The sequence below is a fragment of the Syngnathus leptorhynchus genome, chromosome 17, assembly GCF_054491065.1.
Source record: "Syngnathus leptorhynchus isolate UIUO chromosome 17, UIUO_Slep, whole genome shotgun sequence".
NCBI lineage: Eukaryota > Metazoa > Chordata > Actinopteri > Syngnathiformes > Syngnathidae > Syngnathus > Syngnathus leptorhynchus.
The window spans coordinates 8,735,138-9,145,537 of record NC_141211.1 but is presented as its reverse complement, the minus strand read 5'-3'; the positions used below and the strand labels follow the sequence as shown (position 1 = coordinate 9,145,537).

The window sequence follows — 410,400 nt, the reverse complement described above, 5'->3', positions numbered from 1 at the left end:
AACCCTAACCCTAACCCTAACCCTAACCCTAACCCTAACCCTAACCCTAACCCTAACCCTAACCCTAACCCTAACCCTAACCCTAACCCTAACCCTAACCCTAACCCTAACCCTAACCCTAACCCTAACCCTAACCCTAACCCTAACCCTAACCCTAACCCTAACCCTAACCCTAACCCTAACCACCCTAACCCTAACCCTAACCCTAACCCTAACCCTAACCCTAACCCTAACCCTAACCCTAACCCTAACCCTAACCCTAACCCTAACCCTAACCCTAACCCTAACCCTAACCCTAACCCTAACCCTAACCCTAACCCTAACCCTAACCCTAACCCTAACCCTAACCCTAACCCTAACCCTAACCCTAACCCTAACCCTAACCCTAACCCTAACCCTAACCCTAACCCTAACCCTAACCCTAACCCTAACCCTAACCCTAACCCTAACCCTAACCCTAACCCTAACCCTAACCCTAACCCTAACCCTAACCCTAACCCTAACCCTAACCCTAACCCTAACCCTAACCCTAACCCTAACCCTAACCCTAACCCTAACCCTAACCCTAACCCTAACCCTAACCCTAACCCTAACCCTAACCCTAACCCTAACCCTAACCCTAACCTAACCCTAACCCTAACCCTAACCCTAACCCTAACCCTAACCCTAACCCTAACCCTAACCCTAACCCTAACCCTAACCCTAACCCTAACCCTAACCCTAACCCTAACCCTAACCCTAACCCTAACCCTAACCCTAACCCTAACCCTAACCCTAACCCTAACCCTAACCCTAACCCTAACCCTAACCCTAACCCTAACCCTAACCCTAACCCTAACCCTAACCCTAACCCTAACCCTAACCCTAACCCTAACCCTAACCCTAACCCTAACCCTAACCCTAACCCTAACCCTAACCCTAACCCTAACCCTAACCCTAACCCTAACCCTAACCCTAACCCTAACCCTAACCCTAACCCTAACCCTAACCCTAACCCTAACCCTAACCCTAACCCTAACCCTAACCCTAACCCTAACCCTAACCCTAACCCTAACCCTAACCCTAACCCTAACCCTAACCCTAACCCTAACCCTAACCCTAACCCTAACCCTAACCCTAACCCTAACCCTAACCCTAACCCTAACCCTAACCCTAACCCTAACCCTAACCCTAACCCTAACCCTAACCCTAACCCTAACCCTAACCCTAACCCTAACCCTAACCCTAACCCTAACCCTAACCCTAACCCTAACCCTAACCCTAACCCTAACCCTAACCCTAACCCTAACCCTAACCCTAACCCTAACCCTAACCCTAACCCTAACCCTAACCCTAACCCTAACCCTAACCCTAACCCTAACCCTAACCCTAACCCTAACCCTAACCCTAACCCTAACCCTAACCCTAACCCTAACCCTAACCCTAACCCTAACCCTAACCCTAACCCTAACCCTAACCCTAACCCTAACCCTAACCCTAACCCTAACCCTAACCCTAACCCTAACCCTAACCCTAACCCTAACCCTAACCCTAACCCTAACCCTAACCCTAACCCTAACCCTAACCCTAACCCTAACCCTAACCCTAACCCTAACCCTAACCCTAACCCTAACCCTAACCCTAACCCTAACCCTAACCCTAACCCTAACCCTAACCCTAACCCTAACCCTAACCCTAACCCTAACCCTAACCCTAACCCTAACCCTAACCCTAACCCTAACCCTAACCCTAACCCTAACCCTAACCCTAACCCTAACCCTAACCCTAACCCTAACCCTAACCCTAACCCTAACCCTAACCCTAACCCTAACCCTAACCCTAACCCTAACCCTAACCCTAACCCTAACCCTAACCCTAACCCTAACCCTAACCCTAACCCTAACCCTAACCCTAACCCTAACCCTAACCCTAACCCTAACCCTAACCCTAACCCTAACCCTAACCCTAACCCTAACCCTAACCCTAACCCTAACCCTAACCCTAACCCTAACCCTAACCCTAACCCTAACCCTAACCCTAACCCTAACCCTAACCCTAACCCTAACCCTAACCCTAACCCTAACCCTAACCCTAACCCTAACCCTAACCCTAACCCTAACCCTAACCCTAACCCTAACCCTAACCCTAACCCTAACCCTAACCCTAACCCTAACCCTAACCCTAACCCTAACCCTAACCCTAACCCTAACCCTAACCCTAACCCTAACCCTAACCCTAACCCTAACCCTAACCCTAACCCTAACCCTAACCCTAACCCTAACCCTAACCCTAACCCTAACCCTAACCCTAACCCTAACCCTAACCCTAACCCTAACCCTAACCCTAACCCTAACCCTAACCCTAACCCTAACCCTAACCCTAACCCTAACCCTAACCCTAACCCTAACCCTAACCCTAACCCTAACCCTAACCCTAACCCTAACCCTAACCCTAACCCTAACCCTAACCCTAACCCTAACCCTAACCCTAACCCTAACCCTAACCCTAACCCTAACCCTAACCCTAACCCTAACCCTAACCCTAACCCTAACCCTAACCCTAACCCTAACCCTAACCCTAACCCTAACCCTAACCCTAACCCTAACCCTAACCCTAACCCTAACCCTAACCCTAACCCTAACCCTAACCCTAACCCTAACCCTAACCCTAACCCTAACCCTAACCCTAACCCTAACCCTAACCCTAACCCTAACCCTAACCCTAACCCTAACCCTAACCCTAACCCTAACCCTAACCCTAACCCTAACCCTAACCCTAACCCTAACCCTAACCCTAACCCTAACCCTAACCCTAACCCTAACCCTAACCCTAACCCTAACCCTAACCCTAACCCTAACCCTAACCCTAACCCTAACCCTAACCCTAACCCTAACCCTAACCCTAACCCTAACCCTAACCCTAACCCTAACCCTAACCCTAACCCTAACCCTAACCCTAACCCTAACCCTAACCCTAACCCTAACCCTAACCCTAACCCTAACCCTAACCCTAACCCTAACCCTAACCCTAACCCTAACCCTAACCCTAACCCTAACCCTAACCCTAACCCTAACCCTAACCCTAACCCTAACCCTAACCCTAACCCTAACCCTAACCCTAACCCTAACCCTAACCCTAACCCTAACCCTAACCCTAACCCTAACCCTAACCCTAACCCTAACCCTAACCCTAACCCTAACCCTAACCCTAACCCTAACCCTAACCCTAACCCTAACCCTAACCCTAACCCTAACCCTAACCCTAACCCTAACCCTAACCCTAACCCTAACCCTAACCCTAACCCTAACCCTAACCCTAACCCTAACCCTAACCCTAACCCTAACCCTAACCCTAACCCTAACCCTAACCCTAACCCTAACCCTAACCCTAACCCTAACCCTAACCCTAACCCTAACCCTAACCCTAACCCTAACCCTAACCCTAACCCTAACCCTAACCCTAACCCTAACCCTAACCCTAACCCTAACCCTAACCCTAACCCTAACCCTAACCCTAACCCTAACCCTAACCCTAACCCTAACCCTAACCCTAACCCTAACCCTAACCCTAACCCTAACCCTAACCCTAACCCTAACCCTAACCCTAACCCTAACCCTAACCCTAACCCTAACCCTAACCCTAACCCTAACCCTAACCCTAACCCTAACCCTAACCCTAACCCTAACCCTAACCCTAACCCTAACCCTAACCCTAACCCTAACCCTAACCCTAACCCTAACCCTAACCCTAACCCTAACCCTAACCCTAACCCTAACCCTAACCCTAACCCTAACCCTAACCCTAACCCTAACCCTAACCCTAACCCTAACCCTAACCCTAACCCTAACCCTAACCCTAACCCTAACCCTAACCCTAACCCTAACCCTAACCCTAACCCTAACCCTAACCCTAACCCTAACCCTAACCCTAACCCTAACCCTAACCCTAACCCTAACCCTAACCCTAACCCTAACCCTAACCCTAACCCTAACCCTAACCCTAACCCTAACCCTAACCCTAACCCTAACCCTAACCCTAACCCTAACCCTAACCCTAACCCTAACCCTAACCCTAACCCTAACCCTAACCCTAACCCTAACCCTAACCCTAACCCTAACCCTAACCCTAACCCTAACCCTAACCCTAACCCTAACCCTAACCCTAACCCTAACCCTAACCCTAACCCTAACCCTAACCCTAACCCTAACCCTAACCCTAACCCTAACCCTAACCCTAACCCTAACCCTAACCCTAACCCTAACCCTAACCCTAACCCTAACCCTAACCCTAACCCTAACCCTAACCCTAACTAACCCCCCCCCAACATCAACCCCAAGAACAAAAATCAACCTAAATAACAACCCCAACCTAAATAACAACCCCAACCTAAATAACAACCCCAACCTAAAGAACAACCCCAACCTAAAGAACAACCCCCCCCAACAACCCCAATTAAATCAACCCCCCAACAACAATCAACCCAAACTACAACAGCCACAACATCAACCCCCCAACAACAAACACCGCAATAACATCAACCCCCCCCCCCCCCCCCAACAACCCTAATTACATCAACCACCCCCCCCCCCCCCAAAATACAACCCCAATAAAATCAGCCCCCCCAACAGCAACTACAACCCCCAACATCAATAACTCCAACCCCCCAACAACTCCAATAACATTAACCCCCCCCAACAAGTACCCATTCACCCAAACACCAACCACAAAAAATACAAATAACCACCTGAGTAACCCCAACAACAACCACCCAAACAACAAACACAACAGATAAAACAAATAACCACCTTAATAACCAACAACCCCCCCAATAACATCAACCCCCCCAACAACAACAATCCCGACAACACCAACCCCCCCAAATAACATCAACCCCAACAAAGACCCCAACCCAAACAACGCCCCCAAAGACAATAACCCCCCCCAATAGAATCCAGCCCTCCAACAACCCCAATAGAATCCACCCCTCCGACAACCCCAATAGAATCCACCCCTCCGACAATCCCAATAGAATCCGCCCCTCCAACAACCCCAATAGAATCAACCCCTTCAACAACCTTAATAGAATCAATCCCCTAACAACTACAACCCCAACAACCCCCCAACATCAACCCCCAAACAACAACCACCCCCCCCCCCCCCCGCCCAACATCAACCCCCAAACAACAACCACTCCCCCAACATCAACCCCCCCCCCCCCCCAACATCAATCCCATTAACATCAATCCCACCAATAACAACCCCAACACAAACAACCCCAACTACAACAACCACAACATCAACCCTTCCAACAACAAAAACCCTGATAACATCAACTCCCCCAACAACCGCAATAACATCAACCCCCCCAACAACAACCGCAATAATAACCACCCCAACAACAACCCCAATAACATCAACCCCCTCAACAACAACCTCAACCCCAACCACCCAAACAAGCACAATAAAAACACAACCAATAACCCCAACATTAACAACCCCCCCAATAACATCTACCCCTTCCAACAGCAACATTCCCAACATCAACCCCCACAATAACAAGCCCAATAACATCAACCACTCCCCCGCCCCCCCCCCCCCAACAACAACAACAACGCCAACCCAAACACTACCAAAGACATCAACCCCTCCAACATCGACCCCAATAACATCAACCCCCAGCAACAACCACAACATCACCCCCCCCCCCAAAAAACAACCCCTACAACATCAACCACCACAACAACCCCCCCAACTACAACCGCAATAACATCAAGCCCCCCAACAAACACGCCGATAACATCAACCCCCCCATAACATCAACCACAATAACATCAACCCCAACCCCAACAACCACAACCCCCCACCAACAACAACCCCCATAAAATTAACCCCCAACAAAATCAACCCCAACAACAACCCCCCCAACAACCCCAACTACGACCGCAATAACATTAACCCCCCCAACATCAAGCCCCCAACAAAAACCCCAATAACATCAACCCCCCCCCCCCCCCCCCAACAACCACAATAACATCAACCACAACAACCCTAACCCCCCACAACAACCTCCATGAAATCAACCCCCCCAACAACAACCATCCCCCAACAACCCCAGCAACATCAACCCCAATAACATCAACAACCCCAATAACATCAACACCTCCAATTACATCGACCCACCAACAACCCCAATAACGTCAACCACAACCCCAATAACCACAACTAACATCAACCCCCCGAACAACCCCAATAAAATCAACCCCCCCAACAATAACCCCAACCCCAACAACCCCTACCCCCAACAACTACAACCCCAACAACTACAACCCCAACAACACCCCCCCACAACAACTACTACTACTACCCCAACAACAACCCTCCAACATCAACCCCCCCAACAACCGCAATAACCCCAATAACATCAACCCCCCAAACAACAACCCAAAACAAGCCCAATAACCCCAGCAACCCCAACAACAACCACCCCAACAACCGCAATATCAACCCCCCAAAAGCAACAACCCCAATAACAACCACCCCAATAACAACAACCCTAACTACAACAACCGCCCCAACATCAAACCCCCCCCCCCAACAACAACCCCAATAACTTCAAACCCAACCAACACCCCCACAACAATAAAAATCAACCCCTCCCAAAAACCCAATATCAACCCCCATAACAAACCATATAAAATCTACCCGCCCAACAACAACCAACCCCAACAACCAACCCCAACAACCACCCCCCTCACAACTACGACCCCAACTACAACCCCCCAACAACCCCAATAACAACAACCCCAACCCCAACTACAACCCCGATAACATCGATCCCCCCCAACAACCACAATATCAACCCACCCAACCCCCCCCAACAACCCCAACCACATCCCCCCCAACAACAATCCCAACCACCCAAACAACAACCCCAACCCAAACAACCCCCCAATTACCCCAACAACCCCAAAAACAACAATCCCCAACAACAACCACCACAACAACCCCCCCCAACCCCAACAACCCCAACAACCTCCACAACCACCCCAACATCATCCACCCCAACAACAACAACCACCCCAACAACAACCACCACCCCAAAAAAAAAAACCACAACCCCAACCCCAACCCCAACATCACCCCGCCTACAACAACCCCAATAACCACAACAACAACCCCCCCCAACAAAAACAACAAATGACCACAGATGTCAAAGTCAATCCTGTAATGGCCTTCTTGGCCACTGGAACGATGGTGGAGCTCTTGAAGCATGAGGGCACCTCACACAGCTCCAGGGAGCGATTGAAGATCCGTGCAAAGGTGGGTGCCAGCTGCTCAGCACAGGCTTCCAAGGAGGAGGGCGGCACGCTGTCTGGGCCCGGTGCCTTCCTGATCTTTTGTCTCCGGAACACCTGGCGCACTTCCTCCTCACGGATCTGGAGTACGAGCATGGCCTCTGCAAAAGAGAGAGAGTAGGTGACAGCGGTGACGGAGGTGTGGAAAGAGCAGTTGTGAGGGGAAGGGAGTACGTAGATTGTGCTGCAGGAGGTCAAGTTGTGTGGGAGGACCGATCAAACCTGCAGTAGCAGTAGAACCTGTTCAGCTGGTTAGCAAGCCTTGGTCTCTCCACAGGACGGGGGGTTCGTTTCTTGAAGCGCACGATGCTCTACAAACCTTTCCACACTGTTGCGGGATCAGGATTGGCAGAGAGGTGTCTCTCCAGGCTCTCCCCGTAACACCTCCTGGCTTTCCTGACCTCTCGGTTCAGTGTTTCTGGTCTGCTTGAACAAGTCCCGGTCGCCGCTCTTGTAGGCCTCCGCCTTGGCTTTCCGCAGACTCCAGAGGTTCGGTGTAAACCAAGGTTTGTCGTTGTTGTACGTGCAGAAGGTCTTAATCTGCACACACAGATCCTCGCAAAAACAGATGTATGACGTGACAGTGTCAGTGAGTTCATGCAGGTCTGAAGTTGCAGCTTTGAAAACTCCCCAATCGGTGCAGTAAAAGCAGACTTGAAGGTCCTGCCTTGACTCCACTGTCCACTTCCTCACAGTCCTCACTACAGGCTTAGAAGTTTTTAGTCTACCTGTAGGCCGGGACCAGATGAACTAGTTACTAGACAATGGTCCGAGAGGCCTAAAGCTGCACGAGCCAGACAACCACATCAACCCCCCCAACAACAACCACATCAACCCCCCCAACAACAACCACATCAACCCCCCCAACAACAACCACATCAACCCCCCCAACAACAACCACATCAACCCCCCCAACAACCACATCAACCCCCCCAACAACAACCACATCAACCCCCCCAACAACAACCACATCAACCCCCCCCAACAACAACCACATCAACCCCCCCCAACAACAACCACATCAACCCCCCCAACAACAACAACAACAACAACCCCCAACATCAACCCCCAACGACAACCTTAACATCATTCCCCCAATTAACAACCCCAACATCCACCCCCAAACATCCCCCCCACCCCCAACAACCGCAAAATCAACCCCCCCAACAACAACAAGCCCCCCTAACAACCGCAACATCAACCCCCCCCAAACAACCGCAACGTCAACCCCCCAACAACAACCCCAAACCCAACATCAACCGCCCCAACAACAACCCCAACAACAAGATCAACAACCCCAACAAACAACCCCGACAACGCCAACCCCAACAAGATCAACAACCCAGACAACGCCAACAAGATCAACCCCCCCCCCCAACAAATCCAACCCCAACAACAACCCCCCAAACAACCACAACACCACCAACCCCCCCAACAACGTCAACAACCCCAATAACAACCCCCGCCAACAACAACCACCGCAACAATAACCTCCCCAACAACAACCCCGACGACAACAACCCCAACAAACCCCCCAACAACTTCAACCACCCCAACAACAACAACCCCCCAACAACAACCTCTCGAAAGATTTCATGACCACAGATGTCAGTCCGACAGGTCTGTAGTCATTCAATCCTGTAATGGCGGGCTTCTTGGCCACTGGAACGATGGTGGAGCTCTTGAAGCATGAGGGCACCTCACACAGCTCCAGGGAGCGGTTGAAGATCCGTGCAAAGGTGGGTGCCAGCTGCTCAGCACAGGCTTTCAAGCAGGAGCGTGACACCCCATCTGGGCCCGGTGCCTTCCTGATCTTTTGTCTCCGGAACACCTGGCGCATGTCCTCCTCACGGATCTGGAGTGCGGGCACGGCCTCTGCAAGAGAAAGAGAGTAGGTGACAGCGGTGACGGAGGTGTGGGGAGTATGTAGATTGTGCTGCAGGAGGTCCAGTTGTGTGAGAGGACCGATCAAACCTGCAGTAGCAGTAGAACCTGTTCAGCTGGTTAGCAAGCCTTGGTCTCTCCACAGGTCGGCGGGTTCATTTCTTGAAGCGCACGATGCTCTGCAGACCTTTCCACACTGTTGAGGGATCAGGATTGGCAGAGAGGTGTCTCTCCAGGCTCTCCCCGTAACATCTCCTGGCTTTCCTGACCTCACGGTTCAGTGTTTGTGGTCTGCTTGAACAGGTCCCGGTCGCCGCTCTTGTAGGCCTCCTATTTGGCTTTGCACTGCCTCCAGAGGTTCGGTGTAAACCAAGGTTTGTCGTTGTTGTACGTGCAGAAGGTCTTAGTCTGCACACACAGATCCTTGCAAAAACAGATGTATGACGTGACAGTGTCAGTGAGTTCATGCAGGTCTGAAGTTGCAGCTTTGAAAACTCCCCAATCGGTGCAGTAAAAGCAGGCTTAAAGTTCCTGCCTTGACTCCACTGTCCACTTCCTCACAGTCCTCACCACAGGCTTAGAAGTTTTTAGCTTCTACCTGTGGGCCGAGACCAGATGAACTAGACAGTGGTCCGATAGGCCTAAAGCTGCACGAGCCACAGACAACAACCCCAACAACAACCCCAACATCATTCCCCCCCAACAACAACCCCCCCCCCCCACCCAACCACAACATCAACATCAACAACCCCCCCAACCACCACAACAAACAACTCTCCCCCCAACCACCACAACATCAACAACTCTCCCCCCAACCACCACAACATCAAGAACCCCCCCCCAACCACATCAACAACCAACCCCCCCCCCCCAACCACAACAACAACCAACCCCCCCAACATCAACAACCAACCCCCCCCAACATCAACATCAACAACAACAACCCCCCCCAACATCAACAACAACAACCCCCCTAACAACAACCCCTCCAATAACCACAACAACACCAACCCCCCCAACAACACTAAAAACAACCCCAATAACACCAACCCCCTCAACAACAACCACCACACCCGCAACAACAACCCCCCCAACAACAAAAAACCCAACATCAACCCCCCCAACAACAACCAACATCAACCACCCCAACAACAACAACCTCTCGTAGGATTTCATGACCACAGATGTCAGAGCGACAGGTCTGTAGTCATTCAATCCTGTAATGGCGGGCTTCTTGGCCACTGGAACGATGGTGGAGCTCTTGAAGCATGAGGGCAACTCACACAGCTCCAGGGAGCGGTTGAAGATTCGAGCAAAGGTGGGTGCCAGCTGCTTAGCACAGGCTTTCAAGCAGGAGGGTGACACGCCGTCTGGGCCCGGTGCCTTCCTGATCTTTTGTCTCCGGAACACCTGGCGCACTTCCTCCTCACGGATCTGGAGTGCAGGCACGGCCTCTGCAAGAGAGAGAAAGTAGGTGACGGAGGTGTGAACAGAGCGGTTGTGAGTAGATTGTTATGTAGATTGTGCTGCAGGAGGTCAAGTTGTGTGGGAGGACCGATCAAACCTGCAGTAGAACCTGTTCAGCTGGTTAGCGAGCCTTGGGCTCTCCACAGGACAGGGGATTTGTTTCTTGAAGCGCGTGATGCTCTGCAAACCTTTCCACACTGTTGAGGGATCAGGATTGGCAGAGAGGTGTCTCTCCAAGCTCTCCCCGTAACACCTCCTGGCTTTGCTGACCTCTCGGTTCAGTGTTTCTGGTCTGCTTGAACAGGTCCCGGTCGCCGCTCCTGTAGGCCTTAGGACACAGAAAACACACAAAATAAGACAAATAAGCAGAGAGCGACCCACGGAGGCTGCCGTCCGCAGCGCCATCTTGGTCTCACAAGACTGCTCAAGAAGTTCAACCTGCCGCGGGAGCTGCTGAAGACCTTCTACACTGCCATCATCGAGTCTGTCATCTGCACCTCCATCACTGTCTGGTTTGGATCGGCCTCCAAACAAGACAAGCACAGACTGCAACGGACAATCAGGACTGCAGAAAAGATCATTGGAATCAACCTCCCATCTATCCAAGACTTGTACCTGTCCAGGACCAGGAAACGTGCAAGCAACATCGACAAACCCTTCTCACCCAGATTACAGTCTGTTTGAACTACTCCCCTCTGGACGGCGTTATGGAGCTCTGTACGCCAAAACCAGCAGACACAGAGACAGCTTCTTCCCCCAGGCTGTTGCTCTGATGAACTCACACCACTCTTAGAGTCTCAGTCATTGCTGTGCAAAAACATCCTGCTCTCCACACCTTTTGGGATTGTCTACACAGTTTGTACTATGCGTCTTCTCTCCATCCATTGCAGCCTGGTCATCCCGGAAGAGGGACCCTCCCATCTGTGGTCTCTTCTCAAGGTTTCTCATTTCCCCTCGTCCGAGTTTTGAGTTTTTCCTTGCCTTCATGGGAGTTTAAGATCGGGATGGCTGAGAATATTTGTCATTTTCACATGTCCTGAGTGTTGTTAGTCACCTAAATGTTGAACAGAGGCTGTGATCTACCGAAGTCAAATTCCTTGTTTGGCACGCTCAAATATCGCGAATAAAAATTCTTGAATCTTGAACAACTCCAACCCCCGCAACAACAACAACAACTCCAACCCCCGCAACAACAACAACTCCAACCCCCGCAACAACAACAACTCCAACCCCCGCAACAACAACAACTCCAACCCCCGCAACAACAACAACACCTAGGCCTGAGCACCTAGGCCTGAGCACCTAGGCCTGAGCACCTAGGCCTGAGCACCTAGGCCTTAGCACCTAGGCCTTAGCACCTAGGCCTTAGCACCTAGGCCTTAGCACCTAGGCCTTAGCACCTAGGCCTTAGCACCTAGGCCTTAGCACCTAGGCCTTAGCACCTAGGCCTTAGCACCTAGGCCTTAGCACCTAGGCCTTAGCACCTAGGCCTTAGCACCTAGGCCTTAGCACCTAGGCCTTAGCACCTAGGCCCAACAAAAATACTGAGTATGACATCACAAAAAACAGAGTATGACATCACAAATGACAAACATTACCCCACGTGCTCTTTTAAAATAACTTGGCCAATGCAAGATTTGCTGCAATTCCAAATTTCACCAAAGGATGGTGACAAATCTTAACATTCAAGATCCAAGAATTTTTATTCGCCATTTTGGGGAGTGCCAAACAAGGAATTTGACTTCGGGACATCACAGTCTCTGTTCAACATTTAGGTGACTGACAACACTCAGGACATGTGAAAATGACAAATGACAATATTCTCAGCCATCCCCTGATCTTAAACTCCCATGAGGGCAAGAAAAACTCAAAACTCCAACGAGGGGAAATGAGAAACCTTGAGATGAGACCACAGATGGGAGGGTCCCTCTTCCAGGATGACCAGGCTGCAATGGATGCAGAGAAGACACATAGTACAAACAGTTTACAACCACATGATACTTAATAGGACATATGAAACTTTATTTTAAATTAATTAATTTGTTAAGTCGTTTTAATTATGATTTTGTATAAATAGTAGGTAAACAGAAAATCTACTACACAAAATGGGCAGTTTACTTGTTTGAAAGGGAGTGGGAAGAAGACTTATTTACTTTATTTAATCTATTTTGACATGAGACCTGTACTGAATTACACGCAACACAACTTTGGATCTTTTGAATAAATGAATAAAGTCATTTAAATTATGATCTTGGATAAATACTAGGTATAAACACAAAATCTACGACACAAAATGGGCGCTTTACTTGTTTGAAAAGGAATGGGAAGATGTAAGCCCAGTTTAATTTATTTATTGGAAAGAAATTACTTATTTAATTTATTGCATCGATTTTTGTTCCCAGGCAAATTTGGATTTGCTGCCATTCCAAATTTCCAAAGTGAATGAAGGAATGAAGTCATTTAAATTATGATTTTGTATAAATACTAGGTATTGACACAAAAACTACGGCACAAAATGGGCAGGCTTTACTTGTTTGAAAAGGAATGGGAAGAAGACTTGATTTATTTAATGGGAACAAGTAAGACTCATTTAATTTATTTCATCTGTTTTTGTTCTCAGGCAAATTTGGATTTGCTGCTATTCCAAATTTCCTAAATGAATGAAGGAATGACTTGAGACCTGATAGGACATATTAATGAGAAAGGACACTAGGAGTTCATTGCAAGTTGCAATACTGTTGGTGGATCAAACACGGCTGTCTGCAGCCAGTGGAAGTTTTAATAGGAGGCGTTTAACATAAATAGAGGAAGAAAGGGGTACTCACTTGAGACGTCTTCGCCAACGTCCAACCATTGTAGCACCATGGAACCTAAAGGAATAAAATAGAAGATTAGCATTTAGCCTCAAGCAACATTCCCAGATACAACTACATTTCAGCTAGGGTTAGCTACACAGCTACACATTGCTATTCCTATTGCTAAGTGAACGCTAGCTACATCGACAACTTTAGTCAAACTACACAAAAGTAAATATCTTTAAACATAATGAGTTGTATTTACCGTGTACGCTCTAGACGTTCCAGTTGCAAGCAGAAAATATAGATATTTCTGTTGATAATCGTCGTGTTTCTATCCGCGGGTTTGAATCTATGACGTCATTTCCGCGGGACATGACTGCGACGTAATATTATCTAAAAGGGTAAATTAGAGTTAAATAAAGTTCTTTTTTAATCAACGCAATACAGCCGTTGACCAGGGAAAATCGTCGAAATTCGGGCATTTGTGGCTGGCAGCAGATGCCGAATTCGACGTCCGAAAACACACACACTGGCGCACGCACTCACTCGCTCGCTCGCTTTACAGGGCTACAAAAGTACTTCTTTTTAAAAACAATGAGTTGCATTTACCGTGTACGCTCTAGACGGTCCAGTTGCAAGCAGAAAATAAAACATTTCTCTTGTTAATCGTCGTGTTACTAGCCGCTCTGTGTCCCTTGGCGCCATTACTTACTCCCAGTTGAAAGCCGCGCCCACTGATTTGAATCTCTTCTTCTTCTTCTTCTTCTTCTTCTTCTGGATTTGAATCTCAGCGGAAGTTCCGCCTATATACGTCATTTCCGCGGCACGACTGCGACATAACATTATCTCAAACGGTAAATAAGAGTTAAATAAAATTTTCTTTTTTAATCAACGCAATCATTTACAACCTTTGACCAGGAAGAATCGTCGAAATTCGGCGTCTGTGACGACAGTTGCGGCCATGTCCGCGTCACATGACCGTGACGTGGCAACGTCATATAGCGACCGCTGTTTTCTTTAGTAGACTTACGGGTATTATCTGTTGACACAATGGTGCACTGTTTAGCACATCCACCTCTTGTGCATGATGTTGCGTGTTCGAGGCCCGTTTCAACACTTTTTCTTTTCTCCCTTGTCTGTATGTATATACCTTAATATTCGAACAGCGAATCTACTTCCTACTTCCTTGTTGCCAGCCGCGCCCACGGATTTGAATTTCGGCGGAATTTCCGCCCATTGACGTCATATAGCAACCGCTGTTTTATTTAGTAAACTTACAAATGAGGCGCGTTGATCTAATGGCGGAATGGTTGACATGTCGACCTCCGAAGCATGGTGTTACGGCTTTGACGCCCAGCTCAGCGCTTTTTTCTTGTGTATTTGAAGACTCCAGGATTGTTGAAAAGTGTCATATGTATCCCCCTCCAAGTGCTGCAGAGATACTTTTATGATCTGTTTGGGGACCTATTTTTTTACTCGGTTCAGATTTCTCCATTTTCTATTGCGTATCATTTACATCACACCCGTTGGGGCGAGACAAACCAAACAAGGTAATGGGATTTGCAAATCCGCCATGTTTATTACTCGGAGACACTTTTGCAGTTCAAACGACTCAAGGATGCCGAAGTGGATAGGTCAAAATGTTGTGCGTAAAACGTGACATGTTTGTATTTATCTACGGCCATTTTCTTGTCCCACTCGTGAGGCAGTCATGACACTTGGCAAACAGCGAAAATGTAATTATGAATCATAAGACACGACATGTCCCTTGTCGCCTAGACATAAGCATAAATATATATATATGCGACTTGTTTTTTTTCTTTTTTTATTATGCATTTTGCGACTTGTACTCCTGAGTGACAGAAAAAACAGTAGTTAGCAATCAGTAGACCAGCTTAAAAAAATGTATGTTTATACACGCGGTTTCTGAAAGAGTGGGTTGTTAACACAAATGAACAATCAAATATTAAACATTTCTTTGTAGTTATGGACCTCGTCCGTTCTCCATTTAGCCTCTGACCAGGCCAAGCTGTTTCAGAACTCCAGGTCCCAGCCTGACTCGTCATCAGGGGGAGGGCCCTCGGTGTCCAGGGGGAATCGTCAAAATTGCTGTTGTCCAACGGGCCGTCCACCTGATGGCAAAAGCGCACAGTGCCGCAGAGCAAAACACCTTCAGCGGCGGGCGGTGGGCGTCGCACTCAGCATGGCGCGTCTTTGATGACGTCACAGTTGCTCAGCTGTGATTGGGTTAACTGAGCAACCGTGATGTCATTTTTCTGCAAGTAGCAGCAAAATGCACGAAGCCCTGCGATGGATCAAAGATTTGGCTGCCAAGTCATATTATCAGGGCTGACTGCCTCTCGGACCTCACGTGCAATCTTGGCTGGGGCTACCGTGGCGGGCTCTGCAGACGGCAAAGCGCTTCCAGCCCATGCAACCGAGGTGCCTCTTAAGGGCCGCCAACTCACCCTTGGCATAAAGGGACAGTCCATGGTTCCCTGGCGGAGGCCATCCCGGTTGAAGCCCTCGAACCACCTGATTGCAAGAAGAAGAGGAGGGACAATGAGGGCGCGGACGACCGCGTTCTCGCACGTTATATTTCTCACTTGTGCTTCTGGACGTCCTTTACGCCGTTCTTCTGGTTCCCGAGACGTTCCGAAGGGTTGTCCCTGACACACACACACACACACACACGGGCTTACGACGGCCATCTTTAGCACTGGATTTCTATCGTGTCCTCTACCTTCTGCTGAACGTCAACAAGACCAAGGAGATTATCATTGACTTCCGGAAGGGTCACGCCCACCACCTGCCGCTGACCGTCGACGGAGCTGTGGTGGAGAGAGTGAGTAGCACCAGATTCCTGGGGGTGCACATCAGTGAGGACCTCTCCTGGACCACCAACACTGCGTCGCTGGCGAAGAAGGCCCAGCGCCGCCTGTACTTTCTGCGGAAACTCAGGCGGGCAAGTGCTCCTCCCGCCGTCATGACCACATTCCACCGTGGCACCATTGAGAGCGTCCTCTCCAGCTGCATCGCTGTGTGGGGTGGTGGCTGCTCTGAGTACAACATGAAGGCCCTGCAGCGCATAGTGACCACTGCCAGTAAAATCATCGGGGCTCCACTCCCCTCCCTGAAGGAAGTTTACGCCTCCCGTCTCACCCGCAAAGCGGCTGCGATTGTGTGTGATGAGAGTCACCCCGCTCACTCTTTGTTTGAACTTCTGCCCTCTAGGAAGAGGTAAAGATGCCTGCGCTCCCGCACCACCAGACTCAGGGACAGCTTTGTGCTCCAAGCTGTCCGGATCCTGAATTCCCTCCCCCCTCCACCCTCTGCTACATGACGTCCTGTTCTTTTGCGCTATGATCTGGCTGTCTGCTATTAGCGCGCTTGCTCCATTTTGCTGCTCTTATTTGTCTATTTATTTATTTATTGTCTATTATTTGGGTTATTTGCTTCTTACTTATTTGTTGCTCTTGTCTGTTCGTTTTTACTCTTTGTGCTGTTTGATGTGAGTGTTGTGTACTGTCTAGTCACCGTGGGACGGTGGGAAACGTCATTTCCATCTCTTTGTGTGCCTGGCATGTGAAGAAATTGACAATAAAGCGGACTTTGACTTTGAAAAATGTAAAATAAGAAATTCTAACCGGGCAGGGTGTATAAAAGGACGCGCGGGGCGGCAGACGCTCAGTGCGTGGAGAGAGAGAGAGAGAGCAAAGAGGAAACATCTCAGCAGCGGTTACCATCGGTGGAATTACCTGACCCGTTCATTTGTTTGTGTGCCAGACCTGAGGAAGGCCCTAGCGGCCGAAACGTTGTCAGGGCACACAATTATTATTATAAAACCGGTATAATACAATTCTAGATTATTGCTGCATTTTTGGAAAAAACATTCAAATAAAAACAATATTTTCACCAACAACTTTTGATTACTTATATAACCAAGGCTACTCAAATCTGGCCATTGGCCCAATATTTCATTGTTCGCATAAAGCTCGCACCTCCAAAATGGACAGTGGCTGGACGACAGTGTGTTATGGACGGCGACGCAAGCAGGCTCGCCAGCACCGGGAGCGGGGGGCTGGATGGGGTCTCGGGGGATGTGCCCGTGCATCTCCCCTCCCCTCCGCTAGGGGTCTCTATCTCATAACCCTAACCCATAATAAAACATTACATTATAAAGCAGATGAATAAGTTAGCAGAAATACAGACAGCAAAGCAAAAGTGAGATTCAGCTGCAATTCATTTGATTTCACAATCATCCATCCATTTTCTGAACCGCTTAGTCCCCACGGGGGTCGCGGGCGTGCTGGAGCCTATCCCAGCCGTCATCGGGCATTAGGCGGGGGACACCCTGAACTGGTTGCCAACCAATCGCAGGGCACACACCGAGACTAAACCGTTCGCACTCGCACTCACACCTAGGGACAATTTGGAGTGCTCAATCGGCCTACCAAGCATGTTTTTGGGATGTGGGAGGAAACCGGAGCGCCCGGAGAAAACCCACGCGGACACGGGGAGAACATGCAAGCTCCACACAGGGAGGGCCGGAGGTGGAATCGAACACGCACCGTCCTAACTGTGAGGCGGACGTGCTACCCAGTGTGTCACCGAGCCGCCCATTGGCTCCAATAAAACGGGTTATTTATTTCTATGAAGATAAAGAAAGCTAGGGAAATAAAAATAAAAAGAACAGAAGGATGGGGGTGGAAAGAAATAGTTGGGTTTTAATTAAGACAAAGGAGAAAAATAAATGCACAAAACGTCCACATTTAATGTAAAAATAAAGCATTTTATTGTACTGCAATACCAAAATATGCTGTCCCAAAGCCGAGTTGAAGAATTGACCCAGTGAAAATGTGTGCGCATTTTGGGCTTCAAAAGCGGGTTTGGCTTCAACACAGGGTCCTGATTTTGAACAGTGTTGATGAAATTCAGTACAAAAAAAATCGATGTCAACAATGGTGTCCGCTTTGCAAGCCTAAATGCTCCTTAGAAAGGCAGACTGATTATTGAGTGTAGCTGCTGTGTCTGAGCAGGTTGCAACCTGAATTTAGGTATGGGAGTTTTGGAATCAAAACCTCTGTGGGGACATTCTCACACCTGGAATTTCCAACAAAATTTTGTAACTACTGTGAAAGATGTGACCCCCAAGTTCACCTTTTTTAAAGCTCAACTTTGAAACTCTGACTGTGAATGTGCCGTTGAAATCCCCCCCGCCGCACCCCTCCACAAGAGCCACTGCAGACAAAGCACCTTAACACTCGTACGCTTTCAGGTCCCCCTGGCAATTTAAGAAAAAAGAAAATTTGACCAGAATGGCTTTCACAAGATTCGACATGCTATCAACCACAACCGGGAGTCTCTAATTTTGCAGTAGACTAGTCCCCTTTGAGGCGATTGTAACGACACGCTGGTTTATTGTTGGAAAGGTACACAAATACGTAGTTTGGTACCATTTGGTTTTAGTCAGCCTTTTCATAAGGGATACTTCAAGAAAACCATGGCTCCAGTCAAACAAATAATTTGTATTGGCAAGACAGTACTTTGATCCTAACAAGACACACATGACGCCAAGAAAAAGTGGCCCATTTTTGTCCAAGATTGATAAAGCAGGCAGAAACAGTTATTTTAATTTGACTAATGTTTTAAAAAGATTGAGCGAGAACATTTTCACAATAAAAAAAAAAAAAAAAAAAAAGTTTGAATACGTGCTTACAAACACTCCGGAGAAACAGGAAAAATCTACAAAAATAGACCATTGGACATTCGTCCACTTTTTTCCATCAAACATGGTGGTCAAGATGGACGCACACAGGGCCTCTTATGGTTGACGACCACACTGGGCTACGAGCAGCGCACGCAAAGTGTTCTGAAAAGATTTACCGGCACCGCTCACTGTCCGATGACAAGCTGGCGTAGGTAGGAGGCGGTGAGGCCGCGCAGCTCTTCCAAGGTGTAGTCCTCGGGCATGGGCAGACAGGCAACGTGCGGCACCAGGTGCTGCGGCGGTGCTCCTGCCCCGCGCTGCAAACTCAGCACCACGCGCAGGATGTTCGCCACACACTTGGCCATCTCTGAGGACGACAGCGGGACACGCATGCTCAAACCAACACACTCGCACCAAATTCTCACCGCTTCTCAAGACAAATGTTTTAGGAAAAAGGACACCTACTCTTCCTTATTATCTTGGAAGTTTACAACCATTCAAGAACTTAGAACTATTCTTTAAAAAAAAAAAGTATGTCTACATTCCTCACAACCATTCAAGAACTTAGAACTATTCTATGAAAAAAGTATGTCTACAGTCCTATTTAAAATGCAATGAGGGATGTCCTTTCCAGAATAAGTTGGAAAGGAAATGTCAACCCACCTCCCGAAAAACGACGCAAGATGTCATTTTGAGAGAAAAAGGTGACATTTCAAATTGCATTAGTGTTGCCGTAGGGGCTGAAAATTAGGGAATGCTTGAGTTGACATTTTATGTGCAAAGGTCTAAAGGGAAATGTGCTTTCAGCAGTTTGCAAACATATTTTTTAAGGTTGTGTTAAACATAATCATATCAATATAATATCTAGTATTGGAGTGATTGTGTGGATTGGTGGGTGATGAAGAATGTGCAGGCAAACTGCATGAACTTGTTTTCTTCGAAGTGTTGTGGAAGAGGCCCGGACGAAGGGAGTACCGGACGATAACACCTCAAGGTCGGTGAGAGACGAGAACAAAGAACAACTTCGCGTCCAGGCGGTTGGGCTTCGCGGGGAAAAACCCAACGCCTGACCATCGCGGTAACACCTCGACGGGTAGGAGATGGCCATCGACAAATTATCACACAATGTTTTGCATGTTTTAATATTCATATTGTGTTTCTTTAAAACTGGGCAACCCGGAAGAATGTGTCGTCTTTTGGTGGTCACAAAAACGCACGAGTTTTAGTGTGAGGGACCCGCCCGGGACCCAGGCCTGTATTAGTGTGCTTTGTCAGGAATAAACAATTGGTAAATTTGGTCTGATTGATTTACTGGTCTTCTCTTTGACTGAACAAACTCACAAAATTGTTAGGTGCGCCAGTGTGTGGATTGGGACAGAGAAACTTGTGTTAAGTGTTGATCGCAATTGGGAGTCAGATCAATAGCTAAAATCCGTATGCTAACAGGTCACATTTTCTAAGCGTAATATTGAAATTGTGTGTGTGAGGGGGTGTCAACAGTGAAGATGAAAGTTGTGCTGAAATCATTTGCAAGATAAAGTTAACATTCTCTGATCCAAAAAGTTGAAAGCAAACATTGACATGAAAGGTAGCCCAACTTGCCCAGAATATCGTAATTGCAAATAAAAGCCAACACTTTGCATCTCTCTTCGGTACCTGACTGTGCCAAAAGGTCTCTGGCGCCCCCGCAGGGCAGGAGCTGGATCCTGCCACACAGAGATGTCACTTGAGCGTGGAGACGCTCCAGCTCGTAGCCGTGGCCGCTCTCCATCTGGAAGGTGAGCAACGTCAGCTGCCGTCGTTGCGCGTGTGAGCACCAAACTCAACCGACCTGCCCAATGTCCCGCATGATGCCGGTGACCTGGATGTAGTCCAGGTAAACCTTGCCAGCAGTGTCCCAATCCCGGATGGTGGCGCTGTGCTCGGGCAGCGCCAGCCCCTCCAGAAACCCCAGCAGGTAGTCGTGGTTGTCGTTGATGATGCAATCTAGGAAATCAGGAGAAAAGGGGGGGGGGAGAGAAAAAAAATGTTTTCCTTTTGATCGCGAAAAGTGCGTCGCAAAAAGTGCGCTTGCCGACTCAATGGAACGCGCTCGGGACTGATTCCACTTCAACTTCTCCGGCTACGTACGAAGTTGAGGGTGAGCATGTGAGCACTTGAATCCAACACTGATTCCTATTTCATCATGATTACAATGGCCACGGATGTCAAAAAGCCAGCAGATGTCATACCTGGGGCCAGGTGTGTGACGAGCAGCCGGTGACACCTGCTCCAGTCGCCGGCTCGATAGAGGTGCAGCACCTCCCGGTGCTTGTCACCGCAGTGGCGGGCACGGACGCTCTTGGCCTCGTGGATCCAGCGCTCGGGGACCAGCAGCCGGCCGGTCAGGAATTGCTCCCGGCGGAGCGACTCGTCCGTCTCCTGCAGGGGGCAATGCAGGCTCAGCAGGGCCCTCACCGCGCGCTCACGCTGGCTAAAGAAGAGGAGGAGGAGGAGGAAAGAGACAGAGGCGGTAATGGGTCACATGATTTGATTCCAGGAAGAGCTCAAGAAGGCTTTGCTAAATTTTGGGGCTTTCAAAATGACGCCTGAAATTTTTGCATTTCCAATTCCCCGTGTGCGGACAGTCCGCCGCATTCTGGGGGATATATCGAGCGCACCTTTTCACGATTGCGGGCACAAAACAAAAAATAATAATAATAATAATGATAATAATCAGATTTGTTTTGGTTGGAGCGTGTCCCATTTTTCCTGCACAGGTTTAGGAGATCTCAAGTGCTATGATTTGACAAAGTTGTTTTTTTTTTCAATTTCAAGAGCCAAGGCCTTTGCTTTCATACATCCAAAGAAGATGGCCGATTAGGTCCACAAACTGGAAAAGCTGATTTGAACATCTGAATCTTGACTCTCGTCAAATCAGAGGCACTTTGAGGGGGAACAAGCTGCAACAATTAAGTGCTACTTATCTAATTTGTCACCTGTAGTTAAGATAATTGATTCACTGTTTAGAGAACCTAATCAATTTATTATTTTATCAACACGGGGCGGGGCATACGTACGGAGGGTCGGGGATGTGCAGCAGGACGAGGATAGCCAGGTGCCAGAGGCCGGCACTCTCCAGCTGCGCCGCGTAGCTAGCATGCAGCAGGCCCTGGCACGCGGCGCTCAGGTGGCTGAAGTGCAGCGCCTGCAGGACACCCCAGAGGTGCCAACTCAGACGGAAGTCCAGACGCTCCCACGTAGCGCTCAGAGGCTCCAGCAGCTGCTGCAGGCTGTAGTGTCTGAGGGCAGTCAAAAACACTTTTCAGCATCCTTGCACACAATGCAAAACATTGGGAGGGAAACTGGTTATGTTTTGATGAATGCATTTTATTTCTGATGCCAAAGTGCAAATGCAAAGGAAATTAAACAAAGACCTTATTATATTCATAACTACTCGAGGGAGTGACAATCTTGGAATGTATGCTGCTTATATTCACGCAAGTGCTCTTTAGCCTCAACGATATTGTTTGCGAAGGTGTTTGGCTTCATGTCGACAAATCAACAAAACGGCCACAATTTGCAGTGGCCACCAATTGAGCCATCGATCTGGTCGAGTGCCGACTCCAAGCGCGCAAGCGACATTGGGCGTTTTGCGCAATAAGCCGGGCACCTGTCACTGTAGAGCTTGAGCAGGTGGAAGCAGACATCATAGAGAGGCTTCTCATCTTTGTGGCGGTGGTCAATCAGCAGCTGCCGCTTCTTCTCCACCTCTTCCAGATATGGAGGCAGGGGGGCGCAGGCATATTTGCCTCCCTCGCATGATCCCTGAGGGACACGGCAATGAAATAAACAAGGCTCCGTTTAAAATCCATTCATTTGAAAGTGCCTTGCCCTGCCCTCTTCCAATCAAACTGTACACGTGGCTTTCTCATTGCCAACGCAGCTTTCCCATCAAACGTCTGTGGGTACGATTGTAGCTTCAAAACGGCAGCTTACCCTGAAGGCGTCCTGGTACTTAGTGAGGGCGTCGGCCACAGAGCCGGTGGGCGGCAGCATGAACCAAAGGTGAACGGCCACGCAGCGCTTCCAGTCCAGCTGTGAGCAGGCGTTCACTGCAGAGTCTGACGTCTGCCACACCTGCGCGCACACAAATGTGTCCATTTAAAAACAAGGCGGGATCGTTGAGCCGGCCGGTTGTGCGGTGAGTGCAAAGCAGGGAGCAGGGCCGCTTGGCGATGCAAAGGAGCGCGGGCCACCTACGGGCTTTCCGGCGAGCAGGGTGAAGATTCGCAGACGTTCTTCTGTCAGGTAGCCGTCGGACTGCGTGCGGTTCCAGTCGGCCAGCTGCAGGGCCAGCAAGTCGCGGCCGTACTGCGAGCCGGCGGCCTGCGACAACAGCAGGGCCAGGCGGTGATCTCCTAGAGGCAAAAGAAAGCGGTGATGATTGGCGCCGTCGTGGGCTGGGACCTGTACACTACATTTCAACACTTTGGATGCAAAAGACAGGCCGCCCGCAACTTTGCTGAACATGCCCAGACGGTCGGTCAAAGGTTGCTTTCATTCATCAAAAGATCGACTCTGCTGACACACAATCCAAAAGCATTGTTCGTTCGAGGACGTATTTCTCAGGTGCCCTCTTTGGCCACGTTTTATTGACTTGAGTGAGCACCTGGAGTTTGTCTTTCATTTTGCCTGCTTGTTTTCAAATAGCCGACACGTCAAAAGATACTCTGTTTGCAAGAAACGTTAAAGATTGGCCAAAAAAAAAAAAAAAGAATTGCTTTCCAATGTCAGATTTGATTTGAATGGAAATCGGTCCTCTTTAGTAGACTAAATGTGAGACTACTTGGTGCAATTGGCAGAATTTGGAAATTTTGAGCATAAACAAAGTCTTGAAACAATGATTAAATTCATTCTGAGAATTGTTGTCAATGAATTCATTTGCCAATCAATAAGTTGTCCATTGAGGAAAGTCTATTTTTCTTGACTCTGAGATCGCACCAGTTTCTCGTTTTTCTTGAAAACTATTCAACGTTTTCCCACAAGTGGTCTTGGAGCATACAACCTGGTTTAGCGCGACATGTCCGGGCCCTTCGCCTTCCTTTCAAATGTCCGTTTTAGTCACCGCGGGACAACTTCGCTCGACGAGCTATCGGCACGCTCACCCTCCTCCTGCGCCAGACAACAGGCCTCACTGATACGGTTTCCAGTCAGGTAGCTGAAGACTGCCTCCGTGCGGCGCCCTTTGCCCGCCAGTGCCACTTCCTTCTCCACCCGACGGGCAGTGCGGCGGGACAGCCAGGCGGAGAACGCGTGGCGCCTCTCCAGCTGCTGTTCGTAGTCATCCTCCGGGACATTGGCGTGCGACTTCCGACCCCAGAGAGCCTCGCACAGGGTCCACACCTCGCACCAGTAGGCCAGCAATGCTGAGAACACAAAGCATGGCAATCAACAGGTGGGAGAAGGTCAGGCTCGTGCCGGGCGTAACTTTTCGACTCGGCCGTGCGGTCGGTCCCAAAAGGCAAATGCATTCTGAGTGGGCGAGGAAGATGGCACCGCACCACATCCTGCAGCTAAGATGCCGACAAAGCTCTAGAACAATCCGAATTTCACGCCGCGAGGCCATTTTGAGGTCAATTTCCAATCGCCACATATCTGACGACTGCGTTTGCAGACGCGACGGCGGAAGCGCACGGCATTCATGCGGCTGACTTACAGTCAGCATGCGCCCGCTTGTCGCTCAACTCGGAGATCCAAGTGGCATAATCGTGCAGCGCCGCCGCACCGGGCCGCGGGCGGACGTGAGGGCAAGTGGAGGCTGTGGCGATGGTGCTGTGCTTCAGATAGATTTCCAAGGGGCGCTGCAGTAGGTCTCCGCTCTGCTCCTCACTTATCCTCTCTCCTGGGGCCACCAGCTGCTCCAAGAGCACCTTGTAGGCGCTCTCCGTCAGCCAGCAATTACAATGCATGGTTTGTTAATTGACAAAACGACGCCACTCCAGTTCGCCATCATAACTTCGGCTTGATTTTCATTCTATCTTGGCGGCGTCTTACTGTTTGCTGCCGCCGGGTTTTGGTTGGAGACTGAAGTCCATGGTGTTTGCGGGCGGGTGGCCGAGCTGCTCGGCCGGCGGGCAGCTCAACGAATGGCCGCAGTGCGCCAGCGTCCAGCCGGGACCCCAGCCCACCCGGAAGGAGCGGCCCACGTACAAACCGGTGTCCATCAGCAAGTTGCCCTGCAAATGAGCAAAATGGATAAAACACGCTGACCTGGAGACAGAAGTTGTTGTTTCATCTGCTGCCGTGCCTTGTGTATTGGCCGCCATTAAACAACCCAAGATCTTGCCAATAAAGAACCAACTCTAAACTCCACACCTTTGTTTTCCTGGGTGAAGACCTTCACACTATTGTTATTCCTGTCCTTTATTATTATAAGTGTGAAGGTGAAGACCTTCACACTATTGTTATTCCTGTCCTTTATTATTATTAGTGTGAAGGTGAAGACCTTCACACTATTGTTATTCCTGTCCTTTATTGTGTGAAGGCGAAGGCCTTCACACTTATGTTATTCTACTCCATTCTCTATTATTGTGTGAAGGCGAATGCCTTCACACTTATGTTATTCTACTCCATTCACTTTATTATTATTATTATTATTGTGTGAGCGCTTCCATTTTTCTTATTACGAAAATTCTCAGTTTCTGCAAAATTCACAAATTTCCGTCAATTTTTTTCCCATTCATTCTTAATGGCTCATTCAACATTTCACATTTACGTCGTTCCAGTTTGAAATTCACATCATTCAGCACATTCACATCTCATTTTCACCTCTAATTTAAACATTTTCAACCGATTCAACCCATCCCAACTTTCAACTCTTCATATTCTTCCTCCCTATTCCCCAAATTCCCACTTACAATAAAATCCACATTTTCAAATTTGAAATTCCACCAAATTCTCCAAAATTACACCAAATTCTCAGAAATTCCGTTTTTCACCTCTAATTTCCACATCTTTCAACCGATTCAACCCATTCCAACTTTCAACTCTTCATATTCTTCCTCTCTATTCCCCAAATTCCCACTTACCATAAATTCCACATTTTCAAATTTGAAATTCCACCAAATTCTCCAAAGTAAAATTTTTATCCTCTAATTTCCACATTTTTCAACCGATTCAACCCATAGCAACTTTCAACTCTTCATCTCTTTCCACCCTATTTCCCAACTTCCCACTTCCCATAAATTCCATATTTTCAATTTGAAATTCTACCAAATTCTCCAAAATTCAGTTTTTCACCTCTAATTTCTACATTTCTCAAGTAATTCAACTCGTTTCAACATCATTCGGCAGCATTCCCCAAAAGGTTATTCAACCATTTCGCCTTCTTCACACGCAATTTCTCCAGAAATTGCAAATTCTAGTTTGAAATATACTTTATATGTCGTTATGTGGGTCTGTGGAATAATTACAAATGCTACATACAACGAGTCCGACGTCTATGTTATGTTTACATAAAGGACGATTGATGGATTTAATGAATTGGAGTGACACAGATTTTTTTTATAAACGTGTTATTTATCTAATAGTTATTAGAATAACTCTGAATGTTACGTCAGGCCCATTCTCAGCTTTTTGTTTGTGTTTATGTCATGTTAGCATACCTGTCGTTTAGTCTGTTGTTGCTTGTTCATGTCTGTTCTTGGTGTTGGATTTTGTCAAATAAATTTCCCCCAATATGCGACCTATACTCCGGAGCGACTCATGTTGTTTTTTTTCACGTTATTGTGCATTTTTTGGCTATTGCGACCTTTATTCCGGAGCAACTTTTAGTCCGAAAAATACAGTAGACGATATACTGAAGTTGGGGGTGTAAAAATAGTGTTTCAGTATTTGGGTTGTTAAGTATTTGAAGTTAGATTGTGTATCCGAGCTCTTCATCAATGAGAAAAACAATTGTCAATTCATTTCACAATCAACTAGTTGTTGATGAATTGCTGCACTTTTGAATTGATTGTTAGTTAAGACAAAATGAGACCCTGCTGAGAGCCGAGCTACATTATGGGAAATTTCAACTTCAGTCTTCACTTTTGCAACTTTCCAAAACTTTAGGGGGGAGGGAGCAGAGTAACGTGTCGTGGCGTAACGTGGTGTGACATGCAGTGGACTTGCCTTTCCTTGGGCGATAGACTCTTCCAGCGGCACGGGCCCTCCCAAGCGCCGAACCCCGACTGTCCTCACCAGGGGTTCCACCTGCTTGGGGGAAAGCATGAAGGGGGAGGCGGTGGCGGGTATCGCCCAGTGGGATGAGCGGGGCGCTCTGGGCCGCGGCGGAAGTGAAGCAAGCCCACGAGGGGAATCGGGGGGCTGGGACAGGAGGCTAGAAGAAATGCGAGCCTGAAAGACGGATCGTCCCGGCTGCATGTGACACGGCGAAAAGTCCGAGGAGAAGTTCAGGTGATCCTGACTGAAGTCACTTTCGTCTTCATCCTCAGCTAAAAGAGACGCCTTCATGATCTAAGACAAACAAAGGGTTTGTTGTGCAGCAAGTGAGCCTTATGCTAATCCATTTCATTTTTTTGGAGTAGAAAACAAACAGTTCACCGCGAGCTGCGACAAACGGAGTGTTAAAGAGTCAGCAGCGCCTATGCTGAGTTCAGTTCCAGTTAGGAGAGTTGTTTTGCACACATTATTGTCCTTGATAGTCAGGCGATGATGTTTCACTTTTTATCGTTGCCTTTATTCTATGGCTCCACTGCGTAGTGGCGCCACTGCACGGCGGCCCCACTGCCAGTATGTAGCGGCGATTAGACAAGCCAAAGCTAACCACTCGAGGTAACCCCGATGCACATCCCTTAATGGCATGTGTTTCTGGCCTCTTTGCAGCTTTCAATTTTGGGGCTAAAAGTCAGTCAGTACAAATGTGAAATAAATGCAAGTGAGCCCGGTCCAGCTAGCGTCCAATGGTAGGTGGAGGCCCAACGCAACGCTGCGCCCACAGAAATCCACCATCCCAGTTTTTGATTTGACACTGCTGACGGCAGTCCTAACTCTTCCTTGCTTTTCTTTTGCCATGTTTCGTTAAGACGGACGACTAAAAGAAAGAATGAGAACGCTGCGCAAATAAGTGGCCAAGGCCTACCTGCAGGGTGTGCGGGTTGATGCCCAATAAGGTCACCATGTGGCTGGGAACAGAGACGCCAGTAGATGAAATAATATCGGCATCTGCGGTGCCACCCAGCCCGTCCGCCGGCCCAAAGTTGTCCCCGTGCCCTGGCGCTCTCTCCGCCGGAAGGCCCTGCGTGACGTCAGCCATGTCGCTGTCCAACTCGGCCACGCCGCTCGCCAGGTCAGTGACGACCGCCAAGGTCTGACGAGACCAGAGGAAAGCATCGAGTCTGCCATTTTGTAGCGCCCTCGGAACGCGGACGCCGCGGTTGCTACCTGCGCCGACATCTGCTGCTGGACGGGGGGAAGAGGCTGTGGCAGTCTGGAGGGAGGAAGTGACATCGTCACTTTCAGCTTCTTGGGGTCTGTCTGAAGCGGAATGTCATCGTCTTCGTCAGACTCCTGCAGGCCATACTTGGAGAAATGAGCCACCTGGGAGGGAGCGAATAAAAGTTAAGAAATCAATTGGACATGCAATCCAACAAGCCATTGACTGATTGACAACCAGAAAAGAAACATTGCAAGAAACAACAAAAAAAAAAGAAAAAAAGACCACAAATGCATGTCACCGTTCAACACGCTTAACGTGTTCAAAGGGGGGAAGAAGAGGAGCACTTGCCCTCCCGCTTGTTCTCTGCATATTACTCTCATCACATCATGACGACACGATTACGTCACACTTGCACGCAAACAATCACAGACATTAACTCGCCCCCCCCCCCCCACACACACACACACACACACACACACACACCCTGAACTGTTAAATTCTCACCATACCCAAACTTTCACATTGGCGCAACCCTTTCAAACCTACACACTTGTAACAAAAACACAGTACCACCACCCATACACACCTCAAAGACCCAGGAGCCGGTCTCAGGCCTGTATTCCAGGAAGCGCGCTCCCTGTTTGCGTGCTGCCTTCTCCAACCGGCCTTCGTAGTTCATGTCAGCGAGGCGTTCGGGGCTTCGGATTTGCGTGCAGCTCGTCTTGTCATTGGGCCAAACGCCGTCTAGAGTCACCTCGGCCCGCCTGCGTGCATCGACACACGAGCGACTCGTAGCAAGTGGCGGCCGCTGCCAAGACGTACGCCCATGCACAGGGACCTCACCTGTTGAGGCCCTCGCCCTCGGCCGGCTTGTTCCTGTCGTCCGGGTACACGATGACTTCTTTGCGTCGAAAATGAACGATCTGGTCGAGGTCCAGTCCAGTCACGTTGACGGCGCCAGGAAAGAAGATGGAGCCATAACCTGCGAGGATCAGTCACGTCACAGCTTTGATCTGACCGGACGGTCGGTCACAAATGTCCCGCAAGCTCACCTTTCCTGCCGATGGTGAAATTTTCCACCACGCAGTCACCGCCATCGTCGTCCACCATGTCAGCCAGCTCGTCCATGGAGGGGATGGTGTAATAGCCCGCGCGCCTCAGCACGATGCCTGGAGGGAATACATCAAACTTATATCGCGCAAATGGCAGGGCGAGCCGAGCCCAGCCTTGGCGGTGCCAACGGGCTTGCGCGTCGCACCTGCGGGATGAGGAGGTGGGTTGGATTCCAACGGGACATCGTCTCGCTCCTCTCGCAGAGACTCTTCGCCTGGGGATGTCGACGCATTCTCACTGCTCAACTGGCGGTTGAGAAGTAACATCATCACCCCAAAAAAACAAAAAAAAACACTCACAAGAGACAAACATGAAATGCGCGACAAAGCAAGCGCGCCGGCAGCAGGGCTCTCACCTCCAGACCATTCCTGATGGCCTTGTGCATGTTGAGCTCGCAGATGGTGTCCTGCAGGACGCAGGGGGTGCGGCCCTGCGGTACGGGCTTAGCGATGGGGTTGACGTAGAAGTGCGTGACCTGCAGGTCATCGCCGGCCGGCTCTGGCCTCGGCTCATCGTCCTCTGTTTGGCTGCAGACAATCCCGCGGGTCGTTAAGCAGACAACCGGCTCGGAGCGTTAAGCCAGGCCGACGTGACCACGCAGTCAGGTCTGCCGGCCGTACCGGAATCATTTCGAGCGGCACAGCATCGGCACAGCACCACCTGGTGCGGCCTCTCCGTCGACAGCGCTTGTGTCGTATGTTACATGAAGCGAGCATAAATTCGACTGACTTGAGTTGGTTGCACATTATGCATCCACAATTTGAGGTGCAACAAGTCATCGCATAATTCATTTTTCCAAAGAATTGACTTGATCAAAAGATGTATTGCATTTAAGACATTGTTTAAGGTAAAAATGTACAAACCCTCACAATTGTTGCCTCAAGGCATATTCTCTGATTTCTGTCGCCCTCCATAAAAGCAAAGCGATTGTTGTGTTTCGCAAATGTTTGATGCTAAGGCGCCATGTTAAGGCTGCAGGCCAGTGTCAAAGCTCTGATATCAATTAAGAGCCTCCGAAAACGATGTGGGGAAAATTTCCGAGGAAATCTGGAAGCGAATGAGAATCAATTGCCCGTAGTGTCTGCTTTAAATAGAAAGGAAAGAAGTTGAAAGGTTTTATCAATTTCAGCGATTATTCAAAAGCCTTATCAACACATTCATCGATTATTAATAGAATGTTAGTTGCAGTCCTATATACACGGTTTCAACCCCCCTTTGTTTTTTTTTTCCGACAGTCTGAGTAAACTTCTACTGGGGATGACAAACACCTTCGCGCTAGCACACTTTGCCTCATGTTTAGATCAGTGCTTAGCCTTTCCACCAAAATGACATTATCCTCATTTCACTCGGCATGGTCGGATGTAGCGTACAGTGTAGAGTGAGTTTGTGCTCAAGTTGAACACCTGTGTCCATTCAGAGGGTACGCCGACAGAGAGGCGAGGTCATCTGCGTCTTTCCCGACAGGGCTGCTGTACTGACTGCTGTTCAAGTTCTTCAGCACCAGCTTCTTGATGCTCTTCCTGCAGACGCAACAGCACACATCGCACAGTGTCAACGGCGGACCGGAGCACAACTGGCTGCCGCAGCAACAGTTACCTGGGAATGAAGGCTCCGTTGGCCAGAGAGGGCTCGTCGTCGTCCAAGCCGTCAAAAAGCTGCGACTTGGAACCGCCCGATGAAGTCAAAGCTTTGGGACGCACCCTGGTGGCCGGTCGGGGGGTCAGCTTGTAGTGCGTGGGTGTGGTCAGAGCTTTCTGGGCCGTGGGGTTGGTCGGTTTCAGACGCTGTGGCGGAGGGGAAAAAAACGCGTTTGGGTGTGTTTTTCGGTCGCAAAACGAGCGCCTCGCAGGGCAAGCGCCCGAACCGGACAGAACTCAAAATGGCAACTTAGCCTCGAACACCTGCTAAGTGGCCGCAAGATGCGAAAGCCCACAAGTTAACATGAAAGCAGGTTTGGAGGCAGCACATTATCACATTGAGCTAAAAAATGGTACAGTTGGCTGTAGGCGCTTTTACGACGATACAAACATGGGAGGATATTTGTGAGGCTGCAACTCTTTGCCTTTATTGAGCCACAAATTCGGCTTGCGTTACCGGCGGTGATAGAAACTGCTTCTGTGAGGTGCGACATCTAACTTTGTTGCGATCGTGGCAGAAAGTTTTAAATTACTACTATTGGCACAGTGCGGCGATTCAAATGGGAAAATGTTTGATTTGAGAGTAGCGTCAAGGTAACTGTTAGGGTTGATAGATTAGTTTGATCTGCTTATGTTGGAATGTAACCTGTAATAATTAACCAAACTTGTCCTGTCTTATCAAAGTAGCAGAACAAAGTGCTAAGATCCTTTGAACTGATTGACCAGCTGCAGAGGAAGCAATCTAAGTTGTTCTGTTTACACAACATCGTAAAATACCCCCTGCTATGATTTGACCAGAGGCCAGGGGTTGACCCCCACCCTGTCCACTCTAGACCCCACCCTGCTTTCTCTCGATAAATACTCTCAGGCAAGAATCCAAAGTCAGACTTTGTTCGATCATCGCTGTATGCACAGTGACAAACGACCTCTCCATTTGCAAGTGTTCAAAAGGCATACTGTCTCCCGTGTGGTTCTTGCAAATAAGTTAGCGTGAGCACCACTCTAACAGTAATGTCACACAAAAGCACCTCGGGTAGGCGGTGAAGCTGGCGAGTGCATTATTTATTTACAGATCAAACTCTCCAAGCTACCGCCAGGCCATTCCTGCTTTCTTTTCTGCTGCTACTCCTCTTCCCAAACGAAAAAGCCAGAGCTTTCTTTTGCAACAATAGAAGGCCCATCTTGTCGAGGTGCGGTCAAATCAACGTTATATTCTCCATTTTGCAAGGGCGGCCTTGAGATTGGCTTCCATGAGGACCGTCCGCTCACTCACCTCTTCCTTCTTCTTTGGGTCGGACAGAGGGTTCCTGAAGAGTGGCGAGTCGCCGTAAGGAGAGTACGCCAGCACGCTGAACTGCTGCTGCAGCATGGCTTGTTGAGCAGCGGCCGCGTTGGGATCCGTCAGCGCTTGAAGGGCCAAAAATAAAATAAATATAAACAAATAAATAAAATCAACACATGGGAGCCACAGTTTACTCTCCGGTTTGAAATTAGGAGCATCGATTCTGACCGACAGGCTGCTGAGGCGCGCCGAAGCCCAACGTGCCGGTGCCGCCGTTGAAGCTGCCGGTTCCAAACGTTCCCATTGTGCCCAGAGTGGAGCCCAATTTGCTCTGGTTATTCCCAAACAGAGAGGTGGTCCCAGCGCCAACTGCTCCGCAAACACAGCGACAGTTATTTGAACACGTGAAAAACGACACCGCGGTTAAGCGGAGAACGGCGGGGCACAAGCTGGGCAAGTGACGCTCACTCATGTGAGGGCGCGTCCCAGCCCTTAACACTGCAACGTCTCACCGTACTGACAGAATAGGCATAATAAAACATTTCATTATAAAGCAGATGAATAAGTTAGCAGAAATACAGACAGCAAAGCAAAAGTGAGATTCAGCTGCAATTCATTTGATTTCACAATCATCCATCCATCCATTTTCTGTACCACTTTGTCCCCATGGGAGTCGCGGGCGTGCTGGAGCCTATCCCAGCAGTCATCGGGCAGTAGGCGGGGGACACCCTGAAACAGTTGCCAGCCAATCGCAGGGCACACAAAGACGAACAATGATCCGCACTTGCACTCGCACCTAGGGGGAATTTGAAGTGCCCAATCAGTCTACCAAGTATGTTCTTGGGATGTGGGAGGAAACCAGAGTGCCCGGAGAAAACCCACACGGGCACGGGGAGAACATGCAAACTCCCCACAGGGAGGGTCGGAGGTTGAATCGAACCCGCACCCTCCTAAATGTGAGGCAGACGTGCTAAACAGTGCTGATTTCACGATCAACATAAAAAAATACCAATAAAAACGACAAAAGCCACTAAGCAAAGGTGAGCCTAAATGAACATCTGACGCGGGACTGCCTCATTTTGGTCATTTGAGGCAGACATGCCAGTACCTGCCCCAAAGGTGCTCCCTAGTCCAGTTCCGAGGCCTCCGGCGGTTGACTTGTTGCTAAAGAGATTACTTCCCGCGGGGTTGGCGCCAAAGCCTGCAGACAGCGAGTACAAACGCGTGACATGCCAGCCGGCGCCACGCTCGTGTTGGCCCGCAGGCCCAGACACGTCCGCTCTTACCAAATGTTGACGGGTTGGCTCCAGTTCCCAGCGTTAGCGCAGGCTTGTTGCCAAAGATTCCCGTGCCAGTGCCAAAGGACGGGGCACTGGTCGTTGTGGTGCCGAAGCCGCCAGCTTTATTTCCAAAAATGCTGGGCTGCAAGAGCCAATGTCACACGTGTCAGCAGTGGCCAGTCACACTCCCGGCCGGGCTTCTCCGCCAGCAGGTCTCACCTGAGTGCCCACACTCCCAAAGCCGGTGCCGGCTTGGCCAAAGAGTCCACCGGCGGCCCCGAAGCCGGTGGAGGCGCTCGTCTGGGCGGTGCCAAACAAGCCGCCTGATTGTGACGCGGCCGTGTTGCCAAACAAACCCTGGGACATGGCAGAAGAAATTCAGAGGTGAGTAGTGTACAAATGTACATACACGTGCCCCCAAGAAAATGAAGCAAAACTAATGGGACGTAAATCACAACCCAAACTCTGTGAACTTGATACTCTGTTGCGATTGCTTGGTCGTCTAATCTAACCCTAACCCAAGGGCCAATGACACGGGCGCACGCGTAGGTTGTGTGCGTCCTCTGCGTAGGTCGCATCCCTAATCTCATCATCGATATTAGGGATGCGCCACCGGATTACAACACCACCAGACAAAAGTTGTGTCCATTGTAGGAAAGTGAAGAATATGAAATAATCATTCAATTGGTTGACACTACGGATACGGAGGGCCAGGGCTGCTTCTGACTGGGCCCCAAAACATTGAAAGGAGAGAAAAAAAAAAAAACAGGTGGCGGACGACGTGAACATTTGAAGGTCTCACCATGGTACTGGTACTGGCTTGGCCTATGGTGTTGGTGTTGCCGAAGGAAAAGCCACTACTCTGCGTGGTGGTGGTCTGACCGAAGGGTTTGAAGAGGCTGGCGGCCTGCTGCTGGTTCGGTTGGCTAAAGAGGCCCCCCGTAGTGCCGCTGAAGCCCCCCGTTGAGGCTGAAGGGGGCAAAGACAGATAGAGTGAGCAGTGGGCGAGTCCCCATCGCCCACCGACGCTCAACTCACCTTGACCGAAGGTGCTCTTGTTCTGTCCAAACGCAAAATTGTTGTTGGACGCCGCCGAGCCAAACAGGCCGGCGGGGGGGCCAGACGTGGGGGCAGCGGCGACGCCGCCAAACAGGCCGCCCGTGGCAGTAGGCATTTGGTTGGCGGCGCCCTTGCGTCCGGCCTGGTAGTCCTCCAGCCTCAACTCCTATGGCGGCGCAAATACAAAAGCAAAACGGTCAGAAACCGTGCCGGACGGCCACTGGCATCTGATTGGCTCGCTAGCTCACCTCCAGGGATTTGTTCTCATACTCCTTCATGGCGGTGATGCACTGATGCTTGGTGTTGATGTTGGTGGTCACGCCGGCTTTCACCATGGTGTCATTTCCTGTCGGAGCCTGAGTGAGAGACCATGTAAAAAGATGTCACTGGTGGACACTTAGGTCGGGCTCACAAAGACCACCCTCACATTGCCGGGCGTTTGAGACCACGCCGACTGAGCCTTGACGACTCGGACGATATTGTGTCGTATGCTTACAAAGAACCACGTTAAAGAAAAGAAACTCTTCTTTCACAGGTTGCGTCCACCTTTTTCCATTTAGTCAGCTTTTGTTAGCTAAGCTACCACTTCAACAAAGAAAAACAGCTTTTTGTCAAAAGCATCAAGCAGGAGAGTGACTTTAGTGCCAACATTTTTGCTTCCGTAACCCCGCTACATATGAAGAGAAAAGGTTCGGCTTTCGGCTTCATTCACTCACATTAAACTTGACCGTGGTTCCGGGCTGCTGCGTTGCCGAGAAGCCCGAGCCTCCGAACAGGGATGCGGTGCCTCCAAAAGGGTTGGAGGCGGTGTTGGTGGAGCCAAAGAGCCCGCCACTGCTCGTGCCGGTCCCAAAGCCTGCGTTCGGGCACACACGTGCCATGAGCCTGTGATAAGCACGAAGGCCAATTTGGCAACAGAGACCACTCACTTCCGAAGGACGCAGGCTTGTTGGCGCTGAAGGCATTGCTCTGCTGCGAGAAGAGCCCGCCGGCCGCAGTGTTCCCTGCCGCTGTGTTACCAAACAGGCCGGTGGATGTGGCGCTTGGAGCGCCAAAACCAAAACTGGTGCTGGTGGACGACGTCGGCGGCTGGCTGAATGTGCTGGAACCAAACAGGCCGCCTGAATGGAGGAAGAGGAGGCGGGCGGGCGTTAGGCTCCATGCACAGGTGGCGCGACAAGTGAGTCCACCAACCAGGTTTATTCTGCGCGGTGCCAAAGAGCCCTCCGGTGTTGGTGGTCGCCCCAAACGCAGACGTACCGAACCCCCCTGTGGTCCCAAAGCCCGCGTCTGCACACATAGAGCACACGCTGACGTCGCCCATCATGCCCAGAACAAAAAAAAAAAAAGATGCGCCCATGGGCCCAACGGCAGTCGCCCCCCCCCCCCCCCCAACCTCGCCGTCTGTCAGAGTGACACATGAATGCCGACCGAGTGACCATTCTCATAGTGAGCCCATTCGTCCAAATGTCCGACCGGGGCAAACCTTCAAGTTGACGAAAGGTGGACAGACTTACTTTGCTGCCCGAAGGTGGACGAAGTGCCAAACCCTCCCGAGCCTCCGCCGAAGGGGGTCCCGAACGACTTGTTGAACATCTTACCCTGCTAGCGGGCCAGCACGGGTTCACTGCACACAAACACAAGACCAGTCATCATCATATTTTGTTGCCTAAACACTCCCGTCGTAGTGTTGTCCTTTTCTCACCACATGGCTAGTCAACGGAGACACACCAACGGTAAGAAACGGGGTCCGACCTGAGGCCTTTTACAGCAGTGATCCTGCTAGAATCGGTACTGGACCCATTTGCACGCGATGTAATACGATAAAAATTTAACAACTGTTCCAACTATGTGGATCATCAATGAATCATTTAGACCTTGTTTTAACTTCCAACTGACCCACTGCTCTTCGGCCAGCATCTCAATTGCACATAATTTTGGATGTATCGGGTCCTCCGTGAAAGCATGCCAATTGTGTGTCAAAAATACATTTGCAAACACCTCCTCTAACTTTGGAAAACACTTGATGCCGTTTTGCTGAATCATGTAACAAACAAAACCGGTCTAGTGTGTGCAGTTTCTGCACTGTCAATTAAAAGTAACGTTGCTTTTAAACAAAGGCAATAATTTTAATGAACGCTTGAAATTTCCACCTGATATCTGCCTAACCTGCCACACAAACTTTTGACTCGAAATTTGAAATTAAGAACTTTGACAGAATGTGAAAAAAATGACAAACTCACAATGACAAACATAACATCGGCATGGCATTTAAAAGGACCGATAGTCACCAGACTCATGCGGATCGAAGAAGCGCTAGAATGTGACATCCATAATCTAAATAGCAAACGTGAAGACTTCCAACTGAAACCGTGAGCCCTTCACGCTTGGCACGATCCAACTTGCTCGGTCTTTACTATTCGAATTCAATGTGTCCAGATTTATGGCTAAAATAACTCGCTTGACTGGCCGGCGAGTGTTTTCATGTAATAAAGCTGATTAAAAGCCGTTGACGTCACAGCCAGTGGCCACTAGCATGCTGTACCATTCTTTCCGCTAGCACGTTAGCTTGCCCACCCAACTCATCGCACCCATGTCAAAAAAGTGACTTTTGTCTTACGTGGGGTGGGGGTCACACAAAGTCGCTTTAGGAATTCCTGCTCGTCCTTGGCAAGCACCGAGGTGCGCCAAGAGACTGCCCGTGAAAACTTTCCAGCGGCCAAAGTAGCGTTAGCCGTTTAGCTAACTTTGGCTAGCTCACAAAACAAGAGCGGCAGTACGAAAGGCCTTCCTCGGACGAGACTTGCCTTCGACGATGGGGTAGTTTCTCCACCTCCAGCTTCTTTTTTTGTAAAAACTATTATTGATTAATTAATGGTGAAGAAGCAAGAAGGATGGAAAATGTATCGCTCGCGAGCCGACTAGTTTTGTCGGAGAGGAGGGAAACAGTCCTGCGACTTACGTCCAGACTCATGTTCAACTGTGCGCGGTGACGTTTAACGCATTTGCCTGAATACGTCACGTCCGGCTGCCAGAACAGCTATTACTACGATCATTACGTTCATTATATCCCATTATATCCTATTATCTTAATTGTGGAAAACTACCCACATAACAGTACACTTTGTGTGAAGCAAAAATCTGAAGAACGTTTGGGACATATTCTCTTCCATTCTATAATATTATCTTTGTCGCCAGTGTATAGTGAATGGCAGAAAACAGAATACGTACTTAGTAGATTTTTCTTCTTCTTCACATCAATCAGCTTAATGGGCTAGAGCGTCCTCTAGAGGAGGAAGTCGAGTACACGCACACTATTTTTAAACGACTAATTTAATGAAATGGATGGATGTATCTCCTAATAATCAAGACTTTTTACACGATAACATTTATGAAATAATTCAAAGCAGACGCGTTTGTTTTATAAGCATTTTAATTATTCTCAGCATGTTATTATTAATAGACCACTGTTGAAGAGAGGTACATGTATTGGTATTGAACAGGCCTAATAGTGTAATGCAGCTATCACAGCACTTTGGTGAGCGCTTGACCAAACACCTAGAATATTCAACCCCTCCGAAATTAGACAGGCATTTCTAACATGAATAGACCCACAAAAGTGTCAGGACGCCGTGCCTGAAAAAACACAAAAAGTCTGCCATCTTTGCTTTGAAAGAACCATTTGAGCCTCAATTTGGAGATTTTCTGAGCTTCACTTCTCCAGCCAATTGTTTAACTGCTACCAAATTGGAATCTCGTGCACTCGAAAAATGATCGACAATGAGTTGCGAAACATTGAAGTCATTGCTTGTGGGTAGATAATGCTGGCAAAGTTTGATATTTTGCTATAAAACACAAAACTGGACCAGATGGATTGCCTAGCTGACTTTTTTATCGCTAGTCAATTCTGGAAAAACCTGTTTAAAAAAAAAAAAAAAAAGACATTATTAGAAGCAACTGTGTGTCTGTTATACTAAACGAAACAAAGAATGAAGATAAATGAGGTTTTTTTTCAGGTGATGCAAATCCACATGAGTGCTGCTTACATGTGTTTGACATCAGCGAGGTTACACCTTTGTCTGCTTCAGGGTGAGGCCTTTAGTGTTCTGGGGAAGTCGGGTGGGTGATCATGAAAATGGGTTTGCTACACACCAACAGTGAAGCAGCACTCAAACATTCGCCAGTGTCTTAATGCAACATTAGCAACACTGATACTTTCTTCTTTGTTCCGTTTTCTGATGTACATTTGAAGGAAAAGCACCTACGTCACTATTTTTCTGGGAGGGGGGGGGTAAATGTCTACTTAAAGGAAAATAGAAAAGTACTATTGTGTGTCTCTCCCTCTCTCTCTCTCTCTCTCCCTCTCTCTCTCTCTATATATATATATATATATATATGTATATATATTTGTACGCACAAAAAAAAAACAAGATGAAGTTCATTGGTCCATATTGATGTTGGACAAATGAGACAACGTGGATAAATAAAATATAATTAACTAAGAAAAGTTAAGTTCACCTCTTGGAAAAAAGATTTCTCTCATGTTCAGTTTTTTTCTGCGTTAAAAGTTTTCACCACTACAGGAACTTGTCGAAGGGGTTCCCACCCTCTTCAGAGCTGATGGAGATGTCATCAGAGTCGCGTGGGGAGGCTGGCGTTTGAGCGGGACATTTTTTGTGAGAGATTTGCAGAGTTCATCACATCCGGGTGGCATCCTCATCCGAGAAGCGACCTCTCCTTATCAACAGGGGAGGCCTGAAGGGAAAAAGATGACTCTTTAATTTCAGCCCTTGAAGACACTTTGGTTGAAAAATGCGCTTTTGGGGCGATTGGGTGTGTGTGTGTGAGAGACGAAGGTCCGGCCCGGCCCACCTGATCCAATACATAGCCGGGTGCCGGTGGAAGTCCAACGAGCCGGATCTCTGCATAGAAAAGCTTCCGTCCAACTGAGCACAAACACACAAAGGCAAAGTCACACAAATAACAAGAACACACTATTTGCATGCCTGACTCTATTTTGAACATGGACCCTCCACGGAAGCCCACTTTAGCGCCCTTAGCCCAGTTTGGCACCCGATGTCCCAACCCAACCAAACTTAGTTGAAAACACCAGCGGGAATTTGAAAGGTGACTTGGGAAGCCCACTCCGCAGGCGCCAAGGCCTCTTACCCAATTGTGCGCCTGCGTGTTGTCGCTGCCCTTTGGCGAGGTGTTGAAATGCTTCTTGATCTTTCCTGCGACCGACAGTTGACGGTCATTCTCGCAAAGGCCTTCATCCTGCATCCGCAGAGCAGAATCGGCGGTAAGTAAGTCTTTGATCAACAAGGGGTTTGCAGATTGAAAAAATTTCAATGACGCCAAGACCGGAGGTACACATGACGTAACGGGGGGAAAAAAGATGAAACCAAAAGTTGATGCGAGGCGCGACAAAAAAAAAATACAGTCGGGAAGATCCGAACAGAGATCAAGATAAATGTTCTTACGGTGACCCAAGGATGCTCTAGGACCTGCAGGGCCGTGTACCGCTGGTCCACTTCCACCTCCAGCATGGATTGGATCAGCGCCTGACACCCAGAAACAAAAGGTGTGGTGCCATTGTTCACAGAACCTCTCAAAGCGCATTCACCTTGGCCGCGTCGGACACGCCGTCCCAGTACGGCAGAGGAAACTCCACCCGGGCCATCAGAATTTGGTCAAAGAGCACCTCCTGAGCCTGGCTGTTCCTGCAAGCAAAGCAGCGCAGTGATATCAGCCGCCAGCAGAGGGAGCAGCGACGGGCGGAGGGCCACTTACCCTCGGAAAGGCGGGAACCCGCACAGCAGAATGTAAGTGATCACGCCGGCCGCCCAGATGTCCACTTTCAGCCCGTACCTGTCACAACATACTCGCTCACATTTCAAGTCAATGCTACAATGCTAAAGCCAAAAAAGGCACAAGCAATTCGAGCAACTGAAAAGGAAGCCACAAATACTGATGATCAGAAATAAAAAGGGGAGTCAGACTTGAAACTACAAATGATACCACAAATTACATCCACAAATACGTTGACTTTGAAAAACCTTACCCAGTTTCCACAATAATTTCAGGCGCTACATATGTGGGCGTGCCGCAGACGGTGTAAAGAGGTCCGTCCACCACTGTGGCCAAACCAAAGTCTCCCAGTTTGAGGCTCTTGCTACCGTCCACATGCTCATATACCTGAAAATGACACCGGTGGCAACGTGGCGGTGACGCCGAGCTCGTATGCATTGATCTGATGACCTCAGGACGACCTCACCAGAAGGTTTTCTGGCTTGATGTCTCGGTGCACAATGTTGAGGCTGTGGAGGTATCTGATGGCATTGGACAAGTTGTAGAGCATGCCGCTGGCATCCTTCTCTGTGTAGCGGTTGGCAGAAGTGATGGCGTCAAACAGGTCTCCGCCCTGAGGACAAAGCATATCACAACGCCCAGAATGTTTGTCACGTTGGTCTAGGGCAGGGGTCGGCAACCCGCGGCTCTTTAGCACTTCCCTAGCGGCTCCCTGGAGTTTTTGCAAAAATGCGTGAAAATAGAAAAATAAGGTTGTTGTTTTTTTTGTTGTTGGTGGTGGTGGTTTTTTAAATATGGTTTTTAGATGGTTATCATGACACAAGAATTCTTATGCTTTAAAAATGTATGTAGTTGTAAATATATTAAAAATACCGTATTTAAGAATAACACCAAATAGCAAAATTGCGTCATAGCCTACGACACAGCACAGATGAGTTGTAAACAAACAGGTGTGTGAGTGAGTGATGGGCCATGGATTCAAAAGGCAAAAAGAGAAAGATTGCTAATGAGAACAGAGGGATGGATTGAACTATTTGCTTTCATTGCCAATGCTGAAGCATTGCCTACATGTTTGATTTGCAATGAGAAGTTGTCAAATAACAAGAAGAGGAATTTGGAGCAACATTTTCAGCTAAAGCATGCTAAATCTGTTGCCGATCACCCAGTTGCAACTGAGAGGAAAGGTGCCATTGCAGTGCTGGTGGAGAAATTTGAGGACCGACAAAACAGTGGATTGCATCACCAAACTCTACTACTGCTGCAGCCCGGGAGATAAAGCACGGAAAACCATTCACCGAGGGCGAGTACATGAAGGATTCATTCGTGAAAATATCAGAGTGCCTATTTTCGGACTTCAAAAACAAAACCGAAATCATTCAAAAAATGAAAGACTGGCTTCTCCACACGAACAATATCACGATCAGCAGATCAAGGACATCAATTCAGCTCCAGCTTTCTCAATTGCCTGTGATGGATGGATGGATGGATGGATGGATGGATGGATGGATGGATGGATGGATGGATGGATGAGTCGTGTGACGTGACCGATATCGAACAGACAGCGCTCCTGAACTCTAATGGGCCGCAAGAAGAAATGATCGAATTGATACCACTATTTATTTTTAATTATTTTTAATAGTAGGCATACAACTTGTGTATTGACAGTCAGTCTATGTTGCCTTATAAAAGGCTTTTAGATATTTCCAGCTCCAGACAGATATGTCTCTTTGAACATTTTGGGTTGCCGAACCCTGGTCTAGGGTGCCATACTGGGCAGGCAGGACTTGAGTTGTGCCGTGTCCCACCGATGCTGGCATATGGTGTTCCACAATTTTGGGTCGCCGGCTGTTTTCATTTTATTCGCTGCCTCTTATGAACGCTTGTTTTTTTTCCCCCCCTTTTACCGCCTATTGAACGACGCGCCAACGCTCCCCGCTTAGCCTTCATATTCAAACGCCGCGAGGCCATCAAGATCGCTTTGGAATTCAGCGCTCGGAAGAACAATGTCGGGCGAGGCACTACGGGAGTAAACCTACACCGACCTTGACCAGCTCCATGACCAAGTAGAGTTCACTGTACGTGTCCACCTCCTCAATGAGAAGGACGATGTTGGGATGCTTGACTCGCCGCAGGATGGCCACCTCGTTCTGGATCATATGCTCCTGCAAGCGGACGCGAGTCTCACCATCGTTATTTGATGACAAGCTACAAGGTCAAGACCAGATTAAATAAATTGGGATCGGCGTCTGACCTTGCCTCGACATTTGCCCTTGTTGATGATCTTGAGCGCGTAATGGCGTCCCGTGGAGCGCTCGGTGCATTCGTGAACCACCGCAAAGTTGCCATCGCCTAGCATGCGGCCCACCTTGTAGCGCTCCGATATGTAGGAAGGGACAGCCGGAGGCTCGTCCGCCTCAGCCGGAGCCTCGTCCGCTGAGGTCGGAGCCTCGTCCGCTGAGGTCGGAGACTCGTCCGCTGAGGCCGGAGCCTCGTCCGCTGAGGCCGGAGCCTCGTCCGCTGAGGCCGGCGCCTCAGCCGGAGCCTCATCCGCGACAACTTCCTCTACAGTATGTAAGCGGGAGATCAATCCAATGAGATTACAGCTCAAATGTTTTGGGGTGAAGAATAACTGGAGTCCTCACCGTCAGGCACGGCTTCGTCACTGTTTTGCGAGCTGGACGCTTGACCGGAAGACAAAGAGGAGGAGGAGGAGCCCCGAGAGCCCTGTGGATGAAATTAGACCACTAAGGATGGCCAAGTAACCGTAATAAGTATCGTGACAGTATTGGTTCGATAAACAACACTACGCTAAGAATGGCCAAGTGACCCTAATAGGTATGGTAACAGTATTGGTTTGATAAATAAAGAGAACAATTCTCAAAATTCAATTAAAATGAATTCTTTAAATAAAGCTAATAACCCAACAAAGCAAAGAATAGTTATGTGTGATGCAATGACATGAGGTAGTCATCTTTTTCTGACCTACTGGGAATCAAAATGTCCTTGACGGCCTTTTGTCTTATGTAAGGCCTTTGTTTCCTTCTTGGGCAGGCAATTTGGGCATAAAAGCTGCTCTTCTTCTGCTCCCTCATCCGTCCCGAGGCCCCATCGTATTGCACATGCGGCTGCTGGCTTCCTGCCACGGCCACTGTTGCCATGGAAACTGCTGAGAGGCAGTTGAGATGTCTGAGTATGGTCAGGGATCTCAGGGGCTCATCTCTTTGTGAGACGTCTGGCTGCAGTAAGAGGCGACGTCCCACTAAAGGAAAACAGGAAACGCTGACCTTGTTGACCGCGAAAAAGCCAACTTAAGCCCCCGAACCCGGGATAACGAGAGCCGATTGACTACGGCGCAACGTCAAAGATTATATAAAAGGTGCCTGACTCCAAGTCTTTTTCAAAGTTCGACCGGGGTGCCGTCAATGCGTCGAGCATCGTTTTCTTGCTCTCCTTGAAACGTTGTTGCTCTTTGTTTTTCTACCCAAACAAGACGAGTCATTGAAGGATTGAAGCGATCAAGTGCGGTTTCTTTGAATTCTGTTTAGACGTGTCCCGTTAGGCTCTCGTCGCAAAAAATGGACGTCGCGACAGGACCCGACGCTGGAAGAGAAACAAAGCAAAACGTGCAAACGCCAGGCCCCGCGGGGAAAGATTCAGGTCGCCCAAGCCTGAGGAGACACCATGTCCTTTATCCCAAATACTACTCTGTGACATACGCAAAGATGTCCAGACCTAACGTGGTGACGACGTCCATGAAATGAAACACAAAACAAAAAGGTGTGTCAATGAAAGGACAGTTTAATGAGAACAAACAAATGGAAATGGAAGCCAAATGAAAAGTGACATGGCAAAAAAAAAAAAAAAAAAAAAGAATGCAAAGAGGACAAGATTGAACATGCAAATTTGTTTGTTGAGAAATGGCCACTCGGCATCGTGCGCGGCGACAAAGCCACGACTGCCAATATTCAGGACACAATGAATAAATGCAACAAGTAAATGCCATCACTGCGTTTGCTGTCAGATGAGCAGGAATGCTGCGACTGATTGATCGCACCCCAACAAAAGCGCAAATGGTTTGTTGACAACCATATTTCGGTTTGCGGTGGACGAGCTTGGAAAACATTTTAGCATTTGGCCTTTACTGATAAATCATGCTAAGTGTTCCAACATTTGAACGTTTTCTTTGAGCTGAGGAGAAAGCATTGTTGATTTGCAAATGGGATCAAATGTACTATATCTCACCTTTGGGGGCCAGAAAATCCAGAGCTCCACAAGTGAGTGCAACCAACTTTTCAGACTGACGGATTTATGGTTCCATTCGAGGGCAAAGCGGGGGCCAGAACTGTCAAAGATCCAGTCTACATAATTGAGTTAAACTATCAATCAGATGTCATGAATCAACCAGTCTACAGTTGTGTGGTGTGTTGTGATCAAACAAGAATCACACGACTTTTCAAATCTGGAATGATTTGATTCCAAGCCCAGTTCAAGTGGCAAGTGTGCGTGTGTGCGTGTGTGCGTGTGTGCGTGTGTGTGTGTGTGTGTGTGTGTGTGTTGGGGGGTGCCATCAATCAATCCGGGTGCACGAGGGCCTTTGGACACATTCTTCACCTCTCTCAAATGAGTGGTTGTCGACCGGCGACTTCCCGTCTAGCCTTTTGCTACATGAGACAACATGCTAGATGGATCTTGTGCACAATCAAAGAACCAAATAAACACAAGAGCTCATCTTGCCACGACATTGGCCACAAATACACACTCGTTAGTAAAGGGATCTGGCGCTGTGATTGACGACTACAAGAAAAAGAGAAAAGAGAAGAATATTCATGGATGCGCTGTGTGACATCGCTCTAAGATGTAGTTGGCCTATGCCCGTCTTTGTCCGCATCCTGTTAACATAGAGCATTGTTTAGTAATATGCGAATGGCTAAAAGTTGAGGTACTCAGTCATCTTGTCTCACAAATGTACTTGTACAAAAATGGTGCTGTAGGCAAGGTGATTGTACCTGTATCACTAAAGTTGTAATGTGTTGTATCTAAGGGAAGCGCACATACAGTGGTATCTCTACTTACGAACGCATATACTTGCGCACATCTCGAGATACGAACCGGAGCCTTGCCATTTTTTGCGGCTACTCATGAACCAATTTCCCACTTCTCAACTGACGCACCAGCCACGCCCCCTCTTCCTGCCTCGTCTCTTTTGCGCTGCCATTCCCCGTTCGTCTCGGTGCCTTAGCGGTGTCAAAACGGTATTACGTCTCCTAAGACTATCAATATGTAACTCGAAATCGTAAAGGCAAAGGCATGCATATCGAGCTTGCGACGGAGTACGGCCAGTGTTGCGCCAAAGGAGGTATCCCACACGCATTGAGTGAAAGGCGGAAGCCGATACAGCCGTGCACCAGACAGTACCAGCTTGTTTTCAATAAAAACATGAAGAACACACGTTTGTGTTAGTCAATTTCCATCTTTAGAAGCTAGGTTCATTGTCTTTTTTTAAGTTGTGCGCAAGGTGCGTTCAATGACCACTCACACAGTCGGGAAAACTCCATAATTGCACCGAAAGGTAATGACGAGTACGTGAACACGCAAGGAGTTTGTGGAGGCATACGATCATTTATTAGCCAGAATTTTTCTGTATCTTCTCAGAGGTATTTTTAGCAAGTGTTGAAAATTAGAACAGGTTCGCTCTTCCGCAAGCAAAGCTAGGAGGTCAGGAATAAAGTGACAGTTATTTTTTGTTATAAAGGTTTGAAAAAGCAAAAATAAAACACTTGAGGTTTTCTGTGTTTTACACAGTACTAGTAATAGGGCAAAAAGTGTGACTTTTGGGATAGTCCAGCGTGGATTCTTTGCTTTTATTTGATTCCTATGCAAAACATTGCTTCTACTTACAAACTCGATCATGGAACCAATTACGTAGAGGTACCACTGTATACGTCGAAGACGTTATTGTGGGTAAATACGTCACAATTTCCCAAGCACCCCTCCGCTTCCTGGCGACAACAAAAATTGAGCACCTAATGTGCGGCTGCACCATTAGTGTTCAAATATCAGTTCCTCAAAGGGACCTATTGTCTGATGTTTTGGTTTTGAATACACTGTTCACGGTGGAGGTGGGGGTCGGTCGTACGCGCGTGACCCGGCCCGGCACTCCGCTTACCCGCTGTTGTCGGACGAGGCTTGCCGGGCTTGACGAGGAGGGGCTGGGGGACTTGGCCGTCTGCGGCGTAGACAGCTGACTGGCCGGCGTCCCGTTCACTGGAGAAAATGGAGCAAGAGTGTAAGCAGGTGATTGTTTGTGCGACTTGAAAAGCTACAACGTGAATGTGGCCGCAAAGCGCGAGCCTTCCAAATGCTACAAATGGAAGCCGCCATCTATGTGTGGCAATGCCAAACGCTGGCAGGAAAGCTAAAGCAAAACTTACATGTTTACATTTTTCATGTTAGTAGTTATTAGCAATGTGCTCGGCGATAAGGCGTGTGAGCGAGACATCCGTATGAGCGCCGCATTGCCAATGGTACGAGTCGCAGGTCCCGTGAAGGCCATGCGATGAATATTGGCCAGTGGCTTCCTCCACGCGTGCCGTCGTGCTCACGCTAGGAGCCCCGCGTGACCTCATGCTAGACGAGCTATTCATTCGATCCGGGGAGACGGCAATCCAATTGACACCGCAAGAAGGCTCTTCTGTACGTGTCCTCGGGGACGGCTTTTTGGCTCCAGCGATGCTCCGCCGGGTAACTATCGCAACAGACTTGAATTCTTGGGGCCGATGATTTTCCCTCCTTTGCTTTGTGAAACGCATGCTCAGTCAAAGGAATGAAATTTCAAGATTTCTTTTCCATGTGAAATAGCGTCAGACTTGAATGCCAAGCACCCAAGCGAACCTTGACTGCTGTTTGAAAGACTCAAAGCCTTGTCTCGCACCCTAATATGCCATCCAAAGCGGTCTTTTCAAATGCAAGCCAAATCCTGACGAGCAAAGCTCACAGAGCCACTTTGTTTTCACAGCCCAAGCCCGGCACTTAAAAAGCCAGCGTCGTCGGAACGCTAACCCAGACTCGAGAACTCAGGTCGGATTTGAAAGCGCATCTGTCTCGCGAGGCTCACACCGGCACCAAGGGCAAGAAAGCCCGCTAACGCTTGATGCTAATCTTGGATGGAGACCCTAACTGAGGCTGAGCTTGCTCAGGCTTATTATGCAGGCACCATCCGTACTTTTTCTCTTTCCGTCGGCCGTTATGTACATCAGCGGAGATCTTAATTCTTTTTATGTGCCCCCGCTACCCAGCTGCGATCACCCCAACTCTGTGTGCATACTTCACCAGGGGCCGTCCACAGCAAACTAAAATAGACGTTACACAACGCGATCGTTTGATGACACCACAACAAGCTTTCCCATTGAAGAAACCCGATCTCACACGCGCACACACGCAGAGCGTTACACAACGCATCGAAATGTCCAAATTGTCGCAGTTTAGCAGCAGAACCCGACATTTCCGTATTTGTAGGGCGGCCTACCTTCTTCCCCCGGCATGACCGAGACGAAGAGCTCAGCGCGAGTGGACGAGGAAGAAGAGGCGCAGCGGACCGGCTACTTCAAGTGTTGAATGGGAAGACGGCGGCGATGCTATACTACACTGCCCCCACAAAGGAGCTGGGGGAGATGGGCGGGGCGGGGCAGGTAGGGAGGGAGGGAGGGAGCGCTGGGAGGGGGAGCTGCTTGCGCAGAGCACCCGTCAAAGAGAGAGAGAGAGAGAGCACGAGAACTGACAACAATGTCAGTGGCAATTATAATTGAACTGTAAATCAATCAAACAAGACGAGATGATTTGTGGCTGCAATGCAAGGTACAATTCAACGTCGGTATACGAGCCATTACTGCCCCCTGGAGCGCCGGAGTAGAATGGAAAGATTTTTACTCGTACGTTACGAGAATGTTGTCGCTTGCGTGAATGCGGCACCGAGCGAGTGTCAGTACAGGCAAAACAAACCAAGTGGAGCTTGATGGAAAAGCAGTTCCGGGAATGACGTATTTGTCACATTTGACCACATTAGTAGCGCACTGACAAAAACAGTCAACAAGAGTCGCAAGAACATCAACGGCAGCAGCAGCACCAGCAGCAGCAGCAACACCAGCAGCAGCAGCACCAGCAGGAAGGATTAGGAGGAAGGTTTCTCAGAAATGACTCAAACCTGGAAGTTATTGACATATATGGACGCCCCGCTGTCATGTGGCCATGTGCTGCCATGGTGACCGAACGCACGTTCAGATGAGCCGCCAGTCACAACAGTCAAAAGTCAAAGTCTGCTTTATTGTCAATTTCTTCACATGTTAAGACACACAAAGAGATCGAAATGACGTTTCCCACCGTCCCACGGTGACTAGACACATTACACAACACAAGCAAATAAACGAATAGACAAGAGCGATGAATAAGCAATAAGCAAATAATCCAATAAATAAATAAATAGACAAGAGTAGCAAAATGGAGCAAACGTGCATACAGCAGACAGCCAGAATATAGCGCAAAAGAACAGGACGTTATGCAGCCGAGGGTGGAGGGGGGGGGGGGGAATTCAGGATCCTGACAGCTTGGAGTATGAAGCTGTCCCTGAGTCTGTACCACTTCCCAGAGAGCAGAAGATCAAACAAAGAGTGAGCGGGGTGACTCACATCACACACAATCGGGAGGTGTAAATGTATGTTATGAGTCACTCTCGTGACCTTTCCCCTCGGTAAAATTTTTGCGACTCAAATGCGCATGCACTCTGAATATGCAGAGGCAGCGTGCTTGCCAACACTTCGGGAAATGCAAACAACTGCACTAGTCTGCCGTTGTCGTGTCGTAATGGTCATGAGCACGTGTCTATTGATGACGTCTGTTTCACAAAAGCGTCAAATGCAATAGGTGACATCCCTGCCACCATTCATTCATTCACTCATTTATGCATGCATTCATTCATGCATTGATTTTTTCCCAGCGCAATGCAAAGACAACTAACATTTGGCCAAATTGCAATGCAAGAAAGAAAGACATGAAATCTTTTTGAGAACCTTCTGGTAATTTGTTTCTAACAATAATTGTGTTTGAATGTCTTGTCATGTTTTCTTACCAGACGCGGGGGACTTGCTGCGCTGGGTCTGGATCAAAGCCTTGGGGGAACTTCGAAAGGAGGACATCTTGCCGTAGATCATCGGCCGCATGACGCGCCACTCTGCCACAGAACCAGTTGAGAATGCAAAAGGACTTTCATTTCAGCAGCGGAGGACAGAGAGACACACTCGCGTCGCACACAAAACGGAGCGCGGGCTAATTCCAGTGTCAAAGAAAACTGGAGCGGGGACAGTGATTCCCCAAGTGCGGTAGTAGAGGCCCTTTGTCTCCCTCTAGTGGTACGTGCAATAATGACCGCTCACGAGAGTGAGCGTGTGTGTTCATTCGTTTAGAGCAGGGGTATCAAACTCATTTTTTTCGCGGGCCCCATCGTAGTCATAGCTTCTCTCGGAGGGCCATTATGACTGTCAACCCAAATAAATGTACGAGCACCTCATATTATATACAGTAAAAGCTACAAAACAAACTGAAAATTAACACGTTTTCAAATCAGACGAGTAAAAAACTGGTCAAATATTGAAAAAATATAAATATTAAAAATGAAGACAATTTGCAATTCTAGTAATGACACGAATTTGATGCACAATTTGTCTTCGCGGGCCACATCAAATGATGTGGCGGGCCGTATCTGGCCTTGAGTTTGACACCTGTGGTTTAGAGGAGAAAGGGAAGATGATGATACTCGCTGTTTGCGCTGTCAAAGCACTGGCAGCACGACATGGAGGCAAAGCACACTGAATGAGAAGATTCGCGTTTGGACACAACATCCTGCACAGTCACATTTTCTCAAGACAAGAATAAAAATTTCATTATGTACAGACCGGATTCGGTTGGAGTTGGAAAATTGTGTAAAATGTAAATAAAAACAAAATACAATGATTTGAAAATCCTTCTCAACCCATATTCAATTGAATACACTACAAAGACAACATATTTAATGTTCAAACTGATAAACTTAATTTTTTTTTTTTTTGTCAAAAAATAATTACCGTAATTTTGGGACTATAAACGGGGCTCGGACATGGCTTTTACGCACGCCCGGTCCTACTCTACAAAGCTCTCTTTCACCTCCACGGATGGAAGTCGGGGGCCAGCGCTCAGCCATGTGGCTGTCCGAGGACGGTGGATGGGGCTCGGACATGGCTTTAACGCACGCCTGGTCCTATTCTATGGAGCTCTCTTCCACCTCCGTGGCTGGAAATACCACCTCCGGGGATGGAAGTCCACGCCGCCGCACGCCTGGAAGTCAACTTTGTTAACGCTAAAATGTAGTTGTATACTAGATCTGTGGAATAACGACAAGGCTGACGTCAGGGCGCATGTGCAGCGTTGTTGACAAAGGACGAGGAATTTGATCGATGGATTTAATGATTTGGAGTGACACAGATGGTTTGATAATGTTGTTGTAATATGATAGTTATTTGAAAGATACTATATATCGTTAAATGGGTCTGTGGAATAATTAGAAATGCAACTTACGAGTCCGACGTCTGCGGCATGGCGCATATGCGGCGCATACGCGGCATTGTTTACATAAAGGACGATCGGTGGATTTAATGAATTGGAGTGACACAGATGGTTTTATAAACGTGTGACTTATGTAATAGTTATTAGAATAACAATGTTACGTCAGGCCCGTTCTCAGCTCTTCATTTGTGTTTATGTCACGTTAGCGTACCTATCGTGTAGCCTGTTGTTGCTCGTTCATGTCTGTTCTTGGTGTTGGATTTTGTTGAATAAATGTCCCCCAAAATGCAACCTATACTCCCGAGCGACTTGTGTTGTTTTTCACGTTATTGTGCATTTTATGGCTAATGCGACCTATATTCCGGAGCCACTTTTAGTCCGAAAATTACGGTAACTTAGAATTCCATGGCTGCAACGCGTCCAGTAGAAGTTGGGAAAGGTGGCAAAAAATACTGAGAAAGCTGAGAAAAGCTCATCAAACACCTATTTGGAACATCCCACATGTGATCAGGCTAATTGGGAACAGGTGGGTACCATGATTGGGTATAAAAGGAGCCTCCCCAAACATGCTCAGTCATTCACAAGCAAGGATGGGGCGAGGTTGACCACTTTGAACCACAACTGCGTGAGAAAATAGTTGAAGAGTTTAAGAACAACATTTCTCAAAGCAAAATTGCCAGTCATTTAGGGATTTCAACATCTACGGTCCATAATATCATCGAAAGATTCAGAGAATCTGGTGAAATCACTGCACGTAACCGCCACGGCCAGAAACCAAGACTGAATGACCGTGACCTTCGATCCCTCATACGGCACTACCTTAAAAACCGACATGAGTGTGTAAAGGATATTACCAAATGGGCTCAGGAAAACCACTCAGTAAATACAGTTCGTCACCACATCAGTAAGTGTGGGTTAAAACTCTACCATGCAAAGCAAAAGCCGTTTATGAACAACATCCGGAAACGCCGCCGGGTTCTCTGGGCCCGAGCTCATGTAAAATGGACTGATGTACAATGGAAAAGTGTTTTGTGGTCTGATGAGTCCACTTTTCAAATTGTTTTTGGAAACACTGGACCAAAGAGGAAGCGGACCATCCGGACTGTTATCGACGCAAAGTTCAAAAGCCAGCATCTGCGATGGTATGAGGGTGCATTAGTTCCCATGGCATGGGTGACTTCCATTTCTGTGAAGGCAACATAAATGCTGAAAAGTATATACAGATTTTGGAGCAACATATGCTGCCATCCAAGCGAGGTCTTTTTCATGGACGCTGCTGCTTATTTCAGCAGGATAATGCCGACAGGGAAGACCCCGGACTGTTAAACAACTGAAGCGGTTCATCAAGCAAGAATGGGAAAGAATTCCACATGAGAAGCTAAGAGAATTAGTCTCCTCTCTTCCAAAACTTTTGAGTGTTATTAAAAAGGAAAGGTAATGTAACAAAGTGGTAAACATGCCCTTTCCCAAAATCTATTGCGTGTGTTGCAGCCATGAAATTCAAAGTTAATTATTATTTGAAAAGTAAAATAAAGTTGATGAGTTTGAGAATTAAATATGTTGTCTTTGTCGTGTATTCAATTGAATATAGGTTGAAACGGATTTTCAAATCATTGTATTTGGTTTTTATTTACATTTGACACAATTTCCCCAACTCCAACCGAATCCGGTTTGCACAAGGTTTGGTGCAAAACATGACCAAGGCACATTCTAAATGCATATTCTTTCAAGTTGTTTTCCATGAGATTCAAGCTAAACTAAACTAAATATATATTATCATTATATACATGATATTTTCGGTGATGGTCCAGCGGTTAGAATGCAGAGCTTTCACCGCCCACCACCTGGGTTGGCTTCCCGGTCAGGGAACCGTATGCAGTCATAGCATGTCAGTGTCTCCCCTAAATGCAGAGGGTTGCGTCAGGAAGGGCATCCGGCATAAAAACGGTGCCAAACAACTCTCATGCCAATCATCTGGACAAAAACGGGTGTGGCGACCACCCCTTCCGGGGAAAAAGGTCGAAAGGAGCCACAATATAAACATGCTATTTATATCGAAATAAATATTACAACAGAAAAATCTCACCCGTCTCATCCAGCATCAGGTCATCTTGGAAACGCAGCTTTTCGAGGCCGCATGCCACAAACACGTCCTCGTCGCCGAAAAAGTCTTGCAGGCGTGTCACCTGCGAGGAGAGGCATCATTAGCAAAAGATACACCGTAAAAGAAAATCTCAATATGAAATATAATTCCAAACGGGACTATGTGCCGGCGTAGTTGTGTGAAATAATGGTTGGCAAGAAAAAAAGCTGCAGTGCGACAGGATTTGGAAAGGTTCAAAGGAAAGGCATCGCACGGAGAACAGTTTGAAAGATTTTGCTCAAGTACCCGCTATTTCGACCATTCGCTAGCGTCCCAATACTTTTGTCCTTAACTGGCTTGGAACCACGAACCCACCAGGTGGCGGTGTCGGACAGCAGCGACCCACCAGAAACAGACAGACTCAGTGCGCGCTCGCTCGCAACTTCCTCGCTGCGGCGGGTGAGAGGAGCTGGCTGCGGTGCTGAATCGAGCTTCAAATGGTCCTTTTTGAGTTTTAAAATGGAGGTGATTTTCTGTTATCTGGTGTTATCTTAGCATTTCCTCAAGTACCTCGGTGCCAATCAAATGACGACAAAAAATAAGCAGCCTTTGGGTAGCCGAGTCGAATCCAAGCGCAAAAGGAGACTTTCAAAGAGGAAGTTGAAAGACGGTTGAGGGGCGGGCACCAGCTAGGAAGCGACAGTCGAAATGAAGAGTCCGGAAAGGAGCGGCGTTTTTTCTTTTGCATTCTTAAAATGATGTCGCTGCCTTACAACAAGCTACAACCAATTGACAAAGCCAGTCTGGACATGGGAGCGAGGGCCCAGCGCCGACGTGCCCTTCGTAGCCATTTAGAGTGTGACGCATGCACGCACACGCGTAAGCACGGCAGTACAGTCAAACTCAACGTCGTTGCACGGCAAGTGTGGCACGAGGTAGCCAGGGAAGAAGAAGAAGAAATCACATCTTGCTCGGGTTACACGCAAAAATGGGACACCGGAGCCTCAGGGGGGCGCTAGTGAGCGGAACCTGGGTGCGGACGGGGACTATTGGGTTCAAGATGAGAAAAAAACGCGCGAGTCAGCCATGTTGAAGTGATTTTGAGGGTCAACAACAGAACCAATTTGACTGGGCAGTAGAATATTTGGAAGATGCTTAAAGCAGAGGACATTTGGTAGGCTTGTCTACCGCCAGTGCAAGAATGACTGCGCATGCGTGTGTGAGCTTGTATGTCCTCATTCAAATAGTTAATGAAGGCAAAGAGATGAGCGAGCCGCTTTGGTGTCGGAACGTCATCTCTCCTTCTCTCTTTGGACTCGTCTGTTCTTCTGACTGCCGACCTCAAAACCTATTTGTGACACGCATGTAACACAACGGTGGTAACTCCCCTGACACTCGTTTGATGTTCAATAAGGCGTCATCGATCTGTCAAACGTCTGACTGATGACATGGTAGAAGTAGCAAACTAGACTGCTTTTTTGTGTCTTTGCCTCGAGCCAGGCGATTTTAGCAATGATTATGGCACGGATTACGCACATTTCACCGAACTTGAAAATAATTTGTGCTTTTGTGACCTTTATGCTCTAAATTTGCAGCGGTGGGTGAGGGCAGTTCACCCGGGACGAGCGCTCCGGCGTTGGCGTGCCAAGCGGCCCTGTCGATAGAGCGGCTAAAAATAGCCAGGCTGAAAAAGCCCCACTCACGCCAGGGGTTTGTTGTGTTAGCTCCCAGACAACTGTAACCCGTGGCAACAGCAAAGCCAGCAGACCAGTTTAGATTTTGTGTAGGAGGATTCTCAGAGAGATTTTTGTTGTTATTTTTCAGAAGCGCAGATCCGATCAGGAATCTGGAACAACGCCCCGCCGGGTTAATCGTGGACGATCGTTAAATGGATTGCAAGAGGTCAGACTGGATGCGATAACGCCCGTCGGAAACACAGAACAAGAGACAAACTGTCCCGTTCTCAGATACGCGACACTGCATCTTTGATATGGAGCTTGCGAGAACCACACTAGAAAGAGAATCAAGTTGTATTGGACAACGTTTGCTAAAATAGAGTCTGATTTGTCAGCAAAGCAAACAACAAGCGTCCAAATGAAGGCAAATGGGCAAGTAACCTATCCACCAGACCATCGGAACCAGTCAGAACCCGACAAAGCATTGGTTGGGCTATTTTTCTAGACTTTTACTCGAATGAAGGTGGGTAAACCTTGAAAGGCATGTGACTCAGACTTGTGCGGCCTGGGGGTTCACAACAATGCTGATGGGGGCACTCCATTCACAAAATGGATGAATTTCAACACATTTGAAGTTCTGAAACATTTCCGTCACCATTCCTCGGCAGTATCTTTGGTTGCCGATTATTGGTGCTTCACTCCCCTCCCTGAAGGACATTTACGCCTCCCATTTCATCCGCAAGGCGACCACGATTTTGAGTGATGTAAGTCACCCCGCTCACACTTTGGGAAGAGATACAGAAGCCTGCGCTCCTGCACCACCAGACTCACCAACAGTTTCATACTCTAGGCTGTTAGGATCCCGAACTCTCTCCCCGTAACGTCCTGACCTATTGGGCCACGTCGGCTGCCTTACACTCGCGCTATATTCTGACTGGCTGCTGTATGCACACTTGCTCCATTTTTGCTCCTCTTATTTATGTATGTATTTATTTATATATGATTTATTCATCGCTCCTGTTTATTCATTGTATGTGCCGTCTTCTTTTTCCTTTTTGTGTTGTTTTCTTGGATGTTTTGTAATATGTCATGTTGGAAACGCAATTTCAATATCTTTGTGTGTCTTGACGTGAAGAAGTTGACAATAGAGCAGACTTTGACTCACCAGCTTCCCCTCCAGCGTGTAGATCTTCTTGACCACTCCGGAGTCCAGTTTGACGGCGTCGGTGATGTCACTGAGCACTTGCTCATACGAGTGCGCCGTCTTCTTGTTGAGCAGGACCCTGACAGCCTTGCGGGGTTTCATGGTGCCGCCGCGCACTACTGTCACCAGCTTGGGGCGAACAAAGTCCTTGTTTTCGCGGCTCTCGGGCGGTCCGCCGCGGGTCCGGGCCACACCCGAGCCCTTGACGTTCACCGACCAGTTGGGGTTGACGTTTTTGCTGTAGTTCACTTTTTTGTAAGCTTCCATGGAGCTGCAGACGTAGCTTTCGCCTGTGGGGGGCGCCAAGTGGCGAGTAGGACGTCAGATATTGGTGAAACTAGAGCAATTGTAGATTTTAGTGTCAGACCGCAATTTGGTCATTGAATGACTCGAAGGCATTTTTACAAACTTTCATTGATTGAAAAAAATGGGCCTATTAGATGCATCAAATCAAAATTTGAGCATGAGGTATTTGAAAACAAAGGCATAAAAACGAAACAAGTCAAATCCGATTTTTTTTTAACATTTATTTATGCACCACACTGCAATTAACGCCGCGTTTATGGGAAAACGTGGCGAAATGGTCTGGTTTTTCATCCGTCTCATATTTCACTACGCAGCCTTCTCCCGGCTTACCTTCCACTAGTTGCTCGAGGCTGCCCACGCGTCCTGATCCGTCCAGCGTGTAGATGGCGCGCACGCCCTGCGGCAGGTTGACATTGTCCGAGAGGGCGCGCGTCAAGTCGGCCAGCAGCGCCTCAAAAGTGCGAAAGCGATCGGACGACACGGCGTACACGATGCCGTGGAAGAAGCGGTCGCCGTTCCGGAAGAAGTGCACTTTCTTGGCGCGCTTTTCAGCACTCAGGTACTGGAGGCTGCGCGGTGCGCGCTGCAGCAGCAAGCTGCAGTGCGCGCTGTGCGCAGGGCTGCGGACCCCATTGAGACGAGCGTCCGTCACGGCAGCGGATCCCGTGCCACCCCGCTGAGTGCGCTCATCAAAATGCTCCATGCCCACGACGTGGCCCGGGAGCGCCACCACCGCCATCGCCGCGCTACCGTCTGCCACACGCATACACGCAAAGCAAAGCAAAGCAAAGCAAAGCAAAGCAAAGCAAATCAAGAGGCGAGCAGGTGTGCGTCCCAGATTAGGGCCCTAAACACAGATTAAGTCTAATCTGGGGGCATTGGCAGCCAGTGTGCACGCGATGGAGAGAATCGAAAGCAGCCTTCCCATAATACTCAGTGTGAATGACTTACCGAGATGAGAGCTGAGGGCCTCCATCACCTCCAGTCTGGACAATTGTCCCCCTAAAAAGCAGAAAGGAAGCAAAGGTTTTGGGCCGGCCGAGCCCAACCGCTCACACTGAGCGTCTGCCTGTGTGCCGTGATGACGGAAAGAACCAGAAGCAGAACGGCACACCAACTAAGTAGCAGCTGCAGGTTCCACCCCTCCTTCTCCTCCTCTTCAGGCACGTCACTCTTGTCGTGATCCCCATTCAGCACGCGCACACACACACACACACGAGAGAGAAGGGAGAGAAAGAGAGAGCTTTGCCAGACGGTGGCCAATTCTAACCACTTTATTAGTCAAGCATCAAACTAAACACAGAACCAGAGAGAAATACACATCGTATATTACAAACAAGGCCGCAACTTGGAATGGCTGCGAGCTTCATGCTAACACAATGCAAAATACCATCGACAGGCAAGATCAGGGGTGTCAAACTCATTTTTTTTTCGCGGGCCGCATCGTAGTCATAGCTTCTTTCGGAGGGCCATTGTGACTGTCAACCCAAATAAATGTATGAGCACCTCATATTATATACAGTAAAAGCTACAAAACAAACTGACAAATAACTCGTTTTCAAATCAGACGAGTAAAAACTGGTCAAATATTGAAAAAATATATATATATTAAAAGTGAAGACAATTTGCAATTCTAGTAATGACATGAATTTGATGCACAATTTGTCTTCGCCGGCCACATCAAATGATGTGGCGGGCCTTGACACCAGTGGGCTAGATAAGACTAGGTGGCAGTGTTTGCAAATGGTACAGCAACACACGGAGACAGAATGTCCGAATATGCCCTGGGGTTTGACCAATTTGGTGTTGAGAAACTTCTCTTCCCTTCTGACTAATCTAGATTATTTTATTTCTTATGCGAGTTGAAAAAAAAATCATGCCAAGGTGACCTTGACTGACAGAATCGGAATCGCAATATGGACGGGGGGCTTCATTGAATCATATCTTCTGCTGCCGCGTGTGTGTTAATGTTTTCTGCTTCCACCTCAGTCAGCGTTTCACGTGATGCTTGAGGATGGGCAACCTGTTTCTGAGGAGGCTTTTCCTCACCTCGCCTCTGGCACCTCCCCCGTCACACTCCAGAGCTTTTCCCTTCTTGGCGTCGGCCTCGGACTTCCTGCTCGGCTGCTTGGCTCTGCACACGCACGGCGTCGGGAAAGGTTAGCTACCGGCCAGTGTTACATTTCATTCCAAATCAATCAGATTGATGAAATAAAGAGTTTCAATCCATTTGATTTGGGTATTGCGCAATTTGTGCAAAACCAGGCCAGAAATGTGTGCATAATTGCCCCTGCCCCCCCCAAAAAAGGTTCGCAATGTCCTATAGATGCCACAAGATGGTGGACATGTAACTCGACTCGACTCATGTCAACAAAGCTCCTTGGCAGAGGGATGCCGCAAGACAACAAAGTGATACTTTTACATCAGACAGCGCTTTAGCGCAATCAAAGTGATTTTTTTCATTCCTACGTTGGTGTCATACCTTAGCTTGCTCTCTGGGGCCCTCTGTGGCTGCTTGGAGTACTGCCTCTGCTGGTCATCTACGGTGGAGGACAACTGCAGAAGAACATATTCCGCGCGCCAGCTTGGTTGTCAACAACATGCGGGCGGAGGAGTGCGCTTACCTTGGCAATTTCCGAGAGGTACGCTCGCCTCTCGTCGTTAGTTTTATGGAATGCCTGATTGCCACCCCCAAAAAAAATTTTTTTTTTTTTTGCAGAGATTGTACTAAGCAGTTGGATGGAATGCAGCAACTCGGTCCCACTGACCTTTGACTCTAGTTCAATCCTAACACGACAGTCGGCCAGTCGATTCTGCAGGCCTGACTTCTCGTCGGTGAGCAACTTGAGGCGATGCCGCAGCGACTCCTGAGAAGACGAAATAGCGGCTCCCAAAATTCTCTGTCCTTTATTGTGCGACTGACGCCCTCCGCTGGCAGGATGAAGAAAGGCAACACTCACCGGTGGCATGTCATCGTAGGATCGGATAGAGGCCAGCCGGTCTGGGGAAAACAACACAAATTCTAGCACACATACAAAGAAAATCTTACATGCTCACTTGCCACTTAATTAGGTACAGCTCATTAGATTGAAGGACGAGCTGTTTCCACGTATTCCTTTGTTCTATCACGTTTGAAGAAGAACAATGCACCAAGCACGACCCAACGCTTGCATTGAACTTTGTGTGAATTTGCTCGCAGCATTCAGATTGTCGAAGTCTGCCACTGTCATCGAAAGTGGAATCGCAGTAAACGGGGTGTAGTACCGTATTTTTCAGACTATAAGTCGCGGCTTTTTTCATAGTTTGGGTGACATATATACTTTATATATCATTATATGGGTCTGTGGAATAATTAGAACTGCAACTCACGACGAGTCCGACGTCAGCGGCGCATACGCGGCGCATACGCGGCATTGTTTACACAAAGGACGATCGATGGATTTAATGAATTGGAGTGACACAGATGGTTTGATATACGTGTTATTTATGTAATAGTTATTTGAATAACTCTGAATGTTGCGTCAGGCCCGTTCTCAGCTCCTTGTTTGCGCATATATCACGTCAGCAAACCGTATAGTTTAGCCCTTTGTTGCTGGATCGTGTCTATTCTTGGTGTTGGATTTTGAGAAATACATTTGCCCCAAAAATGTGACTTATACTCCGGTGCGACTTATATATGGTTTTTTTTTTTTCATTTTATTGTGCATTTTATGGCTGGTGCGACTTATACTCTGGAGCGACTTTTAGTCCGAAAAATACGGTAATAAAGTGGATTAAAAAAATTGTTCTTATATCATTGATGAGTCTGATTTAAAATGTTTGTGTTGAATAACTTAAACGACGAAGACAGTTGTTAAGGTAACCGCTGTAGACTGTGGACACGCTCGACGTATGGCGCTCTTCATTTTCGGTGCTTTGTAAAGCCGCCATCTTGTGACCTCCAATTACAAAACAATTTTGGTAGAGGGCGTCGACTATTCGCGCACTTTGGCCATTTGTGATAGGGCTCGAAAACATGAATTGTATAATGAACAAAGTGGACTTCACGGTATCGCCCAAAACCATTTAAATGGTTTAACAATTGTTCATATCAATCAAAAATGTTGCAGTCTTAATCCCAAGAAGTGGCGACGTCGCCCAACTACTCTGACACGTAGAGAGCAAGACAGAAGATATTTACATCCATCCTCATTCTAAGCCAGCGTCATCTCACCCACTGGGTTCCCACGCAGGTCTTCCAGCCTCTCGTGGACAAGAGCGAGTTGCCTTTGTAGCTGTGCGTTGAGCTCAGTCTGAGTTTCATATCTGGTCTTCCATTCGTTGTCTAGCCCAAACAAACGCAAGCGCACAAAATATCGTCGCAAATTGACGTCGAGAAGCTTTTCTTACTTGTTACCTTCCCCGTCGACACCGTGAAGTCTGTCTTGAAGCTCCCTCGTGGTGCACCGCAGGTCCCGTACCGACTCTTCCAGCATGTTTCTGGAGGGGTTACAAACACAGGTGGAAATCAAATCGTCAAAAAATAACTCGCTTCATTTCTCGTTGTTGCTCCAGTTCAACGAGTGTTACAAACACAGGTGGAAATCAAATAGTAAAAAATAACTCGCTTCATTTCTCGTTGTTGCTCCAGTTCAATGCGAAGGCGTACCAGGTCATATTTGGAACGATCTTTGCTCATTTTTTAAATCACCAAAAGTCTCTGGGGTGGGGAGGTACAAACACAGGGGGAAATCAAATGGTAAAAAGGAACTCACTTCTTTTCTCGTTCTTGCTCCAGTTCAATGCGCAGGCGTGCCATGTCATATTTGGAATGATCTTTGTCCATTTTTTAAAATTGCCTAACAGAGGGAAGAAAAAGTTGGTGCCACCTGGTTTCCATAGAAACGGCCGCTTCCGGTGGCTTGTGTAGCGCTGGTGCTGCCACAAGGAGGCGATGCCTTCTTTTGGGAGACATGGAGACGTAGTGCCAACGCGTCAAGTGAAAGTGCAACTAGCTAGAAAAAGAAAAGTTCCAGGCAAAGCCGTTTATTTGTTGCTACGAAAGCGACCAGTTCAACACAACTTAATGGTTTAAGAACAACAACAACATCGCGCGTTCCTTGTAAAGTCCCAATGATCATCGTCACACACACATCTGGGTGTGGTGAAATTTGTCCATGTGATTTGGATCCATCCCCTGCCCTGCCCTGCCCTGCCCTGGGGGAGAGAGTGGGGAGCAGTGAGCAGCAGTGTTGCCGGACTCGGGAATCATTTGGTGATCTAACACTCCAATTCCAACCCTTAATGCTGAGTGCCAAACAGGGAGGCAATGGGTCCCATTATTCTAGTTTTTGGTATGACCCAGCCAGGGTTTGAAACCCACAACCTTCCTGTCTCAAGGTGGACACTCTACCACTAGGCCACTGAGCTGGGAAATGTTGATGACATATCCAAATACGGACACTAATCGACCAAAACAAAGTGAACATTTTTTGTCAAAAATTGGACACCATTTTAATTTCTTATTTAAAATGAGTATACTACTACTACCTTGAACAAATCTCTTGGACTCAGTAAAATTTGTAGCTAAACAAACAAAGCAAAATGAAAACTTGCAAATCAAACAAATACCGTATTCTCGTTACATTTTATTATAATACCGTTATTACTGTTTGTTCGGCTCTCGGGTGCGCTGGTCCAATACCCCTTTTGGTTACGATTGGGTGCTTTCTGTTGAGTCTTCATTTTGATTGGACGTCGCAGCGGCCTGTCGAGTCTTCAAGCGGTCTGGCAGCAAAACCTCGACCGTGAAGCTGATCCTCTTGGCTTGGAAGATGCTGTACGTGTTGTCGAATCGCAGCACGTCTGCACACACAATTACACAACGGGGGCAGCGTTTGGAATTGTCAAATCACTTCAATTGATTTTGGTTCACTTTTATGATGCCACGAAAGTCGTCTGCACTCACACACGCCGGGGTGCTCGCATGTCAGCGAGCCGTCTTCGGGCACCAGGTGAGCATTGTAGCGCTGACTCGGCACCACTGTCTCCATCTCGGCCGCCTTTTTCCACTCGCCCGTTCTGGCCTTCCGGAAGACGCCGAAGCCAATGTCGGCACCCTCACTGCAAAACTGCCACCTGGCGTTACAAGTGAAAACACAAAGGAAATTTAAAGATGTTTTTGGATACAACGAAAAGCGGTACATATGCAAATGGCTTTGTCCAGTATAAAACATGCACCGTATCGCCAACAGGACAACAATCAAGTATATAAATACAAATTAGTGCTGATTTTGGGGGCTAGAAATTTCAAAACGTCATTATTGAACGATGCGGTTGAAACGGCCGACCTAAGGACGCATCCCGGAAAGAGAATCTCATAATCCAGTTGTCGCGTGGACCCTCGACAGACAGTCAAACACTGATCGTATTCCACTGACACGTGATCCCGTACGTAGTAGGAGGGCGGGACCGGACCTACGTGGTTGATCTGCAGGAGAGAAAAAAAAATGGGCAAAATCGGCAAGTATATCTTTTATGGTGGTGGTGGTGGTGGTGGTGGGAAGGGGGCAAGGGAGTAGAAATATAAAGTTTTACTCACATGAAGAAATCGCCATTTGTATGCATGTTTACTGGCTTGGTTTGCCTAACAAAGTGTGCGACTAAAATAGGACAATCTTTTACCAAAGGGCGGGGGGGGGGGGGGGGGGGGTATGGGTTACAGAGTGCAAATTATTCAGTGCGAATTTCACATCTTCACTTTACATTCTCCATGATGTGTATTTTTTCTTCATCTCGAGACAGTCAACAAGTACTGCCGTGGCGGCATCTTGTTGCCAAGGAATTACATTGAAGTGAGGGGGGCTTCTTCATTTAGTGCAGCCATAACCGTGTCCATGGAAAAAGTAGTCCGTGTTCAGCAATTAAAATAAAACCAATCAAATGACCAAAAACGAATTATCTGTAATCGAGACACAGTCAGCAAGTATTGCCAAGGTGGGGAGTCGATGGGGTGCACTTGCCTGTCTTGTGTGTGACACTGTGAGTTCCATTCCCGCATATGACGGGATGAATGTGTGATGACCCCAAAAAAAAAGTGGCAACTTGGTGCCTAGGAAATACATGGACTTGAAGGGAGCCGCGATTGTGTGCGATGTGAGTCACCCCGCTCACTCTTTGTTTGAACTTCTGCCCTCTGGGAAGAGGTAAAGATGCCTGCGCTCCCGCACCACCAGACTCAAAAACAGCTTCATACTCCAAGCTGTCAGGATCCTGAATTCCCTCCCCCCTCGACTGCATAACGTCCTGTTCTTTTGCGCTATGATCTGGCTGTCTGCTATTAGCACGCTTGCTCCATTTTGCTGCTCTTATTTATTTTTTTATTTTTTTATTCGGGTTATTTGCTCATTACTTATTCGTTGCTCTTGTCTGTTGGTTTTTACTCTTTGTGCTATTTGATTGTAAGTGTCGTGTACTGTGTCTAGTCACCGTGGGACGGTGGGAAACGTCATTTCCATCTCTTTGTGTGTCTTAACGTGAAGAAATTGACAATCAAGCGGACTTTGACTTCATTTAGTGCAGCCATAACTGTGTCCAACGAAAGAGTATTCCATGTTCAGCAATTGAAATGAAAACAAGCAAATGATCAAAAACAAATCACCTGTAATGGTGCAAAAGGATAAGGTTGAATGAAGACTATTCTCAAAAGGCGATGACTCATCGAGGTTGGTGTCACGCAGTTAACGACACATCAGGCTAGGTTACGATAGAAAAAAGAAAAAGTCCGAGCCTTCCAATGTCCGTGCCTCACTTGTCGCGGGCCCGATTCATTATCTACAGAAACAGTGAAAGAGCAGCAGCGTGAGCAGCCATGTCGACGGCCCTGGCGCACGCAAGCTGTGAGCGAGCTGCGAGGTACAAGCAAGCTGAGAGCGCCGAGCCCCTTCAAACCGCTAACTCAAGCTGTTACGCATCTACGCCAGGAAGCGGGTGCAGATTGCTGGTTTTGCTCTCGTGCAATTTCCTCATGTCGAGATGACCCGTTCTGTTCTTTGACAGTTTGTGAACTGGTAAACCTGTTTTACATCGACGACCAAGCAATCGATTCTGTTCTATTCTTATACAAGATTGGCGACGTGGAGGTTATTTGGGGTCACCAATTGAGGGCGTTTGACATCAAGCTCGTTGAGTTTCACGATGCAAACTGTTGGGTTGGGTCAAGGCAATAAAAAAAAAAAAACAGCAGTGATGGGAGGGGGGGGAGCGTTTGCCGGCAACACCCAATGTACGCGTAACAAGCAGACGGCGCTCATCTAATGACAGAGCCCGAGCCTAAGGGGGCAGGCAGATGGATCCAAACTCACGCGGGTCCGACAGCGAGGGTCTCCGTCGGGGTCCGTCAGTTTGCCGCCGTAAACTACGGGCAGCTGCTCGGCGTCGATGTGCCCCAGGAGCACTTGCTGCCAGTCGGCTGCGGCGGAGGGAGGACACAGGGCGTCAGGTTGCGAGGCATCTCGGACTGTTTGCGCGCGTCTCACCGCCCAGGATGAAGATCTTCTGCCGCGTGATCTCGCTCAGGAAGTGCTTGACAAGGTTGTAGGCCACCGGGAAGAGTTTGGGAGCTACGGGAGCGCAATTGGTTCCGTGAGCATTAGAAGTTGGGAAAGGAGACGACTCCCTGTCCCAATTTACCCTTAATGACAAAAAGCTTCTTGAGGCCTTCTGGGTAGTTGTCCTCAAACATCTGCAGGATCTGAAGAGAGCACAACATGCACCGGTGAGAGCGAGTCTGAGCCTGACGGTTCAAGCGTGCTCCCGGATGAGGAGCCTCACCTCTCCGTAGGTTTGGATGGCAGGCTTCCATAGGTGCTTGAGTCCCAAGCCCTCCATGTCGTAGATCATGGTGATGGACTCCACTGTCTTGCCCAACTGGATGGCAACACACACACGCGCCGTTAGCCGTTAGCCTCCCGCCTCGTCGCCATGGCACACTCGCCTTTCGCGACTGCGCCAGGCACTCTCGCTGCAGCATCTCGCAGTCACGGATCTTGGAGCGGATGAAGTCCTGCTTGGAGGCGGACAGGAACAGACCTTTGGGGTCCATGGGCCCAATCACGTCGTACCACACTGGGCTGCCGTCGCGGTCGTAGCCACACATGCCGCCCGACAGGTACTTTTCGATCACCTGCGTGCAAGAAACGGCGGTGACGAGTTTGCTCCCTTTCCCATCTGGGGCCTGATGTGGGATTCTGGAGCTATTTTGCTCGCATTTGTTGTCGATACGCTTGTCAGGACGTTGCGATTGTTGGGCTCGCTCGTTGCTGCTGTTTGGTCACCTCGGGAGGCCGCCAGTCACTGATGATGCCGTCCACCTCCATTAGCTTCCTGAACTCGACGTGCTGGAAGAACAAGGCACGCGACAGTTAACAGACATCCACGGGCCACTGCATTAAGTACGCCACGCCTCGACAGAGCGTTTCATCGGACGGGAGATCCAAAGATCACCGTGACTACAGTCGTCCGTATTGGATGCAAAAAAAAAAAAAGTGGCCCTGCGCTACGGTAGGATGAGGATTTACCTAATGAAGTGGCCGGCCTGTCAGTATTGCATTTGAGAGATGAGGGAAAAATCGCCTCGTCAACAGGAGGTGGAGTCGTTGTGTTATCAGTGCACAGACAAACTCGACAACGGCATGTTCTGCCTGTCCATTTGCCGCTCTTGTTAGCACAACACTAAAAAGTAGCCGAGTTATTTGGTCATCTTAACTTGTTAGTGTCATTGTCGCAATAACATCACACCTACACACAGGGAAATAAAAGTGGCGGTGTGGAGAGGAGCGTGCATGTTACCTTTCGCAACATGGCCTCAGACTTCTGCACGTTGAAGTTTCTAGCTAACAAAAGGAAAGAAAAATACAGACTATAAAAGTTGCTAATCAGTGGTTAACTTTTGATTTTCACATCTGTAGTATCATTGTTAAGAGTGTTAAAAAAAAATAACATGAATATGTAAAATGTACTTCTTGTATTTAAGTAACAGCTGCATCCTTGATTGGGTTGTGTTTAACTTTGGCGCTTCGACTGCAATAAAACTTTTACAAATCATAAAACGAGCACGCAACAAGTGTGAAATGAACATTATCTGCTTGAAACAGTTGCCGCACTCATATCACTTGTCGGAATGAATCCGATCCAACGTAGAAGCCAACGCACGAGCCCTCCGCCGCGTCACGTGCTCACGCGGCGGCTGACATTGAATGACACGCGGCCACGATGGTGCAAAATAGAGAGAGAGAGAGAAAGAATAGGGGGAATTCAACAGAATTAGTTTTGGAAATGTCACGTTTGCTTCGCCCCTTCTGTTGGCGGAGTGCGCCTTTTAATGCAATTAGCTTGCGGATTAGCCCGAAGCACAGCGAGTCCTCAAGGTAAACCTCTGTGCGCTGCGCTGCTAATCAGGATAAGAACTCCAACTCAACTGCAGCGATGCAAAAGGTTGGCTTCTCTGTGAGCTCTTTTAAGGTGACGTCACATAGAAATGGGCCCCAAGGAGAAACCAGTTCAAAGACTTTAAACGAGGTGAGCGTTAGGACTCAAAGCAAGTTCTGAATTTCAAGACAGTGTTCAGGAAAGAGCAACGCTATGGGTTCGTGCGCAAGCTTCCATCGGCTCCCTTGGCCGGCCGGCAAAGTTCATTTGATTTTTGAAAACATAGTTGGGAGCATTTTGAACAATGTTGTACCCGTGTGATATCTCCAATCTGAAGTGCTAACCTCGAAGCCAGCGGAGCAGAAAGTGGTCATGCTGGGCAGGAAGTTGAGCAAGAACGTCTTGAATCCTCTCCCGGAACTAAGAAGAAAGCGTGACAAGTGGACACGTGAGGAAAAGTGCATTTGATGTCATCCCATCCATCTCAATAGCTTTGACGCCAGGCCCCGGGGCAAATCCAAAACCAGTTCTCACTCGCTCTTGGCCGAAGCTTGTGACTACATGGGTGACTAATTACTTTGCACACTTTAGTGTCCCAGTGTTAAGCAAAAAGATCATTTGGAAAATCTTGCAAAACATCCACAATGGCGCTGTTAACAGACAAATTGTGTTGCAAATGACTCACATGATATATATTTAATAATATGATGCCAAAACCAATTTGCAGGGTTTTCTGATTGCATAAGAATTGATTTTTGGCGATGTTTTATAAACGCCTGCAAAATAGTATTTGTAATGAACGCTGAGGTAAAACAACGATACTATATTTAAAAAAAAAAAAAAAAACTTCGACGAAAATTATTCCTTTTTTAACTACTGTATATTTTCGATACGATGCTTATCGTCTTACCCGGTGCAGTGAGTTAGGCCCATTTTGGTTTAAATATTACAAAATGTATATCGGTATTTAGGTCGATAACAAATAATGATTTAGTATATTTCCTGGTTCAGTGCTTCAGCTTATTTTTTCATTAAAAAGAACACAACACAAAATTAATGTAATTTCAAGTCTTACTTGCTGCTTCGGGGTGTTCATCATCATTAAAAATAATAATAGCAGGACGTCTTACCTGTCGCAGTGCTTCAACCTGCTTGGGGCTGAGGTCTCCCAGCCTGTCGCTCATGTCGGCGGCCTGACGATAAGCACTTGGGAAGGAGGATGGTGATGACTCCAAAGTACTGACACGAACAAGGCGGCTAATCGAGCAGGCGGCCGGCCGGCCGGACGCCCGCCCCCGTCAATCTCGCCACGGCCTCAGCCTCCACCGGCGGCAGGTGACGTCGAAACGGAAGAAAGGGGAACTATTGAACAAACGCGACTCCCCTCGTTCACTTCCCCCTTCTCCTCCTCCTTCTTCTCCTCCTCCTTCTTCTCCTCCTCCTCCTTCTTCTCCTCCTCCTCCTTCTCCTCCTCCTCCTCCTCCTCCTGACTCTAACAAAGAGTGGATATATGTTGAGAGGGTTACCCCCTTCTCGCTAGCTGGTTCGCAAAGTAACCGCGCTTTAAAGATACAGATTCGGCCCGTTTGTTGATTGTTTCGTTCTTTAATTGTACATCTCAAACATTTCACGTCACTAAATCATGAATAGTGGAACATACGTGAAGTAAACTAACCGCATTGGCGTCGACTGGAGCTTCGGCAACACCATTGTGAAAAAGGAAGCTTGCCGATAAAGTGTATCATTACATAGGCAACCGTGCTCAAATATTAAAGACACATAGTTGATTTCAAAGACGCATTTGCAAATCGTAGCAGCTACAATAACAATTAATATCCCCCCCCCCCCCTCTTTATGATATTGCACAAAAGTTTTTCAAAGAACAATGTTGTCCTATTTAGCAGGTCAACATCGAATGTCCCGAGTTGAAGACACGGCACAGCAAGAGAAAACAACAGCATTGTTCCAGTTATGTGATCAAAACAATTTGAATTTCCCCAAAGGATCCAACGGAGGAGCAAAGTGTGCTCAGAGAGGAAGTGGAAGCGGCAGCTGTGGACTCGATCAAGTCTTCTTTACGTCTTTCTGCACTTGCTTGTTATCCATGGAGGCTCCCTGCGTTGACAACAACGGCGTCCCAAACGTTATGTTCTCCCCCGCCGTCTCTTTCCCTTTGGAGCTCTTGGCCATGCCTTTAGCCATCTCCATGCCCGTGGTCTTCAAAATGGCCTTCAGGCCTAAGTTGTCCACATTGTAAGCCGTCACGCCCACGTTGGTCACTGAGCGCAGTGCCGTGTCGGTGGCCTGGCCCGCATCATTGCCGTACCTTAGCCGCGAGGAGGACAAACGTACAAACAAAAGGTCAAAACAACGTCGACCGCGCTCCGCGATTTGATTTGATTTGACGATGAGCATTTATCTCATTACATTGAGACGGATAGCCGAGCCACAACGGGAGGGGCTATCGCACACTTGGGGGGGTATATTTCAGTATGAACTTGCTCGATAGGCCGCCGAGGCCCGCCGATCGGAAGCGAGGCCGGCAGAACGAGATCAGGAAGAGCGGCGCACAAAACCCGAGGTCAACTCACTTGTAAGTCACCGTGTTGACCGTTTCTGACGACACACTCTGGCCGATGAGCTTGGCTCCCGTCTCCAGGCTGGTCCACACGGCGGTGAACCCTGAGGCGAGGACGTCCAGATCACATTAGGGTGGAGAGACATTTTGTGAGGCTGCGGTGGAGGTGGTCTCTACGCCCACGAGGTGACCGCCGCCAGCTGAGCCCAGCTGACCCGAACGACAGTCACCTTGCAGGCTTCTGGAGGCAACAAATCTGGCTCCCTCCAGGTTGGACGGCTCCCCCTCTTTGCTCTTCACGGACTCGGAGATCAGCTTGGCGCCGTGCTTTTTCACCTGAGGGGCCACCTTCTCCGCCAGATGTTCGGTCAACGTGCTCACGCCGTCCACTGTGGAAATTAGCGCAAAGCATCACGGCAACGTGGTGGCTTCTCACCACGGATCGGCTGGTGGGTCCTTCCCACAGCTCACCCAAGTACTGGCTGACGCGCAGAGCGCTCCCCGTGGCCTGCTTGGCCACCTGCAGGCCCTTGCTGACGTGCGGGTTGACTTCGGAGGGTGTGTCCTCGGGTGTCAGGTGTTCCCGAATCTTCAGCGCCCCCTTCTGAATGGCCCTGGTGGTGGCTTCAGCACCTCTGACCACCTCGTGTCCCAAGCGCGTCGCCCCTGGAGAAATATGGACCCGAATGAACGGTGCTTCTCCCAAAAATCCGGCCCCCGGAGCTGGTTCATGAAATAGAGTAAAGCCACAGAAAAGTCAGACCCGAAACGCCAGCCACAAAAGGCACAGAGAGTTAGCCATTTTGGGACCGAGTGGCCTTTTGGGTCACTTGCGAGCAATTCCACTTTACAAGTCGTGACTTGGATGCAAACAAACTAAAATAGGGAGACAAAGAATGTTTTCTTTTATTTCAGTTGTTTTGACAAACAACAAAAATTGACCCGACTCTGACGCTCACCTGAAGCGATTCCCTGGCCCATCTTTTCGCTCCAAATAGGAAGAGTCGCTTTGGCGCCATTCTCAGCCAGATGACCCAGGGGGACGGTGCCGCTCAAGTCGATGACTTCGGCGCCGTCCAGACTCTGTTGGAACAAAATGGAATCGTCTGGAGTCGTCCAAGTAATTTTGTCAATACAAGATGATGGCCGCCCGCAAATGGGCGGGCACTTGGAACGCACTCACCTGCACCCGGAAGTCTGTCAGCTGTGCCACCAGTTCCTGGAACATTTCTCGGTTGGCAACGGGCAGCCGCGCGGACAGCACCACGCCGATGTAAGCGCCGGGCATCGGCGCCAGCGTATCCGGCAGCATAAAGACGCCCGACTGGGCCAGCAGCACTGGCGTGTTCGGGGTGAGCAGGTGCAGCCAGCCGCACACCTGCGCAACCATACACACATGTAAACTAGCGCTGGCGCAGAAGTGCCCTCCAGCGGTCGAGACGGAGGGGTTGCTGCCCGCTGTTAACCGACATGACAGGCCTCCGGTCACGAGCGATCCCGGCTCAGAAAACTGCTGAGCCGTGATCGGAATCAGAATGCCTCTTATTGTCATTATACATAGTATAACGAGATTAGAGCTGCCCAACAGTGCAAAATAAAACGATAAAGTATGTAAATAGAAAGTATAAAGTATACCAAAAATGATAGACGTTAAAGGAACATGCAAGAACATTTGATGTGTCTCCCAGTACAATCTCCAGAGCGTGGAGATTCCAGGAGACAGGCAGTTACTCTAGGAGAGCTGGACAGGGCCATTGACGGTCCTCATCCCATCAGCAGGACCGATATCCGCTGCTTTGCGCAAGGAGGAACAGGTTGAGCACTGCCCGAACCCTACAGAATGACCTCCAGCAGGCTACTGGTGTGAAGGTCTGCCAAAACAGCCAGAAACAGACTTCACAAGTGTGGCCTCAGGGCACGACGTCCTGTAGTGTGCACTCAGGGCACGACGTCCTGTAGTGTGCCCTCAGGGCACGACGTCCTGTAGTGTGCCCTCAGGGCACGACGTCCTGTAGTGTGCCCTCAGGGCACGAGGTCCTGTAGTGTGCCCTCAGGGCACGACGTCCTGTAGTGTGCCCTCAGGGCACGACGTCCTGTAGTGTGCCCTCAGGGCACGACGTCCTGTAGTGTGCCCTGTGCTCCCTGCTCAGCACCGTGCAGCAGGTCCTGGGTTCCTCCTGATCCACGACAATGTGCCTCATGTGGCAAGAGTATGCAGACAGTATCTGGGGGATGAAGGAAGACAACTGAATGGCCCTCACGATCACCTGATCTAAACCTGATAGAACACCTCTGGGACATAATGTTTCGGGCCATCAGAGGCCTCCAGGTTGCTCCTCAGACTTTACAGGAGCTCACTGATGCCCTTAGACAGATCTGGGCCGACATCCCACAAGACACCGTCTGTTGTCTTATTAGGAGCATTTGAATGTTTTATCAGCACTTTTCTTGTGGAAATCCTGATGCGGCCCAGCCTCACCCACACTCTGCCTCCAGTGTCCCCCAGGTAAATTGAGTTTGAGACCCCTGGTTTAGAAGACGAATAGAAGAAGATGCAAAGAAAGTCAGAGAAAAAATTAAGAACACAGAGCTTGAGGGTCACAGAATGAGGCTTGAATATGCCAGGCCCTAGGGAGAAAGCAGCTGCGGTGGTGGCTATGGTGGCTACGGCGGCCGTAGTGGCTATGGTGGATTCGGCGGCAGAAGAAGAGACCCTCGTGGAGGGGGACGTGGACGCGGACGCGGCGAAAGCTTTGGGGGCAGATACATTTTTTAATGGGCCTCGTGATTTTCTTGAATAAAACAGATTTTTTTTTTTTACTGCAGTTCCTGTTACCGTGAAGTCTGTTTTTAGGATTGAAATTTGGCGACAAACCGTTTTAGTCCTTTTAGTTGGACGATTTGGAGGCAACCCCCAGGGGAAGAGAATCTAGAAAACAGTCAGACTTCATACAAATTTAATCTTAAACTTAACTTTAACTTAATGGCAAAGTTAAGGAGTTAAACAGTTAAGTACTTCAAGTTACTTTTGTATTTGATATGCATGTTTTGTGAACCTAAGTCTCACCAGTTCTACGGTGAGTCTGTGATGGGTTAGGGTGGCATTGTATATGGATGAGAAGTGCTTTTGTAAAGGAAGAAATAATACACGTAGTCAGTGCACAGAATGACAAAGAACATTTGGGGCTCCACTTACCCTCGAACAAGGAAATTTGGAGTCCACTCAACTACGTCACACGTTTTAGTACCAAAGAGCGAAAGGGGAGCAAGAGAAGGCGCACTCACGTCCAGGAAGACGGGCCCACTTCCATTGGTCGGCCAGGCAGCAAAGCTGACGATGCGGAGATACCCGGGCTGCGACAGGGTGCTCACCTGCCCGTTGGGGGCCAGGAAGAACATTTGCACCCCTGAGGGGATCAGGAGCAGCTCGCTCTCGAGCCCGCCGGCCAGGCTGCGGTGGCTGTCGGCGGGACGGGCCGAATACACCGGAGGCCCGACCGGGGCCGCTACGGGTGGCGCGTTCCTCTCCGGGAGCGGTGGCACTTGGAGGACGGTGGGAACGGAGGGGTACAGTTGCCGCGCCGGGTCAAGACTGGGTGTCAGGTCCATGAGCAGCCGTCGCCTCTGGGCAGGAGGGGGTGTCTGCGAGGCAGCCGTGGCGGAGAGATGGCGGCCGACAGTGCCCAGGGCGCCCTCCATCCGCCGCTGCAGCTCTCGGGCTCGATCCCAGGCGGGCCCCTGGTGACGCTCCCCCCTGGTGGGCACGGCCAGGCCCTGCGCAAGGTGCACGCGGCCCTTGGAGTAGTACTCAGTCGCCTTGGAGTGATCGCCGCCCTCCTCCGACGACAGGCCACGGCTCAGGCAGTTGAAGGCCAGCTCGTACTGGTCCTTGATCAGCAGCAGCTCGGCCGGCTCTGCCATGCTAAGGGAAAGGCCGCTTGCGTTACTACCAACGATGACATGCTGTCGAGACTCACAAATTCAATACGGTGACCATGAAATACTAAACACAATCAGACAAAAGCAATCTGAAGCGGTCCCGTATGACATCAGAGTGCATAAAATGACAACTACAAAGAGCAAACAATCATATCGCTATATAACACCGCATCCAACTAGACGTGTCAAATAATATACTATAATATATAAGTACTCCAATTCATGACACCATTAAATCACGGAACATCGTCCATGAAGAGAACTCATATTTGACAATGATTCGTCGTGTGGGTTCCCTCTCATGGCACGTACAAAAAGGACAAGGTCAATGCTCAAACTGCATAAAATGACTTCAGCTTTTTCCAAATTGTGAATGCGCCCGTGTCACATGTGACCCAGCAGGGAATTCTTTTCATTGGTTCTTGGTTTAAAAGCTTTGAAAAGCACTGCACAACAAAGTGCTTTTACTGACAGCCAAGACATTGTCTAAGTTGTAGTCCTTTTCTTGATGCACAGTGAACGCGAAAAATTATTTGCAGTGGTTCTTGGTTTGAAAGATTTGAAAAACACTACGCTTTTACTGACAGCCAAGACATTGTCCGAGTCTCGGTTCTTTTCTTGATGCATAGTGAACGCGCAATGTAAATTTCCACAAAGGACGGGTGCAGCCGGCTGCGTTGGACTTGTCACGTTCGCCCGGTTCGACCTGCATGACAAGTGTTTGCTTTCCACTTTTTAGCACATACAAAAATTCAAGTCCACAAACGGTATACGCTCGCAGACAATTGGTGTCATTTGAAGTCTCGAGGAACAAAAGATGAGAGAAAACAGGATCATTTATCTCACCTTAATGGTGTAACGTTTCTTCCTGTAAAAAAGAGACAAAGTTCCCTGAAAAGTCTCCTTACGCCACCCTCAGACCATCAATGCCACGACGGCAACACGTCATTGACAAATCGTGTCCCCGCCTGTCAAGCGAGACTGATTGCAGAAGTCTCCTCCCACAGCCTGCTAAATCACACTCCGCCTCTGCTCACGCAAAATACACACACACACACACACACACACACACACACACACACACACACACACACACACACACACACACACACACACACACACAGTGTGTGTAGACTTTTTATATGCACCACATCAGCTTTCTTTTTTTTTTTTGTTTACACTTATGAGGATCTGCAGTGTTTTGCTGCAGCCGGGATGTCCGGGATGGATCAAAGCGGTACCTCAGTGGTAGAAAACAAAACCCTTCGGCACATCTCTCCCACGTTCGTCCCCGGATCATCAATGCCGTCTCCCGGTAGAGCTGGAGGTGTGTCCGTGTACGTGTGGCTGTTCCTGGGCCTCCTGCTGTTCCTGCTAACCCTACTGGTCATCGCCCTCCACAGGCTGAAGAACATCATCTGGTCGTCCGGATCCTCATCCTGCGGCGAGCCTCGAAGCTCCTTCATCAACGTGGAGAACGGCAGCACCTCGTCCTCGCGGAGGTCCACTGTCTCTGCCTGAGGCTCACGTGCACTCGCAGAAAGACACGTGCTGCAGCAAAAAACCTTGGACGAATGAAGTGCAAATGTTCATTTGATGGCAAATCAGCATTTGGAAAGATTTCTTCTCACCTTTGCTTTGTGACAAAGCAGGATTACAGAGGACGATATGGACGAGCCTCGCATTACTTTCTTGTGGCCAAAGACATCCTTTATGCACCAAAAGAAAATCCTTTGTGGGCAACTACCGCAGAAAAACACCAAGCGCAACATTGTGTGACATGCGTCAAGAAAAAAGCAGAGACCTTCAATTCTTTGCATAATTTATTTTTAGTACAGATTTTTTTTCCAACTCACACGTCATATTTTACATCTTTGCAATAAAACATGACTACAATAGTTCTTCAGGGTTTCATAGATCCAAAAATAATAAACTTTTTTTGTTTGTTGGTTTTTGGATGTGTGTGTGTGTGTGTGTGTGTGTGTGTGTGTGTGTGTGTGTGTGTGTGTGTGGCTGGAGTTACGTGCGTGTGCGGCCGCCGCGCCGGTCATGCACACGCTCGTCGTCATATTGCTGTAAAATCTTCACACGTGAGCGTTTAAATACAAACATCGATGCACAAAGAATTCCCGTCCTCAGAACAATTAAAGCCCCCCGAGGATTGGCTGCCTCGCAATCAGAAAGAAAGCCGAATCGGGAAGGATAATAAAAAAAAAAAGTGCAAATAGGAAAAAAAAAAAAGTTGCTTTTGTTTCAATAATGTGAACACGTGGGGCCGGCGGCAAAAGCGAGACTTATTCTGTACATATTTGACACCACGATCACTAAATGCAGAAAGAAAAAGGCAGCAAAAGAAAAATCATCACCCTTGCCCGCCCTTCTCGTTCAATTCGAGGAAAAAGAGGCCAAGTTGGATTTACACAAAACAAAAGAGGACAAATCCTCAAAGAAACCCAAAGGTGGATCATCTCGGCAAAGAGTGTCTGGCTCATTCAAGCGTTAAAGCAGAATCCACCAAACCCGGAACCTGATCCGCCAGCACCGGCGACCGATCCGCACTCTGTTGGCTGTGTCGTCTTTGGGCTCAGGCGTGCGTGTGTGCGTGTGTGCGTGCGTGTGTGTGTGTGTGCGTGTGTGCGTGCGTGCGCGCGTGCCTGTGTGAGAGCGCGAGTCCCGTCAAAGCAAGCAGAACCTCAAATCGTCCTCTCGCGTACCTGGAGAGTTGCTTTCCCGCAGCGTCAGTAGCGGTTCTGATGTTCGTAGTGCCAGCGGTTGAAGTCGATGTTGAACGCCACGATGCTGCCGGACGCCATGCCAGTGATCAGCGTCCTGCGGCAAAGACAAGAAGTCAGGCGGCGGGCGGCAGCTTCCAGCTTCTGAACGCGGCTCCCGTGTTTCCCTGCTGATGGGTTTCCGTGGCAACGGCCCTACGAGGTCACCTCTGGTCGTGCGAAAGGTCCATGGCGCGAATGCCGGCGTCGCATCCCGGGTAGATATAGAGCTGCTTGAAATCGCAGGCCTGCCACACCTCCACCACGCCATTGTCGCCACCCGTCACCAGGTTCTGCCCGTCGCTGCTCAGCAGGACGGCCTGCCGGGGGTCGGACACGGGGTTCGAGGCACGTCGAATGCTATCGGTCCGCAATTAAGGCCGAGCCTCACCCGGGTGGAGTCGTTTAGCTCCATCTGAGCCAGAAGCTTGCCATTGATGCTGAAGTTGCAGAAGCGTCCTCGCTCGTAGTAGATGACGCAGTGGCCCTCGCTGGACACCGAGATCAGACGCGGCTGACGGCACAGCTCAGGGCCTTCTAAGGCCCTCAGTAGGTCGCCTGTGATGGTGTGCACCAAGCAGGGGCCCTCTGATGTGGAGAGAATTCAGATCAGGAACCCCCTTGGGAGGGAGGGAGGGAGGGAGGGAGGGAGGGAGGGAGGCAAGGCAGCTCGCTCGTTCGTTCGTTCGTTCGTTCGTTCGTTCTACCTCTGGCCCCACTGATGACCAATCCCAGCTCGGCGCAGACGGACACGCACGCCACCTCGTGGTCGTGTCCCGTCAGGACGGCCCGTGGGGCGGGGTAGTCACCTGCGGCAAAAAGGTTTTGGCAAAGAAGGCCTCGGCTTCCGGTCAGCAGCCTCGGGCGCTCACTGTTATTGGGATTGTCGCCGATGATGTGGTGCCGCCCGCTCCAGTACCAAAGCAGAAGCGTGGCATCCCGAGAGCCGGACACAATGTAGCAGTCTCCCCCGATGTAGGACTCGGAGCGGGCCAGACACGTCACCACGTCCCAGTGACCAAAGACGATCTGCGTTAGCTTCCCTGCGGGGCGGGGAGGACTCGGGCTTGAAAAGGTGCTCGGCAAACGTAAGCAGAAGCGCGGCTCGTACCCGTCTCGGTGGAGTAGACCCGGAAACTCTTGTCCCAGAAGCCGCACGCCAGGATGTAGCGGTTGTCGGCCGTCACCACGAAGCAGTGCGTGTTGATCTGGATGCTCTGGTCCACCAGGTCCGTGATCTGCCGCTTGATGGTGCCCAAGTTGTTGGCTGAACACATTGGGCCGGACAATTTACTCGGTACCTCGCCCTCCCGCCCTCGGGCAACCACAAGAAAAACGCCAACCTATGAGGGGATCCATCTCGATGGGAAGGTGGTGAGCCTGCTCCAGGGAGTATCCCGGCGCACCTCGTAGGCCTGGAGGGAGTCCGGCACAACACACTTAAAACACTCCTCGATCATCTCCCGCGACGCATCTGCCTTCTGATGATACGATTGGAAGGTTTCCGACGAGATACGCTCCGACTAAAGTTGAGCCTCGTGTCGAATGAATCAAAAGTGCCATCCCATCTCTTTGATTTAAGATCACTCATGGAGGGCTTGTCCACAATTGTCTTGTCCGCATTTTGGCCAAGGCAAAACAAAAAAACAAACCCAAAAAACATCGGAGAATGAGAAGGAGCACTAACCGACAGTGTTGTGCCAGCGGTTGACGGCAAAGAGGCGGCTGCACGTGACGGTGACGGCGGCGGGGATGCTGAGGTGAGGCAGTGTGTTGGCGGCAACGTGCGTGACGGGAGAGTTGGACGGGAACTTAAGCACCATGATTACGTCCTGCTGCATCTGATCCTTAAACATCAGAGGACTCTGAGGAAGGAAACACTGGTGAGACAGACAGACAGAGAGAGAGAGAGAGAGAGAGAGCCAGGCCAGGCCAGGCCAGGCCAGGCCAGGGTAGGAAGAGGAGGAGCAGGGAGGGAAGGAGGGGCAGGGAAAAAAGGCAAGATTAGTGGGAGACCTAGGTCCCGGCAGGTTGACAGTAAGGGGCGAGGCAGGGCAGGGTGGGGTGGGGGTAGTGGGGGGGTGTCCAGGGCGGAGGAGTCTACATGAAGGTAGCCTGGAGGTTAAGTGGCAAAAGGTGTGACTCTGTTTTTGTTTAGCAAGGAACGTTGGTCTCACCAGGTGCATGGCGGAGGATCGGGGCGGGTGCGGCTCGATCAGGAGCTGCGAGGGGATCTGCCCGCACGCCTGAATCTGCGCCTCCATCACCTGCGGGGGGGGGGGGACATGCAAGCGTAGGTAGGTAGGGAGCGCCTGGACGGGATGCCAACCCAAGGGCCAAGCCCCGCTGACCTCTTGCTGCGCCGCATCCAAGTTGTCCAGGTTGACGGCGCCCTCGTAGGACAGGAAATTGAAGACGTTGAGCGCCCGCACGGCCTCGGGACCCCGCTGCTTGTATCCGAAGATCAGGTCGATCCACTGGTGCAGCTGGCATGACACAAACTCGCTCTCCAGCGCCTAGACAGGCCAGCCTTTTAGAGCTCAGCGAGCGAGCGCCGCACCCGCACTCTCCCGTACCGGCGGCTCGGGTGGGCTCACCATGCGGTTGATGCGCACAAAGTCTTCGGGCTTTTTGGCCCAGACGGGCAGCTCCACGTCGCCGACGGGCAGCCCGTCGTCGCGTACGCCCAGCTCGTACTCGTTGCCGTTGACGAACATCTCGGGCAGGTAGTAGAACTCCGGGATCAGCTCCTGTGGGACCGCCACAGCACTGTCAAAGAGGGGAGCGGAGGAGACGAATGCCTCGACGGGCCGGCCCGCTTGCCGTCACGTCCGCTGTGTCCCGTTGGCAGTTCCTCCACGAGCGGCCGACGCCCGAGAAGGTCCGCTCGGCGTGGTCAAACTTTCCCTGGTTGGCGTTGAGGAAGAAGGTGGTGAAGGGCTCCTGCAGATACAAAGGCGCACTTGGACGACGTGTCTGACTGGATCCCGTAGCGAGCAGCTCTCTGACCCAGCGGCGCTTGACTCACAATTCGGAGCATCCACGTGAGGGTGGATCGTGCCGTAGAGTAGAGGGCGGCGTAGTGGTCGGGCGGCGCACCCTCCTCGTCCCATGTCTCGTAGCGCTCGGCGTAGAAGGCGGCCCGCTTGGGGTTGAGCGCGCCGACGGGCTGTGGGAGACCACAGACAGACAGACAGACAGACAGACAGACAGACAGACAGACAGACACTTGAGTCAGTCACCGCGCTGCCTCCACTAAAGGTCAAACTGGCGTCAACTTTGCCATTTTGGTCTGGCAAAGGACGTGCCGGGCCAACGTGTCTTTTGGCAAAGAACACTGTTCAACCTTGGAGAGATCTCTGAAGTTGCCGGGCAAGGTGAGGTCCAGCTCCTCGCAGTCGTAGTTAGTCAGCACCCAGGGGAAGACGGGGTACTGGTTCAGGTCATTGTACGTCCTCCCTGTAGACGCCAAAAACCAGTCGGTCCCGTTCCTTGAAAGGTTCCTTTGGACAAGGCTCACCTGCAATGGTGTTGAGGAACATGAGGTACTCAAAGTTGGAGATCTCCCGGCGCTGCCACCGCTGCGTCATGTTGGACGACTTGAAGAGCTGACGCGGTGTGGCCAACGAGATCCGCCTGCGGGCAAAGCGCAAGCACGACGACGGTCAGAGACGTCGACTTGCCCGGCCCGATACGTGCCAAACCCACCTGGCCTGGGGCAGACCGTAGCTGGTGCCGACGCCCACCCGCGGCAGGCTGTAGACCACCCGCTTGACCGTGGCCTGGTCGGGAAAGTTGAACATCACCGACGCTGACGGGAAAGAGGGGAAATTACCACTCGATATTTTCCGCGAGCCCACCGAGCGGGCGCCTAAAGCTGACGGGCCTCGTACTTCTGTTGGCCATGAAGACCTCCAGGCCCGTGTTGCGCAGCAGGTAGCGTCTGGAAAATACGGCTCGGATCTCGCTGAACATCCACTTGCCGTGCAGACCCTCCGAGTAGGCCAGGACCTGCGGGCACAATTTGCCGTCAGCGGGTGGATGGCGCCTGTTTGCGCAGCCTCACCTTGGCGTCGGCCTTCTCGAAGGCGGGGTCGTCCTCGTCCACCTCAAAGTAGATCTCCGTGGTGGTGACCGACAGGGTCCCGCGGGCCACCAGCGCCGGTGCCACCAGCTGGGCCGGCGTGCTCAGTACCACCGGGCCTGCCGGAAAAGACGGCGTTGACCGACAGATGTCAGAGTGTGACACCTCGGCGTCCGAGCGGAAAAAAAAATTATTCTGGGGGGGGGGGGGGATCGAATCAAAGGCTTCCAATTTGCGCGATCAAGTTCAATGCGATTGATTGCATGAATGATTATCATCTGTTCTGCCGTTAGTCTCGAAACCCACGCAACTTGCCTCTGGACGTAAAAAGTCGGGGTCGGAAAGGCACTAGAAACAAAAGACACTCGAGTCACCGGGGTGGGGGGGGCGGCAAGCATGAGCCGGCTGAGCACGAGCCAGCCTAGGGCGAGCCAGCCGACTTACCTGCCAGGTTGTCCATTTCTTTCTCCTGCAGGAGGCTGACAGCGTCGTCATCGCCTTCCAGCATTAAGTCGGCCTCCGGGTTCTGCGCCGCTGCCGACTGACTGCGGAAGCTCTTCTTGGACTTGACGCTGCCGTTGTCCTCGTCGCCTGAGCCTGTTTGGACGAGACGCCGCCGAGCGTGAGGAGGGGAATCTCAGAGACGCGCACGGTCGTTCGTGCTGTCGATGAATGATGGGGGAAAAAAAAACCACAGACCGTAATCATCGAGACTTTTGAGCGTCACATCAGCGTGCGTAGAGCCAAAGGCGTTTCTCACGAATCTCCGCCTCCTGCGCAGGTCGTCCTCCCAGTAGTCCAGACGCCAGAAGTCGTGCAATTGACTGAATGAGACGGCGAGGAGACAATCAGGCCCACGCGCTGAAACCAACCAGCACGCGCACAACCGGCACGAGCGGCTGGTTCTTCTGCCGACCGACCTCCGCGAAATGGAGCCCCAGGCTCCGTGCTTATTGGTCAGGATGTTGAGGATCTTCTGCTTGAGCTGGTTGGCGGTCACGTGGTCTCTGTGCTTGGCGGCACCAATCAGGTGGTCGCACATCTTCTCTTCCTCGCGACGGTCGGCCGCGTACTGGGCACAGCTCGACTGCATTCCAGACATTTCAAGGAGAACGCATTTCAACGAGCAAAGGCACGCACGGTATCATTCTTTGCGAGATCCATTCCCTTCTTTTTCAAGAAATGGATATTCTTTTGGGGCGCCGAGTCCCTTTCTGGAATTCCTTACAATTACCTCAAACTCAGCATGCTTGTGAACGTCTTCTGCTCGCTGGCGGTTCAAGATGAACTCAGCCTCGTTGGCCACGCGCACGATATGATCCTTCATGGCATGACACAGCAGTCTGGCGAGGTACGCGCACACACACACACACACACACACACACACACACACGGAAAAGCTGATAGGCTGGATTGGAACTTGGCAGTTTCAAATTCCAGTTGAAAAAAGCAGACGAAAACTTGCCATTTTTGGCATTTTTCTTATCATTATGTGCAAATCAGCCACATTTACCTTCCTTCGTTGATAAGCTCAATGAAAGCCAGCCCCGCGTTCTTCTGGATGGAATTCTGCCATTCCTAAAACAGCCGACATTTACATTTATTTGCTTTCGGTAGCTAAGAGGATGACAATCAATCTTGCTCGTGCTGGCTAAAAGCGAACGGCGCTGCACATTGACCGCGTGCTAATGGAGCTTTTAGGGCCTCTGAGGTCACACGAGGGACATCGTCTCCCGTTACGCGATCGATATCTGGCCTCGGGTTTCCTCGAATGGCGGGAAGGCCGGAGCCCGCCTGGGTAACACGACACGAGGGAGGAAGGGGAGGAGGAGGAGGAGGAGGAAGGTGAAAGGCAGCGCTAAATGCTCCCCGGCAAAGCACATCGAGGTGGAACTCCGGACGAGAACAATCGCCGGAATGCTAAAGTCGCCTTTTTAGAAGAGAAAGCCGAAAAGCAGCGTGGGGGGGGGGGTAAGTTCTTTTTCATACTAATACGTTACGAGCGTGCTTGTTGTTTAGCTGCAAGATTGCATTGAATAAGGCCGGCGTGACAAATAGCTCACTTCAAACGATTGCTGTGACGAAGGCAAACTGTTGAGGTTTGTCTTGGACCCCAAACGCACGACACAACGGAAGTGAGACTTATTTCTCATTCGTTTGCCCACTGGCTAGGCGAGGTCGCGTGACGCGAGGCCGCTCCAAAATTCCAAAGAAAGGCAACCAGCTCAGTCTTTTCCAGGTGAAATACGAGTTCTATTTTTAAAATGTCATCTTTTCTCCCAAGGAGATCACAGATGATTATTTTTAGATAAAAAGTTCCCCAAAAATCGTTTTCATTTGTATTATTTCGGAGAAAGAAAAAAAAAAAAAAAAAAGTCAAAGCTGTGCTTCTGCACATTCAATGAGGGAATGTTTTGCCCCCAAAAGAGCTTCTTGACTGACATCCATTTGATGTTCCAGCCGCAATGCGTCGTCATGGAGACGCAACGCCGATCAATAAAGGCAGAGGCCCCTCTGGTGGAAATGCGATCCGAGATTGTCCGTACGACAACTGACCTGAGAGCATAGCAGCATGACCAGTTCCACCACCGACGTGCTGGACTTCATACACACCAGACCTGCGGTGCGCAGAGGCACTTGGTCACAAGGCGGCAAAATCTCCAAAAACAGTCGAGGATGCAGGTGAACAGCAAGAAGAGTTCAAAGTCACAGCAAGAACCAGAGCATGAGCTTGACTTGCTACGTGTTACAGGAAGGCTCAAATACCAAGCCCAACGCTCAAAGACCAAGCGAGGCGAATGTTTGTTGTACAGCACCTGTAGTACCTTCAATGAGAAGCTCCTGCCCATGACTCCCCAGGAGCGTGCGCGACAGGAATGGCGCAAAGTCAACAAAAATTTCCCTCAGGAGCGGCGCCACCTTCTCCAGCGCTCGCTCCAGCTTGGTGGTGATGCTGCAGGGAGTACAGAGCAGCAAATACAGGTGCTAAGGGATGGGCTCGACATGCGAGAGAGGCAAAAAAGGCAGGATAGTCACACAATGCGCGCATTCAAATCAAATCCAATTTCTCCATGTTTAGAGTGCAGTGACTTTGGATGTTCAGAACAAGCAAAATCACATACGTGTGGACATCATATCAAATAAATGTTCGATTGGGTACAAAAATCCTAAGCAAAAAGATGTTACTTGAAGGTGGATCAAATATTGACTTGATGAAATAAAGGGTCAATTATTGATTGAAAATATCTTGTATCTCATATGCCGTATGTATTGCCTTCACAGCGGCGGTCCTTGCCTAAAACACTGTCCTGCATCTCTGGGGGTTGTCTGGAAGCCGGCCAGGGAGCTAAAGGACTTGAGCTCGGGGGGCGTCTGACCGCTGCGCAGTGCACACTGTGCCACCTCACAATAGGCACTGTAACACGCACGCACACACACCATTAAGGCTTGGATAACACAACGCAACAGAATTTGGAGTTGTGGGCAAGCGGGCGACTTCACAAAATGTTGTCCATCAACACAGAATGTCGAGTGTTAGGCAAATGTGACATCGTGGCAAAACGTGTCGGCCGGCGCTGCTTTAACAAAGAACGTCGGGGGCGGGGCTATCTGTGGACCGGCCAGAGGAGTGAACAAAGCAAACTTTCTCTGACCTCATGTTCTCCAGGCTGTCTTCAGGCATGGGCGCCACCGTCTGGACGGCAGGCAGATTCTTGCTGGCGGCGCCGTTCACAAACGCTGCTGCCGCTGCCGCCGCCGCAGAGTCTGCTCCTGCACAAGATGGATGGATGGATGGATGGATGGATGAGCAAAAGGAAGGACACGTAAGTCACAAGGTTGCGTCACCGCACAGGTCAGAGTGCAAACGAACACAAAGCGCTTGGCGTCAGCGTCTGGGTGCGGAACAGAACCTCTTCTGTGCCCAATTTGGTTTGTTTACAAAGTCTCCAGCAATAACTCAGCTCGCTCTCTTTAACGGCGCTGAAGGACCATCACGTTACATCACACTGACTGAAATCACTGAAGGGATCAATAAAAAAAAGCTCATTCGGACATGACGTGCAGATATCGGTCGACATATTGGCGGCCATAAATGCCATTTGGAAGAACAAACCATTTCAAAGATACAAAACTCAATTCCGTCCCGCTAACACCACATCCTGGATGCTCACCTGTGGTATTGATCATGCTCTTGGGCATCACGGCGGCGGCAAAGATGTTAGGCGTGCTGGCGGCGCCCCCGGCGGCGATGGGCGTGCCCACCGTATTGACGGAGAGGCTGCCGGGTGGCGGCTTCTTTGCCGGGACCACGACGCTCCTGCGAGACGGACGCAGTTCATTTATTGGTGAGGAGATGGCGGCGGTGAAAAAGATTGGCAGATTGGAAAGCGACCTATCAAAAGAGTGGAACTGCATGGGCAGCGCCGGGTGGCTCTTCAAAGCGGGGTCGGGCTGGTAAGGCGTCGGGCCGGACTCTTGGCCCAAGTCACTGCCATCTGACGGAGCGGCCACCAGGCTCTTCAGGATCTCCTGCCGTGGAGGCGCAAAGTGTGAAGCACGGACCGTGCTATGGCGCGAAAACTCCAGCCTCAGAGTGAGCGCATCGATGTGGGGCTCTCCCAAACTTGACAAGCTCGCAGAGCTCACCTTGACGTTGATGCCTTTATTGGTCTGGCTGACGCCGGAAATGGACGAAGGCGGCGCCTGTCCTCTGTCGGGGTTGCGGGGGGAGTCCAGAAGGCTCTCGTGCGACCTGCCGACATCTGACAGAGCGCACAGCAGGTCGGCCTGGGCGCCCAAGACCCGCTCCCTGTCCACCTCCCGGCTTGTCTCGGAGCCGTTGAGGGAGCTGCCTGCGTGGCCCTCCTCGCCGATGCCCGAGTCGGTGTGGGGCAGGCCGGCGCGGGGCGAGGAGTCATCTGCGGGGTTGGCTGTCTGCTTGTCGCACTCTGACAAGGTAGAGGACGGGTGCTCTGCGCGCCGAGTAAGAGAGCCACGATCAAGGAACAAGTTAGCGCCCAATTGATGCTGTGATTGCTTGAAAATTCAAGTCACCCGTGCTGGTGGGCGAGTTGATCTCGTGTCGGATGCTGCGTCCGGGCAGGCTGGCCGATCGGCCCGTCTCCCGCTGAGGCTCCAGGATGTCTCGGTACTTGGACACCATCAGCACCGAGATGAAGTAGACCACTGCCAGAGCCAAGAATTGAGCCTGCTTGCTGTCGTCCTGCGGGGGGAGGGGGGGGGGGGGGGGTGTAAGCCGTCTCATGTCTTGGTCCGCAAAGCGACGCACCCACCACATCTCTGAAAACCACTGCACGCAGACGGTTGATGTCCACGTCCTGGAGGAGGCGGTCCGGGTCCTGCACAGTAGCAAGTTTATGGCTCATTCTTTCTGACTGACACTTTCCATGATTATCATTGCTCATTTCTCAACAGTTGCATTTGTACATTTTGGCCCTGACATCTCAAGAGAGCGCGAGCAGTCGGTTATCTTGTCATGACGCAGGCGCGGATAAGAAAGAAGAGCACCACCTTGCTGGTGGCGCCAGCAGCGTGCAGGCCATCCTGTGACTTGCTGCCGGCCGACTTGCAGTTGCGATCGCGCTGCCGCTGCCGGCACTCCAGGCAGTTCCTCACAGCCACGCAACACACTGAGCGAGCAGGGAGGACGTTGAACGTCATTGAGGCCGTGTCATTGAGGCCGTGTCATTGAGGCCACGCCGGGACCCCGGCCGGGACCCCGGCCGGGCGAGTCGGCCGGAAGCGCTCACCCAGTCGAAGGCATTGCCTCATGAGCCCGCCGGAGGACATGTTCTTCTCTGCCTCAATTTCGCTGAAGTTGAGCGAGCTGGCAAAGACCAGCACGTCCACCATGGCCATCAGCCGCGACAGGAAGGTGACAGCCGTCTCCGACGACATGCCCTGTGTCGCCTCGATGTTCTCCAGCTCCGTCTGAAGGTGCGCACACGCCCAGGATGAGCTCGCTTGGAGGCCAGCTCATAAATATCAACTAGAAAATATCAAGGCATCCAGCAATTTGCACTCCAGCTCAAAAAATCCACTCCAAAAGTCGTTCAGCAATTGACTTTGGTCATGAACTAGCAATTTGCTCCGTTTAAAAACTTTGATTTCTTTTTTTCATTTTAAAACCTTGAAATAGTTTTGGTCTTATTCTTCATCAAATACAATTGGTTTATTTTACCAACGGATGCTTTACTGACTTGTGAAACAAAAACGGTGCAGCAACTATCACAATTTATATTTATATATATTTGTGGTCTCAGAAAGTGAGGAGGTGCGCATCGTGCTGGCAATGTCATACGTGCAGTGGCGCGCCACCAAGCACGCTCTCTCTCTCTCTCTCGCTCACTCTCTCTTGCTCACTCTCTCTCTCTCGCTCACTCCCTCTCTCTCTCTCTCTCTCGCTCACTCACTCTCTCTCACACACACTGTCTCTCTCTCTCACACACACACTGTCTCTCCCCGTCTCTCCCTCCCTCTCCCCCTCTCCCCCCCTCTCTCTCTCTCTCTCTCTCTCTCTCTCGCGCTCTCTCGCACTCGCTCGCGCTCTCTCTCTCTCTCGCACTCGCTCTCTCTCTCGGGTGAGGCGACACACTAACGCTGGGAGCTCCCCCGGCCGGTGGTGACGTCATTCGGGAGTTTGGTTTTAGCTTTACCCACCTCGCCCCCCTCGCCTCCTCCCCCCGGAACGGGCGTCACCTCCTCAGCCTTCATAGCCGCTCCAGTCCTCCTCTTAAGGCCCACAAAAATGGAGTATAGTAGTAACGAATACAAGAGAAGAGTGGAACCCCCCGAGGTCCGACACAATGTATTTGTCATCCCACCGACCCATAAGGGGAAGAAGAAAAAAAAAAGTCGGAAGGAAGGAAGCAAACTTACACTGCTGGCACTACTCTTAGAAGTCTGCACACGACAACAACCAAAACACAACAAAAACACACACACAGAGAGGAAAAGAAAAAGAGAAATTCCAAATGAACTACAAAGGAAGTTGGTTAAGATGTTCAAACAACTTTTGAGGAAGGTCAAAATGAGTGCTTCTCAAATAGTGGGTTGGTGGTGGCGGGGCGGGAGGGCGGGAGGGCGGGCGACCCCAGGGAACATGCTAACTTGGAAACAGAGGTCCAGCTGCTTCTTATCCCGTATTTTCCCGAGTATAAGCTGCTACTTTTTGCACAAGCTTTGAACTGTGTGGCTTGTAGTCCGATGTGGCGTATCTATGGATTTTTTGTGGTCTATGAGGATGTGAGACACAAAAGAGTGGTGTTGATCGCATGTCCGTCGGCCAGGTAAATAGTGCCGCACAATTGACAGAGTGAGATCAAGAAGGGCATTTGGAAAAAGGACGTTTTATACACAAAGCCTCATTATGGGCGACAAAAGAAATGCATATGATGGCGCTTTTAAATGAAAGGCAGTCGATTTGGCTCATAACAAAGGAAATGGAGCTGCTGCGTGTACTGAAGAGCTTTCCTCCGCTCACAAAAGGGCACTGGGCTATATATTTGATGACATCTTGTTGCGTCACCCTTTTCAGTATTAGTTTCCCGGTCATGTCTTCTCTGAAGCTTTACGTGTAGCTCGTATTTTGCCAACTTTACCCATGTCGTCCCATTTATTTATTATTATGATCGTCGCTGAGAGTTAAACATGTTTGTATGTTTGCAGAGCTCCTTAAACTCTGTCTATAAACGTTATGTTAATAAAAGGTATGAGTCCCCAAAGAACCATCTCTTTTCTGACAATCTTCTTTGTGTATATTCTCTTACAAATGATAATCAAACACCTGCGGCTTATATATGAATAAAACGAGATTTCCCCCTCATTTTAGCTTGTGTGTTTTATAATCAGGTGCTGTTTATAGTCCAGAATTTACGTTCAAGACAAATGGTAGTTTTATCATCACGGAGGAGAGTTGGGGTGTGAAATCTTATTTTCTTTTTCCTGGAGGGGCATAACAGAAGAGAACTGAGAAGCGCTGGCCTCGTAGCATCATTGCTCGAGTTTTTGTAACTTTTTTTTTTTTTTAATCGCAGCTTTCCGTTTGTCAAAATAAACTTTTGTGGGTCTGCCAACACCCCGCGAAACGAAGACTAAATACGGTAGAGGGCTTTTCCTGCGAGGCTGGCGTGCTCTCGCTCAACAACAGCATCTACGTTCCCCAAAGCATGAGAACGAGGAAGCCAATGGTCAGCCGAGGCGCTCCAATTCAGACAAAGTCGTCTGTGACACAGATTGGCCGGTGAGCAATAAAAAAAAGGGGTTCTTGTTTTTTTGTTTGTTTTCATGAAGCACAGCAGTTCCCCTTCCCGCCACAGTACGACGCCACTTACGGAGGGCGAGGTGGCAGCGGACAACAGCGGCAGGATGCCCCCGCAGGCAATGATGATGTTGTCCACCATCTGGGAGATGAGATGGATGGTATTGTGCACAAAGATGATGTTCTCGTTGCTGTTGACAAAGTCCATCACCGACTTGGTGGAGTGGCTGCGAAGGAAAACGTTTGTCTAAAACACAATCTGCCAACTTGGGGCTGCATTTTCAATTTCACCTCTAATCAAAAAGGGCTGCCTGCAACACACACGGGAATCCCTCACCTTCTCCACACGTGCACGTCGGTCTCCAAGGCAAAGAGGAGGTCAGTAAGCAGCCTCTGGTGCATGGGCGACCACTTGAACTCGGGAATGCGGAACATAGTGGTGCGCGGTCCAGGGCTGAACTGTCGCCTCTGCTCCTCTGTCATGGGCATTCCCCTGAAGCCGAGATCCACTCTGAGGTCTCGCTCCAGCTGGGCGGCGCTGCGGCTGTGCAGAGCCTGACGTGGAGAAGGAACCACAGCGCGTCATTTGGGAACGGACCTAGACGCCGTGAAGGCCGAATGCTTTGGCGCTCGCCTGTGTGGTCGCTGCGGTAGAGATCTTCTTCTCTCTGCCGTCATCGGACCTCTCGGTGTCGGACGTGACGCTGGCCGTTTCGCCTCCTGACCTTCCCGCCTTAAGAGCCGCCATTTCGTCGTCTGCGCCTGTCGCCCCATCCCCTCCGTGGAATTCGGGGTGGGGCGACGCCCGGTTCCGGGCCTCCGCGATGGAGCTGATGTCGGCCAGCGGGCTCCGGACCTTGAAAGGCCCGTCCTCCGGGAGATCGCTGGCCAAGTTGCAGCCGGTCATGTGGGCCAGCAGGCTGAGGTCGTCGGTGGCGATGGCGGCGCGGGGCGCGGCGGGCTGATCCGGACCGGGCAGAACCAGGGATTCGGTGGCCGCCAGTGCGGAGAGCAGCTTCTCATCAACCTGAAAGAACCCCAACATTTCAGAGGAATCCTGTGTTGGGAAGCACCCGGTGGTGTGACCATTAGCTTTAGCCAGCGAGCGTGACCGCGCTACACTTCTGGTGCAGACTCACCCATTTGTGTACCCAATGAAGTGGCTGTTAGCTTTGTCCAGCTGGCATGACCGTGCTACACTTCTGGCGCAGACTTACCCATTTGTGTACCCAGTGAAGTGGCGGTTAGCTTTATTCAGCTAGCATGACTGCGCTACACTTCTGGTGCAGACTCACTCATTTGCGCACCCAATGAAGTGGCCGGCCGTTAGCTTTATCCAGCTAGCGTGACCGCGCTACACTTCTCGCAGACCAGGTTACGTTAACTCATTCCCACCTGGCTGGTTTGTTAGCTAGCCGGTGGAGAGAGAGCAACATTAAAAACCTATACGAGATTGTCGAAGCTAACAGAATATGTACACATTGCTGTTGCTCTCTCTTCACTAGCTAATTGCCCCTCCGGTTGGAAGGCTTGTGAATGAATCGGATGCTTAGTTAACATGGCACGCTGCCAACATACTGGCCCGTCAGTACCTTACTGAAGAGGAATCCATTGTTGCCAGGTACGCTGTCCTTGTCGTCGGCCAGCGTGATCAGGGGGCCCACGATGCTGCCGTCGTCATCCAGGGTGACACCCGAGAGGCCCAAAGCGGGCGGCGGCGCTACGGCTCCCTCGTCTTTGGGTACCAGAGTGCCGTTGAGGTTCTGCACTGCAGTGCAGTAGGCGCTGTCCAAAAGCGAATCCACCTCCACCAGCGGCCCGTCCTCCGGCGACCCGGCACCGCCTGCTCCGCCGAGGCCTTCGGGACTCAAGTCCAAGTCATCCAGCTTCACCTCGGTGGCCTCTACTTTCTCGGCTTTGATGTCAACCAGCAGGTCGTGGACCTCCACCCGCACACCGGCGCCTTGCTCGGCATCCCCGCGCTTGACGGCGCCGTCCGCCAGTAGGTTGCGGGATGAGTCGGCGCTGGCCCCACCCTCGCCGTACTCTGCCTCGCTCTCTGGCGTCTGAGAGGTGTCGTCCATCTCCAGGTTGCCATTGACAACCGGGGCCGGTGAGGCGGAGAGGCCCGAGATGGTGGAAACGGAGCCTTTCTTGCCTTTCTTCATGTTCTCCTCTTCCTGGCGCTGGTACTCCTCGTACATCTTGGCCAAGTACTCCTTGTGGGCCTCATACGTCACCTGCGGCCATAGCAAGATTAGCCGCCAGCTGTATTCGCCGGACAGGGTAGCGGGACGGCTCGGACCTTGGAGTGCGCTATGGAGAGCGTGTCCACCCAGACCCTCCAGCCGCCCCACTCGTACTTGATGGCGTGGTAGAGCAGGATCCTGAAGATGTTGTAGACCATCTCGGCAATCTTCTGCTCCTCTGGATTCTTTGGGTTGATGTAGCCCAGCGAGAACATCCAGTCCTGCCACACCGAGCACTGCAGCAGGCAGCTGCGATCCACATGTAGCGGCGGCGGCACCCGCGCATTAGCATATACACTAGCTAGCGCACTGTTTGGATGCAAACTACGGCTGACACTAACAGCAACGACGACGACGACGACGAAGCGGCTAGATCAAGTGACTCGCGAGATCTTAGGAGTCAGAACTTGATGAAATTTGGAACATGGCGTAGCTCTGCCTGTCTGGGAAAAAAGAAGTACCGTCTGTTTTCTCGGCTGTTGCTGAAGAGTTTGATCATGTCGGACAGAAAAAGTCTCCTGACTTCCATCAGCTCGGAGCTGGGAGACGAATTCTTCAGCAGCGTGGCCACAACTTTTAGAATCACTGCAGAAACACACATGAGCAACAATAGCCGGCGTTAGCCACGCGAGAGTTATTAGCAGCAATGGCAGCATGACCAATCCAACAGTGCTGAGCGCAGAGCATGATTTTAGTTACACTGCTCATCTGGACTTTTTGAGCCACATTACTGTGATCAAAATGAGCAATCTCGGCGTCACAAGCAACAAAGCATCCGGAATGGAAATGCAAGGATTAGCGAGCGGCATTGGCACGGTGCGATTGAGTGAGTGATGACTCACTGGGATTCTGGATCTTGATAGTGGAGTCCGGTTCCGGGTGTGGCTTGTGGACCACCTGCGTGCACACCTGCTCTGTCAGGATCTATCGAGGCCGAGGAAGGAGGCCACGGTCAGCGAGCGCATTTTGCTCGGCGCTACGGGGGCGCCTCATATGGTGCGGCGTACCTCGTAGAGCGTGTTGTAGGTGGTGACGGACACGGTGTCGGTGTGCATCATCAGGCACTCGCCAAGCAGCGTGAAAAGGCTGTGAGTGTGCATGATCTCCACCTTGCGCCTGATGAACGCAGAGCAGAGTATGAGCAAGCTTGCTATGTTAGCTATCTGCGCCATAGGAGCACGTGAAGGTTGCCGCCTTCCTTCATAGCAAAGGCAAACTAAGCATAGCTAAGAAAATGACTGACTTGTGACCAAGGTGCTTGAGAAAGTATCCGAGAACTTTGAGGGCCTGTACTCGGATACTCTCGCTCTTGGAGGCCAGCAGCTTGCAGATCACCCTGCCATACACACACACACACACGTTTGCAGACATTGGCGGGATAGAGCCCTTTTTCCTGGCGATGTTAGTTCGCTGACAACGTCCATCTCACCTTATCCCATTCCTCTGGTCGAAGGCGGGAATCATGGAGGCCGGATGCTCAGACATGAGCGCCACCAGTAGCTGCAGCACGTCGTGAATGTTCTCATCCTGGGTTTGGTGCGGGGGCAATATTAGCTAGAACAGCCACGTCGGCTACATTAGCAATGTCGGGCACCTATATTTGAACGGCACCAACCTCGTGCATGGTCAACAAGTAGTTGAGAATACTCTGGAGCTCGTCTTCTTTGACTCCCCGGTCCTAAAAAGACACGAGCAGAGCATTTGCCACATTAGCACCGGATTTGAGCACTATTCAAACGAGCTATTTACGCCTACCTTGAGAATGAGCTGTTTGAGGAAGAGGAGCATGAAGGCCCGCAGAGAGATGATCTCCTTTTGGGACGGCCGAGGTCCCTCTGAACACCCGCAGGATACACACATTTTTCATGTTGAGATATCCATGAGTAAAAGAAGACAGACAGGATGTGATTTTACAACACGTGATCTGTTTTATCATGAAATCATGAAAATTGGGTGCCCTGTCACACACTCATCTTATCACGAATAGAAAGAAGCGTGCAAATTCATTCCATTGCAGCACAATTCACTTGAGAAAATCAAACCGAGCTAATCGAGCTCGGGCCGTCGCCTCGGCGACATAGCCGACAAACGCTCACCGAGGCCTTTGGGCGTGATGGCGCTGCACTCTAGCGGGTTGACGGCCCAGTAGTAGTACTTGAGCGTGTGCATTAGCTGCAGCACGGTGCCCACGCGGCGGATGGTCGAGTAGATGGTCGCCGTGCCGATGAACTCCGACGACAGGTACGTGTACAGAGACAGCTGAACCTGTCAGAATTATGATCATTTCATAATCATCCAAAAATATGCGGACATGAGAGGTAACCGTGGCAACATTTGAGGCACTTCCACATTAAAACTCCAAAGATTGGTGCCTGCAACACACAACGCCACAACTCGATTCAAGTGGACACGCACGCACGCACGCACGCACGCACAGACGACTGACCTTGGCAGGTGTGTGAATCCAGATGGCAGCGTTGAACAGGACGTGGTCGCACAGCTGCTTGAGGAGCGGCGCCCCGTGGGGCAAACCATCCAGGTACTTGGCAAAAGACAAGAACTGCTCCAGGACCGCCCGAGTGATGTGAACCCTAGACGACTTCACGCCAGAGTGGGAAACGTCAAGTCGGCAACTTTCGACAAATACCGGAGACTCGACTTATTTGCCCTCCGTGAAAGGCAAAGCTTTATGCGTACGATCCAGATGGATCTTTTCTCAATCTGCTCGCTGCAGATTGTACGCCAAAAGCTTTCTTTGCCTTTTGACAAAGGGCCGGTTCAAAGCTAACGGGCCGCTTTCACCAACCTTCTCCAGCAGGTAGCCGATGACCAGGAACCCCTTGCCTCCGAGCATCTGCTCTTGCATGGCGACGGAGCTCTTGAGCAGCTCCACCAGAAAGGCGAGCAGCGTGGCACTGCAAAGACAGCCAATGAGATGGGACTCGGGAACCCAAGCCGATACGCAATTGGGCGACTCCCGACCACACGGCGGTGTCGACGCCAGCGGCGTCGTTGAGCTGCTTGTAGTCCAGCTGGGCGAAGAGTGGGAAGAGGACCTGGATGCCACCGATGGAGTGGATGGCGCTGTGGATGGAGTGCGTCACGATGGCCTTTACGTCCTGCGGTGAGACGGACACGGTGAATACTGTGAATACTCAATTCTGTGCACCAAAGAAAAAAAGCACATTCACGTGGACAGACTGCCATCAGGAGCTCTAAATAGAATTGTCGTTTGGATCGGATCTGTAAAGCGACAGCGTTCAAAACGAATCGATTTTTTTAATTCATCAATTATTGTAGAAAAGTAAAGCAGGATAAAGGGGAGGGGGAAAAAAAAAAAAAAAAAAAAAAAGAGTCAACAAGGGACCTGCAGCATGAGCGCGTGTGGCGAATGCACAAAGATGGAGACGTTCTCTCGCGGCGACGACTCCAGGCAGAGCTGCGCATCGGTGGCCTTGGCGTTGTACGTGAAGGAGATGGAGCTGGCCAGCTTGCTGTCGTACAGAACCTGTTTGTGGTGCTCGGCCAGGTGGATGTCGCTCTCCGACTTGAACTTGAACGTGCTCTGCGGGGGGGGGGGGTCAAAGGTCGGCTCGTAGAAACAACCAAATGGAATGACGGGCTTCGCCGAGCGGTAACCGAGCAAGCGCGATGATGCGGCTGGCATTAGTATTAGGACGTACTCATCGCTCTGTTATTCTTTTGATTTGGGGCTGACTATTTAGTTGCTCTGACCTTGTATCCAGGTCCGAGCTGGTGTACAGCAAAGATCTGAGCGGGGTTGAGCGCCTCGCCAAAGACGTAGATGGCGCCCAGCTGACCGCAGAACACTCGGTTGGCGTCGGCCGTCTCGGAGGAGCCCAGGAAGCATTTGTCGTAGCTCTGAGGGCCACAAACACGGATCGAGTCACGTCGTGAGCACGGACCCCCTTTCTTCAAAGCTGAGTGTGATGTCCAGTAAACGATTCCTTGGATTTGACTTTGACTTGTTTGTTTTGTCCCGTTTGACTTCTTTTCTTTGTTTTTGGCATTGAAGTGAGCTAAAGCTGGTCCGAGGTGCCATTAACTTGCGAAGGTCCGAGGTGCCATTAACTTGCGAAGGACGGTGCTCGTCTTACATCGTTGGTGTTGACGTGCCAGGCCATGTCGCCGTAGGAGACCAGCTGGCCGTTGACGTAGCAGCGGATCTCAGAGTTCCTCCAGCGGTTGTAGATGTGCACGATGCTGATCATGTACCACTGAAAGGCACACGGCCCGCGTCAGACAGTGACGGTAGCGGCTTCTTGCTCAGCACGTGCTCACCTTTCGGGGCTGGAAGTCGTACTTGACACAGTGCTGGAAGCCTTTCCCTTTGGACTTGAGCGAGGTCACGATCAGACAGTTGCCCACAAAGTGCGCAGAGTAGCCGATGCCTTTGCTGGTGCGAAAGCTGCAAAGCAGGAACGGCAGACGCCGAAGTGACAGAAAAAGAGGCAAAGTCAGAGAAATCATCCGGCGAGGCAACAACATTCATTTGACTGCCGGCTATCATTGGAAAGAACTCTCAAGGGTTCTTGGAGGCAAAATATCATCGTCACGCACAGGATGAGCGATGACAAGATGGACAACGAGAGAGAGAGCAGCTGCTGTTTGCGATAAGACCGAGCGGCACGGAGGAGGGGGCCGTCGCCACCTGACAAACCGTTGCCGAGGAAACGCACATCGGACACTACATGCTCATGGATCAATGTCCGCTCCCTTCCCAGGCCTGTTTTGGTTCCCCGCCGACCCACCAGTAAAGGTACGGCTTGTCCTTGTCCACGTTGATGTTGTTGAGCGGATCCTGGCGGAACCACGTGTTGATGGTGAAGCCATTTTGGTACGGCCACTTGGCGATGGGTGGCAAAGCAATGGCCTGTGGGAACACAGAAGGGGAGGAAGACGCTTGTGAGCCGAGCGGGCGCTGCCAATCCGGCCGGCGCCACCGAGTCACAAATCACGTACCGCCGCGCTGCGTCCGGGGAAGTTGAAGAACGTGTCGGGCCCATGGCGCTGAGGCATCTGATTCAGCACGGACAGCAACTTGATGGCATGTCTGGGCTGTGATGGGGAGATTGACGTTTACAAATCGCTACACGGCGGCGCGACGTCACAACCCCGCTGCAGGCCACTGATCGATAAGACCCTCAATCACGTCTACCTCGTCAATACGGGAGTTGGATCCAGACGTCTGCCTGTCGTGCAGGGAGCTTGTTTGAGCAATGAAGCTTTGCTAGCTTTGACTTTTGCTTTGCTTGCTTTTGGCGTTTGCTTCAGTAATCATCATCATCCATTTCATTAGCCAGACACCTCTCAAAGTGCCACAGTAAAACCCACAGAAAACACAAAAAACTACAGTAGGCCATAAGACTATGTGGATAAAAATGAAAAAGGTTTCAGGGGTTGGATCTGTGGAATGTTTGCCGAGTGCACGTCAAAAAAAAAATTTTTTTTAAGTGGCTCATGAAGTAAACTCCGCACACTCTGTATTGGCTTGACAACTTTGTGAGGATTGCGGAGACCCCAAAATGAACCCGAACGTGGCCGATGCACCGGAGCGGGCCGTGCTCACCCAGATGCCGTTGTCGCCCCTCAGCATGCTGAAGAGCAGCTTCAGCTCTTTGACGGTGATGCTGTAACTGGCCATCACGCCCAACATGTCCACCAGTAAGTCTGCAAGCACATGGGGAGCGCATAACTGCTTTGCTACTTTCATCAGAGAAAAAGAAAGCCCCCCCCCCATGAATATTCAAAGAAGCAGAAATATTCGCCTGGGAATGTGTCAGCCCACCTGCAATCATGTCGTCCACGGCGCTCATCTTCAGCAGCACCTGCTGGATGAGGCCCACCTCAGTGCTGGTCTGCAGGTTGCGCACGCTCTTGCGCAGGATGGCGGTGAACATGCTCCAGATCTCTGCCTGGCACGTCACCTCGCAGTGCGAAAGTAGCTCCACCATGCAGCCGATGCTCTCCGCCTCTTGGATGATGAAGTTCATCTCCAGGTCGAACTCGCCACCCACCAACTGAGGGCCCCAGAGCGGTCAAAGTTGAGGAAAGGCTTACTCGAGCATCTTGGCCAGTCGATTTCCCCGACAGAAATACGCAACTCATCTGCCGCTAATAAAACTGAAATATCAAGTTCCGATGAAATCTTGTCAACAATTCACCTCAATGACATGTTCAAAAATGCAGCCCACTTAACTCTCTCTTAAATTTGCCAAATTTCAACCTCAATGAGATTACGACGCTAAATTATGAACCGTCACGTGTGGCCAGACGAGGGCGGAGAGAAACAGACATGAACACACGTGCGCACACAGAAGCAGACAAGTGCACACACGCACGCAGACGCGTGCACACACACACGCTCAAAAGAAACAAAAGAAGCTGTCAATGGACGCCCGCCTGGTTTAAAAATGGCCTCCACCTTCCGCAAGCTGAGCTGCTCCAACAGGGTTCTGACAAACGGCCTGGTGGCGTCATTCCTCCTGCGCTTGCGGGAGAGCGCAGCCTTCAGTCTGGACGTAGTGCATGGGCCACAAAGTGTGGTGACCGTCCAACTAAGAGGACACGCGTGTGGACGTCATGAAATTTAACCAAAAGAACCACGCGATGCAGCACACTGGGAGGAAAATGAATCAAATCAATCAATGAAGCGCCGCCCTCACGAGAGTCACATTAGTGGTACAAAATAGGACTTCATACTAGGGATGGGAATCTTCAGCATCAAACAGATACGATACATATCTCCACACACTGCCAATGATTCGATGCATTCACGAGTCATGGAATTGCCAATGATAAGATGCGATAGGATTCTCCCATCTCCTGCGATACGGTACGATTTCATTTGAAAAGAATGCAATCCAGTGCGATACGATACGACGCAACTGCATCTTACAGGTCGTATCGATTTTCCGATGCATATCGGTGAATCTTCCCAACCCTACTTCATACCATCAAGCGCCAAATGTTTTCTGATATACATGCAGTAGTAATTTTGGCCAGAGGGGGGAGCAAAGCAGAAGGACCGCGCATTCATCTTGAATGGGCTAGACCTGACCTGTCCCCCTGACCTGTCCACAGGACTTTGGGCAAGTGGCTGAATCAAGCCCGAATTGGTCGTCAACTTGGCGAGGGCAGAGAGGGACCATAAGTCGCGGCCACAGGGCGCAACTTCCACGGTAGGGAATGGTGAGCAAATGTGATGTGTTGTTTTCGCCTGGGGCTCTCTAACCATGCCGAGGCGCAACTCCAGCGGGCGCTTTGAGCGCCAACGCTCTGCGCTCGCCGCCAAAGCAAACATCCTCCAGCAAGACTGCCACGCTGTCAGTTCGACCGTGCCGACGGTGCGTCTTATGTAGATCTTCAAAAATAAGAAGCTCCTTGTTTCTGCAGCAACGGCGATATTAAGAATACCACCCCGACACGACGTCCGTATCGGAAGGCTGACGCATCAGAAAAGGGAAGAATGGCGCAACGCGAGCAAGCCGCTGCGCTCATGCAAATGGCGGCGCCGCATCTAAAGAGCCATTAGCGCCATTAGACTGCTCGTCCACAAGGCGCACACCCGCCGCTCTCGGCCGCTGGAGTGCCATCGATGGGCACTTTGGTGCAACAATACAGCGCGAGAGGCGATAGAGGCGTTTGTGAACGCCGCGTCACACCTCACATTACGCACTTAACGTTTGGCCAGGGGGGGGGGGGCTGGCCAGTCCTTCCGCCCGAACGTTTGGCCAGGTGTGGGGGGGCTGTCCTGGCCATTCCCTACGTCTGAACGGATGCTTTACTGCTGTCGCGGCGACACATCCCATGATCAGACTGCATGTTTTTTTTTCTGTCCCAATCGGACCCACACACACATTGCAGTCGCAAATGTCCGCCCGCGACTTGATTGGCCCAAGCGGCTTAGTCACACTAAGCCTCGTCACATGCCAGCGAGAAGCACACAACATTTTTGCCAGCATCGGCGCCAACCTCCGCTGAAAGCGGGAATGTTCTCGCAAAACTTTTATTGACAGCGGGGCAAACACGCTGTTGGGTGGCCAGTTGAGGGTTTTTTTTTGGGGGGGGGGTTAAGTGTATTCATCCAGACCGTTTCCCCCCTCCGGTGTTGCTGTTTTGGCACAAGAAAATACATTTTCATTTACTGTAATCGTCGAACGAAATAGGCAAGCAATGTTTGCTCCAAGCGACAAAGTTTTTTTGAAACACATCAAGCAAAATCAGGATTGTGTCAAAGTGGGACCATGCACGCATGGAGATAAACAAACGCAAGGTGAAAGGTTGTCCCAAAAGCATCAGGGACCTTGTGTGTGTGTGGGGGGCAGGCAGCTGCTACTCGGCCAGCGCTAAGCTGTTTGTTTTGCTCGTGGATACGACCTTTACAAGCGTGCACGTGACGGCACCGTTATGCGCTGCCCCACCCACCCACCCAGCCAACCGGCCGGCCGGCGTTCCATTGAACGAAAAGACGACTTCTTGGTTCTGCCGCCTCTCAGTTACAGCTGGAGACACGATTGATTGCGTGCTTGAAAAGGTACCCGCCACCAAAGAGCAACTTCCCAAGAGGACGCCTTGGCCTAACATGCCGTCCTCCACGCGAACGGGCCCACCTGCGTGAAGCTGGCCCCCCACCCCACACAAAGATTTAAGGAAAATAGTCTGTTTTGTTTGTGCTGCAAAAATATCCGTTTGCGCTGCTATGTTTTTTTTAGTTATGAAAGATTATTTTATAGGTCATCCAGAGTTCACCCAGCCCCCCATCTGCACCAAATGAACCCCAAATGGTCCGGTTTGTTTGTGCTTCGTTTGTGCTGATTTATGCCACAAAAACTTTTGTTTGTGCTACTACGGTTTCGTAGATATTTAACAATAATTTTATAGCGACGACGTCACCCAGGCCCCCATTTTAGTCCAAATGGCCCCAAAATGGTACCGTTCGTTTGTGCTGCAAAAAATTTCGTTTGTGCTGCTACGGTTTTGCAGATATGACACATTTAATTTACAGCGATGACGTCACCATATTTCATCGCGAATTTCAAGCTCCTGGAATGCTCCTGATGCAGGGCGAATACAAGGTAAATATGTTCTTAGCCTTTTTTTTCTTTTTCTTTTTAGCTTACAGAAAACGTTCACTGCGGGAAATGGCTTTTCAGCCATTCAGGACAAGGAGGGAGTTATGAAGTTATCTTTCTTTTTTTCGCTGGGACCGCTAAACCTCTCCAGTTTTCAACTGCGTTGTCATCCATTGGAAGACTGTCAGTAGATGCATTCAGGATGAGATTTTTTTTTTTTTTTCCCTTTTGTATACTAATTCAGTTTGAGAAGTAGCGCAGACATTGTCAGGCTCTTTGACAGTCGTAGCATCACACATTCTTTTCACTCTTTTGTTTTGAAGTGTTGATAATGCTCCCTTTGACAAATAGTTATTTTTTCACGTTTTCAAGTTATTTTTTTTCACATTCTCACATCAATTTCACACACATGTATTAATTGTTGCATTAATTAATGTTTTGGAACAGACAGACTCACCAGGTATTTAGGTTGCGGTGAACCTTTTTCACGTCAGATGTAATTGAAAAAATTGATCCTGTGTTTAGGCTTATTGATAACAAGGAAATCAATGAACACGATAAACATAATGACAGAAATATCCTCGTACTAAAAGCCATTTCCCGCAGTGAAAGTTTTCTGTAAGCTAAAAAGAAAAAAAAAAGGGGCTAAGAACATATTTACCTTGTATTCGTCCTGCATCAGGAGCATTCCAGGAGCATTCCAGGAGCATTCCAGGAGCATTCCAGGAGCTTGAAATTTGCGATGAAATACAGTGATGTTATCGCTATAAATTAAATGTGTCATATCGGCAAAACCGTAGCAGCACAAAAGAAACTTTTTGCAGCACAAACCAGCACAAACAAAGCACAAACGAACGGTACCATTTTGGGTCCATTTGGAGGAAAATGGGGGGCGGGACTATGTGACGTCATCACTATAAAATAAATGTGTAATATATATGAAACCGTAGCAGCACAAATGAACATTTTTGCAGCACAAACGAACGGTACCATTTTGAGTGCATTTGGAGGAAAATGGGAGGCTGGGTGACATCATCGCTATAAAATAAATGTTAAATATCTACCAAACCGTAGCAGCACAAAGGAAAGTTTTTGCAGCACAAACCAGCACAAACGAACCATTTTAGGTTCATTTTGAGGAGATGGGGGGCTGGGTGAACTCTGGATGACCTATGAAATAATCTCTTATACCTAGAAAACCGTTGCTGCACAAACGAACATTTTTACGGCACAATCCAGCACAAACGAAACAGACTATTTTCCTTCAATTTTGCGTGGGGTGGGGTGGGGGGCCAGCTTCACACAGAACGACTGCTCATGGGGGACGTAAACATTAGCTTCATTATGGACGCTCCGGGGGGAGGGTGGCGAGATGAGTCACCGCTGCCGCAAAAAAGCCAAAACACTCAACTCTGTCCATCTCGTCGTTGGTGTGGAGGCAGCGAGACAGAAGTTAAAGTCCCAATGATCATCGTCACACACACACATCTGGGTGTGGGTGAAATTTGTCCTCTGCATTTAACCCATCCCCGTGCGATTTTGATCCATCCACTGTGGGAGGGGAGAGGAGAGCAGAGCAGTGAGCAGCAGCGGTGCCGCGCCCGGGAATCATTTGGTGATCTAACCCCCCGATTCCAACCCTTAATGCTGAGTGCCAAGCAGGGAGGTTCCATTTTTATAGTCTTTGGTATGACCCGGCTGGCCGGGGTTTGAACCCACAATCTTCCAGTCTCAGGGCGGACACTCTACTACTAGGCGATTAACAGCTGACCTGGGCGCTAACTATCAATGCAAGTGATAAAATGGTTATTTGCCCAAGGACAAGGTCTGGGTTCCATTTGAGCTTTTTGTTCATAAGATGAAATATAAAAGATGAAGAGTGATACTTGGAGTTGTTACTTTGTTACTTTGAGAACTTTTTTTGCTTTTATATTCATTTTATTGTGCACTTGGAGTCTCCGAGATTGTAGAAAAGTCTCATTTATCCCTCCAGGTGTTGCACAGATACTTTAATGATTTGTATAGGGGCTATTTTTTCCTCCGTTCAGTTCTCTCCATTTTCTATTACATATTCTAGTTTTATCTATTATGTCGCATCGTTTGGGGCAGGACTACCAAACAAGGTGATGGGTGTGGCCATACTGTTTCGCAAATCCACCATCTTTATTACTTGGAGAGAATTTTGTAGTCAAAACAAAACAAGGATGCCGAAGTGGAGAGATCAAAATGTTTCGCTGTTGGAGGCATCAATCCACACAACTCATTGCATTGTCCCCCAATACCAGAACCTCAAAGAAGTGCCTGGTCAAATTTCATTTTTTCTAGCAGTGTTCCCAGATCTGTGGGCAAAGTCCAGCTTGTTCAAGGACGAGTGCTATTTTGTCAGTATAGAGATGGCTTCACCGAAAGACTATGTTTCATTGATGGTTCTGTTCCTTCAATCAATGGAAACGACGGACACGGTAAAGCCATGAGTTTGAGATGACACCAAAATAATGAACTGTATTTCACTTTCATATGATTATCTATTGTTTATGATGCCCTCGTTTTCATAGCAATAGCATCAGTCTTTCGGCTGAGCTGTCTGCTCAATGTTTTCGCTTCACGTGGGTGTATTTTGAGTCGTCGTATCAGATGAATTGCATCGTAGGTGCTGTATTATTCTTGGGGAACACAATGTGTTAAATGCATTCGTTAGCTTCTCGCTAATGCTAGCATTAGCTTACTGGTTAACCTGACTGCAGTGCTTGTTTACATATTGTGAGGGGATTTATTTTGTTACAAGTTATGTATGGTTGTATGGACAAGACATATTTTAAGGGAGTGGGGTGTTAAGTATCTCATTTGTATAAAAGAGGAACCTGTGATGCTATCAAAACAAGGAATTCAGACAAAAGCATCGCTGTTCCACTTTATATATATATATATACCACAACCGAGTAAGTAAAACGTAAAAAATTATAAACGTGATATGTAAGCTTTAAAACAAAGACCAAATCGTGATTGTGTGTTTTCCCAAAATGGTTTGCATTGGCATCATCTGTCAAGATGAAAATCCTTAACAGTCGGCCAGTCACCAGCACTGACACGAAAAAGAGAAATTATATCCCACGAGTGACAACTGTGTTTTTGCTCGTCTGTCAATGGGGTGCATCCCTCGTGGATGCTCCGATTTCTTTTGACACAACTTGCAAGAGAGAGCGAGCACTGGAGCTCTGTCCTTGTTTAACCTTTCACAAAAGTGTCATGGATGTGAGGAGGGATCATAGCTGCAATCATGGGCAGGAGATTTGAGTTTTTCCTTGCCCTCATGGGAGTTTAAGATCAGGGGACGGCTGAGAATATTGTCATTTGTCATTTTCACATGTCCTGAGTGTTGTTAGTCACCTAAATGTTGAACAGAGACTGTGATGTAACAAAGTCAAATTCCTCGTTTGGCACGCTCAAACACGGCGAATAAATTCTTCTTGAATCTTGAGTCTATTTCCTGGAGCAAAGATACGGTTAGCTAGCGCATGGTTCACACCTCTAATATGCGCATGCCAATGTGCACGCAGCAGTGTGTTAGCATCGAGCCTCCTACCACCGCGGTACGCAGCGTGATGAACGACAACATTTGGATATACCGTAATTTTCGGACTACAAGTTGCGGTTTTTTTCTTAGTTTGGGTGGTGGGGCGACTTATACTGATGTGAATTTTTTCAAAAATTGTCCAAAAAAAAAAGAAAAAGGGGGAAACTGCGATAAACGAACCGCGATGTAGCAAGGGATTGCTGTAATTTGAATTTCAAGTGATGTCAGCAGCACGGCAGTTGTTTACATAAAGGACAAAGATTCGATCATGATTATTGTGCATTTTATGGCTGGTGCGACTTATACTCTGGAGCGACTTATAGTCCGAAAATTACGGTACTTCAAGGAAAAGCACGTGCTTACGCATGTGCAAAGCCGAGGTAAAAAGACGAACTAGGCCAGTACGATTTGAAAATCAGCCCTACAGGGCAATGATTTGGGCTACAAGAGCGTCTGTCTCTCTCTCTGTGTCTGTCTGTCTCTCTCTCTGTGTCTCTGTCTCTCTCTCTCTCTGTGTGTCTCTGTGTCTCTCTCTCTCTCTCTCTCTCTGTCTCTCTGTCTGGGATAGCCAGACCCACGGCAGGAGGAGGAAGAGGTGGCCTCCTGCAGGGGCGACGCACAGCAAAGTCACCGATGACGAGTCCTTTTTTCACATCTAAAAATACACACTGCTCGAGTTTGATGTTTGAAGACGCTTCCAAAGTGAATGCTTAGAGGCCAACACAAATCAGAACACGCGCTACATGGACGATGACATAAGAGGACCGGACCGTACCATTATATGCGAGCGTGGGGGATAACTCCAAAAGAGAAATTCCTGGATCAAACTTGAGCAATAAAACAGGAGGCTAAGGTCACCCAGAAGAGTGAGTGTTGCCACATGGAGACCGTGGAGTTTAAGACTGCAATCTCTTGTCGCATTTCCGTCAAGAAATGGAGGGCGGCAAGAAAGCGCCCGCTGGAACCAACAGGAGACAATGGCGACATTTTTGCTCTCATTTTAACCGAGACCAGACGAAGGGCACTGAAAGAACAAGTGAGTGCTTCTGCAACAAAGACAAGCAGTTTGAACAATAGATACAGCGCCTACTTAGCCAAGAGGAGATTAAGGGCACGGAGAAAGCCTTTTTCAGCAAAAACGGCAGCGCAAGACGGCAGCGGGTGGCCCAGCGTCCGCTTGTGAGCACTCTGAGAGCACGGTTGCCGTGACAACCGGGACACCAGCAATAACAGCTAACTGCGTGCGCGGGGGGGGGGGCGCCTCTACCCTTTTTCTTCGTTTGCTCTCGGCCACACATCGCACGGCGAGCGTATCGGATACCCGACGGGCCATCGGTTACGCCGCTGTGACACAATCGATACAGCGGTCGGCGGCGCCTATGCGGTCATGGGGTTAGCGGATTTGAGGGTTTCCTTCCGCTTTGTCTTAATTAAGAAAGCGAACCATGAGCAACTGGACACAGCCAGTCCGTCTGTCGCTGTCCTGTTTGGGAAGGAGCAGCGCTCATTCTGGGAACGTGAACTCAGGAAGAACCTGGCTTGCATGTGGCAATCCAGTGGAGTGCATGGTGGTTCCTGGCTCCAGTTGTCAACTTTGCCCCCAGTCTTCTTTTCCGGGTGTTAATGGACTGTGCGAAAGGGACCCACGGGGTCATGATGAAAGAGGGGCGGGTTTTGAACGGCGTAGAGTGGGCGTGACCCATTTTTTCACCCTTCGCTCGGAATTTGCTCTCCCGTCTTTTATGGTTACGCAAGTCGCTCTCCTTTCACGCTTTTTGGTCGCCGGCAACACAGAACGAAGGCACGCGTTTCTCGGCTTCTGAGGACTTTGACTGGCGTATCACGTAGCACACAGTACATCGTGTTCTTATGGGCCCGCTTCCAAGAGGTACGAGCGCAAAGTCGGGCGTCCGACAACACTTTGCACGTGGACGCTAGCAACAAGGCAAAGTGACTGTTCAATCAGGCGGGCACGGGAGTAGACTCAGCATCAGCGCACCTCTCCAAGCTGCCATTTGCGAGCACTCAGATGACATCTAGCCGTAAGCGGCCGCTCTGACCTGGTCCCTGCGCTTCCTCAGCACGATTCCCGGCACACCGCAGCATCCTTCCACCTCCGCATCCTCCCCCAGAGACCCCCACTTTCTCCCCAGAGCCCCCACTCCACTGCTTTTCCACCTGCTTTTAAATGCACGGCACAGCCTTGGTCGACCGGCGCTTTGGATGAGCCTGTGCAGCATTTTTCTTGGAGGGGGCGGGGGGAAACACAGGGAGGGAGTTGTCGGTCTATCTGGGAGGAGCAGAGCAAGGGGGGCGGGGGGGGCACTAGCAAAATGGTAGAGTCCAGCTGTTTGCTGGCTGTCCTTCACTTAAATAGGCCACAGTGCCAAAAGAGGAGACAAAAACATCAAGAAGCATGGCCGGCCTGAGGTCAGCTCTTGAGCTAAAAACAACATGGCCGCTCACATGCATGTATGATGCATGCATGCATGCATGTATGTATGTATGATGCATGCATATAGGAAGGGGAGTAGCATAGCGTAGCTTAGCAGCAGCGCCTTTTTCGTAAGCCAAAAAAGCGGGATTCAAACCTGATAGGGTGACGGCTGCATTACAAGCTCCACTTTAACAATGATGGGGGTGTTGTACACTTGTCCATGCGTACCACCCTGAACCTCACTTTTTGCCATGAATGGGGCCTTGTGCAAACCCCCCTCCCTAGCCAAAAACCTTACGGGCCTCCTCCTATTAACCACAATGGATGCAGAACGATGGATAGCGTCGTCATGCTAAGTGGGCCTTTGTTCATTTTGGTGCCATTTTGACACCACCTGCACCAGGCAGCAGGAAAAAAGGGGGGGGGGGGACATTCTTTTATCGGCGCCATTAAGTCAACAATGGCCGCTCCTGATCAGGATGAGGAAGAGGAGGATGAGAGGGGAACGAGTGAGAGAGGGACGCACACGCTCACTTGAGCGATTAAAAATCACACTAAATGGTTGACCTCCACGAACAGAAGAAAAAAACAAATGACATCATCCCTTCAACGAGAGTCAAGAGGCGTCGAATAAAACATGGAGGATTCATTGTGTGTGTGAAGGGGGGCGAGGGGGGGGGGGGCGATCCACTCACCAGGTTGAGAACAGTCTCCACGATGTCCCGGTTGCTCACCTCACCGACCTGGATGAGGCCCACGAGCACGGCAAATTTCATCTGGATATTCCTGATCGGGACGGTGGGGTTGATGACACCGGCCGGCAGCACCACGGGACCCGCGGCGGACGACGGCATCCTCTCCCCCGGAAGAGGCGGTGGCGGCGGTGAAGAGGAGGCAGAGTCGGCGGCCGCCAGCGAGCAAGCCGAATGCGGCTTGTCGCTCGACATTTTCCCACCCCTCTTTTCAGATGAGGGGACGGGAACGGGTGTCTAGCACCTGCCCTACAAGCTGAGGCTCCGCGGCAGCGGAGACAAACACATCCACCACGCGGGAGGAACCGCACTGGGAACGAGCAAACGTTCACAAGCGACGCGACTGTCCTCGCACCGTGCTCGGCTTCATACGGCTGGGTGATGGTGGTGTGTGTGTGTGTGTGGGGGGGGGGGGGGGCTCTCTCTCCTCCCGGCCGCGTACGACTCGCTCGGTCGCTCTGTCAGTCAGCTAGGTCGACGCCAGAGTCCAACAGCGCCATGTTAACGCCCCCTGGTTGCGGTTGGCCGCCGTTGACCGCGCATGCGCACTCGAACACCCTGCTGGGAGCTCGCGTCCTCAGTCCTGAGGCGCGCGTGCACGCGCATGTAGCTGCACCAGTGCAAACGACTGATGCCGTCACTATATGAGAAATATTCAAGAAAATACTGTTACACAATTGGACACAATAAAAGATGCAGTACTTCTTTCACTTAACCACGTAGAATCTATTAATTAGATACATTTTCTTTATATGACACACAATTAGTACTCCGTCCATTAAGGGGATACAATAAATGAATACAACAACAAATCAATAAAATACCATTAATTATTTCTAGTAGCCTACTGCTTCGTGCATTTATTGCCCAGATGCATTCCTTCCTCCAGCAGGTCACAACTGTTGGAAGTCAGATCAATTTACAATGAGAGGAAAGGATGTCTGCGTTTGCAAGTGCCTGCCTGTGTGTTTATGTCAGAATGGGTTTTCACTACACGCAGCCGCCTCTTGCTTCCTTGAGATGCGGTTAGGGTCTCCATCGCGGTGATATTCTCTGGCCTTACTTTGTGTGTGTGTGTGGGGGGGCGAGCGTGTCACACTCTTTTGTCATATGACACAAAGGCTTATGAAGCTTTGTCTTGGGTAAAGACAAAGGGTTCTTTCCTGCAGGGCGCCTGTGTTCTGACTCTGGCTGCTGATTGGCTGAAACTCTTGCCCTTCCTTTTGTTGCATCCATTCACCAAGAGCTCGGTCCCCTTTCAGGCTTGCAGAGTGTTGGTTTGAAGTGGCTTTGCCAGAGTGGACAGGAAGTGACACAAGTGGGCAACGTGCACTTGACTGGAAGTTAATGTCTGATTGGTTGTGACAGAGAATAACTCCGACATGGATGGAGGGGATGGAGGGGATGGATGGATGGATGGATGGATGGATGGATGGATGGATGGATGGATGGATGGATGGATGGATGGATGGATGGATGGATGGATGGAAAGATGAACGACAGATAGCTGATTAATGGCTGGTTGATGGGTGGATCGATGATGGCTATATTGATACGCCAATACTGAAGCTGGGCAGTCGAGTAGTTGGCTGGATGTCCAATTGAGGTGGATGGACTGATTGACAACGTAAATGATTGGATTGGTTGAAGAAGCTCATTGGATGATGAAGGTCAGTGATCAGTGACACTGAAGGGAATTTAAAGATGCCTGGTGGGTTTTTAGATGGCTATCGAGAGAGGTGGATGGAGGTATTGATACACAAATAAAAGGATAAATGCAGAGTCCGATGTCCGGATGATAGCTGGATGTATCAATTATGTTGGCAGGACAACAGCGCCATTATGTGGACACACAGAGAATGATTATTCCCGATCTGATACAGATCGTCATCAATGTAAACGCTGCATCGACGTTGCATTGAGGTTCACGCATGATCAAATCAGTTGTCATTTGTTGTCTTTATGCAGGGAATACATTCATTGGGACTTTAACTTTTTAACTTTAAGGACGTCGTCAACGTCGACGATGAGTGCTCCATAATGCTTGAAAAATTCCATCAATTCGGTTTTTTGGTTCCATGAGTTACTAGAACCTAAATATTTTGAAGAAATATCACTGTTATATATTCAGAAGATTTAGGCTGGGCTTTTGCTGTCATATGAGCAAATGTGCTCAGTGTTTGAATTGTAAAAATCTATTTATTTATTTATTTATTTTTTTAACTTAGTGTACCACCATAAAATTCTAAATTGTCAGTGTACATTTGTTTTTGAAAGTGTATTTATGTTTTTGTTATTGTACATATGTTGTTTTGTGTTATTCGGGTCAAAAAATGCAATTGCTATACATCATGTCATTTGTGACATAACATGCACTGATCAACCGATGAAACCCCCCCCAAAAAACAGGTGTCCTCTTTCTCAGAAATCCAAATCTGGTCGACGACTGGTAGAAATTGTAAATAGCTCGCGCGTTGTAGTTATCCGTTACCCTTTTCACTTTCCGTACCTAAAGCGGAAGTCGTAGCGCAAACAAGTAGTGATGGGAATTCCAGTTCTTTTAGTTGAACTGAATCTTTAGAATCAGTTAACTCAAAAGATTCGTTCAAACGAATCGTTCAACGAATCACCCCCGACTGATCCGTTTTCTCTTTTTTTTTCAACACCCCGTGAAAACAACCCATACACATCAGACAATTCAACGACACTGATGAGATCGTGAACGGGAAGTTGCGTCACTGACTCGTTCGTGAACGGGAAATTACGTCACTGACTCGTAAAGTCCCTCCTCCATCTATCACTCGCTGCTGATTGGTCGTTCGCGAAGATTCACGAATGAGTGACAGACAGCATCGCCGCTATCCATTGCCAGCCGACACACGTTATGTCGACATTGATGTTTTCATTTTGTATTTGTTGGCTTGTAGTTGATGGTGTTAATATACCAAATGTGTTTGAATAAAAGGTTGAAAAAAAAAACCCGTTATGCCGACATCTTTTTGTTTTGGGGGGCACCAACTCATATAATAATGTAAAACACGTATACATATTGTCATATAAAGCAGTTAACCAAATGTCAGATTTTTATGTTTTGATTGGCGAATATAAAAACAAGGAATAAAACACCAGACAAGTTTCAACATAATAATAATAAAAATAATAATAATAATACATAGTACATCTCAAACCAGCAATCTAATGTGAAACTGCAGTCGATATATTGGATAACAATATTACGGCATATATATGCGTACAGATGATTTAAAAGCTACTAGAAGCAAATCGTAAATCTACATTCTAGTTAACACGCTAGGAGACGCAACACGTTCACGGACTGACCCGTTGATGCACGGAAAGGCAGTTCACCCATTGATTCGTTCGCGCGATGAACCGGAAATGCAAATCACTCACTGATTCGTTCACTCACTGATTCGTTCGTTGATGAACGGGAAATGCAATTCACGACTCGTTCGTGAACGCGAAGTTACGTCATTTTCTTCTTCGTTTTGTTTTACGGTGAGGTGGCACCAGCTTCAATGCGCATTACTGACACTTACTGGTTGAAGTCATATGAACAAAAAAAAAAGAACGAATCACTTTCGGAAGTGATTCGTTCACTGAAAGGATTCGTGTTTTTTTTTGTTGAACGAATCGTTCACTCAGGAGCCAAAACTACAAACAAGCCTTTCCGCGGGAAATATTTTAGCTGACTATAAGAAACGCAGCCGTTAGTCACACCAAAATGAGTTTGTGGGTAGACAAATACCGACCCACGTCGCTCGGAAAACTCGATTACCACAAAGGGCAAGCGTCCCAACTCAAGAACCTGGTGAGGATGGCACGAAGACAGGCACAAGTTCGGCCTTGGTGGCTTAGCTTCTAAGCTAATACCATGTAGAAAACAATAGTTTATTCATTATTATTATTATTATTATGAATCATTTTCTTTATTTACACCGCGCATTTCACAACAGCTGCATCAAAGCGCTTCACATATAGCTTCCGTTTTTCGACCTATTGAAAGCGATTTCTTTATTTCACCTCTCTGGGAGTTGCGTATCGTACCGTTCTAGGTACGTCAAATATTAAAGTAGTGCTTTGCCGCCCAATTGTGGTATCTATAAGCAGTTACAAAACATTTTAGGAAGGAGTCCATGACCGTGTTTTTTGATTTTATTTCGCCATTTGCTGCAGGTCTCAATCCCTATCAGCACTGCAGCAAACATGGGCGATTACTGTATTACTTTGCATTTTAGTATCGTTGAACTTGTAAAAGACACAACTGTTTTCCCCTTCACCTACAGAAAAAGCAAACGACAATAAGATTATTCTAGGTGCAACTGAAAGTGTGTTCCCTCACATGGGCATGTCCTAGGTGCCAAAATAATGTGAGTGATTTAGCAACATGTAAAGTATGTGTGTGTGTGTGTGTGTGTGTTTGAGGTTCAATGCGGCGACTTCCCGCACTTGCTGGTGTATGGTCCTTCAGGGGCGGGCAAAAAGACCCGTATCATGTGTCTGCTGAGGGAACTCTATGGCGCCGGTGTGGAGAAGCTTCGCATCGAGCACCAGACCATTGTGGTGAGAACATCAATTGGGGCAACGGTTTCTGTGACAGGGGTAAACATCCAAGACAGCAAGCTCACCTCTGTGTCTGTGTGTGTGTAGGCTCCCTCCAAGAAGAAGATTGAAATCAACACCATAGCCAGCAACTACCACTTGGAGGTCAACCCCAGGTAATGCATTAGCTCTTACGGTGAGCGCAGCCCTCCTTTCTTTTCCTGACTCGGCTGAAAGCAACACGTTGACCTTTGTTCAGTGACGTGGGCAATCAGGACCGCGTGGTGATCCAGGAACTGATCAAGACCATGGCCCAGTCCCAGCAGTCCCAGCAGATCCAGTCCGGCACGCAGCGAGTGTTCAAAGGTGAGGTAAGCAGGCGCCACCCAACTCTAGGAGCATGCGTGATGTGACCCCGTCGCCCGTTTTTTTTTTTTTTTTTGCCAGTGGTTCTGCTCAGTGAGGCGGACCGCCTAACCAAGGATGCTCAGCACGCTCTGCGCCGCACCATGGAGAAGTACATGACCACCTGCCGCCTGGTGCTTTATGCCAACTCCACCTCCAGGCTCATCAAGCCCATACGCAGTCGCTGCCTGGCCGTCCGTGTCCCTCTGCCTAGCACGGAGGAGGTAATGTCACGGAGACGGCCCGTGTCATCGGCTGGGTCGGGGATCCCGAGAGAAAAAGGACTTGGGAGTAACGGAGGCCGTTTCAAAGTCATCTTGTGTGCGTTTTTTCCCCCCCCGGTACCCTAGGTGTGTCACGTCCTCACGTCGATATGTAAGAAGGAGGGTCTGCTCCTGCCGCCTGAGCTGGCCAAGCGGATCAGCGACAAGTCGGGGCGCAACCTCCGCAAGGCCCTGCTTATGTGTGAGGCCTGCAGGGCGCAGCGGTGAGCCTTACAAACGCTTGCCAGGATGCCATTCCTCTTCCTTGTCTGGCTCGAACCTTCCGTTCCCTTTGTATCCATCACATCACAACCGGCGTTGCCTGCGCGTCCATAACACGTCTGCCACGGAGCTATCGAGCTCCGACGCCTGGTTTGATGATTTGACGGCCTCTCTTACAGGTACCCCTTGTTGTCGGACCAGGAAATCACAGAACCTGACTGGGAAGTGTTCCTCCGAGAAACGGCCAACTACATTGTGAGCCAGCAGACCCCGCAGAGGTAAGAAGGTCAGTGGAAATACTTCAACTCAGTACTTCAACTCATCCTGTTTGGAGCAGATTGTTGGAAGTGCGAGGTCGGTTGTATGAGCTGCTGACTCACTGCATCCCTGCTGACATCATCATGAAGGTTAGTGGACACGCATGAAGAAAAAAAATCTCTGCTGGAATAATTGTCACCAAATTTCTGGACTCCAAAATGTAGCTCATTTGTCTGGCCGCCATTTGAACTAGACAATTGAGGTGGGACTCTTCCTGGCAGGGTTTGGTCAGGGAGCTCCTGAACAACTGCGACGGGCAGCTAAAGCCAGAGGTGGCGCACTTGGCGGCGTACTACGAGCACCGGCTACAGCTGAGTAGCAAAGCCATCTACCATCTGGAGGCCTTCACCGCAAAATTCATGGCCATCTACAAGAAGTTCATGGAGGATGGGCTGGACGCCATGATGTTCTGATGCCGGACGCCGTCGCACGCTCAGATTAAAAGTCACTTGTTGACAATGACATTGTTTGGACATTTATTGACTTGACACAAATGCACCGCATCACTGATGCGTATTATATGCCAAGGTGCACTAGCTAGGCTACGCAAATGAGATCCCCACCTTTGCGATACCACGCCGAGCGTAGCACTCGGTGAGAACGGGCCGATCCGAGCGCAACGACAAGTGCACGAGATTACCGCAATAAACTGGGCCCAGATAAGTTCGAAAAAGTCACACAAGCAAGCACTCCTCCATACAAGGCTGTCAGGAAGGACCTCAGCGCCTCCCAAAGGCGTAGTAAACGATGAGAGCCAAGGCAACGAGCGCGGCCGAGCCTACCAGCGCCAGGAAGCCCACCACGGGTCGCTTGCTCAGAGCCTGACAGACAGGGCAGGGTCGGGCGGCGCGGGGGCATCTCTGCGCGGGCGCCCCCTGCGCCGGGAAACCGTGATGGCGGATGATGTTGCGGTAGTTGGCCAGCGACGCCTTGGCCAGCGCCTCCCCGTGTACATAGCCGTACAGGCCGAAGCCCGGGTCGCGCTGGTCATTCAGGGCGTATGCAAAGTAGCCCTTCAGATTCACGCCATCCAGGGTGATTGCTGCCAGAAGAATTATTCCATATCAATTCCACATGCTGGATTTTGCCCCAAGAACCACTTTTTCAGTCGGCTAGCTTAAGAAACCATTGGCGAGCACCACACTCGACCGCGGTCGAGTGAGTGACTTTACAATCCCGTGTCCACGACCCGGCCAGTGACCTCGGACCAGCGTAATCAGACAGACGGGTGCTTACCTTTGAGTGCCTCGTTGATGTAGTTGTACAGGTAGAAGACCCTCAAGCTGTCCTTGAAGCGGGCCATGTCCTCCTGTACGCCGTTGGCCATCACGTAGATGCTCACGCTCGGGTAGTGCTCCTTGGCCTGCAATTTCAATCACCAGGACGGTTGTCATCAGCGCGCTTACCCCTACATACTATGGGCTCAGAAATTTGGCCTGAATATACTGCCTATGATATTTTAAATATTCAATCCACTTATTCTTATCAAGCCATTTCAGAGGGTCAGTCACAAAAGCAATGACCGGCGGGTCCTGAAGGCCTACATCCGCCTCACCCAATTGAGTGCCTTCCTCAGGCCCCACGGAACCACAGGCCGGGGCGACTTGATCCAAGTAGTGTCCACCATGTGCTGCACCTCCAGCTCCGATGTGTACGTGTACCTGCAGACGCGTCGCACGCTCAACACATGGCACGGCGGCGGCACGGCGGCGGCACGGCGGTGCGCATTGGCTCTTACGGGTCCTCTTTGGCGCGCGTCACTAGTTCGGTGCTGAAGTGGCTGATGGCAAAGAAGTCGTACGTGCCCTTCACTAGCTGCCGATCGTCCTCGTTGAACACCGGGAGTCTGCAGCGGGACCGACCGCCCAGTCACTTACGAGACTTTTCAAATTGGGTCACGAGGAGTGTCTACAGCTTAACCTCCAAATGCCCGCTTCAAATCAAAATGGACGACTTGCTACGACTGAATGGGGTGGGTCTACCCCTGACTGAGCGTGGATTAATTTGCATGGCCGGCCTACGCACTCAAGTGAGTTGAGTTGACGCAGCCAGCTTCTCATTCCAGGAGGATAGTCTCCGCTGCCCAGGATTGGCTCGGCGAACCACCCCACTCGGAAGTCCAGAACCCTCTTGGCCGGTTCCACGTCCTCGCGGCTGTACGAGAAGGCCGGCTCCACCCAGTCCATGTGCAGGGCCAGAGAAACCTGAGATCAACGTGCTTGTGAAGAACAGGATGTTCCATGCACGCACGGGGGCGCACCCACCTGACCCCCCTGGATGGGCCTGAAGTCTCGGTCGTAGGCGCGCCAGGCAAGCGCATGGGCGAGCAGCATCCGATGAGCTTCCTGGTAGCTCACCGTCTCATCGTTGGGCTCATTGAGCGTGATCCACATCTTCACATGCTCACCCAGCTCGCGGAAGCACAGACGTGCGTACTCAGTGAAACGCCGCGGGGTCTCCCTGGACATAAGCCCGGGCTCATTCACACCGACACCATGGGATGCCGTCAGATGCCATCTGGGCCCGTTGCGTCGCCCGAAGTCGGCTACCTGTTGAGCCACCCGTTGGCACTGTCGAGCGGCGGCGGCAGGCTGCTGCCTTGACGCGTGTGGTGCCACAGGGTGACCACGGGCGCCACATTGGCGCGCAGCAGCTGGTGGCTGAAGCAGCGGTAGTAAGCCAGCAGGGTGGCATTGGGCCGGGCCACGTCCCCCGCCGGCACCAGCGCCGACCAGTTGAGGGAGAAGTGGAAGTGGCTCACGCCCACCGCCTGGATTTCATCCACCTGACACCACCAACATTGACAGTACAACGGCAGCAACTGTCAATTTTGGCAGCAGACACGTGGCGTTGCAGTTGCGGGTCACCTGCTGTCTGATGCTAATGTAGTCAGGGCAGTGCGTGTTGCGCCGCGCAGGCGGCGCCAGCAAACCTTCCAGTCGGGTCAGCTCACCGTTGGCCTCGTTCCACACGTACACATTGCGGTCCGCAAACTGACTGGGAGAGCTTTCCACCTGAAGAAGAAGGTGCGTTTGGGACAGAGCCCTGAATCTTGCCCTGCGAGTACCTAGATAGCGGCCGAGCACTTTGTTGCACTAGACGGGCCTAACGTATTACTTTGAAACGTGAAATCCTCACTTAAGCAGTTAGTGGCACCGTCAGCTATCATCACGATGTTGGAAATGTCAAGTGTATTTGTAGTTCATGAGTCCCTTTCTTTTAAAAATGGGAAATCTGCATTGTTTGCACGAGAACCAGACCGTCTCAGCGAATAAAAGCAACAAAATGGAACGTGTTTGTTGATGAAGCTTTCGGTTGCCCACTAACCTGGATGGAATTGGCGGAGACCCCCCAAGCAAAGTTACAGGGGAAAACTCCTTGAGCAGGACGGTTCTCCGGAAGCTCCGGAAAGCCGTTTCTCTGGATCACGTTTCTGTTGGCAACGGAGAAACAGCGCTACGGACAACAACGCAGCACTCGCCAAATGCAACACCCCAACCCAAACGCAAGATTCGTCACTCTTGGCTAGCGGTGATGTTTGGCCATCAGTCCATGACCCCAAAAGAAGGGGGCATCCAAAGTCAAAAATAAAAAGTCAATCATCAACTAGAAGTGAATGTTTCACGAGCCGCGACGCCGACTTCCTCTTTGCTGACTCGCCACATAATAATACTACTACATTTATTGTGGAGTGTCAAGGTCACGCGAGTTTACTTGTAGAAGGTAGCCGAAATCTTCGGCTCTCTCTTCATGTCGGGCGTGTTGAAGTCCACGTAGTAAAGTCCCCGCCGGATGCCGCACTCACGGTGCCACTCAAAGCCGTCCATCAGGGACCACGCCGTGTAGCCCAGCACCTTGACGCCGTCCACCGCGATGGCTGCGCGCACGCCGCATACGTGATCAGCAACATGCCGGGGCGCCGACGCGGCGCTGTCACTCACATTTGAGAGCTTCGGCGATGAACCTCTTCAAGTAATACATGTGCTTGGGGTCCTGAGTTTTGGTGCTGCTGGACACATACCTGAAAGAGTACGCACTACTTATATTCCCCCGCTAATCACCGCTGACCACGAGTCGACCTAAGTGAAAGCCTCTGCGACATAAAAAGATGCCAGAGGGGATAAACGGCGGAGCGCCATTACCAGCCACTCTGCACCACAAAGATGTCGGGCCAGTCGTACTCGGCGCTGACCCAGTAGAGGAGCATGCGCAGGTCCAAGTCCTCCCGTTGGCCGAACTTCAGGCTGTCGTTGACGAGCTGGAAGCTGAGGGTGGCGCCGTGAGACAGCGCGAAGAAGTCGGCGGTGCCCTGTAGCCGACGGCGCTCCTCCTCGCCCAGGGCGGGCAGCCGGGGGCCGAGGCGGGCCTTCATGCAGGCAGGGTAGTCACCGTCGCCAAACAGCGGCCCGGCGAACCAGCCCAGCACGTGCTCCAGAGAGCACTGGCACTCGCGCAGGCTCTCCACGCGCGTCCGCCTCGGGCGTACCCAATGGGACGCCAGCGCCATGGATATGCGCCCGCCTTGCCGCCGCCGGTAGTCGCGGTCGTACGTGTGCCAGGCCGCCGCGTGAGCCTCCAAAGCAAACGAGACGGGGGATCAGTCGTGCTTTCAAACCCTCAGAACTGGGGAGTTTCTTTCGTTATCGTTTGGGTCAGGTTAGGGTTTGGAGTCAGGTGGCTTACAAATGATCTTTTCAAATCTGTGTTTGGGTTTCACATTTCAACTCGGTAAGGGTTTCACGAACAAGGGGTTGGTTAACATTTCAAATGGACAGCAAAAGCTCAAACGGTAACATGACATCGTCTCCTTCAAAAGAGAATGATGACAAAATAAGGGTCTGACCTGTAAGAGCACGTGGCCAACCTTGAAGGGCAGGTCGGGGTCGCCCTTGACGCCCGGGGCCACCACCCCGGTCCCGTAGCCGTGTCTGGCCACCACAAAGGGGTTGTCGATGGTGATCCACCAGCGCACGTCGTGGCCGAATGTCTGGAAGCAGAAGTCGGCGTAGTCCCGGAACACCTTCACCATGTCCGGGTTGCTCCAGCCGCCCAGCCGCCGCTGCAGCGCTTCGGGCAGGTCCCAGTGGTACAGGGTCACCACAGGCTCCACACGGGCCTCCTTGAGCCGGGCCAGCAGGTTGCGGTAGTAGCTCACACCTGCTCGGTTCAGACTCCCATGGGTACCGTTGGGAAAGAGCCGCGCCCACGACAGCGAGAAGCGGTAGTGGCTGACGCCCAGCTGGCGGATGGCGCGCACGTCGGCCGCTGTGTTGTGGTAGCTGTCGCTGCCCACGTCACCCATGGCCATGCGGTTGCCATCCCGCGTGAACGTGTCCCAGATGGACGGGCCTTTGCCGTCCTTGTCGAAGGCGCCCTCCACCTGGTAAGCGGCCGTGCCCACCGCCCACATGAAGTCCGGAGGGAAGGTGCCGTGCAGGAAGGCCTTGTCACCCGGGTAGGGCAGCTTGCTGAAGCGTGCCCACGTCCGCAGGCCAGCGCCCGGCTTGCCGGAGGCACACGCCGGCCAGGTGCAGGCCAGCCAGGCAGCTAGCCAGGCGCCCAATCTTGAAGGCGAGCTGCGGTGCGCCATGCTCTGGCGCGCTTTGATGTTTGACGAGCGCAAGAGGAGGAAGCCGGGCCGAGGGGGCCCCGCTGGCTCGGTCAATCATTTGCAGAGCAGCTGATGAGGAGACAGAGTGTCCGGCGGCACGGAAAGTGCCAAAGTCACATTATTTGTCACGATGAAGCCGTTATTCTAATGTCTGGACGAGCGCCACGGGTAGCTTGCCTCGTGAGGCTCGGTCCGGGCCGATGCTTGGCGTTGACAAGATTATAGCTCCCCCTTCCCTTCGGGAGCCACAGAACGAGCACATTTAAATTGATGCCAAAAGGAGAGTTGACTTGCACACACCTCAACCCAACGGGCCTCATTTAGATCAGCGTGCATTACAGTACGAGTGGCAAAACAGAAATATGGAAGACTGAAAGCAACCAGTGTGCCCATTTGTACCAAAGTGGACTCTGCTTCCATGTTTTTAAGGAAACAGCCCTGTGGGTTTAGATTTTGTGATGTGACGCAGGTGGCGGAGAGGCCTTAATGCATCAAATTTACAGCCGGGCGGGGTGCCGATGCTCCTGCCGCCCTGCGTCCGGTTGCCGAGTAACAGCGGCCTCTCGCTGGCCATAAAGCACGCACGTGTTTACCCCAGGGCAATAAAGGACCATTAACAATTTATTACTGCTCAGCACACAAGCCCGATGGGTGACGAGAGAATACGGTTCAGACCTCATCCGAGGGACCCTGCACCAAAAGGCACATTTTCAAAAATGTCATGACAACCGTTCCAAGCATTTGAGTTGTGTGCAGAAGCCCTAGTGGAAGTCATTCGCTCGACTGTTACAGTCAATGACAAGTCACTTGATTACAATCGCAATTTGCACAAATTCCATCCATCCATCCATTTTCCGTACCGCTTTGTCCCCACGAGGGTCGCGGGCGTGCTGGAGCCTATCCCAGCCGTCATTGGGCAATAGGCGGGGGACACCCTGAACTGGATGCCAGCCAATCGCAGGGCACACAGAGACAAACAACCATCCGGACTCACACCTAAGGGCAATTTGGAGCGCTCAATCGGCCTAGCCCTACCGAGCATGTTTTCGTGATGTGGGAGGAAACCGGAGTGCCCGGAGAAAACCCACGCGGACACGGGGAGAACATGCAAACTCCACACAGGGAGGGCCGGAGATGGAATCGAACCCGCACCCTCCTAACTGTGAGGTGGACGTGCTAGCCAGTGCCCCACCGAGCCGCCATTATCACAAATTGTTACAGAAAAAAAGTTACTGTCATAATGACGTATGAAAAGTGACATCTGTTTTCCAGACACAAAGCAAAAGACTCTTATATAAACGAGGACGTGATCTTTTTTACATTTTTTAATCCACGGTAAAAAAAGGTCTTGTTAATTAATGTACAGGCTGTAAACAAAACAAAACATGTTTGAAAGGGGGCAGCACAAAAACGTGAATATTTTCAGAAGGCCGTGGGGGAAGCTTTGCTTTTTTTCCTAGTAACAACAATAAGGCAAGGGCCCCCCCCCCTGCAGTCAGCATCCAACACGACAAACACCAACACACGAATCGCACGGAAAAAAAACGACGTATTTACAAGCACATTGATTGTATCGTTGTGCTAAAAATGAACATCTAGCTGACTCACACGAGGCCGACGACGACGCAGCCGGGGCGGGAACACACCGAATAGGAAGTGGGACGCAGCAACTAGCAGGGTGCGCATGCGTGCAGGCCCGTGCGGTAGCGGCCATAAAACACGTATGAAACGTTCGTGTGGTTCGTCCATATTTCAGATTTCGTTCCTTGGCCCCAACCCGCCGGCTGACTCATCTTCTTCGGCCCGCCACCTTTTTGCGACCCTGAGCAAAAAAAGCAGCTCATAAGGAGTCTGAACGGAGCCACAAACGTCATATGGCGTCAACCTTAGCTCACAAACTGCGATCGTTTCTAAATGCACGCGCTTCCAACTAACCGTACAATGGCAAAAACACTCCGTCAGTACGCAATCGCGCTTTAATGCTGAACTGCCAAACATGTAGAAAAGCACCTTCCTAAACACGGAAACACATCCGACCTTCACGTCGGAAACGTGTCGAACATTGCACGTTAGCGCTGAAGGTGAGCAGTGGTAGTATTTTTGACCAACCTTAGGTGTGGGCTCCTCCTCCTGCACTTCGTCAGCCTCTTCGTTCTCGGAGTCGTCTTTAGCGGCCGCCGCCTTTGACCGTCCTCCCCGCCTGAATCAAACAAATTCTCTGAGTCAGCCATTGTGCACATCAGGTAAGATTTGGTTTTTGGTAACTGAAGAATTCAGTTCATCAGCCCTGTAAAGTTTCGCGCTGTCCAAAGCGTGGGCTTACGTGGGTTTCTTGGAAGGCGGTTGCGCCGACTTGGGCGGCCGGCCTCTCCTCTTCTGCGGCGTTGACTCCACCACGTCGGAGCTGGCGCGCCAACAAAAATATGCCATGGCAACTTCAAATGTTGGCCAAGCCGAATGCTGAAAACCCTCTCGGCAGAGCTCACATCAATGGCAATTGAACGCAACTTATGCGGTGAACAATAAACAACATTCACAGGCCTCAAGCAAGTGGATAAGTTCTGTCGTAGGAAAAGGGACTAGGAGAAACCATGTATTTTACTGCCCCCTGGTGGCAAAGACACTACAGGAAGTGGCACACGTTTTCACCTTTGCGATCGTCTGAGAGTCCTGGCCTGTCGTCCCGCCCGGGTCTTGACTTCCACATTCTCAGCGCCACCACCGCCGTCCTCATCGTCCTCGTCGTCGTCCTCGTCGGGCCTCTCCTCGTCCTCCTCTTCGTCGTCGTCGTCTTCTGGGGGCGGCGCTGCCTTCTTGCGCCCTCTCTTCCCTTTGGCGGGCGATGCGTCCTGATTGCCCGATCCGGCCGCCTTGGGGGGCCGCCCCCTGCGTCCCCTCTTGGGAGGACTGTTTTGCTCGTCCTCGGGCCTGTTGTCCTCTTCCCCCCACATGTCCTCAGCCTCCGTCATGGCCGTGGCCTTCTTGCGTCCGCGTTTGGGTTTGATGTCGCTGTTGTCGCCGGCCGTCAGGCCGCGCTTGCGACCGCGAGGCTTCTCGCTTTCCTGGAAATACATCAAGAGTTGGACAAAACCTAACTATTCCTCGTCGGCTCCCGCCAATGTTGAGGTCGTTTTGTTTTTGGTGCTACCTTGTCGATGCTGTCCGCTCGCTTTCTGCTCAAGTCCTCATTTTCACTGTGGTCCATTTCAGCGCTGTCGTGCCTGACAGGATGACAAATGATGACAAATGAGAATGTCCAAAAGAGGCTGTAGTTCACGGGGCCGCCGCCGCCGCCGCTGCCGGCGGCCATGGCCTCTACCTGCTCTTGCCACGTTGCGGTGAGCCCGGACTGGAGGAGGAGTCATCATTGCTAGCCGTCTCCATGCGGGACGCTTTGCTCTGGATCTGTTTGCCGGCCGACGACAGCGGTTTGTTGACGGCGCCCAGGACGTTGGCAGACTTGGGCTGCGTAGAACGATGGGGACGACGACAGCAAAACTCACTTTTCCTGGACAATGACTGCAAAGGCGCACTGCACTCACCTTTCCTGGCGTAAAGAACGACTTCATCTCAGGCGGGAGATAATATTTTGTGTTGCTAATATTCTGAAATGAGAAGCGCACTTTAATTGCAACAAGTATGAGCCAACTGTCGCTGGTGCTTGGTGAATCACGAGCGCTCTTTGATGGAGCTTTACAAACTCTGCCCGGCAACAAGAAAACTATTTCTATTCATCTTTGAAATGTAATGTTAGATGATAGCGGTGGGAACCTTATCAGGCTTGGTGAACAAGGTGCTGGGCAGAACGGGGTCTTTGGGCGACTCCAGGCTGTAGGTAGTGCTCTTGGACATGATGATGTGCATGGCCACGTCGCACACCGTGTACAGTTTCTGCCGGGGGGGAGGGAGGGAGGGAGGAGATCGGCACGCTGTCAGCTTGAGACGGGAGCGAGGGAGGACGCGGTGACAGCTACCTCGTTGGTTTTGGAGTCAGCTGGCGACTGCGCGTCTTTTGTCTGCTTGATGTTCTCCACCATCTTCCTGATGAAGGCGTGGCTATTGTTCTCGTTCTTGGCCATGATGATCTCCAGCACAAACCACAAGGCTCTGGCGTAGAAGGGCGCGAGAGAGTCAAAAGCTGCAAATGAAAAGCAACAGCCGGCCGGACTCACTCTTTGATGTCTTTGAGCTGCTCCATGTCCTGCACTTTGACGTAGTCTGGGTCGTGCGCCAGCAAGTGGACAGCGTATGGCACCACATACTCGGGCAGCAGCGAGAAAAGCTTGTCTGTTTGGATCCCAAATGATCAGAGCGTTACGACCCGGAAGGGCGGGAACAGTCCGCTTGCCGGCCGGCCGGCCGGCGCTCACCGCTGATGGCGGCATGCTGCTTGAGGTACTCGCGCCGAATGTTGACGTTCTTGACCAGGCACTGGCGCGCGTGAGCCCGCCGCTCCTTGACGGGGTCCTTGGCACACAAGGCAAACACGGCCATGTACTCCAGAGGGAGGCGCAGGCGGCACAGGCCCCGGTGCAGTTTTTGCGCAAAGCCCTGACGCACCTGGTAGCACTCGTCCTGAAAGTCACAAAAAAAAAAACAACGATTGTTGCTCAGGAAGCCCGGCGGGCACAGTTTGTCGGTGGAGCCCACGTACGTTAATGACCAGCGCACACAGCTGGTACTGCTCCAGCGTGATGATCTTGTGGTAACACGGCTCCTGGGCCAGCTTCAGCAGGGCACAGGCGGCAGCCAGTCGGAGCCTCGACATGTCGGGTTTGCTGACGATAAGCAAACGAGGATTGAAAACAAGTACATTTAAAAATACATTAGGCTTGCGTACGTACCCCATCTTCCCTTGCTCGGTGAGGTCTCCGTCGCTATGCAAGATGGCCGTCAACATGCGCAGTGTGGAGTTGCCAGACTTGCTCTGGTTGTTCTTCACGCCCAGCAGCCAGCGCACCATCAGCTTGATGCCCTGGATCTGAAACATCACAGCGTTCACATCATCAGGCGGATTCGCCACAAGTGGGAACCGCTTGGTTATTGTTTTTTGTTGTCCGCGTGGGTGTCCACATTTAGGGACGCGTGCCGAGTCACCAACCTTGGCCACGGTCTCGGGAGAAACCTCGTCGTCGGGAACCCAAAGCTTGGTGGTCTTCTTGCCTGGAATCTACAAGCAAAACCGTGGCGGTCCATCTTTTTGGCAGTCAAGTGTACCGGCAGGTGGTGTGCTGTGCCTCCAAATACATACCCTGTCGTTCATGAGCAAATCCTTCACGATGAAGTTGGCCACCAGCGACTTGAGGGGCACAGCAAACTGCTCGGGGGCCAGCTGGGCCAGGTGACCCAGCGTGGTCAGAGGGGTGATGAGCTGCTCCAGGTCGGCTGGGTCCAGACCTTTGTGCAACGGCTAGGCACCAGAGACGCACGCGCCGAGTCAAGTTCTCCGAGCAGAAGCGAGCTCGCTACAATGTGAACTGACCTCAAAGATCTGCGCAAAGTGAGTGTCTCTGTTGGCAAACATGGCATTGATGCAGTGGATGGCGTATTTGGCTTGACGAGGCGGGCCCCGCTTGGCTTTGGACTGCAGCACCGGCAGCAAGACACTAAGGCGAGAATTAGAGGGCACTCTGACGCAGAGACTAATGGCCGACAGGAGCATTTGTGCACAAGCAAGAACAAGCGGCATTCATCAAAGTCTGCAGAGCGAGCAGGCGCGAGCGCGGCACATACGACTTGATGTGCGGGAAGCTCTCCTCCATCTTGCCGCCTGTGTTCTTGAAGATCTGCAGCGCCGCCTCGGCCACCTTCTCGTCGTCCATCTTCAGGCAGCCCAGCAGGGACTCGAAGGTCTCGGCTGAGTGGAAGGACACCGGGTGTGTGAAGGATAAAACCTGGGAGCCGCCGGAAGGACATCTCAAATCAGGCAGGCACGCTACTAGGCTTACCGATACAATTCTGACTTGGGGCAAAGGAATGTATCTGGAAAGATCAACGATCGGGTGGCAAGCGAGCCCTCCTTGACTGACTTTTTACCTACCTTAAGCAGTTCCAGGCCGGCTCTGATGGCGCCGTCTGTGAGAACACCCTCCTCGTCGTCGTCGGCCGTTCCTTCGATGGATTTGTTGACCTGTTTGATCAAAGCGCTGCCAAGAGAGCGGGATTTACTTTGCCTTTTTGGCTAACGGGTGCCCACAGCTCGCTCTGCGACTACCTGATGGACTCTGTGTCGATGTGCACGGGAGCAATTCTCTCCAAAAGGAACTTAACCATCTCCAGGAAAGGATTGCTGGGCTGCTTGGGACTGCCTAGCTTCTTTGTGATGTCTCGCTGAATTGGCAGCAAAAACACGTTTTTTCGCGTCTGCTCTGAGCTGACGACGAGGCCAGAAAGCTGGACTTGAGTGCTAATGTGCCCGAGAACTCACCACACACAACTCAGCCTGCTTGCAGGAGCACGAAGGGCTGACCAGTGTCTCCAGCTGGTCTCGGATGCGCTCGTCGTCCTCCAGCACCTGGGCAAGCTTCTTGACAAAATCTTGAGCCTTGCCTGGATCTGGAAGATTTCCTGACACACGTACGCACACACAACGGGCATCTTAGGGAACTTTGAAGACGGCTCCCTCAGAAAAAGTACTCAAAAAGTGCCTCCTTACTGGTGATGACCATGACTTTGGCGAAAACAGCTTTGCTGGAAGTTTCAGACTACAAAAAGCATAAGCAAGACAAATAAACACACTCGCTTGCCTCAAGTGTGAAAATCCAGGCTTGTGGCACCCACCTTGGGCTTCTTGACCAGGTCCAGCAGGTCTTTGACGTTGTGCCTCAGTAGATTCTGACACTTCCACATCTCATTCAGGGCTCTGTGGGGAAAGAATCCATGCAGCGTTGGTCAATGTGTAACAAGGAAGGCCGTCTGTCCGTCCGTCCGTCCGTCCGTCAGTCCGTCCGTCCGTCAGCGGGTACGACTCACTTGACAGCATTGGTGTCCAAAGTGGCGTAGAGGTAGTAAAGACACTTCATCCTCTCTGTCGTCTCCAGGCTGTGAGGGACCATGTACTGGGCAAAGATGCGTTCCACCAGTAACCTGTATTTGAGGAGGAGGAAGGGAGGGGGGGGGGGGGGGGGGGGTTGTCAGGAAAGCCCACGTCAGCTCGTGCCGACCACTGTCGCACCTGTCGTCGATGCTGTTCTGGTAGTAGATGTGAAGCAGCTTGTCTTTGATCCAGGAGATCTGCTTGGACGCCTCGCGCCCACCCTCGCCCTGCAGCGAGTACTTTCTGTAGATGGACGCCAGGCCCATCATGGCCTCCTTACGTACGCGCCACTGAGACGGGAGGCACGCAGTAAATGAGACCCCTTGTTCAAAAGTCAAGCCTCAGCTGATGCTTCTTTACCCTCTTGTCCAAGGTTCGCTCTTTGACAAAGTTGAGCAGGGCGTCGTTCACCAGAGAGAGGTCTTTCTTGGCGGCGGTGACGATGGAGACGATGACGTCGTGGCGAATGGCCTCCTCCGGATCGTGCGAACGCACCCTTAAGAATTCTGCCGACACGTGCGAAAACACAGGAGCCGCGCGTTCAAAGTCTGCAATTTTGGCAGGCTCGGTGAACGCTGTTGACGTTGAAAACGAGGCGGGATTGGAAGGCGTGCTTAAAAAGACAGGCCCACCCTTTTTTGGAGACCACATCCAAAATGGGTGGAGCGCCCGACACGCTCTTCTAGTATTTCGAGGCCCTTTGTATACGCGGACGTGTCAGATACCTGTGAGGTCTTTAGCTAGGTCAGGGTGGTTCATAAGACAATGGCTGGCAAACTTGACGCACTCCAGTCTGATGGGCACGTGGATGTCGTTGAACCTTTGCGAGAGGACACCGGTGTTGGAGTCAAGACGGCGGCCACCGCATCGATTTGGCTTGCTGAGATCTACCTGCCCAAGTAGCACTGCCACAGCGGCTTGTTCTGCGCCGCCAACTCAGAGTCCTTGGCGCCAAACATCTTGGCTAGCAGTTTGACCACCTGCAGCCTCTCGTCGTTGTCATTACTCTGTACAGAGACAAAGAAAGCCCTTCACCGTGATGGAAATTGAAGGGAAGCGAGAGGGGGACAGCACTGAATGAGCTTTCTCCATACTCCACGGTTCACAGACCAAACACGTACGTACGCTTAAGCAATTATGTAGAAAGCGTGAACGCAAATGGCGTTTAACCAAACTTGAGGTTTTCCATCAGGCATGGCGCGACAGCCTCCTGAAATATAAAGATGCGCTTATCTTAGCAAAAACTCGTTATTTTTCGCAAGTCATTAATCTCAATAAAAACAATCCTAAATATCTATTCCATACAGTGGCAAAGCTAACACTACGCCAGCCGACCCCCGATAGCTCCTCTCACTCGGCTGACGAGTTCATGAAATTCTTCACTCACTCAAAGATTGAATCCGTTAGGGATGAGATCAAAATGACCATTCCGATCGATCGCTCAGTCGAGACCGCCGATTACCGGCGCTGGCGATCGTGCAATAACCCTTTCAAATTTTAAAAGCGCGTCCCTCGAAAGGCTTACACAATTAGTTCGTGCGGCCAAACAAACAACATGTTTACTCGACCCGCTTCCAGCCAAACTATTTAAAGAATGATTTCAAATCTTAGGACCGTCCGTCTTAAATATAATTCATCTGTCTGTCTCCTCTGGGATAGTGCCAACAGCCTTTAAAACTGCTATCATTAAACCTCTACATAAGCGACCAAATCTTGACCCGGACTGTCTCAGTAATTATAGGCCAGTTTCAAATCTCCCATTCATAGCAAAACATCTTGAAAAAGTACTAGCGCGGCAGTTTATTGATTACATGGTCGCTAATAATCGATTTGAATCTTTTCAGTCTGGTTTTAGAGCTAATCATTCCACTGAGACAGCACTTGCTCAAGTGACTAATGATCTCCTCATAGCTATGGATTCAAACACTTCATCGATATTGTTACTGCTCGATCTCAGTGCTGCCTTCGACGCTGTAGACTTCGATATTATATGAGAGCGTCTTAAAGGTTGTGTTGGTATTTCGGGGTCAGCGCTATGCTGGTTTCACTCATATCTATCAGACAGGACACACAGAGTGGTCCATGGCAATATGTCCTCTGAGCTTTATAAGCTTATGTGTGGTGTCCCACAGGGATCGGTACTAGGACCAATTCTATTTAATATTTATATGATTCCGCTTGGGGACAGAATACGTAAATATAGTATTAGTGTTCAATGTTACGCAGATGACACCCAATTATATATGCCGTTATCAATGACAGATCCGCGGGACTGTTGTAATCTTGAGGCTCGCCTCGCGGAGCTCAAGCAATGGATGTCTCTCAACTTCCTTCGTCTTAACCCAGATAAAACTGAGATGTTGATAATTGGTCCAGCTGGTTATCGGCACTTATTTAAGGGAACCACTTTAACTATAGATAACCGTACTATCACTCAGAGTGATACTGTAACTAATATTTGACCAAACGCTCTCCTTTCAAAAGCACATTCAGAACATAACCAGAATTGCATTTTTTCACCTTCGTAATATTGCTAAGATTGGCCCAATCCTCTCGACCGGTGATGCGGAAATTATCATACATGCGTTTATCACGTCGCGCCTGGACTACTGTAATGCATTATTCTCTGGTCTTCCCAAGTCCAGTATCAAAAGTCCACAGTTAGTACAAAATGCTGCTGCAAGGCTGCTCTCACGGACAAGAAAATTTGATCCCATTACCCCAATATTAGCCAACTTACACTGGCTCCCGGTCCATTTAAGATGTGACTTGAAGGTTCTTCTATTAACCTATAAATCATTGCATGGCTTAGCGCCTTCATATCTCGTCGACCTAGTTGTTCCTTACGTTCCGTTTCATAACCTTCGTTCGCAAAACTCGAGTCTTATAGTGACACCGAGGGCCAAGAAAATGTCTGCAGGGTCTAGAGCATTTTCTATTTGGGCTCCAAAGCTTTGGAATGCCCTACCAACGGATATTAGAACTGCTACCTCAGTAGAAACATTTAAGACACGTTTAAAGACATATTTCTATGATATGACCTTTAATTAACCTGTAGTGGCCAATTCGGTTGGTTTGTTTTTGCTCCCTCAATTCTACCTTGAGTTTGAACTCCAGCTGGGGCAGCACGGACAGCAGGAGATGGCCGTCAATGTTGTAGAGCTCCAGGATCAAGTCGAAGACGTGCTCGGACAAGTCGCTCACGGATGTCTTGCCCAGCATCAGCACCTGGTTGAAGAACTGAACGAGGCACAGACGTTAGGCGCCTATAGATGACACGAGGGAGAAAAGATTCTGAGCAGAACCGATCTCACGTTAGTGATGTACGGCTCAATGGCCTGAGCCGTCCTCTTCAGCAGCGCTTTGGCTAGGTCGTATGCTTGCTTGTTCAAATTCTGAGTGCAAACACCACACAGAAATAATGGGTCATATTTAGGTGTGTGTGTGTGTGTGTATATATATATATATATTAATGATCTGTATATATATATTTTTTTTCTTCTTCTTCAGTAACCCTAGGATTCAAGGAACAGAGTAAGCTGCAGGTGGCTCAGTGAATGGGGGAAGGGGGCGCTACTGAACACGGGAATGCGTGTGCACCCGTCCCGTGCGTCTAAGTATGTTCGACACACCTTGTGGGCTGGCACCAGGTTGACCAAGACCGTGTCCAGCAGCTCCTGGGACACGGTGTCACCCTCGCAGATGATGGAGCTCATCAGGTCGACCATGTGCATATGCACCTTTTGGTTGTGGCCGTTGCTATGGAAACAAAGGGGCGAGGGGGGAGTCATTTATGAAAAGGTGCCCGGGCGCAAGTGGGCCGGGTGGGAGGGACTCACTTGATGACCTGGAAGAGCGTGCGATAGAGTTGGGTGAAGATCTCGTTGCTGTCTTCCAGCTCGAAGCAGATGTTGTACGACTTGACCCAGGCTATGTTCTGCGCAGAAAAACAGTTGGGTGTGAGGAACAAAACAATCATAGGATTTCAGTCGACGACAGCGACGGACGCAGAGGACAAATGCGATGGAAGAGAACGGCGAACGCGGTTTACACGGCGCGCACCTCCAGCAGGTAGAAGTATCTGTTGAACTGAGGGCTCTTTGTGTCCTCCAGACCTTTGAGCTGCCTGGTGATGAACATGAAAATGTCCTGCGGGAAAAGAGGCCCTATGAAGCCGAGGTAACGGAAACTGGCCTGGTAGCCGGATGTAGCGGCACCTTCAGCTTGTCGGGAGAGGTGTAGGGTGCCTCGGGAGCATAGATTCGGAAAATATCGGCGAGGCAGCACGCCACCAGCAGCCGCACATCCTTGTCGGGGTGTTTGAGAAAAAAGTCAGAGGCCAGGTGCAGGGCCAGGTTCAGGTAGAGCTCCTTCTGCTCTTCCGAGTCCTGGTCCATGTCCATGAAGGTCTTCACCACCATCTGAAGAAAGATGACAAAGGACGTCACCGCGGACTCAACTGAAAGAAGCGCAAGGGAGGGCTCACCTTGAGGCGGCGGACCATCTCCTCCTTGGAGATCTTGTCAGAGATCTCCTTCACCCCCGGGGGGTAGGCCACCTTCCCGTCTGCGGCTCGAGCTTTAGAGTGAGCCATCCTCTGGATGCCCTTCGCTGCCTGAACACAGAAACGGAAAATAGCAGCAGAATAATAACCAAAACAATTACCGTAATTTTCGGATTAGTCGCTTCGGAGTATAAGTCGCACCAGCCATAAAATGCACAATAAAGTGGAAAAAAAAACCCATATATAAGTCGCACCGGAGTATAAGTCGCACTTTTGGGGCATATTTATTTGTCAAAATCCAACACTAAGAACACACATGAACGTGCAACAAACAGGCTAAACGATAGGTATGCTAACGTGACAAACACAAACGAAGAGCTGAAAACGGGCCTGACGTAACATTCAGTTATTCGAATAACTATTACATAAATAACACGTTTATAAAACCATCTGTGTCACTCCAATTCATTAAATCAATCGATGGTCCTTTATGTAAACAATGCCGCGTACGCGCGCCGTCGGACTCGTCGTGATTCGCATTTCTAATTATTCCACAGACCCATATAACGATGTATAAAGTATATTTCAAATAACTATTATATGACAACAATATTATCAAACCATCTGTGTCACTCCATATCATTAAATCCATCGATCAAATTCCTTGTCCTTTGTCAACAAAGCCGCACGTGCGCCCTGACGTCAGCCTCGACGTTATTCCACAGATCTAGTATATAACTATATTGTAGCGTTAACAAAGTAAAGCAAAGACGTGGGTTTGGTAAACGGCTCTTTATTCAACAAAACAAGAGTTCAACGAGCCAACAACTACTGAACTTCCAGCCACGGAGGTGGAAGAGAGCTTCATAGAATAGGACCGGGCGTGCGTAAAAGCCATGTCCGAGCCCCATCCACCGTCTCCGGACAGCCACCCGGCCGAGCGCCTGCCCCAAATTCCATCCACGGAGGTGAAAGAAAGCTCCGTAGAGTATGACCGGGCGTGCGTAAAAGCCATGTCCGAGACCCATCCACCGTCCCCGAACAGCCACCCGGCCGAGCGCCGGCCCCCAACTTCCATCCACGGAGGTGAAAGAGAGCTCCCGTCGAGAAGGACCGGGCGTGCGTAAAAGCCATAACAGTTTTTCAAACCTTCTGTGTCACTCCAAATCATGAAATCCTTCAAACTCTTCGTCTTCCGTGTCACTTCCAAACAAAGCCGCTAATGATGCCGGTAGTACGTGGGGCCCTTCGTCATCTTCGTCATCCCGTGATCGAATCTTTGTCCTTTATCTAAACAACTGCCGCGCCACTGATGTCACTTGAAATTCAAATTACAGCAATTCCTCGCTACATCGCGGTTCGCTTCTCGCGGTTTCGCTCCTCAGTATAAGTCGCCCCCCTACCCAAACTGAGAAAAAAAACGCAACTCATAGTCCGAAAATTAAACAGTTGGTCAAGCAGGTCATCCGAGGACCGAAGGCGTTGACCGTCAACTGACGAAGTGTCCTGACGCCTTGACCTAACTGGCGGCTAGCGGGTCCTCGTGCGTAAAGACGCGTGAACGCGAGGCTTCGTCCTGAAAGCACTTTGGCCACTCTATGGGGTAGGTCAAGCAGTAGGGGACGGTAGCGCGCTCCATTTACCCAACCACCAATAAACAACTTGCACAGTTGTGTCAGTTAACCACGCTGTAGGGCGGAGGGAAGGTGGCCCAACTTTGATTATTGATAGATGAAAACAAACATATTTTTAGGTAGCCCCCGTCCCAAAAATAAACATGTGTTTCTATGCCGCTCCGTCCAAAAATATTCTGAGGTGTCACAAAAATGTTCACTGACTGCTGTACTGTGCTAAAAAGGTAACAATTACAGCACCAAGAAATCTACTTTGATTGGACTTTCAACGCATTATATTTGGTACAATCATTCTTGAGTCTGTCAACACTTTCTGTTCTACGTTCCACTTTGCAGGAATAACAGTAGCATCAGATTATTATTGATTTGCGTTCATGAATGTGAAACATCTTGATTTCTTATCTGATATAGACTAAATTTACATTGTGATATCTCTCAAATTGTGCCGTTGATATGTTCTCTTCGCTGCTTACTTCTAAATTATTAAATCGAGAATACGTGAGATAGTTGTTGCGAAGACAAAAGTCGACAATAAGCAGAAAACAAATTAGCCTCGTGTTCTGGTCAGAGGGTTAAATTGAACATTAGCAAAGCTTTAAATTCGACGGAATCGATAGAATTCAAATGTAAAAATGATAAAGAAAAGAAAGCATTTAAAAACCCTAAGAGAGCAAATACAGCTAGCCGAGCTCGCTAGCAGCTAAGTGGCTAACCGTCACTAGCAGAGGAGCTAATGCAGCTAGCGGCACGAAGCTCTGTGATGACAGAGGGCGAACGGACGGCCACTAACAAAAACATCCCCGCGGGTAGCCGCTACCTCCACGCCAAACACCCAGAGATCGCCGCCGCTTAAACACTCGACGATACTCGCGCGCGACGGAATCAATGTAATCCAAGAGGGATGAGGACCAACCGCTCTTGCACAGGGTTGCGCTCCGTCTCACAAGCACGGGAAGCAGGGCGTCTTCGCCGAGTCTTGCTCACCACCCCCCAGCTATTTCCAGTGCGCTCCGGCGAGCCACGGTGTTTATGTATTAGACTGCAATGCAGGCGGCGATGGCGGCGATTCGCTACGCTACCTGTTTGTGTTGAATTGAGCTCGGCCGCCGTCCTCCTCTGCTGCGATTTTACTCGTCCTGGCTCCAAAATGGCGCCAATATGCGAGCGAGCGAGCGAGCGAGCGTTCACTGCATCGCCTCGCCGGCCAGGCGTGGAGCGTCCCCCGCAGGCGCTCCGGGGAAGGTCGCAATTCACTGTAAAAAGCACGCAAAAGGTCGAACGAAATATACACAGCTTTCATTGAATAACGTGTGTGCGTGTGTGTGTGCGTGTGTGTGTGTGTGTGTGTGTGTGTGTGTGTGTGTGTGTGTGTGTGTAGATAGATAGATAGATAGATAGATAGATAGATAGATAGATAGATAGATAGATAGATAGATAGATAGATAGATAGATAGATAGATAGATAGATAGATAGATAGGACATCTGTGTCACTCCAAATCATAAAATCCATCGATCGTGTAAACAATGCCGTGTACGCGCGCCGTCGGACTCGTGATTTGCATGTCTAACTATTCCACAGACCCATATAACGATATATAAAGTATATTTCAAATAACTATCATATAGCAACAATATTACCAAAGCATCTGTCACTCCAAATCATAAAATACATCGATCATCGATCGTGTAAACAATGCCGCGTAAGCGCGCCGTCGGACTCGTGATTTGCATGTCTGGCGTGACGTGTGCTCGCATGCTGTCCATCACAAGCAGAGCTTGCATCCTAAATTGCAATGTAATGACAAATATTTACGAGGCATTGTTTTCAAGGAACGCCATCTACTAATAAATGGGAGCATTCTATTTAAAAATGCTCATAATAGTGACAAAGGAGTTCACAATTGAGGAACCGTATGTACTGGAGTATCGGGGAAAAGAATATAGATTAAAATGTATCGCGCATAAAGATAGCATTTGATTCAGCGATTCTAACGTAAGAACGGCCAATTTCTAAAAATCCATAGTTTTCCATTCCACTTTGGACTTGAACTTTGGAACACTGGCCCTGTCCCCAATCAGCTAATTGGCGTCGGCTCCGTCTAATCACGTGGTACAAACCCAAACGGGCACGCCTTGACCCGTTTTCACTTCGTGGCTCCAGGATGGAGGGCTTCCCGACCACCTTCCCTCCGCCCTACGGCGTGGTGTGCGACCCCGCCGCGGGCACGATCCCGACCCCGCGGAGCGTCTGCTGGCCCAAGCGGGAGGCACGTTTCGTGACGCCGTACGGTGTGAACTACCTGGAGCTGTGCAAGGCCATCCTGGGCCAGGCTTGCCCGCCCCCCGCAGCCCGAACCCGAGACTGCGGCGTGCAGGTGAACGCCAAAGTGGACAAGACAGTGCAGTGCTCTCTGGGGCCCAAGACGCTACTTGGCTCGGGGGAGCGGGGGGAGGAAGAGGCGGACGGTGACGAAGACTACCCTGGTGGCGGCAGCGGCAGCGGCAAGACTCCTTCAGTGAGCCAGCTGCGCTTCTTCACCCGACCGGTATCTATCTGCTCGCCCATGTTCGAGCTCGCAGAGGAAGAGGCACGTGACGAGGAAAAGGAGCAGGAGGGGAGCAAACATCCGGAACAGGTCCACAAGGCCACTGTTCATCGGGCCAACAGGGGCTCCAATTTACAGGTTTTTGTCGTTCTCCCAAAAATTCCATTTGATATTAGTTATAGGATCTGGGAAAAAATGCACTAGGTTTAAAACAAAAATTTGCATACTTCTTGTGTAACAGAAGTGCTCAAGAAATGTGCATGTGGTATGAATTTACACAGCTAAAGCCTAATTTATATATACATATTCAGTGGGTCAACTCATTTGCGATGTGAATGTCTGTGCTGTGTAGTTCCTGGAGCAGAGGTACGGCTTCTTCCACTGCAAAAAGTGTAACATCCGGTGGGAGAGTGCTTACGTGTGGTGCATCTCGGGAACCAACAAGGTTATTTGCTTCTTACTTATTCGTTGCTCTTGTCTGTTGGTTTTTACTCTTTGTGCTGTTTGATGTGAGTGTCGTGTACTGTGTCTAGTCACCGTGGGACGGTGGGAAACGTCATTTCCATCTCTTTGTGTGCCTGGCATGTGAAGTAATTGACAATCGAGCGGACTTTGACTTAAGCCACTGACTGGGGACACTAAAAGTCTGCACACCACTATTCAAATGCAAGGTTCTTGCAACGTGCAGAAAAAAATGAGATAAATTACCATGAAAAGTGTAACTGATTTGAAGTTAATTATACCATGAGAGTATTAACCATGTGACGCATCACCACAGGTGTACTACAAGCAGCTCTGCCGGAAATGTCAGGTGGGCTTCAACCCCTACAGAGTGGAGTCCATCATATGCAAGGTGTGTGACACTGGCAGGTGGTGTCAATTTGAAAGAAGTGCGCACCTTCACCGTGTGGTGTTCAGGGCTGCTCCGAGACGTGCTGCAGCTGCAAGAAGAAGCAGAGACACATCAACATGACCAGGCCTCACCGACAGGATCTGTGCTGCCGATGCCGGGGCACCGAGCTCTCCTGCGACGCCACCTACAGCTTCAAATACATCGTCTGATGTCGTGACGTCTCGGGCGGGCGCTCTCCACCTCTACCTCTTGTCGTTTTTCCACAGAATAAATGAAGTGCATCTCAAGAGTGGACAATGAATTCTTGTCTTGTTACTTACTTGATAAAGCAATTTTGTTTTTTTTTGCTGCTTGCCTGCGATCCAAATGAGGGTTAGCTTGTGAAAAAACTGATGCTTTGTTTCAACGTTTACTCTGAACTGAAAAGGCTGTCACACAACGGCTGTTAAAGTATTTACAAGGTGGAGAAAACAAACTTCAATCTAACAAGCTTGTTTTCTATTTTGAAAAATGTGCAACTACTTCTTGGTCGGCACGCATGCCCACTCGCGCACTCTAAACATACACCAGTGCAATCGAATCGCGTTTCAAATTTCTCACTAATATTTGCAACATACCCTATGGGACACATGCAGGTCATATGACTGACGCAGGACGCCAGGAAGTGATCAGTAGTCGCGCACTATATCAGTGCTGAATGTCAGCAGTTACACGCACAATTATTCATCTATACAAGGTCGCGCACGGAAATTGCTACGGTTTTGACATCCAGGCTAAGCGTGGAAGGGAAGGGTTGGAGGCGTGACGGGCGCCACGGGTTTTAGAGTGGCGGTAATGCAGAAAGTCTTTGTCGTTTCTGCCACCTCGGGTCAAGTTTTTCCAGCGTGCTGTTTCTTACAGTAGACTAATACTTCCTTCTGTAGGTCCGTTTAGTGCAATGGGTACAATCGGAGACAGGGGCCTTGACGGCCGGCATCGCGGTTAGCGCTAGCATCGGGTCTGTATGTCAAGCTTCGGGCAGATTTGGTTGCAACGTTACTGTGGGCGGGGGAGGGTCGGCTGGTACCAAACAAAGAACGACTGGGGGAAAGTCTCGAAGCGGTTAGAGAAAGCGCCGGGAGGTGGCTGGCTCCTCTGTCAGAGGCTGGTGCCGGAGGCGCTGGAGTCGGGGAGGTAGGTGGTGACCACGCGGTAGCCCTGAGCGCGGCGGATCATGTCGCGGATCTCGCTGTTGAGCTCCAGCAGCTTGGAGCAGATCAGGCCGAGGTCCTGACGAGAGCCCACCAGGGCGATGGTGCCCGTTTGGCCCAAAGTCTGGTGCCGGAAGTACACATTGAGCAGAGTCTGGACTTCCTTCTCGGCGCCACCACCGAACACGCTGTGAGGCCACCGTCGCCTGAAACGAGCATAGACCTCGAATGTGTCTCCGATTCCCCATTTGCTCCGTTTTTTGCCTACCGGCACTCTTGAATGTAGCGGACGGCCTTGGTGAACTCATGGTTCCTGAGACACTCCAGGATGGCCTTGACCGCTGCCTCCGACGACGGGAAAGTGGGCACGGCCATCGCGGCCACGTGGGCGTGAAGCGACTGGGCCGGATGTTCATGCTCCAGGTCACTGGCCACCGCTGCCTCCGCCGCCTGAAGGCAGCGGCGGAGCTCGCTCAGCTCCCGGGACATGTTGAGCAGCTAAAATGACAAGGATACCAACGGGACTTCTTTGCAGGAAGGATACACGCCAGCTACTCCTGTGGAATTATGTTCACCTCGGGCACGGAGCTGATGGCGTGAACTTGGCCGATGAGCGAGCAGTAGGACTGGAAGAGCAGCAGAAGCTGGAAGTGCAGCTTGTACAGCCTCTGGCACAACTCCAGTTGCTGCAAAAGTCAAGCGGAACACCGGTCGGAATGTGATCGGCGGCGACGACGACGGCGGCGGCGGCAGCGAGACGCGATTGCAGCGCGCGTGCGGAAATCACAAGCACCATAGCAAGGAGAAGAAGAACTTACGGCCAGAGACTCCATTTGCTAGAGTGTGAGAGCGTGTTAGAGGAAGACAATAGCATCAGTCAGACACGGACTCGCACAGACAAGCGTTAGCTTCTGCTCAATGACAATAATGGGGGGCCAGGGGATATTTATGTTTGCTACTTTTGGTGGCTTTGATCAAACAAAATGCAATTGAACACGTTTGTCATTCTTTGACAAACAGACACGATTGGACTAAAGGGCAGACTCAAGACTTTGTCGAGACTAAAAGGCAGACCGAATCTGGCTATTTATTTATTTGATTTTAGTTTTATGTTCAATGTTTTAGCAGGTAAGTCAATTGAGAACACTTTCTCATTTACAATGGCGACCTGGAGGCAAGGTGTGTGTGAAGTGTCTTGCCCAAGGACACAATGACACGTGACTGTGACAGAGCTAGGGTAGAAGCGCCAACCCTCCGGTTACTAATCGACCCGCTCTACTGCCTGAGCCACGGCCGCCGCAAATATTTCAGACTGTTGACAAAGCCCAGCACAAACAGGAACCGACTATGTAGAGACAGAGTTGCCTACTTTCTCTTCGGAGTCTCCAGGCTGGCACGTGACCACACCGTCGCCGGGGCACCTGGGAAATGTGTCCTTACAGCTGCGGAGCCACTGAAGAACACAACAAAGGACAGGGTTAGGGTCATCTTGTCATCGCGGTTAACATTCTGTGCGTGGGCCCTTGTGTGGATTTTCAGTTGATACTTTTCGATAGTTTGCAGCCCTTTGGTTCCTTTTTAATTCTTGGTCATTTCAGTTCCAGGAACCAGCTCAGTGGCCTAATAGTAGAGTGTCCGCCCTGAGACTGGAAGGTTGTGGGTTCAAACCCCGGCCAGCCGGGTCATACCAAAGACTATAAAAATGGAACCTCCCTGCTTGGCACTCGGCATTATGGGTTGGAATTGGGGGTTAGATCACCAAAATGATTCCCGAGCGCGGCACCGCTGCTGCTCACTGCTCCCCTCTCTCTCCCCCAGGGCAGGGCAGGGGATGGATCCAAATCACATGGACAAATTTCACCACACCCAGATGTGTGTGTGTGTGTGTGTGTGTGTGTGTGTGTGTGTGTGTGTGTGTGTGTGTGTGTGTGTGTGTGTGTGTGTGTGTGTGTGTGTGTGACGATGATCATTGGGACTTGAACTTTTCGTTCATGGGTGCAGAAGCTCTACCATAATTGCTGTGCTACAAGGCGGCAACCGGATCTGTTCGCTCCAGAGGTCCCGTACAAAGTCTGCTCTGGGCCATCAGCCCAGAGTACATTTCAACAGCGGTTCCACACACAATGCCGCTCTGAAAGTTGCTTTCTATTTTTACCGTGACCGCCGCGTCTTCTTTTGTGTTGTAGGTGTCCAGGTACTCCTGCAGCTCCAGCGCGCTGAACTTCATCTTCTCCAGTAGGCCATAAGACATGATCTAAAAAGCAGGAGATGTGGAGTCAATGTCGGCAGCAAGCACCTCACGGAAAGCACGTAGAACCTACAGTGTCTGCATCGATGTATATGGTCGGGCAGTCCGAGCAGAAGGTCAGCATCTGAGAGGACTTGAGGAACTTGGAGCCAATCCCCCTCAAGCCTTCGCCAAGGTAGGAAGCCACGTCCGTGGTCAAAGTGCAGAACTTCCCTTGGAGGTTCTGAAAAAGGCGAGATGACAAGAAGGCGGGAAAGCAGATCGGGAGCCATGCTTTTCCAAATAGACCTCCATTTGAGCCAGAAAAAACATTTGGGGGGCCTCACCCTGAAGAGCGACGAGAAAACCTGAAAGGTGTAGACGGCGCAGGAGCCGTCCGAGTCGGTCACCAACTGGTTGACATGGCAGCGCCACGCCTCCTCCGCGTCGTCGCATACAGCCGGCTGGAAGGCGGCCAAGATGGCGGAGAAAAACGGGGACGGGGGCGGCGGGAAGCCCAGGTCCTCCAAGTCATCCACGTCGTCACGTAGACTGTCACCGCGGTTGACTGGGTTAGCATCCTCTTAGATCGGTCACTTGAACTTGCGACAAAACACGGCGTTCACCTGGGCAGACTGTTGGGGTCTAGAAAGTCCAGCGGCGGTTGGCAATCGTCAGGGCGACGCTCCGGATGAGACGTGCAGCCCCGCGCTTGCCCCGTCAGCTCCAAGGTGAAGCTCTCACCGCAGTCGGAGCCTGCCGCGAGCTCGTTGGTGCTCAGGGACAGCTCGTCGTCCTGAGCCTGAGTGTCGTCGTCGTCGCCGCCGCCACCACACAATCTCGCCTGCCCAGGACACACAGCGAGCGCATCACATCAGCGCACACAAACACACTCTCCCAGCTATTGCAAAGCACTGCTCGGACTCCTACACGGAGGCCGCCGAAGTGGTCGTGCAGCAGCACCCCCGGGTCCGGCATGGCGACGCCCAGGGACTGCGGCTCAGCAGACGTATCGTACGATGTGGACAGAGAGTCCATGCGGTCGGTCTCGTCCGATGGAGACAGATTGGTCTGCAAGCGAAAATCGGCAGTATACGCCTTGAGATATTCATTGTTTTGGATCTACATCTTTGTGGAATATTTCTTTCTGGATTTGTTGCAGATTCTCTGGAGGGGCCGCAAACTATGTTTGTAACTATGGTTCTTTCAGACACAAGTTGAGCTTTGCTGCCACCTTGATGCAAAAGAGCCATGTTGAAGCGTTGTGATTTGGGGCAGCATTTAACACCATTGACTCCATTACGTGGCGCTAGCGGGTCCTACGCACCAGCTGCGAATGCGACAGGCTCCGGCTGGCGGAAGACTCCTCTTCCTCGGAGGACTCCTCGGAATCATGGGGGTCTTCGTGTCCCAGGCTAGGTGTGCTCCCCGAATGCTGGCTCTCCTCCAGCATGTCGCCTAGCTCGGTGCTGTCCAGGGATCGGCGCCGCACACCCCAGTTGAAGTTGTCCACCGTCTCGCCCTTGAGGGAACGCACACGAGAACATCCGGCGGGGAGGGGAAGTGAAGAAAGAGGGAGAAGCGGTGACAGCGCCCAATGTTGCCTCATTAAGATTCGTGTCGATGAGGCCTACACCTCGGTTTGTTCCACCGCCGAGCACAAACGTCGAGTCACAAATATGCCAGTCGACAGATTCACATAGAGGTGTGCTCACTTTTGTTGCCTGCGCTTTCGACATTGTTAACGTGCCTTTGTATGTAGGGGGCAGGAAATTCAGACCGCAATAGAAATTGTGCACTGACAACTTTACAATGTGCTCATTTCTCCAGTGTAGTCCCAAGAAGAGACATCATCAAATTTGACCAAGGTGTGTTCACTTTTGTGAGCTTACGTCCTGTTGTTTTGCAACTTTTACACGAGCAATGGGACCTATGTGCCCCATGTGCTGGTTTGAACCATTGGCAAAGGAGCCCAAGGACCACCGCAGCTGTGAAAGTAAAAGCTCACGTAGATGCTGAATGTGAGCAAAACATACCTGGAGCTCCTGGGCAGCGCGGGGGGAGAAAGAGAGACACTCCGTTAGACAGAGGGCGAGCGCCATAAAGCCAACATTTCTAATATATGGTGTACTTGTGTTGAAGTCATTTTACCTTGATGAGAAAATTAGAGGTTAACATGAAAGAAGCCCGGGCTGGTTGAGCTCACCTCTCCGTCCTCCAGCTCCACATCCAGGAAGTCAAAGTCTCTGAAAACTCTGAACTGCTGCTCGCTGGCCGTGTCGTCCACCGTGTCCTCCCTGGTGCCGCCCTCCTCCGACGACACGCCGCTCTCGCGCACTTCCATCATCATGTCCAGGTCGCCGCAGGATGAGAAGATCACCTGATGGTGGGGAAAAAAAAAGGCAGAGATATTGCCCACAGAAATGCACCCCGCCGTTGCCCACAAAAAAGCACTGCGCCGTCGCCCCGGAGGAAAGTCAGGCAGATTACTGAAGGGTTCTTGGTGAGTCCAACTTCTTGTCCACACAGTGAAAGAACGTTCACCAGCTTCTCTCTGGTCCGCTTCTGAGTAAGAGATGGAAAAAAAAAAAATCATCAGTCAAACCCTTGCGAAGGGCACAAAGAGGAAAACAGCTTTTAAAAACACATTTTGGATTGGGTCGACCTGGGAATACTGAGGTTGCCTCCAGCTGACAGGAACCAGGATGGTATTGGAGTTGGACCCCGACGAGGTGGACGAGGTGCTGCGAGTGACGGCCATGGCTCGGGCCTTGCCCTCTCTGACGCCAGAGCCCTGGAGTGCGTCAAAGCGCCGCCCAATTATCGGTGTCTGCAAAGAAAAGCGGCGTCAGCTACAGCAGCCTCAAAAGCCCACGGGAGCCGTCCTCACCTCGGAAATGTCAAAGGTGAAGTCCAGGGTTTTCCCAGGCAGCGCCTTGGGCGAGCCGTCCCACACTCTGCTCACCTCCAGGTTGGAAATGTCGCCGTGGGCCTGACCGTACACCGGGTGCACCAGGCTGGCCGAGCGTGACACCACCAACTTCAGGATGTTCAGGGCGTCCTTCCAGTGCACCGTCTGTGGGGACGCGCACTTTTCAGCTCAAACCGTCTGCTGGCAAGCTGGCTTTTTCTTCTCGTGGTTCTTTTCTCCCAATTGACGGATACTGACTTGCACAAACTTCTCGATGGTCTTGGTGACGTCTGCGTTGAACTGCTTGACGTGCACGGCGCTTAGGTCCATGTGGCTGAGCAAGCAGTAGATGATCTGCAGGAGCGACTGCTGCATGGCGGGAAGGCCTTTATCCAGTAGCTGCAAGGACAGGCCAGCAACGGATGCACGGTTACACGGGCGCGCCGCCGCCACAGCACATGCCAAATGCGAGCCCGCACCTCCGCCATGTAGGTGACCATGCTGAGCGTGATGTCGGAGAAGGCCTCGTGGAGGTAGCGGCACACTACGCTGACCCAGGAGAAGGGGTCCCGTGTGTACGAGCGCGTCTTGTACAGCGTCATCACGTGGGCCAGGTGGGACAGCTTTGTGTTCTTCTCCACCAAACACACCTGCCGGCCGGGAAGGAAGGAGCAGATGATGGATGTGCTCCAGCTTAAAGCTAACATGAGGTTGAGTCTCCCTCACCTGTGCGATTCTCTCCGCACTCTCCTTGCAGAACTGCGTGGGGTGCCCAAAGTGCTGCACCAGGTGCGGCAACAGACACAGCACATTGAGCGGGAAACCTATGGCAGGGCCAGCTCCGGTCAGTGCCGCCATACGGAAAGAAGGCGACATCAACTGACTTTGTCCTACCCAGAGACTGCGAACTGTCCACCACCGGCACGCGGGAGACGGGCGTGAGCTGGCAGAAGAGCTGTAGGGTGAGGTCGGATGTGGTCTGGGAGGTGAAGCCCTTCAGCAGTAGCTGCTGGATGCCGGAGAAGCCGCTCCACCTCAGCTGAGCCTGGAGCTTCTCCAGACGCTCGCGGTTCTCCGCGCGGTCCAAAGGCACCTAGCAAAGAGCGTCCAGAAGGACGTAGAGTCTTCGTCGATTCAGAAGCCACGGCATGCTCCGCTCGGCCTTCTCTGATGCCTGAGCGGGCTGCTCGTACCTTGGAAAGGAGCTTGTGCACCAGGCGGAGTGACATCTGGTACTCAAATTCAAAGTCCGACTCCATGAGCGAGACCGCCACCCAGAAGACAGTGGCCAGTATGGAAGACGGGTGTGACACATGGGCGGGGTCTGACAGGACGCTGGGATCAATGCGATTGGTGGAGGAGGTGCAGGAGCCCGGGCCCCTGCCTGCCCGTGCCAGGCCATGATTGGTGCAGGCCTGGCAAAACATGCGCAAGAAAGGGATGAGAATGGCAAATGTGAAAAAACACTGAAAAGTAGTACACACACACACACACACACACACACACACACACATCGTAATTTTCGGACTATAAGTCACGCTTTTTTTCTTAGTTTGGGTGGGGGGGCGAATTATACTGAGGGGCTGTGAATTTTTTCCACAAATTTTCGAAATTCAAAAAAAAAAAAAAAGTGAACCCGCGATAAACGAACCGCAATGTAGCAAGGAATTGCTGTAATATGTATCCCCCCAAAAATCCTCAACAGATTAATACGATTCACGAAAACGATACTTTCGACGGAAAAAAACACGAATATCCGCGGATCATTCTCATCCCTGGCAAAACCACGTGATGCAAATGGGCGTGCCAAATGTGCAAAACCAGCAAATGCTTGCCTGAATACGGTCCAGAGTGGCACTGCGAGGGGGTTCGCCAGACTGATAGCCGCACTCGCCAAACTTTTTGGGTACCGAGTAGGAGCGTTGGTGGCGCTGAGACGACAGGGCCGCCAGCCCCGGGCCGGGGAAGTTGAGCTGTCCCGTGCTCTTCCGGTTCATCAGCTTGTCGCTCAGTGTAAAGTCGGGAGACGACATCCTGCGAGTAAGCATGACAGCATGTTAGCGTTGACAGGGTATGCAAGAAAGCAAGAACCACACGTGAGACAGTTTGCCCATATTACGCTTGCAAGTGTAGAAAGCCATCACCCTGTGTGGTACAGTGGTGCTTGAAAGCAGTCGAACTTTTGCCTCTTGCAAGATAGTATTTATTGAGAGAAAGCAGGGTGGGGGTGAGAGTAAACACGTTTCGGTGGTCACCTCTGCAAACTGGTTAATCGGTGCAGAGGGTCTTACCTCCTTGTTTTACAAGGTCGTGGAAACAGATACTAGAGGAGCATTTTAGATAATTAACTAAGCAAGAATGTCCCCACATCATCTGGAAATTTTCAACAACTGCAGGGACTTTCAACGAGTCAAGAAAAGGTGGAAGGTTTTAACAAAGTTAATGATTCTAGTCAACATTCCAACATAATCACACCATCCAAATAATTTGTCGTGACTGTAAGGGAAAAAAAAAAATCCTCTCTCAATCTCACACGTATCGTATCAGCAGAACACCTGTTAGCAGCGTCAGGAGAGCAGTCCCGGAACGCTACGTTAGCATTGTCGTGGGCGCACTTGAGCCTACTTGCAATCGTTTGCATTTGATGAACGCGTGTAAGTGCAGATGGTAACCTGGTGAGTGCCGCCATTAGGTCGCTGTTCTTCAGACACTCGGCCAGGTTGACCACCACCGATTCCAACGTGAGCAGCACTTCCATCACGTAGCCCTGGCACACACAAAGGGGCTTGCTGGAGGCGCTCCCAGCCCTTTTCTCGGCGGCGAGCCCCTTACCTGCACCTCGTCCCCGTGCTCGCCCACCACCTCTACGAGGCGAGACACCAGGTCGGACACGGCGTGGTTGTTGATGGGCTGCCCCAGCGCCCGAAATATCTGGAAGGAGCGACCGGCGTAGTGACGAGACGAGCTGCACAGAGCCGTCTGCAGCGCCACGTCGCTCAGCTGCTGCTCCAGGTGGAAGTCTATGCCGCAATCGCAAGTCGCCACTCTTACGGTGGGAATCTCAGATGTCTTTGTATTGTTTGTACTTTACCTTTTGGCAAATTTGTATCCATGCTCACCTGACTTAGACTCCTTGAAGACGGAGATGACATGGCGCAAGAAGTTGGAGAGCTGCTCAGTGCTCTTGGAGTTTGGGTTTTTGGGTGTGATGTCCTCGTGCACCCACAGTGGCCCCATGGCTCTGAGCAACGAAAACACTTTACACTCCAGACACTGGGCATCCGCCACCGATAACACCACGCAGCACGTTACAACGTGCACACTTTTAGAACGCCCCCAGTGTGTTGTGTTATGTGGCCGGTCGGAATGAATCATTCTCAAAAGTCTTTTTGATCTGCACTTGTCAAGAAAATCAACAAGACAGATGACTTTTCCCACTGTCATAGCAAAGGGTGACGCGTACGTACCTGGTGGAGAGGAACTCGATGAGTTTGTTGGTCTTCTCGTCCGTTTCGTAGCCTGCGTCTTCCACGTCTTCCAGGTCATCTGGCGTGACAACGAGAAGGGTGGCCACGCTGCCTGCTGCGCTGCCACCACCCAGGCTGGCCGAGGATGAGTCGGACGCCGAGCCCAGGCCCGAATCGGCCGCGGGCGACGCCCGGCACTCCCGCAGGAAGTCAGGCACGTCTGAAACCGACGTAGGCTGTTTGTCCCGAGCGCTCAGGGCTCGGAGGACGGACGGCAAGGGTCTTACTGGAGCGCCGGCGGTCGCTGTGGTGGCCGGACTTGACGGTCAGAGTCTTGTTGTCGCTGCTCTCTCTGGTTGACATCAAGACCGAGGCGATTACCTGAAATGGCAACGTACCAATGAGGAGGAGGAGCAGGTGGGGAGGAGAGGAACCCCAAGTCAGGTGCTGGAGGAAAGCGGGGAAGAGAGGAAGCCCAAATCGGGCATTGGAGGAAGGTGGGGAGGAAAGGAAGCTGAAATCGGGTGCTGGAGGTAGGTGGGAAGTTGGGTGCTGAAGAAAGAAGAGTCCTCCGAGCCTCACCTGAAAGTTGTTGTTACACGACAGCGCTATGAGGAGGTGCAGAAGGAGGCGCTTGCTGTGCTCATAGACTTCCGGCCTGTAGTGGTCCAGGCCTGACAATGACACAACCATGATGCTCAACAATCCGCAGCCTCAAAGCAAAAAGGCAGGCCCATTTTTGAGAGCTAACGAAAGATGGACTCGGTTGCTTCATGGCAGTGTTTTGTGTGCTTTTCTCTGGGTGCTGCCATGCGAGCGGGAGACCTCACTGTCAAACACCAACGCAACTCACCATTTCATGTCTCATCTTATCAGTGAGGGCATTACACAAGACTTGGATGCAATCTATGTGTGTGTGTGTGTGTGTGTGTGTGTGTGTGTGTGCATGTGTGAGTTTGTTGGCACCCAAGAAGAGCGCGTGCAGCACTAGGGGAAGGTGCAAAGCCCAGTCTTCTCTCACGCTGTGATCCACCACCATTTCTGTCATGAAAATGACGGCCACATTACACCTAAAAACAACACCCACACACCCACACCAAAACGCACACACCAACACACACACACACACACACCAAAATCAAAAATGTAATCGTGGGGCAACAATTTTCACGGACAAAGCATTTTGCTCGCATGATATTTTGATGACGTCCCTGCCTAATGAAATTTTCACTTTCAGCAGCTTTCCAACTCGAGTGATCCTTGCTCCCTCCCGTCTTAAGTTCTCTGCATGCCCTTCCTTCCGCACGTGAGCCAGTTTTGTCAGGCGCACCTGTGCAGGGGTCCCCTGGGCGTGACGGTCTCGGGCAGATAGTCTACCAGCGGTGCCCAGCAGCCGCCATTTGCGGGCATGGGCAGCGGCTGAGGGCGGTTCGTCTCCAGGACGCTCAACAGCCAGGCAGCGTATGGTGGGAGAGGGTCAGCTGGGGGGGGTGAAACGTTAATGCCGTTCAAATCCCAATGCGTATACGATACGAGAGCATTTTGGCAAACTGGCTACTTTTCTCGTCCTCGTAGGAACCTCCCGAGCTGTTGCTGTAGCGGGACTCCAGCCTGTTGTGCGCCCTCACCCTCCTGTAACAGCTCCCCACACGCACACATTGCTGTCATGCTGAGTCCATACGAGGTATATCAAAATAGTACAATGCAGACTGACCGCTCGTCACTCTCCCTGAGCAGTTTGCTTTCATCCGTGTCCAGCGGGTTTTCCTGTCCGACCACAACGGTGTTGCTGCTGGAGGCAGTGCCTACACAAGCGCATGTGCGCGTCAAGTCCGAGTATCGGGAGGAGGATTGCGCGCGGGGTGGGGGGCTCACCCGTCTGCGAGGTGGGTGCCTTGTTGCTGGCAGCAAATCGGTAGAAAGGCGGATTGTCGCAGTGCAGTACCACAGGGTTAACAGGGTCGGTCTGCTGAAGCTCAAACAGGAGCTCCTCCATGGTCTGGATGGTGTTGTTCCGACACAAGTAGATCACCACCTTCTTGATCTGCAAACGCACACTTTTGCCGTTGGATGCGAAATGCCAGCGCAAGGTGGCAAATGGTGGCTCCGATGACTGACATAAGGTAAGAGGGTGGTATCACTGCTGACTCCACACAAGCTGATGAGAAACTGCAGGGTGATCCTCAGGTTGTTGCTCCAGCGTTCATTGGACACCAAAGCGTTCCAAGCACTTTCCATCTCCGGCCCGGGCACCTCGTCGCCGTACTGCCGAAACAAACGAGGACGGGCAGAGACACGTGGAAAATCCACTTTTATATTCATTTTATTGTGCACTTGGAGTCTTCAAGATTGTAAAAAAGTGTAATATATCACGTGTAATATGTGCCAGGTGTTACAGAGCTACTTTTATGATCCGTTTGGGGGCTACATTTTACTCCATTTTTTAGGACGTCATTTCAGAAATCCTTCATCAGTATAGAGAAGGATTCGCCCAAAAGACTTTGTTTCGTTGATGGTTCAATTTCTTTAATCTGGAAATGATGGACACAGTAAGCTTGAGATGACACAAAAATAGTCAACTGTATTTTACTTGAATAATATTGCGTGTTCACGATGCCGTCGTTTTCATAGCATTAGCGTCGGTCTTTCTGCCGATTGGTGCTGTATTGTTCTTGGGTAACAATAATGTGTTAAATGCATTTGTTACCTTCTCGCTCATGCTAGCATTAGCTCACCGGTTCACTCGACCGCAGTGCTTGTTTACAAGACGTGTTCATAAATATTGTGAGGGGATTTATTTTGTTACGCGCTATGTACGGTTGTATGGACAAGTCTTCTGCCGTTGACATCTTTTAATCAATCATAAGGTTTGCGGCGCAAGTAAACTCTACCTCGGCTAAAAAACTACAATTATGTTCGACCGGAAAGGGAGGCACACATCTTGCGGCCTTGAGGGAGTGGGGTGTGAAGTATCTCGTTTGCATTTAAAGAGAGCGCACCAAAATGGCTTGCTCTGAGTCGCACCTCAGAAAACGTATGAGGGACCCGTGATGCTATCAAAATGAGGAATCAGACAAAAGCACGGCACTTTATATAGACCACAACTGAATGAGTAAAACGGAAGAATTTATGAACATGATATGTAAACTTTAAGAGGTCAGCGAGTAGGGACACTGCCTTCGCTTTGTGTTTCCGGCAAAATCGTCCCTTCGGGAATGGGACTTGTTGGTGAGCGTGTGTACATCTAGGGAAAGGAGGCATATGGTGGCGGCGTGTCCCACCTTGGCAGTCATGAACATGAGGTTGTTGAGCACCAGCGAGGTGGCCTGCAGGTTGCCCCAGCCGTTGCCCCTGAGGAAGAGCGACACGCCCGCCAGACTGGCTTGGGGCCCACGAGAGACCTCCTCATCAGGCGTGCAGGGGCTGGAGGCTGGCGGCAGGAGGCCCGTGTCCACCAGCTCCATGTTGCCCAGCCAGGGCAGCAGGTAAGACAGCATGATCTGACGCCCGTTGGTGTGGGTGCTCGGGAAGCGCTGGCTCACCTCTGCGCACCAACGCAAACAAACAAACGCACGCGCACGCACACACACACACACACACACACACACACACAACAAGTGCAACAAAGACAAAACTGCAGAACATAACCCCAACTACTTCCTCGAGCACCACCACGTCATGTGACTGACCCGAGAAAAGAGGCAGTGTGAGTTCTGGGTACATGCTAGCCAGTTGGTTGGAGAGCTGCGATAGGTTGACACTGTAGAGAGGCGGCAGAGGCCCGTGTGTGCCGTACAAGATGTCACCAGGCTTTTGGTCCACCATGCGCTGGGTGTATGCGCGTAGTTTGGATTCCAGCACCTGAGCACGTACGGCAGCATACCGGATCATCGATATCGCCCATGTCAAGCAGCCGACTCAAGGACTGGACCAGACCTGCATCAGCTGCATGGAGATCTCATAGATTTCTCTGCTGGTGTCCGACGCCTTGAACAGCACCAGATTGAGCAGCGTCACCAGGTCACACGGGTAGTTCCTAGCCAGTAATGGGGTTACAACACAGTTGAAGAAATGGTGCAATGATCAAAAGAAGCTCAAGAGGATATTTTGTGCTAAGACGATTTTGTTCAACTTCTACCTGTTCCCGCACACGGCGGCGATGGCCTTGAAGCATCCGGACGCCAGCTGGTACGATCCGGTGAAGCAGCGATCCACGGCCCAGTTGAACAGGTTGCTCTGCTCCGGATTCAGCTCCAGCAGCAGAATCACCACCTCGCAGCCCAGACGGTGAACCTGCGGCAGAAGAACACTCGCAGTCGGGAACGACCCGTAGTGTGTGCGTCATGACCACGACAACGACTTCTCGCACAACTACTGCCGCCGGCTCTTTTTAATAATCGCCATCGCACGCCACTCCTACTGTACGGGTCGCACGGACCCGCTTGTCTTGGCAGGCCAAGATGTTGTCCAGCCATTTGTAGAGGTAGCCGTCGGTGGACAGACCCACGTTGTCGAACACGGGACCGCAGCACAGGACGGCCGACATGGCCTGGGCGGGAAGAGAGCCAAACGTCACGACCGTCCAAAGACCCCCCCAAACCATTAAAGCTAACCTTGAGAGAGCAGTACTGGTAGCGAGTGATTTGATGGTTGCGGTCACTGTAGCGGTCCAGGGGCGTGAACATGACGCTGTAGGGCCCGGCCCATTGGCTGAAGAGGATGAAGAGGTTATGCCGGAGAGACTGCTGGGGGAAGAGGAGTCGACGGTGCTGGACTACATACACAAGTACACACGCAGAGAGAACATGACAAAAGTCAGTCATCGTCTCTCCTCTTCCTTCTGCCAGTGTTTAAGTGCTCACCACTGCGCTCTCTGAATCAAGGGGGGGAAATAAAGCCAATGTCCTCCTTCCATCATGACTCAGGTGTGACTCACCAGGCACGCACTGGATGAGGTTGGCCACCATGTTGCTAAAGTGAGCTCTGATGTCTTTGAGCACGTCCATCTCCTTCTCGTTCTCCGCCTCCAGGAGCATTCGCGTCAGGTCCACGTACTCCAGGAACAAGGCCCCCAGCACCAGCGAGTCGCGCTCCAGCGCTCCGTTGGTGCTGCCAACCGGCGGGCGGGCGGGCGGAAAGGTGTCGTGAATACAGCTGCGCCACGGCTGAACCATTACATTTCACATGCCCTTGCTTGCTGTTGTTTTATTGCACCTGTCACTGATGACGCCAGCGTTGGCCAACAGTTCAAAGATTCTCAGCAGCTGCAGCCGAAGAAGATCCCTCCTCTCTCGTCGCTTCTTGTTCTGACAGTCGGACGCACATTTGTGAAGTCAGCTGAGGCCGACAGTGATAAGAAGTCCCTCATTTCTGTATACCTCAGGTCGACGTTCTAGAGCCTCCTTCATGAGTGGATGGAGTTCTTCCATCAGCTCCCTAGAGTAACATAGATGGCAAATTGACAACCCCTCACCCCCCAAAAAATCACTCCCCATTTGAAAAGACAATAATGCGCCAGCTCGGCTGGATGTCACACCTGAAGACGAGGGCGTTGGTGCAGCCAAAGCCCAACACCAGAGACTCTGTGATCTCCAGACTCTCGGCTCTCATCAGCGGAACGAGCTGCTTGAGAAGCCAGGCGACCGACGGCGTGCCGATCACCTACGTGCGCATGCAAGTGACAACGGCAGTCCATTCACGGGGGTGAAAAACAGCATAGGCGGGTTGACACCACCTTATTGTCGTAGGTGACGCTGCCGTCGGGCGTGGTGGCCGTGATCTCGGGCGTGGACGCCCGGAGGTGTCCAGGCGACATGATGCTGGGCTTAGCCACCCCGAGGCACAGGATGAGGTAATTCCGCCACAGAGACATGGAGTTGTCGCCGGAGCCGGCCGTGCTGGTCTTCTTTGCGTTGACCGGGCTGCTGTGTGAGCGAGAGAAGAACTCGCCTGTACTTGCTTGCCTTATCTATGCCTACCTGCTTGTAGCGTCTCTTTTATCTCCTTTCAACCCTGGCAAAGCAAGCTTACTTGGGGTCGATGAGCGGCAGCAGCAGCTGCACCCGCGTGAAGGCGTAGGGCCAGGCGTAGCTCAGGGCCACCGGGCAGTGCTTTGGCAGGTGTTCCTGACGCAGGAAAATGTGCAGGCACAGCACCCAGGGGTCCTTCAGGCACTGGGCGAAGATCCACACGTGGCTGGGGCTCTTCACGTCGTAAGAGCTGCTCACTAGTCGTGCCGTCCACTCCACTAGGAACTGGAGGTCCACGTGGTGGCTCATGGGTAGGGTGGACTATGGAGGAGGAGAGCGGCGTTCCCAGTGAGCGGCTATGTGCACGGGCGAATGATGCCTCTCCGACAGTTACACACCGAGTCAGAAACGGCCGCGTGGACGAAGCTGTCCAGAACAGCCGGACTCAGCTGGTCCATGACTTCGATCATGGGTTTGTCTTCATCCTGCGGAATGGATTTTGTCACTTGGTTTGGGAGTGGAGTCGTAAAACAAAATGTGGATCGAGACGGCGTACCTCGGCGTGCCCGAGCGCAACGAACAGGCATCGAATCTCTCTGAGCACGCCCACCGCTAGCTTCCTGGTGCTTATCTGGCACGAGCAGAGCAGCAGCAAAGCCAGACCTTCCACGGCGTGAAGAACCGAGCAGTGTGGGCTCCGCTCGGACATTCTGGGGCTCGCCTGAGTGATACAATTCCACATTGCCTCCAATGAACGACATCACGTCTTTTCCATAGAGTTGTAGTGTTGTGAGTGCCGTGAGATATGCTGCCCAAAAATCACTCTCTCTAATATTGTGCTTCCTAAGAACCATAAGCTGTCAGAAGATATTTTTTGTCTGCGTTCAGAGTGCAAAGAAGGAGAAGCCAACCTCCATGCCGCCACGCATCTTCCCCTGTAGTTGCAGCGCCAGCCTCCACTGAGTGAGAAGCTGCAGCAGGAGCTTCACCGACGCATCTTGAAGACCCTGCTGGGTCTCTTGCACCTCACGCAGCAGGAAGTGCGTGTAGCCGAAGAGCACGTCTTCCCTCCAGTCGGCGAAATCCAGCAAGAGGCTCTGAAGGGAGTTCTGGGAAATAAGACGTAGCTCGTCGTCCATGTGCACCGTAAGTCTGAGGAAAGGCGACACGAAGAGGAAAAGTGAAGTAGAGCAGGAGCTCCGCATCGTCATTGCCTGCTCGCTTGCGTGGCTGCCGATTTACAGAGGCGGTCAAAAAGAAAAAAATCAGGCACCGTGAAAGGAGGTCAATGAGTTCGGGCTTGGACATTCCGTCGGGAAGGATCCGAGGAATGGCAGCAACGCACGTCCGGAACAGGTCGATCTTGGGCTTCCTTTCACCCCTGCTCCCAGATGACAACAAAGCCACGTGAAGTATGCCACATAAAATGGCCAGCGTTTGGATTGGAAGCAGACGGGGATATTGAGCCAGAGAGCGCCACCTACGTGATCATGTCCTCGGGTTCTTTGTTGAGCATCTGCGCACTGGTGAGCATCATACAGCGGCCCACCTCCTTGTCCAGGTGCCTGAGGACGCTATCCAGCGCCCTGCGCACCTGCGAGTAGTACAAGGACATGCCAATGAGCTTGGCCTCCTCCTCTGTGAGGGTTTTGCTCAGGTAGGTCTTCTTCTTCTTCAGAGAGTTGCCCGACGGCAGCGTGGCGCCCGTGTTGGGCATGGGAGGTTCGCCATCTTTCTGCTGCAGGGCGTCAGCGATGACCAGGAAGGCCCGTAGGCCGATGTTCATACGCTGGGACGAAAGCCGGAGCGGGTAAGGCGTGACTTTCCCATACAGTTTCTTCAACAAGGAAAGCGGCGGGAGGGACGGCATACCTCTGGATTGAGGCTGAAGGCTTTGGCGGGCTTCCCCACACTCAGAAGATCAAAGATGATCTCCTTCATGGCAAAGTCCAGCCTCTCCTGAGCACAAATCAAACGTGAAAGGCGTGCTCGCTTGCTAGCGTCCAAATAGCTTTGAAAACACTCCGAACCTGTGCGATAAACTGGATGATCTTGACAAAGATATTAAGCGGCATGTCTCGCGGGACCACGCTGCGGCTCCCCTTGGGGAAGAGCGTGGAGGTGATGGACATAAGGCGGCTGCGGGGGAAGGCACAAGGAACCGACTAGACAAAGCGGTGAGGTGGAAACCCGTTGACGCTTGATGTGCAACACGGCGTGAGTGGCTTGTCGAGAAATACCTTACGCGTCTCCGTGTGCGTACCTTTGTGTGGCAGTGTTGCTCTCGCACTTGATTCGGATCATGTAAACCCACAGCAGGCGGTAGAGCGACTCCAGGGCTACGCGGGCCATCTTGGGGTCTTTATTCTGAATTCAACAGTGACTTGATACACAAACCCACGTTGTTGCTGTGGTTTGCTTTTTACCTTGAGGTTGGACAGGCAGTTGTTGAGGAAAATGTGCCAGCGGCTGAGGAACAACTGCTTCTGACTCACGCACAGCAGACACGTCACCAGAGGATACAGCGCCTGGTATACGAGAGAGAGAGAGGAGAGAGAGCAGCGAGAGAAAGCAGCGAGAGACAGAGACAGAGAGAGACAGAAAGCAGCAAGAGACAGAGAGAGAGACAGAGAGAGAGCAGCGAGAGAGCAGCGAGAGAGCAGCGAGAGAGCAGCGAGAGAGCAGCGAGAGAGCAGCGAGAGAGCAGCGAGAGACAGACAGACAGACAGAGAAAGAAAGAAAGAGAGAGAAAGAGAAAGAGAGAGAGAAAAAGAGAGAGAGAGAGAGAGAGAGAGGGTTCCAACACATCAGACCTGTCAGTCTGGGGAAGCGCCAGCTCGTTGAAGGGGGCGCATTGGTTTTCAATATTTAAACGTCGACCGTCCAAGAACAATTGACAATTCACCTTTTCTCAGGCCATGTCACCCGGCCTTAGCAGAAAGAAGCGGTCATTGGACCCTTTCATCTCTTTGAACAATATCAATGATGGCACAAGTTGACGGGCAGGTTGCTCAAACAAAGATGGGCAGTAAAGATGATAATAACCGCACGCTGCGCTTTCGGAATCATACATGAAAAGGGCGGGGGCCAGTGTTTCAAATGAGCTTTTAAGCAAGGCTTAAGGTTGTAAAGGTTGTCATGACAGCGCCGTGGATGGCCGCCTCGGTGAGTCGCTCTCTGCTTCTTTGTCTTATTTTGTGTGTTTTCTGTGTCCTCTGCTGTACATCCCGAATCACTTTTACCAGAAAAGCGCTGTTAAACATCGGACAGTCCTCTTCTGGTATTTTCTCTCCTGTTCTCTCTGATTCAGACTTGTTTGTCGGAGATTTTAGCCGGAGCGGCGGTGCTGGCACGACGACGACGCGGAAAACGAGCCGGAGCCCTTGTAAAGCTGAGGCAGAGAGGGTTCCGTTCTGCTCTACCATCAATTCATCTGGCAAATGTCCGCTCCCTGGCGAACAAGATGGACAAACTGCTGCTCCTCACTTCAAGGAACACGGATTTCAGCAGATCCGCCGCGCTGTGCTTTGTGGAGACGTAGCTCAGCGGATGCACCCCCCACCACGCCGTGGAGTTAGCTGGGTTTCGGCTAATGCGTGCAGATCGCAGCGCGGAGCTCTCCGGAAAATCAAAGGGAGGTGGTCTCTGTTTCTACATCAATGAACGTTGGTGTACTGATGTCACGGTGTTGAAAGAGTTTTGCAGCCCTCTTCTAGAAACACTTTTCATAAACTGCCGGCCGTTCTATTCGCCACGGGAGTTCTCCTCGATCGTCGTGGCGGCTGTTAACATTCCACCACACGCATGTGCGAGTGAAGCCACGCAGATGCTGGCTGACCAGGAGACAGACATGGAGAAACTTCTTCCAAATTCACTAATCATTGTTCTGGGTGATCTTAACAGGGCGAACCTAGCACACGAACTCCCCAAATACAGACAGCACATAACGGGGCACAGACACTGGACCACTGCTACACCGTAATAAAGGATGCATACCACTTTGTGGCTCGTGCAGCTTTAGGACTCTCGGACCACTGTCTAGTTCATCTGATTCCGGCCTACGGGCAGAAATTAAAAACTTCTAAGCCTGTGGTGAGGACTGTGAGGAAATGGACAGTGGAGTCAAGGCAGGACCTCCAAGCCTGCTTTGACTGCACCGATTGGGGAGTTTTTGAAGCTGCAACTTCAGACCTGCGTGATCTCACCGACACAGTCACATCATACATCAGTTTTTGTGAGGATCTCTGTGTGCAGACTAAGACCTTCTGCACGTACAACAACAATAAACCTTGGTTTACACCGAACCTCAGGAGGCTGCGCAGTCAAGGAGGAGGCGTACAGGACCGGCGATCGGGACCTGTTCAAGCAGACCAGAAACACACTCAACCGAGAGGTCAGGAAAGCCAGGAGGTGTTACGGGGAGAGCCTGGAGAGACACCACTCTGCCAATCCTGATCCCTCAACAGTGTGGAAAGGTCTGCAGAGCATCACGGGCTTCAAGAAACGGAGACAGCGTGTGAGGCTGGCGAGCATCACATCTAACACCCGGACCACCAATACTGGCGCGCCTCAGGGGTGCGTCCTCTCCCCACTGCTCTTCTGTCTCTACACAAACGATTTCTCCTCAGGTGACTCTCCTGTGAAGCTCCTGAAGTATGCAGACGACACCACTCTCATCGGACTGATCCGGGACGGTGATGAGACTGCGTACAGACAGGAGGTGGAGCGGCTGGTCCACTGGTGGAGCCAAAACCACGTGGAGCTGAACCCGCTCAAGACCGTGGAGATGACAGTGGACTTCAGGCGAGACCCTTCACCACTTCCACCCTTCACTATCTGCAGTGATGCTATTCTCTCCGCAGACACCTTCAAGTTCCTGGGAACCACAATCTCTCGGGACCTGAAATGGACCGGCCACATAGACTCTGTTCGGAAGAAGGCCCAGCAGAGGCTATACTTCCTGAGACAGCTCAAGAAGTTCAACCTGCCGCGGGAGCTGCTGAAGACCTTCTACACTGCCATCATCCAGTCTGTCCTCTGCACCTCCATCACTGTCTGGTTTGGATCGGCCTCCAAACAAGACAAGCACAGACTGCAGCGGACAATCAGGACTGCAGAAAAGATCATTGGAATCAACCTCCCATCTATCCAAGACTTGTACCTGTCCAGGACCAAGAAACGTGCAAGTAACATCTCTACAGACCCTTCTCACCCAGGTTGCAGTCTGTTTGAACTACTCCCCTCTGGACGGAGTTATAGAGCTCTGTACGCCAAAACCAGCAGACACAGAGACAGCTTCTTCCCCCAGGCTGTTGCTCTGATGAACTCACACCACTCTTAGAGTCTCAGAGTCATTGCTGTGCAATAACATCCTCCTCTCCACACCTTTTGTGAATTGTCTACACAGTTTGTACTATGTGTCCTCTCTGCATCCACTGCAGCCTGGTCATCCTGGAAGAGGGACCCTCCCATCTGTGGTCTCTTCTCAAGGTTTCTCATTTCCCCTAGTTGGAGTTTTGAGTTTTTCCTTGCCCTCCTGGGAGTTTAAGATCAGGGGATGTTTGAGAATATTTGTCATTTTTGACATGTCCTGACTGTTGTTAGTCACCTAAATGTTGAACACATTGAGTCCAAGTCAACGTGGAGGCAAACATACATCTGTTCGAATCGCTCTCAGACTGAACTCTTTCCCCTCCCACTTGCCGCGCACATAGCTGCTCATGTGGAGGCAGCAACAGGCACTCACCAAGGAGTGTTTCTTCCTGGAGGATAGGTCCAGCGTGGTGTCATACAAGCTCTCCACAAAGTTGCGCAGGCACGGCACGTTCACTTCGTTCTTCACCGTCTGCCAGAGTATGGAAAGAGAGGGACTCGAGGGTTCGACATATACAGTGGAGCCTCGGTTTTCGAACATCCCGGTTCTCGAGCAAATGGGTATTCGAACAAAAAATTTGAGATTTTTTCGCTTCGGATGTCGGACGAAATTCAGTGGTCGTACCTCGCGAGATGAGCCGAGAGGACCCGCATGCCAACTGACTCAGTTTGTTATTACATTCTTGTTACTCTGAGGATTGCATCAACTCTAATCATGCCTCCAAAGGAAGCAAGTGGGAGCGGTAAAGCCTTCCTAAAACACAAAGATGCTCCTAAAGCAATGCGACCGTGAGCGAGCGTCTGGCGAAATTTTGGAAAGTACATCAGGACTTTCAAAATGTTTTTGAAATTTTAGCGACCGCTCTGTCACAATAATGTGACCAGCACGGTACAGTTGCACGGTCGGCGACGCGCCACGGTTGCGAGTTCAGCGGTGCACTGCAGTTGCGCGATCGGACAAAATTAAGCTCGCTGCGGACTGAGGTCCACTTCAATTTTGGAAAGTACATCAGCACTTTAAAAATATTTGCTAAATTTCAGCGACCGCTCTGTCACAATAATGTGACCAGCGCGGTGCAGTTGCACGGTCGGCGACGCGCTACGGTTGCACGTTCGGCGCTGCACTGCAGTTGCGCAATCGGACAAAAATGCACAAATGAAAAAATGCTTAAAAAAGGCGGGGTTTTTCTTTTTGCTTGGAACGGATTACATTTTTTTCCAATGTTTGTAATGGGAAAACATGATTCAGAATTCAAACAATTCTGGAACGGATTGTGGTCGAAAACCGAGGCTCCACTGTATGTCGGTGTCTGACTACGGCTTTGGAGCTACAAATATATTTCTTTCCCACTCCTGGGCCAATTGAACTTTCCATTCATGGATGAGCTGAAGAGGGCAAGCATCATTCCCACGGGTACTCACGGCAGCGACGGGCACGAGAATCTCTACAAAGAGTCCGGCCAGAGAGTGCTTAACATCCTTGTCCTTCACCTCCAGGAAATACTGCGCACACTCCTAAGCGCACAGCAGCAGAGGTAGCAGCAGAGCTTAGTTCCACTAGCCAGAGGGCCCCCTGGATCAATTTCAGAGCGCTACCTGCATGAACTGGAAGGAGGCCTCAAAGTCCTCCACGGGGTACATTTTGATGCGGAAGAACTTGAGGCCCATGATGAGGCTGATGGTGGACTGCAGGACGTAGGAGCTCTGCTCCTTCTGTCGTAGTTCCTTCAGCTCTGAGATGAACTTCTTCCTAACGGCCGGAAATCTGGCCGCAAAGAAACAAAAGGTCCAAAACCATGTGCAGCAAACATTGTACAAACGATTGGAAGGCATGCGGAGGGTGGCCGGAGGTGCGCAAAAAGGAAACATTCGATTGCGCACCAAGACGGCAGGGCGGGGCAAACAAGGGGCAACAGAGTCAATTGAGCACCTGGACTGGGTCACCACTCCCACCACTTCTGCGTAGAGGTCGGCCACGATGTGCATGTTGCCCGTGTTGGGTCCCAGATACCTGAGACACACTTTGGATCAGCAAAGGATGGACAAAAGTATCGGGACGCACCAACAACTTCAACATCACGGACCAGGTGGCAGCAGCCCCGATTTTTTTATCCACGACGTGTATTTAAGATGGTGCCAAGCTGGCGTTTGACACGTGTCGAGCCTCGTCTGTTGCTTCCTTACCCTTCCTTGTATTTGAAGTGCTTGAAGGCCAAGTTGATCACTTCCTGGATGAGTCCATCGAGGAGGGGATGCAATGGGATCTGAAGCGGGAGAAACAAAGATGAGCCCGACGGTGGCGCGACACGGCGGCGGCGCGACACGGCGGCAGTGAGCCACACTCGCCAGCTTCAACACTTCGATGAGCACCAGTGAGAAGATGAAGTCAATGGCCAAATCCCTCCGCTCCAGCAAGTAGTCCTTCTGCTGCTCATCACTGAGAGGTCAACAAAACACTCTTTAACTCCTACTCCTTCCAAGTGAGCGCGGTTTTACTAACTTTTTGGACTTGGTGTTGGCTCGGGGTCGATACTCGTGCGACTCGTCCTCGAGGCCGTTCTGCCGCTTGTACCAGTCAAAGAGCGTCCTAAGGATGGAGGGCAGGCAGTACTCTGACAGGGAGCTCATGCTGCTGATCAGCTGCAAATACAAACATGGAGCCAGCAGGAAGGTGATTGACAGGTTCCATGTTTGCTGTCATCATCGTGTGTGGCCAAAAACCTGGTCAAACTGTAGATCCTCTCCTCTCTGCAGAGACTTGTTGAGCGGCTTCTCCTACAAAAACAACACATAAGAAATTTAATTGCACAAAAACTAGCTTTGAAAACCTTTTGTAATTCTACTTATATTAGGCTACATTGATGACGCCCATTTTGCACGATTCAAATGAGACAAGTGGAGGGAGCTGCTTCCTGTGCTCGATCTGTGTTCATATTAAAGTACATTGATCCACACTTGCCACACTCACGCACACACTGCAGCTTTCAATGTAAGCGAAAAGGCTTACCAGCGGCTCGGCCATGATGATGCGGATCTTGCGCTCAGACAGCAGTGTGAAGTTGGCAAAGAGGCTCTTGAGGACAAACTCGCCGGGCTTGCTCTCCAGGTCCACGTTGACGGGCGCCATGACGACAGGAGCTTTTCTCTCTCCCTGGCTTGATGTGACAGATGGGACGGGCGTCTTCAGTCCCAATGGCAAAGCTGGACAAAGGGAAAAATTCAATGTCGACTACCAACTGTGTTCTTTGTTTATTTGGCACAAACTCATGCTTGTGTCACAGTGACCTTTGCTTCCGGAGCTTGTGCAGAGGTGAGCGAAGACTACTTGCTAAAGAGGTCACCCCTCCCTCCCCCCAGGCTGGCTTGTTTTCATAAAACATTATCGCTCCGGCCAGCGGGACGCAATCCCGGCCCGGCCCGCCCCGCCCCGAGGGCTTACCGAGACCCTTGATGAAGCTAATGACACTAGCCCTGCTCCACCTTGCCGGGACTTCCGTGGCGTGGCTGGGACAATGCGCCGTGTTTTTGCGGTGGAACGGCACGTTGGAAGACTGGGAGAGGTCTGCAGCATACAGCCTTCGTAACAGCGCAAAAATACAAGATCCTGGCTGCTGAGAAGCGAATCAAAAAGAAGATTGACCCGGCTTGTTTGGCATGGCTACCCAAATCTAAGGGTGGGAAGCTCCATCATCTCGCGGGTCAGAGGGTCAGCTGACGGTGAATTTCTTCTCCATTCCTAGGCCAAGGTGAGCTCAGCTCGGAGGAAAAGGACCCGTCGACAAACAATCGCCAAACTTGGCGCAGCACACGTGAGCCCTCGGAGCAGTTGTTGCGTTTGGGCTTTCAGTTCGCCACATCAAGTTTGAAATGCACGGTTGCCGCCTGGACAGTCAACTGGAAACGTGTCGCTGTGAGTTTTCAAACTGTCCCCGGGTCACGTTCTGAGTCCCCCTGTGCGGATTGAGCAGAAGAATTTGAACACTGCCCGAAGAGAACCACGAGGAAGGTGGGGGGGGGGACGCTATTTTTAGAGCGCCACTCCCGCAACACCCACCTCATACACAAGTGCACACGTGCAAAACTGAGTCGTGTGGACCAAAGAAAACTGTACCAAGAATCAAATGCAGCTGATGAAAAGATCTGCTAACAATGGCTCCGCTCACTGAGCTTGGGGGGGCCCTCCCGCCATGGGAGACCGGGGATTTTTAAACCTTTGGGGGGATTTTCATCCATTGTCCCGATGCCAATCAAAGTTATCTTGCTGCAAAATAGAAATGAGGTTGACGTCAAAGAAGCCTGAATCCCGCTGGGCCCTGCCACATAACACTCAAATCAGGTCAACGACTTTGAACTTCTCCTTGCCCGTGTCCGTCCCGACATCCAAATCTTGCATGAGGTCACCTACCTACAATGAGCCGTGTTCGCCTTCTGGACCTGGACTGAAACTTGGAAAATCTCCCAATAAAGTCAACGGGATCGTACATGTGCAAAGGCAACGGCAACGAGGCGATGCGCTCCATGACGATGCCGTCCTGGCTTTGGCTCTGATCATCCGAGTCCCGATCCAGACTTGGGCTCTGGCTCTTCAGCAAGAGGCTGTCAACGTAGTCCGATGTTCCGCTTTCGGCCACAAGGCTGGCGATGCTTCCAAACTCCTCCAAGGACATCCTTCTCGGGCAAGTCTTTTTCTCAGCGCTTTGCCATTAAGTCGCCCTTCAGAGGAAGAGCTTGCATGATGTTTGGAAGGGGAACCGTGAAAAGCTGGCTCTGGAAAACTTTTGCGTGTTCATAAATCGTCCATCTCCTCGGTGTCACCGAGGGCATTCCAGCTCTGTCAGAGTCCCGAGTGGCCGTAGATCTTCCTTGTTTCCTGTCAAAGCTCAGCGGATGTGTCAGGCCTGGCCTTTGTTGTCTATCTCTCGCTCACGAGGCACAATTCTCTAGTCTCAGGTGGTGAACAAGGAAGGGAACCTGCTCCAAAGGTGCGTCGTGATTGATTCCGTGAAAATGTTTGGGTGGATCTTCCTGGCGTTTCTTTTTCCATGCTGTCTTTTCATCTTCGCTCTTTGGGGATTTTTCCCACAGATCCTACATGAAGAAGGACTCCAGACGCAGCAGCACGATAGAAGGGCGCGCGTACGCTGACCGGATCCAAATGGCAGACACATGCGACTTGTGGTTGCGAGCAAGCGTTCCTGGGGCTGACCGGTCAGGGCAGTTTAGCCAGTTACAGTATCCTTGATGTGTCGGCGGTGTTGAGTTACCGGGAGCCGAGCTGACATATCCCTCGACATAGAGGGCGAGACGAAGCCAAACCCAAACAGGAACTGCATGTTGACAGTTCAACTGGAGAAGCTTTGGAAACAATAACATGACAGCAAACAGAACTCATCCTGACAGTAGGTATGAAATTGAGCTACTTAAGGGTCTATTCAGACCTGACTGTTTGGTCCACTTTAAACAGACCAGGGTTAGATTGTCACGCTGGTCCGTGCAGGTGTGAATACACGCAAACGAATCTTGGTGTGGATTAAAGAAACGGTTTACGAGACCCAGTTTTTATAGTGGTCTCAGTTCGCTTCCAAATGAACTCTGATGCGGTTCGTTTAAGGTGTAAATACAAACATCGTAGATCCGAACCAAAAGCACAGTGCCTCCCACTTCTCTCAAAAGCAGAAATAAAAAGAAGGAATGGTCCCCATGCCTCTGCTGGCACTTTCCAATTGAGCATCAACAAGCAAATAAACATCAAACGTTTACAGAGGGTCTTTGTCCCAGTAAAACAACAAAAAGTAGCATCAGCTTGTGTTTCTCTGGAGAGAAGCCCCCACATCCAACCCGCCGGGGCCCTCCTCAATGTTGATGCCACCATTGTCATGACATCACCCCCATCGAGTGTCATACCCGAGAGGCCCAATGTGTGAAAACCAGTCACTTCACATTTCAGCTGAACGAGAAGGAAAACAGAGACAAAAACCAAACCGTTTAGACATACCGTATTTTTTGGACTAATAGTCACTCCGGAATATATATCGCATTAGCCATAAAATGCACAATAACGTGAAAAAAACATATATAAGTCGCTCCGGAGTATAGGTCGCATTTTGGGGGAAATTTATTCGACAAAATCCAACACCAAGAACAGACATGAACGAGCAACAACAAGCTAAACGATAGGTATGCTAACGTGACATAAACACAAACGAAGAGCTGGGAACGGGCCTGACGTACCATTCAGAGTTATTCTAATAACTATTACATAAATAACACGTTTATAAAACCATCTGTGTCACTCCAATTCATTAAATCCATCGATCATCCTTTATGTAAACAATGGCGCTGACGTCGGACTCGTAAATTACATTTCTAATTATTTCACAGACGCATATAACGATATATAAAATATATTTCAAATAACTAAGATCAGGGGATGCTTTGAGAATAATTGTGAATTGTTTGTCTATGTGAAGCCCTTTGAGACTGCTTGTAATTTAGGGCTATACAAATAAACTTGACTTGTGCGTCCGCAGACTTGCCCAGGAAAAAAACCACACCGAAAAAAACGGTGGCTGCGCGCTGCCAAGTGGTATCCATGGCAACAAGGATGACAATGAGTAAAGATGGATGCGAGTTCACAACGCGGTGGTGGGGGTGTTTTGTTTTTTGTCAAGTCTGCTCCTGAACCCACCAGCCGGTGGTGCTCAATGTCTTAAGGCCCGCAAAACAATCCGAATGGACATATTCAGTAAAATGTTGAATGCTGTTTGTGAAATTTACCAACAAAGTCATGTGAGATCATCGGCCTGTTTCTGAAAACTACACGAGACAGCCGCCCCTACGGCGAAAGAAAATGTACAACCTGGATATTTTGCAAGCAACAAAGAGCGTCCACCGACAACATCAAAAACACAAACTCAGCAACATCAGTGGGCCCACCAGGGGTGGGAGCAAACAACCACTCATAACCCACATCGCCGTCGTCATCATGGATGGGCGAGCCGCTTCTATGCCGCCTGCCGCGTGCATGGGTGATGCGTGTGGCAATATCAAAAAATCAAAACCAAGACGTGATCCATGTCACATCTGGTAGCAACTCTGCACACCTGCCGGTAGAAAGACAAGACCGCAAGCTTGCGGCGGGTGAACTTGTAGATCCCACACGACGTCTGAGAAAACCATGCCTGAAAGCGCAAAGGACATGTGCCATTTTGGTTTGCAGCGCCCATTTTAGGGTCATTTTGGCCACGTCGAGACAAGATTTTGCTCTTATTCCTACGGATTTGATTCTTTGAATTCAGCCCCTTTCATTTCATCACATGGAACTGACAGCAAAGTTGGATGACTGGCCTTCATTTTCAGAAAATGCAGGCCCTGAAGGCAGTTTCACTTAACAGCCTGACAGTTGGGTGATATGTTGAGTATACACCTACAAGTTTGAAGGTTTGTGTGAAAATACACAGGAGGGAGGTCTGCCATTTTGCTTTGAAGCAGCCATTTTAGGGTCACTTTGGCCATTTCCAGGTGTGCCCTCAAAGACAAGCAATATTGTCTAATTCTTACCAATTCTTATCAAATTTCTAAACAAACGGTATCACTAACTTGTGAACCTTTTGAGTTTATTCATAACATGACTTGGCAGGCTGTACTGTCACTCATTTTAAGCCAATTTTACCCCCCCCCCCCAATAAAATCACTGCACTTGCCACACAATGCAATCATGTAATTATTTTGGCAACACTTAACCCATTCTTACAACCAGTTGAAAGCCTGACCCCTTGACACTCATTTAACATTGGTGTTATCTCCATGCTGCTCACATATTAGGAATAAGCAATGCTGAGTCAGTCCCTTTTTGGTGACGGGCACAGTTGTCATGAAATGTGCGATTCGCGTTGCTCTTCGTCTCGCAGCCGCCCGGCATTATTAGCAGTCAGTGTCGCAAAGGGCTCTCGTTTTCGACCATTCGTGACCGAAGCTACGTCGTTAGCCACCGAGCTAGCCCAGAGCTACGGTGGTCGACACATCTACCAAAACATCGCCCGCCTCTGCCTTTTTGTGGGCAGCGCCAAGGCAGACTAGCACGCTAAACAGGTCCGACGTGACACGAAATTCCAACTTACCTTCTCGACGTCGACGTGTGCGGTCACTGGGCCATCCTGCGACATCTATTCAGCCTGCTTTTGTGCGGTTCGTCTGGCTTGTTTTCATCTGTCCGTCCGTCTTTGCGGCTGTTTCGCCTCCTCGCTCCGGCTGACGGCACTACAGCAACAACGAGCACACGACAGCGAGATGGCCAGGCCGCGCCCCTAGCAACCAATCAAGGGCTCCCGTTCGGGAAACTGGCACCAAAAACGTCTCCTATTGGCTGGTGTCAGGTGCTCGTCAACGTGTCGCTAGGGGCGCACCTCTGTCCAAGGGCAGGACACCTGCCATGGAGGATGCTGAGCGAGGCGGCGAAAGGATGGAAGAAAGCCCCCCGGACAAAAAGGAAAGACGGAATGTGTTTCTGGATTTCAAGTAAAGCAGCTGTGCAAACAAATAATATGGCTGACTTGTATTCGGGCAGTACGATGGCAGACAATCTCTGCCGGGCGTTTCGTTCACAATGACCTAAGGACGTGCCCAGGGGCATGTCCAAATATATACACTTTACGCTCCTCGCGGAAGTGCGCATCTAGTGGAAGTGCACTAAGTGTGTGAGCGCACATGGTGCAAGCGTGCGAAAACTACGGAATTTGGACAGTAAATATATTTACTGGGGCGGCTCGGTGGAGCAGTGGGTAGCACGTCCGCCTCACAGTTAGGAGGGTGCGGGTTGGATTCCACCTCCGGCCCTCCCTGTGTGGAGTTTGCATGTTCTCCCCGAGCCCGCGTGGGTTTTCTCCGGGCACTCCGGTTTCCTCGCACATCCCAAAAACATGCTCGGTAGGCCGATTGAAGATTCTAAATTGTCCCTAGGTGCGAGTGCGGATGGTTGTTTGTCTCTGTGTGCCCTGCGATTGGCTGGCAACTGGTTCAGGGTGTCCCCCGCCTACTGACCGATGACGGCTGGGATAGGCTCCAGCACGCCTGCGACCCCCGTGGGGACAAAGTGGTTCAGAAAATGAATGAATATATTTACTGTTATATTTACTATTTTTAGAATAGTGGTTATACCACATTGTGTGTTACGTCATCGATTTGCCGCCATTTTGGATATGTGTCGTCAAACATGCAGCAACCCGTCTTTGTCTTGGCTGTTTTGCTGCTTAAAACAATGTTGAAACTTCAGTAGAGACGTAGTAAAGTCATTGTTGCATTAATTGCTGCCTCTGCGCGATGTAAACCGCCTGCGCACACGGTCGGTAATGAACGGAGACTACACTAGGACAAAATACTTACTGACTTAAACCTTCGTAAGGAAAGCTTGTAAATTCCTTAAAATTTCATTTGAAAACATTATAATTAATGCTATTTTAACGCCTAACAAATAAAATGTTACTGTACGTCGACAGTTTCCCGCAATTTGGGGCAAATCCGTAATGAACTCTGGGTAAAACACTGAAGGAAGGGGTGTCCGACGTTTTTGCAAAGATGGCCAGATTTGCTGAGATGAAAATGTATAGGAGCCGACCCTTCACACTGACATTCCTTGAACCATTACCATTGTACTCCCTCTGCAACTGGCTACTGGACTTCCTCTGTCAGAGGCCTCAAGTAGTACGTGTAGGCGACAATATCTCAAGCAGCATCACGCTGAGCACGGGGGGCCCCCCAAGGCTGCGTGCTCAGTCCGTTACTCTTCATCCTGCGTCAGCAACCTACAGCAACAACCGCGTCGTGAAATTTGCTGACGACACGACTGGTAGGTCTCGTCACCAAGTGCGACGAGACTCAATACAGGTCGAAGGTCGACCTTCTGGCCACATGGTGCAGGGACAACATCCACCTGCTGAACCTCAGCAAGACCAAGGAGATTGTTGTTGACTTCTGGAAGGGTCACACCCAACACCAGCCACTGACCATCGACGGTGCTATGGTGCAGAGAGTGAGCAGCACCAGATTCCTGGGGGTGAACATCAGTGAAGACCTCTCCAGTTGTATCGCTGTCTGGGGTGGAAGCTGCACTGAATACAACATGAAGGCCCTGCAGCGCATAGTGAATACAGCTGGTAGGATTATTGGTGATTCACTCCCCTCACTGAAGGATATTTACACCTCCCATCTCACCCGCAAGGCGACCATGATTGTGAGTGATGCGAGTCACCCCGCTCACACTTTGTTTGATCTGCCGCCCTCTGGGAAGAGGTACAGAAGCCTGCGCTCCCGCACCACCAGACTCACCAACAGCTTTGTTCTCCAGGCTGTTAGGATCCTGAACTGTTGTTGCTCGTTCATGTCTGTTCTTGGTGTTGGATTTTGACAAATAAATATGCCCCAAAAGTGCGACTTATATATGGGTTTTTTCACTTTATTGTACATTTTATGGCTGGTGCGACTTATACTCCGGAGTGACTTATAGTCAGAAACTTACGGTACATACATTACTTGCATGAGGATTACATGTTGAAAAGATATATAGGATACATGTTTTTCAATGAAATAATCTTTCCTTAATTATTTTAGTCAGTTTTAATCATGTATGTTTATAGCTCTACCGCACAGTATACGTATCTTATCTATTACATATTTCGGTAGTGTTTTAACGTGGACGTTTTCAGCAAGTCCATAAATCATGGTTATTATCATTCGCATCATAATCATGGTAATAACATGGTTATTGTCAAGGTTGCTGTTTTCTTTGGTGTCCTACCTTCTCTTCCTGTGTTTTATTTTGTCGCCAGCAGCGGAGATGGCGTTGAACGCTCCGCAGACGGCTTGCTCGCTTGACAGCTTGCTGTGGAGAAGGAAAAACATGGCTGCTTCGGCGGCAATGGCGAGTTGCGCCCCTGCCCTGTGTCCAAATTACGCCGTCATTTGCTCCTTTCTGGAGCGTTACGGGGCGCAGCTGGACCTGCCGGAGCTCACCTTCCCGCAGCTGGAGCGATACCTACGGGACACATCCTCAGGTTAGGGCTCGCGAAAAGAACCGCTGGGATGGGGTGGGGGTGGGCTGGGGCAGGAGGAGAGACTTCATCGCTGGTACCGAGCTAGCTACGTTAGCAATGCTGTGTTATTTTGTGTTTCACTCACCTTCACCTCTCCTCGAATGCGCATTCAACGAACACGGGCTATTACATTTGGGATGATATCGATGCTCATGTGCAAGGGCCCGGTTGTTTTGATGTTAATTTACCGAATTGATCGCGTGTTTGTGGCACTTTCTATGGTTTTAAACCCCCCCCCCCCCCCCCCCCAAAAGCCTTTATTCACCGCCTCTGATCACAATACAGCTAACTCGGCCGTTGAATCGCGTTTTACGGGTTGCTACGCCGATGCTGTTTGACGGAAAGCGTCGCAGGCGTTCAAATTGTCTGCCGGGGTCTTTAATTTCAACGAAGGAAGCAGAAAGGCGCACTTTAATCACTGTAATAGATTAAAGTGTTGCCTCGATGAGTTCCGGTGCTTGCTAGCAAAATAAAGTTGGCGTGAATCTGCTTCCGCTGGAGGAGCGATGGAAGCTTGACTACATTCATGTAGAACAACAATGCATAGTAGGCGACATAGTGTAGCGGCTATTTAATTCGTTGCAGTTAAACATTTACCAAATACCAATGAGGTAAATAATGTTCGTTCATTCATTCATTCATTCATTCATTCATTCATTCCATACCCAATGGCTATTCATGCATTCAGTTATTTTAACTTGACTGTATTCTCCCTTAGAATATGGTGCTTTGTCACAATCTGTATTTTTAAAAACAAAAAACATTTGTTGTCATCTAGTTTCTAAGTTGTTAGTTGATCTCCACGTCAAGTTGCTGAGAAAGATTGGGAAGTCTGTGTCGGCGGACAGATGGGAAAAATATCTGGTCAAGGTAAAAACAACAAATCCCAAAACATATCTCATCTATGTTGAAAAAAAGATCTAATATCAATAGTATTGTCTTCCCTGGAAGAAGAGGCTGAATGCTTGTTGTGTTGCAGATATGCCAAGAGTTCAACACAGCGTGGGCATGGGAGCTGGAAGAAAAAGGCTACAAGAGCATGACAATGGAGAGCAAGACAGCCATCCTCAAAGTAAACAAAGCATCACACCAATTTCACAAAAGTCTTGAGTTTCTAATGTGTATTATTTGGCCTGTGCAGTATCTGTGCGAGAGTCAGTTTGATGACAACCTGAAGTTCAAGAATGTCATCAATGAGGACGACCCGGAAAAGATGCGTCTGCAGCCCATCGGCCGCGATAAGGACGGCCAGATGTACTGGTTCCAGCTGGACCAGGACAACAACGTCCGCCTCTATGTGGAGGAGCAGGACGACCTGGACGGCGCCTCGTGGAAGTGCATCGTCAGGTACGAGGACGAGGAGGCGACGGTATTCACTTGACGTTGACGTTTGCTTCTTTCTCACAGAGATCGCAACGACTTGGCGCAAGTGGTGGCTCTGCTAAAGACGCACATTGATCCCGAACTCCTGAAGAGAGACGCCAAAAGTGAAAAGGGGAAAGCAGGTCACCGCTTGCTTGCTTATTATTTTGAGGAAAATTCACATCGAATTCCTACAGCGTAGGGGGCAAATTCCAAAACGTTGACATTACAACTGCTTGGAAAGAGATACATTAATTGAATAAAAAAAAAAAAAAACAACACGATTGAAAACGAACAAACTTGAGCTTTTTATTTTCAGCTGAAGTAAAGGAAGATGAAAGCTCGTCAGATGAGGACATGAAAGATTCCACCACCAGAGTGGTCTTCGAGATGTTCCCAAAGACGGAGAGCAACGGGAAATCGCATCGCACCGATGAGCTCAAATCAGAGACATCTAAAATAAAATCGTCAGTGAACGGCGTAGCAGAAGCTCTGCCGGAGCAGTCCTTGGATCATAGTTTAGTCAACAAAGTCCAGAGTATCAAAGAAGAGACGCTCGTCGGGTCCGAAGCCGAGACGGAGACACAGGCCGCCTCCAACAGCTTAGACGAGATCCAACAGATGCAGCAAGCCAAGATCCCACTGAAGAAAAGAGGCATGAAGTTTGCGCCACTTTCTCAGCAGAAGGACCCCGTAAAAGACGAGCCCGCGTGCGAACAGACGCGTGGTGTCTGTGACCACCTCAATGGTGAATCAGAGCCCACGTTGGAGGCCCGCCTCCGTCCCTGCTTTGATCCAAATGAATCAGTATCCACAAAGGTACAGAAGGAATCCTGCTCTCCGGACAAAGTCACAAAGAAAGCGGCAGCCGCATCTCGCCCCGAGAGAGCCGATGACAAAATGTCCGACCGTCGACGAGACGGCAATTCAACAAAGCCCAAACCAGCAGATGCCAACACGCAATTTTCTGTGGAGGACAACGTGGACCCATCCGAAAAGGAGAAATCAAATGATGAGGTCGCAGCCAAAGGCCATCATTCAAATGACGCAGAACAAAACAAAGGGAAAGCGGACAGGAAAGAAACAAGGAGCGAGAATCAAGCGGATAGACCGCAGGCTGCTGAGGACCGATCGTCCAACGACGACTGCGCTGCGGGGAGCCGAGACTCAGAGAAGCTCGCAAGGTCCGAATCGCAAGAATCCTCTGAGTTGACGGTCATAAGGGCCTTTGCTGTAGACTTGCGCCAGGAGAAGGCCGCCGACGGGGGTCCAAAAGCCAATGGAGCTAACTCCCAAAGGCCAAGCCAGTCGATGGACTGCTTGTCATCTGAATGGCCAGAAGAAGCAGCCATCGCTGCCCAACCTGACTGGGAAGAGCCACAAAAGGAACGCAATACACTTGCGCCTAAAGCCTCCGACGACTCAGTCGCTGTAGAACCTGAGCGGCCATCGTCACAAAACAAAGACGTAGACACAGAGAAAACACTCCCATGTCCAGAGGACAAAAGTGAAAATGCGACAGGAAAATCTGATCAATCCAAATCGACAAAAGCGGCTGGCAATCTCAAAACGGAACAGAACACTGCAGCCGCTCTGAACAAAAGCGAGGAAGAACAATTGAATAAAGAATCGGAAAATGCCAACCGAGTCCTGCCAGACGTACAACTCGAATGTCAAGAAAGCAGAAAGGAATCGACCCGTTCCAAAGTCACCGCCACGTCAGAGAACGATGCTTCTGATGCATCGTTAAAAACCGGGCTTCAAAGCGGAACCCAAAAAGGCCACATGGAGCCTCTGCCCACGAGCGCCAATCCGCCGCGGAGTCAGGAGCCGACCCAAAGCAAATTCAAGTGTGAGTCCGAAAACTGTGAGCCCAAAAGTCTCAAGGCTTCCGCAAGGGCTCAACTGACAGAGAAACTGGATGAAAAATGGCACCACGCAGAGATTGACCATCAAAAGGATTCTAAAAGCCAGGAACTCTCCAAAAGGAAAAAAGAGTTCAAAATGCACAACTCCACTGACACGACTGAAGAGAATCACGCCGGCAAGGTGTCTCAAAGCAACAATGAGGAAGAATCCAATGAGGAGGCCCAAACAGAACAGCTCCCCAGAACAACAGAGAAAAGCGCACACGTTGGATCTAAAACAACCAAAGTTGGTGACGGAAAAGCCAGCCACAAACACACAATGAAAAGCCAGCCAGAGATCAGGGATGCCACCAAAAGCCACAAAGAGGAGAGTGCATCAGTGAGCACCACACTTCAACACCAAAACGAGTCCCAAAGGGAAAACCTTTGCAGAAGCGAACAGAACGAAGCCAAAGCCGACCGCAATACCGAGGCGACGCGAGAGAGCCACGGCAAAAGTCCAGCGAGAACACCGCAAGACCAAAACCATCATCACAACTCCGGGAAGCAGAGCGGCCACCGAACTCCGCCGGACACAGAGTGCCGCCGGGAAAGCAAAGAGGCTCAACCTGTTCCCCAACACAACAAAACCATTCATCCCAAGTTGGCGCTGGAAGGATGTGACGGCGAGGTTCTGGCACTAAGGCGGCCAGCGGGGGACAAAAGCGAGGTGGCGAGCCAGCAAAGCCAGGCCCAGAAAGAGGCAGAGCCAACCAAGTCCCAGACTTTGCCAAAGTGTCAAAGCGAAAAGCTTTCTGCGGAAACACAAGCCGAATCCGGGGCAGCTCACGGCAGAAGTGAGGGAGAAGAGTCCGACAAAGAGGCGGCCGTTGGTGCCCAGACAAGAGTCTCAACGGCGGCGGCGGCGGCCCACCGACGCTGGTTCAAACTCCAACAGGAGCAGCAGCAGCGAGGTGACTCAGAGTCTGACTCCAACGCGGGCGGCGTATCTTTGAGACGCTCGCCCCGGATAGCCAGACCCGCGCAAAAGGCGCTCCGAGACAAGAAGATCGAGAAGCCTCGCGAGGAACAAGAAGAAGCGGAGGAGGTTGCAAGGAGGAAGCCCAGAGACAAGAAGGTGGACCAGGATGGTCAGCCCAAGCCAAAGGTGAGTTTGCGTCCTCAGCTTCCTGTTTTTCAATGCAAATGGGTGGCCAAGGAGCGACCATCTGACTTGAAATCAAACCAGTAGATGCAATCAGCATTGCACGCCAGTTTGGGAATGTCCCCAATGTGATTTGAATGTGTTGAATTATGTGAATTTCAAACTGGAACAATGTAAATGCGAAATGTTGAATCTGCTATTAAGAATGAATTGGGAAAATTTGCTGTGAATTTTGTGAAAACTGAAACATTTTTGAATGAAAAAAAATGTAATCAACTGTGTCATGAAAAGTGGAACGGAGTGAATCGGTTGTATGTGGAAGTAGTTAAGCGTCAAAAAAGTGAGCGGAATAAGTAGAATAATAATAAAGGACAGGAATAACAATAGTGTGAAGGTCTTCACCTTCACACTCATAACAATGTGTGAAGGCCTTCACCCTAATAACAATGTGTGAAGGCCTTCATCTTCACACAATAATAAAGGACAGGAATAACAATAGTGTGAAGGTCTTCACCTTCACACTTATAATAATAATAAAGGACAGGAATAACAATAGTGTGAAGGTCTTCGCCTTCACACTAATAATAATAAAGGACAGGAATAACAATAGTGTGAAGGTCTTCACCTTCACACTAATAATGAAGGACAGGAATAACAATAGTGTGAAGGTCTTCACCTTCACACTAATAATGAAGGACAGGAATAACAATAGTGTTAAGGTCTTCACCTTCACACTAATAATAATACAATTTTGGAATAACAATAGTGTAAAGGCCTTTGCCTTCACACTAATAATAAAATTGTCGAATAACAATAGTGTGAAGGTCTTCATCTTCATACTAATAAAGTAAATGGTGTAGAATAACGTGCGAAGGCCATCGCCTTTGCACAATAATAAAGTCAATGGTGTAGAATAACATAAGTGAATAAGCGCCTTCACACTAATAATGAGAGTACATGGTTAAACAGTGTAATAAAGTACAACCGAACTCACTTTCTTGCTCCTGTGCCGTTTTCTTTTGTTTAGCGTGGATCATGGCACGCATGATGCGGTGCGCCCTCGGCGTGTGTTAAATACAGTAATGGCACACATAACTGAGTCTGCGCCTTTTAGTACGGTGCGCTCTTTTGGTCGTGAAAATACAGAACCTTTTTTACATTTCGCGAGGGTTAAAGTCGTCCTCCTGTGTTGCGGTGTCAAGGGGCGAAAACGGCGAAAGGTCCGCTGGTCCAACATGCACGGCCACCACAAAAGGAAAGGCTTCGACGATGACAACGAGTCTGCCGAGGACAGCGAGGAAGAAGAGGACGACAGTGACGAGGACTACAAGGTGGAGCGAGGAGCCAAGAGGCACCGAGGCGCTTCCGACTCTTCCTCGGACGACGACCCGCCGCCCAACGACGATCCCTGCAAACATTGTGGGCTCCCCAACCACCCGGAGCTGGTGAGTCCATGCCGCTGGATGGCTCGCTCAATTTTTGGTAGAAACCAAACAGGTGCAAGGATGCAGGAAGTTTTGCCATCCTGTTTTGCGCACGCAGATCTTACTGTGCGATTGGTGCGACAGCGGCTACCACACGGCCTGCCTGAGGCCACCCCTCATGCTCATCCCTGACGGAGAGTGGTTCTGCCCGCCCTGCCAGCACGTACGTCTTTGGCGGCGCTCGCGCAAGCTTCGCTCGTCTTTGCCTCTAAAGCCAGACTGGCCGCCCCTGCAGAAAAAGTTGTGTGACAACCTGGAGGAGCAGCTGCTGAACCTCGACGCCGCCTTGAAGAGGAAACAGCGGGCCGAGAGAAGGTAAAGTCACGCCGCCGCACCTCGTTGCCATCGGGCCTCACCTTTCCCCTTTTCCTTCTCCAGGAAGGAGCGTCTCATTTATGTCGGAATCAGTGTGGAAAACATCATCTCGCCCTCGGTAAGGAAGCGCCGAGGCCGCCCAATACGCCGTCCGTGGCCTGATTTTGCTCTGTGCTCAGACCGAGTTGGAAGAGGAGAAGCAAGAGGTTGTGGCAAAGGAGAAGGAGGCCAAGCGGAGGAGGAGCCGGGGGCGTCGCTCTACCAGGGCTAAGAAGAACATTAGCTACAGATTTGACGAGTTTGACGAGGCCATCGAAGGGGCCATCGAAGAGGACGTCAAGGAAGCCGAGGGAGGAGGTGAGCCAAATTGCGCCCAAAGCGTTGGCAAGGGCCAAATCCCAAAGGTGTCAACGGCTTGCTCGGCAGGTGCCGGTCGCGGCAAAGACATGGCCAACATCACGGGGCCCAAGGGCAAGGACATGGCCGCCATCATCCAGTTGGAAGAGGGCAAGGAGAACGGTCGGGCCCCTCGGCCCGAAGCCACACGGCGCAAGAAGAAGCGGCGGCACCGCCGCCTCAACGACCTGGACAGTGAAAGCACCGTGGACGAGGACGAGAGCGAGGACGAGTTCTGCCTCAGTGAAAGGTAAAGCAGGACCAACATTTTATTGTGGCCTGAGCCACAATAAAATGCTGACTATGGGGCACACTCTCAAATGGGCCTCCAGCTCAGAGGAAGACTTTGCCGTGTCCGACAATGAGACGGCCGCCGAGAGCGACTCTGACCACAGCGGCAAACAGCGCTCAGCTGAGTCCCGTGCCAAGGACTTGCCAGCGCGCCAAGGCGGCTCCCGCAAGCACCGCAGACCCCAAGGCTATTCGGACGACGAGGAAGTGGAGACGGACGAGGACGACGAAGAGGAGGAAATGGGTATGAGCCATGCGAATGCGCCATCTGTCTGCAAGGCGCCTCGGTCGCTAACGATGCGTCTCCGCAGCAAGCAGAGGCTCCAGCGACTACAGCGACAGCGACCTGGACGTGAGCCGGCGACGCTCCAGGCGGAGTCACAAGGCACACGTCAACTACCATGAGACGTCAGAGTCGGACGGATCCCGGGCCGGAAGCCACTGGGAGAAAAACAAATCCGGACGACGGCCGGACAGCTCAGAAAGCGAAGGTACAGATAATGGCAAAAGTCAGCATTAACCAACCGTTTGTTGGGTTTTACTTGGCTGAGGGGACTGCCAGGTAAGAGGCAAGTAAAGTGGCTTCTAATACATCACATTGGTCCAAACGTTACCTTGTCTTGATCGGCAGCGAGCTTCTCCGGAGATTCCGAGGACGTTTCCAACGACCGGCCGACCCGACGGCGGCTCGACTCCGCTGAGGATGAGCTGAGGGAATCTCGGAAGCAGCATCCACGTGGCCTGGCCCTGAAACGCCGGAGAAGGTCCGAAGAGGAGGACTCTGAGCACGATTCGGACCACTCCTCGGAGGAGGACCGGCCTGTCCGGAAACGGGTCAACCGCATCGAATCAGACGACGACGAGGAGGCCGAGGAGGAGGCCGAGGAGGAGGCCGAGGAGGAGGCCGAGGAGGAGGCCGAGGAGGAGGCCGAGGCCGAGGACGAGGCCGAGGACGAGGCCGAGGACGAGGACAAGGCCGAGGACAAGGCCGAGGACAAGGCCGAGGACAAGCCACTCAAGGAGAAGGTTCGGGAGGAGAAGAAAGTGTCCGAGGAGGCGAAGGCGACTGAGCTGTCAGAGCGCAACAATGGACAGGCTGCCAAGGAGGACGAAGACGAAGACGATCTGCTGGGCGTCACTGACCTTGTGGACTATGTCTGCAATAATGAACAGTTGTAAAGAAACCAAATCGTCGTGTACCATTTCCATTATTTTTATATTCCTCTTAATATTATCAGGCGTCAAAACATAAAAGGTCCAGCTCCTGTTTTCATTCGGCGAGGTGCTAAAACACCACTCCCTCGATTTTATACACGGCGTCATGCATATATGTGAAGGTGTGGAAATTGATATGAAACAATAACTCGTTTTTTGTATATTGTATACAAAATCATTTGAACTACCATCTGTTGTATGTGTTGTTTTTTTACGTTTTGAGAGTAAAACAATCTCAATGACGCCATCATTGCATTTGTTTTTTGGATACAGTGGGTTGAGTGCATCATTTTCCATAACGAAGGAAAAGACTGAGTGGATTCTCTTGGCTATTACCTCAGAATGAAGGTGAGAAGAAGCCCCCCCCCCCCCCACCTCATCCTTCAGGATCAAACCAAGCTGACCCTTGTTTGCAACTGCTATTTCTTACAAGCATTTGTCATAATAAAATTGGAATAACGTTTTAGTTGGGGGACTTGATTGCGTCAGCTATGGTCTGAATTTTTTGGTTTGTCTCACCCTGCTAAGCTAAAGCAATTAGCCTTCAAACAGTGGCTCGTGGCCAAAATAATGTTTCTCCTCGGTCACACATACATGTGAGATTTTTGCAAAGCATTGAGTCCAAAGTCAAAAGCCGAAGGAAGCTCTGCGCTCCCATGTCTGTTTGCGGCGCTACGGTGCAAAGGTGACATTGTGCAACAGCCTAACAATGTTCACGGCAATGGCGTTCGTCCAAGTCCTATTTGGATGCAGCGCTCAAGCCAACATTGGCCTACTGCGATTTGCACTCTCTGTCGGCGCCTCGGCCCAGCGTGTGCGTCCCAAAGAGGAATGGGAGGATCTTCTCGAAGAAAAGGATGCAGCTGGCGACGCCTGCGGGCAACCACATAACTGCAAAGTTACTCAACAGTGGGGGGGGGGGGAAAACAAACTAAACAAATAATGCTCCGTTTATCTTGTGAACAAGCGTACCCAAGGCAGGTCCCAACCAGTAAACGAAGCAGTATTCCAAATATGTGTGGCCGCTGCAGGGGAAGTTGATGGAGAAGGCCAGGACCGGGTTAAACAGGGCCCCTGAAACGCTTGCCCCTCATAAGGAAAACGAGATTCTCACTATTATTTATGCACAGCAAATATTGTCATGAAACAAAGGTTATATCATGTCATTTCAACAAAATTACAAGAGAAAAACTGAACTTTTCTGAAAACAATCAAACAGCTTATCGAGTTGGATTACCTTGTGCAGATTGATCACGAAAGGTTTCACATTACATTTTGGAGCTTGATCAAGAATATGTTCCACATGACATCTCTCCTTGCTTCCTCTCGGGGAGCTTTGTATTTATTTAAATGTGAACCTGTTTACCCGTTGCAGACTTTTTTTTTTTTTTTTTATGGGATATTTCTTTGTTCAAGAGGACTTCACATATGTACGGCTGCAGGTGACGTGAGGAGAACCCACCTGCGTATCCCAGCGCTGTTATGAGGGCCGCAAAAACGTGGACACGCAGTTTGTCGTCCACCTTGTGAATGTGAAGGACCGCCGTCTGGACGACGAAGGAGCAGGCGAGCTCCACGGAGGCGGCCTCCAGCACGGTGCCACCGAGCGGGTCGAAGCACCTGAAGCCGAAGCGCCGGTGGCGAACGTGGACTTCCGCCAGCCCCAGCGACCACACGCAAAGGGCGGCGTAGCGCGCGGTCAGCGCGGAGAAGAACTGGCCGACGACAAACGCCAAGGCCGCGCCGCCTTGGCAGGTCCCCCGGTATAAGCGCTCAGCCACGCCGCAGGGGTTACACGAAGCTCCGCGGAAGGACATCAAGTGGACGACCGTGATGGCATAGCCCAGCGTCAGGCCGTAGGCCGGCTCCAGCCCCGCCGAGACCCCCAGAAGCTTGAGTTCGTGCGTGCAGCAGCAAAGCTGGAAGGTGGACGCCGCCTCCAGCGCCAGAGCTCCGGCGGCTCCCCGAAGGCAGCGAGCAGCCGCGCGGCGGACAAGCTCGCAAAGGAGCACCGCGCCCGCCAACGCCGCCACGGAGATCCACATGTCGTCCATTCCCCTCTGCAGCCTGCCGTCAGCGCAGCGGACGCTCCCAAAAGTTGCCCGTGACCGAACGGCAGGCAGCTCATACTCACTCACTCGCTCGCTCAACTCTTCTCCACGCCGGAGCACTTCCTCCTCCCACTTGACAAACTTGAAAGTCACGTCAAAGTACTTTCACGCGTGACGGAAGTGAGGCGCAGACTTTCAAACTAAAATTTGAACTTACTACATTACGGTGGGCGGTTTAACAACCATCCATCCATTATCTGTATTGCTTGACCCCACGGGGGTCGCGGGCATGCTGGAGCTTATCTCAGCAGTTATCGGGCAGTGGGCGGGGGACACCCTGAACTGGTTGCCAGCCAATCGCAGGGAACACTCAAACGAACAAACCAGAAAACGTGCTTAACTCGGCAATAAAAATTAAAACGCGTGTAAAACATAAACCAAACGTTTCAAGTGGTCATTTCTTCATGTAAAATCATCAACTTGATACTCTCGAGCCCCCAAGAGCCCTTTTTACGATGCCAATTGATGCCATTGACGGGAGAGCGACATTTCAGAAAACGTATATCTGGCGACTAATAGCAAATAAATTCTGAGGAGACATTTTTGAAACATGCAGATTTTTATTACATATCAGATGACAATTGAACGTGACAAGCAAATATGTATAGATGTTTGAAGTAATTACTAAAATAGGAAAATATTTGAAGACTGTAAGGAAAATTCAGAGATGTGATTCTAAATGGGCACTGGGTATCACGTCCGCCTCACAATTAGGAGGGTGCGGGTTGGATTCCACCTCCGGCCCTCCCTGTGTGGAGTTTGCATGTTTTCCCCGTGCCCGCGTGGGTTTTCTCCGGTTTCTTTACACATTTCAAAAACATGCTTGGTTGAGCACTCCAAATTGCCCCTAGGTGTGAGTGCGAGTGCGGATGGTTGTTGGTCTCTGTGTACCCTGCGATTGGCTGGCAACCAGTTCAGGGTGTCACCCGCCTGCTGCCCAATGACGGCTGGGATAGGCTCCGGCACGCCCGCGACCCCCTTGGGGACAAAGCGGTTCAGAAAATGGATGGATGATTCTAAATGTTATAGGATAATTACTGAAAAGTTATGCAAAGACTGAAAACTATGTAGTACCAAATTATGGAGACACAGCATTAAACTTTTTGTCACTTTTCCTGTTTTTATGGGAGCAGATGAAATGGTCCCCTATGACAATGTTCAGCTAAATCTTAAGTCCCCCTTCCCCATTGCATGAGAACTTGAACCTAAAATGTGCAATTCGCTATCTATCTAGCAAACTTAAGACTCGAAAGGGCATTTTGCCTCAATGCCACAATTGACAGAACACCTCGGTGGCTCAGATGTCCCCTATAAGATTTTTTTAGGGCCGGGGGGTGTCAACGAGAAGTTGTGCGTGTGAGATTTGCATTCCGATTATATTTCACTATCAGCTTAACACTTGGCATTTTTATTCTTGCGGCGACAACCCAACTTGTTGATCGTACCCGTGCCGCCAGCTCAGAAGTGCCGAACCCCGGGTATAACACTTCGTGAGACATTTTCACAAAACCATTTTTTTTTTTTTTTCACGGAAAATAATATCCAAAGAACTATGAAGTATATAGAGAAAGAGGACTTAACGGTTAACGTTTGAACATAAGGAAAAAGGTACCTCATTCCATGAAACATATTGTTAATAAAACAGATATGAAAATAAATTGTATTACACACAGGAGCTGTTCAGAGATACTTCTGGCATTTTCATCCTTAGACTAATCTAAGATGAAGAAACCTTCATATACTTTGTGTAAAGATGTTCCTCTATCTAAATTTGAAACTTCTGAAACCCTTCTGTGATGACACTGTTTGAGGTCTACAAACATTGGTTAGATATTTGAAAGATGCTGTGCTTGGTTGCTAGCAAATTAAAATAGGAATTTATTCAGCAGTGTCTTGTACCCTTTGGTTCACCTCAAGTTGGGAATTTCTTGCTCGGGTATCTCCTCTTTAACAGCGCACTCATCTTCCAGCCATTCCCCTTCTTCCTCCTGGAAACACAAAACGGTCATTATTAAAGGTAGTAGTTTTTACTACATTAGAAGTGAAGGTGACATATATACTGCACTTTTATCACATACCATATTTTCCGGACTTTGAGTCGCTCCGGAGTACAAGTCGCACCGGCCATAAAATGCATAATGAAGAAAAAAACAAATATAAGTCGCACCGGAGTATAAGTCGCAAGTTTGGGGGAACAAAATCCAACATCATGAACAGACATTAAGTTGTCTTAATGCCGTGAGGCTGCCACCCTCGTTCTCGCCGGGAAGGCAAAAAATAACAACTGGCACACCCTGCATAGCACCACCACAACAACTCCAGCTCCACCAAGCAGACTCAAGAGGCGCCACGCCTACAACATTGTAGCACAAGAGATGCTCAATTCCTTCCCCGAGGACATCTCCAGAGATGCTTGGCTGGCAGCAGCTTGGAAGCAGGAGTGGGAGGCAGCTGTTCCTTCCCTCATGCACCGTTACATCTGGGATCCAGGAGACGGCGCCATGGGAGGAGACGAACTACGACTATAAGTCACTCCGGAGTATCAGTCGCACCAGCCATAAAATGCACAATAAAGTGAAAAAAAACAAACATATATAAGTCGCACCAGAGTTTAAGTCGCACTTTGGGGGCAAATGTATTTCTCAAAATCCAACACCAAGAATAGACACGATCCAGCAACAACAGGCTAAACGATACGGTATGCTAACGTGACATATACACAAACGAGGAGCTGAGAACGGGCCTGATGTAACATTCAGAGTTATTCAACTAAGTATTACATCAATAACACGTTTATCAAACCATCTGTGTCACTCCAATTCATTCAATCCATCGATCGTGCTTTATGTCAACAATGCCGCGTATGCGCCGCATATGCTGACGGCAGAGATCTAGTATATAACTATATTGTAGCGTGAACAAAGTACCAGGAAAGGCGTGGGTATGGTAAACGGCTCTTTATTTAACAAAACAAGAGTTCAACGAGCCAACAACTACTGAACTTCCAGCCACGGAGGTGGAAGAGAGCTCCATAAATAGGACCGGGCGTGCGTAAAAGCCATGTCCGAGCCCCATCCACCGTCCCCGGACAGCCACCCGGCCGAGCGCCGGCCCCAGACTTCCATCCACGGAGGTGAAAGAGAGCTCCCGCCGAGAAGGACCGGGCGTGATTGAGCAGTCCAAATTGTCCCTAGGTGTGAGTGCAAGTGTGAATGGTTGTTCGTCTCTGTGTGCCCTGCGATTGACTGGCAACCAGTTCAGGGTGTCCCCCGCCTACTCCCCGATGACGGCTTGGATAGGCTCCAGCATGCCCGCGACCCCCGTGGGGACTAAGAGGTTCAGAAAATGGATGGATGGATGGATGACTTTGGCACCATCTTCTGGTGAAATTTGGAATGGGAATGGAGGTTTACTGGTTCAACCAACAAATTCCTCTTTACCAATTTAACAATAGTTTTAAGTAACCCTTACTCAGGCCCCCTTCTTCAGGTCTTCCATGTCAAGCTTTGAAATTTGGAACTTCATCTTAGCCAATTCGTCTGGGCCAAATCCAATACACAGTCACGCACCATCTTTTACCATCCTATCCACCATGTAACTCGACAATGTATAAAAGTGTGCATATCCTGGTTAGCACGTCCGCCTCACAGTTAGGAGGGTGCGGGTTGGATTCCACCTCCGACCCTCCCTGTGTGGAGTTTGCATGTTCTCCGTGCCCTTGTGGGTTTTCTCCGGTCACATCCCAAAAACATGCTTGATAGGCCGGTTGAGCTCTCCAAATTGCCCCTAGGTGTGAGTGCGAGTGCGGGTGGTTGTTTGTCTCTGTGCGCCCGACGATTGGCTGGTAACCGGTTCAGGGTGTCACCCACATACTGCCCGACGATGGCCGGGATAGGCTTCAGTACGCCCGCGACCCCCCGTGGGGACAAAGCGGTACAAAAAAATGGATGGATGGAAGTGTGCATATCACCACACGTAGGGAGCGGGTCATCAAGACTCTCAAGAAATTCCACATCATTATCTTAAGCAAGCACACACAGTACATTCACTCACCTTAGAAGAAGATATGTCACATTCTTGGCAGATCCAACCATATCCCGCCTGCTTGGGGGATTTCTTCAGTGGAGGGTCTAGACACCCAAAATGGTAGCAAAGCTGACACTCATCACACCTGAGACACACATGGGAAGGGGACGTTATGCCTGGTGAAAATAAAGATGGATTCTTCAACCATGAGACCAGTCAGGGGGTGATGATCGATGACAACCATAAAAGCAGCTGTTTTTTTTTCCTGGCAATTTGTTCATGTGTCCTAGTTCCTCTCATGAGCCCTCACCTTGTAACAACAGTGACTGCCCACTGGTCCATGTCACATAAATACAGGTCAAGTGTCAAATATCCATTACATCCTGCACCTGCATTGTTCTCAGGAGAAGTTAAACAGGATATGAAATCTTGCAGCAGATATTTTGTTTCCATTTCAATATTAAAAAAAACACTGAAGCGGTGATGTGTTTTCCAAAAACTGGTGACAGCTACAGTATTTTTACATGTATTATTGTTGACATGAATGCTTTGAACCCGATGATCAATTTCCCATCAGAGTAATCACGGGCCCAATTATCGGACAGCGTACATCCAGACCAATGAGCCTTTGATGTAGGGCGTGTGTTATGAGTATTTTCCCCAGAGCTGCTCTAAAGACAACCAGGGGTAGAAATCACCTGTCTTAATATTAATATTTATTGTGCTGTAGCTAGACTTGAGAAATGGGGGAGCAACTGATTTTGTGTGAGAGTTTGCCAATGCAATATTATTGCTAGATATGAACAAGATCACTTTCTCGAAAGCCTTTTTGATTTTCGAGCAATTTGGATGTCTGTGACAGCATGCTGATTCTCACATTGTACACCAGACGTGTGATTTGTCTTATTCACAATTTGTATCGGACAGACAAATCATTATACTACGTTACGTACCTGTGGTGTGGCGTTTTGGTCATCTTGGGTATACCACATAGTCAAACAGATATAAAAGCACTTTTTTCTTGCCATGTTTGTAGGTCAGTTACATTCTAGAAACGGTTAGAATGTTTAAAATCTCAAGTATACCAGGCCAGTAGAAAGACAAATCACAAAGTTACACGTCCTTTAATGGTTTTGATAGTAAGTTCACCAGTATTTGCAATGATACTCATTGTACCATGGACAGAAAAACAGGGAGTTGATGTGGCTTGATTATTGTTCTGCTTGTGCAGTTTGTGGTGACCTTGATCTGCAGTGCTGATTGTCATTTGACAATAAATGGTGGATCGTGATCATTTAAACCTTAGATATCACGTTCAGCTGTATATACTAATGTCTTGCCTTGGCATTCCGCATTAAAAAATATCATCACATAATTACTGTTGCTCAATGTATGTAAAGAAACCAACATTGAAAAAGACATATTAGTGTGGCAAAAAAGCTCTCAACTTAGTGGTAGCAGCAGTTGACCAGTTTAATGTCAGGATGTAAAGTAAGTTGGTTCATCACGAAGGAATTCTGTTTTTCAGATTGACAGTTTCCATTCGTCCAGTTTGGATCAGAGGTCATTGTGGACTGTAGGGGGTGCTCTTGTTCTCTTGTTGTTCAGCCTGTATCAACCGTCTTTCTTCAAATGCCTCTCAATTTTGCTTTTGTTTTTCTCTAAGCCAATGGTCATCGGTTCCATGTTTTTATGCCAGGTGAGGTGGCTGCCCCGGCTCTCACAACCTGTGCAATGCAAAGATAGAAAGAGTCAGGGCAGCACACCTCATTCACTGACCAAAAAAAAAAAAGAAAACCTCACAACTTTGATACTAATTTAACATCAAAGAAATAGTATACACTTCTAAGAACCACAACGAATCATACACAAATACTACAATGTTTTTACAAAGTTCTAATGACATTGATGGACTTAACTAAAAGTACACTAATAAAAAGTTAGGGATATTCATCTTTCAGTTGATATTTCAGTATTAACTAAAACATTGAATAACCTTCATAGGTGCACTTAATTTGTCCTCCTCTGAACTTTTGAATGCTTTACCCGCCCCAAAACAATTTGGTGTTCCCTAAAAAGAAGCTAAACAGCTCAATTCAAAACCCGTGCATGAGCCATGACTTGACCAATACATTCTTGGTTGAATAAAAATTGGTATCTAAACAGACCATCATGAGACTCAGACAATGATTACCAACCAATTTAACAACAGAGATTTCAAATGTGTTTCTCAGAGCAAAGTGAGCACTAACCTTAGAGTGTCACAGAATGTTATTACGGGGTTGGAAAAGAGACATAGAGGGGACTGGAAGAGTCACAGAAAGGTATAAAAGTGGCGATACCTGAAAAATTATTGGTCAAATCATGGATCAATCATCTGTTGTAAATTCTGTCATTCAACTCCTGTTAGAGAAAAGCCGGTTTGGCAAAAAGGAGTTAAACATTGAACAGATGGACATGCATGAAAGCTGAAAATCCACAATTTTGATCACAGACATTATCGTGAACGCAGTGATGAAAAGATGAGAATAGGGAATGATTGGTAAAAATCTCCTCTCCAGTATTTTCCATGCACCCATTGGACCATGCACAAATAAGGTAAATTTGACAAACATCACAAACATCTGCTTTAACTTTGGAAAGCAATATATCACATTTTGTCCAGTTTTGTGAGATGTTGGCAACCAAACCAGTAAAATAAAAAATACTACTGTTGGAATAATCTCGGGGAAGCCTTGGCCTGGAGACCTGGAGGCCTCATCTTTTACGAGTTTACGACTCTCCTTTGAACTAACTTCTTCCTATTCAGTTCAAGGGATGTCTTTTGAGCTCCATCAGCCTTATGTATCCTTCCTGTCCTTATGTTATCTTTGTGTTTTGTTTCTGTAAGAGGCCTTCACTAATAATGAGCAGAGCTTCTTTGGATAGGCGAGATGTTCTTTGTTTTGTTCAAAGGGACTTCATTCCTTTTAGTTAACTGTAGCTTTGATTCATAGATTGTTGTTGATAGGAATCATTGTTTGCTAAGCACAATCGATCCTTTAGCAACATCACTCGCTTGGGAAGCGATGCGACCTTGTAATTTACTAGTCGTACTAAAACGTAGTGAAACATTTTGGCAGAGCACTGTGTACAACCAGTATGGATCAACAAATTCATCAACTGATCCACATATAAGGCGCATCAGACTATAAGGCGCACTGTCGGCTTTAGAGAAAATTTTAGGTTTTTAGGTGCGCCTTATAGTCCGGAAAATACGGAATTAAGATTTCCAATGGCATGCCACTTAGTACCATGGTCAATATAATTTCAAAAGCATTACACAATCCTCTTTAATATAGCTGCACCTGGAATTCCACGATAGAAGTAGAATAAATTGTGTTTTTCATTACACCTTAATGAAGTGTCCAAATGTATGTGGCAGGTTAATATGGAGGGCCTATGCAAGACATAGGGTCAGTCCTACATATCTGTTGAGCCTCAGCCTCGGCGGGAAGAACCTAATGAAGAATGAACTTTAACCATCCACACAGTGATACAAGCTTGCACAGCACATGCCAAGCCTTGCACCATCTTCAACACACGCACACCCACACTATCTTACCTCACAAGATTTTCATTGTCACCCGGTCCTTTACAAGTTGTACACTCAGTCCTCGTGTCATCTGCTTTGTTTTTTTTTAACACAGCAGATTGCCGCTGTCTGCGCTCCCTTGGTAGTGAGTCCTTTGAAAACATGAATGAATCAAATGCTGTTCCTCATGTAGTATTTAGAAAAGGAGCCTGGTGTTATACAACTACATTGAAACAGTTAAAAATACTATTGACAATGATAAAGGTTTTACCCATGTCTATTATTCTATTTTTATGTTTGATGCACATTGTATTTATCCAAAATGGAAAACGTAACGGAAAATATAATGTGTTGTCGAATAATCAAAACAAAACTATGGACTGTGTTGTATCAAAATATATTGAAGCGTGTCAAAAACGTTCCAGGACTGGTATTTCAAATCTAAACTACAAGTCTTTCCTCGAAGTGACAGACTTTTCCAGCATTCTCTGCCATGCCTTCAAGTATTCCTACCCTAGGAACTGCCGGTTATTCAGGGTACTGTGAGCAGGTGAACTATGAAGCAGCCATAAGTCGTCCCGCCGCAACACTTGCTCACTGAGCAAGGCAAATGCCGCAGGATATTGTAGATGTGCTGGTTGATTATTTGGACCATAGAAAACTCAGTCTTTGTTTCTGACACGAGTCCTGGACCTTTTCTGACACATCTAGAGCGTCAATCTTCAATATTGACAAAGACAATTCTGTCATTTTTTAAATGAGGGACAAACCTCTATGTTGTCTTCTCTCTCTTCACAGAAAGGGATATTCTTTCTTTTCTGCCCTCTGGTTCTCTGTTAAAAAAAAGAAGAAGAAATCACTTCAAAACGACAAATAAAGGATTTTAGGCAAGTTTCTGTTTACATACATCATGTATGTAAAAGTCAATGAAAAATATTTAACTGTTGATAGAAGACAACAGCGATAAAGAGAACAATGTTCTAGAATTCTATAAATGTGAATCAGCAATGAGTTTGGAAATAAATTAATATCTGGTTACTGGCACTGTTAATATTGTCTTCTGTCAAACAATTTATTCTTGTTTCAGATGCTTTGAAGTACCTAATCAAAATCTTTATTGTTTGTATTGTCCGGTCTGTCGCTTTTGGCTTAATGTCACGTACCAGATGAAGTACTTAAGGTCAATACTACTAATTCTTGAAAACATCATCAAAATGCAGCATCCATCAGGTTGGTGGCCTTCTTGTGTGCATGAATAATAAGATAACAATGTTTTGGGGGTTAGGTCATTTGGTCATTTGACAGTCCAGGCTGTCAGGATCCTGTACTCTCTCCCCCCTCCACCCTCGGCTGCATAACATCCTGTACTTTTGCGCTATATTTTGGCTGTCTGCTGTATGCACGCTTTCTCCATTTTGCTCCTTTTATTTATTTATTTATTTATTTAGGTTATTTGCTTATTACTTATTCATCGCTCTTATGTATTTGTTTTTACTCTTTGGGCTGTCTGCTGTATGCACGCTTGCTCCATTTTGCTCCTCTTATTTATTTATTTATTGATTGATTGATTTTAGGTTATTTGCTTATTACTTATTCATCGCTCTTATCTATTCGTTTTTACTCTATGTGCTATTTGCTTATATATATTGTGTAATGTGTCTAGTCACCGTAGGATGGTGGGAAACGTCATTTCGATCTCTGTGTGTGAAGAAATTGACAATAAAGCAGACTTTGACTTTTTGACTTTTGTAATTTGAGATCTTTTGAACATGCATAACATACATGTCCCTAATTTAACTAAAAATGCAAATAGATTTGATTAATAGACGGACAGACCGACAGAAGTCATGTGAGTACCAACTTTTATCAAAGACCAAACAGTGATTTGTTGTGTCAACTTATTATTGTGTGAAGGCGAAGGCCTTCACACTTATGTTATTCTACTCCTTTTACTTTATTATTATTGTGTGAAGGCAAGGCCTTCACACTTATGTTATTCTACTCCTTTTACTTTATTATCGTGTGAAGGCGAAGGCCTTCACACTTATGTTATTCTACTCCTTTTACTTTATTATTATTATTGTGTGAAGGTGAAGGCCTTCACACTTATGTTATTATACTCCATTCACTTTATTATTATTATTGTGTGAAGGTGAAGGCCTTCACACTTATGTTATTATACTCCATTCACTTTATTATTGTGTGAAGGCGAAGGCCTTCACACTTATGTTATTCTACTCCATTCACATTATTATTGTGTGAAGGCGAAGGCCTTCACACTTATGTTATTCTACTCCTTTTACTTTATTATTAGTGTGCAGGTGAAGAGCAATTAAACAATTTATTCCTCCCACTTTTTTGACACCTAACTACTCCCACATGCTTTAACCGATTCACCTCATTCCAACTTTCACACGTTCCAAAAATTCACGGAATGATTGCTAGTATTTTATTTGTTCATAACATTTACCGTTTTTGCATAATTAGCAAATTTGTGCCTTAAAATCCCCCATTCATTCTTAATGGCACATTCAACACGAGCCACGTTCCCGGGTGAGTTCGAATTTGTTACTGACAACTTTTATCATGATTTCTTTCCTTAACTCATTTATTTTTTATTCATTCATTTATTTATTTATTTATTCATTTAATTTTAATTTAAAAACATCATTTTAATAATTTATTTCGGTCAACATTAATTTACCATTTTTATTTCTCGTTTAATAGCATCATTCCACCATAGCAACACTAAGTCACTGTTTAGCTCAGTTAGTAGAGAATGTCACATTCAACACGAGTCATGTCCCCGAGTGAGTTCGAATCTAACATTGGCCGTTATTTTTTTATTCATTCATTTATTCAATTAATTTTAACACATTTTAATAATTTATTTCATTCAACATCATCATCATAATTAATTTACCATTTTTAATCAATTTATTTCTTTGGATTTAGCATTATTCTACCACTTTGCTAGTGTGTCACTGTTTAGCTCAGTAAGTAGAGAATGGCACTTTCAACACTTGCCACTTTGATGACTGAGTTCGAATCCCACTTGGCCTTTATTTTTTATTCATTCATTTTTCATTCATTCAATTTTAACACATCATTTTAATAATTATTTTATGCAACATCATGCAATAGTGTGAAGTGCCTTCGCCTTCACACGCAATTTCTCCAGAAATTGCCAATTCTAGTTATTATTATTAGTGTGAAGGTGAAGACCTTCACTGTTAGGGTTGAATAGATTAGGTTGATCATATTATGTTGGAATGTAATCAGTAATAATTAACCTAAGCTTGTCCTGTCTAAACAAAGTAGTAGAACAAAGTGCTAAGATCCTTTGCACTGATTGACCAACTGTAGAAGACGCAATCAAAGTTGTTCTGTCTACTCAACATCGTAAAACAACCCCTGCTATTATGTGATCAGAGGCCAGGGGTGACAAATGACAATGAACACTGACAAATCAAAGCATTCTACACACTTTGCCTTTAACATGTTTTAAGTTTCCAGAGGGTCAATACACACCGTGCCTCTAACTTGAGTTTTTTTGGGCTCTGGTGACATCTCTTGTGGGATGAATTTAATTGGCCCTTTAATCTGCCTCCTGGACCTCTTGGTACCGTCAGGTAGCGTCTCCATAGCAATATTAGCTTCATCGCTGCTTGCCTGGTCACACTCTGAGCATTGCCTGAGAACAAGTTGATTTCACAGAATAGAATTGATTAGAATACCAGAAAGCAATACTTTTTCTTCTTTTTTTGAGGAATGCAATGTAAAGATTGTTTCAGTCAAACAGTTAGACGGGATCATGCTTTATAGATCCATTTTCCATTCTACATCTACAAAAGCGCACTTTTGGCTCAAAATGAGGTACAGAAAAGTGGCTATAAAATTGATCAATGGTCATAAGCCATGGGTCGTTACCAATGATGCATCATTATGGCGCCGCGGATAGCCGCCTCGGTTTTTTGTATAGCCCTAAATCACAAGTGGTGATTTAGGGCTATACTCGGTGAGTCGCTCTCTATTTCTTTCTATTTCAGGTGGTTCGTGGTTTCGATGGATTTAATTATTTGGGGTGACACGGATGGTTTAATAAACGTGTTATTTATTTAATGGTTATTTGAATAACTGTTAATGTTACGTCAGGCAAGTTTTCAGCTTCTCGTTTGTGTTTATGTAACGTTAGCATACCGTATTGTTTAGCCTGTTGTTGCCTGTTCATGTCGGTTCTTGGTGTTGGATTTTGTCAAATACAGTTCTCCCAAAAATGCGACTTGTACTCCGGAGTGACTAAATAGTCCAGAAAATACAGTAACGTCTATTTGGTATGTGGCAAAGAACACAGTTCCACTCTTACTTGTCCTGAACAGTCAAACACTTCACATTTTATTGTTTTGAACAAGAAGCAAGGCGTCATTTTTGTTCACTTTTTGAAGTCTTTAAAAAAGCATAACTTTCTTAATTCTTAACACATTACAAAAATTTAACACAATTATGATCCTTGATTTTAGCTCATTTTGGTGAAATTAGTCGTGTTGGTAAAAAAACAAAAAAAACTTTTTTTTTCCATTCTTTTCATTTCTAATTGTTTCATTGGCTACGGCCAATATTTGTCCAATGACTCTGGAAAAAATATGTCTCTTTTTTTCTACACACAAATGTGGTTTTCTTGTTAGTTACACCTCAGGCAAGTACACGTTTCATAGTTTCTGGGCTAACTGTTGTAACTGTTCATACTATGTTAACTTTGCATAATAAGAGAAATGTTATAATTTTCTTTCAAACAAATTTGTTTTATCTTTACTAAGCGGTCATGAACACAGTAACATAGTAAACTCCACATTGGCATGATTCCAAATAACAGACATAGTGACACCTTGTTATTTTTATTTATTTTATGTGACTTACCAGTAGCTATTCTTGGTCTTCTTGGGCATGCGTGTCAGTGGTGGTTCAAGACAACCCAAATGGTAGTAAAGTTTGCAGGTATCACACAGCACAAGCAGATGTTGGTCTTGGTTCTTCTTACAGATACCGCAGCTGCCATAATGATTTTGTGAATGAATAACAGCTGTTAACATTAGTGGTGATTGCTACAAAGAATGCAGCAAAGTTCAAATGAAAAAAAAATGAGTGAAAATGATAAAAAAAGAAAAGCCTGTTTGATTTTTTTTACCCGAAACGGTGGGGCAAAAAAGTATTGAGTTACTGATTGTGCAAGTTCTCTAACTTAAAATGGAAGTTTTGTCACTTTCATCATGTACACTTTAACTATAAGACAAAATGTGTGTGTGTGTGTGTGGGGGGGACTGGAAATCACATTTGGGGTTTTGTAAATAATTTATTTGTAAATCATGGTGAAAAACAAGTATTTGGTCAATTACAGAAGTTCAATTCAAATATTTGTAATATTAACTGGCATGTTGTAATATTACTTTATTATATCCGCAGGTATTCTCATCCCTGGAAATGGGAGTAAACCGGGGTTCTTGTGGAAAACCCGCACAGGCAAGGGGACAACATGCAAACTCCACACAGGGAGGGCCAGAGGTGTTATCGAACCTGCAATTCTGAACTGTGAGGCGGACCTGCTAACCAGTGTGGCGCCCAATCAGTATTAAGTGCAATTTCTATTGATATTGACCTGGTGTGTATGCCAGTCTATATGCCAATATATATTTATATTGAAATATTTGCCCAGTTTTGTTTCAATTAAAAAAAACAAATCCTTTGAATGCCAATAGTTCACTGTTGGAAGGTGCGTCTGTGCTCATGGATGCTAGCATACTGTCAGGTTTAAACATGCACTTGTTTGCTTTGTTACACGATGCATTTCGTCTCGTCTGTCTGCTATTCGATTTCGTGCTGGTATTACATAATGTTTCTTCATTGGTTGCTTTGAAATTTTTTCTGAATAAGACAAGAAAATTCGGGTTATTAAGGCTACCGTGATGTGCTAGCTTTCAGCTGTAACCGAGTCGTACAGTCCTTAGTTACGAGGCGCTTTGTGTACTAATCACATCTTTTCATACATTTTGACAAAAATATTGACCTTTGAGCTGTTGAGAAATGGAAGGAGTGACCTTAAGAACATTCTTTTTGTAGAAATCTCAAAACCAAAATTTTTCACTGAATGAGCTATTTTTGACAAGTTGAAATAAATCTCCATGACATATGCCTAATTTTGTGAAGAAAAAAAAATTGGGCAGTAGGCAGGGTACACCATGAACTGGCAAGGCAGAAACAAGCATTCACACTCACAACCAACCAAACCTAAGCACAATTTAGAGTGCCCAATTAACCGACCATGCTTGTTTTGTGGGAGAAAACCAGAGTAGCCGGATAAATATGAACAAAATGCATGTAAATACACCATTATTAACTTTCACACCATATTAAAAATTGTTATACAAAGATGGAGAAATAGCAAGATGTACTGTTGTTTCTGTCATGGGTACTTGGTATTTATAAATTAGGCGCACAAAGATTTCAGTGTGATTTCTCACCTGTAAAGAATTGCCGGTAGGCTCGACGCTTTCCCTTGAGTTCCCCCCTCTTTTTTGCTAGACTTTCTCTCTTTGGGGGCTTTTAGAACAGCTGGAGTGTTTAGTTTCTGAGGAAAGGGAAAGCGACACATAGTTCTGTTACACAGTTCCAAAAGTAGTCATGTTCCACTGATGAGCCACAGTCCTGCACTTGAAAATGTCCATGCAGTGTGGACAAAATGTGTTAGACTGCTAATACAACTGTTGGGAAAAATGTTATACATTATCATTAGATTCCGTGGGTTTAATGGAAGTGCTCCTCCCGCCGTCATGACCATGTTCTACCGTGGCACCGTTGAGAGCGTCCTCTCCAGTTGTATCGCTGTGTGGGGTGGTGGCTGCTCTGAGTACAACATGAAGGCCCTGCAGCGCACAGTGAACACTGCAAGTAAAATTGTTGGAGTAATCTCGGGAAAGCCTTGGCCTGCCAGACCAGGGGGCCTTATCTTTTACGGGTTTACTACTCTTCTTTGGACTAAATGTTTCCTATTTAGTTCAAAGAATGTCTTTTGATCCCCGTCAGCTTTATGGTTCCTTCCTGTCCTTATGTTACTTTTATGTTTGTTTTGTAAGAGGCCTTCACTAACAATGAGCAGAGCTTCTTTGCATAGGCGAAATGTTCTTTGTTTAGTTTAAAGGGACTTCATTCCTTTTGGTTAATTGTAGCTTTGATTCATAGATTGTAGATGAACAAAACTGGTTGTGTACAGTTTCAAGTAGTCACATTAAAGTTATCCCATATTTACTCAATGTTCGTTTAAGGAACTGTATACCAGTTACCTTACATTTACTTAATATGTTTTGAAATGTTTAAGTAGGGCTAGATATTCATTATTATTATGTGTTGTGTTAGTTTACTAAGAAGATAAACTTAGCAAGGGTTTAGTTGCATTGTTCCACAGGTAAGCGGCATTCAACGTGCTTCAAGTTATCTGATCACAGTCGAGGAGGAGTCGGCCACCCGTGGAGAAGACAACTGGTTGAGGGAAGAGAACAGACTCTGCAATCCCAATGCGGGGGTCGAGGGCCGACAATTAAGTGCTAAATCACACCACACTACATTCCTTAGCTAATCAGCGTTGCTACAACCACTATCTCCCCTCCCTTTAGTGTAGCAACGCCTCTGTAACCAGGGCAACCAAAACATTGAAAAGAGGAGCACGTGGAGGAGGATCTCAGAACTGATGGAGATTGTAACTGAGCTTCCTTTCTCTATCGTTCTCCTCGCGAGTAAACTCATCCTGGTTGTTTTCTCCTCTTTGTTCTAGCATGTGATGTAGTGTCTGATGATATTTAGACCCAACATTTATTTGGTCCTTCGAGCCGGATGCCAATATGCTATATTATATTCCAGCTGACGACAGCAGAGATCCAGAAAGACCGCGCGCGGGAGGAACTCCATAGGTGAGATCCTAGAATCCTTTTCAAAGGCTGGCTGTCTGCTCGTCAGCTGGGATCTGAAGGTTGAAGGCAGTCCGAGGTGCAGAGGTGAGGAGAACTAGGGGGTGAGTTGTTTTTTTTTAAAAGAATGGTGCGGCCGAGAGCTTGTCATGCCCTATATAAGTCCTAGGTTAGAACGGAGAGGTCCGTCTAAAGGTACCAGAAAGGACAGAGAGGTCCAAGAAAAGTTACACACGGAGACGTCCGTATAAAAGTAACATAACGGAGGGATCCGTATAAATAGAAGGACAGAAGGGTCCGACGGAGAAGTCCGTCAAAAAGGGTTGGCGGAGTGCCCGGGAAACCGTAATACTGAATGATTGAGAGTGTGAATGGGAATACGTATCACTAGATATAGTATTCCATATTAAAGCAGTGGGAAACACATAACGTGGTTCTGTGGACGCAATAGGCAAGGATTCTCCACCAGAACGCTGGTAGAAGTGAGAATCACCACAGGATCTTTTCGTTATCCCACTGGAAACACCCGACTTTAGAAACCCCTATGGTTTTACAGTTGGGACCAAATTGATTAAAATGGGGAACGGGAAGAGCAAAATTAATATCCGAGATAATCTAAAATGTAAAGATTGGAAAATAATTGAAAGACAGATCCCAATCGACTTAAAAATCTCAATAAATGGGTTAAAAAATATAAATTTGAGGGACAACTAAAAACAACCAAATTGATAGAACTTAGAGGCGCCATAAAGGAAAAAGGTCACATGGCACGTGACTGCACAAATGAACAAAAACAATTATGACTAGACTACCTTAAATGTACAGGCGATATTTGCGTTAAAAGGAAAGTTAAAATTTGCAAAAGAAAACGAAAAGAATTACAAATAGCTTCTAAAAGTAAAATAGAGAATAAATCAGACAACTAAGATGAGCAAAAAGGTGTTCTTAGTGTGCTCTTTGTGGTCTTATATGTTGTGCGCCAAACGTGTGTGCTCGTGTGTGTGTGTGAGTGAGATGTGTGTCCTATGGAAGAAATCAGTCATGGAGAATGTTCAGGAGGCTGTTGAGCGATAATAGGGAAGTTGAGAAGTAGACGATGGTGTGTTTAAGTTGGTTGGAGAAACTAAGATGATCGAGGTGTGGCAGTAGAGAAAATAAGGTGTGTGTGGCAGTAGAGAATATAAAGTGTGTGACAGAAAGTGACTAGAAAGGTGGCTTGATAGGATGGGAATAAGCGACAACAAATGTTGTGTAGAAGACAGTGAAAGATGTTGAATGTGAACATGATGAAGGGGGAAGAGTAAAGTAGGCCTGCCCTTTGAAAGGGTGAGATTGAGGAGTGTGCCTGCGCTTGCGCGTACTCGCGGGTCTGGGCTGTGCGCGTGGGCCTGTGCTATGCTCGTGTGGGTGGTGGGCCGGCATCATGATTGTTGCAGAACATTGATGCCGCGTCCCCCCTCGCACGGGGGTTGCTATGGCTGCGGGTGAGGCAGAGAAAGTGTGAGTTTTTTGAAGAAGAGTGATGCTGAAGGAAGTGGTGACAACATTTGCATGAAGGATAAAAGGCACTGATGAGAAAAAAAAGTATAACCAAAACGTCATCCTCTATGACCTTTGCGCAGTGTTGTTTGTTGGTAGTGTTTGTGAGCTGTGTCTCTGCTGTTTTTTGTGTTGTCTGTGTGCTGTCAGTGTTATGTGTTAAAAGGATGAAATTGGCTAAAATAGGTGCACAAAATAATTTATCTGATTTGCGCCACAAAACAAAAGCAATTTCGTGCTTGTGGTTCATGTCTGTTTTTGGTGTTGGATTTTGACAAATACATTTGCCCCAAAAGTGCGACTTCTATATGTTTTTTTTCACGTTATTGTGCATTTTATGGGTGGTGCGACTTATACTCCGGAGCGACTAATAGTCCGAAAATTACCGTACTCAATAAAAAGCGGCCAGCCTGTAGAAGGGTGCGGTTTTCGAGCAACACTTGCTGTGTGTTTGATTCCCGTCCTTTTGCAAAAGCTGGTGGCCATTGAAGACAACTCTCTGCTTCTGTGAAATTCTTTGTGAATGTTGAAAACCCAACAAAAACTTTATCAGTAATGTGTGCTATGCATTGTTTCAGAAAATATTGTTTCTTGCTAGGAATTCATTTGACTGTAATGCAGCATAATACGCACATTTCCTATATGGCTATTTCACACACACAAAATAATTGGATATTTTGAGATAAAAACTGGAAAGATTGTTATGTGTCTCGTAATCAGCATCCCATTAGACCAGGCTAACCAATCAAGAGACACAAGCCCTGTGACCAAATTCACAGGCTGCGTCCTCAAAGGCCGTTTTACAGGCTAAATGACGTCATTTCTGACTCGACGGCATGTCACGTGACATGCGAATGCAGCCTTAAAACTGGTCTTCAAATTACTTATTTAGAAACTTAAAACATGTAAACACAACTGCCAGTAGGTGTCAAACATAGAGCCTCAGAAATAAAGCATTCAATGACAAGGTTTTGTGTGCTTTGGAATTCGTGGATTGACCAATACTTGCACCTATCAATGAGGTTTGTGGTTAATGTATCGACATTTATAAACATGCCATTTAGCCAGCAGTATTTAGAAATGTTTATTTGTTCAGATTCGTTGCATGGATAACACTTAAGCATTTTTTATTCACTCGTCTCTTTTCACTCCGTTGAAAAGATTTGTGACAGCGGCTTCATAGACTTTTGTGACGCCCACATTGCTCCACTCTACTACAGCATTGCGTTTAACACTGTTTGACACGCCCACTCATCCAAGCTGTCAGAAACCAAGATGAAAAAGGTCTTGTACGCAGGTTTTCGGTGTTTCCAGTGGAGCATTTACTTAGTAAGTAACAGACACAAGTGGCGTGTCATTGCTAGACCAAACGGGAGGCTTGACGTATTAAACGTCGAGACGAGGGGAGGAAAGCGTAGAAGAAGAACAATTGACAGTAGCATTACTATTACTATTTGTAGTTTGTATTGTATACTACTACTCTTACAACAATCATGGAGATTGAAATGGATTGAGATGGCGATCTGGGTAAAAAGTTGGTAGTGGTACCTGGCCAAGGATGTCTCCAAGTAGAGTCCACATTGCTTGGCCTTCACTTCGCAGATCTCCATTGACATTTAGCAGCTCTTCGAGAGATTCACAGAGCTTCATGCATCCATGCACAACAGAGGACAAAATATTAGATTGGTAGTGAACACAGACAAATAATATTGCATATACTCTTGAGACACATATACATTAGCATGAAGTAAAATAAATAAATAAATAAATAAAAACACATTTGTGTAGTGAGGACATCACAAACACATGGGTGTGGGTATTTGCAAGAAAAAAAATTTCAACTACCGGGGGTGCGACTAACGTATTTTCCGGACTAAAAATTGCAGGGTTTTTTTCATAGCTTGGCTGGGGGTGCGACATATAATCAAGAGAGACTTACCGTATTTTTCTGACTATAAGTCACATTTCTTTTCATAGTTCGGATGGGGGGCGACTTGTATTTTGTGTGGGTTACACCATCAATGCACTTTGTGATGTAAGAGGTTACGGAGTCTGTATACTCCTCTATGTCTGTGATTGTTGTAAGTGGCTGCCTGCTTAAACATTTCCTAGTCTATTGTGTCAAAGCAGTCTCAAAGAGCATCACAGGCTCCCTAAGGCGGGACTCTTACCCGCCTGCGAACCGGCCTGGATGCTTTCACTCTTTGTCTGTATGCGGGCATTAGCATAACAGTGATATGGTCAGAAAGTCCAATATGGGTCCTTTAGCGCTCGACCTGGGATGTTTTCTGGGCCCGCCGCCTTACGGGTGTCGATAGCAGCAAGTGTCCTCCTATCGGCAGAGAGGTACAGGGGCTGCTCATATGGAGGGGGAGGGGTCTGCAGCGGGCAAGTGCTCTTCTCCCCGTGCCCGCGTGGGTTTTCTTCGGACACTCCGGTTTCCTCCCACATCCCCAAAACATCCTTGGTAGACCAATTGAGCACTCCAAATTGCCCCTAGGTGTGAGTGCGAGTGCGGATGGTTGTTCGTCTCTGCGTGCCCTGCGATCAGTGGGCAACCGGTTCAAGGTGTCCCCCGCCTACTGCCTGTTGACTGCTGGGATAGGCTCCAGCACGCCCGCGGGATCAAGTGACACATGACGAAGATTCTGATGGATTTAAAGATTTGGAGTGACACGGATAGTTTGAAAAAATTGTTGTTTATATTGTTATTTCTTACATAGTTTAATTATTGTCATATGGGCCTGTGGAAAAATGTGAACTGCAACGCGCCGCTGACGTCGGACTTGTTTACATAAAGGTGGACAAATCTGATCGATGGCTTTAATGATTTGGAGTGACACAGATGGGTTGATAAACGTGTTATTTATGTTATAGTTATTTGAATAACAGTTAAATTACATCAGGCCCCTTCTCAGCTTCTCGTTTGTGTTTATGTCATGTTAGCATCCGGTATTGTTAGCCTGTTGTTGCTAGTTCATGTCTGTTTTTGGTGTTAGATTTTGTCAAATAAATTTCCCGCAAAATGCGACCTAAACTCCGGAGCGACTTATATGTTTTTTTCCTCTATATTGTGCATTTTATGGCTAATGCGACTGTTATTCCAGTATTCCAGAGCGACTTTTAGTCCGAAAAATACGGTAGTTTAATTAATTCAAGAATATACTCAATTGATGGTTTCATAAAAACTGGTTTAGGTTGTTCACTCACCTTGTTGTACTCCACGTGTAGTTTGTCTTGCTCATTCTCCAGCTTGTCTTTTAACGTCTTCTGTTCAGATATGTTGTCCTGGATCTGGATCATTCGCATATTACGCTCTGAATATCAATGGGACAAAATATCAATAGCAAGATCAATCTATGTAGCAAAATCACATACGAGTGTACCAATGGCAGGTATTAATTCTATTGCTTGGTAAAATTGTATTTCTTTAAGGTTATTTGCAAGGGCATCTCTGGCTCATCTTGTCTGACAATCATGAATTTTATGAAGAAAAATATGCTTTTATAAGCAGTAATAGGCAATGCTGGTCTTCAAAAGCCTCAGTCCCACTTATTTTAGATGTTTTCCTCCAACCCACCAGATTCAAATGATCAGGATTATTAAATGTTTTTGTGCTTTCCTTGTCCTGACTGTTTTTGCCTATGCACATTTTAATGCTCACGTGGGCAGTGACAGTGAAACCTGGAAGGGCGTGACAGGGAGGAATGCTCCCCTTCAATCAGAACCCGAGTGGTGTTCTTTTATTGGACTGTGCACGGCATAGACTGTAGTTTGATGATCGACTTTGTAGTCATGTCATCAGATTGACTACAAAGTCTATTCATCGGATTTGCCAGATGTTTTGGACACGCAGGTTAGGAGAAGGTCGAAGCTATCAACTGATAACAACCTGGTGGTGTGTTGGCTCTGATGGTGGTGGAAGATGCCGGTTCGACCTGGCAGACCCAAACGTATTATTAGGGTTTACTGGGAATGTCTGGGAGTCCCATTTCAGAAAGAGTTTCAACTCCCACATTTGGCAGAACTTAGCACATTGACTCTGGGTGGACCATGTTTCATGCCTCCAATCTTGAGGTGACCAATTAGAGCTTATTCAAGTGTATTCAAGTTGTAAGGTGGTTGGTGTCATGGATACCAGCGGTTAGGGATGCTATCAAGCTGAAGAAAGAATCTTATTGGACATTGTTGGCTTGTGGGATTCTTAAGGCAGCTTAGAGGTACGGGATGGCCAAGCGGAATATAGCTTCAACTCAGGTGTGGGAGCCATTTGGTGAGGCCCTTTGTCACAGATTCTGTTCATAATTTATGGACAGAATTTCTAGGCACAGCCAAGGCATTGAGGACGTCCGGTTTGGTGGCCTCAGTATTGCATTTTTGCTTTTTGCAGATGATGTGATGCTGTTGGCTTTTTCAAGCTATGATCTCTATCTCTCTGAAGCGGTTTGCAGCAGAGAGTGAGGCGACTGAGTTGAAAATCAGCACCTCCAAACCTGAGACTATGGAATGCCCTCTGCGGGTAAGAGATGAGATTGTGCCCAATGTGGAAGAGTTCAAGTATCTTGGGTTTTTGTTCACCAGTGAGGGCAGGATGGAACGGGCGATCGACAGGCGGATTGGTGCACCATCTGCTGTGATGCGGACCCTTTATCGCTCAAAAGGCAAAGCTCTCAATTTACTGAGTCTGTCACAGATGGACACCCAGTTTCACTGATGACTGACACACCCCCAGCTTGTCTTTTGTATATTTTGTATGTACGTCTTCACGTCGCCGGGCGGGTGGCAGCCAGTTGAACAGCTCGAGTGCTCAAGATGTGCCTGATAAGCAGAGGAGCGCGCGTGTATTCCAAAGAGGAGCTCATTGCCTTTCGGAGTCGAGCGGCTGCTCCTCCAACGGGACTACCCAGAGAAATAAAGATACGTAGAAGAGGGACGAGGGCTGGAGTGACTGTGAGAGCGAGGAGAGTCAGACAAGCCAGGAGGACATAGCTGCCATCCGTCCTTATGGGGAAGGTCAGATCGCTGGTCAACAAGACGGACGAGCTCTCCGCCCTGCTGAGGAGCCGCGGGGAATATAGGAGGTGTAGCCTGCTATTCCTCACCGAATCCTGGCTGAATCCTGGCATCCCAGACGGAGCGGTGAGGCAAGATGGATTCACTATGGTCCCAGCAGATAGGACCAGGAACAGCAGTAAAAACAAAGGTGGCGGGATCACCGTGTTCGTAAATACCAACTGGTGTAAGCCGGGACACATCACCGTCAAAGAGCAAGTCTGCACTCCGGGTGTAGAACTGCTGGCGCTAGGTTTGAGACCAGACGGTGGTCGAACAGAGGATGGGGAGAAAACTGCCGGCTATGCTGGCCAATCCCTCCCATCCACTGTACATCGAGCTGAAGAGCAAATTCAGCAAGAGATTTGACCTCCCCCGTCAGAGCACAAAGAGATTTGGACAGTCGTTCATTCCAGCTGCACTCCGATTCTACAATCAGGCCCGCAGGCGCGGGGAGACCTGCAGCAAGAGACTTGGGACTTTTTTATTTTATTTATTTCTATCTATCTATCTATCTATCTATCTATCTATCTATCTATCTATCTATCTATCTATCTATCTATCTATCTATCTATCTATCTATCTATCTATCTATCTATCTATCTATCTATCTATCTATCTATCTATCTATCTATCTATACATCTATCTATCTATCTATCTATCTATACATCTATCTATCTATTTATTTATTATCTGCACATGATGCACTTTAGTAAACTACCAGCTTGCACTGCATGTTGTCGGACCAGCAGTGTGTTATATTTATTGCATTGGGAACTGTTTTTTTTCTGTTTGTCTTCCTCTTTTTGAATGTCATGAGCTGTTTGACAACTGATTTTCCCCAGAGGGGACAATAAAGGTTTCAATCAATCAATGATGTTGCTAAGTTCCGATTTGGATGTAAAATGTGTCTTTGGCGTGGGAGTTTGGTGGCAGGTATTCACTTGCTTAAGTCACTCCCGCCACATGTACCAGAGAAGAGGCGGGGCATTTTTCATTGAAATAAGGAGGGGAAAAAACACTTGATTCAATTCCTCAGCAACAAAGGATGACATAGCAACCGGAACTGCTTTCTTTTTGTTATCCCTCAAACCCTGCCAACAACGGGACCAGCGAGAAACACAAAGCTGCCCATGAATTCCGCAGCCTTCTTGGTCTGAACAACTGCGGCTTGCACGCTATTATAGTATTCTCTGTAGCCGTGGTACACTGGTTAACGCTCTGCTCTATCAATGTGCAAGGCCCAGCTTCAATACCCAAGGTGGGGATAATGTTTTGGGGAGGTGAGGTGGGGAATGACAATAGACCGATGGAGGGAACTCCTTTTAAAAGAACGAGGGATGGGCTGATGATGACGTGAGACTGCCCAGATCACGGTCAACGAACGGAGGATTTACCGACAAAACTGTAAATTGTTCAGATCTTGTTTTTTTTTTTAGCTACCACTAAACAAGCTATTATCCCATCACTACTTTATTTAGCGTAAAGTAGCTTACGCCAAAACACATCCGGGAACAAACCAAGGACAAAGGAATGTGCTGGGACTTTGAGAGGGCCACATATTCTTACCTAAGTAATAATTGACAAAGTCCGCCGTGAGTGCAGGCTGCTTGTGTTTCCGACGGCCATCCATGCTTGCATTGGTGTCAGATGTGTCCACTGGGAAAATGTCTGTGCTGATGCCCATTAGCTCTGCCTTTCTCATTAACTTCCTGATGGCTGATGCACTAGAGGTCAGAGGTCGTGGCAGCTTCTCCCTTGGCACCCATGCTTGAGGTCGTGTGTTCCTGGACAACTCTGCTTTTGTGCGGTATTGTTGCAGGCGAGTTGTGATTCGGCCCTGGTGCAGATGCATTAAGCATTTAAATCAGAGAAAACGACACTTTTATTTCAATGTGCAAGTAAATTATAGTTTACAAGTAGTGTTGAATATCCTACTGGAAATAAGCACCTTATGTAACATCGTGTGTCATCTTACCTGAGCTTCAGGAGTGAGCTGTTTCTCTCGCTCAAGCACTGACACCTTACAGTATGACTGCAAAGCCAGGTAGTTTTTTCTTTTCCACTTCCTATCATAGCGGTCTGCATGCTGCTTGCAATAAGCAAAAAATGGATCTGCAATATCCTACAGGATTGGAAAACATTCATTTGAGTGTGATAAATACATGAGGATAGTATCTGTGTTTTGGAATCCTTTCATCTCTGGAATTCACTTTACAAGAAAACAAACACTATACACTGGGGAGAACAAGACTGCTGATATTTCAGGTTTTGCAACTTGCAAAGCATGTAAAAGTCTGTCATTTCTATTATAGGTACTGAAGAGAGAGTTAGGTTAGACAATCTCATATATGTTTTCATATTCATATGTGTGCAAATCTTCTGATTGTTGTATTTAAACTTGACTGCTCAATAAATTGATGACGTGACCCTCACAAAATACATCGTCACTCGGGCTAACTGGAAGCCATGGCTGACAGGGGCTGTCCTCGGGCTGAGGGCCAGAGACAAAGCCTACAGGGCTGGGAATGAAGCGGGCGTGAGATCAGCTAGGGCAAACCTGTCCCGGGGCATCAAGGAAGCGAAAAAGGCATTCTCTTCCAAGATTACGCGCCCAATTCAAAGACAGCAGGGATTCACGGAGCCTGTAGCAAGGCATTCAAACCATCACGGACGGCAGAGCTGGGAGGGCGACGTCCCTCTGCTCAACGATCTGAACTGCTTCTTTGCTCGTTTCGACGCTCAGAACAACACAAATTGACAATAAAGCGGACTTTGACTTTGATTTATCCCCAATCCGGAGAGGGCATTTTTCCCCCACAATAGTATGACAAAGAGGTTTTTTTTTTAACTTGTTGTCACCTCTTCTGCAGCAGCTTCAGACAGGAGCCCCTCTCTCTGTGCACAGGTGACATGGAAGTAGGACCGACACATCCCTGCATCACAGCTAATGCACACACCAGTCCTGCCAAAGCGGTTATCTTCGCAGAAACTGCACTCCTAAAAAAAAAAAAACACGTATTTGAATACGTTCAAACAAATAAAATACCCGCTCTGATCCATTCTGGTGGAGACATTTTCCCAAATAATCCTGGGGTACAGTCAAAATAAACAGCAATTTACTTCAAGTCTATCTAGATGAGTATTTTGCATATTTCTGTTTTATTGTTTTGCAGATTCATCACACTTAAATGTTTCAGGTATTCAAAACAATTTCAACATCTCACAAAGCTAAACCAAGTACCGTAATTTCCGGACTATAAGCCGCTACTTTTTGCACAAGCTTTGAACCCTGTGGCTTGTCGTCCAGTGCGGCGTATCTATGGAGTTTTCGTGATTTTTGTGGTGACTAATACACTTATACACTTGTAAAAAGGCTGTGGAGCTCTGTTGTGCAGCACCGCTTTGCTGGGCAGAGGGATATGTGACCAGACACAGGGTCACATGTCCGTCCGCCAGGCAAATAGTGCTGTATAATTAACAAAAGAAGAGACAGAACGAGATCAAGACGGACATTACTGAAGAATATTTATTTATTCATTATTATTTATTTATTGTTTATTTATTTGGGTTATTTACTTCTTACTTATTCGTTGCTCTTGTCTGTTGCTTTTTACTCTTTGTGCTATTTGATGTGAGTGTCGTGTACTGTGTCTAGTCACCGTGGGGCGGTGGGAAACGTCATTTCCATCTCTTTGTGTGCCTGGCATGTGAAGAAATTGACAATCAAGCGGACTTTGACTTTGAAAGGAAGCTTTTATATACAAACTCTCATTATGGCGGAAAAAAGAAATGCATATGATGCCGCTTTTAAGTTAAAGGGAGTCGATGTGGCTCTTAACAAAGGAACTAGAGCTGCTCGTGCACTATAGAGGTTTCCTCAGGTCACTAGAGGGTACTGGGCTATTGTTGATGACATCTTGTTGCATCACCCTTTTCTTTCTTTATTTCCCGGTCACGTCTACACTGGAGCTATACATTTAGCTCATATCACATTGCCAACTTTACCCCTGTAAGTGGTCCCATTTTATTTATTATTAGTTGTGTGTTCTAGTGTTCCTTGCACATTAAGTTTATTATGGTTGTCGCTGAGAAAGTGTGTGGCGAAATATATCTGACGCTATTCCAATCCGACACTGAAGAGGAAGACTTTGATGGTTTCAGTGCATAGGAAGAAGATGAAGATGCCTCTCAGTAACTTTTACTGTTTTTTTGTTTTTTTTTAAATCAGCTCTGTTAGTGTTGCTGCTGTGTAACTTCCACATTTCAGTGGTTTTTACCGGTATGTTTTTTTAATCCAGACCTATTAGTGCTGTGTTACTTCCGTGTTGCTGATGTGATACTGCGCCGTCACAGGCATTGTTTGGAAAGAAAAGTTAAGGCGTGTTATTAAAACTTTGAAAACTCTTTCTGAGTACTGTCTTTCTTTGTAAATAACTCGTGGGCACATGTGCCTTATGTATAAAAAAAACAAGATTTTCCCCTAATTTTTGTTCATGCGGTTTATAATCAAGTGTGGCTTATAGTCCAGAAATTACGATAATTAGCGAGCTAATATTATAAACCAGAGGCGTCCTAATAGTTTTACCCAACTGACTTGAACATATTTAAGGGCCCCCATAAGATCATTGTCAAAGTTGATTGTGGAGAAGTCATGATCCCTAGCCAATCCTTCAATGCAGTTTTTGCACTTTGCTTTGTATTTTTTCCCATTTTGGAAAATACAAAGAAAAGGGGACAACCTGAAGAAAACTACCTGCCTCCCTTATTACTCACTGTTCACCTTTTGTACCTGTCTTGACCAAATTGGGTAGTATATTCCATTTGCTTAATTTAATACATGTAAGCGTGATAAATGTGAAACAAAATCTCAAATCAGAAAAGGGGAAATACTCTTCACAGCACTGGACATCAAAATGGGAAGAAAAATACTTGCCTTAGCCCCATATTTTGAATAGTTCATCTCAGTGAGAGTCACTGGTCTGAGTTTATCGATGTCTCCAAATGCAACCCCAGGAACATAAAGTGCACAAACCACATGCACCCATCTGAAAAGATATATTAACAATACAAAAATAGCTGAAACTTGTGCAAAGAACAAAATACTTACAGTCTAACTCAGGGTTGGGCAAACATTTTGACTTGCGGGCCGAATCGGGTTCTAAATTTTGACCGGGGGGGGCGAACCAGGAGCAGATGGATGTAGTGTTTGTGTGAATATAAATGACATAAAGGTCATTGCATTTTGACCTTTAGTAGGCAGTAAAGCGTGGATATTCAAAAAAAGCTTTTTGAAAACAAATGCATTTATTAACAGCATTAAAAAATATATTTCACCAAAATTCTCATTAAATACAACACTGTTATTATAAATAACAGTTTCCATCACTTCAGCGCCTGCAGGATTTATGCAAGATGTTTATCTCATGAGGTGAAGTCACATCAAACGGCAAACATTCTGACCAAATACATTATCTTGAAGAATCAGTGAAAGAATACATCTAAATAAAGTAATAAAGAAATTAATAGTATTGTTGGTTTCCCTTTCATGCTAGTGCATCCTAATCTGGAGTCAAATTTGTTGTGATAATTCTTAGGATAGAGCCGAGGTGTCTGTCCATTAACTGTGCCGGGCTTTGTTGACGTTCATGTGGCTGAACGTCTGCTCACACACGTAGGTCGAGCCAAATTGTCCTCTCTTTTTTAACATTCGGCACTCAGTGTCCACCTTTCTTTTCCTCGGGCCGCTCGTTTTAAAGGAAGGATTCCAGGAGAAGGTTTGTGGGTGGCATTAGCGTATAATAAAAATAATCAATTATATTTGTAACGCACTTTACATTCAGAGGAATCTCAAAGTGCTACACAAGTAAAAATAAGAAAACAAAGCAAAGACAGGTATAAAACAAAGGTCAGCGCGTGAATTATGAGAATGCTGACGTCACAGCCCACAGTCGAAATTCGGCACTGATAGATTGAAAATAGAGCGCGGAGTGCACCGGGTCCCTACTACTGAGTATGCACACGCACTTGTGCACTGAGCTTTCTGACACGGCTTCCGGGAGAAAATGCGCGGGCGGGCGCTTCCCCATCATTGCAGGGAAAATGACTCAAACAATTGTTTAATAATACCATTTATTAAGGTTTGGTGGGCCGGATTAAACGCCCCCATGGGCCACAGTTTGTTCACTTTTGTCACCAAATGATTCCCGAGCGCGGCACCGCTGCTGCTCACTGCTCCCCTCTTCCCCAGGGCAGGGGATGGATCCAAATCACTTGGGGATGGGTTAAATGCAGAGGACAGATTTCAGCACACCCAGATGTGTGTGTGACGATGATCATTGGGACTTGAACTTTGGTATAACTCATTCTATAACGGAGCTTGCAATTCCATTTACTGTATTTTTCTGACTATAAGTCACGTCTGGCTAAGGAGCATTATCAGCGATAACATGGCTACATACACGCTTCATAACACGCTCTTTTCTCTCATTACGTTTATTTCACCATCTCTCCTCTTCCTCCTCTCATTCCTCAACTGGTCTCCTCCCTAAGTAAATTTTCTCTTCTGCAACTGAACACAAGTACCATTTTGATCATCTTTGGCAGGCTAAATCATCTTCTTTTGCTTCATCTAAATGGCATCTCTCCTTTCTGCCACTGTAACCTACCTCCCGGCATCTGTCTCTTTGAAGATACCATCCTGGTTGGGGCAGAGCTCACAGCTTGGCATCACTCCATTCTTACAGGCATCACAAAACCAAGGTTCTGTTGAGTTCTCTGATGCTGAGCTCATTATAGAATCACTCTCTCCATCAACGCCGTAACACCCTAAAAATACAGAAATGTTGTTTATGTTATAGCAATAAAGGTATAAGATTTGTATCGTACCTTTTTGACAAAGACAGCATAGATAGCCTACAGCTCACATGCAAACTAATGCAAACCGGAGCTGGAGAGAACATACCAGGGGTGTCAAACTCATTTTGGTCTGGGGCCCGCATACACCTTAATCTGATCTCAAGGGGACCAGACCAGTAAACTCATTCCAAAGTTAGATAGAACTACCAGTAATTCCACTTTTTGTTCTTTGTATTAGTGCAAAGAAGAAATAAATTATAAAAATCTTTACATTGAATTGTTTTTTTACACTTTTACTCAGTTTAGCATTTAAGTGCATTATACATAAAAAAAAACTGTGATTGTACAATGTTTTAAAACATTTTGTCAATAAAGTAAATTTACAGCAGCCTATGTTGACATGAAATCGCCTCGTGCGTATAGCAGCTATCACTATAGCATTAGCCACCGGCAAACTCCCATGAGCCTCAGCTCGCAGACTCCCATGAGCCTCAGCAAAGTGTAAACAATCGTGTTTCTCAAACGAGGGCTTAAAAAATGATCGGAACTGACTAAAGTTTGATCTAACACCTTGGTACTGCTTATCTATGTTTCCCTTCCATATCGATCTGTAAATTTGCTCGAAACATTAACAGAGCAGCCTATTTTGACATGAAATAGCCTCACGGGTACAACAGCTATTCAGCGACGCCCCCTGACCACGGTTGCTGTAATGCTGGTAAGCGATGCGACCTTGTAATTTACTAAAACGTACTGAACATTTTGGCAGAGCACTGTGTACAACTAGTATGGATCAACAAATTCATCAATTGATCCATATATAAGGCGCACCGGACCATAAGGCGCACTGTCGGCTTTTGAGAAAATTTTAGGTTTTTAGGTGCGCCTTACAGTCCGGAAAATACGGTAAGTGCTTTCTGAGCCTGTACATATGATACTATCTTAAAATGTTGGGCATTTTTCAAATCAACAAGATCTCAGTATTTTAACGCTGTTTGACATGACTGGGAAAGTCGCCACAAAGTGGCTGAAATCCTCCATAAACTTGAACGGTTTAAATCAGACAGGCGCAAGCACAAAAAAACAGGATTAGTAAGGGCGTAAGCCTTTTAAAATGTATACAAAAACAGACAACAGACATGATGGGTTAGGGTTAGAGCTCAAGTCCACAAACTAGATCCAGGAAAGATTTCTCCGGGTTTCTACATCTCACAGTATGGAGTAGAGAGTCAAGTTGACTGCAAAATCCATAAACCTGTTGGCTCTGGAAGTCATTTTTGTTGGTTACAGGATATCTCTGTGTTATAGTCCACGCAGAACAGCAGAAATAACTCCGGATGTAATGCAGTGTCCTGGACACACTCAAAATGCATGTTTGCGTGAAGCACAAAACTCCCTTTCTCCTCATCGTCAGCACTAGCTCATCCACTTTAAGGCTGAATGACCATGCATTGGAGGGGGAAGTCAAAAGTAAGGGTTGTTTGTGTCCCCCGTTTATGGAGTCGCACCAGCATGCCGGATTGCTTTCCTCTTCAGCGGCATATCACTTTTTGGCTCCCGGTACATGCTAAAAAGGTTTCCAGTTTCCATAGTAGCATTCCTGATGTTTGATAGCACTTCACCAGTGTAAGAGCAGCTTTAACTACGTATTTTATATGTCATCAGTCAATTTATGGGAATTAAATTGGAACTTAGACCATCTTACCTTCATGCACAGTAACACCGCAATTGTCACACTGAATGATCTCATCTGCATCTTCGCTATTGTCTCCCAAGCAAACTGAGCAGATGAGGATGTTCTGAGCGCTCCACGTCTGGGACCGATCTAGCAACGCATCCTGTTGAATCAAAAAACAGTTCAATTGTAGCACTGCTGACCCCTTCTGAACACAAATCATATTCAATAAAAAACAACCTATGAACGCTGTACATTTCACCTTTGAACTGTTTTGGTTCTGATTCTAGGTACCTGGGATTCGATACCAGTACTCACCAGTACCAATCTTTGGTTCTTTTGTGCAGGCATTTGTGTTATCTAAATGTTTTATCAATAAAATCTCAACAATTGTGTTGGACTAAAAATAAACTGAGAACTAAATGATGAATTCAAAACAGGATAGAGTAGATATTAAGTTTTAAAGCCCAAGTATCTGTTGGGTCTTCAACATTTACAAAGAATTTGACAGAGGCAGAGCCTCGACAATGTAGACGTTGAAATGCCCATGTCATCCGCTATCCGGTCGAACTCCGTAAATGCCTCGTATTGGCGGTCCTTTTCCTCTTTCAAAAACACCGAGTCCAGTTTTCCGAAAAGTGTAGTCATTCCATCATCTGTATTAAAAATCCCCTGCGGATATTTCCAGCGCGCTGTCTCTCGCAACCGCCAAACCCTGCTTCTTTTTATCCAAGTCTGTAACAAGTCTCCATATTTTGACTTAATTTTTCCAACTTTTGTAAGACTTCTTCTCACCAAACGCTGGCGGAACTTTGTAATTACCAGCGGACATCCTCTGCTACCATGTGAAGTTGAATAACAACAATAACGACAACTGTGCGTCTCACTAGACTACCCTCCTACCACTAACTGTGAGGCGGACGTGCTACCCAGTGCGCCACCGAGCCGCCCTTTTTTGTATTCATATTTATGTATATTTACTTTTTTTTTTTTTTTTTTTTTCATTTTGTTCCTTTAATTTGCAATTATAGTTTTAATGTTTATTTATTTATTTATGTATTTAATTTAGCCAGTTTTAATTCTCCATACAAATGCCTTTATTCAACAAGAAAAATGGGCATTGCCGTTCCAATACTTTTAGAAGGGTCTTTATATGACAACATCTATTAAAAAGACCATCTTTCCTATAAGTCATTTTCAGTTAGGACTTCCCCACCCACAAACCTGCCAAAACAAATAGTGCATTAAAAAGTACACAAATTAGTAAACAAATGCTTACCTCAGTTCCTTTTCCTTGGGACATGCTGTCATTTGTTAATTCTTCATCAAAACCATTGGTATTTTTAGCCTTTTTCTTGGGTTTCTTTACCTCCTTGTCACTCTCACTGCTACTGTTGTTTTCTTCATCATCTTCCTTATCATCCTCATCCTCATCCTCGCCATCATCATCTACATCGTCATCGTCTTCATCAATATCATCCTTATTATTATCATCATCCTCATCCCCATCATTATCATCTGCAATGGCTCCGTCTCTTTCCTCTGTGCCACCACCTTTTTGGGTTGCTGCCTTGCCTCTCTTCTTTCCCGCTGTGGGTCTCCAGTCATTGTCATCCTCACTATCATAGTCATCCATCTCATTCAGCTCTTCCATGGTTGTAAAGTCAAGAAGTGGACGATTCCTGCGAAAGTTCCATTTTTTGGGCTCAGTTTCATACACGTCAGCATTATCACTCCCAGTCTCAGATGCCAAGGTACCAGCCTCTGCACGGGACTCAGGCTCCAAAACCTTCTTGCTCTTTCGTCTGCTTTTAGGTGGACTGACAGAGGCATCTGAGGAGCTCTGCTGTTTCGCGTTCTCTTCATCTTCAGCCACGTTGTCCTTCGCAGTCAGATGTTTGGGATCTTCTTCATCAGTACCATCATTTATCGAAGCCAAATTGTCCGAGTCACTTTCGGAACCCGCGGCACTTGGTTTGGAACCTTCCTCGTCACTGCCATTGCCTGTTCCATCTGATCCTATTAGAAAACACAACAAAAGGAAAATTATACAAAGTTCAACATTTGGATCCTACAGTGTCTTAATACTCAGTTGATTTAGCTGCCCAAATAATCAGACCCCTTTACACATGGTCTGCGATTAGAAACTCAAAACCCAGCTGTAATGTAAATGTTCAAGTTTTTATTTGTGCACAAAGTTAGAGCAAGATTATACTACATGCATTGGTTTTTCTAAGAATGTTCAACGTGACAAAAAAAATTGATTTCATGAAATCCTTAACTGAATCGAAAATTCATGTGAATCGTGAATTGAATCAATTTGGGCCCTTGTGAAGTGAATCGATTTTGAAAATCAAAATCGATACACAGCCCGTATTGCGTATGTTAAGGCTGTGCAATGAATGGAAATTCAGTTACTATTACGATTTTTAGACTTCACAACTACATAATTGGCAGATTCATAAAAAGAGATATTACTATAAGACAATATCACTAATTGTACACATTTTGTTTGGTCCAAAATACACATATACCGTATTTTTCGGACTATGTCGCACCGGAGTGTAAGTCACACCAGCCATAAAATGCACAATAAAGGGAAAAAAAACATATGTAGTAAGTCGCACCGGAGTATAAGTCGCACTTTTTGGGGGGGAAATCATTTGACAAAATCCTTTTACGCAAACCCGGTCATACTCTACGGAGCTTTCTTTCACCTCCGTGGATGGAAGTCGGGGGCCGGCGCTCAGCCAGGTGGCTGTCCAGGGAGGGTGGATGGGGCTCGGACATGGCTTTTACGCACGCCCGGTCCTATTTATGGAGCTCTCTTCCACCTCCGTGGCTGAAAGTTCAGGAGTTGTTGGCTCGTTGAACTCTTGTTTTGTTAAATAAAGAGCCGTTTACCAAACCCACATCTTTCCTGGTACTTTGTTAGCGCTACAATATAGTTATATACTAGATCTCTGCAGCGCACGCGCAGCGTTGTTGACATAAAGAACGAGGAATTTGATCGATGGATTTAATGATTTGGAGTGACACAGATGGTTTGATAATATTCTTGTTATATAAACCCACGTCTTTCCTGGTACTTTGTTAACGCTACAATATAGTTATATACTAGATCTCTGCAGCGCACACGCCGCGTTGTTGACATAAAGAACGAGGAATTTGATCGATGGATTTAATGATTTGGAGAGACACAGATGGTTTGATAATATTGTTGTAATATGATAGTTATTTGAAATATACTTTATATATCGTTATATGGGTCTGTGGAATAATTTGAAATGCAACTTACAACGGGTCCGACGTCAGGATATGCGGCGCATACGCGGCATTGTTTACATAAAGCACGATCGATGGATTGAATGAATTGGAGTGACACAGATGGTTTGATAAACGTGTTATTTATGTAATACTTACTTGAATAACTCTGAATGTTACGTCAGGCCTGTTCTCAGCTCCTCGTTTGTGTATATGTCATGTTAGCATACCGTATCGTTTAGCCTGTTGTTGCTGGTTGATGTCTGTTTTTGGTGTGGGATTTTGACCAATAAATTTGCCCCAAAAGTGTGACTTATACTCCGGTGCGATTTATATATGTTTTTTTTCACTTTATTGTGCATTTCATGGCTGGTGCGACTTATACTCCGGAGCGACTTATAGTCCAAATATTACGGTACTCAACACCGGGATCCTGTTGCTTTAAAAAGGGAATTGCGTCCGGAAATGATGGAATTAATCGAACAATAGATTAGTTACCTGAACAGCGGTTATACTAGGGGTTAGAGGGGCTAAAGTACAGAATTTTACCCTTTAAACGGAGAGGTGGTCGCTTACATCAGATAAGATTGACACCAGTCAACCCCAGTTTGATGCAGTAGCTTGTATGCTAAGCGCCTTTTAATCCTGTGCGCCCTATATCGGAAAATATTTCTAAAACAAAACATTCAATGAAGATGCACCTTATAATCCAGTGCACCGTATAGTGCAGAAAATACTGTATGTACTGTACTCTAAGGGTGTATTCAAACCTGATTGTTTGGTCCACTTTAAAAGAACCAGGGTTTGATTCTAATGCTGGTCCGGACCTTTCGTGCAGGTGTGAATACACGCAAATGAGGATTAAAGAACCGTACCGTGACCCACTTTTTAAAGTGATCCCGGTTCACTTTCAAACGGACTCTGGTACGGTTAGCTTCAGGTGTCAATAGAAACAGCGTAGAGCTGAACCAACCGCATAAAATGTGCAGATAATTAAATAAAATGATAAAAGGGTCATGCATACACACCTGAGGCATCTCCAACTTCAAAGTCACTGTCATCTGAGCTGTTATAATCCAGGGCATCAAGAAGAGAAGCAGCCAGCGGTTTCACCTGACGGCGCTTTGAACCACGGTCCACTGACATGAAACAGTTGCAGAAAACATAGTTAGCTTTCCACCATTTTACAATTGCATGTTCACAATTAATGCATTGATACAAAACAAACAAAACTTGTCCCTTTAAATCAATTAGCGTCGAGCAAAGCATTTTTTTAAAGAAAAATTGCGCTCAGTTACAAAAGAAAGCACAACTTCAATTGGTTAACATGGAATAGTGATTATAAATACGGTTTAAAGTAAAAGGTAACAACCTATCGATTGATTGAACAACCTTTTGACCTCTTTCTAAATCCATAGACTTTTCATCCATTACCCTGAATAAAACTCAATGATTGCAATTTTGCACGCAAAACTAAAAACTATGATCCACTCTTTCCCTTTTTTTCCCCTGTCCTCTGACCTCTGCTTATTCCCTCTGAGCCTTGGATCTTTTTGAGGTTTCTACCCGACAGTTACTTTTTCTTTGACACTGTCACCAAGTTTGTTTAAGTCATAGGTGTCAAACTCAAGGCCCGCGAGGGAAACTATAATTATGATGCGGCCTGTGACAAAAAATATCGAGTTTTTGCTAAGATAAGCGCATCTTTATATTTCAGGAGGCTGTCGCGCCATGCCTGATGGAAAACCTCAAGTATGGTTAAACGCCATTTGCGCTCATGCTTTCTACTTAATTGCTTAAGCGAACGTGTTTCATCTGTGAACCACGGAGTAGGCAATCTACGGCGAGTTTTCAGACGTAGCGGCGCCACAGAGTCAATGGCATTTAACAATGTAGCATTGAATTCATTTGTAAGATTAGCAATAGAGCCGGTATATGAGGGAAATACGGCAAACGCTGGTGGCAGTAGCCCAGATGTCATGCAGTCGCAGTCATGGAGTTAATATTACGGCTGCTATCATTCTGATTGCTCTCTTGTCTTTGACTAAGAACTACAATTTCAAATTTGATTAAGTAGTGATCAGACAAAACAGTAGTGTATGGCAGTACTGTTATATTAGAGGTTGCCAGTCCTCGGGATAATACCAAATCTAAGGTATTACCATTCTTATGCGTTGCTACCTGTACGGCTCGCGTAAAAACAAACGTATCAATTAGAGTCTGAAACGCCAAAGTAATTGGCTCTGACGGTAAATTCACGAGGACGTTGAAATCGCCCATGATTATTATATCATCCGCATTTGTCACTAGATCAGCCACGAATTCTGAAAATTCATCCAGGAAGCCAGAGTAAGCCCCAGGTGGACGGTAAATAACAGCAAGATAAAATGACGGTAAAGCGGTGGATCGGACAGTGAGAACTTCAAATGTTTTAAATATGTTCATCGAACGAGGCGTAAATCTAAGATGGGAATTTGAGATGAGGGCAACACCCCCACCCGAGCTCACAAAATTTGGAGGCGAGACCTCATTAAGCGGTAGCAGTTCATTAGGTTTTAACCCTTCATTTTCCACAACACTGATGGCTGGCAGTCCTTCAGAATGAAATACCAGAGAGCCTCATCTAGCATCTGCTTCCTGGAAGCCTGATTGTTAAAAATAATGTAAAGAATAAATTCATAGGAATTAACGATGAAGAAAGCAACTGTAAGTTGTCCAAACATGTACAAAAACATGAAACACACATCAGGGCAGGCAAACTCATCAATATGTTGAGTTTATGGTGCAGTATTTTAATTTTTATTTTATTTAATATTGTCACTTTGTATTACTTGTAACTCCTGTTTAAAATGTTGATGAGGCAAAAATAATTTTAAACTCGTGTTAATTTAAGGTATTTCATACAGTTTGTTCAATGTTACCTGACTCTTCAGATATGAATGAAAGGTAAAATGTGTGTTTTTTAGAGTTCTTCACATCTGTCTGAGTGGTTTATATTTGGTTATTTTGTCATTTGAAAAATAAAGACAATTGTGACAACAAAAATTGTATTATTACAGTGTGTATTTGCATGAAATGTTTGTAGTTGAAAAATGTCTGAAAAAACTACTGGCCCCTGGGTTCCTTCACTTGATCAAATCGGGCCCACCTTGCAAACAGTTTGGACACCTCTGCTGCAGGAAGTAGGATATGTTTTTCTTTGTGTAAATATGTTTGTGTTATTGTATAAATGTTGCTTTGTGTTATTCGGGCCAATAAATGCAATTGCGATTCAGACACCATGACCCAAAAAAAAAAGGTGTCCTCTTTTTCACAAACCCAAATCTGATCACCCTACTTAACAGCTCCGCTGGTGCAACACACGTTAGCCTTCTTTCTTACCACAGAGCTGGTAGCATTAGCATTACTGTGCACAGTCGACCAACCAAGACATTCCATGACGATTTGTACTATTACTATTGTTATTCCTGCACTATTGTTGTCAATCACATTGATGAACCGCTCATGCTATGTAAGACAATCGCAACATAGCCAGCATTAGCAACTGTCGTTGACGGTTTGATAGTTTAAGAAAGATGAATTAACATTGAGCACAGTACGTGTGTGCGTGTGTGCGCGTGTATGATTATCGATGGGTTCATCAATGACCCATGCTATGTAAGCTAATCGCAACATATCCAGCATTAGCAACTGTCATTGACGGTTTGTTAGTTTACGAGAGATGAATGAACACAGCACAGTACACGTGTGTATATGTATTATTATCGATGGACAACGTAAGGGTGGAGCAATGCTGCTTCTATGAATACCTATAGCAAGGCGACCAGTTCCCATTCTGAGTTCTTAGCCGGCAAGTTGCTAATTCAAACAAATGCAGTTGAAGAAAGCTAATCATGTCTTTCAAATAGTAGCATGCGGGTAAGTCATTGCATAGACATTTTCGTAGCGTGCAAAAACGGAATACTTACTTTGAGCTGCTGTTCGTTCGTTCGTTCGTTCGTTTTTCTACATGAACGACGGCTTACCCTTTTAGCAGCAAGCGTATACAATGGAAAACAGAAGTGACGTCGTTGAAGCGGCTGGTTACTGTTGCCATAGGGACTGACAAGACAACTCAGAGGTAGTTCTAACCAAGACGAACACAATTATAAATATGAAAAGTATTGATACTTTGAATTGGGATTTTATTTGATATAAAAAGGTATACAATAAATAAATGGCCCCTTTTGAAGTTTGTAAATGGCGTCATTTGGGGGGTGGGGGCAAAAAGATTCACCGTGCTTACTTGATACATTTTCAGTTTTCAACATAGTGATTGTGTGGGTGAAGAAAATGGGATCCAAAAAAGTTCTGCCTCGCTACAAAAACAGCTTTGAATAAAGTACATACGCAGACAATTATATTCACACATTAAATCAATCAAAGAAACATTTTCATATATATATATATATATTTTAAAAGTGAAGACAATTTGCAATTCTAGTAATGACACGAATTTGATGCACAATTTGTCTTCGCGGGCCACATCAAATGATGTGGCGGGCCGTACCTGGGCCCCGCGCCTTGAGTTTGACACCTGTGGGTTAACACATCCACCTCGCAGTTAGGAGGGTGCGGGTTCAATTCCACCTCCGGCCCTCCCTGTGTGGAGTTTGCATGTTCTCCTGTGCCTGCGTGGGTTTTCTCCGGGCACTCCGGTTTCCTCCCACATCCCAAAAACAAGCCTGGTGGGCCGATTGAGCACTCCAAATTGCCCCTAGCTGTGAGTGCGAGTGCGGATGATTGTTTTTCTGTGTGCCCTGCGAATGGCTGGCAACAGATTCAGGGTGTCCCCCGCCTACTGCCCGATGACTGCTGGGATAGGCTCTAGCACACCCGCGACTCCTGTAGGGACAAGCGGTATAGAAAATGGATGGACTATTATTATTATTATTATTATTATTATTACAGAAAGATTCAATTAATCTGGTGTCCTGTCCGATGAGGTGCGAACGGGACTTTCGTCTGACCTGCCAGGTCCACCCTGCTGTCTTTTTACTCCATTACTTCCAAAATTCTGTAAATTTCAAAAGTAGCTTTTGCTAATTGGTTGTGGCACACATCCTAAATTGGTAACATCATGTTTGCAAGAGAAACTTACAGAAAGGAATACATTGATTTAACTAACTATTAAAGGTTGTGACGTCTCTGTGCTTCCTTCTGAAGTGTGCTTTTTCTGCGACTAAGCTTTGGTCAGGGACCAACATTTGCATCCCAAGGGCCAGTTAAATGCAAAGCCGGATTTTTGGTAGCTTCCATGCAAATCATGTCGAGGACATGCAGCGAGTGAACACAGGTGCACTCCGGCTAAAACAACCAGGATCTCTCACACCTTTCCCGAGTTTTCACCATTCTTAGAGAGTGTTATTAAAAAGACTACTGTGATTTTTATTTGCTAGTGTACAGGTTGTTTTAGGTTTGGTGAGATTTGGTGTGAAGGCAAGATGAAATATTATCTGTAACAGCTCTATCGCAGAAACGTATCATTTGAGTGCGAGCATTGAAGGATCTAAAAAGCTTGCAACATGCCTAGGTCTTTCCTTGTGAAAAAGAAATGTGGAGTTTTTCGAGCCTGCCTTTGGAAAAATTCAGAGCAGACTAAGTGGAGAGAAAATAATGCAGATGGTAAGACTTTCATGTGTCTTAAATCTTTGTTTCAGAAATCTTTCAGAAATGAAAGGTTAGTCAATCACAATACAAAGTCGCATGTTGATAAAACTGTCTAATTGTGCCCTCTCAGATGTAAAATATACTTTACTATGTTTTGTGTAATCACAGATTTTTTTGATCTCAGATGTAAAATATACCTTACTATGTTTTTATTGTGTAATCACAGTATTATTTCTTGTATCCCCTGTAGTGTGTAAGGAGATGAGATTGTGGCATTTTGATTCTCAAGAGAAGGCCACAGTGCCCCAGCCACAATCTGCTTTAGAGTGTGGGACTTGGTCTGAATCGAGAGGAATACTTGTTGACCATATGCATGACCAATCTACACAAATCTTTCAGGGCTGCTTCTACAATCCCACCAAACCAAAACTAGTAGATGAAACAAAGGTAAGGTCATGATTTTCTCAAGTAATATAATCCATTTTAACATTGCAGTAAAAAAAATGACCGGATTCATATTCATGAAGGGCTTTGTTTCATTCTTGCAGCCTCAAACTCACAATTTTCCTGGTGCTGGCAGGTTTGTGTGCTCAGTATGCAACAAGATGTTCCCCCTGCAGCGCATACTTATTCGCCACATGAAGTGTCATAGCTTGATAAAGCGATATCCTTGTCAGCTTTGTGGCAAAGGATTTAATGATACTTTTGATCTAAAGAGGCATATGCGAACACACACAGGTGAGGAATGAGCATCTGTACTTTAATACAGCCAAAACACCTTCCATCACAGCACATAGTTCATTCATTCTATGCCTGTGAATATTCTCATTGATCCAGGTCTTTTTATTCTGAGGGCACACCTCGACCATTGCAGAAAAAAAAAAAGAAAAAAAACTGTTGGCGACCCACCCGCACACTGAGCAATTTGATTTTCCGTAGCACTGCAATTATAAAAACCTATGTAGATATTTAGAGGCTCAGCACACTTTTATTGGACCACAACACCGTGAATTGACAGTTAATGAAGATGTGGGTTGCTAGATAGAGAGGAAGTTGGGGAGAAAATAGAATGAAAAGTCAAGTCAATTTTATTTATTTAGAACTTCATCACAAAAACCTCTCAAAGGGCTTCACATGCCCGCAGCTGAGAAAGCTCCATAACATTCCCTGATATTAATCCCCCATCGATGGAGGAGGGGTCAACAAAGCTGAGTGCCGTGGACGATATCTGACACTTAATGGCCCAGTTTCGGGGAAAACGGTTAAGCCTCGTCCCAGCTGTTTGATCTGGCCAAATTTGAGAAATGTACCTTCATATATTCATATTTAGCCTGTTCTGGTTTAAGCAAAGCCAGTTGCAGGAGTGTTGATTAGAGCTACTCTAGGACTAAATTGATTTGATTTCAGCAAGTACATAAAGAACACACTGACCCTATTGGCCCGAATATAAGACGACCCTGATTATAAGACCACCCCCTCTTTTTCAAGACTCAAGTTTGAAAAAAGACTTTTGGAACACCAAATTAAATTTTTATACAGAAAATAATCACAGTACATCTGAAACAAATGATTACGACAATATATATTCCAGAGAAAAAGCATGGTGCAGAGTTGTGGTGTATATTATTTTGGTTAATCATCTATGTATATAAATAGTCATAGTAGTAATAGTTCTTTTCATGAAGTAAGAACCATCCATCCATTTTCTGAACCGCTTTATCCCCACGGGGATCGCGGGCGTGCTGGAGCCCTATCCCAGCTGTCAACGGGCAGTAGGCGGGGGACACCCTGAACCGGTTGCCAACCAATCGCAGGGCACACAGAGACCAACAACCACCCGCACTCGCACTCACACCTAGGGACAATTTGGAGTGCTCAATCGGCCTACCGAGCATGTTTTTGGGAGAAAACCCATGCGGGCTTGGGGAGAACACAGGGAGGGCCGTAGGTGGAATCCAACCCGCACCCTCCTAACTGTGAGGCGGACGTGCCAGCCATGGCGCAGTTTCGCAAAATCTCTTAAAAATTTTTTTTAAAAATCCTGTTTTGCTTTTGTTCCCCAATCATTTCATAAATTCTTCTCATTTAAAAGCCGTTTGTTTTCTGCTGCCAAATATAAAATAATTTTTTAGCCGAGTTTGAAAACTCATACATATTCATTCGTTTGAGCAACAGAAGAGACATATTTATGAAATATATTCTTTATAAGCATGCCTATGGAAATAAAACCATGACTTGACCTTTCTTACAGGCATACGTCCCTTCAAGTGTGAGTTTTGTGACAAGGCATTCACCCAACGTTGCTCTCTGGAGTCCCATATGAGGAAGATTCATGGCATTAACCACCACTATGCTTACCGGCAGAGACGTTCAAAGATCTTTGTGTGTGAAGATTGTGGTTATACAGCAAGTTGCCCTAATGAGTTCTTTTTCCATTTAAGACAATGCAATCCAGGCAGTCCTGCTCTCCACAGGTGGAATCGCCATAAGGCACAAAACAACTGTATTACGTCTGTAAGTGCTGAAGCCAGCCACTATGTGGTGTACTCTGCATTTTACATGTAGAGACAAGCTCACTGCATTTACAACATATGGGTTCTCCAGATCAAACAGGATTAATCAAACAGACATTCTTTCTTCAATTTCAAATGTCTTTTCAACACAATTCATAATCTTCCCTCATCTAATATCCCACAAGCTATAACCTCTGTGGATGCTGGGAAGGCCTTTGTTAGTGTCAAGTTGACATGATTATTTTACACCCTACAAAAAAATATTCGGCTTCTGTATTCATCTCCCTTTGTTTGAACAAATCATATCTCATCTTCGTATTTTCGCTCCACAGCTGTCATCTCAGTCCACTTTCATTTGCGCTCGATATTGAACCACGTGTGGGCATTGTGAGCAGGAACGAAAAGTGTCCTTGTACATAAGCGTACGAGATGTTCTCCTTTACATCACAGATGTTTCACTCTCCAACTGTTCATTTTGTTTGGATCTATTTCAGGTTATAAGTTAAATGTGGGCAAAAGTGAATTTCTTTCACTTCAAAAGGCTGCCTCTGAATACCCACGATATACTCTTCCGTTTAAAACCACTTCAAATATCTCGGGGTCTTTTATCCTAGGTTCTAAAATACGTACATGAAATGCTGGTCACTGCTCTCTGTCACTGCCTGCTCATATTAAACGCATTAAAATGTATGTCCTCCCCAAGTTTCTTCATTGCCTCCCAATCTTTTTTGCACATTCCTTTTTTTACTAAACTGGATACAATCCGCTTTTATTTGGAGTCATAGAAGCCCTAGAATCTGAAGACATTCAGACTCCGCCGGCAGGGCAAAAACACGACTTTGGCCGGTGACTACTTAAGGCGGCAAACTCATTAGCCCTCATTTGTTCAAATAAAAACCTTTTGCACTAAGTTCCAAGATCATTTATTGCCAACCACATGAGGACAACATGTTGTCGAATGGGTTAAAACACATGCAAGTAGAAGTAAAAGGGATTGCGTGTCACAAGGGAGGGGAAGCCTCTGGTGTGTGTTGTTGGCTTACTTGTTCACACACTGAAATATGAGAAGCTACTTAGAGTGGCTTGGCTAGCTAGTTTGGTGAAGAAAACACAGACAGGAGCTCGCCGTCAAGCTTACCGAAACGGCTGCTAAAACCACAACAAATGGATCCGCTGACGAAAGGAGTCCGAAAAAAGTTGGTCGATAACATCGCAACGTGAAGTCGTTGGGTGAAACTAACAAAAGAAGTAAAAGAAAGGCTAACCGCAAGGCAACTGGTGAGCGTTAAGGGCCAAGATGGCGTCGGCGCTCTGTCACAAAAGCCAAGATGGCCCCGCCGGTCGGTCGGTCGGTCGGTCGGTCGGTCGTTCACTTGCTGCTACCCCGAGAGCTTCGCTGTTTGGTCATGGTGGTTAGCATCTGACTGATGTATGATGTCAGCAGGTCATCCATTTTGTAGCCCTGCACAAAGGTGCCCAAATATGACAAGAGCTGGCACCCAATTACAAACAGTGTTTTGGAGTCTGCTCTGGAGCTATCCACACGCACTCACGCTTTGACTTGGCTGGCAAGCGTCAATTGGCTGGTGGCGCCAATTGATACATTTCACAAGCTAACGCCATTAGCTCGTGTTAATCTGCGGAGCACTCACCAGCGAGGTTTCACACAGCAGTTTACTGCCTCGCACCAGGTTGCCAATGGTGATGTGGAAATAAGTGTTGCCGCTGCTCCAGTTGGAGATCTTGGTGAATGGGTGTGTGGTCAGGATGTCCTGCGGGAAGCGGCGTAGGTCAACAAAGCAAAGGGGCCAGCCGCTGCTATTGCTGGGCTTAAAACGCAGGCAGGGCGTGCCATTCTAAAAGCAAAGTCTCTGCACATTTCAAACGATAAAAACGAGCCTGATTTACAACGAACCTTTGACTTTGGGTCAATCAGACTGACCCCGTGCTTGTTGATGGCGATCAGGAGGCTTTCCGGGTAATTCGGATCCGTGGTTTGCTGCGCAGAAGAGAAGCAACTCTTTCAAAGCGGCCACTGGGCTCAACTCTGGCGGCGGTGGTGTTGTTGTTGGGGTGACGGCGGTTGTACCTTGACCTCAAAGAAGGCGGAACCAAAAGTGGCCCACTTGTAGATGATTTTGAGGAAGCACACTTTGGCTTCTTCTCTCGTCTTTCCAGACTGCTTGTTGAAGTGCGATGCAATGGACTGATGGGCGAACAAAGAAAGTCGGATTAACGAGAAGCTTCGCGTGGAGATCAGTCAGTGCCGGCCGGCCGTCATCCATCTCACTCGCTTCCAGTCATCGGTGGAGAGATGACGGCTCTGGTCTTGAGGAACGAGGTCTTTGAGGATCTTGGGCATGTTGTGGAAGTGAGACTCGTCGTCGTCAAACTTGACCCTGTAGATGAGCGCCGCCAGCTGATGCACTTCCTCCTGAGAACACTTGTGGTAGCCTCGCAGGTACTTGGGCAGCTCCTACTCACAAAAGCAAGAAGAGCGAGCACGGTTTCTCAAGCTTAGGGAAGATGTCAAGAAACGCTAATGACTTGGTAGTAGTGGAAAATGGAGTCAGCCATGGAGTCTTTGCCAGGCATAGTGTTGGTCCACAGCTTTTTCATGAAGAACACCTGGTAGGTCAGTGAAGGCAGCGCGCCTGCACACAAATGCTGTCAACTCCAAGATGAGGAAAGCAGAAACTGTGTCTTTTGTTTTCACCATCTTTCACATGTCTCGCTTTCTTGATCCAGTCGGTCAAGTGACGCACAAAGTCAAAGAAGAAGTCGCCGTCTGGCACACTGATAACCTGTCGTGGCAAAGCAAAGCAAAGCAAAGCACTGATATTGCGAGCGCCGTGCTTTATCAGTGCATAATATTTATCGGTGCTTTCTGCTCGTACCTTATCGGTGATCTTGACAAAAAGGCTGAAACCCTCCGATGACTTGAGCATCAGGCGTCCCGAAACGTTGTGGCAAAAGTCTTTGGCCTTGGTGCTCGACTCCACTTCGAAGACCTGCCAACGGAGCCCAAATGAACACGGCCGGCGTAAAAAGTAACTTTTTTGCCGTCAAAGCATTCCGGAACGGAGTACTCGCCTCGTCCGAGTCATCCGGAAAATAAACTTTGTGGAAGATCTGGGTGGTTTTGTGCTGGATGGCTTCCACCTCCACCAAGTGAGGAGGATATTTCCTTGAGCCGTTCCTAGCGCAGAGGACGAGGTGCGTGAGGAGAGCAGATGGCAAGGAGGAGGCGCAGCGGCCTTTGAGCACGAACCGGAGGGCTTTCTGCAAGCGCTGCATGCAGTCCGGAGCCAGAGGGTGGTGCTTCTTGGCCTGGAGGAACTTCTGGATGTGAGGCAGCAGGATGTGGCTGGGAGGAAACAAGCCCGTGCAGAGCCACAGCAGCTCCCACGCCTTCTCCTCGCTGTACCTGAGACCACATGATGTTGCACAAGGAGCAAGGCGAGCGGCCCTGAGCCGGTCCAACTCACTTGACGTGATTGTCGCTGAGCTGTTTGACAATTTGACAGAAGATCTCATCTTTGAGTGGCTCGGCCTTCAGCGCCCCCTCAAAGATCTGATCGGTGAGTTCGTTGAGCGAGCGCGCTCGTTTGGAAGGGTAGTCACCTGTGTACTTCATCATGGGTACGGCCGCTGTCAAGGTCGCAAACACTAAAGGCGGCGGCGGCGGCGGCGACAACAAGCTGTCAGGGTGGATTGCTGACAATCTTCTGCTTTTTTGCTCCCTGAAGATCAAGTCAGACAGCATCGACAAACTCGCTAGTACAGAAGACGCTGCGCCGTTGAAGGATATCCATGAAGGCCTGGCACGCCTCCTGGGAAAGCTCCTCGTGGGCCAAGACCTTCTTCAGGAGAGGCTGCTTAAGAGGCTCCCGGCTGCAGCTCCACAGACGTTCCTTCCCTCGAGTCTTTGAGATCATTACTCGGCTCAGAGTGCTCTTTGGAGGAGGTCTGGAGACACGGCCGCATGCAGACGGCTGCGTTATGGCACGCGGCCACGTCTCGGCTAGCGCGCTAAGTACGGGGAGCGTCGGCAACCTAAAATAATCGTAGGAGAACTCCTCCAGCGTGTAGTCTTTGCTTTTATCCTCACTGGTGGCGTGGCCCATGTGGGACAATGTAACCGATTCCCGGCGCTGATCCGGAGTCATGGTCACCAGCGCCTTTGGAGAGAGTCAAGGGAGTTATGGGTAGGGGCCCGACCTGGGCGGCCTCGCCTCACTCACCACAATGTCATATTGAGGTCTGGTGACAGTGGGCAGAATGTAGACACGGTCGGCCGGAAAGTCTCCTCGCTGTTTGGTACTGTCGTTGACGCCGTGGGCCCAGCCGGAGTTCATCACGCGCTCGCCGCTGTGGTGTTGGTCCAGGACGATGAGATCCCCCTTGGAGAAACTCAGGAATGTGGACTCTATGCCTCCTGGGAGGGCAAATACAGGAGAGCAAGACTCACTCACGATGAGATCCCCCTTGGAGAAACTCAGGAATGTGGACTCTATGCCTCCTGGGAGGGCAAATACAGGAGAGCAAGACTCACTCACTCACTCACTCACTCACTCACTCACTCACTCACTCACTCACTCACTCACTCACTCACTCACTCACTCACTCACTCACTCACTCACTCACTCACTCACTCACTCACTCACTCACTCACTCACTCACTCACTCACTCTCACCCGGGTCGGGACAGTCCACCAGTCCCACCGCAAACCTGGAGCGCTTCCTCAGACCTTCGAGGAAGGCCACAACGAGGTCTCTGATGTCCTCTGCATTATTGGACGTGAAGGTGTACTCATCTCCTTTTATGGTGGCCAATGTGAAACTCTGGCCTTGGAGTTTCCCTCCTCTGCAAATGTTTTGCACAAGCTTTGAAGCCAGACACTTAAGGAGAGCGCGATTGCTTGCACGATACCTGCTACTGGAGACGGCGATGATTTCCGGGAAAGAGAGCTCCAGCAGGACCTGCTCCTGCTCGTCGACAAAGTAAACGCCGGTCCAATTTACCGCCACGATCACGTCGTTCTTGGGCAGACTGGGCCCTGCCGAGAAGCAAACGACTCCGCTTGAAATCCTCTCGCGCCCCGACCCACGAGTGACCCACCTGAGAATTTGAAGGCCTCGTAGAAGCGTGAGAACAGCAAAGGCCACTTGAGTCGAGCAAAAGATACCACGTCCTCCTTGACCTTCTGCGTACTCGACCTCCTCTTGCCGTGCGGGCCCTGGACGGACAGCGGCAGTTAAAAGCCAAGACCAGGAAAGATCCGCTTGACCTGGCGGCAATACCAGGTTATATCCTGTTATTATTATTATTACCTTCTTGTGGGCACCGACGACAAGCTGCGCCCACTTCTCGGCCGTCTTGGCCGAAGTGATCTCTCTGTCGGGGATGTAGGAGGGGATGAGGCTGAGGAGGCGATCATACAGGATGTCCACGCCGTAATCCACGTAATACTGCTGAGAGGCAAGCTCGGCCAGGTCCTCCTCCTTGGAGGCAAAGACAATGGGGATTGGCACGGGACGGCATCCGGGGCTGGACGCGAGCGAGCGAGCGAGCGAGCGAGCGAGGGTCGCTCACCCTCTCGCAGCGATACTCTCCGAACTTCACCCCTCGCACGATCTGCTGATAAATGAGATTGGTGGACACGTCGTCGTCGGCGGGCTCGTGCCACGGCGTGAAGATCTCCTTTCTGAAGAACAGCCTCCAGGGGGCGTTGCGCTCCTGAGCGCCCTGCTCCTTGGCGTACTGCTCACACTGGGAGACGGCGTCCATGACGTGGTCGCTGCCGCTGCCCAGCGATGACACCTGAGCACAGATGGCTGCCTTTTTTGGCTCGGGCTCCTTGTCGGTGGCCGTCGACGTACCTTGTCGAAGAGAGCGATATACAGCGAGAACCCGAAGCGGTCGGCGAGGTTGATCTTGTCAGCCAGAGCGCCGCACAGCTCGCCGGCCGTGGTGGCCGAGTCGGCCAGCAGAGTCTTGGTGGTTCCGTCCATAAACGTTACGGGCAGCATGATGGGCTTCTTTGATTTGGTGGCCTGCCAAAAGGTGAGAAACGGTGAGCCGTGGGGGAAACTTTGATTTGGGCCTCTCGGCTGACCTGTAACTCCAACCAGGACGGCGGCTGCGTCCGTGTGCGGTTGACAAAGGTCCTGCGCAGTCGCTCCTCGCAATACGGAGCGTAGCCGGGCGGGCCGTTGACCAGGAAGGTCCGCAAATACTGACAGGGAGAAAGCGACGTCTCGGCTCGGGAAGCGCTGACAACCGCCAGACGTGCCGGAGCGGACGGAATCAGCCGTTTTCGTGACTCACCTTGACAAACTTCTCTGAGGGCGCAAAGCAGCCCACACAGAGAGAGAGGAGAATCCAGCCGCGGGCGTGGCTGCTTTTGGACGGATTCTGAGTCAGCTGCTTGCAGATCTGACAGTAGATCTCATCTCTGGAGGGGAGCGCTTCCAGAATGAGCTTCAGCCTGGCTACGCGGAAGGAGAGCGCTCACCTGAGGGCGGGCCTGAGGATGCCGTTGCCAATGATAAAGTGAAGTTTGTCCAGGTTGGAGGTGGGCCGCTCCTCTAGCATGCTGTTCCCCTGGAGGCCGTGGTCCCCCTCGGTCAAGCGCCTGGTCACCTGTGGTATTTCACAAGCCGGCCGTTCATGTGGGCACACGTCAAGGATGAAGGAATCCTGCGCAGTGTGCACACCTCTTCGGTGATCTTAGACTTTCTCTTCAGGGTGAGAGACACAAGTTTGTGTCGGACGCTGTTCCTCTTCTGAGTATCTATGGAACTGTTCTGCAGACACAATCAAAAATGATGTGAAAATGTGGCCGGCAGCAGTTCCCACTTGTACGCGTGGCTCGTTCACCTCCGCCTCAAACTGCAGCTCCTGCAGCTCCTTCTTGTACGTCCTCTTCCCGAGGGTTTCGTAGATCTTGGTCATGACGGGGATCTTCTCGCTGCCGTCGTCGAGGACCAGCTGGCATTTGGGCTCGGGCAGATCGCCCATGAATCGCAGTACGGTGATCCACACTGCTAAGGCGGCCTAGCGGATGCAGCGAGTTGTGTTGGCGCGGCTGCGGCGCAGGTGCGCACGTGGGTGGCTCGGCGCGGCGCGGCGCGGCGGGTGGCTTCACCAGTTGGTCTCCTTCGTCCTCGTGAAAGAGCAGCGGCTGCTTCAACGGCCGTCTGATGTACGTGTGGGTGGAGACGCCTTGGAAATACGTCGCCGCGAACTTTGAGAACTTGTACCCTGAGAGATCCTCGTCGTCCTCGTCCGGCAGCGGAAGCGCTTGGTTCACCACATCGGCCGCCGCCTCGTCGCCCCGGGGCACGTTCACCAGGTCCTGAGCAAAGACGGCACAGGCACAGCGATAACTCGCAGCTTTCTTTGAGGTGTTTTGCTCCCTTCGTACCTCGAAGCCGGCGGGGGCTTGCCCGTCCTGGTGAGGAAGCGGTCCAGGGTTGCCCAGGAAGCCGAAGACGCGGTCCACCATATCCGAGTGGTCCACGGGCTGCTCACGCTCCCGCTCCATCTGCTCCAGCAGCTCCTTCTTCCTGCGTGCCTCCTCCCGCTCTTGGCGCTCACGCTCCTCACACTGGCGGCTCAGCTGGAGCAGGCGCCGGCGGTGATTGCGCTCCGCCTCGGCCTTGGCGCGCCTCGCAGTCATCTGGTCGCGGAGCCGCTCCTCCTCGGCCAGACGCTGCCGCTCGGCCTCCGAGCGATGCTGCAGCTGGCGAGGGTTGAAACTATTCTCAACACGAGGAACTCGCACCCGGGGACTTGCTGGTCGTCGCCTCGGAACCGAACCGGATCGCCAACGCCGCCTCTCTTAGGTCGAGCGAAGTAAAAGCTACTCGGGACAGACGCGACAAGAAATTGACATTTGAACCACAAACGCACATGCCATTTATTAGCTTTGTTCGACATTTATACGTTTTGCGTCACAAAAAGGAAACTGGGAAAATAAACTCAGCACACAAAAAATGTGATGCAAGCACATTATCGCAGCAATCACAGAGGAGAAAGGTGTTCAACTCAACTCATCCATAAAATCAAATGTCGCTGAGATGAAAAGCCAATGACTGGCACATCACACCCAAAAAAAAAACATTTGGGTTGTTTCCAATGAAAAGCTCAAAATTCTTCTGTTACGACAATCAAGGCAACCTTTTGCTTTCCAGATAGAAAAGCTTGTAAACAAGCCTGGCAATCCCTCGTCTCGTCCATCAAATGTTCGCGACGGTATTTGACGCGAATAAGCAGCGCCGCTAAGACGTCAGGGCGCACTCCCCCTCCCTTCAGCAGTAGTACACGGGTCTGGGCGGCACACTCAGGTGGCACAAATAGCAGTAGTACACAAAAAAAGGCCTTTTTACCTCTGCCCTGAGCCTGCGGCCCAGGCGTCTTGCTATCATGCCCCTGGCATGGGCCTGGATGGTCAACACGGCTCGGAGACGGTGCCAGAAGGCCCGGCGGACCAGGAAGCCTCTGCAGCGGGCCTGGATGAGGGTTACACACCGGCGGGTGGCCCGGTAGCTGCTGTAGAACTTCCTGGCCCGGTAGACAGCCTGCAGACGCAGGAAGCCGTGGCGCATCTATGAGGCACACAGAAGGACACCCACGTTCGTACTCCGGGGACTGACGTAACAACTGAGTGCCGGCGGGTCGAAGTAGGCGGCTGCCGGTTTGTCTGACTTACAACGTTGTAGTGATTCCTGCAGCGATAACCTCGCCACATCTTCTGGATGACGGTCACAGCACTCCTCAGGCGGAGGAAGTTAGTCCTGGAGCAATGCCAGAAAGAGCGCAAGGTGGAGCCCAACGGAATAAGAAGAGGAGGCCTTTCCGGAGCATCTCTGACCTCTGCTTGAGTCCGCGCACCGCTTTCTGGATGAGGACAACCTTGTCGGTGATGCCCTTGTCCCGCTCCATCTCCAGCTCCATGTCGTGGTGGTCCTGACAGGAAAGGCCGCCATTGAAAAAAAGGCCTCGCTCGCCAAGATGTCGTTGCTTTTGTCGTTCAAATGGAAAAGAACCGTGACCTTTGCCCGTCGTGAGCCGACGAGCGGCTTTCAGACCCCCGTTGTGGCGCTCGGCTCGGTACCTTGAGGAAAATCTTGGTTTTTCCAATCTGCCAGTCTCCGCGCCTTCCCAACGTGGCCAGGACGATCTGCCGGCAAGTTCCTCGCAGGTCTTCCTGGATAGAAAAACCTAGACATCGGTCGGTCCTCCGAAGGAGCTGCAGGAAAAGGGGGAAAGAGAACTCACCTGTACGTGGGCAAGTTTGACGCGGGGCACGAGGACTCGGTACCGGTCCACAAACTCGGCAAAGGAATATCGGATGGGATAACCTGCCCGTCTGATGCGGATGGTCTCCATCATGCCAGAGTAGCGCAGCTGCCTGATACACAGCTCTCGGTCGAACAACTGAAAGGTCAGAAAGGCAAAGGTGAGTGCGGGCCACGGGCGGCCGACAGCGGCCGGCTTTCGTCTCCGGCCGGCCGAGACGGGAGTGCCTCACCATGGCTTTCTTCAGCTCGTTGGGTTTGATGCAGCGGACGAAGAAGGGCTGACATGCGCCTAGTGTGCGCATCAGCATCTCCAGCGAGCGCTTAAACTGGCTGCTGAGCGTGGGCGAGCGCTTTCTGGTCTCTGCGCCCTGGACGGGAGCAAAACGGAGCGCGCTTGCACTTCTTCTGTTTGTTCTTGAGCTGGATTGTGGCACGATACAAGACCGCGCGCGAAGCGTCCAAACACACCACTCGCCACGCAGGAAATAACACAACAGCGGAAGGAAAACGACTCGTTGGGCTCTAGCCACACTCCGTCTGCAAAATTCTTTGACATCTAAAAAAAACGTGCGACTTCCCGCACGTGCCTGTGCAAAATAAAGAAGAGAGTGCTACTATGCAGGGGACTGCGGCATGGGGGGGGGGGGGGGCACTCGACAGCCGAGGTTACCTTTGGAGCAGGTGTGCTGGGCTGCTGATAGCCACACAGAAACTGATGGCCAAGAAAGAGCAGATTGATGGAGGAAGTGCACATTAGAGACAAGAGCAAAAGCAAAGCTCCGTACGACCTAGATGCCTTTCCCTTCAGACCTTTACGGCAGACTTCCAGCTAGCTGGCAATTTTGCTAAGAGAAGGCGAGCGCTGTTGAAAAGCCGTCTTTTGCTCTCACCATGGCCACGTCAGCTTGGAAGATCTGCTTGATGAACTTGTTCTTGGACGAGTGGACAAGCTGAATGATGTCCGTGTGGAGGCTGTCGCGGTTCTTCTCCAGGAAGCCTTCGAGGTGTACCAGAAACAGTTGCTGGGTTTGAGCTCCATAAGTACGGCTCACGACAAAGACCGAGACTCTCCCACACGTCCGCCGGCCGGCCGGCCTTCTCCGTCCGCTCGGTCGAGCCCGCCCCTTTTTCGAGAGATACGCTTATCTCCGAGCAAAAGAGCAATTGAACTGACCTCTGGTCTCGTAATGCACCACGCCGGCAAAATGTTGGATCCCGAAGCGGCTTTCGTAGCTGTTCTTCGGGGGGATGTAGTTGGAGTTGAGTTTGTGCTGCGAGTTGAGCTTGTACAACATGGTGGCGTCGGTTCCCTGGTGGACGACAAAGATGAGATCAGAGAACAGCGCTTTGTTTTCTGGTGTTTTTCTCAAACCTTGGGGAACTTGCTCTCTTCGTCGATGAGGGAGATGATGTTCATGGGCTTGTTGGCGATCATGTCGAGCGCATCCTGGTTGTCTGTGAACTCAATGTGCTTCCAGCTGATGTCCTCCAGGTTGTATTCTTCCTGCTCCAGCTTGAAAACGTGGCGCACAAAGAACTGCTGCAGGTTCTCGTTGGCAAAGTTGATGCAGAGCTGCTCGAAACTGTAGGAAAAATGCGAGGTGAGCAACTGGGAAAGTGCCTGACGCAAAACCCAGCCTCTGACCTGTTGACAATAAAGTTCTCAAAGCCAAAGATGTCCAGCAAGCCGATGGAGTGGCACGTGACGTTGTCATTGTGGCAGGACGGTGGTCTGTAGATGGCGCCGTTGATCTTGTCCACAATCCACACAAACAATCTGCCGTAAATGCCCTCCAGAAAAAAAAAGGTCAATTTGCAGACTTTGGCCAGGTCATGAGTGAGTATTAAGAGTATCAATATTTTGTGTGGGGATCACATGACTCCTTCAACTTTCAGCGGACGGTGCTCAAGTGCCACTTTTCTAGTTGTCGCAGGTCCAAACCTTGACAAAGGCGTCACGCACATCCAGGCCTTGTCCCACACTGAGAGGCGTAACCACACTTTCGCCACGCGTGATGAGAGTTCGAGTGGTCAAACACACCATGACATCCTTGGGCTCCACCTAGGGGGCACGGCAAATCAAGACCGCTTCGTCTTTCCCGCAACTCTGCGTCAATTTTGCCAGGGACTGACGCACCTCCACGAGGGAAGCGGCCGTGAGCAGGTCAAGGGATCTGACCACCACGCAGGCGTCCAAATTGTCGTAGGTGCGAGCTAGATGCAAACGGCAGAAAATACAAAATCCAAATGGCGTCGTGGCCACCCTCTGGCGTCTCCGCGCTGACTTGGTCTCGAGAATTCATTTTTTCTCCTAGCCCTAACCCCCGAGGTGCAAGAGCGGTTTATTGCCATGGTGACTTGCCCTCAAATGTCAGGTTGCCCATGTGCAAGATGGCGGCCAGCAGCTTGGAAATCTCCCAGCTCTCCGTCTCAGTGAACATGAGCACTTTCATCGCAGCCAGGATGCCCGAGTAGTCGGTCAGGTCATCGCGGCCATCGCACTCGGTGCAGTGACCCTGTGAGGCGGCAGCTTTTTGTCAGAGCGGACGTTTCCATCCACGGATTGCTCTGCTAGCATACCATGGTGAGGTAGCAGTAATCTGCGGCCTGACCCAGGCCCAGTTTGCCTTTCATCTCCGGGAGCATGCCCTTTAACATGCAGTAGAAAATATGATAGTTCCTCTCATCTGGAGCCTAGAGAGGGACCAAAAAGACAAACAAGGCACCGGCCCAGTTAGTTCCACCCTGCATGCAAATGCACTCAATGTATCAACCTGGGCTGAAAAAAAATTGCAAATAAAACAACGGAAATTTGTGATCAAGATGACTCAAAATGAAGTCATGTCTCCCCACCCACCTGTCGGCACACACGGGACTTCTCCAGCAGGTACTGTTCTATCTTGGCACCTTCGATGGCCCCTTGCTTGTTGAAGTGGATGTCGATGTACTTCCCGAAGCGGCTGGAGTTGTCATTGCGGATGGTCTTCGCGTTACCGAAGGCTGAATGCAAAAACAAAACCATGGGCAACCACATTTAAGTCTTCCTCAATTCTGTCCAGAATCAAAGTCGGAAGACAAGACATTCAGACAGTGCCTCGTTTTGAGATAGCGAGCCCGACTGGATGGTGACGCGGGAACGCCCCCTCAAAGGTGAGAGCACAAACCAATCAGTCTCCTTGCCTTCCAGGATGGGCGTGGCCTCCAAAACCTGCTGCTCGATCCAGGAGTGCTGACCGCTGATGGCCGCCAGAAACTGAAGAATCAACTTGGTGCTCTCAGTCTTGCCAGCTCCGGACTCACCGCTGCTCACCGAAAGAAAAAGATCAGACTTTGGTCCACTTTTGAACTTTGTTTCTATGATTTTATAGGCTTGCGATTAACTCGGTTGGCCCTTTTCCGCAAATGGGTATTGTTAAGTTGATGATTTGGAAGCAAATTGGATTTCCGTGGCAACTCAGGGCTGAAACTTGGCACCTGATGATGCAGCACTGGTCCTTGTTGTTGCGCTGCATGTTGAAATAGCAGTTGTCAGCGATGGCGAAGATATGCGGTGGCATCTCACCGATCTTCTTGTTGGTGTACAGGCGGATCTGGTCGGGTGTGTAGATGGGCAGCAGTTGGTAGGGATTGACGGCCACCAGGATGGACCCCGTGTAGGTCTGCCAAACCAAGGGAAACATAGGAACAGCTGCTTACAAATGCTATGCCTTGGCGATTCCCAGCCAGGACGCATACGGCGCGCATCCCCAGAGGCTGAGGAAAACACTTCAATGGGCAGCAAAATGTCTTTCCCGGCAATACATGAGACCTAGCGTGACGTGAATCCATTCCAGCGGCTAGCCATATCTACGGCCTAAAAGTGGCACAAAGTGGTTTGCAAAGCCAACAATTGAACGTGTGTGATTCGGCTGCAGGGAAAATCAAACTTCTTTGCCATCCGCTTGGGATAATGGCGGCGTTAGCACACGGAGGAGCAGCTGGTCAAAATGTACGTTAGTGTACGCGCGCCATGCTCTTTCACACTTACCCTTCCGCCGCAATTTGTCTACACGGAGGGAAAAAAAAACACACACACAACAACCAGGAGAGACATGACACCAGAAACTAGGAAACAGGCTGACATCAATAGCGCAATACAGTGCAAGCTTGGTAGTAAAGGACTCCGCTGGCTGTGCAAATAATAAGCAATAATAAGCAGGTAGTACCGTAATTTTCGGACTATAAATCGCAGTTTTTGTCATAGTTTGGGTGGGGGGCGACTTATACTCAGGAGCGACTTATATGTGATTTTTTTCAAACATTTTCAAGATTCAAAAATCCGCAAAAAACGAACCGCGATGTAGCAAGGGATTACTGTCATTTGAACTGCAAGTGACGTCACCCGTGCCGCGCGGGGATTGTTTACATAAGAGACAAAGGATTTGATCACGGGATGACGAAGATGACGAAGGGCCCCACGTACTACCGGCATCATTAACGGCTTTGTTTGTAAGTGACACGGAGGACAAAGAGTTTGAAGGATTTCACGATTTGGAGTGACACAGAAGGTTAATAAAACTATTATGGCTTTTACGCACGCCCGGTCCGACTCGACGGAGCTCTCTTTCACCTCCGTGGATGGAAGTCGGGGGCCGGCGCTCGGCCGGGTGGCTGTCCGGGGACGGTGCTCGGACATGGCTTTTACGCTATTTATGGAGCGCTCTTCCACCTCCGTGGCTGGATGTTCAGTAGTTGTTGGCTCGTTGAACTCTTGTTTTGTTAAATAAAGAGCCGTTTACCAAACCCACGTCTTTCTTGGTATTTTGTTAACGCTACAATATTGTTATGTACTAGATCGCTGCAGCCCACGCGCGCCGTTGTTGACATGAAGAACGAGGAATTTGATCGACGGATTTAATGATTTGGAGCGACACAGATAGTTTGATAATGTTCTTGTAATATGATAGTTATTTCAAATACCGTAATTTTCGGACTATTAGTCGCTCCGGAGTATAAGTCGCACCACCCATAAAATGCACAATAACGTAAAAAAACAAACATATATAAGTCGCTCGGAGTATAAGTCGCACTTTTGGGGCAAATGTATTTGTCAAAATCCAACACCAAAAACAGACACGAACCAGCAACAACAGGCTAAACGATACGGTATGTGTCGTGATGGCAGCAAACAGCTTAAGCCAAGTAAGAGCTTAAGTGTCAGGCCGGCGGCCGCAGCCAATGGAGTCGGGCGGCTAAGACCAAGCAAGGTCATAAGGTGCCGCGCGGTTACTGACATAGATGACGCGCTCGTTGTAGCGGATCAGAAGGTTGCGTAGAATGCCGGCTTCGTTGAGGTCTCCTAGTCGGATCATGTCCTCCACACCCTGGATGGAGGTGGGGTGCATGGGCTTGATGTGGCCAGCGTTCTGAGACGAGATCCGGTGTTCCTGGAAGTGGACAGGCGGAGGAGTTACTCGTCTGCCACCAAAAACAAAATGCTCAAAAGTTGCAAGACAACAGCTAAGCAGCAAAGCATTGACGGCCATGTTGAATATGTGGCATTACGAGGCCAAAAACAGCATACGTTACAAGCGCTCGCTCGTTGTGCCGCAACTCACCCGGCCTTCATCGTCCACGACTTGGATCTCGCCCGAGTCGCACAGTTTGACCACCGCCCCCACAGGAACGTCAAACTCCCGGCCCGTTTTGAGGTCCAACCACACGTAATCGCCCTGGAAGCGGGTCCCGAATATTTCACGGCGCCACTCCAAATATCCATGACGTGTTTTTTGTGGTAATACGTCCTCTACTCCTCACCCCCCTCTCGCCTTTTCTGTGCCGACATACATACCTGCTGCAAAATGACCATGGCTGACTGTCCAAAACACTCTGGGCGTCATGCGGGCGGACCCTGCAAAGCGCGCTGAGATTAACATTGATGATTTTCAAGAAAGCAAACGTGACATTTTGAACGTGACTAGGAAGTGCAGGGACAAACGGGCACAGTTAAATAAGACAGGTGGGGGCTGCCACCGCGGGCTTATTGGATTCCTGGAGCTAATCCTGCCACTTTGGCAGCCAGCATAGTTTTCTCGACTGAGCAGTCACTAGGAAGACTGAGCGCTCCATCATTTGCACCCCCCAATCGAGCCACAGGGAATGATAGCGGAAGAGGTGCGACTCACACGGCAGGAAGCGCGAACTGCCGTCATTGTCGACCGAGCGTGTTCAAGATTGTCCAACGTGAGTGCCTCTGAAGAAAAACAAACACAGAGACACCATCTTTTAAGTTCTCCCGGGAGTGTCCGTGCAGTTTAGTGAAGCTGGCCAATGAGAACACAGCCGGGCTAAGAGGCTTTGGCCTAAAGCTGGGGCCGGCCAGCCAGGCCGGCGAGTCGACGCGGCCCGGTGGCGGGTGAGCAAAAGGCCTTCGTTTGTGACCCACCCGAGCACCGTCGTCTCAACTAACCTCTCAATAGGAAGACCCCTCCTGTAGTCTCCTCCGGTGGTCGGATGGGACCAGTTTACAAGATGGTGGAAGAGGCACAATGCTTTGCGCCTTTCATCGCGTTGACAAGATGGTGTCGGAAGAGGCCAAATGCTTTGCGCCTTGCGTTCAATCCTCAATCTGTCCGACGACAAGGGCTTCTTTCGAGGGTTTTGTGGCGTGGGCCGGCAAAAGACTCCTCCGCATTCTCGTTGAAACATTCATGGCGCTGATCCTGATTAGGAGGGTGCTGGGTGGAGTCTATAGATGCAACAGGAGGAGGCGGTGACAACATTGTTAAGCACACACGATGCAAAATTAAGTTTGGATTGTACAAAGTAACCAGCCGCAAATTAGGAAGTGCTTTGTAATAGCCCGCAGCTGCCGCCGGATGCCGATCATAAAGCATCAACAGCACGTTTCGAGCACGTTCGCAAATGTGAACATAAACAAACGCAAACAAACAATGGACTTCTGAAAACTTCAACTGATTTCATTATTTGCATTTTTCTTTTCATGTCTCGATTACGGTAAAACAAAACTACGTCGCGTCCGTGTCGTGGGACGCTTGCTCAGCCAGCCGGCAACTTCCCTCAGCCGCACCCCTTTCATGGCCATAATGTCTGTCACTTGCTCCCTTTTGTTATCTCATATATTTAAAACCTGCCTGTGTGTTACTCTCTGTCAGCGTCTACTGTTACTTTCCGTCTGCGTTCGTGCCTAGTGATCCTGTCCTGCCTGCTCGGCCATTCAGTCTTATGTGGAGGCTCACGGTTAGAATCTGTTTTCGTGTCGGAGTGGATTCCTGTTTGTCTGCTGTCCGTGAGTCACTATCCCGACTGTGTCTTTCTTTGTCCGCCTACCTTCCCTTAAATAAACCCCGGTACAAGCTGCATTTGCTAACGATGCTATACTCATTGATGACAAAATATAAAGTAAAAAAAGACAAGATTATTATTTTCGGTTTTATTTAAAAGTCATGCCACAAGTTGACATTAAATACAAAAAAAAAAAAAAAAGGAAAAGAAAAAGACCCCCGCCCCAAACCGCAGCTATAAAATAAGCACAGTGCACCCTAGCAGTCAAAGCACGGGCATTGATTCAATGACAAAAAAAAAAAAAAGAACTGAGACGTTAAACAAAGACACAAGAAAGCGCACACACACACACACACACACACGGTACACATGGGGCATCCCACATCCTCTCGAAAGCTCCACAGCCAATTGCATTCGGCTTTAGCGCAAAGAGCGGCTATAGTTCCAGGGATATACTGTATACATCTTGATATACTTGCTGGATATATGTACGTACTGTAGCCATATAAAATAAACAAGGCTATAAAATATTCATAAAAGTGTCACCATGCAGGAAACGTTTCCAGTTTTCCAACGTCACGGCCACGACAAGAAAAGCCATCGCGATGACGTCATCGGGCAGTTTGGTGTTTTTCCTGCAGCGATGTGCAACGTGGCCGGCCGCTGTTTTCAAGTTGTATGAACAGCCAAAGAGCAAGCGAGCCAGTCACGTCCCATTGTCAAGTCAGCGGACGATCACCGAGTAAACATTTGCAAAAAATCAAGCTCAGCTCAGTGGCCTAGTAGTAGAGTGTCCGCCCTGAGACTGGAAGCTTGTGGGTTAGAAACCACGGCCAGCTGGGTCATACCAAAGACTAGAAAAATGGAACCTCCCTGCTTGGCACTCAGCATTAAGGGGTTAGATCACCAAATGATTCCCGAGCGCGGCGCCCCTGCTGCTCACTGCTCCCCTCTCTCACCCCCAGGGCAGGGCAGGGCAGGGCAGGGGATGGATCCAAATCACATGGACAAATTTCACCACACCCAGATGTGTGTGTGTGTGTGTGTGACGATGATCACTGGGACTTTGACTTTAAGTCGGCATTTTACAAGAAGTTGTAAGAACAGCCAAATAGCGAGCGAGCCAATCACGTCCTCTTGTCAAGTCAGCTGACGTCAATAGTAAAGGTTTGCAGGGATTCAAGTCGGCATTTTACAAGAAGTTGTACTTTCCAGCCATAAAATGGGAATTTCTTTGGAGAACGCTTTCAAGAGAATAACATTTGATTGAAACAGTCTATCGTCTGTCTGGATGCGTGCGTGCGTACGACGCGAGCCAGCTGCATGGGTTCATCAAAGTAGCAATAGCGCGCTGTTTTTCCCCCTTCAACAGTCCCAAAATATAAATATAGATATTTTGCTATGAATTCAAAGCCACTTTTGCTACATGCAATGGCATTCACGTACAAAATGTCTCGGTAAAGATGTATACGTAGGTCAAAGTCCCCACGGTGTTTTATAAATGACAGTGAAATCCCTACCACGCGCAACGCTGTACAATTGGCATGTGGCATCCAAACAAATGACATACCAAAGCAAAATCTCGACAAATAATGTGAAATAGCGCACGCGTGAATCCCACGAACATTTCGGTCGATCCGTAAAGCAAGTCGCAAAGAACATCGAAGACAGCCAAGCGTTGTGGCCGTGTGATAGGCGGTCGCACCGCAAGCTTGAACAACGCTATTATGGAAATTATTTGGCAAAAACGAAGCCCATTGTCTGACAGAAGCACTTTTTTTTGGCACCGATCACACTTCAGCCTCAGAACGTCGGCCGCCAGAAGCCTCTCATTTCGAATTCGGGACGGGCAGAGCAATTGATCCATCGATCGACGGGTTGTTAAGCGCGTCCGTTGAGACGCCTGAATTGATGATTCTCCCGAGGCGCATTAACAAAATAGCGGTTGAAACATCGGAGGGACTACGCCATTTTCAAAGAAATCTCGGTCGGAGCCATCTTCAACTTGGATGCAGCTCCGATACGACAGACTAAATTTGACTAGTGCGTCCGAACGGCGAGAGTTAAGGAAGACTCCAGCGCGCCACGAGGGTCTAAGTAGGCGTTGACTTGAAACGTGCAAAAAAAACACATCCAATTTCAAAGGGCCAGTTAGGAAAGTACGAGTGATGTTTCTCAATGCAAGAAAGCCTAAAGAGCCTCTTGCCGCTTGAAATGAGCCACACTCGATGAATCAATTGTCGAATTTAGGGCCCATCCTGAGAAATCAGACAGAATCAATAAGTGTCCAATGCAAAATCCTTGAATTACTCCAAAGGTTGTTGTTTTTTTGAAAGAGGCAATTGAACGCACCGTGGCACCATTTGTTTGGCAGGTTTTCTCCTCCTGTGCGGCAAAAGCAACATGAGCGTGAGGCGTGCGATGCCAATGCGGGCCCCTCTGTCGCTTTCGCGTCTTTCCTCCCAGAAGCAGATTTACAAGTGTCAGGCAGTGATGTTGTCTTTATGATGATGCGGCGGCGGCGGCGGCACCAGGGCGGCAGTGGTTTGCCACTCGGGGGCGGCGATTCGGGCCGCCGGGTTCGCCAGTGTGGCGGCCACAAAGGGTCACAAAGGAGCGAGGGCTGACAGGCTGCTCCTTGGTCCCGCAAAGCACTTGTTTACAAGGGAGGGGCTCCAAGATTAGACACTGCACGCTAAGCTACGACTGAAGAGATGTGCAGTACAGGTTGGGGAAAAAAAAGGCTTTCTAGGCCATGCGGTCGTCCACAGCGTTTGGCAAAAACGTGTCTTGCTTTGAACGTGAAGGAAGACAGGGGAGGCTGTTGGCTTGCTTCAGGGATGCCAAACACTGGACTGCGGCCACGGATACAAAATGTATCATCGGCATTAACAGGTGGGAGAGGCCTCGGAGTCAAAGTGTGTCTTCCGCAGGGATTCAGAAAGGGTGTCAAGTCAGCATAGCGACACGCTCGACGGGGCGTCGTCCCTGTTTCGGGAGGCTTGGGACTGAGCGGAAATGCCGGCCGGCCGGCCAGCTGGCCGGCCACCGGAGCACCGAGAAAGACAAGTGACACGCGGCAAAAGCTGAGCCGTGCCCCCCTCTCCTGCCCCGGCACAGACGCAGCCTTACAGACGCAGCCTCAAGGCAAGGCAAGGCAAGGCAAAGCCCTTGGAAACATTGGCACGCCAGTGCAGAAACGTCTGCATACGCATCACGCTTGCATCTTGTGCGGTGTTCACTTTACACCAAAATCCATCCGTCAAAAGCAAAACAACAGAAAGAGGAGACAAAGTGCTCCTCGCTGGCCTTTTTTTTTTTACCAGCGACGAAACACGAATCTTTCGTAAAATATAGGCCATTCAAATGTTAGTGTCAAGGTTGAAGAGAGTGGCAGGAAATAAGATAGAAAAAATGCAGAGGGAAACGAGAAAAGAAAAAACCCTTGCGGGCGGGGTGTGTGAAAGAAATAAAGGGGGAAAGAACTCGCCCAAAAAGTGGGAATAAATATGACATTTGCGAAGGGGAGAGGGGGGCGCTCAGATGTTGGTAAGTGTGGTGGAGGTGATGAGGCGCACGGTGAGCGTGCCGGGCAAGTCGCTGTCCTGCCGACTGCCTTTGTCGCGGAGGTGCAGCGTGTGCTGCTCCTGACGCTCGTTGGGGTCGCTCAACATCACCACCTGACCCAGGAAGGTGTCCACAATCATATTCTTGTTGTAGATCTGACCCCAAAGAGAGAGAGAGAGGGAGGCAGGCAGGCAGGCAGGCAGGTGGGTGGGAAGCAAAAAGAAGAAAAGAGTAGGCTTAGGAAGAATTGCAGTTTGAAAAAGAAACAGCCACAAGAAGCCGGCAAATACACACAACTCATCCAGACGTGGCCAAACGTGATTCTGGGCACTTTTGCCCGTTTGCAAGGGGACCACGCTATCTCTCTCCAGCTAGCTCGCCATTCGAGGCCTATCCGTCGGGTTGTGACGTCGGATGAAATAAGGAGGACCGAGTGAAAACAAGCAAATGACATTTGTGACATTTGAAGGGCTCCGACTCAGCCAAAGAACTTGACTCACCTCGATGTGGACTCCCTCTTTGGGCTTCTTGCGGTAGAACAGAGCCTTGACGTCAAAATTGGGGCAGCGGGTGTCCTTGAGAACCGGCGAGCGGACCCTTTCGCCTTCGCAGGTGATGATCACGTACGGGTCCAGCGCTAGAAGTGAAGACATTCTAGATTCTTATTTGATCAAATCTTATATATATGTAAACGGCTTGTTCTAGCGCTCAACTTAAATGAATTTCAATGACCTCCGTTGGAATCCTGTCCCTGCAGACCCTCAGCGTTGAGGACGTGGACCTGGGTGACCAGCTGTGGGTAGCCGCACATGCCCGTCCAGCAACTTTGAGGAGGCTCGTCCAGACTCAGCTCTCTGAAGCGAGTGAGCGGAAAAGGGAACGCGCCTGCGTGTCATTCCGTGGACGGTCGCCAGAGGACACTCTAAGCTAAGAGTGCTCACACCTGAGTCTTGAGGAAGGAAATTTGACATTTGCGTTCCAAAATTTTATCCATTTTCATTTTAGCCACGTCAAGTTGTATTTCCGGCTCTTTGCTTACTGCCGGACTTTTGCCGGCATGAGAAAGAAGGCAAAGGAAAGTCAAATGTTGGAGGTTCAAACCCATCCGTTTGACAATGGAGTCATGAAATTTGATTGAAAATCTATGACGATGTCATCCATATTATCGGACTTAATTTCAGAAGAAGAGAAAGTCCACTACTTGCAGTCCGAAGGCACGTCGGTGAAGACGCGGAGCAGAAAGTCTCCCCGCTGGCCCGGGTCAAAGGTGGTGGGGATGATGACATAGCGGCCCTCCTTCAGCTCCTTCCTGAGAAACACGCAGCGCGAGTTGATGTAGATGGAGCCGGCCACCTTCTGCTGGCTCGAGTGCATGCGGTACTTGCGGTTCAGCTCCACCTGAGGAAGCAAAGCGCGTGTCAGAAGGGAGGGAGGATGCTCGCGGCTGGCAAACATGGCTGGGACGGGACGGACGGACGGGGCGGGGGGAGGGAAGTCCGGTCTTGCCCGCTTAAGTCCGAGCGGCTGCTCCCGCAACCCGACCCCAGAGGAGCGCCAGAAAATGGATTTTCTGGGTCTGCTTTGTGACTTTTCTTTACCTGGTGGATATCAAAGCCGATGGCGAGGTTCTCCCCCTTGCCTTCTTTGGGCGTGGCTCTCTTCTCCTTCTGCTGCAAGCAGATCAGCACCTCGTCCTCCACCTTCTTCACGTCAAACACGTACTGGAGGGAGAGGGGAAGCGTAAAGCGCTGTGCCTTCAACGAATGTTGGTGACACATCATGGCATTGCACCTGAGGGTTCTGGAGGAAGGTGGCCTTGTGATTGATGCAGCCACCCGAGCGGTTACGCAGGGGATCCTGGCGGTGGAGCCAGGAACCCCGCATCACCTCCTCCTCCCACGTCTTGTGGATGCTCAGGTACGACGTATTGATGAGGCGGCACAGGATAAGGTCGGTGAAGTACTGGCAGAAGTCGTCAAAGGTCATCCTGGAGAGAGCCCAGAGGGGAAACATTTTTCATTCTTTCAATCCAAAAGACTTTTGACACCCACTGCACATGGCTTTAGCTTCTGATATTTTTAGAAATGTTGAATCGATGTGTTGGACATTTGTTTTCCTCACCAGAACTCGCCGTCGTCCTGCACGGTGACGCCAAGTTTCTCCCTCTCGCTCTTGCTCACCTTGTTCCACTCCTCCGAACTGCAAACAAAAAAACGTTGGGTCGGGCGCATCTTCTGGAATTATGCCAACGTTTGAGCGCCGCCTTTGTTAAGCATCAAGGGCGATTGTGCGGAATGTGGGTGACAAGTAGGGGAGGGAACCTGTCACTCCACGGGCCGCTCCACTCCTTCTCTCCCCACGGGTTCCTCATGCGAATCATGTGGAGCTTCTCCGACTTGAAATACGCCAGAAGTCCGTGGCCCAGGCGCACTTTGCGGACGTCGGTCACGGCGTAGGCGTGGCCTTTGACGAGGCCGCAGTCCAGCCGCGCCTCCATGTCCTCCACCGTGGCTGCCTGGGAAAGCAAATGTGCACAATCAGACACATCCAGAGAAGCGATCCGTGCTCCTTGACTGATGGGGGGGGGGGGGTTCCTCAGGGATGACTACTCGGACACCACCTTTTTCCTTGCCATCTGTGCTCTTTGACTGACGGAGGAGGGTGCCTCAGGGATGACTTCTTGGACATCTCCTTTTCCTTTGCAACCCGTGCTCCTTGACTGACGGGTGATTCAGGGATGACTTCTCCGACACCTCCTTTTTCCTTTATTTTTATTACCTACTGTGCTTGGACTCGTGCACGAGCCTCCTAATACTGACCGATTGAGATGTTTGGATCGGATAGAGATGTTTGGCATTCAGCAAGTTTTGTTGCAAAAAGCAGAGTACGCTTACCCTAATGGAGCAGCTAATAAGGCCATCTCGGTTGTGCACTTTGAGGACTCTTTCAAACAACTGATTGCGGGCCGCCTCGTCCGTTGACATTTGGGCCTCCAGCAGGTCCACGGGCTCCGAGACCCCGCCCGTGAAGTCCACCAGCGCATCCGCCGTATTGCCGCCGTCCAGAGCCTCGTAGCAGCCATACACCCTGAGAGAGAGAAAAACAAGTCCGTCAGGCCTGTCCTGGAACGAATGAATGAGCGGCAATGAGCCGAGCGGCTAACAAATGCTCTCACTTACTCTCACGAACAACCGAGCTTATGACTCGTCTGCACTTACTTCGTAAACTCGCCGTAACACAGCTGGGGGAACTAACTTGGCGTATGCCTTCTCCACCAAGGCGCTCCAGAACTCATTGCTGTCGTTGGAATGACAGTAGACCAGCTGGTTTTCAACGGTGGGCAGTCGGTCGTCAATCACCACGTCCACCCACTCGCCGAAGCGCCAGAAGCGGAAGTGGAAAATGCCGCCGTAGGAGTCGGGCTTCTCTGTGTCCCACTCCTGCTCCTTCCAGTCAGGAATCACCTGAAAAGGAAGCGGGGGGGCGAGGAGTCGCTTAGCCAAACAGACAGCTGCCCGTCGATGGCCAATCACGCTTTATGACCGCCGTGCGTGGTAAAGTAACTACAAACATGAAGCCAGTGTTCTCCTATCCAAAGTAAATGAGAACAAAGATTTCCCTCTAATTGACGCCGTCTCTCAATTAGATGGCAGGCAGATACAAAAAGGCCTCGCTCCAAGAGTCCCTCGCTCAATTCGATCGATACACCAAACAGAAGTGTCGAGCAGCCTCTCGGATGGATTTTCAGGTCTTACCGCCGATGATCCTTTGCAATCGTTCACAGAGCGACTCGTGACAAAAACAAAAGAAAGCAAAGCAAAACCTAAAGCCGGCAATGCCACATGAGCAAACGTCGCCAGAGGACGCCTGCGGGTTGGATTCCCGCGCGGGTGCCACGTATTCCAAGCAAACTGAGGCAAGCGCCGCCACCACCCCGAGGACGAAAGCCAAATGTCACCAGACCTTGTTGCCAGGCGTCTTTGGCGGTTAAGACGCGGCACCACACGGTGCACACTGAGCCACTCCTCTCTTTTGCCCGAAGGCTTCTGTGGAGCCTCGTTTGACGTTTGTATTTCTACCCGGGTAGCTGGAAATACGTAGTTCACGCCGTCATTGTCTGTGAATCTAAGTCAAAGCTGTTTCTTTCAAATCCATCATTAAGCAGACTGTGTATAATGCTGCAAAGGCTTACTCATTAAACGGACTTTTTAGGAATCATGTCTGTGTCCGTGTGAGCGCTTCTTCTAAGCTGGCGCAAAAAGTTTCAGTACCACCGGATGACGCAATTGTGGATTCAAAAAGACTTTGAATGACTGGGATTTTTTCAGGATTTGGTTCCACAAAGCACCCGGATGGCCGGCTTACAATCGACGGCTCATCTGCTCGACAAAGAATTTCTTCACAGTGAAGAAGTCATCTTCACATGTACTAATGCAGCGGTCCCCAACCCCCGGTCCGCTGCTCACCTTTTGCCATAGTGACTCTCTGGAGGCCAAACTGGAGCAGGCCGCCACAAACCAGCAATTGCCCAGCTGGCCCTGGTGGAGGTCGTGAGCGCTGATGCCGTCCACAAACAGGTGAGGATCCTCGCACAGCTCCTGCATGCGTGGGCAAAAAAGAAAGGGCTTCTTCATTGGCAACATTCAAAGACAGACGTGATTGGATTTGGAAGAAACAGGCCGGGTTAATGCAACGGCTGATTTTTGGACTTTGGTGCTGTCTTGTGTCATCTCAGGCTTGCGTGTGTGCAAAATGTGTGGCGAGCGAACTGTGTATATACAGCGGAAGGAATCACTTTTGGTCCCATGCAACTTCACATAGAGGGAGTGGGTGGTTGTTAACAAAGGCAGGCCAGACCGGCGCATGCGTCTTCTGCTGACATGGAGGAGACCTTAAATGCGTTTGTGAAATCACATTTAGCCAGCCAGCCAGCCAGCCAGCGAGCGCACGTGTCCAGGTCCGTTTGGGGCATCTGCGTGGTCTTTGGTTACATGCTCAATTAGCTGCTGCGGTGTTTTTTCTCTCACACACACTCGCGTTGTGCAAGTTGGGCTCAGAAGCTGACTGTTTACAGAGAGCCCGCCGCCTCCCTTTTTTGTCCATGTTGCACTTTTTTGTACAAATGCATTAAAAACAAGGATGACTCAGCAGAGGCGATACAGAATGTAGCTTATTTATGATGTCAGAATGGCCCCTCCTCACTGACGCTGCCCGACCCGGCGACGACTGTTTGTAGAACAGCTAAGGTTTCATTCCGCGGCGGCATCAATTGTCGCATAGAGAGTGGCTCTTCCCGACCAAATGAAGGGGGGGGGGAAGAGTATTAAAAGAGTATTGATGGCAACGCGGCCTTCGCAGATGGCAAAGTAATGCCGATGTCGTGGCTGAGCGCCATCTAATTATTTACCCGCTCACTGGCTCGCTCTGCAGTCGGCACCATGCATCCATCCATCCATCCATCCATCCATCCATCCATCCATCCATCCATCCATCCATCCATCCATCCATCAGCCCTGGAGACAAAGTGCCCACCGTATTGCAAACACTTGCTAAACATGCCCACAAGGCAACAGGAATGACCTGAGTGTGTCCTGTCGTGACTGTCCTCGATGAGGGCGAGGGCGGAATGGAGACGCTATACTGGCGCAAGATGTTTTCAACAAATTGGACAAGGAAAAATGGTCATGTGGCAGCTCAGTGAGATGGCTCCGGATGAGGAAGCGCCTACACTTTATGCCGCCACCGGCCGGGACTTTGGCCCCTTTTTTCATGGAGAGAAGAGGAAAAAATACGTTTTTTTCCCCCACAAAAATGCCCGACCCCTCCACCCTACACTTTCAATGTCTGGAATATTTGCTTCTCTCTGGGCCACTACATGTCAGTGGTTTGCTGTTAAACTTGATGATTGTGCACTTTGGGTGGCCATTAGGAGGAAGACGGGGAAACCCGCTTAATGCTTCCCGTGGAACTAATGTACGCTGGGGTGAACTTGTGTGGTAAATGTCCATTATTGCTCTGGCGGTAGTGCTCATTCGGGCTCGGTTATTAAAAGGAACATTAGTCTAACCTTCTTGCGAGAGTGCAGTTGTTATCTACTTAAGCCGAGGAATGAATAGAGGGAATAGCGTTTATCTAGGCGTGTAAAGATCGAGGCAAAATCAAACGCACGTCATTTAATCCTGTCGAAATGCTACAGCGCACCTAGTTCGGCTCCTCCGTGTTTTTCTCATCTCACGGCGTTCAGTCCGCGTGACTGACGTCTGCGCAGAGCGAAACACATCATCTCTGTGACCCAGTTTCCATGGCAATGCGTGCCACCGCTGCAAAAAGAGGCTACTCCATCCGCAACGACATCATCGGTGCGCTTGGACGATTACCCATTATGCTCATCGGGGAGTCGAGCGCAATACTACAACATAAGACACGGGGGCTAAGCTAACGTAAGCATGTGTGCTTATTTTCTCAAATTTGACCCGTGTACTTGACGCCGAATCAGAGAAACGCACGTGTGCTTGCTTGTTTGTTTTGAAGCATTTGGTCCGAGCGGAGGATTGTTTGGAGGGACTCACCCGCGGTCTCTTCCACACCACGCGTCCGATCCTGTTGCCCAGATAGAAGAGCGAGTTGTCGATGGCGGGGAAGCGGGGGTCCTCGAAGAGCAGGCCACTCTGCAGGCACTGCCTCTTCAGGGTGGAGTACTGCTGCCCCTCGAAGGCCTTCACCGACACGAACATGCCTGCGGCACAGGGGAGGATGTTTTAAAAAAGCAACCATCCGTCCATCCAACTTCTTCCGCTTATCAGAAAGCCCGGACTTCCCAAAGCACAGCAGGGACAAATTCCGCAGGCGCAAGGAGATTGGTCACCTGAGAAAATGAGCGCAAAGTGTCGTTAAATGATTTCTTCTGTTTTCCAACAGCTCCACCCACTCTTGGCTTGACTGACATCTCCATCATTAGCCATCTCGGCGGGAACTAAAGGTCCTGTTGTGAGTGAACCTGAATCTTCGAGATTCCCAATGATTAATCCGTCTCCCGACGTCCTCCGGGGCCTAATTATCACAGTTACGCAGAGAGGAAGACATCGATTGATAACGGGGCCGGCCGGGCCGCTCTCAAATGGAGCCGTCTCGATCAATAACCGTGCCACTCTCTACCATTTACCCTAATTTGTCTCTGGCAAATGCCACTGGTCAATCTTGTGAATTTCGATACTGACGTCATACCTGGACGGTTGCGCTAGCGTCGACATATCGAATTGATTCGAGTGAGGCTGGACTTCCGAGCGTGCAAACTCCATAAACATTGGAGTGCAAAGACCAACTCTTGGACCAATGTATTTTGCCTGGAATTAATTTGAGGACAACTAGTGCAGGAGACTTCCGTTAACAGTCACCGTTGATGCTTTTGAGAGGAGCCGTGACAACCAAACAAACTGGACGTAACAGCAATTTTCCTCGCTGGGAAGGGTGATTATAACGACAACCGTCAAATCAAGCAAGCAGGTAGGCAGTGTCACATTGCGGCTGGCCTCTGAGTGTGTACTGCTGTTTGGGGGGGGGGCGAGTGATTGAGTCTGCTTCCACTGTCAGACTGATTAAACTTGTAGCCGTGAAGAAGGAGCAGTAATGCACCAAAGACAGTGAACGAGAGAGAGAGAGAGAGAGAGAGAGAGAGAGAGAGAGAGAGAGAGAGAGAGAGAGAGAGAGAGAGAGAGACAGAGAGAGACAGAGAAAGAGAAAGAGAGACAGACAGACAGACAGACAGACAGAGAGAGACAGAGAGAGAGAGACAGAGAGACAGAGAGAGAGAGACACACGTTCCAACACATCAGACCTCATCTACCCTGCAACTGAGGTCGGAGGCAGAGGCTGTGGCGGCGGCAGCGACGGGCTATCCCAGGCTTTCCATCCTCCCACCGCAGTTGGCTCCTCCCACCCTCTGCGGCAGCAACATCTCCCACCGCTGGCCCAAATGCAGGCTTGGCCCCGACATTGCCTGGCTCCTTGGTGATCGCCCGTACATTCCGAAGCCAAATTAACCCCTGCGTAAACCCATCTGATTGATTACCAGAGGAGGCCTTCGAATCCTCACATTATCGAGCCGTGTCAATAGTGTGAGCGGCATTAGCAGCATTTTTGCAAATGTAATTTGCTTGACTTTCAAATAATATCGGCAAAACACTCTACTTCAAAACGCAGCGTAATATTAGGCTGTCATTTCAGAGAGCGCAAATGTATTTTGGCCAGAAAATGTATGTTTATTATATTATGCCTTTAAACTGATCGCTTTGGACCTCTGTCTAAAAAAAAAAAGCTCTTAGTTGAGCAATTGTTAAATAATGAAAGAGACGATCATTAAAATAAAAATAAATAAATGGAAACTTTTAAATGAACCGGTCGGTAGTCGGGAAAGCAATGATGCGTGGGACAAAGAGGAAGCCATTAAATTTTGGGGCCATTTAAGATTGATATTTTCACAATGAAGGTCGATAAAGACACCTCGGCTGTTTAGAACGGAGGCAGCAGAAGCGACAAATCACACTTCAGTGGGGCAAATAAAGTCACGCTTCAAACCGTTCTGCCCACATACAGAGAAGAGAAAGTCGACACTCTACACTCCCATGCACCCTCGAGGATCCTGCCGAGGGTGTAGAGCTGCTCCACTGTTCCACGGCCAGGACGAAAGCCACACCGCTCCTCCTGAATCCGAGGCTCGACCTCCCGACGGATCCTCCTCTCCAGCACCCCTGAATAGACCTTACCGGGGAGGCTGAGGAGTGTGATTCCCCTGTAATTGGAACACACCCTCCGGTCCGGTCGCCCTTCTTAAAGAGGGGAACCACCACCCCAGTCTGCCAATCCAGAGGCACCGTCCCCGATGTCCACGCAATGCTGTAGAGGCGTGTCAGCCACGACAGCCCCACAACATCCAGCGCCTTTAAGAACTCCGGGCGGATCTCATCCACCCCCGGGGGGCCTTGCCACCGTGGAGTTTTTTTTAACTACCTCAGTGACTTTGAGAACAAAATCAATTATTTCAAAAACATTTCCAACATTCGTGGCATATTGTTATGCCCGGTCAAGCGAGTCACGTGACGAGAGTACGAACCAGGAAGCGAGAGTTGAGTGCGAGAGTTGCGATTAAGAAGCTGTCATAAAGTTGAGTGTCTAAACGTTACGGAGTGATCTCTCTTCGCTGCAACAAAACAACACACCATGAAAGTCAACGATAACAAACAATAAAGGAAAAACAGAGAGCTGAGATAATGACGTGCTTGCACAAGTGTGCACACCCTCTTGCAACTTGGGGTGTGGCTGAATGACCCACTCAGTCACTTAGTCAGACTCGGCATACAATTAAAGTGCTTCTGGTTAACCCCAAATATACCTCCGATGTTCCAGTCTGTAAGATTACAAGCATCTTTAGCTTTATTTTCTCTGATAAAAAAACCTCAAATGTTCTCCTTTTTAAAAATAAACAAAACAATAAATCTATCCGCCGCCAAATAAATGCCAGCTTGTTCTCCGTGCTGTGTCTACGCATGCACTTAATGTGTCCATGTCCGTCTTCCCTGCTCTCTCAGTGCTGTGCACAACGATGCACTTAGTTCGCAGGATAACTAATTCATTACTTGTGGACGGCTGCAAAAGATCACACAATTTCTTTAGTGAAGGAAGAAAATCCTCACTTTAACAAGATTCCTCTGGGCATGATCTCATAGGATGGTGCCCAATCAAGCAAATTGGGTAAGAATTTCAGGAAAGAATGAAGGTGAGGCATTTTTGTTTGTTGGTGTGCGGTGAGATTTTCGCATGTGCTTTGGCCCAGTAAAGATGGGAAAACACTGGATTATTGGATGTCTATAATATTCCTGTCAAGTAGTGATATTTTTCTCTTTATCTTCTTTGAGTCAGTGCTGGAGGAAAAAAATCGAATTGAAACAATAGCATAGTGCTCCTATTACATATATTCTGCTATATTATGCACATTAGTGGTGTGTTTCTGTATCCTGTGATTTGTAAGTAGAAATAATGAAGCAGTGAGTAGGTAAGTAATAGCGTGGTTCTCCTGCGATTTTCGGAGCCGCTCCACCGTCGCATCCCCCCTCGCGAGCACCTGCGCCCCCGGCGACGCGATACGTCGAGCGCTCGGTTACCTGCACAAAGGCCTCTCCCGCGGCAACGCGGTTCCCTCTCTCTCTCTCTCTCTCTTGGGTCCTCCTCCGGGGGTTAGGGGGTGGTGGGGAGTCCAGCGGGTCCGACACTCGCTCTCCGCGGGGGAGGGGGGCTGGCCGGTACCTCGCCTCACTCCCTGCCTGGTCCTCTCCTCCGCCGGAGCACCGCTCTCCTCCGCCTCCGCCAAAAGCAAGAGTCAAGCTGGCGTGTATCACTCCGCGGTGACATCGGACGTCTACTGGATTCTCAAATCATGAAACATTGTACAATATTTTAATATGCTTTAAAGAAATCATGCATATTATTGACGTGAAAATTAATTATAAACACCGAAAAAGCATTTTATAAGGTCAGTCTTATCCCGAAATGGAAAACTTCAGCGCTAGCTTGCTGAGCTAACGTTTCCATTAAAAAATACTTAACACTCGATGCTTTGTCCTACTGAATTAGAGAAGGCTCATTAGTCAAGCGCTAGTATATTTCCCAATGCTGACTGACAGTCACGAAGCCCCTAAAATTGGCATTATACTGTCCCTTATCCCTTAAAGGTTGTGGCTGATGGTTTAGCGGTACCCTCGCCTGTCTTGTGTTCAGGCACCGTGAGTTCGCTTCCCACATGTGACGGTTTGTGTTTTCCTTCAAAATCGTCTTGAATGTATTTTGAAAGCAACCTCCAGGAAGTCGTCTGTTGAGGGAAAGCAGACAGTCCGGTGGTCATGCGCGGAGCCGAGCGGCCTGCTCAAATCCTGCAATATACTGTGATTAATAACCGAGCCGTCTAATTAAAGTGGGGCCAGTTACCTTCTGTCTACATTAGAAAACAAAGAATGTCAATCTGCATCTCTGCCTTCCTGACCCCGTCCGTATCGTTTTTTCTGCCCTCAGACGCTCTTTTTATTCATCCATTCATCCTTTCTTCCTTTGCCAAATTTGCTTTTATGCCTTCCATCCACGCCAGACTTGCCTTTTCTTCTTTCACAATCGCATCTTTCTTTCTTTCTTTCTTTCTTTCCGTAAACTGCTACTCTGCTTTCCCTGCCTACTTGTCCGCAAGAAACAGCCATCAAAACTGCGGTATAATTTTAAAGCTTTGCTCTGACGCCCCCTTCTGGCTTCCGGGATTCACCAGATAAACGGAACGTCCTGGAAACAGGACTGTAACTGCATCTGAGGCAGTATTTTAGCTCCAAGTATTTGGGTTCATACATTAAGAATTTTGGTTCATAACTTAATCATTTATTTCCTATCTAGCGAATTTTGGTTCCTACCTATATTAATGGTGATCAATGAGGCGGAGCGATTGCTCTGAGTCGTTTCAAACTGACCCGTTTTGGTAACGGACCACCGGCGAAAATCTCCGCGAGGAAAGGCCAGTTTGTTTTGCTGAGCTGTTGACTAGCCAAGTTATCGTTTTCTTTATCATGAAGAAACAAAGCCTTACTAACCACCTCTCACGCCTGTATATGCAGCTAATAGGTTCTCACGGTCTGTAAAGGATGGTCTGTCAAGTCAACACAAACCAGATCAGTTGCAAAAGAACTTGAAGCTGTCTTCTATATACGAGAGTTAGTCAAGTGAGAACCTATTAGCTGCATATACAGGCGTGCGAGGTGGTTAGTAAGGCTTTGTTTCTTCATTTTAAAGAAAACTTAACTATAACTTGGCTAGTCAACAGCTTAGAAAAACAAACTGGCTTTTCCTCGCGGAGATTTTCGCCGGTGGTCCGTCACTAAACCGGTTAGTTTAGTCAGTCACTAAACTGAGTGAACGATTCCTTCAAAAGAACGGATCTTTTCAGTGAACGAGAGTGAACGAAGGACTTCCGAAAGTGATTCGTTCTTTTTTCAGTTCATGTGACTTCAACCAGTAGGTGTCAATCATGCGTATTGAAGCTGGTGCCACCTCGTCGTAAAATAAAACAAAGAAGAAAATAACGAAACTTTCCGTTCACGAACGAGTCGTGAATTGCATTTCCCGTTCATCAACGAATCAGTGAGTGATTTTTATATTCCGGTTCCGGTTATATTCCTCGCGAGTAAAGCAATTACTGGTTGTCTTCTCTCTGTTTCAGTGGGTCAACGAATGCCTGATGGTGCTTAGACCTGACAGCTACCTCGGCTAAAAAACTACAAATATGTCGACCGGAAAGGGAGGCACACCTCTTCCGGCCTAGAGGGAGTGGGGTATGAAGCATCTCATTTGCATTTAGAGAGACCGCACCAAAACAGCTTGCTCTGAGCCGTACCTCAGAACAAGTATAAAAAAGGGACCTGTGATGATATCAAAGCAAGGAATTCAGACCGAAGCATCGCTGTTCCACTTTATATAGACCGCAACTGAATGAGTAAAACATAAAAACTAGAATTTATCACCGTAAGCTTTAAAGATCAGAATTAAACGATCTAGTTAAGGCAGGACAAAGACCCCGTCATGTTAAGGTGCTGTTTATTTTAATTATTCACATCTCGCGATACACACTGCTGAAAAGCTTTTCATAATACTGACTCGGGCTTCTGACCCGGTTTAAACCTTCAACCTTTCGTTGACCCTGAAGACATTTCGCAATCCAAAACGTCCGTCCCACTCCTTCCTTTATCCCTCTCAGAAAACCGACATTTCAATTCGGGGGGGGGGGCTAAAGGCGGTCCCGTGTCAATCTGGCACTGTATGCAAAAAAAGGAATTCCTGATTAAGTGATACTTACTCTCACAAGAACAACACAAAGCCCAAGCCCCACAGTGCCTTAAAGCGACTAGCTGGAGGCTTCACTCGCACGGGCAAAAACAAATGATGTTTCCTCCCTCCCCCACATCCCGCAGCGTTTGTCTGTAGGATTCCACAAGCGTCAGGTGGGCGCGAGCTAGCCGGCACGCCGTCGCAGCGTTTGGGAAGGAGCGAAACAAACATGAATGGCAGCCTCCCGGTGACAACTATGAGGGGCAGGTTTTGCTTTTCTTCTTGATACAACCTTAAGGCAGGAAGTGTTTTGAAGTAGTCTTTTGATTCATGCCTCCTTGCACAGGATTTCATTTTAAATAGAGCATGGGGGAGTGGGAAATGGTGCGACGGGGGCAGAGCGGGCCAAGAAGTGGTCGAGCGTCCGTCAGGCCCCCCCCATTGAGTGGGGTAGCACAAAGCGTCGCGCTACGCCATGTAGATGAAGGTGTTTATGTCGGCCTCGTCCCGCTTGATGTACTTGTGGTCGATAAGCCACTCCATTTGCTCCTTGATCATCTTCTTCTGTGGTAAAAACATGTTCTTTAAGATCTCCACCAGCTCTGTCTGCAGCTGGGCATTGTTGATGCGTTTCCTCATTTTCATAATCTGGATGATGGCCTCCTGTGTGCAAAAGAAAATGGGATGCCATTAAGAGCAGGGACTGATTCTATGCGCAAAGAAAAAAAAAAATACATCACAGGAAGTATCAGAGTAAAAATGAGCAATGTTCAAAACCACAAGAGTTGAACTTGTTTTATTCGTTTTCATTAACTGGTGTTCCAAAATACATGGGAGGAGTATCACGACAAAAGTGAATCTCTTAATTCATCATCATCTCAATACTGAAATAAATAAATAATCTAAATAAGATGGTTTCGGAAAATTGTTCACACTCAACACTCGGAGAATCTGTTCGGAAAAGCGAAGGAATGACCACTAGCTCTATACAGCGGGACGACAGCGCCAACGAACCTGGGTTCTGAGTATCCGGAGCTGCACGATGCCCTCGTTCTCCTCCTCTCGCATTCTCTCCGTAGTGAGCTGCAGTCGACCGATCAGGTTGATCTTTCCTCGCTTCTGGACTTTGGAATTTTTACTGAAAGGATATGCAGGCGCCCATGAATCCACACCAATGTTGCGACATTTAGCATTGCATTTCATCGTGCTACGTGGCACATACAAAAAATCCAAAGAGAAATAAGCACTTCGTATGGGCCCAGAGACAAAGCCGGGTATTCGACTGCGGCGCACATATCTCATTGTGTCTGGACTGGTATTGGAGGAACTCGAGACTTTTGCTTACATGAGTGAAAACTCTTGATTGACGTAAAACAATGTTCCTTCAGCAAAGTCTTTGGGCGACGACACCGCCGGGTCGTACGACAGCACTTGCCGCTTCAACTTGGGGAACGCCACCAAGGACTGCAACAGAGAAGGGACACGGCGAGCGTGAGAAGTGCACAGAACGAGGAGTCCCATCATGACGACGATTTCAAAAGTCTTTTCGATCCCCGGTTTTGTGCTTTTCACCCAGAGCGTGCGTCGAAGCTCGGCATCGGGCAGCTCGGTGGCGAGCTTGAGGTTCTCAAAGCTGATCCTTTCCCTGGGCCTCTGGTTCCAGGCGAAGAGCACGGCGAGCTGGAAGGTCGTCACCTCGAGGTCGTACTGGCCCACCTCGTTCTTGAAGGTGATCTGCGGCAAGGGCAGACATCAGCGCCGGCCCGGTTCGGTACGATGGGGTGAGATTTGTGTGTGCGCGACTCCCACAATGCCATTGGACATGAGGTGATGCCAATGTAATTTGCGTCCGCTGTGGTTCTTCTTGTAGAAGTCCTCCACCTCTGGGATCAAGTCCTCCAGCTCCGTGGGCAGCGAGACAAACACCTTCTCGCTGCTGCGCGACCACGCGCCGGCGTTCAGGATCTTGATGTTGACAGAGTCGGCTAAAGAAACACAGAGGCTGCTTGCTTAACGCATTTTAAGCCGCCACGTAAAACGGCGTTCTCCCACCACCTACGGGAAGAGGGAAGCACGATGTGTCGCTGTCTTTTACCTGGGAGAGCCAGCTTGTTGTGTTTGTGCATTTCTTTGAAAGACTGGTTGAGGTCCTCAGACACTTTAATGTCCTGAAACATCCTGGCCAGCTTGTTGACGTAGTCCGCCGGCATCCCCACTTCCTGTTTGGGATCAATGACACGACAGCCAAACCTCGGTGTTGTTCGTCCACGTTTTGAGGCCGCTTTTTGCACTTCATCTCACCCTGAGCCACTCCACCATGTTCTCCTCGATTTCGCTGTCGGCCGAGATGTCCAGGATGAGGCGGCGCGTCAGGTGTGCTTTGTGGTAGCGCATGAATACGTCTTTGTTCTGGACGTATTTCAGAACCAACAGCTGCGAGACGAGACGCGAAGGAATTGCTTGATTAGGTACGTACCGACCCAAATAGTGTCTTTGCACAATATGCCTTTCCAGACTGAAATAGGAATTGTCGTGTCATTGCCTTTCCAGAGGTCAGAGTGGTGGGCTACAGTGGATGAGCGGGGTGCTCATCGTTGGAAGAAATAAGCTAGCTACTGTGTCACATGGACCTAATATTTAATAGAGTAGGTCATTTGTGTGCACCTACAGGCAGAGCAAAACACAAAAACTACAAAATACACACACTCACTGTTAGGGTTTACAAACTATCTTGATCGTATGATTATGTTGGAATGTAGACTAGAACTTTGTTTGAACCTTTTACCTTTCCTTGACTCTGAAAAGTTTAACCATTCAGTTGTTGAAACTTTTCCAAATGGTGTAGAAACATTCTTGCTTAGTTGGTCATCCAAAATGCTCCACTAGTTTCTATTTCCACGACCTCGTAAAACAATGAGCTGGGACCCTCCGCACTGATTAACCAGTTGCTGAGGTGACCACCAAACATGTCCAATGTCACCCCCGCCCTACTTGTTCTCAATAAATATGCTCTTGTAAGAGACGAACGGCAGACTTTGTTCCAACATTGCTGTACCTACAGTAACGAACAAACTCTCCACTTGCAAGTGCTTAAAGGGCATACTGTCTCCTGTGTGGTTCTTGCAAAATAAGTTAGAGTGGGAACATCTCCAACACTCACCACTTCCTTGAGCTTGGCCTCAATCTCCTCGGACGTGAGCTTCTTGCTGAGTGGCGTCTTCCTGAGCAGCATGTCACAGTAGTTGGCCAGCAGCTCTGGACACTTGGACTCAGGTTGTGTTTTCAAGCCCGCGCTACGGATGCAGAAAGTCGTGAGACAGTGTTTGGGGCGGGGCTATCTCGCAAGGTCTTACCCTTTCTGTTTCATAGGAAGTTCTAATTTAAAGATGGTGGCATCGTTGACGACGGCTTTGTAGGCCTGCCGAGAGGTGAGAAAAAGTTGAGAACGAACAAAAGGGAACGGCGGCAGCAACAACGACGACGAGGACTCGTGCTCACTTTGTCTCTGGCGGTGAGGAACCGAGGGTCATCCTGGAAGGCCTCTTTTACAAGCCGGCTGAAGCGGTTGAACAACGTAAGCAGCTGCTCCACGTACTTCTCCGAGTCCTGCAACAAAAGAGCAAATAACCGTCCAGAAAGGGCGAGAGCAAAAAATCCACCCATCCCAAAGGTGCCTCTTCTTCTGTCGTTTTAAAGCCAGGTCCTATGCGGCACTCACCGAGGTGATGGTCTCGGCCGAGGCCACCATGTCGGCAAGGCCGGCGCTCACGATGTGTTCCTCCAGGTCCTTAAGCATGGGTTCGATGCCGCTTGGCACTTTGTCCATCAGCGAGAACATCAAGTGCAGTTCTGCGGCAGCAAAACCGGCACATGAAAGTTCTGCTCACAGCTGAGTCCCTGCGCCAAAGTCAACTGGGCACTCACTGTCTGTTTCATTCCTCTTGATCATGCCGGGACACTCGGCCAGGATGGTCTCCTTGAAGGCCGTTACAAGGGCATTGACGCAGCACTCCATCAGCTGGGGAGCAGAGCAGTCGCAGGAGATAGCTCAAGCAAATTTGGATTGCTCTGCTCTTGGGCTGAGCTTGGCTAACGTTAAGGCTCAGTCGTGCCCGGCCGGCCGGCCGGCCGCAACCAGATGTCGTTGATCATGCGCACCACCGTCGCTTTGCAACGGGGGCTGGCCAAAAGCCTGTCGCATGAGAACATTTCAAAGAATAAGGAGAGCTTGCGGAGCGCTCACTCACCGCTTGTACAGAGTTGCAGTCGCGCCTTGTCTCCAGGTAGCGAAGTGCACGTTTTTCTTCTTCCCTCAGCTTAGAATCAGCCTAGTCGAGCACATAGGCGACTTAGATTCCGATTGGCGGCAGCGGCGCAATCGTGACTCGGCCTCACGTATTTCATGTAGTTCTGGACGCCGTTTTGCTGGAGGTAAGCAGGCGCCTGTGTTCTGTAGAAGCGCTCGGTGGAATCCATGTAGGCTTTTTCAAAGTTGTCCCTGTAGATCTGCAGCTTGTCGTCGGGGTTTGAGCACAAGTTCACTGCGGGAACAAAGGGAGGAAGGAACGTCAAATCAAATGACCCGTCTTGAAGGCTGCACAGAGTATTGATCCCAGAGTGGATCGTCTAGAATCGATAAATCAGTTGCAGCAAATATATTGACCGTGCCTAAAAGTGTCGTTACTGTGACGCGCACATCTGTGTAGAGCAGACTAATTGACAAAATATACAGGCCTCCCCGTTTGTTCACCGTACGCCTCAGAACTGCGCATGTGGAAATAACTTCACTTAGGGAGGCGGGCCTCACACAATATCTACTGGCGCCAGGCTGTTTCACCGCTGTTGGCGGACAGTGGCTCACCATAGGACTCTCGTACTCCGATGACCAACTGCGAATCGAAGGCTTCCCCCAGCCGTTCGGCATGGACCAGCTTCATTGCGCTATCTTGTAGCCTGCTCTTGATGTTGGAGAAGATGGACTCATTCCACGTGTCCAGCATCAGCTGTGGAGACCAGCGGCGGTCGTTAGCAGAGCTCGTGCTACCGCGCCGCTCGGCTACTCGCCTTTCGCACAATGCTGTCCTCCACGTTGGACTTCTTGGTGGTGCCCTGCTTGCCCATCAAGGTGATCTCCAGCTGGCAGAAGGGCTTAGGCAAGATGTCGCATTGCGTGAAGAACTTGCGCCACTCCACAATGTAGGCCTTCAGCAGCGCTGTGTCATCCTGGTGACTCAGCACCCGCTTTGAGACAACAGTGGCAAACCGTGGCTTAGTTTTCCTTCAAAAGAGGCGTTATTGCGAGAGCGGCGGTGGCCTTTTGGATCGCCTCTGCTGCTTAGCATGCGGAGGGAAGGCATCGATAAATATAAAATGAAAATGAAATGTGAGAAGGAAGATGCTATCACATGAAAATGAAATGTGAGAAGCCACTATATTGTTCAAATGTTCCATTCTAGTCTCAGCCTTACCGCTTGTGCTTGTTTGATGAAGTCGAGGATGTCCTCTTTAAGGGCCTGGTGGATCTTAGCGGGACCTTTGTCATCCCACAGGCACACGGCGTGGACATCTCTGCGCGAGAAGACATCGTCTAAACAAAGTTTCCCTTTAGCAATACCTTTTTCTTTTGTCAAACTCACGAGAAAAGGTCGAACCACTGCTGCTTGGTGACCGACTCTTGCCGTAACAGTTTTAGTACGATGGGACGCATTAGGGCCCATTTATCCTCAAACTGAAGGGAGCCTTTGTTCTGCAAGGAACAAAAATACATGTTAGAAATCTTGAACAGTGGCTTCTATACCTCCAGTACTGCGCCTTGACCTGTCAAGGAGTACCTATGCAGCATGTCCATATGCATGATTATTGATAGAACTAAGACAAATAGATGACCGTCAGGCTGCGTTTGTCGCCTGTGAGGGGGGCCTACTTGCGGCTCAGTGTGCCGAAAATACCACCGCCAGTTGCCGTTTGGCAGTCTAAGGTGGGCTTGAAGGGGGCCAGCCAGTCAGCTGCAGATTCCTGTGTGTGTGTGTGTGTGTGTGTGTGTGTGCGAGCGAGCGAGCGCCTGACTGACTTGACAGATGATATCGCGGCTCCTGCGTGGGATTGTGCAGACAAAAACACGTCCCACCGCCTTCCAAGGACCCCTCGCGGACAGGCCTTCCTATCTTCCATCTACCATTCGCATGTTGCCGCTGTCCCCACTTTCCTCATTTAAGAGGCTAAAGCGGTAAGCGTTGCTATTGAACTAAATCTCCGACAGGGAGCTAAGCCTAGCCAAGTTAAATGCTCCCCGCGCCGGCGTCAAACGCCGGCGGGGGGAGGCAGACGGTGGTCTTCCGGAAGCGGGAGACTCTCGCGGAGACGCGACGGCTCGCAGGTGACAGGCGCTTCGGCGGCCGATAAGCGGGAATTGAATAAATTGGACTGGGGATCCTACCTTTAGCAAATTAGACGACGCCATGTTCCCTTAACTTATAGTCTCGCCGAATCTCGCGAGAGCTCGGCGGCTGGTCGTTGTATCTATTCTATTGCTCACCTCAAGTAGCCGCCACAATCCATATTCTTTCTCTGCGTGTCAACCTTGGTTCGGTGTTTTCCTACACTAGTACAAGAATTCATCCTTGAAGATGATCCACTCGGGATATGGAGGAAGATTCGTCTTGCTCCATGTAGATTGTATTTTGTGGCAGCCAATTATAAAATATACACAAGTTTGCAAGATGACTAAATCTAATAAAAGTTCTTGCAGGCTCTCAAACACTTGGTGCACTACTAGGTGTACACTTCATTGTAGACCGTAGCGGAGTGTATGAGTGTGTGTCTTTTGGACGAGGCCGATATGAATCATTGAAACTTTCTACATTTTCCCTATTGAAAAACGAAACAAAACTCGATACTCACGGAGCTTGACGCGGCAGAAGTAGAGAAGTCGTCAATCAAGTGTTAATGAAACCCGGAAGCTGTTTCCCACTCACTCCAACTCACTGTTTGTAAACGTAGCAGTGTGCGAGTTTGTACTGTGGAAGCTTATCTTGTAAGCCACTCGCGACTGTCAAACCACTTCGACGCCCAGGTGAGGCCAACAAAATCACATTTTACAGTCTCTCACTCAAGGAAATTCCATTGGATTGGAGCTAGCCCAATAACTTGGCTAGCTAGCAAGAAGTCTATGATATTTTTCTCTGGAGATTTGCGTTGTTTTTAAAGCTGAATCAGAGTTGGAGTGCAACGTTTTGGCTCCGTATCAGGTTGGAAGTGCTTATGAGTAAAAGGAGTCAGTGTGTCGTTAGCCAAGGTGTGTAAACGGATCCCACTTTTACTGAACACTTTTAAATATCCCTTTACGACGGCGTTGCCTTCCATTGGCAATAGCGTAACTCGAATTTTCTACGTCGTTTATCGCTACCTGACGTAAGTCAATATTTATGATTGATATGAGTTTCCTAATGTAAACTTCTCCTGTATTTCACTTTGAAAGGAACTTTGAGAGAGAACTGTAAACATGTTGGCCACATTTGTTATGTGACATTTCCTTGTCTGACATTTTGAATGGAATCATTGTTTTTTTTGTCCCGCAACGTGAAAACGCAGTGTTCATAATCAAGTTGGGCATAGCCACTTATACTACTCTACTACTACGTTACTGCATTGTAATACACTGTCAAGACATGCTTCCGTTGTACGTACCAATCAGGCAGGCAGGCAGGCAGTATGAGCAGAGAGCTCAACGTGCCCAGGGGCTCGCCGGCCCCGGGCATGTCGGAGCAGGCTCCAGACGGTGGAGGCGGCAGTGGCATGGACTACAGGGACTGGGTACGGCGTAGCTACCTGGAGCTCGTCAACTCTAACCATCATTCGGTGCAGGCCCTCTCCTGGAGGAAGCTCTACCTGAGCAGGGCGAAGCTTAAGGCCTCCAGCAGGACCTCAGCGCTCCTCTCCGGCTTTGCGATGGTCAGTTTCCTTCACTACGAGTGGATCTCAGCATTTTTGCTCTTGCATTTGGCTATTTTTGTATTGCCGTGCGCAATTGCAAGGAAAAAGGAGTGTGCCTCTTAAATGGTTCCAACCCACAATAATGAGTATGTGTGTTGCGGTGCAAGGTGGCCATGGTGGAAGTGCAACTCGAGATGCAGTACAATTACCCGCGCGTGCTACTGGTGGCGTTCAGCGTGTGCACCACAGTGCTGGTGGCCGTGCACCTGTTTGCGCTGCTCATCAGCACGTGCATCCTGCCCAACGTGGAGGCGGTTAGCAACATCCACAACCTCAACTCTGTCAGCGAGTCGCCGCACGAGCGCATGCACTACTACATTGAGCTGGCGTGGGGCTTCTCCACGGCACTGGGCATCCTGCTCTTCCTGGCCGAGGTGGTGCTCCTCTGCTGGATCAAGTTCCTGCCCGTGGACTCGGGAGGCGCTGCATTGGCCGCCGCCGAGACGGCCGCACGGGATAGCGGCTGGCTGGCGGCACTGGTGTCTACCGTCATCATGGTGCCTGTGGGCGTCATCTTTGTGGTCTTCACTGTTCACTTCTACCGCTCGTTGGTGCGCCACAAGACTGAGCGCCACCACCGGGAGATCGAGGAGCTGCACAAGATCAAGGTGCAACTGGATGGCCACGAGAGGGCACTGCAGGTCGTGTGACCTTGCCCATTTGGAAACAGGGCCGCCAGGTGGCTTCCTTATTGGTCGCCCCTCTTTATTTGAAAGTGTTGACTTTCTGTGCATTTTGGATCTTGTGTGTTCACTTTGCTGCTTCAGCTCCGCTTTGAGACCTTTTACTGGTGCCGTTTGTGTTTTTGTCCTCACTTGAGAGAGCCTTTTCTACCCATACAATTTAGGCAAGCAGTTTGTCTGCGCAGGGGGTCACATTGAATGTTTTTCCCAGGAAAAGGGTTACGATGTTGTGCTGTGTGGTTATTGCCATCCAAATGGTCTAATGAAAAGCGCACGTCCCCCTATTGTGAGCAGTGTTCATGCTTTTGTGTTTCGCCCATGGTCCGCCGCCGCAAAACTGGGAGCAACTGTGAACAATGGACTGAACTTCATCAATGTGATGAGCACTCAAATGTGCCAAACTCATTTCAGAAGAAATGAAAACCGGTTCCGGAGCCCCCGACGAGGGTTAGTCAACATGACACGTGACTTTTCTTTGCTATTCAGAACAAATACGAGCATAAAAAAGGATATGTGCTTTTCAGCCGATGGCGTGTTTTGTTGTATCCATTCACTGGTCACATCTTTTGCAAAAATGAATGGTCATTGGAGGCTTTTATTCTCTTTCTTTTTCCAGAAAGATTATGCTGGTCTTCCTAATGATGTGGCCTGTGTGTGTGTGTGTGTATACAAATGTGACTTTTTTTCCCCCTGTATGTTTGCATGTAAATGCCCCCCCAAAAAAGACATTTTCTTTTCAATGTATGTGATTCCTCATGATTTAACCATGTGAGAGTCTTAATAAGCCAAGTTTGATCAGTGACACCGTTTTTACATCAGTCGTCCCCGCCCCACCTTTCGATGCTTTTATCGTCAACAAAGCCGTCTGAGGCTGGTTGAAACGACACGGAAGGATCAATAGCAAAAGAACGCGTAGCTAAGGCAATGCTAACTATCGGTACCTTCACCAGCCACAAGTGTAGCAAAGATGACGACAACTTGATTAGCTATTGCAGGGAACACAACTTCCCTAGCAAGCTAAGAAGACTGACTGCAGCATGGTGGAGACTTCTTTAGCTAGCTAATAAGACATCATCTTCCTGAGCTAGATAAAACAACAATGAACTCACTTTGCTCTCTACACAGTTGCTAACATTTTCTGAAGCGCTTATCCTCACAAGGGTCGCTATCTCATTTTGTTAAATTGGTGATGACCGACCGCTTAGCTAGCTACTAAGATGACAGCAACTCGACTATCACTTTTTTATCACAAACAATTTGAATTTTAGGTTATATTACCTGACACGTTTCGTTCGGCATGTACTTCCTGCTGTGGTTGTGACACGTCTATCAGCTGATGGATGAATGAAGGCGCGACTCACCTGTCAGATTTGACAGATGAGTCACGCCCTCTGCTGTCCCTTCACCTCTCCAAAATGCTTCTCCAGGCGGTAGAGAGCACGTAGGCTCTCTGGTCCCTGTTGATGGTCCTCGGGCCTCGTTTTCCGATCTCAACGGCCTCCCTGATCCAACGCTGATGTTTCTTTTCTTCGGTGCCGATGACTCTGGCCTTTTCCCAGTCCGTGATGTGGTTTTCTCTTTTACAGTGGTCGGTGATGGCTGACTTGTAGTGTTCATGTAGTGTTCTGCTTGTTGTTGTTGTTTTGTCGCTCTTGTTTGTCTCGTTGCTGTCTCCTTCTCACACTCCTTTGTTGTGTTCCATTTTCCTGCCCCTGAGGTTCCAAGTGGCGTTAGGGTTAGTCAGCGAGCTACTTTTTTGTTCCAAAATGCAGTCTTGAACTCTGAAGATGTTACTGTGTTTATCACTTGATCCCCTTCAGAGGTGTCTAATCCAAGTTCAGAAAGTTGAGATGCTTCTATTCCACCCAGCAAGCTTGGTTGAAAAGAGCCAAACTGCGGTATGGTGTCAACTTTCTGGACCTGGATTTTCCACCTCTGGTTCTGTTTACACAAACTCTTTCCTAAGAAGGTTCAGCATGTTTTTATTTGATACAAATGATAACCAAAACCTCCCTAGAGCATCTGAATGTAACTTTAGCTCTTTAAAACATCATTTGACTGACTTTGCTGCCAGTATCACATTCCAACTTTATTCACGTTTCTATTTCAACACGTCCAATTTATTTTACTTGTACCTGCGTTGAATTAAAGACTCTCGTCCTTTCCTTCTGTGCTGCACCTTATGTTTTCACGCCCGATTAAAAACATCATGTTTCATGTTCACCTGAAGTCTTTTTCTCCTGTGGCAATATTGAACGCAAACATGTTCATTTATTTATGGCCGCGTTGACCCATGCACAGGTACTATGTTAGCTCTGGATTTACGAGCTTCAAAATAACGACGGACATAGGTCCCCGCTAGCCGTAGTTGTGGATCGTACATTTCAGACACTTCATTGCACTCTGCCGTGTGCTAAATCTGTTGTGATCGGAGTCAATTTTCTGACATGTCACACGTCTCAGATCAGATCAGAGGATAGATAGATAGATAGATAGATAGATAGATAGATAGATAGATAGATAGATAGATAGATAGATAGATAGATAGATAGATACATAGATACATAGATACATAGATACATAGATAGAGTGTCAGTATCAAACTCAGGAGAGAACAGAGGGCAAACACACTCACTCACCAGTTTGGTTCTGATCACAGGGTTGTGGTCTTCTGCTCCTGTGCCAATTATTCCAACATTTCGTCTGTGCTCTTTTTTTGGGGGGATGAGCATCCACTCCTCCGCCATCGAACTGCTTCAAGCAGCTTTCGTCATAACGGTGCTCCATGCTACAAACCAGGGAGCGTGTCCTTACCCTTACCCTTGCCCTGGGGTGTCGGCGCCACTGGAGCAGGTGCAACAGCTCTGCACGTTTGCTCAAGTGGACCACAGCAGCTCTCAATAGCTGCCAACTGGCAAATCAAAGTTTTCCATTTTCCATTCACGCTCGTTGCTCTCAGACTTGAGATTTCTCTGCTCAACTGCTCCAGTTGGCTGAGCTGACCTGACCTGACCTGACACATCCTCCGTGCTGACAAATCCAACAACCAGGTAGTGTGCTACAAACCTGGGCAACACCGAAAAGCTTCAAGCTGCAATTATCGTTGGCTCGTGAGTGAAGGATTCGTTCAAAAAGAATGAATCTTTTCAGTGAACGAGAGTGAATGAATCACTTCCGAAAGTGAACCTTCTGAACAAGTACATTTCGTTTCGTTCCAAATTTCAAAAATTTTGGGCACAGTGTTTGTTTTCTAAATTCTCCAGAAATTGCATTTTCAAGTTCTTCTTCGATTTTATTCTCCTCACTTTTCTGTCCTTCTGCTACTTCCACATAATTCACCCGATTCACTCCATACCACTTTTGACGTATTCCACATATTCACAACATGAGCGCTTGCATTCATCTCGTTCCAAAAATCTTCCGTTTTCATCTTTCAACCAGCAAATGGCACACTTGTCTCCAACATTGTGAGTTGTTGACTTTCTCACATGCACTCTAACTACATATTTACACAGAAGATCGCGTCAAACCATAAACGATGTCACTCACCAGCTCAGTCTTTTAAAAGTGGCGTTTAGCACATGTTAGCGTAACAATGTTGACGAATGCGACACGCCATTTAGCTGCATAATTTAACAGCTTACTTAATTCAACTAACCTTGTCCACCTGCATGAGACCTCCTTCATTGGCAGATTGACGCCAACTTTTTTCAAAGGCTCAACAAAATACACGTCTATGCGAACGCAAACAAAAAAAGGGCAAAATGTGGAAATGTGCTTTTGTTGCAGAGACATTGTGTGCTGCATAGATGCAACAATTAGTCGTCGACACATTCTTGTACAACAATTTTTTTCAAACAAGTTTGCTTGTAACAAAACAAATACAAGCTGAAAATACTTCTGCGGTTGTGCTACGCAAACGCAGTAAAAAGCCAAACTATAATAAAGAAAAGGACCATAGCAACAAACAAAAGTGGGCGCGATGGAAAAGGCAAATGATGCCACCCCCACAAAAAAAAAAAAAGAAGCTTGTTTTTTATGGCAGCTCCATTGATTCTTCATCTTCCTTAAACGTTCTTCTTTACTGGAGTGTCTATTACTAGTTTGTTTTTGTTTTTTTTGGCCACCATGGCCATCGTGCACAGTTTTTGTCTCGACAAACTAATCCAAAAACAGGCTACAAAAAGCAAGAGTCAAGTCCTGAACTCAAGAGCTAACATAGCTTATAATCCGTCTAAGGCCAATTTGAGAAAGGTGGATACCAATAAAGAAGGGAACATTTTGCAGAAATGGTGACGGCGCGGTTGGAGGGGTCACACTCGAAAGCTTTCGCCCTTGCCGTCGATGTGGCGCAGACGCAAGTAGATGTCGGTGCCGATGCCCTGCATGGACTGGATGGACAGCGAGCCCCCGAGATACTCAGCGTACGCCCGTGACGTCGGAAGCCCGAAACCGAACCTGAGAAGAAGAAAAAAAGACTAGTTGAGCCGGCACACTGTGGAACGCCTCGCCCCCTACTCAATGAAGCAAAAGGGCTACCCGTGCATGGGTCCGGACTGGTTGCCACTGTTGGTAATGTTGTTGAACAAGTTGTTCATACGAGGGTCCTGCGCGCTCTCCTCGGCTGTGCTGAAGTGATAATCTGTCACCTTGTCGATGATGCTGTGCGGGATGCCGCCACCACGGTCTGCAATCCTGCGCCCGCGCGGGCAGGAGGGAAAGATAAGGTGACATCTCGGGTCCTGGCCACACGACCCCCGGCCGGCCACTTACCTGATGACAAAGTCGGTGTCGTTGTTGGCGATGGTGACCACCACGTCGGGGACGTTGTAAGGCGTGTCCAAGTGGCTCTCCATGGTGGCCCTGATGGCAACGCCGGCCGGCCACGTGAGACCAATGGCCTCTGTGCGTCTTGCCGCTTGCGCGTGCGTACCTCATGGCGTTCTTGAGCAGCTCAGGCAGGATGTAGTCGAGTGGCAGCGGGATGAAGGGGAAGCGTGCCGCCACGTGGCCGTTGATGCGCACTAGGGGAGCGTTGCCGTACTGATGCTCGCACAGACGCCTGAGTGTACGCATCCGTGTGAGGAGCCTCGGCCTTCTCGGGTCAACGTACACACGGCGTGGACGTGCGCCCAAACAAACCGCCGGCGCTCACCTGGCAAAGTCCACCCACTTCTCAATGATCTTCTTAGGGGATAAACGCCTGCAGATGATGCCCACAAAGTCAGGCTGCAATCGACACAAAGGAAATCATTCGATCGGCGGGCGCATTTGTCATTTGTGAGGAATAAGCGTAGTCAAAGCGGCACATTTGTTTGCATTCTGGTTCAGAACGCAGCGGGCGGCGGCGATTCATTGGGCAAATGGACGTACGTTATCTTGGTGCAGGGCCAGATGGTGCGTGGCTAACATTCGTATTCCCAGACGAGAGCACAGTGTGGTGTCCAGGAAAGCGCGGAGAATGGTCTCGTCCTGGGATGAGTGACAATAATAAAAGACGGCCGGCCGGGTGAAAAGGCGTGTGCAAAAGGTGCCGGCTGGCTGAGGCTCGCTCGCTCGCTCACTCGCACGTGCTTGCGGCACTCCCTGAAGCCCTGAGCCAGCATGGTGACCACATCCTTGTGGTCGTCCAGCAACTGCTGCACCAGCTTGCAGAAGCCAGCCTCCGCCTCCTGGTGGGCAATCTGCAACGCCCGCCCGCACACGTTCACGCTCATTTTGGGATCGCGCTCGCAGCTCCGCTTTCTCGTACTCCCGCATCAAGTAGAGAGAGCGGAGAACTAAGAGCCTGAAAATATCAGACTTTGCGTAACGGATGAAGAAAACCGCCGCCGGGAACAGAGCGGGGAAACGCCGGGCGGGCGACGACGTTATTTGTAGCGATCCAATGCGACTGTTACCCAGCAGCACCAAAGCGGCCTTTGTTTTGACAAAGGGAGGGGCGCGGTAGGCAGGTGCCCGCATCCCGTGAAGAGCTTGACCTTGAGCTGAACTCATTGCGTGTTTGCGTTTGTGTGTCTTACTCACAAGGGGGAAGTCACTGAGCATGTGGTACGCTCGAATGTAGAGCTCGTGCTGCAACGAGAAAGAGGGGGGGGGGGGCATAAAGGGGCTTCAGTGTTGCCGGCAGGACGCCCCTCGCTAGGCCTCGCAGGACCTTTAACACATTTTGCATGCGACAAAACTTGCAGCAAATTCCCTCCTCTTACACCACGTGACGAATCAGAAGCGAGGAAACCATGTTGGGGTGGCGGGAGGTGGGTGAAAAAATGTGGGGCAAAGTTCACCCCCCCCCCCCTTCAAAAGAAAAGAAAAGCCAAAACAAAAGAGACGGAGGCCGCAGGTCGCTTATGAGCGACTCCGTGTTGGGAACGCATGTGGTAAGATTCTAATATAATCTTTTATCTCTGATCTGTCTCCTTTCCAACTTTTGTGTCCAAAAAGCAAATAGAGACAGCGCGTGGTCTTACCACTTGCAGGATGGTGGGATTGCAGCCCACGATGAAGGGCAGGCTCCGAAAGCCCTTGATGCGGTGGGCGATGCGCACCGGGAGCTCCTTGTGCAGGTACTTGGCGCTGCTCTGGCAAAGCACACAAAACATTTGGCAAGACTAACTGGCTCGTGGACGGTGTGTGGACGGACAGACGGACGGACGGTGTGTGGACGGACGCCTACCAGGATGTGGTGTCCGTCTGGTGACTTTCCGGCGTACAGCAAAGTGGCTAAAGTGAGTCGCACCGAGGCCTGCGCGACATATCCGCCAATCAGCATGGCATCACATCAGCAGGGTTGGCTACGTGAGCCACAATACAATCCATATATTTGAGATTTTGGGGAACTCATTGCCGCTTTGTGCTCAGGCTAATGCACCAAAAGTATTACTTTGGTGCCATTTTGATGGTGCTTTTTACAGAGGAAGTATAATGGCATGAATTGTGGAATGCATTGCTGCCATTTTGAATGAATCCTGAATTATTATCAGAAATCAAGCTGAAGTGGAACGTGTCTTATTTGCCCTAAAAACGAGCTTTTCCTCCACTTCTTGGCATCCTAGGGCCAAGAACTGCCAAGAACGTCAAAGTCAACTGGGAACTTCATTTAGGCGTGCCACAATTTGGTAGCACCTTGGTTCCAAGGAACTACATTGGGGGGAATTAATGACTTTCATTTACAGTCTAAATTTGAGACCAAGATCATTATTTGGCATCATTGTTGAATGCAGTTGGAGCTCCAAGGTAGTGCTTTGCCACCATTTTGTTGCAACTTGCGGCCAATGAACAACAATGCCCAGAATTTGTCGGTTAGATTTTGTCCGGAATAGTGCTTTGCTGCGGCATCTGCGCTCAATTGTAAACCTTTGAACTCGAAAATACAATCCCGCTAAGAGCACGCACGCAAACACGGTGATCCATTTGTTGTCGAGCGGGACAACAGATGGAAATTGGAGCTGAAAAACATCCATTCTGCGCCTGGAGCAAAATTCGCTCACGCTGAATGCGACCCGTGAGAGTCATCATCCCGCGATGTCCGATTTATTCAATCAACATTTTACAGATGAGAAGAAAAAAAAGAAAAAAACATTGGACGCCAAACTGCGTCGTTGAATGTGCAAAGCCTAGTGTCAGGAGTTCAAACGTTCGCCCTCGCGCCACCAGGACACATGGCGTTGATTGGCGTTTGAAATCCCGCATGAACCAGAAGATGACATGACTCGGCTTTCGAGCTGTTTGGCGTCATTCGTCGAGCGGTTGCGTTGAAACACGTCAGAAAGTCATCGAGAATGGCCCTCAGGCGCACGCAGCTGACTTCCAGCTAGCCATTAGCGTCGCGTTGCTAGTCTGAAAGTCATCACAACATCATCCTCACCTTCTCGGCGGAGACGTCGATGGCCGACTGGTTGTAAAATGACGTCACCGTCTTGGAGCGCTCTCGGGCCAGTTCAGAGAAGCCCTGCAGCGTTGAGGACGTGGACCTCAGTCGGCATTGGGCGACCGCGTTTGACACCGACGCTAGTGGTGCTAGCGGTGCCATCGTGGTAGTGGGCGCGAGGAAGAGGTTGCCCAGCCTCGCCTTGGCCCTGGCCCGGCTGGCGGCACCGCTCAGCATCTTCGCGGCGAGTCCCTGGCGGCCGGCGCTGTTCCCGAACGGAGTGAGAGTGAGGGGTCGACTCGGCCCGGCCCGCTAAGAGGCCATTAGGGGTCGCGGCGGCCACTGTGCGCAAAAGGTTGTGTTGCAGTACCGAGAACGGCACCGCAGTGAGCGAAGTTGGCCAGTATCGGCCTCGAGTCGAATGAGATTGGCAATTTGAGAGGCCGAGGAAGAGCCTAAACCGCAGGGCCAATCAACGGCCCGTACAGACGTTAGGGGCGGAGCTTACGTCCCACGCACCCTCACGCAAACGCAGGAAGGACGAGCTCGCTGCTATTTTGCAATACACTGCCAATTAGTTCAAGAAGATATGAAACAGAATTGGAAACAAATAAGATCTTAGAGAAACATCTTCAGCCACAAATGCTAGTCATTTCAAAGTCCGCTTGATTGTCAAATGTCTTCACATGCCAGGCACACAAAGAGATCGAAATGACGTCCTTCAATGATATTTTCCATGAATTTGATCGGCCCCCAGAGTACTTTATCAGGAAAAACGCTGCTGCCTCAGCTGTAAGGTGGGACGGAAGCACACACGCCTCAGGTACAAAATGGTCATGTGACAGTATAAAACAAGCTGACCTGGAGTCAGAAGTTGTCGTTTCATCTGCTGCCGTCCCATGTGTATTGACCGCCATCAAACAAGCCAAGATCTTGCCAATAAAGAACCAACTCCATACTCCACATCCTTGCTTTCTTGGCTCAACAACAGACAACACGCAACAGCGCATAGTTTCTGGAAAAGGACAGTGAGCAAATGATCAAAACGATGCGTCACACAACGATCGCTTCCTCTTTAATGTTGCGCCACGGACAAGATTTACAGTCAACGTCAAAAAGGATCTTGTGGTCAGATGACGAGGGAGGGAGGGAGTAGGGGGAAAATAGAATGAGTAAAATGTCTGCTTGCTCGCAAAGGCGGTCTGCATGTTTGCAAACTGCGCTAGCGTAGCGTTACGTGTCATTACTGAGCGCTTTCATTTTGGAACTCAAGTCAAAGAACAGCAGCGGTCACTAGCACAAAGTCAGTCGTGAAAAGGTTGCGTGCCATCGCTCAGGCCGCCCTCTTCCACACCGTCACCACATTCTTGTCGCTGAGGGCCACCAGGTACCGGAGGTCTGGGTCCATGGCCACGCTGTTGATGGAGGGGCCCTCCCCCCAACAGTGACCCTCGCGGACGGGCCACCGAAGCACCTGAGAGGGAAGGCGGAGGCTCAACGAAAGCCATGAGGTTGTTTCATTCTCCGCCCCTGCGCTCACCTCTGTGGGCTCCACGGGCTCCTCGCCGTGGAAGCGCTCCTTCTCGACATCAGCTACGTGATACGTCCACAGTTTGCCTTGGTGGTCGCCGCACACGACATACGATCGACCTAAAGGCAGACGGGCGGTTAAGTCGTCAAGAGCAAAGACCAACAAGCGTCCGACCGAGGGCCACGGATCCTACCGGGACAGGTGTTGAGCGCCAGGTAAGGAATCTCCGTTTGGGCCCAGCGCAGCTCGGCTAGCACCGCGGCACGCACACGACCGTTCTTGTTGGGCCGCTGAGATCGTGTCTGGCTCCAGCTCCATAAATAGATGCAGTCGTGCGTCAAGTTCTTGGAGGCTAAGCGCCACCGCAAGGTCAGTGTTAACTCGCGTAGAAAATGCAATGCGGCTGACGAGCGCCCTCTCACCTACGACGTTGTCAGCGAGGAAAGCGATGCCATCCACGGTGCGGTAGTTGTGTTCTATGTCTTCCTTCTCGTAAATAGGGAAGGTGATCTCCACTCCGCGAGACCTTAGCAAACCAAGCGGACAGCGGTGACGTCGGGGCAGGTCGTCCAGGACGGTCAAAGCAATCTCACCGACCTCTTGGCGGGATCCAGCTCGGTGTCGTAGAGACGCAGGCCGTCCTCGCACGCCGCCAGCAGTTGTGCGTCAGGCCCGCCGGGCGGCAGGCAGATATGCAGTGGCGTGGAGCCACTCTCCAACGCCAGCAGCTGTCTGGAGGCCGCACCCACGCACGCACGCACGCACGCCAAAGAAGGGCGAGACATGGTGGAGGACAAGACACGGTAGAGTGCTCGGTCGCCCACCGCTCTACTTTGCAATCGGCGGCACCAGTCTTTGAACCGTACTCACAGCGCTTTAAACTTGTACTCGCTGTCGAGCCCCCCAATGTCCCACAGCGCGATCCTGTTGTCGTAACAGCCCGCTACGAGAGAGCAAAAGAGCCACCCTCAAAGAGCGGTCGTTCGGTGACGCCAAGGCAACACTTACTGAAGAGGAAGTTGCCCTGCTGGGGGTGGAAGCGGAGCACCGACAAGGCCTTGCGGCTCGCCCGTAACTCGCCGTAGGCCACGTTGCAGCGGGGGTGGATCAGCTTGACCAGTCCTCGTTTTCCGCCCGCCGCCAGGATGCTGACGGGCTGCGCCAAGGCTCCGCCCCCTCGGGACATCAGCACCGTGGACCAGGCTAGCGAGAAGAACTCCTGCCATGACACCGGTCACGTGTCACCATATATTGTTTATATTTTTTATTTATTTGATTTTATTTTTAAAAGGCACAGCCCGCAAGTTGAACACAGACGACAAACCGCCACTCTTGGCCTCGGCTCGATTCGTGCGTCGTTAGACCCACCTCCCCGGCCACTCTGTATTTCTTCATCACCGCACCGGTCTCACATTCGATCACGCACAGAGAGTCTCCACCGCACGTGGCGACCAAGCGACTTCCTGTGCAAAACGCACGCACGCACGCGCGCAGGGTTGTCATGGCAACAGGTCAGGACATGTCAGACAAGTGAGCCATAGAAGTACCAGAAAGGTCAGGCTGAGGTTGGAAGGCACAGTCCCAAAGCTGAATGGAGAAGTCTTGCGGGTCGTCCTCCTTGCTGTGGCATTGCAGGACGTGAAGAGGCTGCAGATGCACCGGCTGCAGATGCACCGGCACCGCCGTTGAGCCAATTGCTGTAGTCACCGAGGAGGGAGGACAAAAGGCAAGAGAAACCTCGAGTACCTGCATCTTGTTAATGCTCTTCGTGGCCTCATCCCTCGTCTTGTCCTTCACGCCACCCTTGGCGGCCTCTCGCCTGGCACGGGCACGTGAAGGCGTCAATGCAAAGCCAGCTCCAACGCCGCCCATCGTGCGCTTTTTGGGGCCGTCCTCAGCCAAAGAGGGATCCGATTGCGCCCTCTTGCGAGGAGTCAGTCGCAAATCGCCGTCCATCAGCACCGGGGCCGGCTTCCTTTTCGTGGGGGTCGGAACCTCCCCAACGAGAAGTGCGCCGACAGCGTCAATGACAAGTCAGAGTATTTCCATCACTCGACGGCACGGCAAAGTTCAAATGTACTTCAATTTACATTGGTCTCGTTCGACACGTCCTCCTCGGGTTCCGTGAGGGATCGCAGATGCTCCCTGGCCATGATTTCTACCTGGCAGTCACACAATGAAAGACAAGAGGCGGGTGGCAGTTGCTGGAGGATGTTGGCACAAGTACTAATGCGTCTGGTGACGAGCTGCGGTATAGCGCAGCAATCACGTCATTGTGGCGATGCTGAAGAGCATGTTCAAAATGTTCATCTCATTCATCACAGTTGCCCCAAACCAATTACAAAAGAGCTTCCTTCACCTTCCATTTGGTGAAGTCGCTGACTGAACTGGGTCCATATTTGACCTGCTTCCGTGCGGCGTTAACAAAGTCCTCCTCTAGAGCGGCCCTTTTCTCAGGCGCAGGAGGGTCTGGGTGGTTGTAACTCCTCCGCCACAAGGCATTGATCTAAGAGACCGTTTGTCAGTGGACCTCTTGAAGCGGAGGAACGCTCGAGTTGGCGCTAGTTTCTGTACCCTGGTCCTCAGGTTCTCTGTGAATACGAAGCGCACGTGGTTGGCGGTACTGGTGATGTCTTTGCCGTTGTAACTCCGTAGTTTGGGCAGCAGCGTCATTAGCTTGTAATTGTCACTCACCTGCTGAAGAAAACATTACAATCATAGAAAGTGCATAAAGCATGAAATTATATTCCGACACCGTTCCTTTCCCGTGTCAATTCAATAGGAATTGTTGGTAATGCACTCATACGGCAAACTATGACACCTTAGTGAGCATTCCATTTAGCGATTATTTTGTTCCTCTTACGGTAATATAAAGGTTGTCCTCCATCTTGACCTCCTCCAGGCTGCGCAGAGACGCCAAAGAGGTGACATCCTCCATCTGGTTGTCGCTGAGGTCCAAGAAGCGCAACTCGGGTAGCTCTAAGCTTTTGGGGAACTCTTGCAATCTGTTCCCAGAAAGATCCCAGCGCTCCAAGGACCGAAGACGGGACAGCAGCTTGACCGGCAAGTCTGGACATTTCAGTCCGAGCTTGGAGAGACTGCAAAGGAGCTCAAAACTTAGGGTGTATTCAGACCTGACTGTTTGGTCTCCTTTAAAAGGACCAGGGTTAGAGTCTAACGCTGGTCCGGACCTTTAATGCAGGTGTGAATACACGCAAACAAATCCTGGTGCGGATTCAATAATCGGACCGAGACCCACTTTTTAAAGTCCGGGTCTGTGATTTGTGTGCCGCTCTGGTCAATGGGAACACAGATCATCACAAGCGTGGATGTGTTTCCGAAATATACTTCGCTTGCAAAATGTACAATTTGCACCAAAAGAACAAAATTACTTTTCCGGTCCGAATACACCCTTAAACTTTTTCGCGCGTGTGTGTTGGAGGGGGTGTAAAAGTATCAAATAATGTGTCTACTTGAGTGTCTTGATCGCCGCGAGTCTCTTCGTTTTTGGCGAGCCTTTCTCCAGTAGGAGCTTCTCTGTTATTGTCACCATTGTTTCGCTGGAGAAAAGTCATGGAAAGCTTGAGGTCAAATTGAACAATCAACAGTCTGCTCGTCATGAACGAGCCGCAACTAAACCCATTCGACGCTAGATAAAACACATTAAGGCAAGTTCTCCGCGAAATGTGTAGTCACATTTGCCTAAATTTGCACTTTGAATCAAAAACGATGTAACGAAAGCCTCAAAATATACTTACTGGATATGCAAACAGCACACATGGACCACACAGCACAACAAAACCTTCCGGGGGTAGGATGTGTATATCCGGTAGGCGCGGCTTAAACAGATGTGTTTTGTTTTTTGTTTTTTTTTCAATTGGCCAAAACAGAACGGGGTTTTTGTATCCAAATTGCATCACGTATCTTAAATATGTTACTTAATTTCCCTTATGTAGAGTAGACTCTTGAAGTCTTTAATCTCGAGTAGTCGTCGAACGTGGTCTTCAAATAGTTCCCCAACTAGCCGCTAGATAACAGTAGTGGTCTTTGCTTAGAACGACGCGTCCCTGACGAAGAAGATACGGGTACGACGATGATTCCGGATAGTGTCAGTATTTGTGCTTGCAAAGGTATCCGTCGCTGTCATTTGTGTGAGAAGTTTAAAGAAAGTCAATTACCAGAAGAGAAGGTAACGTGTCGTTATCATATATTGTCATTATTTGACGTATTTGGTAGTCGCACACTGGGTTAGTGGGATTGATTGCGAGCCGTGGGTAAATCATTTTCAGCAGAACAAGTATCTCTATGTGGATGCAGGTTGTTCATCTTTTCCTGTACGACCCAGAGTCAATGCTCGCCGTTTGCAAAGGTGGCGAGCCGGCATCCTTCCCCTTTCCTGGAGTGTTCCTGTGGCAGGACTTCCTATCGGAGGAGGAGGAAAAGGAGGTGATAAGCGGCATGGACAAAGACGTCTGGAATCTGTCTCAATCGGGTCGAAAAAAACAGGTATGATGTCAACCACGACTGGTCTGAAAATAATGGTGGATAATGTTTGCGATTATGTTACGACAGGACTTTGGCCCAAAAGTGAACTTCAAGAAGAAGAAAGTGCGTGTCGCCAATTTCAGTGGGCTTCCTCCATTGAGTAAAAAGCTAGTGGTGCGAATGCAACAGGAAGAAAATCTGACGGGCTTTCAGCCCGTGGAGCAATGCAATCTGGACTACCAGCCTCAGCGGGGCTCCGCCATCGACCCCCACCTGGACGACTCCTGGCTGTGGGGGGAGCGTCTGGTCAGTGTCAACATGCTGTCGGACACGGTGCTGACTATGTCGCTGGAGGGGGGACTCCCGCACCTAGGACTGCCAGGGGAAGTGAATGTAGCAGTGGCGCTACCGCGCAGATCTTTGGTCATGTTGTGCGGAGAGGCGAGGCATCGCTGGAAACACGGCATTCTCCGGAAGGACGTTCGAGAACGCAGAGTCTGCAGCACCTACAGGGAACTGTCGGCCAAGTTCCTCCCCGGTGGGCAGTATGGCGAGCTGGGAGCTCAGCTACTCAACGTTGCTGCTAGCTTCAATGGAACTCCTATATAGACCCCATATTCACATGCTACCAATGGAGGGAGGCGAGTCAACACGGGTCCTCGACACAAATTTGGAAGTGATACAAACTTTGTGCGTTTGCATTCATTGAATCCCATGTTTTAAGAACTCGGCGGAGTTAACTAGTTTGAACGTGACAGCAGAACACGTTGAAGGAAGCAAATAAAGTTTGGCTCATTTGTCTTTTATCCTCTGGCCTTTATGTCTACGTTCGCTGTGTTGTAACCTTTCATCTATCCCGCCGTTTCCTCAACCGCTTTGTCATTTTTGAATCATTTACAACACAGCCAATGAAAAACCGGAGGGCGCTAACCGTCTTGCGTGTCTTTCTGTGCCACGTGACGACTCTTCAAGGGTGCTCTAAAGTTTACATCCAAAATATCCTATTATTTTTCTGGTTAGATTCTAAACGATGCACGCCTTATTATTTTGGAGGTGTCAGTCGGATATCCGCTTCTGGTCTGGACTTTTCGTCGGCTGCAAACTGCGCCCGTTCGCAACCTGCATGTTGATCGCCCGCCCCCGTACGCCCGAAGAACGCACGGTCAGTTTATTATTAGCTCGGCTGGCACCGCGGGGCGGCTTCAACTCGACGGGAGAAGTCGTCGCTAAGCGGCCGACACCACGACAAGGCGGTGATTGGGTCGAGTTTGGCTCTCGCCTTTTTCTCTACCTCCCCTCCGATGTAGCTCGGGAGCTAGCAACGCTGCGATCGCATCGTTTCCACTGCGCCTTTTTCTTCCCCTTTCTTTGAGTACCCCCCCAAGTTTGCCGGATAGCCTTCGCGATAAGCGTTGCTAGTACCCAAAGTACGTTGAAAAAGAGGGTCGAGATTGACCAGCCATCATCCGGAGGCTGTCAAGCGGGACCACCCCACCCCTCAAACCACCCCCGGTCAACGAGCGAATTAATGGCCGGAAATCCGAGGAGAGGCGCGGGTCTCATCGGCTTGATGAAGGACGCCTTTCAGCCCCACCAGCAGCCCATGCAGCCCCACCAGCCCGCCGCAGTGGACAAGAAAATGGTGGAGAAATGCTGGAAGCTCATGGATAAGGTGAGCGCTGTTTCTTACCGTCGGTCGGGGTGAATTATTGGCCAGATGAAGAACGCACTTGACGGACTAGGATTCGGGAGCTGTTACCGCTTTTACAATGGTAGACAATGGTGCTCTGATTTAGGAGCTGAATTTGTTCCACGACGACGCTCGAAATTCAAATGACGAGTTGAAATGACATCTCACCTTTAAACTCGTTGAAGAAAACTGCATGAACTCGTCCTAGTGTTCAATAGAACACGCACTAGGAAATGTCCTAAGAGGTTTATAATTGAGGAAAGAAGACGGTTTCACTGTTGTCAAAAGAACATGATCAAATAAAATATGACCAATGTCATTTTGTCTGTCCACGTGTTGCTTGATTGTGTTGAAATATGAGTTTCGTAAAGGCTTAGCTACCACAGCATTGATGCCCGTCATTTTGTGTTAGCATTAAGCTAGTGGACTTTGAAATGTTTTGCTCGCTCTTTTCTGTTCAAGTTTTCTCTCTCCCCATTCAGCACGGATCATAATAACTGTGGTTCGATGCAGGTGGTGCGCTTGTGCCAAAACCCCAAGGTGGCGCTGAAGAACAGCCCGCCGTACATCCTGGACCTGCTGCCCGACACCTACCAGCACCTGCGCACTGTCCTGTCGCGCTACGAGAGCCGCATGGACATGCTGGGCGAGAACGAATATTTTCGCGTGGTTATGGACAACCTGACCAACAAGACCAAACAGACCATGAGCTTGTTCAAGGAGGCTAAGGAGAGGATGTACGAGGAGAACTCACAGCCCAGGTGAGCGAGCACTTGTGATTTTCATCAACACCTGCAAAAGCTTTGGGACATGCAAATTAGGGATCTATTTCAACAACAACAAAAAAAGAGCCATAAGGTGCCTGAAGCATTCACCTGTCAAATATTCATTTGCATATTCCAGTCTGTATAGTTGTTGGTTATAGTGTATATTTTTGCCCCCAGTTGAATTCCTTTGTTCTGGGTTCGAGAGGGCTCGGTGGGGGATTTTTTTTTTCCTTTGACCTATTTGCACTAATATCTAAAGCGACATAAGAAGCAACACGCAATGTCAGGTTTTCCCGTGTCGCAACGCGGCGAGAAGAGCGAACGGACGTTCCAGAACAAGCATCTCTGATGAACACGCAGATTTCCTTCCTTCTTTGCCCTCAAAGTGATTACAAAGCGAAAGTATGTGCTTCCCTTCCTCCCCCCTCACGTGATTTCTCTCCTCATCTCGTCTGATTGGTTTGAGAGATCCGGCCGGCGCACATCATTGAGCTCTTGTCCGTCCGTCTTCTTCCCCCTCAGGCGGAATCTGACCAAGCTATCGCTCATCTTCAGTCACATGCTGGCCGAGCTCAAAGCCATCTTCCCCAACGGCCTCTTCCAGGGCGACAACTTCCGGATCACCAAAGCCGACGCTGCCGAGTTTTGGAGGCGCTCCTTCGGAGACAAGTGAGTTTGCCGCACGCGTGATGCGTCCCCGTGGCGAGGAAACGCTATGGTGGACGCGTCCAATGATCCCTCCGCCCTCCCCCCAGGACCATCGTGCCGTGGAGGACCTTCCGGCAGGCGCTGCATGAGTTTCACCCCATCGGCTCGGGTCTGGAGGCCATGGCGCTCAAGTCCACCATCGACCTCACCTGCAATGACTACATCTCCGTCTTTGAGTTTGACATCTTCACCAGGCTCTTTCAGGTCTGACGAGAGAGACGCAGAGCGGTGGTGAGCCAAGGACCGTTCCTAAGTAGTTATGCGTGTTTGTGCAGCCGTGGTCGTCCCTGCTGAGGAACTGGAACAGTCTTGCGGTCACACACCCGGGCTACATGGCTTTCCTGACCTACGACGAGGTCAAGGCTCGACTGCACAGGTTCATCCACAAGCCCGGCAGGTGAGAACTTGAGCTTTTCAAAATGGCGTCCACACTTGACTGGCTGCTCCTCCTCCTCCTCCTCAGCTACATCTTCAGGCTGAGCTGTACACGGCTAGGCCAGTGGGCCATCGGCTACGTGACAGCTGACGGCAACATCCTGCAGACCATCCCTCATAACAAGCCTCTGTTCCAAGCACTCATCGACGGTTACAGAGAGGGATTGTGAGTTGGCGGATTCCACCTCTTTTTCTTAAAGCCCGCACTGCACTGCTCCCTCCCGGTGGCCAAAAAGAGGTGGGCAGCGTATTGCCAATTCCTCTGATGTCCACTGTGTGCTGTTTTTCCCCCAGCTACCTATTCCCAGATGGCCGCGCGCAGAACCCAGACCTAATGGGCCTGTGCGAACCTTCCCCTCAAGACCACATCAAAGTCACCCAGGTGGGTCCCCCTCAATAACACCAGTCGCAGGCGGTCGCTGTCATCGACGTGCGCGCTCCTCCGTTTCATAGGAGCAGTACGAGTTGTACTGCGAGATGGGCTCCACCTTCCAGCTGTGCAAGATCTGCGCCGAGAACGACAAGGACGTTAAGATAGAACCCTGCCGGCACCTGATGTGCACTTCCTGTCTGACCGCCTGGCAGGTGAGATGCCCGCAAGAAGACTCGTGGAGGTTTTAACCACCAGAGCACGTGGAGCCTCCAGGGTGCCATCAAGACATCTCACCCACAAATCTCGATTTGGACCTTAAGTGATTTGTATGCAATATTAGGATTCGGAGGGTCAGGGCTGCCCCTTCTGCCGCTGTGAGATTAAGGGCACCGAGCCCATCGTGGTGGACCCTTTTCATCCCAAAGCCGGTGGCGGAGCTTTCACCGGCTTCCAAGGAGGGGCCTCCCGTGCTGAGGCGACCGCCAACGACGAGGACGACGACGAACGTCTGGAGGACCAGAACCTTGTCATGAGCAGGCTGGCCTGCAGCAAGGTAATGCCGTCGTCGTCTTGCACTTTGAACACAAGCTGCCCTGCAGAGGTAAGAGAAAGAGCTTCTTTTAGACAAAAGTAGTTCTTTGTCTCAATCCTATGGCAGCATTTGTCAAGAGTCTTGGGGGTCACTTGTTGGCTTACTGTATGTATATCTATCTATCTATCTATCTCTATCTCTCGCTGTCTCTGTCTTACTCTGTTCAAAAACCGAGGCTCCTGTGTGTGTGTAGGTGTGTGTGTGTATATGTGTTTGTGTGTATGTGTGTGTATCATAAAATCAGCCCCCCTAATTTGCTTTTTCACAATTGCCATCCTCATCCCTGGTTGTAAGACCCACTTTTCGAATGAAACGGTGCGATTAGGTGGAGCGCCCGGCGTCTCCTGTGTCCCAGCTGCCTCCGGTTCCGCCCCGGCTCGACCTGCTCCAGCAGAGACCCTCGAACTTGCACAGCCAGCTTGTCCAAGGAGCCTGCGCTAAGGTCTCGTATCTAACCGTGGCGATTAGCCGTGCCCCTGGCGGCTTGAAATTTAAGAAGAGACTTCCTTCCGGCCTTTTCTTTTTTTCTGCCACAAACAGATGGGGGCCACACACAGGGACAAGCCCCTCCCATTGCCCCCAGCGCTCCGAGAGCTACCACCACCGCCTCCCCCAGAGCGCCCCTACTCGGCGTCAGCTGCAGGGGACCCCAGGCTACAGAGGAGACCCCTGCCCTCGACGCCCGACACGCCAGCCTGGGCCACCAACTACATGGTGCCGCGATCCGTCTGCAAGGCGCCCGCTGCCACTGAGGCAGGCAAGGCCCAGGTGGCCACCAACGCCATCTACTGCCTGGCCGCCAGGTACCCCGTGGTCACCGTTTCCACTTGATGAAGATCTATATCTACAAAGGTTTGGGATTTACATTCGTTCAGATCGCTGCCGACCTCGGCCGTGTCCAGCAGGGAGAAGTTGCCCACCGACAGCGAGGAGAACGAGTACATGAGTCCCACCTCTCTCCCGGCATCGGGCGCGCCGTGGATTATCACCGGCTCGTCGGTGCCGCCGCCTGCCCAAGCAAACCACCGCTGCGAAGTCGGGTGATTGTCTACCGAGTCGAACAAATTGCCTTTTTGTCGAAAACAGTCTACAACATTTTTGCGGATATTATGCTCTTGTGTAGCCACAAGATGGTGCCACAGATAGAGTCGTGGGGTTCTTTAAATCTGACATCATTCAGTATTGTTTCGAATGTCCAAAACAAGAGGCCAGTTGAGCATTTTGTTATTCACCTGCGTCTCCAGCAGCGAGGGCGGCGACGTGGACCTGGCAGACCCTCAGGTGTACGAGGCCATGTGCAACATCCAGGCCCAGGCGGCTTCGGCCGAGCCCATCGACGACGGTACGCGTGGCCTCTCGACGTCCTCTCCTGTGTGAAGCGACACATTTCAAGTTGCGTACCTGGCATTTTGTTTGTTTGTTTGTTTGTTTCAGAGCGTCCTCAGCACGCCAGCAGCGCTCTCTACCAGGCCAAGTCCACCGACGGCCCCTTGGTGGACGCGTATGAGTACGACCACCCGCCAGCACCTGCCCGGCGGGCGTTGGCGGACGGTCCCTCCAAAGCCTTCGGCACGCTCAGCATCGACGGCGCCGTCGAAGCCGGTACGCCACGCCAGAAGCGGCACGTCCTTTACGTGCCGCGTCCTTTTGCTGCTTCTGTCAGGACACGCTCTCGGATAAGGCCTTGTCCGACCAAATTTCAATGGGATGGTCGCAAATGAGATTTGGCTTTTTGGTTGACGACAGACAGGCTGACCCGTTCGGAGTTTTCCCTCAGCCCGCTGAGCTCACGCTGCATTTGCTTTTGCCTTGTTTGTATTGAGCCAAGCATTCAGCATCTTTTTTTTGCCCCCTCGTGTTTGTACGCAGCCGGCGCAGACCCTGAGCGCCCCCCCAAACCCCTCCCACGCCGCACCAACTCAGACCGGCGGGTTGGGCCGCCCAATTGCGAGCTGGCCTTGCCAGAGCGGCCCACGGAGCGGCCCGCGGAGCAGCCCACGGAGCAGCCCGCGGAGCGTCCCGTGGAGCAGCCCACAGAGCGGCTGAGCGGTGAGATAGAGTGCCTGATGTCTCAGGGCTACTCCATCCAGGACATCCAGAAGGCACTGCTGATCGCCCGGAACAACCTGGAGACAGCCAAGAACATCCTTCGAGAGTTTGTGTCCGTGCCCTCGGCGGCGCACGTGGCCACATAATCCCGCCGTGCGTAACCCCCTCCACGCCGCAGCGCCTTTGGTGACCCCCCCCCCCCCCTGAATCTTTTCCTGCTTGGTCCCGCGCGTGAAAGCCGTTAAATGTTACTTAAAAAGGTACGCCGCAACCCCCAAGGGACCACGCCAACGCTGCCAACGTCGGCTGCCCAAGTGAGCCTTTCTTACAAAAAGAATGATGTCGTAGCAATCGCTCGATCGCTGTGCAAAACGGGACGGGCATTTGGAGCCAAATGGTAGCTGCTTTGTTTCCGTGGCGTCAGATTGGCTTTGACATCCCGAGTTGAACGCGTCAACTCAGTTGTACTTTGAGGTTTAAGCGCTAAACCACGCAGGTGTGAAGCCCTCACGTCGAGCCTCTTTTGGAGTAAAAAACAAAAGACGCCCACTCACGACGGAGGACCCAAGAGCAGGCACATTACGGTCCCAACGAGGCGGCGGGTTTACTCAGTCAGGTGTCTTTTACATAAGGTCTGTAGTTGTGCCTTTTGTTTGGCAGGTTTGCTCGCCGACTTTTTTCCTTTCATAGTCGCACATGCTATTAATATGAAAAAAGATTAACACTCCAATACTTTCACATGCTAGTAGGAAAGAATTGTGATGTGATAGCACATTGACTTAAGGTTATGAAAAGTCAAATTGAATGCCTTAAGGAGGACTTTTGAAGGTGGTACCTTTTTTGTTTTGGAGCGCCTGCCGAGGGACCTCGTATGATGGATGCTAAGCATTATGCTTTCTCTTTCATCTTGAGACTGTTCTGTCTTTAAGCGCCCTCGTCACACTCCTGTTCCCTTGGCCAGCTCCAACGAGTCCGGATTACAAGACAGGAAACAGACTCGCTTCAAACAGATGCTTAAATATATGTACACTAAAAAAAAAAGAAGTATTTTAACTTGCCTTTGTCTCTTGGTAACTTGTCTACTAAAAAGTGTCTCGTTGTTTTCTCATCATGTAAATATGATTTATTTATTGTCTTTTTAATATCCTTGGTGTTTGTTGTGTTGCCATGTTTTCATGCCCAAGCCATTAAGATTTTTGAATTAAACAGTATTTTCTTTCAAACATTTGTGTGCGTGCGCGCGCTTCATCACTTAACACATTTTTGTTTCCTATAATCCACAGTAAAGAGTTATATATACACACACACACACATATATATATATATATACACACACACACACACAGATATATATATACATACACACATATATATATATATATATATATATATATATATATATATATATATATATATATATATACACACACACACACACACACACACAGGCGGCCCAGCAATTCTGTCGATAATAGTCAATGTCTCCCAGAAAATGATTGCAATTATAAATGCTTTGATATTAAAATGTTCATTTTGTTTGACTTTAATGTCCATCCATCCATACCGCAAGTACACTTCAAAAAGCACTAGAAAATGATTTGAGAGAAAGCACCGGAAACCCTGAAGTGGAAAGCAATGAGTCCAGACCTGAAGCAGTTATTTTGTCTAAAAAGGTAGAGCCAAAAAGTTTAGGCTTAGGGTGCTAATACTTCCGTCCGGCGCATTTTGGGACTTTTGTGTAAAATGATATTTGATTTGAGTCTTTTTCCATTCTCTTTAGTGTTTTGTTTTTTTCATTGCAAGCAAAATAAATGAAGAGAATACTAAATTATTTGTAATTGCAATCATTTTCTGGAAGAAATTGAGCATTACCTGACAGAGTGGTGCTTAACCCTAACCCTTTGGCCAGCACTGTACATCCATTCCGTGACATTAGTTCTCTTCAGAATTGCTTTTACTATTTGTCTTTCATTCTTCTTTAGGGAATTTACTGATAGGTGACAAACGAATAGACAGTTGATTTACTGTCAACTCAAAGAACCTTTTGGTTTGTTTTACACACAAATAACCATAAACTGAGACGACGGACGCGGTTGCATAAATGTGCACAACGTGCAACAACTGGTGACGTGGCTGGCAGTGCCCAGAGAGAACTATTTTTTCATCGAAAATCGTGTTCAATGCAAATCAGCACACACCGGCCTCTAAAGTGGCCGCTGACAGACATGATAGGCGCAAACATATTAACCATTTTTTTTTTATTTGGCATTTTCTTGCAAAATTATTGTTTAAAAAAACACAAGCATCAACCAATCACATGTACTACTCCTTAATTTACACACTTCTTTTGAAAATAGTAAGTAAAAAAGAAAAAGTGTTCATTTACAACGATGTGTTTGTTCCCTGGTGCGGAGTCTTCCCTAACTCAGCAGAGCACAACACCAAACAAATAAACAAACAAACAAAAAAACTGTTCCCAAAAATTCACCCAAATATAAAAACGCTATATGTCATTCATAAAACGGGCCCAGCGGGATTTGAAATGTTCACTTCGAAAGTACTGTAACTGTCTCGGCTCACGGTTATATCAATGTGAGCACACGTGTGAACAACAGGTAAAAAAAAACACACACACACACATTTAAAATAGAGACATATTTGTTAAGGTTTGTCTTGGAGCCCAAACGCACGACACAACGGAAGTGAGACTTATTTCTCAAAGTACAAGACAAGTCAGTCTAGGAGAACTCAGGAAATAAAGGCAACAAAGGTCATTCTCTTGAAAAATCCACACAGGAAAAAACTAGACTTATAATCCACAAAAAGAAATTCACAGAAAGTCAGGAATTACCACAGGTGAGAGGAGGCTTGTGATCCAAATCAAGAAGGACTCCGGCAGCGGCGGCGGCAGCAGCTTCAGCTCGATCCTCACACTGGAGCTGACAACACGGGAAGCAGGCAGCAGCTATATAGCAGCCCTGCTGAGCTGCTTGATTGCTGATTGGCCTCAGGTGCGAGATGAAGCACCTCTGGTCCTGGAAGGAGGCTTAGAGAGGCGGGTCCTAACAATATTCAGTGGAAGTCTACAAAATGAACGAAACCAGGCAAAGCAGCTTGGAAATTTGCCCGGCAACAGTTCACAAATTGGGAAAACAGCAGTTGTGTAGGTATGTATCTTAAATAACAAAATGATGAAACAAATAGAAAATAAAAACCACTGACTCATAATGCAGTGTTTGTATTGTGTCGGATGACAGTACTGTGTGATTGGAGTCTCTGCTGATGAGCTCCTCCACCGCCGATACTTTCACTAGAAAATGCCAGAAGGTTCAAGCACATCCTCACTCACCATTTTGTCCTCGTAACTTGATTGTTCCGTAGCGGTGGCAAAATTACCTGTCCGTTTGTGCCCTTTTTGTCGTCGACACGGACAGCCTTGAGGAGCACCGTGTCCTCGGTCTTGGTCTTGGCCTCGGCGTTGTTCTTCATCTCCAGCACAATGTCATCTTTGGCGCTCTGGGAGCTGCTGGCGTCGGGGGGGGGGAGGAGACATTTCACAAAAGGCAGTCGGGTGCTCTCGGCCCAAGACGGACGGGCACCGCTCACGTGTCCTGCTTCCCCGAGCGCCCGCACGGAATCTTCCCCTTCTTGTGCAAGAAGTAGAGCGCGCTGCCCAGGACAGCCAGCAGCAGTAGGCATGGGATGACCACCACGATGATCACGCGGCCCCCCTCCGCTACACAAAGGCACAAGGACAAGACATTCGACGCACGGGGGCCTTGCTCGACAACAAAAAGGTACTTGGATTTTTGGTGGTGAACATCAACTGCTGACTGCAGAGAAGTCATTCAAATCAACTTGGCAATACAAATGTGACAGAATGTTGTTTAGTTTGTGAAAAAACATGCAAGCGGATGGCACGCCGCTCGCTTCATGCCATACTGTAATGAGTGAGAATTTTCACCCGGTCATTCAAAGGCATGTTCTCGCAAAAGAGAATATTTAATCCACCCTCAGGCAAGAGTCCCGTAACGAGAGCTCGAGATCATCAATAAGGCATGGAGCGGGTCCTCAAAGCCTTTTGCTGTCAAATGAGGAGGAGGAGGAGGCGGAGGAGGCGGAGGAGGACAGACAGTGGCCATGAAATGAGCCAGTGGGCCAGCGAACAACCATCTTACCAGAAGAGAATGGCACGCCGGAGGTGACCAGGGGAACTGCGAATAAGTAGAACAACACGCTTTTACACGCTACTTCATACACACACACACACACACAAACACCCGCGTTCGTACTCAGGCGTCAAAGCATTCCTTTGGCGCCAAACAACGAGGATGAAGTGAATTGAGGAGCTTCAATGGGGCAAATGTTAGTGCTTTGTTGCCATCATGCGTCATCTTGCTTGCGAAGGTGAACTGAATTGGACTTAAAGACAATTGTCTGCCCTCTTGTGACATCAGCAGGCAATTACAATGTCTACGAAGCAACTCGTCTTTCGGACAAGAAAGACACGGTTCAACTTTGATTGCGGCAAAAGCACTTTTGATTTGCTTACCAGCTTTGATGCCGAAAGCTCTGACATCGGCACCGAGGCGGTTGGAGGCGTTGCATGTGACGCCGATGTCCGAGCTGACAGCGACACTCACCACGCTGCGGCTAGCGTGGTCGCCGGACTCGCTTAACACCTCGCGCCACGTCTGCGGTGGGTGGCAAAGCGCAGGTCAGCGGGCCGCTGCCGTCGCAGCAGCAAAACCAGCGGCAATTCACCGGGCCGCCGTCGAAAATCCACGCAATGCTGGGCGCAGGGTGGCCGCGGGCCTCGCAACTCAGGTTGAGCATCCCGCCTAGCGCCTCGTCCAGGTGCACCTCCCGTTCCTCGCCCACCAGCTGCGGAGCGCCTGCGCGCGCAGCAGAGCGGCATGACACACTAGCTGGCGTGGCCCAGGCAGGACTTTGGGGTGGGGACTGACCATGGACGACGATGTGGACGGAGCCGCTGGTGTGCAGGGCGGACAAGTCGGGAACGCTCACCTTGCACACGTATTCTCCGGCCGTCCCGTAGGTGGCGTCCTGGAGGCGGAGCGTGTTTCCCACACCTACTATCTGGCCGCCCTGCTCGCACATTCAGTTCATGGTTTTGACACACTTCAGCACCATACGTCACATTCCAGTCCGGCTTGGCCTTTCGGACTGTCGACCCTCGCCGCGTCCTGTGCTCGAGTGAAGCCCGAAGCCGCCCGGGCACTACTTTGAAACTTGGGCCTACAAACCTTGTACCAGATAGTCGATGTTTTCAAGGAGGACAGAGCATTGCACGATGCGGTCAGATCTTCCCCTTTGAACATGGCCTCAGCTTCTTTGGGCACCACCACGGCGGGGTCCAGGTCTGAACACGCATCAGGACGGAGGATTTGTCAAGTGGATCCTGTGTGTGCGTGCATGTGTGCGTGTGTGTGTGTGTGTGCATGTGTGCGTGTGTGTGTGTGTGTCCTCACAATGCACTTTGAGCTCCACCTCTCCTTTGAGCTTGGTGTCGTCCCGGGGTTGACAGCGGTAGAGGCCACGGTCCGCGCGCGACACCGTCCGTAGTATCAGGACGTTGCCGTCACTGTCCAAGTCCTCCTCCGCACCGGGCTCCTGCCGCAAACATTGATAAGTGGTCCCCTCAAACCGAGAAGTAGACTTTGCTTTTTGACAAAGAGCCACCATTCTTTGGAATAGGGTGCATTTCTAGGCTGAGGCCGCTAGCTCAAAGTTAGCTTGTGGGCAAGCACTTGAGCTGGATAGAGTGCGGCGCACCAGGCAATAACGGTTTTGGCACCAATGGGCAGAGCAGAGATCCCACCCCAGCTCTCTTGGGAGAATTTTTAGCTCCCCTCCCCTTCTCGTTCTTACTCGTTCTCTGCTGAAATTGAAGGTCGGCGAGGGGTTGCCATCGCCGTGGCAACGCAGCAACACAGTGTCGCCCTCCTTGATCAAGCCCTTGGGGGACTCCCTCCACAGCTCCACCATGGTGGCTGGGTCTGTGGCGCGCGCACACACACACGCTTGCAAAGTCTCACTTCGGCGAGTGTGTCGACGGCAGTTCCGACTCGCTCGTGCGTGCGTGCGTGCGTGGACTCACAGTGAACGGTAACGCCGACGGCGGCGGACTCGACGGTCCTGACGGCGCTAGGCACCGAGAAGCTGAGCTCGCAGGAGAAGTTGGCGTCCTTGTCCTCCTTGAGCACGCGGTACTCCAGCGCGCTGCGCACCGAGTACAAGCCGCTCGACTCCACCGTGTAGACGGTCCGCACATTCACACCTGTTCACAAGTGGCCACCTCAGAGATGGGGCGCTGCAAATCCCAAAGCGCCAGCCAATGACGACGTGGCTTACGTCCCGCCGAAGGCACCAGAGGCATCTTGTCTTTGTACCAGCTGATGTTGGCCTTGGGAAAACCATTGCGGGCCTCGCAGATGGCCACCTAAAGGTGTCGGCGCTGCTTAGTCTGGCTCGGTTAGTCTCGCGCGGCGCGAGTCCAAAGCCACTCACCTCGGACGGCACCTCGGCCTTAACGCTTATCCCTGCTTGGACGCCCTGGATGAGTGGAGCTTCCGGAGGAGCTGGAGCGGACGCATGCATGCGTGCATGTCAATTTGCAAGCGTTCTCAAGGCGTGGCCCGCCGCCGCCGCCGCCGCCGCCGCCGCCGCGCTTCCTCACCAAAGACCCTGAGGCGTGTCTTGCTCTCGGCGGCGCCGGCTGACACACCGTTCACCTGGCAGATGAAGTCCCGCTCGTCGGACAGCTGCACTTCCTGGACGGTGAGGCGAGCGGCGCGCCGGTCCACAGCCACCCGGATGCGAGCGCTGAACTCTGTGCCCTCGTCCGCCACGTCGTCGTTCTCATCGACGTAGTAGATACGCACGCGGGAGTTGCCGACCCGGTCTTTCTGTGGATGGCGGTTGCGGACGTCACAAATGCTTTTCGTGATCCAAGGAAGCGAGGCAAAATGGAACAATCTGTGCAATTTGCGCTCACACACCACAAACCACTGGAACATGATGAATTCTGGAAGGCTGTCAGCTTGGCTGAAGTTGTACCGGCAGGGGATGTGGGCCGAGTCGCCCAGGTACACCTCCACCGTCTCCTGCATGCTCACCTCCACTCGAGCGCACACTGAAAACACACACGGGCATCTTTAAGCGCCGTTTGCATGAGACAAATGAGAACGGAAGCGGGACAAAGAAAAATCTTTCTGTCCGTTCTCTGTACTTTTCGCCGCTCTGGCTTTCTTCCATCTGGCCGACAGACACGTCTTGGCTTCCAAAACGGTTTCCCGGACCCGATGGCCAAAATTCAGGCCAAAAAAGGCGACACCGGACCGTCAAATCGCTGAGCCATGTTGAACTTGGATGCTCTGATTTCACACGCAGTTATAAAAAAATTTGGCCCACGAAATCTGGCTGGCTGGCTGGCTGGAGAAAGACTCTTGCGCTCCACTTGCGCTGCCAGATTAAACTCCTTGATTTATTTCCATTCATCAAAGAGCCTGTTTTTTGACTAATACCTCATGACTGGGTGTGGCGACATTTTTTCTTTTTTTTTTTGATGCCTCTGTCTTAATGCGCCGAAGGTACTTGGACAAAGCCATGCGACAAGAGCTGGACCTTGGGGTCCTTCTCGACGTTTTGCACTTTTGCTAAAGCAGAGCAACCGTGAAGAGTTGCCCCCATCCGGCTCGGCACGCCGCCAGTGGCAACCTGCCCGCCTCGTTCTGTCCCCCTTTTCTCCCGCCCGTCTTCCCACCCTTCCTTGCCGCGTTGGGCGCTCAGCCAAGCATTTCTCAAAGACAACGGCTGAGCCATTGTCCCCCCCCCCCCACCTGGATGGACCACATCTCTCCGCACAGAAAAAAAGCCTCACGTCAACAACAAGATGAGAGGTGAAAAACAGTTCACGGTGCGCTCAAGCTGGGTTTTTTTCCGCCAGCCCCAAAATGACAAAATATATTTGCACAAAAAATATTGTTGCTCTCTGGGCCCGCATTGCTCCAACTTTTGGGCTAATCGGCTTAGCGCTGGGGGGGGTTGTCGAGGATTTAGCCAAACTGGGTCTGCTTATTATCTCTTCCTATTGTGCTTTTATGTGGCAAGTCCGCACGGGCCATGATCTACGGACCGTGACGACCTGTGTGTGAGCATTCTTGACAGTGACTTGTTTGAGGCCGGCCCGATTCATCATAAAACAAAAAAAACAGCAACAAAGACGATGATTTGAATGCGCTGACAGGATGGGTCCAGTCGTGCAACCGCTTATCAGCGCACGAGAGAAGACGCCTGCGATGCACAATGTGGCCTTTCACAATAGACCTTTGAGGAAGCCGGCCGGAGGCCATTCAAAGTCTAAGGTGAAGAATTCACTACTTACACAAAAAACAATCTTGGATGATTGCAAAGGTTGCGCGTGCCGACCGGAACGCTGCCGAAGCCAAAATGATGTTGACGCAGAGTCACATCGAGGAAAAACGACGCCAATAAGCAGGCAATGAGGAAATTACCAAAAGAATTTGTCATCTCAAACAAGAACAACGCCTCCAAGTAAGAAGTCTTGATACAAGTTTGATCAATTGCAAATGAAAGAACAAAACGCTGAGTGCCATGTAAAAGCCCAACTAAACTGAATAGGCAGGAGCCCGTGCAAGCTCATCTGTGCCAGGGTCAAAGGCCAACTGCTGGAAAAAAAACAAATCTGGCAAGTGGTCGTTAGGGGGACACGACCATCCTCGCTGACCGCCTGGAGAGCTTCACGTGATGTCACGCTTGGCATGAAAGCACACTTTGGGTGATTGACATTGGAACACCGAGCAAAGTTAACTTCTAGAAAAAGAGCAGGAGCTCCTCCAGGCGCATTAACACCTTCCGGACTTTGGACAAAGCGCAGTCTGACATCAAAGCGAGGACACACACATGCGCAGAGCTAGGCAGAGCAAAGTTTTCGGGAGCACAATGAAGCACAAATCTCCCGGAGGTGCCTTCCTGCAGTGACGGTCGGCGAGGAGCGAGCAAGTAAGTCCGCTCTTCCTTGGCACGCAAGAGTGAGAGAGAGATAAGCGAGAAATCTCCTCATAGGCAGCTCCGTATGCAATTTCAGATTGGTGACCCCCTCCGGGTCCGGAGCGTTGTCAATTGCATATCGGTGGCGTGACGTGAAAAACCTTTATGGAGAAATGACAGCATATCAGCATGGATCCTGCGCCAAACAAAGCAAGGCTGCCGGCAGGTCGCCGGCGGATCGCCGGCCTACCACGGGCCCATCCCTTTGATCCCGTCGGCCAGTCACCGGGGGATTCGCTGGGATCAGAACCCTGATGCCACACCTTCCCCCAGCCGAGATGCCTGACGTCAAAGAGAATATCGTAGCCATCAGCCACGCTGCCGGCTGCAATAATGAGGGAGCGGGCAACAGACGGCCACGCCCAATTCAACAGCACAATTACCAGCTGACAATGGTCACACCTCAGTTGCGATGGAGCTCTGACAAACTCAGATAAGACTCCACATTTCTCGACACATCAGATTAAAATAATCCGGCGCAGCTGAGTACAAAAGTCCTTCAAAGACACGGAAACGGTGCTTTCAAACCAGCTCGCGATTGGCTCGATAAGGGCAAACTGAGAACAAATCCAGCGTTTGTTGACATTTTCTTCCTTCCAATTGTTGTGCAAACACCGCTGGCCGTAAAGCACGCCGGCGCTATGAGCCGCCTCCTGCCCGCAACAAAACAAATGTCCATGAAAAACAGTGAGCAAGACTCCATCTTTGCTGACTGCATTGCAAAGCCATTTCCAACCTGGTAACGCTCGCGGCCATCTGCGCAACGGTGCCTTGGAGGATTGAAATCAGTGTTCCGGGCCTCCGCTGGGCAGCAGATGTCAACCTGAAGCCCTTAGGGGGGCCTTGCTGAATCACACTCTGGCTTACTCAGAGTCAGCACGTTTAGTTGGCCACAAATATTGATATTATTAATATTGAAAAACATTGACTTTGGATTCAGTTAACATACATGTAATCACTGTACGGACGAGACAAGTTGAGAAAACATCATCTGTTGATTTATTAAATGTAGCTCCCTCCGCATGGAGTCTGCTTGATCGATCAATACCGATGCATACTATATGAGCGGAACTCAGGGAGGGCGTGCATTGTGTTGCTCACTGACGAGCTCCTCTGCTTGTTTCTCTGCGCTTCCGTGGGGGGAATGTTCATTTTGGGTTGGACTTTAAAGCCATTCTGATCTTTAAGCGTGCCGTGTAAAACGAGGGACATTATGCAGTCAGTCATTGTAAATCAACAACTGCGAATGAGATTCCTCCACCGGCGCTCTTAGTTATGTGATCCAGGGAGACGCTTCAAGAGATTAGCCCTCAGGGGAAACAAGCAACGACAACGTGAGGAAAGGCGGAGGGTGGATGGCTGCGCACTTTGCGGTGAGGGCGGTGTGAAACTCATTAGCGCAATAGCAAAACGGGCTCGGCGTGAATATTCATGTGCTGCACAAAAAGCTCTTTTGGACTTCAAAGCTGGCCTGGTTTTGAATTTGCCAACAGATGCTGACTGACGCTAGTGCGTGGGCAGGCGGGTGCCTGGCCTGGCACTGTGCCCAACATCGCAGCGGAGTCACACAACTTTCAGCTTGCTGAGAAGTTGACACTTTGCATGTTGATTGAAAATAAACACAAATCGTGGTCATTTTCAATGCCAGCTTGCTATTTTGCCATTGAATCGATGGCGAGTGCTAGCTTACAGTGGGCTATTTTGATTGGTTCCTCGTGGCTCTTATGTGGCCCTAAATGTCACCCAAATTGTTTGACTTCCGATTTTGTTAGCGGAATGCGCCGCAGGTATTCGATACTCCCAGCTGCCAAATACGACGTAAATAGACTTTTACAAGGTCTCCGTATTCACGCCGGTCAGACATCCCCATCAGACGACTGGTGGTTCCTTGGAACAAAGGTGACGCCCCGAGCGAATGACGCCGAGACGGATCAGCGGTATGGGCTTTGTCCCGACGAGAAGCGTGCCTGATCTCATATATCCGTTGCCAGAGGGGTGACTTGAAGCTAGAAGTGAAACTCTTGGTTGCTGACATCATGCTGTGGAGGTCACCTTTCACACCTCTGGCACCAGGCCTTGAGAGAACATTTTGAACATACAGCCCCCCCCCCCTCCAAAGGGGCACAAGAGAGGCACGCGAGATTGAAGCGAGCGAGGGGGGGTCATGGCTCCCAAAAGGCGGGAAGGTCCCCGCGTAACATGAGACGTGCGCCTCGTGTGGCAGTCCAAAGCGTCAGATGTGCAAGAGGCAGCTGCCTGCCACTGGAGCGCACAAGGTGGGCTTTTGTTGCCGCTGTTGTTGCTCTGGCACTTTTACCAAATATTGGGTGGCGGTGGCCCAAGAGAGAGCCCCCCCCAAATATGAATGGACGAACCACCTTTCTGTTTCTAACGAGGCTTCTTTGACGGGACGTTGCTGTTGCGTCTGCTGTCCAACTTGAACTCTCGACAAGCGTCCGGGCCAAATATTAGCGATTAACAAGGAAGCAGACAAAAAGGCACCGAGCGCAATCGGCTCGACGCTCGCACACAAATAATTCAGAGACTGGAGCGACGGCAGAGAAATTCCCTCCCGGAAGGTGTGGGCTCAAACTACGCAGGCAGCTGCTTCTGGAAATCAAATCCTGCTCTGACATCAGCCGAGGAGAACGCACGCGCGCACACAAAAGCCTTGGGGGGGGAGGCCTTTGGCTTAGATTGTCCCAAAACATCTGAGCCGAACCAAACCTTTCAAATGGGCCATGGCTGGATCACTTTTGTTTGGCTTGAAAGTTGTACAAGCTATTTCATTGTCAAGCCTTTTGGGGCTCAGGGTTTGTGTAAGCAAATCCGTGAGGGAGAAAGGAAGCAGCCCATTGCAGCATCTCGCTCTTCTTTTCAGCTTGACATTTCCAAAGCGTCCATCACGAGCTATCACCTAATGAATTGTTTTTGCAGCCCCGGCCGGGATTTCTGCTTTTCCAATCATGCTGCAGCACAGCCCGCTTGCTTCTCTCATCCCATTTCCGCAAGTATGCTGCCATGAATGACACGCCTGGTTCCCGCATCGGCCGGCGATCTCGAAGGAAACAACCAGACCGCGCGACTGTCGGTCCCGGTTTTTGCTCAACCTGACCCCGTTAATACCGGGTAGTGAGGAGAATTGGTCACTTGAATTGGCTTTGCGAGCAAAAAGTGGTCACAAATTGCAGTTAGGGAAGTGGGATTCCGCCTTTAACCAAAAGCTGGTCGGGCGGGCGGCTTCTCCGTCGGCGGCCGGCAAACTAATCCCAAAACAGACATCTTTAGTCCATCTCCGAAGGGAAGATCGGGATTAGGTCGCCGTAAGACGAGGCAAAAATAAGGATAAGGGGAGTGCGGTTAGGGAATGCTCCGGCCTCGATTTGTGATTTGAAAGCCGGCTTCGGTTACACGTGGCTTTTGAGCCATGTCTACGCAAGCGCTCGCCAGAAGGCAGGTAGGAAATGTCACGTCATTACGTATACATTCAGGCTGGGAAAGAAAAGCCTCGTCTGAATGCACATTTTCAACATTTTATACTGGCTCTGCTCTATTTGCTTCACAACAACAAGCAAGTGGAGATTTCTGTCCAATCCCCCCTTCTGTATCCCAGGGATAATAGTCATTAATCACCATTAATAGCATTACTGAATAAACCCACTTGAACTGACCTTTAATGAAATGTTACTGCTGATCGCAAAGAGTACAAAAAAATTAAATCAAGCCAGACGTGACTCAACGTTTTGGGGAATATTTTGGCAGCTTGTGGTTTGGATGGTGCCAAAGCAAGCTCTATCGTCAAGAAACAAAATAGCTACGGCACCACTGAGGCTCTTGAGAGACGAGACAAGCCGCCAGCTCTGCGCTAAATCTAACTACACATCCCCCGTGCTGAGTTTCAAACAAGATGGTGGCTTTAAGTTAACCAGTCCACTATATAGCCAACATTCTATACATATACAGTATGATATAGTATTATATCATATCATTCGTTGCTCTTGTCTGTTGGTTTTTACTCTTTGTGCTATTTGATTGCGAGTGTCGTGTACTGTGTCTAGTCACCGTGGGACGGTGGGAAACGTCATTTCCATCTCTTTGTGTGCCTGGCATGTGAAGAAATTGACAATCGAGCGGACTTTGACTTTCTTCAAGTTCAAGCAAGTCGTACGCCGGTGACAGAAACCTGAGATTCAAACTTGTAGGATTCAAATCAACGTTAAATTCAGCAAGTGAAAACGTGACCCGTATTCGGTTGTCAAATGTCTGTCTCTATTCGTCAGTTTGGACCGTCATAAAAACCCACGATTGTGCTTATATATTAAACAGATCAGCAACAATTGAAAAAAAAAAAAAAGGGGCGGGGCTTTTTTGGAACACCTGATAAAAATGTTCCAAACTGCGAATTATCGGGTAAATCAAGAGGCTTATTTAAAAACACCTTTAAAGCAGTTGACAACAACGAGTTTGTCCGCTGGCTGCGTTAAAAAATAAATAAAAGTGATATACATAAAGCCATTTGTGTATTAATTACATACGTTCAAATTAACCATGCGATACAGGGAGCGACATGATGCCAACGAGTTACGCGCACGAGACTGCGTAAAACCTTTCAAAGACTAGTCACAAATGGAAAAAAAGTACCAAGAGTTGCTTTAAACTCACCGCTCCAGCCGTGAAGAGCGAGAAGGAGACACACAAACGCTCTTTGTTGCGGGAGAGTCATGATCGAATCGAGTCGATGATCGCTGCAGCCAAGCTACAAACAAGTGCGGTGGAGAGCGACTTGGATGAGTGCATACGAAACCGGGAGGAGGAGGAGGAGACGGGAGGGGGCAAGGGAGGAGGAGACGGGAGGGGGGCAAGGGAGGAGGAAGGTGACGAGGAAGTATTGAGAAAGGAAACGACACTGAGGAAAGATGCGAGAAGACAGGAGACACTAGAAAGAAACGCGGACAGGAAAGAAGGTGATAAGTGAAGGACGCAAGAACAAGTGAAGGAAACAACACACGAGCAACTACTTGATCCACATTTGAATGTGCTGAACAAACATTCAGAACCACTTTTCATTGAAATTGACAAGGCACTGCAGCTTTTTTGACTTATCCCTTCCTTGTTTTGGGGGGGGCGGGCAGATATTTTAATGGAGTAGAGTGATTTATTTTGCAATCATTTCATAATTTCCATGAGCTATTTATATTTTCATGTTGTGCTCTTGAAAAAAAAACTAAGTCAGAGGAACACGGGCTGCTTCAAAATGCACTTTGATGCTTCAATGAGAGAGGGTGGCAAATAAATAAATAAATAGTCCTCCCTGTCTGAATTTGGTGGCTGCTATGGCAACCATCAGTGCGCAAGCAATTTGCTGAATTCGCTCGGTGCGCGCGCGGTTGTCCTGCTGGGACAGACTGCCTTGAAATAAAAATGAATGCTCTTTGTTCCTACACTCGGCGTGGGGCATGAGGGTTTCAGCCTGACTAGTAGATGCAATCATGTCGCCCCCCTCCCCTTATTAAATGCATATTTCATTGCGCTCTGCTCACAGTTGACATTAGCGTGAGTGCGCCCTGCTGCTGTGGGTCTTCATTTGCTAATGATGGAGGGGAAGCAAGAGAGAGAGAGAGAGGCAGGCGTTTACAGCATTAACACTTGTTTTCGAGAGAGAGAGAGAGAGAGAGAGAGAGAGAGAGAGAGGGGGGCTCCTTTGACTCGCGCCTTTAGCTAAATGAATGATGACACCCATCATTTCCGATCGGCATCGTTAGCAGGTAGCAAAATTTAGGGTCAAGATACGCTGCGACACGCAAACAAATATGTATAAATATCGATGAGCATAGGTTCATCACTGAGTCAAAAAGAAAAGGTATTACGACCGCAAGAAAATAATGGAGTTCACTCGTTGGGGTTCATCACAAGGGTCATCCTTCCACCTCAAACTCGTTTAAGCACAATGTTCCCAAATAGCCTACAATAGCAATAGCAATCCGTCTTCACGAGTTGTGTGTCCCAAGACAAAATTGTGTCCACATAGCGCACAGCTTCTGATCCTCACCTTTGTGAGATTCCTCTCGATCCCCTTCAGGGCTTCTTCTTTCGTGTCCTTTGATCGTGGCTGTGATCGAAGCTTCTCACCTCCCAGAGGAAGCGAGAGCGCGTCCGGCCCGCTCCAAGTAACAAGCTTCCCTGGCGGACGAGCTAGCTTCTCAGGCCCCGACGGAGCGGAGCGGAGCGGCTCTTCATTTGCCTCCTGCAGTTGGCTTGAAGACAGACGTGACAAAATGCTGCGGAACGGCTCCTTTGAGATTGATTGGCCTGTGGCATATTTTAATTGAAAATCCAATTTATTATCATTCTGTGTAAGGTTTTGCCGCTCCGCAAAATTCACTTATCCAAAGACTGTACATTTATTTCTTGTCAAGGAACTATTATGCTGCAGTGGGATGAGGTGGCACCGCCCTATGGCTTATTGGGTGATTGAGAGAGCTTCATTTAGACAAAAGCAGTGCCTTATATCTCTTCCATTCAATAAATCAAACTAAAAGTTAGCAATCTGTTACGCTCAGCTGGGGTGGTGAGCCAAAAAGTGCAGAGACTGAGGTTTCAGGGCAAAAATAATAGATTTACTTCTCTCACGAAAAGGTGATCCAAGGTGGATTGGAGGGAGGAGACACTGGTTTGACGTGGAGTTGAGCGCTGACCACGGAAGGTTAACGTCGAAGCCTCGAGCACACCGTCTCTCAGGGGCTTTTGTAGACAGCCTCTGACCAGATGATCTGGAACAGCTTGGTTGATTGAGATGAGCCACACCTGGGCTGGGCTGGGCTGGGCTGGGCTGACTGACTGACTGACTGACTGACTGGGGATGAGTGGCACAACACAATCCTTTGATTAAAAAGACATTTTGGCAGGGCCCCTTCCACATCCTCGATTCAGTTTATCCCTGGACTGCTCGCAGCTTTTAATGAGGCACATGAAAGCGGCCGGCGCGAACTGGCAGAAGAGAATCCCCCCCCCTCCCCCAGCAACCTCGCCCTCCAGCCTGAACGCATACATTCTCCGCCCTCCCATCTTCAGAAAGTTCCGCCGCAGCAAATTGGGTGTAAAGCTGCTTTTCATCTTAAACTTTCAGATTTGATGGCGCCCCCCCCCCCGAGGACGTCGTGCGGAGTCACATAGGAATCTCACAATTGTGAGCTCATGGAACTCAATGTGCGCTCAATGTGCGCGCAACGTGCTCGAACCCTGCGTTAGCATATCTGCAATTCCAAACGACGTTTGTGGCGCTCCAATTAATAACTACACATAACTAGAGGCAAAACAGGAGGCATCGTCTCAATGCCGCCATCTTTTGGACATTTTTGGACACTGCATTTTGTTCGCAGCTAGAAGGTGGTGGGTGAAATTTCAATGGTGCCTTTTGACTATCGAGAGCTATTTTGTCAAATGTGTTTCACCAAGTGAAAGTGATGCCTATTTTCCCTTCACAATTCCGATTCTAGCCGCAAAACACCAACAAGAAAAGCCGTGTGCACTGCAGCGTTGTCAAATCAATAACATTGAGCAGATCGCTTCAAAGCAAGGTGCTGCTTTTATTCAGCCATACACCAGAGGAACACGCTTTCCTTCTTTCTCCCAACGAAGGCCACTTGGGGGGAGCCGATAAGCCTGGCGGTGGTCAAATGGAGGTCGGGCAGGGGTCGAGATGCTCAAGTCCTAGAAGGACTTCATCGTATACTTGTGGTACACCACCCCCAGCGTGGTGAAGAAGTTACCCAGGAAGAGCGTCATGTAGGAGCAGCCGCACATCACCACCTCAGCCGAAAGGAAGCATTACGTTTTTCAACATGGCGAGGTAAAGGTATTGGGCCGGCCACACACCTACCTGCCACTCTTTACATTCCGGCAGCCGGAACATCTTGAAGAGCGTGACGCTGTTGTACAGCTGCCAGAACTGTGAGGATGACCGACAACACCTTTTAGTCAAACCGGCACATCGCTTTGCGAACAGAAACTACTCACTGGCAAACATTATTGTGGTACACCTGTAAGTCTCCACTGTACAGCCCTTGTGGCCATTGTTAGAGTCACTCAAACTTATTTGTCAACAGCCATGACACAAAAAGCTGCCCAAAAATCTTTCAAGTTCTTGGCCTTCGATTGAAACGTGCCTTACAATATGATGACAATATGAACGAGTGCCTTGTTATAGCACAATTTACATTTTTTTTTTTTCAAACAAATGAATGGCACCTCTATTCATTTTGCTAGCTCAATGGCCTAGTGGTAGAGTGTCCGCCCTGAGACTGGAAGGTTGTGGGTTCTAACCCCGACCAGCCGGGTCACACCAAAGACTATAAAAATGGGACCCCTGCTTGGCACTCAGCATTAAGGGTTGGAATCGGGGGGTTAGATCACCAAATTGATTCCAGAGCGTGGCACCCCTGCTGCTCACTGCTCCCCTCTCTCACCCCCAGGGCAGGGCAGGGCAGGGGATGGATCCAAATCACATGGACAAATTTCACCACACCCAGATGTGTGTGTGACGATGATCATTGGGACTTGAACTTTTAACGGGTTGGCATGATTTGAGTTAAAAGGTTTTTGTGTTGCGGGCTTGGCCATGTAAAGAATTCAACTTGCATTCTCAAGGCAGCACACGATTGAGCAGTGGGAGTTCAACTTACGTGACCGAAGAACAAGAACGGCAGCAGGAAGGTCAGCCCCCGCCACATCCAAGACTGAAAACCCTCTGAAGTAGCGCAAAAACAGAAGAACCCCGAATCAGAACTCGGAAGCCGTTTGTTGGTTTCGGGCAATTGTATTTTGCCACTCGCTGGATTTTGGGTACATGCCAATACAGAGACGTGATATCGTACTGCAACGCCCCGCGAAGGAGCGAAACAAACCAACAGTGAGGTCCATGTTGTGTCGCTCTCCGAGGGCTCGTAGTCGGTAAAGGCAGCCGCTCTGATAGTAGTACTGTAGAAACCGGACCAAACCTGAGACGAGAACAATCGGATCACACGCACGGCCGCGCCAGCCGCTCGTAGCGCCGGCCGCTCGTAGCGCCAGCCGCTCGAAGCGCCAGCCGCTCGCTTTACTTTGGTACAAGCAGTAGGAGAGGAACTGGTTCCGAAACATCTGGTACAGAATCCCCTCAGGCCTGCGAGTGGACAAAATGTCACGTCAGGCGTGGGCTTGAGCAGAGAAAAGTGAGGTCTGCGCTCACCAAGTGAGCATGACTCCGGACAGGAAGGTCGAAACGTAGTGATGAAATACCCACCAGCCTCGGATCCTGAAAGCGGACGACGGCCAACGGTATAGCTCGGACGGTCATCGACGCCTTTTGGTCCGTCTCTGACTGACGTTGGCGGAGTGGCCTACCTGGAGCCGTTGTTGATGAGGATGCTCTCGCGGATGGTGAGCGTGCAGTAGTACCACACCAGGAGGAAGTTGAAGAGGGCGTCTAAAGCTCTGCCAGAATAAACGCAAAGCTGGAGGCGGAGCCGCTGAAGGCGCAGCGGGCACTCTTTGACTCACCTGTAGCTGAACAAAAAGCGACAGGTGAAGGAGAAGAGGAAGAGGATGACCGTGAGGATCAGCTTAAACTTCTCGTATTCATCCTTGTAGGCAAATCTGCGCAGCGGAGACGGGGTCGGGAGAAGTCAGCGCGTGCCCCGGAGGCCGAGACGACCGTCGCCGAGGTCGCCGAGACTCACTTGGACTGCTTATTGAGGAGTGTGACATTGACGTTTCCCAGAACCAGCGTAAGGTACAACCTGTAAAGGGGCACGCGAGCGCACATTCGACAAAGCGAGTGGCGAGCGAGGGGAAGCGTGCGACACATATGAAAGGACGCCGCCACTCGGGTGCCCTTTGCTCCGAACCCGTTTGGCTTTGGGAGGAAGGCTTCCATCTCGGAGAAGGCGCGGGCCATGGAGTCTGCTTCCACCGGACCCAACTTGCGCCCGGGCCGCTCGGCCTCGCATCTAAAAACAGGAAGCGGCGCTGGCGTGAGCGCCTGCGCCACCACGCGTCCCAACGCCAAACAAGCCTACCGCACGAGTGACGACGAGAGTTCTTTGAGCTTCTTCCTGTGCCGGGCGATGGCAGAAGTGCAGCGGCTTTGCAATTTAGTGACTTCCTCCAACTTCACTCGGTACAGGCGATGCGTGTCCTGAGGAGCCGACAGACCACAATTAGCTTTGCCAAGACTCTTGGCATTTAAACATAGCGTTTGGCTAGACTCTGATCCTCCGGCCTTTCAGTTGAGAGCTTACGCTTTCACCGTACTTCCTTGACATCGAGTACTTTTGACCTTTGTGAGGCTCCTAGCACCAAAACTGTGCAATCCACTATGTCACAATAGCTAGGACTGTGGGGAAAATGTTATTTCAATATCTATCTATCTATCTATCTATCTATCTATCTATCTATCTATCTATCTATCTATCGATCACAGGCCAAAATAAACAAATTAAAGTAACTATCCTAGTACTTGTTTACGATGGTCCCGCTTTACGACATTAAAAAACATACGACATTCGGACATACGTTTTTCAATCAATTGTGTTACATTTATGGCCCAATTTCGTTGCATACCCGCTGTACAATGACAATAAGGGCATTCTATTCTGCAGATACATTCGGGTTACGTCGCCGATTTAGTTCGTAACATCGTCGGAAACCGAGGAACTATGTACAACCAAGCGTGTCGCGTGGGATAAGGTGACAAGGACGTCATTATACAAGAGGTGTGTTTCATTATTCGTTCGCATGTAGCCCAAAGCCAAAATAAAAGCGGCCAGTGAAGAAAACGAACACAATATTAAACACACACACGCACACGCACACACAAGGATCGTGACGTCAACAAGTTAGCCTCCGGGCTCCCTCTGTTGACATCGAGTTTAAAGCCTACAAACGGTGGAGAACTCACCTGAACATGTTGATAGTCCTTCTCCAAATCTCCCCACTCACGTAAACACTCCGACACGCCGGTCGGACTGAACAACATTTTGTCTCTTACTGGAGGAATGTAGAGTACGTGAGGGGAAAAACGTGCAGGACTCACGAAAGTCAAGTACAGTTCGCTGCAGAACCAATGGTGGAGCTGCCCCAAAGAAGTTCAGCCCACCACAATCAATCCCTCCCACAGCCAGCATTGATTTGAAGTAGTGTTGTTTACTTATTGTTTTTGGTTATGTTATCTTTTGTTTATTGTTCGGTTTAGTTTACTGGTGTGTCAATGTAAAATAAAGTTATCGATATTGATGTTTATTGTAAACAAAGTCATTCATCCGTCCATTTTCTATACCGCTTGTTCCCACGGGGGTCGCAGGCGTGCTGGAGCCTATCCCAGCAGTCATCGGGCAGTATAGGCGGCGGACACCCTGAATCGGTTGCCAGCCAATCGCAGGGCCCACAGAGACGAACAACCATACGCACTCGCACTCACACCTAGGGGCAATTTGGAATGCTCAACCAAGCATGTTTTTGAAATGTGTAAAGAAACCGGGGGAGCCGGAGAAAACCCACGCGGGCACGGGGAGAGCATGCAAACTCCACACAGAGAGGGTTGGAGGTGGAATCAAACCCGCACGCACCCTCCTAACTGTGAGGCGGACGTGCTAAAAACATGCATAGTAGGCTGATTGATTGAGCACTCCAAATTGCCCGTAAATGTGAGCGCAAATGGTTGTTCATCAGTGTACCCTGCAATTGGCTGGCAACCAGTTCAGAGTGTCCCCCCCCCCCATCCCCGCCTACTGCCCGATGACGGCAGGGATAGGCTCCAGCACGTCCCCAACCTCCGTGGGGATAAGCGGTATAGAAAATGGATGGATAAATTATTATTATTTAGGTCTGCTTTTCTGTCCTTTTAGAACCGAATAGTCAACTTTGGCTGTTGGCTGTCAAGTAACTCATTCAAACAAAAATGATTTTCGGTTTTAGCTTTCAAAATAAAATATACATGTTTTTATTATTAGTTTTTAATTGAAGGTCTGCTTTTCTCTCCCTTTAGAACCGGAAAGTAAACGTTAAAGCATGTTAATGTGCAACACGATAGGATAGAGTGGGAGATGCCTGTTTTGTATCATCTATTTTGTTCTGAAATCGTTTTTAGAGTGAGTCGCTGAGCTACAGATTCGCAGATGACTAAGGCGTTGTAAAAACAACATCAAAATAAAACACACGCATATGAACAAAACCGCATCATGAATAATCCCGATTTCTTGTAGAGATTTAAAAATGAATGTTGCCGGTGTAGCGGATGTCGTCAAACCGAGTCGGCCAGGCGCATGCGCAACACCAGAGCTTTCAGGAAAATGGCGGCGCCCGTCGATTTGGAGCTGAAGAAGGTAATTCCTCATGAAGACGCATGAACATGTGCGACGCAATGTTTTGCTATGCGAGTCTCGACCGAGGCCTCTCGTGTCTGTCTTTGCGTGTAATCTTCGAAATGTTCATTGATGGGAATGGCAACGATTGTGCGCCGAGACTGACGGGCGATCAGTCCATTGTTTACTAGTCGTCGATTGACGACCGCGAGGCCGGTGCGTGTGTATAGAAAATCATCTTGCCGATGTGAAGGCGTGGTTGGGGCGGCCCTTTGAATGCAAGTAAGCGTCGGTGTTGGTGTTTGCGGGCGTCAGGCCTTCTCGGAGCTGCAGGTAAAGATGATCGACACACAGCAGAAGGTGAAGCTGGCCGACCTGCAGATCGAGCAGCTGACGCACGTGCAGAAGCACGCCAACCTCACTCATGCAGAGATCAACACGCTCAACGACAGCACGCGCGTGTACGAGGGCGTTGGACGCATGTGAGTCTCACAGCCCGGCCGTCCACCTGCCAGATCCACACTCTGAAGACGCACGCCTTCATGCGCTCCAGGTTTATTCTGCAATCCAAGGACGACATCACGCAGCAGCTCAAGGTCAAGCAGAAGACGGCTGAGGAGAAAATCAAGGAACTGGAGGTAGCTGCTTCATTTTACATGGCACCTTTCGAGCTCAGCCGTGAGTGAGTTCCTGCGATGAGCTGCCGTTGCATGTTTTGTGCATCCCAGCAGAAGAAGGTGTACCTGGAACGCAGCGTCAAGGAGGCGGAGGACAACATTCGGGAGATGCTGCTGTCCCGGAGAGCTCAGTAATTGCTCCGTCTTGGACTCAAGCTCAATAAAGCACTTGTGTCACCACCTGATTGATAGCTCATTGATCAGCCCGGCCGGGGGGGTTTGGATGGGGACAGGGAAGGTTTATTGTGGAAGGATGGTGTGGCACAGTCACGTGTTGTTGGGCTTGTTGACAAAGTTGATGGAGTAGGAGCCCGTGTCGGTGTCCTGGTCGACCTGGAAGTTGCTGGTGGACAGGCCGAACGGTCGCAGGACCATGTTCCCCAGCTCCTTCAGCTTACCTGCCCGAGGGGAATAAAGGTCACGGATCATCAGTTCATCATTACAAATGCGGACAACATGCCTTCCTACCTAACATTTCTTCCTTCAGCTTCTCGTTCTTCTCGTGGATCTGCTGAGGTAAGCTCTGTGGAGACAGAAAGGAGTTGGACTTGCAGATCAGAACCCCAAACAAAAGAAAGATCCCACTCCAACAACTTGTCCCATCCCCAATTAAAACAGCAACTCCGAAAGTTTGGCCCTAACTCACCGCGCAGGCCCGCCTGGCCGCCGCCTGCCCAGGGTCTCGCTCCAGAACCTTCTGGTAGTCATCCAGCGCCTTCTCCAGCTGCTCCGTCTGCTCGTAGAGCTCGGCCCTCCTCAGCAAGGCCTTCACATAGTCCGGCTTCAGCTCCAACGCTAGCAACAGAGAGCGCCGTGAAGTCAATTTGTCTGGCAGCCCTCCACCGTAAGCTTGAAAAAACGGCCGTCACTAACCTCTGGAGCAGTCGGCAATCCCGTCATCCTTCCGGTCCTGACGCAAGAGGGTAAACGTTCTCATTCATCCTCGTCCATAAGCCGGCGTGTCCATTGTGGAGACTTTGCTTACTCGTGCTGGAGTAAACGTGTTAGCGTGAGCGTGGTGCCTTCCTTACCTGGTGCAGTCGGGCAGCCGCTCTGTTGGAGAACAGGACGGCTTGATCTTGGCTGAAACAGCGCGGACACAAGACCAACGCTCGCGTGTAGCTCTGCTCTGCCAGAGACCAATCTGCGCAAACACACGTCACGCGGCTCAAAGCGACACGTGTACTATGCTGGTGAATATGATGCTCAAGCTGACCTCCATTTTTAAAGTGGCAATTTCCTTCCTCCTTCAAGACGAGACTGCGCGATCGTCGGCTCTGAGGTGACAAAAAGGTGACGGCCCATCAGAGCGTGCAGGTGTGTTTTTGATATCAAACTTCAACTGCTTTTACCTCCTTCTCCTCCTCTGTCAATTTCTCCTCTTCCTCCTTCTGATGCTCATCTTCCACTTCTTCTCCGCGCTCCTTCAAGTCGGAATCGTTCAGCGTGTCCTCAAGCGCTTCTATTCTTGTGTCGTCCGCGGTCTCGCGTTTCATGTCCGTCTTGACGTGTCGTGCGTCCCAATCTCTCCGGTCCGGATGCTCCAAAGTCTCTTGGCAATCAAAAAAGTCCTCCCGGTCCACAGCGTCCTCCTCGCTGCATCTCAGCTCATCCGCTGGCCGGCTCATCCTCAACAAATGAACAACAGAGAAAAGACTATTAATTTGTCAGATTTGACTTGGAGTAGATTTTCAGAACCTTCATAATGCCCATGTTCACGACCTTGAAGAGGACTCCCAGAACCTTTCTGATCACAACTAGAGACTCGTCGTTGAAAATTGTAATAGTATCCATTTTTTCCCCATTACCACTTGAAGTTGAAGAAAATCCAGACTCGAAGAACCACCAGAACCTTTCACAACAAGCGACTAAGTAATGGATTTTAATGATTTGTTTTATGTCGCACGCACGCACGCACGCAGACACACCCTAGCTAAGTGAAGTTGTCCACTGCCTGTAGCTTCTGCCCTTTGACTGTAATATGAGGCTCCAGGTACGGTTTTCCTGGGGCAGGCTAGTACACTACTTCCAATCATTTGGGTACTGCGGAATTACGATGCTTACGAACGGAGTAAAGGCTAAAACGTCGATAGACATGTTTGCAACATGCAAAAACTCAAATAACAGTTGGACAACGAAACGTTTTCACAAAATGACATTAAGAGGACAAACAAACTTAACCTATAAGTAATATATATAACATATTGTCTGATTAATTGACATACCTATTAGCAACGCGAGCCCTCTGAATTATCCAAAGCACTTCCGGGTTGTTCTTCTTCGTTGTCGTACTCAGCCTTCTTCAGTACATTCATTTTACCCGGGTTGTTCTTCTTCGTTGTCGTACTCAGCCTTCTTCAGTACATTCATCTTACCCGGTTTCTGTTTTGAGAAAAAAAGGGCGAATTCTGGTGCAGAGCAAAACAGATCCGTTCGTCGTTTGGATTTTTTTTTTATTATTATTTTTTTAATACTTGGAAGGCTATTCTGGTCTTTTGTTTTCAAAGATGTGACAATATGGCTAGTTACGACCCCTGTGGACAAGTCAATGAATTACTATCATCAAATAAATGTTTTGGACATTGAAAAAAATATTTTAACCGTGTAATGTAAATAAAATGTATAAAAGACTGAACTCATTTGAGCCATTTCTGAAGGTGAAGCAAATCTCATCTGCGCATGCTCTAATCGTACAAATCCAAGTGTATTCCAGTCGATTAATTAAACACTTAACAAATCCTAACTGTCAAGTCTCAGCAGAGTAGAGTATCAAACGACACAGACATGTTGAAAATTGATTCCAAATAAAAAAACTGGTTGAAATGGTCCAAATACCCGCTTTCAGCGTTGCTTTCCACACCATATGGTAGTCATAAAAATGACTTTGCCCACAATGCAATCCAGAGATCTGCAAGTGGCTTCTTTGAAAAAAACAAATAAAACCTCAACTGTTTTATCAAATGATAACCTCCGATACGTCCTTTGACATAACTGATTCTTAAAATAATCGTTTTCATATTCTTACAACTCGGTTTGATCAGCAGTGGAAAGTTATGGAAGACTAATGACAAAGACCCCAAAATAAAAAATATTACTTTATTACATGTTCATCTTTTTCCAAGCCCCCTTCCGACAAAAACAAAGCAACTCATTAAATTGATTTTGTTTTCACATGCTCGCCGCGAGCAATAACGTCTCTCTTCCTATTTTTCATTTCCACCGACAGCAAATAATACTGACAGACTGTACAGGCTTGACTCCGCCCACCACAGGGGCAGAAATGCAGATTGCCCTCAGCGGGGAGGGACGTTCAATTTCTCATGAAACTTTTGACACCACTGACAATATGAACACGTACGCTCTCGTACATCGTATGAAGCCACTCTACAATACCCTTCATGTACATATTTACACTTTGATTGACAGGCGGAAGCGGCAGATGGGGTTTGTCTTGTTGTTTTTGTTGTTGGGTGGGGTGGAAGAGGACGGTGACACAGAGCCGGCTGGACACTACTCGAGGGAAGCTCGGAGGGATGCTAGCTGGGTCAGAGGCTGGGAAGGGAAGAAGATAGGAATCTAGGGAATGTCAAATGCAACAAAGGTAGGCTAGTCAGAAGGTTGGATGGCAGGAAAGTCAGAAGGTAGGATGGCCGGAAGGAGGCCTACCTAGATGGTAGAAAGGAACCAAATTTGGAGGGTAGGAAGCCAGGTAGTGAGGATAGCAAATAGGTAAGAAAGGAAACTAGGAAGATAAGCAGGGAGGCAGCTAGGAAAGTATCAGAAGCTTAGCAGCCAATCACAAAGCATCCTGCCTGGTGAAAAAATGAGCATCAGCATGGTGTTTCTGAGACATGAGACGCCAGAGGCAATTTTGGAGTAAAATTACTGCTTCATTGCAAAGACAAGCATTTTTGAAGCGTCAAAGTACTATTTCTGTTCCAACATATGCTGGGCCATAATAGTGAGCATTTCTGCGGCCGACGTGAACAAACTGACGGATTTGTTATGGAGATACTGGGAGCTCTTTTGCACACAGACAAAAATTCTGCAGGTCTCTTTTGAACATGTACTTCCAACATGTTCTTACCATGTTTCACTCAACGAGGCAGGCGCAGGATTGAGTAGAAAGTCAACAGCTGACATCGGAACGCCACCACTTTAAACCGTAAGCTTGGCGAGTCCCGCTTCAACAATCAAGCTGGATTTTTTTCCCCCACTAATATGACGCGAGCAGGAGACCGACCATATGATGCCAACATGGAAGACTGGACCACTATGATATGATACTACTGGGAAACTAGCCTGACACTCGCATGGGATTAGCACACCACAGACACGACCTTGGACCACACTGATAAAGTACATGGGTAGCATCAGACAGGACGCTAATATGACGCTGAGAAGAAGCTAACGTGACGCCAGGATGAGGTTAACGTGACAGTATCAGTATCACTGAAATGGCAACGAGGACGAGATTTTAGCGTGGTGGTGATGCCACCTTGACGTACATACATGACAGATCAGAGAACACTAGTAAGACAGTAGCATCAAACATGGCAATCATGGCACTAACATAGCTTTAGCATGACGCTAAAAAGGCAGACATGACACACGCATAGGGCTAGGGGCTGACCTGTATTTGAAGGATTCAAAAGAGAAGTAGTGCTAGGGTTTCAAACATTTGCCACAAACACAATGTTAGCACTATTAGCTTTCTTGGCCTCATTTAGTGTGATGCTAACTGGAAGGAGCTGCGCCCATGTTGGGTGGCGATGCAGGTTTTGTGTTTCCTCAATTTCTTGGGAGCCCTATGTTGACCTTGATGTCATCATGGTGCATGTGAGCCCGTTAGGTATAGGAGAGGTGCGAGGCGTTGGAGGCGATGCTAGCGCTTCTGCTCATGCTCTGTTCGCTCCTGCCCCCTGACGATGTCCTCCTCAGGGCCTGGGGGCTGTTCCTCACCCCCCCGGCCCCCACGCTTCCACTCGCCCTCTGGCCTCCGCCCGGCGGGTAATGGAGACTCCAGGGGGGCGGTGCTCCGGCCATGGAGGGCTGGCCCCAGGGCTGTTGGGAGCTGCCCTGCTGGTGGTGGCCGCCGCCGCCGCCGCCCCCTCCGCTACTACCTCCGGCAGGCCAGTGGCCGCCCCCCGGAGCACTGGCGCCCCCTCCCCAGCCGCCCTGCGAGTCCGAGGCCACGTTGGCAAAGACCATGTTGCTGAAGCCCAGCCTCATGGACTCAGAGTCAAAGGCTTCAATCTCCCGGGCCTGACGCTCCAGGAGAGAACGAATGCGCTCCAAACGCTCATTCTGAAGAGACAGCATCTCCTCCTCAATCTGAGGACACATAAAACCCATAGACCAGGGGCTAAACCTGGGAGTTGGCTGTGGAAAATTGAGAATTTTTTTTTTTTCTTCATAAAACTACAACTTTTTTTTTTTAGAGGGGTTAATGTGATTTTTATGTAGTTGAGTCTAGAGCTAAACCGATTCATGGAAGAACAGCAAACGGCATCTGGACGTTGTAACGAAGGATGATAGCTTGGGTTCTCACCTTCTGCTCCAGGAGTGCCCTCCTGAGGCTGACTCTCTGCTCCAGGTCTCGTCTCTCTTTGTCGTGCTGAGCGTCCGTCTGCATTTTGATTTTGCTCTGGTAAGCATTGAGCAGTTCCAGTTCCTGTTGCAGCTGCATGCGCAGAACCTGACACTCGCCCTCCTGAGCCTCATCCAGACGCAGCTGCCACACACAAATGGAAAACCACAACACCTTCAATCGCTTGCGTTCACCGGTAGACTAGAACACTAGGTTCGACTGTCTAGTTAATAAGTCAGCGTAAGAAAGAGAAAGGTGTGCTGCTTTTTGGGGGTGCTGGAAAAGATCCTTCAAAAAGCGCTTTAGTAGCATTTCAGTTCATTTGATTTGATAGACAAGAAAAAGGAGTTAGTAGCTTGGACGGGGAACCAGTTGGACTGGCAAATCAATGTTCCTTTCACTGCGTCTCTAAGTTTGGGGAAAATGTGTTTTGTCATTTTTCAAGCCGATGAGCTTCGGGATGGAGGCGAGGAACTTACGGCCTGCGTGGAAAGCATGTCGTTGACGGAGTGGTCGTACTGCTCGGCCAGGATGGCTAACTTGCGGGTCTGCTCCTCCTTCAGCTGCTTTAGGAGCGCCTTGTGCTCACACTTGGGCGTGCTCTCCATAAGATGGTTGCGCAGAGCTTTGTACTGACGTGTTTGAGTCTTGCAAGTCTCCTGGAATTGCTTCTTAATTTGGAGCTCCTTAGACTTCACATGCGTACAGACACAAACACAAATTCAGGCAACTGTTTGTTTGTTTGTTTTTTGCAAAATGAACAGGCAATGTAACAGGCGCACGCCAACCTTGAGGCTCTTGGGTTGCTGCCGGACCTCCATAAAGTGCTTGCGCCGGAGCTCTCGTTCCCTCCTCTTGTTGTACTCCAGCTGGTTGGTGAGCTCCGTCTGGTGCTGTGTGCGGATGAGCTCGGCGCGAGCCTTTTGGATGGTGGCCAAGTGCCGGAACTCCAGCTCCTGCATGGACTCGTGATGCCGCAGGAGCATGGCGTGCTCCAGGTCCTTTTGTGTCTGACGCTTGTTCAGTTCCTGGAAGACCGCCACCGGCTGGTAAGGGCATTTTTTTTTTTTTTATGGAGCGGGCCTACAATGCTCGCTGAAAATCTCTATGTAGTGATGGCGAAGTTGGGAATGAGCGAATAATTGCAAACACAGTAACAATACAGCGTTTGCTAGTATCCATTCCCCCCGATCACCAAAAGGGAAGTCAAGATGCATTGCGCGCGGGATACGTTGAGTGCGCTAGAAACTTGTGTCCAACCTCTCTTGCAAAGTCCTGCTCTACGTTGTGCCGGGCGATGAGGATTCTGCGCTTGAAGCGGCGGCATTCCAGCTCCATGTACTGTCTCTGCCTCCTTAGCAGGTTGGCTTCCTCTTCAGCCTAGAGTGGACACAGCACAACAAATATGACCATAACGGTCCAAAGACACAACAGGAGCGTCAGAACCAAAACGAGACGTAGCAGCGGGATCCGAAAATTGACGCACATATGGAAGAATCAAAATAAGCATCGTCAGAAGAAGCATTAGAACAACTCATTCAAGTGTGACGATAGAGCTCCATTACAACCGTGGGAGGATCCTTCACAAGAAAACCCAATAAAGGCACAAGATCTGTTTATAGCAAAACCACCAGAAGAAATACCAGGACAACAAGCCGAAGGATCGTCAGAACCACGACTCGAGAAAAAAAAAAAAAACACGGAAGCATCAGAGAACATGAGAGGGAAGAATGAATAAATTGATGAGCAGATCATTTGCAAGGTAACCTGGAAGTGCTGGATATTCTCCTTCTGCTTGGTCAACCACTCCTGCTTTTCCTTCTTGGGAGTCGACTGATTCTCGCTCAATTCCTTAGGAAGAAAGAGAGAGGGAGGGAGGGAGGGGGGCGTAAGAGAGAGGTAGTGAGCAAAATAGACAGGGAAAGAAAGACAGCAAAGGGAAAGATGAGTGGAGTGGATCAAGAAGAGGAAGAGGGAGTAGGGAAGGAGTGAGTGAATGATTGCAAACATAGTTGGTGCATTTGCAATCATTCCCCCCCACCAAGAAAGAGAAGCAGATGGCCATTTTGAACCTCCTTGAGCTGTTCTTTGCGGAGTTTGTACTCCCGCTTCTGCGACTCCAGGAAGCTGCTGAGCTCCTTCTTCTGCTGCATCTGAATGTGCTGCTGGAACTTCTTTTCGTCGTTGGTGAACGTCTTCAGCTGTAACACAGTAGTTGGCATTATCAGATTGTTACTCTCTCACACACTCACACTCACACTCACACACACACACACACACACACACACACACACACACTCACACACAATCACACACACACGGCACAGTATATCCAATAATTGACTTTGTCCCTTTTGACTTCTTTCCAACATGTCCCTTCGGAACAAATGAGCGTGTGTTCTTACATCCTTGTCGAGGGAGGCGTGGTGCTTCTTCAGCAACTTGTCCATCTCCTGAGCAAAGTTGCTTCTCTGGCCCTCGAGCTCTTTGTCCAGACGCAGCCTGTGCTCGTCCATCTCGCCTTTGAGCTTGTTCTCCAGCGCCATCAGGTGCTTCTGGTGCTGCCGCCGCATGCGCTTGTAACCCGACATCTGCTCACGCAGCTCCGAGTCCTGCTCATGTTCCTGCATCTCGCGCGTCACCTGGACCGGGGAGAATCAAGAGAGACAGGCACAGAGAAACGCATTGACATGATAGTGCATCCTCGAAATTCAGTGAGTGTTACTTTTGTTAGGGACACACAAAAAAGTCCTCATAAAATAAACAATTTTGCAAAATACACTTCATATTTCCCAAAATAAATGTGCTGAAATGGGTGCATACTTTGTCCTACATAAAAGAAAACAATATCAGTCAAGCATTTGGTTTGATCAAATTGATTGATAAATTGTGAACAAAAGAAAAAACATTTGCAACAATCTCACATTTCAAGTAAAACAATTCATAATTGAAATCAATGTTGGCACCCACAAGTTGTCTTGTCAAAGTTGAGTTTTCTTACCAAGGAGGCGGTGCGGATGGTGGCAAAGTGTTCACGGTTGCGCTGATGCTTCCTGGGAGGCGCCGCCATTGCAGCCGCTCCCGCGGTTGTCACTTCAACCGCCGCCTGAGGCTCCGAAGGTTGAGCGCCTGCCGCCTGATCCCCAGAGAAAGCTTCCTCTTCCTGCTGACAACACGCCACAACTTGCAAGTAAAATACGTGGTTTGGTGCAAAGCTGGCCATTCCTTATTTTCAGGCATTTTAGTCCTTGGGCAAAAACACGCTTTCATTTCATTTTGATTTTCATCTCAAGATCGCTTACGGGTTTGAGGTGAATGACGGAGCTGTTGGACATGACGGTGCGGTCGCCATCCATTAGGTCCAGCTCGCTGCGGCTGCCGTCGTTGAGGCTGTTGACGGAGCTGCTCTGCGAGCTGGCGCTAATGGACATGCTGGGGATGGACTGATTGCTGCCTACGCTGTTCACCGTGCCAGCGCACCCGCCGCCTGCCTCCGGCTCCTGAAGCGGGAGACAAATGCACAGGCAAAACCTGCAGTACCAGAAGACCTTCTTGGAACTTTCCTCTGTTGGTTTTGCATCGCGTGTTAGCAGTGAGCTAGCGGGGGCACCCGTGCGCCAAATACTCGAGGTCGCAGTCGACGTCTATCTTGTCCCTACCTCGTCTGGGTCAGGCGCTTCCGGAGCCGGTCCGTTGTGGGCCTCTGGCAGGAGGATCTTCTTCATCTTGCGGTACTGCAGGTTGTCCAGCTCGCGCACAGCGTCCTTGGTTCTCACGATCAGCTCAGTCAGGACCGAGTCAGGACGCTCGCGCTGCAAGAACGCGTGCTGCGGGCCGACGGCAAAACAAGCAGTGTTCGACGCGTCAATTTGTTTGTCTTCCATTCATGGTAACGGGACAACAATTGTCCTCATTGTACGAAACACCTAGAGAAAAATGCACTCAAAAATGCAAATAGGACATTTGTCATGTCATTGCTTGACTTGGATGTACAGCACATGGTTAATGCAAATGAAGAATTTCAAAACCAAAGCGCTCCGCCGCAAAATGTGTGAAAAGAGCGAGCGAGCGAGCGGGCGAGCGTGCGTGTGTGCGTTCTTACGCCCAGCATGTCGTCCGAGTGCGGTCGGTCCTGCGGGATCTTCTGAAGGCAAGAGTCGACAAAGTTGCGGAAGTAATCGCTCCTGCGAGGGCAATACAAGGTGAGCTGCTGCAGAAATCATCCTTGCAAAAAGGTGCCATTGAAAATCAAAATGTAAAGATGCTAGCGAGCTGAGGAGATAAGAAGGAGCCAGTTCAAGAGATTGCAAGGATGCGCTTTTATGCGGTGGCGCGTCACCTGCCGACGGTTTCTTTGGAAAGAAAAACATAGGTGCACGCGTGCTCACCATTCGCTGGACTGAAGCGTGGGACTTTCATTCTGTGCAATGTGGTACAAGGCACTCATTGCGTTCATGTTAAACAAGGGCGGCTTCCTCTCCGCTGCAACAACGATGATTTGGTATTCTCATTCTCAGACTTTTGCCATTTGGACTGTCCAGAGACGTTACCGAGTTCAATGCAGGTGATGCCCAAAGACCAAACGTCCACCTTGCCGTCGTACTGGCCCTCGTCCATGGCCAGAATGACCTCGGGCGCCATCCTGAAGAAGGCAAAAAAGGCTAAAGGATGCATTTCAAAAGGTAACGCTTTGAAATGCCATTTGATCTGATTGCTGTTGTGGACGTTAAGGACACTCAGCTCCGGGCTACGGCTGTCCGTTTTCTCGGGCGGGCAGCTCGTAAATTTAGAGCAAAAAATAGAGCAACACGCAAGCGACCTGAATCGGAAGGAATCGTGTCCTTTTGTTTTGCCCAATGCAGATGTGAAAATGATCAAACCGTCCAAAGAAAATCAAGTCAAAGTGGCATTCAAGTGTTCATTAGCGGTGCACTGACCAGTAGGGCGTCCCCACAAAGGAGTTGGCGGGCGAGGCGATGGAGGCGGAGCCAAAGTCAGCCAGTTTGACCTGTCCCGGCTCCGTCAGCAAGATGTTTCCCGCCTTCACGTCCCTGCCGCACAAAAAGTGTTAAAGTGGCGCACACGTTGGGCGAGCGAGCTTGGCGGGTGCGCAGAGGGCGGGGGGCCACCTGTGGATCATGTTGTGTGAGTGCAGGTAGGCCAGCCCCTGCAGGGCGCCATGCGTAATGGCAGCAATCTCCACTTCCTGCAGAGGCTTCTTGTGCACTGCAAGACGCAAGCAATCAAGCAATCAAGCGGGCGGGCGGGCAGGCTCAGCCACCTCATTGAGCATCTTTGCTCCCGCCTCTCCCTGCGCGGCAGGCACATTGACACGGTCAACAACGAGGAGCTCGAGGCGCAATCTCACCTTCCAGGAGGTCCGAGGCCGAGCCCAGGCAATACTCCATCACCAACTGTGTGACACACACGTACGCACGCACGTATGTAAGCGCCACATAAGCCACAGTTGAAACATTGCTCACGTTTGCTTTGACAGCCATTTGTTGCTTCTCAAGCAAAATGAAATGAATCCAGTCCATTTGAGGACCTCGACGTCCTTCAAAGCAAACGTGTTTTGACAGCCAAGACCGACCCAGGCGGTGTGCTCGCGCAGGTAACATCCTTTGTACTCAATACTGTTGGGGTGTCGGATCCTCCGGAGGAACTTCACTTCTTTGATGATGTCCTGCCACTTCTGGGGACACGACAAAGGAGAACAAAGGTGAATGAATACCTACGTGTGGCAAAAATGTATCAAACTGTGAAATGTAATCCATGAGGTTGTGAGCATGGCACTTCAAGATCAGCCAAAACAGAAGAAGGGCTCAAAGACACTCGGCATGCGGGTTCACCTCGTTGGACTGCTTCCCGCTGTACGACATCTTTTTAATGGCCACCACCTCGTTGGTGCGCACGTTGTGGGCCTGCTCGGTCGCATCCGCAACGACAGACAGGTGACTTCATCGTTAGCAAATTCATGTTCTAGAAACGGCCGCGCGCACACAGATTACGGGCAGACATACAAAGTAGACGGCGCCAAAGCTGCCATGGCCGATCTCGCGCAGGTCCGAGAAGAGTTTCTCCGGATCTTCCTTGAAGAAGAGCTCGGCCACATCGGGGTCCTTCAGGCTCCCCGCTCGCGCTGACGACGGCATGACAAGCGCAGTGGCCGGCTGGCTAGAGGGCTGGTGGGGCGCCCCCCACGGGACACTGAGGCTGCTGAACTACGCCCGAGCGGCTCCGCGCTCATCGAAGGAGACGCGTGGACACACGCGCGCGTGGACGCCTGCCGGGACAAGGACGGCAAAAACAAGCAAACTCATCAAAATCTCGCGGCACGAGCACTGTCGGCCGGCCGGCCGGCCGGCCGGCCGACGGATTCATCACGGTGGCCAACATATCGGCACCTCTCTCTTGCGTTTCGTCTCCGTCTTTTTCCTTGTCTACGCTTGAATGCCGGGCTTAGTCCAACCTTGACCGTTTCCACACTCTCAGACAAAGTCAGAAGCACGTTTAAGAGTTGGCCCAGAGTCACTGCGCGCTGCCAGCGTCTTGACGAAGGGTCACGTTCCGTGCTGTTTTCAATTCCGTCTTCGTCGTGTGAGCAGGTGTGAGATGATCATTCTCCAAGGGTCTTCTCGGTACAGGTGGCAGGGATGACTAGCCTCATCAGAAAGTTGCGAAGGCCCAGTTGAGCCTCACCAGCATTTGGGGTGGATATTCCGAAACATATCTACTACCGCCGTTTTTCTCTGTATTGGTCAAAACCCAGCAGAGGAAAGAATCCTTAAGCCAGACTGACGACTTGTACTGACATCAGGTGCTTCACAAACCAAATGGAATCGCAACAGAGGCGATCTAAAGCACTCAGCTGATATTGACATTCAACCATGAAAAAGGGCCATTGTGCTTGTCCAGCCCGAAGTGGAGACGAGGCTACTTGCTCACCGGATAAAAGGGACTAGTGAAGGTTTACCTGTGGATGAATAAGCACAAGGCGCACGCACGCGCACACACACACACACACACATGCACACACACACATACACACAATCGTGATGATGCTGAGCGTTGTGCGGCAGCGTTGAGGGAGTGGCGCGCTCCGTCTCCCTCCCGCTGCCGCCGAACGCTAGGCAAGTTAACGTAGCCGTTAGCACAACAATCCCAATGGCCGCATTTTGCCCCCCCCGCGCGCGCGCGCGCATCGATGTGTAACGCAGACTGTCGCGCAAAGGAATCAGAAATGTCACGTAAGCGGCGCTAGGACTCGTTAGGAAAGCTGTCATTGGCGAAGGCGATGAACAACAGCAACTTTGGCTTCTCTGGCTAGCCTAGCCACTTAGCGTCCGTGCTAACTGCTGGTTGTGCGAGACCCACCTGGCGGAAGGTGAATCTCCGCAGCTTGGCCACAAGTGGGAGGCGCCGCCGGAGCCCGGAGAAGCGCGGCCGCCCCCGGGCGACGACGACTGAGACGAGACGAGCCGAGCCAGCGTCCTTCCAGGGAATCCGAGCTTGGAGCGCTAGCCGACGTCTAACTAGCGCGGCAGCGGGCAACTGAAGATCAAGTCTTCCCGATTTTGGTGGTGGCGCCGGGCGGGGGCTGTCTGTCGGGCAGCCGGGATGGGTCGCGTCGAGTCGATACTCCGTCGGCTCGCGCTAGCTCGGCGGCGGCGGCATCACAGCGGTTGCGAAAGGCGACGACTTAGGCCTGCCTGCTGCCACCGACAGGCAATGTTGTGAATGATAAACTCGCGAGAGAACAAACGGACCGACACGGCCGAAACAGACGTAGCAAGAAGGAGGCGAGGAAAGGAGGCAAGGGAAGGTTGGCTAGGGATCACAAAGGACATTGTCACGCAACAAAAGTCCATCAAGCGCTGACCAAGACAAGTGGAGGCATTTCAAATCAAATGTCATTTGAATGGATTGTATTTACACAGCTCTGGGATTTTGATATCTGCCGGTGTCAAAGGGGGTTGAGAAAATCGGACTGAGATACAGAGTAGGGTTTGTCAGTAAGGTCAGGGTTTCAACACAAGGTTTTTAGCTTGGGTAAGGGTTTCACAGATTGTAGCTAGTTAGGGTCAAGTCAAGTTATTTTGCCCTTTGGGGTTAAGAGGATCGATGTAAAATGCCTAGCCAGGCCCACTTATCCAAACCCACCAAGCAGGGAAAAAGCAAATGCAGAAGCCAAATTGGGGTAGGGTTTGTAACCAAGGTGTTTGTGTTTGTACTCACTATTTCAAGGCAGGCTTCGGGATTTAAATGAGCATCTCAAGTCCACATATGAGTTTCTCCTCATTAGATAAGTTCATCAAAATATATGAAAGCCTTGGGGATCTATCTATTCCAATGCAATTGGCTGTACAGCAATCTAATATTTCATCATGTGTAACAGGAACAGTCCAGCAACTCGGCAGACCAATCGGAGCGCTCGGGCGTCACGCTGCACGCCGATTGGCCGCCCGCTCCCCGTTGTCAAGAGGGCACTGGTTTTTGTTCGAACTTAATCAAAATAAATGACACTCCGACCCTGCTCATACGACGCCCCTATGCCTTCTGATTAGGCGGAGTGTGCTCCGGTCTCATAGATTTAATGTTATTTTCTGAAAAGGTATGTCGTTTTAAAGCATAATAGTTTAGTCAGAAGTTAATAGAGATGAGACCGGACCACACTCCACAAAAAGGAATAGGGGCGTTGTGTGATTTAGCAGGCTGTGGGAGTGATACACTTCTGCAATCAGACCCCCCTCGCTGCCGCTGCTGTGGACGAGATGCGTCCAATGCTCGACGCCCAGGGGTCATACCTCAGTGGCTTATTTTTATCCGGCACGGTCGTCCAGTTTTCTTTTGGTTTATTTTGTCTGTTCTTTTACACAGGGTGCTTGAATAAAGTCGACTCACAATCACATCATCCTGAAGTTTTTAATGACACGACAGGAATGCATTTTGCGTTTCACAAATGTTTACAAAAAACGGAGTCAAATCAAGAAGCGACATGCTCCGGCGGGCACACAAGATATAGGCGAAGCAAATTAGAAACACAAACGTGGGCGGTCATCTTTTTTTTAGGAAACGTAAACCAAAGATTTGGCCGAATTTGGTTGTTTGGAAATTGTAACAAAAGAAAAACAGTCCTTTCCAAAATGTGGGAGGCCATTCTTGATTGTTTCCCCTTGAAACATACAAGCAGGTGGGCCTATGCATCAAGCCAACATAAAAATGCACACAAAGCAGAATCTTTGCCCAAAATCCAAACTTGCATTTTGGCAAAGATTCACAAACGTCACTTTTTCAAAGTTTGAGTGAAGTCAGCACTTCCTTCAGGGCAGGAAACACCCATGTGTGCATGCGCTAGCTAGCAAGCTAGCAAGCCAGAACGGAGCGCAGTTCTGCCTTGAGGCCACTGTGGCGCGGCGCGGCGCGGCGGGCCGCAGTTGCTCCGTTCCGTCGTTCAGCCGTCAAATGGCCGCACTCACCTCCCGGCATCCCCTCGCACACACATCATCCCGAGGAAGATGAGGAGGATGGGATGGGCGAGCCTTCCCGACCGTCCCGCCAACGGTGATCTTACTGGCGCCTTCAGCCTACTTTGGCCCAGTTGAGGAAGGCCGGGATGTCCCGAACGGGGACGTTGCGCGTCAAGGCTTTGACGCACAGGTTGCGGTCATCAGTGAGGAGAACCACCTCACGATGAAGACGCACTGTACCCCTGTCTAATAGGCCAAGACATGAATTGTGAGGTCGTCTTTGTAACACGGCCGCAGATGAAATAAAAAGTTACTCGCAAATAAAAAAAAGGTTTCCTTACTTCTCTGGTCGGGCATCAAGTCCTTGCCCTTGTCCTGGCAGTAGTGGAGGCAGCAGGACAGGATGACATCATCGTTGTTGCCCTGACAGCCAACAATTGCAAATGGTTGGTTCTAATTACTCAGGCCACAAATAAGCCTTCTTGCGCCTTCGACTAATTTTCAAAGCAAATCCAGCCCAAAAGCGGGACGCTCCTCCAAACGTTGCAAGCGGAGGTGGTGTTCTGACCTGCTGTTCTGAGGTGTCTTCGCTGCGGAAGGCGATGGACTCCAGCTGGGTCCCCCTGCTGGTGAGCGCCCGCAATCGCGGCTCGCGCGCTTCAAAGGCCTGCTCCAGGAACAGCACAGCCTGGCGAGCCTTCTCCTGCACACCATGAGCATGCGCCACCGCCGCGGCGTGCCCTCCTCCTCCTCCTCCCAAAACCTCCTGGCCTTTCGCCAGGCCATCCAGCTCCGTGATAACTGCCACAGCAAAAACAGAAGAATGCTGGAAAAGGCAACTCGTCTCACGGGCATTGGGATACTGACAAATTGACCGCTAATTCCTTATCAGAACAATCAACATCTCATGACATTATGTGATGAATTAAAAGTCGACTTGAAACAAAATAATTACCAATGAGTGGCACGACCACAATGTAGCTTCCGCAGCAGAGGAGCTTCTTGAGCGCCACCAGGTGGTCAATGAAGCCGTTAGTGTCGGGCACCAGGAAGAGGGGCCGCACCTCCAGCTGCAGCCGCCCGCTGGTCAGCAGCACCGCCTGCCCACCAAAATCAAATCGGCAGATGACGACACGTTGCGCGTTAAAGCCGAGCCACCGCATTCGAGGCTTTCGGGTAAATCGGCCGTGCGACTTGTTCGGATTGTAAGATTGGATTTGTCAACAGTAATGGCTAACTTTGTGTTTAGAAAAACATATTTGCTAATACAGTGGTATCTCTGCTCACAAACTGAATCGGGTTTGTAAGTAGAAATGTTTGGAAGTAGAAGCAACGTTTCCCATAGGAATCAATGTAAAAGCAAACAATGCTTGTCGGACGATCCTTAAAGTCACTCTGTGTAAAACACAGAAAAGCAAAACAACAGTTTGATTTTTGCTTTTTCAAACATTTAGAACAAAAACTAAATGTCACTTTATTCTTGACCTCCTAACTTAGCTTAGGCAAGGGGAAATCTTATTTTCTACACTTGCTAAAATATACCCCCAAGAAGACCATTTAGGCTCAGAAATAATTGTATGCATGTATGTATGTATGTATGTATGCATGTATGCACGTATGCATGTACGTACGTATGTATGTACGTACGTATGTACGTATTGTATTGTATTGTATCGTATCCCTGCAATGTGCACGCTCACATACTCATCTTTACTTATTACTTTTTGGTTAAATTAACATTTCCGACTGTGGAGTGGTCATTGAACGCACCTCGCACAGAAGGCGAATGAGAGCTAAAAAAGAAAACCAACCAAATTTGTAAAGATGGTTCGTATATTAAAAAGTTTGTAAGTATAGGCATTTGTAAGTAGAGGTCTCACTGTAGTTGCTTTTAAAAGTAGGTAGATTTGATAGATTTTTTTGTCTTTTTTAAGCAAGATTTGTTACCAGCCACTTTTGCTAAATTTGCCCTGAAAAAAAAAAGACATCACCTTGTTTTGAAAGAAGAATTGATTCATGATCTTTTTTGTTCTACTTTCTCTTCTAAATGTGTTGTTTGTGACCATTTCAAGTTTACTTGTATCTTTTGGCGGCGCTTCTGCTGTTGCACCAGTTTGTTGGTGAGGGCGTGGTGCCGCGCCTTCAGCTGCCTAATGTCGCTCTCGCAGTCTCCGACCACCACCTCCTGGTCGGCATTGTCCTTGTAGTCTTCTTCGCCTTCAGATGCCGACGGCGAAGACTCCACAATAACATCGTCAACCTGCGACGACCAAAAGAAAAAAAATCAATCAACAAAAACGGCGACCAGTAGTTGCTTTTTGGAACAGAAAAAAAAAGCAAAATAAATACAAGAAACATTTGAGGTGTCAGACATCCGTGTGTACTCGGCTTTTTTTTTTTTTTCGCCTTGGCTTATTAATTTCACGCCAGAGTCTCGTCACCTCTTTGTCCGATAGCCAGTCTCGCCCGGCACGGGCGTCCGGAGAGGGAGGGGCCGGTGCCACGGAGACGTATTTGCCGCCCTTGAAGGCCAGCAGAGGTTCTTCCTGTCCGCACAGCGCCTCCAAGAAGTACTTAAGCACCGTCACCCGCTTGCAATCGGCGGCTATGGCCTGAAGGCGAGGAGCGCATGAGGAGGCCTCCAGGGGCATTCGAAGGCAGTTCTTTGCCGGAGCTTGCAGGCAGCGTACCGTGTCGGTGCGCCGGTCCACGTAGCAGGGCTCCTGCGGTGCGGCCAGCAGGGGGACGAAGCCAGCGAGGAGCCTGTCCTCCTTTAGCTGCAGCAGCATCAACTCCTCCTCGCCCTCCACTTCGTCTGTGTCCACTTTGTAGAGCGGCACCTCGCCATGATCCACGCGCGCCAGCACATTGCAAAGGCACGCCAGGCACCGCCACGCGTCTGGGCTGTTGCTGTCCGACCGGGAAGGGGAACATGAGGGGGAAAATGGACGGCCAGGAGCAAGCGGCGGCACTCACTCTATGTCGCGGGGCGGCGGGTTCCACTGGTCCGGGTGTCCTAGCATCCAGTCGGACCAAACCTTGATGCTGGGCAGGAGCTCCCGCAAGTCTGCCGGGAAATCCGAGACCCTCAGCGGGTCCTCCGGCACGTCCTCGTTCTCCTCCCGCTCGACGTCAGATGTGGAGGCTGAGATGCACAGAAAGTCAAGAGCACATCATCATGAAAAGCAGAACTGTACAAGTCGATGGACATCGTGCCGCTCCTTGTGGCAAGGATAAAGAATACATGCCTGTGAGCGACGCGAGACTGTCTGCCTGCCTATAAGCATGGTTTCAACTTGAAATATTGGTCAAACCTATTGATGCTAACCGCTAGCGTGGCAACAGGATTCTCCATTGCTAGGATTGAGCTTGTTTGCTTGTTTCAAATACGTTTTGTGTGCCCTTTGAGAAAAGTTCAAGAGGGCGTGGCAATAAAAAAGAAAAAGCCTTCAATCATTTGTTCACAATAGGTCAAAGGACCGGTCGTCGCACGAGTTGAATTGGCCGCTATCTTCAATTTTTGCTGGTATGTGAAGTCCTCCTGGTACCTGCCCAAGTGTCAGTGAGCATCTGTGTGCAGCGTTGCACCAACAGCGCAAACATGGCCAGGCCCAGCGCCGTGCTCTGCTCCTGCAGCATGGAGCGACACTCTCCTCCACCTTCTTCTTCACCACCGCCTGAGACACAGATGACATACACGCGGGTCACACAGTGTGTGTGTGTGTGTGTGTGTGTGTGTTGTTGCGTGTGGCGTTACCTCGAATGAGGGCATTGTGTATGGTGAACATGTTAATGGTGACGATCTGTAACAGCTGCGTGCTGCCCAGGAGCGACGGGCGGTGTTGGAGCAGCGCACGAAACTCCTGCACAACCCTCTGCGACACCTTGGGGAATGACTCCATCCTGCAAGAGGAACGGTCGCTTTGAGATGTTAGTTGTTTGACTCAAGTGTCACGCCACTCCACTCCACTCGCATAACTTGATCAGTCAGACTCACCCCACTTTGGTGAAGAGCTTTCCGTGCGCGTGCAGGAAACTCAGGATAAATCTTCTGTTGAGCTGATAAGAAGCAGGACAAACGGTCATTCATCCCGTCTACTGAGGGAGCTTTTGAATCAAATTGTAGGTTTGAACTCATTTGTCTTTGATGTTTTGACTTCTATGTCTTGTCATGTCTTGTCTTCTATGTCATCAAAACGAGTGTTACAAGGTTTTAGCAAAAGTCACATTACCACAATGGGTGTGGTGATAAGTTTGGACTTGAGTCCCGGGCTATTCGTGCGTCTCGGATGTTTAGGGTTGCCTGGGGCGTGTGTCTGCGCCGGTACTACTAAAACCACCGCATGGCACAGCGGGAGATTTGGCGGCTTACGTCGCCAGCGCTGAGGCCGCTGAACTCTCCATCCTGTTCCAAGTCGCTGCGTCCGCTGGGGCGCAGCCAGAGCTCAGAGCGTGCCCCGTCCTCAAGCCCGGCGCGGCCCCGGATCGCGGGCCCCCGGGAGCCGCCGTCCTGTTGGTCCTGCCTCCCGCGACGCTCCAGCTGCTCCGTCTTGCGCTTGGCCTCCTCGAACAGGCTCATCAGGCTCTCCCTGGCCGTCAGGATGGGATTGGACGCCGCTAGGCTGCGCATGTAGTAATAGACGGCGTCCAGCTTGCGCTTCTGTGGGCAGGGCAAAGGCGCAGAGGTCAGCGCAGCGAGCTGGCAAAAGCTCCAGGCTCGTTGGGTCACTCACAGTGTAGACGGCCAGCAGGGCCAGCTGGTTGTACGGGCGGCCGTTTTTGGGGGCGATCTGCTGCGCTTTCAGGTACCAGCTTGGAACAATTGGATTCAGAAACGCCAAACACATAAGCTAAAGCATTTGCCACTTTTATTGGGTACCTGACAAAAAAAAACGACTGTAATTTTCAGACTATACGTCGCGCCGGAGTTTCAGTACATTGTGGATTTTTGTGAAAAAAATCACATAGAAGTCGCTCCTGAGTATAAGTCGCCCCCCCACCCAAACTATGACAAAAGACGCGACTTATAGTCCGAAAATTACGGTAATCGATCCATCTTTGGTGGCTCTGTGGCGACGTTGTGTTGTTTAAGAACAAAACAAGTCACGTGTCCATGGGAAATAATTCAAGCGTGACAACAAGGGCCGGTTTGCACAAACGTCTCAGTACCTGCGAGCTTTTCCATAGTTGGCCGAGTCGCTGGCTTGTTCCCGGTAGCGAGCGATGTCTCCTTGACAGATGAAACAGCGCTGAGCGCTGATCAGAGCGTACTTCACCTGAGGGCGCACAAAGGTCAGTTTTTGTCCACTTTGAATGAATATTCGACAAGGCGCACCGTTTCCAAGCACGTGCCTACCGTTTTGCGCAACGGCTGAGCCCTGACAGCCATGCCGTCCATGTAGTCCTCCAGTTTGAACTGGTAGACCGTCTGCAGCTTCTGGAGCAGAGTCTCAAAGAAGTGCGCCCCCTGCAAACAAGACACACAAGCGGGTCAGACACAATCGGCCGTGCTCTTGCGGCGAGGGCCGTCGTGCTGCGCTTGACCTCGTTGAGCAGGGCGAGCAGCGCCTCACGGATGGCCAGCGGCTCAGCGCTGTCCTTTAGCAGCTGGCGAAATCTCTCGATGACCTGGTAGAAGACGTTTTTCCACAGCGCCTGGTCCACGCTCTGCGAGTCGGCCAACTCGATGTCGCTCAGGACCACGCGCTCGTACACGGCCAGCAGCTCCGCCCTGACCGCCGGTAACACATCAAAATGGACCGTTTGCAAGCTTTTCAACACGCCACATGATTTGCCATGGATTGGATTGGACCAGCGAGCACTTGCAACTCGCCGAAATCAACGTTTTGCCCGGGTGCTCGATAGTGCCGAATCGGAATGGGTTTTTTGTCGATGGGTGGCACCAACCTGAGCTGGGCCATGCGCTCCAGGCCGTCAGGGCTGAGTCTGTCTCGGGACAGCAGGTTGCTGAGCTGAACCTCCTGGGCGTCTGCCGCACGGAGCATGCGGCCCAGCTCGCCTCTGGCCCGCCGCTCCGCCTCCTCCGCCGTCAAGGTGCCGTCCGCCTGGGCATAACCTCTGTACAAGTGGGCCGGCGCGTACGCTCCGTTGGCCACCTGGTAGGGGAAGGGGCAGCGTTGGTTGGCGGCGGCTGGCTGGCAGCAGTAGGGGTTGTCCGACTTCTGGAACTTGTAGTAGGCTGCGGCGGGCGCCACCGGAGGGCTCCCCGCGACTTCGTCATCCGTGTCCAGAAAGTGCAGCTGCGCGTACGCCGCCTGCGGGTACACGGCCTGCGGGAGTGACTGGCGACCGGCAGGAGCCAGTGCTGGTTTCTGCTCTGGATTGTTGGGGTCCCAGAGGCGCCTCGCGCCTCCGCCACGACCTCCTCGAGCCCTGGGTACGGCTCCTCGAGCGTTGCTAAACAGCATCCGCCGGCCCGATTCCAGAGGCTTGACCGTGTCACCGCGGGACGGCACCACCAGGATGCCTGTTGGATTGGCGCTCGGGTTAGCACACTTCTCCGTGTGATGCACACAGCGGCCGCATGACAATTCACAAATCTGTTTGCTTTTCTTGTTAACTTAGCACGCTCTGCGACCAGATTCTGACAGTGAGAGAAATACAGTAATCCCTCGTAATCGCTCGTTTATCACGGCTTCGGTACACCGCAGATTGTTTTCCAGATTAAAAAAAAAAATCTAAATTTCACGAATTCAAAATAAAACTTCTAAATTGAGGAATTATGGCATGTAAGTTGCCCACTCGCCAGCAGAAGGCAGGGATTGTCAACACAATTGCAGTACGTACACTTGTACCTTTTTAGACAAAAAAGTTGTTATAATAACAACATATTTACAAAAAATTATAATAATAAAAGAGTTCTAAAAACCTATTTACAGTATGTACACTTGTACCTTGTTATAAAAAAATTTTATAATAATAAAAGTATACTAAAAACATTTTTACAGTGTGTATACTTTAGCTACATCTACATATGTTACACGCACACACGCGTATCATATTTATATTTATATTATCTATACATTATTTTCTGTATGTCATTTATACTACATATTAATATCGTATTTACACGTTTGAAACTATTATTTAATGTTCTAATGATAACCATATGCATTTATATGGTTTAATATACACTGATTGATACACAAAAAAATTGGTTACCGTATTTTTCGGACTATAAGTCGCGTTTTTTTCCCATAGTTTGGGTGGGAGGGGGCGACATACTCGGGAGCGACTTATATGTGAATCTTTTCAAATTTTCAATAAACGATAAACAAACCGCGATGTAGCAAGGGATTACTGTAATTTGAACTCCAAGTGACGTTAGCGGTGCGGCGGTTGTTTACATAAAGGACAAAGGATTCGATCACGGGATGACGAAGGGCCCCGCGTACTACCGGCATCATTAGCGGCTTTGTTTGTAAGTGACACGGAGGACGAAGAGTTTGAAGGATTTAATGATTTGGAGTGACACAAAAGGTTTGAGGTTTATTTTATGTTTTGATATAGTATGTTATTTTTATTCAACCGCAATATCCATCACTGCATTGTTGTAAGCTGTATGCAACGGAATTTCGTTTTGTATGCACCCTGCCTGTGCAGACAAAATGACAATAAAGTTTGTCTAAGTCTAAAAAAACCTATTTATGTTATAGTTATTTGATATATTTTATTTCGTGTAGCAACTTGTATATGTTTTTATCATTACAGTTCAACAGTTGGTGGCTCGTTGAACTCTTGTTTTGTTAAATAAAGAGCCGTTTACCAAACCCACGTCTTTCCTGGTACTTTGTTAACACTACAATATAGTTATGCACTAGATCTGTGCGGCGCGCGCGCGCGGCGTTGTTGAGATAAAGGACGAGGAATTTGATCGATGGATTTAATGATTTAGAGTGACACAGATGGTTTGATAATGTTGTTTATATGATAGTTATTTGATATATACTTTATATATCGTTATATGGGTCTGTGGAATAATTAGAACTGCAACTCACGACGAGTCCGATGACAGAGGTGCATACGAGGCATTGTTTACATAAAGGACGATCGATGGATTTAATGAATTGGAGTGACACAGATGGTTTGATAAACGTGTTATTTATTTAATAGTTATTTGAATAACTCTAAATGTTACGTCAGGCCCGTTCTCAGCTCCTCGTTTGTGTATATGTCACGTTAGCATACCGTATCGTTTAGCCTGTTGTTACTGGTTCATGTCTGTTCTTGGTGTTGGATTTTGACAAATACATTAGCCCCAAAAGTGCGACTTATATATGTTTGTTTTTTTTTCACTTTATTGTGCATTTTATACGACTTATACTCCGGAGCGCCTTTTAGTCCGAAACATACGGTATCTTAAAAACGAGGGTGACACTACTTTGCAGATTTTCACATAATGCGGGTGGTCTTGGAACCAATTATCCGCGATAAACGAGGGATTACTGCATCACCGTGTTCTAACTACGGCTCTAAAACGCATCGCTTTGAAATCAAATAAAAACAACTTTTCCATTGAAGGCTAAACAAAATATTCATTGATCAATGAATTTTGGAAGATGAACCAATTAATCATTCCTTGATTCCAAAACAGGCAATCATCTGAAATTGGCAAAGCAGAAAACTTAGCAAACAAATTCTGACTTTGTGACAGCCTTGGTCTTGAACATGTCAGAAAATCAGATGAAAGATTCATCATTGCTAATGACCCCCCCCCCCCCAAATACACACACGTGCGTACATGCGTACATACCCCCACCTCGGCCTCGAGGGGCCGGCCCGTGCTTGTGGCGGTCCCCAGAGGCAGCCCGCTTCCTTTCTGTGGAGAGCCTGAGGATTCCTCGCCCTCTGCCTTGGGCCCCCTTGGCACTGCCGTCCGTGCCGTGCGAGCGTCCGCAATCGGCCGCGTCGCTGGTCTCGCCCCATTCAGCGGAGTCTGCCGAGGAGGTCAAGCTGGCATGGCGACGCGCTCCATGTGTTTCTCTCCAATGACGGTCAGGCCTGCTGGCGGCATCCGGGCCGGCGGCGCTGCTAGCCGAGCTGCTGCTGTAGGTGCGCTGGCGTGGGCGGCGGATGTCCGATTCAGAATAGCGTTTAGAGGCGGATGCGGTGTCGTCCCATTTGCTGCTCTGGCCTCGCCGGTCTTTGCGTTCACCGTTCCTTTGCGTCGGAGCGCCTCTGTCAGCTTCTCTGCTGCCGCTTTTCTTACTGTTGCGGCTTCTTCTGGTGCTCTCTCGTCCCTTGTTTGGGTGAGCTTCTGCTGGTTGATTGGCCTCGCGGCCCCGGCTTCTGTCTTTCTCCCGTTCAGCGGGACCCGAGACAACATTTTGGCTCTTCTCGCCGCCTCTTCTGCAACGATTGCCCCTCTTCTCTGCATCCTCCCGCCTTCTCTGAGCCGTGCTTTTGCCTCTGTCAGCGACTTGCTCGGACGCTTTGCCCTCAAAGTTGAGTTTTTCCATTTTGCTAGGCAGTTCGTCCACCGCCGCCTGGCTTCCTTCATTCCCGTTCGTCTCGATAGATTTGGCATTTTCCTCAGTGCCCTTTTCGCCTTGATTCTTGGCCTTTTCCTCTCTTTGTTTGGCTATGTGGTTTCTTGGCGGAGGCTTATCCAGCTCTCGCACCTCGCCGCAGTCTTTCCCCGCCACGTTCCGGCGGCTTCCAGGCTGGTAAAATTCTCGGTCGGGTTTGCGGGCTTTCTTTGACTTGCTGACTCCGGCGGGCTCTGGACTTTCTTGGTGGGTTTCAGGCACGTCTTTGTCACGAGCGGCCTGGCTTTCGACAGTGGCAATGTTACTGCCATCGCCTCGCATCCTGTGGTCAGCGTTCTTTTTGATGTTCCTAGGTTTGGATTCTCGCGAGTCAGGCGGCAGGAATCCGCAGCGGTCGCTTGCAGTGTTTTCGGTCCCTTCGCTGTCGCGGCGCTGACATCCCTGTCCCGGCCCTCGCCGGTAGTGCTGCAAGTCAGGACGGCGCCGTTGCTTCTTGGCCGCGTGTTCGTCCGCTGCGCTCCATGAAAGCAGGCGCACGTATACATGCCCGCACACACATGTATATACACACAGACACACACACACACACACACACACACACACACACACACACACACACACACACACACACTTTTGCCAATTAGAATAGTCAGGTGCAAAGGTCCAGATAAACTTCATTGGTCTGAAAATGATTTACAACAAAGACAAGTATCAATCTAGTCCAGCGATGAATGGTGTGAAAGCAGAATTAAATCCTCTGCCACCATGTTAAATTTTTCTGCCAAGGAACATTGTTGACATGAGTTGAGGAACTTTATTTGGACAAATGTCATGCTGTGATTCTATACTGCGGAATTTTTAAGCAATTAGGAATCTTTTTCGGGAATTACTTGCTAACTATTTGTACAATTTGTAAACTACTTGTGAATTCGCTGGGGTAATTTTCTACCTTTGGAACGTAGTATGATTTTCTGTGAGGGGCATTAATGTCACGCAGCAAAGCCGGAATTGAACCAAATCAAATGTTCACGGTTACAACACGAAGCGCTTCGCTCCAGCTTGGACTTGGCAGCAAGTCGTTGCCTCGTGACGTCAATGGCAATGCTTGTCGTTGAGCTCACTTGAAAACAAGTGAAAACCCCCGCGCGCGCGCACACACACACACACACACACGCGCGCGCAAGCAAAGCGCGATGATAGAGGATTGCACGGGTCGGAAGATTTAGCCACATTAGCACAAACATTAGCCAAGCGCGCGCGCGCACGTTGAACAAGTCCAAGAGCTCGACGTGCCGCTGACATACGAGCAAGTTGGAAGCTTTTAAGCTTCCCGCCGCGTTGTTGTGTTGTTTCCTCGCCCTCACCTTGCTGAAGTTTACCACAGGACGCCGCGGCGCCTTGGGCTCGAAGTTCGGCCGCCGAAATTCGCACTCGGTCCAACTGCTCCGCCATCTTTGTTGGCCTCCAGACCAACAAAACAAAAACATCGCACGGTTACGGCGGCCACGACGGGACAAATTTGGCCGCACGTGACGTGATCTGCTCTCGCTCTCTTGCTGCTGCTTTTTCGCGGTTACCGATTGAAAAGCAGAATTGCTCCAACCCGTTTCCCTTTTCGACAAGTCATTTGTAAACATAACATGAAAAGAAGTTGTAATAAATGTTGATTATTTCGTTGAATTTCCGCCAGCTATCGACGGATTTATTGATACATATTTGTTAAGAACAAGATCGTGATGCCTCCGCCTTGAAGTGAAGAGCATGGCTTGTTGCGGTCTGTATTGAGACAGCAGCAAGCGTGATAATCCCCAAAGATTGCGTTATATAATATGTTATTGCCTACAATAACATTTCAAGAGTTGAATACTGATGACTGACTGACTGACTGACTGCATGTGGCATTTTCTGCTGTGCGCTTTTCAAAAAAACATACAATCTGCTTGACTTTGATGTTACATGCTGTTGCCATGGTGATATCAAGGCGTCGTCGTCAGGAATTGACTTGGTGAGCAAGTTTAGACGACGATGACGTCCTTCGTTTCCATTTAGATCATGGAATCCTCTCGCCATCTTATTTCGCATCTGCGCCACTTTTTAAGATTTGAAGTGTCTGCAGCGTGTATGTGCGCGCAAATGTGATGGAGAACCGGAAGTGGCGTGCGTGTGTGCACGTTTGAGTGTGAAGGGGGTGCCTTGCCGGATGTAGTGGGTGTGTGTCTCCCCCTGTGTCTGTGCTGCAGCAAAATGCAGGTGAAGCAATGCAGGATGACACGCACACGCGCGCACACACGCTCGGCGGGGTGAGGGTGAGCAGGAGGAGGAAGAGAGAGAGCTGGTGTGAAGAATACAAATGAGAGAAAAGCGAGGGCAGACTTTTTGGGGGGTGGTGAATCTCATCAGGCAGCCAAAAGGGGCTTTCACCGGCCCGCCCAATGGCGAATCCCCCCGCCGCCCCCGCCGATGAGGAGGTGAAGAGTGAGAGCGAGGAAGGATGCCACTCGAGTGAGAAGAGAAGACGGACGCTGACCGCGCGCTGAGAACAAAGTTGATGCTTGCGCTTGAAGGAACCATCAAGTCATGCCGTCATGACACCCAATCTTTGTCACACTGCATTTGTTGGCCACAAATATTCGTCGGTTCCCGCAAAGGACAAACGAAATACGACCGTGACCGCTCTACCATTTTTTTGCGTGTGTTGCCGAGACAGTTGAGCCGGTTCGAGCGATGCAGCGTGCATGAAGCACGCAAACACTCAAAGGTTCTGTGGCAATTTAAAATGTAGAAGACCTTGTTCTCTTTTATTCTGCGCATGGAGTATAGGTTGACACATTAGAAACGCGCAAGTTGGGGTCATACTGTAGCAGTTATGCTATTTGCTAGCCTGTTAGCGTTTGTGGGACGCAACACCTGTGTGACCGTGTTGGAAGATTTTGCCATCAGAGCCCGAGCGTGTGTATGCCAGCGTGCGCACGCGCGCGCGCGCGGCTGAAAAGGCATCGTGCATCGGAAACGGAGTCCTCACGCGTGGCGCACTACAAATTGAAAATCCTTTCTCAGAGTTTGTTGGGTGAGTGGGCGTATGCGGAGGCCTCGCTGTGTGAGTGAGCGCGTGGGTTTGATACCTCCTGCACGGTGCGTGTGGGCAGGAGGAACTCTCGCGCAGGAAACGTTTGTCCTCTTTATCTTTCTTACAACCTCAACCCTCCTCCACCTCCCCTTCCCACTGGCACTCTTAATGCTCCGATATAACTTTTTTATGACTGCCTCGATTTTCATCTCGATATTTTCCCTCCCTCCCTCCCTCCCTCCCTCCCTCCCTCCCTCCCTTCATCCATCCATCCATCCATCCATCCATCCATCCATCCATCCATCCATCCATCCATCCATCCATCCTTTCATCTTCTGGCCCGTCCACTTCCACGTATCCTTTCCTTTAAACTTCTCTCCAGCCTCACCCCTCTTTGTCTTTTTCTGTCTTCACTTTCCTCCATTTCCCCCTTCACGATTTTCTTTCTCAGTCGTTCTGTCCTTCCTTTTTCCACCACTCCTCCATCCTTTTTTCTTTTTCTACCTTTTCCCTTCTCCTTCTCCATTTGTTTTTCGTCCGGCTCATCCCACCGTCGCATTCTTGCATCAATCTCTTCTCTCTTATATTGTCTGCATGCTCTCTCTTGCTTTCTGTTTCGTTCTCTTATCGGCCAGCGCGCTTGCTCGCTTGGCAATCAAAGGGAGAGAAAACACAAACGTGCGCGCGCGTGCATGGGTCTCTCTGGGTTTTCAGTATGAGTCAGAATAGGGGGAACAGGGGGAGTGGGCGGCAGCTGGTAGACAAGAAGAATAAAAAAAGGACATGACAAATTGTTTGAAATTTTTGCAAAGAACTTTATGAACCCCGAAAAAGTGGACAAAACAATATATATATATATATATATTTTTGTCCACTTTTTCGGACGCACACACACGCACACACACACACATACAACTCAGTACCACGGACAGCGCGCATGGTGAGATTCACGTACGCTAATTAGCATTAGCAACAACTGCCATAAATAATATAAAATTATATATATATATATATATATATATACAACCGTGGGGGTAAAGCGGTACAGAAAATGGATGGATGGATGGATGGATGGATGGATGGATGGATGGATGGATAAATAGAGCTCTCGGGAGCTCTGGCTTCAAATCAATGCTCTTTCTGCTTTGGGCGCCTTGGCCGCCAGGGGGCTATAGAAGACAAACCAAGTTGGCAGCGGCGGCATTTTGTCTGCATCTCTTGTTAGCATCAGGCTAAGCTAAGGTAAGCGAAGCTATGAGGCAGACGCAAGGAGTAATTCTCTTTGTTCTACTTCATTCAAAGAAAAAGTCATTAATTTTGCGGTTTCTGCCTTCTACAGGGAGGAGCCTTAAATCGATCTGCCTGTCCGTCACGATAGCTCACTGGCAGAAATAGATGAACAAAAGTACATCAATTCATTTTTGGACCAATGAGATGAAATTGAATTATTTGGTAAAGCACGGCAACGGCAATGATGTCGAAGAAGAATATGATGATGCGCACGAGCTTTCCATGCAAGAAGCCGAGCTCCCGTTTGCTCTCCCCTCACCCCTTATAAATAGCAGCACACGCGCCTCAGTGACGTGCCCACACACGTATGTGTGTAGGTGAATCTTTGAATGAATGCGCCCCCCCATACATACACACACACCAGGCCCCCTCCCATTTACGAGTTACTGGGGCATCTCTATAAAAGGCCCACGGAGGATGGGAGAGCCGCTCTGTGAGGGAAGCGAGTGCCGGCCACGGACACCAACCGGATCGCAAGAAAAAAGGGCAAAAAAAAACAAAGAAGAAGAGAAACGTGCACGCTTGGACACTTGGCACGCGCGCAGGAGGCCGTCTTGACTGTCAAACGCGCGCCACACGGAGGCAGGTGAGAGGAAAACTTGGGTTTGGACAAAGCGGTTTGCAGAGTGACTGTTGTTGATGATGATCATCATCATCATGATCATGATGATGATGAAGACGAAAGTGAGCATTCCTGCAGCATGACTCACTCGCGCAACTCGACTTATGCCGCCGATATAATTGTATTGACTCCAAAACGGATGCGCGTGCGTGTGGACGCGCGCTCTTGTCACCCAGCGCGTGTTTTTCCACTTCGGTCATTTGGAGCGTCACTTTCATGGCTTCCTTGCGGCTGGGAGCCCCCGCTTCCTTATATGGACTTCCAGCCGTTGTTTCCTCCCTGTGACGCTGTCGTTCAGTGACGTCGACTGAGCTTCGTTCTTGGGCACGTTGCGGATGACGGCCTCTTCACGCGCACGCACAACTACAGGATGGCGAAGAAAAAGTGGGCGTCGCGCACGCGTACACCGCAGTGTGATCCTCCGGTGCGTGTGGGCGGAATGCGCAGCGGGCAAGGACGCTCGCTTGTGCACGAAGTTGGGGGGGGGGGGGGGGGGGGGTGAATGGACACTCATTCACAACTCGTTTGCGCGGGAACGCGAACGTTTGCTGCTGCCATGGAAACCGAGCGACCGGGTGCGCTCTGATACGTCAGGAGTCTGAGCGAGGTCAAAGCCCATTGGTTGGCGGCCCACGTGACCTCTCTCGCTTTCTCTCTCGCTCTCTCTCTAGCTCTCACACGCACGCACACAAGCCCGCGCGTGCGTACACACGCACACACGCACACACACGCACACACACACACATACAACTCAGTACCACGGACAGCGCGCATGGTGAGATTCACGTACGCTAATTAGCATTAGCAACAACTGCCATCCAGAATACGGTCGGAAATAAATTATATACATGAATTAAAACCTAAATAATACCAAGGTGTGATTCATCTTGATTTAATGTTATTGCCCGCTCAAATGTTTGTACTTTTAAATATTTTATATGTAAAATGTAAAAAAAAATTGGGAATGGATTGTAATTGAAAAAATGGACATCTTTTTCAATACTTTTTTCTTTTCCTTTGAAAGAAATCAAGTAATTCTTAACTTTCATTGGCGTTGTCCAAAAAAAGACGACTTTAGCGAGCCACAACAGTGATGTCGATTACATGACTTTTTCTCATCCAGAGTAAATCTAAGAGGAAACGTTCTCAAATTTAAAGATGTTCTGTTTGTTTTTTGGAAAAGGTTCCATCGTGACACGTTGCATCATCTCTCCGTTGATGCTCTTGGGCCCGCAGGTTCCTCCACATTCATCAAGTGAAAACAACATCCAAATTGACTCTGAACCTCTTCAGGGATCTTCATTTTGGATCGCTTTCAATTCAGCATCTCTGGGGAGAAATAATGTGCTTAATGAAAAGGTTGTCTTTGTTTGTTTTGTTTTCCAGTCTGCAGTTGTTGGCAGAAATGGCTTTTGTCCTCGATGGCGTCGTGTGCTTGAGTTTTCCTCTTTGGACTTTGGCCAAGACGGCCGGAGCATCAACACCTTGGCTTTAGACTGCTTACTGCGTGTATGCAAACTCCCGCTACAGTAACAGTCTACAGTCATGGCTACTGATGCCCGGCAAATGCATCAAACAGGCCGCCATCCGTTTGCAAAACTGGCTTCCAACTCCTCATTGTCCTTCCAGCCATGACATATTTGGCCCTCCGTCACATCAGCCACAACATTTTGCATTTTGGGAGCGGCTTACATCCTTCCGTTAGCCTAGCATGGCGAGATGGAACACATTTGACAGGATTTGTGGGCTAGTTATGGTCTTAAGATGTGGATATTTGAAATTGTAAACCCGTCTTTGTAACAGGTAGTCCCAGAGCCGACAGGCCGGCCAGCCTGCAGTTGCCATGCAGACCAGCTCAGTTCAGTGCCACCTCTGCTACTGTCTCCGTGGCGACCGTGGCTTCAGATTGTTACTCTAGTGAACGGTAAGCATGGTAACAGTCTACAGCCATGGTCGCTATGGGCGGGTAACGTCGGGGAGACGCAACCTTTGGCCTCTGCTGCACCCCCATCCCGTTGCTGGCTGCAACTGCATCAGCGACTGAACCAGGCAAAAAGTCTTTTCAACCCTCAAAAGTGGGTCGAAAGGTGCACACCGCGCTACCTAGTGGCCAGCGGGTTACGTTTTTTACGCACCTAACAATGCACAGCAGCACTTACAAACGGTTATATTTATGGTTTATTGCATTTTTCTTTGAACATATTTACTTCCTACATCCTAAGGGATGTGTTGATATTTTCCTGCAAAAATAAACAGTCTTTCTAAAGTTGTTTTGTGTTGATGGAAATACCAAAATGAGGTGAAAACCTGAATTTGAAGAGAAATAAGCAGGATAAGCTTGAATGCACGGCATGTGATTGATGTGTTTTATGCTGCTATGAAAGCAAGCAATGTGTATTCTTACCTCGATTAAACCTTTGATAGGCAAATGCAAAATCGTTTTAGTGCAAAAAGCTGTCAAGCCCTACCTGAGCGTGTATCCAACTGTCCTCCTTCGTTTGTCAGCTTGACAAAGTGTATGCGTAGAACAAGAAAGGAAGAAGACGACAGCAACGAACATCACACCACCTGCTCTCGTGCGCCCCCTTTGGTGAGGCTGGCACCCTACGGGGTTCCTACGCATTTTGTAAGCAAATGTGAATAATATGCAACAGGTACCTGTTGAACGCATTTGCTTTTTCAGACACAAATCGTGTTTGAAAAGTTTCATTGGAGACGTGAGGCCGTCCCGTGTTGTAGTGCAGCCACTTGTCCACTCAAAGGTGCTGTGCTATGCTCCTGCTTTTTGCCACTGGTGGATTATAATAGTAAATAACCAGAAAACCAACCCAGTTCAGGCTTAAGGCGGCAATCGGGCAGGGCAGCGGTGAGCTCCGCCTTAAAAACTCATGTGAGACGAAACATGCACACAAACGGACCCAGTGTCATTTTGGACATTGGTGCTCTCAAAGAGGACATTGGGGGGGGGAAATGCGAGTCTTGATCATTTAATGCACTTTTTTTATTGTGTGTCCCTCGTCACTGGAAGGGCTCCAGAAAGTTCTGGTAACTTTGCTTGTGAACGGAGGCGGCCGGGACAAAATGTCCACCGGTGTGCGTGAGCACGTACGGCTCTCGGAAGACGGAGAGGAGATCCCGGCTCGTGTCGGTGGGTATCACACCGTCCTCCAGGCCGAACACGTGCATTGACGCCATCTGGAGCGGGCTGGAGTAGAACCTGAGGAAGTGCCACAGACAGAGCGCAACATTGTTTAGGCCACAACCCTCGCCAGCCCCTGTCCGCAAACGTTTCGCCAGCCTGACCCAAGGTGTTGCGCGCAGGCGCTGCGGAAGCCGGCCACCAGGATGGCGAAGCGAAAGGCCAAGTCCGGCTCGGCGTTGGACTCCTGCAGCGCGCACAGCATGGCCACCAGAGCGGCGCCTTGGCTGAAGCCCAGCACACCGTCGAACGGTCCGTCCCGCCGCACCGCCTGCCTCAGAACCGCCACGCTCTCATCCAGGCCTGCGCTCCGTTCACAAGGCTGCTGGGCGCTGAAAGTCCGGGCCACAGGGTCCGAGAACCACCAGGCTCGGGCGCACCGGTCCCCGTTGGTGCCGTCGCCCTCTTGAGCATGAAAGCAGACATGTTTTGAGAGAGAAAAAAAAATCAAACCGACAATTAAAAAGCACATCATTTCAAATGATTTCGTAGCAGGAATTTCAATTGGGCTGAGAAACCATTATCGGTCCACTGTGCGCGGACGTTTACTGACGACAGTAGTGTCGACAAAAACGCTCAATTAAATTGTCCCCAACTGTGAAAGGATGAATTGAATACAGTGGCACCTGTACTTACAAACGCCTATACTCACAACATTTTCGAGATACGAACCGGTGTCTTGCTATTTTGTTGCATTAACTTCTGAACGGGTTTTCGACTTCCGAAATGACCCTCCCGCGTTGTCTCTTTTGGTCTACCATTCCCTGTTCGATAGCAGTGTAAAAACAAGTAGTGTAGTCGGCAGAAAATCAAAATCAGAAAGGAGCTTGGCAAATGCATGCGCATCATCAAGCTTGCTGGCTGGTGTTGTGTCAAAGTTGCTATCCCCTGCTGCAGTAATAGGCGGAAACAGTTGCCATGCAGCAAACAGTACCAGCTTGTTTTCAATCCAAAAAGATGAAGAACACACTTTTTGTTTTGTCAGTTTGTTTGTTTGTAACTTTGAAGTGCGATTACCTCAATTTAGCTCACCTTCGCCTTGGACCAGCAAGTGCGGCGCGTCCACGTAAATCAATTCAGCCTTGTTCTTGAGGAGCTTCCTCAGGGCACCAGTCTTCTCCCGGAATGAGGCGCCGTTCTGTCGATAGCCGTGAACGCACAACACTCGTAGAGGCGCCATGCAAAGGAGGAGCCCACAGAGCTGGCTAACTGGCTGCTGGCTGACCGTCAAAGCACTGAAACACGTGAGGTGAGGTGAGGTGAGGTTCCGCGTGCAAAGGGGTGAAAGGTCAAGCCTGCTGCTGGTGTCTTTTACTTCTCTTTCCCGTCACGATCATAGACAATACGCACGTATTGCGGAAGTTGAAAACACTTGACGGAAGTGCAACAAAAAAAAGAAAAAAAAATGCGTCAAACTTTGCAATTCCCCACGCGACCACGGGAGGGGGCTGATGGCTTGCCTCAACTTCCGTCCAAGTGTTGCGTCAAAGTTGCGTGAGGTCGCCAACCCGTCCAACATGTTGTGGAAGTGCGTCGGGCGCGCGTAGGGCGGCTCGCCCGATCGACTGCGCCCGGGGGACGGACGGCACCCTTGGTTCGGTTCGTGGCGGCTTGCCGACACCGACTCAGGGCCGCGGCCTAGCGCCCCTCCGCCTCTCCCAAAGTGAGACAAATGCGTGTCGACTGCAGGACGAAGTCGGACCCGTCCTGCTGACTTTTGGACCTCATGCGCCGACGCAACTTTTGTTTTGCGGGACTCTTCTGGCGTAGCGTACGTTGTTGCAGATTTTAACTGTGGCTCGGAAGCGCCGTCTGATCGGAACTGGGTCGTCGAGTTCTATCTTTTTTAGAGGAGGGGGTTGGGGGGGATGCGGTAGAGGAAGGGCCGCGTCCCCATTCGGACTGGCGCTGAAGCGGCGGCGGCGGCTCACAGTGAGCGAGGCCTGGGGGTCGGGCTTTTAGCGTGCTCGAGTAGAGCCCTCGGTCGCCTGGTTGGCTTGGCGGATCGGCTCTGACCGTCGCCCCCTGTTGGCGCCAGGCGCGATGGAGCGGATGGAAGTAGACCAGTGCGCAGGCGCAGCTGCCGGGGCTCTACGCAGGTCCATCAGCGCCCCCATGATTACAAGTGTCAGGTTAGTAATACTGCAGGCTGTAATGAAGCCATTGCTGTATGAATTAGCAATTGTCCAAGATTCCCGTTGTTGTTTTTTTAAAGACATGTAGTCGTGTCAAGATGTCATTTCAGCAATAACAAGTGAACAGTCTCCTTACTTTGTAGCACCTGACGTTAACTCCAACATTAGCTCTTAAGGTTGCCAATACCAGTGTTTGCATCCATCAGTGACCGGATGGTGGCTTCCAGTCCCATGTTCTCGCTGCGACAAAGGCGAGTGTCTGTCAACTGCAGCTGTCCGTCACAGGTCAGTTTTTCAATCCTTTCAGATGACCTATTCAGGGGCTTTATGGTAGAAAATGCATCTTTGCTGATGGGCACTTTGATGCTATCGCTCAGAACATTTCTGACCATTCTCTTCAAAAAAGTTTGTTTGGTATTAGGAGAAATGACATGAATCCTCCTGAATGGGGGGGGGGGAAAACCCCAAAAAGTCAAATTTGCTCGGACTGGCTCGTGCACTATTTGACTTTCGTGACTGCAAGCTTTCATTTTGTGTGCGTCCATCCGCCGCCGGTAAACAGGAGGTTTGTGCGCAGGAGGACAACATGGAGGCGTTACTCCAAGGGACCCCACCTCACGCCCCCGGACGGCTCCACCCATTTGCGGCCACTCACGTTCACACTAGCCGTTTGCCTTCCAGAGTTCCCTGTCAGCTTCCGGCTCCATCCGACAGCCAGTGGCAACAGCAGCCGCCGGCTGAGGTGGCGTTTGCCTTTACGGCGGTGCCGACGGCGTGTCGACGCCGGAACTCACGTTTGTGTTTGTGTCATCTTCAGCGGTTCGGCTGGCAGAAAAGCAGCGTGACGCCAAACTCCTCGCCGAGTCCCACTAGGAGGTCGGCCTACGATGGCTCACTCAGCTGCTCCCGACCTCTCTCGCTGTCTTCCTGCCTTGATTTTTGCAAACGTCCTTTATTCCACTTGACTGTGTAACTCGCTGCCTCTCTGTGTGTTGTCTCCCAACTTGTCCAGCAGAGCCGGGGGCGGAGCCAGCATCAGATGGCCCGCCTTAACGCCGCTCAAACGAAAAGGTTTGGAACTTTTCAGTCTACTTTTTGACCTAATGCTACCTTGATTCAGGAGTGCCCTAACCCACAAATTGTAGTTTTCGTCATCAAGATGGACCACTTGGGAGGGACAGCGACTGTCTGAATGGTAAATATGTTTTGACTTGAATTTAATCAGCCGCCTGAAACAGTGGACATTCGGGTTTCTTTGCTACGGGCGACCACGCCGACCGACCCCAGCTCGTGATGTCACTCCTTACGCTAAGCCCCTTAAACACAGAGACCCAAAACTCCAGCTATTGTTGAGACTTTTGGCAGCGACTTAATTTGACTATTACATGGGCTGAAAACTATCTTAAGAATCGTTTTTAGACCTCGTGTAACGTGAAATTGTCCAAATTCTCAGAATTTGAGCCTCTGAACGGTCAATGCTCAATGTGTCATCTTTCCTGAAACCAGACCGATTATTTTGGGACTTTTCAAAATGATCAAAGGGGTGCACATCCGACTCATAGGAGGGTGCCGGTGTGAGTGCGGGTGCGAATGGTTGTTCGTCTCTGCGTGCCCTGCGATTGGGTGGCAACCAGTTCAGGGTGTCCCCCGCCTACTGCCCGATGACGGCTGGGATAGGCTCCAGTGGGGACAAAGCGGTTCAGAAAATGGATGGATGGAAAATGATCCAGTTTGTGAGCAGCTGCTTGTACTTTGGAAACATTGCTTGACAATCGATTGGATATACGAGCAGGCGGGGTTACGAGCTTGCCCGCGACGCTACTCCTGAGTCAAGGTAGGACCGCATCGATGTCAACGCCGGTTGTCAATGTCCGCTCTCGATGTCGTCTCTCAGGAGGGGCAGAGTCAGACGGTCCCCCCAAGAAACTTTTTGTGACTGGAGTGTTAGACCCCACCCACCACAGCAGATATGCACTCAGGTGATGCCCAATCATAAGACGATTCCTCGCTTTGTTTGCTTTTGTGTGTTGCCCTTTTAGATGCTAACGTTTGCTAATGGTTTGTTAGCCTGAATGCCGGAAGTAACATTGCAAGCTACTTCCGGCAGGCTACTAGTTGGTACTAACACTAAATTTGGTTTTGCTAGTGGTAACATTGCAAGCCAACACCAAAAGTCAAAAAGCCAACGGTGGCGATTCGAGTGATTAAAATGAGTTCAGTGTGTTTACAGCGCACGTAAAACTTTTCAAAACATGTTTTGTCGCCTCGCGGATTTTTACCGATTGGATTTTCACAATCTAGACCCCCCCACAATAAACAGGCTTTCAAGTGAATGTTCACTATTATTGTTCCTCGCTTTGTCTTTGCCCCGCAGCGCCTCGGCTGCAGACACTGCCGCCAGTGGAGGTCCTCAGTTATCCCCACCCACTTTCACCGCCCACCCCCCACGTTGAGTCCACCCTCACCGCCACGCAAGTCCCAGCTCTGCGATGACGACGAGGTCCAGTTAGGTGGGCGGACTGAGCCAATTTGGGAGCGCCTTCGGGCTCAGTTGCCATCTTGAGTCTGATTCCAAATTCTGTGAATTTTTCCAGTTTGAAATGTTTCCAAAGTACCCCAGTTTGCCTTTCCACCACAAATCTTGACCAGGAGGTCCGATTTTTGTATGCTGCAACTGGATTGCTTGACAATGGCCTGGTCGCAGCGGCGGCATTTTGATTTCGGGTTTTCCCACGAGAGTGTTACTGTGTACAGCAACGCTTCTCAAACTTTATGGGATCAGGAACATTTATGGGCTGATTTTGTTTTCACCAATTCACCAAACATAACTTTTATGTGTACCGCCAACTATCCACCCCCAAAAAAAAAACAAGTAACGTAATTTTCGGACTATAAGTCTTGTTTTTTTTCATAGTTTGGGGGGGGGGGGGCGACTTATACTCAGGAGCGACTTGTATGTGATTTTTTTTCACAAGTTTTCAAAATTCAAAAATCCGCGATGAAGTGAAACCGCAATAAACGAACCGCGATGTCGCAAGGGATTACTGTCATTTAAACTGCAAGTGACGTCACCGGCACCGCGCGGCGGTTGTTTACATAAAGGACTTGATCACGGGATGACGAAGGGCCCCACGTTTGAAGGATTTAGTGATTTGGAGTGACACAAGGTTTGAAAATCGTATTTATTTTATAGTTATTTGATATATTTAATTTCGTGTCGCAACTTTTATATGTTTTTATAGTTACAGTTCAGTAGTTGTTGGCTCGAACTCTTGTTTTGTTAAATAAAGAGCCCTTTACCAAACCCACGTCTTTCCCGGTACTTTGTTAACGCTACAATATAGTTATATACTAGATCTGTGCGGCGCGCACGCAACGTTGTTGACAAAAAGGACGAGGAATTTGATCGATGGATTTAATGATTAGGAGTGAAAAGAGTGGAGTGAAAAGTGACAACTTGGAAAGTTACTTGAGCCTCACGTGCTAGTCGCCAAGGTGGTCAGGTTTGAAGATGCTTGGGACAAAGCGGGCAGAAAGGCTGACTTCCAATTGTTGTCATTGTGATTCAGGGGCTTTCCCTCCCTTCAAATTAAAGGTCAGAAAGCTCAGAACCTGCAGGTGGTGCCGGTCAGCGGGAGAGCAGCGGGAGGTCTCCGGGGTTGATGATGAGACTGGAGTCCAGGTTCAGATTTTCTGGGGAGAAGCACAAAAAATGCACGTTAAGCCACCAAAAGCCGATGGAAAAAAACAACAACAACCAAATAGCTTTTGTTCCATCGGTACAAGCAGGACTCAAACGGACGGCTATTTGGCTTGGAAGAAGGCTTCGACAAAGTGTCTTTGTGATGCATTTCAAGGGTAGACTGAAGCCTACCTTGGTCGAAATTGAGCTTCTTGCCGAGTCCATCCATGTCCACCAAGTCACTGTTGACGTCCGAGTCGTTGAGGGCGCTCAGCGTCACGTCTGATGGCAGCAAAAAAAATGACAGCATTTCCTTGACAATCAAATTCAACATTTTGATTTGGACACGAATTCTGCAAATTTCAAGTTTGGAAAATGCACCAATTTGTTGGAAAGAACCAAAGAAGTCAGGCATTTTTGCGGCTGAGAGGCGTACCTGCCGTCTTCTGCTTCTTGACGGGTGGGACCAGGGAGGTGGCACTTTGCATTCCTGTCGCCACGACGACCTGCGGGGAGGATGCGGGCACCGCGGTGGGAAGAGTAGAGGGGGCGGCGGGGGCGGCCGCCTTCTTGACGCTCTTCTTGGCTGAATCGACGGCGAGGGGTACCCTGCTGTCCTCGTACAATTTCCTCTTGACCGTGCTCTTGATCTGCGCGCTGGCGTGGCACAAACATTGATCTCATCAAAATGTCCTTTTGGAAAACAAAAAGGAGCATCCCTTCTGTTGATCCCCCTGCATTTTTTGGGATACAAATATTGACTCATTGGTGCCAATGCCAATTTGATACGCGCGTACCATGTTCATAAATGCTAACATTCATTTTAGTTTTGTAAGTTGCAGCCTCCCATCACAGTTGAGCAATTTTTAGTCCATGAGGCTAAGCACTACTTGACTTCAACAGATTAAAACGGTGTGGAAGCATGTTTTGCTATTAAGGCTGGAAGGTATCTGCATCGGCCTGGCCGACGGAACTCGACCGCGACGGACGGCAAAGCTTTGAGCACACATACACGGTGCGATCTTTAATCACACTGCTGATGCTGTTGAGATCATCGCCAAATCGCCGCACGGCCACCCGCAGCATCTCGATCTCCGTCTCCGTCCATTTGGCCCTGAACACAGGCGGCATTTAATTCATCTGATTTTAGCTTGACGTAACATAGCATCGGCGGCTGGGCTTACCCCGCAGGGCTGCTGTCGGACACTGGGTGCAGCTGCATGGTCAGCTCGCCCAGTTTGCTGAAAGCGGCGCCCGCCGCCGAGAAGATCTCGCCTACCTGCGCCACCATTACACAACAATCACGCAACATTTAGAAAGCACAGAAAAAAGCAACATCTCACTGACCGTTGTGCAACTTTATATCACAGATTGTGTTGCCCGTGAAACGTTATGTCAACAATTGTGATGGAAATGCAACCAAAAACTTTGGTATGAATTTTGCCAAATGATATTACAAAACGAGCGCAATTTTGTGATTGCAGCATTGTTTAGGAACACTTATGATGGTAATGCATCCATCTCATTAACAGTTAGGTTGTGAATGAAACATTTGAAGAGCAATTGAATGCGAATGCAACTTGGTCACGTCAACTCAACCTTTTCTACATCGGGATGCAAATGCAACACTTTAGTGAGCGACTTTTATTATCATTACGACGCCAACGGGCCATTTTGTTGACGAATCGACCATTTCGAAGGCTTTTGTCACGTTCCTGGTTTAGGACCAAATCTGAAGTGGCTCCCAAAAGATCGTCGTCTTACCCTTGACAAGACACTTGTTTGCGTTTGAAAGGCACTTCCAGTACGTCAGCCCGCTGACAACCCCTGTTGCCCAATTGCTCATTTACCTTCGCAGAAGCAGACGTCATGTCGACGACCCACGGTCTGGTCTGCACCTCTTCTTTTAGGCGACCCGTCTCGGTCAATGGACAAAAAAGCACGAGCTAAAGCTGCTCGCCGCTAGCTGGCTACCTAGATGACGTTAGCCGGGATGACTCGTTGCAAGCTGGCTGGCGTTGCAAGCTGGCTGGCGCTTAATTGCGGCGTTTCATACATTCCTGCATCGGCAACGCGCCGACTAAAATTCGATTTGGCGTCACGAAAGGCCTCCCTCCATACGATTCCCGAACAGGAAGAAAAGTTAACAACACAAAGGGAGGTGGAAGTTAAGATCCATTGGCAAACTCTCCACGCCATTGGGTACTCATTGGAAAAGGCGGGGCTTCTTGATCCAACGTTGCTCATTGGTCGCCTTGTAGCCAATGGTTGTAAAGTGGTATTCTTCAAACTCGAACCACCCCTACTGCGTCACCTCCATGTGGTGGTTAAGTGGTCAAGATGTCTTGGGCATGCAGTCAGTCATTGTACAGTTTATTGTAGTGCGAGGGCTTGAGACATCTCTACTTTAAGTGCTAAAATGTTTGCAAACTTTCACGCCAAAAGATGATTTTCATGCAAAATTCCATCCATGCGACTTTTATTTTGACATCCACACTTCCGATCAGAGGTTTCTACTAGCGGAGAGGAACACTCACCGACAAAGTGACAACAGAGCAGAGACGACAAGAATACGGAAATAAATTACACAGCTTGGTTCGTCTGCCTCAAGCAGACGGGCAGCGTCAGGTGCTGGCCCCGCCCCCTGCCCGGCTTCAACCTCTTAGGTCACCATGTACTCCTGCCGCTTGTTGAGTCGAATCTGGCACAGAGACACGGCGCCCACCGCCAAGTAGACGCCGGCGGCAATGAAGCAGTTGATGCCTACTTGGCTGTACAGACCGTAGATGTTCTGAGGAGGCTGTTTACTGCGGGGGGGGAGACAGAGGCAGTGATGTCACTTCCTATTGCCAGGCCTAACTGTTTTCCTACACATTGCGTCCGTCTAAACTGCAGACTTCTTTGTCAAAATAGAGGAGGATGGCAGGCGGCACTGACTCGTTGCGGATGTCCTCTTTGGTAAACGGGACATCCTCGATGAGCACGGCCGACTTGGCGCTGAAAAAGATTCCCAGCATGGCCTGAAACGGCAAACAGCACAGCCCAAAAAATTACCCAATACTGGCTTGACCTCCAGAAATGTGTGTTTTCATCACATCGCAATTTCAACTAAATGTTCCATTTGACTGCACCGTTATTTATCCCTCCGAGGAATTTGAGAGCAGATTCCAGTTTGCAATGCCCACAAGCTATTTGGAGAAATTACTCTATTGACAAAATAATGCCCTATTCGCATGTCATTCCGAACAAAACTTGTCAAGAAAAAGCACGACTTGGATGCTTTCACAATCATCCCCTATCAAGAAATGTTTGATTTGATGCCGATGCCTTTCTCAAACTAGCGCAGTCTTCTTTCTGCCACCTTCCATTTAGCAGAAGTCACGTGAAGACGAGGAAAGAGATCACGTGATCACATCACAGTACCAGCCCAACGCTTAGTCTACACTCTGGAGTCGAACGAATGGCACTAATGAAGAAGCGCCTGCGACAAAACAAATAGGAACCGAGAGAGGAGGATAAAGTTGCGAGCAGCTTTGTTTTCTCACCAACATGATGACGCCCCAGATGCTAATAACAATGCCGCACGCGGCCATCTTCGGGCCGCAGAAGAGCAGCGACGGCATCCTTCGCGCTCAACACTCGCACGACACGACGATTTTGTAGCCTTTCGACAAGAACAAAAGCGGCCGAGGAAGGCAGGACGACGGCCAGTCCGAGTCGACAGAGGCTTCGTGTCAGCTGATCTGCGGCCAGCAACTGCTTCTTTTTCCGTCGGTGGCGCATTACCGCCACCTGCTGGAAGCAAATTTGGCTCGCCCCCGGAAAATAAGCGTTTAGTCTTCATTTGTTTTGAATGTGTCATGTAATGTTGCCAATTCTGTGTTTTGCGCATACGTACGGTATAGTGTTGGCTCCTGAGTGAACGAATCTTTTCAGTGAACGAGAGTGAACGGAAGTGATTCGTTTTCTTTTCAGTTCATAGAACTTCAACCAGTAGATGTCAATAATGCGCATTGAAGCTGGTGCCACCTCGCCGTAAAATAAACGAAGAAGAAAATGACCTAACTTCCCGTTCACGAACGAGTCGTGGATTGCATTTCCCGTTTACCAACAAACGAATCAGTGAGTGATTTGCATTTCCGGTTCATCGCGAGAACGGATCAGTGAGGGAACGAATCCTGCCTTTCCGTGCATCAACTGATCAGAAAGTGTTGCGTCCCCGAGCGTGAAGTATGAAAACCAGAATGGAGATTTACGATTTACTTACCTGTCCATTTCCTGACTCCACGGGGGTCGGGGGCGTGCTGGAGCCTATCCCAGCCGTCATCGGGGGACACCCTGAACTGGTTGCCAACCAATCGCAGATCTTTCTGTCGCAGATCCACATTGTTCTCGACTCACGTTAGGGGCCACACGCAGTATGCACTCACACTAACTCAGCACGACTCTTCTCTCCTAACCCAAACTCATGTCAAGTAAGGCTTTAAAAATGACTGCGTAGTCGGGCTTTAATTTGAAAACTATGACTGTATAGAAATGCTTAAAAAATGACCACACATAAGGCTTTTATTTGAAAAACTAGAAAATGTGCATCCGGCATTTACACAAAAAGCGAGCAGTACTGTTGCTTGGGTTTCCTGAAAATGATTCAAAACAGACAGGAAGGAGCCTTGTTGGAAGGAGCTTTGAATGATCTCCGTTACAAGTCAGTGGGATGAAGCTTCTTTTAAGAAGATCACAGCAAAAGCGGCTGAGCTAGAGCAAACTCGCAACATGCATTGCACTAAATGTCATTTTTCATTTTAAATCCATTTAATTGTCAGAGCAAGATAAAATGCTTAGCCGCCCATCAGCAGAAATCAGCTAATGAATGACGCTTTGATGCATTATTGTTGACTTCAAGTACTTGTATGTTCACGTAATAAAGAGTTTCTACAGAAGTGTTAGGCACAATTTTCAATGCTAGGAGACAATCATATTCTGTGGAGTTGTCGGACATTTTGGTGTTGATTGTTTCAGTCTCTTCTCTTCTGATTTTACAGTAAACTTCAACTGGGAAGGAGAGACTTCAGCACAACTGTCGTGTAATCGAGGTGTCGGGAGCGAGTTTTTCTGTCCACCTGATCACCAGAGACGAGGGTTAGTTCATCCCAAACATGTCTCGGGGGCGGGGGCTTAACCTGTATTCTTTTTTTTCTTCACTGTTTTTGTCTTTGTTTTATCGGTCAGCTTGGCCCCTCACGGCCTTATGCCATCCACAATGATCATCAACACGGGTGTCAAGTCCATCAGGTTCTTCAGCATATCCATGATGTCTTCATGGTCTTTGGCACCCTCGATGAACTCCTCCAAGGTCAACTCACCTGCGTAGATGGATTAGTTTAGTATTTTCTGAACATTGCAGCCTAACAAACATCAAGGATCATTTTTCTTTCTTTTTTCTAGCATGCTTTACCTTCCCCCTTAACATCAATTCTCTCAAATATGAGCGTGACAATCTCCTCAGGGTCAATTTCTCTGTTTCGGGTTATATCCTGGATGGCCTGTAGGGGGAGACATAGTTAATGGTAGCCATCACAGTTTAGTTTTCTGGTTGCCACAAGCTGTCAGTCCAAGGTTTCACATGATCATCAAATGTTTTTCTGCTCATCTATAATATTTTTGGGTCTTGTGCAAATGTATAGGTTAACTCCTGAACAGAATTAGGTCAGGGTCAGTGGTCCCTGTTTCCGCTGCGTTGATCTGATTCCGCAGATTAGCATAGGTCACACTTCCCACTTAATCCGGTAGCCCTCACAAAGATTGGAATCAATGAGTCAGGAAGTAAAGTTCTTGCACAGGCTACTCTTGAATTCCCCACCTCCAAAATAAACAGAATGTATTTCTTTTGACAGCGTCCGGCAAACGGCAAACGGCACGAGCTGTGAGGTTTTCCTTGTTAAGGAACATCAAGGTAAAATATTGACGCAGTCACGACATTTTACTGATTCAACACCAAATCGGAATCAGTTCAGTCTGTTGGACAAAACCCCCCCCCCACATAATCTCCCAGTTTGAAGTTTGGTCTGAAACAAAAGTCAAGTTTTGGCCTCCCTCAGTGTGTTTGTTTTTTCCCGCAGATTGATTCCTGCTTGCATGACTCTGCAAAGGAAGAAGATGGCAAGTAAATCCACATCATGAGTTCAGTTTTTGCACCGTAACTGGTACTTTCTCCGGTGGGACTAATAAAGGATTCGCTCATCTCATCTAATCTAATTACCGAGAAGATAGTCTCCAACTCCTCCTTGTCAATTTTTCCATTGCCGTCCTGATCAAAGAGTTTGAAGTACCACTTGAGCTTCTGGTTGATTTCCCCCTTCAGCATCAGACTGATGGCAGCAATGTATTCCACAAAGTCGATGTAGCCGTCCTGCACGGAGAGAAAATGTGACAAGGGTCGGCCGCCGCCATCCTGCTTCTTCATCGCCTTTGCCACTTAATACACGGCCAGACTGGATGTGGCCAAGTTCGAACGGGATCGGCTCACCCCATCCATGTCGAAGGTGAAGAAGACCTGGTCCACGTAGCTGTTGGCGTTCTCGGTCATACCTTTCAGGCCCAGGATAGTCTTCAGCTCGAACAGCGTGATGAGACCCGACGGCGAATCCCGCATGAATTTGTTGTACCAATGGTGCATGTCCTCGGCCAGGATGTCCTCCAGGTTGGAGCCGTGATTGCCCATGGTCCGTCTGATACAAATCCAGTGACAACAACAAGGAGGAGAGTCTTTGTCTGAAAGAGTCTTGCGTCTGCGCCGGTTGAGCTAGATATTTCACGGGGTCTGCATTCAGAGCGACTAGCCGCGTGTCAAACTGCCGGACCGGGGCTCGATGAGCAAATCGCTTTCTGGAAGAAAACGATAAAGAGATGCCACCATGGCAGATGCTGGAATGGCCGCACATGAGCGATGGTGAACGCTCTAACCCTCTTAGGTCCTGGAGCGAGACTAAAGAAAGCTCATGAAATTAAACCTCTAATGGGATCAGGCCACCACGCCGCTGCGTCCTGATCCTTTACCTGCCCTGCTCCCACTTATATAATATACTCACCCAGGTCGGTCCGAGAAGTTTCCCACTGGCATCGGATGCAAGCTGAGTCACTTTTAGGTGAGCAAGCTGGAGAGGTACCATCCCAGAGAGCAAAGGTCACCAAGTCTGGTCCTCAAGGGCTCTTTCTTACCCAGCCTGTTTTAGGTGGAGCCCTACTTAAACACACCTGATTCAAATGAGTGGCAAGCTCGAGAAAAGCCTGATGATTTGAATCAAGTGTGTTGAATCGGGATGGATAGGGGCCCTGGAGGACCAGACTTGGTGACCCCCTGCTGTAGACTCTCTACCAGAAAGCCATCATCATATGACAAAGTACGCCTGAGACTAATAGACCGACCCCGCTGTTTCAATACTTTGAGCGGAGAGCGTTTCTCGCCCGTCTAGTTAACGCAAATGTCACGATTAGGCCGACAGAGAGGTTGAAGGCCTCATCCTCCCTTTGAAAGACATGATTAGTGAGCAAATATCCACTCTGGTAGACCTTTGACCTCACAAGTGAATGTTTACTTGTGTGTTTATTTGTAGGCACCGTGTTAGATCAGAGTGCATATGGCAATGAGATTAAACCCATGGGTGGCAAGGTTTCCCCTTTTGGTCCTTTCCTGAAATGCACCTGGGTGGGGGGGGGTTAAGGGCGACGCAACTGTGTGAAGGGTGCCAACTTGGGGGAAATCCTCTTGTCAGCTGAAGACGTTCAAGGACACGGCAATAGCGGAATGCCTGCCGCTGACGTCACTAAGTCGGGTGGCGGGTGATTCACGCTTTCTTTTGATGATGAATTATTCAAGTGGATGTTTTTGAACACAAATCTCTTGACAGAAGCAGGGACGAGGCTCAAAATGGAAACATTGCGATCAGTGTTCAAAGAGGAAAAGAGTTCAGTTGCGCGCGTTTGGAAAAGCTGTCCGTCGTCAACTCTGTCTCATTGCGTTTTTTCCCGGTTCTCCTCCTCTCTATCAACCTGCCTCTCACTGCCCTCCTTGGAACGATTCCCGTCGTCATGAGCAAAAACATCAGCCGCTCCCGGGGTCGTGTTACGGTTCGATTGGCTTTTGGCGGTGTCCAGCTCCTCTGTGGCCGCGCCCACTTCCTCTCCACTACCGGACCGCCCACGGCGGCGAGAAGGAGGGCGTCGCCTGATAGAGTGGCGCGCTCGGCTCTAAAGGACAATTGTGCAAAACCTATTCAATGACTTTGATTGACAAGGAGCGATGGAGAAAAATCCAGCCGACCTTGCCGACGTTCAAAAGGCATCCCTCTGCCGCCGCTGCGGGAGGGGCTTCAAATGACGCCGGTCCCTCCTCCTCATTGGCCAGAGGTGTAGAATCGGGGCCGGGAGACGTCGGCACGGACGAGGGGCTCCCTGTGATGAGCGGCGGCGGCGGCAGCCTGAAGCTAGGGCTCATGGGCAAAGGCAGCAGGGCAGCGGGGGAGAGAGCAAGGTTGGCCTGGGGGAGGAAGTGCCATGATGTCATAGCCACACAGAATGAGAGCGCAGACCCACCTGAAGCTTCTCAATCAGGGCAGAGTTCCTCTTGTCTTTGACAGGTGAAGTCACGCCCGAAGCTCTCTGACAAATGGAAACATTTGTTTGATAGTCACACGATTTTCACATGGAGCCTACACTTTAATCACCTCCTGCTCATCTTCATGGCTTTTGGGCAGTTGTAAAGAGCGAGGGGCTCGACGTCTGACCGCTGCTTCCTGACAGATGTTTCAAGTGTGAAAGTAGTTCTCAAACTTTTGACACAAAAAAAGACAACAACAAAAAACATACTCGCACACAAACTGCTCCGGGTGCTGCCAAATTCCCCTCAAGCGACTCGGCCCAAGTGTTTATTAAAAACAAGGAAAAAAAGTATCAAACAATACAATACTGGTCCTATATAAAATCTATATGCATACTTTATGTAATATTTGGAGAAAACATACACGACTTAATGGTCTAGTTACTCCACTCGAGTAAATTGAAAATTGCACTTTATAACAAACGCGTCTTTAAATTGAAACGCAATAGCACTTGAACGTGAAATACAACTAAACTCCTCCCAAAAACTCAAATTTGAAAAAGTACAACCAGGCTGGATGGCTGACAAACCCAAACTCACTGTCTCGCTGGCGATGGGAGGAGACGAAACTTTGAACCTTCCGGCAAGTTCAGCCACAGAGGGCCGCGAGGGCGGTGACGGCACTGACGCCGTGTCCTGAGGGACAATCAACCAAGTTGGAATCAGATTGACACATTTTGGACACACAGCTGTCAACGTGCGGTTGATACGTGTCAACTGCAGTCCAAGGTCTCTCTCACATTGCCAACCTTCAAGGGATAACGAAATTATCGCACAGCTTCATCTTCTATTTTTGTGGGGTCACATTGAGCAACGACATGATCGCATGGCATGCACTCAGTTTGTAATCAGACAGCAAAAGGGAAAAGTGAAAAAACCCTCAACCGGTCGACCATTTCCTCTTTCTACGTGAACGATTCCTGACGTCTAGTTTACAACTTTGAGGACTCAAAATGTACATGTTGACATTTTTTTGGAGAGGTTGCTGTTTTCTGATGCTTCCCTGGGTCCGATTTGAACAAATTCATTCTAATTTCACACAGCGCGCAAGTGTTTCCATAAAGCCACTTTAGCCGCACAGACGTCCCCTGGTGGCTGACAGCAGCGTTACAGCTAGAAAAGCAAGGAGTGTGAGTACAGCGCAGACTCGTTCGACGCTAACAATGTCAAAAGCCTTTTCTCACATACCGCAATGATTGTTGATTAGCTTTGTCTTTTCATTTTGAAGTTTGTAAGTCAAAGAGAATTGAAAATAATTGAAAGAGCTTAAGTCTGTACCTCCTTTTCTCGCCCGTGTCCTTCTTCCATTTTTTCTTGCCTTTGCAAAAACTGAAAGTTCAGCAGCCGATTCGCTCAATCACCGATTTGTACGCCGTCGTTATCGTCTGTTTTGGGGGAGATAGAGAGAGAGAGAAAGAGAGAGAGAGGGGGGGGGGGGGTGTTGAAACAAGGCGAAGAAAGCCGGTAAGAATAGAGCAACTACTTTTGTGGCATCTCGAGTGTGTCAAACACGAGGCGCGCGTCTCGTGTGGCGCTCACAGGAAGTTAGTCAGCTCCGCAGCCCGCTATTTCGTCACATTGCGCTGATTGAGTTCAGCTGAAATCTGCGATTGTGGCGATCATTGCGGGTCGACAAAGGAAACTAAAGGCCATGTCTACGATGGAAGCACTCGACGGTGCTTTTACGGTCACGACAAGGTGAAGTGCCAAGGCCGAAGCGCTTCACCAATTCAAATTCTTTGCACTCACTTGCAAAATAAAGCAGGCGTCTAAACAAAATGCCTGGCGGAACTTGATTCCCACACATTCTCATCCAAACAAAGCAGGCGCACGTAACAGAAGAATTTTACCTCCATCTCGCCGGCGGCGACGCACGCCTGCTCATATGTGGGTCGGCGATGTGCAAGACGGGCCGAACAGGCCGGTGGGGGGTTAAAAATAGAAAACTACTGATACGCGCTGGTCGGCCGCGGCTCATGTTCTGTCACATGTTGATCATTTGTCAGATTCATTCATGCATTCATCCCACAATTATCTTGACCCATTTCAGATAGGAAAGCGCTTATGCATCCAGTTAGCGGCAAAACTTTTGAGGATGACGCTCGATGTGTTGTGCAAATATGCCGCCATCTTCCATTCGAGTATGAAGCCCAAACATCTGGCAATGACTTAGTCTGAGCATGCTCGGAGAGACGGAACACAAGGGAAGTATTCAAGATGCGCTTGTTGTGAAGAGGAAGCCCGCAACTCCGAGCGATGTCTCCACCTCGAAAGGAAGTGGAGTCACCGAGCCGACGTCTTCTTTCGGTTCTCCTTTGTACTCCCTCGCTTCCGCCCTGAAAGGATCTGTCCCGCTTGCGTCGGCTAACCACCATTCTCAAAATGTGCTCAGCAGAACTAATCGTGTGACAGTAGCTTGTCTGTTTTTCACTCTATGTGCTGCTGGCTTGCATTGAACTTGAACGCGTTCGAACAGATTTATACTGATTGTGTAAATAATGTTACATATGAACTGATACACTGGTGTCTTGGTGGTCCTTGCACTCCCATTATTTATTAATACTGTGCACAGCATGTTAACCGACGTTTTAAAACACTGAAAAAAGCGGATAAGAGAGGAATGACTATTCTCAACAAGCTCTTTTCTTGACATAATGAATCCTTGAATCACTTGGGGTCATTCGGTCGACTTCACATCCGGCCTCTGCCATCCACGCGCGACCTGATTATGCTTTAACGAGCGTGTCCGTACCTCCGCGTGCTGCCTTCAGGTGTCATCACAAGAGTGACACAAGCAGAAAAGCAATTGCGTTGATGGCATGTATTCATTTTGGGTGAGCCGAAGGTCCAGCTTTGCCACCAACAGTTGCAGACGGTTTGGTTTCACTCATGTCATTTCTTCTTGAAGATTTTATCGAAGGCATTTCTGCGACGGCCACCCCCCGAAGCCTCGCCCCCGTCCTTGGCGGGCGGGGCTCCACCTGAGAGCTGCGCAAACACCCGAGAAGAGGACGGGTCTGTTGGCAGTGTCGGCCGTGATGCACAGCCAGTGCGTGGAGTGGGAGAAGGCAGGGATGGCGGCGGGGACGGTCCTTAGCTCCCCGAGGCTTGACCTTTTCTCCAGGCCTCCTCCCAGACAAGAAAAGTGTCTTGGAGCCACGCGGGTCTCGGGATTCGCCGCCAGCGTGCGGAAGGGGCGACTCCGAGTCAGAGCAATCCACAATGCCCCTGTGGGAGAAGAAGGTATACGCTCGGTATCACTGACACTTCCACATGGATTTCTGCGGCCCCCCCTGCTGGGGCTGCCGACTGGGCCGCGCCCTTCCTGCCGATGAGTGACACTTCCCCGCAACCGACCTCTGAGAGCTGAACATCGTGGCCGAGTCTCCCATCCTCTGAGCTGGCAAATACAAGAGCAGCGAATCATTGATGTCTTGCTCACAAAAAGGAGAAAAAGTCAAAAGAAAGGGGCCAACCGGAGAGCTTCCATGGCAACGGGTTGTCTGCAAAACCGCTCAGTGGCCAGACGTCGCTCGCTCGTCGGTCCATCTGCCGTGCCGCATCTGTATGAAGGGAGCCGATCGGAAGCAAAGCGGGGCACCTCAACAGTTTTCAACGCACACTAGCTTGGACTTAATTGTTGCTAGTTGTGACAAAAACGGATCATTTTAAAAAAGGCCAATATTGACCCATTAAAGAGCTCCGAAACGTTCTGAAATCAATTGCCGGCAAAAGTGAAAACGCAACTCACATTTCAGCGTGCCGGATGACAGGATGTCCTCATCCATATCGTCCAGATCATCGGACAGGACTCCTCCTGTGCTGTGGCGTCGCACGGGTCCAAATGAAGGGCTTCCTAGGCCCGGGTTGGTAACCAGGCAGAAACCCGTCAGTGAGTGACTCAATGTTTTGCCAGCGCCGCAGCTTCTCTCGCAGTGCACCAGTCACATCGGCCAGGGCCTGTCTACGGGACCCACATTTGGACGGATGCTTCCCGTTACTGGGCGGAAAGATTGGGGGCCACTAACTTGGCAGAGAGGATCTTGTGGTCCACGTCGTCTAATGAGGAGCTGTGAGCCAGGTTCCAAAAAGCGAACTCCTTTTCTTCTTGATCTTCTCGGCCTGCAACAGTGGCAGGCAGTTGGCCCACTTCTCGATTGAGCGCTCGAGTGCTCACTCACCCCCTCTCTGGCTTGCAGTAGCTGCCTCTCGGCACTTTGCTTCTTGACGTTGTAGTACTGAACTTCGATCTCGTGCGTCAGCTGCAGCCACGTCTGCAGGGTGTCCGGCGGTGACCAGCGGTGACCAGCGGTGACCAGTAAGCCCGCGACTCCAGCTCCCTCTCAGCCTTTTTCAGCGCCTTCCTCACCTGCGGGGCGCAGGTCTTGGCAAGTTACGTTTTGTTAAGACAGCCGCGGCCCGCTAGCTCTCCTCAACCTGCTCCAGCTCTCGCTCGGCGTATTTCTGGCGACTCATTTCATTCTCGGTGCCCTTGCGAAGCTGGCGAAGCTGGCGAAGCTCGCGAAGCCGGCAGGCTTCCCGCTTGGCTGCGTCAATCTCATTTCTCAGTTCCTCCTCCACCCGAACACAGCGCTGATCCTCCTGGGCCTTTTGCAGCCTCACAAAAACAATGGAGGCGATCGTTCATCAGGTTCATCCGCATCCGCATCCGCATTAGAAGATGAAATGCATGCACGTGTATATAGACACACATGCACAGCAGGTGGTGCTGTGACCTCATTCGAACTGTGTGAGAACCAGCCACGCACCAGAGAGGGAATCGTGTCACTGGCATTTGACCAACAAATGACTGACACGGGATCAGCTGAGCAGCTGAATACGCCATTGAAACGGAACAACTACAAGTCTGGAGCATTCATCCCATTGTGCGTGAGTGTGCGTGCGAGCATGGGACAGACTCGAAAGTAAGCTCTCCGTCTCCCTTTGTCCATAAAAGGAGTTGAAACAGGAATCTTTTGCACTGCTTATCTCCACACACATCATTCAAATTCAAGTCGGTAGTTGAGGTTTGCCCCCTAACGGTCAAAGACAGAAGCCGCAGAGAGAAACCAACTGCAAGTACCGGTCAAATAAATAAATGAGATGAAACTTAGAAACAAATATTTGGACAGAAATATAAACCTGACACATGAAACCTGCATTTTAGTTCATCTTAGTAAATGCATACGCACATGTATTGAGATTCATCTGAGAACCTTACCAACATAGTCCAATGATTTGCGTGTTACACAGGCGCCCTCTAGTGACACACCAAATAATTAGTAGCTGAGTAAAGTCCAGTTGCATTTCTTCCAAACTGTTTTCAAACACTAAGTGACAACGGACTCGAGTCCCAAAGTGGGCTGCTCAAACTCTTCACCAAAGACAAGAATAGCAGTCCACACACGCACACAACACGGAGCGAGCGGACAACAGTGAACTTCCTCTTCTTGCTGCCTCTGCTGCTGCTTTCACGCTCCACCCGTCCACACTCACGCAACCATCCGAGCGAGTCGGAGTGAGCGGAAAGAGCGGCTCTAATCGGACAGGACTTCGGACGGGTGAGAAGCCTTTTCATTCTGTGTGTGTGTGTGTGTGTGTGTGTGTGTGTGTGTGTGTGTGTGTGTGTGTGTGTGTGTGTGTGTGTGTGTGTGTGTGTGTGTGTGTGTGTGTGTGTGTGTGTGTGTGCCTCTCATGTCATGACATTGACAGCAGAGGCAAACGTTAACTTGACAGAGAGTTTGAGATGATCCTTAGGCAGCTCGACTAAAATCAAGATAGATGATCATGACACAATATTGCGCACTTGGTCGTTCGCCCTGGCCACACAAGAGAAATGAGGAACATGTCAAATAGATTCAAGTGCGATTTCGCCGAAAAAAATATATATTCTCAATTCCAGTCTCATAGAAACATTCACGCAAGTTTATATGGCACTTTCATCTCGCAGTTGTATCATTTACATTGAACACTATTATGTTGATCCATGAAATGTTTTGATGGTAGCCTTGATTTTGCGAAAACACACTGTAATCTGTCATCTTTGGCAGACACACGGATTTCGGTTGGAATGTGAAATCGATAGAAAAGCACGTGAAAGAAGCGTTGAGACTATTGTCGTCCATTTCTAGCGCGGTTATACGACATAGAATTCATACCAAAGAAAATTCCGACGCGTGACTTATTTGCGAACTTGCTCATCGGTCACTTAGAGCTACTGCACTTGACTGATATTCGCCCTTCTTTCTCTCAAATTCACAATACTTCCTCTTTCCTCTGTTTTGCCGCCATGTTTTATACAAATTGTTGCGGAAACGTTTTTGCGCTGCAGGGGCCATTTCAGTCATTCCAAACGTGCGGTCTTGGTTTCAACACGAGAGTGCCACAAGTTTTTTTTGCTTCATAAAAGCTTCCCTTTTTGGGGGGGTTTAACGTTTGGTTTCAACATGACATTTCGACACCTTTCTTCCACTGTCCGCTGGGCGTCCATAGGTCGATGTGCGCGCCCTGCAATCGGCTGGCCACCAGTGACGAGGGCGGGCTCACATCCCTGGAGTCTGGGCTGAACCGTATTCTCATACTTTGTATTTCATTCTTTAGCGCCGCGTTCACTGGAATAACATGATCCACTTTTTCTGCACGGCAACTATGCGGAGAACCAAGCGCGAGGATCTCGATACTATTTCCAACTAACATGTCGGGTTACTTGTATCTCAAGGTACCACTGTATTAGCTTTATTGCATCCTGACTTTTTTTCCATTGACTGACAGACAAACTCGTCTTTTCTCAGGAGCGAGACGATGGGACACAATGAGTCTTTGAACAATTAATTGAATCCAAACGGGCTGAAAGGTAAAGTACGTCTTAAGGGTCTAAATTTAAAGTTAACTTGTATTTCTCGACTTTTGGAGCTAGGGCCTCCATTCATCTGGTTTTGAATGTGGCTTTCTATACAATAGAAAACCAAACCGGAGTGGGGCTCCTGTATGTGTTGCAGATTGGTGCGATCATGCAGACAGTCAAGTGCGTGGTGGTGGGCGACGGCGCTGTGGGGAAGACCTGCCTCCTCATCTCCTACACCACTGGAGCCTTTCCCAAAGAGTACATCCCCACCGTTTTTGACAACTACAGCAGCCAGGTGCTTAAATGTCACGGATGGATAGAAATGTCTCGCTAGGATCCCGGCGGCTTCACAGCACTCTCGGCTCAAGCTGAATACCAAAGCAAACGTAAAAAAGAGAATGATACGTTATGTTTGAAAAACGTTGCCTCAAGGAATGCTTAACAAGGAAAACGCCATTCACGTGCTAAGTGTTAGCATTGAGAGTCACCGTTTGAAAACTATTTAGGCGCCGAATTGTTCAGCACAAACACTGGAGCAAGATGTATTGGCCCGAATATAAGACCACCCCCTCTTTTTCAAGACTCAAGTTTGAAAAAAGACTTTTGGAACACCAAATCAAATTTTGATACAGAAAACAATTACAGTACATCTAAAACAAATGATATCAACAATATATTCCAGAGAAAAAGCATGTTATTTTGACTCATTCAAATCATGCCAAAACGGTCTATTACATCTTAATATCTGAACATTTAAATATGTAAACTAAAGTGCAATCACATTTGTAAAGGAATGGCTTCTGGTTTTTCCATTTTCTGTTATCTCTTCTCTTATTTTCTTACCGCCATTTTTTATTTTTCTTCTTAGTGCTACCGCTATTTTTATTTGGATTCTTCATGACAACTTTGGGTTAAGATCAGCATTCGCTTTAAAGATATCTGGTCATCTAGTGTTGTGAATGGGTATAATGTCTAGACCCCGAATGTAAGACGACCCCCACTTTTTCAGTCTTATTTCAATGCAAAAAAACACCGTCTTATATTCTGGCCAATACGCTTCTTACATCCCGTTGAGTTCTAATAAAGAGCAATATTAATTTCCTGCACGTTTTTTCACCTTCATCTTCTTCCGCTTATCCGGGGTCGGGTCGCGGGGGCAGCAGCTTTAGGAGGGACTCCCAGACCTCCCTCTCCCCAGCCACTTCCTCCAGCTCATCCCGGGGGATCCCAAGGCGTTCCCAGGCCAGCCGAGAGACGCGTCCTGGGTCGTCCCCGGGGTCTCCTACCGGTGGGACATGCCCGGAACACCTCCCCGGGGAGGCGTCCAGGAGGCATCCTGATGAGATGCCCGAGCCACCTCATCTGGCTCCTCTCAACGTGGAGGAGCAGCGGCTCTACTCCGAGTCTCTCCCGGATGACCGAGCTTCTCACCCTATCTCTAAGGGAGAGCCCGGACATCCTGCGGAGGAAACTCATTTCAGCCGCTTGTATCCTGGACCTCGTTCTTTCGGTCACGACCCATAGCTCGTGACCATAGGTGAGGGTAGGAGCGTAGATCGACCGGTAAATCTCTGAGAGCTTTGCCATTTGGCTCAGCTCTCTCTTCACCACGACGGACTGGTACAGAGTCCGCATTACTGCCGACGCTGCAGCGATCCGCCTGTCGATCTCACGCTCCATCCTGCCCTCACTCGTGAACAAGACCCCAAGATACTTGAACTCCTCCACTTGGGGCAGGATCTCATCCCCGATCCGGAGAGGGCATTTCACCCTTTTCCGACCGAGGACCGTGGACTCGGATTTGGAGGTGCTGACCCTCATCCCGACCGCTTCACACTCACGGACTGAAGAAGCCAACAGCACCACGTCATCTGCAAAAAGCAGTGACGCGATGCTGAGGTCCCCAAACCGGACCCCCTCAACGCCTCGGCTGCGCCTAGAAATTCTGTCCAGGGCAGCCTTGGCGGAGTCCAACCCTCACTGGGAACGAATCCGACTTACTGCCGGAAATGCGGACCAAACTCTGGCATCGGTGATACAGGGACCGAACCGCCCTTGTCAGTTGGCTCGGCACCCCGTACTCCCGAAGCACCCTCCAGAGGGACACGGTCGAACGCCTTCTCCAAGTCCACAAAGCACATGTGGACTGGTTGGGCGAACTCCCACGCACCCTCGAGGATCCTGCCGAGGGTTTTTTTTCTGAAACAAATTAAACTTAAAACACCACTGTACTCACTGTGTGCTGGCGGTGCATTCAGGTTACAGTGGACGACAGGATCATCAGTCTGAACCTGTGGGACACGGCGGGCCAGGAGGAGTACGACCGTCTGAGGACATTGTCTTACCCGCAGACCAACGTCTTCATCATTTGCTTCTCCATCTCAAGCCCAGCCTCCTACGAGAACGTCAAACACAAATGGCACCCCGAGGTAAAGAGTCCCATCCGTCATGATTGAAAGCTCTTGCTCTTACCTCGTCTCGCCCTTTCCTCAGGTGTCACACCACTGTCCTGGGGTGCCCGTCCTCCTGGTGGGCACCAAGAGCGACCTCCGAAACGACGCCAACACCCAGAGGAAGCTGAAGGAGCAGGATCAGGCACCCGTCACTCATCACCAGGGCGTCACGCTGGCTCGCCAGATCCAAGCCGTGCGTTACCTGGAGTGCTCCGCCCTCAACCAGGAAGGCATCAAGGACGTGTTCGCTGAGGCAGTCAGGGCCTTCCTCAACCCGGAGCCTGCCGTCACCAAGAAGCTTTGTGTGCTGCTCTGAGAACAAAGCCAAAAAAGAAAAAACAGGGCTCAGTCAAGCTTGAGAGTTGATTTGACTTTTTAAAAATGGAATATATATATATTTTTTTTTAAATGGGGATCTTACTCACCTCAAGTGATGAGATCACAACTGTCTAAAAGCGGCTTTTTGATTCGAAGTTCCAGGTGGGGAGGTTGAAAATAAATTTACAACAGTAAAGCCCCCGTTGAAAAAATGGCGAGAAAAAAATCCACCACGATGAGGGTGAAAAATGTGAAGAAAATGTCATCAAAGTCTAAATGAAGTTTAAATGAAATGCCACATCGAATAGAATCTCACGGGTTGGGAAAAAATCAGAAGAGGCCGTCGAAGAGTGGAGATGCCGTGAATTTTCCTACGTCCTCAGAGGCGGGGCAGCCAGCGCTTCCTCTTCCCCACTGCAGACTCTTTCTTCGTCTTGCTCGCAAGACGTCGTTAGCGGAAGCTACGACCTGCCATACTAATCAGGCCGAGAATGCCCCTGATAATAAATATTGATTTGTTCGTCATGCAGGGTCTCCATCCCTCTTTAAGGTTCACAATAAATCCCAAAAGCAATTGCTCAGCCGTGTGAAATGAGTAAAAGCTGTTTGAGAACGGCCCTTTCCAAAGTGTCAGAGTCAGTACATGTAAAATATTCAACTGACTGCTACAAATGGGGAAGACAACTGCAAACTTGAAAAGCATGATTTTTTTTTTTTTTTTTACTGATATGGGAATATCGTTTTCATCAAAACATACAAATAAAAAAACTTCTTTCAATACGGTGTACCTCTCTGGCCTGCCGCTACCTTCAAAACTTTGCCTGCTCTTCTCTTCTCCCTTCACGACACAAGCATCCATGAAATGGAATGTGGACATCATATGCCATTCTGTTTGGACAGATTTACAAACAAGCGCTGCCCTTTTCTCACCTGCCTCTTTCCAGGTCTTGCACCCTGTGTGTCCCTCGTCTCTCCATCCTGCTCTCTCCGTGGAACTATCTCCTTTAACAAGTATTTCAATGTTTCATAAGAAAGTCGTTAAAAACCTTCAAAAGAAGACATCAAACAAACGAGGCCTCCAAACGTCCTACACTAGAAGCTGCCCGTCCATGTGTGGTGGGCCGAAGCAGATTTTAAAGGTTCAATATATGTTCTCGCTTGTCCATGGTCTCCTGATTGTTCTCACCTGTTTCTTCTTGCCTTTTCTCGTTTTCCTCTCTCTCTATCCGCATTTTGCCCTCTGAGCCAATACAAAGCCATGGAGAGTCAACAACAACAACAACAACAAGAAGACAACAAAGAAGCAAAGTCATTATTGTGTCCTCATTGGTGCGAGGAGGAGTTAACACCACATTTAGCTTGAGTTGTTGCTGCAATGAAAAGCATCTTGACAGCATGAACACAGACCGCGTATAAAATACATCCGAATTTGGCATGAAATACTTCATAGCGTCATTTTATATGGTATCAGATTCACTGGGCAACATCCTTAATTTTCAATTGGCTAGGGCTAGCTATTAGCGCCTAAGCTCAACCGCACTGTCACTGCGAATGCCGCCTTGGCTGATTGTAAGTCAAAATTGTTGCTATACGTGTCAACTAAACTAAAGACTTGCGATAATGTTTTTGGGTGTGCAGTCGTAAAGTGGGTCCCGTAGTTGTCAGTATCGTTTGTCTTCGGGCAGCACGGTCACCATTACAGATTCTTTACCAAAGTCCAAGATCGATGTAGTGTGGAAGGCCATGTTGGAGAACACCACCAGGTACTCGAAGAGAGCAAACAGCGTGTAGACTGGGGACAGCAGAGGACGCGGCGTCACACAACGCCAAGTTGTCACAATCGCTCGCTTTCTGCCGCACTAGGCTTTGAAAAGTGACGTTTGCCAATATTGCGCAACAGCACCGTCAAACATACAGGTTTGGCCCACGTCTTGAAAAGCCACGGCGTGGTTAGGCTCACCTCCGGCCTCGCAGTGCTTGTTGTGCCGTCTGAAGAAGTAGGCGGCAGCCACACAGCAGCCCAAGTTGCAGAGGAGAAGGCGCACCTTCCACCTGTATGAAATCATCTCCTGGCACAGAAACAACTAGTTGACTCATCACCAAAGCATGGAAGAAGGCTGCCCGCCGCTTCCCCTTATTGAGGAAAACCTACCTGTTTGTTCATGCAGTGACTCTTGATCACGTACCACAACCTGCACGAGATCAGCATGTAGAGTTGTGAGCTCACAATGAACGTAAGGAAGCCCCCTTTGTGAACAGCTGCAGAGAGAAAATCCAGATATAATGCACACAAATTGTGTGTGTGTGTGGTGGTGGTGGTGGTGGTGGGGGGGGGGGTCTCATCAGGAATTCGCCAGTCCCGAAGAGGTCAGAAAAGTCGTGACAAAAGCTGCGCTTTTCGATCCTGCTCCGAGGCTGTAAGCGGAAGAAGTGCATAACACTGGGGATGCACTTTGAATAACAGGAGTTAAAAACAAAACAAAAAATCATCCTGTTAATTTAACGAGCACCTTCAGGCCTTTTCGCGCTGAACTTGAGCCACTTATCGTGCTGGTGTGCTAAAAGGTATTTTGCTCACTGTAGATCTCTGTGGACGCCACATAGGTGAGCAGCAGCAGGGCACAGTTTTCAGTCAGGTTGCATGCCAGCGCCAGCCAGCTCAGGAGCAGCTCTGGAAACTTGTTGGCAAAACGGCCGCGGTAGAAATTGAAATAGGTGGCGGCCAACAGGAACCGCGGCGCTGAATGCATTCCGATGCAGAAGCGCCAGATGTAGAGCTCCGGCACGCGACTGATGGCGGCGCTGATCGATGGGAGGTAGTTGGACACCTGAAACGACTCAATAGTTTGGGAAAACTCAGTACACAATGGGACCGGCGGTAGCTTTGGTGGAGACTTACGTGACAATGTGTGTAGTTGGCATCTTCAAAGTGGTATATGATAGAAATGAAGAGGGACACAATGAGGCCCGTCACAGGGAGAAGAAGCATCCCTGTGACAAAGATGGTAAAGGGAAGCTGGAAGAGGGGGCGATCCCGGTCCAGGTTGCTGTATGGTAGGTGAAGCATCCTGGATAGCGGAAAAAGACAGAAAGCGGCTCACAGCGTTTTATGGGCACTCTCACACTGAGTTCAGGCTCTGCTCTTGCACCGAAAGTCAGCATAAAAAGGGCACAGTGCATATTCTTTTGTTGTCTTCTGACCACCACGTCCCTCTCATATCGCCAACATGCATTTTCTTTAGTGTGTTCTTTTTAACGAACGTCATATGATTACACTGCCTTCAAATGTAATTTTTTACATTGAAAAAGCATTAAGTGAAGTCGACAAGGCCACAAGAGCAAATTGTTAAATTACATCCATGTTCGTCGTTCTTTACATGGCTAATCCGCTCATCTGTACAATGAACTACAACAATTTGGTCATCGTGTGACATAATGCAGCTTTCCGTGACGTTACTAGCTGTGCCCCCGCATCACTACAGACTGTAAAAACAAAACAAACACACACACATTGAAATGTCAAACCTTTACTGCTCTCCTGGCTTGTTTTCTCAGGTCATTCCACCGCCTTTAGCTCCCGACCGAAAGCCCTGTTAGCTCTGGTTAGCTCTGCAGCTAACGTGGCTTCGAAGAAGAGCTATCTGCTATACGAAATGTGGTCGTAACTTCCAGTTTAAAATAGCATTAACTACATTTTTGGACGCCTCCTCAGCTGCTGTGGCTACTTGACGATCAATGAATAGTTCAACGCTATTCCGCTACCGGGTGGTGAAAACTACGATTCCAAACAGTGTCGCAAAGAATCAATTCCGGTTTGAAGAAGTAATAAAAGCAAAGTAACGGAAGTACTTAACTCCTTTCACAATAAAGTCAAAAGTCAAAGTCCGCTTGATTGTCAATTTCTTCACATGCCAGGCACACAAAGAGATGGAAATGACGTTTCCCACCGTCCCACGGTGACTAGACACAGTACACGACACTCACATCAAATAGCACAAAGAGTAAAAACCAACAGACAAGAGCAACGAATAAGTAAGAAGCAAATAACCCAAATAAATAAACAATAAATCAATAAACAGACAAATAAGAGCAGCAAAATGGAGCAAGCGCGCTAATAGCAGACAGCCAGATCATAGCGCAAAAGAACAGAGGGGAGGGAATTCAGGATCCGGACAGCTTGGAGCACACCGTAACTATTAAATGTTACAAAACATACAACAATAGATGCATGACATTGCACGGAAAACAGCTTTTGAAAAAAAGGAAGTCAATTAGAGCCGCTGTTAGCAAGACCTAAAATTTCAAACAACTTTGTTTCCAGGTTCCATGACCACCTTTCTAAAATCTTGCATTCCCCCCAAAAAAGCATCCGTAGTCGTCGTTGTCATTTAGTTCATCACATCAAAATACCTCTGAGTTATTCAAGAAAGAAAAGTGAAAAGGGGATGTTTGACACGAATAATGGACTAGTTTGTACATGTCTCACATCGCCACACAATTGACCATTGGTTGTCAGTGTCTGTGTGAGAGAGAGCGGAAAAAAAAGTCCTTTTGTATGCCTGATTTCCATCCATCCTTCCATCTATCCATCCATCCATCCATCCATCCATCCATCCATCCATCCATCCATCCATCCATCCATCCATCCATCCATCCATCCATCCATCCATCCATCCATCCATCCATCCATCCATCCATCCAACTTCTTCCACTTATCCGGGGTCGGGTCGCGGGGGCAGCAGCTTTAGGAGGGACTCCCAGACTTCCCTCTCGCCTTCCTTCCATCAATTAATTCCTTCACTTCTTGTTTTCCATCGACAGTACAGTACAACCCAAAAAATAGATTCTGGTTGGAGGGAAATAAGATTTATAACAATGAGGAAATAGACTTTTAACCTTCAATCACTTGTTGCCATCCCACTCTATTTTTTGTACAATAAGACAAACGTAATCACCCAAACAGAATCCGAAAATGCGCAAAATATACTTGCCATTTTCTAACCATAAAGCTCCGAGGGTGCAAAACACAGCTAACATTCAGCACGAATCAATGAAGTCTTTATGATTGTAACACCCAACCGCCCACACGCACGCACGCACGCACTCACAGGCTCAGAGCTCCGTCAGTCTAAGAGTGGTCTGACAATGAGCACACACAGTCAAACACCACGATGGCCTTCGCGTCGCCTTGCCATGGTCTCACTCCTCAGACCTTTGTCGCCGTGCTCCTCCTTCTCTCAGGTGAGATGCCGAAATCACAAGATTCATCACTGTCGAGATCAACAAAGGCATGAAATGATAAGATTTGAAGTAACTCTTTGTCTCCACGGCATCGGGATGTTGCCTTACTCGTTGGGGTAAGACCTTTTTTTTGCATGCATGCATGCATGCATCGCAGCAGAGCAGTGGCCAGTGCGCTTGGGACAAGAGCTTTAGAAAATGGACGGCTGGATGTTTTCATCCATCAGTCAATATCCGAAGAGTAATGCGGCAGCGCATTGTCTCCTAAGTCCAAGTTTGCATCTCACGGCAGGTGCCGTCGTTCCCATTTGCTGTTACAAAGTGAGCGAAGGCGGCGTGGCCTCGCTGTCCTGCCAGTACTCGGTGAAGCGATTCGGGCTGAGTCGGGTTTGCTGGGGCCGTGGCTGCGGAACCCTCTGGTGCAGCAACACCCTGATCCAGAGCGACGAGAACGGTGTCATCTCCGAGGTGAAGGCCGAGGCACTTTTACAACGGAGCCCGGTGGTATCGTCAAAGCGCCTGTGACCCCACCGCAGGCGGATGAGCGCTACCGGCTGACGGGAGACATCCTGGAAGGACAAATGGACTTGGACATCGCAGACGTGAGGCGGAGCGACAGCGGGCCATACTGCTGCAGGGTGGACATTGACGGGCTGTTCAATGACAGGAAGGTGATCATGAACCTGCGGGTGGTCAAAGGTGCGCATTAGTTCGCTCATTGATTTCGGCCAGCAGGCAGACACAGAAAACATGCAGGACCCTGGGACCGCTTTACCTGTAGCACTGCTTTTCTTGCTTTTTTTTTTTCCCCCTGTCAGCTTCAATCAACAGTCCTACAACAACAAGCACAACAACAACAACAACAACAACAACAACAAGCACAACAATACAAGTCACAGAGGCGTCGACGACTTCTGGAGGTCAGACAATCCACAATGGCACATCTTGCAAAATAATAATAGGGATAGTACAAAACCTTCCGGGACACCAAATTGGATTCTGATGGAATCAGTCCAATTGGCAGTTCATCATTGAAATAAGAGTTGATTGATTTGATAACTCTTAATCGCTTTGTTTTGGCAGTTAATGGGAACACACTGCCTCTGTCGCCTCAGCTGGACCTTGTCAAGGGGAACTCGACAAAGCTGCACTCCACCACGATTACTGTGAGTAACATGACATATTGCATTTTGAAACGAAGCATTCTTTCGAACAAAAACGGTTTACAAGTCAAACAGCTCGGCCGGCGAAGATTGTTAGAGCAAGGAATTTGTTTCAAACGCAAAACGAGCTTTCTAAAATTGATCAGTAGTTAGCGAAGGTACTTTGCAGACAGTTAACCCAAATAGATACGGAAAGTAGTAGACGAGCTAAGTCACTTGCTCCGGCAGATAAAGCACGCAGCCGGTATAGAAAAAGTGTTAGCTTAACTCGAGCGAAGTTAAGTGGCTAAGCTAAGGCTAAAATGGACTTAAGAAACGTGCAAGTCAAACTGGTTGTCTTTCAGGCGGTCAAGCCCGCTGCGTCACTCTCCCTTCACATCAACATTCCTGTCCTGTCGCTCTCCCTCAGCCTGCTGACAACGCTGGCGGCCATTTTTTTGTGCCTGGCCTTCAAGCGTACGTCTTTGTCCTCATTGCCGGCGTGAATATGAAGTCTGTCAACTGGAATGTTGTCGTTGTCTCTCACTCTCAAACTCTCGCTCTCTCTCTTTCTCACACACTCTCTCTTGCACTCTCTATCGTACAGGTGGCTCTTCCGGGGCGGCATTAAGGCGTGGCTGGTGAGCACGTCGTTCTTTTTTTAAACTCTCTCTATTCAACTGAGTCTTTTAAAGGCCAAATATCTTGACGAGAGCCTTTTCACCTATTGGGAATAGCAGATGAATACTTTTTGCTACGGGTATTCCCGCAAGCCATCATCTGCTCAAATGAGGCCGCCGTTTAAGGGTTTGGATTCATTTTGGTCCAAAATAAAAATTGGCCACAAATGGAAAGTAGTTTGAAGAGACCTGACATCATGGAATAATTCTCTCTTCCAGTTTTTCAAGTGAGGAACCACCTCACATCATCTACGAGATCAGGATGAGAAGACCAGTTCAGGAGAACATCTACACTCTTGACTAGATTCGACCACGTCAGGTCAACCGGACTGAAATTCAACAACTTTCTCCATCGTGCTTTGACGATCTGATTTATGATTTTTTTAATTGCGTTGACCAAATTGTTCTTAAACTGTGAATAAAGCTACTTTTCCTCAGATCCTGCTTCATGTTGTACTCAGAGCAGCCACCACCCCACACAGTGATACAACTGGAGAGGACGCTCTCAATGGTGCCACGGTACAATGTGGTCACGATGGCGGGAGGAGCACTTGTTCGCCTGAGTTTCCGCAGAAAGTACAGGCGGCGCTGAGCTTTCTTCGCCAGCGACGCGGCGTTGGTGGTCCAGGAGAGGTCCTCACTGATGTGCACCACCAGGAATCTGGTGCTGCTCACTCTCCATCACAGCACCGTCGACGGTCAGCGGCAGGTGGTGGGTGTGACCCTTCCGGAAGTCAACGATAATCTCCTTGGTCTTGCTGACGTTCAGCTGCAGGTTGTTGTCCCTGCACCACGTGGCTAGAAGGTCGATCTCCGACCTGTATTGAGTCTCGTCGCCCCCGGTGATGAGACCCACCCACCACAGTCGCGTCGTCGGCATATTTCACCACGCGGTTGCTGCTGTAGGTCGCAGTGCGGTCATGCTTCAGCAGGGTGAAGAGCAGCGGATTGAGCAGGCAGCCTTGAGGGGCCCCCGTGCTCAGCGTGATGCTGCCGGAGACATTGTCGCCCACACGGACTACTTGAGGCCTCTGACAGAGGAAGTCCAGTAGCCAGTTGCAAAGGGAGGTACTGAGGCCCAGCTTGCCGAGCTTGCAGATGAGACGTTGTGGAACAATGGTGTTGAATGCAGAACTGAAGTCCACAAACAGCAATCTCACATACGAGTCCCTGTTCTCCAGGTGGGTGAGGGCAGAGTGGAGGGCAGAGCAGATGGCATCCTCATAGGACCGATTGGGTCGGAAGGCAAATATCAATATAATATCTAGTATTGGAGTGCTCGTGTGGATTGGTGGGGGGTGAGGAATGTGCAGGCACACTGCATGAACTTGTTTTCTTCAAAGTGTTGCGGAACAGGCCCAGACAGGGAGTACCGGACGAAGGGAGTACCGGACGATAACACCTCAAGGTCGGTGAGGAACGAGAACAAAGAAGAACACCACGTCCAGGTGGTCGGGCTTCGAGAGGAAAAAACCCAACCGCCTGACCACAGCGATAACACCTCGACGGGGAGGAGATGGCCGTCGACCAATCGTCACACAATGTTTTGCATGTTTTAAGATTCATATTGTGTTTCTTTAAAACAGGGCAACCCGGAAGAAAGTGTGGTCTTTTGGTGGTCACAAAAAAGCACAAGTTTTAATGTGAGGGACCCGGGACCCGGGACCCAGGCCTGTATTAGTGCGCTTTGTCAGGAATAAACAATTGGTAAATTTGGTCGGATTGATCTACTGGTCTTCTCTTTGACAGAAGGAACTCGCGAAATTGTTTGGTGCGCCAGTGTGTGGATTGGGACATAGCAACTCGTGTTAAGTGTTGATCGCAATTTGGAGTCAGATCAATAGCTAAAATCCGTATCCTAACACGTCACAGATGCCAATATCGGTCGATAATTATCGGCCGGGGATATCGTGCATCCCTAGTCATTACAATTTTTAGTGATTTGCAGGAATCACACATTTAAAAACTGAAAAAATAAAGAATAAATTAAACTGTGTGTTCATTTGAACTGTAGTGCCTTTGGCAAGAGTACTGCACCTTATCTTTTCTTGTGGTTCCTGCAATTATCAAAATCCTCGGTTTAAATTTAGCAAATACGTTCGGTGAATAATAGCCATGGTGTTTTCAAGTTACCCAAGATAAAATTGCAGAAATAGAAACGAAAAGTGTTTCCGCCCGGTTTCGAACCGGGGACCTTTCGCGTGTGAGGCGAACGTGATAACCACTACACTACGGAAACCACTGGTGATGCGAGACCAACCCCAACTTTTATTCCCTAAGAAAAACAATCCGGAATGAAATTCCCGCCACACTTCAATAAAAAAAAGACGACAAAATGACTGCAGTCCAACTGAATACTACTGGGGACATGCTATCGCGCTAACAATTATTTACCGAGCAACATTATACATTATGAGTGTTACACTATAGTGTTAACACGAACTCGATTCTGCGAGGCGTTGGGCGTTTCAGTTTACCTCTAGCTTTGTAGTCATTTATTTTCTTTCCAGTATATATTTTGTATAACAGGATAGCTAAAGAACGTAGTCAAGTCCGACATTAAAGACCACTTGGTGACGTCACAACGCGCATGCGCACATACGGTCCTAGTTCAGGTCCTGAAAGACCATTTTCTCATCCGCTTAGCCTCGTGAGCTTTGCAGGGGAGTTGCTGATGGTGTAGGAGTGCACTTGCTTGTCTTGTGTGCCGAGACCATAAATTCGATTCCCACACATGACGATGTGAATGTGTGTGAGAGTGGCAAACAAAATAAAAATAAGCTTTGCAGGCGTTTTTAATTATTTTCCAGAAAATTCAAATAGTTTGTATTATTGGAACGCAATGGGGCTGCTGTAAACCGGGCGTGTTGCACGCATGCGGAATGGAACGGTCTAAAATTGCCAGTCCCGTAAGAACCTCCACATTTGGGCATGAGGATATCCGCCACAACAGGAAACTCTATATTTGGGTTCAAAATCTTGGTAGGGACAAAGTGCAGTCACTCAAACGCACACGCGCACACACGCACATGCGCGTACACGAGCACACGCGCGTACACGAGCACACGCGCGTACACATGGGCGCACATGCGCACGTACAAGGGGTGTCCAAACCTCAGTCCTCGGGGTCCGCATTCTTGCATGTTTTGGAAGTTTCCCTCGTAAAACACACTGGCGGTATATTTGCCAATCAGTTGATCAGGTTCGTTATCAAACTCCTGCAGAACATGACGGTAAACTGAAATAAAACACTCCATTAATATTTGTAATCTCATTGTGATGTAGAATGTCAGTTCATTTTTTTGCGCTCCATATTTTTATTCTTATGTTCACTGGACTATATATTTTGTATCAAATGCATGTGAACATGCAAACCTACACAGTAGGTAAACCAAATCATTTATACAAAATGTTCATATATATTTACTGTATATATTATACACATAGTTTATTTACTTTGATTTGACAAAGTGTGTTTGACCAGATCAATTTCTTTAATGTCACTGTTGGTGTGCATTTGTTGTACCTCTTGGAATCGTTGTGTTTCTATTTCAAAATATTATTCAACAAGGCAGAAAGCGCATTCTGATGAAAATACCTGCATTTTAGGGGTCCCAAGCGCAACTGTCCCAAACTTAGCAGCAGCCCTGAAAGACTTGCGGGGGGAAGAAATGCCCCGGATAGCAGTCCGACCAAGTCATGAAATTTGCAGGACTTTGATGGTCATTTGAAGTCTACAAATGAATGCGCGAGGGCCCATTGGCTGCTGCTTTCAGCTCTGAGGTTTTCCTCTCTGCGTTTGTGCTCAGTGAGGATATGGAACCATCAGAGGGAGGGCCGACGTCCCAACGAGCACATGTCGTGGAGCGAAGCTGTGCTGGGCGGACGCTCCAATTGGAGAGGCGAGGAACCGCTGGGCGAGGAGTAGTGCTTGGGGAAGGAGCTCGACTCAAAGATAGAAGGCACGGGTGAGGAGGAGCCGCGAGCTGGCGAGGAGTAGGAGGAGGAGCAAGCCGTGGAGGAGGAGGGAGGCGCGGCGATAGCGGGAGACCCAGCGACGACCGTCCGGTCCTGGTGCCTCTGGTGGATCTTGGTGTGGCGCTTGCGCTCATCGCTCCGGGCGAACTTGCGTCCGCACTCGCCACAGGCGAAGGGTTTCTCGCCTGTGTGGGTGCGAATGTGAGTGGTCAGGTGGTCGCTGCGGCTGAAGCTGCGCATGCAGATACGGCACTGGAAGGGTTTCTGGCCCGTGTGCACGCGCACGTGGCGGGTCAGCTCATCAGAGCGGGAGAAGCGGCGCTCGCAACCGTTCGCCGGGCACATATAGGGACGTTCCTGAGGGGACGCTATGCCCACCATCTTCCGCCTGCAGGTGGCGAGGGGCTGCTCAGGGAGTTGTGAAGAGGAGAAGGCCTTGATGGTGGAGAGTGGCGTGAGTGGCGGCTGTGGTGGATTGCCACCTCGCAACATGGCGGCCTTCCGCTCCCGCTTTAAGAGCTGGGTGTCCTGTGACTGCGGCAGGATGTAGTCCGGGAGCACGGGCAGTCTCTGGGCCGGGTAGGCTGGAGGTAGCCCCTGCGACAGGTAGTGGGCCGGCTGAGGGTCCATAGCGGCAGTGGTGACCGTTGGCGCCACTGAGAAGATGGAGCAGACGTCGGTGGAGATGCAGCTGAATCTCGGCTGGCCAGACGTCGACGTCACGGACGGAGCTGAGGAGGGAGCTGAAGGAGCCGCGACGCTGACCAAACTGCTAAAGATGCTGAAGAGAGGCTCCGGCCACATGTTGCTCCCGCCGCCGGTCGTGGATGACGGCTCGAAGGTGAAGCGGCCGCCGTATGCCAAAGAGGGGACGCGAGGGGTCAGTGGGGGGAGGTTCTGCAGATCGGCCAGTTCTGACAAAAGGTCTGAAACACAACATGAGCCAATATCACAACACTGGCGAGACAACGCCAGCAGCTCCAGCACGAGTGTGCTCCTTGTGTTTTTTTGCAGTGAACAGCTGAGGAAAAGACATCACAACCCTTTCTGCATGTGAGGCCATTACAATAAGGATCTATAAAAAAAAGTGAATTTTATTCAACCAGGTAGAAGTTTGCCGAAATATATAATCAACTGTCATTAACGATCTGGGCAAGCGGCAACAGAAATTACACAGTGCCCAAACATTTGTCCATCCATCCATCATCCATCCATCCATCTTCTGAACCGCTTTGTCCCCACTGGAGCCTATCCCAGCCGTCATCGGGTAGTAGGCGGGAGACACCCTGAACTGGTTGCCAGCCAATCGCAGGGCACGCAGAGACGAACAACCATTCGCACTCGCACTCACACCTAGGGACAATTTGGAGTGCTCAATAGGCCTACCAAGCATGTTTTTGGGATGTGGGAGGAAACCGGAGTGCCCGGAGAATACCCACGCGGGGTCGGGGAGAACATGCAAACTCCACACAGGGAGGGTCGGAGGTGGAATCGAACCCGCACCCTCCTAACTGTGAGGCGGACGTGCTACCCAGTGCACCACTGGTGCACATTTGTACAATAAACCATGATTAAAAAAAAAAAAAGTGTGCTATTTAACATAAGGTATGACTGTGAGTACAATATCTGTTGACTACCAATGCTAACTCTTAACATGTCAAAGGCACTTTGCATTAAGACAATTTGAAGACAATGTTGCTTGCTTTTACGTAATGGTGAAATTATTTGTCTTTTTTGTTGAATATAAACATATATTTGCCCCACTGAGTCATTGTTTAATAATCATAGGTTGCCCCTCCAAAATCTGTGAATGATTTTTTTATGCTTGTAACATTAGCATAGCAGTCTGAATCGAAAGACTATGATTTACAAAGTGTGGCATGCGCCAGGGCTTCCTCTAGCGGTCTACAAAACAATCGCAGCTCGGTTGCATGGTTACAACGTTTAACTTCACATAGTTAATAAAATTCAAATAGCATTTTAACTTGAACATTTGGACATTTCGTTTGGGGATTATTATTAATTATTATTCAATTTTTTATTGGGCAAATATGACATTGTGTCAGACAAATTGAACAAATGGAACCACCCACCTCCGTAGTCCCCTACTTCACCGCTCAGCAGACCTCCGCCCTCGGCGGTGTTCTGCAGAAGCAGTTGCAGATCCTCCAGCTTCGGGTAGCCTTCCAGGGGGGACAGGACGGTCGGGAAGACGGCCAGCGGCTCGGAGATCTGCACGGCCGAGAGGAGGAGCTCCGCTTTGGTCGCGGCCATCCCTCTGTGGTTTGACCGCTTCTGGTGGTCCGAGACAACACCACTCGACTGTTGCGGGGGCGGGGGGCGCGTGGGGGAATCGCTTTTGCTTCTTATCGGGGCTCGGACCCTCGGAAGAAGCCAACGCAAGTTTACGTCTTGTCTGGGATCCCAAGGAGTCCCGGCGACTATTTTGTGTAAATGAGGGGATGACTGCTTTTTCCGGTCGGTGTTTTCACTTGTTGCGCACGGTGAGTTTTAAACATGAGATCCGACAGAATTCCTTCTTGAGGTTGGACCTTTATAGACTCCTGTCGTGACGTAGTTTGACAAGTAAGGCGAGACGGAAGCCCATATATGGGCAAAGCCGGGACTTTCCTGTTACTCTGCCAGTAGCCTTCCGGGTATGATCTCTTTTTTTTTCTCATGCAAATGCCGAATAACATTAACTACCAGAATTTCACCCATTTTTGCGGGCTACTATAGATACACATTTATATAAACCAAAATGTAATCATATATATCTGACGGCAATGCTGTACCTCCTAAACTATTGCCAACCGCCATGACCGGAAGTGACGGGACAACGTCAACAACTCGAATTTGGCCTACATCTAGGAGAACGTCTCTCTTACGTCATCTCTTCCCCGGGCCATATATGGTTGTTTTCCGTCCAGAAGCCTGACCCGGGAGCGACTCCTCGTCAGCTCAAGAAAAAAAAGATTATGACTGCAGTTTAACCCCATGGAAAAATTAAAGTACTGGTCATGTAAAACACAATTTAACTAAAAGAAATCTAAACGAACAAGCAATTAAGTTCAAAAGAAATGCAGCTCTATTCCGTGGACAAATTGAGTGGTGCATAAAACATAACTTGGGCATTGTGATTAGAAAGTGTAAAAAAAAAATCCTAACTAAATATTAAGGCACGAAATAATTCATGATACTGACATCAAACCTGTAAACCAGGGGTAGGCAATTCCGGTCCTCGAGGGCCGATGTCCTGCATGTTTTATAGGTCTGTCTCTCTGCTGCAGCACACCTTATTCAAATGATCACGATTGTTATCCAGCTTCTGCAGACCTTGCTAATTATCTGACCATTTGAATCAGGTGTGAAAACATGCAGGACACCGGCCGGCCGGCCCCCAAGGACCGCAATTGCCTACCCCTGCAGTGTAAACTTTCTCATTCCAATGGATTTTCAATCCACCAACAGCAGACTAAATCAAACAAAATATCATCGATGTCGCAGTGTCCGTCTGATCATTTCAAAAGGAAAAGATGATTTGACCAACAACAGTTTTGAGTTATAAGCATGATAATATTGACACAGAACATATTGTGTCAACCTGAAAAAATCCTCAAGTACACTATTAAAATACTTCATTACTTTGCACCAACGTAACCGTATTAAGCCTATGACAGAGTCTGGCGTCGGAAATAGTTTGATGTGCGACATGTCGGCATGCGGCAGCCGCCGGGGCTGCATTTAGACTCTGACACGCATATGCGCGCACACGCACACACACGCACACACACGCACACACACACACACACACACACACACACACACACACACACACACACACACACACACACACGGGAATGCTGCTGGAACTTTCGGCCGGGTGTATATAAACACGCAGCAGGGACGTCCCAACATCAGATACTGCAAACCCCAAGTTGTGTAGATCAAGAAGCAAGAGGAAGCAGGATGTTGTGCCCCAGCGTCTTCCAGCTGTCCACTGCACCGAGGCCCTTCATGGATGCTCACTGGCCCATCCGCAGCCTGTGGCCTGAAACGAGGCCTCTCTTCTACCACATGGAGCAGGAGATGCTCCGCCACATGCAGGAAATGAGGCAGAACATGGAGTATATGGAGAGGCTGCACCAGAAGATCTTTGAGGAGATCGACCACACACCGGCGACAGCCACTTTCAGGCCCATCGCCTTCCACCAGTATAGCCCCGACGGAAGCGGCTTTGCGATCAGCCTCGACACCCAGGAGTTCTGCCCCGAGGAGCTGTCCGTGAAGCAGGTGGGCCGGAAGCTGAGGGTCAGTGGGAAGACGGAGAAGAAGCAGGAGGACGGCAAAGGATCCTACTCATACAGGTGTCAGGAGTTCAGGCAGGAGCTGGACCTGCCAGATGGCGTGGACCCAGAGACGGTCACCTGTTCACTGGTGGGAGGGCAGCTGCAGATCCAGGCGCCGCGAGAGAGAGCGGCCGGGGACGGGAAGGAGCGAGTTGTGCCCATCAGTGTTGCTCCGGCGCCGGCTGTCACAGCGGCCTCCGAAGTTGACGGCCCCTCGGCTCTACAGAACTGACGGAATGAGACTTGCATGGTGTAATCTGATGGACGGAACACGTTTTTTGGATGAGCTGTCTATTGCTGATGTTTTAGCTGGCAATTATGAATCACGTTGAGAAAACAACAACAACAACAACAACAACAAAGCACTGAGTCACAATCTATTTCCAACAATGACGGATTCTTTTCAGGCATGCCACAAGCCCTGTCAAGTTATTTTTAAATAAAGCCTCAGCACTACAAAAGTGTAACATGTCATTCTAGAATATGTTCTTGTGTTTTCTCATCGTAAAGAATTAGTTATGATTTAATGCTCCTGGTATGCCTGCCATGACCATTCGGTGGCAGTATAATACAGTCATGCAACCAAATAATGTTTCGTTGTTTTGTTTTACCAAATAAAGCATCCGCAAGAATTTGATTGACTAAAATAAATACAACTATTATAAGCGGTTCAGATGGATGGATTTTTTTTTAAAAAAAAGTTGATTTTATTCAACCAAGTACAAGTTTGCTGGTATATAAAATTGTCAAAATTGATCTGGCTAAGAGGCAACAGAAATGATGCCCTACTCAAACATTTGTATAATAAACAAAAATAAAAGCAATATTAAAAAAAAAGTGACTATGCTGTGAGCAAGATATCTGTCGACTATCAGATTGTCGGCATCCGTCGATCTCTGCGTATCTTGGCGTGTGAAGTGATTGACAATAAAGCTGACTTTGACTATCACTGCTAACCATAGACACTTGGCATTAAGCCAATTTGATGACAAGGTTCCTTGTTTTTAAGTAAAGGTGTCAATTTTGGGGTTTATGTAAACTACTGTATAGATAAACATCTGTTTTACCCCACTGAGTCCTTGTTCACTCAAGACAATAAACACGACACACATGTTCATTGTAAAATAATTCTCAATAATTTAATCACAAACTGCTTTTCAAATTGCCATGATGTCATTGTTTTGAGACACAATAATAATTATATTAAAAGGCGAGTCTTTTTTCTAACTTGTTCATAGTAGCTCATTGTCCATCGTGCTCAAGCTCATATGCCTGATCGGAAATATGGAAAAATAAAAAAAGAAACATCTGAAATGAACAGCTACAGAAAGACGTTTGTGTTTTATTCCTCCATTATCGCATTTTGATTTCCACAATGTTTTGTTAAGGCTCATTTTGGGCAATGTGGGATTGAATGAAAGTTAAATGAAAGTGGTGACGTTGGTCTGTGTGTGTGTGTGTGTGTGTGTGTATGCGCGCGTGTGTTCTACATTTTCCCAGATGTAAAAATCTTCACTCAAAAGGCACCCAATTGATAATCCCAACATGTAATCTTTAAGATTGTCTTTGAAGTTGTCTGTCATGGTTCACCAGATGAGCCTTTTCTTCGGGGCCATTGGTCATTCATAACACACACACACACACACACGCACACACGCACTGAAGGTGACAGCAAAGTATGAAGAGCCAGGTAGACGACAGCATCAGTAACTACTTGGGAGGAACAGGATGACGCAAACACAGCAACGGGGTGCACCTGAACACATCGCCGCACCAGAGTGGGTCAACATCTGAACAACCTTCAATCAATGAACTAATTCAAAAGTTGCAAAGTGCAGTAATAGCAGTTTTTCACGCAGGTTAAAGAATAGATGTATGCCTGCCATTGAATATTGTTGTCATCTAAGTGCTCTTGTTTTTTTCAATGTCCCTTACTTGTTTTTAAAATGGCTTTCCTAAATCACAGATTTTGGTCCAGAACAGAATGTGGTTCATGTAACAGAATATGTCATGGCTGCCAACGTTTTTGTTTTGAATTTCCTGACTAGCAATATATATATATATATATATATATATATATATATATATATATGTATATATCTGAGATGACGTCAAGTGCTTGCTTCTTTCTGGCTTTTTTGAATGCAGCCTTAAAGCAAGTTTGTTGTAATTTGTCTAACCCAGGGATCGGGAACCTTTTTGGCGAACAGAGCCATAAATGGCCATTTTTTTAAATATAATTTCCCGTGAGAGCCATACCATTTCAAAAAAACCTCGATACAATTAAATGCATGTATTTTGATTAAGACCAACGATGTATTCTTTTTAATAACGTTTTTAACGTCGCCAAAAGAGCCATATCTGGCTCGCGAGCCATAGCTTCCCGACCCCTGGTCTAACCTGAGCCTATGGGACGGCTTGCCTTCCCGCACGGTGATGTTTCAGATGGACGCCGCCGGCGCATCAAAATCTGGCCCCCTCTTTGTACGGTTCTCCCTTAGAAGGTTTTTCAACAGCCAGGGCAGAGCCTCTCCAGCAGTCACGTCATCACCATTGTCCTCAATCAGCTTCGATTGACTTCTGGCACGGTAGGGCGGGGACTGAGTGTCGGGACAGTTCTGATTCTATAATAAAAGCAATCCAATAAAAAAAAACATGAATTAAAAAACACCTCAAGGACCCCCAAAATAAACAAGGTCGGCCTTCCGTTTACAAAGGCATCAGTTTTCTTCGATTAAATTCAAGTCCAGTTCTGTACAATCTCTCTCGAAGACGGCCTGCTGCTGCTGCGGCGGCTGTGGCGCCGCATCGCGTTCATCTGCATCCTCGTCTTCCTCCCCGTCGTCGTCCTCGCGGCACTCCTCGTCGCTCTCGCTCAAAGGGCCGATGCTGGACCTGCCCAGACACTCGGCCGGTGAGCAGGAGCCCCGGAAATCGCCTACAAATGACTCCGCGCCGACAAAAAAGTCGCCGCCACCGCAGGCCGGCCTGCCGCCGCGCTCCAAGTACTGTGGGTCGATACTGCGGGTCTGCAGGATGAGACCGGAGCAAAGCACTCTTTCACACAGACATCTTGCTAAATAGCTTTGAGTTTGACAGTCGCTACTTACGACACGAAGAGAAAACTTGTTTAGACTCGTACCTGAGTCATCTTGGTGAAGTCGAGGACGGGGCGGGCGAAGGGTCGGTCAGGGTCGCGGCGTCTCTTCAGGCCGGGCTTGAGCAGCAGGAGGTCGCAAGGCTGCGAGTGGCACCGCGGCAGCTGCGGAGGCAAGCTGCGGCGCAGGGACGACGGCGTGCTGCACGCCGAGGAAGGCGAGGCGGGCACCGGGGCCGCCGCCGCTGCCCCGCCGGCCACACAGCAGACAAGCGGCGGGGCTGCTTGAACGGGAGCCGGAGGAAGGAAGGCTGCCGCTGCCGCCGCCGCCGAGTCCCGGATGAGGACCGGCGAGAGGGAGAAACGCCGCTGGGGAGGCGGCGGCGGCGGCGGGTGGAGCGGCGAGGGCGACGAGGAGCACGAGGACGGCGAGGGGAAGAAACAGCAACACGCACCACCCCCCGCTGCTGCTTCGCTGGGGTCCCAGGGGAAGTTCCAGGGCAACGGCGAGTCCGGCGAAAGCGCGAGGCTGAAGAAGGTGGGACTGGACGAGGAGTGCAGAGATGAGTTCAGAGAGGAGCTCGGGGGGCGCAGCGGACAGGCACCACCGCCGCCTCCCGCCACCACGGCCGTGGCCCCAGCACCGCCCACTCCTCCGTGGCACTGCTGGCGACTGACGGGAGTCCAGACCCGAGAGGCGCTGGGCCGCCACGTGTAGCGGCAGCGCGACAGGTCCTCCGGGACTGACAGGGAGCGGCAGTGGCGTTTGGGTGGCGGGGGAGGAGGGGGAGGCGGAGCCGGGCCGGGAGGGACCGCCGCCCCCGGAAGGGAAAGCTCCGATGCCGAGGCGCTGGGCGCCAGAGGTCGGTGCTGCTGGGGGGCGCTGACCGGGGGCTCGCCCCCCTCCCGAAGGTGGCCATCGGGCGGCGCCAGGGGGACTGGGCCAGGAGGGAAACTAGAGCTCAGCAACCCCCCCTGCAGACTGGACTTGGAGGGAGGGCAGAGCTGCCAGTAGCTGCTCTCTAAGGACACACATGCAGAGCAAATTAGAGCGGGAAAAGAAAATCAAAAAATACGTATGTGTAAGCGCTCTTCAGGTTAGGTTGGGTTGGGTTGGGTTTGTGCTCCCAAAAGAAAAAGACCGTGACGTTCAAACTAAAGTTTGTTTGTTTGTTGGCTCGGTGGTGCACTGGTTAGAACGTCCGCCTGCCTCACAGTTTGGAGGGTGCGGGTTGGATTCCACCTCCTGCCCTCCCTGTGTGGAGTTTGCATGTTCTCCCCGTGCCCACGTGGCTTTTCTCCGGGCACTCCGGTTTCCTCCTACATCTAAATTGTCCCTAGGTGTGAGTGCGAGTGCGAATGGTTGTTCATCTCTGGAATAGGCACCAGCACGCCTGCAACCCCCCCGTGGGGACAAGCAGTATAGAAAACCAAAACGTCACATTGTACCATTCACATGCTTATTTAAGGAATTGAAGCGATCGGCTCACTGACCAGGCATCAAGCCATCTGGGGGCCAGCACTCTGCGAGGCTTTTCGGGTCCAGCAGGGACTAAGGGAGAAAAAAGAACAAGTAAATGCTTTCTCATCCACATCAGCTTCCCTGAAGACAGTGTTCTCGCATTTGTGCACCATTTCAAGACAAAAGTCCAATGGTGCTATTTAAACATTCCTCTTGTTCAAATGTCACATCAAAGTTGACCACTTGGGGAGTTTCTTTCATGTTGGTGAAGAACAAAGTTCTGCGCCCAACAACAAAAACCTTTTCATCCTTTGAAAATGATGCGCCGATTAATCAGAATTGTTTTCCGCCAGAAATCGGATTTGCATCAGCCTACAAAAGTCCACACTGTAGAAAACGATGGGAGTTTCATGGAACACGTCATTATCGATCGGCGCCTCTGATACCGCTCGAGCCAGTAGAGAAGGCCGTTTCGCCCGCAACTCACCAAGTCCGAGTCCCCTGGCCGAGCAGGGTCGCCTTCCAGACTTCCTCACGCTCTCCACCAGCAAGGCGACCGCGTCATGGTAGCGGTGCTAGACAAGGACAAGCAAAGGAGGAAGCGGGGTGCGTGGCTCAGGCCCACCTTTGTGTCAAGAGACTTTAGGAGTGGCTAATAAAAGCAGACTCCTCCTTGCTCCTCCGGGCCAGGTAGCCCCGCCCCACCTCACAAGGATAGCATGACCGGGACTTGTCCGCCAGAGGCCTCACCAACCTGCCGGCAAGGGTGGAAGTGGTTTTAGTTCTTTCAAACATTCACACCACCCTAGTGTGGTAGAAGGACCGAGGCGCATCGGTAATGGCCGTCTTTCTTACTCAAGATTCACTACTACTGTCTTCCGTGAAAAACGAGTAAAACAATTAGGGGGTGTTTTTTTTTAACCCCACACCCCAAAAAATATTCTTCAGAAAACAGTGATAAAAAAAAACCAATGATATGTGTGGTAATGCTGAAAAAAACCAAAGTGAAATTGGAAAATACCCTAAAGTCAGCGAATGGCCCCCTTGCTCCGCCAGCGCAGGACTGTAACATCTGCACAGTAGAGATGTCAGTTCAGGTATACTATTGTTTGATATTTGTGTGCGCTAGTAGAATAGTTAGGGTTCCCAAGTCGAGTATTCTTAGTGAACTAGTTTGTTTTTGTCCCACTACTGCCTTTCACACATTTGCGATGTGCACCAGTAAAGCGATGGTGCATTAGTAGCACAACTTCACGTGACTCGTAAAGGCCAAACTTGAAATGAAAATGAAGTGAAATCCTAAGATTCTGAAAACATCTGAAGATTGCCGAGCAAGATGGTGGCGCGCACAGACGCGGCAGCCCAGCGCTCCTCAGCTGTTGGCAGTTTTGTAACTTTTCTTGTAACATTTTTAGTACTTATCCCATCCCTGCTTGTGACGTGTGCAATACAGCAGAGCGGAACTGTTGTCGGTCGCAGTAAACACCTTCTGCCCGCAAAAGAACTTGATTCTCTGGAACACGATTCCCCCGGGGATTTGGCGGCCGCGCTTGTAGTGGCGCGGACGGCGTGGACATGGAAGGCGGAGGCGGGTGGAGGACTAGTGGCCAAGCTAAAAGCTGGCCCGTGCAGGCCAGTCACCCCCAGCCTTTTTCTCGCTGACGCCTGGTTGTCACGAAGTCCTGGCTGGACCATTGCATTCCTGACGCGGCTATCGAGCCGTGCTGTTTTTTTGTTTTTTTTTTTAGACCGCTTTTTAAAATCGAGAACTTCAAGATTGAGCGGCATCTTTTTTCATCAGGCTGTTAAAACCCCCACCCCCCCCACCCCTGCTCATCCCTTGCAAAGACTGACCTAAGATTGCATTTTATATTGTTTGATATACATGTATGTGCATGACCTGCCACGAGGAGCTGCCAAACTGATTTTCACAGTCAACACTGTGTTAACAGTGACAATAAAGGAATTCAATTCAATTCAATTCAATTCAAGCTAGCGAAGGACCGATTCCAACCACAAGTTCTCAAAATAACAGGCGCGGTGGAATTTCACTGACGCGTTTGCCACGCAGTTCAGAGGTTCTGGGTTTGATTCTCAACATGTTCCCCCTTCCTCCTTGCATGAAACAGAAATGCCTTGCTAATGCGTCGGGGAGCCGGAAAAAACATCCACGCGAGATTCGAACCTTGTTGCAAATGTGCTGCTCGGTTTTGACAGACATGGGTTTCGGGACCCAGGTACTGTCAAACACTACAACTGCGTTTGTTTGCTGAGATTTAATTGTGAATGGCAAAAGAAAAGAGCGCCCCACCGAGGCCGCTGCACCTAGCTCAATGCTAACGCTTTCCATTGTTTTCAACGGAGGATGCTTCCGCTTACCGATTGTCGTTCGAGAGGAGCGTTTCTGTTGGAGCTTGTTCTTCGACGTTGCACGGGAGACGACAGCTCGTAATCGTGATCATTTCAGTACTTATTGAAAGGTGTTCTCCGACGTTGGTTGATGCTCACGTACACGCACCTGAGCTGTCCACTCGCTATAAATAACATGTCATCCTCCTTTTAAGTTTCAAGGTCGACGCTGGGTTACAGTCGTCCGCCAAACTGCGGCTGCGACGTACGGCCGGCCCAGCTGCGCGCCGCACACGCCCCGGCCGCCGGTCGGCCGTTGCAATGCGGCGGGGCTAGCAGCGAGGCAGCCGAACCGGCCGCTGAGCGAAGCGAGCCCAGCATCAAGCTAGCAGTTAGCCGCAACTATAAATATCCGACGGAGATTTTCCCATTCACGATCGGAGAGCTCGCCCTTTTGTGTGCGGGTGTGTGCGTGTCTGTAGAAATAATCCCCAATAGGAACAATCAACCCCCCCGTTGGTGTCACTTCACGTATATTCGGTCTGAAATGCTTTAGCCGGACTAGGACAACACGACGGGATGCTGCGGGATGGATATGTCCGGGCTTGTTCGCTCCCCCTCCCTTCCATCACCAGCAACCACCTCCACCCTCCTCTCACCCCAGACGGAGCCGCAAAACAAGCGGGCACGTTGCACACTCGCAGCCGCGTCGATGGACGCAGAGACGGGTTAGCAGGCTTACCTCGTCGGACAGCCCTCCTCTCCGGGTGCCTTGCTCAGCCCCCGGTTACTTGGCGTATTGACCCAGCGTGATGGAGCCCAACGCACCGCAACAGCCCGCCGCCGCCGCCGCCGCCGAGCTCAGCATCTAAAAAGCAGCTAGCGAAATGAATTATCGTCTGTGCACGCGTGAAGGTGTCCCCATCCAATACGATTGATTCCCGCGGTCTCCCGATTATTTAAAACGTGATCCAGATTTGTACGTGCACACGAGCGACTAGGCATTCATAAATAACATTAACGGTGGGGGTTGGGGGGTATTGGGTGGAGGCGGGCTTACATACACCCCCCCCCCCCCTTCTTATGAGCATCACCTGTCATTTACATTAAAACTTAAAAGCCAAGTGTACAAAAATAAGGATTTTTGGTTCTCGATCATTACAAATAAAGAAAAGCCACAATAAGCATTGAGAGTACAAAGATTTATCTAGAAAGGTGATCCGGACAACAAATACAATTCTAAATGTTCACATGAAAAAAACAAAATGCATTCAATTTGATACTTTGTTTACATCTTTATTAATTTCAGTTTCACTTTTAACATTTAAAGCAGTCTATGTCATATAACAAATAAAAAAAAAAAAAAAGGTGAAAGAACCTTTGCAGAACAGAGGTGACCGTGGACAAGACTGAATCAAACTAAGCGGCAGCCTCGACAGAGGCCAGAAAGTGACAGCAAAAAAGAAATGAGTGACTTTCAAGACAAACTTCAGCAGCTTTGTGTTTACACGGAGAACACGGGCCAGTGACAAAGTGCAATAAACACAAAAGAAAAGTGCTCAGGTCAAAGCGCCAAGTCGACCTCTGTCTGTTAAACACCAGGATTGATCGCCTGTTGCCTTCGACGCTGAAGGGAAAAAAGGCCCGAGGGCCAAAGAGCGCATGCCCCTCCCCCCTCAAAGTCATCGGTGCCCTTAAAAAGACAAATGCATCAGAGAAAAACACACACAGACTCATACACGTATTCAAGTCGATCATTGGGCCATCTGATGATGATCGCATCTCAGCGTCAAGCGAACCAGGCTTGTTGCAGCGAGGGACAATCAGTAGCGGTTCCATAGGAACTGGTCCAACACCACGGGGACCCGTTGATCATCGCCGCTGAAATCTACAAGGAAAAAAGAGAAACATTGAGCAAAGGTCTCGGAAAGTACAAGGGGACCTTTGGTTTAAGCACCAACGCGGAGGAGAGATAGTTGGATGGGGGGACATTTACTCAGCCGTGCATTTTTGGTGCACTCACCGCCTCCCGAACGGTCGTCCTCCAGCTGGAGTTGGAGCCAGTCGGCCACGTTGTTTTCGCTCAGCTGGATCCCAAAGCAGCAGCTGAGGCCAGGGGGAGAGCGAGGTGGACGGCTACGCTCGGGCTCCTGGAAATTGAGAGAAAAGGGTCGGGCCAATAGGAACAAAATGTCAAACACATGGCATTGGCGGCGGTACCGGCGAGAGCGGAACGTTGCGGGTGGTGGGAGGCGACATGTCGGCTGACAGAGGGGGCGCAGAGGAGGCTGCCAGGGTCTCCTCTCTCCGCTTATTTCCTCCATCGCCGCACGGGTCAGAGGTCAATTTTGCCAGTTGGTTCTGCCTGCCGGGACACCATTTAAAAAACCCACCGCCGGCCAATGTGGGGCTCTACCTACAGTTGCTCAACAGGGTCGCAGGCAAGCGCCGCGCCATCGCCGGGCGGGTCCCACTGGTGCAGCGCCCGGCGCCACAGACGGACTTGCGTGTCCCATGAGCGCCTGCTGTACTTCCTGTACTTGTTGGGGGTGGACGGGTGGAGCTTCGGGTCTCTCGAATGTCTGCGGAGCAGCAAGTGAGCTTCTCTGTGTTGATTTTTCAAACTCAACAACTCGGAAGCAGAGATCATACACTTGGGTCTCACTTGGGCACTTGCCGCAGGTAGTTCTGGTAGCCGCTTGTGTTCTTGCCGTACAGAATCTGCTTCTGTCTGCGCTTGAGAACAGCGGCATTGGTCTCCGCGTTGTTTGGCTCCGGCAGGCGAGGGTAGCAGCGGCTGAGCGGAGCCCTGCTGACATGGAGGTAAAAATCAACGCAAGTGCTTTGATCGGAGGAAGCCGTTATCGCCTTAAGCACACCTCTTGTCCAGATCTTCTGTCCCCACGGCGACGCTACTGGTGGACGCTTTAAGGATACAACGCTCCAAGATTGATGTCCTGGACCCAAAAAGTGTCAATATGCTTTGAAAAGTTATACGGCCGCAAGCGTGACCATTCAAATGAGATTAAACCTGCGTGGCTTGCCACCGGCATATCTCTCCCCTCCTCGCGAGCTGAGCGCCGCCGGAGACATCGAGATTGGAGAAACGTTACTGCAACTGGGATGGGGAGAGTCTAATTTCAAAACGGACCCGTGTATTGTTTTCCGATGACGAGTCACAGATAAACTACACGAATGGACCTTTGTTCAAAAAGGAGGCTAGTCAGACACCCCCGTCATGTCGTTCCAGGTGACACGGTATAAGTTTGCGCGACTGACCTGACGAGGCTGTCAAAGACAGAACTACACCCGGGGAGGAGCCAAGGCTCAGTTGCAGAGCGACCGGCGGCCGCAAGTGGTTCAGAGAGGCTGTTCCACATGGCTGTCGACCAGTCCTTGGCGCAAGCACATGACCGCGGGCTGAAACAGAAACTGAGAGTAGAAGTCAAATTACATCAACCGATCCAAAATTGAAACGTGAGGGGTAGTAACTACAAAGAAATAATAAAGGACTGGACAAGCAGACTGAGTGCATTGGGAATAAACTACAATTGGCCATTCCCCAAAAAAGGACAAATGTGCATAAATATCACTTTGAAAATCTTAGTCAATCCTGCATGCCATACTCCCGTTTGCAAAGACCAACTAGAGACACCGTTGTGTCATTCTGTCCTTCGAAGCAGTTCATTTGAAATGGCATTAAATATGCATAACAGATTTCGCCGTACACTGAGCGACAAACAAGGCCGCCCGCCCGCCATTCTGTCAGAATGTCATTAAATGCTTTGTCGCCAGTGGCGTCAGAGAACTTCTTAGAGCATTTCACATTAAAAGGAGAGCGCACTGGAACGGAAGTACAAGTTGTCATATTAGTCTTGCTCACAAATGTCTTTTGAGCTGGTGCGTCGTCACACCTAAGAAGGTACTTCAAATAAAATAATAATAAAGACACTCAAAGGAGAAGTTCGCGTCTCAGGGTGAGACAACTGCGGTGTGTGTGCGTCGCTAGGCGACCAAAGCGTTCACTTTGTGACCATTTTCAGACCCTCCTAAAACTATACAATAAAAAAAAAAAAAAGAGAGCGATAAATAATCGAGTGTATGTTGAGCTACGTTACCAACCGGGAGGAGAGCAGTGGGCTCTGTGCTGTGGTTTCCACGCCACTGCGTGACATATTGTGTTGGCAGTTTTGAACTTGGCGCCTCCGCTTGAGACGACAGACGCCGTTTTGCATTTTAGTGGCATCTTTGACGAGATACACCTGCAGAGGGCGTGGCCTACTACGTATTTTTTTTAAGGTCTCAAGCGGGGTTTGGGGGATTTGATTCCTAAACATTTTAAGCGATTTTTATCAAATTTGAGAAAATACACACGAGGGAAAATTTGGAGAAAAAAAACAAACAAACCAAGGATTTAATTGCATTGGTCATTTGTCTGCTTGTGTACTTGCAAATTGTCCTCTAATTTTCTATTTCATTATAAAGCACCTCGATTGGGCTGCACACAAATACTTCAGTTTTGAGGAGTTTTCAATGAAAAAAAAAAAAAAGACTAATTCTCCAGTGCACTAGGTGGCGCTGTGTTTCCAAATGTAAACAGTGCTGACATTTCTTCTCCAGAAATAAATTGTCGCAAACATGGCGTCTGGCAGCGGGGTTCGTATTTTCTTTGCTACTGCGTTATTTTGTTTACACTCTAAATTGAGATTTGTTAATAACAAAGTCGACAAATTGGCCTCTTTTTTAACGGTGTTGTCTGTGTTTAATTTGTCTCTTAGCTCGAGGTTCTAAATGCTCTCTGCCGGCAGCTAAAGAGCGTTAGCCCCCCCCCCAGTCCTATCACAAACACTTGTAATCGAAATCAAATTGAAACGTTGACTTTTCCCTTATAGATGCAATTTGTGGTTCATGCGCACAAAAAATATTGGGCAGTTGGTCATTTAGTGTAGTGCGTCCCCGATTAGACTTTTGTTCTCGTCACTGCGCCGAAATTCACTTATTGCCGCCACCATGAAGTGTCATAATTAAATTATTTGTACGAAAGTAGCGCAAACGAAAGTAGCGCAAACGAAAGTAGCGCAAACGAAAGGCGAATCGCAATGAATAACAATGGCCTCGGAATAGGTCATTTGAGGGGATTCCCTGACACTCACACCGAGTGAATTCTTACGCCGCTCATCACATGGTACTGTACTGTACTGTGCCCGTTATGTAACCGACGCTCGTGATTCCCTTCTAGTCGAGTAAGAATGACTTCCGTCGGAAGTGGGACAAAGACGAGTATGAGAACCTTGCTCAGCGACGTCTCATTGAGGAGCGAGAAAAGGAGAGCAGAGATGGTGGGTTGTCATTTTCTTTCAACTCATTTGCAGATGATCTTGACACGAAGCATGATTTTCATAATTGTTGTACAAACTCATCACTCGTCTTAGGGAAAATCGCGCCGCCTGTCAAGAGGGAGAATCTGCGTCATCGAGACTACAAAGTGGACCTGGAGTCCAAACTGGGGAAGACCATCGTTATCACCAAGACGACCCCTCAGGCTGAAATGGGCGGGTAAGTCGAGTTCCATCATCTTGCTGAAGAATGCATTTTCGTCCTTCTGACAGATGGAGACATAATGCGAAACATACGGAATTTCCCTCTTTCAGCTACTACTGCAATGTTTGCGACTGCGTGGTGAAAGACTCCATCAACTTCCTGGATCACATCAACGGCAAGAAACGTGAGTACTTTTTGCACACAGAGGTGGTAAATGTACTCACTCTACTTGAGTACAAGTATGGACTCTTGGGGGGGGGGGGGGAAGACAACCCATCTTCCAAGCAGGGGAAGTTTGGATGAAACCAAATTGTGTTTGAGTCTATATTTGTAAACCTCATATGCTCTCATGCATATGCGCAGATCAGAGGAACCTCGGCATGTCTATGAGAGTGGAGCGGTCGTCCCTGGACCAGGTAAAGAAGCGCTTTGAGGTGAACAAGAAGAAACTGGAGGAGAAGGAGAAAGAGTACGACTTTGAGGAGCGCATGAAGGAGCTGCGAGAAGAGGTCAGGAGATGAGGAAGAAGGAAATGAATCGGCGGCTGAATGAGTCTCCCTCCCGCTTTCTCTGCGGTCAAGGCACAATGTACGTCGGCTATGTTTGTGTTCAGGAGGAAAAGGCAAAGGCCTACAAGAAAGAAAAGTTGAAGGAGAGGAAGCGTCGGGCCGAGGACGACGGCGGCGACTTTGAGGATGACGACGAAATGGCGGCCGTCATGGGTTTCTCGGGGTTCGGCTCTTCTAAAAAGAGTCACTGACGCTCGGAATACATCCCCCTGCCGAAACGGCGCGTCTGACGATGTCGTCGCGGCAGGAGGGGGCGCCCGCCTAAGCCAAAACAACGACGACCATCCGAGGCCTGCGTTACAGATGGCCGCCGACTTCGTCTTCTCCCGTCCGTTCACATTGCATTACAAGTTAAACGGACTTGAATGGGGAAAAACGTTGACCTCAAGCAGGACATGTCGTTCCAGCTCATTCTTTCAGAAGTTGCATCTTCTCAAAGTATTTTTAGATCATGCAAACATGGATGTCAGCCAATACAAAACTTTTAGGTTTGCTGTGTATTGGCAAATTTTTTCTTTGATTGAAATAAACAAGATTTTTTTTTCAAGTTATTTTGGGAAAAAATGATTTGAAACAAGAATACAGCGCTTTTCTTTTTGTCATGATTCAGTCTTACTTTTGAGGTGCGCATGCTGCATTCAAGTAAATCCCCAAACGCAGTCATGAATAGCAACAGCCAAGATTGCACTAGATGGCGCCAAAGAAACACATTGATTCCTTTGGCTTGACTAGCAACTCGAGATTTTCGGCACAGAACTTTTTTTTTTCAAATATCTAACGGTCAACGACAACAGTTGCCAAAGGTGAAGTCGAATTCAGGCTATAAAATATATTAAAACTTCGTCAAGTCGAAATGTAAGTAACTTTGTGCGTGTGTGTGTGGGGGGGGGGGGGTTTAGAGAAGCAAGATGCTGCTTGGCCTTCCCCCGTCCTCCCCTATGCACAGTCACTTCCTCCGAGGTTAGAAAAGGAAGAGCAAGTGAGAGAAGCATTGACAAACACACCAAGCGGAGGAGACAGGAAGGACTAAGGAAGCCATCTTGGTTCCCCTTCGACATGTCAACGTGAAAGCTCGACAACGGTTTTGGGCCATTTTTCAGTTGAAGCAAACCACTGGGCTGGGTGAGACTGAACTTTAGCTTGTCGCGGAGGGCACAGCGCAAAATAGGAAGCGCTGGAGGTCCATTGTGAGGCCTCAGCAAAGAAAACTTAGCCCAAAGTCTCGGGCGGCGAGGAGGGGCACGCGAGATGAACTGCGGCCAGGCGCCGTCCCGCTCGGAGGTCGAGGAGTGGAGCCCTCTGCAGCTGGCCGACTACCTGAGGAAGGTCAGGTTCACTTTTGTCAATTGCGACATAGGGAAATCCAGCTGAAGCCCGTCCCAGATGAGTTTGGGCGGGAGGCCTGCTTGTGGCGGCAGCATCACTCGCGCTCGTTGCCTTTGTGGTTTTTGGCTCGACTTACGGCCATCGTCAGATGTCTCCCGTTGGTCCGACATGCTGCAGCTCGCCTCCTTGTCTGGAACACACGACATTTGACAACTTTTTCTTCCTTTGTTTGCATCCTTTCAAATGTTTCTTTTTCCTAAAGGCTAGTTTTGGGAAGAACGTGCGGTTTGAATGTGTTGCAGATGAATCTGTCCGACTGTGATAGAACTGTGTTGAAGAACTCTATCAACGGAATGAGATTTGTGGTAAGTTTTGACATAGACAGGGAGAGCCGCGACCCACCTTGAAGCGTGACTTCTTCATTTTAGAAGAAAAAAAGACGCGTCGTTTTGTGTTTGCAGAACCTGAGTGAGAGTGACCTGCAGAAATTCCCCAAACTTCACACACCGTAAGCCTTTTGAATAAATTGAAAACAAACGCAAAAGTTTCACCTGAGGTGGTAGCACTTAACATGCCTCCGGAGGCATATTTGTATACCGGCCTTTGAAAAGTCAAATTTCCCACCCTTTGTGTGTCCTCACAGAATTATTTCCAAGCTGAGCGCTGACATCGGCAAGAAGGAAGAAAAACGAGGCCCGTTTAGTAAAAGGTGGGTCCCTGTTTCAGTTCACGCACTAAAGACAAATAAGACGTCGTCTCGTATGACTAAGACCTCGCGTCTCCAACCAAAAACAACTTGACTTTTGTCTCATAAACGTCTGCTAGCTTCACGCCACCCGTTGAATGATCGTGATGCACAAACTGGTTGATTCAGTTGACACGCTAGGAAATGAGTCCATCGTGATGTCATTTTGTTTGCAAATATCGTTTGAATAAAGGAAGCCAATTCACCGAATGTTCTTTCTCTCCACCGCAGGCCCGTGATGCCGAAATGTCTCGAACCAGGTAAATGCTTTAAGCCGGCCGGGCGATAACGGGCCGTGCCGCTATCTGTGCTGAAAATGATCAATCGTTCCCGCAATTTTGTCATCTTCTATCTTTGATAGTTTGTGACGTGGAAGGTTCGGGCAACGACCTTTCTGTAAGTCGATGCTTCCGGCGGCCAGCCACCGATGACCCGTCACTTATCTTTGGGTCACGTTTTGCGGCTCCAGGACGTGGACGGCAACGATTACGAGAGCCCCGACGGCGAGGACAGCGACCGTAGCGACGACTACGAGCGACCCGACGACAACGCGGTCGCGACAGAGGCTGAGGATTACGGACTCCCCACCCCGGAGCCCGCGGAGGAGTTGGCGCGCATGCAGCGCGGCGCCATGCGCGACACCGAATACATTGGTTGCATTTGACATTTTTCACAATCCTGTCCGATGCCTTTTTGGTTCGCGTATGCACTACGTTGGAAAGAAGCAATTCCTTTGGCTTGAACGCGTCTTCTCCGCTCCGATGGCAGGGGGCAGGGATAAACGCGCATCGTCCACGGGGGGGCCGCCTGCTGTTTGCCCCCGACCACCGGCGACGTCGCGCCCAGCGCTGTCACCTCGAGTGGTGAGTAAAAGATTTGAACGTCAATATCACTTTAAGGTGCCTTTGACACGTACCCAAATGCTAAGGATTTTCATCGAAAGCATGCTATTTGTAAGAATGAGCTACGCGGCGTTTGACATGCACGAGTAACACGACGTCATGACAGGGTGGACGCTCATTTCAGGTCAAACAAAGATGCACGTGATCAAGATGAGTCATTTGATCAAATAACCTGCCTCGGGGAGCAAAAGCGTGTTCAAAAGTGGCAGGCAGCTATTGATTCTTGATATTGTAATGCCCCTCAGTGCGCCAAGGATGTTCACACGGTTTGATGGCAACAAGAAAAGGCAACAGAAAAACACAGGCATACAGGACTTGCTCTTAGCCACAACTCACGCCCATGAGCTCTACACACCAACTGATTGCTAACCCTAACCAGCCCGCACACGCACAACTACAATGAACAAATAATACAAGACATTACAATATTTTTGGGGTGTTTGCGCAGCCGGTCGAGTCCAGCCAAGATCACTCACCCCACCCTCTTCGGCGAGCATCAGAGAAGTGTGAGTGGACACAACAAATCCCGTTCCATTTTGCTTTGCTCTGATGGTTAGTCTACGTCACATTGTGATTTTTAGTGTTTCCGGGACCACCGCAGATCTTCCGCAGCAATAAGCCGGGCCGAAGTTCCACTTCCGTTGGAGGTACGGAGCATCTGAAAATACCGCACTAGAAACGTGCAGAATCGTTCAAACAAAAGTGGATGAAAGTAATTTTTTTGGGGGGGGTTGGTCTTGGCAGGTCCTGGTGTCGCAGAAAGGGTGAGTCTGCCGTGTCTTTTGCAGTCACGTAGCCAATCAATCAAAGGTTAAAAGGCTTGCTTGTATTTTCTTGGCGGTGTGTTACAGCCTGGCGTCCCCTCCCAAAGGTAAGCCGGCAAATAAAGCGCTGCGCTGCGCTGCGCTGCCCCAAACAATTTGCATTTTCTTGGGTTTGCCCCTCGGCAGGTCTCCACCTCTGGCGCTGCCTCCTTCCTCCGCAGCCTCTGGCAAGTTTCCCGTCAAGCCCCCACCTTCAGGAAGGTAGGTCATTTGTTTGCCCCAAATGGCTAATTTGCTAGGCTCATGACTTTTGGGCGATTTGTCGTTGCAGGGATGATGGCGCCAGGGAGGTGAGTTCAATGTTGCCGCGCAGCGTGCGCAGAGCAAGCATCTCACTTATCCCTCTCGTCTCCTTCTAGCATGCACACACCAATGGTGAGAAAGGCTCAGTTGGAGGGCCGGACCATTTGGACCTAATCCTAAAAGCTGACTATTCTCTCGCAGCAGCTAGACTCAAGTCTTTCCCCGTCTTCCGTAACAGTCCGCTACCCCACCCCACACCCACAGGCCGCCACGGGGACAGGTAGAAATTCACGAGACGCCACCGCCGGCGTGAGACTAATGAAGACGAGTGGGTTCTTTTTGTTATTTGACAGTTTGCCTCCAGTTTGTGTGGGCTCGCTGCCTCTGACCGTCTCTTCCGGTGAGAAGCATTTTCAAACAAGTCATTGAATAACGACTAGAACACTTGTTAGAATCCTGCAGGTGTGTGTGTGTTTTTTTAAAATGAATGACGAACGCCTGGTGGCCGGGCGTTCGCCCATGGGGCCTGGCCGTGCACAGCTCGAAAAGAAAACGCGGGTCTCCTTTCCCACGGGGTCACCACCTGTAGGAGGGGCCAAAGGGGTCGGGTGCAAAGTGAGCTGGGCGGCGGTCAAAGGCGGGGACCTTGGCGGTCCGATCCCCGGCTGCAGAAGCTGGCTCTTGGGACATGCAATGTCACCTCTCTCGCTGGAAAGGAGCCTGAGCTGGTGTGTGAGGCAAAAAACCTCAGACTAGACATAGTTGGACTTGCCTCCACACATAGTTTGGGCTCTGGTACAAGCCCTCTCGGGAGAGGGAAGTCTGGGAGTCCCTCCTAAGTCTGCTGCCACTGCGATCCGACCCCGGATAAGCAGAAGAAGATGGATGGATGGATGGATGGATGGATGGATGGATGGATGGATGGATGGATGGATGGATGGATGGACATTTGAACTGTTTGCTGAATGTCCTCATCTCGAGTTTTAAAGTCCCTCCACTTGTTTTCCGACAGCTCCCGACGTTGAGGGCTGGGACGATGATGAATTTGTGAGTCTGATACTCAGTTGCCTCTGAGTCCACTCAAAACATATTTGAACGCGGCTCCAAATGCGCCTTCAGGATGATGAAGACGCCGAGTACGAGTATCCAAACGGCAGCGATGAGGACGCGGCAACCGATGATGCGGCCGGCAATTATGAACCTCCTCCTGCAGAACCCCGGGAGGAGCCCGCTCGCAGGACATTCCCTCCCCTTGCAGAAGGCCAGTACATCGGTAGGACAATGGTTCTGAGGAACATTTTTGAGCTGCGTGTCAGGATGGCTTGCACGATTGTTTTATTTGTGTTAGCTCACCTCCCTCCCTCCCTTTAGATAAACAGGTGTCCTCCAGAGGCCTGCTGCCAGCAGTCGGTCTGGGTCCGCCGGTCTCTTTGCGTCCACCTCCGTCGCCCCGCTCGGTGAGACGCCTCAAAATCTAGGCAGTCGCTTTCAGCCCGGGGAAAAATTTAGTAGTTAGCATCCCAGCGGTGGCTAACATGTCATAAAAGCAATTTCAATTCTGCAGCCGGGAGAGCCGTCGTTGCCGCGGTGTGCTGGACAAGTGGCGCCGCTGCCGCCTGGGAAATGTGAGTAGCCACGACAGTCAGCGGCATCCCTTCCAATCTCACAAATCCGTGCTGTGTGTCTAGCGCTCACGGGGCCACCTAAGATCTTCCGCAGCAACAAACCGGGCCAAAACTCGTCTCCCGTCAGAGGTATTGTGAAACCACGAGCTCTTGAATACACCTTTCAAATCGTGAAGCTCCTCATTTGTCTCCAGGTCCTAACGCAGAAGAGAAGAGGGTGCGTGCGTGCGACACACAAGCGAAACAAGCGACGAATGTCGCATCCTAGATGAAACTGACGCAAAGCAACGCTTGCCGTTTGGACATGGGGACAATTTCATTTGCAGCAGTTAACGCTTTTGTGGTCCTTTCTTAAAATCTCTTTGTGTATGTTACAGCCGCCAGTCCGCTCCCGAAGGTAACAGACGCACCTAAAAACAGCAAATTCAGATGCGACGGGTGCGACCGGCGAGTTGAGTCGTCGGTCGGAAACATCTGACGGGCGGCTCACCTGGTGACGGCTTACCCGGCCGGTGGCTTTGTGTTGACGAGCGTGCTTGTCTTCAGGCCTCAGGCGGACGTCCCGGATACCCCCGCCAGGTCGAAAGCTCTCCCATTTGGCTCGGCCTCCGTCGGCAGGAGCGATGATGACTCCTCCGTTGGACCTGCTCCTCCCAGCAGGTGGACTGACCGCCTTCTACTCAGCCCAAAAGAGTCCACTGTCAAATGACAATTTTTGGTTGTTACAGGTTGGACGGAACGAGGGAGGTAAGTGCGCTTTTGACAAGCTGACGCAATCGGGTGCATTGTGAGCATTCTTTTGTCTTCTGTTGTCCTTGTAGCAAACACACAGTGATGGTGAGAAACCTTCCGTCAATCTGATCAAGGTTGGGGCTTTATGAGCATGATGACAAGATTCAAATCATTCTCTTTTTTTCAGTGGCTAAACGCAACACATTTCCCCTCCATAAAAATCTGGCGCCCCGCCCAGCACCTACTGGCCGCCTTGGAGACAGGTAGAAAGTCACTTTTAGGAAAAGTCGACACATCCCTTTTCAAACACCGGCTTTCTCGAGACCCAATGAACATGTTTTGAAACAAAGATGTGAACAAGTCTGCATACCATCATAGGAGCGGGATGCGGCCGTGTCGGGGGCACACTTGCCTTGGTTTGACGTGAAACAAAATGCCTTTTCCTTTTCATCGTCTTACAGTTTGCCTTTTGGTGTCACTTCTGTTGGCTTAGTTTCTCATAACGTTCATCCAGGTAAGAAAACGCTGACGTCCTCATTTCACTTTTAGACAACAACTGCCGTCCTCATTTCACTTTTAGACAACAACTAGAGGGCACTATTCTTCCCTAGGGTGACATTTTATCACGCGCATTAGTCTTTTCCGCATAAATAGATTGACTGCGTTGACTGATTCATCTTTGCCTGAATGTGTGCGCGTGGCCCATGCAGATAACAGGAGCAACGTTGCTGCCTCGGAGCGCTTTCGCGCTCCACCGCAAAAAGTTAAACAGGTAACTCTTCAGATCACACATCATCATCTATATCAGAAACCTTTTGGTCATGGCAATCGTTCAGTCACGAGAAACAAATCAACTCTATGCGTATATGCTTAGGGAATGGACCCTTGCTGGTATGTTGGTAAAGTGACCAGGAGTCAAGCTGAAGGCTATTTGAAGCGAGTCGGCAAGGTAACGCACGCCCACGTAGCCATACTGAAGCCCGAAAAGATTTCTCGAGCCAACCGAGACTCGCGTGCGCTCGCTTGCATTTGCGCTTGCTTGCACGCAGGATGGAGCGTACCTCGTGCGGGACAGCTCACACCAGAAGAGCAATCAGCCGTACACACTCATGGTGCTTTACCACAACAAAGTGTTCAATATACAGATCCGCCACGAGGACGATCAATTCCAGCTCGGAACTGGACTCAAGGCCCAGGAGGTGAAGTCGATTTCACGCAATTTTCATACTTTGTGAATCATGACTCAAAGCCGCGTGTGCCTGCGTGTGCCTGTGTGTGTGTGTGTGTGTGTGTAGTCCTTCCCCTCCGTCTGTGACATCATCAACTATCATTCCCGGTTTCATCTGCTCCTCATTGATGCCAAGAAACGATGCTCGAGCCAGCAGAACCAGTGTCTGCTGTCAGAACCCGCAGGCATTTCCATGACCGGAACGCACTGAGACCTCACCATAACGCCACTCTCAAGAATATATTCTTGATCCTCTTCAAGGAGCTGAGACTGTTTGGAGTGTACAGGGAGTCAAAACGGGCAGCAACACAACCGCTCGTTGATTGAAGAAAAATTTCTGTACTACGATACATTTGATAGAAAATAGCCAACAATATTATAGAGTGCTATAATTCCTCATTAAAATAGACATGACAACAATGTTTGTTGTTTCTATGTGGCTGAGAGGCTGGATGAAAGTAAAGGTAATGCCATGCATTTGAGTAGGGAAAGACAATTTGACATCACATGACGGAACAGCGCCGGGACCCGCATACATAGTCTCAGTCACCAGTTACAGCTCAGCCTGTCTTGTTTTGTCTGCGTCGGGTGTTGAATGGATGCAGTCGCCAGATGCGCGTCATTGGGGCTTAGGGATCCCCGAGACAAAAAAAAAAAAAAAAAAAAACTCCCACCGGTGTCGCAGGTGTGATAAGAAGGCTGAGCGTCACTTTTATCTGCGAGTTTACAATCTAGCAGCGGTCACGCGTCAGAGCTCGCTCGCTCGCTCGCGCATCAAAATGCTGCTCTTGCATCAAGATCAGCATGCGCAATTTGATAGAAAAAAAAAAAGTAGGAGTGAGTTTGTGCGCGCGTGCGTGAGTGAGTCACATGGCGAGCAGAGGACACTCGACAGCAAAAAATATGTGAATTGCCAAAAAGTAAGAAGTTAAAGTACTTCATGGCTTTGTCACATTTTTGTGACTAATTGAAAACATGAAATCTTCATTGAACGAAATATGAATTGCAGCATTTAAACAAAGCTAATGTGATGTTAAGCAGATGAGTAACGACTGAAACCGTAAAAAGAGATTCAATCAGTCATTGTCATCTGCCCCAGGGCAGGAATTCAAGCCGCCAACAACCACCGCGTGTGTGCGTGCGTGTATGTGTGTGCGCGTGTCTGTGGCCGTGCGTGTGCAGTCGTAGCCAATCAGCTCGCATGTGGGCGGTACCTCAAAGTATAAGTGCAGGTGTGGAGAGCCTGCGGATAGGTGTCGCTCGCGTATGTTCATCTGCATCGTCATGACATCCTTGGTGCCTCTTTGCCATCTCCCGCAGCCTCTGGCTTTGGATCCCCATGACTTCAGCCTCTACGGTTCTCCGCCCGAGGCCAGACACTTCTCAGCGGCGTGCCTCCGACCGGACCTTGGCTGTGAGTCCAGAGAAGAGCAGCCTCACACTGGAGCTGGCTTCTACAACCTCCAGAATGCTTTCCTAGACAGCGGGCCCTGGTACTCGGTGGAAAACATGCTAAATCTGGCCCGCCCGCCGTACTCCTACTCAGCCCTCATCGCCATGGCCATTCAGAGTGCGCCCTACCAGCGGCTGACACTGAGCCAGATCTACAGCTACGTGTCTGAGCACTTCCCCTTCTACAGCCGAAACAAGGCCGGTTGGCAGAACTCCATCCGGCACAACCTGTCGCTCAACGACTGCTTCCGGAAGATTCCACGGGTGGACAACAATCCGGGTGAGTTTCCTGAGAGAGATATCGTGACCGAGCCAGAGTGTCTTTGAGCAAGATCCTGAGCCCGTTGAACCCACTGCTAACCTTCATCTTTCTTGCCGCAGGCAAAGGGAACTTCTGGACTCTGGACCCAAACTGCGAAAAGATGTTCCAAAACGGCAACTTCTGCCGCAAGAGGAAGAGGAAAACGGACACGGCGAGCTTCACCGAGAAACGAAGCAAGTCCTCGTCCTCCTGGCCCAAATGTCCCAGCGCCGAGTTTCCTGCCACGTCGGACCGGCGTATCTCGTCTCGGCCTCTCGAGTCCGCGCGAGTCCCGGATGAGCCCTCGTTGCTTCCTCCTCAGGGGCTTGTCTCCTCACCAGGACCCGTGGTGCCGCAGTGGGACACCTGCAGCTCTTCTTCTTCTCCTCATGCCTCCAACATGTTTGTCCCTTGTTCTCAGTCTACCCCTCCTCACTTCTCCCAGTCTCTGTACGCGTACCCGGAGACCGCGTGCACGCCTCCGCTGGAGTTCCAGGAGGAGCGGCCGGCGGAGGTTGACTTCTTCCAGTCTCAACTCTTGGGCCACTTCATGAATGATCTGCCCCTTGACTCGCTGGTTCTCCACCAGGGACTCTGATGTCCATTTGACGCTTTGAAATGTCCGTCAAAGTGTGAATGACGCTATTTATTGATAATCACAAACAATTTTCATTTGATATAACCTCAAATTAAAATGGTTTGTGATAAAAGAACCCAAAAAAGTGATTGACAAGGGAAACAAAATGAACTTGGTGTTATTGATACTTTATAAGTTCAAAGTTTGGTGTCAACGTTGGAATTAAAGCAAATACATCGAATTGTGTGTTTTGGAGTTCTTGGGATTACAGCGTCCAGAGCAAAAATTGCATCAGCAAAATGTAGCAAAGTTCATCTGACAAAGGCTACACTTGAGTGTTTTTGGGGGTAAAGCAAAAGCATTGGTATTTTTCATTTGTTAAAAGTCACCTGGTCAATGATGCTATTTGGCGAAAGGTATCGGTTTTTTTCAAATCTGGAAATTTTGCTTGTATCCAAGAAGAATGACTTTCACTCTGTCGCTGAGCGGGAATTCAACGACAGCGTCAGAGGCTGAGACTTGCCTCTGTGATCCGATTTTTAGTTTGACATATTTGGATTGGAATTGTGGAAAAGTTTGGGAATAAAGATTTCATTCCTCTGCTACATTTTCATGAAGAATGACGAGGACTTTGCAGTGATGTTGAGAAGGCGACACTCAACATAAGCGGATCAAACGCTCTCATTGAGGACAATGGTGAAATACATTCAAGAGTCAATCAAACTTGAAAGTTGGAAATCAAGCTGAAAAGCCAGAAAGGCCTTTCGAAAAACCATCAAAGTAATTCACAAGACATTCCGTGACAGCACTGGTACATCGCCCGCCGTGGTGACAGCGCCCAATTTGGCGGGTCCTGACAGTGCTCCCGGAATCCACATCCCACACACGCGGGCCTCGCCGTGTGTTTAGGCATCACGGCGTCGTCCATTGATGTGGACGCGTGCATAAATAGGCGGAGCACGCAGACGGGCTGATAGCATCAGCCGATCAATGAGCCCGAGAGCGTTTACAACGCAAGAGGCAGGAGTGTGCCGTCTGTTTAGGGCCCGGCCCCCCGCATGTGCCTCCGAGGGACCCCCGAGGTCCGCCGCATTAGCGCATTTCACTTTAGTGCGGTTCACTTTAGCGCTTTACGGCACACACAGTATTTAGCTTCTCGCCAGCTTTGGAAAGCGACGACATTTGTCGTCACGTTAGTGTTTGAGCAAGCAGCAGAGGCGCAGGCAAGCACAAGCAAAGCAAAGCAAAGCAAAGCAAAGCAAAGCAAAGCACCCACCACAATCGAAGCAATCAGGCAAGATGCTTCTAGACATTACACATTACATTGCGACATTTGGTTATTCTAACAAACTGTGACTTGTTTTTATTCCACATAAACAAACAAAACATAATCATGTATTCCCTATTTCCCCCCCAATACTGCCTGCCCCCAGTTGTCCACAACAAAAAAGGGTTGAAAATGAACCAAAATAAAGGCCCGCTATTAAATAAAGCAATTAACGAAACCAATAATTAGTAAGTGCAATATGAACTAATTAGAGCTATACAATTGCAGCATAGAAAGGTGATTTTTATCTTGGGTTAGATGTGCAAAGGGCGCCATTGCTTACAAACAAATAGGTCAATTCAATGGTCAAAATTGACAGGATTTTTGTCAGACCCAGGTGGCAACCCTAGTTAGCAAGGTAGCTAGAATTTCATCAATTTTCATCATTCAACAACTACAACGCATCGCCATGCTAGTTGCTAAGCTTAGCATAGCAAGTGAGCGAGCCGTCGATAGACTTTTAGTGACTCCCCAACGAGCTGTGGGATATTCCTCAAATAATCCAAGCGGATTGCTAGCATGGTAGATGATCGTATCTGTCACGGTTGGAATGGAGCAGGAATGGCGACCAAGTGCAGCTTGGACCAGGGTTTATTGGAGGAACCAAAGACAGACTCTGCAAACTGACATGACTTCACAAAACCATAACATGACTGACTAACCGAAAACAGACTTGAACACGACAGGGACCAAAAAAGACATGAAGACGACACGACGACAAAACAACAGCAACCGCAACAAAACGACAATGATCCGACCGGGGGGGGCAGACGGGACTTATATACATGACAGGTAACAAGAGGCAGGTGAGAATAATCAAACTAATCAGGGGCACACAGGAGGGGAGGGGAGGGGCGAGCACACAGACCGAAACCATGACAACGGACACACGGTGGAACGAACGGCTGGGTACGAGATGTGACAATTACATCACTACGTTGCTTAGGTGGCATGCACATTTGACTTTCAATTCATTCCCAAATGAGCTACTTTAGAATTTGGACTTTAATCCTTTAGCGAGTGTGCAAATGAAGATGCATACAGTACTGTGGAGTTGATCATAAGTCGATTTTGAGGCAAGGCAGGTGCGGTCGACCTGCTAACTGCCGGGCTGCTGGCAGATTGCTGGCAGATTGCTGGCAGGCGCGCATTTGCATGTAGCCAGCCACGCGCCTTGTCGAGACTTGCAGCAACCTGAAAGCACCACTTTTGGATCATTCTCCATGAAAAAATGGCATGAAAAGAATGAAACACAAAGAAAGTCCCGCCTCCTCGGCCCCCACCGACTGTTTTTTTGCATTCTATCAAACTGCCCATCATTTATTCCCTCATTTATGACAGCTATTTTTTGGGGTGAGGAGAAACAAATGCGAGTACCACTACTATTTATGTTGCTCATTTAAGAATAGACATATGTTTTCATACATTCTATTTTCATTTCTTTTTTTAACATTAGGGAACGTAATGTGACGACAGCTGCCACTGATCGTCCTCATGTCAGATGATGGTAGACCATGTTTTTTGGGGCACGGGACGATTTGATAAGAATTCTTGATTAATTTCACTAACGACATGACCAGCCTCATCGAGTGTTTTGTGGGAAAAAGCCGGCCGGCGTAGAGCACGTCCCCCTTGGACGTGAGTGACAGAATCCTGACAGTGCGAGCGTTATTGTTGTTGGGGGTCACCCCGTGGTCATGCTGGTACGGTGACAGCTCCCCTATGCTGCCTTCTGACGTGAAACTCCGTCCAACCCGCCCAACCGCTAAGCAAATGGACCCCCCCTTCCCCCAGAGGCGTCTCTATAGGTGCCACGGAGGGCGCCCCGCTTGAGACACCTGCTCGTCGCCACCGTAAAACAGTTTTACCAAGACCAGACGACGACTGTTGTTGGGGGGGGGGACAGATCCAAAGACTGATGATATTATGGCTACAAAGTGGTGAAGCTTCAAAAGCATGCAGCTTTGAGCTACGTTAAACAAGCCAAATTCTACCATTTGCTTCGTATATAGTGACATTGGGTCATTGATTGATTTGGATGTTTCTGCCAGTGGCGCAATTCCTTCCCAGCACGTATTTGGACTTTTCCCGTAGGTGGCAGCGGTGTATCGCTCCACAAGCGCTGCTAACAAGAGCCCGACTAAATGTGAGGAAAGCAACCCACCAATGTTCATGGAAACAGCACAGTGACTGTAATCTGCAATCTCTGGTGACATACGCATGCACCGCTGCATGCATTAGTGCTCACCTCCTGCGTTTCTCAGAGGGTTCTGACCAGTGTTCCCTCAAATGTTTCAAGTATTTGTGCAAACACACAAGCTCCTTGTGCACACTGTGGACCACTGTGTGTAACACCAGATAGATAGATAGATAGATAGATAGATAGATAGATAGATAGATAGATAGATAGATAGATAGAGAGAGAGAGAGAGAGAGAGAGAGAGAGAGAGAGAGAGAGAGAGAGAGAGAGAGAGAGAGAGAGAGAGAGAGAGAGAGAGAGAGAGAGAGAGAGAGAGAGAGAGAGAGAGATGTATAGATGTATAGATGTATAGATGTATAGATGTATAGATAGATAGATAGATAGATAGATAGATAGATAGATAGATAGATAGATAGATAGATAGATAGATAGATAGATAGATAGATAGATAGATAGATAGATAGATAGATAGATAGATAGATAGATAAATGTCAATGAGAACTTTACCTTGCTCGGGGTCGGATTTTGTTTTGTGTGACAGCTCGTTCCTTTTCTGTCGGTCTTTTGCGCTCTCTCGCGATAATGCACCGATCGATCCCCTGTCCCATCTTGAGTTTTTGTACAACAGCTTTCAAATAACTGAATGTGACGCTTGAGGTAGTCCAACTTCCATTCCTTCCATATTTTTCCCTCCGTCCGTAAACTCGCCCGCCACTTTGGCTTCACTGCATGTTTTGCAGAGGAGACCTTTCTCACCCAGTAATTGCACACACTCCGACAGCCATCCAATCTTGAAAGAACTGCCGCATCTCTTATTTATTTTGGCCTGGCGAGTAGATATGTTGCTGCTCATTCCGTTTCACCATGATGAGCTAAATTAGCATTTGCATCGTTTGACTCCGCCGAACTGTCGTTAGCTAGCTAACCCGCGGGGCGGTCACGGATGGGCAGGACACGTGTCATACGTATACACTGCTCAAAAAAATTAAAGGAACACTTTGAAAACACATCAGATTTCAATCGTGAAGAAAAAAAAAAAAAAAAAAAAGTTGGATATCTATACTGATATGGACAGTTTGTCTCAGGAAAAAAGGATTTTACATTTCATTTTATCAATCCATTTTACATCACTGACATTTCCTTTGAAAACTGTAGCTCACGCGCTCTTGAAAATATTGACCAATATTCACGCCAGTTTGCTGGCCACCCGGCCCTAAAGTGGGCCTGAATGGTGGCGTGAACGTTTCAGTACACACTTTTAAGCGACAGCGAGTTCATCACCTTCGCACACTACCTAGGCCCATCCATCTTTCATTGAGGCCCGCCGGCACTGGCCGCGAGAACGACCGGGAAATGACTGTGAGGAATCTGGCTCTTTGTTTTTGTGCTCTTTGGAATATCAACAAGCAGGTTGCCCTTTAAGTGTATTATCATAAAATAAGGGCAACGTGAATCAATGGAGAAGAACGTGTGCCTTGAGGTGAGGCAAGGCGTGTGAAAGGAAGGAAGGAAGGAAGGAAGGAAGGAAGGAAGGAAGGAAGGAAGGAAGGAGGGAGGGAAGGAAGGAAGGAAGGAAGGAAGGAAGGAAGGAAGGAGGGAGGGAGGGAGGGAAGGAAGGAAGGAAGGAAGGAAGGAAGGAAGGAAGGAAGGAAGGAAGGAAGGAAGGAAGGAGGGAGGGAGGGAGGGAAGGAAGGAAGGAAGGAAGGAAGGAAGGAAGGAAGGAAGGAAGGAAGGAGGGAGGGAAGGAAGGAAGGAAGGAAGGAAGGAAGGAAGGAAGGAAGGAAGGAAGGAAGGAAGGAAGGAAGGAAGGAAGGAAGGAAGGAAGCAGGCTTCGAATCCAATCCAACAATTGTCAAAATCAAATAGGGAGCTCAGGGCCCACATTCAAGAAAACGTCTGAAGAAGCAATATTTCCTAAATTTACCATTGACTTCATCAAAAGTCAAACAGCTGACAAAGCTGACTCATGAATCCATAAGTTAGCATTGATAATAAATCAGCTTCCCTGAGACGCATCGCTCAATCCGAAAAGTGAGAGGTTACATATTCATTCTTCTATGTCATCAGATTCCCTCCATCAGACGGTGCAAACAATTGTTATCCACTAGCCACATCCTCGGGGAAAGCACACTGATCGGCTCATTTATCCTTTGGCGCCAGGCATGGTGAACCTGGTGCTGCTTTTTATGCACCATCATTTTTGGATGTATGCGCCCAAGCAGAATTTGTCATTGAAAGAGGTGAAAGGAATGCACAATGCAGCTGCAGCTCCTCATTCGGATGCTGAGCGGAGCAGCAGGGGCCAGGGAGGAAGGGAGGGAGGGAGGGAGGGAGGGAGGAGGTGCTCTATTCTTTTTGCCTTGCCCTCATCTCGCTACAGCTTGGCTCATTGTCGGAGAGCGCTCTCCAGCGCGTGGATCGAGCCACTCCCGACGCCGGGCAACATTGAGCAGATTGCAGCAATTTACAGGCGAGACCTTCTGGCTCATCATCATCATCATCATCATCAGCAGCAGCAGCGGCAGCAGCAGCGGCATCATCCTGCACCTCCCCCTCGTCTTCATCCTCCTGAAATGCGTCACTGTGCTCACACATGCACAACAGCGCCGAGCGGTCCCCGCACTTACTTTGACGCCAGGTAAGGCTTTTGTGGACGCAACAATTACTAAAAGAAATGGCAGCGGGTCGTGTCGATGATAAAACGCTTGCCTGCTAATCGTTTTCTCCCCGCAGGTGAGCGCATGCGCGGCCCGGCTTGCCCGGCTTCCCCGCCCTGAGCGCCCCGCTTCCAGCACACGCAGCACCGATGGCGCTCCCGAGCTGCGTGTCTTCCCCGGCTCCCCGGCGCACGGGCCCGAGCGTCAACGGTACATGCACGGAGCAGATGAGCACGGCGGAGCAGCCAAGCGGCGACACTGCCTTCCCCCCGCTCTCGTCCATGCTAGCCCTGCTGGTGCTGGCGGCCGCGCTGGCGGGCGTCATGCTCGTCTCCGTGGCCACCTTCCACTTCCACAAGAGGCGGCTGAGGAAGCGGAAGATCCAGAGGGCGCAGGAGGAGTATGAGCGCGACAGTTGCAGGGCAGCCGCCGCGACTGCCGCCGCCGCCGCGCGGCCGTGTGTCATCGTTCGCCCGGCACGGTGCGCCGAGGAGGCGGTGGAGGAGCAGCAGGAGCATGGTGGAGCCCCCGCCGACTGCTAAACTCAGGGAACCCGGCTGTGGACTAAACGGGATAAAGCAATAAAGGCACAAGGAATCCTCCTCATCCATCCCCGCCGCCGCTTGCCGTTGACTCTCATATGGAATCCTAATCATCGGAGGCCTGGAGGACACGCGCATACACACACACACACACACACACACACACACACACACACACACACACACACACACACACACACTTGAGCAGTGATATCCAGCCTTGGTGGAGCCAAGAAACATTCAGTTGGATCCCTGGCGCAGCCATGCATGCTCGCATCTCCTGTTCTTTGAGGCTGTGGATGCATTAGCACTCGTTTGGATTTGGCTGCCGCAAAAGCTAAAAAACTCACACTCGCGCCCAAAAGTGCGTGTGAGAGCATTTCATTGTTTAGCCCGTCCTATTTAGGCAAGGAATCATTTCCTATGTGAGTGGTCGTTGAGAATCACTGCGTTGGAGCAGGTGTGTCCTTTCGGAGCTGCTTTTCAGGGCCGCGGCGTGGAGTTGCTCATTAAACGTCTGCTAAAGTGCTGCTAAGAATTGTTGAAAAAAAAAAAAAAAAAGGAATTGACAGCACCCGTTTATAAACAAATGCATATCTCAAGCCAGATCCAGATGAGGATAAAACACATACAAATCAAATGACAGAGTTGATCACTTTGAAATATGTTCAAATGTGTGCTCACACGCAGCAAAGACTTTCCGAAACAATTAGCTCTTCCCGCCGGGTGCGCATAGCTTGTCCCTCATTCAAGTGTCATCCCTCATTCGACAAGTGTCATCGCTTGCTTGACCCCAATTACGGCATTTTGTTCTCAAAATATTTGAGCCGTCTATTTTTGTACATAGAAAGAGCCGAAATAAGGATGTTAGCAAGCAGGACAACAAGAAAAGGAACAAAACCCTGCAGAAGGGAGAAGACAAGCTGAGAGGTGCTGATCTCAACACAGAATTGGCTTTAGCGTTAAAAGGGAAAAGCGTCTCTTCAGATCGGTGCCCGCGACCCCTCTGTGAAATCACGCCTCGGCCCCGTCCCCCCCTCGGACACGCCTGCTCTGGAGCGCTCCGCCTCTCCCGGGACCTCCTCCTCCCACTCGCCTGTCAAGCTTCTTTCTCCAAACTCAATTGGAACCCGTCTCCAGGATGTGAATTGTTCACACGTAGCAATGTGACATGCGCCTACGGCTTAGCTGGCTGGCTGGCTGGCTCAATTTTCTCGGCTTGTCCCCTAGCAGTACCGATGTAGTTAGCCTCTCGATGGATGTTGTGGTGCTGTGGGGCAGTGCAAAATCTGCCCACTGGCGGTGGCTTCTTGGTCCGGCTGCCGTATTCCTCCCCGGGTTCAACTCGAGAGACTCGGAGTGCTCCGATGTCCGGTTAGGATGACTTAGCTCTATTTACGCCAGATTTTTTGGCTGTAGTTCTGCGCGTAAGACCCTCATGTTTTCCTTCTCCCGTGCTAACGTATTAGTGCGACATTAACCGGAGCCGTTGTGATCCTCCCTTGAGCGGCACTTTTTTTCTCCACAGTAACTTCTTCCAGAGGGCCCACGGTCGGGGATTCCATCGATATGACATTGTGACAATTGTTTTCTGTAATCTCCCTTTTACGAGAAGTACGCTGTATTTGGAGTTTCTAAATAAAGGTTGGGCGAAACTGGAGTGGCTTCAATTCTCTACGTTCTTTGTGCTCGGATGAAATGAGAGTTACGCAAAACGATGGCGACGGGCCGTTCTCTTGCACTTTTCTTTTTTTTTTTTAAATCTCCGGTGGGGCGAATAACCTAAGGCCAGAGTCACCTTTTCTGAAACGCACTGTTGACGTGATTGTCTAAATATTTTCGCCACCAACGCGCGAAGAGCTCGCTGCCGTGAGCGTGGCGGAAATTAAGGCGCGACTTGACTCAGTCAATTTGGAAAGAAATGAGCAGGGAGATGATTGGTGACCAAACACGTGCCACTGGTACTTTCAAGACAGTAAAAATGGATTGCTATGGCACAAAAAGAATCAATCTTGTCGTCAAGTGCAATTTATGAGTGCGGAACTCCTCGGAGTAGGGATGAGAGGGATGAAGCCGGTGGAAAGTCAGCGGTAAAATCGATGCTGAAGTCACCACGAGCAGATTGGGGATGGAGGATGCAAGCTGGCCAGGAAACGACAGGAGAGATGGTAGGGTAGGAAGAGCTCGGTCTCATGAGGAGGGAAAAGTGGCTGTGGATAGGTGAATGTCAGGAAGAGGTGGAGCCCGTCAATGGCTGGCAAAGAGTGGAGACACGCCAGGGATGAAAGGAAGCAACCTAAAACAAGATGGCGGCAGTCCAAAGTCAAATCGTCCTTGGGAGGAGGCCGGCAACTAAAAGTGGGTGGGCACTCGGGAGCGACCAACTTGGCGGCAAAAGGAGAAGGCGAAGACGATCCGTGCTCAGCTCAAAGGCGCTGCTCAGGGTGAAAACCTACCTGCGCAGGTTTTCACGTGGAATAGCTTCCATTCCACATGTAGCCTCATTCCATCATCCAGGGAGGCGTGAGATAGATTTGGCGATGGGACCCCATTGGCCGGGCAGTGGGTTAACGTCTCGGAGGCTTTTGCTTGATTTGGAATTTAGGCCAAAGTTGCATGGCATCGTGGGATTTTGTTCACAGCCTAACGAACTGCACTGACTGCTTCTTTTCTTCTTCTGGCTTTACTTAGAGACAGATTTTTGCCTGGCAAAATCACCCATTGAGATTGACCACGGTACACTATGTTTGCTTCTTCATGAATTCAGTCAAATAAAGGATTTGACATGCTTTGACGAGTCAAATGGTAATTATATACATGACAGGTAACAAGAGGCAGGTGAGAATAATCAAACTAATCAGGGGCACACAGGAGGGGAGGGGCGAGCACACGGACCGAAACCATGACAACGGACACATGGTGGAACGAACGGCTGGGTACGAGACGTGACACGCATAACTGTATGAACACACACACATGGGCAAACACACACGCACACACTGGGGGGGTGCCGCCCCCCCACACTCAGGTATGAAATGGTCATGTGACAAGTTCCCGCCTCAGGTACGAAATGGTCATGTGACAAGTTCCCGCCTTTCCGGACAGTATAAAACAAGCTGACCTGGAGACAGAAGTTGTCGTTTCATCTGCTGCCGTGCCTTGTGTATTGGCCGCCATTAAACAAGCCAAGATCTTGCCAATAAAGAACCAACTCTAAATTCCACACCTTTGCTTTCCTGGCTCAACAACGGACATTACATTACACATATTACATTTAGGGACCCCTGCGATTTTCACACTTTTTCTGTTAGAAACTGACCCCGGCCCCCCCATCAGAGAAGGGAAAAGTTATGTGGCCCTCACTGGAAAAGGTTTGGGGACCCGTGCCGTAAGGGGTCAAGTCAAAAAGATACCAAGGACCGGTAGCCGTGGTAGCGGAGGCATATTGCAACATATTGCGAGAGTGAGCGGTGGTGAGGAAAGGGTAAGCTCAGAGGCAAACTGGACAATAAACACTTGGCGGATGTCCTTTATGAGGCAAAGGCATGAATTTAGATGCGGCCGTCCATCTCTTACCGCTATTGTTTCATGGGGCCGCATCAGCAGATTGCTTCCCGAATGTTGCTTGGGGGACATACAGAGGACACCGTCGCGTCGGGCTGCGTCCTCCTCCGCTTATCCAACGGCTACCATCAGATGATTTGTCACCGCGGCGGCTGACTCGTGACAACGGGCCCTTCCCCAGCCCGGCCGCCGCCATCTGATGGAAACAAACACGTGGAGGGAATTACAAGCGGGCCTTGTTAAAAGCCTCAATCGGTGGACGAGCCAAGCAATTTAGTAGGGCTGGACATCGATTCAGATTTCCAAAAGCTTTTCGAGATCCGATTCACAATGGCACTATCCCATTTGATTCACTTTGATTTTTCCACGCGGTAGCCATTTTTCTTTCACATGGAAAACATTCTCTAAAGAACCAATGTGGCAGATAGTAGAAACGTCTTGCTCCAACTTGGTGCATTAGGAAAAAAACATTATATCATGAATATTATAATAATAGAGGGCGCCGCCTCGGTGGCGCACCGGGTAGCACGTCCGCCTCACAGTTAGGAGGGTGCGGGTTGGATTCCACCTTCGGCCCTCCCTGTGTGGAGTTTGCATGTTCTGCCCGTGTCCGCGTGGGTTTTCTCCGGGCACTCCGGTTTCCTCCCACATCCCAAAAACATGCTTGATAGGCCGATTGAGCACTCCAAATTGCCCCTAGGTGTGAGCTGCTTATCGCCACTCCCAGTTGAAGTAGAGTTCACTTGGGGAAAGAAATATGACAATGGTCTGAGAGGCACCATCCAATGGCAAGTGTCATCAGATTGCTTGTGAAATATCCATCAAAATGGGACTTTGCCTCACTTCATGCAGCTCCGAGCTCGAGACTGACCCGGGTCGAGTGGCCGGGATCACACCGCGTTGGTTTCCACGGCCCAAATGAGCTCTGTGATAGATGAGGCGGCAGTCCGCATGACAAGGCTGTAGGATTTATGGCAGAACCAAGGCCTCACTCGGTGCACACTCGTCCATTGTTGGGAGCACTACATCAGCTCGGTGACAGCCAAATTAGGCCTCGGCGTGATTGCTCCCCTTTTTCCCCTGTTTGTTGGGATAACGCAGCGTACTGTCAAAGCCTGCACGGAGATCATTTTTCACAGTTACGTAACCTCCTTTTGCCAACTTTGGGCGGTGCGCTTTTTTTTTTTTTCTTCCTCATTTGTAAAAGACATGGGATGTTTTCAGGGTCAAATACATTTTTAAAGTCCCAATGATCATCGTCACGCACACATCTGGGTGTGGTGAAATTTGTCCCCTGCATTTAACCCATCCCCAGCCCTGGGGGAG

The 410,400-nt window shown here is 49.3% G+C and overlaps 48 protein-coding genes, 4 long non-coding RNA genes, 1 other non-coding gene and 1 pseudogene across 149 annotated transcripts; 19 read left to right on the top strand and 35 right to left on the bottom strand.

Annotated features, from left to right (window-relative positions):
- Positions 1-10,313: 10,313 nt before the first annotated feature.
- Positions 10,314-14,666, bottom strand: LOC147043682 (uncharacterized). 11 transcript variants are annotated; one of them, XR_015068757.1, is made up of 5 exons: positions 14,093-14,666; positions 13,746-13,876; positions 13,511-13,555; positions 11,124-11,250; positions 10,314-11,013 (listed from the first exon to the last, which is right to left on the bottom strand). XR_015068757.1 is itself a non-coding variant. In XM_085936452.1 (5 exons), exons 1-5 carry the CDS (start codon positions 14,324-14,326, stop codon positions 10,645-10,647), a joined length of 558 nt encoding a protein of 185 aa, XP_085792578.1. In that variant the 5' UTR covers positions 14,327-14,663; the 3' UTR covers positions 10,314-10,644. The 11 variants fall into 11 exon arrangements, 1 of the variants encoding a protein (XP_085792578.1); XR_015068756.1 differs by lacking the exon at positions 13,746-13,876 and adding an exon at positions 11,350-11,454 and having other exon boundaries at positions 14,093-14,659; XR_015068752.1 differs by having other exon boundaries at positions 11,124-11,454; positions 14,093-14,388.
- Positions 14,667-15,043: 377 nt separating this feature from the next.
- LOC147043681 (cGMP-dependent protein kinase 1-like) lies at positions 15,044-16,790 on the bottom strand. 2 transcript variants are annotated; one of them, XR_015068760.1, is made up of 4 exons: positions 16,227-16,790; positions 16,090-16,152; positions 15,952-16,018; positions 15,044-15,615 (listed from the first exon to the last, which is right to left on the bottom strand). XR_015068760.1 is itself a non-coding variant. In XM_085936454.1 (4 exons), exons 1-4 carry the CDS (start codon positions 16,262-16,264, stop codon positions 15,732-15,734), a joined length of 225 nt encoding a protein of 74 aa, XP_085792580.1. In that variant the 5' UTR covers positions 16,265-16,790; the 3' UTR covers positions 15,044-15,731. The 2 variants fall into 2 exon arrangements, 1 of the variants encoding a protein (XP_085792580.1); XM_085936454.1 differs by having other exon boundaries at positions 15,044-15,788.
- Positions 16,791-18,254: 1,464 nt separating this feature from the next.
- nup98 (nucleoporin 98 and 96 precursor) lies at positions 18,255-38,253 on the bottom strand. 6 transcript variants are annotated; one of them, XM_085935742.1, is made up of 34 exons: positions 38,217-38,253; positions 36,503-36,612; positions 36,180-36,275; positions 35,915-36,106; positions 35,702-35,841; positions 35,234-35,341; positions 34,965-35,151; positions 34,729-34,895; positions 34,146-34,283; positions 33,933-34,068; positions 33,755-33,847; positions 32,875-33,015; positions 32,638-32,771; positions 31,324-31,511; positions 31,131-31,247; positions 30,083-30,254; positions 29,873-29,972; positions 29,667-29,783; positions 29,458-29,596; positions 29,201-29,378; positions 28,620-28,775; positions 28,318-28,545; positions 27,348-27,692; positions 25,230-25,411; positions 24,892-25,127; positions 24,341-24,601; positions 23,436-23,593; positions 23,172-23,312; positions 22,846-23,000; positions 22,253-22,474; positions 21,425-21,666; positions 21,025-21,179; positions 20,850-20,964; positions 18,255-19,560 (listed from the first exon to the last, which is right to left on the bottom strand). In XM_085935742.1, exons 2-34 carry the CDS (start codon positions 36,579-36,581, stop codon positions 19,379-19,381), a joined length of 5,400 nt encoding a protein of 1,799 aa, XP_085791868.1. In that variant the 5' UTR covers positions 36,582-36,612; positions 38,217-38,253; the 3' UTR covers positions 18,255-19,378. The 6 variants fall into 6 exon arrangements, with proteins under 6 accessions (XP_085791868.1, XP_085791867.1, XP_085791866.1 ...); XM_085935741.1 differs by lacking the exon at positions 38,217-38,253 and adding an exon at positions 37,606-38,032; XM_085935740.1 differs by lacking the exon at positions 38,217-38,253 and adding an exon at positions 37,793-38,032.
- A 147-nt stretch (positions 38,254-38,400) lies between these two features.
- dclk1a (doublecortin-like kinase 1a) lies at positions 38,401-57,783 on the bottom strand. Its single transcript, XM_085936702.1, has 17 exons — positions 57,607-57,783; positions 56,986-57,408; positions 56,311-56,639; positions 53,473-53,572; positions 49,918-50,019; positions 46,963-47,060; positions 43,439-43,520; positions 43,048-43,358; positions 42,839-42,958; positions 41,263-41,409; positions 41,050-41,183; positions 40,779-40,856; positions 40,612-40,708; positions 40,469-40,549; positions 40,155-40,262; positions 39,858-39,931; positions 38,401-39,740 (listed from the first exon to the last, which is right to left on the bottom strand). The coding sequence occupies exons 1-17, from the start codon at positions 57,629-57,631 to the stop codon at positions 39,683-39,685; spliced, it is 2,367 nt and encodes a 788-aa protein (XP_085792828.1). The 5' UTR covers positions 57,632-57,783; the 3' UTR covers positions 38,401-39,682.
- A 129-nt stretch (positions 57,784-57,912) lies between these two features.
- On the bottom strand, positions 57,913-61,619 carry ccdc169 (coiled-coil domain containing 169). Its single transcript, XM_085936714.1, has 9 exons — positions 61,524-61,619; positions 61,263-61,354; positions 61,052-61,134; positions 60,869-60,979; positions 59,616-59,656; positions 59,424-59,522; positions 59,280-59,333; positions 59,138-59,211; positions 57,913-58,789 (listed from the first exon to the last, which is right to left on the bottom strand). The coding sequence occupies exons 2-9, from the start codon at positions 61,331-61,333 to the stop codon at positions 58,645-58,647; spliced, it is 678 nt and encodes a 225-aa protein (XP_085792840.1). The 5' UTR covers positions 61,334-61,354; positions 61,524-61,619; the 3' UTR covers positions 57,913-58,644.
- Positions 61,620-61,741: 122 nt separating this feature from the next.
- On the bottom strand, positions 61,742-68,518 carry LOC147043677 (SEC14-like protein 2). Of its 3 annotated transcripts, XR_015068779.1 has the most exons (13): positions 68,193-68,518; positions 67,407-67,482; positions 66,484-66,527; positions 65,970-66,032; positions 65,630-65,818; positions 65,467-65,562; positions 65,326-65,386; positions 65,172-65,255; positions 64,998-65,104; positions 62,985-63,124; positions 62,603-62,772; positions 62,295-62,499; positions 61,742-61,851 (listed from the first exon to the last, which is right to left on the bottom strand). XR_015068779.1 is itself a non-coding variant. In XM_085936706.1 (12 exons), the coding sequence occupies exons 1-12, from the start codon at positions 68,244-68,246 to the stop codon at positions 62,348-62,350; spliced, it is 1,236 nt and encodes a 411-aa protein (XP_085792832.1). In that variant the 5' UTR covers positions 68,247-68,517; the 3' UTR covers positions 61,755-62,347. The 3 variants fall into 3 exon arrangements, 2 of the variants coding, with proteins under 2 accessions (XP_085792832.1, XP_085792833.1); XM_085936706.1 differs by having other exon boundaries at positions 61,755-62,499; positions 68,193-68,517; XM_085936707.1 differs by lacking the exons at positions 66,484-66,527; positions 67,407-67,482; positions 68,193-68,518 and adding an exon at positions 66,213-66,457 and having other exon boundaries at positions 61,758-62,499.
- A 75-nt stretch (positions 68,519-68,593) lies between these two features.
- On the bottom strand, positions 68,594-74,862 carry sparta (spartin a). 3 transcript variants are annotated; one of them, XM_085936703.1, is made up of 9 exons: positions 74,759-74,862; positions 74,426-74,608; positions 72,926-73,562; positions 70,824-71,018; positions 70,600-70,723; positions 70,112-70,363; positions 69,871-70,029; positions 69,654-69,744; positions 68,594-69,388 (listed from the first exon to the last, which is right to left on the bottom strand). In XM_085936703.1, the coding sequence occupies exons 3-9, from the start codon at positions 73,559-73,561 to the stop codon at positions 69,127-69,129; spliced, it is 1,719 nt and encodes a 572-aa protein (XP_085792829.1). In that variant the 5' UTR covers position 73,562; positions 74,426-74,608; positions 74,759-74,862; the 3' UTR covers positions 68,594-69,126. The 3 variants fall into 3 exon arrangements, with proteins under 3 accessions (XP_085792829.1, XP_085792830.1, XP_085792831.1); XM_085936704.1 differs by lacking the exon at positions 74,759-74,862 and having other exon boundaries at positions 74,426-74,624; XM_085936705.1 differs by lacking the exon at positions 74,759-74,862 and having other exon boundaries at positions 70,112-70,306; positions 74,426-74,560.
- Positions 74,748-75,705, top strand: sertm1 (serine rich and transmembrane domain containing 1). Its single transcript, XM_085936715.1, has one exon. It carries the CDS (start codon positions 74,795-74,797, stop codon positions 75,098-75,100), a length of 306 nt encoding a protein of 101 aa, XP_085792841.1. The 5' UTR covers positions 74,748-74,794; the 3' UTR covers positions 75,101-75,705.
- On the bottom strand, positions 75,540-107,450 carry nbeaa (neurobeachin a). Of its 3 annotated transcripts, XM_085936692.1 has the most exons (61): positions 106,766-107,450; positions 96,774-97,005; positions 96,555-96,655; positions 95,948-96,043; positions 95,737-95,858; positions 95,267-95,393; positions 95,083-95,202; positions 94,700-94,846; positions 94,332-94,529; positions 93,947-94,083; positions 93,771-93,879; positions 93,411-93,563; positions 93,061-93,229; positions 92,720-92,799; positions 92,580-92,642; positions 92,394-92,491; positions 92,208-92,300; positions 91,972-92,080; positions 91,807-91,888; positions 91,426-91,549; positions 91,021-91,213; positions 90,308-90,955; positions 89,350-89,742; positions 89,053-89,270; positions 88,789-88,942; positions 87,335-87,358; positions 87,116-87,187; positions 86,206-86,386; positions 85,967-86,085; positions 85,729-85,794; positions 85,490-85,658; positions 85,082-85,407; positions 84,828-84,964; positions 84,607-84,752; positions 84,088-84,205; positions 83,730-83,849; positions 83,260-83,387; positions 82,991-83,052; positions 81,948-82,012; positions 81,669-81,777; positions 81,355-81,521; positions 81,134-81,258; positions 80,879-81,031; positions 80,417-80,553; positions 80,244-80,361; positions 80,059-80,161; positions 79,871-79,986; positions 79,697-79,809; positions 79,379-79,519; positions 79,174-79,293; positions 78,948-79,100; positions 78,702-78,866; positions 78,528-78,617; positions 78,038-78,230; positions 77,694-77,765; positions 77,462-77,617; positions 77,223-77,393; positions 77,058-77,159; positions 76,742-76,938; positions 76,519-76,670; positions 75,540-76,408 (listed from the first exon to the last, which is right to left on the bottom strand). In XM_085936692.1, the coding sequence occupies exons 1-61, from the start codon at positions 107,015-107,017 to the stop codon at positions 76,318-76,320; spliced, it is 8,895 nt and encodes a 2,964-aa protein (XP_085792818.1). In that variant the 5' UTR covers positions 107,018-107,450; the 3' UTR covers positions 75,540-76,317. The 3 variants fall into 3 exon arrangements, with proteins under 3 accessions (XP_085792818.1, XP_085792817.1, XP_085792815.1); XM_085936691.1 differs by lacking the exon at positions 87,116-87,187 and having other exon boundaries at positions 78,528-78,866; XM_085936689.1 differs by lacking the exons at positions 85,490-85,658; positions 85,729-85,794; positions 85,967-86,085; ... (26 more) ...; positions 96,774-97,005; positions 106,766-107,450 and having other exon boundaries at positions 85,082-85,423.
- An 865-nt stretch (positions 107,451-108,315) lies between these two features.
- On the top strand, positions 108,316-113,047 carry rfc3 (replication factor C (activator 1) 3). 2 transcript variants are annotated; one of them, XM_085936710.1, is made up of 9 exons: positions 108,316-108,492; positions 111,266-111,403; positions 111,491-111,558; positions 111,642-111,748; positions 111,830-112,011; positions 112,138-112,274; positions 112,452-112,550; positions 112,610-112,679; positions 112,812-113,047. In XM_085936710.1, exons 1-9 carry the CDS (start codon positions 108,454-108,456, stop codon positions 113,001-113,003), a joined length of 1,032 nt encoding a protein of 343 aa, XP_085792836.1. In that variant the 5' UTR covers positions 108,316-108,453; the 3' UTR covers positions 113,004-113,047. The 2 variants fall into 2 exon arrangements, with proteins under 2 accessions (XP_085792836.1, XP_085792835.1); XM_085936709.1 differs by lacking the exon at positions 108,316-108,492 and adding an exon at positions 108,510-110,651.
- On the bottom strand, positions 113,040-119,350 carry kl (klotho). The gene is made up of 13 exons (XM_085936701.1): positions 117,434-119,350; positions 116,733-117,163; positions 116,532-116,611; positions 116,305-116,467; positions 115,918-116,023; positions 115,458-115,604; positions 115,140-115,375; positions 114,855-115,050; positions 114,616-114,794; positions 114,329-114,436; positions 114,146-114,251; positions 113,827-113,953; positions 113,040-113,632 (listed from the first exon to the last, which is right to left on the bottom strand). The coding sequence occupies exons 1-13, from the start codon at positions 118,178-118,180 to the stop codon at positions 113,310-113,312; spliced, it is 2,949 nt and encodes a 982-aa protein (XP_085792827.1). The 5' UTR covers positions 118,181-119,350; the 3' UTR covers positions 113,040-113,309.
- Positions 119,351-119,521: 171 nt separating this feature from the next.
- On the bottom strand, positions 119,522-132,689 carry pds5b (PDS5 cohesin associated factor B). Of its 2 annotated transcripts, none has more exons than XM_085936699.1 (35): positions 132,455-132,689; positions 129,724-129,852; positions 129,455-129,658; positions 129,300-129,386; positions 129,077-129,174; positions 128,870-128,996; positions 128,552-128,632; positions 128,337-128,477; positions 126,129-126,244; positions 125,963-126,057; positions 125,598-125,743; positions 125,376-125,527; positions 125,174-125,287; positions 124,982-125,063; positions 124,857-124,905; positions 124,629-124,768; positions 124,416-124,531; positions 124,242-124,347; positions 123,935-124,095; positions 123,684-123,807; positions 123,453-123,611; positions 123,303-123,371; positions 123,046-123,182; positions 122,856-122,979; positions 122,572-122,776; positions 122,374-122,488; positions 122,176-122,308; positions 121,973-122,092; positions 121,744-121,806; positions 121,521-121,666; positions 121,350-121,422; positions 120,851-121,263; positions 120,525-120,605; positions 120,311-120,401; positions 119,522-120,023 (listed from the first exon to the last, which is right to left on the bottom strand). In XM_085936699.1, exons 2-35 carry the CDS (start codon positions 129,829-129,831, stop codon positions 119,991-119,993), a joined length of 4,209 nt encoding a protein of 1,402 aa, XP_085792825.1. In that variant the 5' UTR covers positions 129,832-129,852; positions 132,455-132,689; the 3' UTR covers positions 119,522-119,990. The 2 variants fall into 2 exon arrangements, with proteins under 2 accessions (XP_085792825.1, XP_085792826.1); XM_085936700.1 differs by lacking the exon at positions 132,455-132,689 and adding an exon at positions 132,289-132,392.
- A 747-nt stretch (positions 132,690-133,436) lies between these two features.
- Positions 133,437-135,062, top strand: LOC147043670 (zygote arrest protein 2.L-like). Of its 2 annotated transcripts, XM_085936713.1 has the most exons (4): positions 133,489-134,060; positions 134,275-134,367; positions 134,701-134,775; positions 134,841-135,062. In XM_085936713.1, exons 1-4 carry the CDS (start codon positions 133,539-133,541, stop codon positions 134,982-134,984), a joined length of 834 nt encoding a protein of 277 aa, XP_085792839.1. In that variant the 5' UTR covers positions 133,489-133,538; the 3' UTR covers positions 134,985-135,062. The 2 variants fall into 2 exon arrangements, with proteins under 2 accessions (XP_085792838.1, XP_085792839.1); XM_085936712.1 differs by lacking the exon at positions 134,275-134,367 and having other exon boundaries at positions 133,437-134,060.
- Positions 135,034-161,173, bottom strand: fryb (furry homolog b (Drosophila)). 2 transcript variants are annotated; one of them, XM_085936694.1, is made up of 65 exons: positions 160,318-161,168; positions 158,920-159,113; positions 158,634-158,687; positions 158,413-158,552; positions 158,259-158,349; positions 158,097-158,176; positions 157,843-157,923; positions 157,509-157,677; positions 157,335-157,427; positions 156,286-156,384; positions 152,966-153,067; positions 152,803-152,906; positions 152,570-152,678; positions 152,412-152,498; positions 152,024-152,328; positions 151,813-151,920; positions 151,451-151,691; positions 151,096-151,260; positions 150,938-151,024; positions 150,601-150,860; positions 150,305-150,494; positions 150,107-150,231; positions 149,949-150,006; positions 149,785-149,876; positions 149,507-149,679; positions 149,184-149,344; positions 149,009-149,119; positions 148,709-148,863; positions 148,507-148,606; positions 148,260-148,431; positions 147,852-148,114; positions 146,689-146,835; positions 146,446-146,614; positions 146,285-146,375; positions 146,129-146,211; positions 145,901-146,051; positions 145,537-145,640; positions 145,153-145,244; positions 144,858-144,951; positions 144,571-144,790; positions 144,223-144,344; positions 143,936-144,123; positions 143,776-143,870; positions 142,939-143,137; positions 142,297-142,518; positions 141,998-142,196; positions 141,830-141,927; positions 141,583-141,753; positions 141,362-141,502; positions 141,083-141,268; positions 140,858-141,022; positions 140,683-140,757; positions 140,399-140,572; positions 140,229-140,237; positions 139,520-139,714; positions 139,123-139,263; positions 138,819-139,036; positions 138,540-138,744; positions 138,287-138,436; positions 138,121-138,219; positions 137,335-137,418; positions 136,784-136,801; positions 136,541-136,651; positions 136,234-136,463; positions 135,034-136,171 (listed from the first exon to the last, which is right to left on the bottom strand). In XM_085936694.1, the coding sequence occupies exons 1-65, from the start codon at positions 160,577-160,579 to the stop codon at positions 135,913-135,915; spliced, it is 9,336 nt and encodes a 3,111-aa protein (XP_085792820.1). In that variant the 5' UTR covers positions 160,580-161,168; the 3' UTR covers positions 135,034-135,912. The 2 variants fall into 2 exon arrangements, with proteins under 2 accessions (XP_085792820.1, XP_085792819.1); XM_085936693.1 differs by lacking the exons at positions 135,034-136,171; positions 136,234-136,463; positions 136,541-136,651; ... (6 more) ...; positions 139,123-139,263; positions 139,520-139,714 and having other exon boundaries at positions 139,808-140,237; positions 146,129-146,202; positions 160,318-161,173.
- LOC147043669 (uncharacterized) lies at positions 151,714-155,155 on the top strand. The gene is made up of 3 exons (XR_015068780.1): positions 151,714-152,065; positions 152,218-154,773; positions 154,850-155,155. It is a non-coding gene; the product is annotated as an uncharacterized LOC147043669 (long non-coding RNA).
- LOC147043667 (uncharacterized) lies at positions 160,771-163,369 on the top strand. Its single transcript, XR_015068781.1, has 3 exons — positions 160,771-160,894; positions 160,998-161,315; positions 162,443-163,369. It is a non-coding gene; the product is annotated as an uncharacterized LOC147043667 (long non-coding RNA).
- A 3,399-nt stretch (positions 163,370-166,768) lies between these two features.
- On the top strand, positions 166,769-175,419 carry rsf1b.1 (remodeling and spacing factor 1b, tandem duplicate 1). 3 transcript variants are annotated; one of them, XM_085936697.1, is made up of 16 exons: positions 166,769-166,960; positions 167,778-167,869; positions 167,979-168,071; positions 168,141-168,346; positions 168,407-168,504; positions 168,681-171,376; positions 172,576-172,818; positions 172,916-173,020; positions 173,093-173,172; positions 173,236-173,290; positions 173,352-173,529; positions 173,599-173,818; positions 173,901-174,103; positions 174,171-174,350; positions 174,491-174,738; positions 174,817-175,419. In XM_085936697.1, the coding sequence occupies exons 1-16, from the start codon at positions 166,807-166,809 to the stop codon at positions 175,036-175,038; spliced, it is 5,073 nt and encodes a 1,690-aa protein (XP_085792823.1). In that variant the 5' UTR covers positions 166,769-166,806; the 3' UTR covers positions 175,039-175,419. The 3 variants fall into 3 exon arrangements, with proteins under 3 accessions (XP_085792823.1, XP_085792822.1, XP_085792824.1); XM_085936696.1 differs by having other exon boundaries at positions 174,491-175,419; XM_085936698.1 differs by lacking the exon at positions 166,769-166,960 and adding an exon at positions 167,256-167,610 and having other exon boundaries at positions 174,491-175,418.
- LOC147043665 (aquaporin-11-like) lies at positions 174,225-177,301 on the bottom strand. Its single transcript, XM_085936711.1, has 3 exons — positions 176,537-177,301; positions 176,047-176,163; positions 174,225-175,947 (listed from the first exon to the last, which is right to left on the bottom strand). The coding sequence occupies exons 1-3, from the start codon at positions 177,126-177,128 to the stop codon at positions 175,847-175,849; spliced, it is 810 nt and encodes a 269-aa protein (XP_085792837.1). The 5' UTR covers positions 177,129-177,301; the 3' UTR covers positions 174,225-175,846.
- Positions 177,302-177,749: 448 nt separating this feature from the next.
- phf14 (PHD finger protein 14) lies at positions 177,750-215,226 on the bottom strand. Of its 5 annotated transcripts, none has more exons than XM_085935376.1 (20): positions 215,098-215,226; positions 212,158-212,268; positions 209,145-209,884; positions 207,896-208,028; positions 206,001-206,160; positions 204,269-204,380; positions 202,195-202,332; positions 201,311-201,457; positions 200,902-201,172; positions 197,490-197,596; positions 195,828-195,923; positions 191,562-191,702; positions 191,301-191,407; positions 189,703-189,834; positions 188,317-188,479; positions 185,556-185,618; positions 184,816-184,937; positions 181,239-181,356; positions 179,085-179,173; positions 177,750-178,163 (listed from the first exon to the last, which is right to left on the bottom strand). In XM_085935376.1, coding segments are annotated over exons 1-19 (2,943 nt in total). In that variant the 5' UTR covers positions 215,099-215,226; the 3' UTR covers positions 177,750-178,163; positions 179,085-179,092. The 5 variants fall into 5 exon arrangements, with proteins under 5 accessions (XP_085791502.1, XP_085791501.1, XP_085791503.1 ...); XM_085935375.1 differs by having other exon boundaries at positions 179,097-179,173; XM_085935377.1 differs by lacking the exons at positions 191,562-191,702; positions 215,098-215,226 and having other exon boundaries at positions 177,752-178,163; positions 179,097-179,173; positions 212,158-212,275.
- LOC147043663 (putative transcription factor ovo-like protein 3) lies at positions 214,802-219,973 on the top strand. 2 transcript variants are annotated; one of them, XM_085935384.1, is made up of 5 exons: positions 214,802-215,047; positions 215,166-215,249; positions 217,029-217,225; positions 217,327-217,516; positions 219,030-219,973. In XM_085935384.1, exons 3-5 carry the CDS (start codon positions 217,040-217,042, stop codon positions 219,341-219,343), a joined length of 690 nt encoding a protein of 229 aa, XP_085791510.1. In that variant the 5' UTR covers positions 214,802-215,047; positions 215,166-215,249; positions 217,029-217,039; the 3' UTR covers positions 219,344-219,973. The 2 variants fall into 2 exon arrangements, with proteins under 2 accessions (XP_085791510.1, XP_085791509.1); XM_085935383.1 differs by having other exon boundaries at positions 215,163-215,249.
- Positions 219,633-235,199, bottom strand: LOC147043662 (unconventional myosin-VIIa-like). 5 transcript variants are annotated; one of them, XM_085935371.1, is made up of 50 exons: positions 235,049-235,199; positions 234,765-234,832; positions 234,431-234,490; positions 234,198-234,311; positions 233,874-234,026; positions 232,628-232,645; positions 232,075-232,259; positions 231,781-231,902; positions 231,458-231,600; positions 231,181-231,294; positions 230,963-231,116; positions 230,738-230,814; positions 230,543-230,662; positions 230,246-230,391; positions 229,973-230,183; positions 229,775-229,910; positions 229,491-229,597; positions 228,831-228,968; positions 228,578-228,736; positions 228,414-228,506; positions 228,171-228,265; positions 228,009-228,093; positions 227,686-227,904; positions 226,722-227,039; positions 226,443-226,652; positions 226,175-226,351; positions 226,012-226,101; positions 225,810-225,937; positions 225,623-225,749; positions 225,411-225,530; positions 225,175-225,348; positions 224,888-225,115; positions 224,626-224,796; positions 224,414-224,531; positions 224,225-224,351; positions 223,989-224,158; positions 223,536-223,729; positions 223,348-223,472; positions 223,103-223,260; positions 222,780-222,933; positions 222,563-222,718; positions 222,385-222,490; positions 222,189-222,302; positions 222,008-222,095; positions 221,839-221,945; positions 221,582-221,767; positions 221,381-221,497; positions 221,207-221,290; positions 220,944-221,063; positions 219,635-220,753 (listed from the first exon to the last, which is right to left on the bottom strand). In XM_085935371.1, the coding sequence occupies exons 3-50, from the start codon at positions 234,446-234,448 to the stop codon at positions 220,661-220,663; spliced, it is 6,567 nt and encodes a 2,188-aa protein (XP_085791497.1). In that variant the 5' UTR covers positions 234,449-234,490; positions 234,765-234,832; positions 235,049-235,199; the 3' UTR covers positions 219,635-220,660. The 5 variants fall into 5 exon arrangements, with proteins under 5 accessions (XP_085791493.1, XP_085791496.1, XP_085791494.1 ...); XM_085935367.1 differs by having other exon boundaries at positions 219,633-220,753; positions 222,008-222,302; XM_085935369.1 differs by lacking the exon at positions 232,628-232,645.
- A 4,984-nt stretch (positions 235,200-240,183) lies between these two features.
- Positions 240,184-251,079, bottom strand: capn5b (calpain 5b). Of its 4 annotated transcripts, none has more exons than XR_015068614.1 (11): positions 249,609-251,079; positions 246,021-246,187; positions 243,918-244,049; positions 242,707-242,915; positions 242,346-242,538; positions 241,773-241,966; positions 241,573-241,650; positions 241,243-241,438; positions 241,050-241,172; positions 240,653-240,760; positions 240,184-240,305 (listed from the first exon to the last, which is right to left on the bottom strand). XR_015068614.1 is itself a non-coding variant. In XM_085935380.1 (11 exons), the coding sequence occupies exons 2-11, from the start codon at positions 246,183-246,185 to the stop codon at positions 240,379-240,381; spliced, it is 1,509 nt and encodes a 502-aa protein (XP_085791506.1). In that variant the 5' UTR covers positions 246,186-246,187; positions 249,609-251,079; the 3' UTR covers positions 240,255-240,378. The 4 variants fall into 4 exon arrangements, 2 of the variants coding, with proteins under 2 accessions (XP_085791506.1, XP_085791507.1); XM_085935380.1 differs by having other exon boundaries at positions 240,255-240,400; positions 240,653-240,849; XR_015068613.1 differs by having other exon boundaries at positions 240,284-240,400.
- A 976-nt stretch (positions 251,080-252,055) lies between these two features.
- Positions 252,056-264,132, bottom strand: LOC147043659 (cullin-5). Of its 5 annotated transcripts, none has more exons than XM_085935945.1 (19): positions 263,618-264,132; positions 257,940-258,049; positions 257,772-257,871; positions 257,368-257,544; positions 257,165-257,306; positions 256,699-256,844; positions 256,551-256,631; positions 256,228-256,321; positions 256,022-256,152; positions 255,802-255,909; positions 255,657-255,721; positions 255,464-255,596; positions 254,605-254,736; positions 254,399-254,522; positions 254,113-254,288; positions 253,876-254,037; positions 253,649-253,767; positions 253,318-253,441; positions 252,056-252,966 (listed from the first exon to the last, which is right to left on the bottom strand). In XM_085935945.1, exons 1-19 carry the CDS (start codon positions 263,723-263,725, stop codon positions 252,772-252,774), a joined length of 2,427 nt encoding a protein of 808 aa, XP_085792071.1. In that variant the 5' UTR covers positions 263,726-264,132; the 3' UTR covers positions 252,056-252,771. The 5 variants fall into 5 exon arrangements, with proteins under 5 accessions (XP_085792071.1, XP_085792075.1, XP_085792073.1 ...); XM_085935949.1 differs by lacking the exon at positions 263,618-264,132 and adding an exon at positions 259,204-259,653; XM_085935947.1 differs by lacking the exon at positions 263,618-264,132 and adding an exon at positions 258,740-258,846.
- On the top strand, positions 258,856-263,191 carry orai2 (ORAI calcium release-activated calcium modulator 2). Of its 3 annotated transcripts, none has more exons than XM_085935971.1 (3): positions 258,856-259,597; positions 259,997-260,253; positions 260,403-263,191. In XM_085935971.1, exons 1-3 carry the CDS (start codon positions 259,564-259,566, stop codon positions 260,943-260,945), a joined length of 834 nt encoding a protein of 277 aa, XP_085792097.1. In that variant the 5' UTR covers positions 258,856-259,563; the 3' UTR covers positions 260,946-263,191. The 3 variants fall into 3 exon arrangements, with proteins under 3 accessions (XP_085792097.1, XP_085792099.1, XP_085792098.1); XM_085935973.1 differs by having other exon boundaries at positions 258,856-259,713; XM_085935972.1 differs by having other exon boundaries at positions 258,860-259,375.
- Positions 264,133-264,743: 611 nt separating the features above from the next.
- On the bottom strand, positions 264,744-269,313 carry bckdk (branched chain ketoacid dehydrogenase kinase). 2 transcript variants are annotated; one of them, XM_085935969.1, is made up of 11 exons: positions 268,846-269,313; positions 267,655-267,723; positions 267,449-267,559; positions 267,006-267,053; positions 266,543-266,662; positions 266,352-266,450; positions 266,134-266,207; positions 265,912-266,040; positions 265,752-265,841; positions 265,518-265,673; positions 264,744-265,436 (listed from the first exon to the last, which is right to left on the bottom strand). In XM_085935969.1, the coding sequence occupies exons 1-11, from the start codon at positions 269,083-269,085 to the stop codon at positions 265,292-265,294; spliced, it is 1,281 nt and encodes a 426-aa protein (XP_085792095.1). In that variant the 5' UTR covers positions 269,086-269,313; the 3' UTR covers positions 264,744-265,291. The 2 variants fall into 2 exon arrangements, with proteins under 2 accessions (XP_085792095.1, XP_085792096.1); XM_085935970.1 differs by lacking the exon at positions 266,543-266,662 and having other exon boundaries at positions 268,846-269,311.
- Positions 269,314-269,995: 682 nt separating this feature from the next.
- On the bottom strand, positions 269,996-277,199 carry lrwd1 (leucine-rich repeats and WD repeat domain containing 1). 7 transcript variants are annotated; one of them, XM_085935954.1, is made up of 17 exons: positions 276,723-277,188; positions 274,138-274,801; positions 273,853-273,939; positions 273,243-273,477; positions 272,954-273,076; positions 272,739-272,885; positions 272,470-272,541; positions 272,126-272,374; positions 271,927-272,041; positions 271,748-271,842; positions 271,388-271,598; positions 271,250-271,322; positions 270,977-271,111; positions 270,802-270,905; positions 270,573-270,731; positions 270,389-270,498; positions 269,996-270,322 (listed from the first exon to the last, which is right to left on the bottom strand). In XM_085935954.1, the coding sequence occupies exons 3-17, from the start codon at positions 273,930-273,932 to the stop codon at positions 270,182-270,184; spliced, it is 2,049 nt and encodes a 682-aa protein (XP_085792080.1). In that variant the 5' UTR covers positions 273,933-273,939; positions 274,138-274,801; positions 276,723-277,188; the 3' UTR covers positions 269,996-270,181. The 7 variants fall into 7 exon arrangements, 6 of the variants coding, with proteins under 6 accessions (XP_085792080.1, XP_085792081.1, XP_085792076.1 ...); XM_085935955.1 differs by having other exon boundaries at positions 272,954-273,073; positions 276,723-277,186; XM_085935950.1 differs by having other exon boundaries at positions 271,927-272,374; positions 276,723-277,191.
- Positions 274,172-275,670, top strand: alkbh4 (alkB homolog 4, lysine demthylase). Of its 4 annotated transcripts, none has more exons than XM_085935977.1 (3): positions 274,172-274,208; positions 274,749-274,885; positions 274,952-275,670. In XM_085935977.1, exons 1-3 carry the CDS (start codon positions 274,196-274,198, stop codon positions 275,471-275,473), a joined length of 672 nt encoding a protein of 223 aa, XP_085792103.1. In that variant the 5' UTR covers positions 274,172-274,195; the 3' UTR covers positions 275,474-275,670. The 4 variants fall into 4 exon arrangements, with proteins under 4 accessions (XP_085792103.1, XP_085792101.1, XP_085792102.1 ...); XM_085935975.1 differs by lacking the exon at positions 274,172-274,208 and adding an exon at positions 274,245-274,509; XM_085935976.1 differs by lacking the exon at positions 274,172-274,208 and adding an exon at positions 274,247-274,509 and having other exon boundaries at positions 274,697-274,885.
- On the top strand, positions 275,780-282,719 carry LOC147043655 (E3 ubiquitin-protein ligase CBL-like). 2 transcript variants are annotated; one of them, XM_085935943.1, is made up of 15 exons: positions 275,780-276,536; positions 277,068-277,315; positions 277,844-277,990; positions 278,077-278,233; positions 278,305-278,426; positions 278,493-278,630; positions 278,759-278,846; positions 278,918-279,049; positions 279,178-279,390; positions 279,755-279,871; positions 279,970-280,232; positions 280,305-280,469; positions 280,677-280,771; positions 280,864-281,031; positions 281,299-282,719. In XM_085935943.1, exons 1-15 carry the CDS (start codon positions 276,393-276,395, stop codon positions 281,622-281,624), a joined length of 2,523 nt encoding a protein of 840 aa, XP_085792069.1. In that variant the 5' UTR covers positions 275,780-276,392; the 3' UTR covers positions 281,625-282,719. The 2 variants fall into 2 exon arrangements, with proteins under 2 accessions (XP_085792069.1, XP_085792068.1); XM_085935942.1 differs by having other exon boundaries at positions 280,674-280,771; positions 281,299-282,718.
- A 1,015-nt stretch (positions 282,720-283,734) lies between these two features.
- mcama (melanoma cell adhesion molecule a) lies at positions 283,735-296,662 on the bottom strand. Its single transcript, XM_085935956.1, has 17 exons — positions 296,621-296,662; positions 295,234-295,327; positions 288,501-288,634; positions 288,179-288,407; positions 288,010-288,080; positions 287,854-287,941; positions 287,600-287,779; positions 287,371-287,498; positions 286,971-287,112; positions 286,746-286,861; positions 286,446-286,587; positions 286,243-286,373; positions 286,031-286,172; positions 285,657-285,692; positions 285,085-285,214; positions 284,875-285,004; positions 283,735-284,788 (listed from the first exon to the last, which is right to left on the bottom strand). Exons 2-17 carry the CDS (start codon positions 295,292-295,294, stop codon positions 284,786-284,788), a joined length of 1,863 nt encoding a protein of 620 aa, XP_085792082.1. The 5' UTR covers positions 295,295-295,327; positions 296,621-296,662; the 3' UTR covers positions 283,735-284,785.
- Positions 296,663-296,901: 239 nt separating this feature from the next.
- tmem120aa (transmembrane protein 120Aa) lies at positions 296,902-301,728 on the bottom strand. 13 transcript variants are annotated; one of them, XM_085935968.1, is made up of 12 exons: positions 301,508-301,717; positions 300,627-300,745; positions 300,456-300,557; positions 300,288-300,347; positions 300,109-300,204; positions 299,953-300,042; positions 299,798-299,863; positions 299,670-299,731; positions 299,475-299,567; positions 299,253-299,317; positions 298,451-298,519; positions 298,138-298,380 (listed from the first exon to the last, which is right to left on the bottom strand). In XM_085935968.1, the coding sequence occupies exons 1-12, from the start codon at positions 301,583-301,585 to the stop codon at positions 298,282-298,284; spliced, it is 999 nt and encodes a 332-aa protein (XP_085792094.1). In that variant the 5' UTR covers positions 301,586-301,717; the 3' UTR covers positions 298,138-298,281. The 13 variants fall into 13 exon arrangements, 12 of the variants coding, with proteins under 12 accessions (XP_085792091.1, XP_085792092.1, XP_085792086.1 ...); XM_085935967.1 differs by having other exon boundaries at positions 300,288-300,557; positions 301,508-301,715; XM_085935960.1 differs by lacking the exons at positions 298,138-298,380; positions 298,451-298,519 and adding an exon at positions 296,904-297,424 and having other exon boundaries at positions 299,421-299,731; positions 301,508-301,728.
- Positions 301,729-302,778: 1,050 nt separating this feature from the next.
- Positions 302,779-303,771, top strand: pfdn1 (prefoldin subunit 1). Of its 2 annotated transcripts, none has more exons than XM_085935387.1 (4): positions 302,779-302,930; positions 303,225-303,391; positions 303,463-303,547; positions 303,641-303,771. In XM_085935387.1, the coding sequence occupies exons 1-4, from the start codon at positions 302,871-302,873 to the stop codon at positions 303,719-303,721; spliced, it is 393 nt and encodes a 130-aa protein (XP_085791513.1). In that variant the 5' UTR covers positions 302,779-302,870; the 3' UTR covers positions 303,722-303,771. The 2 variants fall into 2 exon arrangements, with proteins under 2 accessions (XP_085791513.1, XP_085791511.1); XM_085935385.1 differs by having other exon boundaries at positions 303,638-303,771.
- On the bottom strand, positions 303,513-305,946 carry ttc1 (tetratricopeptide repeat domain 1). Its single transcript, XM_085935382.1, has 8 exons — positions 305,812-305,946; positions 304,939-305,215; positions 304,803-304,863; positions 304,618-304,730; positions 304,460-304,496; positions 304,233-304,381; positions 304,055-304,109; positions 303,513-303,984 (listed from the first exon to the last, which is right to left on the bottom strand). Exons 2-8 carry the CDS (start codon positions 305,212-305,214, stop codon positions 303,854-303,856), a joined length of 822 nt encoding a protein of 273 aa, XP_085791508.1. The 5' UTR covers position 305,215; positions 305,812-305,946; the 3' UTR covers positions 303,513-303,853.
- A 1,509-nt stretch (positions 305,947-307,455) lies between these two features.
- LOC147043650 (serine/threonine-protein kinase TAO1-like) lies at positions 307,456-317,617 on the bottom strand. 2 transcript variants are annotated; one of them, XM_085935374.1, is made up of 22 exons: positions 316,554-317,617; positions 315,584-316,152; positions 315,200-315,462; positions 315,029-315,100; positions 314,770-314,871; positions 314,545-314,590; positions 314,306-314,402; positions 314,114-314,227; positions 313,727-313,818; positions 313,565-313,658; positions 313,279-313,360; positions 312,836-313,003; positions 312,479-312,676; positions 312,178-312,339; positions 311,582-311,818; positions 311,249-311,377; positions 310,944-311,027; positions 310,437-310,556; positions 309,965-310,204; positions 309,656-309,868; positions 309,138-309,320; positions 307,456-308,920 (listed from the first exon to the last, which is right to left on the bottom strand). In XM_085935374.1, exons 3-22 carry the CDS (start codon positions 315,329-315,331, stop codon positions 308,435-308,437), a joined length of 3,051 nt encoding a protein of 1,016 aa, XP_085791500.1. In that variant the 5' UTR covers positions 315,332-315,462; positions 315,584-316,152; positions 316,554-317,617; the 3' UTR covers positions 307,456-308,434. The 2 variants fall into 2 exon arrangements, with proteins under 2 accessions (XP_085791500.1, XP_085791499.1); XM_085935373.1 differs by having other exon boundaries at positions 312,178-312,342; positions 316,554-317,616.
- A 470-nt stretch (positions 317,618-318,087) lies between these two features.
- Positions 318,088-330,061, bottom strand: smg6 (SMG6 nonsense mediated mRNA decay factor). The gene is made up of 19 exons (XM_085935372.1): positions 329,520-330,061; positions 327,420-328,667; positions 324,554-325,133; positions 324,191-324,377; positions 324,003-324,113; positions 323,816-323,922; positions 323,380-323,458; positions 323,019-323,306; positions 322,644-322,705; positions 322,404-322,549; positions 322,195-322,323; positions 321,623-321,791; positions 321,337-321,556; positions 321,088-321,258; positions 320,724-320,906; positions 319,602-319,746; positions 319,215-319,447; positions 318,988-319,069; positions 318,088-318,892 (listed from the first exon to the last, which is right to left on the bottom strand). The coding sequence occupies exons 1-19, from the start codon at positions 329,605-329,607 to the stop codon at positions 318,759-318,761; spliced, it is 4,362 nt and encodes a 1,453-aa protein (XP_085791498.1). The 5' UTR covers positions 329,608-330,061; the 3' UTR covers positions 318,088-318,758.
- A 6,059-nt stretch (positions 330,062-336,120) lies between these two features.
- ovca2 (OVCA2 serine hydrolase domain containing) lies at positions 336,121-338,335 on the bottom strand. The gene is made up of 3 exons (XM_085935651.1): positions 337,366-338,335; positions 336,438-336,738; positions 336,121-336,351 (listed from the first exon to the last, which is right to left on the bottom strand). Exons 1-3 carry the CDS (start codon positions 337,511-337,513, stop codon positions 336,153-336,155), a joined length of 648 nt encoding a protein of 215 aa, XP_085791777.1. The 5' UTR covers positions 337,514-338,335; the 3' UTR covers positions 336,121-336,152.
- On the top strand, positions 337,440-341,772 carry LOC147043647 (uncharacterized). Of its 8 annotated transcripts, none has more exons than XR_015068643.1 (8): positions 337,440-338,465; positions 338,675-338,753; positions 339,046-339,210; positions 339,286-339,344; positions 339,481-339,539; positions 339,614-339,663; positions 340,363-340,447; positions 340,843-340,906. XR_015068643.1 is itself a non-coding variant. In XM_085935656.1 (7 exons), exons 2-7 carry the CDS (start codon positions 338,682-338,684, stop codon positions 340,919-340,921), a joined length of 519 nt encoding a protein of 172 aa, XP_085791782.1. In that variant the 5' UTR covers positions 337,449-338,465; positions 338,637-338,681; the 3' UTR covers positions 340,922-341,772. The 8 variants fall into 8 exon arrangements, 3 of the variants coding, with proteins under 3 accessions (XP_085791782.1, XP_085791778.1, XP_085791781.1); XR_015068645.1 differs by having other exon boundaries at positions 337,442-338,465; positions 339,484-339,539; XR_015068641.1 differs by lacking the exon at positions 339,614-339,663 and adding an exon at positions 341,063-341,772 and having other exon boundaries at positions 337,762-338,465; positions 340,843-340,978.
- LOC147043646 (BPTF-associated chromatin complex component 1-like) lies at positions 341,664-344,361 on the bottom strand. Of its 2 annotated transcripts, none has more exons than XM_085935658.1 (6): positions 344,001-344,341; positions 343,335-343,429; positions 343,163-343,264; positions 342,587-342,807; positions 342,343-342,432; positions 341,664-342,161 (listed from the first exon to the last, which is right to left on the bottom strand). In XM_085935658.1, exons 1-6 carry the CDS (start codon positions 344,019-344,021, stop codon positions 342,097-342,099), a joined length of 594 nt encoding a protein of 197 aa, XP_085791784.1. In that variant the 5' UTR covers positions 344,022-344,341; the 3' UTR covers positions 341,664-342,096. The 2 variants fall into 2 exon arrangements, 1 of the variants encoding a protein (XP_085791784.1); XR_015068646.1 differs by having other exon boundaries at positions 342,105-342,161; positions 342,587-342,884; positions 344,001-344,361.
- A 251-nt stretch (positions 344,362-344,612) lies between these two features.
- On the bottom strand, positions 344,613-346,073 carry LOC147043645 (ribonuclease kappa-B-like). The gene is made up of 3 exons (XM_085935661.1): positions 345,696-346,073; positions 345,088-345,170; positions 344,613-344,957 (listed from the first exon to the last, which is right to left on the bottom strand). The coding sequence occupies exons 1-3, from the start codon at positions 345,771-345,773 to the stop codon at positions 344,813-344,815; spliced, it is 306 nt and encodes a 101-aa protein (XP_085791787.1). The 5' UTR covers positions 345,774-346,073; the 3' UTR covers positions 344,613-344,812.
- LOC147043644 (uncharacterized) lies at positions 345,547-349,079 on the top strand. Of its 3 annotated transcripts, none has more exons than XR_015068649.1 (5): positions 345,547-346,272; positions 347,193-347,289; positions 347,380-347,503; positions 348,045-348,103; positions 348,270-349,079. It is a non-coding gene; the product is annotated as an uncharacterized LOC147043644 (long non-coding RNA). The 3 variants fall into 3 exon arrangements; XR_015068648.1 differs by having other exon boundaries at positions 346,260-346,380; XR_015068647.1 differs by lacking the exon at positions 345,547-346,272 and adding an exon at positions 346,389-346,625.
- Positions 346,667-349,363, bottom strand: LOC147043643 (guanylyl cyclase-activating protein 1-like). The gene is made up of 5 exons (XM_085935657.1): positions 349,239-349,363; positions 348,677-348,878; positions 348,410-348,559; positions 347,606-347,693; positions 346,667-347,513 (listed from the first exon to the last, which is right to left on the bottom strand). Exons 1-5 carry the CDS (start codon positions 349,268-349,270, stop codon positions 347,389-347,391), a joined length of 597 nt encoding a protein of 198 aa, XP_085791783.1. The 5' UTR covers positions 349,271-349,363; the 3' UTR covers positions 346,667-347,388.
- Positions 349,364-350,160: 797 nt separating this feature from the next.
- On the bottom strand, positions 350,161-352,276 carry LOC147043642 (capZ-interacting protein-like). The gene is made up of 6 exons (XM_085935650.1): positions 352,085-352,276; positions 351,347-351,442; positions 350,874-350,942; positions 350,743-350,808; positions 350,471-350,686; positions 350,161-350,397 (listed from the first exon to the last, which is right to left on the bottom strand). The coding sequence occupies exons 1-6, from the start codon at positions 352,112-352,114 to the stop codon at positions 350,161-350,163; spliced, it is 714 nt and encodes a 237-aa protein (XP_085791776.1). The 5' UTR covers positions 352,115-352,276.
- A 1,056-nt stretch (positions 352,277-353,332) lies between these two features.
- LOC147043641 (stromal interaction molecule 1-like) lies at positions 353,333-356,113 on the bottom strand (annotated as a pseudogene). The gene is made up of 8 exons (XR_015068640.1): positions 356,028-356,113; positions 355,244-355,424; positions 354,988-355,175; positions 354,835-354,928; positions 354,558-354,770; positions 354,283-354,369; positions 354,164-354,206; positions 353,333-354,034 (listed from the first exon to the last, which is right to left on the bottom strand). The product of XR_015068640.1 is annotated as a stromal interaction molecule 1-like (transcript).
- On the top strand, positions 355,460-361,203 carry LOC147043640 (rho-related GTP-binding protein RhoG-like). Of its 2 annotated transcripts, XM_085935659.1 has the most exons (7): positions 355,460-355,731; positions 356,142-356,367; positions 357,407-357,524; positions 357,598-357,659; positions 357,805-357,945; positions 359,909-360,079; positions 360,144-361,203. In XM_085935659.1, the coding sequence occupies exons 5-7, from the start codon at positions 357,817-357,819 to the stop codon at positions 360,417-360,419; spliced, it is 576 nt and encodes a 191-aa protein (XP_085791785.1). In that variant the 5' UTR covers positions 355,460-355,731; positions 356,142-356,367; positions 357,407-357,524; positions 357,598-357,659; positions 357,805-357,816; the 3' UTR covers positions 360,420-361,203. The 2 variants fall into 2 exon arrangements, with proteins under 2 accessions (XP_085791785.1, XP_085791786.1); XM_085935660.1 differs by lacking the exon at positions 357,407-357,524 and having other exon boundaries at positions 355,461-356,367.
- Positions 360,565-365,059, bottom strand: LOC147043639 (acyltransferase PGAP2-like). Of its 3 annotated transcripts, XM_085935648.1 has the most exons (9): positions 363,932-365,059; positions 363,321-363,489; positions 363,000-363,249; positions 362,574-362,680; positions 362,382-362,490; positions 362,133-362,213; positions 361,608-361,661; positions 361,352-361,423; positions 361,088-361,259 (listed from the first exon to the last, which is right to left on the bottom strand). In XM_085935648.1, coding segments are annotated over exons 1-9 (873 nt in total). In that variant the 5' UTR covers positions 363,934-365,059; the 3' UTR covers positions 361,088-361,230. The 3 variants fall into 3 exon arrangements, with proteins under 3 accessions (XP_085791773.1, XP_085791774.1, XP_085791775.1); XM_085935647.1 differs by having other exon boundaries at positions 360,565-361,423; XM_085935649.1 differs by lacking the exon at positions 361,088-361,259 and having other exon boundaries at positions 361,272-362,213; positions 363,932-365,057.
- Positions 365,060-365,592: 533 nt separating this feature from the next.
- timd4 (T cell immunoglobulin and mucin domain containing 4) lies at positions 365,593-368,536 on the top strand. The gene is made up of 8 exons (XM_085935662.1): positions 365,593-365,662; positions 365,955-366,130; positions 366,199-366,361; positions 366,481-366,582; positions 366,746-366,828; positions 367,170-367,281; positions 367,412-367,445; positions 367,704-368,536. Exons 1-8 carry the CDS (start codon positions 365,593-365,595, stop codon positions 367,786-367,788), a joined length of 825 nt encoding a protein of 274 aa, XP_085791788.1. The 3' UTR covers positions 367,789-368,536.
- Positions 368,537-369,119: 583 nt separating this feature from the next.
- LOC147043636 (early growth response protein 1-A-like) lies at positions 369,120-374,802 on the bottom strand. 3 transcript variants are annotated; one of them, XR_015068804.1, is made up of 3 exons: positions 373,556-374,802; positions 371,083-372,388; positions 369,120-370,722 (listed from the first exon to the last, which is right to left on the bottom strand). XR_015068804.1 is itself a non-coding variant. In XM_085936846.1 (2 exons), the coding sequence occupies exons 1-2, from the start codon at positions 373,734-373,736 to the stop codon at positions 371,310-371,312; spliced, it is 1,260 nt and encodes a 419-aa protein (XP_085792972.1). In that variant the 5' UTR covers positions 373,737-374,802; the 3' UTR covers positions 370,731-371,309. The 3 variants fall into 3 exon arrangements, 1 of the variants encoding a protein (XP_085792972.1); XR_015068803.1 differs by having other exon boundaries at positions 369,120-370,702; XM_085936846.1 differs by lacking the exon at positions 369,120-370,722 and having other exon boundaries at positions 370,731-372,388.
- On the bottom strand, positions 369,651-369,723 carry trnav-cac (transfer RNA valine (anticodon CAC)). The gene has a single exon. It is a non-coding gene; the product is annotated as a tRNA-Val (tRNA).
- Positions 374,792-377,453, top strand: hspb9l (heat shock protein, alpha-crystallin-related, b9-like). Its single transcript, XM_085936850.1, has one exon. The coding sequence runs from the start codon at positions 375,183-375,185 to the stop codon at positions 376,041-376,043; it is 861 nt and encodes a 286-aa protein (XP_085792976.1). The 5' UTR covers positions 374,792-375,182; the 3' UTR covers positions 376,044-377,453.
- Positions 376,937-383,757, bottom strand: fam53c (family with sequence similarity 53 member C). 5 transcript variants are annotated; one of them, XR_015068802.1, is made up of 6 exons: positions 382,750-383,409; positions 380,858-381,124; positions 380,403-380,460; positions 378,954-379,930; positions 378,212-378,840; positions 376,937-377,567 (listed from the first exon to the last, which is right to left on the bottom strand). XR_015068802.1 is itself a non-coding variant. In XM_085936844.1 (6 exons), the coding sequence occupies exons 3-5, from the start codon at positions 380,407-380,409 to the stop codon at positions 378,532-378,534; spliced, it is 1,293 nt and encodes a 430-aa protein (XP_085792970.1). In that variant the 5' UTR covers positions 380,410-380,460; positions 380,858-381,124; positions 382,750-383,423; the 3' UTR covers positions 376,937-378,435; positions 378,525-378,531. The 5 variants fall into 5 exon arrangements, 4 of the variants coding, with proteins under 4 accessions (XP_085792970.1, XP_085792968.1, XP_085792969.1 ...); XM_085936844.1 differs by having other exon boundaries at positions 376,937-378,435; positions 378,525-378,840; positions 382,750-383,423; XM_085936842.1 differs by lacking the exon at positions 382,750-383,409 and adding an exon at positions 383,462-383,757 and having other exon boundaries at positions 376,937-378,840.
- Positions 383,758-383,987: 230 nt separating this feature from the next.
- Positions 383,988-387,000, bottom strand: slbp2 (stem-loop binding protein 2). Of its 3 annotated transcripts, none has more exons than XM_085936847.1 (9): positions 386,842-387,000; positions 385,999-386,151; positions 385,751-385,837; positions 385,599-385,676; positions 385,385-385,531; positions 385,140-385,301; positions 384,940-385,084; positions 384,743-384,869; positions 383,988-384,607 (listed from the first exon to the last, which is right to left on the bottom strand). In XM_085936847.1, the coding sequence occupies exons 1-9, from the start codon at positions 386,952-386,954 to the stop codon at positions 384,543-384,545; spliced, it is 1,077 nt and encodes a 358-aa protein (XP_085792973.1). In that variant the 5' UTR covers positions 386,955-387,000; the 3' UTR covers positions 383,988-384,542. The 3 variants fall into 3 exon arrangements, with proteins under 3 accessions (XP_085792973.1, XP_085792974.1, XP_085792975.1); XM_085936848.1 differs by having other exon boundaries at positions 385,385-385,528; XM_085936849.1 differs by having other exon boundaries at positions 385,999-386,139; positions 386,842-386,988.
- Positions 387,001-387,047: 47 nt separating this feature from the next.
- On the top strand, positions 387,048-389,409 carry zmat2 (zinc finger, matrin-type 2). The gene is made up of 6 exons (XM_085936851.1): positions 387,048-387,375; positions 387,959-388,058; positions 388,152-388,275; positions 388,371-388,444; positions 388,624-388,769; positions 388,874-389,409. Exons 1-6 carry the CDS (start codon positions 387,358-387,360, stop codon positions 389,018-389,020), a joined length of 609 nt encoding a protein of 202 aa, XP_085792977.1. The 5' UTR covers positions 387,048-387,357; the 3' UTR covers positions 389,021-389,409.
- LOC147043629 (uncharacterized) lies at positions 387,212-403,273 on the bottom strand. Of its 2 annotated transcripts, none has more exons than XR_015068805.1 (3): positions 402,819-403,273; positions 394,985-395,192; positions 387,212-390,345 (listed from the first exon to the last, which is right to left on the bottom strand). It is a non-coding gene; the product is annotated as an uncharacterized LOC147043629 (long non-coding RNA). The 2 variants fall into 2 exon arrangements; XR_015068806.1 differs by lacking the exon at positions 387,212-390,345 and adding an exon at positions 394,227-394,354.
- lcp2a (lymphocyte cytosolic protein 2a) lies at positions 389,775-396,874 on the top strand. Of its 3 annotated transcripts, none has more exons than XM_085936839.1 (33): positions 389,775-390,155; positions 390,458-390,520; positions 390,617-390,663; positions 390,799-390,864; positions 391,132-391,160; positions 391,262-391,296; positions 391,370-391,553; positions 391,669-391,763; positions 392,251-392,308; positions 392,384-392,449; positions 392,547-392,566; positions 392,654-392,673; positions 392,753-392,827; positions 392,898-392,916; positions 392,986-393,001; positions 393,074-393,149; positions 393,223-393,269; positions 393,882-393,916; positions 393,989-394,142; positions 394,241-394,326; positions 394,434-394,494; positions 394,558-394,623; positions 394,689-394,711; positions 394,872-394,891; positions 395,041-395,154; positions 395,223-395,241; positions 395,316-395,331; positions 395,414-395,489; positions 395,688-395,740; positions 395,937-395,998; positions 396,101-396,175; positions 396,276-396,425; positions 396,522-396,874. In XM_085936839.1, exons 1-33 carry the CDS (start codon positions 390,078-390,080, stop codon positions 396,663-396,665), a joined length of 2,148 nt encoding a protein of 715 aa, XP_085792965.1. In that variant the 5' UTR covers positions 389,775-390,077; the 3' UTR covers positions 396,666-396,874. The 3 variants fall into 3 exon arrangements, with proteins under 3 accessions (XP_085792965.1, XP_085792964.1, XP_085792966.1); XM_085936838.1 differs by having other exon boundaries at positions 393,071-393,149; XM_085936840.1 differs by having other exon boundaries at positions 390,418-390,520; positions 393,071-393,149.
- On the top strand, positions 397,721-399,008 carry LOC147043630 (forkhead box protein I1c-like). The gene is made up of 2 exons (XM_085936612.1): positions 397,721-398,186; positions 398,288-399,008. The coding sequence occupies exons 1-2, from the start codon at positions 397,721-397,723 to the stop codon at positions 398,803-398,805; spliced, it is 984 nt and encodes a 327-aa protein (XP_085792738.1). The 3' UTR covers positions 398,806-399,008.
- Positions 403,274-410,400: the final 7,127 nt, after the last annotated feature.

Coding starts and splice junctions, on each gene's coding strand:
- LOC147043682 (XM_085936452.1), bottom strand. CDS start 14,326: ATGTTATGTCGCAGTCGTGCCGCGGAAATGACGTATATAGGCGGAACT. Junction 13,556..14,195: donor GGCGCGGCTTTCAACTGGGA/GTAAGTAATGGC, acceptor TTATTCCTTTAG/GTTCCATGGTGCTACAATGG. Junction 11,014..11,127: donor GGTCTTCAGCAGCTCCCGCG/GCAGGTTGAACT, acceptor CTGTGTCCTAAG/GCCTACAGGAGCGGCGACCG.
- LOC147043681 (XM_085936454.1), bottom strand. CDS start 16,264: ATGATAATCTCCTTGGTCTTGTTGACGTTCAGCAGAAG. Junction 16,153..16,226: donor TTGTTGACGTTCAGCAGAAG/GTAGAGGACACG, acceptor TGTGTGTGTCAG/GGACAACCCTTCGGAACGTC. Junction 15,789..15,951: donor ACTGTCCCTTTATGCCAAGG/GTGAGTTGGCGG, acceptor GATCCATCGCAG/GGCTTCGTGCATTTTGCTGC.
- nup98 (XM_085935742.1), bottom strand. CDS start 36,581: ATGTTCAACAAGTCGTTCGGGACCCCCTTCGGCGGAGGCTCGGGAGGG. Junction 29,784..29,872: donor CCCACCTCCTCATCCCGCAG/GTGCGACGCGCA, acceptor TATTCCCTCCAG/GCATCGTGCTGAGGCGCGCG. Junction 22,475..22,845: donor CTCAAGCTCTACAGTGACAG/GTGCCCGGCTTA, acceptor GACTGCCCTCAG/ACACTACAGCCTGCAGCAGC.
- dclk1a (XM_085936702.1), bottom strand. CDS start 57,631: ATGGAGGCCCTCAGCTCTCATCTCG. Junction 53,573..56,310: donor ACACGCTGGAGGGGAAGCTG/GTGAGTCAAAGT, acceptor CTCTCCTCGCAG/GTGACACGCCTGCAAGACTT. Junction 50,020..53,472: donor CCTGATGCTGGATGAGACGG/GTGAGATTTTTC, acceptor GTTCTGTGGCAG/AGTGGCGCGTCATGCGGCCG.
- ccdc169 (XM_085936714.1), bottom strand. CDS start 61,333: ATGAGCAAAGATCGTTCCAAATATGACCTGGTACGCCTTCGCATTGAA. Junction 60,980..61,051: donor TCACGGTGTCGACGGGGAAG/GTAACAAGTAAG, acceptor TGTTTGGGCTAG/ACAACGAATGGAAGACCAGA. Junction 59,334..59,423: donor GGATTGAACTAGAGTCAAAG/GTCAGTGGGACC, acceptor GGTGGCAATCAG/GCATTCCATAAAACTAACGA.
- LOC147043677 (XM_085936706.1), bottom strand. CDS start 68,246: ATGAGCGACAGGCTGGGAGACCTCAGCCCCAAGCAGGTTGAAGCACTG. Junction 65,563..65,629: donor GCCTGGCGCAGTCGCGAAAG/GCGAGTGTGCCA, acceptor GTTGCCATCCAG/TTGGGCAAGACAGTGGAGTC. Junction 62,500..62,602: donor ATGCGAGCACCCCGGCGTGT/GTGAGTGCAGAC, acceptor TTGTGTGTGCAG/ACGTGCTGCGATTCGACAAC.
- sparta (XM_085936703.1), bottom strand. CDS start 73,561: ATGGCAGAGCCGGCCGAGCTGCTGCTGATCAAGGACCAGTACGAGCTG. Junction 70,030..70,111: donor GCGCGTCAGCCAGTACTTGG/GTGAGCTGTGGG, acceptor TAATTTCCACAG/TGGACGGCGTGAGCACGTTG. Junction 69,745..69,870: donor TGCCTCCAGAAGCCTGCAAG/GTGACTGTCGTT, acceptor TCCTCGCCTCAG/GGTTCACCGCCGTGTGGACC.
- sertm1 (XM_085936715.1), top strand. CDS start 74,795: ATGTCCGGGATGGATCAAAGCGGTACCTCAGTGGTAGAAAACAAAACC.
- nbeaa (XM_085936691.1), bottom strand. CDS start 107,017: ATGTCGAGCGACAAGCCGCATTCGGCTTGCTCGCTGGCGGCCGCCGAC. Junction 79,294..79,378: donor TCACGTGGATGCTCCGAATT/GTGAGTCAAGCG, acceptor TTGTATCTGCAG/GAGCCCTTCACCACCTTCTT. Junction 76,409..76,518: donor GACCTTTCGCACGACCAGAG/GTGACCTCGTAG, acceptor TCTTTGCCGCAG/GACGCTGATCACTGGCATGG.
- rfc3 (XM_085936709.1), top strand. CDS start 110,565: ATGAGTTTGTGGGTAGACAAATACCGACCCACGTCGCTCGGAAAACTC. Junction 111,404..111,490: donor TCGAGCACCAGACCATTGTG/GTGAGAACATCA, acceptor GTGTGTGTGTAG/GCTCCCTCCAAGAAGAAGAT. Junction 112,551..112,609: donor AGCCAGCAGACCCCGCAGAG/GTAAGAAGGTCA, acceptor TGTTTGGAGCAG/ATTGTTGGAAGTGCGAGGTC.
- kl (XM_085936701.1), bottom strand. CDS start 118,180: ATGGCGCACCGCAGCTCGCCTTCAAGATTGGGCGCCTGGCTAGCTGCC. Junction 117,164..117,433: donor TTGGCCACGTGCTCTTACAG/GTCAGACCCTTA, acceptor TTTGCTTTGGAG/GCTCACGCGGCGGCCTGGCA. Junction 115,051..115,139: donor GCCAACGGGTGGCTCAACAG/GTAGCCGACTTC, acceptor GCTTATGTCCAG/GGAGACCCCGCGGCGTTTCA.
- pds5b (XM_085936699.1), bottom strand. CDS start 129,831: ATGGCTCACTCTAAAGCTCGAGCCGCAGACGGGAAGGTGGCCTACCCC. Junction 128,997..129,076: donor ACGCTCTTCCAGGTCATCAA/GTGAGTCCCTCC, acceptor TTGTTTCCATAG/CAACGGCCACAACCAAAAGG. Junction 125,288..125,375: donor CAGAACAGCATCGACGACAG/GTGCGACAGTGG, acceptor CCTCAAATACAG/GTTACTGGTGGAACGCATCT.
- LOC147043670 (XM_085936713.1), top strand. CDS start 133,539: ATGGAGGGCTTCCCGACCACCTTCCCTCCGCCCTACGGCGTGGTGTGC. Junction 134,061..134,274: donor ACAGGGGCTCCAATTTACAG/GTTTTTGTCGTT, acceptor TGTGCTGTGTAG/TTCCTGGAGCAGAGGTACGG. Junction 134,776..134,840: donor TGGAGTCCATCATATGCAAG/GTGTGTGACACT, acceptor TGTGGTGTTCAG/GGCTGCTCCGAGACGTGCTG.
- fryb (XM_085936694.1), bottom strand. CDS start 160,579: ATGTCCTTGGAGGAGTTTGGAAGCATCGCCAGCCTTGTGGCCGAAAGC. Junction 157,678..157,842: donor GGAGTGGTGACCCAGTCCAG/GTGCTCAATTGA, acceptor CTTTGCGGCCAG/ATTTCCGGCCGTTAGGAAGA. Junction 146,052..146,128: donor TTCCTACGAGGACGAGAAAA/GTAGCCAGTTTG, acceptor CACCCCCCCCAG/CTGACCCTCTCCCACCATAC.
- rsf1b.1 (XM_085936696.1), top strand. CDS start 166,807: ATGGCTGCTTCGGCGGCAATGGCGAGTTGCGCCCCTGCCCTGTGTCCA. Junction 171,377..172,575: donor ATGGTCAGCCCAAGCCAAAG/GTGAGTTTGCGT, acceptor TGCGGTGTCAAG/GGGCGAAAACGGCGAAAGGT. Junction 174,104..174,170: donor CGACGAAGAGGAGGAAATGG/GTATGAGCCATG, acceptor GCGTCTCCGCAG/CAAGCAGAGGCTCCAGCGAC.
- LOC147043665 (XM_085936711.1), bottom strand. CDS start 177,128: ATGGACGACATGTGGATCTCCGTGGCGGCGTTGGCGGGCGCGGTGCTC. Junction 176,164..176,536: donor AACAGCGCTGGGATACGCAG/GTGGGTTCTCCT, acceptor TTTCCTTATGAG/GGGCAAGCGTTTCAGGGGCC. Junction 175,948..176,046: donor CTGGTTGGGACCTGCCTTGG/GTACGCTTGTTC, acceptor GGTTGCCCGCAG/GCGTCGCCAGCTGCATCCTT.
- phf14 (XM_085935375.1), bottom strand. Junction 208,029..209,144: donor CCCAAGGAAAAGGAACTGAG/GTAAGCATTTGT, acceptor TTGATTCAACAG/GATGCGTTGCTAGATCGGTC. Junction 179,174..181,238: donor GTGACATATCTTCTTCTAAG/GTGAGTGAATGT, acceptor TTGTGTTTCCAG/GAGGAAGAAGGGGAATGGCT.
- LOC147043663 (XM_085935384.1), top strand. CDS start 217,040: ATGAGATTGTGGCATTTTGATTCTCAAGAGAAGGCCACAGTGCCCCAG. Junction 217,226..217,326: donor AACTAGTAGATGAAACAAAG/GTAAGGTCATGA, acceptor TCATTCTTGCAG/CCTCAAACTCACAATTTTCC. Junction 217,517..219,029: donor GCATATGCGAACACACACAG/GTGAGGAATGAG, acceptor CCTTTCTTACAG/GCATACGTCCCTTCAAGTGT.
- LOC147043662 (XM_085935367.1), bottom strand. Junction 230,663..230,737: donor CGGCCGCTTCCCTCGTGGAG/GTGCGTCAGTCC, acceptor CGTGCCCCCTAG/GTGGAGCCCAAGGATGTCAT. Junction 230,392..230,542: donor TGCGTGACGCCTTTGTCAAG/GTTTGGACCTGC, acceptor TTTTTTCTGGAG/GGCATTTACGGCAGATTGTT.
- capn5b (XM_085935380.1), bottom strand. CDS start 246,185: ATGTTCGTGTCGGTGAAGGCCTTCGAGGGGCAGCAGTACTCCACCCTG. Junction 241,651..241,772: donor AGCGGCCCGTGGAGTGACAG/GTTCCCTCCCCT, acceptor TTTTGTTTGCAG/TTCGGAGGAGTGGAACAAGG. Junction 241,439..241,572: donor CAGGACGACGGCGAGTTCTG/GTGAGGAAAACA, acceptor GGCTCTCTCCAG/GATGACCTTTGACGACTTCT.
- LOC147043659 (XM_085935944.1), bottom strand. CDS start 258,763: ATGGCGTCGTCTAATTTGCTAAAG. Junction 257,872..257,939: donor CAGTGGTTCGACCTTTTCTC/GTGAGTTTGACA, acceptor CTTCTCGCGCAG/AGATGTCCACGCCGTGTGCC. Junction 256,153..256,227: donor CAAGAGGAATGAAACAGACA/GTGAGTGCCCAG, acceptor TTGCTGCCGCAG/AACTGCACTTGATGTTCTCG.
- orai2 (XM_085935971.1), top strand. CDS start 259,564: ATGAGTAAAAGGAGTCAGTGTGTCGTTAGCCAAG. Junction 259,598..259,996: donor TCAGTGTGTCGTTAGCCAAG/GTGTGTAAACGG, acceptor CGTACCAATCAG/GCAGGCAGGCAGGCAGTATG. Junction 260,254..260,402: donor TCCTCTCCGGCTTTGCGATG/GTCAGTTTCCTT, acceptor TTGCGGTGCAAG/GTGGCCATGGTGGAAGTGCA.
- bckdk (XM_085935969.1), bottom strand. CDS start 269,085: ATGCTGAGCGGTGCCGCCAGCCGGGCCAGGGCCAAGGCGAGGCTGGGC. Junction 267,054..267,448: donor ATCCCACCATCCTGCAAGTG/GTAAGACCACGC, acceptor TTCTCGTTGCAG/CACGAGCTCTACATTCGAGC. Junction 266,451..266,542: donor AGTGCCGCAAGCACGTGCGA/GTGAGCGAGCGA, acceptor CACTCATCCCAG/GACGAGACCATTCTCCGCGC.
- lrwd1 (XM_085935950.1), bottom strand. CDS start 273,932: ATGGTGACAATAACAGAGAAGCTCCTACTGGAGAAAGGCTCGCCAAAA. Junction 271,323..271,387: donor GCAGGGCAACTTCCTCTTCA/GTAAGTGTTGCC, acceptor GCTCTCTCGTAG/CGGGCTGTTACGACAACAGG. Junction 270,906..270,976: donor GAGCTGGATCCCGCCAAGAG/GTCGGTGAGATT, acceptor TGGTTTGCTAAG/GTCTCGCGGAGTGGAGATCA.
- alkbh4 (XM_085935974.1), top strand. CDS start 274,473: ATGATTCCGGATAGTGTCAGTATTTGTGCTTGCAAAGGTATCCGTCGC. Junction 274,569..274,696: donor GTCAATTACCAGAAGAGAAG/GTAACGTGTCGT, acceptor ATGTGGATGCAG/GTTGTTCATCTTTTCCTGTA. Junction 274,886..274,951: donor AATCGGGTCGAAAAAAACAG/GTATGATGTCAA, acceptor ATGTTACGACAG/GACTTTGGCCCAAAAGTGAA.
- LOC147043655 (XM_085935942.1), top strand. CDS start 276,393: ATGGCCGGAAATCCGAGGAGAGGCGCGGGTCTCATCGGCTTGATGAAG. Junction 280,233..280,304: donor ATCTACTGCCTGGCCGCCAG/GTACCCCGTGGT, acceptor ACATTCGTTCAG/ATCGCTGCCGACCTCGGCCG. Junction 281,032..281,298: donor CGACGGCGCCGTCGAAGCCG/GTACGCCACGCC, acceptor GTTTGTACGCAG/CCGGCGCAGACCCTGAGCGC.
- mcama (XM_085935956.1), bottom strand. CDS start 295,294: ATGACTCTCCCGCAACAAAGAGCGTTTGTGTGTCTCCTTCTCGCTCTT. Junction 286,862..286,970: donor GGTGGAGCTCAAAGTGCATT/GTGAGGACACAC, acceptor ATGCGTGTTCAG/ACCTGGACCCCGCCGTGGTG. Junction 285,215..285,656: donor CGGCGTGCCATTCTCTTCTG/GTAAGATGGTTG, acceptor GCCTTTGTGTAG/CGGAGGGGGGCCGCGTGATC.
- tmem120aa (XM_085935957.1), bottom strand. CDS start 301,585: ATGTTGTTCAGTCCGACCGGCGTGTCGGAGTGTTTACGTGAGTGGGGA. Junction 300,558..300,626: donor CTCTCGTCGTCACTCGTGCG/GTAGGCTTGTTT, acceptor TCCTGTTTTTAG/ATGCGAGGCCGAGCGGCCCG. Junction 297,425..299,252: donor CGTTCTTGTTCTTCGGTCAC/GTAAGTTGAACT, acceptor ACTCATCCCCAG/TCAGTCAGTCAGTCAGTCAG.
- pfdn1 (XM_085935385.1), top strand. CDS start 302,871: ATGCGCAACACCAGAGCTTTCAGGAAAATGGCGGCGCCCGTCGATTTG. Junction 302,931..303,224: donor TCGATTTGGAGCTGAAGAAG/GTAATTCCTCAT, acceptor TGCGGGCGTCAG/GCCTTCTCGGAGCTGCAGGT. Junction 303,548..303,637: donor AGAAAATCAAGGAACTGGAG/GTAGCTGCTTCA, acceptor TGTGCATCCCAG/CAGAAGAAGGTGTACCTGGA.
- ttc1 (XM_085935382.1), bottom strand. CDS start 305,214: ATGAGCCGGCCAGCGGATGAGCTGAGATGCAGCGAGGAGGACGCTGTG. Junction 304,497..304,617: donor CGGCTGCCCGACTGCACCAG/GTAAGGAAGGCA, acceptor CTCTTGCGTCAG/GACCGGAAGGATGACGGGAT. Junction 303,985..304,054: donor GCTGAAGGAAGAAATGTTAG/GTAGGAAGGCAT, acceptor CCCCTCGGGCAG/GTAAGCTGAAGGAGCTGGGG.
- LOC147043650 (XM_085935373.1), bottom strand. CDS start 315,331: ATGCCGTCGTCAGCGCGAGCGGGGAGCCTGAAGGACCCCGATGTGGCC. Junction 314,591..314,769: donor TGCGCGAGCACACCGCCTGG/GTCGGTCTTGGC, acceptor TGTGTCACACAG/TTGGTGATGGAGTATTGCCT. Junction 309,321..309,655: donor ACATGCTTTCCACGCAGGCC/GTAAGTTCCTCG, acceptor TGTGTGTGGCAG/CTGCGTCTGGATGAGGCTCA.
- smg6 (XM_085935372.1), bottom strand. CDS start 329,607: ATGGCGGAGCAGTTGGACCGAGTGCGAATTTCGGCGGCCGAACTTCGA. Junction 321,259..321,336: donor TGGACCGGCGCACCGACACG/GTACGCTGCCTG, acceptor CCTCGCCTTCAG/GCCATAGCCGCCGATTGCAA. Junction 320,907..321,087: donor ACTGGCTATCGGACAAAGAG/GTGACGAGACTC, acceptor TGGTCGTCGCAG/GTTGACGATGTTATTGTGGA.
- ovca2 (XM_085935651.1), bottom strand. CDS start 337,513: ATGGCGCCTCTACGAGTGTTGTGCGTTCACGGCTATCGACAGAACGGC. Junction 336,739..337,365: donor CTTGCTGGTCCAAGGCGAAG/GTGAGCTAAATT, acceptor TTCATGCTCAAG/AGGGCGACGGCACCAACGGG. Junction 336,352..336,437: donor GCCTGCGCGCAACACCTTGG/GTCAGGCTGGCG, acceptor GCACTTCCTCAG/GTTCTACTCCAGCCCGCTCC.
- LOC147043647 (XM_085935652.1), top strand. CDS start 338,377: ATGGAGCGGATGGAAGTAGACCAGTGCGCAGGCGCAGCTGCCGGGGCT. Junction 338,466..338,674: donor CCCATGATTACAAGTGTCAG/GTTAGTAATACT, acceptor TGCATCCATCAG/TGACCGGATGGTGGCTTCCA. Junction 338,754..339,045: donor ACTGCAGCTGTCCGTCACAG/GTCAGTTTTTCA, acceptor GTTTGTGCGCAG/GAGGACAACATGGAGGCGTT.
- LOC147043646 (XM_085935658.1), bottom strand. CDS start 344,021: ATGACGTCTGCTTCTGCGAAG. Junction 343,430..344,000: donor TGACGTCTGCTTCTGCGAAG/GTAAATGAGCAA, acceptor ATGGTGGCGCAG/GTAGGCGAGATCTTCTCGGC. Junction 342,162..342,342: donor GAAGCTCAATTTCGACCAAG/GTAGGCTTCAGT, acceptor GCTTCTCCCCAG/AAAATCTGAACCTGGACTCC.
- LOC147043645 (XM_085935661.1), bottom strand. CDS start 345,773: ATGCCGTCGCTGCTCTTCTGCGGCCCGAAGATGGCCGCGTGCGGCATT. Junction 345,171..345,695: donor TCTGGGGCGTCATCATGTTG/GTGAGAAAACAA, acceptor TTGCCGTTTCAG/GCCATGCTGGGAATCTTTTT. Junction 344,958..345,087: donor AAAGAGGACATCCGCAACGA/GTCAGTGCCGCC, acceptor CCCCCCCCGCAG/TAAACAGCCTCCTCAGAACA.
- LOC147043643 (XM_085935657.1), bottom strand. CDS start 349,270: ATGCCAGTGGGAAACTTCTCGGACCGACCTGG. Junction 348,879..349,238: donor AACTTCTCGGACCGACCTGG/GTGAGTATATTA, acceptor GATTTGTATCAG/ACGGACCATGGGCAATCACG. Junction 347,694..348,409: donor AGTTGGAGACTATCTTCTCG/GTAATTAGATTA, acceptor CTCCCCCTACAG/GCCATCCAGGATATAACCCG.
- LOC147043642 (XM_085935650.1), bottom strand. CDS start 352,114: ATGGAAGAAGGACACGGGCGAGAAAAGGAG. Junction 350,687..350,742: donor CCCTGATTGAGAAGCTTCAG/GTGGGTCTGCGC, acceptor TTCCTCCCCCAG/GCCAACCTTGCTCTCTCCCC. Junction 350,398..350,470: donor GCCTTTTGAACGTCGGCAAG/GTCGGCTGGATT, acceptor ATTGTCCTTTAG/AGCCGAGCGCGCCACTCTAT.
- LOC147043640 (XM_085935659.1), top strand. CDS start 357,817: ATGCAGACAGTCAAGTGCGTGGTGGTGGGCGACGGCGCTGTGGGGAAG. Junction 357,946..359,908: donor TTGACAACTACAGCAGCCAG/GTGCTTAAATGT, acceptor CGGTGCATTCAG/GTTACAGTGGACGACAGGAT. Junction 360,080..360,143: donor AACACAAATGGCACCCCGAG/GTAAAGAGTCCC, acceptor CCCTTTCCTCAG/GTGTCACACCACTGTCCTGG.
- LOC147043639 (XM_085935647.1), bottom strand. Junction 362,681..362,999: donor GGCGTCCACAGAGATCTACA/GTGAGCAAAATA, acceptor TTCTCTCTGCAG/CTGTTCACAAAGGGGGCTTC. Junction 361,662..362,132: donor TACATCGATCTTGGACTTTG/GTAAAGAATCTG, acceptor GTATTGGCTCAG/AGGGCAAAATGCGGATAGAG.
- timd4 (XM_085935662.1), top strand. CDS start 365,593: ATGGCCTTCGCGTCGCCTTGCCATGGTCTCACTCCTCAGACCTTTGTC. Junction 365,663..365,954: donor CGTGCTCCTCCTTCTCTCAG/GTGAGATGCCGA, acceptor ATCTCACGGCAG/GTGCCGTCGTTCCCATTTGC. Junction 366,583..366,745: donor GGCGTCGACGACTTCTGGAG/GTCAGACAATCC, acceptor TTGTTTTGGCAG/TTAATGGGAACACACTGCCT.
- LOC147043636 (XM_085936846.1), bottom strand. CDS start 373,736: ATGGCCGCGACCAAAGCGGAGCTCCTCCTCTCGGCCGTGCAGATCTCC. Junction 372,389..373,555: donor TGAAGTAGGGGACTACGGAG/GTGGGTGGTTCC, acceptor GTTGTGTTTCAG/ACCTTTTGTCAGAACTGGCC.
- hspb9l (XM_085936850.1), top strand. CDS start 375,183: ATGCGGCAGCCGCCGGGGCTGCATTTAGACTCTGACACGCATATGCGC.
- fam53c (XM_085936842.1), bottom strand. Junction 378,841..378,953: donor ACTTCACCAAGATGACTCAG/GTACGAGTCTAA, acceptor CTCATCCTGCAG/ACCCGCAGTATCGACCCACA.
- slbp2 (XM_085936847.1), bottom strand. CDS start 386,954: ATGCAAAACGGCGTCTGTCGTCTCAAGCGGAGGCGCCAAGTTCAAAAC. Junction 384,870..384,939: donor GCAACGTTCCGCTCTCGCCG/GTACCGCCGCCA, acceptor CTCAATTTCCAG/GAGCCCGAGCGTAGCCGTCC. Junction 384,608..384,742: donor GGACGACCGTTCGGGAGGCG/GTGAGTGCACCA, acceptor TTTTCCTTGTAG/ATTTCAGCGGCGATGATCAA.
- zmat2 (XM_085936851.1), top strand. Junction 388,059..388,151: donor AGAAAAGGAGAGCAGAGATG/GTGGGTTGTCAT, acceptor CACTCGTCTTAG/GGAAAATCGCGCCGCCTGTC. Junction 388,276..388,370: donor CCTCAGGCTGAAATGGGCGG/GTAAGTCGAGTT, acceptor TCCCTCTTTCAG/CTACTACTGCAATGTTTGCG.
- lcp2a (XM_085936838.1), top strand. CDS start 390,078: ATGAACTGCGGCCAGGCGCCGTCCCGCTCGGAGGTCGAGGAGTGGAGC. Junction 391,554..391,668: donor GCGCGACACCGAATACATTG/GTTGCATTTGAC, acceptor CTCCGATGGCAG/GGGGCAGGGATAAACGCGCA. Junction 394,892..395,040: donor CCGCCAGTCCGCTCCCGAAG/GTAACAGACGCA, acceptor GCTTGTCTTCAG/GCCTCAGGCGGACGTCCCGG.
- LOC147043630 (XM_085936612.1), top strand. CDS start 397,721: ATGTTCATCTGCATCGTCATGACATCCTTGGTGCCTCTTTGCCATCTC. Junction 398,187..398,287: donor ACGGGTGGACAACAATCCGG/GTGAGTTTCCTG, acceptor TTCTTGCCGCAG/GCAAAGGGAACTTCTGGACT.